Below are 576,716 nucleotides of genomic sequence, written 5' to 3'. Positions count from 1 at the left end.
TACAATCCCGAGGAACGGCGCAGTAGAGGAAGACCGCGACTCAGGTGTCGCACTCAGGTGAGTGAAGACCTCAACCAACTTGGAGTGGTAAACTGGAGATAGCTAGTTAGGGACCGAGCTGGCTGGAGACGCATGTTGCTTGAGGCCAGGTCCACCCGGACTGTAGCACCACCTTAATAAGTAAGTAACTTTGGATCCTTCAAATTTGTTGGACTTTCTTTATGGGTGTACTTTGCAACTTATATGGTTCCAACCAGTTTCTAAGAAACTGCATCGCTTCGAAATACCACAAAGTAGGTTCCACTAATCGTTTACACCTGCACCACTTTTTGCAGGATACGAAATGTTTGCTTTTTCTTTTCCATAATTCGTGCGCAAAGAATTAAATTCCTGTATTACTCGCTTTTTATCAGCTTTGAGAAGTCTTGATCTGTATTTCAAAAGTTATTTTTCATACTGCTTACTTTTTTATTTCGGTTGCTATAATCTTTGGTCTAAACATTCCACATAGCCACCAGGGTCGGATACACGTTCAATACATTCTAAAATAAATTTTCTTTCATCCTCTTTAAAATATAAACAAATGTTATGCAATTGTACCCACAGACGATACAATATTTAATATTGTGCAATAAATATCAAAACGGTCTTGATATTCTTCAATAACATTATACAACCTTGCAATATTAATATAAAAAATATAAAATATGGCGTTTAGGGACGGCTTTACTGATAGTGAAAGATAAAGTATCAAAACAATCAAAGCGGGTTAGAAAGGGAAGATATTATTAAATGTTTAATTTTCCCTTTATTAATAACAAATGTTAAGGTTGTTGTAAATAGCAAAATATTTTACAAATGTATGTTCACAATAAAAATTTGTATTTCCATTGATCCATTTTCTTAGCCGTCAATTAGTTCACAGTTGATCTTTGCAATAAGTGTTAGTGTAATGCCGTATTAACCACGTAGCAAGAGTAGCAATTGCTACGGGCCCTGCGAGAAAGGGGGCCCAGCATATTGAAACCCACTCATATCTGACTGGGCGTAATTTTTTGAGTGAAACTTATTAACATTCACAAAAAAGTGAAACGTTACAACTTTTCCTACTAAGACAATCCACGTCAGACACTCGGTACCCGACTATTTCATTGGCGTGAATTAAACACCGACTTTCATTCGATAAACGCACAAATTCTACAAAAAGCTGCTTGTATAAACATGTAGCATTCAAGTCGGCCTGATAGTCAGCTCTACAAAAAGTCTGACGTATGCAAGCACTCTTACCTTGTGTGGATGTGTAGCAGAATTGAAATGACTCGATTTAAATTGCTAAAATTATTTATTTACTCGTAAGATTAACATTCTACCTTATTTTTAGTATCTATAACTTGATAACCATATACCAAAAATCTATTTTCTAGAACGTAAGTATATTGAGTTATAGAAGTTATGAGTAAAAAAAATTTCGAAATCCTGATACGACACGATAGTCTCCCGTTTTTTTTAAACTAATGATCAAAGATTAACTAAGTAAGAAGATCGGAAACTGACTTACGTTTCACTTCCTTGATCCCATCGTTTGAGTCTTCTTACGGAAGCTCTAACTTCGAAATTTTTTTTTAAAGGTTGTCGGATACTAGGTTATCTGCCAGAGCTGATGCTACGAAGGCGCTTTTAAGTAGTTTTACCACTATCAAGCAAGTTTTGGATGTCATTTCCAATAACATAGATCAAAAGGCAGAGTGTCGTAATAAATCGTACGGACGTGTTTTAAAGATAAATAAATTAGAAACGGAAATAATAATTACATGGAATGGAATCCTAGAACGCATGCAAGCAACTAATGCGTCGCTTCAATCGTCTTAAAAAAGACCATAATACGGGATGCACCCTTTTTGAATCTTATGGATATGTCCCAACAGTGCGATCAACATTTTCAAATATTGAAGCCCAAGTCAAAGAATTGACAGGCTTTCATGAATATCAGCAACAAACTTCAAGAAGACGACGCAAGCGGAACACAAAGTACGACGATTTAAGCGGTTCTAGCACACTTGACGAATGTGTTGAGAAGTTTGAAATTGAGATGTTTATTGTCATTATTGATAACACACTATCTGCTTTGGATAAACGCATGAAAGAGTATTGAAAACTAATTAGTGTCTTTAAAATATTTCGACAGTTAAAATCAATTACAGCAGAAGAGATTTTAAAAAAATACCAATTATAGTCAGTGCTTATGAAAATGGTTTGGAAGACAGCCTAGACAACGAATTAGTGCAGTTTGCTGAGCTGCTCAAAACGGATGTGGCTGGTGCAATTGACAGAACGAAAATTTAGCTCTAAAATTCAATATTTTTAAATCCTAATAGACAATTAATTAGAATTTTATTTTTGTACTTGTCAGGGCCTAACAGCGTCTATATTCATTTCCTTCACTATTAATTAACCACAAAATTGTAACCTATAGATAGCAAATAATCGCATTGAGTATTGAATTGTTTTTTTTTAGCACTTTATACTCCCAAACCTATAGCAGATCAAGTGCTCTTTGAAAGAATTTGGTACTGGCCCCGCGCTTGATTAATCCGGCACTGAGTTAGGGTTGATGTAAGTTTGTTATTTTGTAGGGTCCAATTTCTTTATTAATTAAAAATATAGTTTTAAAAAAGTTATTTAAATTAAAATACTATTAATTTAACTTTGGTATTAATATTTCTTTTAATCATTTTTAAAATTTGTGGTTGAGAGAACACTGAATCACCAAAGAATGCCCTTGAATTGAAGTTAGCTTTTCTTCTATGCATTATGTAAAAGTTTAAATCAAAACACAAGGTGTTTACAAATCAACTTATGGAACCAAACGGTTTTGATAGTTTTCACCATCCTAACCTACCTCAAAAGTTAGTGCATTTGAAAACTATAGTATACAATAGTTCAGCTGAATTAATGCTAAGCTACACTTTTCTATCCAGCGTAGTCCAATGCAGATTGTTTAGAAAATTATACGGTATTGATGTTGCGTTAGAAACGCATTAAAATTATTAAAATTCACTTTAAAAAAAAACCTACTTTCACATTAAGTAACCAAGAATAGTTATTTCTCAAACAAATTAACACATTTAGACTTTTTTTCTTTGGGTCCATGTGAAAGATGAGGTCAATGCCAAAAGCCTAAAATCAAAATAGAAGATCAAATCGATCATGAAAACATATTCGTTTTTCTAATAAAACCTCTTATTGGTAATCCTTACATTACTCAACTCAACGTTAGAAAATCTTTGCTTAGACATATTTTGTAAATTTGTTTTCTTTTGAAAATATTAATATATAAATGATATATTTTTCGCTTTGATTCCTTTCTTTTTCTTTCGTATTGTGTTAAAAAAAGCTATAATATTCCTCTTTTTTGAAGAATAATAAATAGGAAAACAATGGGAGGCATTTTTTTATTGACTGCCAAAAATTTGCTTTCATCGAATTGGTTTTTACTTTTTTCAATTTTTGTTTTAAATCAATCTTGTTTTGATGTTTTGGTAAGTATTTTTCTATTTAAATCGGAATTAAAATAAAAACTAAAAGGAACAAAATATGTAAACATGTTTGTAAATTTAAAGACGATTAAAAATGAGTATGATGTGATGATGAAATTAATAGCTCCATTTTGATCTTTTATTGCGACTATTTTAAAAGATTGTTTGGAATATGTTTATAAAAACACGCTTTGCTTTTTTTAAAAAAATGTTGGTCACATTTTTTAATTATTGTGTTGTACATTCAAAACCTTTTTGATGCCTATCTCTAACAAAAGTCCAAAACCGAACCCTGTGTAGGTATAAAAAGAGTTCAATATATGTAAATTGTTCAATAGAGAGAAAAGAGCTGACAAGTTCTCAAATTTTTGTTTCCATTTAAATAAAATAAGATTTTTCTTTCATGTTTCTATAGACAATTTTTCCAATATTATTTTATGTTGTTTTGTTTCAAACGTTACAATGTGCAATTGAAAAAAAATATATACAATCTAGGTCAACCTTACAATAATTACTTTTCCATTTTTTTATATCTCATCTGACATTATTTAAACTTATGTTTGTTTGTTCATCTTTTTATTTTGTTCTCTGTTTGTTTTCTTTTTTGTAATTGTTATTGGAAAATACACACAAAAATGAAAGATGTGAATATTGAGATAAATGAACACGAAAGCAAATATAGAAAAATATTGAAATCAATTTAAATTTAATTAAAATATTTGTTTCTTTTTTTTTTGTTGAATATTTGTTACGAGGCGAGCATCTGAGAGAAAATTGCTATGTTTTTATTATTTAAAAATGGTTTCTAATAGAGACAATAAATATATACATGCAATACTTTTCGCCCTGATTTCAAATGTGTGGTTGTGAAAATAGTTGCATATTGCGCCTTAGACACACAAACTGTATTAAACTCAACTTTGATTTAGAAATAATCTTTTTCTTTTAAATACAAAAATAAACAAAATCTCCACAAATCCATGAATATATCGATTACTTCGATTTCACAATGTTCCTTTTTGAGGATTTTGAGAAAAAGGGAATCCAAATCCAGAAAAAAGGTTCCTCTCTTTAGGTGGCATTAAAGGACTAAGAGCCATCAAATAATTTAAAAAAATTCTAAGGCTTATCATCGGGTATCGTGGTGTAGAATAAAGACCACTAAGGCTTGACCACCCCCCCCCCTCATATAACAGTTAGAAAAATAGTGAAAATAAAAAGTGTAAAAAGATCCACCTTGTTCAAGTTATCAAACATTTCATGCTTTGCCAAAAACTCAACTTTTAGCCAAAGTCGTTTGATCATAATAAAAATATATTTTCAAAATTTATTGTTTAGGTCTGTTCAGGTGTTTTTTAATTCAAATCAGTAATACTTATGAGAGTATACCTACCTTACTAGTCTCCATTTAAGGTCACATCCGCTTAAGAACAAAATCACAAACCGACTTGATAGTCTTTTTTCTATACAGAAATTCCCGTGCCAAAAAAATAGTCAAATCTTTATTTGTTTGAATAGTGCGTTGAATATCGATAACCACTACACCTGCTGTTCATCCACTTAGAGAAGGCCTTTGAAAGCGTTAATAGGAAGCATATCTGGTTAGCTTTGCAGAGGAGAGGCATCCCAGAAAAACTAATTGCTATTAATAAAGCAACATATAATTGATCCAAGTGTCACGTTCTACACAATGGCAGGTTATCAGATGATTTTGAAATCCGAAGCGGAGTCAGACAGGGCTGTATGCTGTCGCCAATATTGTTTTTGTTGGTGATAAACGATATGCGATGGACTTTGACATCCTATATAAAGCTCTGTCATAAGATCATGAATCTCCATCATTGTGGGGCTGCAAATTAATTGCGACAACACAAAAATGATCAGCCTCGTAACCCGACCATCCTCTTAAATAAATATTTTCTCGCAAACGGTGGAAAAAGTTGAGAGGTGGAACAGAACAAGACGTCATACGCCGCATCGGCAAAGCAGAAGCGGCTCTCGGTATGCGTCAAACGTTTTGAGGATTAACTCTATTAGCTTAAGAACAAAGCTACGACCGACTGTTTCGCACAAATATCGAATCTGTGCTTCTTTATGGGTGCAGCACTTGGAAGATTACTTCAGCCATAACAAGAAAGTTGCATATATTCGTGAATCGATGTCTTCGTAACATCCTAAGGATTTTCTGCCCAAACCGCATATCAAATGAGGTCCTTTATTGGGCATACGATTCGAAAAGGTAACGACTGCATTGCAGGCCAAGCAATGCAATGGAATCCGCTCACACAAGAAGGGAGAAGAGCTGGAGGACCGAGAAGTACATGGCGCAGGACGGTCGAGGCGGAATCAGCGTCACTAGGCAAGAGTTGGAGGGAGCTGAAACACACCTCCGGAAACCGTACACGATGGCGCGTAGGCGTACTAGAAGGCTTATGCCCCTGAAGGGTTTCCAACGGACTTAACAGGTTTGAGAACCTAGTTTAACGACACGAAACGAAAAAACCTCTTATTTCCAAAATTAGTGAGTGAAAACGTCTTGAGTTCGCTAAAAAGAACGTCAACAAATCCAAAGTTTCTGGAACGATGTTTTGCTCTCGGACGAGACTAAAATTAAGTTATTTGGGTCTGACGGAAAGCAAATTAATTGGAGAAAGCCCAATACTCTGTTCAAGACAGAGAATTTGCTTGCACTGTTAAGCAACGGGTGAGGAAATGTTATTTTATGGGGATCAATGGTAGAAATGGGACTGGGAACTTTGCATTTATTGACATAATCATAGACAGTTGGAAATGTTTGGACGTTCTTAAAAGAAATATTTGACAGTCTGCAGAAAAACTGAATTTATCAGCAACCATATACTTCTAACAAGATAACCATTTAAAACACACATCGTGGCTGTATAATGCCAGAAACCAGCTCAAGACCCCACCTCAGTCACAGGACCTCAATCCCTGTCTTTTACTAAAAAATTGTTGAATGAATGCCGCGGCGACTATAAGCTGTGATTACGGCTAAAAGGGGCCCTACAAACTATTAAAATTTAAATTTGACTTCTAAATAACATTTGTGTATGCTTTGAATTCCAAGTGTACGCTTAATTTTGTCCATGCCTTTGACGATTTTTTTTAGTTTTTTTAATTTTTATTATTTTTTGTTGTTTTTCCTCTTGTTTATTTAACATAAAATATTAAATAAAAGAAAATCGAAAACAAATTCCAAAAACAAAACATTTTGATAGTATCTGTAAATATAGTATTAATGTTTCAAGGTCCAATGTCCCACTTGGGTACTTTTGAAAGATGCCTGAATACAAAAAATCCTACTTTTCAAAGTCTATAAAGTTTGATTTATTTCTGTCTGTTTTGATTGATGCTGGGTGTCCTTGCAATATAAATCAACAGTAATTACTTAAGTACATGGTATGTGCATTTTTCAAATTATCTTCTTTTTTAAAACTCACAACACTGCATTCATATTGTATCGTTCAATCTAAGTCATCCGTAGACAAAAGAGAAACAGCCCACACACAAATCCGAACGCCGCCGAATTTTGTATCTTCCAAATAAATAAATTTAAATAAATTGGACACTTAAACAGACACAAAATATGCCAAGAAATGCAGTCGACATACAAAAAGGAATTTAATTATGTCTTACCACCATCGCCACCTTCCTTCTCGCAGGCGACATACAACGGGAGGTTTTTGAACACAAAAATACTGCAAGGAACCAGCCAATACTAATTCTTATTGGAGCTCTGTTATGTATAAATAGGGTTACAATTTTTACAGGCACCCTAAATACTAGCACCACAAAATACCTAAATAAATTTAACAACTACCATGTTTAACATGACTTAAACGAGCGCATCCAATTTTATGACAATTTAATTGCTTCCTTTGAACAGGCGAAAATAAATGCCGCAGTTCTTCGGTCCGATGTTTGTTTTAAGCTCCCCAAAAATAAAAAAGAAATAAATCCAAAAAGGGGTGCTCTGGTTCATTGTTTCAAAATTAGACACTTCGTTTAAACATGTTGTTTTGTAAATTGAAAAACAAATCTACGTCACTCATATGACAAACCCGTCTCGTTCCTTGGTGGCGCATATATTGCCAAGCCAGTCAGCTTCACAGTTACAGTAGATATACCCTAAGCAGAGCAGCAAACGAAATGTCATTTGTTTTTGGTTTTGGTTCTAAAAATATATAGTGTGGAGGCTTACCTACCCAATTTTGGTGGATGGATGTCCTTTAGCGTCGGCAGCGGCTTTTGTCGGTGATTTAATAGCGCACTTTGTCTCGTCATCAATTTAAATATGTATACGTTACGTTGTTATATGAGTCGGTCTTTACCTGCTATGGTGACGTAAATCATTTAGGGTAGATCAAGAAGAAACATTTAGAGAAGAAGTCCTACAGCGACGAGACGAGACGATGACAACGAAGAGACGTGTTGGAGGAGGACAAGCAGGAGGAGGAGAAAAGAAAAACGGAAAAATAGAACTGTTAACCAACAATTTGGTTTTGAAAGAATTCCACATCCGATGCGACAAAGTCGAAAATGTGACAAAAAACGCGACGAGATAAAAAATGCTCCAATTGGCTGGGCTTTAGAACGTGGTGCAATGCATTGGGATAAAATCGCACTAATGAGCCTTTTTTCAAACTCTTAAGGGATAAGTAATTAGCTCACGGAGGTCTTCTTCGTTCATCTATTAAAACGGTTGCAATGACAGAGAAAATAAATGTGAAAATAGGGATCACATTATGTCAGGGCTGTTCAAAACAAAAACAAATTTGGGAAGGGGATAATAAAGAGAAGATTTTTGGCCTGTCTTGGCCAAGAAGAAGATTATAGGTAATAAACTTTTCAGTGATTTGACATTTATCATAAAATGATAACAATCGTTTGATCTTCCTTAATGCATCATACTAACTTTATTAAAGTGGGACTACAGTCCTCTATCAACTAAGGCATCACACAACAAATTTCTCCTTCCACGTCCTTAGCGAAATGTCTCCAGTCGCACACTACAATTTGGGTGAGGTTACTTCACTTGAGTGCGCCAGCTAATCCGCGGCCTTTATTTACAATGATGTCATGTAGGCGTTGAATCGAAGACTATCCTGGCTAAAGCTTTTGTTTCCATGCGCCCTACTTGACACAGCCATCCCTGTCGTTCGACTTTTATCTTTTTGGAGTAGTCTACGTCACTGTATAGCCTGTACAGCTCGTTGTTCCTCCTCCACTCACCTTCTGTGCATTCGGGACCATAGATTAAACTAAGATCTTTTCTCATAAAACGACCCAAGTTGCGTTCATCCGATTTCGTCATAGTCCATAGTTCTGTACCATATATCAGGACATGGATGATTATGGTCTTTTATAGCGACACTTTAATTGCTCTAGACAGTTACTACCCGATTGTTTCTTCGCCTAAAGAATAAGCAATTCTTAGCTTGATCTCAGCTACAATGATGTTGTTTTCTGAGTTAATAGCGCATCGTAGGTAGAAACTAACTCAAGGTTACATCTGTTCATGGCGCCGTCTGTATCCATAACAGCAAAAACTTTTTTGCCCAATTTAACCTTTAGACCCATTTTTTACGAAGCTGTCTCAATATTCACAAAATCTCCATCAATGTCATCAGCATTTGCAAGTAATTCGACATACTTTTGACGTTTGAGCTCTGCACTATTCTTTTAAGGACTGTAAAAGATCTCACATGATAGGACATCAGATAAGTTGTTTCCAACCCTAATGGAGCAGCGTGAATTCTCCATCGTCATCCTGGACAGACGGACGAGCTTGGCAGGGATTCCAAAACTAGTCGTGGTTCTGTACAGTTGTACGCTGTAGAAATTGTCATACGCTGCTCTGAAAGTCTATGAAAAGATGTTGGATGTCGATTTGGTGTTCTAGGGTTTTTTCCTGGATCGCCCGTTATGTTCATGTTTAATCAACTGTGAACTTTCCTGGTCTAAAACCTCACTAATAAGTGCATATCAGGTTGTTAACGATGGGTTTTTGAGGTTCACTTATTATGGGAGAGAAGATTTCCTCTATAGTTGGTGCAGCTTAGGGGGTCTCCTTTTTCAGTATCGGGCAAAAAATACCAAGGTTCCATATCTTACAAATAAGTTGGTGTATGCTCCTAACCAACATATTTCCAGCTGTTTTGTTAGACTTCAGCTTAGATATGGCAATCTTAAATTTGCCTAAGTCGGGGTGACGGGATTGTTGGGCTTCTTTGTCTATAATGAATATATCTTCCTGCCGGTGTATGAGAAATATCTTAAATTAAAGCTTATTTTTTCTGCCTTTTTGCTGACTCACTAGCTCATCGGTATAAGCTTTTTGATTATATAGCTGCTTAACCCTTGACAAATAGGTTTTATAGTGTGATTTAGTTGGATTCACGCTTCACGCTTTACGTTTTATTTTTTTTTGTATTTAAAAACTTAGTAAAACAAACCTTCCCTGCTACGTTCCTGCTTTTCGACAAAAGAAACTTTTCTGCATATTTTTTTCCATTGATCTTATTTTCTTGACATTTTTTATATAAGATGACAAATTGCTACTTTGTCGGTGTCGTTGAAAATCCTGTAGATGAAGGTATATAAAGAGATATTTGAAAAATAAAAAAAGAACATACAAAAAGTGAAATCTGGAACCACGAGTGTGCTGTCATGGCTTAACATGAATAACGAGGGGATTACAAGTGCTAATTAGGCAAGTTGTGTTAAATAGTTCACGTACAATTGAAATAGTGAAATATAAGTTGATATATTTTTAAATTTAAAGAATTTAACGGCATATCCTATTTCAGCGTGGGTGTTGTTGGTTATTTTTGGACATGTGTGTCTACTTTAAGTGTAGGTTAAATGTAAGCTATTCTCTATTTAAAGTATTATGATAATTTGATTTATCAATTCAGATTTTAGTAATTTAGTAATTTATTGGTCCTCACCCGGGCGCCAGTAAGTTATTTTCTTTAATTTTAAAGCAAGGGTTCTTAGCTATTCGGAAGATTGTAACACATAAAGGTAAATTGTAAATAAAAATTCATGTTTAAAAAAACCTGACTGGTACCGCAGAGCACATACTTGTCAAGGTTGGTTATGGCCCTGGTTCGTTTTCGGTTTCAATTTGGGTTGTAGCCTGTTGGTAGTGTGGCGACGACAACGACAACTACGACAAAATGAATATCGTAAATCTTTCTTAACTGCATTACTCTCACATGCAATGATTATTACTTTTTCTGCTGCGGCATCATGGCGACAGTACAGTAGTTGGAGTTGCAATGCGGTTGCCAACTACAACGAAAACGACAACGACGACGACGCCACCTTTGAAAAGCACTTAGCTTTATTGGCCTCATGACGTCGTTGGCTTTGTCGCCTACGTGTCGGTGGCGGCCGGTGTTTCATGTTGGCATAGTCAACCGCGGTCTCAGTTGCTACAAAGCCAACTCGCGCATTGACACTCTCGTTTCTGTTGGTGTTGTACCTTGAAGTTGGTTTATGTATGAACTTGGTGACACAAAATATTTTATGACATCTAGAAAAGGATTGGCTTTTGCGAAAAGAGCATAATTGAATTTCAAAATACTTTACTCACAGGATTCCAGAGGCGAGAGTCTGAGCAACGATATAGTCCAAGCATTTTTTCTATATGTTTCCATATACATATTTATATACTTAAACATCCGCACACAATCTCCTCCCCTCTACCTCTCTTTCTATCTCTTTGAATGACATCCTTTAGAATCCTTTTTGTGAAGTCAGTCATGCTGTGGCTGTGGTATCTCACTCACTGAGCCAAAACCAATAAAAGAGTAAGAGAGGAGGAGGGGGTGTATATATAGGTATAGACGGATTTGATGCCTCCAGTAGGTGGTATATGTAAAAGAGTTTCTCAAATTTTATAGGCTCGTCACTGGAATTGAGGTTCAATTTTCAGGATATGAATAGAATTTGCTCGTAATGTCAGTCGTTTGGTCATAAATTTGTGTTATCCAAGTGAAAGATGGAATATAGCTCATTCTACTTTACACTATATAGGCACTTGTATGTGAGAAGAGAATTTCTAGATGACTTTTTGGGGGAAAACTAATTTATTGGTTGAATGAATTTTGATTGGGACATTCACATTGGGTCGCCGGGACACGGTATGGTGTATAGACTTGCCTTAGTTTGGGCGAGTTATAATTGGAATGAAGGAGAGAGAATTTGCTTTGAAATTGGAAGGCTATATCGATTTAGATTTAGATGATATATACAAGTGGAGGTCATAAAAATAGCAGGAGTTACTTAAATTTATGACTTTATAGTGTATGGTTGGTGTGCTGCCGTTAAAGGAAAGAGCTAAACTCAAATAAAACCAGGTCATTCATTTTCTAAAGTTTGCATTCAAACAAAATGCTCTGAAATCACACCATAAAGAGGCACCCTTTTGAATAATTAAGGCTTCTGGACATTCTTTGAGCCTATTTCCAAGGAATGTTTTGGAAAGTTAAAAGATGAACTCAGAAAAATTACGTATTCTGGAGCAATCAGAGAATGGCCTTTAGAGCGATCATAACCGACACTTCTTGAAAGCAGTCTCAGCAAATTTATTTGGAACATCTTCTCGGTTGAGTTCATTTAAACTTATTTTTTGTTAAAAGAACAATCTCTTTTTATAATTTAACCGGCACATGCTTTCTGAAGACTGTACATCGACTCGGACCACTAAACCATTTTATTCAAGGAAGAACTTTGGGTAAATTTTGAGCGAAATTATAACGTCAAACGATTACAATTCCAAGAGATCACCAAATCCTTCTCAGACCGAGTTACAAGTAACCTCTTCCCAGAACCAGTGGCAACATTGCCAAGACGGAAACAGAGAAGCCGTATCGGCCGTCATTGTTTGATAAGATTGTCAGCAGACAAATGCAGCCAAACAACAGGCACAAAAAGTGACGACGGAACCACATCATCCTGACTAAGAAGAAGTAAAAAAGTCTACGGTAGCCGCTAGAGCAGATTTCTATAACAAGGAGGTTTTCAAAAAAAGGAGAACCTGTAAAATTCAGCAAATATAGAGGATATAGAAAAAAACCAAATCGACACTTAACATCCTTTCATAGATATCAAGGCAGCATATGAAGACATGGATGAACTTTATAGAGTCATGTCTAGTTTTGGTATGTAACCTGCTCTGGAATATGATTGTTTTAACATCATCTTTGAGAGAAGAGGGCAGAGCTCACACGTTAGCCTTATAGCCACTATATTTCAAACGTGTATTTAGTTACTTAAGAATGTATAGGCAAAAAATATTGGTTTAGCGTGTACAAAGAACATATGCTGTTATCAAAAAAGACGTCACCATCGACAGATGTAGTTTTGAGGTTGTTAAGAACTTTCTTGGGCTAAAAAATGTATTGGCAAAGCCTGGTCCGATAAATTATTCGAATTACCCCCACAGGGCATCGTACTAAAGTAAGGCCGCGGATCAGTTATCACCCAACTTGGAATACGCAATCGGAGACATCTAGATATTATGAACCGATCTAGATTTAGATGTTTTTTGGGGTGAGGGCCTAGTTTAAACAGGGCTGTAGTGCCACCCTCTTAGCAGGGTGCTGTTTTTTTTTTTTGCTGAGAAGCAGTTTTTGAGTAGAGGTATAAGAAAATCCTAATTTGAAAAAAATCCAAACTTCGTAGATGGATTTTAACCGACAAATTCTTTTGAAATTGAAACCTATTTCAACTTTTCCTGTTTGTGAATGTTATTACAAAAGTTTACGTTTGTAGATTTAAATCGGCCTCCTAAGTCAAAATTGAAAAAAAAAAAACTAATGTCTTAACACACTAACTCCATCGTTATCAGCCATATCAAGCGTTGTGTTTAATCTGACCAAACTGTATGCATGGAATTAGCTATTGAAGGTATTGGTTTAATTACATGCACATTATTTGGTGAGCAGTGCACTTTATACACCAAAGAGTACAAACTTGTTCTGAAATATACATCTCAAAAACATAACGAACTTGAAATTACTAAAAACTATTCAGACTGGATAAGATTGATGGCGCAATATAAATTTATTTCGGAACAATATCCTATAGCAGCATCTTAATTAAGTTAATTAAGTTTATATCTCCAAAAACGACATCAGTCACTTTGGGTATGAAATAATCAAAATGTTAATGTCTCTTTGGCTTCCGAAGCCCTATACGTTCATCATGTGTAGATATATAGTAGCTACTCAATTATTCTCTTCATGTCCAAATATGCGGATTCCATCCATCACTTCTTTTAAAATCATGTCCACCGGAAAAAGTTCATCTACCCTGGATTGACAACATGATTCATTTCACATTCTCACATATATTATTTTCAAGAGTATTTTTTTTTCTTTTTTCCACCATGACTTCCGGTGTCCCTTTTGAAATTTTTGATAAAACATGCACACATCACAATCACAATCACACACACTCGCGCCCACACACACAAACACAATAGGCTTGAATTGAATACACCCCCAACCGAATAGTGGTCGGTAAGATAGGTAGGTGGGGTGTCATCATAGTTCCGCACCCATGCTAAAAGACTATCACATTGAATATCTCTGGTCGTCAATGACAAGGGACTAAGCCTCTATGTAGCACTGCCAATTGGGGGACCGGTGATGATGATGAATCCTCTGCTGCCATCGCAACTGTCAAATCCAATGTCTCGATAAGGACTGCAATGCGGGTCGCTCCCGCTCGCTCTTTCTCTCTGTCTGATGCTGTTTCCGGAATAATAGGCTGTCCAAAGGCAAACTGCCATTGTCCTGACCGACCTATACCCAAACCGACACCAAAAAGCCCATTTTCACAGCAAAGAAAAAAGAAGAATTGTTGTTATATTCGAACCTATACCTATCGATATACCAACACTCACATATAGAATATGCAGAATCACCACGTACCTAGATATTCATCGGTGAAGGGCCATCACCACGTCAGAAAATATTTCGCGATAGCAAAATGTGGTTTTCAGTAAAAACCACCCGGCTCAACTCGTAGGTATACATACGTGTGTTTGTATGTATATACGTACTCTACGCGACGCGACGCGACGTAACGCACATAAAACCAGAGCTCAGTTACTTTCGGTTCAATTAATATTAATTTTGAAAATAGAGGTGCTTGTCATGATGGGGGTTTTAGCGAGTGAAGGTGAGAGCACTTCCGACCACAAAAGCCTATACGCGAGTTTCGCCAACCGCTTTCAGAATATATCCATCCTCTCCCAAAATACAGAATTGGTATAAACTATAATATAGCCTTATCCTATACCTAGGCCTACCTATACTATTGTATGCCTTGTGTGTCTATGCACCTACATATGCATACATATGAGGTGGTCTAGGTCCACTTGAACAAAGGATATGACTTGTGTAGACCAAAGTCACTACGAAATGGCAGATAATTTGTTTAAAAGCCGACAATTGTCGCACGTCTCATGTGTCCTTGGCAGTCTCAGCGGCTATACATGAGTAGATATACACACAAACACGTAGATACGAAAGTCTATAGGGCCAAAGGACGACTGAAGCCGTTATCATGTTTCAAAATATTCGGACCACTCACGCTCTAGCATTGTGTGCCATGTCATGATGCAGCCGTACTTGGTGTGGCATTTTTCTGATGGCCAAACTAACTGCCCGCAATTTATGTAAAACCTTAGTTTACCTGCCACACAGGGTGTGTTACTTTCATAGGAATAAATCAAACAAATTCAAAGTTAACTTTGGAGTTCCACGAGGTAGTCATTTAGGGCCTAGTCTCCTTATTTAATTTATAATCGATGTAACTGCTGTATTGAACCACTTTGACTGCATGATTTATACCAACGACGTTAAAAATTTCAAGATCATTTCAAGTACTCCTGATTGTGAAGAATTGCAATGTTATCTTAGCTCGTTTTATTATTGATGATTTCGTAATTGTAAATGTAAAATTATGAGCTCAACTGAAAAGCTGTCTGTAATTTTTTTTAATTATTTGTTTGACGTTATGGTATGTCTGGCTTTGGTTTAAGACTTGATGGCGAACTACAAATCTCAACAACGACAAAAAAAAACATAAACTTAATAACTTATAAGCTTAGTTTAATTCTTGGCCGAATTGAGAGTAGTCGAAACTACTTTCTAATCCTTTAGTTAAGACTTCTCCTTATAATATTTGTTTGAAGAATTCTCAAAAATACTTCTCAGGTTTGGATCCCAAATCATGTCTGTCATAAACTCAGATTAGAACTGGTGTAACAAAGGTTCCCTAGATTTGCGCTAAAGGGGCTAGGATGGGTTCTTTCCGACCTTTCACCTTTTCAAAACAGACTTAAACTTATTTCTTTACCAAGTTTTGAGAAAGAATTCTGTTAATGTAGTACTTAGTTGATATTAATAAATAATGAATGAAACATTTGGTGCTAAAATTTGCTTCTTTCATTAAAAGTTGAAATTAAATTTCATTAAAGTAACTTTTTCTCTGTTAATTTTAAAGAAATGAAACCTTCCTTTTTACAAAACACCCTTTAAGAAAATTTGACAAGAGCAAATGAATAAAGGTGTAGACCGCAAATTTCTCTGTCCCTTAAATTACTGAAAATTTCAGTAATAGCTGAATTAGCTTTAGGATCAGAAAACTGAATGGATCCTAGACAGGATTAGTTTCAATATTTGTTGCTTTTGTTTTTGTTGTATATAATCTAAATCTAAACCATATTTCGCGAACATACTTACGCATGTTTAGCAAGTGTATGCTATTTATATCTTTCAATGTGTGGTTAAAGCACCACCGATAGTTTGTTTGTACAACGTTGATCTACTCGAGTAGCTTGCCTTTCCTTTTTGAAGAAGGACCGTATAAAGACTGCACTGCATCACATGATATCTAACGCTAGCGATTAATTTAATGAATATCGTCCACCTTGTTCTCGTATCATGTTACACAGGACAACGTGATGAATACGAGTATAATATCCATCGTTTAGCCCCTAAAAACGATTAGATGACGTGTTGGTGGTATTATGTACGAGCAGAATTTCAAAGTCATCACATTAAAAGGATGAGTTTTGAGACTAGAAAGGATTTTCGGGTAAAGGTAAAAACAACGAGCATATCTACCTATGTACATACATATACGAACATGTCTTGTCTAAAGGTTCGTGTTGAAAGTTAACTTTTGACTGACGGAAGTGGAGGCCATCGTCATCGTAGTCGTCGGCTTTGCTTATGTTTATGTTGATCCTTCTTAATATGGGTCAGTGTCATTGAAAAGTGATATAAATTGACACAACAAAACGTGTGTTTTATAATCGACACGATTGATATCCATACATTCCTATACACATATAAAACGAAAGTTCATGTTTCGCCTTTGTTGACAAAATGAGAATTCATTTTTAGAAAACTAAATATTAAAGCGTATTTTACTCAAGCGAAGAGATTCATTACATAATGTTTCAAGTTCGTGCATAACTTGACGTACAGAATATATGTACATATCTAGGTACATAAACGTCTGCGTGTGAATGATGTGAACATTTGTGTTTACACCATATACACATAAATATATGAAGACATGCCAAAGACTTTTGGAAAGGTTTTATGGTCTTTAATTTAATATATGAATTTCTCAAAAGACTTTATTGAAAATTTATGTCATAAAAATAAGCATAAGCTTGATTTTTTATGAGTTTTTTTTGTTGATAACATTTTATTGGGCGTAGACAGTTTTTATGTCATAAAAAGTCCATTATGAATAAAGTTAAGCAGTGGCATTTAATTCGAATGACGAACATGGCACGGTACTAGGATTTTTTGAATACCTACATTAAATAATTTTCTACCCTTCCCCAAATCTGCCACTGATACAGGCTTTAAAAAACCAACTTTCATATTAAAATTCAAGATATTTAATATTAAGCTCCTGCTCCCTTTAAAGGTAGTTATAGTTTTTTTTATGAAGGTTTGAAAGTTAGTTGGTTTATTCCTGATGTTTTAAGATTCTGAACAGTAATAATCTTTATTTTCAATACAGTTTGTAAAGTATTTAAAAACAAAGTATTAAATCTCAACTTTCAACACCCCCTCTAGATTTTTTTACTTTTATACCAATGAGAGTACAACAGTTGTTATGTTTTGTAGCAATGATTCTTTTAGTTAGAACATCAGCAGGCATCTCTTTAGTTTTCAAATATTCTACTTTTAATTTATTATCTTCTATAAGATCTCGAATGAAATGGTGTCTTATATCGATGTGCTTTGAATGCGTGATAAACGTTGTTTTTAGATATGTTTGTGGCACTCCTGTTATCGCATTGCAATATAAGTTCTTGATTCCAATTAATTAGTTCTCGCAATAAAGATTGAAGACAAAGTGCTTCTTGAGATGTTGAGGCTAAGGCCATATACTCAACCTCTGTGGTGGAGAGAGCGACAGAAGGTTGTTTCTTTGCATTCCAAGAAATAGGTCCTTGTTGGTATTTAAAGCGATAACCTGTAGTTGATTTTCTGTCATCTGCATTCAGCATTCGAAAATCCTTCTAAACATTCTTCAATGTCTCGAGTGTATTCTAATTTATTGTTCCTTTTATATAACGGAAAAATCGCTTAACAGCGAGATTTTGAAGGATTATTATTAAATCTTGATAAAGCCCCCACTGCAAAAAATGCTTCCTATAGCTTCTTGATATGGAACGGTTTTTATGTAATTAGTTTCGTGTTTGCTTTTTTGATGTGTTTGTTTTATAAGCTTTTGGTTAATATCTAAGGGTGTGGAACAGTGGATACCGGATTACAATCCTCCATGTCGAATCGCTTGACAATATTCTTTAAGTATGTCCGTTGGTCTATCCATTACTTTCCCTTTTCTCGATCGCGAGTTATTTGCATACCAAGCACAAATTTAGCTTCTCCAAAATCTTTCATCTCGAGTGAATTGGCCAAATTTTCTTTGATAATTCTTTTTTCATCTTTGTTATTTGTAAAAATCTACGTAAATAACGACGAAAGTTTTATCTATGCTGTTTGTCTTGTAACAAATACACGGATCCGTTTTTGATTGTTTAAGTCCAATTTTCTTTAAAGTTTCATCCAATTTCTTATTCCAAACTCTGCTAGCTTGTTTGAGACCGTACAGTGATTTCTTGAGTGTACATACTTTATTTTGAAGATTATTAAAACCTTTAGGGAGATTCGTGTAAATGTCTTCGTTAAGCTCAATTTGCAGGAAAGCAGTCACGACATCCATTTGATCGATATCCAAATCATATCGTACAGCCGAAATTAAAAGTACCCTTATGGAAGTGTACCTTAAAAATATTTCTTGATAATCGATCCCTTGACGTTGCGAATACCCCTTTACGACCAATCTAGCTTTATGTTTTTCGACATTACCACTTGCATCTTTTTTCGTCTTAAATGTCCATTTGGAATTTATGGCTTTATTTCCTTTTGGTACAGAAACTATTTTCCAAGTGCCATTTTTCAAAGCTGTATATTCAACGTTCATTGCTTTTTTCCAATCAGACATATGTTCGCTCTTCACAGCGACTGTCTTTGGATCTTTATCATTGTTGCTGGCCACGTACGATTTTTAACCGTATCTTTCAGGTGGATTTCTTATTCTGGGAGATTGTCTTATTCCTCTCTCAGATATGATTCCTTCTGAAGATTCTTCAACAATTAAATTATCTTGGGCATCCAAAAAACTGTTTTCACTTTTGCTCATGGAAAAATGCGTCTCGACTTATTATGACTTATTTTTACTTGCGACATATAGGAACTATATGGCAAGTTTTGCATTCGTGCAAAATTTCGAACTCGAGATTTTAATCAAACATGATATTACGATGGTAAAGAAGTCGAAAAAAGTGGGTCCCGCGATTCCGTCCGGTCGGTTTTGTCTGTCTGTCCACGCTCCTACAGCCTAAACCAATGGGTTGATTGAGTTCAAACTTGGAAGTTAAGGTTTTGAGCAGATATTCTCTAAAATTTTATTTTTTAACTTGGCTTCTTTTGATAAGAAAAACAAATTTTTGTATTGCTCAGGAAAGGTACCGCTCATAGAACCGTTATTTTGTTTTTTAATTTTCTCAGCAACTTTTAGGAGCGTGTACTAAATTAAATTAAAAACGCGACTCAATGTATTAAACAATATATGTAAGTATTAAGTATTATTTATAAAGTAATCGATTTAATTAATTATTTAATTGAAACATGAACGACGTTATCTGGCTGAAGGCAAATCGACGAATGATGATGATGAAGCAAAAGTAAAAATGGGTAGATGAATTTGTAACGCACTCTTGCGGCCGATCCGAAATGCTCGATAATATTTCTTTGATATTCAAATTTGAATATTTGAAACAACGGGCGTTGGGTATATAGACTCCTACAACACTCCCCTTCCAGTGACTTTGTTACGATGGGATTGAAGTTAGTTCCTATTTATCCCAAGTCTGTCTGGAATTCGAACTGATCTACCTGATCTAGTTTTTCGGATGATGATGTCATCAGCTGTTTCTGGAGAGACGGGTAGAGATGTTGGTTTTTCTGAGCTGGGATTATGATTGTCTGAAAGTAGAAAAGCCGGTTTTAAACGATCGATCGAATCTTAACAACAAAAAATTTATTTGATCTTTTAACGACGGGGAATGGACCTTCATATGGTTGTTGTAGTCCGATTCTAACTGCATCTCTTCTGATGAAAACGTGGGATGATGTAGATAGTTCTTTGAACACAAAGATTTTTCTGGATCCGTGACGGGATGCTGAAACTGATGTTAGATGTTCAAAATGAAGTCGAAGTTGGTTGATGAAGGTTGTCGGATCACTGACGCTATCTTTTCGTGGTGACAAAAATTCACCGGGGATTCTGATGGATTCTCCATACAACATTTCGGCTACTGTAGCTTGTAAGTCTTCTTTGTATGCTGTCCTGAGCCCAAGGAGTACAACAGGAAGTTCGTCGGCCCATGCTGGGGATTCATGGCACTCAATAGTGGCTTTCAATTGGCGATGGAACCTTTCAACCATGCCATTAGCGGCAGGGTGGTAAGCAGTTGTCGTCAGATGATTGATGCCAAACAATTTTGTCAAAGCCTGAAATAGATCAGACAAAAATTGTCTGCCACGGTCAGATGTAACCTTGAGTGGTTCTCCAAAACGGGATATCCAATTAGCGAAGAGTGTTCTTGCAAGTGTCTCAGCAGTGGAATCTTCTAAAGGGTAAGCTTCAGGCCAGCGCGAGTACCTATCGACAACCGTTAGGCAAAATCTGAATCCTCGTGAATATGGCAGTGGTCCAACGAAGTCGACATGTATATGCTCAAACCTCGACGATGGTTGTTCAAAGTTTCCAACAGGGGATGACGTATGACGAGTTATCTTTGATCGATGGCACGGAATGCATGACTTTGCCCATGCTCTGCAGTCTTTTCGGATTGAAGGCCAGACGAATTTTGATGAAACCAATTTAACTGAAGCGTTTGTTCCAGGATGACTCAAGCTGTGCAGTGATTCAAATACTTGATGGCGAAAAGGTTTTGTTACAAACGGTCTAGCAACACCTTTTGACACGTCACAAAATATTTGCAATTGAGAGTTAGGAAGCGGAACTTTTACAACCTGTAATGCAGAAGCAGATTTAATAATGTTTTTAAGTTCTCTATCACCTGTTTGAGACATTGCGAGTTCTTCAAAGTTCACTGACTTGCTGATGCCTTCAACTATTGACAACGTATCTGCTACTATATTTTCCGTTCCAGCGATGTGTTGGATGTCAGTTGAAAATTGACCAATGAGATCAAGACATCTAAACTGTCGAGGTGATGCCTTTTCGGGCTTTTGCTTAAAGGCAAACACCAACGGTTTATGATCTGTGAAAATGGTAAAATTTCTAGCTTCCAACATAAACTTGAAGTACTTTACGGCTGAGTAGATAGCTAAAAGTTCCCTGTCATACGTGCTGTATTTACGTTGAGAGTTGTTGAAACTCTTTGCAAAATATGACAGTGGCTTCCAACCGATTGGGGTTTTCTGTTGTAGGACTGCACCCATGGCACAGTCTGATGCATCAGTGAAAAGTCCCCATTCGAGTGTCGGATCAGGATGTGCAAGCAAGGCAGCTTTAATAAGTCCCTCTTTACAAGCAGCAAAAGCTTGCAAAAGTGGTTTTGTCCAAGTGATGGATTTGTTGCCTTTGATGTCCGGTCCCTTTAAGCACTCGTTCAGTGGAGCTTGAAGGCTGGCTGCGTTTTTGACGAAGCGCCTATAGAAGTTGATAGAACCCAGAAATCTTCTAAGCTGCTTAACTGTCGTTGGTGGCTTACAATCAATAATTGCCTGGATTCGTTCTTCGGGCGGTCGTATGCCGTCGCTTGATATCAAATAACCTAAAAATGTTATTTTAGACTTACCAAACTCGCATTTAGCAACATTAATGACAACGCCAAATTTGTTGAGTCTTTCGAAAAGAGTTTGAAGATGGTGAAAATGTTGCTCTTCGTCAGCCGATGCCACCAAAATATCGTCCACGTATGGAAAGCAAAAGTCGAGACCATTTGTGACTTCGTCGATGAACCTCTGAAAGGTCTGGGCGGCATTTCGGAGGCCAAACGTCATGAACGCAAACTCAAACAGTCTTTCTTGATGTCTTTTGGTGCGATCGGAATCTGATTGAACGCTCTTACCAAATCAATCTTGGAAAATATTTTCTTCCCTGAGAGATTAGCTGAACAATCCTGAAGATTTCTTGGAGGATAGTTGTCTGGAATCGTGCGGTCGTTTAAAGAGCGGTAATCTCCACACGGACGCCAATCACCTGACTTTTTGGCAACGAGATGAAGTGGTGATGACCAGCAGCTTTCGGAACGGCGAGCTATTCCCATTTTCAGCATTGTCTCGAACTCACTTTTTGCAATTTTCATCTTGTCAGGTGCTAACGTCGTGATTTGCAGCTAACTGGAGGGCCTGCTTTCGTATTGATGTGATGAACGGTGGAGTGTCGGATTTCTTTGAAGCTTCCATCTGGTCGAGTCAAACTGGGATACTTTTTAAGCAGCTCGATGTACTTTGAAGTTCCGGAAACTGATTTCACATGTGATGACATCTCAAATGCGTGGCAACCCAGTGCGGAAAGTCCAGTAATTCCGTCTAGCAATCTGCTGTGTGATACGTCCACAAGAAGTTGATAGAAAGCTAGAAAGTCCGCACCGATAATAGGTTTGCTGACTTCTGCTACCACAAAACGCCATGTAAAATCTCGACGGAGGCCTAAGTTCATCTGCAAGGTGCGAAAACCGTAGGTTGGAATCGGGGTTCCGTTTGCAGCGAAAAGAGTATAGTCGGATGGTTTTGACTTTTGACGTGAACCGGTATGTGGAAACACCGAAACGTCCGAGCCCGTATCTACCAAAAATTGCAATTTTGACGTTTTGTCCGTGATGAAAAGACGGCTGGAAGTTTGGCTGTCATTCACCGTCATCAATGACATCCGTTTTCGTTTCCCGCTTGCTGGTTGAAATCACATGGTGGGCGGCAATTTCTTGCTTTAGATCCCCAGTTACGATGGAAATAGCAAAAACGAGTTTGATTATTGTTTTTCTTCTCGTTCGAAGTTGGTGTTGGATTTCTGTTTTGCCTAGCACGAGAGCGTGATCTCGATCTTGCCAGCCTGCGATTTTGGTCTCCTCGGTTCGTGTACATGGCTTCAACTTGCTTAGCCAGTTGTTCCACTTTCTCTGAGAGACTCAAAAATGAAGGATTTGGGTGGCTAGATGTGCTGGCAACTTGTTGCTGTGGAATGACGTCGTTGATTCTGTCTGCGATGAGACCAAGGTTATCAAGATTTGTTGGATTTTCAGCTGTACCAGGAGGATGTGCAGCAAGTATAGATTGTGTTTGGACAGGCAATCTATCAATCCAAATTGCCTTTAAAGCATCGTCAGTCATTGTACCGCCAGCTAAATCCTTCAATCGTCGAAGAAACTGAGACGGTTTCCTGTCACCTAGCTGTTCTCGATCTAGCATTTGCCTAATCTGTGTGTCTCTAGATGGGGCCAAACGAGAAATAAGTTCTTCTTTTAATCGAACATATGCATTACCTTGTGGTGGATTGATGATGACGTCTTGTACTTCTGAGGCTGTGGTCTGATCCAGATGAGCAATGACGAGATTAAACTTTCGGGCATCAGATCGCAAATTCACCAATGTAAACTGTGCTTCGAGTTGAGCGAACCAGAGCTTCACATTTTCTCGCCAAAAAGGTGGTGGTCGCACTTGAGCATGGCTAGATTCAACCTCCGTACCTCTTGCTGCTTCTGCTAGTGCCTGCTGGGAAAGTACTTGTTGCTGGAGATCTTGCAATTGCGCTTCCAATGCTTCCATTGAATTGTCTGTCGGAGCATCAGCTTTAGCGTTCACAGGTTGGTCGTTGGTTCCAGGCATTTTCTTTGTTCACCGTGACAAAAAAAAATTGCAACACAATATACATACGTATATATTTATTTAATTTATTAGTTGGCGTACGCGTCGGGGTCACCAATTTAGGAGCGTGTACTAAATTAAATTAAAAACGCGACTCAATGTATTAAACAATATATGTATGTATTTAAGTATTATTTATAAAGTAATCGATTTAATTAATTATTTAATTGAAACATGAACGACGTTATCTGGCTGAAGGCAAATCGACGAATGATGATGATGAAGCAAAAGTAAAAATGGGTAGATGAATTTGTAACGCACTCTTGCGGCCGATCCGAAATGCTCGATAATATTTCTTTGATATTCAAATTTGAATATTTGAAACAACGGGCGTTGGGTATATAGACTCCTACAAACTAATAAACCGATTTCAATAATTTTTTTTCTGAATACGCTCCTATATTGCTTTAACAATACTTGATTATCAAAAGTGCAATTTTTTAATGTTTGGATTTTTAAAAAAATATTGAATTTTATTTTTTCAAAATTCGATATCTCAAAAACGGGTCAACAGTTTTTTACGAAATTCAAACGTATAGCGTATATTGACCATCTCTAAACAACTGCGTACCAAAAATATTTTTAGTACAAAATTGAAAAATTTTATATATAAAAAATTAATTTAAAAAAAACCGCTCTAACGATTTTCAAAAAAAAAATTGAAAAATCAAATGTTTTTTTATTTATAAAATGGCATTTAAATTTTTGAAGACAAACTTATTTTTCGGGCGAAATTTCGAATCTTAAAATAGTTTTTTTTTTTATATTTTAACTGTGCATGAGCCAGAAAGAGCGCATTATTTTAACAAAATTGTGATTACATTCCTAGCTTTTATCTAAATTAGTGCATTTAGTACATATTTATGTATTTTTATACCTAAAATTATTGTAAATACCAACGATATGGCCGCCCATGAAGCACAATTGTATCGGATATGATATGTTTAATCAACAATCTATTTTAAAGTGTCTATCAAGAAGTAATATTTTGGTAACTTTGTATATGTGATTTTAAAATATTATTCTTTACGAATAAAGTTGTTTCACACATGATTTACCTACTTTTTTAAACAGACTCTTAGCATACAGGAGCAAGTTCGTGCGACCCAGTCGTGCATTTTATTTCTTAACTTCATAGAAGCGATATGATTTTGAGTGTATCCGATAAAAATTACTTCTTTCCCTTTGGCATCGAGTTTCGTCCGCTTTTCTTTTTAGTCCGGTCAAATTAGACCAAAAAATCAGTAAACCCACGACAAATTCAGGGGAAGCTGAAAATTCTTAAAATTGTTTAAATTATAATTATAAACATTGTCTTAAAAGTCCCAACCGATCCCATGTAAGGAAAAAATTTTAGCGGGGTAATAAGGTCCAAAAAATGAGTTTTTCGCGATTTTCTTGAAAACGGTAAGTTTTATCGCAAAATTACCCCAGACATAATTTGTAGATCAGGGAATTTCCTATAAAAAAGGTATCAATAATTTTTTCCCTAAAAGCCACCGCTTCTGAGATATAACGATGCAAAAAATTGCGAGCGTCATAATATGCCTAAGTACCTCACCCATATACTTTCTGTAGCTGTAATGTAAGTAAGAATATGTTTCTGTCGGTGATTTTAAGTTACATTTAAAATATAAAATACTCATGAGTATTATTCTGAGAATATCAGGTATAATGAAATTGTATCGATCGCTAGTGGTGTCGTTGGTGATGATAAAATCAACTGTTATAAAGCTCGTGAAGTTGGACTTGCTTCCATGGCAAAAATAATAGGACTGACATTTCATGATATTAAATTAAAACGTGCCGATAAAGTTGTTCCTCTCTTAGCTATGAGTAGCACAATTAAATTTCATGAAGAAAAAATACCTGTTGACCCTGTATTATTGTTCCAGCGCATGAGTATTACTGCAGCATTTCAGGATGAAATTGAAAAATATTTCGAATATGAATTAGCTCCGTACCCTTTATCGTTGTTTGATGATATCGGGATGCGTAAAACACAGAAGTCTGCCATTTACGGTTGTTTCGAAAAAGTAAACATTGATATTAACAACGATAATGGGACGTACATTATTGATGGTGGATATTTACTGCACCGTGTTGTTTGGGATACTGAAGAAACATTCAGTGTTATTTTTGATAAGTACGTTCAGTATGTACGTCGACATTTTGGTCCCAGAGCTACTGTCGTATTTGATGGCTATAATGATTGCACGACAAATATTAAAGCAGCAGAACAGCGTCGTCGAACTTTGGCAACATCTTCATCTTCCGACATTTTATTTGATGAATTTATGACAGTTCCTACTAGTCAACAGAAATTTTTGGCAAATACTCACAACAAGTCTCGATTTATTTCAATGTTAAAAGAAAAGTTTACTGCTGAGAATATACTGGTTAAACAAGCTCATAACGACGCCGATGTACTGATTATCGAAACAGCAATAGAACAAGTTAACATGACAAATATAACGATTGTTGTGGGTGAAGATGTAGATTTACTCGTGTTACTCACTGCTCGAAGTCCAGCTGAAAAAACTATTTTCTTCTTAAAACCAGGAAAATCTCAAAATCAATCAGAGTTTTATTCATCAAAAAGTTTGTCGACTTTTGCAAAGTGTCGAAATCACATACTATTTTTACACGCCATAACTGGCTGTGATACGACATCTGCATTTTACAGGAGGGGTAAAACAACTGTATTCAAAATGTTTGAAAAGCAAGACTTACTTGCAACTGCTGAAGTTTTTAAAAAATGTAATTCAACTCCAGAAGAAGTTATTACCAACGGATTTCACTTTCTTCTTCGTATGTACGGAGCTCCTAAAAAAACTACCTGCTTAGACAAGTTTCGATATGCATCTTTTGTCAAAAATACTCGAAATAAGAAACAAGTACAATTAGCTTGTCTTCCTCCAACCTCAGTCTCTGCTCATCAACATCTTCTTCGGGTATACTACCAAGTTCAAGTGTGGCTTGGTTATCAACTAAACCCAACAGATTGGGGTTGGAAGTTGGTCGATAATATATTAGAACCAATTCAGACTTTGCTTCAACCTGCGCCGGAAAAATTGCTCAACACTATCTTTTGTAACTGTAAAAAAGGATGCAATGCTAAATGTGGTTGCAAAAAAGTTGGGCTGGATTGTTCTCTGGCTTGTACGAATTGTCAAGGCCAGTCTTGTTCTAATGTAGAATCACCAACAACAGAGGATTCATTTAATACTGACGAAGAAACATGTGATGCTTCACTTTTAACACAATTCACCTATAGTCAGGATGAAGAAGAAGAAGAAGGAGAAGAAGAAGAAGAAGAAGAAGAGGAAGAAGAAGAAGTGATTGACGATTCCGAATCCGACGAATAAACTATTTATTTCTAAATCTAATCACAACAGACCCGTGGAATAGGCCTATAGGGGAAACCACGTTAAAAAAAACGCGCTAAGTACACTACCTCAGAGGTGGCGTGGAAACGTGTGCGTTTATGACGCTTGCAATTTTTTGCATCGTTATATCTCAGAAGCGGTGGCTTTTAGGGAAAAAATTATTGATACCTTTTTTATAGGAAATTCCCTGATCTACAAATTATGTCTGGGGTAATTTTGCGATAAAACTTACCGTTTTCAAGAAAATCGCGAAAAACTCATTTTTTGGACCTTATTACCCCGCTAAAATTTTTTCCTTACATGGGATCGGTTGGGACTTTTAAGACAATGTTTTTAATTATAATTTAAACAATTTTAAGAATTTTCAGCTTCCCCTGAATTTGTCGTGGGTCAAATGTCTAAATTGACCGGACTATTTGCAATGTGAATAACTGCTTGACAACCGAAAACTTTAAGATGCTGCAGATTCACTCTTCTTCTACTCCTTCTTCATGTGTTTTTTCTTTTGTACCTTTGCAAGGTTTTTTTTCGTTAAATAAATTGTGTATTTGCAGCTTCAGCTCAAAAACGTTTGTTGTAGACTCGAGAAGACAACGCGCTTTTTCGATTATGGTTCTATTCATTCTTTCTGCCAACCCGTTTTGTTGTAGAGAATATGGAACCGTTGTTTGATGTTAAATGCCTGCATCTGCTAGAATGTTCTGCATCTAAAAATTGCATTATTCCTTTCCATTGTCGATTGATTTTCTACAAAATTTTTGAACTCAAGGAACTTTTTCTCTACCTCTTTCTTGCTTTTAATGAAAAACGCAAAGACATCTTGAAAAATCATCAATGAATAGAAGCATGTACTCTGAACCTCCAATTGATTTTTGTTCAATCGGACCACAACGATCTGTGTGGACTAGTTCTAATATTGATTCTGCTCTAGTACCAATTGAGTTAAACGATAGGCGTGCCATTTTACCTTTGCTACACGTGATGCAATTGATTTTTGAACTATCGCAGTCAATATTTTGCACCACTTTCGGAACTATAGTTTGTGTGGTTTTAATACTTGGATGTCCAACACGCTTGTGCCAAAGTTCAAAGCGTGAAGCTTCATTTTTTGTAACATATGCACTTTGGTTGGGTGGTCTGTTGAGTCGGAACATATTGTTCACCAAGCTTGCAGTTGCAACAACATTACCCCTTTGGTCTTTCACTAAACATCCATTCTTGGAAAAAATAATTGAAAACCCTTCTGAACAATTTTCCAGTCAGATAAAAGATTAATGCATAAGTCACGAACGTGAAGGACTTCTTAAAATTCAACCTCACTTTCTTTGAATTTTCCAAAAAATACCTTCTATCGAATTGACCTATAAATAGGACTTGCATTTTTAAATTATTTGCAACAATTAGCTCAGAGTTAAGATTTTCAATCTTACTTGAAAAGCATGCACTATTTGAGCACATGTTAGCTGACGCTCCCGAGTCGAAATACCATTCTTCTTTGTCAAGAGCCGTGACGAAAAAACATCCTAACAGCGCATTCCTCTTTTCTTGATGGTTCTTATTCTTTTTTGGACATTGAGCAGCAATATGGCCAAATTCGTTGAAGTTGTAACATTTAGGGACTTAAAGTTCTTATTCCCAAAGTTTTTCTTGTTCTTTCCAACAAAAGCAGTATCTTGACTTGCATCCAAATTAACGTCTTGAAGAAGTTTGGTTTTAATACTGTCTCCTGTAGTAAGAATCCGAGAGCTTTGGATTTCCATTATCATTGGCTTGTATTCTTCGGGAAGACCAGCTAAAAACAGACCTGAGCTTGTACGATGTATTTAAAACATCGTTAACGTACGCATCTACGGTAGAAAAATCTTTCAATTTTGTAGAACAAAACTTTTGGATGATCCCAACTCTCCTCACAAGACCAGAATCTTGAAAAAATGTATGATGAGTATCCCAAATTTCCTTAGCGCTTTTGTTATATCTTATATAAGGATAAGTGGATCTTTCAACAAGCAATATAAGCTCCGATTTTGCGTTTAAGAGCTTCGTTGCATCCTTCTCCGTCATACTGCCATCAGAAACAGCCATTCAGTTGGAAATAAGCTTTAGCGGAAAATTTCCAGTCTTCGAAGTTTTTGCTTCCCCGAAGCTTTTAATACTGAATTTTGTTTCGGACATCTTTTCTCAGTACAAATTTTCTTATTATTTTGTATTTAGATCGTGATAAGGCCCATAACCTGATGTTTTAAGATTCTGAACAGTAATAATATTTATTTTCAATACATCAAACTTATAAAAATTAGTACAATTTGATAACGATAAAATAAACACTAAGTATTTAAAAACAAAGTATCAAATCTCAACTTTCAAGAATTCCTAATGCAACTGTCAAGATTGAGTTTTTTGAAAACTATTGAATTCGCTGTAAATACTCGTTCTTTGATCTTCACTGATTCTCTAGTTTTAAAATCCTGGTGACATGCTGAAGTTGGAGGCAAAAACAGAGTTTTTTTTAGTAACTTATAGTTAGTGCTGAAACACAAAAACCAATACTCACTCACTTAACGCAATTTTCATTTTATTTTTATGTTTGGTATCACAATGTCAAATGTTTATTCTTCAGCTTATTTAATGTTGAAATTAAAATATTCATGAATTTGCATGTAAAGAAGTGCGTAGATTGTCGCATTTCTGAATTCGTACGTAAAGACCTCTTGGGACTGTTGTTTGAATTGAAAAGTAACATTCAATTTGAAAATCTGATAACTGATTAAAAGTTCATGTTATAAATTATTGTTAAAAGAACAAAAAATTGTTTGGGATACTATCATTACCATTGAGTCTAATGCAGACAAAGCACAAAGTAGAATAAATAACAACCTCTAATATCGATTTGTTTTGGCACCACCTAGAGGCCTTTACTTTCCAAAACTATCTTTACTGAAATATTCTTACTGATTACTAATTTGACTTTTATGTTTTATCATTATAATTCGACAACAGTTCTTATAAATATAATACATACTTAAAATCTGAAACATAAACTAATCTATTGAAAAACATTAATGATGGTGATAAAATTTTTCCTTTTATTATTCCAATATTATTATTCCAATATTAAAAATCAATTGCAACTACTTCCTATGATATGTCAAAGAAGAAAGGTTTATGAAAGAAAGTCTTTGTGAGTAAGACGGCAATATATCAATTTCATGAAACCACGGAAGGGATCGAAGACAGAAATGAAAAAGCTTTTCTGAGTGGCTTCAAGTATTGTGACCTGTACGGCGCGTAGTAAGGTGATCAAACTGTACAGGTATATTCCATTAACGATTGGAACTTTTTTGCGTGTAAAACTCATGGTTTAGCATTTGTCAGATGTACTGGTGATTTTTTTTGAAAACTTTGACATTGATCAGGCATTATCTTTCAAATATGAGGATTTTCAGTTTATGAAATAGTCGTTAAAATTTTTGTTTAAGATAAAATGGCTTGATCAATGTATTTCTTTATTCCTAAGATATGAGTCGAAAACCATTTTTATTTTTTTGTAAAACACATTTTTTAGATTAGACCTTTTTAACCTTATTTTAAAACAATATTTCGATAGAATGAAATAATTTGGAAGTAAATATCTTCATTTACTCTTGAGGTATTCAAGTCAATTGTTAGGTTTAGGTTTTAGAGATATTTGCATTTAACTAAAATTTGTCACTTGTTTACTAACGACATGTCAAGTATTGCATTTGTAGAACATTTCGAACTCGGAGTGGTAGAAAAATCGAAAAGTGGGTCCCCCGATTTAGTCCTTCTGTTTGTCCTAGCTCCTTGTTCAAACTTGGATATTAATTTGAAGCCAAATCGCGTTATCCGGAAAATTCAAATTGTCACAAAACCGAACCAATAGATTTTTTCTTAAATTTTCCCTACATTTTTTTTCCTTGATGACTTCTAGTTGGGGACGTCTCAATTCAAGCTGAGAATGTTTTTATTTCACTTCTGCTCAAGTCAAGCTCTAACATTAGAAGATTTGTATTTTGTCTCTGTTTAGGCACGTCTGCACAATTCAAGCTCCCACATTAGAACAATAGAATGAATGAATGAATGAATAATATAAAAATACAAAGCAGGACAGAATCATAGTTGCCATATCGCACCACTTCCGGTCATCAATGTTCACTGTGGTGTATTTGTTGCTGCTACTGCAGCTGGGTCGTTGCAGTTGCCCGTTGATGCTTCTTTCCTCGCTGACGTCGTTCGCGGTCGCAAATACCGCTTATCACGACACTATAAAAAGGGTCGTGGCCTGCGCACTGGTATTTTGCTGGTAAAGTTTCCGATTCGATCGTCAATGTCGTGGATGATGAAGATAAAAATAAATAAATTGGGTGGCGCGACAGTCCGTTGAGAACCAAGGCCTAGTGACTTACAACTCTCAACCATTCGTGTGTGCGAGTAATGTTGTTAGGAATGGAGGGGACCTACAGTTTATATGCCGACTCCGAACGGCTAATTTTGAGAAAGCACTTTTTCATGACAATAGTTACTCTTGGAGAATTTGTCAATTCCTCGCAAGAGGCAGTACCCGTGAAAAGACTCTAGATGGCATAGGCAGGGATCGAACCCAAGACCTCTAGCATGACAGTCCAACGCACTAACCATCATGCCACGGGTACCACGGGATGATGAGGATGGGCAGCGTTAATGTGGCTGTTATTGTGCTCGTTCCCAAAAATCTGGCGGACGAAGAATATTTTCTTGTCGGCGCCGCGCCTTTGCTCTGCTCATGGTTATTGTGCAAGTAGAACTTGCTCTTGGTGATGGTGTTGGGCTCGGTTTACACTATACATAGTTTTGACCGTACGAAAAAAAACTGGACTGAGACATTTTGTTGGAGGCCTGAAGAAGAGCATATACGCTTTCATATTATACGGTCGCGGCAAAATGCCGGCGCCGCGTAGTTAAGCAACCGTCTATATACTGAAGAAATACGGCAGCCGGACGGCGGCGTTTATTCGTTTCTACGGCAGAGTTCGATCAGCCACTTCAAGACACGATTTCTAGTATGTTAAGCAAAGAAACCCTTTATATGTCGTGTTTTACCGTAGGGTTAAAACCATATAATGTGTAGGTAATTAGCCATTGATCCGGTTTATGCCGTCCATTTTTTTGCAGTCAAAACCGTGTAGTGTGAAACGAGCCTTTGGGTGTCAAGATGGATGTTAGGATGTGAATCTCGAACAACTTTTTAAAAAAACTTAAATTTTGTATTCCTCAGTAGAACCGTATTTTCTTCTTTAGTTTTTTCAAGAACTAATGAACCGCTTACAATTAAATCTTACAAACAAACTTTTTTAGTGTCTTAATAATACATATTGTTCAAAGATTTCATTATTTGTTTTGAATTCGATATCTCAAACCATTCTGCCAACATTTGTTTACGACATGTAAGATATAAGCACTTAGGTAATACCTAATTTCATACCAAAAATATTTGTTGGACTTAATTTTTGAAAGTTTCTTCTATTATCTGTAAACCAAATTTTTTTGAAGTCGATATTTCTACTGGTTCTTTAGATATGTTCAACTTTTCCGTATCACGGACTCTTCGTTTAGATTTTATTGACCTTGAAACCTATCGAGAAATGTCAACTTTTTCAAAAAAGGACCGATTACAATAAATAAAGTACAAACTTAATAAAAAATCGTTAAACTTCTATTGACAAGCTATGCAAGCCATTCCTTCTTACAAGGAACGAATTAATAGTTTTTATGCAACGCGTGAATCTTATTTTAAAAGCCAGGTCTATACACAATATATGCCTTTCATGTGTGACAACTTCTTTGAACAACTAGGTATTGTAAGTCATGTCATAAGTAACCTTTTCCTTTTTTAATCAAATTAAACAAATTGCAAAAGATGTGAATTCTTACCACATTCTACACTCCTTGTCATGCAAGTAAATAAATTAACTTACAACCTATATCAACCTATTATTACTGTGCCTCTATAAACCTCATTAAAATAAATCTCCTCCAATTTAATTGGAAAAATTCAAAAAATAAAATTAAAAAAAAAAAATCTAAAAGCAACATTTTTCGAGTGCATTGACTTCACTCTAGTTTTCTTCACTCAATTCAAGTGCCGCTGGTTGTTTTCTATACGAGCTATCTATAGCCTATAGCAGCAGCCCTTGAACCCGCACAGAAAGTAATCAAAATATATAGATTCACCCAGTGAAGATTCTTCTTATGTATATTATGTTGAGTAGAGGTATATCCTTTGAATATAATCTGTTTGTATACTGCAGGGTATATTGCACTCTTCATAGATTGTTCAAACTCTACGCGTATAGAGATATCGTATAGTAGCAGTAGCATAGTATCTTTCTGTATGTGAAGAAGACTTTGACTGTATTACAGCTCGATGATGACACTCTTGGCTCCCACATTTCCAAGGATCATCGATAAAATACACTTTTCCGCTATAGGGGTATGTACTGCACTGTCAATATATAAAAAAGGTTTTGTCGCTCGTTAGGATTAAGTTATCTCAATAATTTTCTTTTGTGCATACTGCATTATTACGATGGATATACAAGCTCTGATGTAGTGTAGAGCAGGTTCTTATGTGAAATAATTAAACATGAAAAAATGTGTTTTTCAAAAACAAAAATAAAAATATTCGACAATTTAATCAGAAAATATTTTTGTAAATTCATTCCACTTGTAAGGGAAGCTGTGTAGGTTGAACTTTATTGACAGAACAACCACGAAATCAGTTTTTATGAAGGAGCTTTTGTAATAAAGATGTACATTTCTTGAGATTCTCACCATTTCTACAGTAAAACGGGTACCTAATGAACAATCAAAAACGAACTTTTACAGTAACTTAGCAACAAGAAATGCAATACGAACAAGATCAAAAACTTGCAGGTCAAAAACTTGAATTGCAAACTAATCGTCATTTATATAAATTAAAATGAATTGACCGCTTAGGTTTATTGGGCTTAAAATGAAAATATTCGTTGAGAGTTTCTATTTTTAAAAGTAAGCAAATTTGCAAGATTATAAACCTGCACTTCTTTTTACTGAAACACCTTATGTTATAATATACTTACATTGTAGACATCTTAGTTTAATTTAATGTTCATTTTGCACAGGAAGACATTAACTTCCTAGAGCCTCTACAGAGCACAAGTTTGCTTCTAAAAACAACTAAAGTACTCAAGAATAAGCTACAAATGGAACAACAAACATTAGTATTGTTTTTTCCGGTAGCTGCAAACGTTCGTTAATAGATGTCATTGCAACATCTTGAATATTTTCTGGCCTAAAAGTTCTCCAATAATGAGCTTCATGCCAGAACTGGTAAGGAACACATAGAATAAAACGAAACCGGAACTCATTTACACATGAGGCCAGACAAGTGGGCCGTCCTTAAAGTCCTACAAAAACCAGAACGACTGGGGAAGAGTTGGAGAGAGTTGAAGGATATCTGCAGAAAATGTACACGATGACGCATAAAAATAATGGATAACCAAGGCATCGCAAGGAGAACCTAAGTCAGTTAAAGTTAATAAATTTTCAAGTCTTTGTTGTTGGATGATTAAATCTTTTCCAAATTGCTAATATTGATTTTGTATACAATCTTAACAATAGTCCACAAAAAGTTTTCGTAATCAGCGATTTTAATTTAACTGATGTAAATTGATTGCATTCTTTTACTGAAAATATGCTTATACCTTGTCACTTAAAAAAAGGTACTGAAATAACTTTCATTGATCATCTATTTGCCCTTAATTTATATCAAATCAATAATGTTGTTAATAATTTAAACAAAATTCTTGATCTTATATTTATTTCATATGATGATTTTAAAGCGTCAGTTAATGATATTATCATTTTTACATTGTTAAACAATTCAGTCCATTACAAAGAAATATATATTGAAGTTGAATTATATAATTATTTAAAAATTGATCAGAGATTCATAACTATTTCGAATCTTACAACTTTTTAAAAACGAATTTCGTTGAGCTCGATAACTACTTTGGAAATATTTTCGGAAAACTGAATTTTTAAATTTAAACTTGAAAGATAATGTTTAATAGTTTTTCGGGATTTTTACATAATGCTTTCAATTTATTTGTTCCAGCTAGATTGAAAAAGAATGTCCCAAAGCCTCATATAATAGAAGGCTAACTTACCCTAAAAATCTTTAAAAAAAAAAAGTTTAACAAATCCAACGATTTGAATGACAAAATTCAATTTTGTAAGCTTCGTATAGAATTCATTGTTCTCAGTAAATTCTCACAGAGAAATTGTGTCATGAACGCTGAAGTGAACTTAAAATGCGACCCAAAGCGATTCTGGTATTTTATTAATTCTAAACAGAAATCAATTGGGGTTCCCAACTCTATGAATTTTAAAGGTGAAGAATCTATTGAAGTAGGTTAGTAAGACACTTAAACTTTTTGTTCAGTATTTTGAATCCGTATACTCTTACGCTCAGGGATATACTTTCATTTCTTCTAATGATCAGCCCAAAGTGGATATTGGGTCCATACAGCTTAATTCTGCTGATGTTTTAGAAGGACTACAAAGTCTCAAAACGAACGCGAAACCTGATGTGGATGGCATTCCTGCGATTATCTTAAAACGGTGCTCTAATTCTCTTTGCCTACCTCTGCTTATTATTTTTAACCGTTTTTTGTCTTCCGGAATACTTCTGGATGAATGGAAATCATCTTTCATGATTCCAATTTTCAAATCGGGCTATAAAAACAACGTTGAAAACTATAGAGGAATTTGTAAGTTATTTGCCATTCCTAAACATTTAGAAAGTTTAATTAAAATAAAACTTGATTTTCTTGTGAAGGAACATGTTAGTAGTGGCCGACATGGATTTATTTCTGGAAGATCGACAGTTACTAATTTAGCTTGGTTTTCTTCTTTCGTGGTTGAATTTATTATGCAGACTTCAGCAAAGCTTTCGATTCTGTATGCCACAATATATTGCTTCGTAAGCTCGAAGTATTAAGCTTACACTCAAGTCCACTTCAGTGGATCGATTCATTCCTAATTAGTAGAGTGCAAGGAGTGAAAATAAAGGAATATACTTTAAAACCTATCAGATGTACTTCAGGCGTCCCTCAAGGTAGTCATCTTGGTCCTTTGCTGTTTTTAATATTTATTGGTAATATTATCAACCATATTAATTTTTGAAAGTAACATGCGACTACGACGCAATAAACTTTAAATGGATTTAGATAACTTATCCTGTTAGTGTAAGTTGAACAGCCTAATTCTTAACGTTAAAAAATTCTTTGTTATTTCTATCTCCAAGAAACATTTTATTTACGAGTTTCCTCATTCTCTAGGATCCAGCCACCTTCAAAGAACTCTTAAAGTTAAAGACCTAGGGGTTAAATTCTATCACAAATTTTCACATGTTGATGCCATCGTCGCCAAAGCTAACTCAATGTTAGGCTTTATAAAAAGAAATTCAACAGATTTGTCTTACCCCTACACTTTTGTTGCGCTCTATACTACTTTGATCTATTTTGGAATATGCTGATGTCATGTGGAACCCTCACCAACAACTATTCTCCGATAGAATTCAAAAGATCCAAAAATGTTTTACAAGGTATGTTTTTTATAAAATGCATTGGAATTTCTGTCCAAACTCCATAGCCAGGCAAATCCTTCTATGTCTGCAGATGCTCAAATCTTGAAGAACTATTCATGATATAATTTTTGTGCGTGATATTATGTGCTACTATATTAAATGCCCTACCTTACTTTCTTTAATTTTTATTTATGCTCCAATGAGACCCTTGAGGGAAAGACACCTTCTTTTTCAACCTAGACATAGAACGAACTACGGAATGAGTGAACCAATTTTAAGGTCAGTTAGGGAGTTCAATGAAATAAAAGGACATCAATAACGTCAATCCTTCACGGAAATACTTAAAGGAGCGAATCGCTTAAAGCTCAGATTCAGCCGCCATCGCCAAGATATCTGACAACACAATTTAGGAATTTAGAGTTCAAAAGATCAATTGCATCATCCTGTCTGATGCATCAGGCGTCGTTTAAATGTATGTCTTAATTACACACAAAATGGCAACTCTCTGTGGATGTATTGGCTTCTCGACAACCTTGTGAAAATCAAAATAAACTATAACTTATTTCAATATCAACCACTAGATGTCTCATTGTATTCAATGTACACGTGTTCTTGTCAATTTGCAAGCTTTAAATGTTAGTTATGATTTTTCAACATAAAACGTATCAATATCTATAGAAAATTAATGTTTTTAATAGCCTTTTCAAAAAGAGCCATCTTTTTTGTCATTGCGAAGAAAGAGGTTAAAAGGTCCAACCTTCTCTAACGCTAAACCTCTATCTTTTAAGGGTCCTAACCTCTTTTGTCCATCTTTGTTTGTTACTCTTATGTTATTTCTTTTTTATTTTTTTTTGAAAGAGAAAAGTTTTCAAAACAATATCTTCGAAACTATTCCCTTGATGAATAGTCCTTTAAGTGTAGAAAAGTCAGTTTGTGCAGAGGAATAGCTGACATGAATAAAATTCCACAGCCAGCAGAATTCCACTTTTTAGTAGTTGTCTCTGAGATATTGCTTTTTCTTTTGTTTCTGTGATAAATGTATATAACTATAAATATATACCTACTACATACATAAAGACCGTACCCGGGGAACAGGAATTTAATGAAATAAATTTCTCTATTGTTTTGCATACCTTGTGCGATATTAAGCAATGCATAAAGCCCATGTTGCATCTTGTGTTGTAGAAAAAAAGGAAAGGACACACGTCTCCTTTTGCTTGTGACATTTAAAAGAATTTATATTCCCGCCTGAATCTTGAATTACTTAAATATATTTATTTATATTTTCCTTTTTTTAAATTGTATAAAGTTGCGCAATGACTCCTGGTGAAAGTTTGTGTGCCACCAACATTGTTATCCTTGGTGGTTCTGGTTCTGGCTCTGGGCTGTTGCTGTTGCTGTTCCAACATCAATCTTGCACAAATTTCATGAAATTATTTTTACATTTCTTTTTTCAATTAGCTTAGGGCATGCCCGTTGTGTGTGAGTGTGTATTTTAAAAAGGTGAAGTGCTTTTTCCGAGATAAATCTCCCTTCATGAAAAACCAGATGCATCACATATACGCATTTATACTACCTACCATGTGGGATGAGCCATCAGCGCCATCCTTATGGGACGCCCACACATCGTGTCAACCAACTGAATAGAGTCCACCGTTCGTAAAGCCGGCAATGTGATGTTTCTGCGGGTTCCAATTTTCACCGCTAGAATTTCAATTAAAGCACCTTTACACGTCCCCGCAGGCGCTGCTGGGCATCACTCCGTTTATGGGGCCGCGTTGACAGGGACGCGTTTTCATTGCTTTGGTTCTGGTTCTGGCTCTGGCTTTGGCGTCATCCTCATCATATACCTACTCATACATAATGGGAAGGCAGAGGCAGGCGTAGAAAGACAAGAGAGGTGCGTTCGTTCGCTTTGTTAAGTGTCAGTGATTATAAACAAATTAACATGGCAATCGTGCCGCAAAGTGTACGTGCGTACCAGTCACCGCGTACATGCGTTCACTCCAAAATGACATACGAACACACACGCCGCCGCCGGCCGCCGTCTGCCACAACCACCACCGATACCGCCACTGTCATGTACTATACAGTATAGACATAGATTGTGGTGTCGGTCGTGTTGTAGATGTTGGGAGGTCGGATATTGGAATTTGTGTTTCTTTCTTTCAGGAATTTTAATAAATATTGTTGGATCTTGTAAAATGGGGACGCGGAGATAAAGTTAGGTACTCCAAGAAGAAGAGATTTATTCACAGATTTCGTGAGGTTTTGTTTTGTTTATGGGAGTAAGAAAATAATGTGGTATTTTTGAGTGTTTTTCAAATCTTTATGTTTTGTATGGGCTTTGAATAATTGAGGGGATGAAAGCAAACAGAAGATGCCCTAATGGAGAGGTTGCTTATCGAAAGTAAGTACGTACGTTTCTATATCTCAAACCCGCACTTACCATACGCACTCTGAAATTAATTGAGCACTGAACTGTTGTTAAGAAATGCGTGTGTGTTATTTGTTTGGTTCAATACATAGATAGACACATACAAGCAAGGTCAAAGACAGATTGTATTAACATTACAAGTATTTATATACACAAATTAATGTTTAGAAAGAAGAAGTTTAGGTTAATTTAATGACTTTTCATTTTAGGGTGTTTAAGAAAAAAAATCTAATTACATCAGAGATTGTGCAAGTCAATGGGTTTTTTAACCTTATACGCAAAGAGAATGGGTATAAAGTATGCTTAGAATGTTTTTAAATAATTTTAAGTGCTGTGATGTTGATTTCTCATTTTGTTTAACTTTGGAAAGGGTACATGTTTGGAAAAAGGATTTTAATCTTCTAACGGCTGCAAGAAGAAGAGACGGATCATCTAATTTTATAATAGCGTAAACAAGCACAATTTGTTTATTTTTTCGTAATTTAAAATTTGTGGTACAAATCCACCAATTTGCTTACTAGCGTCTAGAAAATCGGTTCTTCAGGTTTTGTTTGTATGATGAAAAAATTTGGAAATTAATCAACTGCAATCGGCTCAATTTGTCAAACTGAGAATTTTTGGATTTCTTCAGGTTTTTAGTTCTCTAGAAACTAAATAATTTTTGTTGGTGAGATGTTAATGTCCGTATACCTTCATATATATGTTCGGATACCTTTTTTTGTCGGCGATATTTCAAGGACTGAAAGAGATATTGACTTAAGAAACACTTCTTACTTGCGGCCTATAGAAACTTAGTATTAGACGTTTTTTTCTTTTTTCAAAGACTAAAAGTTAGATACAGTAGTCCCTAACAAATGTTGTTGGGCAAACATCGAATTTACTCAAACCGAACCGATAGTTTTTTTTATTAAATTGTATGTAAAGATTTATTGCTTAGCCTGCTTGTTTCAATAAAAAATAAAATGTTTCTATTGCTCCAGAAGAGTTCCCCCTTGTAGAACCATTATAATATTTTTAAGTTCCCTCAAGAATTAATAGTATTTTTTTTAAGTTGGATGTCTCAAAATCGGGGCAACACTTTTTAATAAATTTTCAATTTCCAACTCAATCGAAGAGACAATAAAAGAAAAACTAAAAAATTCTGCTAAAAGTTATAAAAATTGACTCAAATATCTTAGAAATAATGAAAGATATTGCCTTCAAACTAATTTATAAAATATTTATAAATATTTGATAAATCATACAGGTGCAATATTTTTAATAGTTCTCGTTTAAGTAATAAAGTCGACTCTAATTAAGGCAATAATTTATTTAAAAATTCTTGTTAAATTGTTTTTTTTTTTTTTTTTTTTTTTAATTTTAAACAATTCTTCTAACTAATGCTAGTTTTTAATGTGACCAAGTGCATTTGTATGGTATATGGTCCTCGTTTTAATTTATGTCCCTTTCAATTATTTAAAAACGATCTAGAGTGGATTTTTAATGTTTAAAAATCAGCGCTGTATTTATTAGTATTTAAAAAAATCGAATTGATTGTTTTTAAAGAATATGCCCAAAACTGGTAAAAACTGATTTCCGACTCAAATGTCTTAAGAATTTATGAAATTATTTTAAAATTGATTTCTAAACTAAACTTCTTGTAAATAATCCCTAAGAATTTACAAGAAGGTACTAAATAAATCTAAGCCATCTTCAAAGCCTCCAGGTTACGGAAAATTCTTTCAACTAATCGAGCGATGCCAAGCTGCTTGAAAAATGCAGACGGCTCCTGAACAAATTCAAGTAATGAATCACTGAACTTACTACTAGACACTCACTTCCTGGTAGTTCTCTAACCGAAACTTGCAAAAATCATTTAAGTTCAAGTTACAATACAAGATATTCACAAGGTCTGATTACAAAGGACAAAACCATTTAAACCTGCAAGACCAGATGGAATAATACCAGCCGAGTTACAAAAGACTTCTGACATAATTGCACCGACCCTTGAGGATATTTTCAGCAGCTGTCTATACCTGGTCCATATTTCGTCGGCATGGAGAGAAGTTAAAGTTGTTTTTACCAACCAGGTAAATGCTCGCAAGTCAATCTTAAAGATCTACGACCTATAAGTCTATCATCATTCCTTCTTAAGACCTTTGACAGATTAATTGATATCCATTTAAGGGCAAGTATTGATACAAGACTTCTGTATTCATCTCAACATGCCTACTGTAAAAGTAAATCGGTGGAAACAGCGTTGCTCACTTTAGTACGCACCATCGAATATTCCCTCCATCATAAAGAATTCACTATGGTTGCTTTCCTTGACATCTTAGGTGTTTTTAATAACGTTGACACATCTGCACTAACATCTCTAAACGTAGAGAGTTCGCTTGGGAAGTTAATTCATTTAATGCTGACTAGCAGATTAATTAACTCAAAACTGGGCAACTCTTCTGGCAGACGATTCGTTAGTAGAGGAACACCGCAAGGTGGTGTTCTATCCCCTCTCCTCTGAAACATATTAGTGAATGAAATTCTTACTAGTCTGGATGCGGAGGGTTTGAGGTTGATCGCCTATGTGGACGACGTTGCTATAGCAGTTTTAGGAAGGCATGTTAACACCTTAAAAGAACTCTTACAAAATGCCTAAGACATACTAATACTTTAAGCTAATCGGTGTGGACCCACATAAAACCGAATTGGTCCTTTTTTCGGACAAATACAAAATTCCATTTGTTAACCCTCCCTATGTTAAAGGAATTCAATTAAAATTCTCAGAAGAGGTTAAGTACCTGGGTCTTATTTTTGACAAAAACCAAATTGAAAACGCAGTGTACAGAAAAGAGTCAAGAAAGCTACTGTATCTCTTTTTTCTTGGAAAAAAGCTATTGGTAGTAAATGGCGCTTAGAACCCAGAATCACGCATTGACCTAAGACATCGGTAATCAGACCGATTTTAATGTACGATGTTGCAGTATGGTGGACTGCTTTAGGGTAAGGTATAAACAGGGATAAATTAAATAAAGTCCAACGTTCAGCTTTCCTATGTATAAGCGGATCGCTTCCCACGACCCCATCTGCGGAACGGAACACCTTATTCTACCTAACATCTCTTGACATATTTAGCAAACAAATAGCTGCAAGCTCTGCTTTTCGGCATAGAGCTTCGTTGCAGTGGAATAACAACAACATTAGCCACTCCGTAATTCTTAGGTATTTAGAATCAATTTCAACGCACACAGACTATACCATCCCCCAACTACAATTCGACAGACATTTCCAGATTTCTATACCTCCCACATATTTTTGGGAGAATTGGAAATTCTTGGAAGATGAGTCAATCCATTTCTATGCAGATGGGTCAAAAACATAAGAAGGGGCTGGTGGAGGTGAACGACTGAAATGAAGTCTCTCATTCAACATCTGATAGCCGTATTTTCTCAGATCATCAGGCCTCTATCAAATCTCTGGACTCTGTCTCTACAAACTCTATAAATGCCAATCATCTCTTCACCTTTGCTGGATGACGGGCCATAGAAACAATACAAGTAACTGAAAAGCAGTTGAATTCGCCAAGAACGGTACAGTAAAACCCATTCTATTAGGAAAAGCTGGCATACCAATGGCTACTTGGAAACTATTGCTAATGCAGGATGCTATGAAGAAGGCAAACACTAGATGGAACAACATCACCACGTTTCAGGTAACAAAAAGTATATGACCAACACTGGATTTAAAGCGATCAAGGTGCTTGCTATCTCTAAACAGATCGCATATAAGCTCGATAATAGGTGTTTATTTTTTAAAATTGGTTTTATTTCATGGCATCTTTTATTTCATTGATTTTCCAAAGGCGTTGGAACGGTGTTTACATTTTTAAAATATTTTTTTTAGCAAAAATTCTTTGGAATTGTCCATGATTCTCAATTATTGTTTGGTCTTTCTAAAAATGGAACCACCAAAACACATTTTCTGTAAGTGCGTCCTTTATATAATCCAACAACATAATTTTTAGGTTTTTGGGTAAATGTTGTGTCTTAAAGTAATTTTCTAAAAGTGGGATCTTTCTTTTCTATTTAAACCTCCAACTTAAACATTCCCAGAAACACTAACATTTCGCTCAACCTAAACAAAAAGTCTATGCTGTGTCTTTTCAGTTCCATCTGTTTAAGTTCAGCCTTTTTTCAAAGAATCCATATAAAAATAGCGTCTATCCAATACAAAGTTGGTAGTTTTTTGTTTAACAATGACTAACACTTAACTTAGCACTGCAATTAATTACACTAACATTTCATTTCAAGGTTTAAAATAGAGAGTTTAAAAAAAAAACTATCTAAATAAACAAAATCCATTTGCGATTACTTCAACTTCAATTCAAAAAAGCACACTTTCGTTAAATACATTTCTTTAGCAAGCTATACAACAACCACTACTGTCATTACCACGTTTCCACGCCCGCCGACGCCGCTTCCTGTGTTCCTGTTCATAATATTTTACTTAGCATTATAAAACGACGATTACGACAACGGACGCCTGATGGAAGTGTGCGGGGAGATGGTTTAAAACAAAGAGAATAATACAGGAAGCTCAAGAAAAAACATAGCACACGACACGACATACAGCAGGAAAAAATTTAAACTCAAATTTAAAACAAAAGACATTCAACTTAATCCATTTCTCTTGTAGTCTGGATTAATATATCACGCAGTTTGAAAGACGTCTCTTTTGCTTTTGCTCGTTTTCCCTTATCCTGGCCTGGGCTGGCCTGGAATCCTGGATTCACCCAAGTCCCTTTTTTTTGAAGAATAAAGACTCAGACACAATATAAAGCAAAACATTTTTGCACCAACACAAAACATAGACGTTAGACGACGTAATACAAAAGCATATCCTTTTTGCACTTATTTCCTTCCTGTCTTTTCCGATGATGATGAGCGCTATGAGCGTTGCGCTCTATTCTAAGTTCATGAATAATAAAAGCGTTCAGCGTTTAAGAAAACCAAACATTCATACCTTTTCCTTATGAATTTTATATAAATAATAACTTTTATGCACGCGTATTGTTGAATTTAAGGACATTTATAAACATTTATGGTTTGGTTTGACCTTAGATGTGGGAGGTGGTGCCTAAAACCCGTACAGATTGTACGTGTAACAAATTCACGCGTTAAAGGGTTTTTAAAAAGAATTAAAAATACCCATACATAATAGGAGTTCAATAATAATTGCTGGGTAGATATCAGCTTTTAACTTTGCTCAACCCAGAGCCAAAATATTGAGGTATGAGCAAGCATTTAATTTAGCTAGCTATAAATCGTGAACTCCGCTCCGTCGCTTTGCGTCGTCTTGTGATAACCATCATCGCACGAAAAACCTCTGCACAGAGCGAAAAAAGACCACCTAAAATTAATAAGATTGCCTTATTAAGGTGTTTTACTAAGAAATCTTATTGAAATGAGTGAATAATATGCTATTTCCATAGAGAAATCGTATTGATCTTATTAGGAATATCTTATTGATTTTTGAAGAGTTTTTCTTATACCTTTCACGTAGAATATCACATTAATCTATGTAAATAATGATTAATTCTTATTGATGGGAAGTTTCAATAAGTCAAGCATATACAATACAGTCTTATGTTCAAATTCCAAAATATGGATATCTTCTTAAATCAATAAGAATTTCTTATGAAAAATTTAATAAGAAAAACGTATTACTTTTTAGTTTAATCAGTAAATCCTCTTAAATCAATAAGTTCTCTCATCCTAACAGCTCTCTATAAGGAAATCTTCTTAAACCAATAAGATCTCCATATTGCATTGTTCCCCAAATAATATGAAAACCTTATTTATTTTCGGTGTTAAGAAGACAATCTTATTAAAAATGATTTTCTTTAAAACCTATAAGAAAATCTTATCAAAACAATAAGATCTCCCTATTATTTCCCAGAAACTATTATGTGGCTGTGAATGCTACAAATAACAGTACTTTTGGAAAATAATAAGAAAAACTTATTACTTTTCGGTTTAATAAGTAAATCTTCTTAAAACAATAAGATTTCTATAAGGAACAATAAGATCTCCACATAAAACTTCGAAGAGACGATCACGTCACTCTTGTAATAACTGTACTTTTGGCCAATAATAAGAGAAACTTATTAATTGACAGTTTTATAGGAAAAGCATTTCGTTTTATGATCTCAGCGCGTTCGGACATTCATTTTTCTTAAAGTAATAATTTATAGCCTTATGATGGATAAGGAAAGTGATTCGCGAAGTGTGACACTGAACGACATAGAAAACTTATTAAGCGAAAGAAATAACTTAAGTGAAGTGATAAGCATAAGTTTGCCTTGCATTTCGTGGAACGAAAAGGACGTTGAGGAAACCCAAAGAATCTATGAATCCTGGGGATTAAGTAGCTCCACTTTGGCTTTCCTTAAAATGTATGGATTAAATTCCATCGAAGTGTTAAGCAAAATGGAAATAGAAGATGTTGATAAATTATTCACAAATATAGATAGCTCAGGCTACTTTGGCGAGAGAATTAAATTTCAAGTTGGATTAAAAAAGTGGAGAAAAGACAAGGTAAGTGATTTTATTATAACACTTTAAGTTCATAAGTATAAGTTTTCCTACAATTTTTTACATTTGTATTGCGCATTTTGTTTGACTTCATGGACAAGTTGAGGTTACTCTAAGAAGGATTCGACTTCGAGTATACCTAGTTTGACCACCAGAGTAAAAACATATGTGGGTACATTATGTACATATGTAACAAATTTATGTCTGCGGAACCCCAAAAATGTAAAAAAAATGGACAACTCTAATGCACACACATGTCATATTTCAGAATAAACCGTTAGTTTGTGACCAAGGCACACTCTCACCACCATCGACCCGAAAGGTCCTGGAATGGCTCGAAAAAATTTCTAATGATTTGAATTCTGCCTCTTCTTCAAGAGCCTCTACAATTTCACGTGTTTCGGAGTCGAGAGAAGCAGACCTCACCAGCCTTCTGAAGACAACTATAAGAGGGCAACTTATTTTGGCTTACTATGAAAAAAATGCAAACCTAGACAGTAAGAAGCAGAAGGATCTGACTCATTGCATTGTGGAGAGGTTTGTTGGAATTGGTGCGAAAATGTCATATAGAGATATGAACCTTTGGGCGAACGCTATCGCGGAAACTTTTCCAACAGAAAATAAGGTAAGTAAAGTGCTTGCAATGCACAAAGGGCACGAACCAAATTTGTATTGTGAGAGTATAACATACGTATGAACTTTTAGTATTATTTGCTGCCGTATTTATAAAGATATTTTAAAGGATAAATAAGTTAAGACACTTTTTTAGTGACAGAAAATGGCCTTGCCAAGTTTCACTTCTAGGCTTCTTAATTAAAAAAAACCTTGTAAATGTTTTTTATGAATACGGCTGTTGGCTTTTAAATTTTCTTAAGACTACCATTTCTTTAAGTATATGTGTCGTAACTTATTAAAAGCTTGTTATATTCTTTCAGGACACTTACTTTTTGGCTCGGAAGGTAGGAAAAAAAAATCCAACTGGAAAATTGTTTTCACGTTGGTGTAATGTCGAGCGTTCTGCTGATGCCGAAAAAAAAATTGATGAATGCGAGTTAGAACAGACCCTTTGTCTGATGGTAAATATTAAGATGCGTTAACTTCTTCAGAACAAAATTCATTGAATTCTTTCTTATTTAAACATTATTTCAGAGAAATTTACGGAGAAAAAGTGCTGGCTTCAACACAATTGTTCTCCATGGGACAAAGTAACACAACTTTGGAAAGAAACTACTTTACAGAGGAATTTGCAATTCCAATCGGAAGAGGAGTTGTCACTGACAAAACTTTTGCAACATTGGCCACGTTTTAATGACGCCAATGGTTTTGAACTGGTAAATCAAATTGTATAGGATGCTTAAATTGTTTAAGTCGTAATATTTATTTAAATATGTATGTAGATTGACATAGACTTCGAAAGCCTGCATCCTGGAAAGGGGAGTCTTATGTTCACGAAATACGACAGTTTTATTTCAAAAATAGTATTATATTTTGAAAGCGAGATTAAAGACAAAGCGTCAAAAGAAATGCTGAAACTTTTGCATAAGGATGAAATTTCAAAAGGTTTGTCTTTTTTATAAAAATAAACCTCAATAATTAATAACTTTTTATTTCACCTTCTTTTCAGATTCTAGAGACTGCATCATGTCTCTCCTGTTGCACTCAGTACTTCAGCCTACTCGACTGAAGAAAGGATATAAACCGACAATAGCTGATGCGCAGTCAGATTTTGTTGTGCATGTCAGATCAACAAATGATCTTTTTCCGACGCTGGACAAAATAAAGCTGTCATTCTTGGAGAATAAAGAAAGTCTTCAACCCAGGGTCGTCGTTGTAGGTCCAGAATTGCACGACCTCAAAGACTTCTATGTCTTTTGTGACGGGATAAGGTACAAAAGCTGTTCATTTATAAAATGCCTTGATATAATTATAAAATTATGTTCTGTTTATAAAATTAAGTATTCACAAAGAAGCAAACTAGTCTGGACATTTTTAGAGCAATATTTCTTTCAAATTGAATGTGAAACATTTTCATCTGTTTCAAATTTAGTTAAGAAACTTTCTTAAGACTGACACAACAATACTTCATAAATACCTATGTACATACATTAATAAACAAAAATGACCAGACTAAATTGCTTCTTGTGTGAAAATACTTATCTAACAGTAAAAACTCTGATAGATCACCTAAAAAACCATCACGGCTTACCGTCAATTTACAGATTTAAATGTAAACAGCTTAAATGTAAACAACTATTCCACAACATTTATGCATTTAAAAAACATATGTCAAAACATGAAAATGACAACAAGCAAATAGATATTAAAAGCAAACCCTATTTGAATAATAAAAATTTGAATAATGATAATGATCCCATAGTTCTCGAAGAAATTTGTTTACCTTCTAAAACTGAAAATGATGAGCCACTAGAAAATCTGTTACATAATTTTCAAAACTTAAAACTATCTTTTCTTCTTAAATTACATTACAACACCGCATTCTCTCGTAAAAATATTTTAGAAATACATCAACTTGTAACAGAATCAATAACCGATCCGATCTCAAAGATCGTTGAGCAATTGCTTATCAAAGATCAAGATAATCTATTAACAGAACAAGTTTTACAAACTATTTCTAAGCCTTTTTCGAAAGTAAATACCGAATATAAATTTTTTAACGAATTGAAGACCGCAAATTTGTTTAAGTATCCCCAAAACTACATTTTAAGTAATGATCTTTCAGAAGTTATCATTAATGGCAATCCTACATTAGCATCAAATAGCGTCGAAATTTGTCTTTTGGACATACCATTTCAAATTAAGAAGTATTTTGAGAGCTGGGGAGTGTTACAAACAACCATAAATAATATAATTCAACTTAAAAATTCAAATTCCTATCAAAGTTTTGTCACGGGTGAATATTGGAAAAGCATCCATATAGATGAAAATAAAATTACACTTCCACTCTTTATGTACCTAGATGATTTTGAAATTAACGATCCGCTAGGCTCAAAATCTGGTCAGCAAAAAGTTTGTGGAATATATTATAGCTTTCCTGTTATTCCCAATTATCAACATGGAAAACTAGAAAATATTTTTGTTGCTGGATTTATAAAATCAAAAGACATGAACGAATATGGTATGAATACTTCTTTAAGACCTTTGGTTGAAATTTTAAAGAATTTAGAAAAGAATGGCTTGGAAGTAGAAACTGAAAATGGTGTTTATCACTTATATGTAACACTAGGTCAGATTTTGGGGGATAATTTGGGGCTAAATACAGTCTTAGGATATGTAAAATCATTTTCCGCTAATTCATTCTGTAGAATTTGTAAACGTACTAAACATCAAACTTATTTTGACTGCGTTGAAAGCACTAGCTCGATAAGAAACAAAACTAATTATCAAGAAGACCTAGAACTAAATGATGTTCAAAGTACAGGCATTAAGGAAAAGTCCATTTTAAATACATTATCTCACTACCACGTTACTAATAATTTAGCATGCGACATAATGCATGACTTATATCATGGGGTTTGTAAATACAATTTGTCAAAAATATTACACTACTTTATTTATCAAAAAGCATTTTTTTCATTAGAAGTCCTTAATTACAGAAAGCAGAGGTTTTGCTATGGTGATACAGAAATTCAAAATATTAGTCCTCCAATAGAAAAATCTCACATACTAAACAGCTCCTTCAAAATGAGTGCAAAGCAAATGAAAACTTTTATGCATTTTGTTCTTCTCATGATAGGTGACTTAATTAATTCAAATGATCCTGTTTATAAGTTTTTGAGTTCTTTTGTTAAATTGGTAGATATGTTGCTATTACCTAGTTTCAATGAACATCTTTTGAGTGATCTAAAATTAACAATAAAAAAGCATAACGAATTATACCAAAAATTGTTTAAAGAAACATTGAAACCAAAATATCACAATCTTGTGCATTATCCTAGTGTTATAAGGCAATTAGGCCCTTTGAGGTATTTATGGTGCTTTAGATATGAGTCTGCACATCACATTCATAAGCTGTATGCTCATGCCATTACATCTAGAGTTAATATTCCATTAACACTATCAATTAAAGCATCATTAAGATTTTCGTATTGTGCCCTAAGTAATAATTTCTTTCAACCTGAATTTATATATGTTTCTTTGGAAGCGGTTAATTTGGAAAAAGAGTTGTACTTTTCTTTTATAAATGCAGAAATTAATGGATTAAAAACATATAAACGAGCAGGTAGTGTTATTTTTAGGGGAATAACTTTTAAGAGGGAGCATATAGTCACAGTAACGAGAGAAAACGGTTGTGACATTTATGAAATAATTGATTTTCTCGTTAAAAATGATGATATGAAAATGATTGTTAGACGATGGGATAATTTGTCTTTCTCAGAGCATTTTCAATCATATTTGGTTGGAAATGCTAGTCCGTCATATTCATGTACCACTGTTGAATTAAGTTCTATAGATGGACCTCCAATTCACTTCTATTCATTGAACAATGGACTTAAGGTCATTCGGCAAAAAAAATATTGGAAATGAGGAATGTTGTGAATATGTACACTTATGTTATTATTACATATGTATTAATATTAATATTACGTTTTTAAATAATTATAAAATAACATTTTCTAATTATTTTCGAAAATACAATTTATAAATAGCTATATAAGAAACTGTAATCTGTAAAAAAAAATGTATTCATTACAAAAAAATAAAAGTAAAATATTAAAAAAAAAAACACATTTGGTTTTTCTTTTTCTTTTGGAGAACTAATTATGTATGTAAGTATACGAAAATCAGTTGGAAACAATAGGGAAAACTAATTAAAACCATGTGGAAATCTGCTGGAATCAATATGGAAAACTTATTGAAGGTATGAGAAAAACTCATAGAAACAATAAGGAAAACTTTTTAAAACTATGTGAAATACTTTTAAAAATAATATGGAGAACTGATTGAAAGTAGGTGGAAATCTTTTTAAAATAATATGTAAAACTTATTGAAATTCACAAAAAACAATAAGTTTTTCTTATTGTTTCAAGAAGATTTTCTTATGAAAATTATGAGATATCTTATTAAATATATATGGCCATCTTATAGAATGGGTGTCAAAATTTCAACAAGATTTTCTGTATTGTTTTAATAAGACTTTCTTCTTGGATAAAAACCATAAAGAAATCTTATTGTTTTTCTTCTATTTTATGTGGTGCTTTTCGCTCTGTGTGGAAACAAAAAAAGCAAAGAACATTATTTTACTGTTGGAGTCATGTACGGAACATCTTTTATATACACGCTTTATGCCCAGTCCCTTTACAGGATTGACTTCGTTAGATTCATGAAGGTTTTTAATCGTTACGTTGGTCGTCCGAAAATTCGATGGGGACTTTTTGTTTTTTAGAGAAAAAGTGGATGGTGTGCTGTTTTTCTCAATACGGTAGGTGGCAAAATTTAAGCTCCCTTTCGGTTTTATTTTCGCTAAAGGTAAAATATTATTCAGCTCATAGGTAGGTATAGGTACCTTTTGCACAAAAGTATAAAAGTACAATTGCAAGAGTTTGAGTCACGTAATTTTTGAAGTCACGTTTTATTTTGATGTCATGATTTCATGAGCGAGAGTAATCTGAGCTTTGGGGGCTTGGAATAGAAAACAAAATAATTTATTATTATTTCTTCTTAAGCAATTGTGCATGGTGATTTTATTTTTTGTTTCAGAGATTGGTTGATTTAATAAATGGAGACATTTGATTCGTTAAAAAACATGCATGTGCAAGTGGTTCTTAGATAGTTCTTGCTTACGTGAAATCGTCTTCTTAAGTACAAATTGACAAATTCTTTATTAATTATTGCTTTTTTCTCGCAAGGTTCGCATATTGTTATTTTTCCATAAGTCCAAATAAAAAGCTGATAAGTACTAAGCTTAGTAGGTGAAAGTTGAATTGATAGCTTTAAATATGTCACAAAAAAATGTGATAGTCAATTTCCAACAAATATGTTCTATCTGAAAAGAGCTACCAAACCATAATATAAACGACTTGAACATTTTCTCACTTACCTTTCTTTCGTAAGACAAGAACATTCTTGTGACTGATAAAGCTAACGGCATTCAAAAAACAAGAAAGATATGAATGTTATTAAGACACTGCTAATTTGATTATCATGGCAACAATAGATGTTGAAGATAAAAAGCTTGGTTGTAGTCAATTTGACTATACCAAAAGATCGATAGTCACTCATCACCTAAGCCGCCGATTCCAGTCCCAGTACCGTGCATACCGGAAATTCAAACTTTATACTCTAAAATGTTTTCAATAGTCAATGTCGTCAACAAAAACTCCAAATCCAAAGTACCCCTAAGATCACTGTTTTTAGGTCGTCTTCTCATGAACTGTGCCATTTATTCCAAATATTTTTGGATTAACCGATATAACTCTTTAATACTTCATCAATAATGTTCCAAAAATCGTATCTATTTTTGTAAATAATACCATAGACTAACTAATAATATTAGTTAGTCTATGATAATACGCATAACTTCAGTTTAGTTTCAGCACTAAGTGTTAAAATGTTATGTGAGATGTTTTTTTAACTCAAAAAATTCCAGGAAAAAAGGTAAGTGATACTGTAAAGTTTGTATCAACTAATGTTTATATTTCTTTAAAAATGTTACGTGTTTTTGTTTTGTAAAACGGCTGACAAACGAAAAATAAATTAAATTACAAAACTCCTATTTTGCGAGAATCGTAACAACAACCACTTGATTTTTAGCAAACTAATGCATCAACTTCATTAAAATATCTATCTAAATATCTTGAATTCAATATCTTTCTTTGTTCTCAAGAGCCAAAAACGAAATAATTTTGAAATCAGTGCTTTCATTCATTCTCGAGATATTCAAGTCGAAAATCGATTTCTACCAGAAGCTGATCGAAATTTGTATTTGAAAATATTCTGTATTTTGAAATAGTGTACATTTACAATACTGTATCACAAAGTTCTGTATTGTAAAAGTACTGTATTTTAAATTACTTTTTAATACTGGAAGTTTTGACAGATAAATTTGTTTTGGGCAATTATTGATTATGATCGGAACAATTCTTGCACAAATGTTAGAGAGATATAAACCAATTAAAGAGAAGAAATTTAGATGAAGCTACCATTTATTTTGCTTTACTGGCTTACTTTACTTTAGTTGGTGCTACAGCGCATTGTGTGTAATAACATTCGCCAGCTTGTTCGATCCCTAGCTTGCTGCCTCCAGTTTCGAATATGAAATAGAAGCCACTGCTTCTCATTCCTTCAGGCTTGGCCTTGAATACCTTACGGGCTGGAGCTTCGATGTTAATTCGGTCGACATGCCCTAGCTATCTTAAGCGCTGAACAGGCAGTTTTTTGACCAGTGGCAAGTCCCTGTACAGCTCGTATAACTCATGATTTTATCTCCTCCGCCGGTTGTTACTTTGCCTGTGGACACAAACCGGACCATAGATCGTACGCAGAACCTTCCTCTCAAAGATACCAAGCGATCCTTCATCCGCCTGTGAGAGGGTCCATATATTCTCCAAGGAGAATTTTAACGTCGTTTTTGGGCATCATCAAGATGCTCTGCTTTGCGTGGTCGAATGAGTGTACGCACATTCCATGTACATACACGTAAATCGTTGTCCGTTTTTCGTTTGCGGGGAGGGGGGGTTCCAACATTATCAGTCCTTTCATCCAAGGCTATTAGTTGTGTTTTTATCAAACTTTAAAATGTCCTTTCATAGCCGGTTTGTGAGGCCTGCCATAGCTGAGTTCGTTGGAGCTGGTTCTTCAGAGTGATATCTGGTCTTTTGGTCCTACTTCCTAAGAAGGTAACTCAGGTGTCACCGCTCAATCCGATGTATCCAACGTTCGTCGCAAGTTCACCTTTCGGCTTTCAAGTGGGCACCACTAGGAGGCCACGATACGATTTTGCACCACCTTTGAAACTTATTTTGCTTTAGTCTTTATTGATTCAAAGACTTATATGAATTATATAGGTACATATGTTATTATTTTTTTTGTTTTCTTTAACAAACAAAAAAAAATCTGTCGTCAAAATTCTGTGTTTCAAAATGCTGTTAATAGGCTGAAATATAAAATGTACAGCATTTTGTTATAAAATACAGAATCTTGATATACAGAATTTTGAATTATAGAATTTTGAGATCCAGTATTTTGATCATACATTACTTTGAAATACCTTTTTTAAATACAGGTTTCAAAAACTTATTTCTTTGATTTATACAATTGTTTTGCAGGTAAATATTACTGTTCATTTTTTATATTTATGAAGAAGGTTTTTGAATTTGTTGAAATTGTTCACATTTTTTTGTATAGTTAAAAAACCACTTATTCAATTTTTGTAAAGTGATTTCCGCATCTTTTGATGTTATTATCTAAAAATCTAAATTTCTACTCGTATGGCCTACGAAAACAGACAAAGAAATCATCTTAAAAACCTTTGTTTGAGATTCTGGGCGTGGAAAAATTTTAATTTTTTAAATTTTACTAATCGTTTCAATTACAATACATTTATTTCATTTTAAAATTCAGAAAATAATGAATAATGAAAGAGACAAACATTATTTTTACGTTTATACTGTGGGTTAACTTTTTTAATGTGAACTTATTTTTAATTTACACTTTTTTAACATAAAATGCCGTTATTCGGCAACTGATTCTAGATCTGTTTGAAAATTAAAAAAAAAATATGTTTAATGCTCTTACGAAACCACAACTTCTCTGCAAAAGTCTTAAACATAACCCATGTTTGTTATGGAAGAGAAGAGTTAACAATATTATGTATATATTTTAAGATTTGATATTAAAATTAAAAATGAAAATTTTATATGACGTGGCGCTTTAATTAATTGCTTTAAGGGATTTAGATTTACATACTAAAAAGTATTCTTCTTAATATACACATGTACAATTTTAAATTATCTAATAACTGCTTTTAATATTGAGATGAAGTTGCTAGTCAAAGATTCTTTACTTTTATATCTTATTTTATAGCTTTCTTTATATTTTTGAACCCTATAACTTCCTGATATATGGAAAGTAATTGAAGTTAAACTTTTACAACAAACAAAATTGCCACCTTGCTTGAATTGAATTAAGCACTAAAAGATTTAAGCATCACGCACATATATGTACATAATTAGATCGTGCTACGTGCGTTAATTCGAATTCTTGTGGTTTATGAAGACAATTCAATCTTCTTATACACATCCATATCTCATTCTAAGATTTAATGACGCATAGACGGGCGTATACGTAAGACCAACCTAGCCACCCTCTCACCCATCATAGAATAGAATTCCCAAAAATGTGGTAGTAAATAAAATCAAATGTGCTTTATTATTGTGTGCCAAAAGAAGGAATGACTTCCATTAAATCCCTAGTTTCCTCCATCTCCTCCGATTATGCCTTAGAAACTTTGTTGTTGGGCCGATATGGAGATATGCGTATATTGTATCTATATTCTAACTCACACGTCATTGTGATTGTGTTGCCATTCATTCGCACAAAAACACCCCCAAGTGAAGGAAATTAATTCACTGTGTCATCAGACTAATAAATTTGATTGTTGTAGATGAAGACCTCATTCACCAGCATCACCATCAACGCCATTATTATCTGTGCCACCTTTTGGGATTTATTGCTTCATTGTCTCTTTATCTCTCTTTCTCATTCTTTCTTTTTATCTATCTCTCTCTCTTTCTCTCTGAAGTGAATTACTATATACTTTCAATTGGAGCTTCAAAGGCAAAGCATTCAATCTCTAGCGGGTAATTAATAGAGTCTTATTTTTGTTGTTGTCGGTAAGCTTCTACCCTTCCTGGAATGAATATTGGTTTTATAGGCCTACCCATTCCATGCATATTCTTAGAATGAATGTACTATTAGTTGGTTTGTGTGGACCAACTCTCCATTATTCCTGTGGTCGTGAAATAAATTTAGACTTGCAGATCACCACCACTGGTCTGGCGTATAAACAGAGCACTCCTACTCCAATCTGTAAAACTTCATGTTTGGTGTTAAAAGCTCTGTCAAGTGTAGTGGCTTGCTTTTTGTCACATACTATGCATATAAAACTTTTTCAAGCTAAGGCTAATAGACCAAGCCAGCTCTTCTCACCGACCAGCATACATATATCTTTTTGCCTGGACTGCACATTTTATATGAAATAAATCTTTATCGAATTTCCCAAAGGTTGAATGTTTTCAACATAAACCTATTTTGGTGTTCTTTTATGCAGACCCGAAGACGGCTTAGTGCTTTGGATATGACCTATATATGATATCGATTGGATTCATTTTATATCCGCCCTTTTATTTAAACTTAAGTTTTGGTGCCCAATCTTTTATTTGATAAGAAACGCAAAACTGTAGTTGGAAAAATAAATCTTTGGATAATGTGTACAATTCTTTAAAATATCACGCATGCTATGAGTTGTTAACTTAAGTTAACTAAAAAGAGTTTAAACTAAAAACATTTTGTACGTAGGTAGATATGGCTGCCCTTGCGGCGGCGGCGTGACGTAGTTAACGCTGAAGAGCGCCGTTTAGACCTGTGGATTGAGAAAGAGTACTTTAAAGAATTTATAGAATTACATAACATCTGCGCTATAGCCATTTCGTGTCTTGGATTTTCGTTTGGTTTATCAAGAACTTTAAGGAACGCTTTTCCAAAAGTTTAGATTTTAGAACTGACCAGAACAAGACAATTACAGAGAAAGAAGATTTAGATTTTAGATTAAAATGATTTTATTTATTAACAACATAAGAATATAACAATTTACATTTACAAAATCTTTATGGCGTGGCTTTGCCGTCTGCCGATTGGTATACTGTTTATGAAATTAACAAACAATTTTTAAATTTAAATACGAAATATTTGTAAAGAAAAATAAAATGAATCACTAATTACTTGAAATATTAAAATTGAAATATATAAAGCTAATTTTCTATCTCTATAGCTTAGAGCTGTTTTACAAAAAAGTAATAGCTTTTCTGACAATTCGTTCAATATATTTCGAACTTGTTCCGTTGAAAGCGTATCTTTACCGAAGAAATGTCGCCTTGTTCTGCTGTGTTGTATATATTGCACAATATTGGAAGGTCATCTAGGTATGGCCTATAATTAAGCGGAAGAATTTCTACCCTCGCCCTTAGCATCATTGAGATTCTACGCCTAGTTTGTCTCTGAAGTAGTTTGCATGTTGAAGGTTATAGTTGAGTGTACTGTACACCGATCTGCAAAGGGATCCTTTTGCATCACTTTCATACTCATGCCTGCAGTTTATATCTGTGTGCGAAATGATCTCGTATAGTCTTTGTTTCCAGTTATTGAGAGGCTCTTGGTCTAGGCTTAGATCGAAATTACACAAACGTGCATGATCCAGCCACTCATCATACCATCCAACTTTTCTGCTCACTGTTATCATCATGATCTTCTTCGGAAGTCGAACTTCATCCATGTTTAAGACCCTCATAATGTAATCAGAGTGTAATTTTAGTGTTTTTATGAGTTGAGTTTATTGCAGTTTTTGCCTTTTGCAAGCTTATCTTTCAAGTTCTTTTCCATTTTAAATTGCAGGTAAAGATCACTCCAAGGTACTTGTATTATTTGACAACTTCAATTCTTTTGTTATTGTAGTGCCACTTCTCATTTGTTCGTAGTCTGCCTCTCCCTCTATTGAAGATCATGATCTTCGACTTTTCTTGGTTGACCACTAATTTCCATTTGGCACAGTATTCGCATAATCGGTTGATCATCAGTTGTAGCGTTTGCGGTGAATGAGCTAGAATCACTATATCATCTGCAAACAGAAGTGCTTTGGTAGTAGTACTGCTGACTTCAATTCCACCAGGCAGGATGTCCATAACATCGTCGATAAATAGCGCAAACAGCAAAGTGCTTAGAGTACAACCTTGCCTCACTCCAATTTTCGTTTCAAACTATTCTGATACTACTTCACCATCCCAGACAGTAGCCCATGTAACTTCCAGCGGAATGCAGCCTTGAAATCCACAAAGCCTTGAAATCCACATCGAAGCATATTACCTTCTCAAGAATTTCATTGCTTAAGTTTGTTACTGTTTGTATGAGCTCTACAGACCCGAACTTATAGAATTCCCCCTGAATGCGATCCAACCCTGCAGCATGCTTAGCCATTTTACAGATCTGTGATCACCGCATTCGTTTCTGTCGCATCCAGTATGTCGTCTTCAAAGCAGGTAGAAGAAAATTGAATGGAGTTTAAACAGCTTTGTGGATTTAACAGCGTTGAAATGAGAGCACAATGAAGATGCTTTTAAGTTTTTGCTTATGGTGAGTTTCGTTCCATTACAGAGAAAGAAGAATCACAGTTTTATATTTTTTTTTATATAAATCACAGTCTGTCAGAAACATTGAGAATCCTCTAAGGTGAATATTTAACTTTTCGGCAAGTGAGCTTTAAAGAGTAGATACTTGCCGTGCCAATTATAACCTCGTTCATTTCCATCTTTCGCCTCAAACCCAAATGAGAGTGACACGGAGCTTGTTATTTACGTTAGATAGTTTATTTTCTAGCCTGTATAGAGGATGAAGAAGTCGAAGTGATAGCCATAACAGCGGCCGCGGCCTGGCGTCAGTGCAGATAGCCGTGTTTCTATTCTATTCGTTTGAGTTTGATTTGAGTATTAAGCATGTTTCTCTGATTGTTCCTAATTCAGCATAAAATATACCGTCAAAATGAGGAAGCTGAAAAGAGTTAGGGACATTTAAGAATTTGAAGAAGATTCCCGATTCAACTCCAAATTTCAACCACAAAAGAAATAGTGGTATCGAAGTCATTTGTTACCAATCGTTTCTGGCAGGAAAGATGACTTTAAAATCGGTGTCTGTCGCAAAAATATCCATGGAATAATGTAATTAGTGTTGCCATGCCCATAGCGTCAGAAAAGCAACAGTTTGGTTCCTTGCTGCATGATACTAAATATTTGAGGTGTTGGCCTGCTCGCAGGACAAACAGAATAATGTATGTTGCGCTGGATTGAAGGGCCTTTGTAGTTCCGACACTTTATTTGAACCTTTCTTATCTTGTCGATGTTATCAACGTATTGTTAAATTTTTGTATTTTCTTAACACATTGTATTTTGTTTTTAACATAATTATTAAAAACAAAGAAATAGGAATAAAGTAAAGTTTTTTTATTTTCGATTTTTAGTGACAGACCCTTCCTTGAAAGAAAATGAAATGGTATCTTTTTTACAAACAAAATGTGTGTGCGAACAATAAATATTTGTTTAAATGTAATAGGTTTTATTCTTATTTAAACAAACACAAAAGCTTAGACTACATTAAAGATGTAGTTTAGGCCCATAAATCTCCTAACATTTGATATACGCATTTATAATCTTGGATATATTAACTATAAATGGGGTGTTTGTGCCCTCAAGTTAAAATTTAATATCATCTGCTTTATAATTCGAGTGCTTCTGACAATTTTCTATTTCCAACACAACGGTCCTTCAAAGCCTTTCGGCTTTATTGTGACATATAAATTAAAAAACCCACTTTGAATAACTTCCCTATAGGTACAAATACAGAACTTCTAAGTTATTCCTTTATCCTTTTGTTTAGCTCAGTTTACGGCCGAATTATCTGCAAAAGATTTTATACACAATTTCGAGGATTTGAAATCTTCTTAACAACATTGATGTTGAAGTTATAAGGATTTGGAAAATCGTTTAAAGATTTCCCCCCCACAAAGCAAATAAATTCTCAATCGAATTCAAGATCCGCGTCGAACACATAAATACAAATAAAAAAAAAAAACTTTCTTCAATTTCCGGGGGTTTCTGCGGTGTTTCTTTTTATAACTGCTGCTGCTGTTACTGTAATACCGCTACTGCTCCTGCTTGATGGTAATTGAATTTTAGTAGAATTAAGACTGGTTACATATTCTTATAAAGGAACGCTAAAGGAAATGCAAGCTTTAGAAAGACATTCAGCAGACAGACAGGCAAGAAAGAAAAGAAATAGGGAAAGCGGGGGGGCGCGATGCGAAGCTACGCGAGACAGGACCCTAACCGAACCGAACCCGATGCCAAAGAAGCTATGTTTTACGAGTTTCCTTTATATTTTGGTAATTTAATATAAGAGGACGTCGTCGTTTTCGTTCTCATCGTCGTTGGTAGTCTTTGTTGTTTTTGTTGTTGTATCATATTATTATCACTTCCTTTTATTTTGGTGGTTGCAATTTATTTTACCATTTGTGGGAAATTTCAAATTAACAACATTATTTCAATTTTGTGTTTTTGTTCCGAAATAAAAAAAACATAAAGAACGATGCTGCGTGATGGTGATTTTGCATAATTTTATAGCATACACTACCAGCTTCGTATATAAAATATGGTTATACGCAATGGAAACAAGCCCAACAACTCAGGGACTTTTCAAAACATTGGAATTCAATATATTTTTGTTTGTTTTATCAGGGAGAGTTAAAATATTTCTGATTAATTTGCTTTTACGGAAATAACATTCCTACTTTATTAACATGAAAATATTATTTGAATTTGAATACAAAATCGGGTATTCCAACTAGTCAAGTATTGTTAAATTTCTGAAGGACTCATAGTAAAGTGCCAGTCCTCAATCTATTTTACCCGAATGCGGTCAAAAAAGAACACATAGATACTAGCCAGGATGCTTAGGATGCTTCGAGAGAAAAATTTATCGGGTGATTTTTGGTCCCGTACGCATAGATGGAGAATGGAGGAGAAGTTATAACGACGAACTGTACGGGCTGTACAGCGACACTAAACTAGTTGGCAGAATTAAAGTCCAATGGCTTAGATGGCTAGGTCATGTAGAGCGGATAGACATCAACGCCCCAGCCCGGAAGGTCTTCGAATCCAATCCCGAGGGACGGCGCAGTAGAGGAAGACCGCGACTCAGGTGGCGCACGCAGGTGGGAGAGGAGTGGGAGAGGACCTCAACCAACTTGGCGTGCGAAACTGGAGACAGCTAGCTAGGGACCGAGGTGGGTGGAAAAACATGTTGGTTGAGGCCCAGGTCCGCCCGGACTGTAGCGCCACCTAAAGTAAGTAAGTAAGATACTAGCCAGATAGCAAATAATACATTATTACTAAAACGATCAGAAAATAGAAACTTTTATCTAGAGCAGTGAATGATTGGGAATATTCAACACATGCATTCAAGAGGACACAAGCGTCCACCTACCTCTGTCTATCAACTTAAGCTCTGACCTCCCCGTGGTGAACATCGGGTGCCTAGTACCTCAAATGGAGATTTAGTTGCAAACCCAGTGGAATGTTGTTGGTGGCAGCAAACGAGAGAGGAAGGGAGGTGTTGCCACTAAGGCACCTCTTCTTATCCAGATGGCAGCGGAGGAATTCCCGAGATGGAATCAACGGCGTCGTCTACAGTTCCCGTAAGGTTGAACTACTTGAACTTACTTATAGATCCATAGACGGGAATCCTGATATGCGCGCACGTCCAAACAGAAGAGAAGGATGACAATACCAAAGATATGTTCTTCCAGCTCTTACATAAAACATATGAGCAGTTTCCTAGCTAGGATATTATATTATCCTGGACGATTCTTACTAGGAAGAGAAGACATCTTTGGTGGAATAATCGGGAAAACATCCTGCACGATCCGACAACGGATTCAGGCTCATTGATTTTACTGCGGGCAAAGTGTCATGGTAGCCAGTACGCGTTTTCCACACCTTAACATCCACAAAGGAACTTGGAATTCTCCAGATCAATCTACCGTCAACAAGATTGGCCGTATTGCGATCGATGCTAAACACGCTTCCAGCATCATGGATGTCTCAACTTTCCGAGGAGCTAACATCGACTCCGACCACTATCTCGTTGTAGCCAAGGTAGCACTTAGGGTTTCCAGACCCCAAGGAGATGCTGGGAGAAGGTACAACGTCGAACGGCTACAATCGCAAGAGATCGCCAAATCCTTCTCCGACCGAGTTAGAAGTAACCTCCCTCGAAGTTCTCTGCCATCAACACAATGAATAGAAAATCTGTGGCACCATTGCCAAGATGCAATTAGAGAAGCCGTCTCTGAGATCCTGGTTTGATAAGGAATGCCAGCAGATAAATGCAGCCAAACAGCACGCACGCAAAGTCGCGCTGCATAAAAGTGCATGAGCTGCTCGTGAGCTCTATGAGCCGAAGCGGCGAGAGGAACACCGACTTTTTAGAAGACAAAAGAGAGAGCGTGAGAAGCGTGCTGTCGAAAATGTTGAGAAGTTTAAACGCAGGAATGAAGTTCGAAAGCTTTATGAACAGGTGAAACGAAATTCACAAGTACATGAACATAGAACCAGAGGCTGCAAAGACGAAAGTGGAAACATCATAGTGGAACAACAGGCAATGCTGAGGATATGCAAGGACCACTTCTGAAGACTGTATAACGGCGACAACGAACCTAATTCCGCTGTCTAGCAGGATGATCACTCAACATAGGCAACGAAAGCCAACAAAACCGTCCTCCCGATTTAGACAAATGGATGATTCATTCAACATAGGCAACGAAAGCCAACAATCCCGTCCTCCAGACTTAGACGAAGTAAAGATTGCCATATCTAAGCTGAAGTCTAACAAAACAAAGCTGGAGCGGATGACTTGAATACCGAGCGCTTTAAATCACCTGGAGATAAGTTCGTAAGGAGCATACACCAACTTATCTGTAAGATATGTTCGGAAGAAAGCATGCCCAATGAATGGAACCTCACTGTTGCTATCCCGATCCTAAAAAAAAGGAGACCTCTAAACTGCACCAATTATAGAGGAATCAGTGTACTTAATATCGCTTACAAAATCTTCCTTGTCGTAATATGTGAACGTCTAAAGCCCATCTTCAACAACCTGATAGGTCCTTATCAGTGTGGTTGTAGACCAGGAAAGTCCACAGTCGATCTAATATTCACATTACGGTAGATCCTGGATAAACCCAAGAACATCAAATTGACACCCGCATCGAATATATGCGAATATGAGTGGAGGAAAAGATGTAACGACGGCGAGGGACATTGATGTAGACTTAGTCAGAAGATTAAAAGTCCAACGACTAAGATTACTGAGTCACTTAAAGCGCATTTAAACCAATGCTCCGGCCCGGAAAGTCTGTGAATCCAAATCAGATGGTGCGTACAATTGAAAAACGACGTCACCCAACTTGGAGCCAGGGACCGAGCTAGATGGAGAAGTTTGTTGGGTGAGGCCAACACAGGATTGTAGCGCCACCTTAAGTTAGTAAGTAAAGAGAAGCATAACTTCTATGAGTTAGAATTACTCGAAGTAGTAAAAGCTCTGTAGAAATGGGGAAGCTTTCTTTTAAGTTGGACCGATTACTATCGTGACGGTTAGCAAAGCGTATAATATAACGATGAATAAAAGAGACGTCCTTTTGCGTGTTTCAATTTAGACTATCTTTCTCCTGAATTTTAATTAATAAGCTGTGCAGATATCAGGGACACAGATGAAGCACGTAGATGTCGTATTGAAATGCTTGTTTTTGATACTATAACTTTAAAAGCATTACTTTAAGTTTTGAAGTATGAATTCTTCGAAGATAATTTCCTGAAGAACAGGGTCTTCTGCATAGAGGTAAGCCAAGGAGTTGGCCGTCATACTAATCATAAAATCGCCCATAAAGAAGGCCTCTTCGCAAATAATTAAACAGCTAAATTCATTGAAAGACATACTTCAATCGATAACTATTAGCGAAGGTCGAAACGAGTGTTAGATGTTGTCTAGAGTGCATTCTGGCAGAAAGAAAAGCAGTCAAAAAAGAAGGATTTCTTTGATCATTTGGCCCAAAAGAAAATAATAATAAATAATAAATAAATAAGTAAAGGGTGTCCCAAATTTAACGCAAGATTTGAATTTGCTGCCACTTGTGCAGTGAAGTGTTGGCAACCCTAAAAAAAAGCAATTTGACAGCTAACAGTATAGGGTTATTAAAAATGGACCGTTACACGATAGAACAACGTGTCTTCATTATTAAAGAATATTTCAAAAATAGTGAAAGCTTGGCGGCTGCAGTTCGAAAATTTCATACAAAATATGGTCGGAATAGTGTTTTAACTTCGTCAACTGTGAAGAGTTTAATTGAAAAATTCATTGAGACTGAATCTGTTAGAGACGCCAAACACACAAGCCGTTCAAATGTGAATGTCGAAGCAGTGCGTGAGAGTGTTGCTGACAATCCAGGAACCTCAATTCGACGTCGTGGTCAAGAATTGCAAATTTCAAGAACCTCTCTACAGCGTATACTCACCAAAGATCTGTGTCTTCATGCTTACAAACTTCAATTAACACAACAATTGAAGCCTAATGACCATAGACAGAGACGAGAGTTCGTTGAATGGATTATTGAACATCAACAAATGGACCCTGATTTTTCGAGCAAAATCATCCTAAGCGATGAAGCACATTTTCATCTTGATGGCTTTGTCAATCGCCAAAATTGGCGCATTTGGGGTTCGGAGAACCCACATGTGAATGTCGGAAAACAAATGCATCCACAAGGCGTGACTGTATGGTGTGGATTTTGGGATGGAGGCATAATTGGGCCATATTTTTTTGATATCGATATCGCGACATGATTACACAGTTCTTTCTGCCAAAATTGGATGATATTGATGTGTCCAATATGTGGTTTCAACAAGACGGGTGCCACATGTCATACAGCCCGTGAAACAATTCAATTACTGCATGAGACATTTCCAGGTCGTTTACTCTCTCGTTTCAGTGATCAAAATTGGCCTCCTAGATCGTGTGATTTAACACCATTAGACTTCTTTTTATGGGGTTATTTGAAATCACAAGTCTATGTCAACAAGCCCACAACTACCCGTGCATTAAAGGAGGAGATTCAATGCTGCATAAACGAAATTCAGCCACATTTATGCAGAATGATCATGGAAAATTTCAACAAAAGAGAGCGCATGTGCATGCAAAGCCGTGGAGGCCATTTGTCCGATGTGTTATTCCAAACATATCCCTATCCTATTTACTTTACGAGTCAATAAAAATATAACTATCAAAAGACTAGAAACAGCGTTTTCTATTTAATTCAAATCTTGCGTTAATTTTGGGACACCCTTTATAAACACAAACTTAAAGTTGTAGATGGGTTCTCGAAATCCGTTTGGTTATACCCCACCAAGAGTATACAACTAGCGAGGAGATGGTAGAGAGACTGAAGAGTTCTATGTTTGCAAACCTAAGACGCATCAACGGATTCGAACAGTATTTTCGAGAAGAAGTTATATCTAAAATTCCAAGATGAAATGGTCGCAATTAGAAACAATAAATCGCCAACTGATTTCAATCTACCTAAAGCTAATGTTGGCTCAAACACTTTAAGAGAGTGTAACAGCTCATTAACAGTACTACATTGAAAACCACCAAGCACTCAACTTTCAAAATTTTAACCGACATTATTATTTTTCAGTAGTAAGATACAAATTGATATCATATCTCTGTGCTGTGCAATGACAAATATTGTAAACTCTGTAACTTTCTCTTTGCCAATAAATTAAGCTTTACATCTTCTTTACAATATTCCATCATGAGCTCATGGAGGATTTGGAAAAAACAAAAGTATACAAAGTTGGTAGTACCCACAGAATGATGGTTAGTGCGTTGGACTGTCATGCCAGAAGTCTTGGGTTAGATTCCCGCCTGTGCCGTGTAAAGTTTTTTTTACAGGTACTGACTCTTGCGAGGAACTAACAACTCCTCCAGGAGTTATTCTTGTCATGAAAAGTGATTTCTCAAATTAGTCGTTTAGATTAGGCTTAAAACCGTTCAATGCAGGAGGTCGCACCATCCCTAGTCGCACCATCTCAGTCCCACACACATGAACAGAAGATGCGCAATACACACAATAACAATTAACAACTAAGTGAGATAGAAATTAGTCACAGAGAATTGTTAGTAAAGTTAGTTTAGATAATTAAAATCTAAAACTATCCGGATAGCATCAAACTGTATCCTGAACTTTCCCTGAATCATGTTGGGTTTCAACTTTCTCATTCAACATCTTAGACTAACCGGGTCTCATTTGGAGTAAGTTCACAATTTCTCTTTCATTTATTTGGTTATCTGTCACTATTCAGATAGTTCGGATCTCTTTCCTAATATTTATCTAGATATCCGAATAATTTAAACACACTCAGTTCCAAATATATTCCGTTGTCAATAATGAGCTTTTTCCGCCATTCGTCTGCTAAAATATTGTAAAACTCGTATGTGTTTGTGTATGTTATTTAGCAACTTGTATTCGTTTACCTAATTTGTGATATCTTTTTGTCCGCAATTACAGAGAAAACAAAACAACAAAATAAAAATTGGATTCAATACCATATGGCAAATATAAGTCATTCCATTCTCTATATTACGTTTGTAGGTATGGCATATGGATTTTGCCATTTTCCCGAGGACTCATTTCCTTTCAAGTTTATTTATTGGCCAAGAATAAAGAAAAAACAACACGTAGTAGGAAGGTTTATTGTGGACTGAGAAGTTCTATTCATTTCACTCATTCAGCCACCCATATGGCAAATATGTTTCCCAATTTAAAAGGAGCGCAGAGTCGGATTTGCAGTCAGCTACGGCGTAGATTTTTGACAGTTTGATTAATTTTTTTTTATAATTAGAAAACACTAAAAGGGTTTGTGTACATTTTATATGCCAAAGACACAGTTTGAGCATTAGGAAAAGAGGAAAGGAATGGATAGGGAAAGATAGAGCTTGGCAAGGCATTCCACATTCGCGTAGTACGGTTAAAAAATGAATATCTGTACTTCATAGTATGTATGGAATTCCTAGAAGCGCGGGTATTACGGTTAAATTGTTTAAGGAGAGGAATGCAACTGGCCATAGTCCGATAAAATAACGATAAAAAAGCGTGAGAAAAGAAACTCTCAATCTCACTAATCAATTTAAAAGCTTTTCTTTGAATACTGTCCAGAGGTTTAAATAAGTTACTGGAGCACCAGCCCAGAGATGAAAGTTATATTCAAGTTTCGGACGTAAACAGGTTTTGTAGATAGATGTAGACAAATTTCTTGCATAAACTCGAAAAACATAGACATCTTGCCGCATTTTTGGCGGTGGTTGCTGATGCATATTGCAAATGATGTCTAGATTCTCAGTTTCGTTGATGCACTCATAGATAGTGGCAAGGGGGGTATGTCTCGTTTTAACGATACAAGACGGCATGGGCCTTTCGAAGTATTTAATTCCACACTATTTTTTATTCGCCATTGTACAAGGCTGTGTAGTTCGGAATTTAGTGAGGTGATCATATTTTGCCGTTGCAGTTCCACATCCGAATCAAAAGGTTGTGAGTCTGGAAACAAATATGAAAAGCTAAGAGTGCTATCGTCAGCGAAACAATTTATTGGATAAGCAGACAGGAGATCATTAATAAAGAATAGTGTCGAAAACAAAACGGAGCCCTGGGGCACACCATCGTTTATTTTTTTAGGTTTCAGACTTTAATACGTCCAAACAAACTTGTATTAAACGGTTCAAAAGAAAATTTATAATCCAACGAAAAAGAGAAAATGAGGAATAGGGTAGGAGACAAAACGGAGCCCTGGGGCACACCATCGTTTATTTTTTAGGTTTCAGACTTTAATCCGTCCAAAACAACTTGTATTAAACGGTTCAAAAGAAAATTTCTAATCCAACGAAGAAGAGATTCGTCAGTAGGGAAAGCACGCATTTTCGATAAAAGAGCAAGTTGCCACACTTTATCAAATGCCTTTGAAATATCAAGGGCAATAATTTTACTTTCTCCCAAACGATGTAAGTATTTGTTCCACTGTTCGATGAGATGAGCCATGAGATCACCAGTGAACCTATTGGTACGAAAGCCGTATTGCCGGTCATTAAGAAGCTTCCGTTGTTCAAGATATTTCTTAAGCTGATAGTTAATCAGCGTTTCCATGATGTTAGAAAGACGTGACGTTAGTGCTATCGGTTGATAATTTTCGGGGGAAGAAGATTCACTTTTTTTTGGATTGGCTGAACGAACGCAGCTTTCCAGTAACTCGGAACGAGCCCAGAAGAATAAGATAGATGGAAAAGCTTACGCAGTGGTTTTGCTAACGTGGAAGAAAACGTCTAAAGCATAATAGCGGGCATACCATCTGGACCAGCGGATTTATGAATGTTGAGATTTTTAAGAACTCTCGCCACAATACGAAAATAGATTAGTCCCATAGAATCATTTACGCGTTCACGAACTGTCGGAGCCATGACATACGCATGCCCTTTTTTGAGAAATACCCCATTTAGGAGCAATTGATGTGCCGGACGAAACAAAACAAAGGAAATGAACTTTAAGCTTTTTCTTTCGTCATGTCCGTCGAGATTAGTTTTGTTTTTTTAAAGTATAGCCTTCATGACAGACATTCCAGCCCGTCGATAGAATATTTGTTAGTCGAAGTATCAGCCTGCATTTAACGTTGGTAATAACCTTCCTCATAAGTAAATCAAAGTTTTAACATATTTAGAGGTTAACATAAAATACGAAAACATTTTGTGACCATGAAAACGTGATCTTGTCTTAGAACAAAATTAAGTATACGTGAGATAACGTTACGCTTCGATCATGTAACCGTCTAACAAAGTGAACCGTAGTAGCATGAGAATTTTATAATGAAAATACGACTCAGAATATTTCACTTGACGAAAGTTTTATCAGGTGAGCTTCGCTGTAAGACTGGTTTTCTTGTTACTGTTATATCATGTCACCATGTGATACAACATTTAAATCCTCAACGGACTCCACACGTTTGATTTTCGCGGTATGATGAGCATATCAGTCCAAATTTAAATTGGTCCCCATTCCGGGACTTATCCCTGAGGCCTTATGTTGTACATTTGAATTTGGTCGTAAATCCGACTCTGACCACAGCATCATTAAGAAGGGGACACGACACATGGAATACAAAAATTTATAGATACAGGAAACACCACCGCATACCAATATATTGCACATATGTATGTATACGTACAATGTACATATATGTAAGTGTATTTACAACTTCGGTGCGGTCTTAATGGTGAGTAGTCGGGGGTTTTATTTGCCATCGAATTGACTTTATCAAATTTTTCGTCTTGCTATTTTTTGATTTATAGAAAGCAGGTGGAACGATTGATGAAACTCATAAAAATTTTATATAACTTTTTGTGAAATTAAAAAGGAGCAATAGCAACACCCTACACCAAGCAGCAAAACGCAAAAGCATGCGGCAGGGACTCGGTGAACGTCGGCGACGCAAGGCGGGCGGCAGGTGGCGTTGGCGACGAAAAGTGAGAGTGAATTTGCTGTCTTTTCATCCTTTTGACGTTGTTGGTTGCGCTGTGTTGTATCGAAAGTAAAATACCCGACATGTATGTTTGTACGCTACCTACTTGTACTTGTAGATATTTATTTATCAGTGTTTCGGTTTCGTAAGAAGAACCATCATTTTTATTCATCAAATTTGATATAATAAGCTGGCAGGAAGAAGCAAGTGACAGCTGCAAGACTTCTTCTGTTGTATATACACTCATACCTATAGAAGAAGCAAATAAATACATATATTAATGAACATGGATTCGTTTTTTTTTTTTGAAAATATAGCCACACGAAAAGCGGAAAAGATTTTCGTTTAAGGAAATTGCGCCTTTGGGATGCTAACACTTAAATACGGCGCAAATAATTACGTATAGCCTTACTGGCGTCTCGGCTCTGTTCGGCGGGTGGTGTTGTAAGTTGTTTGTTTTTCTTGGTGTTTTATGTTTGTTGTTTTTTTTTCGTGCTATTCCAGCGTGCGTTTGATTATATACCCAATGACGTTTATGTCTCCTAACGTGGGAGAAAATTCTGCAGAAATACTGACAATGAATTAATTACGAATGGAATGTTGCTAGATACAGGTGTTCACCATCATGGTCTTGGTGTAGGGAATCAGAGGAGAGCAAATGAAAGTAAATTTAATCAGTAAGACAAATATTAGAAGAAATGAGTTTTTGACAGAAAACAAGCAGCTATAGGTATGTACAAACATATGTCTAGAGGCTGGAAGTACCTGGTACCTACTCAATATAAGAATACATTCTGATGGTGTAATTTAAATGTTAAAGTTCAGCGAAGTTTTTTTGTACCTAATCGAATGAAATTATTTTGAATCTCTTACGAGAAAGAACCCAAGGTATTTACGCAATTAAAGGCAGGTTTTCGAGGCATCCTTTTTTTGACAAAAGAAAATTCGTGGTTAAACTTAATATAGCAATGCTAACATCCGAAAATATATACATTAACGTCTAGCAGTTGTCTATGATGATATTATTTGACTTTTGATAGGGACAGCTTTAAAAGAGGTGTAAAAATGACGAAGGTGGAGGTGGTTATGTAAAACTCAATTTCAGACTTAATTTATTTTATTCTTTGTATATGTTTTTTTTTTGTTATTAGGGCCAGACTTGAAAATTAGTTTTAAGAATGTCATAACATAAAGAATATACTTAAGAATGTTTATATTTTTGAGATTTCTCTGAGGAATTTTTAACTTATTCCAGACAAAAAATGCTAAGAATTTACTTTTTCATTCCCAGACGAAGGTAGCTACAAGTAATAAAAGACGGTAGGTCTTAAAAGGAAAAAAAAAATATAATTAGGATATTCCATAGTTGAAAGAAAACAAAACTCCTTCTAGTAGACCCAAGAGGCTAAATGTTTTGGCCACAGTTTTAATAAGTTTCATTATTCAGTGATGCACATTTTAAGAATTTAATGGACACTTTACTGTTTAGTAATAGAATAATAGTATACCTTTTGTTTGAATTCGTTGAATCTCCTGAGACTCGAACTTTTCGGAATTTTAATTTTCAACAATGCCAATTATCATTTAAATAAACTCTTTCTTTGGTGAATCGTGAAAGTATAGATAAAGGAAGCTAATAACATTCCTTCTTCATTTCGAAGACTTTTATATTTTGTTGATAAAAAAATTACGACATTAATAATGGTTAAAAGAGTTAACCTCAATTGGTTCTTGCTACATTGTCCTTTTAATGCTTTCGGCAGCTAGCTTTTAACAATTAGTCAGTATTTTGATAGGCTTCCTTTTGTCTTGATACTTAGTCTGTCCAACATCTGTATTTTCAAAACTGCAGGTATATGCATTTTAATAACAAGTAAATGCTAATTATATCTTTATTAAGAAAACTAAATTCAACGCTACGTTAGAAAATATTGAAAAAAAAATAATACAACAAACTTCTAGTATATCTATTTCTAACTTCCCAAGGTTTTTATAATTAATCTGATTAGTCGAATTGAAAATTTTAACATTTTTCGAAGTTTCAAGGACTTTAGAATAAAAATCTATTATTTCTAACGATGTGTGGTTGAGCTTGACTTACTTTTTCCGAGCCGGAACATTGTTTTCCATATGCTCTATGTAACCCAAACATATCAAGGGCTGGACTTTTATCCTTCTGGCTACGTTGGCGTTGTTGTACAGCTCGATCAACTCGTCGTTTCATTTTTTTCTCCACTAAATTTATGCATACGGGACCGTAGTTCACGTGAAAACTTTTCTGTTACAAAGACCCAAAGAGCTTTCATAAGCTTTTTTCATAGTTCATGCTTCTCGCCGTAAAGCATACATGGGTTGGAGTGGGGTTATATAATCAATAGCTTTCATAACCCAAAGAAACAGCTGTTAACAATTGTAATTCTTTGCTTGATCTTAGGGCTAATCAATAACTATCGTAAAGTTACGTCTGTCGATGGTGACGTTTCAACCGAGACGTGCGCCAGTGTTGTAGGTTCTTTCTTGATGACAGTGTGTACATTGTTTTGGCCCCGTTTCCCATTTTTGAAAATTCACAAAAGCCCTATTGGCATCACGCTGAGTGCTTCTGATTATGTCAATGAGCATATACGAGCAAGTGAATAGAATTTTGAAAGATTTTTCTTCTAATGTTGACGCTTGAGCTTTGTACTATTCATTCAAGTACTATGTTAAAGAAATCGCTTGACAGCACCTCACCTTGTCTGAAGCTCAAATTGATCTACTAACTTGTTTCCAACCTTTATGAAGTAGCCCGAATTCTCCATGGTCATCTTGCACAAACCAACGGATTTGGCTACAATAATGCTGTGAGAAACGACCACTCTGATAGAGATCTATCAAGTTGGTTACGCTGGGGCCTTAGACTTTTACAGATTACGGCAGAGAAGATTTTCTTACGATGTTAAGGGGACTGATTCCTCTATAGTTGGTGCAGTTTAGAGATTCTCTTTTATTTCAGTATTGCGACAACAATAATTAGGTTCATAGGGCATAGCGTAGCTTTGTTAGACCTTAACTTCGATATGGCAATGCTTACTTAGCGTAAGTTGGGAAGGCGGGATTGCTGTCGACTATACTCAATAGATTAGCCTGGTTAGCAGTGAGATTTGGTTTGTCGTCGCCGTTTTACAGTATGCAGAAGTGTTCCACATCCTCAGGATTGAGTGCGGTTCTACTTTGATGTTTCCACTTTATGCAGCACCGCTTTGCGCAAATGTAATTTGACTGTATATCTTACAAAACAAATGAAAAATACTTTTCGATTGAATATCTTCGGAACAAAACTGGATATTGAGTTTAAACTTATTTCATCTTCTGCATAATGTAAATTTTTGATAAAATGACAAAAAAACCTAATTGCAAGTCTCGAGTATCTCCATAGTTTTTGATTGTGTACCTTTTGAAGTTTCCTTATTATTACTTATGGAAAGATATTAGTGTGTCATATCCCAGCCCTTTTTTATATTTAATACCTACCAACTTATATACTATCAACTTGAAAAGTCAGCCAATCTGTTCTAAAAGTTAAATCATCAATAATTTTTCTACTTCAAACCCTCATTCTTAAATAATATGAAAACCAACAAACAGACCCACAAAAAGACAAACAAAAGCTAACAGAAAATAAGCTCTTTGGATTTATAGGCGCACAGCACAGAGTGCTGCATTTATCTCATAAGCCATTTTACAAGTACTTACGACAACAAATGTATCGTATCTACTCGTAACATATACGACACATTAAAGATGTCTTTTTTTTTTACTTTTTTTTGGGCTGCGGCTAATATCTCGTTTAAGCTTTAATAAAATTTACTAGATAGTTATATTTATCCCTATACTTTAGTTGCATCACTGCTACAGAAATTCCCAGAGGAATTCCCAACAGAATAAAAATATGGTTTCTTATTTTTGTTTTGGTATTTCTTAAAATACGATAACAGGAATACCTACCATGTACAGGACATGCACAGACAGTCCCTTACCTCTCTCTTTCTCTCCACTGCGAAGTTTTATGTACTCTATATGTTATCCTTAAAATATAGGTAACCAGGGTAGCTCGGTAATCCTTTTTCGTCCGGGAAACCAAGATCCAGGAACGGGACATACCAGAAATGTTGAAAAAAACCTCAAGACTGTTTTTCCACCATCAAGTCGCAAAAAAAGACGATTTCTATGTTCCACATAACCAACGAGGAAATCTATGACAAAATCCAAGATCAATACTCTTGCACATTATACTAAGCTTAAAGGTGGAAACAGTGTAGACGACTATAGTGGGGATATAAATCGTTTATGCCCGATGGTGGTGGCCTGTTATCTTAATGCATCTCTAATGTAACTAAAGCATACGGTGCTGCTCAAACTGTGAAAGTGATTTATTTCGATAAAGGCAAAAAAAAATAAACGCAAACAGAAACAATCTCAAGAAAATCATAAAGACACTTTTGTCCTTTGGGGTAATTTCTTCAAAGAATGATTATAGACTATCTAGAGAAGGACTTTAAGGGGAACTGGTTTCTTTATTAAATTTCACTGAACCCATATAAAAATAGATAGATAAAAAGTCTTTAGCTTTAAACTTTTGTGTCCAAATCATATAGATACTTGTTTCATTTTAAATTTCAGTCTTGAACTCTATAACCTCAAAAATATTGCGAGGTTTTGTATGCCCAAAATTGATAAGTGAAATTAAATTCTTTAATATTCCAATCTTTTTGGAAGTAAGTTAGACCCTGTCGTGCTTATTCATATCAAAATCCAAGTCTTACCCTATATTGTGGCAATACCCAAATCGCAAGTAAAAAGTTATTGCAGCTATCTGTCCAAGGGTATAGTTAAGGGGTTGGTTTCATAAATTCTATCTTTTTTGTTTAAAGGGGATGTTTTTGTATTTCGTTTTGGTTTTGGTTTTTACCTCCGCATCGTATGCGGTGCGTGTTCAAATTCTTCATGCGTATGATCATGTGAAATTAAAGATAATACCATAATGTCACGGTCAATAATGTTCATGGTTCATATTATTTATGATGCACACATCACGCACAGAAGGTCTCTTAGCTTGGTACATGAATAGACTAGATTACCTATAGCCATATTTTTGTAGTGAGTGTGATTGCCAGAGTAGTATATCGTGTATCCCTCAAGGATACATTACAATATTTTGTGTATGCCCTTAAGAGATTGTACCTTTGTTGTGTGTTTCCCAAACTTAAAGATAGGATTAAGATTTAGAATAAAGATACACACACAGATACACGTAAATCTGACGAAGATATTATTTAGTTTGAGAGAATAAAGCAACATTTTTATGCATAAGATTTTTCTCAAACTGATAATAATAAACCCTCTATAAAATATTGTTATCATCGAAAAACTAAAATGAAATCTTTTGGCTTCTGGGTGAACTCTTCATGTATAGTATCTGGTTCCATACGGGAATATTTACAAACAAAAAATAAAACAAGATTAAATAAATTGTATTTTAGGCCTTTTTTATTATGTGTAAAATATCTAAATATGCGAGCCTAAAGGATTTCAATTCACTCGCAAGGGCATCATAGGTCTCTAACTAAACTTTTATTTAAGACACTTTGACTTCAGGAGTATTTTTTATCTGTTAAATAATCGTCTCTGATTTAGTGCACAAACAAAATTAATTTGAAATTTAAAAAAAGTTTTTGTTCCGGGGTCAAGAAGATCATATACAGAGTTTTAAGTTTAAAATATTGATGCTTGTATTTTAAATCCTGTTCATATTCTCATATTTACTTGATGGGTCATGTGTAAAATAGTAGCAATTTTGATTAAAAAGCCTCCAGTTGACCAACGATAATTTTGCCATAATAATCATGTCGAACTGCAAGCTTTTAAAAAATAATTTTGTCGATAAGTTCAAATTTTGACTTTATTTTCTTGCACCTTTAATATGTAATAAATAACAAAAATTAGTTGACTTATAAGCTTGAAAAGAACCAGTTCTTATATTTAGTGACTTGCAACACTTAACCATTTCTGTCGGCGATTAGTTTCAAGGTTGAAAGGATGTCTTTCCGTTAAAAATGTCTGGCTCTTCGCATACATTGCATTGTTTGATGTAACCATTTGTTCTTATATCCATTTTCTATGCTTCTATACGTGAAGGTTTCCCAACCATGAAAAGATATCGTCGCAAACAGCAGTAAGCCAAATTTGTCTCGTCTAGATTTTCTAAGAGCGGTTTGGTGAAAAAATAACAAGTCTAGATCTTGGTTTATAATATTTTACGGCGCGCATTTACAAATGATTCTAATACAAATTTGTTAATTATTTTAATTCCTATTTCTCAGCCAAAATTTATAGGTATATATATACTATAAGTTAGGTCCAAAAACCAATTTAAATTTCCCTTAAACTATTTATTAAAAAGAGGCTGGGATGCGACCCTGAAATTTTTTTTATAAAATAAATACCTCAAACTTTTGGAAAGATATTTGAATCAAAAATCAATTTTAACTAACTTTTAGTAATGCGTTTTTTAGATTTTCATTTCTTGTAAAAAAAAACTGTCCGTTCGATTTATCTCAAAATTGTATTGAATGTTGAATATAATATTTCTCATAAGATGAAATAAGTTGGAAGCCAAAATCTTAATTTTTCGAAAAGGTATTTGAGTCGAAATTCATTTTTTACCAACATTGAGTTCTGTTTTTTATTTTTTATAACAAAAAAAATGTCAATTCGATTTTTCGCAAAATTTAACCAGATGTTCAAAACGTTATTCTTCGTTGAACAAAATTGTTGTAGATATAAAATCATTTTTTATTCGTTCAATTTTCGAGGTGACAAATATTTTGTTCCAGTTTTTTTGATTCATAAAAAAACCGTTAATTGGATTTTTTTTCCAAAAATATACTTCTTTGGTATCACATTCCAATATATAATGTACAATTTAATTCAAGTCTTTAGCGTTATTGGTTCGTGAGATCTTAAGGGTTAACTAAAATGTTCACCTTTTTCTTAAACAGCTATGGTAAAAAAACACATACGCAATTTTCTTGAGAACCCTTTCTGCATCTTTCTGCACTATTATCTGTATAACAACATGTATTTGAAGTCGATATCTGTTCTGTCAAAATTTTCGATTTGACAAATCGTACCCATTGCAATAACTTTTTATATGAAGTTAATAAATTCTACGTATCACTATTTCACATTCGGCTTACATTTTAATTTTGCAGCGATAATTATCCCGAGATATTTCAACTTATCTGCAAGTAGACTTAAGTAGATTCAAATGCAGTCATGTAACTTTCCAATTAACGTCGATTTCGGTCACTGCGACTACCCTCAGCAAACTTATAACTACGATGGTGTGTTATGTTTGAGTTCTAAAGCGGGTAAGCAAAAGGTACAAAATTGGACCTAGAATACTACCTTGTGGTACCCCAGATATTATTTTTTGAAGTATCAATGCTTGGCTTCATACCTAATACAGTTTATTCTGTTTTCTAGAAATATCTTAAGAATTATACAAAATCTCTCGTTCCGTCAATACTTTGTCAAAAACTTAAACACATTTAAAAAGAACGTCTTACAAATTGATTTGTCTTGACTTTGTCATCATACCTACAACATCGTTGATTGTGTGCACTTGTTCAATTGTTGAGTGCTAATATAAAAATCAAAAACTTTACAACAAAACTTTTTTGAACGGAACTCGGTTTTGTTCATATGGCGACCGCTGACACTTTTGAACCGGTCGGATCATTGGACCCAATGTTCGGTGACTGTGATGCACATTTCGTCCGAAACAACTTCTATTCCGCGTTCATTTTTAGTTTTGAACTTAACAACAATCTCATCAAACTTAATCTTTAATAAATCGATTGTAATGTATGCTGTGTGGCTTGTGGCACCATCTTTTCGAAGCAACATGTCGTCCAAGTCTATATCATCCAATTCGGGTCCAAAATAATCGATAATCATGGTGCGATAACGCTGGTCATTCACAGTAACATGACGATCGTTATCGTCGATATATCATATTTTGCTTATTGAAAATGATTGTGCGGTGGAATTTATCATTCAGGTGCATCTTCTTTGGAACCAGCTTGATCTTATATGGAAGTTAACCAAGACTATTACGCAAAATGCGTCATATTGTCTAAGCGATGTCCAATTCTTGAGAACGCCGTTGAGTTAACTGATTAGGATCGGTTGCTACTTGATAGTAGCATTATTTTCTACACTACGATCTTTTCCTTGGCTCATGGACACTACAAAATCATACAACTCAAATGTTTGGACTAAACTTATCGTTGCGTTTCTGCTGAGGATAGAAGTTATACTGAACATTATAGTTAACGCTCTTAAAATTGACTCCGAATTTTGTTTGAACTTTTTCATAAATAGCTGACGCTTCTCGGTCGTGTCCTTCGCCATACTGAATTAATACACAATGAGACTTCGACTCCCATATGAACTTCCTGAAAATTGATAAGAATCGTATCATTTCTTAATATGTCTCATATGAAGTTCTATAGGAAAGGAACGTTCAGAGCTGTATAAATTGTATTGTCTGGTACACATGTCCCTAGTAAGCTTTAATATTTGAGGTATGACACAACAAAGTTAATTATTCGAATTCGCATATTTTATATTTCATAAATATTCAAGGTAATTAAATTATGAAATAGGTACATCAATCGAGAAATCAAATTTATAATTCATTACTTGCTTCAAACAAAAAAAAAAAAAAAAAAACAAACAAAAAACTATGACGATGTGCATATTTTTGTAACATTTTTACAGTCTTTCCAGCGAACCAATGCGCAATGATAATTCACATGCATAACACTCATTCGCTCAATTTTATAGATAGATAGAAATGTATCTATATGTTTTACCTACCTCTATACCTACAGTATAAACCTCAGTTCCCAAAACATAAATTAAAATGTATTCAAGCTCAAAATGAAATACAAATAAAATATGCATAAAATAAAAATATTTGTGTAAAACTGAAATATAAATAAATAATCCAATTTTCGGGCTCATCTCATTTAAAAATAAAATAAAAAAAAAAAACAAACAAACAAACAAAATAAAATAAATCTCTTCTACCCACCTTTTAAAAACAACAACAAAAAATGAATGAAACCAGGAGAAGTTGAAAATTCCAAAGCCTTCTATTTGCTCGCTATCAACGCCCAAAACACGTTAAAAGAGGACGGAAGAGCAGGAGCAACGAACGTATAAGCAAGACACCTACAACTAAATATATGTATTTTGTTTATCCATACGCATTTATGAAACATTAATTTTAATCTACCATGACCAAATTTAATATTCAGACAATTTGACTATTAAAATGTTCATTTTTGACGGCAAAACTATAACAAATGGTGGGATTAATTGAAAATAGACGGAATAAAAATAAAAACCACAACCATTCCATCCTAATCCCCCTTTAAAACGAGATACCATAATTAATACGATGATGCTGCACTGAAAACGTCCATCACTAACAAAAAGAAGGGTTAAAGTTATGCGGCTATACCTATGCTATGCATATCCCCCAAGAGACACGAATGCACATTCCAAAAACACAAAATATGACTAATTTATGAAATAGAAAATGTAAGTTGTTGTCATCAACCAAGAAGATGTGGATGATGACACCGCCACTGAATGTTGAAACAAATTACGAATGCTGGAATGATTATAGTTTAAGTTGCTCAGAGTCTGGGGACTTGGGAAGTAGATGAGAACATCAAACTTCAAATAAAATTCAAAACTAAAAACACACTTTTAAAAAAGAAACACAACAAGTCACAAGCAACAGCGACGGATATGCCATTTTTTCCAATGTTGATGTCTGAAACTATGAAGCATGATAGAGGGGAATCTAAAGGATTGCTCTGATATCACTTTAAAAACACTTTTACGATCGTGACAATTTGGCTTCCTGTTGTAATTAAGGATTAACGCACATCACATGTGAAAAAGCAATAGAATTCATGCTTTTTAAAACATCAACATCAACAAGAGCGGAATAAGAGGGAATGGAAATGTTTGAGTTATGGAATTTGTTTAATAGTCTGTGACAGTTGCATAAAGGTATATGTGTTTTTAGCAGTGATCGTATTTTTATTTTTTGATGGAACTGCAGCTGTTTAAAATTTTGAAAATTATTCCATTTATTTATGACAGCATACGGTAACTATTAATACGTTGTTCAGATTTGATTGTTGCACAAGATATTTATGAATTTCAATCTACTATATTCTACAGAATTCATTTACATTTAATATTTACTTACTTAATGTTGCGCTACAGTCCTGTGTGAACTAGGGCCTCACCCAACAAACTTCTCCATCCAGCTCGGTCACTAGCTAGATGTCTCCAGTTTCGCACTCCAAGTTGGGTGAGGTCACTTTCCACTTGTTCGCGCCACCTGATACGAGGCCTTCCTCTACTGCGCTGTCCTTAGGGTGTGGATCCAGCCATCTTAGTCGTTGGACTTTTACTCTTCTTGCTAAGTCTACGTCGCTGTACAGCCCGTACAGTTCGTCGTTCCATCTTCTCCTCCACTCCCCTTCGATGCATACGGGACCGTAGATCACACGAAGAACTTTTCTCTCGAAGCGACCCAAGGTGCTTTCATCCGCTTTTGTCATGGTCCATGCTTCTGCACCGTATAGCAGGACGGGGATGATAAGGGTCTTATATAGCAACACTTTGGTCCCTCGAGAGAGGACATTACCACTCAATTGCTTTCTTAGTCCAAAGAAACAGGGGTTAGCAAGAGTTATTCTGTGTTTGATCTCAGCGCTGGTGTTGTTTTCTGCGTTTACAGCGGAGCCTAGGTAGACGAAGTCCTTGACTACCTTAAAGTTACGTCTGTCGATTGTGACGTTTTGACCAAGACGTCGGAGTTGAAGGTCATTTCTTGACGACAGCATGTACTTTGTTTTGCCCTCATTAACCGTTAAACCCATTTTTGCCGCCTCTGCTTCAATACGCACAAAAGCGCCATTGACATCACGCTGAGTTCTTCCGATTATGTCATCACTCATCAGTATATGCTAGTAATTGGACAGACTTTTGAAAGATAGTGCCGCTAGTGTTGACGTGTGAGCTCTGTACTATTCTTTCAAGCACGATGTTAAGAAAATCACTTGACAGCGCATCTTCTTGTGCAAAATATTTTTTGACATCGAAAGGTTCTGTTAAGTGGATCCCAATCTTTATGGAGCAGCGTAAATTCTCCATGGTCATCCTGCACAAACGGACGAGTTTGGCAGGTATGCCAAAACTAGACATGGCTCTATACAGCTCGTCGCTATAGATGCTGTCATACGCGGCCTTGAAATCGATGAAAAGATGGTGGGTGTCGATTTGGTGTTCTTGAGTTTTTTCCAGGATCTGCTATAATGTGAATATTTGACCAATTGTGGACTTTTCTTTTCTTGTTGACGATGGGTTATAGACGTTCACATATTACGGCAGAGAAGATTTTATAGGCGATGTTAAGTAGGCTGATTCCCCTATAGTTGGTGCAGTTTAGAGGGTCACCGGATCGGGCAAACAATACTGAGGTTTCATTCATCGGGCATGCTTTCTTCACCATATCTTACAGATAAGTTGGTGCATGCTCCTAACCAACTTATCTCCAGCTGCTTTAAAGAGCTCGGCATTCAAGCTTTTTGCTGCAGCGGCTTTATTAGACTTCAGCTTAGATATGGCAATCTTTACTTCGTCTAAGTCGGGAGGACGGAATTGTTGGTTTTTGTGGTCGTCTATAGTGAATGGATCATCCTGCCTGACTGCGGAATTCAGATTGTCGTCGCCGTTATACAGTCTGCAGAAGTGGTCCTTCCATATCCTCAGCATTGACTGCGGTTCCACTATGATGTTTCCACTTTCGTCTTTGCAGCCTTCGGTTCTAGGTTTATGTACCTGTGAATTTTGTTTAACCTGTCATAAAACTTTCGAAATTCAATCCTGCTTTTAAACCTCTCAACATCTTCGACAATGCGCTCTCTTTTTCCTTCTGAAAAGTCGGTGTTCCTCTCGCCTCTTCTGCTCATAGAGCTCATGAGCAGCTCTCGTCTTTTTATGCAGCGCCTCTTTGCGTGCCTGTTTTTTGGCTCTTCTTCCCGATTATTTCATCAAAGATGTCTTCCCTTCCTAGCTTGGCACTAAAATCGCCCAGGACTATTTCAATGTCGTAGCTAGGACACTGCTCATATGTTTTGTCTAGGAGCTCGAAGAACATATTTTTGGTGTTGTCGTCTTTCTCTTCTGTGGGGGCGTGCGCGCATATCGGGCTAAAGTTGCCGAATTCAGCCTTGATGCGTATGGTCAAGAGGCGCTCATTGATGCGCCTATAGCTCAAGACTTCTTGCCTAAGTCTGGCTCGAATGACGAAGCCGCATCCAAATAAACGTTGTTGGTTTTCGTGGTAGCAGCCACCATAGTAAATATCGCAGTTTTTCTACCTCTTTTTGCCCTGCCCATCCCATCGTATTTCCTGGATGGCGGTGATGTCTGCTTTATAGCAGTCTAGGGCATCCGCTTATTCTTCGGCCGCACGTGGTCTGTTAAGGGACCACATCCGATGTTCATTGTCCTTAATTCGTTTGCGTAGGTTGTCAACAGTAGATCCGTCCGTATCCGAGGCTTGTTGGTGCTTGGCAACTATGAGGCTTTTACGTGGCCAGGAAGTCACACCGACGGCACAACTCCCAACCTGGAGGGCCAGATCCTAAGTATAACTCCAAGGATGGGGAGTCGGATAAAACCGCTCCTTATAGGCCTGGACTCCGAATACGTCGTAGAAGCCCCATAGGGTGTCCACTAAGTAAGTCAACCTTACTGGAACTGTAGACGATACCGTTGATTTCATCTCGGGAACTCCTTCGCTGCCGTCTGGATAAGGAGAGGTGCCTTATTGGAAACACTTATCCCCCCTCTCTCGTTTGCTGCCCCCAACAAATTTCCACTGGGGTTGGAACCCAATCTTCAGTTGAGGTACTAGGCCCCTGATGTTCACAACGGGCAGCGAGAGTAGAAGCTGATAGACAGAGGTGGATTTTGAGAAAATCTGTGGACGCTTGTGTCCTTCTGAATGCACAGATATGATATAGATATGAGTAATTGGCAAACACAGCACGACTTGTATATTCTGATCGATTATTTGTTTTTATTCGTTTTATATTTCGATTTAATTTGGTTTTGGATTCTTCAATCCTAAACACTTGCTATACACTTGTCTATCATTTATGACTTCTTTCGTAACAGATATATAAACGAAAATTAGTCTAGAGAAATCATGTGTGAATGTAGCAAAACATACAATTTGTCCTGAGAGATTATGTGTTTTCATAAATCCCCACACGTATCGGTGTGTATAAGTTCAAAACAGGATATTGCTGATTTCTTATGTTTCATTATCAAGTATCATACGTGTTTGTTTTCCTTCAATGCATGCGTTGAGTTCATTAATTTCTTCATGTTGCACATGTTTGAGGGTGGCTGCATTCAAATGGCTTTACTAATGTGGGGCGTTGCACCACCTAGTTTTGTTTTCAAAATTGTTTAATACCTTTAGTGCTTTCGTAGGGTAGAGCTCCTATATGACTTTTGCATCATAAACCCAGTTTCGGAATACGAGTTATCTGCTTTTTTTGTCACTTCTGTGTTAGTTGGTGGGGACTTACGTGCCTTATTCTAAAAGTTCACTCAAAGCACCCAAGTCCACATCATCGCATTTTTCTTAATCCTTGTTTTTATTTTTCGGACATTTTGTCTTGAATCGAACAGGTTTAAAAAGATATGGGAGAACACCTTCCATTATTGCCTTCAAAGTTTGATAATTTTCACCATTGAAATTGAAATATAAATGGCAAAGTATAAGTTAAATAAGAGAAGATTGCTGATAATTAATCCGAAAGTTTTAACTATTTATATAATCGGTTAAATTCCTCATGTTTCTTTTGAAAAATGAAGTATAATTGAGACAAAACGTGTCGAGACTCAAAATTTGCATTTATTAATTTTACTATTGAGACAACATATATAACATATAATGATACTACGTAAAATAAATGATTAAAAGAAATTGCAGAAAGCTCTCTCGTAAAGCTAATATTTCACATATTTTTCAAAATTAAAAAGCAGACAGGTAAAAATACTCAAAAAAAAACAGTTAATATCACAATGTAATTCATCACAATAACGACTCCTTGAATTACTGACTGTAAACCGTTTAAAAATAAAATAAAGAGAACAGGTCCTAAATGGCTACATTAAAGTATTCCAGAGTAAACTTTGAACTTTTTTGGTTAGCAACTATTGATTAGTACAATGCATTATCCATCAAATAAATAAAATTGAAGTCATTTTACGAAATCATCGCTAAAACCCAGCTTTATTAATTTAAAAAGCAAAACTTAGTATGTGAGAGTTTGTCAAACGAATCACTGAAGTCTGTTCAAATACATTGCATTTCTTTGTTTGCTTTTAAATGAGTCAATACAGTCTTCTGTGACATTCATTTAAAGAGTAGCAATATGAAAAGTCCTTTTATAGCGGTTCACAAATAATATACACAAAGATACGAGGATTTATAGATAATCTAGCCATAGCTCTGTTAACTTTGAAGTCGTTTTCAAAACTTTTCCAAATAGATGGAAACAGACAAAAATATTGGAAAATTTAAAAGAATGAACAAAATAAACCCAAATAATATATTGTGTAACCATCAGGACCTAGTGTACATTTAAGTTTTTTAGAAAACCTGAAGATAGCACAGCTCTAATCCATGGACTTGGATTGACCAATAAGGAGACCTACTAGAGTGATAAAGGATACAAATTTTTAATGATTGTAGTATTTTTGCCAGTATTTGACTATGGAGTTCCAAAGCTTTTGTATTTGACTTCTTTCTTTGATTTGATCTTTTTTACCACATTTTCTTCTTTACCAGAACAAAGTACTTTAATGCCTTGAACTCCAACAAACTCCGGTTTCTAATGAATTTCGATATTTAGTGCTTGCCTAGCTCATTTGGTATACTAACGCATTTCCATACCTGTTTTTAGTTGATAGAATAGTGCTTTGGAAATTCTTGCACTGGTCTTCAGATGTTCTAGGCCCATCAATGTACTTGATGGTCTAATTTGACAGTGTAGTTTACATTGTCACCAACCTATTATGTTTTGGAACTAAACTGCGCCTTACAAATTTTCCAGTAGAAATTTAAGTTTTTTTAATAATGTCATCTCTAAAATGTCTAAAGAGTTTATTTTTACTATTAAACAAAGGTTCTTTCTCAGGAGCCAGTTGCTTGAAAATCACTCGAGGACCATTTATAGCTATCATTGGGTTTCATCATTTTTAAATTTTTAACAGCTTATATGGTTATAGCTTTTATTGGAAATTTGTGTCATTGGATACAATATTTTTGATTAGAATCAAGCATTTAGGGTTAAGAGTTGAAAATTTTAACTTAAACTGACAACCGGAAATACAAAGAAAATTGAACGTTTTTGGTGGAACGATTTTGTTTCGAAATGTTAAATTAACAATCAGCAGTTCATTTTAAACATTTTCAACGATGACAAATTTTAAATGAACTAAGAATAAATTTCTGTGTTGAATATATTATACAAAAATCCTAACATTTATTACCTTTACTTCAATATCAACAAAAAAGTTAACTTTTTTTTTTTAAATATCGAAACAAAATTGTCAATGCTGAAAACTAATGATAGCTATAATTGGCACCATAAACTGCTGCTATGTGGCAGGTTCTCATTTAGCTTTGGTGATCTATAGGTTGTAAATAAACAAGCCTTTTATCTTGTTCAAGTAGTTTGCTAGTCGTTATTACTCGTAGTTCAGGATGTCTGACTTACACCTTCATGATCTGATTTTTTTTCTTTAGTAGTTTCCTATTTGTTATTAGTTATTGATGGGTCTTACCATCACAGTAAACATTAAGCTCTAAGTGTTTGACTTGAATTTTCATGATATGATTGCAAGTCTTCAGCTTTTAGCTCATCATGAGTACCAAGTATAGTGTACTTAATGAGTTGCAAATACAACTTCATATGATTAAAATATTTACTACTCATCTTTAAGAAAAAGTTTCATTACCATATTTTATCTTTTCGGAATCTTTTTTGTTTTTAATTGCATTCACATATTGTCAATACCTAAAATTCACAACCCTAGCTTTTGAAAAATTAATTCAAGTACATTTTTCTTTCAACTATCGTTTTTATTTGAATTTTCTAAACTTCACTCTGCATTAGCCAAATTACTCTATTGGCAAAAGCTCTTCTCATCTAGTCCTACAAAATATAATTCAGCAAGTTTAATAGGTTTTCGGACAGCCTTAAAGAGCCTGGGTGAGTTCTATAACTAACCAACATATATTTTTGTGGTTAAAAGTTTCGACAGTCGAATACGTAAAAGTCAATACAAACCTTTTTTGCAGAGTGTCGAAATAAACGTCAGTCGGTAACCTTCGCATATATGTCCAACTCTATCAGTCTTCAGTTGTTAATCCATCCCTACTCACGAGTCACGACCATTGGACACTCTATACAACACCCATCGAAAACAACGCAACGAATCAACCGCCCACCATCAGTTTAAGCTGGATTTTTAAAAAGTGAAAGATAAAAATTCCAAAGGATTGCAACAAAAACCCATAAATGACTGTGCTGTCAATTACAGACATCGCCACTTTCCAACCCAAACCAAACCGCAACTGATGTGTACTCGTATGTTGCTGCTGCTGTTGGTGGTGGTGATGGAGCTGGTGCTAGTGCTGGTGGTGATGGTGGTTCTGTGCAGTAGTCTGGAACTCTCTTGATAATGGAAAGTTATGTCGAGAGTAGTTTCAACACTTTATCCATGCGGAAGTACAAAAATCTTTTCGCTCCATTTAAAATCATTATACCTACGATAGCAACATGAACTCAACATACATACATACGTATATATTTACTGCATGTAAACACATCTACATACATCCACAACATGCCAGAGAAGAAATTCGTATAGACAAGTTGAAGTTTGAGGCAGAACAACAACAACAACAAAAAATATAATAATAATAAACTCAGGACATTTTCCTCAGCGACCAACACACATTTTCTAAGTGGGTATAAACCACTCTGCCAAGCAAACAATCATCGTCTTTGTTACGTTACACACCATATATAAAGTATATAGAAGTTCCTAAACCTACCTGCAACTATTATTGTGAGTAACGAGAAGGTGGGTGAGGTACCTACTTTCAAACACAAGCCACAGGATTCTAAAGTTTAACATGCTAAAATAAAATATAACATAATATAACAATGGATATAAACTTTAACGTTGCTTCAGATTCTATGTATTCCTTCATGAACTAAGGTTAAATTTGTCTAGCTTAAAAGGGTGTCTCGCATTAAGAATGTCTTCATGTCTAACGTCCATAAGAATATTAATGTGATTCCGCTAAGTTGGGAATTCAATTTAAAAAAAAACAGCTGCTTAGTGGTCAGCAGTTGACAGATGACTTGAAAAACGAATTTTGGAAATTCCAAACATACATGGTCTTAAAATTAAGTTTCTGTCATTATTATCACACAATTTTGAAGCTAAGTCTACACGATTGGTAGATCTGAAATCTGAAGTGAGAACCATCAGTTTAAACAATAATAACAAATAAACCGTCATAATGCTTATCTGATCATTGGCTGACAGTTAACTTTTAGGATACTATCTGACAGACCTGCTAAATTTAAGTCATTAAAACAGCACAATCGGGTTTCCAAATTTTAATGTTGCAGAAATTCAGTTTCAGCTTTTTGACGTTTTGGGGTAAGGGCTCGAGAAACCAATCTGAAATTTTACGAACTAATTGGCACTATAAAAGTACAAATTTCACCCATTATCAGTTTCTTAAGGCTTTGTTGGGTTTAAAAAGTCTTCAAAAATTTAAACTTTTCAACTTAATTTTGAGGTCTTAGAAGTCAACCTTTAATTAGTCATCGTTATTTTTTTAAGATTTTGAACCTTAAGATGTAGTTTTCCCAGCTTGACGACCATCAACAGCTTTTTGAACTATGTAGGGAATAGCACAAAAATAGCCTTTATGTCAGATGAACCTGTTTAACATTCTTTCAAGTTTTTATATTTGCGAAGACACATTGTGAACATTAGGAAAGACAGAGGATTTCAAAGGACGTTCCTTGCAAATTCATTTTAAATTTCTGAATATTGCTCTGACTAGAAAATGCAGAGTGTGACAAAGCCTTTAACATTCGCGTAGTACGGTTAATGAACGAATCTCTGAACTTGATAGTATAGGATCGAAGTTGCGCTCGAAGGTAGCAATAGATTATCTGCCAACCGATTATTATGTTACGTGCTTACACGGTTAATATGAAAATTCATCACTGTTTAAGATTTATTGATAGGTATTCAGCTAGGTAGCTGACAAAAATGGTTGTGATAACTTCTGATAATTCATTGTTAGAGATTACTAGATTTTCTAACAAACTTACATAGCAATTAATTTGTCGGTTTGAAAACCGATGCACCTATCGTTTGCACTTTAATTGTGAGATTTTCAAGTGCAAGAACTGAAAATAGCCTGAATATAGTTTTAGACTTTGCTGACGATTGCGAAATGTCAACAAAGCGTCATGTTAGTCGAAATGTTTAAAGTCAGAGTATTAAAAGCTAAGGATTTGTGCGGCCAACTTTTATCAATGGTAGTAACTCAAATATGAATGGAAAGGAGCTATAAGATCACCAAAAATTGTCACGACTTTTGCTGATCACGTTTCTTTTAAACTGCACAAACCTTATTTAGCATTATTTAGACCTAGTTAACAGAATTAAAATCCAACGGCTTAGATGGCAAGGTCATGTAGAGGGAATTGTTCATCAACGCTCCAGCCCGGAAGGTCTTCGAATCCTATCCCGAGGGATGGCGCAGTAGAGGAAGACCGCGACTCAAGTGGCGCACTTGGCTTGCAAAACTGGAGACAGCTAGCTAGGGACCGAGCTGGCTGGGGACGCATGTTGGTTGAGTCAGGTCCGCCCCGAACCGTAGCGCCACCTTAAGTAAGTAAGTAAGTTATATACCATCAGATGCAAAGGCCTTACAAAAACTTTACCACAAAGTGCCAACATAAGTAATAAATTTTACAATTCAGCTATAAATTAGGCCTATGAAGAAAAGTTGCAACAGAACAGGGATAAATATTCGTGCGTGCACCATTCTAAGATGAGCTTTAATAGAATAGAAATGAACGCTCATATGCAAATGTGGTATTGGTACAAACAAATCAACAATTGCTTCGTCGTTTAAGTTTTCACAATCTAAGAATCCCTGATACCTACCGAACCATACTCATTATTTTAGAAGTACACCATTGAACCCTTTTAATTATGTTTAAAGCGAGAGAACCCATCTTTATTAACCCATCCTAACAGCATCCCTGAAGCAATTGTACTTTGCTTACAAGTTAAGAAAAGCTACAGTTCTTCCGAAATTAAGTTCAAAAACTTGTAGTTCTTTTCTCGTTATCTTCTAGCTATCTGAATTTGGAACACCTTATTGTGGAATAGTTAGTTACCTGCATTTGGGAAAAGGGAAAATACAGTGCGACACCCCAGACCAAACCACCCTTTTTGTCTATAATACTACAAAACACACACAATATTACTAACTCCAGATATGCCCTAAACGCAACGCACACGAGTTTAAGAGCTTTGAACGTTTTTACCTTATCCACCCCTCTCGCCCGCACCGTCCGTCCCGCCCTTAGGCTTAGCTAAAAGGTTCATAACACACAAAAATAACGGTATTCGTAATCCTTGTTTATTGTCATTCTTGTCACGCACCAGGGGTGGGCTAATCTACATATGTATACTCGTACATACCTTACTTTCGAACCTTGGGTGGCTGGTTGCAGGATGGCTGATGGGTAGCTTTAGCTTGGGTTTAGATTCTTTTCTGTTACCAATAGCTTTTGAAATATTTGGATTCCTCATTTTTGTTTTGTATTGTGAGCTGAAGAGCCATGGGCTGCTCTGCTGCTCTTCTGCTTTAGAAGAAAAAGTAAAAGGGAACTACTTGTGTCAGTCGAGATGTCACTTGATGCCTCTAACAAACAAAAATGTAAAAGAACCCAGCAAGGGAAGAAGTACTAATTTTTCATTCCACTATCACTATATTATTATTATTGCAATGGGTGGGTGTATCGTGTGACATGTATGTATGTGTTTTTTCTTTCTGTTCACTTGTTTTCGTAAGGTTGTTGTCTTTTGTTATTATTTTACTTTATTCCGGTCGTCTGGTTTGGTTACGTTCAATTGCTTTTGTGTGAAATTCTCAAGACCCTATATGCTGGAACATAACTAAGCCCACTTGTTTAATGTTAATTTCCATATGCGTAATCAAACATGTATAAGTGTATGTAATCTTGGGACCCTTGAAGTCATTTTATTTAAACAACAAAATCTATCTATATATCTGAAGGCTGTACCTATACCATAAGTACTCGTATTTTATTTCACCCTCTGACGAAACGATGTGTGGGGTGTCCTGTCGTTTTCGTTTTAAAGGTAATTGCAAATAAAGTTGGCAGTTGTCACGGAACAGGCATGAAATTGCAAATTATAAATATTTGACACCTTTAGGAGTTATGTGTGAGTAAGTTAAAAACGTCGTTGTTTTTTGATGGAAGGTTGAGGGTGTGCGGATGTTAAAAAAAAAAAAAATAATAATAAATGGTGAAGGTTAAAGTTACAAAATAAAATTCCACTGTGAAGGTTATTTTTTGTTCTTCAAATAAAAGTTGGTAATTCTAAGGGACAGTCAGTGCGTAGTATAAGCCCACAGTACACAGACAGAGACACTGGTTGATTGACAAGCAAGAAAATTTCATTTAGCATTATAGGTATAAGGGTTTGTTTATTTCATATGTGAGCTGAAGAGACTTTAAGGTATTTGAAGTTTTTTTTTTACGTAAGCACACATAATTGTCCTTAATGTCTGCCTTCTATCGTCGCTATATACCTACATATCTGATGTTCGTTCACGTTTGACACAGGTCTTTTGACGGTTTTGTGTAGGTGGTAAAAGTGCTTAGCAGATTTTATATAAATACATTTTTCTACCAACGCACGCCACTTAGCTTTTCAAATACCGTCTCATATAGCAACGAAGTTAGAAATATAGAAAAAAAAACACATTTTCAAAATTTAAAATATTCGATTTCTTTCAAAAGAAAAACATGAACATATAATTTTGAGATTTGGATTTAGAGTTAAGCTCGATTTTTTTTTAAACAAGGCTGTGTCCTTAGTCTTACTTATTTTGACTCTATTTTTGGATGGCCTCAGTGTACACCTACCATGAGATATGTATGTTTATCTTACTCCGAAACTAGTCTGACAGCAGCTGATTTCCAACAAAGTTCCAACAAAGGTAAGTAACCAGATAAAATATTATATTAAAGACAAGCAATTATTGAATGCTTTGCAATCTGGATTTCGGTCTGGACATTGTTGTGTTTTAGCTTTACTCAACGTATCTAATAACATAAGACATGCTTTAGACAATAAATTTAAAACTGTAGTGACCTTACTTGACTTTTCAAAGGAATTTGACTGTGTTAACTATTATCTTCTCTGTGATAAATTGACGATCCTAAACGGTGATTTTTTAAGAGCTTGAGAACTTTTTTTAAAAAACGCATAAAATTTGCAAAATCTCATCGATTCTTTATTTGAAACGTTAGATTGGTTCATGACATTTACTTTTTGAAGATAATTTCATTTAAATGTTGACCGCGGCTGCGTCTTAGGTGGTCCATTCGGAAAGTCCAATTTTGGGTAACTTTTTCGAGCATTTCGGCCGGAATAGCCCGAATTTCTTCGGAAATGTTGTCTTCCAAAGCTGGAATAGTTGCTGCTTATTTGGTGGCCAACTTACCGGTCCATTCCTTGAGATGAATTGTTCTCCGAAGTTTTCCCTCAAAATGGCCATAGAATCGCGAGCTGTGTGGCATGTAGCGCCATCTTGTTGAAACCACATGTCAACCAAGTTCAGTTCTTCCATTTTTGGCAACAAAAAGTTTGTTAGCATTGAACGATAGCGATCGCCATTCACCGTAACGTTGCGTCCAACAGCATCTTTGAAAAAAATACGGTCCAATGATTCCACCAGCGTACAAACCACACCAAACAGTGCATTTTTCGGGATGCATGGGCAGTTCTTGAACGGCTTCTGGTTGCTCTTCACTCCAAATGCGGCAATTTTGCTTATTTACGTAGCCATTCAACCAGAAATGAGCCTCATCGCTGAACAAAATTTGTCGATGAAAAAGCGGATTTTCGTTAGTAAGTCTATTCATGATGAAATGTCAAAGCATACTGAGCATCTTTCTCTTTGACACCATGTCTGAAATCCCGCGTGATCTGTCAAATACTAATGCATGAAAATCCTAACCTCAAAAAAATCACCCTTTATTTAGTTCCTGTGACATAAGTACAAAACTTATTTACTCATATTTGACCAATCGCATGCAGGCCGTTTCCAGTAATGGTAGAATGTCCTCGTTTGTCCCTGTTAATAATGGTGTTCCTCAAGGATCAATGCTTGGACCTTCACTGTTTTCATTGTTCACTAATCATCTGTCCTCTGTTTTGTCTTATTATCAGTTTCATATCTATGCAGATGATGTCCAATTAGGTAGGGATTAGTTTTCTTATATGATGATGCTTAGGGATGCAATATCTTAAATGAACAATAATTTACAGGCTATATATGATTGGTCGACGCAGAACGCACTTAAACTCAATCCTGAAAAAACAAAAGTCCTCTCAATTTCAATAAACAAACCAAACCCATCTAATTTCTTTCCAGTTATGTTGAATAATTGTATTATTGAATATGTTGCTCAAGTAAGAAATTTAGGTTTGGTCTTTAACAACAGGTTAACTTGGAATAACCATGTCGATACAGTTACTGTTACTAAATCCGTACTACCTTCCCATATTAAAATAAAGCTGGTGAAAGCACTTGTCCTAACTATAGTTACATACGGGTGTGAGCTGTTTGCTGATCTTGATTCTCAATCAGCTCAAGAACTAAAAGTGGCATTCAATGCAATAGCTCGGTTTGTTTTTAACCTACGTAGGTTAGATCAAGTATCTTTTCAAGCTCATCAGCTTTTCAGTTGCAATCTGGTAGCTTTCTTTAAATATTGTTGTTGTATTTTACTCTTCAAATTGATTGTTAAAAAGACTCCAAGTTATCTATGCAACAGACTAAATTTTTTTGTTTCTAGCCGTTCCATTTTATTGCGCTCGTTTGATATCGCGCAGGCAATTTTCGTTCATGCTGTGGTATAACAGAATCGAAAACAGAAAGTTTCAAGCAATTTTGTTTGAATATTTCTCGAACTTGAATTGAACATACTTTTAAATTTTCATTTCATTTTTATTTTCCTTCCGTCTTGATTTAGATAACTCTTAATCAACATGTCTTTGTATTTATTTTTGTTGTATTCTGAAATTTTGAATTCTTAATAATTTTAGTCCATTTTAATGTATAATTAATTTGAACTATTTATTTGTAAATTTTGTTCTCACACGTTTGTAAATATATCTTTTGTTAATTGTATCTTAAATCAAAGTTTAACTTGATGTACAGCTGACATTCATATAAACAAATGCATGCTAATACTATAAATGTGAAAGTAACTCTGTCTGCCTGTTACTCAATTAAAACTTAACTACTGAACAACGAATTTCTAACCCTTATGAAATAAGATATCGAACATGTTAAACTTATCATACACGCGAATTAAAGCGGGCTTTGCGCACCACGAGCCTCAAGCCCTCAACGTTAAACGCAAAATTTGGCTCCCACGAAGTTCCATAAATAATAATTTTTAACCTAAACTTTGCTGTGCTCAACTTATCATCACCAAACCATGAAGGTACTACAAATAATTCCCTGGGTCTATCTGCTACTTCTGATAATTCTGTTTCGGCTGAGGCGCGGGGCGAGTGCGTGGGCCGGAGTCACACTCGGTGGAAAACCCTATAGATTTTCTTAATTCTTTGAAATTTTTAGTGGCGCCTTCTCATAAGTTGACCTTAACTAACCTATAACAATCACATTTAGTATGACCTCATCCCATCTCGGCCTAATTGAAACATACATACGTACAAAAAAGTACAGCTAAGATTTTTTTATACTACTAAACAAAAAAACTATGGAATGCTGACGAAGTCGCTGGTATCAAATACAAATCAAAGTCGGAAACATGTTGCGACTTATGGAACTTAAAGCTAAACACAAACAAATTAAAAATCTTGGTTTTGCGAAATGGAAAAGGCCCTCCTCTCCCTCAAACTATCGTCCAATTGCACTTACGTCCCTTCATTTTAAGGTCATGCAAACGCTGATTAATTTTCAGCTTACGAAATATTTCTAAGAACGGAAGCTTCTTAATGACCGACAGTATGGCTTTCGTACCAATAGGTAAACTAGTGATCTCATTTTTCATCTCACCGAACAGTGGAACAAATCTTAACATGGTTTTGGAGAAAGAAAGATTATTGCACTTGATATTTCAAACGCATTTGATAGGGTTTGGCACCAAGCTCTCTTATCGAAAATGCGTGCTTTTGGTATTGATGAATCTCTTCTTCGTTGGATTAGAAATTACCTTTCTAACCGTTCAATACAAGTTTTATTGGATGGTTTCAAGTCTGAAATTCATAAAATAATTGCTGGTGTCCCCCAGGGCTCCGTTTTGTCTCCGACACTCTTTCTTATATTCATAAACGATCTTATGTATGTCACTTCTAGTCCATTAAACTGTTTCGCCGACGAAAGTTTCCTCAGCTTTTCATATTCGTTTCTAGATTCACATCCTTGTCCTTCGGATGTAAAATTTCAACGGCAGCATATGATAAACTCATTAAATTCTGAAATTGACAGCATTGTCCAGGGAATCAAAAACAGTGTAGAATTTAATGCTTCGAAAACTTAATGCTGTCTCCTGTCGTTAAAGCGTAACACACCCCCGATGCCACTATCTATGAGTGGCACTTGCATCCAAGAAACTAATATATAATAGTACTTGGTATGTGTATCACAGATCACCTTTTATGGAACGATCATATTATTTGATATTGCCAAAAATGCTGCCAGGTGCTTAGGATTTCTCCGACGGTGCAAGAAATTTTTCACCCCTTCTGATCTGGCTGTAATCTACAAAGCTTTTATCCGTCCAAAGCTTGAATATAATTCGCATATCTGGGCAGTTAGTAGTACCCGTGGCATGATGGTTAGTGCCTGTGCCTCCTTTATTTAAAAAAAAAAAAAATTAATTTTCGCGGGTACTTCCTCTTGCGAGGAATTGACAAATCCTTCAAGAGTAATTCTTGTCATGAAAAAGTGCTTCCTCAAACTAGCCGTTCGGATTAGGGCTTAAATTGTAGGTCCCTTCCATTCCCGACAACAGTACTGGCACACAGGACTGGTTGAGAGTTGTAAGTCACTAGGCCCTAGTTCACATCGGACTGTTGCGGCACCCCATTTGATTTGATTTGATCTGGGCAGTTGCCCCCAAAACAAGTTTAAGTCTCTTGGATAGTATTTAAAAAAGGGCTTTTAAAATGATGACAGAACTATAATCGAAACATTTACATCGCTAGAACACCGTCGCAATGTTTCATGCCTTTCGTTGTTTTATAGATATTTTTACAATGTTGTGTCGAATTACCCAGTTGCACTCCACCCCTTAAACAATTCAGCCGTAATACTCCCACTTCTAGGAATGCTCAGCAGTTTACTCTTGAGCTCAATTTCGGGCGCACTGTCAAGTATAGAGATTCTTTTTTAAATCGCACTTCGAGAATGTGGAATGCTTTTTCCAACTCTGTTTTTCCCTCCCATTTTGATGTTCAGAACGCTAAGACCAATGTGCAAGGGTATCTCCTTTTAAATCCTTCCCTATTTTCCTAACGCTCGCACTGTGTTTAAATATAAACATATAAAGGGTACTAATAAATAACCCCTTGAGTGCTTGGGAATTTAAGTGTGCATGCAGCGCATGCATTGTAAACCTAGTAATTTTAAGAAGTCGAAAAACTCCAAAAATACTTTATCAAAACAATTTCCATATAAAACGCTGATTTATGTTCCATACACGGTGATCGGATTACCAACATTGTTCACATAAAGATTAATTTTAACTACATACAAATTGTTTCGCATCTAAAGAAAGGTGCAACAAGCATAGCTTGAACGAAGGGTCTAGGCTCTGTCTAACTAATTGACCGGGGCCAACAAACATAAATCGACAAACTTGCAGGCTTCCAAAATCAAATCGAAGATATCCAAATGAAATTGACGTATACGAGCATCTAAACCATGGCCTGAACCCGAAAACTACTTCCATGAAGTGAAGATATGATTTGTCAATCTGTAAGACCACATATGAACTTTTCACTTCAAACTATAAACCATACAAAACATACTCGGAAGCACAATGCACCCTATGCAACCTCAGGCACGCTACATCGCAATATGCTCAGTGTTATAAGAACACATGTCTGGAGAAAATCTATATACTACAAGCGGACAAACTTATCTAAATACTAAACGTAGAAATCTGGACCCTTCTCTATACAATTATCAAAAATGCAATCAAATCTACAGATAGCAAAGTTAAACTAAGACTCTTATCACCAAGCTTTCTTAGAAGTTACGTTATCATATTAAAAATAAAAAAACTCCCTTTTTTCCGCTGAAAGCAAAGAGCTAAAGGCACCTTTATGAAAGCTATACATATTAACATTATAAAGTTGAATAATTGTGAGAAGTGGAATAAGAGAAGTGTAAGGAATGTTGAATAATGGGTTTTTTCCCATTTGAAGAGCTTCTACTGCGTGCATTGTGAGCATGGTTAAAGTGTTGTTCCCCTTTAAAAGATAAAAAAAGTGCGTATCTGTATATATATATCCTTTAAAGTTAACTCACTATAAGCTTTACTGTACTAACCAAATTTGTTTCAAAATAAAATAAGCGAGTAACGCGGTTCGCTGCCTTTTATTTGTTCTACTTTTATGGTAAAAAACTAATCTTCTTTTAAATTGCTGTATATTGCAATTAACCAAATGCTATTATTTATAGCTTTATACGGATCTAGACAGCTATGTACATTCTTTTTAATAAAGCCTTAAACTATACGAGTAAGTATACGAACATGCACTCATAACATCTCCTGCAGGGCTATAGCCTATAGTGTTGCCTAGAAAATAAATATTTTTAACAATTTACGAATCACGCTGCCAAAAGTTTGATTTTTTTTATCGGAAGATATAGAGACATTTATTTTTGTTGAATTAAAATAGTTTGATTTTTGTTTTCCCTTTTATATTTATAAAATATACTATGTAGACGACGCCTACGAATTAAAAACAAAAGTAAAGAAAAAAAATATTCAATTCAAAAATGCAAATCAAGAGAAATCAATGCTTGACACCGGAAGTGTGCCATTTGGTTGACCACCTTTTTGTGTTTGCTTACCCCTATTTCCGTAAACTGGGCCTTTTTATGGTACAATCATATGTGCATTTATATAGGTGCGTACATACATATATATACAATGGCGCAATGTCACACTTCAGTGGTTACGTATTTTTCAATCAATCAAAAGCGACAAAACTCACAGCACCATCTGCTGCGAACCAATCGTAACCAACATACATCCATACATGCATAGATACATCATTCGTACCTATTTTGAGCTAACAAAAGAACTCTTGGAATCGTGTCAATAAATTCCACCCTGATGTTGTCTGACTTGTTCTGGCTTAGCTATAGATAGATATAACAAGCCACAAAGTTTTTGGGGTTCAGTTTGTGGAACATACCAACCTACATATATATGGATAAAAAGATATAGAAAAAGTGATTTGGTGATTTCTGGTCGGCTTTCTTGGGCAGAAACCACCTCATAGCTGATGGTGGGTGTTGCAAGTGACAGTTCCAATTTGGCGATGGCACTCTATTGCACAATGGATATTTTTTGTTCGAAAAAGTTTAGCCGCCAGGGGTGAATTCAACGATGCACCAGCTGTAGGCAATATCCGGAGAAGCCTTGACTTCTCGTTAAAGCTGAACCCAATATAGACAAAGTTCGGCAATACAAATGAACACTAAATAGTGAATTAATCTGTAGCAAAGGAACTGAATTCATAGGGGTGAGATATTGATCAAATATGGGGAGCTTATTACCATCAAATAAATGGTTAATGCTTCTGGAGCCAAACATTTTGTTTGGTATTATAACGGTTTATCTATTTTGGTGTTAATGGAAACAAACAAAGTTGTTTTTTTGTGTCAGTTGACAAAACATTTAAAAAAAACGGATTGCACAACGCAGACAAATTGTTAAAACCTACTACAATAATGTATGATTCTGCCACTGCCACATACCGTGCTTTAAAGAGAGATTATGGTTTACATAATCTGTAATTGGTAAAATTGTAAAGAAACTTGAAGGGACTGGATTGGTTACCGATATTGTAAGGCATGTGCATCATCGTTTCGCTCGTACCGCTGAAAACATAGCTGCTGTAAGTGAAAGTGTTTTCCAAGACCGGAGTGTTTCGATTCCTCGTTGATCTCAGAAATTAGGACTGTTTTACGGGCCTTTACCGTCAGCCAGATTGACCATATTGCGATCGACACTAGACACGCTTCCAGTATCATGAATGTATGAACTTTCCGAGGAGCTAACATCGACTCGGACCACTACCTCGTTGTAGCCAAGGTAGCACTTCGGATTTCCAGATCCAAGGAAAAACAGGGAGGTGCTGGGAGATGGTACAACGTCGAACGGCTACAATCGCAAGTCCCTTTCCGACCCAATTACAAGTAACCTCTCTCGAAGTTCTCTGCCGCCAACATAATGTATCGAAAACCAGTGGCAATATTGTCAAGATGCAATCAGAGAAGCGGCCTCTGATGTGCTGGGTTTTGAACAGACACCAACAAGGAACCCCTGGTTTGATGAGTAATGTCGGCAAGCAAATGCAGCCAAACAACAATCACGCTAAGCGGCGCTGCATAAAACGACGAGAGCTGCTCATGAGCTCTATGAGCAGAAGAAGCGAGAGAAACACCCACTTCTCAGAAGGGAAAAGGGAGCGCATTAGAATCGTGCGGGCGAAGATAATGAGAGGTTTAAAAGCAGGAATGAAGTTCGAAATTTTTATGAACAGGTGAACCAAAATTCGCAGGTACATAAACCTAGAACCGAAGGCTGCAAAGACGAAAGTGGAAACATCATAATGGCACCGCAGTCAATGCTTAGGATATGGGAGGACCACTTCTGCAGACTGTATAACGGCGACGACGAACTGAAGTCCGCTGTCAGGCAGGATGATCCATTCAACATAGACGACGGAAGCCAGCAATCCCGTCCTCCCGACTTAGACGAAGTAAAGATTGCCATATCTAAGCTGAAGTCTAATAAAGCCGCTGGAGCGGATGGCTTGAATGCCGAGCATTTTAAAGCAGCTGGAGATAAGTTGGTTAGGAGCATGCACCAACTTATCTGTAAGATATGGTCGGAAGAAAGCATGCCCGATGAATGGAACCTCAGTATTGTTTGCCCGATCCTGAAAAAAGGATTTAAGGCCGCATATGACAGCATTAACAGCAACGAGCTGTATAAAGCCATGTCTAGTTTTGGCATGCCAAACTCGTCCGTTTGTGCAGGATGATCGTGGAGAATTCACACTGCTCCCTAAAGGTTGGAAACAACTTAACAGAACCTTTCGATGTCAAAAAAGGTTTTAGACAAAGTGATGCGCTGTCATGTGATTTCAGTATGTATTGAATATGTAGGTGTTGAGTTATCCAGTTTAAAGATGCGCTTGAAAAATAAGAGTTGCATTACTTCAAACTCTTCTAAGTTTTGAGAGCCAAACACTTGATTGGCATAGCACAGACATGTTTTAATGGTTGCATCAAACACTTTAAATTTAGCAGTTGCATCCACATACTTGTTGCAGAAGAAATTATTCCGCATAAGATTTATTGCCGTTTTGGCTGCAGTGCATTTTTCTTTTACATGTGTTCGAAAAGCGTGGTTACGAGTTATCAAGAAACCTAAGTATTTGAATTGATTTACTATTTCTTCTATTGGTTCACGTTCCAAAAACTATTTCTCTTGGATAGTTGTTCTTCGATGAGTATTTTCAAAAACCATGATTTTCGACTTTGCAACATTTATACTTAAACCCCATAAATGTCAAAAACGCTTGAGCTTGTTTATTTGAAACTGCAAAGCTTTGGGATTAACAGCCAATAATACAATGTCATCCTAAAACCTAAATATCACAATGGAAATCTTTGGATACGTCTTCAATATATAGGGTAAACATTAATGGACTTAATCCACAACCTTGTGGAACACCAGCACTTGTATTGAAGAAGTTAGACATTCTACTTCCATGCCATACAGCAGCAAAGGTATCGATTTTAAGAAGCTTTTATAAATTGAAAAATTTTATAAGTTAAACGTAAAGTTTTTTTATTCTCTAAAAACATCTTGAATATAGTAGTGAGTGCAAATATAATATGGTCAACTGGCCCGATGGAAAACCGGCTTGGAAAATACTAAGTAGTTGATTCTCTTTAAGCTATTTCGACAACCTATGGTATAAAAGATGGGTGAATATTTTCCGAAGGCACGGTAAAATCGATTTGCCCCAGTAGTTGTCTGGGCGCTGGGCTTACCTTTTTTAAATATTGCACAAATCCATGCTCTTAAAAAAGATTTCGGAATAGAGTCTTCCTTATGAAGCCTGTTAACGAATAGACTAATATGAACCAAACAATTTTCTGATGCGTTTTTGTAAAATTCAACGGGAATACCGTCGATTCCGGCAGACTTATTATCATTTTTCATTGATTTCAAAGTATCTCGCAACTCTTTCATTGAAATTGGTCCATAAAGCTCGACTATAGTTAAATGTCGTTGAACTTTTTATTACCTGTACACTGACCTAAGTTTTTCTGACAAAATTACGTCGTTATGAAATCTCTTATTAGCTCTCTACATAGTGGTAGAGTAGGGATTTTAAAATGTTGATATTTCACTTTCAAGAAGTCCCAAACTTTTAATAAGCCTACACTTAAAAACTAAAATAAAACTGAAGACTAGCTTCACAGAATCGCAATTGGTGTAAAAAAGTTTTTTTGAATGCAACTAAATGTCTAGTAAAACAAATCAAGAAAAGTTACTTAATTTTAGGATTTTTTTAGTGTCTTTAAACAAACTTGTGCTTCAAATCATAAAACATCTATTATACATCAATTCAGTGATCTAATAGCATGTCTAAATGTTTTTTCTTTATTATATGGCTATAACACAAATTTAGTAGTTCTTCACTCTTCTACTAACGAATCTATGAATAAAGTCAGTGTCGCAAAATAGTAAAATTTTAAAGCCCTTTTTAGCAATTTACGATTATATATTGTATCAAGAATGGTTTCTTTAACTTTAAAAATTCAGTAGTTAAAATTTTACTCAATTGTTTAAAAAAACTAAACTATATTGACTTAACGACTCCACACCCCCTCCCTCCCTTAGATCTGTGTCAAAGGGATTGGCATCAAAACAAATGAAGACATTCTAAATTCATAATTAATATCCTTTAAACATCGAAATAATTATTTGTCTAATAACAATTTTACTTTGTTTACAGATGTAATATTGGTGAATATATTTTATTTGAAAATAATTGTTCTACACAATTGGAACATATCTGCCTACCTCAAGTGCCTAGCATCAAAGTGTAAGTATAGGTATACCTAGGATATAATTAATTCTAACTTGATTATAATCTCGTAACCTTTATTGGGTCTTCTTATCTTTATTGGTTATAATGAACTAATTACTTTACTAAAACAAATCTCAAATAAAAATGAACAAACAGAAAGACAAAAATAAACATGAAATCAACATTCAAACCAGGAACACAACCCAATTGTCTCGTCCTTTAACAAAACAACAAAAACAGGAAAAAGTGAAAAATAAAACGCACATCATACCCCACCTTTCCTCAAAACAGAAAAAGGTCATCCTCATTGTTTCCATTAAAACCTTAATTTGTACAGACTTGTATATTCTTAAAGGGTCCACTATATAGATGCCACCCTAATAGCAACATTACCATCATTGAACCGACATTGAACCAACCAAACCAACCATCAATGCCCAATTTCTTCCGCATTCCATTTGCTCTCATTAAGTAAATAATTCTATTCGTTCTTTTGATCTGTCATCCATTGCATGCCATTTCAAGGCGTTCGTAACAAAATAAAAAAGATACAAAACGAAAATAAAATAAAACAAACAAAAAAACACCCACGACACTCGTATAGCAGTCGTCCACACAAACTCCCACAAAATACTCTCTAACGTCTTTAATTGACTTCAGTGCTAATTATCCTTCAGCAACGTTTCTATATATAATTCGTATATAGTAGGTATGTATCTTTCTATCTGACATTATGCATCTAAATGACAATGCCACTGAACCGAAGAAGCCTGATCCTGAGCCTGAACAACCTCGTCCTGTACCTATATAAAGTCCTTGTCCATGTCCATGCACACTACATACTACACTATACACATCTCTCACAGTTAACCATTTTTAGAGAAACACAATCAAGCACAAGGGTATGTTTCATGATGGTAGCGGTAAAGGAACATGAATGTTCAAATGTTCATTTACTCGTATGTATAGAGGGTTTGGTAGTGTGATGCTTTCTCCCTCACTAAATGCATTAGCATAATTAATGCAGCGAAACAGAATCCTGTTCAGCATACGTAATTTAATCCTTCGGCTGGGAGATAAAAATGAAACTGTGAAAAGGATTAACACACAGGAAGAACCAGGCCAAATAGAAACAACAAAGAAACACAAAAAATAATATAAAAAAGAAAACGGATAAAACTAAAAGGAGTTGAAACCGGGCTGAAAAACAAATATTCCATTGGATGAAAGTAGAAAGGTAGATGGGTTAGTGTTGGGTCTTGGGTATGTCTATGGACTATGTCAGCAATACAGAAAGCATTGCCATATCGTCTTCATCATTCATTAAAAAGAAAAACTTACATAAGTCGTAGAAGGGCTCACATTTAAGAATTTGAATACACAAATTGTATCTTGATTGATGCTTTTAATCAAAATGATGTCCTGAATGGTTGGCGGATTTAAAACTTTCGACTCCTTCCTCTTTCAATTTTTTGGATTTGTTTGAAAGTTTGATATCCATTTTAAGTATTAAAATATGTATGGATAAGATAGGTCTTTGGTTGATTGTAATAGAGGCAAAAGATGTAAAATATGTATTATGCGGGGTAAGACATATAAAATATCAGACTTCTGCTGGTTCAAATGACTAATCTTGAACTTTTTGTCTAAAATCTTATTTTACTCGTTTGGGCATTTTCCTTCAACACAGCGAGGCAAAAAATAAGAAATAATTAACTAAATTTTACTTCTTCGTATGCGATTGCAAGCGGGCTGTAGTCATGAGCCTCACCATAGCACCACAACAAATAGTTAAGAGGTGATAGATCGTATGACATCTAGGTGCCCAATTTACTCCTTAATTGGGTTAATAAACGCTGAAGAAAGAAATATTTCGAAGAACGAAAGCTTTTTTAATGACCGGCAGTATGGCTTTCATATCAATGGGTGATTTTACAGTTTATTTAACAGAAAAGTGTAACTAATCTTTACATTGTTTTTATTATTATTTGATAGAGTTTGGCATCAAGCTCTCTTATCGAAAATGGGTGCTTTTGGTACTGATGAATCTTTTCTTCGTTGGATTAGAAATTACCTTTCTAACCGTTGAATACGAGTTGTATTGGATGGCTTTAAGTGTAAAATTCATAAAATAAATGGTGTTCCGCAGGGCTTCGTTTTGTCTCCGGTTCTTTTTTAATTATCTTCATCCATTAAACTGTTTCGCCAACATCAGTGCTTTCAGCTTTTCATATTCATTTTAAGATTCTCATCTTTGTCCTTCGGATGTTGAACTTTAACAACAGCCTGTGTTAAGCTCATTAAATTTCGATCTCGACATCATTGTCCAATGGGAAATTATTAACCGTGTAGAATTTAATCGTTAAAGAGTAACCCACCCCGATGCCACTATTCAGGAGTGGCACTTGCCTCTAGGAAACTATTCAACTTTCATTTTCGCAGAAACGCTTATCAGTTTAACCTAGGGTTCAATTTCGGCCGAACTTTCAATTATATAGATTCTTTTGCAGTAAATCAAATCTTGTGCTGTTAAGCACATCAAGAATGGAGAATGCTTTAACCAACTCTTATCATTTTGATATTCAAAACTTTAAGATCACCGGTACCTCCTCTTTAATGCTCTACTATTTTCGTGAAGCTCGCACTGTTTTTAAACTTCAAACATGTTTTGAACACCTTGAGTGCCCCAACAAATTAAATGTAGTGGAATTCCAGAAACATACGACCAATTTCTACAAACGGCCTTGAATCGATAACTCATGATCATTACTAGCAATGTCCCATACAGCTGTGATTATTTCCTCAGTTCGCACTCTACGTAAGGATTTTAGTGGTGTAATGTCCAAAAATATAAGTTTGGTGTCAAATTAAGACACATTAGCCCTAATATCCACCTTTTCTAACACTAGTTTACACTTGAGATCCTTTTTTCTGTCGCACATCAAGAATTTGGAATGGGTATTGAAAGCTTTAAGACAAATTCTCAAGAAAGTGTTTACAAATTCTCAGATCTCCCTCTCAAAGTTTTAAAGAAAATTGATTGCTCCTAGTAGTTTGTAACCTTCTGAACTTTAGAATTCTTTAGAAAAAAACGAAACAAGCTGTACTTTTATCAAGCTATCTGGCATTGCTGCAACATAAGTCCTAACACAATTCTTGTATTTATAATTTTCATTCTATTCGACACGAGATTGAATAAGTTGCTATTGGAATTAACATCCGTAATCCGTATACCTATGTACTTCAGAAGGGTTTTGTAATCCTAAGAAAGCATCAACAGGACAACAACAGGAAGATTCAAACAAAACGCATGGCCATCAATGGAACACAACACAATACACACAAAAAAAAAAACAAAAGGACACTCTAAATATTAGAAGTAAAATGAAAATATTAGCTGTGTTTTCCTAGAAGGCCAGAACCATCGCCATCGCAATCGCAGTGCTCCAGACGACCTACGCTGATAACATCCATCCATCCATCGCCATCGTCATCGCCATCGTCATCCTCATCACCATTCACCATTCCGTGATGAAGTTGACAACGAATTTCATGACGATGATGCCCGTGTTTTTGTTTTAGATGAGCCATTGTTCTAGGTTTCTTCTTTTTTAATTCTTCTTTATCATCAGCATCATCATCATCATTGTTGTCAAAGTCTTCTACTCTTCTATGGCAGCATTGAGCTAGAGCACCCTTTAGCAAGAGCAATTCCCTCGAATTCTATTAGGACAGTTTAATCCTTCCAGGGAAGCTTTAGTTTTAGTTCTCGTTTTATTTGTTTGTGCTTTACATAGTTTTCTTTATACTCGGTGGCTTTTTCATAAAATAATCCGATGTTGCTTAGTGGAATTTGTTCTCCTGTTTTGCTTTTTCAGTGTTGTTTTAACAAGTAATCTTTTAAGGATTCTTAAATCTGAATGCATCCGTTTTTTCAAGTCGAAGGTTTATTTTTTTCTTCCAATGAGTAGAACCTAAGCCATCATTTGTATTATCTTTTTATGAGGTCCAAATTCAAAATGTCCTCACTTATGGATATTAAACTTCCAGCCCTCATTTTCTTCCGAGTTATACATCCTTTAAGCTGCCTAGTTTTCTTAACCGATTCAGCGACTGTGGTAATGTGTATTGAGCTTTATTCTTGCTTGATTTACTTGTAATAAGCAGAGAAACTAAAGTCTAGCGCCAAAAGCAGATATTTCGATGGAATTTTGCCTCCACATTGTCATCATGAAGTCAATAGGGACATTATTTGACGTCCTACTGTCACCAGCGATAAACCATACGATAAAAAGTAAACCTTGCTATAACAGCGAAAGTTTCGTTGTCTTGCTAAATTGTTTACTTTTCCTTCATTTTCAAAAGCCTTTGTAACAAAATTTAAGGGTTTGACATCAACCGTTATCCACACTATACTTTAAAATCGAAGGTGTTCTTCTCCAGCATATGACAATCGTTTTTAAAGGATACGTCGTCGTTGTCGTCGTCGTCGTCGTCGTCGTTTTTGTCAAGATTGTTGCTACACGTCACCCTTTGTCGTGCTTAATCACATCAATCTGAAAATGAAGAGAAAAATTACATTGCGGTATTGGTAAGGTCCTTGTTGAATATTATGGCCTTGTTTTGAAATTTGTTTAGTTTTTTTTTCAACTCAATTGTTTCTGTCTGTGAATCTACGTACCTACTTGAAGATATTTTCTGCCAGGATTCGATAAGAAATTCTTTTTAAATCTGTCTTAGTAAACAGTTTTTGTGTGCATTTTCAATGCAAGATACAAGATACAAGTACCTTTACACATTTCAAATGACGATATAATATAAAGAGAAGAAGAAGAAAACATTCATTAGATCGTTGCTATGAGCTGATTAAGATTAAAGTACCTTAAAAACATAAATAAGAAAGTATGAAGTCAATGCCTTAAAATTTTAAACGATTTTGTAAAATGTTAAAGCCATTCTTAGCAATTTACTAAGCTAATCAGGTAATTTAGCTCAAGGTTTAAAATTTTGAAGTCGCTAGTAAAGTGCACTGGTCGACAAGTTTAAGTCCTACAAATAAAATAAATACAATAAGATAATTGTATAATGTAATGACTTTCCAAAATACAAAATTTTCTCTTCTAGATTCAATTTAAATCATTTTAGTATCTTGCTTAATTCATGGAAATTTTAATTCTTCTTTGATTCTATATGAAGTTTTGATAAAACATTGAAATTGATGCTTTCATAGGTTTGAAAAATACGTTTTACACTTAAATTTAAGCGCTTTTGATAAGAGATTTCGAATCTGTTTTTAACCTTATATTTATATTTTTAATATATTTCAAAAACTTGATATAAAAGAATTTTTTAGCCAATAGATTCGGCACAGAAACAAAACTTACTTTCAAAGCAGTTTGTCTTTTTCTGTTGAAATTCGTTTAAGCTTAAATGGCTTAACGTTTCTTTTGGATAAGACAGGTACAATTCAACAACTTATGAAGATGTTTTTAATATTTTTGGAAATAATATCAATCTCTCACCCGACGAATTGGATTAAAGTTTTAAACAACCACCACAGATTAAATCCGAAAAAAGCTACTTTATAAATTTAGATAACCTCAAAAAGCTTTATGTACGCGTTTTTTCGAATTTTAAAAAGTAATATATCAAAAACCTGACTTGAAGTCGGAATTGCATTAAGGGCATGAAAACCCATTTGAAAAGTGCAATTTTAATGACAAAAAAAACCTTGTCGACCAGTGATTTTAAATATTGTTGCTAGATAAAATTTTAAGCTCTTAACTAAAGATTGTTAAAATTTGTTTTGGTGCATAATTGTTTGTAAATTCACGTAGAAATGTTTGCGTATTCATATTTATTTTGCACATTAAAATGTCAAATTAACTTCCTTTACCTTATGCTTTTAATAATTACTTAAGCTTTAAGCTAATTTTGTAGTCCAAAATCAATTTTTATACCAATTTTTAGGAATTGTTTAAGATTTTTAATTTTGTTAAAAAAAAAGCTGTCACTTTGCTTTTTATAAACACTATACTAAGTTTCAATAACGCTATGTCTTCGATGCTTTGTTTATTAGTTTTTGTAACAGTGATCTTTAACATACAAAATGCCCAAAAATAGTAAATTGGCAAAAAAGGTTTTAGACAATTTGATGCTCTGTCATGCGATTTTTTTGACACAGTACTTGAAGGAATAGTGCAGAGGCATTATCTGTCTAAAATCTGTCCAATTACTAGCATATGCTGATGACATTGACATAATCGGAAGAACTCAGCTTGATGTCAATGGGGCGACTTAGCCAGAAGGGTAAAAGTCCAAAAACTAAGATGGCTGGGTCACGTATACTTACTTACTTGCTCACAATCCATGAAGGGTCTCAGCCTGAGATACTGCAGTCTTCCATCGTGAACGATCCCTCGCATGCATTCTCCAGTCACCGAGACCAAACGCTCTGGCATCCGCAGTACTTATTCCTTGTACCGTAGGTCCGGTCTTCCTTGTCGTCTTGAACCTGGGGGCTGGGCTGAGAAGACTTTCTTGGCTGTAACGTTGTCGTCCATTCGCTCGATGTGGCCGAGCCAATGTAGTCGTCTTTTCTTGGTCTTCTGGACTACATCCACATCTTGGTACAACTCATACAGTTCTCGGTTGTATCTACTTCTCCATTCGCCATCGTCGCATACGGGACCAAAATCCGTCGAAGAATTTTTGTTTCGAAAGTGCCCAGTATCAATTCCCCTTTTTTACTTATCATAGTACAGCACTCGGTGCCGTAGAGTAGGACTGGTAAAATAAAAGTTTTGTATAGCAGACACTTTGTCTTTCGAGTGAGGAGTTTTGAACCCAGTTGTTTGACCAAAGCGAAGCAGCAGCGGTTCGCTAGGGTAATTCTTCTTCGGATCTCCACTAAGGTGTCATTCGTGGGATTGATGTTTGTTCCAAGGTAGACGAACTCCTTAACTACCTCGAAATTGTTGCTACCAACAGTGACGTTTTGTCCTAGGCGGTGGACAGATGTTGCTTTCTTTGTTGATAACATGTACTTTGTTTTGTCCTCATTCACTTCAAGAATAACTAGTTTCGCCTGTTCTTCAATCGCTGTGAAGGCCTCAAGCACAGCTCTCTTGGATCGACCGAATATGTCAATGTCGTCCGCATAGCCTAGGAGCTGGGTGGATTTGTTAAAGATAGTGCCCTCCGTGCTCACACCTGCCTTACACACTATCTGCTCCAGGACTATGTTGAAGAAGTCACATGACAACGCATCTCCTTGTCTAAACCCTGCGCAAGTTTGGAATAACTCGGATAAGCTGGTACCCATGTGCACACTCCACTGCGTATTGCTTAGCGTCATGTTGCACAGCTGGATGAGTTTTTTCGGGATCCCGAATTCAGGCATCGCCATCATAAGCTCCTGGCGGTGGATGCTATCATAAGAAGCTTTAAAGTCGATGCAAAGATAGTGAGTTTTGACTTGAAATTCGTTGGTCTTTGGTCTATCGTTGTTCTGCCTGGCCTAAAGCTACACTGATACGTGCCGATATTTGGGTTGCAGAAAGGTTTAAGACGCTCACTTAGTACGTTGAATAGGATTTTGTATGCAAAATTAAGCAGGGATATGCCACGGTAGTTTTTGCATAACATCGGGTAGCCTTTTTTGTAGATAGGGCATATGGAGCTTATCGACCAGTCAGTGGGAATGCTTTCTTCCTCCCACACTTTGGTGATGACCTGTTACATGCGGTTTATCAAAACACTTCTTCCATGTTTAAAGAGTTCCGCGGGTATGCCATCCGACCCGGCGGACTTATTATTTTTTAGCTTTTGGATGGCTCTTTTACCTCTTCTCTGCTGGGGGCTGGGACTGGGTCTTCATTGACTTGTCTTGCTTCTCTTTCGTCATTATCTTGATCGACATTTTGCGCATTCAGCAGCTGTTAGAAGTGCTGCTTGAAAACATCTACAATTCCCTGTGCTTCGGTGACTAGGTTTCCTTAACTGTTTCGAAGAGCTTGTGTCCCGGTTCTGAAACCAGAAGCTAATTGCTTTGACCTTTTAAAGAAACGTCGGGTGTTGTTCTTGGCCCGCGACTCCTAGATCTTTCTTCCTTCGCAGGGTCTTTTTCTCATTTCTCCTTTTCGTGCAGTACTCTTCACTTGCTGCTCTTGTTTTCCGTTGCAGCATCTGCACACGTGTATTTTCCGTCTATCTTTTCAATATTACGTACTCATCATAATACCACGGGTTCTTTTTCGGGGGAAGCTGGTAACCTATGGTGGCCTTGGCTACATTTTTTATTATTTCAAGATATTGGTTCCACAATGTGTTGACGCCTGTAGTATTTGGGAGGATGGCGTGCGTCGGCTAGTCGCTCGCTCAAGCGCTCACTGTAGTCTCTGGCATTCTCCAATGTGCTAATTCAACCGATGTTGAACTTCTTACTTGCTACTTATCACCGTATTACGAGCTGCAGCAAAGTCGATTAGTCGGAAGCCGTTATCTGTAGCTTCTTGGTGTAGGCTGTGCCTTCCAACTAATCTGCCAAAGATGTCTTCTTTCCCGAGCATCATCGGTAGCAGCGTGTGCACATATAATACTGATGTTCTGCAATCCGGCCTTGATGCGGATCACAGCCAGACAACCACTTATTGGTTTGAAATCCATGACTTTCGATCTAAGCCGATTTACCACGACGCATCCGCATCCAAATATATGCAATCTTTGATGACAGCTATAATAAATGTCGCATTTCTTTCTCTTAATTGTCCCTGATCCTATCCATTGTATTTCCTGGATCGCAGTAATATCTGCCTTATACTGCGATATGACAGATTCAAGTTTCTGAGTTGCGCCTAGAGTGTAGAGGGTTCTTACATTCCAGGTACAAACTCTCAATGCGTAGTCCATTGTCGTTCCGGGTCTGATTACCATAAGAGGGGGTTCATTATCCGAGGCTGGTATCTCTCTCATAACTTCCAAGTTTTTTACTGTGTAGGGGTTGTAAGCCCCTTGCCCTAACCTCCAAATTTGTTGGGCCCTTCATAAGGTGTTTTTTTTCCCGATATTGCACCCGCGCTTACAAGTTTCGCAAGTTATATCTAAAGATATAACCAGTATCCGGTGGCTACCACGAGGAGGTAAAGTAAACACTTGGTGTGTAGGAAAAGTTGCAGCATAAGCCCCCAGATAATACTGGGTCACGTATAGCGCATGGAAACCAATGCTCTGGCCCGGAAAGTCTTCGAATCCACAGCCACATGACAGTGCAGTAGAGGAAGAACGCGAATCAGGTGGCACAAGTGGAAAGCGATCTCCTCCACCAACTTGGAGTGTGAAACTGGAGACATCTAGTTAGGGACCGAGCTAGATGGAGAAGTTTGCTGGTAGAGGTCCTAGTTCACACAGAACTGTAGCGCCACCTTAAGTAAGTAAGATTGGAATAGGACTGGATTTCCGATTCCTGGTCCAGTCCTCAGTTAGTAGTATTAGCAGCAAAGTTTAAAGCCATATCTAATAACGAAATACGATTGCAAGGGAAAATTAAAACAAAATAATCTCTCAGGGGGGATCATGACCAGGCCCTCTTGGATCCGCCATAGTATTCAGTTTAATTTATAAATAGTGAATTAAAAAAATTACAATTATTTGTTTGAAATGTTATTTCAAGTATTTATGAAAGAAGAATGATTTTTTTAAAAAGTCTACAAAATGTATTTGAAGTTCATATCACTATTTCGGTTCTTCAGATACTGGCATTGAAAAAATGCATCCCAAACGTAAGCACGTACACACACGCACATCTCTTTAAGAACCTTTGGTTAAGATTCTAGGGACGTTGAAATGTCGAGATTTCAATTCCACAATAAGACAGAAAATTATTTCTTTCTTTGGAAATTTAAAAGCAATTTTTGTTTTCAAACAAATTTGCCTGCATCCAAAAAATAATGGAATAATTCCAAAAACTCCAAATAAAACCAAAATCCTGTTCATACTTTAAATTTTAATTTATTTTGTCATTTTTGATTTGTCTGTCCAATTTCTACAACACTTGGGATCTTCACCGTTGAGTAACATGTTTTTTAAAATAATTATAATTTCTTAATTAATTCCGACAAATTATTTCCCTTGTTTCATTTTTAGTCCGTAAAACATCTAATATATCATGTATTTTTCCATTTACATTTATGTATATCTAAAGATGGATTTATTATAATTTTATGGACAGGTTGGTGTTTACCTATGTTTTTTTTTGTTTTGTGTGCGGTAGGATTTTGGCGAAATCAAAACACGAATTCTGAATACATTACAATTTAATTGAATTAGGTTTGGATTAAAAATACGATACAAATTCCAGATTATTTTCTCTTGCTGATGAATAAAATTTCCCAAAAAAATGAATTCTATTGTAAATATGACCTAATGAGAAAAACTTTTGATACTTAATTAAAATTCCAGATATTTATTTATATTTTTAGATTTTTTAAAAATAGATTTGGGGATTCCATTAAATTATTTCATTACTGTACATATTTTATTTTCAAGTAAAACCAACTAATTTCGTGGGGTTTTCTCTCTTAAATTTTATAAGCCAGAAAATTCTTTAAAATGATGATGATATAGAAATTAACTTATTGTGCATGTTGAGTGGACCAAAATAAGTAGCAGAATGTTTCCGGAATATTCACTTTCTAATACAATGTATGTACATAAATATATATAGGAAATGTATCTTCACCAGATGGTCATTCATCATATTATTAGTTCCCTGATGAGCACGATGATGATGCATTCCGTTTGGAGTTGGAGTATCTCTTACCCTTTTTTCTTTTTCTGTACAAAACATACAAAAATATGAAATTTAATCGTTAATGAGCCCGAGAGACGTTCTGAAACACTCCACATAATTTCTTGATTTATATTTTCCAGCTGTGAATGGAATTGTAATGAAATGAGTATCTGGAACAGTTTTGATATTTTAGTAATTTCAAAAGAAAGAAAAACATCAGCGGGTGGATGTTGTGTGTTGGTTGGTTTAGTTGATTGGAAATTCTATACCACTGAGAAACGGAAAAAGGGTAATTTAAATGGGGTAATTAAATGCATTTCTGGTAATTGAACCATTTTTGGGTCGTCTGTCGTCCCTTAATTTTGTATGCAGTTTGTTTTTATTAGTTAACTTGGAATAATACTGCATTTAGGAGAGTGAGGGTGGATTTATGTTTTGTTTGTTTTTATGGCGTTCAAATATTGAAAATGTGCAATTGGAGACCATATAAATAATAATAAAGTCATTCATGCAGCAGTTATTTTATTTGAGCTTGGTAGGGGGCTTAACCCACAAATATCTATTTGAAATAAATACTTCTTATATAAGCAATATTGCGTTTAATGAAAGTTCGATAATTTAAGAGACTTTTTATGAAGCGAATCATAAGTAAGATTACAAAGAAGTATAGGAACCGATATCCTAAAACAGAAAGATCAATATACCCTCCAAGTTATAGAGAAATAAGCAGACATTTTTGACAAAAAAAAGCAGATATCACATAAAAAAGACTATTGAAAGCAAGATAGTAGTGCATTAACCACCTAAGATTCAATTTAAAAAAAACCAACTTGAAAATATTAAGAAGACCCACTAGAATTTAAGTTTAAAACATTTGCTTTTCTAAAAAATTGTAGGGTTCATATTTGAAATTGGAGAAAATAGCCAAAATCGATGTTTACTTGGACGAAGGATTAATTTTTTATAGCTCTAAAAATTGGTTCGCAGAATTGCACCAAATTCACCAACATCAGTAGCTTTGATTAGAGAGAAGGCAATAGGCAAGTTAACAATTTGCTGTTGTTTTTGTGTATTGTGACGGCTGATAAGTTTTGTGTCGAAAATAGTAATATTCGGCGGCTATATGGTATGTTCAAACTGTTGGAAATAGACTAGCAGTTGTGGCACTAAGTGAAACCCAAGTTGGTGAAATGACCGTCATATAGGATATAGCTAATTGAAATTATTCCTCCATGATTACAAGCTGCTACAGGACGATCTTAACCATGTCTCCGAATGGTGTAAATTAAATTGTTTAAAATTAAATATAAAAAAATGCAATGCTATCTCCTTCTATAAGTCCTATATCCACATTAGCTTTGATTACACGATCGATTCCAATGTATTATCTTGTGTAGAAAACATAAAAGATTTAGGTGTTATATTGGACAAAAATTATTCCTTTAAAAGTCACATGGATTATGTAATTGGAAAAGCTAATTCAACTGTAGGATTTATAAAACGTAATTGTGTTGATTTCAGTGATCCTTACGCATTAATATGCTTATATATATCTCTTTTGAGATCTTTATTGGAATATGCAGATGTCATTTGGAATCCGGGTTTTAAGACCTGCTCTGATCGTTTAGAAAAGGTTCAGAGGCGGTTTCCTAGATTCATATTTTATAAGATGAAGTGGACTTCTATCCCAGATTATAAAGCAAGATCCCTTTTTCTAGGTATCAAGTCTCTTGAATTAAGAAGAAAAATTCATGGTATAATGCTTGTGAGGGATATTTTATGTTATCACGTACGTTGCCCATCTTTGCTTTTAATTGTACCAATTTATGTTCCGTCAAGAGCTTTGCGTGGTATAAAATTTCTGTTTGAATCTTTTCCCAGAACAAGCTACGGTATTAATGAGCCGATTTATAGATCGGTAAGGCAATTCAATGAAGTTTGTCAATTTATTGAATTAAGTAATTCTAGGGATTTGTTTAAGGCCAATTTACTTTTATTGTTTACTTTTTAAAATAATTTTGTAATATTTTATTTTTAAGATCAAATCTGTTAGCTTTAAACTTGTAGATACATAAATAAATAAATATTCTTTCCTGTCCATGATATAGCTGTTTAAGTACGGTATAATATTTAAGATGTAGTCAAAGACGCATGCTTCATTCCACACGTATTTAATTTAAAGCAGCCCAAGATAATATAATTCGACTTCGAACTATTTCGATGCGCTGTCCAACTCTATTCAAAGAATTTGTTGCGGAAATTTTACTTCCAATACAAAAACACACCTTCCTAGAATTTTAAAGAAGTTGTCACTTTACTGCGTGAGAGCGGGACGACCGTGGTTTACCGTACGGTGGCGAAAACCATATTTTTTTTGACAGTAACATTCAGTGTTGCCAAGTCGAAATTCTAGATAAAGTCAATTCTGACTTTATTTGTCTCTTTCAAATCAAGTAAAAAAGTCAAATATTTGAAAATTTGGTTTCTAGTCAAAAAAAAGTCAAATATCAAATCACCAAATATTAATGATAACAAAAATACATTTTATTAATTATAAACAAAACAAAAAATAAAAAAAGTATTTCAACCTCAATTCAACGAGTTAATTTAAACAAATAATATTTCATAAATTATTATTATATAAAAATAGGAACATAGGTACTTAAGTTAAGGTACATAAAGTTAAAGATCTTCAAAATCTGAGCTATCACATTCAATTTCATTGGTTATATCTATATTATTGTATATAGCATAAGTTCCAACTTTTTTTTTTACCTCTGCAGGAATTGCAAAGTTGTTGCAACAGTTTTTTTTGTGCAAATGATTTCTTATCGTCAAAAGAGAATTAGTTAACAACAGCTGAATTCTGTTTCTTTGTTTCGTTTTAATCAAATTCAATTGACAAAAAATTCTTTCTACTTCTGCATTCAAAGTTGGTAAAACCAATATTGATAAAGAAAACTTTGCCAACTCCTTAAATGGATTTTCTCCACTGGCATCCTTATGCGAATAAATTTCGCACCAGAAAGCCACCGTCTCTTTTATGTTTTTCCATTTTATGAAACAAAGGTTGCTTCATTGGCTTGAAATTTTTTCTTTTGAATCAGGGTCAACCTTCATCTCTTCCAGAACTGAAAGGAGCTTTTATTTTGGGAAAGGCATGTTTCGACAGAAAGCATGCTGATCTGTTTGAGAATTTTTAAATTTTTTGGCACTCTATGCTGTAATTCTTGTATAAGCTTGATAATAAAACTTTTGTAATTTTTTCTAAAAATATGAATGTCTTCGTCGGTTACTTCCGAATTGATCTTTAATTCTTTAAGTTTTTCCTCGCACTCGGATCCTAGATAAGGTAGTTTGTAACTCTAAGTCTTTCAAATTCGAATCAGCATCAAAATCAAGTCAAAACACTTTTTACAAGATCTGTATTTCATTTCATGTCAACAGCGATGATATCTTGTCAAATTTGGCATGAAACTGGTCAACTTGGCAACACTGGTAATATTGGTTGATGAGATGGTTTCCTTGGAAGTGAAACCAAACCAGTTGGACGGTATGGTCTCTGGTGATAAATGTGTGCGGAAAAGTTGCATGATGGCGAGAAGTCACTCCAGTTGGAGAATGGCCTAAGGCCCAACCTAAAACCTTTAATTAATATTAAAGCTAATAATTTAAATTATATTTTTTGTTTAAGTTTTGTTTAAATAATTAAATTGTAATTAAATCCTATCTAACGTATGTAACTTAAACTATGTTTATGGACGTATGGACTTTTAAGTTTCGAACAACTTAGTTCAAGACGAGTAATATTTCCAGTTTACTTACAGATCCGGAACTTATAATCATTTTTCCTTATTTTTATTGGGTTGATAGTAAAGTTTTGCGAAGAAGTACGTTTTCCGCGATTTTTATGTTTCTCGATTGTAAGTATTAAGGTAAAAAATCGGGGTGGCGGAATGAAGTTTCTGGAATCGTTGTGACCTGGAAGTGAATCCAGCGGGCGGCATCTTCCAGAATGACTTGCAATTAACTGTGAGAAAAGAGTGAGTATGCGGGATCACGAGAATTTCATAACAAGTTATTTAATAATTAATAAATAAAAAAATTGTATCATAGCCAGTCCCACTGTAGAAACCCGGAATAAGTTAAAACAAGCTTAAAAGACTTGTAACGAACCAAGCTTTTACATAATTTTACATAAAATAAAGGAAAACATTGTCCTTTAAAGGTAGAACATCTTGTAATTCGTGGAATACGTATTTATTCGGTTCGGTTCCAACACCCGTTTGCGATCACTTCATGTGTATGCTCGATAAATGAAGCCAATTTGCTTGTGGTACATTTTTATGTTAATTTGACGCTGCCAGAAATTACCATGACTTCTTCTGTACTAAACAGCTTAAACAATTTTATGGGAAAAATCTTCCTTCGCTTCTTAATATTCATTCAGCTTGACTCGCTCAGGAAGGAATGCAGGAAACTTTTTAACCGAGCCAAAGCTGCAAGACTAGCCTCTCATTGGGACTCCTACAAAGAATCCCTAAGAATCTACAAGAAGGCACTAAGGAAATCCAAGCGATCTTCTTGGCGATCCTTCTGTGGCATGACAGAAGAAACTTCTGAAGCCTCTAGGTTACGGAAAATTCTTTCAACTAATCCAGCTATGCCAAGCTGCTTGAAAAATACAGACGGCTCCTGGACAAATTCAAGTAATGAATCGCTGTACTTACTATTGGACACTCACTTTCCTGGTAGTTCTCTTACCGAAACTTGCAACAGTTTTATACATTCAAGTTCAAATTCAACATATCCACAAGGTCTGATCACAAAGGATAAGCTACAATGGGCTCTCCAACAGCTTCGAACCATTTAAAGCTGCAGGACCAGATGGTCGAATTACAAAAGGCTTCTGATATAATTGCACCAATCCTTGAGGCAATTTTTACCAGCTGTCTTTACCTGGTCCATGTTCATAAGCAGATCGCTTCGCACGACCCCGTCTGCAGCACTGGACACCTTGCTCTACCTTACACCTCTTGACATATTTAGTATACAAATAACTGCAAGCTCTGCTATTCGCCTCAATGCTTCGTCGTAGTGGACTAACAACAACATAGGCCACTCCGTAATTCTAAGGTACTTAGAATCAATTCCAAAGCACACAAACTACACCATCCCCCAACTACAATTCGACAGGAATTTCCAGATTTCTATACCTACCAGATCTTTTTGGGAGGATAGGACATTCTTAGAGGATGAGTCAAGCCACTTTTACACAGATGGCTCAAAAACCAAAGAAGGGGTTGGTGGTGGTGTGTACTCTGAACGACTGAAATTAAGTCTCTCATTCCGCCTTCCCAATCATTGTAGCGTGTTCCAGGCGGAAATTTTGGCGATTAAGGAATTCTTGTCTTGGCTCAAAGAAAACGTGATATCAACATCTGATATCCGTATTTTCACCGACAACCAGGCCGCTATCAAATCTCTGGACTCTGTCTCTACAAACTCTATAACAGTCCATAACTGTCGATCATCTCTAATGGAGATGGCGCAACAGTTTAATATTCACCTTTGCTGGGTGCCGGGCCATAGAGACATTCCAGATAACTGTAAGGCAGATGAACTAGCCAGGAACGGTACTGTACAGCCCATCCTACCACGCTTGGCAAGTACTGGCATACCAATCGCTACTTGTAAACTGCTACTAATGCAAGATGCTTTGAGGAGGGCAGGCACCAGGTGGACCAACATCACCACGTGTCAAGCCACAAAAAACATCTGGCCAACACTGGATTTAAAACGTTTAAGGTGCTTGCTCTCTCTAAGCAGATCGCATATAAGCTCGATAATAGGTGTCATAACCGGACACTGTCTAATAGGAAAGCACGCCACGAGACTAGGCGTATTCTCAAATGACTTTTGCAGAAGCTGTATGGACGAGGAAGAGGAAGAAACGGTTCTTCATCTTCTCTGCACATGCCCTGCTCTAGCTCGAAAACGCAAGAATTACCTAGGAGAATTCTTCTTTAACGATCTAAACGATCTAAATCATATCAGTATAATCAGCCTCTCACGTTTCGTAAGGGACTCTAACTGGTTCCATTCCAAGGTTCATGTGGTATCACAATGGGCCATTAAACTGGCCTAAATGTGTCCGTTTCCATCTTGGACAGCCACTATAACATAACCTAACCTAACTTCTTAATATTCATAAATCTGCTGGCCAGCGTAGTATCCCTCCAATCATATTGAGGACCATGAGATGTTTTTCAATGCCTGCAAAATCATTGCAAAAGCAAAACCCTAAAAATGGCAAATCATCTTCACCCTTTAACTATCGTCCAATTGCACTTTAGTGCCTTCTTTCCAATGTTATGGACATGCTGAACAAATTGCAGCACAAGAAAAAATTGAAAAACGAAAGCTTCCTAATGACCGACAGAATGGCTTTGTTGCAATAGGTCTACTTCTGATCTCTTATGGTAAATCTCACCGAACAAATCTTTACATGGTTTTGGAGAAAGAAGAAATATTGCCCTTTATATTTCAAAGGCATTTGGTATTAATAAATCTCTTCTTGATTGGGTCAAAAATTACCTATCGGACCTTTTAATTTAAGTAGTTTGGTCCGGTTCAAATCTTATATCTACTAAATAAACGCTGGTTGTCTCCGACACTCTTTCTTATTTTTATAAACCCACTTAATTTTTACATAGTCTCAGTTTTAAGATGTTTGTCCTTGAGATATGGACTACGATTAGTTCATTTAATTTCGATCTTGACAGTATTGTCCAAAGGGGAATTAAAAACCTTGAAGATTGAAATGCTTCATTAAACTCAATGATGTCTCAAAAGCGTAACCCACCCACAATACCACTATCAATGGGTGATACCCGGAACGAGGAGACTGAACAGAAATTGTTAAGCTCCAGAAGTGTTATGTAAAAAGGATTGATAGAAAGTAATTTCTTCTAACAAAAATGCACATATATTGGTCCTTAACAGAAGTCCCCTGTTTCTAGTGAAACGACTCGTCTATAGTTCATTATTTGTCTCCTTAAAATATTTGCTAAAATCTGTTAGAAAATTTCCTGGTTTCCAATATTTTAATTCTCAACGAAACCATCTTTCAAAAACTTTTCAGTAAACGACTTTCCATTGTTTTTAAGATAAAACTTACTGAACATCAATTTTGTTTAGAGATATGCAACAAAAACTTAAACTTTTACCATATCAACCACTTCCGTTGAAACTAAGTTATCTTCAGCAGACCACCCACCTAAGTGAGCCATCAACAAACACGCACTAAAAATACAACAACCGTCACAACGTACAACTTCCTGTTTCTATATTATCATTCTAATAAATTCAAAACAAACGTCCTTTTTGAATAAAATAATAAAAACAAAGATATAAAAAAACAAAACTTTATTTTTATGATAAAGATCCTCTCATTTATTTAGGTAGGTGCTATATACTACGAGTATATACAACTCAAATATTGTATAGGTAAGGTATCTGACCTTAGCCGCCATAACACTTTTTATTGCCACAATGAATTTAAATGATGGCGAAACCACTTTTATTTAAGTGTGGGATATAAAATTAACTAATTCTGTCTTTTTTAACCTAAAAGAAAACACGCTACCAAGGATATAAATTTAATCCAGTTGAGTATTAAATATTTTTCTCGGTGAACGTTTTTTTAATTTTTTTTATTTGATTTAATTTGTTTGGCATCTCAGCAAAATAAAAAGGAAAAAAGATAAATTGGAAATAAGTCAAAACATTTTGTTTTAGGTTATCGCACATCCCGATGACTAAGCATTAAGCTTTTGATTAATGTACGAATTCAGAGACATCCTCTTTTTTTGTGTTGTTTTAAAAACGAATCAGAGCTGTTTTTCTGGTGTAGAACAGATAAAGTCCAAAAACTTCTGACCAAACAAAATTCAAGGTGTTTTAGATCTCAGTGAAGTGAGTCAATTAATTGAGAAACTTTACTAATTAAAGATTTTCACGAAAACAAGAATTTATAAAGCGTCCATAAATCCAGTACCTAGTAAAATCCGAAATATTCTGACAAAGTTTTCTATAATGCCAAAATGTATTTTAGAATAATCATTGACACCCTAAATGCAAATTATTCCTATTGAATAACACTTTTTCTCTCTAATACTTTATTGGCGGCACTGGTTCTCACGAAAATTACCACGGAAAGAATAATATTGACTTCTTTCATTAATTCATTTGAAAAATGGCTTAAAGTACATAAAAACTATCTTGTACCTACATTTCAAAATCCTTCGAAATAATTTAAGCAGTTTTCTAAAAATTTTCAAAAACACACAGCGCTGTCGCCTATAGTTACTTTATGAGCATTTATATTTCTGAGTGATTTATTCATGCAATGCTGAAATATTATGCTGCCATAGTGAAATACGAAACAACAGACATTTTATTTATTGTGACACCATAAAAGGCACACAAATAAGAGTTTTAACGCTTCTCCATATAGATACTCTTTTAGCGTTGACAGCTTTAATTCCGCATAATATCCTCGCATCAAGTCCTTAAGTTCAGTCACTTTCTGCTATTTTTCTTTCTCCAATTCCAATGCTTACGCAGAAACAGTATAATATTCTTGACGACTTTCTCGAATCTATTTTAATAAAATTTTCTTCAGACTTATGTTGGTTGGTGTATCTATATATGTACCTATATAGTGGGTAAGTTATATAGAGCTTATAACCACTTAACTATCCTGAATATGAAATTAACTGCATTAAGACAGGCGAAAATGTCATAAATTTGAATAAATTAATCCTATGCCGAAAAATCTACAAAACAAAAATTGTGCATATTTTCCTCGATTCTTGTTTATTGTTTTTGTATGTTTGTTCTCTCATCGGCCGTTGGTGGCGCTACTAATTGGTATTTTCTTTATACCAAAAAATATTTATGAGGTTTTTTGTGTAGTATTTAAAACCATTTTCAACAAAAAGAAAACAGAAAGAGCACAAAAAGATTCTCGATAGTTAGTTGAATAGAAGATGGCGGTGGGTACCGGCACCGGTACCTAAAACAAAAACAAGTCCTTCAGAATTTCATAATTTATTCTGGAGAGCATCCAAGTTCCAAGGTTTCTCTCTTTCTCACTCATTTTCTCTCTGATGTCGCTTTTTCAAAAATACACCTTTAAAGATTGGTGTGAGGAACAAGAAGTCAAAAAGGCAAAACTCATTCCCACCTTTCAAGGACTGGTAGGTAGGTCTTCAAAAAAAAAAAATGAACAATCAAGGGTTCCCATCACCTAACCTAACAGTGGTGTGGAACAAAAGTCATTGCCGAGTGAAGTGAAGAAGACCTCCTTTTCCTTTCATTCTTTTTCGAGAAGAGAAAAGATCCTTTAAAATGCTAATTATAAAGTTAAATCCTGCAACAACAGCATTTTTTTCGTTTTACTAAAAAAATAGAGAGGAAACGGAAATGGTGATAAAAAAAAATTATAACAAACTTTCCATACTACGACGAGTTCTTCTATGTCTAAACTGTTAACTCTATGCGGGACGGTAGAGATTGTTCAGGACGACGGTGAAATGGAACGAACGACCAATGACGATGATGGTTAGGATGATGATGGTTAGGATCATGATGATGACGATGCCGACGACGACGACGAGTACGACGACGACTAGAAACTACGACGAAGAAGATGACGATGGAGAAACGTTCAACGAGCAAGTTGTATCATCTTCAGTTCTTAAATAATTCTATAATTAAGGATTCCTGCCTGGTTGCCTTTTGAATTTAATATTCAGGATAATTAACACGAAGGTTGAACACTGAGTTTTTCTTGTAGCCTTCCGTAATTCTTTTTTCTCGTGTTTTTTTTTTATTATTATTATTTTTCCGAAGGGAAGTATTTTTCACCATAATCCCTTATCATTTCTATCATTTGGTGTTTCAAAGACCAAAACTCTGTGTAGAGCAAATTGGGAAGAAGAAAATGAAAAATTAAAAAATAAAAAAATATTCATCCATGAAACTGTAATGAGTATGATTTTCTTTTGCTTATATAAGAAATTTAGTCTTTGGCATCGCATCATCATCATCATCATCAGAACCTTTTGATGGTGAAGACATCTTTTATAAAAGTTAAAAAGATGCTTGATTTTGTTGTTGGTGCATTTATATCAAAAGGCAAGTTTCACTCAAGATTTGTATAGCTTTTAAAAGAGCTATTTAGAGTTGCAACAAAAACAAGCACACTTTACAAAAATTCATCGAGAAGGGTAATTTCAAGAAGACTATATTCGATTAACTGTTGGAGCAAAAACAGCAACACAAAATACGAGAAGCTTTTGTGTGTGTATACCGTTGGACAGGGTGCAAATGCTTAGAAAGTGCGATATACTTGAAGATAATTAAAAGAAGTTAATGGAAGAACACTACCATTTTGGAACAGTTATTACTTTGTTCTCTCTTAATGCTCTATTTTGATTAAGAGTTTCCCCGCACTATATATATTTATTTATTTATTTCGAGCAACCTTTAGATATAATGTATTCTCCATGAAATCTAGAGCCAAGCTTTAAAAAATTACCATAAGATCATTTATTTAGAACAATTTGCGTATAGTTTTAAGATACTATACTCAAATTGTTCTGCCACCCTTTAAATTGCGTGTCTTAGATCAAACTATAGCCCTCTAGCCCCTATGATGAATGATTGAAATTGATAATTGTGTTAAAAGCGTTATTCTCAAACGTTTATGTTGCCATATACGGCTTGGCGCGAGACGAAAAAAAAATCGAGGAGAGGCCAACACGAGACTGTATATTTAGGAACGAAATTTTCTAAAACTCTCGCCGGTTTTATTCTTTTCGGATTTTATATTTTCAATACACATTATTTTAGATTTATTGTTCAGTTCTTCGTTTATTTTTAAGTAGGTATTAACATGGCCTTTTTATGCCAAAAGACGATTCCAAAGACTCAAAATTCAAGAACTGAAATTTATCTCGAAGCTGGTATTGTAAATAAAAGTAAGCGCGATGTATTTAAATACATTTTGGCAGCTCTCTTTATACTAAAGTAATATTTTTTTAACCTAGACATTATTCCCGAAACAGACGAGACTAAGTTATATACGAGATACGAGCCCATTTTCACGGGACCGATATGTCGCAAGCAAAAGTCTCATCTATAACTACTTATGTGGCCTTGAACCTCTAACATTCGAGAAAAAAGTAAATTATTAACTTCCTATAGGAAGATATTGTAATTTTTACGATTTGGAGAATTGAAAATGTTGACATTTCTCAACGTTTCAAGGTACACAGAACCTAAATAACAGATTCTTAGAGAGATTATTGTGCGTGCGTGCGTGTGTATGTTCGTTCGTACGTCAGTACATGCGTCCGTCCGATCCGTACATTCGGGAAGCTATTTTCGTAGTCCATATCTCAAGAATCAGTAGAATTAAATAGATAAATTAAATTAGGTGGCGCAACAGTCCGTTGAGAACTAGAGTCTAGTGACTTACAACTCTCAACAACGGGCACTACAAAATACCAGTAAAATTATCGACTTCAAATAAATGTTGTTATACAAATAATGATGCAGACAAAAATTAACCCAAAATATCTCTTGAACCTATAACGCTTGCGTGTTTTTAGTAATTTGTTTTTTATTAACCTGAAGAATAACGTTCTTGACATCTGGTAAAATTTTGAGAAAATCGAATTGATATTTTTTTTCGAAAAATTAAAACATTGGTAAAAGTTTATAAAGATTGATTTTCGATTCAAAAATCTTTTACAAATTTCTTCAAACTAATTTAATTCTATAGAAAATATTGCGTCCGACTTTTACTAACATTTTTCATTCAACAGTCAGTTTTTTTAAAATTGAAATCTGTAAAAAATAATACGCACAAGTGGTAATAAACTATAGTCGATTCTTCAAAAAGATATTTTTCCAAGAAAAATCGAATCTGTATCTGTTTATATAAGAAATACAAAATTGGTTTTGGAGTAAGGATCTCGTTAGCATAAATATAAGTGAGTGAGTGACAAGAAAAGTGGCGCACTTTTAAATTTTGCAAGATTTCGAAGTAACTTAAACAAACGTACGTTTTTCTGGTAAAATTCTGTTTATTAGCATAAAAGTAAGTCATTCATGTAAAAAAACGAAAAAACTTAAAGAACTTAGAAATAAACCATAAATTAAGGAAAATAGGCAAAAGCTTCATAGCTTGACATTTTGCATTTTTTTTGTTTTGTTTTGACCTAGTCCTTGTTTTTTCAATAGTGGATATTGCCTCCACGAACATATAATAAAGCTTTAATGGAAATACCTTGGATTTGTTACGATGGTATTGTCAAAATTTTCCCATTCCTCAATTAAGGCAGATTAAAGCCCATTGAGTGTTTCTGGAAGGGCGGGTCCACTCCTAATCATTTTCCCAGTAGATCCCAAACTTGTTCGATCGGATTCATATCAGGGCGCATCGCAGGCCAAGCCATTACATCGATATCCACTTCTTGTAAGTTGTCAGTAACGCACCTAGCAACGTGTGGTCTAGTATTGTCCTGCATTAGAAAGAAATTGTGCGAATGGAACCACATATTCCTCCAGAATGTTGTTGATGTAGTAACTTGAGTTTACCGATCTTTCCCCGATGCACTCACAATTACGGAACCTCCCCAGAAATTTTAGCGCTGGGCAACCTTTTCCGAAGAGTATCTTTGACCTGATAGTCTCCACGTGCATCTAGTGAGCACAGACAAAACCTGGACTCATCAATGAAAAAGTCTTTACCCCAGTTGGCCAATCTCACCACTTATCGGCTCCTCACCGTTTTAATTCACAGCTCTCCCCCTAACGGATCGAAGTCTGTGAGACAGCTGAACCTCTGTTTGGTGACGATCTCGAAGGCTTTGAAGCACCAAATATCGACTGCAGATTTTCCTCTGAGCCTTTCCGCCGGTTGCAGGAGTTGATTTCCCTGTACCTTTGAATGGCTTTTCTTACCGTCATCTTCGGTTTTCCGATCAAAAAACGGGATACCGCGCACTTTATCCATCCTCAACTAAAGCCAGTGCCCTGGCGACTTCTTCTGCCATTATTTGCATTTTTTCACAAAAATCATTAAAAACGGTATCAAGGAAGCCAAAATTTGTATAGCTCGCATCCACTATAAAAAATGAAAAAGTTGCGGCCCTCTTCAGTATAATGCACTTCAGGCACTAATGTATTTAGGAAAATCAAAAAAGAATATGCAAACGTACACAAAAATATAGAGTTAAACGAAAAAAAAAAAAATAATCTCTGCAAAAACAAAGCGTTAAGATTTTAAAATCAAACTATTTAAATGATAAGTTTTTGAAAATTTGTAGTTAATCTTTTAGAAAAAATCAACTGTCAACTTAAAAAAATAAACACTTTAAAACAAAAATCTGAAATGAAATGGTTTTCGACTCAAGTATTGGGAGAACAAAGGAACTTATTGACTTCAAATAATTTATCTTTAACAAAATATTGTTATGAATATTTGAAGAATTAGACATCTACAGACGATATGGAAAGTTATCAGTGTGGGTCGCAACCCAGCATCTTTTTGAATATCTTCATTTGGTATACAATTTGGAAAATTGCTGAAAGAATTTGTTTGTTTCTTATGTATTTAATTCTTTCAAATGTAATATTTTGCATCATCAAGGCTAATTATAATTATTTGTGATTTCGCAAGTTTCCGGAAATGAATAAACAAGTCCGTTTTGCGTTATCTATTTATTGAAAGCAAACAATACTTAATTCTACATACCTACTTAATCGAAAACTTCAAATTATGTGAATGAAAAAATCTTCTTTTAAATTTGTACCACTTCTAATACTATACTAATAACACAAGAACTTTCCTATTACAATCGACAGCCCATACCTAATCGTCAAAAACCCCATTACTATTCCAATACTAGCAAATATCTCAATTCGCCGTGTCATTGTTGTACGTGTGCTGCACATCTCTCATGTACATATTTGTTTACTCCCCATATCAATACATTGATATTTTTGTTTTGAAATTTTATTTCCCCAGTCATGAGCAAAGAGTTAAATTAGTGAACTTCTTGATTGAATTGCTCCGCGATCGTCTTTTAAGAAAATCTGCATTTTTTCTATAAAATTGTAATATTCGGACATAAAATTAATGAATAGTTATTTTAAGTATTGTGATAATCATTTTCCGTGAAATATTTATAAGTTTTCGTAATTTAAATGTGAATTATTTTGTAAAAAAAAGTTTGACTTGTGTTTCATTCTCAATGATATCAGTGGCCTGCGCCGCCGCCGCCGGAGTGTCGTTCGTCATCGTCGATTTTCGTTGGTAGTCATTTTGTTTTGGTTTGGCCCGTTAACAGTGTTTATGGTAGTGATATTTTGTTTGTAGATTAAAAGAAATGGTTTAATTAAAATTTAAAATCGAAGTTTAAAATGTTGTTCAGTTTGAAAAGTGTTAATTGTTTAGTTATTATTTACAGTGATAAAAAATTAAGTGAATTAAGTAAAAACAGAAAAATGAAGGAATATTAGTGAAAAGAAACTAAGTTGGTGAGTAATTTGTCCACAATTATTTACATGTGTTTATCAAATTAATTTGTTGTGATCCTATTTTGGTATATCGCTCGCATGCGTAGGTATAGGTTGGGTTAGGTTAAAGGGACTAAAAAATAGTTTTCTAAATATACCAAATTTAACAGCTTAAACAGAATATGTAGTTCAAAGGGTTTCTGTTGCTTTCATATAAGAAATTGTTTTGAAACGGAACCTATTTTCAAAAATTAATTATATCTTTTTTTTGTTGCCATTTCTATCAATGCGAAAGACGCTGCAAAAATCCAAAAACCCAGAAAATGGATAAGAATCTGATATTAAGAAATTTCTAGCTTTTTTGACGTAGATTTTTTCAACTTAACTTGCGGGTGTCAATTATTACTATCGTTATTAGTCTGTTTACTCGTTGATACCAGAAACTTTTTTGATCTTCAAGGAGTCAATAAAACTTAAAAATTGTAGGAAGAAAAATGTTTGGTTCTTGAATTTTAGGAAATAGGTGCATATAAGTAAATATTTTCTCTAAAAATTAAATAAAAACAAATTAAGGAAAACATATAAGGTAGGATGAAATTTTTGTGTGACACTCACAAATTACATATTTCGGTTTCTGAATCTCTTTTCAGTTCAGTTCTCAAGAGATTCAAAGATGTTATATTAATAGAGATGAAATGTTCATTTTTTTTTTAATAGCCATTAGTTTAACAAAAGTGTTACTTTTGCTGTTTTGGGTAAATTTTTTACACTTGAGGTACGTGCTTAAGACTTAGTTCTAGAGCATCTAAAGTAAATTCACTTCAACAAGTAGATTTCTTTTACTTTTTAGGATCAAAAAGTTTTTGTATTTTACATTTAAATTTCTTAAATAAAAGTTCACCCTGAGATACCAATTTTTTAAAAAAAAAGTATATTTTTTTAAAAATCAAAACAAGTAATGACTTTTTTGATCATCAAAAATTCTTCATCTTCATCATCAATTTGATCATTTGATCATCGACAAAAGTTTGCCCAGAAGGAGAAGATTATTGAAATCGATTCATTAGTTCTTGAGAAAACTAAAAAACAGTTTTATGAAGGGTACCCTTCTGGACAATACCAAAATATGTTTTTCTTGTAAAAAGAAGCCAAATTATGAACAAAAACTAAAGTGAAAGTTTTTAAAAAAACCCTTATTTCTTTTTTGAAAAAAAAAACGTAAGCACTGCCTTACCCTAATCGGCTTAAAACCTTAATTTCAATTGACAAAAAGGTTTGGGCTGTAGAGGTCAGGGCAGACTGACGGAATGGGGCTACATTTTTTGTTCGACTTTTCTACCATCGTAATGTTTGATCAAAAGCTTGAGTTCGAAATTGTTTTAGAATGCCATATAGTTTCTATAGATCCCAAGTAAAAATCACTTCAATATTCATTATTTATGTGCGTCAAAAAACAAGATGGAATTCAAGGCTTAAGTTTTTTCCAATTCTAAATTGCGTAAAAACAAAAATTTTAGTTGTTTTTGACCACTTTTTGGTTAAAGTCAAATGCTTATTTTAATCGATATTACGGTCCATATAATTTAATGTTCGAAGATTATTTCATGCAAATGTTGATCTTTCTTGACTGCGCCCCAAATGTTCCATCCGCTTAGTCCAATTTTTGGCATACTCTTTCCAACACTTCGGCCGGTATCTCACGAATAAATTCTGCAATGTTGTTTTCAAATGCCTCAATTGAAGCGGGCTGGTCTGTATAGACATGAGCTTTAACATAGCCACACAAAAATTAATCTTAAAGCGTTAAATCGCACGATCAAGGCAGCGAATTGACCGGTTCTAAACGTGTAATAAAATGTTCACCGAACGCGACACACCGTCTTGTGGAAACCAAATGTCATGCAAGTCATGCTCTAGCTCCCTATTCAGAGTTCCGTTATGATTCAAATCATCTTTGAAGAAGTACGGTCCAATGATGCCACCTGCCCATAAACCGCATCAAACTTTGACGTTTTCTGAATGCATTGGTGGCTCTTGCAATGCTTCTATCTGATATTCGCTCCGACAGTCGATTATTCTACGTATTTACATACAATTGAGCTATTGTAGTACCCGTGGCATGTTGGTTAGTGCTTTTGTTTGTTTTCAAAAGTGGATCAGTACAGTTATGTACTGATCGAAAGGTTGAGGTTATTAGAATTCTCTTGCAGTGTGATTTCGACAAGATTCAGCGATATTGCGACGACTGGAAACTAAACGAAAATTTCCAGAAGTCTGAGGCAAATCTGTTTCGTACTTGGTTGGCTAGGGCCAAGAGGGATACGTGCAAGAATTGGAGCAAGATGGTCATCGTTGATCTTCACGAGCAGCCAGTAGCGAAAAAAAGTGTAGTGAAGTACCTCGGTTTCTGGTTAGATCAGTATTTATATTTCGACAGACATACTCGTATAAATGCTGCTCTGACCAGGGCCAGAGGAGCCTTGGCTCTAACGAAACGGCTGTTTAACAGCATTCCCAGAGTGAAAGTAATTTGCTACATAGCCCTCATAAGGCCGATAATCGTTTATGATTGTCCTGCCTGATTCAACGTTGTCCCTTCCCAGGTGGAGAAGTTTCGGGAGTTTGAGCGGCAGTGTTTACTACGCCGTACAGGCTTATATCGAACAGGCGAATCTTCTTACGCGCATTACTATTCCAACGAGGTCCTATACAACGAGGCTGGAATCAACAGAATAGACAATGTCGTGATAAAACATAGTTCGATGTTACATTGCAAGAGCTATGTCTTCGACCAACAATTCGTTTTATCCGAACGACGAATATTTTGAGAGTGCACGCTTGAGCGGCTTCATTCCACCAGAGGCATTCATCTTTTTAGATAGATGCGGTCTGATGAGCCCAACCATTACATTGGGCGAAACGCATATATGAACACTTTTATGCTGGTTTATATTTATTTTCATTTTCATGATTTTAAATCATATTTATTAAAATGATACAGGATAGATTGGCAGTTCCGCTAATTTACCACGTCCGACAACGAACCGTGGATAGGCGACTCCTATACAATCGGGACGTCATGGCGCAAGGCGGAGCAGAGCTCCTTCGGTTCAATACGACTGCGTCCGAACGGGACCGAACTGATAGGGTGAAGCAGAAGAACCAGTTTTGGAGGCTTCAATCGGCACTTGATAGTGGGTAGTCGGAATGGGGTTTTAAGACTTGGTCTCGGGTTCAATCCCTGCCTGTGACACCTAAAGTTTTTTCACTGGTACTGCCTCTTGCGAGGAATTGACAAATTCTCCTTGTCATTAAAAAGTGCTTTCTCAAATTAGCCGTTCGAATTCGGCATATAAACTGTAGATCCCCTCCATCCCTGCTATTACTCGCACACAGGAATGGTTGAGAGTTGTAAGTCACTAGGCCCTGGTTCTCTGCGGACTGTTGCGCCACCTAATTTATTTTATTTTTTATTGAGCCAAAAATGAGCTTCGTCGCTGAACACAATTTTGTTGGTAAAAAAGTGGATTCTGAACTCTTTTAACAGAGCACGTATTTTGATAATAAAATTCATTAGTTTGGAAGCGTTGTTCGTTTGTAAGACGATTCATGGTTAAATTTTGGATCAAACTGAAGATCTTTGACAGCAAAACAAAACACAAAACGTGCGTCAGCTGTTTAAACCAGTGTTGCCAAAAAGATAATAGCTCCAAAATCACCCTTTATATGTGCTCCTTTTGTTTTCCTGTCTACCAAAACAAAGTTCTTGTGATAAACTCTTGTTTCTTAGATCTGACTTTCCAGAAATTCACTAAACTTTCAACCATTTTCCATCTGCCAAGCCATAATATTAAAACTTATTTTTCAACTTATCAATGTTTCCATATTTTAATCCATCAAATACAAATTTCCACTTAATACACACGTCACATTGAATCAATCCCAAATTCTATTCTCCACAATCCACAAAACAGCCTATATATAAGTTTGCATGTCAGTAATTTTGGGCTATAAATTATTTATTTTAAGCTAAAAATGAATGTTACCACAATCTACAACGTTCTCATCATCGTCATTATTGTCATTTACATAGTCTCGTATCTATATAAGAAATCAGGACATAAGTCACGAACCTTTATATATCCAATCCAGTCCCTAATTTAGGCTTCAACATCAACATACTTCCACATACATGTGTACGTCTTACATATAATAAAAACCAAAATAATTTCCACTTTTTGAGACAATTAGAGAGGCAGTCTGCCGAACGAAAACGAACCAAACCGCCAGCCATCGCCACGCCATCCATTCCTTGATACATCCGCATTGATTCATAAGAAAATTCCATTTAATTAAGTTCTATCATGTCGCTCCAAATATCTATCTACTCGTATCCATCTGTCTTCAAATTCGAAATAACATGTGTCATGAATTTCTTTTGTTTTCCATCATAAGACGAATTTGATTTCGGTATCCAAAATCCAAAATCACTTTAACTCTGACCTCATTTGCAATGTGATGGTTGTCGGTTGTACCTTTAGCTATATTAATATAGGTGCAGGTATAGATGGGGTAATTAATTCTTAATCGAGGGCAAGTGGATGAACAACACTCATATTTTATTTTTGGTCCTTTTGTTTCCTTTATAGTTTACGGCTACGGATATAGTTCACAAATTTATCTTTTATATCTGGGATTAAATGGTTATTGGGTCAGACATTCAATGATGGAAGATAATACCTTGAAAGGATGGATACTGGTTAAAGAGTGGCAGAGGGGGAAGCAAGGGAGTGATAGTAGGTATTAAGATTATTTGATTTCGATTTCATGATGAATTTCATTTTCATTCAAGGATAGAAGTAGGTAGTAGAATGAAAAACCCAAAAACCTTTCAACTTTTTGCAGGTACATTGGTTACCATACATTAAGTACATCTATATATAGGCACATATAAATAGGCTCACAAGGTCGGCTTTCAAAAGGAGAATTCATGTCAATGAACATTCTTCATTTTCATAATCATTCGAAAAGTGAAATGTTGCGAGAAAATTGAAATGGTTTATTTTTGTGGCTTATCAGATAAGAGGAAAGTTTTGAATTATTAAAACTAAAGATTAAGTAGATGGTACTTAAGAAAGATTGATGTTTTAAGTTAACCTTTTAAAACTTTGGATCTTCTATATAAAGTTTTTAATCAACCTACAAATATTTTCCTATATCAATTTTTAATGGAAGTTTTAAATAAGATAAATAAATAATATTGTTGTTTAGAGTTGAAAACTTTTTTCAATCTGGCAATACTTTTTTCGGATTTGATCTTATTGACAGCTGTCACTTCCTTTATGCTGTATGTTTAGTTTGGTTTGTCATTTCGTGCTAAATACACTTTATCCTGAACAACGCTTTAAAAATACTTAAAATTATTACCAAACTAAAGGTACGGTTTTCAGGACGCATCAAAACTCGTGCGTGGGGTTTTGGCGTGGCTTCCAAGATCATGCAATTAACGCAATAACTGCGAAAAGGGACCCTTAATAATTTTTTAAAAATGAGACAAATTCTTAACTTTATGAGAAAGAAAGAAAATTCCATTCCATAACATTAAATTATATGCGTTTTATTTCATCTTTAAAATCACAAATCCAAAAAAAACACCCTTTTATATAGGATTGGCAACCAAGAGGTTTCATTTTGATATTAAAATCACATAGTTATTTAACTGTAGTACCCTTTAGAGCATAGGACTGTCATGCCAGAGCTCTTGGGTTTAACCCCTGCCTGTGCCATCTAAAGTTTTTTTTTTACGGATACTACATCTTGCTCTTAATTGCTAAATTGTCCAATAGTAATTCTTGTCTTGAAAAGTGCTTTCTCAAATTTTCCATTCAGATTCGGCTTAAAACCGTAGGTCCCCTCCATTCCTGGCAACATTACTCGCACACAGAAATAGTTTAGAGTCGTAGTTTATTAGGCCCTAGTTCTCAACAAACTGTTGCTACACCTAATTAATCAAGTTGTTTAACTGCAAAGAAAAAGGTAATCCACGGCTACTGTTGCAGTTTCCAGTCTTTTTCACGAAATTGTCCTTATTCATCAATTCGAACATTTGCGGTCTCGATAACGCCTTGAATAAAATTTGAATTTCACGTGGCATATGATTTAATATAACAACATGTTGTTGGCTATGTTAACTGCTTCCAGAAAAATCACGTTCAATGAAGTTTTCTTGTAAAATTGCGATTGTTTCGTCGCTCCTAGAAAACAAACTTCTTGTACAATAATATCTTCTAATTCAAATCTTAGCTTGGTAGAGAAATCCATTTACGGTAACCTTATGTCCAAAAAAAGTAAGTTCAAATCAAACCACCATCCCTTCAGTTCAAAATCCCGCCCAAACAGTGACACGACGTTGATTTATAGATTTAGAGGCTTTTTAACATAAATAATTTGATCTTCCGAGCGACATTCCTGCTGTTCTTCCAGGTTACTAATGGCCCTCACCACTGAAAATCATTTTTCTATGAATCTGGATCAACTAATGCCATTAATTATTCGCTTGAACAAGTGCAACCTTATGATTTGACCATCGTTCATGGCGACTTTAATCTTCCCGATCACAATTGGTCCACCTCAGATGATCAGATATCCTTCTTTCCAACTAACACATCCTCTGAATCTGAATCGCTTTCCATTGATCGTCTGTCTGACTGTGGTCTTTTTCAACTAAATGGAGTAGCAAAATTTCTGAGGAGCCTCCTTGATTCTCATCTTCTCATCTGATTGTTATAACTATGTTGGCTCCGCGATCCCTCACCTTCTCTCTACCTTGGATCGCTATCATCCTCTCCTTAATCTCTCCTTTACCATAGCCGACTTTGAATTAAGTTCCCTTTACTCAACAGTAGAGTCCTTTACAAATTGGCTTTATTTGATTCTCTGATACTGTATTGAGGAATCAGGACCATTCTCTCGCAAAAAAATTTCACCTCTTCTCCCCCGTGGTAAAACAGAGAGCTCCGTAGCCTAAGAAATACCCGTAACAAGCTTTGGAAGATCTTTTTACAGTCCAAATGAGATACCGACCACAACAACTATCTTCTCGCCAATAATTCTTTCTCTGAATTAAGGGAATCCCTTTATAACTAATACCTTAACCAAATATTAAATAACCTTCTTTCTGATGCAAGGGCATTTTTCAAGTTTATAAATGTCAAACAAAAATCTGATGGGTTTCCACCTTTAATGAGTTTCTCCAACATAATCTCCTCAGATCCAACAACTATAACAATTCTATTTGCTAAATACTTTAGCAAATCGTGTACTGAACATCTCCATGATCCTGATCCTCACTAGTTTAGTAACTTAGATGGCTGCGCTCAAACCTCTGTTTCATCTTTCGCAATAACTGAAGAAATGGCACTTGCCAAAATCATTAGGCTCAAACAAAACTTTAGTCCTGCTCCTGATGGCGCCCCATCAGTTGTTCTTAAAAACTGTTTGCATTCTCTGTCAAAGCCTCTAACTGCACTCTTTGAACTATCTCTTTCCCAAGGTGTGTTTTCTCATATTATATGGTAAGATTCTTTTATATTTCCCATTCATAAACAAGGCTGATTGAGAATTCGAAAGATTTGATTAAATCGTTATAAAGTTTAAGTTTATTGTTATATATAAAAATTGTTGTATAATGTTTAAGTTTTAATTATAAAATGAAACAGTGTTATAAGATTTATGTTTTAAATTATAATGAAAAAATGTTACCAATTAGGGCTTGCTTGGAAGATGTGTTCACGGCGATGGTCAAACAAAAAAGGAAAGTTTAAAATTGTCTTACATCGAATGATACCTACATAGTGGTTTTTTTCTATACCAAATCATCTAAATACAATGCATTACAATATGCAAATTATTGGCCTTGGATGAGGATTAAGCGGATTATAAGTTGTTTGTTTTTAAGTAAGTACAGTGAGTCGCGCGAATAATCTTCCAAACAGGGTTTTCTTACAATCAAATATATTACAAAACTAGAAATGAAATTAATTAATGATTTGAGTTTAAATGTAGTTTGATTAATCCTGAACATTCCGGCCCCCCTGGAACGAGTTTCAGGACATGGGTACTCGTGCCAGTTTGGTGATTGGACGGATAAATGTTCCGCCAGCGGTCTTTACAGTAGCAACTCGTGCTCGACCATCAGACCCTTGAGTTGTTGCTTCGATCTTGCCAAGAAGCCATTTTGTTGGTGGAAGATTTGGCTCCTTTATAATAACCAGGTCTCCTGGATTAAGGTTTGGGGTGGATCGTTTCCACTTTGGACGTTCTTGAAGGGTGGTGATGTATTCCATATGCCAACGTTTCCAAAACCCTTGGACCATATTTTGGAGGTGATTCCAATGAGAGAGTCGGTTGACTGGTGTTTCCAAAGTAGTTGGCTCTGGGATTGCAGTAAATGGTTCACCTATAATGAAATGTGCTGGGGTTAGTGGGTTCAAATCATTATCTGAAATAACACATAGAGGACGAGAATTTAGAACAGCTTCGATTTGAGTAAGAACGGTGTATAGTTCTTCGAAAGTAAGTATGGTTGATCCAATTACACGTCGTATGTGAAACTTGACGGACTTGACACCAGCCTCCCACAAACCACCAAAATGGGGTGCCGATGGGGGGATAAAGTGCCATTCCACACTGTCCTTTGCAAGTGCCGTAGCAACGGCTTCATTGTATGCTTCTGACAGAACCAACTTGTGCATCTCGTTGAGACATCGACACGCACCTTGGAAGTTGGTTCCATTGTCCGAATAGACATTCGAACAGAGTCCACGTCTCGAAACAAATCGACGAAAAGCGGCGAGAAAGGCTTCAGAAGTGAGATCACTCACTAGCTCGAGGTGAATAGCTTTGGTGGCCATACATACAAATAAACAAATGTAGGCCTTTGATGTTTTTGGATTACGATTTCTAGAAAACTTGATGTTAAAAGGCCCAGCATAATCACAACCTGTATGTGAAAACGGACGGCTTTGTGATATCCTTTGCGATGGTAAGTCACCCATTAGTTGCGTAGTGGTATCTTTTCGCAGTTTGTAACATCTATTGCAGCCAAAAACAATCTTACGGATAATGTTACGAGAGCCCAAGATCCAAAACTGTTGTTTTACAATGGCGAAGGTTGCGGAAACTCCTGGGTGAAGGTTACCTTTGTGGATATCTTCTATAAGAAGAGCAGAAAAATTGTTATTAGGTAGAATATAAGGATGTTTTATGTTATAAGATATGTTAGCATTTTTTATCCTGCCTCCTACTCTAAGAAGACCTTTGTTATCTAAAAAGGGAGAGTATTTTAGAAGTTTTGATTTTTGGGGTAGATGTTTTTTGGTTATTAGGGCACGAATATCTTCACTGAATGAATTTTGTTGGATGGATTTAATTATAGTTGTTTTCGCGACGATGATTTCCTTTAGGGTTAAGTATGAGGTTCGACGATTAGGTTTATTAGATTTTTCAGATAGGTAGTTATAGATGAAACGTATGACGTAAGCGAGTATCCTTTGCATACGAAACCACGATGATGTTTTATTGATAATATGATCAATGACATCAAACTTGTTGGATGACGTTAGAAGAACTTGAGGTGGAGACAATCTTTTTTCGAGTAAGAGTCCGTTCTCTTCCGGGTTAAAGTTCACGAGTTTTGGTTTTGGCCATTCATTTTCCTCAAGGGATAACCATGGTGGACCAGTCCACCAAAGGTGATGATTTCGAAGATTTGACGGAAGAATACCGCGCGATGCGCAATCAGCTGGATTTGACTCGGATCGAATATGGTTCCAGCAACTCCTTGGAGCAGTTTCCAATATAGCAGAGGTTCTGTTGGCAACGAACGTAGTCCAGCGACGAGGAGGTGAAGAGAGCCAATGCAAAACAATTTCAGAATCACACCAAGCTACAGTTCTGGAAAATTTAAACGAAAATGATGATTTTATGAGATTGAACAAACGAGTTAGCAGCAAAGCCCCACAAAGCTCCAAGCGAGGAATCGAAATCGGTTTTAACGGAGCAACCTTTGTCTTTGCTGCAATAATGTTGACTTTGTATCCTTCTGTGGTCTTACAACGAGTGTATAAAACAGCACCGTAAGCGAGTGAGGATGCATCGCAGAATCCATGAAGCTCAACGTCATCGAATGAAGATGCAAACAAGTTTCTGGGGATACGAACCTGCTCAAAATCCGAAATCTCTTGTCTATACTTTGCCCATCGTTCCGCTAATTCTGAAGGCAACGGGTCGTCCCATCCAAGATTTAAGTTCGATGACCAGAGTTCCTGAAATAGTATTTTGAAGAGAACGACGGATGGTGCCAGTAGTCCTAATGGGTCGAATATTCGCGACATTTCTGACAGTAACGAGCGCCTAGTCAACAAGATGGTTGGAAGATTTTTTGACATGCGGAATGAATATTCGTCATATAAAGGGTTCCAATGCATGCCGAGTACTTTAACAAATGACTTTGAGCGTTCCGTATCGAAAATAGAGTATTCACATTCTTCCTTTGGGAGCGAAGCTAGAAGAGTAGAACAATTAGAACTCCATTTTCGCAGCTGAAGTTTGGCCAAGGAAAGAAGAGCTACTAATTTAGATTGTAGTTCCATAAGTTCCTTCTTTGATTTAGCTCCTGTCATGACATCATCGACGTAGACATCTTCTAGGAGAACTCGGGCTGCGTTTGGGTAGTCTGATTTATAATCTTCAGCAAGTTGTTTCAGAATACGAACAGACAAAAATGGAGCGGATGCAGTACCGTACGTCACAGTACGTAAACGATAATGCTCGATTTCTTTCGAAGGAGATTCACGCCAAACAATACGCTGATAGTCAGCATGTGAATCATCAACCCAAATTTATCGAAACATCTTAACAACGTCTGCAGTAAACACGAACGGATGTTGACGGAAACGTAAGCACACACCTATTAAATTGCGTTGAATAGGAGGGCCTATCAATAGAGTACTGTTTAAAGACTTTCCCGTTGAGTCCTTAGCTGAACCATCAAACACGACACGTAATTTTGTGGACGAGCTGTCCGGCTTCAACACTGCGTGATGAGGAAGATAAAAACATCTGCCATTAGGAATAGCGATTTCTTCACGAGGAATCTGAGTCATATGGCCTAAATCAATATATTCTCGCATGAACTTAGAATATAATTCTCGCAAACTGGAATTTTGATTGAAACGACGTTCCATTGCATAGAGACGCGAAACAGCAAAAGGTAGAGTTTTTTCGAACGATGGATTTTGTGTTTTGAATGGAAGTTGAACGACATACTTCCCGTCAGGAGACCGAGAAAATGTTTGGCGAAAATGTTCTTCCGCCTGGTCGACCACAGCTGTATTATTTGCTGGAGGAACTTCTTCGAGTTCCCAGAATCGGTGTAATAACGAATCAATATCGACTAACGAATGAAAAGACGTGAAATAATTCGATTCTTCTGGTTCAAAGAACTGTCCCGTTATGATCCAACCGAACGAAGTACTTTGAGCGATTGGGCACCCATCAGGACCACGAATTTGTCCATTCCTTAGAATGCTCCAAAGCTTATCAGCTCCAAGAAGAACATCAATGGGAGCAGCGCAATTGAAATTTGGATCAGCAAGTTCGAGATTTTCAATATATGACCAAGAAGACACGTCTATCGACTTAGATGGTAAATTCGAAGATAATTTATCCATTATAAATGCATCAACGAATAATTGAGATGTGTTGAAACGAGAATGGAGGTTTAATGATATACTCCCTTTTGTATATCCTATTTCCGTAGCCGATAAACCGAGAATAGGGATTCTTGAATGAGTTCTATGAAACCCGAGTCTTTGAGCGAAAGATTCAACAACGAAAGTAGATTGTGACCCGGAATCTAGTAGCACACGACAGTTTAGAAGATTTCCCTGAATATCTTGAATTTTAGCCAACAGCGTTGGTAATAGTGTTTTTTTTTTACAGGTAAATTCAAGCGAATGGTTACTACCCGACAACGAAACGAGGAACGGCATTTAAGCGACGAATGGCCAGCACGAAGGCAATTAAAACAAAGTAAATTTGTTTTTACAAAACTTCGACGAGAGTCAATGTCTAGCGCGACGAATTTGGCACACTGCGGAAGGATATGATCCTCTTTACACATTGCACATTTTGATGACGTAGCTGAATCTGAGAGCCCAGCTAAATGAGCCCGAATGCTAGTTGGTTGCTTTGTACGCGTTGTGACCGAACGACCATTAAGAGATTGGCATGCCTCAAGAGCATCGCACCGCTCTTCTAAAAATTCTAAAAATTCTGCTATGGTGCAGTCTTCACGAGAACCGATGTGTTCTGCCCAAGCTTGTTTTGAATCGGGATCCAGTTTGTTCAATAACAAATAAATGAGCCATGGGTCGCGACTCGATTTACCCAACGCACTAAGCCCACGCACAACTTCATCGGCACCATCAGAAATTTTTCTTAAAGTTTGAACATTGCAAACATTTGTAGTAGGAAGCGACAAAAAAGTTTCAATAAACGATTGAGCGATTAATTGTCTACGATCATAACGCTTTTCTAAACGATCCCATGCTTCAGCATAATTAACATCGGATATGCTAATGTGCTTTATGAGATTAGCGGCATCATCACGTAGATACGATTTCAAATAGTGGAACTTATGAGTTGGACTAAGATTCGTCTTAGTGTCAACTGATCCGAGAAACAAATCTCGAAAGGATGGCCAATCCTTATAGCTTCCGCTAAACGGTGGCACAACGATATTTGGAAGTTTGGTTGTATTTGAATTATTCGGCGACAACGAAGACGAATTATTTAATTTTTCCAAAAAAACCGATTGCTGGTCAACTAACCGATCTATAGCTGACTTATTTAACGAAAGTTCATTGGAATTTACCCTTTCGCGAATTGCTTTAATTATTTGAGCATTGGTAACAAAATATTTTGTTTCATATGTCGAAAACTCATTTTCAATTTCACCGACTTGACTTTCTTGAGATTGTTCGAGAATCTCGTTATGAAGCGAAGAAAATTCTGACCACGCGGTCTCAAGTTTATTCAAACGTATCTCAAGCATTTCTAGAGTTGTGGATTCATCTATTGTTTCCACAAATGCTGCTGCCCGCGTTAAGCGCCCTTTTGCGTTACCACATTTGATTTTTAATGCATTCGCCATGTCGAAAAGCACAATTAGTTTTTAATTAACGAAACGATAAAACGATGCGAGATCAATCAAAAAAAATTCGTATGAATACACTGTATCACATATGCGGTGCATGAATAGCTTCGAAGGACATATATATATAGATATCATACAATCAATATATTATATATGCAATTCGATGTCTTTACAAAAACACTTTTAGAAAAATTCTTTAAATTCGGCTTAGAAGGACCACTTTTATGATTGAGAATTCGAAAGATTTGATTAAATCGTTATAAAGTTTAAGTTTATTGTTATATATAAAAATTGTTGTATAATGTTTAAGTTTTAATTATAAAATGAAACAGTGTTATAAGATTTATGTTTTAAATTATAATGAAAAAATGTTACCAATTAGGGCTTGCTTGGAAGATGTGTTCACGGCGATGGTCAAACAAAAAAGGAAAGTTTAAAATTGTCTTACATCGAATGATACCTACATAGTGGTTTTTTTCTATACCAAATCATCTAAATACAATGCATTACAATATGCAAATTATTGGCCTTGGATGAGGATTAAGCGGATTATAAGTTGTTTGTTTTTAAGTAAGTACAGTGAGTCGCGCGAATAATCTTCCAAACAGGGTTTTCTTACAATCAAATATATTACAAAACTAGAAATGAAATTAATTAATGATTTGAGTTTAAATGTAGTTTGATTAATCCTGAACAAAGGCAATACAACTTAAATAAACAAAACTTTTTGAAAGCCTAGTTTATGATTCCGTTTATTTCCATTGCAAGTCCTTATTCTTCCCCGCTCGAAATGGTTTTCTTAAAGGTAGATCCACTACGACTAACTCAATTAATAAGTTGATGTTGTATACACTGATTAATTCATATTAAACTTAAAGCCCTAGGCATTCCAACTATATTTATAAACTGGATAGGCTCTTACCTTGCGAATAGAACTTCCGTCGTTTTCCATAACTCAGTCTCCAATCACATACATGCAACTTTTGGAGTCCCACAAGGTAGTCACCTTGCCCCCCATCTCTTCGTCTTATCTGTTAATGATGTCTGCCTTAAATTGAAAAACTTAGATATCCTAGATATTCAAGCCCTATGTTACTAACGTGCTTTACATATCAGTAGTCCGCCCTCATCTTGAATATGCATGCCAAGTATGGTCTACCTTCCTTCCCCGGGATGATACAACCAACTTTCCTCCTTATGCCGATCGATTAAAACTGATAGCTTTGCGACCCTTATAGATTAGACGCAAAAACGCTGACATATTATTTGCTCACCATTTGTTAATGGGCAATATTGATTCCCCGGCACTTCTGAATGATATTCATCTTAACACCAACCCTCAAAATCTGTGATCTGTCTCCCTTTTCTATATCCATTATCACCGCACTAATTACGGTCACTTTGAACCAATATCCAGAAGTCTTCGTCACTGTGACGCTGATATGCTAGTCTTCAACTTCAACATTTACAAATCCCATCTGAAAGGTTCCCTTTACTTTTTCTCTTTTTGAGTCTGCATTCCTCAACTCCCCCCCTTTAGATTTCGAGTCTAATAAAATTAAAATTGTTATTTCTTGTATATTAAAGAGCTAACATGAATTGATGTTGAAAACTGATAACAATAACTAAAAAAAAAAAAAGTTCAGTTAAGTTATGTTAAGTTAAGTTAAGTTAAGTTGTAGCTCGTATATTAAGCTGAATAAATAAACTTATTTTGACATTAAAAATATATTTCATGGACTCAATCAGCAAAGCACGTTGATGATGATCGACCTTCTTGTTGTGATAACTGAGTTAAGTTAATTTAAAGAGGAATGGACAAAGGTGGGGTTTCGTCTGGACTACAGCACCAATATTTTGAGCTGTTCTTGATTCAGTTCTAGTTTTTATTTTTTACATCAATACATTTTCCGTATCACACCTGCTTAAATGTGTCCACCTGTGTCATTATTTCCATACAGGCATGTGTTTCACGACATTTAAAAAATATTTTAGTTTTGCAAACTGTGACTTCAAATGTTCACAATTTTAGTTTTGAGTGTCCACTATTTCCATGCTTTGTTGAAGCTTGTATGGTTCCTTATTTAGTAGTGGAGTAGTTTTTACTATCAAACGTCAAAAGTTCAGACACTTCAGAAACAAAACACACGAACAAATTTGTGTCTAAAAACAAATTGATAAAAAATCACAAATTTCTCTTAAAAATAACACAACACCATTTTTTTAAAAATGAAAAGCGTACCCTTTAATATTTATTATAGTTATTATAAAACAACTGATCAAAATATGCTTTCCCCCTTTATCTTCCCCTCACCGAAAAATATACATAATTTAATAAGTACACTCCAACGCGTTGCCATCTTTCTTTTGCAACTTTTTATTTTGTATTTTGTTTAATAAAACTTCACAACCGAACCATCATCTATCTTGGCTGCAATTTCGACGATTTGCAAACTTTCATCTTGATAGTAAAGTCCTTAGCATGTTTGTTTATCCATCCAGCTTGATGGATTACCAAACTTATTTACATCACATCTTGCTATCCATCGTATACCTACCCGCTTCTGCTGCCGATACTTTTGCAAGCTCCACAGCTTCTTCTGACGCTCCTGCTACTGCCACCACATCACTGCTGCTACATTTTTCTCTTGGTGCATTGAAAGAACTTGCCAGCCATAATGCATTCTCTATGCACTTAGAGAATAATTTTTCATCCGTCTTATATAGATAGATCAAGCGATTTAATTTTTTTATTGTGTTTGTCTATCTCTTTCTTTCTTTACTATCCAAATAGTGCTATACAGTTGAGAAGGAAAGGAACAACAACACAAATTCAACAACAATTACAACAAACGAGTATCTATCATATATAATGTATCTTTTCACTCAATCTGTACGTTCTATAACTCCCACTTGACGAATTACAATAATTTATCAGACATTTTGTGTTTGAATAAGAACGGAAAAAAACAACAACACAAACAGGACCTTTCTGCTACATTTTATGTGTGTAATAACGGTGGCCATATTTTTGAATATGTAGAAGGTCAAATCCTTGAGAACTTTTTAAAAGGAAACTGTTCATCTGGAATTCTAAACATTTTCTTTTTTGCAAATAAAAAATGCTATAATTTTACTCAAAGAAGAATAATTCCAACGTTGCTTTTTATTTGAAAAACCGAGAAATTCTATCGAAAGAAAAGCATTTCATTGTTACTCCTTTGAAGATAATATTTTTGTTCCTCAACACAGCTTCGAAGTTCAAACACATTTTAACAAAGGTCAAGTTGTTCTCGCCGGGTTAAAAGGAACAATAAAGCATTCATTGTCTGAGAATGCAGGAGGAACTGCTACTCGTAGAATAGAGTCTCAAAGTAGTTAGTACAAAATCTACTAAGCTGGTCACCATATCGTGACTATATTATGCCAACTACAAGGTTTAGGTTTATCTTTTCGCAAGTGCAGTTCTTAGAATCCTTCAAGTTTTGTGTGTTGTAAGTATCTGAATCTGATCAGATCATCCTCTTGCAGAAATTTTACTTGTACAAAAATTTCATCGACAAAAAAAACCAAGACAAATCTATAGAAATTCTTTTGGGAAAAATCAAAAAATGCACAGATATACAAGTAGCTAGATGAGTTGCTTTAACTACTGCACTGATGCACTGCACTCTACTGGAACAACTCTTCATGTTGATATTATATCCTCAATCCTGCTCCTTGCATTTCTACAAGATGTACACATACTCGTAGATTTCATCCTTCGCATCAGCTTATAGGAAGAAAGAAAAGGACTCATCTGCTGCAATGTGAATCTTTTAAGTCGCCACTTTTAATGAGGATATGAGGAATGAGATGATAACGCTTGCTTTCTGTGTTGCTCTTGATGATGGTGGTACTACCAACAGCTACATTAAACCTTACATACATTACAAACTGATCCTAATTTTAAGAAATATGCATGCGTGTTTGTTATAGAAAAGCTTTTAAAAGCATTTAGCATTCCGGGATTATATTCATCTACGAACTGAACTGATGGTAATAGAAAATCTTGCATTATGTTTGTGTGCATAAAACTTGCTCCTTATCTCTTACTCCTGGTTAAAATTTCGTAAAAGAAAAAGTTAAAATGTGAAACACAACAACAACAAAAAATCTGTAAATTGTTAAATTGTTGAAGAATAAATAAGGAAGGTACCTACTTTACGCTATTAAATATTTATAGAATCGCTAGACTGTAATAAGTTATCTTCTTGCGGCTATAACACCATATCACTTCTTGTGATAGAAGAGTGTGTATGATGGGACGTGTAGACGTATAACGTGACAAATTCGTCTGGTTCATGAATAATTAGGCGTGATGAATTCATAAATATAAATTTATTGTTTTGTATGTTTGTTCTCAGCTAGGCTTATAGACTTTTCATCAGTTGTTAGAAATTTCTTGAATTAGTATGTGATTTGAAATCAAGGAAACAAAAATTATTGTTAATTTGCATACTTTAGAATTACTTTACTGCGATACAAATATCGTCATTACGTCATTGGAATGTAAGTAAAGATGTGTTTAAAAAATAGAACAAAGCTTAAAATGGCTCATGGATTGAAGGTTTGATCTCTTTTCACACTCTTGTTGACCTATTTATTAAAGACAAGTCCTCAAAAAAGGTGTCTCATAATAATGCAATATTATTACAAAATATACAAATTTTGAATCAGAGAGATTACATATGCTATGGATTCAAAAAGTTTACAGATTGGAGTTATAAACGGAATATTTGCTGTTACCGTTTCACATAAATGTGTAAACTTTTCTTTCTCTCAAACCAACCTCAAAGAACACTAATCCAACAGGCTTAAATGCATCTGAATGACCAATTCTCATCTTCAAAACAGACGATTACATGATAACTTATGAAGTAATTAAATTGTATCTCTGGTTGAGCACCCTCTTGTTCGGAACACATTTTGGTCACATCAATATCTTGTAATTTATTTTGGAATTAAAAAATGGGCAATTATATCACGAGAATCACAGGAAAACCTCAAATCCTTCTTAGCATACAAGTCTCTAGGGCAAGATGGAAAAATCTCAATGATGCTCCAATGATCTAAGGATACAGTTGTTAATATTCCAACAGTATATTCAGGGCAACATGACTTATATTCTTAATAGATGGAGATATTCATTCTAAAAGATGCTCCTCAACAGACCCAATACGTGAAAAGCACCAAACTGACAGTAAGTTAAAAGATAGAACATGTAGATTATAGAAATGTTAAACGACGGCATTCTAACAATGATTTTAAAGGAAGTCTGTATCTACACTTTGCGAACTTTTGCCAATATTTCTTAATAAGTCCAGTAATTCATCCAGTAACTGTAACTGCAGACTCAATGTCAATCCGTTTAAAACAAAACTGGTTTCATTCTTTCCTGCTTTCAATAGTGTTCAATTGGCATGGCACTTGATCACTAATTAAACTGGAAAGAAAACATCAACGAAAGAAAGGCTGGCATAGAAACATAAAGGACACTTACTTACTTACTTACTTAAGGTGGCGCTAAAGTTCTGTGTGAAGTAGGGCCTCACCCAACAAACTTCTCCATCTAGCTCGGTTCCTAGCTAGATGTCTCCAGTTTCGCGCTCCAAGTTGAGTGAGGTCACCTTCCACTTGTGCGCGCCACCTGAGCCGCGGTTTCCTCTACTGCGATGTCCTGTGGGCCTGGATTCGAAGACTTTCCGGGCCGGAGCATTGGTTTCCATGCGCTCTACGTGACCCAGCCATCTTAGTCGGTGGACTATTACCCTTCTGGCTAAGTCTACATCGCTGTACTGCCCATACAGCTCTTCGTTCCATCTTCTTCTCAACTCCTTTTCGATGCATACGGGACCGTAGATCACACAAAGAACTTTTCTCTCAACCCGACCCAAGGTGGTTTCATCCACTTTTGTCATAGTCCATGCTTCTGCAGCGTTTAGCAGGGCGGGTTGATAAGGGTCTTATATAGCGACACTTTGGTCCTTCGTGAGAGGACTTTGCCACTCAATTGCTTTCTAAGACAAGAGAAACAGCGGTTAGCAAGTGTTATTCTGCGTTTGATTTCAGCCCTGGTGTTGTTTTCTGCGTTTACAGCGGAACTTAAGTAGAAAAAGTCCTTCACTACCTCAAAGTTACGTCTGTCGATGGTGACGTTTTGATCAAGACGTCGGCGTTGTATGTCCTTTCTTGACGACAGCATGTACTTTGTTTTACCCTCCCATTTTTGCCACCTCTGCCTCAATACTCACAAAAGCCCCATTGACATCACGCTGAGTTCTTGCGATTATGTCAATGTCATCAGCATATGCTAGTAATTAGACAGACTTTTGAAAGAAAGTGCCTCTAGTGTTGACGTCTCAGCTTTGCACTATTATTTGGTGGTGTGTATCGATTTGATGTTCTTGGTTTTTTTCCAGGATCTGCCGTAATGTGAATATTTGATCGACTGTGGGCTTTCCTGGTCTTAAACCACACTGATAAGGACCTATTAGGTTGTTGACGATGGGCTTTAGACGTTCACATATTACGGCAGAGAAGATTTTATAGGCGATGTTAAGTAGACTAATTCTTCTATAGTTGGTGCAGTTTAGAGGGTCTCCTTTTTTCAGGATCGGGCAAACAATACTGAGGTTCCATTCATCGGGCATGCTTTCTTCCGACCATATCTTACAGATAAGTTGGTGCATGCTCCTAACCAACTTATCCCCAGCTGATTTAAAAAGCTCGGCATTCTAGCCATCCGCTCGAGCGGATTTATTAGACTTCAGCTTAGATGTAGCATCTTTACTTCGTCTAAGTCGGGAGGACGGGATTGTTGGCTTTCGTTGAATAGATCAACCTGCCTGACAGCGGATTTCAGTTCGTCCTCGCCGTTATACAGTCTCCAGAAGTGGTCCTTCCATATCTTCAGCATTGACTGCGGTTCCACTATGATGTTTCGTCTGTGCAGCCTTGGGTTCTAGGTTTATTAGCTTGTGAATTCCGTTTCGCTGCTCACAAAACTTTCGAACTACATTCCTTCTTTTGAACTTCTCAACATCTTCTACCGCACGAGAAGTCGGTGTTCCTCTCGCCTTTTCTGCTCATAGAGCTTTTATGCAGCGCCACTTTGCGTGCATGTTGTTTGGTTGCATTTACCTGCCACTCTTTCTACCATGACGTTTCGCCCCCAAAGCAAAATCTATGAGCCTGAATCCTTTGTCGGAAGTGTTGTCGTGCAGTCTGTTTTTTTTTTCAATTATTCCTTCAAAGATGTATTCCCTTCCTACAAAATCAAATGGGGTGGCGCAACAGTCCGTTGTGAACCAGGGCCTAGTGACTTACAACTCTCAACCATTCCTGTGTGCGAGTACTGTTGTCAGGAATTCCCTTCCTAGCTTGGCATTAAAATCGCACAGGACAATTTTAATATCGTAGCTAGGACACTGCTCATATGTTTTGTCTAAGAGCTTGAAGAACATATCTTTGGTGTTGCTAATGCTATCCTGCCCTTATGTGGGGGAGTGCAGGCATGTTGCCGATTTTAGCTTTGATGGGGATGGTCATGAGGCGCTCATTCATGCGCCTATAGCTCAATACTTCGTTTTCAAATAAGCACTGTTGGTTTTCTCGGTAGCAGTCACCATAGTAAATGTCTCAGTTTTTCACCTTCTTTTTGCCCAGCTCATCCCATCGTATTTTCTGGATGGCGGTGATGTCTATAGCAGTCTAGGGCCTCCGCTAATTCTTCGGCCACACGTGGTCTGTTAAGGGACCACGTTGTCCTTAATTCGTTTGTGTAGGTTGCCAACGTAATCCGTCCGCATCCGAGGCTTGTTAATGATGTTTTCACGTGGCCAGGAAGTCACCCGACGGCACAACCCCCAACCGTCGAGGGAGGGCCAGATTCATAGTATAACTCCAAGGACGGGGAGCTGGATAAACCGCTCCTTATCTTGGGCTCCGAATAAGTCGTAGAAGCCCTATAAGGTGTTCACTAAGTTGTTCAACCTTACTGGCCTGAAATTGATCTTAAAATTAAAAAGCAGACAAATTGTTCAAAAACGGATCAATGCTTTATCCTAGCTATTTTGTATCAATTATTTACATGCCACTATATGAAGTAAATGAGGGTATCCACCAAAGTTTCATAGAAAGTGCAAACAAGCGATGGTTGGCTCTTAAAACTTATAAGATTGTGATCATTCGATATTCACACTTAAAGAATGTGAAAACAAAGAATGACAATACTAGAAAATACTTTTTCGAAGACATTTGTGGCATCCTTCCCAACTAAGAACATTCTTAAATTTTCTCAAAATGTATGATGGTTTTTGTTCTCCTTTTCTACCGCAGTACATCCACAGAGATCTGAGTGAGATGTTTTTTGGCATTTTCTGAAACATTACCCCGTAAAAGCTAACCTGACATATGTTACGATAACGAAAACTTATGATTGATATTTCCTAACCAGACGCATTTTCAATAAAGAATGATGCGATAATATGGCTCCAGCGAAAAATATGCATCCTTTTTAAAAGTTTGCTCAACATTGAAAATGCGTTGTTCTTCTTATTGTTGTAAATGTTGACCTTCACTGCTCCTTAGATGGTACATCCTCTTAGTCCAATTTGGCATACTCTTTTTCAATTTTTGGGCCGGTACCACGAGTAAATGATTCAATGTTGTCTTGCAATGCGTAGTCTGTATAGACAAGAGCTTTAACATAGCGCTGCAAAAAATAGTCTAAAGGAATTGACCGGACCCGAACGTGAAATAAAATTTTCACTGAACTCGTCTCTCAATAAGTCCATTGTCGCGTGCTGTGAGGTTGAAAACACATGTCATGCAAGTCAAGGTTGTGCATCTTGGGCAAAAAAAAAGTTGGATATCATCTCACGGTAGCGGTCATGGTTTATTGTGCGACCTGCTGTCAGCTTTTTTATGGAGTACGGAACGTTTTTCCGCAAGTCACAAAGAATTTGTTGACATTTTTCGATACTGCCCCGCTGAGGTCTTTCTTTTTGCAGAGTTCTCCTGAGGTTTTTTGCTTGAAAGACATCGTTTGTTATTTTCGGTGTAGTGCACGGATATATAAATAAGCCCAATGTTCAAGGTCACTCGAAAGTCACTGGGAAATCAAACCTCTCTATTAATTTACATAATTCACCCGTTCTACAACTGAAATCCTTATTTTAATCTCACTTTCAAAAACAATTCTGTGGTTTATTTTTGAAGATAAAAAGTATGTACATTTCTGTCATCCTTACCCCCCTAACAAATTTGAACATTTGATACTATTTTATTTTTAGAAAATTATAAGTTAAGTAGTATTTGAGTAAACGGATGTGTTTCTGAGTGATGGAGATAAGGATAATAATTATGAACAATTTCCTTAAATCACTCGACTTAAGTTATGTCACGTTCCTAATTCTACGTTTCTCTTCTGTGAACACTTCGTTGTTCTCTCCATCCAGATTCATCCAGAGTTTTTCTGTTCTTCCTCTAGGTACATGAAGTATAACATACCACTCACAACACAACGCTCATACTTTCTGATGCTACTTGACACTAAATTATCATAAAATATCTAATTTTAAATTTGTCCCCTAAAACCCGGACAAGTAGGTACACAGCGAGTATCAGAAAAACTGGAGTATTAATGAGGGAGAGGAAAATGACATTTTTCTTTTTCTCTACTCTACATAATATATAGCTCATAATACACTACAGAGACTTTTGGTTCTTGATGGTTGGTTGCTTTGCTGATGCCCAATTTCCATTACTTGCAAGCCTAACAGCCTTACGACAAGCGATGACAGGCCAATCTGTTCAGGCAACTTTCTTTTTTTTTTTGCAAGGCAAGGCAGAAAAATTAACAATGAACAGAACATTTTCTTGTCATGACACTTTGTGCGGGGTGTAACGTGTACCTTGGGTGCGAGAAACACGAGACGTGATAAGGAGACCGGAAGCTATGAGCTGAGGCTGAGCATAGTTAATAACCATGTGACGGAAAACAACATTTTTTCATTTCATTTTTGTTTGGCATTCAAGCATCAAATGAGAAAAGATATTCCATCAAGAGAGATATATGAAAAAGAAAGAAAGAGAGAAAGAAATTTTGTACCGAATATATTCTATTCTTCGATGACTTCTGATTAAAACACAAAGTTTCTTTTCCTGTGAATATATTTCCGCAAAGAAAAGTTTTCCTCTGAACAATTTCCGGTATTAGTTGATAGCAACAATAAATTGATGTTTGTTTATATGCATGCAGCACGTGTGTGCTTGTGTTACAATGAGAAATGTTTCAACATGTTTCATTTGTTGTTTCCTAAGGTATATTTCACAAGCCAGCTTGAATGTCTTTACCAGGAAAATATGGCATTCCTGGAAGACGATTCAATCCACTTTTATAGAGATGAATCAAAAATTACTCAAGGAGTTTGTAGGAGGTAATCAGAAAGTCTGAACTGCTAAAACTAGGTATCTCATTCCGCTTTTCTAATCATTGTAGCGTGTTTCAGGTTAAACTTTTGGCGATAAAGGAAGTCTTGTCCATTTGGCCTGCCTTAAATTTAAAGAACTCTAATAAAATATTATATTGAAACATTGGATATGACCTCGTGCATTGGTATAATAATCAGAAATTGTCTAATAGAAAGCAAGCTATGCGTCTTGGCGTATTTCCAAATGATTAATTAAGAAACTGTCTGAGGAGGAAGATATTTTTCATCTCCCCAGTAACTGCTTCAAAAAAAGTGTAGTACAACATACCTCAAGATAAATAACAATCAAGACTTCATTGCAGTCAAAGTGAACAATGGTTCCATTGAGTTTGGAAAGCGCCGGCGTACAACTAACTACGACTATAGAAACATGGAAAATTGAGAATAATTTTTTGGCAATTATCAGTGAAAATGCTTCAAATGTGATTTCGGCAGTTCTCGTAGTGGATTTAAATGCATTGACGGTCCATGAAGGCATGTTCAAAAAGTAAAAAGCATAGTTATCTTCCTTAAAATAAGCAACTATGGATTGTATACGTTGCAGGAAATAAAAGAGCAGATGGTTTTATCAGTTCTTAAACGTGCCGACCAGGTATAACTCAACCTTCGACATGTTGGATTGCTTTTTAAAAGTAAAAACAATGGTGTCATTGCAATTTTAAACCCCTTCGAGATGGGCACCGATAACAAAGTTGCATTTGACCTCAAAAAAACCTCAGGCATAAAGTTGCGTCTCTGGCTCAGACAACACAGTTAACTTAAACTGCCTCTTCTTCTGTTGTGGATAAAATACTCCCATCAACTTCCTCAAGAGAAAAGAAGATGTTTTTGGTATGTTTTTCATTCTAAGATGGAAAACCTTATTCCTCAGAGAACAACAGCTTCTGGCATCGTAGAGCTCAATCAATTTTTTTGTCGAAAGTCAGGCTGATTCAAACAGACAGACACATCGATTTGTCTGCGAAAAAAGTTTTTCAAATACTTTCGTATTCAAGAGAAACCATTCTGTCATATATTATTTTAGCAAAAAAGGCTCTCAAAATGGAAAAAATCCCCGATTTCGAAACATTCTTAATTGGAACTCTGCATGTATTAGTCTAAGCGTTATTTTTTTAAGTAGTGCAAAGCCTTCCTCAATAAATGGGCTATCTCATGCAGAAAGGACTTTTTAATTCTGACCACAGGTCCTAAGACTTTACCTTTCAAATAAACAAACAAACTCTTCAGCTTTATAATATTTGTAGAGATAAACTAGAATTTTCCACAAATTACCCAGCCTCAACTAAATTCCTTTCAATACAGTTGCGTCTGCCTCTTGAGGGGCATGTGTATTGTGTATGCCGTGTTAACAAACACTCGTAAACCATAAAACAAACTCGAATTATTCATTTCATATACCCTTCAGCTCGTCATAAAGATGTTACAATACTTTTTAAAGACCCATCCACTCCATTTGCAGCGAAGGTAGCTAAGCTACTAAAAGTAAATGTATACCTAACTTTTGGTGAAATTTATTTTCCTCTAAAGAATCAACTTTAGGAAGGATGTTTGTCCGCATAGGTGATTGGTAGCGGTGGTTCGTCCTTCGTTGTTATTTTTATTATTTTTTTCTTTATTCACAAAAAAGATTGAAGCCGGAATTATGAGTTGTGGTCAGCGAAAGCAGTAAGCATCACAACTTAATTATTTATTTCTCATATTTTACTGTTTCGCTGTTATTTTACTGGATTGGAATTGCTCCATCAGTGATGGCGGGAAGAAGCCATTGAATTGTTTGGGTTTTTCCTTCCTGATCCGGAGCATGATACAGAAGATCCACCTCATAACGTAGGCAGGCATTTTATGTTAAATGAAAAATGTGTACGAACTTCGAAATTAAGACGAATATTTTCCCTATACCAAATAAAAGCAACCGTAATAGGTTGATATATCAGGTAAGTTGCTGACGGGGCGCACGGTATTTTATTAATTGAAGCTTTAATGAAGGTATAGAATAGGTGCCTATATGAAGTTTGTACATATGTGAAGTTATTGTGATAATTTCTTGTCAAATTGTTCAAGGTTTTTGTATTTTACGGAACGTTAACAACACCTTCTTCTATATATACATATGTGCTTTTGCTGAGTATGTATAGTTGCCTCCATGTAACAATATGCGGGAAATTTGATTATAACGATAACGATGATGAAATAGAGTGATGGTGGATTCCGTTTTCATGAATCATGATTAGGTGTAACATATTTCTAAGGAATTTCGGTTAGGTATACCTATACGTTAGTATACGAATCACAGCAACACTGTTTGTCGTAGTCGTTGGCGTTCGTTGGTGGGAAAATTAGTTTTAATTGAGGTTATGCCAAAATTATGAGGGTATTTTGATAAGCGGTTGTTTATACATAACTTATGAATTTTATGTGTACAGTGCAAATGTATGTAAATACATATAATACTGTATAGTGTATATATACTCACACATTCACAAATTTGGTGTGTTAAGAAATCGAAGCAAAGTTGAGGTTTTGATTTGGAATGAGAAGAAATATTAGAATTCATTTAAACTCGTTATCATTCTTGGTCATTAGGTTAAAATGTGTTGGAAATGGATTCAAGATTAGATAATTAAAATAGAATTCTGTTGAACATTGAAATTCTGAAATCTTTTTGATTTTGTGATACGAAGTTAAATTCAAGAAGAAATGAATGGGAAAAGTAAACTATTGATTGAGAAAAATATATTTAAAATTACATATGTTAGTGACGTACCATAAAAAGTATCGAACGTTTCTAAAAACCAACTGATGGCTAACTAGATAAATGATGGATAAATCAGAACATTTGACCAGTGTAACAGGACGACTATATTAAGTCTAAAGAAAAAGAAGAATATATTAAGCCTGATTAAGACAAATTCACTAGCAAACAAAGAATCAGGAAAATCAGAGCAAAACCTAGAAACTTTTTAACCCATGTTAAAAACGCAACGGATTATACGGAGCCTTTATACTCACAGCTTCTTGTAATGCTTTTTAAAAAGTTAAAAGAAAATGATGTGTTGGAGAATAAATACGAAACGATCCTTTGGGGACGCAATTAATTATAGACTAATTTCCTTTCTTAAAGAAACAAACTATGCGTAAGATAATCACGAAAATGTAACCTAAACGACTCATATCGTGGGTTGTAACATAAGACGTTTTGAGAATATCAGTATCGTTTTTGATCAAGGAATACTCCATAACAAATAAAATTTTAGCAAACGGATATTTCGGTGTGGTTCAAATACACGTAGGGAGTGAGGCATAATTTTCGCTTTTCATAGATGATCTCATCGATTACCTTTCTTGTGCTTTTTGCAGATAGCAAAACACCGTCTTACGTGAACACCGGCTAACGTGAATACTTTTTTTACATTGACTACTCTGTAGCGTGAACAGTGTGTAAAAACCCTATAACGTGAAAAACTTTTAAATGCGTTTGACATAAAAAAACATAGCTTCCTTTTATCGTTTTTCGGTTAACTAAATGTGGAATCCCGTTAAGGATTTTCCAAGCATTATTTACTTTAGTTTGGCATTTGTCTTAGTGCGCGGTGTTGGTTTAGCATATTCAAAAAGAAGATTTTCTTGAAAAATGCCGCAAAAAGTACCAACATTCTTGTCTTTGAAGGACAAAGTAAGTATTTTAGAAAAATTAAAAGGAGGATCAAGTGTAACCAGTTTAGCAAAGCAATTCAATGTTGCAATATCAAGAATTTGCGCTATCAACAAAAAATCGGACAACACTTTAAAATGTGTTTTAACAATACATTTTCTGTACCTAGAATGCGGAAGACCTTGAAGCGTTCTGAACTTCCTAAAATGGAAAAAGCTCTTTACCTTTGTTCCATCAAACAGCGAGAAAAAAACGACCAGGTCAATGGATTGATGGCTAAGGAAAAAGCAAAATTTGTCCATTCGAAAAAAAAATAAAATTCATGGCGATTTTAAAGCGAGTGACGGATGGTTGCAAAGATTTTATGTTGTGCGTTTTAGCAACATAAGCGGTGAAAAGTTATCTTCTAGACCTGACCTTGTGGATCCTTTCAAAAACAAGCTGCAAGCCAAAATAAAAGAAATAGGTCTATCTTATAATCAAATATACAATGGGGATTTTGGAAGCAGCTTCCTGAAGAAACATATGTACGTATCATCTCAAGATTCTGCTCCTGGCAGAAAAACGGAAAAATAGCGGGTCACTTTTCATGGTTGTACAAACGCAACAGGAGAACATAAAGTTAAGCTTTTAGTGATTTTAAAGGAAAAAAAATCCTCGCTCTTTTAGAAATGTTAAATCTCCTGTTGATTACAGTTGATCCAAATTGTCATGGATGACAGCTGCTATTTTTAAAAATTGGTTTCATCATTCTTTCGTACCACAAGTAGGAAACAGATAGCAATTTTGCATTGATTTCAAATGTTTCCATGTGTAGGGCAGAACATTTTTAAAATACTAAGGGTTGCCCACCAAAGCTCTTCTTTTAATTGATAACGCTCCATCTTATCCACCCGAAAACGAGTTTACATCTAAGGACGGGTTAATAACTGTGATGTTTATGCCGCCAAATGTCAAGCCGCTCATACAGCTGATGTACCAAAATGCTATAAGACTAACGACATTTTTTTACAGAAATAGTCTTCTGGCATCAATTGTGACCGACAAATATTATTGAAGCATTGAACAAATTGACGTTAAGAAAAGCTATTTGCTATTTAAATTCGGGTTGGCAACGTCTTGAAAAAGAAACAATAGCAAATGATGGACGAATATTTTTAGCTGAATAATAAATGAAAAAGACTCTGAAGAGGATTTTCCACTAGCTGTTTTGAGAGAAAGAACTTCTTTACCAATCAACTCTCAAAAGGAACGTAGACTAGAACCTTTTCACGCAATTAAACCAGAGGTTTGAACATTTTCTCTTGTATACAGAAAAACATTTGATTCGATTTGTGCCTTCTATGTAGATCATTTTGTCGGTTGCTGATGGCCATGAATGGAATGAAGAAAGCGAGGACAGTATTCTGGAAATAGCACATACCAGAATAGAGCCTAGGAAAGCAATCAACAATTTCAATAAGGCTTTGAAAATGGGTGAATATGAAAACGTTAATACAACAGATATCAGGGAACTTAAACTACTTTGCGAAAAGGCAGTTTCAGCCAAATAGAAAAAAATAAAATTCAGAAAAGAATTAGGATTACGCAACACCATTACATTTTGATGTAAAAAAAACATATGAATTTTAGTTGAAACAAAGGTCTAACTTATTTTAAACATTTTAAGAACCACACCTTTCAACATGAACAAGTTCGATAAAGTGAACACGCTCGGTTTTTAATAGTTCACGTTACCGCGTCTACTTTATTGTCTTGTTTGCTTATTCTCCGAAAACATTAAAACTCACGATAAAGAGATTGTTGTCGTCTGTGGAACTTAATAGTCAAAAACCCAAACTCAAAATCAATGATTCTCAAAAAAGAGGGGGCGGAATGCTTCAAAGAATGTACAAAGTGTGTCCTTGAACTTAAGTACCTTGGTGAATGTTTTTGGAAACCTGAGTATGGAGATACATTTTCAAGAAAATCGACAAAAAAGGAAACACTGCTATTAAATATTTCCTGGAATAGATGCTTTATGAACGTAAATAAATAAGTTTTTTGAGGATGTTTCAAAGTATTATTTTGTATGGCTCCCAATTATGGAGCTGCAAAAAATCTCACACGGTCGAGAAATTGTTAACACCGTATGTGAAAGGACGCCAAACAACGTTGACATGCGAGAAACAGGATTGTTACCTCTATCCGTAAAAAACCGAATATCTATTGAACGTTTTCAAGATTCATGGATACTGACTGGTCTAAAAAATAGTGCTGAAGGCAACACAAGCCGAAAATAAGTTTTGCAGTGAATGTTCGATGGACATGTCTTGCAGAGGGATGAAATATACATTTTATTTAACACTTTGGAAGAAAAGTCAAATCAAAATGTAGAGCAGAATATTCAGCTGAAGCTTCCGGTTCCTTATTAAGGACAAAAAACTACTTCTGCGACTCGAGTAAGATAAATATGATTTTTTCAATGGTCAAGCTTAATGAGTAAACCTGAATCTTATACCATACAGACCCGGTTTACCGCTAAAGTGTAGTATTTTGCGACTTAGCTGAAAAAGAAGAAGTAATCTATTTCTTCGAAAAGCTCAGAGGGACAAGTTCTTAATTGAAAATATAGGGCAAGAATAATGAATTAAGACTTTTAATTTTCAAACAGTAACTTATTTACATTATTAAGTTGCATTGAAAATATTCTATTACGATAGTTGAATTTATTGTAATTGTCAATCGGAGCCGATTTTTCCAAAATAGGTCTTATAAAAGTCGAAAGATATTTTAAAAACCTGCTATTCATGTAACCCAGCCTAAAAAACAATTGTTAAATGAAACCAAGAAATCTACATAACCATCAAAACTGGCTTGTGTACAGTTCTCAAAAATTGTAGATAAATTGAAATTTGACATCTTCTCTTTCCTACAAAGTCTTCATAGTTTCAGAAATACTCTTCATCCATTGCTATTCAAAACGAGAAGGCGTGTATTTCGAATCATATTAATGATCTTCACACTTTTTGTTGTAAAGTGTTAAGTTAAATACCACCATTTTTAGTTTTTTATTTTACCACTCCTTCCTCATGTCAAAAAAGATGGACTGGTCAAACAGGTTAAACCTATCACCGAGTAAGAGTATTCTTTCCTTCTTTTCTTCCAAAGGTTACCTGCAACGCACATATCGCTGCTCATTTTTGGTAAACCTACATTGGTTTACTCTACCTTCACGCATACAATTTCTCAAAATTCTCCTCGTGTTTTCTTTGCTTTTTTTTAATGCTCCTACACATTTTTCTGGTCACCTGGTGCATTTCATAATTTGTTTAATTCAACTGGAGCATAACGAAGCCCTAAACCCCTACACTCTCACTTTCATAATTTTTGACGAGCGATCGTTAAAATATTCTTTTTGCATTAATCGTTTAGGTGGGTAATTAGAATTTGCATATTGAATTTTCTTAAAAATTAATCATATCGTTTTGTGGGTAATGTTCGAAAACCGAGTTAATTATTCGAGTAAAACTACCAGGCGAGCATAATTTTTAAAAAGGTTGTCTTATTTTAATTTTCTTTTTAAGAAAAAAGACACGCACACATATTTTCTACATTTTCTATTTCTTCTATCACTTTCTGACTTAAGACTAATTGTTTTCTAGCCGATAAAGGGCACCAGTGAATAGAAACGTACAAACTACTTTTCGAGTGAGTAAGCATTAGAAAACTACCTACACCAACAATATTGAATTTCGTTTCGAAAAAAAGGGCGGAGAAAAACATCAAAAATACACAAAAAGAAAACTTCATTTTTATCGATCAAAAGGGCGGAGAAAGCAATGTGCGTAGCGTATTAAAAAGAAGAAGGGAAATCTTTCCAAAAATTTACTCTTTTCATTTATTTTTGTTTTGTATGTTAGTGTTTCGTTCTGAGCGCCTGGTGTTAAAATGGTCTAATCGATCGATTTTTGATAGATCGTGTTTTTTAGGGTTCGTGATCGTGACAGTTTTTTTTACATAGACACTTTACGTGTAAAGTCACATTTATTTCGTTGATGTGTAGATTGTAATTTTTAATTTACAATTCATCACGCTTAAGTGTTAGAATTATTTCCAATGTATCGTTCAGCTGGGTTACAATTTAAAAAAAAAGAGAGAGAAAAATTTAGTCACGGTGGATAAATATCTCCTGTCTATTGGTTTATTTCGTTGATCACTTTCGCGGTTGCTTATGTGCACGATGTTTGGGCAACTAACAATCGAAATATTTGGTTTCGAAAAAGTTACAAGTGCGCGCCTAGCCTTCAGAATACTGGAAGCCCAAGGGGTTTAAATTATATTCGAAGAGCAATCAAGATTATGAAATAACATAGTTAATGGCCAATAAAACTTATTGTTCATACATAGCCGTTATGTTTACTTTTTTAATATTTTTAAAATTATTTTACTTAATAATTTAAGTCCGCAGAAAAAAATCGTTGTGACGTACAATGGTCGGTAAAACTAATTTGACAAACAAAATATCGTACATTTTTATTCAAATATTTTATTTGAGCAGTTGAAAAAATATAAAAAAGATGCATAATAATGTTTTAATAATAATTAAATTTAATGTTATAGTTCTTCAACTGAAAATTATTTTTCAGAAATATGTGGTGGAAAAAGTATTTTGAGTAAAATGAGTTTGAAAATAAAATAAAAAAGTACAACATAATTTAATGGAAAATGAAAATTTCGTTGCTATTAATGACTTTCTACAATCGGTCTGATATAGACTACTAAATTTTTAAGAGTTTGCGGAGAAATTTCCTTTTAAAGGCTTTCGACCTCAGCGATTGTCTGTTCTAGGCCCACACATTTTCTATTAAAAAATTAGTTATCATCTTGGCCTTGTGAAAAGGTGCGTTGTCTTGCTAAGAAGAACTCTCAGAGAATTAGTCAATTCCTCGTAAGAGACAGTGCCAGGGATTAATATTATCACGCCACGGGTAGTTAGTGTATTATATGTATAAAATCCCTTTGGATTTGTCAGTCTTTCTAAGAACACGGCCGTTTCCTAGAAATGGGTCCAAATAATTCCTAGTTATCAAATCAGTGTTTTTGATTTTACTTTTACATGGTTCATTATTCGTATAGCCGGAGTCTGTTGTAGGCTTTATTAAACAAAATCCCATTTCTTTAAAAATGGAAATGAATAGAACTTTACAACTTAATCTTTACTATATTTTAAATTATAGACTTCTAAAAACTTCACTACATAAACTTTTCGCAGCTCGCCTTATCTTACAGATTTAATATACTAAGTTAATTTAGGCTGAAGGAATCAAACAGCTGGCTGTCAAAACCTTATGGTCACAGCAACACAACGAAACTGATTCCCTCAGATATTATCTCGGTAGACACTGACTACTGCACTCCTACTTTGAGCCTTAGTAAGGGTTTTAGGGTTATTTTCCCATCCAGAGAAGATTAGGAGAATGACATCGTGTCGATAGGTCTCGACGCAACCATCTTTACTGACGGCTTAAAGATGGAGTGCGGTGTTGGTTCTGGGGTCTTTTCTGAGTCCCTAAATGTAGCCAAATCCTTTAGGCTTCCTGACTTTGCTGGCGTTTTTCAGGCTGAACTGCTGGCAATAAGGGAGGCATGTAAGATACTTAAACAAAACCTAAACCAAAACCGAAATGCGGCTATCTTTACAGACAGTCAGGCAGCTGTCAAAGCAATAAAATCGGCCATATTATCCTCATCTAATTGGTCCAGCAATGTCGCGATGAGCTTGCGAGCCTGAATATTAACCTCGTTGTCACTCTGATCTGGCTTCCAGGTCATAGTGGTATCGTGGGAAATGAACGGGCTGACGAGCTAGCCAGGCAAGGATCGGCCCTTCATAGCTCACTTGCGGAAATGGTTAACATTCCTCTTGGTACTATGAAGGGTAAAATCTTTTTTATCTACCAAACTGAAGCAAACCGAAGGTGGAGCAATTTACCCAACTGCATTATATCTAGGAAGATATGGCCCACCTATAATAAAACCCGTACAAACGATCTTCTATGCAGGCCAAGGCAAGACATAGCCAGGATTGTTGCGGTTTGTACCGGACATTGGCCTATAGGAGTTCATGCAGAGAAGTTGGGTATCTCTTACAACACCTTTTCCGTAGCTGTAGTGAAACCATAATCCATTTCCTCTGAAAATGTCCTGCTTTAGCAAACAGCAGAATAAAATGCTTTGGAAAAGCATTCTTTAAAGAACTTGATGAGCTATCTGATACAAAGATTAGAGACCTAATCTTTTTTCTCAATGCGACAAAATGGCTCTAACATAATCGCTATGAAGTTCTCTATCAATCTATCCCTTTCAATCAAAGGTCAAACGAGTTTTTGGTATCAAAACGTCGCACTACAGCGCTAATTGGATCTCAGGCTAGGTTGCCTTGAGATCGCCATTTCTACCTACCTACCTACTTACAACTCTGAACCATTCCTTTGTGCGAGTAATGTGGCCTGGAATGGATTAGATCTACAGTCTTAACCCGAATCCGAACCGCTTATTTGAGAAAGCACTTTTCATGACAAGAATTATTCTTGGAGAATTAACTAGTCAATTTCTCGCAAGAGGCAGCAGCCGTGAAAAATCTTTAGATGACGCAGACAGGATTGAACCCATGATCGATCTTGCCTTTATGAAATCGACTTGGAGACAAAATATTTTTTGGATTTATTTCCACCAATAAAAACATTGTGTTAAAGCCGTAAAGGTTTTCCAAATTTTCAGCCTACATTAACCCAAAAATAAAATAAATGTATTCTTTCATTGGCGTTATGGACTTTGCATTAAATTCATAGGAAATATTTTTCTCTTCTTTTCGAAAGGGGTACTTTTTAAACTGTAGAATTTCGAATAAAAATAAAACAAAGATGATTTTCTACATGAATATAACTTTGTTTGAAAGATTATCTTCTGGCAAATATGATTTCTTGATTATTACTAATAACGAATCTGGTCTAATTCTCGATTACTTTTTCTTATCTTTGTGGTCGGATTTCGTCAAAAACTTGGCGAATATTGTTCTTTAAGAAGTCAATTCTTTCGATTTAATCGGCGTAAATTAGTAAATTCAAATATTTTCACACAATCGGAGTTCAATCGCACGATCTTCGAAGCTAATTCACCGGACCGTATCTTGCTTAGGTTGTCAAACGTTTTCTTCAAATAATCAATTGATTAACGAAATCGTCAGTAATTATGACTCAATTGATTTCTCTGGCCAGCACAATTTTTTCAAGAAGTACAGATCAATTACTAAAGAACGCCGAACTGTCGATTTTCTAAATAACATGTTGTCGCAATATATAGTTGAGGATTAACATAACTCCAAATACGGCAGTTTTGAAATATTCATTGAACTTAAAGTGAGCTTCATCGCCATGATTTTCAAAATAAATTGTACATTTGAAAGCGTTGTTCAGGCGTCAGTCTATTTATGTTAAAATCTTAAACCAAATCACTTGACACTTAGTAAAATGGCCGCTTGTGAAAATAGTGTTGCAAACTTAAAGTTATATTCCTATAAAAAAAAACATCCGTTAAATATATTTCGGTGACTAACGACTCCGCTCTAGAAAGCTATTGCAACTTTTAATAAGGTCCAATACTCTAATGCTCCATACCTAAGCCTCACGCATTGGACTGAAAATCAGAATTATACTGCTTATTTATATGTTGTTTGTTTTTTTTTTTCAATAAAATTATATTTTTAACTAACGAACAAAACAAATCCTAAATTCCTAAAAACTTAACTTTTACATCAAGAACGTGCGGCCCTAAGGGCAGCATATTTTATATTTTCCATCCATCAGCCTGTTGAAAAATTGAAGGGTCTGCTAAAAGTGATGTGGTTCATTAAATCAATTTAACTTGACACTCTTGTAGTGTGCTGTGTTAAGTGAATTTAAAAAGAAAACATGAGAAGCATGATTGGTTTTTGTACGAATTTTCTTCTTGCCCTTCTCCCATTTACCAATTCTATAATAATGAACGAAAAGAACATCAATTCGGGTCAATTATGTGAGGTACATAAAAATATATATATTTTTCTCTCATCACTTTACAAGAAAAATATATACAACAACAATAAATCTGTAATCATAGATAGCAGAGTATTTTTATTATTGTTCCAATTACTTTCCTTAAGGGAAATAATTTGGTCGAAATATTGGATTTGTGTTGTTGGAATTAGAAGTACAGATGTGCAATATTTGAGCTACCTATAACTGAAGGCACCGATAACTCAAGCCAAACGAAATGTTGTTATTAATTTTCCTTAATTAAATGTTCAATGTTATTTTCCATTTCGGGGCGAAACTGAGAATCTTTTAATTTCAAGTTTCTGGAATAGCTCAGTTGGCAAATCAATTTTTTACCGCGAGAATTAAACTATTCAGCAAACCCAAAAGTGTTGTAACAGCCAACATAAGTCGATTTATGTTGTTATTAATTGTGGTAACAGATATGTAAATTTTGAATTTTCGATCTTTTTGCGTGTTTATGTTTTCAGGATCCCGACTTTCAACAATCCGATTTTCGTGACAGTTTTTACGGAAGTGTTCTTTGAATAGGACAAAGGCATATATTATGTAAAAGCGTTTTGCGCCGCCTGTGGTGTTATTTTTTTAAGTAGGCTTCTCCGAAGAATATTGTTACCCAAGCGTTTCATGAATTATTTTAGATTATATACAAGAAATGAAAACAACACAACACAAATGTCTTAATGATTCTAAGTATTCTCTGGGCATTTGAATAAATAGGCTTTTTTACGTAAGGTACATTGATCGATATTTTTGTTATATCGACCGACAGCTGCTTATTCTTTGACGCACCTAAGCTATAATTAAGTAATTACCATGGCCCAAAACAGTTTAAGACAATTGCTTTCAAATTAAATTGATTGCCCCTTTAACTCCGTCTACCAATTAACCCAAACTCTATTATACTTCCATAAGCCAAGAAAAAATATGTTTCGAGTTGAGTTGTTTTTTGTTGTTTTTTTGTTTTTGTTCATTTAAGGACCCTCTTCAAAACATTAAAGGTTTTATTGTTGTCCTTGATTGTATAACTTTTGATACGTATATTCTACGAACAATTATTATAACAAAAGAACTCTCTCAAAAACATTAAAAGTTCTTCTTGTTTGTTGGATTTTTGAAGGTTTTATCTATGTCTACATTAGCATTTTAAGAATATGGTAGCGGTAGGTCTTTTCAAAATATTACCTATATATTGTGTTAGACTTCTTGTCATGTTTAATTGTAAATTATTGTTATTTTTTTCGTATAGCCGTCGTCGTCGTCGCCGTTGCCATAATGTATTTTACATAGCGTGACTCACGATAAACCATTCTTATATAAAGCCAAATTGTCAACCTTTAAGTTATTCGAATTTAATTCGAAGTGACAAATTTGTATGACTCCGAAAAATGGCTCTCATGGTTTCTTGTCACCACAATAACAAAGTTTTTATTTCTTTCTGAGGCTATTAATTAATTTTCCTTCTTTAATTAAAGTTAATCCTATTGATCTTTTCATAAACTTGAACATTAAAATCAATACAAACAAACCTTGAATGAAACTTAATTCATAACATTTAGAACTTTTAAATTGTTCTATAGAAAACTTCTTTGAATTTTCGTTTTTTTAATTCAATTAAAATATGGTGGTTAGATTTTTAAAATAAAAAATCAAAATCAAATGGGGTGGCGCAACAGTCCGTTGTGAACCAGGGCCTAGTGACTTACAACTCTCAACCATTCCTGTGTGCGAGTACTGTTGTCAGGAATGGAAGGGACCTACAATTTAAGGCCGAATCCGAACGGCTAGTTTGAGAAAGCACTTTTTCATGACAATAATTACTCTTGAAGGATTTGTCAATTCCTCGCAAGAGGCAGTACCCGTGAAAATTATTATTTTTTTTTTTTTTTTTAATTAAGGTGGCACAGGCAGGGATTGAACCCAAGACCTCTTGCATGACAGTCCAACGCACTAACCATCATGCTACGGGTACTTACAGATTTTTAAAATAAGCTACGAAGAAAACCATATTTGCGACTTGGTTGCTTAACACTCCTCGTATTAGTTATAGTTAGTTAAAATTTTTGAATATGAATTTATTGTTTCCTTAACTTGTCCAAATTAATTTAAAGAAGTAAATCTTAAAACATCATAAATATTGCTCTAAGAAAATGAAACATTGCTCCAAAAATCTCTTCGCCATCAAACTTGTGTTGATCCCAACCTGACGGCAAGCTGGAAACACCACACCTAAAGGTTCAAAATTAAAAAAAAAGAGTGATGAGAATATTTAGTGCTCTTTTTGGGCTCCTAATTACAAGACACTCCGGATTGGTTTTACAAGACCTTACCCCTTAAATTAAGTCGCAAAGCTGAAATGTTTGAAGACATGCTATTTAGGGCTATTTTTGAGCTAAGTATGTGGAAAACCAGATTAATATCCCAAGTTCTCAGACGCAAACTTAAGTTGTAAAGCTGTAACATTTGGAGACTTTCTAAACTAAACAAAATTTAAAATATCAATGATGCTGCTATACAAAAATTATACATATGATTGCGATCGGAAATTTCGCAATCAATTTGCTGTCCCTCAAAAGCAAATTTGTAGCACAATCGATGCTTTATGGAGATCAGAGTTACAAGCACTTCCGAATAGGCGGAAGGACAAACTGAATTGAGTATTAAAAATATTCCTATAAAAAGGCTCGCTGACAACAAATTCGCCATATCACTTCACAGGTGAAGGACAGAACTGAAAAACGAAGGAACTACTTTGAAGCACCATCGACTAACCCCTCCATCATAAAGAGCTCACTTAGGTTGCTGTCCTTGACATCGAAGGTGCTTTCAACAACGTGAACACATCTGCAATCACATCAGCACTAACTTCTCTAAGCTTAGAGAATTCGCTTGGAGAGTTAGACTAGCGGAATAATTAATTCAAAACTGGGCAACTCTTCTGCCAAAAGATTCATTAGTAGAGGGACACCGCAAGGTGGTGTTCTATCCCCTCTCCTCTTGAACCTAGTGGTGAATAAAATCCTGAATGCGGAGGGTTTCAGAGTGATTGACTATGCGGATGACGTTGCTAGCGGTTTCAAGAAAGTATCTTAACACTTAAAAGAACTCTTACAAAATGCCTTAGACTAAACAATTCTTTGGGCTGATCGATTTAGACTGGATGTTAACCCTCACAAAATAAATAAAGTCAAACGTTCAGCTTGTCTGTGTATAAGTGGATCGCTTCGCACGACCCCGCACTGTACGCCCTACTGTACCCAAAAGCTCTTGATATATTTAGCAAGCTCTGCTATTAGCCTCAAATCTTCGTCGCAGTGGATTAACAACAGCATAGTCCACTTTGTAATTCTTAATTATTTAATATCAATTCCAAAGCACACAGATTACACCATCCTCCATCTGCAATTCGACAGAAACTTCCAGATTTGTATACCTTCCAGATCTTTCTAGGAGGATAGGGCATTCCTGAAAGACGAGTCAATCCATTTTTATACAGATGGTTCAAAAACAAAAGAAGGGGTTGGTTGAGGTGTGTACTCTTAATGACTGAAATTAAGTCTCTCATTCCGCCTTCCCAATCATTGTCGCGTGTTCCCAGCGGAACTTTTGGCGATAAGAGAAATCATGTCCTGGCTTAAAGAAAACGTGATATCAACATCTGCTATCTGTATTTTCTCAGATAGTCAGGCCGCTATCAAATCTCTGGACTCTGTCTGTACAAACTCTACAATAGTCCATAACTGTCGATCATCTCTAATGGAGATGGCACAAAAGTTTAATATTCACCTTTGCTGGGTGCCGGGCCAGGAACTGTACAGTACAACCCATTCTACCACGTTTGTCAAATTCTAGCGTACCAATGGCTACTTGTTAACTATTGTTAATGCCAGGTGGAACAGCATCACCACGTTTCTGTACACAAACAAAATATGGCTAACGCCAGATTTAAAGCGAATTAAATGGTTTCATCGACCTAAGAAGAAAATCTCAAGGTCCATGTGGTATTACAATGGACCATTAAACTGCCCTAAGTATGTCCTATTCCATCACGGACAGCCACTTTACCGAAACCTTTGAGGTATAGGTATAGATAGTCACTCAACTTTACTCTAAATTGTTAGTTAAGTATTTCGAAATAATATGTCATGTTACTTACTTTAATCTTTTATAAGTTGCAAGAATGGTATAAGTATAATTTATGCTAACGTTCACAAATTTTGTGATTGTAACGAATTCTTCCACTCAAATTAAAAAAAAGTTTTCGTTTAATACTCTTATACCAAAAAATCGGAAATAAAAGGTAATAGAGAAATTTTGTTAAGACAAAAAATAAGTTGGCTAATATTTGTTGCAAAAAAAAAACGAAAAAATCCGAAAATATCACTTCAACTCTCTTTCTTCTCAACGCTTCAATGGTTTCTTGAAAATCAACTACAAAAAAAAATATCGTGCTAAATATTCATTGTGCAAAAATCAAAATCCGTTGAAAATGAAAAACGTAATTATTATAATTATGTGCACAATATTACAGCCGATATACAACCAGAAGGTCCAAATAATTATTGCATGTTTTTTTATGATTCAGATCGACGCAGTTTCAATCGAAACCACAACGGCGACCTATGTATATGTCTGTGAGATCAGGTTTCTTTAAAAAATCGAATATCCTTTTCCTCCACTTTTGATTGAAATTTTGAGCAGCTGTCGCATTTTAAATCCCCTTTCAAAATTTCATAGCTTATACTTGCTTGAAAACAAATTTCAAATTTTTGGTACAAACTTGGGTTGTAAGCCAAGCAGTCAAATTTACATTTTGTACTAGAAAATTTGTTGTTTTAAACCTTGAATTTTTTTACTTTCAAGAGACTAACAGAAATTATTTAATTCTATAATTTTTTTGAATTGTTTTCAATTTATAATTTAATTGGAAAACTAAATTATTAAGAGTGACATAAAGGGACTTAAGTTGATAAAATATCTTTTGTTCAAGACCATTTATTGAAAAAGCAAAAATTATCTCTTAATAAATAGTTAGAAAAATATTCTGCTGAGAAGCATGGTCTGTTAGACCGACGTTACGTAAAATTGACGTCACCGTTGGGGGTTAAAGAGGTCGTGAGTCATAACAATCCGGCTTTCGAAAGAAAAATAGCTGCTTGACTGCCTTGTTAAGTGTTTCTGAGGATATGAGAAAAGCAGTTGATATGGACAACGTTACTTTTCAAATTCTTCTCGATTTCTCTAAGGCCTTCGATATGGTAAATCACAACATTCTTTGCCTTAAGCTCTCAAATTATTTCAATTTATCCTCCTCTGCAGTCGATCTATTGTTTTGTTATTTAACAGAACGTGAACAGACGGTTGAACATAATCAACAAAAATCGATCTTCCTACCTGTAACGAATGGTGTTCCACAAGGGTCAATACTAGGCCCCTTGTTCTTTTCAATGTATGTGCACGAGTTGCCTAGTATTGTAAAAAATTGTTCCATTCGCATGTATGCCGACGACACTCAGTTGTACCTAAGTTGTCCCTTACGGATGATTGAACACTACGTTGCATGTATTAATGAACATTTAAAAAGAATCGATCAATGGTCAATAGAAAATTGCTTGCTACTTAACCCGATAAAATCGAAATGCATCGTCATCTCTAGGAATAAGATGGATGCGTCATGTTTTCCTCAAGTTGCTCTCAAAGAAAATGCCATCATGTATGTCGACAAAGCTGTAAACCTCGGTGTTTTGTTCAATATGACCCTGACTTGGGAGGACAATAGAACTGTGGGTAAGTGTTATAGTGTCCTTCGTATGCTTTGGCCATCTCAATATTTAATTCCAATAAAAATCAGAGTTCTTTGAATAAAAACGTTGTTTCTGCCTTTAATCACTTACGGTTGCGAAATTTTCTCCAAACTTGACTTCGAAAGCAAAAGAAAACTTAGTGTCGTCTTCAACTATGCTGTTCGTTATGTTTATGGACTTAGACGTTTTGATCGAATATCTAATTACGTGATTCAATTTCTCGGAATGACATTTACAAATTATCTCAAATATCGAACTTTATAATGAGATAAGATTCCTGAGAGAAATGAGATAAGATTCCTAAACTCAAATCGTTCCGCTCAAGTTTTGGTCCCTCGTTTTTGTTGTGCGACATCTGAACGCCAGTTTTTTGTAAACTCCTCACGATTCTGGAATTCGTTACCATGTGAAATAAGAAGTTTAAATTGCGCAAGGAAATTAAAAACTGAATTAAAACTTTACCTTAGCAATTAATTACAATTAAAACAATTAGTAATACATTTTTTAAATTCATCTTTTTATAAAATTGTATAAGTACCTATTCTTATTAATATTTTTGTTATTATTATTCTCTTCCTTTCTTTTTGTAATTTGATGTTTTAACATTTTAACTTATATTTATTGTAATACAAAATGCCGTAGCTGCTGTACACTTTAAAGCTATATTATAAATAAGAATTTATGTTCCTACAATATTAGCTAATCATGATTAATAAAATACTAAATACTAGATGGTTCACAAATTAGTTACCTTATATGCGCTCCAACTTATTTAATAAAAATCATTCAAATTATCTTGTTTAAAAGATGTTTTTGTGTTTATGTAAATAAAAGCCCGTCATTTTATTACCAAGTCGGTCACAAGGATCTGTATTAGGTCCATTTCTTTATAATATCCTTGAGTTCGATTTCCCAAAGCTTCCAACTATTTAACCAACAACCAATCGGAATAATAACTCAGTATTATTATTTCGATTGGTTGTTGTATAATGGAGATTAAAACTGATAAAAAACAGTTTATAAATGAGTAGAAAAAGCCTAGTCTTGTTTTATTCCAAGCAATCACATACATAACTGTTAATGGTGTGAACTGTGAATATTAATTTTAAAATAAAATTATCAGTACATAGCCAAAACTTTAAAGAAAGTCGGTATTGCGATAAAACTACTCTTTGCAGCGGTAGGAAAATTATGATTTGAAAATTGCTTTTTACGCAATTCTTTTGCATGCAGTTTGACAAATGTGAGAAAAATATGTAAAATTTCATATCGAAAAATTTAAAATATTAAAAAAAAAAGCTTAAATGGATGCTTAATCTTTCTTGTTATTATTGTATTAAAAACTTCAATGGAAAAGTGAATGTTGAAAAAATGATAGATCAAAAAACTAAATAATTTATTTTCATTAGAATGTGAGTGTTTTAGTTAATCCATTGAAATGATTTCAAAACGAAAAATACATCCCTTGATTTGTCTTCAAAATAAATGAACATTTTCAACAGTATTTGCAAAATACGTAAATTTCGGCAAAGAAATCTGAATCGTGTTAGTCTTCGCTTAGAATCATGAGAAGTCGCCTTGAAAGCGAGATCTGTTATTCTTGGTTATCAAAGCTACATCTGATTCAGTTTTCCATCATCCCTGAAAACTTATAGGTAGTATATTATTCTTTTACATATATCAACTTTAGTTTTGATGAAGTGTAAATGATTTTAGTGAAAGAAATCTTTTAAATTGAAGTTTACTCATATTTTGTACATCCGAAGCATGTTAAGTCTTACCATAATTTTTGAAATATAAAAAAATTAATTCAAAACTTTATCAAATTTCCTTCACCAACAACTTGCTTTATCCATCATTCAAGTCCCGATGACGACTAAAAAAAAGAACACACACAATTTTCCTCGATTCATTTCCAAATTATTGAAATATCTCTCACCAACAAAAATTCACCAACTAAAATTTTTAAAGTCAAATACGCATACTCACCTCATCTAATTCAGAGCTGAAATGAAAACCAGAATGCAGAATGAACCTCAATAAAAAGGTCCATCGAAAAGAACCACCCTACGAAGGAAGAGTGTATATTTCTCTTTTATTCAAAAAATATTCCATTAGCATGTTGGAAAGTTGAAATAAAAAGAGAGTATTTATGTATTTCCACTGGATGTTGGAATTAAGGCTTCCTTCAAAAGATGTACTCTTCCTCTCTCAAAAATGCAGCAAAATTACATTTCCCTGCGACAGCATTTTTAATGTAAACGTAAATGCCTGGGAGTATCTTGTATCTTGTATCGCATGTGAAATGTGAGCTGAGAGCTGAGCATTGACAATGTGCCTAACCTGAAATACACTATGATTCGTAGTAAAGCATGATCTAAGAGAGCCTGTAGCTGAAACTAATGGGAACAAATAATGGAAACTCACGCAATTACGTTACGTTGTATCGTGCTCGTGATTCTCTCTTTTTGTTCTCTTTAGTCCTTGTACCCACCCCGAATTTTACACCCACTACACCACTGTATACTTTACGGCAGCCGAGATACTCCAGTGCCATGCCAGTCTATAGATACCCTCTGCCATAAAGAAGATACACAACGTTAAGGCGGCACTATAGGGCAAACCATTTATGTTTACCACACTTTAGTTGATGGAAAATGTTTAGTCTCCCGGAGACGTCCTGTACGAAAAGACGTTAGTATTGTAATTCTGTGTTTTATTTTGACTTTTGTGGTGGCCTACAAATGAAAATATATCGTCGCGAGGTTGGTTCATCCTTTTGCTTCTGGTTTTTACGAAATTCGATCGTATAGAGCGTAGAGCCTTCTAAACACACACTTCCATGAATATTAATTAAATAAGAAAGTTGCCTTTTGTGGGGCTTTTTGGTGAAAAAAAAATATTTTCAAATAAAATTTGAATGTCATTCAAGGGATACTCACGGTGGTGTAAAAAAAAATAAGTATAAAAAAAGGATAATATCCAAGGATTGGGTTCTTTAATTTATTTGTTCAACAAAGTGATGACAAGTGAAAGGCACTTTCATATTATTATGATGAATAACGCTCGTCCCCGCGTCACCGTCGCATGATGTCGGTATAAAACATAAAGTGCAGGAAAGAATATTCCTTATTCCATTCTTTCTTACATAACGTTACGTCCTGATTGTTGTTAGTATATCCCTGCCGTGCTGTGTATTTTCTTACCACCACATCATATCGTCTTATAACCACATACAGCACACACATTCTTATTCAACATCAAGGAAGGAAAATAAAGTGCACACAAATCCTTATTTCTGTTAATATACATACGTACATAGAAAAGAGATAGGAAGGATACCCCTTTTAGTTTTTTGGGGCGGATGACAATCATATAATTTTCTTATCCTTCTTGATGGGCTCAAGGAAAAATATGATGTGACTCCCATTCCCATCACATTCCCATCAGTTGTTGTATTGTTCTGCCTATGTTTTCCTTGAAAGGATATTAATTGCCTTAATTAAGTGAAACAAAAAAAGGAAGAAAAATGAAAAACCTTGTGCGTGAGATAATTTTTTAATTGTGCTATAAAGTTACACCGACGCAAATAATGCAAATAAAAGAGAAAGGAATGTATAATAAAAAATTATAATGACCAGTGAAAAATTGTAGGATATTTGAGTGCAGATGAAGTAATAAGGGAGAGTTATTATCCTGCCCCAAATTAATATATCCTGTAAAGAAAAAAAAAATAATTAATAAACAAGAGGAGTATTTTCTTTTGTTTTCCTTTGTGATGTTGTGCTCCTTCATAACGGGTGTCAAGTGCAAAAGTGAAGTAGGTAATTAGATACCAATTTGAATTGTTGGTTTTTGTGAAATATTTATTTATATTTTTTTCTGTTTGTAACTAAAATATATATGTATGGATTATTATAAAAAAAAAAACAAAAATCTTCTCAAAAAGCGTTCATATTAAAGCTGAGAGCAGAACGAGGATTACTTTATTCGAGAAGGAGAGAAGGGTTCGTAAATAATAAATAAAAATATGTAAATGTTGATGTAAATATTTTTTACCTTGAAAAATTCTGTCATTCATCTAATTGGTCTTTTTTTTGAATTATTCGTCAAAAATGTTAAGCAAAAAAAAACCAACGAACCATATACCGTGTACCTTAGCATTGGCTTACAGTTTATGAGTATGGTCAGGACATAAAGAGAAAGGGGGTGCCGCGGCGGCGGGTGGTGTGACTGTGACAGAGTCCAAATAATGTAAAGAAAAGGTATTTTTGCGGCAAGCTTGCTAACCCTTTTTTATGAGGGGTAAAAGTGTTGTAACATTTTGTGACCCTTGATATCATTAATAGCACCTGAGTACAAAATTGTTGTTTTTTTTTTCTGTTTTGCGTTTTGATTTTGTTTTTGCGTTTTTGGTCTTCTGGTTTGTGCGGACACAACTTTACCTACCAAGCCTACCTACATACATATATGGAATGACAGATTGTGATGGTTAACCGAAAGGGTAAATTGAAATGTTTTGGGTATAGGTTGAGAAGATATATAGAGCTTTTGTTTTGTTTTTTGTTTTATTTATTTTATCTTTTGTTGAGGAAAATTTAGGATTTATAGGCTCTTAGAATGGGTTCAAAAGCTTAATGGATTTGCAAAAGTAGGCAGACACCTTTATCTTATCTAACTCAAACCTAGGTAGGTTTCTTCAAATATTTTGATTTATTATTTGAACTGCTTTTTTTACTTTTCGTTTTGAGTAATTAGGATTGGATTATTAAGGTTGCTAATAGAGTTGGTGGTTAGGTAGTTCGAAAATTTACTTAAAGACATTAATCTCAAGGCTAAAAGGTGTCTTCAACGTCATTGCTTGTTATGGTTATGTTACAAATTCGAATTGAAATTGTTCGCAACTTGCGATAATCTGTCGGTTTGTTTGTTTTCGATGAAATTTAAAGACAAAAAAGCAGGAACGAAATTTATTGAAAAAACTTAATACCTGAGTTGAGCGGACCTGTCTCAGCAAACTCCGATGCGTAGTACATCGGCTCCATAACCGAACTAGCCAAGGTTCGATCCGCATTGACGGTAAAAAAAAGTGTTTTCAATTATCATGAAAAAGCAAAGACTTTGGGAAGTGAATATTTTAAAAATTTAAATAACTTATACAACGCAAAAAGTAGATAGAAGGGGCCAACCTATATTTACTTAAATTGTGAACTGATTTATTTTATTAATTTTTTAATTCTTTCTGTTTCAATTTTTTACCAGGAAAATAGGTCCAGTAGTTAAAAAAGAGCCGATTACTCAAACAAATTTCAATTGAAACAAACCAAAAAAAATATATTTATATTTTTATAAAAAAATGGCTGAATTGCATCTGCATTAAATGAAATCTGCGATGCGAAACAATACAGTTTTTTTTTTTATGATTTTGTATAAGAATGCTTCCAAAAAATAATTTTTTTTTCATGGTAGAAGCGCTTTTGAATGTAAGGAGAATACACATTCTGAGCCACACCATCGTATCTCATTTTGCGTAAGTCAGGAGTAGGAAGAGGGAATAATAGATTTTTTTCTGCGAAAAATGCAAAAAACTATCGAAACATTTTTTGTTCAATAGTTTTGTTTATTTATTTTCAGAATTTGTCTATTATTACATTTTTATTTTACACATTTATGTAAAATAAAAATGTTATAATAGACATTTCTAACTAAGAGCTACTCGTACAACGCTACCATAGGGATTTCTGCTGCGTGAAATATACATTATGTAATCAATACCATATTGTGAAATATCACAATTCTGTGGTAGCAAGTAACAACTCTTAATTTCAGAACACCCCTGAAGGAATAGAATAATGTAATATATAATATTTGATACAATTTATAAACACAGTTCAAAAGGAACTACAAAATTTTCAATTTTCAAAAATATTTGGTAGTTAGTGACAAAGTGAAACAAGGTTACTTATTTTGGGAAATAAGACCAACTTATCATTGTTGAAATATAGATACAATTAATTTGGTTTTATTTCATTGTTTTTAGTGTAATAAGATCAACTGTTGGGAATTGGCTTTAGTATATTTTAAAGAGAAGTGAAATAGAGGCAAATCTTGAAATGTGGCCTTATTTCTCTTGGCTTTATTTCACGGCATTAATTTACGAAATACGTCTTTATTGACTAAGAAGGTGGTCATTATTAATCTTCTTTACAACCATACAAAATATTGTATACAAGTTTTGAAAATTTTTTATGAACGACCTCATAGCAAGAATAGATTTGCCGATTTTGTATCAAGTCAGACATTTTAGAAACTTGTACTTAGTATGCAGCCATCTTTGGCCTGTTCCCCATTCCTCATTGTGATTTTCACCAAAAGGATATTCTGGTTTTGAAATATACAGTGAAGGAAAAAATAATAGAAACAAGCTTCATGTTCATTCTTTTTTAACACATAAAAAGGTATTTGTGACGATTATTAAAATAAAAACTATACACAGACGTACTTTTTACAATTTATTGCTTAATTGCAATAATTTAGTTTTAAATATAATATTGGGAAATAATGATAAAAAATAGACTTGTGATTATTGTGTTTCTTCATCCTGGAAAAAATTAGAATGGTACTCTTTTTGTAGCGAGAAAATAACTCAACTATAGTGGCACTCTTATTATTAATAACTGCCTCCACTGTTCGCCCCATCGAATTCACCAATTTGGATCACGTCTCTACATTATGGAGTACCATTGCCTTTGAATTTTCGACCACAACTCGTATATATTTTTGGTTTTACAACCTCCGATCCTTCGCTTTAGGATGCCCAATAAGTGTTCAATTGGGTTTACGCCGGGAGATTGTGTTGGCCATTCCATAACATTGTTTATGTTTTCTGTAAGTATTTCTTAGCTAACTTTTAAGAGTTCTTCGGGTCATTATCTTGCATTAACTCTCATTCTATTGGCACCTCCCCTTCAGTTAATTTTAGCATAACTGAATTTAATATGTGGACATAATCCACATAAATATCCAAAATATTGGATCTACACTAGATGCTGAAAAGTACCATCAAATCATTATATTCCCACCACTGTGCTTCACTGTCTTTCTTTGTGTATTTTGAGTTAAACTTCTAGCCTTCTCACATTTAATTTTCAATCGGAGGAAAACAAATTGATCTTCTTTTCATCGGACCTTACAACGTCATTCCAATAAGAACTGTGTAAGAGTTTTGTTTGCAAAGGGGATAATGGTTTTCTTGGTTAAAAAATGGCACTCTTCGTGAACTTCTACCAGGAAGACTTGCTTCTATAAGTTGGTTTCTTATTGTTCTAGGAATCACTTTTCCATTTTTGAGTTGTCTTAAAGAAAGAAATGGTTTCTTATTGTTATATTCTTACCAATAGTGTATCAAAACGCGAAGATACTCTTGTTCTTTCCTTAGGCCTGGATGTAAAGTTTCAAATTCTTTTTTCTTCGAATTGTTCAAGGTTTTTGAATCTTCATCCATCACTTTTCCAGCTTGTCCTAGTTTTTTTTTCATCACTTTGCATTCAAAATGAATACAATGTTATTCACGACCCAGACTTATTGATATTATAGACATTTAAAAAATTAAGTTAAAATCGAAAATAAAATATCTGACAAACTAATAAAAAAAACTCAGAAACCCTCTTAGGTACAGCTTAAATCATTTAAGTATCCTTAGTTTCTGGAAATTCTTTTAAAGTTATGAGTCTTCATTTGACTATATATGAAGTGTTGGGAACGCTGATGTAGTTTTGAAAAACAGCCAGCTGCATTTTTTCCCTCTAAATAGTTTAACCATAGTACTCGTGCTTCTAGAAATGCTTATCAGTGTAGACTAGAGCTTAACTTCGGTCGTACTGTCAAATACAGAGATTCGTTCTTTACCCGTACTACGCGAATGTGGAATGCTTTACCACACATTGTCTTTCCCAGTAATTGAAATATGTATGTTGGAATTTAAAAATAATGTGCAACGATATCTTAATTCAAACCCTCTTTCTCTTCCCAAATACTGACAATGTGTCTCTGCCTCATAGTAATATCCTCTTAATTCTGCGCTTATTATAAAAAAAAGTTTCAAAGTTTCGAATCCGAACTTCGATTTTAACTATCTGCCCAAAATTTTAAAAATCCACGTTTTAAACACTTATTTTTATATTTTTCAAAAACTATATGTTGTAGATTTGTTTAGAAGACAAATTCGTTACAAAAACAAAAATTTATTTCATACCGTTTTGCCTTTTATTGTTAAAAACTTTTTTAGCATTAAAAGTTCAGGGTTTTTTTAAGATTTATTTGAAACAGGTGAAATTTAACAACTAAATATTATTGATTTGCAAAACCATCACGAATTTTATTTAAAAAAAATGTTTTATGCATTTAGATAGTCTCAAAAAGTGTAAGGTATATACACTTAGTCCAAAAAGTCTCCATACAACAGCCTATTTTAGTATTTTTTGGAAAAAAAGTTCTAAGAATAAATCTAAACACCAAAGGGGTAATATTGAACAAAAGTTTGTTTCCACCTTTAACTTTTTACCATATATAAAAAAATTGTGATTTTCAAAAACCCGTTTTTAATATATTGTTATAGTAAATATTTTATCTCGAATCAACAAAAAGGAAGCTGCTATACGTAGACTTTTCGGACTATGTGTAATTATACTAAATGTGTTTTTTTGAGTTTGAAAAAGTAATATCTCAAGGTATCTCATTTGAATTAAAGCCATCAGGACCCAGTAAAAGAGTGCAATTTCATTGCTAGGAAAACAAAACCTTGTCAACTAGTATGTATCGCAAAAGGGAATACGTGTTTTGATTAAAACCGTGTACAAACCGCATAACACAATATAGAACTTAAAATAGTTCTCAAAATAATAGTCTTTAATTTAAAATTGTGCGAAAATAATCTTATCCAATTATGAAGTTCCAAAAATCCAAATTCTCATCTACCTTCTACAATACACGAGAAAAAAAGATGTATTCATATAACTCTTTAATAGATTTATACACTAACTTCGTTAGAATGTACCTTCCTACCTTCAATAGAATGGAAATAAATCTTACTTCCCCAAATCTATCTGCTCCAAATCCGTTTTTGAGGCCAAAAAGAGCTCTAATCCTCTTTGACCGTAAACATTGACCTTTGTTAAGCTAAATCAATGTTAGTTAACCAAACCAAAGAATGAAATGCGAAATAAAAGAAAGAAAAAAAAACAAAGCAAATAATTCCTCCCCATTGCATAACTTCTACTAATTCCCAATTTCGCAAGAATTTTCACCATACAAAAACCTCTGTCAACACCGTCACTCCAATCCTTATGCCAAAGGCACAAAAAACGGTAAACACAACAAGGACACAAAAAAAAGAGTATAGACCACTGAGACCATAGCTAAACATATATACATACGACACACATCCACCTACACGTCTTCATGTGCACGTTTACGGAGGTATGTATTTCAAATTGGAAAAATGAAAACAAAGCCTTTTCCTTTATTTCACGTTTCATCAACCACCCTTGCGTCCATCTTAGCCCAATATCATTGATAATTTCTTTTATGGGAGCAAATGGCAATTGCGGGCTATATGAGGGGGAATAGTGATGGTGAGCGATAGCCGATAGCAAATGGCGAAAACACAATCGCGTCACACACTACACACTATACACAGGATGTGTGCAAACATACATGAAAACAAATCGCCTTGTCGTAGGTTATTAGGATCGTAAAACCAGGCCGAGCCCATCATCATCATCAAGAAGGCAATCGACATACTTCAATGAGCTTTCGGTTCAGGCCGGCCGTAGCCGTACTACGAATATTATTATTGGAAGAGTTCAGTCTCTATAGTTTGCCAAACTAGTAATAATGTTTACGAAGACATACCTAGTATTAGTATAGGATATCGAGCGAGATCCACACACCACACACAACATACTATACAGGACATACTCGACTCTTACCAACCGACCAACCAACCAACATGAACATAGAAACGGAGAGGTTGATATTATGGATTAGATTTCGGGCGGGATTAGGGGTGGACTGGTTTGGTAATTCCAAAGGCTATGAATGCAAATAGGTTTTGTCGAATAGTCGATAGGCCAAAAAGGGAGGAATATTAAAGTGTATATAAGTTTGTATACCTAAATCAAGGTAACATTATAGTTAGGCATAACATTAAAGACCTTTGGAAAAATTTAATACGACATTTAAGTCTCGCATGTGTAACTGGAGCGAAAAGAAAAACTTTGAAAATGATATTCATTTATATCCTTTAAGAAAAAATAACAACAGCAGCGGGTGTGTTTTGTTTATAACTCAAGACCCGACACTATCTGCAATTAGACATTGTTGACGTATAGGGATGGGGACGGTAATGAAAAAAGATTTGACTTTGTTTAATGGTATAAAAAGCAGAGTAGTTCAATAAAAATATAGAATTCAAAAATAAAAATTAAACTTCGTAATGAAAGGATGACAAATTTGGATAAATCACGAACATATGAACGATTTTATTCTTAACACGTAGAAGTTAGCTTTTTTAATCATGTTTTGGCAGATTTTCTTTTCCCTTAACAAGGATTATGTAGATTTGAAATTGAATGGAAATTTGTTTGTTCTTCTTTTTTACTGTGAGATAGTTTGGTTACAATGGCTACAAAAGAAAACCGGGAAAGACTTGAATATCTCTATACTCGACTGAATGTCGGACCTTTGGCTAAGGATCAACTGAAAGACTATAGGCAAACGGTGCGAAATTGATTTTTACATTTTTATGGTGCTATAACTTTTGTTTGGTGACAACATTTCTTGAACATTACGCATATGAAATTGACATAGAATTGACAGGGAAATTCGAAAACTGTATTTAAAAAAAAAATTGTTTTCTAAAACTGATTTTTTTTAATAAAACTTTACGGAAATGAAAATTATGGAAACATGAAAGTAAATACTTGTATTAAAACAAACAAAATTCTTTATTTAATTAATTACAGTTAGGTATTTTTAATCCCTGCTTGAAAGAATGAAGCTTTAAAAATGATTTTTTTTTTAACTTTTGCAACTGTGTGAATATTTGTTCATCTTCTATGTGTTGGAAGAGTTTCTTAGTGAGTCCGTTAATATTGCCACAAAAATAATTGTATGAATCAAATAATAATTTTTAAGACGTTTATTACAATTTGTTTACTATTCTAACAAAAAATATAAATCTGGAAAAATCGACCTAAAGTTAATAAAAATTGATAAAGTTTGAATTTGGTATATGTAAGGTCAAATATATAGCTAAAAAGCTGTCTCATCAAAAACTCGATAGTTATTTTCCAACAAATATTTAGTTTCCGATACCAGACGCTTACACAAACGAATGTAAAAGTTTCATTGTTACCTTTTTTCTTTAAAAATAAACATTATTGTGACAGACAAATCTTAGGACACTCAAAAAAGTAAGAACAGTCAATTTCATAAGACTTTTTATAGCAATAATTTTAAAATTTTTACCTGACCAAAAGTTACGGCAAAAAATACTGCAATGTTCCAAAGTCAGTAAAAATTTTTGGTCATTTGTAAAAAACATGAAGAATTCTTCCTCTTCTTCGGTTCCTATGCTCGTTGTCAATGACACTCCTTTTGTTTGTTCTTTAGAGAAAGCTAATCTCTTTGCTAGGCAGTTTGCCGCCAATTCTACGCTGCCAGTGAGTGTCATGACTCCACCTGTACTTGAGCGAGTAATTGATTCTATGGGACCAATCTTTTTTCGCACTCATACTGTGGCAAGAGTCCTAAGAGATCTAAACACACATAAATCCGCTGGTCCCGATGGTATCTCCGCTGTTGTTCTGAAGAGGTGTTCTTCAACGCTGGCAAAACCACTGCGTAAGCTTTTCCATCTGTCCTACTCCTCAGGTCTCGTTCCGAGCGGATGGAAAACGGCATTTGACCAGCCTATTCCCAAAAAAGGCGAATCTTCCTCACCTTCTTACTACCGACCAATTGCACTTACGTCCCTTCTTTCCAAGTTCATGGAAACGCTGATTAATTATCAGCTTAAGAAATATCTTGAAGATCGAAAGCTTCTTAGCAATAGGTCCACTGGTGATCACATGGTTCATCTCACCGAACAGTGGAGCAAATCTTTACATCGTTTTGGAGAAAGTAAGATTATTGCACTTGATTTGCATGAATCCCTCCTTCATTGGATTAGTAATTACCTTTCGAATCGTCCAATACAAGTTGTATTGGATGGATTCAAGTCTGAAAACCACAAAATAAATGCTGGTGTGCCCCAGGGCTCTGTTCTATCTCCAACACTCTTTCTCATTTTTACTAATGATCTCCTATCTGCAACATCTAATCCAATACATTGTTTCGCTGCCGATAGTACTCTTATCTTTTCATATTCGTTTTCAGATTCACATCCCTCATCTTCGGGTGTGGAACTGCAACGACAAAATATGATAAGCTAATTAAATTCCGACCTAAACAGCATTGTTCAATAGGGATTAAAAAACCGCGTGGAATTTAATGCTTGGAAAACCCAATGCTGTCTTGTATCGTTAAAGCGAGATATACCCCCTTTGCCATTATTTATGGATGGCACTTGCATCAATGAGACTGAACACCTTGATATTCTCGGTATGTGTGTCACCAACTACCTCTTGTGGAATGATCACATACGAGGATGTCGCCAAAAATGCCGCAAGGTGTTTGGGTTTCCTTAGGCGATGGAAGAAATATTTCACCCCTTCTGATCTGGCTATTATCTACAAGACTTATATACGTCCAAAGCTTGAGTATAACTCAAATTTCTGGGCTGGTGCTCCTACAACTTACTTAAGCCTCTTGGATAGTATTGCACGTAGAGCATTTAAATTGATAGATGATAATATCATCATAAGTTTATTTACTTCGCTTGAACATCGCCGTAAGGTCTATTGTCTGACCTTTTTTTACCATTATTTTAACGGCTTATTCTCTAGTGAAATAGCCAGTTGCATTCCACCCCTTAAACAGTTCAACCGTAATACTCGCGCTTCTAGGAATGCTCAACAGTATACCCTTCGGCCGTTCTGTCAAATACAGAGATTCGTTCTTTAGCCGTACTACGCGAATGTGGAATGCCTTACCACACTCTGTCTTTCCTAGTCATTGCAATATTCAGGAATTCAAAACCAATGTGCACCGACATCTCCTTTCAAACCCTCTCTGCTCTTCCTAGTGCTCACATTATGCCTCTGCATAATTAGGGTAGTAATATCCCCTTGAGTGTGTGTTTATTATAAAAAAAAAGTGAATTGTGACAATTCTAATCTGAAACTGTTCAATCGAATTGAGTTGAATCATCTTACACAGATGGAAATCTGGTTGATAGTCAATTTGAGTTTCAAAAATGGTGCCGAATTTACCCTATTTCTTAAAATAAAATTTAGGTTTTCATATAAAAATATTGTTTTTAAGTTGTAGTCAATTTAAAAAAAAAACCTAGACACCTTTTTTTTCTACAAAAGTCGAAAACCTAAATGTAATGTTCGACTAAAATATTATGATCTTAAACTAAAGATATTGGGGTATATTCAAAGTCATATTCTAACACCGAGTCTATTTAAACTGGAGTCTAAATTTAACCTCTAGGTTAGACACAGCTGCAATGCATAAAGAATTTGGAAGCTCTGTTTAGTTAGAAACATGTTTAAGGTATATTCAACTATAATTCTAGTACAATTCACTTAAAACTTTATAAAATGACCTCAAGAAAGGAACAAACAAAATTGCGTTAGCTGGAGAGACAAAATCTTTGAAATCCTTTAAATTGTTCTTTTTGGTGTTAGTTGAGAAATTGTATGTAAGTCCCGCTGATAGTGCTATTAGGATTTGGAAGCACACAGATATTGGCAAACCTTTCATTAAATTTTGGTCTTCAATATTTAGAAGGTGCGTCATAAACTTGACAGTTTTGTTTTCTCGCATTGATCCCTTTATAGTACTCGTAGCGTGATGGTTAGTGCGTTGGACTGTCATGCAAGGGGTATTGGGTTCAATCCCTGCCTGTGCCACCTAACTTTTTTCACGGGTACTGCCTCTTTCGAGGAATTGACAAAATTCTCCAAGAGTAATTCTTGTCATGAAAAGTTTATTTTCAAATTAGCCGTTCAGATTCAGCATATAAACTGTAGATCGCTTCCATTTCTGACAACATTACTAGCACACAGGAATGGTTGAGAGTTGTAAGTCACTAGGCCTTAGCTCTTCTTGGACTGTTGCCCCACCTTATTTATTTATTTTGATACCTTTCATACAAATTGTTTTCATCTATTTCAAAGGGGTCTATTCGGACTAAGTAGAGCTTTCATTTTCTGATGGTTGGTAGCATTCCAACATCTAGCAATAATCAAAATATTGGTACACATTTGTTTAAGTCTTTTGACGTTTTAATCTTTGTTTTTCGATTTTCAAATGAAATGTCTCAACGAAATTTTGACAATCAGTTTATTTATTGTTGACGTTTTATAGATTTAAAACCATCTCCATAATAGGTTCCGTCGTGTTTATTTTAGACTCCATGCTATTGTTTTAAAATGGGTTTTAATTATCTATAAATAACATAAACTGAAGTTTTGTTTAGCAAAGACAAAATGAGAACGTGTCAAAGAACGATGAATATGGCTCATTGAGTTCAAACTTTTTTAGCATTAACACAACATGTTGTTATTAGTATTTTGTAAATTTTTTAGAAATATCGGCATATGGGCACCAATAGGGAGTTACTATTGTGTTATTTATTTTTCTACGATTTACGTTAACAGAAATTTATCTAGTATCCGTGCCGTCATGAGTAAATCGGAAAATGCTTAAGGATTGGTGCATCTGTCTTTGCCACTCTTTGGGGATCAATGCACAAATAATCCGGGAGTAATTCTTGTCTAAAAAAAGTCCAGCATCGCCCTTAAAAAGCGCATTTAGGATTAAAGCTGATAATTGTAAGTCACCAATACATGGTAACTTTCCTGTTGCAGAACGAACTGTATGCGTTCAATTTTATTCAAACATTAAAAATTTTATTTCAAAATCCTAAAGGCAGTTTCATTTTTAAGTAAACTAAGTCCATGTAAATCTTGAGTTTTTAACTAATTAGAACTTTATGAAAACCTTCGGTATCTATTTTTAAGAGATTTAAATTTTGTCTGAGTTTTAATTATGTAAAACATTTTAAAATCCTTTTAAGCATTTAATTTTTTCGTAAACAAGTAAGAAAGGTTCAATTAAAAATCCATTGTTAATTAAGTAATCATAATCACCTCAGCACTCAGCAAAAAGGGTTAAGTTTTACAACTTTTCCAAAACTCTCCGACAACGATGGCGGCAGTGCGCCGAAACCCGTATAACCTTAAAGTTCGATTAACTGTTATTGACCTACCTTTACCCAACTTATCTCCCTCTTTACTCATACCAATTTGTGAAATCATAAAAATGTTTTTTCAACGCAATCTTCTACATATAACTATAATATGAAAGCCATCAGAACTCTCTTAACTTGCAATTGCCATAATTGTTAATGAGCCATCATAAAAACAAACTATACAATAAAATATTTTGAAACAAAACAACAACAAAAAAGCAATCCCACCCACAAAACATTAAACTTGCATTAACCAATGCCTCATTATCGTTAATCATGTACCTAACACCAAACGCTTTTAGCTCCATACTTTCATTTTATTTTTCAAACGCATACAACCAAAGCTAAATAGCTGGTCGCTTGTACTTATATTTACCGCTATACCGCAGGATATTTTATACCACAAAGATAGAGTGCTAAAACCAAACAAACCTGCAAACATCCAAAGGAATGTAGATAGTACAAGAGTTCGGCCTCTATATTTGCTTGTAATAATAATAATTTAGGTTGCAATAAGTACTCCTTCCGTTTCGTCTTTATTTATAATAGTTAGGTGTATATTGGTGTGTGGGTTAGGAACTGACACATAAAATATATAGAAATAAAAAGGAAGAAGGTCCCATAATTGCTAGGTCAGTTTTATGTTACAAATAGGTACTTATCTTAAGCTTGATTTATGTTGTGTTTTTTTTTTTTTGGAGGCGTGCGTCGGCGTTTTTGTTCTTATACTTGCGACGCTCGTCGCGGTCTATGAAATTATTTCTATTAATATACCCAAAGTGCTTTTGAGGAGGTATGTAATATCTAGTGATATACAAGAGTATAAATTAGTCCTAAGTAAAATAGGATTTCGTTGTATCTTTTATTTATCTAAATTATTATTAATACACCTACACTCTCTTGTTTTTGGAGAAAAGCGTTTTTTTGCGTCGTAAAACGTTTCATCTCTTATTAACGACATTTTACTCTGATTGCTTCTGACATCTAAGTAGGTTTTATTTCAAACTCTACATGCCTTACCACTTCTCTTGTAACGCTTTAGACAGATACCCACAAGATATAAAAATAGATAACTTTATACTCTCGTCTCAAATGATTAGAATTCTGTGAAAAAGAAAATGTCTTAAAATAATTGATAAAACGACACTGGGTGTCATAAGATTGAACTTTTTTTAATCTTCTTACAGTTGTTTGGGAGATGAACTAAACTCAGTTAAACTTTTCCTTAGCAATTTTAGAAAAAGTATCGAATTTAATAAAAAATATCACTTTTCTCGCTTTAAACATTAAGAGTTGGCATTCAGTTAACGACCGTGAAAAGAGGTGTTTTTGTGATATTTTTTTCTAAATGGTTGAAGGTTTTTTTTTTAATAATAAAGTTTATATTTTTGGTAGTGTTTCATATTTTTTGTTTTTCTTAAAATTTCAAAAAACATTAGAGTTATAATAATGCTTTTTCGTTAGCAAAAAAGAGTTAGGTCACAAAATGATCTATGAACTTAAGCCGTTGTAAATTTGTGGTCTTACTGTCTAAAAACAAACCTAATCCGATATTTAACAGTGGATCTAGACTCAAGTTCCTTAAACGAAAGACAGAAAAGAGAGCCATCTCCAACACATCAAATCAAAAACCAAAATGAGGTTGTGATGCGACCCACACTTATAACTTTCCATCCCGTCTGTCGATTTGTCTTGCTTAAAAGTTTGTTGGTTTTCGTGTTTTGCTAAAAACGTTATGAGTTAAATTATTCTCAAAATTTAAAAATAAACAATATTTTAAATATGATGAAATAGTTTGGTTTCAAAATCTGTTTTTGTTACCGAGATTTTTAGTCGTATACCGATTTTTAACAATTTTAATTTTTTTTTTTTTGAAGTCAATGGTTTCTATTATTTACGAGATATCGAGAACCGAACATCAATTTTTACCAATTTTTCGTACTATTTTTTTTAGATTTTAATTTTGTATGAAAAAACTGACTATAAGATTTTTATAAAAAAAACATTTAGTATGTTGAAAACATTATTTTTTATAAAATAAAATTACTTTGAAGCCCATATCTAAAATTTTTGAAAAGATATTTGAATCGAAAATCAGTTTTTACGAACTTTTTGTAATGCTTTCTTTAGGTATTTATTTTTTGTTTATAAACCTATCAATTCTATTTTCTCAAAATCTTATCAAGTACTGAAAACTAAATTTCTTATAATATAAAATAAGATGAAAGCCATAATCTCAAATTTTTGAAAAGATATTTAAAATAATTGAAATTCAATTTTTACCAACTTTGAGCAATTTTTTGTTTAGGTCTTTATTTTTTATAAAAAAAATTGTCAGTTCGATTTTTTTCAAAATTTTACCAGATCTTAAAAACGTTATTCTTCGTTGCAAAAAAATTTTTGGTGATAAACTCATTTGTTATTCGTTAAATTTTGAGGTGTCAAATATTTTCTTTTTCAGTTTTTTGATTTATAAAAAAATCCTTTTATTGTTTTTTTTACAAAAATATATTTGTTTGTTATCAGGTTATAACACATAATATAAAATTTAATTCAAGTCTCCAGCGTTATTGAGTCGTGAGATATTTAGTGTTAAACAAAATGTTTACCTTTGTTTTTAAACCGATATACTAAAAAAAACACCCACCCTTGAGAAACCTTTCTGCATCTTTTTGCACTATTATCTGTATAACATTTTTTATTTTATCACTTCTGGTTCTTGAGCTATGGACGACGAACATAACGTCGCAAACGTACGAACGTACGTTCACACGCACGCACAGACATCTTTACAAAAATCCTCTATTTCGAATCTAGGGGCCTAGAAACGTCGAGAAATGTCAAAATTTTCAATTCGACAGATCGGAATTTTTAAGGCAAGTTAAAAATGCAAATTTGTGACTTAAGACCTTTTTATCTGAACCCTAACAATTGTATATCCCGATTCTCAAACCGCTTTTAAAAAAAATGTTCTTGGTGACCACTGAAATGCAAGCCTTGAATTGTAATCAATAGAGTCTTTAGAAGGATGAAAAAAATTATCAATTTTTTAAAAATGTAAAGTATTCAAAGAAAAACAAAACCTTTCCATCAAATTTCATAAAAACCGATTCGCTCGATATTGTGGTTATTGATTTTGAAAATCTATTTGAAAAAGCAAAGATTTAGGTTTTAAGTTTGGTCGTGCACCCACTTAATTTAAAATGCAAAGGTATAAAATTTTCATAATTTTTTTTTTAATTTTATACTTTTAGAATCTGTCGAAAATGAAAAATCGACTGTTTCGAAACTTCTAAAGAAATGTAACCGCTTTAATTGTCATAAGTTTTTATTCACCTTATTCTAATTTAAATGTCAAACATAAAGGTTTTTCACAAATGTTAGAGAAATGTTTATGAAAGTAATTCTAGCCATGAAAATTGCTCCTTAAATTATCCATTCAGATTTGGCATACAAATTGTAGGATTGGTTTTATCCCTGAAATTACGTATTGAAGTTGCAAGTCACTTGCACCTGGTTCTATACGAGGTGTAACGCCATTAATTGTAATATTGTATTAAAAAATTTGTACCTGGGTTGGAATCCGCTAAGGTGGTAAGTCAAAATCACATTTTAGACAGAGATTGACAACTGTGAAAATTTATTAAATCACAAGATGTTTGTCTTTTAACGAAAAAGCTTAACTTAGAAAATGTTGCATACGTTTGTGTAAACGCCTGGTAGTTTTATTCAGAGACGACATATTTGTTGCAAAATGACGATGACATTTTTGTTGCGACAGCTTTTTAGTTAACAATTTGAATATCACCTTGCATAAATCAAATTCATTCATTTTGATTGTCATTTATCGAAACTGAATATGTTTTCAGCAAATGTTTATTTTTTGACATTTTAAGAATGAGTAAAATCTTTCTAAAAACCAGGGGCTAAGGTGATAATTGACAATCATATTTTTGGTAGCCAAATTGACCATCATTTTCATTCCGTTTGTGAAAGATGATTCAACTCAATTTAATTCAATTGAACAATTTCAGATTCAAATTCTCATAATTCATTGTTGCCATGGTGAAATTTTAAATTTATTCCTATAAAATATCTAGATAAAAGTAATAAACTTGCTGTTTTTGAATAACATTCTTACTTTCCTTTCTTGTCGGTCACAAGAATGTGATTTTTGAACGAAAAGTATCTAACGAAGCAAATGTTCCAGTCGTTTCTGTAAGCGTCTGGTAGATCTATTCGGAATAAAAATATTTGTTTGAAAATGGCTATCACATTTTTGTGTGACAGCTTCTTAGGTATCAATTGACTATCACCTCACATAGATCAAATTAGGCTATTTTGATTGTCACTTATCAAAAATCACCTTAGTCGATTCCACCCTAGTCGCAAATTTAGTGTCAATATTATACTTTTAACTAAAGCTGTTATAGTTTATTAACTATTCGTAGTTCGAATAATCAAGCCTTTCAGATGCCTTTCCGGTCTGAGTTTTATATTTGATTGACCAACGTAAAAGGAATGACCAAACGTCCAAAAGATGAGATAAATTACGGAAATGGCATTTCTAAATGCTTATTTTGTTTAAATCGAAAAATCTTCTTCTTAAAGCTGCCAAAGTCATATTCTTAACCCATTCTTTAAACCCTTTTGAAATAAAGCAACTCCGGCTATTTTCAACTTAACACCACAATATAATCAGGAATTTCATATTCCTAGGAAAATTTTGTCGGTTTTGCGAATTATTCACCCACAGATCGTTAGTGATAATAGGTATACCTATTTTGCAAACCTCCTTTATGTAGTAAATAATGTGCCTGATGGTCATGGTCACATTTATCAAAAGATATTAAAGTTATTCTCATTTTATTGTATAAACTTCATTTTCTCATAAATATTTCTCAAATAATCCCTCTCATTAATCCTATAGATAGCTTCTTCAAATTCAAATAAATTATTAAAATTTTTCCAAACCCACAATTTAAGATAATAAATTAAACCAACAACGGCCGAAAGTAATAAAATTAAGTAACTGATCCAAGATGATATTAATACCATCTATAAAACAATGACTAATTATAATTAGTATATAGAAACCTTGTGGCAATTCTCAAAAGGTATCGAGTATACCTACAGAACTAAAAACTCTAGCCAGAACCAGAACTACCTATTTTACATAAATTGAACATATTTCATCTGTAAAAGGCAATTTGTTGTGATAAAATATTTCTTTTGTCTAAAATACAATCAGGTTCTTAAATTAATTCAATTTGCTTTAAGTCTTTATCATTATTAGAAAATAATGATATTTTATAATGATGTAAAATGAAAAATTAAGAAAAAAAAATTCGTTGATGTTGAATTTATTGTCAAAATGTAATTAACATAAATCTCTTAAGGTAATTTTTCGCAAGAATTCACCGAAAACAATTCCATTTTTGCATTTGCAGTGAAAATGCCAAAGGTGTCATCAATTCAACGAACCATAACGTGAATTGAATATTAAATATTTCTTCAGGTTTTAATTTCTGCCAACAACAGAGTTTGGGGTAAGGACACGGGTGATGGACATGGACAAGTACTATCGTGGTTAAAGGGTTGAATTCCTTACTGACTGACTTAAGGTTTACCTATCAAGTAGGGAAAAGCCTGTGGATTTTGTTAAACCAATATTAAAATCTTGGAAATAAACAACATTGATACTAACTTAGTTGATTGATAGTGAGTACAATTTGTAGAAAATTGATAATGTCGAAAGTTTCCCTTAAGTCTTGAATAAACCAAGAGTAACGTACAGCAGAAGGTAATTTGTATTGTTGCTGCATGACCGAACAGCCACATTGTCGAAGAAGAATGGTCTGATAATGCTTCTATCCCAAAATTCGCTTTAGGCACGCTTTGTGGATGGATGAAGTTTATTTCTCAAGATTAACTTCTGGGTTGATGGTTAGTGCGTTGGACTGTCATGCCAACTAAAGTCTTTTCACTGGTAATGCCTCTTGCGAGGAATTGACAAATGCTCCAAGAGTAACTCTTGTCATGAAAAGGTGCTTTCTCAAATTAGCCGTTCGGATTCGGCATATTAACTGTAGGTCCCCTCCATTCCTGACAACGTACTCCCACACAGGAATGGTTGAGAGTTGTAAGACACTAGGCCCTAGTTCTCAAACGGACTGTTGCGCCACCCAATTTTTTTTTTAACTTCTGGGTTTTCTGACCCCAAAATGCGAATCAAATTGAAAATCTACTTTATCACTATAAAAATGATTTTGTTCAAAAAATCCGCGTCCATCTTAACAAATTTTACATAAAGATTCTATGATGCCAGTAACACTAATAACTTTCCATTACTGTATGGTAAAAATCATGCAGTGGTATTTTTTCTAAGAAGTCAATATTTTGTATTAAAACAAAATAAAAGAGCAATCAATCAAAAATTTAAGTCGTATCCGTTTTCTGTCGATGTATATTCGAAAATTTAAATCACTTCAGTAGAATGTTTTTGTCTTTAAATTTTACAAAACATTAACTACAGATTTTTATATAATAAAACAATTTTGAAGTGATTCTTTGTTCTCAAGACATTTAAGTAAAAATTAAACTTTTAAAACTTATCCGTTTTATATTTCTAATTTTACTGTCAACACAAAAAACGATGCTTCTAAAAAAATTCAATTTTAAAAGCTTTTTCTATAAGGCGGAAAAATGTTAACTAACTTGATTTATTTTCGAGATATTCGAGCCAATAGTCAATTTTTGTAAGAAAAATTACCAATTCTATTTTCATAAAAATCTACCAACGTTATTTTTTGATGCATACAATTATTTTGGAGGTAATATTTAACTAATAAAAAGCCACACAGCGGATTTAGTTAAGAGTCTTTTTATCGCTTTTCATGTTGTTACCTGGAAAATTAAATTTATTTGAATTCGATATGTTTGCTAGTTCTAAAGGAAAATTGTATTTCAAACGTATGAACGTTCACGCAAACATCTATCTAATAACATTTTATGTAGAAAGATCTTGAAACTTCAGAAACTATACAATTTTCAAATTGACTAATCAGACCGTTTGCAATAACTTACAATAGGAATTTAACGATGAAAGTAAAGAATTTTGAACCTTTGTGTCCTATTCCTATAAGAATACAGTAAATGTAAGTTTCTCGAACACTACATCGTCATTTTATTTCTTTATCCCTTAGGTAGTAATTTTTGTTAACTGCAGTAATGTGGTTTGCCCTACTCTCACTTGAGATTTTTTGAGATTTTCATTCGTCGAAAACTTGAATATAACTCGCATATTTAGGCAGGTGCCCCTAAAACAAGTTTAAGTATTTTGGACAGGATCCAAAAAAGAGCGTTGAAAATGATAGGCGATGGAACTATAACCGAAACCATTACGTCACTTGTACACCGCCGCAATGTTTCATGCCTTTCGTTGTTCTAACGATATTTTTATAAACAGTGTTTTGTCGAATCAGCCAGTTGCATTCCCCCCTCAAATAAATCAGCCGTAATACTCGTACTTCTAGGAATGCACATCAGTTTAACCTTGAGCTCAATTCCGGACGATTATAAAGATTTTATTTTCAACCGCACATCGAGAATGTGAAATGCTTTACCCAGCTCTGCTTTTGCCTATCATTTTGATATTCAAAACCTTAAGACCAATGTGCATCGTTCTCTTCTCTTTAATCCATCCCTTTTTTCCTAAAGCTCGCACTTTGTTAAAACTTTTAACATTTAAGGGTATTATTAAACCCCTTTGAGTGCCCGTTTATTAAAAAAAAACTAAGTATAGATTCTGCATTTTTAAACATTTTAAAAGTCATTAGGTAGAAAATTAACTTTGGCCGAGACATGTTAGACAAATTAATGGACGTGTTTGTAATCAAAAAGTAAAACCCTTAAACCATTAAAACCCGAAACAAAACTGCAAAACTGAAAATATTCTTTGATTACAAATTATAAAGGTTGTAGCGTTCAATACCCATATGCACTGACTAAAAAGTAATTTATCAAAACCGAATACCAGTTGTTGTCCATTCCCAGAATTTTTATTTAACGTCTAATAAACAGACCCTTGAAAAGATTAATACTTCAATACATCTTAACTTCACGATAACCATCTTTTTTCTCAATAACCATTGAAGCATCAGATAGTAAAAGTAGTGCTATATGCTCGTAACCATCATTTTCGCATTTTGAAAAAGTTATTTCCGTTTGTTGATATGTAAACATTTTAAATTTTAGAAAAAAGAAAAATGTTTTTGAAATACAGAAGGAAACATGAGAAAATCGTAGGGAACAGTGAAACAATATTATACTGTTACAGTATCGTACATACTTCAGTAAATATTAATAGAATTTCATTAAATTTTTTAAAATTCGTCATAGGTTGTTTTCACCTGTCACACATTAATCTTAAAAAAAGAGGCTGGGATGCGACCCATACTGATAACTTCCCATCCCGTCTGTCGATGTGTCTTGCTTAAAAGGTTTGTACGTTTTCGTGTTTTGCTTAAAAAGTTATCAGTTCCATTATTCTAAAAAAAATAAAAATTAGCAACAATATTTTGCATATGATAAAAGAGTTTAATTCTAAAAAAAATTAAAAATTACCAACAATGTTTTGCATATGATAAAAGAGTTTGATTTCAAAATCTATTTTGGTTAATGAGATTTTTATTCAAAAACCAATTTTTGTCAATTAGCATTTCTTAAAAGTTTTTATTTCTAATATTAAAAAATAAAAATTGGATGAATGAAATTAATTGGAAGCCAATGTTTTCTATTATTCACGAGATATCGAGAACCGAACATCTTTTTTTACCTTTTTTATATTTTTTTTATATTATCGTTTGGTATCACGTTATGATATATTATATAAAAATTAATTCAAGTCTCTAGCGTTATTGGTTCGTGAGATATTTTGAGTTAACCAACATGTTCACCTTTTTTTTAAACTGCTATGGTAAAAAAACCACCCACGCAATTTTATTTAGAGCCCTTTCTGCATTAATTTTTTTTTAAATAAAAAGAATAAAAACTCAAAGTAATTATTCTATTTTATCCGAATCTGTACGAATATTTCAGTGCCTAAATATGTCTCATTGTCTGTCATTCTAGAGGAGGAACTTATCCACCCCCTCATGAACCGCAACCCTGACTCGTAAATGCTTACAGGGGCCGCCTGTCTCTGCCCAGCATTAGTCTGTTGTCTGCCCCCAACATGGGAAATCTGCAAATCCGGCTCGAAGGACCAAATGTTATGTCGAAGTTTTTTTGTTATAAAAAAATTAGTAAAAAAAAAGAACAAAGAAATAAAACATCAACCACTTTGTAGAAATCAATTTTGAATTATATTTTTAGTCATAAGACTATGTATATTCGATTATACAACAATTCCATTAATTATTTGACATGTAGCTAATTTGTGGACTGTATTTGATATTTTTTAGAAGGTTTGTTTCCTTCAAATGTTGAACTGTTTTTATTCTCATTTGTAATTGTACTTTCATACAGAATCTGTTATTAAATCAAGGCTACAGCATCAAGTTTTTGAAAAAAAAACTTAACTACTAAAAAAGTAATAAAAATAATATTGAGCAGATATTTATAATTATATTTAAAATAATTTAAGATTTTCCAAACTTCATGAAGCATCCAATAAAATCTATTTATAATTTCTAGAAGCTGAGGAAAATACTGAAATGATTTAAAATGTGGAAGAGACAAATTTGTATTGTGTAAAATATATTGTTAAAGGGTGTGTTGTGTCTTGCCATAGCCTTAAAAACCTTGTTGTTTGTTTTCTATGGCACAAGTAAAAGGGCATATTTTAAAAACCTGATGTGATTAGAAAATTACAAGGCGAAATTCTAATTGAGGTATTTGTGTATGTGACAGAAAAAAAGTAGTTTTGTGAACTTACTTACTTACTTACTTAAGGTGGCGCTACAGTCCGGGCGGACCGGGGCCTCAACCAACAAGTGTCTCCAGCCAGCTCGGTCCTTAGCTAGCTGTCTCCAGTTTCGCACGCCAAGTTGGTTGAGGTTTTCTCCCACCTGCATGCGCCACCTGAGTCGCGGTCTTCCTCTACTGCGCCGCCGTCCCTCGGGATTGGATTCGAAGACCTTCCGGGCTGGAGCGTTGATGTCCATCCGCTGTACATGACCTAGCCATCTAAGCCGTTGGACTTCAATTCTGCTAACTAGGTCAATGTCGCTGTACAGCCTGTACAGTTAGTCGTTATATCTTCTCCTCCATTCTCCATCTATGCGTACGGGACCAAAAATCACCCATAGAATTTTTCTCTCGAAGCATCCTAAGACGCTCTCATCTTTCTTTGTTTTGTGTTTTGTGAACAAGTGTTATTATTTATCACTTCATTAAAAACAATTGCAGTAATTTTATTAATTTATAGTACAGATATATTACCGAAAATTTGTATTTGCAATCCTTATTTTTGTAGACTTAATCATTTTTATTGATTATTATATTATCATTTTCCGTTAATTAGTCATGACAACACGAATCCAATAGGTGCCACTGAGTTAAAATTACCCACTTTAAACTGATCTATTGTAGTACCCGTGGCGTGAAGGTTAGTGCGTTAAACTGTCATGCCACATGTCTTGGGTTCGATCGCTTCATATGCCATATACAGTTTTTTTCACGGGTACTGCCTCTTACACGGAATTGACAAATTCTCCTAAAATAATTTTTGTCAGGAAAAGTTTTTCAAATTAGCTATTCTAGTTCTGAACGGACTGTTGCGTCACCTAGCTTAATAATTTATTTAAACTGTTCTACTGAGAATATTGTTGTTTGAGTTTCAACATGCGGTCATACCTTAAACGAAAAATATTTGTTAAGAACAAGGTTTATAACATGTTAAGAGTAATACAATTTATTTAAAAAATTGGTTCTTTCATCTAATGTTTTTTGTTTACACTTTGGAAATAGTAAAAAATTTAGTAATTAATCTTTTTCGCACTAAAATTTTATTCTGTGAAAATTCCTTCTCCTTGACAAAACATCTCCTTGACAAAACATTCCTTGAAACTTACAAAAAACAAGCAAACAATAAATTGTCAGCACTTTTATCTTTTATAAGAAAATAAACCCACTCAAAGGTGGCAACACTCCTTCTTAAAGAATGCCTGCCTAGATTTGTTCCCTCCACATCCACATTCTGCATCGTTATCCCTTATCCCAGCTCCTTTGTAGCTCTTAGGTTAACAGTATTTATATACTTTAACAAATTCTGGAATGAGCTTCATTTTCAACCTGACTCTATTCTCAAGGACAATTTTTTCTTTCGTTTTTTTTCTCCTTTTTGTCGTTGTTTTGTTTGCTCTTTTGTTTTATTTGTTAAGTTTGATGTTGTTATGAGTACCACGAGGCTACCTATGATGCTTTATAAGGTATACCTATGCATAATAGATAAGAGAAGGGGAGAATTTATGAAAAATTTATGCGTAGAGATGAAAATGGATGACTGTTAGATTGTCTTTATGGTAGATTTACTTGGTTTCTTTTATCATTTTATTTTTATTGTATCAACACATCACCCAGATAGGAGGCATAACTTAGGAGCAATGTTGGTTGACATAATGTATAGGTATCTATAAAGGTGCAAAGGCGAATAAAGATGTTTACCTAAATGAAATGAAAGCCAGAAGGTTCCTCCGAGGTACAAATTGAGTGGTTAGAGAGAGGTATTTGTTTTCATCAAGCTTTGCGCGGGGCTTGACAGATAAAAAATAATAAAAAACACAAATTTTTGTGAAAGTCCTTTTAATGAAAATGTAAACAAAATGTTGCTTTTTTTTTTTTTTGGAAATTTGTGTCCGGCATTTTTGCTCGGTATTGACTTTTGGAGATCCTTTGTCGACCTTTGGTGGTGTATCATTTATTTAAGGCTTGATGGTTTATGACTGATTTTCAATAGGCACCGAGTCGCGTTATCAAAGTTACGGCTCTTTCAGGCTACGTTTGGAATTTATATATATTTACGTAGGTAGGTAGGTACGTCTTGAAACAATCCATGTTCGTAAGTATGAGTTTTTATCTCTGGAAGCTTATATGACAGGTCGTAAAATGACGAGATTGACATAAATATATAACGAGTGTGTAGGTCGGTATGTAGTATATACTGTACATATCGCATGTGCGTTGAAGGAAAGTTAAGTGCAAGGCAAACCGCATAAAAAAAATTACTTTTTATTCACCCCGATAAAATGTGTACTAAAAAAAGACGAAATTTTCTCTGTGTATTGGGGGTAGGACATATCACCATCATCAACAGCCGCATAACATACATTTGGTTATCTTTTGAGGGTATGATGGTATATGGCATCCATCCTTATGGGGTTTTTATGAGTAATGTAATAAAAAAAAGGGGGGTGTGTTGACTTTGGTAACGTATGTAGGTACCTACCTATAAAGATGTATATGATGCTGAGTTCAGTAGGTATAGTTGCGAGACAGAAAATTGCTCGTGGCTTCTGTTTGAGGGCCAATATAATACAACAGAGCTAACGTATACGAGGCGATATGAGGTGCTTTGAGTTGAAAGTAAAATTTTCAATTTCCATTCTCATATGGCAAGTCTACCTACCAAGTACTCAAGAAAATATACCCATCTTTAGGTTTTTTTTTTATTGCGTCTGTAAGAATTATTTTACAAGCTAATAAAATTTAAAGCGTACAGGTAGATAAAGGTATGATTTAAGAATGAATGACGCTGTATAGATGATACCTTAGACAAAGGTTTTTAGATTACTAAACCCATTGGAATTAAAAGTAAATTTAGCAATATAAAAACCATTTCCTGAGCAAATCGATATCTCTCCTGCATTAAGTACCTACTACAAAAATTGATTAATAGCAAGGTTCAATAAAAGCCTTAATTTACTCATAAAATGTTTTTTCTTTCCTTTCTTTAAGCGGAAAGAAGCTTTTCACTTCGATAAAGGAGCTAAATGATGTACACAAGGTACGAGAAAGCTATTTGCCTGGTTGGTTTGAACTCCCTTATGTGCAATTCAAAGTGGCTTTCACTCCGAAAAAAATCTAGGAAAGTGAATTTTGTTTCATAAACATTATTTATTCGTCACTAGGTTTTTTCAAAAACTTCCTTTAAAAAAATTAAAAGTATTGTAATGCTTATTTTGAAGAAATATGTCTATGAAAATTGTAAAAAAAAGTGTAATTTTCTTAAAAAATGGAAGATGCTTCGTTTAAAAACAGTGCACATACACCCTAGAAAACCATTTTTATTCACTTTTAAGAGGAACATTTTCTAATAACTTCGAGATCTTTTGCATTTATTTCCCAGAATAATGCTAAGTTTGTAGTTGCGAAAAGTATTATGATTTTAATTAAAAAAAAAAATGTATATCAAGACGACGCGCGCCGCCGCTGCTGCATATCAAGATCATGAAAGGTACTTAAAATTGGTATTAAACGCTTTTCTTGTTAATTAGTTGTCAGTTGTGATCTTTGTTTGCCTTATTCGATAGTTTTTTTTTTTCAAAAGTGTCCTGTGAAAGCGGAAAGGTTCATATCGTAAATAGTTTTTTAATGGCGGCGTGCTAAAGCAATAAAGGGTTGCTATGGCTTTTTATTTCAAGCCACCTTCAAAGGGGGATGAAAACGGGAAACGATGTTCGTTAATTTCCAATCAGTTTCTATATTAAATAATGGTTTGTACAGTATTTTAAAGATTTAGAAGTAATTGCCGTAGTTTTCGGCCCTGTTGCGGAAGCTCCTCACTTGCACACTCTAACTCCACTCTACCTAAATCCAATCGCTTTGGAAATGTTCATGGTTGATGAGGCTTGTAAGATTAGGCAGTATATCGTTAAACACGCTACATTTTTTCAGAATTAAAATGCTCTAAATTTGAATCGTACCTTAAAATTTTTCTATCACACAAGGTCTTTAAATTAATCCCCTTAAAAAATTTTAAAGATGTCGAGTTTTTTAGTCTAAGTTTTAACTCAACATATCCTTTGAAAATGAATTGTATGATGATTTACTTTACAAAATCGATTTGCAAAATGGAACATTTTTAAAATAAATATTTCAAATGATTATCAAAGCAAGGACTATAGTATTGGAAAAACCATCACGACTCCAATCGAAAAATAGCTCCTTCATGAATTAAGATAGGCTCAAAAAGCTTTGTATATCAGTTTTTGTTTTTAATATCAAAAAGTAATATTAAAGTTTTTATTAATTTATAACCTTTTTTATAAATTTCGTTCTTTAAAGATAAAATTTGTTTTATTTGATTTGAGTTTACGAACAAAAATAAATATATAAATGAAAATCCTATACCTACCCACTCACCCACTTTTAGTAAAAATTTAGAAATTTTAATTTTTGATTCATTACACTTTTAACCCGAAAAGAGCATTAAACTTACGCAAATATTAAGTGTGCAATAAATTGAAAACTATAAGTCAATTGATTTCCAAAAAAATCAGTTCTTATCTGTTTTTTGAGTCATAACAAACTTAAAAAAAAAGACAAAAAAGTTTAACCAGACAACAATCTAAGCTCTTTAAAATTGTTTGCATTTATTTTAAATACACAAATCAGTCTAAATCTCTTTCTCTTTTGTTAGAAGGTTTTATTTTTCTTCAAAGTAGTTTGCTTTATTTCTACAATAAAAGCCACCTTGTATTAAGTGCTCAACCTAGAAAATTTATATAAGAAACTTTTGAGAAAAGGGTCATGAAAAGGACACCTTCAACTTAATCTGATAACCATAAATTTTGTGTTTTCTCAAAAATACGTCTAAACCAAATAAAAAGAAGTGTAAGACACATCTTCCATTTCCTTATCTTTGACATATTGAATTGCTTATAAACCCATTGTGGACTCTCTGATATGTAAATCTATTTTAAGTTAACTCATTCTATTTACTTTTTCTTGCACTCTTCTTAAGGATCTTCTTATTTTCCTAAAAATAGAGACAAAAAGAAACACAAATAAAGAAAAGTCATCGCCTAACATAATCATTTACATACTTAATTCCTATATCTTTGTGGGATTCGAAGTTTGGAATTAAAGCCCTTATCTTCTATAAAGAGTGTGTGTGTAGTGAAAAAAAAAAACTTTTGTTTACAAAAAACCAAAAGGATACTCAATTCGAGGAAAAAGAAAGACCAAACACAAAACTGGAACAAAGATAACAAAAAACTCGACAAAAAAAAGCGGAAATTTCCAGAAAAACAAGTCCGAAAAAAACCAACAGCAACAAAAATAGACAAAAAATCAACAACAAAAAGTCCAAAAACAGAAAAACAAAATAACAAGGGAGCAACTTCAGCTAGGTGAAGACAAACAACAACAGAAATTCTTGAACACAATATCCTTGAGGGCTGTATACTCGACTCCGTATACCAGGACCCTTCCTCCCTTTCGACATACTCCAGAGATACACCTGCGGGGCTAAAGGTAAAAGGAGAAAAAAAAAATTACGAACCTTTACGAAATACTAGGTACCTGGTCCGATATCGATCGACAATAAGAGGACGAAAAGGTGGGAGTGACACCGATTAAAGAAGCAGAGGGGGCTTGAAGAAGTTTTTCGTTTTCGTTGTTGTTTTGTTAGTAAATTTCCATGCGCTTTTGTGTGTTTGTTTTGTTGCTGTTTGATATCATTTTGATAGACCGACAATGCATAGAATTAAATCGTCTTCCTTTCCCTCTATAGAGCTTCGCTTTCAGTTTTGTTTTTCTTACTTTCCTTCACGTTTTCCTGAAAGCTTCCTTCGGGTTTAGTTTATTTTTGTTTTGCTGTATTTTTTCTTTTCTATGAATAATGTATTAATAGGATTTGAATTCACTCTTCTCTTGTTCTATTGAGTATTCAGTCTCTAGACTCTAGAGTAGGAAATAGATATAAAAAAAGAATGGGAATGGAATGGAAATGGTGGATGTATTGAGCCATAACGGTAGAGACATATTGGTGACATGTCTCCAACATAAATGCGGATATGTCAGTTCAGTAATAAAATTAATTTACATCTTAGATTTTGTGGAGGAGATAGGAGTATAGGTATCTTGTTTTGGTGTAACCAACTTGGCGTCTTTGGTATATGCTTGAACTTACCTATCTAAGTTTGAAAGGTACGATTTATACCTATAGTTTTCTATACATGCACGTATTATACGACATACTTATCTACTTTATATAGACAAAATAAAACGAAGGGAGGGTTTTTGTTTTGATATTCCATTATTGCTTTTCGTCATGTTGCTTTTCATGCCTTTGAGTTATTTTTACTAAAGAGTGTTTTTTTTCTCTATTTTGTATAACTTTTTGATAAACAACTTTTGAAAGGAGGAAGAAAACAATAAATTCATATATTTTTAATAAGACGCCAGCATTAATTATATAGAGCTTGGTTTTTACATATAAATATATAAACTTTTCTATTCAATACTGTGACTGAAATCGTAAAGTTAGGGAGTTACTTTACCCTTAGATTTAAGAAAAACGTTTATTTAATACAAAAATATGATGTTTAGCCTAAAGCTACAGCAACAAGGAATTTCAAAGAATCTTGTTTAAAAGAATTCAAATAATTCTTTCTTTAGTTTTTAGATTACCTGGAGCAGTTCTCCTGGGTTAATTCTAGAACTTATTTGTTTTGCATTCTGTTTTTTTTTGGTTTTTAATTTTTGATCTCGATTCAGGAGTTTAAGTGTAGTGTTGGCCACATTTTGTTTGAAGTCACCTTTGACATATCCGTTTTTAGGTTCTTTTGAATTTGACTGCATTTATGGATGAACTGGATTTTCCTTGCTCAAACATGAAAGCAGAAGGGAGGACGATTCACGAAGACTGTAGTTAGTAATTTTGTGTTGAAAGTGGCATAAAGAGTCTTCATGAACTAATGATTTTAAGAATATTTTCTTGGCCCTCTAATATATGAGATCAATTACTTTAATTCCAAAAGAAACAAGATGGTTCAAGCATAAGTTTGAAACTAGTTGGCAGGTTTTAGATTTAAACTACATACTATACTAAATAACAAATATGACATGCATATTTTCTTACTAATTTGCTTTCTTAATTAGTTTCATAGATCTAGTCAGAAGGAGTTTGACTTACAATTTATAAACCCTTTAACATCTCCAAGGTATCTTAAAGTGATGTGTACAGCTTTGACTGTCGTATTTCATTTACTTCTCGATCTCTTGACTCTTCTGATAAATTGAGTGAGTGGATTTTACTGCATTGAATGTCCTATCTGTCCAATCCACTGCCACTTGCACCTTCGTTTAATAGTGGTAATGTATTCCGGACTAGTTGAAAACACGATTTGGCGAAAAAACACTTACAGCTTTGAAATTCCCCAATGATATTTGATGTTGTGGAGTTTGAAAATAAGTGTTTATTAAGTTTATTTTTTAAGAAAGCTAACAGTTCATCTAAGAAATCGAATCAAATTTTATTTTTGTAAAAGCAGGGACAAGCCATAAACGGTCCTGTTGGTGTTTGTTACTTAAGAGTTCCTCCCGACGGCATAATCCTTTACTACTTTATCTCGTCTTTTTCTCATATCGTTAACTTTCCAGTTGTGCTACATTCGTTTAACAGCACTGAATCGACATTTCAGCGGAACAGTAGCAGCTTTGTGTTTAAGCTCAGGGAGTTTTTCTTCAAAGCATTGGAACACAGCCTTTGCTTTTCCGATACGTTTAGTGTTTTATTGTTTGGTCTCGCCTTTGGTAGAGACAATATTTCTAGGATAGTAAAACTTTTTGATTACCTACCTTGTTCTCTTATGATGTAGATCCGTGGCCCTATTAAAAACCAACACTCATTGCTATATGCCCCTATCATTGAAAATCTGTTGGCAGAACAGTCTAATCACCCTCAATAAAAACTGAATAAACAACACAATGACCTCAATAGAATTTCAGCTCAAAGGCTAAATTTTTAGCCAAGCAGCAATTGGAGCCGTATGTCAGTGATAACGCCCTGAATATTGTTTTCAAAGTTATTATTCGTCTCAGAATTATCTGTGTAGACAAGCGAACCCCAATAAAAATAGCACCGCAGTGTTAAAACCCAAGATCTTGGAAACCACAAGAAAATGCGCTCACCAAAAGTTTCCTTCAACAAGTTGATTGTTCGATTTTTAACAAGAGCCTAAAGTGTCGGTGACAGTTATGGTAAACATGCTGCAAATCGTTAAAAAGAACAATTTCAAAAATTGGTTTCAAAACTATGACTTAAGTTGTAATTTTTAATTATTCCGTACCAAACACTGAAATATTGTTTTTTTCTCGTCAACCTTTTAGTCGCTCTGTTTGCAAAAGAAATTAATTATGTGTATATATGTATAGTACTGGTTTTTATTTTTAAATAGGGTCTGCACATATTTAATGTAGCATTAAAATATTAAAAGGAAACTTTGAAATTGTGTAATGAATACAATTCATGAACTGAAGGTATAATGTCTTTGTAGGACCAAAAATAAGACCTAGAATAGCATCTTTTTTTATTCATTTATTATATACCCTTCATTAATTTGTTATTTTAAATGTCCTTGACCTAGTTTTAAGGATAAGACAAAATCAATACACTCTGAAAATTCTCGAATCTGTTGAATTTCTTCTATCTATTCAAAGTTGACTTTTTTTTGTTATACATTTTTCTCACTGCCTCTCTTTTATCCTTTTAATTAATTAATGAATTTTTCCTTTCTTTTCAGGTAACATCTGGCCAGATGGTTTTCCATTGATATGAATATAACGAGTAAGTTTTTTTTCTTTTTAATCAAAATATTAGCTTTTTATGTTACAAAATGGTTTTATAATAATGATGAAATATCGATGAATTCACGAGATTGTTAGCCTTGATGGCAGAGTATGATAAAGTTTAACCATTAAGTTTTAATATAACAAAAAGTTAATCATGTACTGGAAGTTGCGTGTAAGTTTGATAGAACATGTGAAGCGCTTGACCTTAAGCAGTGAGTCTGGTTAACTAAGTGTTTAGCTTTAGATTACCATAAATATCGGTTGAAAAATTTAAACACATTTTTTTTTTATTTTCAATTTAGAAAATATTGCGCAAATTACGAACTGCGTGAGAGGTATATTCATAATATAGAAATAATTCCTACAAATTTACATCATATCCATATCAAAAGGTTTATATTTTTATTCATGTTGAAAACGGATATGTTTTCTGAATAGAAAAAAAGAATTTTCCTTTTTGTTGTTCATAGAAAACACCAACGGAAAATTTAATATTTTTTTGTTTGATCATAAAGTATTATGTTTCATCATTTCAAAAATAAACAGATAAAAAAGAAATACACACTTAATATATTTGTTTTGATATCCTTCTTCACACAACGATATGCACGCATAGATAAACAGTTTTTTGCATGGGAAAATATTTGAACAAAAAAAAGGTATCAATAGATAAATAACGGAAATTTAAATTCAATATTATGTTCATGAATTGATGATGTATATTGATAATGTACAAAAAAGTATATTTATTGTATGAAATTTCCTTTTATCGAACACTCAAAAATGAAATTCTATTCAACCCACAACAAATGTTTCAATGAACTTTATGTTATTGTGTTCTCAAACAATATTTGTATCAATTAGTTTCTTTTTTGTATTGAATGAAAAACAGCATAACATAAGTAGAAATTTAATACACTCACCGTCAAAAGCTTAGTGCCAAAATAAAATAAAAAACTATACCGCTTTTATTTAAACCTTTTAAGTGAAATATGACAGCTGGAAACTAAATTTCCAAATTGAAACAAAATTCAACACTTTTTATAAATAATCTAAGTTAGACGCATACATTTTTTTCTTCACATTTTTCCGTAAAAAATATACGAACAATTACTACATGACATAGAAATGGAAGTTTTCAAAAGATATAAGCTTTTACGATTCCTTTTAATTAAAAAGTTCAAATAGTTTTTAAAATACATTTTGAATTAAATTGATTTGGTGGCACTATGCGTAGATAAACTTTTGAAAAACAGTTTTGTTAAACAATAAAATACATAATACTTCTTTCTACTAACTACGTTTTTTTTGTGTTGCAGAATAAATTGATAAATTAAAATTTTAACATAATATGAAATCATAGTCAGAAATTAGACAATATTAATTAAAAAAGTATAACCAACAGATTTCTGTTAAGTATAAACTCTGATGGATGATAATCGTGAGCAATAATTTGAAACAAATTACTTGCTTACACTAGTACCTACATTGTTCTGATTAGAATGACACCTACAATTTGTACCCATTTAAACAATAAAATTAGCAGTACAACTTACAATTAAATAAATAAATGCAAACAACTTGGATTAAACCATTGTTTTTACTTTCGATATGCTATACGAGTTTTATTTTTGATCATATGATTTTTGTCTATATAAAATAACTTTTAAAACAATATAAAGGAATTTTTCAACAATGGGTTCGTTACAAAACACCACATTACATAATCCCGAATCATAAAATCCTGACTCACAGAATCCCGAAGCACAAAATCCCGCAGTTTCAGTTTTAACAGCACTGTATAGATTTTATTTTCCATAGTAACAAAATGACACCAACTAATGAGAATCAACAAGAACGAAGTTTTCTACTATGCTACTTTAATATTCAATACGATTGATTTCTTATATTTTTAACGAGCTGTGATTGAATAAATTCTGGGTTTAAATTGGACGTTTATAAAAAATATAAAAGAAATGTTTATTTCGAAAATGTTTTAGTAAAAGTGTTGTGGGTTTGCCCACTCGGTTCGTCGCAAATCTCTAAACCCTAAGAGTGTAATCGCCAGGTAGCCACCAATGTAAACAGTTTTTTTTTGTTTAATAAAAACAAATTAGAACTATATTACCGAGTTCCAAAATATGTTAAAGTTCTTAAAAGAAAATTTTAAAATAAAACAAACAGAATGGAAAACAGAAGAAAATGTAAACAAATCAAATATCTCGGATAGGAAATTATACATATGTATTATAAAAAAAGGACTTTTGAATTCCTGGATTTTTACTATTTTATTTTTACCTAGATTATGTGTAGTTGGCTCCCATTTTACAATTTTTCAACTTATGAACAGAAATTTGTAGAAAAAAATATGAGGATTCGCAAAAAATAGGATTCTCAATTGAAAATCAAAAAGATCATTTTAGTACAATAAATACATACAAATTGAGTTATTAATCACATAAAAATCAAATACGCTAATAGCCAAATTTTGATATGTATTTAACAGCTAGCTGCTTTTGCAAATGTTTTTCTTTCCGAGAATTTGTATATAAACCAAAAAATTTAATTTATTCTTTTAAACTAATTGTATACCCTTAAAAGAAGCATCTTTCGTCATAAACTTGTGGCAACGTATTTGCAAACATGTTTCAAAGTATCTGGTACTCCTTTAAATCTTTTGTTGATTAGGTTTTTATTATAAACAAATTAAGTGGCGCAACAATCCGGTGGGAACAAGGGACCTAGTGACTTACAGCTCTCTACCGATTAATGTTGCCTGGGATGGAAGGGACCTACAGTTTAAAGCCGAATCCTAACGGCTAATTTGAAAAAGCAGTTTTCATGACAAGAATTACTATTGTCGAATTTGTCAATTCCACACATGAGGCAGTAACCCAAAAGCTATGGCATATCAGTCCTACGCACTATATATTTTATCGATCCAAAAAAGTGTCAACTTAGCGTTGTCTTAAGTTAAGCTTATAGTGGCCTGCTGATATGCCAGTGAAATATTGTTCGAGAAACGAAATGGTTACAAATGGTGAACAAATAAAGCATTATTGGCAACAAGCGAGATTTAACTTTTCTGGTTCCAAATGGTAGTTATGTATGGTTTACACGGAACCTTCCTTGTTCAATCGACGGTTTTGTATTCTATTGGTTAACATGTAGCCCACTGATTACTGCAGTTGATGTTTCATGGTTGTCATGACCGTGCTTAGTCGTGTATGCTTTTTCGACCCAAATTAAACAATTTATTGCACTCATAAGCTCTTGATTTCAATAATTAACATGTTAACAATGAATAACATGTCCAACGTTTCGGACATTTCAACCTGCACACAAAATTTAACAGAATTGTGTTGTTAAATAGTTTGAATATTCATTTCAAGCTGTTTTAAAAAAGCACCGTATCCCATTAATCAATATTTTTACGAGTAACTTTTCACAAATGTATAAGTAAAAAGAGTGTCAACTTCAAAATAAAAACATTTATAGCAATTTGTGTCCCGAAAAAAATCAAATTAAAATTCCCTGGTACGGTTTTAAGTGGCTCGTCGTCTATTTAAAGTAATCAAACCAAGAAATGCGATTTGTATACCAATTTTGAGTATTTTAATTTATTTTTATGGGTTATCCTTTATAAAGAATTTCTTTCAAACCAACCAAGTACTCTAGAGATCCAAACTAAATAAAATATTCAAATTGGTTGAACCGCTTTATGAGTTTTGACGAGACTAACGAACAGCAATTGACTTTTATATACGTAATAAAGATTTTACAATGTTTGGGTGGGGTAATGTTTCGTTAACATTTCGATTTTCTTGAATACAACCCACGACCTTTTTTGTTTGGCATTGGCAAAGCTCTTGACTAACGAGATGATTCAAAACTACAAAATATATAACCTTAACAAAAAATCATATGAAATGATTTCTAATAAATCATTCAATTTTGGTTCTGTATAGATCGTATAACGTTTGCCATAAAAAGTATTCTTGAATTAAGCTCTGTTTGCACATTCATTTCAAACACCGCCGCTGCCGTCACCGCTCAGGATGTACTTAACATACCTGCATAATAATACCTAAGTACCTAACTACAACTTGTCAACCTTTATCTGAATTGAAAGTCATTCATTCAAATTCATCTTCATCTTCAAATCTCGCTTGACAGATTTCACATTCCTTTATATCCTCTTTTTTTTAGTTCAAAATCCATTTACTCCAATAACAGCACCCACCTTCAGCTACCTAGAAGTTGCTATATACCTTTCTGCAACATTTTCAGTTAAAGAACTCAAATACCAAAAGAATTACATCTCTAAGGTAATTGCTTTCGCTTTTTCAATTATATTTTCTGCAGCAGTTGTTACTCTTTAGTTCAGAGTTTTTCTTTTTCTTTTTCTATTCTTTTTTCCTTTTTGTTATTTTTCTTTCTTTCGGAACAATTCCGAGTCCTGATTGTGATGAACGACTGCATATAGAAGTTTTAAGATAGATGCAACTCGCTATATTCTATGTACTATCTGATGCTATGCTTTTAGCAATTTCACAATGAGAAAGACAGTTGAATGCAAACTTAAATGGATGGTTCCTCAGTCTCATTTCATTTATTTTTCCATCCTTAAATAAAAAGGACGAAAAGCAAAAAAAGTTTATGAAATACGTTTCTTTTTTATTTGCGAACTCATACGTGGGTTTGAGAAGGTAAGTATAGATACAATCCTTCACGTGGTATATTTTTGCTGAAATTACAACTCCTGCTGCTGCTTGCTGCATGGTGCTTGGAACAAAATATTCTTCTGCGTGATGCATGTAGCTGCAACCTTACCTGATTATGTGGGTTGGTTAAACATGGGCTCTGAGGCGATAGTGGTAATGGTAGAGGTGGCAAGGAAAAATCCTTACACGAGAGAGACAGTAGATGTTGAAACTTTTCCAAATGTTCACCTTGGTTGGAAATGAAAGAAAAAAGAATCAACTTTTTAATTTTCACATTTTTCATTAAAGTTTTTCACTCACTGAAATGTAAGTGTGTAACTACAACGATGACGACGACGACGAAGTAGACGTCGTTGACGGAGAGATGGTAGGGTTTAAGCATTGAGCATAGGTACGTAACATATCTGGGCGGTTCGTTTCATACTGAAAATAAAAAGTGCCAAGCATGTAGCTCTTTGATGATTTCAAGTGATTTCAATTAAGTTAAGGGGCACAAGGGCGTTGATTAAATGTAATTTTTACCACTCAGCATCACAAGAGTGGGATATAGTTTTGGCAGCAAAGAAGTTTATACACCTCTACCTCTATCATGATGGATTCGTAAAAAAAGAGTTCTTCTGCAATCGAGTTAACTCGGAAGGTAGTTCATGAGGAAATTAATATATATGTATGTTTTTTTTATATACATATTTATATATTAAGAAAAAATTGTTTGTGCTATTAAACTTTTTCGAGAGGTGTATACGAGAATTTTGTAAAATAAAAATAAATGAATTTGACGTCGCAAGCAGACTGAAAGGAATTTATTTTTTTGTCAATACACTTTAAGACAATTAAATGAGAAAAATTCATGAGGACTTACGTACACCTCTCATGGAAAAATAAATGCAAAAGCGCATTCGCTTAAACTCGATACCAAGCATATTTTCATTTTAATACGTATCTATAAAAAAGAAATAAATCATTAATGAAGGCTTGAACGCGTAAAGGAATTTTAAAATAATTTGTTCCTTATTGTAAAATTGTATTACAATCTATACGTGCAAGTGAAACATCTTAAAAACAGCGAAAAAAAAAGGGTTGATTAATTGATACTTGATTTTTAAGCAAAAAGGATATTTCTTGTAAGTGACTGATCGAAAATATTAAATGGAAAATTCAGTAAACACTTATGAATTCAGAATGAATGTATACATCCAGCAACAAAAAATAGATGTACTGAGTACAACCTTGGCTTTATTCAGAATTCTTGAGAAGAATTTATGTTTTTTTAATTTTAATTTCCTTTATTTTGATTTAAAAAAAAAACAGCTTTTACTAATTATTTCTTCAATATCATAATACCTAATTCAAAAAGTGGTCAGATCTTACAAATTGGAAAGAAAATTATTTTTAAATTTTAACATCAAGAAAATCACATGTAGTCGAAAAATATGTAAATAGATTATTGTAACTGATATTTACTAAACCATAAAGTTAAAAATAAATAGTGTTCGTTATGCCAATTTCTTATGACCTAACGAATGTGGTTTGGCATGGTATTGAACAACTTTTAAAAAAATAATTTTCATCTAGTTCGCTGTACAAAACTATTTCTACAAAACAGAATCCCTTTGGATTATTCATTTAGACATCAAATCCTTACGGCTGCTTGTAAGTTTGACAACAGGTCACAACCTTCTAGAGGCTTACTACCGATGATATGTGCATGTGCAAAGGATGCTGTAATGAGGAAGAACAAGAAGACAAATCCTTCGACAGACATTTCTTTAAGAATTTCGAAGAACTTAAAGATATTCAAGGAAGCTGTCTGTTAGGCATCACAAAAGCCTTTAAATGGCTAGAATAAGGCTATCCATAGGTTTAACAACTCTTTTAGGAATTTAATTCCGCAGGGTATCACAATAGGTCTACATTAATCTGAGTGCAGCGATAACGCCATCAATTGCCTGCCCATCAACATAACCTAACCAAGCTTCTTCTATCACCTAATTCATCTCACTGATTGGTTTTTGAAGTTATTCTCTTATTTTGACCCATTCGCTCCTAACACTTCTTAATCCAATTGTGGTAAACAATGTTTCCTGACCATTAAAGCAACGAAATCTCAATAAAATCTTTATGATTGTTTAAATGAATATAAAGACTTCGTCAATGTTTGTGAATTTTTCTAAAAAAAATGCATTGGAAGTTTAAAAGTAACGTTTCGGCTAGGTGGCATGGAGCTCAGTCATTTTGGGAAATACCATTTCCGGAATTCTCAGAGTACCTTTTGTTCCAATGGTTGCATAACACGTTTATTTATAATTTGAATGTATTTTTCAACATTGACAATACCTTCCAATATAATAATATCATCATTATACTGCCGCATTTGCGGCAGACTGCGGTATTGCCACCAAACTTGGGTTGATCTAAAAAAATAACTTTTCACCATTAATTTTCAGTTAAGTTTTTTTAAGGCTTAGTCTATTACTAGAGGGGTTTTTTTGTCGGATGTATAGTTCTGAATTTAATTGTTATATTGGGTTTTAAATTGGGCCGGGTAGATTTTGGCGCCACGTTGCGGCCATTTTTTTTGGTGACATCTGTCAAATCTTTTGTTTATTATTCAGTTGTTATGCCAAATCATCATGGCCAATAGTACGTTCAAATGATAAAACTTTATTATCAAAATGAGTGTTCGTTAACGCAAACATTCCGCGCATTGCTATACCACCACGGCTCTTCCCAGTCACAGTTTTCAACGTTTGGTAGCCAAATTTAAAACGATCGGTTCAGTAAACAATCAGCCAACACTCGTACGTTCAAGGGACACAAGATCAGCCGAGAAAATCGCAGCAGTCCGTGAAAGTGTACAGTAGGACCAGAGTTAGTCTATTCCTCACGGCCGTCCACAAAAACTCGGCTTTTTGCAGACTTCAACTTGACGAATTTTGAGTACCGATTTGGGCTTATGCAACTGACCCAGGAGCTTAAAGCTCATGACCAAAGACAACGCCGTTTGTTCGCTGACTGGGCTTCGAATCGTTTGGAAGAGGACAACAATTTGGACCGCAAAATCATCTTTAGTGACGAGACGCATTTTTTGGTGGAACGGGTGTGTAAACAAGAAAAATTGCTATATATGGGACGACACCTACCGACGCAAGGTTCACCAGGTGATAATGCATCCTCAAAAAGTTACCGTTTGGTGTGGATTGGTCAGTCCTTTTTTGACAACGAAGTTAGTGAGTGAAACTACAAAACGATGATAACTAATTTCTTATGGCCCAAATTGACTCTAGACGACATGTGGTTCAGGCAAGACGGAGGCGGCGGAGGAGCTACGTGACACATAGCAAATGCCACCACATCTACCCGCCCTTATTGAAAATCCCTATATAACACAATATTTAAAACTTGCGATTTTAAGAAACCGAATTTCGTTACTCACAAAATATTATTCCAACTTATTTGTAAGTTAGTACTTATGACTCAGCTTTTTAGTGATTTTCTCACCAACAATAACCTTTTTTTTGTTCGTAATCCCTAAAAGACAAACAAAGACTAAAAAAATTATATACCTAGCTACTTTTTTTCAAGTTTCTAAGCTTGTATTGCAAACCCAGTTTTAAAGGGGCTTTTTTATCTTGATGTCATTAAAATCGTGATTCTATTTGATTGATTTTGAAAAAAACTAGCTTTAAGGAAGTTCAATAATAAAGCTGTTAAGGTTTTTGTTATGAGAGTCTTAAGACTTCAAATATAATGTAGTTTTTAATTTAATTTGATAAACGATTCTGAAAAACTTGACTACATTCTTTTGAGCAATTCAAATACAAAATTTGAACTCAAAATTGATTCTTCAGCAAGAATTGCCACTCTCCCCGATTCAATTATCAACTGATGAAAGCCTCTATTCGTCTTACTTGAATAATTTGGGAAGGTTTTAAAATCAATCGAAATGTGAAAAATTTAAAACAAATTCACTGCTTTTTCAAATTTGATTTTCTCGATCTCTAGAATCTAACCGAAATTTTAAAAGAAGAATCACAAGAATTCGATTTCATTTAAATTCTACAAAAATTTCAACTTTCAGCATTCGTATATTTGAACAACTAAATCTATTGAATTCTTCACTTACATTAATTAACTTTTGATTGTTTCATTTTCAAATAGTTACATTCCTTACGAAAGTAACGACAATGATACTTATAAAGTTCCATTAAACAATCGCCAAATCCAATAAAATTTCCAAAGGTCAGTTAAAAATACAAACAAGAAAATAAAACTCTCAAAACAAACCCTCATCACTCAGTTGAAGCATTTATTTTCATGGTTTATTTATTCTTCCTTTTTTCTAATAAAATTCCTGGAGAATGATTAGCAATAATTATTATTCTCTTAGACCCTCCAAAATGCGAATTCTTCCTAAAAACATGCCTCCATACCCCCTTTTAATAATATCTTAGCATAAAACACATACATAAATTTGTAGATACCTAACCTACCCTCGTTGAAGAAAGAAGCTTTAAACAAGTCCTTAGTCCTTTTAAAGCTGTAATTCTTATGAACCATTCCAACGTTCAGCCAAATCTTCCATCGATTTTTGTTAATATATTTTTATTAAAAAGGAAAAAAAATCCGTACAAAATGCGGACGGATAGCCATTGATTTTTAATTAATATTAACCAAATTCATGGTGCGTTGTCATGAACACCATAACTTGGCCTTTATGATAAACCGCATTATAAGTCTGTTTTCTGTTTTTCCCTCATAAATTTGAATTTTGATGGAAATTCGATTGATTTGTGTTTATTTATATTTTTATAATTAGATTTATACAATCGAGGAGCATTTTAAGTGTGGAAAAGTTCCAATCGGTTTTGAATGTTTGGTTATTAATTTTTGTAATTTCTTTCTAACCACAAAGGACATTTTATTCAATAATGAAAATTTTCCTTTTAGGTACTCAAATTTTCGGCGAATTTTCAGAAGATTTATTGCAAAGTCACTTCGAATGAAATAAATAGCTTCCCACGTATTGATTGGTTGGTTACATTACATTTGAACAGAGTTATAATAATTCTTGTGTTTTATTTATTCTTCGGTTTTGTTGATCTTTTAATGTCCTTGAGATTCAGTCAATGGTTATAGGTAAGTGTTTTTTCGACAATTTATTTTTTTGTTGTTTGTATTTTTATTTTGAGCGTAAATTGATTCTAGGCATGAAAAGAAAAACAAAATTCTTACAAAATTATTTCGAATGGAACAATATTTTGTCGAAAAGCTGGTAATTTATTGCTTTTTTCTAGATACGGTAGTGGTGGTGGTTTTTATATTCATATCAAAACATTAGCGTGTGTTAAAATTGTTCTCGATGTAAAAAATAAAACAATTTAGGCAAAAATAAAAAGCTTGAGTAGATGAATTATTTTGTGTTTGTAGAGGTTATGTAAAATACGTAGGTATTGTTCTCTTTTTGCTGTCTCAGCTTCTAATTCGGTCACAACGATTAAATGTGTATATATATTAAAAATTTAGCTTAAACGATTTGTGAAATTATAAGCCGTATAATAAAAGTCACGCAACAATTCTTGACGATAATCATTCACTTATTCGACTTTTTTCAAGTGTATTGTAACACTTTTGACAACAATTTTTGCCTACACGCTCGTAACACATTAAATTTCAAAATGTTGACCTTCATGTCAATAAAATCAAGCCAGAGAATGTCTTGCTAATTATTTTCTTTTTCCGTATTCCGTATTATAAAAACAAACAAAGTCCTCAAAAGATATATACACAAAATCAAATTTTGTTATTCAAAGAACTTCACTCAAGAAGTTCTGTCGAGACATTTAGGACGTTGAACAAATGTATGTATTAATGGCAATATTTTAATTGATAAAACAAAACTGTCGATTCAATTATTCAAAAACATAATAAGAAGAAAAAGATGAAAGAAATGTGGAGTAATTATCTTTCTTTGTTAAAAAAGAATTGAGTAAAAAAATTGAATTTAAAGAAATTACTTTTGTTTCTAAGTCATTCTTTGTATCTGTGAAACAAAACTTTTTCAAATTCAGTATTATATCCTCAACTATATGGCCGAAGTCGTAAAAAGGGTTGTCAAAAAAACGTACACCGTGTACGATTTTAGCTCTCTCCAACTCTTTCTCAGTCGAAGTGATTTTTGTTCAACCGTTCTTCACCAAATACTACTAGGCTGATCCATTTGCCTGCCTTCCTGTGTGAGTGGGTTCTATTGGCCCGCAATGCATCCATTGTCTTTTCGAAGCATATGGCCAATTCAATTTTAATATCCATAAACACGGAGGTTATGGGTCCCTGACTAGTTCTTGCTTGAAGATCAACATTATAGATACGGTTGGTATAGAAAATCCTCAAGATTTTGACAGTGCTCTGCATCTATACAACAACACGTATTCAACATTGAAGGAGAAAAGACATAGCTTGGTCTTTAAGCTTAAAGAGATATTTCTCCATATATTTGACAGCAATCCGAACCCGGCCTTTGCTTTTCTGATATGGCTGTCAACGTCTATCTCAGTTTACCACCCGTAGAGACAAACCTTGCAGTATTGGAAGTGTTCAAAAATATATAAGGAAGTTTTAAGGCTCATCCTCTTAGTTTTTCTTAGTTGATCCATATCCCCGCGATTGTTGCTTCTCTCTCCTACCTTGTTGTCATTTGATAGAGATCCATTATCCAGTCTTCCAAATATTCGAAGCATGATTGTCAGACACCCTATTGAATTTTCCTATATCAATTTGACAAAGTTGTTACAAAATGATGACATCTCCGTTTTTTTTACAGTTCACGGCCGAACTAACAGCTCATGTACTTTTTTTAATAATAACAAACAGCTTATTTCCCATTTAATGATTGCTCTAAAACTGGGTCTACCTCAATTTTGTTTGTTAAACAATAATAACATAATTATGTATGTTTTTATTTCCAAAAATTAAAAAAAAGTAACCTTTAAAGTACGTATTGAGTAAAAAGTCAAAAATCTCAGATAACTTTTAATAACAAGTGAACTATACATTACCAAAAAAAGTACATACTTTAAAAAATATTTATTTTCTAAGATATATTCAAATTTTAAAGTCAATCGGTTGACCATTTTCTGACAACTAAAAAAAAATGCAGAATTCTGAGAGGCGATTGAAGTTTTGAGTAGTAAAGAAAAACAGGAGCATTGTTGCCATAGTTTTAATACTTTAAATTAAGAACCAAGTACTTAAAGTTTGTTGCCGGTCTTAACACAAAATTTTTGGTACACATAGGTTTCCTTATCCGACTATTCCTCTCGTTAATCATATCTTCCCATTATGGAGCCATCATACAAAATAGATTAACGCCCCCAAACTTAATGTATAGTTCTAAAAAAAAGAGCAATTTCATGATGGCACTTTGTTTTTTCAAATTGAATAAATTGAAATAGAAAAGTTTTTGAATTGTCTTCCCCATAAATAATGCTTTTGAAATTTTACGCCCAAACAATGCAAACTAAATTTGAATATCAACTTAAATCTCTTTGAAAGTTATAAATTTTCTTGGTCCCAACAATTTTTTGAAAGAAACCACAAAAATAAAAGCTAAGCAAATTTTGTTTTGTATTCTTTTATTTCAATCCAATTTGATCACTCTATATATGTATATGTAGATACCTATACTACCCAAAGACATTAGAATTAGAATTTTTCAAAAACACGTGCTATAATTCAATTCAATTCATTACCTATATTTCTTTCGCCATTTTCTGAACAAAATACAAATTTTAAATAAAATCCTTCTCATCAGTATTCTCTCAAAATAAAAGAAACAAAATGTAAAATAAAAGATAAGTTCAAACCCTCTTAACAGAGTAAATATAACCAGTGAGATAGAAATGGTTTTGTTGTTGTATTGTTTGAAAAAAAACATAATACAGCAAAAAAAAAGAAAACAGGATATCCTTCAACTTCTTTTCCAATCAAATTCAAATTGATTATAAAGTCCACCATCGCATCGCCAGTACCCGCAAAATATAACGGATAACTCAATTTGTAGTATGCTGGAATCCATTCCGTCCTGTTTCCGGTGCAGCTAAGCGAATAGAGATAATAGCAAAACAAAACAATACTTTTTTTCCATTTTACTTGAACAATAATAAATTCAATGAATCAATGAATATTGTTAATTTACACTGCACATCAATTCAATAGAGACATTATTTAAAAGTACAACAAATCAGTAGAGTGGTTATAATACTACCCCCAAGTGCCTTAAGCATCATGCCAAACATCAATGGGGTTTAAAATATTTGATCGAAAAGGCCCTCATAGTCATCGTGCACATCGTCATTTAGTCGGAAATTGAATAAACATTTAAAAGACATTTTATGTCGATCCACAGTGTATCCTTCTCCCTATCGCTATCCATGTTAATCAACCCTTAAGTCCCTATAACAGTAATGTATTGCAACCCACAACATAATTCAAACCTACACGTTAGCTGATGGTATAGGTTACGTAGGTAACCCAAATGAATTGAAAATCCGCAGACAAAGCTCTCATTCGTGTCAAAGGATTAATTGTCAACTACTGTCACAAATAATTAGTGTCGACTTTATGCTAGGTTTCTATCTATGGTATACCCGCATTTATACGGTTAAGGTTTCACAGAAAAATGTGTAAAGTGGCAAATAATGGATATCGTATCTATACACATACATATACGATAAAATGAAAGTGCAAAAAAAGGAAACAATAAATAGAAGAAAATAAAATAGAAAACACGTCGTCCTCGTCATAGAGGTGTATCTGTATAATTGTGGGGTTGAATTAGGGGTGGAGTGTTGGGGTTTTTATTTTATTTTATTTTTTGTGTACTAAACCAAACCCACTTTGTATCAACAAGATTAATGAGTATGTGATGGGAAAGAAGACAAAATAAATGGCTTATCTTTTCTCGCATAGTAATGGATGATGTGGAACTATAGCAAGAACGTATAGGTTTAGGTGGATTGAGGATAAATGAAATTTGTCGTGGCGATGGTGATGGCGATGGCGTTCCTCCGTGTATAATGTACATATATCTTGAACTCTGAATCTGTCTATGTCAAGAGCGAAAAAAAAATCAATAATTTTAGCTTTTAACTTGGCTTGCTTTGAAAGTCATCATTTCTAAATTTTTGCACAGGCCATTTCCGCGTGTATAACAAGCACTTTAGGATTCAAGCCATCTATTAGCCAAAAAGCCAAAAGCAGAACACTGAACATTTTTTTCTAAGCTCAATTCAGGCTACATAAATGTATGTCCATATATACTTTAAAACTTTCAGAGACTCGAGATCATATAAGTTATTCTCTTTATTTTTCAAAGATTTGTAATTTTGATATATTATCCTTAAAATACCTTACAGCTTTAAAAATGAAAATTTTTCTATCAAAAATATAAATATATAAAGAATATAATATATTTTGAATGCAATATAAATATTTTACATTCAAAAAGTATTCTATATTTCGTTTTTGTGCTTAGTGTTGAATAATCCATCCCACGACCGATATTGAAAAGGCCATCAGATTAGCTGGAAAAGTATAAAACATGTCATAAACCCCCTCCCCCTAGGCCATATAGTTCAAAGAGTATAAACAATGACTTTATTCATATGTTTTCTGAAAAACAACAAAAAATTGTGTAATGAAAAAAGTTAAATTGATAAATAAATAATCCCTTTTCAATTATTTTAACAGAACTTTATTTAAATTTCCAGTGTGAATTAAAGTTTGGGGCTTTTTGAAAATGTGTTATTTTTTAAAATTGATTAAATATCGATTTTTTAAGATAATAAAAGAAGCAAAAGAGCTCCATTCCATTGTTGATTCCATTCAATGTCGTAAATTTGAACAATTCACTCACTAAGTTTAAAATTTCATATTATTTAGAACACTCCACACAAATATGGTAAAAAACTGTTTATTTAAAAAAGAAATAGAATGTCTATTATTTCGTATATTGATTTTCTGATGTCACTATTATTTTGCACAGCTGTGTATATTGAATACAGATCTTTGAAAGACTAAATTCTAAGCAAACAACTCGCTTAAAATAAATAAAATGAACAAAATACAAATATTTATTTATTACCTAACATCACCCGAACTACTATGTCCTTAGGCAGCCATTTAATCATGGTTGAAACTTATTTTAAGCATGTTTAGACTTAAAATAATAGATATTAAATTTAAATTTGCCGAAAATATAGGCAACAAAAAAAATATTGACCTTTAAAATAAAAGCATGTGAATCGCGTTTTACTTTATTTTTTTGTTTTCAACAAAAAGAAGGGTCTGAGAAATAATTACGATACTCAGGAATTTATTTTTTACTCTAAGCTACAAGATAGTCAAGTTTTTGTCAATGAAATAGTGAAAATCCGAATCAAAATTAGACACACAAAATCTTTAATGTCATAAACTACACTGGCACTTGGTTATAATAATAAAACATCAGAGCTTGTAATTTTCTTTTTAAAAAACAGAAATTGCAGTTATTTTGCATATGTCTTAACTTTTTTTAGCCCAAGTTAAAAAAAAGTATAATTTTATGTTGAAACACGATAGGTCTTGGAAAACAAAAAACACGTATTTCCGAATTTAAAAAGAAATAATGTTATTAATATTTTATGTAATATTTAACGGTTGGTTAAATTACTGTAACATTGAAGTCAAAGTTAAAACAATAATTATGTTGTGAAGAAATATCTGAACCAGTTATTTTTTTTTATTATAGCATAATGCTCCGGTCCTTCCATACTGTCAAAGAAGGAACAGGCCGGGGCCCTTATGTTTTTGGCTTAAATATGATTTTCAATTGATCTTCGATTCATTATATTTGGCTTTAGACTCAGCTTGCATAAAGGTTTGCCTACCAATGCCACAATGCTTCGCATCATTATTGTTGGCTCCGCATAATGCGAAAGGTCTGCCAATGTTGCTGTAACTCTTGTTAGCCTTATAGTAACGCCTGACCTCGGATTTGGGCAAATCAGGTTTAAATGTATAAGCAAATCCTGAAACTCCACTTTAAACAAATATCTTATAGTTCTATTTGTGAGGTTCCTTTAGATAATACCTCTTTAAATTGCTTTTAGCTTAAGTTGAAGAAATTTGTTCCTCAATATAGAGATATTGCGCAATGGGACCTCCACTAAAGGTTTCTTTTGATTTGTCTACAATAAGTCTAATTTTGAAGAGCCTGTCATCATTAACAGCATTACGATTTGGTCAATTAGAATAGGCATTAAAATGACTTAGCAATGAATGCTTTCCAATTACTGGTTACCCTCGTTAAATGTATCAATGACATCATGAAACTTGCTCCAATAAACTCCTAGTCCACTTGAAAAGATTGATGAAGATTCTTTTGAATTATTCAAAAAATAGTTAGCTCAGAAATAAAACGTGTTATTTCTTTGGTGAGTGGTACTCTTGGCGTGATGGTTATTGAAGAGGACTTTCATGCTAGAGGTCTTGGGTTCAATCCCTGTTTTTTTCACGGGTACTCCTTTTGCGAGGAATTGACAGATCCTCCAAGAGTAATTCTTGTCATGAAAAGTGCTTTCTCAAATTAGTCGTTTGAATAGGGCTTAAAACTGTAGGTCCCTTCCATCCTTGGCAACATTACTCGCTCACAGGAATGGTAGAGAGCAGTAAGTCACTAGGCCATAGTTCTCAACGGACTTAATAAACTGGGTGGGAAATCATAGTTCCCTGTAAAATAAATTTGTTGGTTGTTAAGACTAAACTTCTTTTTGTTCCATTTCAATGCTGGTTTTTGTTTTCATTTCCGATTCACCAAAACTGATTTGCTTAATGAAGGGCCATCAATAGAGTCAATGAGTTCAACATTTTCATTTCCATTATTTTCTTCTGAATCTGGAAAAGGTTCAATATCCTCTGAATGTGATTGATAATAGGGTACAACCATGCTATCATCATCGAAATCAAAATCATCTTCACTATTAAATTGGTAATTTATGCCACATCCTCCATCTTCTCACATTGATCTCGAAGTGATTCTGAACCTTTACAAACACAAAAATTACTCTTTTCAAACAGAAAGGTAAGAATATTTATTTGATTAGAGAAAATGAAGACATTCATTCACTTACCTTCAATTTTTCAGCAAAATACCTCAAATTTGCAAAATCTTTGTTTTCATTATTAATTTATAAAATTGCACTTCTTTAAAACGAACAATTTAGACTATCAAAAGTCAAACTATCAAAAGCTGTACAACAGGATATTATACTAATGTTTTAATGATTTCGATAAACTAAAAACATTCAGTAATTTTAAAAGAACTTATTCGGTTTGTTACAGAACTGTCACATGCGGGTATAAAGGCTATAAATAATAAGCCATGAAATTAGCTTAGCTCTACGATTTCTTTGTTTTTCGTATGGGGTGACAATTTTAAAAAAAGAAAAGTTTTCCCCTGCATAAATAGCCCTTAACATATTTGAAAAAAAAATCGCATTATTTATTAACAATAAACCCGTATAAGTATTCCGCCTAAACTGCATAGCTACTATCAATTCCGTGTCAAAATTTCAAACTTATTTTCTCAAAACCTAATTCAAATCTACGGGACTGATAACTAAAAAAAGCTCTTAACCGATTTGTTTGAAACTTGGAACACGTCTTCTATAGAATGAGTCCTAAGAACCATCTAAAAAATAGGTTTACTATTTTGTTTTATTCCACAAGCTTAATCAAATGATTGATTTAATTTTAACACGCTTAAAGTAAAATTTTCGATTTTAGATCGCTTTAGGAAAAACTTAAAATCCAGCCGATCGATGGCTCTCACCTCGAGGTTTGAAAGTATTATCTAATATTGTCTCTTTGTTGAAACCACATGAATGTTTATTGGCTGCTCTATTTTGATTATATATTAATTTCCATAATATCTAAAATGTTCTATCCTAAAACTAAATCTCCTGAGGCCTTTTTCCTCTACAATAAAATGTCAATGCAATTTATTTTTAAGTTAAATGAGAAAATATGCAAATTTATCCATTTTTATCAGGATATTTAATTTTGCACACCACCACAAAAACGCGACATCGAAAAGAAAAAATTATGCTTTCTTTCTAATATAGATATATATTTGAATTGAATATTTGCCATGAATAAGATTTAAAGGATTTCGCACTGTATAACTTGGAGAATACGGAATTGTTTATTACCCAACAAAACTATACCAGCATAAATCTGGTTTTCCAATAAGAGCGCTAAAAAAATTTTATTTGTTACGTAAAACAAAAACGGTTTTAGATATCAATGAAGTTCTTTATTCCTGTAAATGAACGTTCGATGCCATTATGTATGGAACTTAATTTCTTTTGCATAGCCCCCACGGGCACGCTTGAAGAAGTCCAGATGCTGAACTCAATTTTTGACTGTTTTCAAGCATAAATCGGCCGATACTGCTGCAATTTCACGTTCGATGTTCATACGAAGTTCATAAATCGTTGCTGGCTTATTGGCATAGGCCATAGACTTGACATATCCTCACCGAGACGGCCAAGGGACTAGACCATTTTGTGAGATAGCACGTTCTCCAAACTCGGTTTTCAATAAATTGATTGTGACACTCGCTGTGTGGCTTGTGCCGATCTCCTCTTGGAACCACATTTCTTCAAAGCATATATCATCCAATTGGGGCAAAAAATATTCGGTTATTATTGAACGGCAGCGAGATGTCCAACTCTTGAGAGACACATTTGAACTTTCCGCAACTGAAGCCTCAGTGGCAGCAATATTCTCGACACTACGGGCACTTCTTTGTTTCACTGGCACGGTAACATTTTGTACTGTGGATTCAAGTTTTTCCATTAGACCCCCAATTGGTGCTCTGCTATTACGATTATGACGATCATATTTTGGACGTAGCGCTATTAACGTTGAGGCCAGTGACTCTGAATTTTGGTAGTTTTTCATCATGAACCTTACTGCATATTTGTTTACATTATCATGGTCTTAAAAATACGGATCACCGAAATGTATGTAAATTCCTGTTAAGAATTGAGCTGGTTTCCAAGTAAAAGTACTATTTGCAACTGAATGCTAAATGTTCAACTTCTATTTTTCTTTTTTAAGTTCTTACCAACAAACTAATTTATTCTTTTCTTCATTTAAGTTTTCAAAGGAAAAATCAAACTTTATCGTTTTTCCTCTACCCCTTTAATAACAAAAAAAAGAAGTAAAAGTTTGTCTACAAATTATCCAGTCGCAATATATTTTTCTTTTATTTCTGCAGCTTCCAAATGTCCTTGAAGCAGAACTTTTTTGCATATACAATCTCTACAATCATACATATATCGTTTGTTGAATTATTAAACGATATTCACTTTTCATTGTTAAATTTCCTGCTATACCTACATATACATACGAATATAAGGAACAAAAATCAAATATAAAAACGGAACTCAAACGTGGTTGCTATATCCATAGGTTAGTATAGGTTAGGGACGTTCCGTACCCGCCATCTATTATAAAACAATAAAATAGCTAAACCCCATCAGAACGGAAAACCATAAAGAAAAAAATCTTTCAATCTACTAATGAACCGTGTATAGTTAAGTCTTGCTTTGTGTGTTGTTTATTATTTAACCTTTTGTTTCAAAAGAATATTCCCCCTCTTATTCTCTCCCTTCTTCCCCATCACCAATTTCATATCCATCTGTGTTCATGTACAAATCCGTGCTCACAGTCATCCTTTCGAGCAATTTAAAACAAACAACGAGGCCTAGTTTTTCTAGGTCATGTGAAGGCATAAGCTTCACACCACAATAGAATCCTTTTTTCGTTTGCACCTACATATATGTATATATCCTTATGTTCATATGGTGGGCATCACTGTGAAGAGTTAAGCACTATATATTGTTGGATTTTTCTACGTTCATCTAGGTATATTTAGAAATGAAACGGGGGAAAGGTCGAAAATGTTTAAGAATTCACCTCTCTGAAGAGCAAAAACAGGGACGGATTCGTACATGATCCATGTTAGCTTAACTCCTGTATTTGTTAGACTTCCATCTAAAAACTTCCATATCATAATGTTCGTATTTGACATTTAGAGACACATTTATTCACAATCTTTCTTGATGACCTGACGCATAGAAATTTGATCAAAATAGTAGTAGTAGTTTTTGAAAACAAAAGAATATTGATGTGATAAAAAAAAGTAAAAAGGAGCTACCAAATTTTAACATTTCAAAATATCTGTTTATGTAGTCCTCGAATTACAATATTCCGAATCCAGCTTTTTGAGAATTTTCTTAGCTTTAATTTTGGTTAAATTTCCAAATTTCCTCTTTAAGAAGACAGCAACATCTATTTTTAGACCACGTAAAAGTTAGGCGAAATTGTTGGCCCCTTTTGAAAGTGATTTCTTCGAAGTGCCTAGGGTTTTGTGTTTCCCCAATGTAAAGCAATTCGTTTACAATGTCAAGGAAATAAGTCCAGAGAACAACAATGAAAAATAAACTTCCATTGAATATTTGAAAAATTCCGATTTAATTGAATTTTTGATAAAAGAGGCTTTTTTTATAGAACAATAAAAAGCTTTAGGCACCAAAATGACCTTGACCCGGCACTGAATACATACATACATACATATATGTATAAAGAAAAAGGAACCTAATATGAGCACAAAAATCATAAAAAAAGAAAACAAACATTCAATGGCTTAGCGTCTCCCTATAGACATACTGTTGTTTTGTTCTTTTTTGAAAGTGAAATGTGTTTGAGGAAAATATTCGGTTTAAATGCCAATATAGAATCAGATGTATTCAAGCCCCTTTCCCAACCTTCCAGTTAGCCTAAAAGTGAGCTAAGAAGAATGTTTTGTATCTTTTCTTCTCTTGTGTCTTGGTTTTTTTTTGGTATTATTTATTTTTATCTTCCTACTTTTTTTTAAGTTTGAATTTGAACCATAAATGGTGCGAGAAGCCACTTTGTTTCCACACGTGCCTTTTATTTGGAATCGATTATTTAAGAAAATTGCTTGCCATTATTTTTTGTGTTGTCCTTAAATTTAACACGTTTTGTACATTTCAGTTACCTGCATACATATAAACATAGATATTTTGTTGTATTTTTTAAAATAAGATACAAAAACGGTTCTCCTTAAATTCTATCTTTTTTCTTTTACCTCATCTATAATTAATATCCAACTCGATTCATACATTTAGACTGTGAAGGTAAGAAAAAATGTAAAGTAAAAAGTTTCAAAAGGACTATATGAAAGGATGAGAACGTTTTATGGGAGATTAAATAGAATAAAGTTAATATTTTTATATATGCTAAAGCAATATAATATTGCCCTCAAGGAAGGACCAAGAAATAAGAAAAAAAGAAAGCCTTCAAGTAATAGTGAGAGGGAAAAAGTTGTAACATTATAATAACTTAAAATTTTTGGACTCAAGTTTTTAATTTTATACCTGGGCTGATAATATCGTCAATAATTTATTTTGTTACAAGGGAGTGCTTAAGAGGAAACAATAGTTTAACTCTTGAACTTGAGAAAATTTATCAAAGAACTTAAAAATGCTACATTTAGTAAAACAAAAAAGTTCATTATAAGCTTTTCCAAAAAGGCTCCATTTTGAATAGTGCGCTAAAAAGTTTTTAAAAAATAACTAGTATAAACTAAGCAGTTACAGAAAATGAAAAATGGAAGCATAGAAATAGTAAAAATGTACTACAAAAATGGTGAAAATTATTTGTTACCATAATCTTCTGATTTTAAACTCTTACACTTTTTACATCGGTTGAAGTTCTAATATCAAAGAAAAACTTCTTATTAGAAAATATTTTATTTGTTTGCTTTTAGTCTATCACAGTTAAAAGTCATAAATAAAAATGGCATTCATTCGATTCTATTACAAGTAATTAATAGTAAAAATGACTTGTGTTTCGAATTTTATAGTTCAAGATAAGAAACTGGCATACTGAAATCTTCACATCCCATCTATTGATTTTTTTAAAAGCTTGACACCATTTTCAAAACAGCGTTTTGTGTGAGATAAACAAGTTTAAAAGTCAAAATCTTTTTTTGTTTTCATTATCGCAGTTGAGTCGAAAACTGTTTCTTATGTGTTTTTGTTGTTTTTGTTAGGTCACGTGTTTTGAAAAAAAAAGTTTTCGATTGAATGTTTCCTAAAAGTCAAATATAAAAGTCAGCAAAAACATTTTTCATTATGATAAAATAAGTTTAATATCTGTTTTTGTTCCCGAGATTCTTAGGCGGATTTTAATATTTACCAATTTTAGTGCCACTTTTTGAAAGTTATGAATTATTCTAGGAACATATTCTTACTTTAACAACATAATTTTGCGTAAAATAATGCCTTCATCTATTCTCAAAAAAAACGAGTTGAACATCAGTTTTGACTAATTTTGCGGAGTATTTTTTTTTTTTGCAAAAATCGTAGAATAGTTTTTTCTTTAAATTTTACGAAATGTTAACATTTTCTAAAATATAAAATTAGTTTTTAGACAATATCTTAAATTGCTACCAAGTTATTCGGGTCGAAAGTTAATTTTTTCCAACGTTAAGAAGTGCTTTTTTAACTTCGTCGAAATAAAAGATTTTTATTGCAAACAATGTAACTTTTTCTTTGCCAATAAAATATGTATCTATCTTTCTTTTAGAAAGATGTCTGTGCGTCCGTGGGTACGTATGTTCGTACATTCGTACGTTCGCACTTTTTTTCGTTGTCCATAGCTCAAGAACCAGAAGAGATATCGACTTCAAATAAATTTTGTTGTATAGATAATAAGGCAGAAAGGGTTCTCACGAAAATTTAAAAAAAAGGTGAAACATTTAGTTAACCCTTGATATCTTACGAACCAAAAACGCTAGACACTTGAAATAAATTGTATATACTATATTGTAACGTGATACCTAACAAATATATGTTTTGAAAAAAAAATCCGATTAATGGTTTTTTTTATAAATCAAAAAAAACTGACAAAAAAAAACGAAAATTTTAATAATAAACATAATTTTATCTCCAAAACAGTTTTGTGCAACGAAAAATAAAGTTTTTAACATCTGGTAAAATTTTGAGAAAATCGAATCCACAGTTTTTTTTATAAAATATAAAAATTAAAAAAAAAAAACATCACTCAAAGTTGGTAAAAATTGATTTTCGACTCAAATATCTTTTAAAATATTTTTAATTATGGCTTCCAACTTATTTTTACTTATAAGAGATATTGTTTTCGAAAAAATTTGAGAAAAATCGAATCGACAGTTTCTTGACACCTAAACGAGCAAATTAATAAAAGTTGGTGAAAATTTACTTGCGGCTCAAATATCTTTTCAAAACGTTCAGATATTGGCTTTAAACTACTTTAATCGTTAAAAAAAATATTGTTTTCAACATTCAGTAAAATTTTGAGGAAAATGTAATTAACAGTTTTTTTTAGAAAAAATAAAAACCTTACAATAAAAACCAATACTAAATCTTGGTAAAAATATACTTTCGACTTAAATAGCTTTACAAAAATTCAAAATATTGTCTTCAAACTCTTCTTTTTTCACATAAAATATTGTTTTCGATATTTAGTAATTTTTTTTTTATTAAAATCCAACAGTCTTTTTTTTCATAAAAAAATAAAAGCTACAAAATATAGAACGCATATTTGGTAAAAATTGGTGTTCGGTTCTTCATATCTTTTAAGTTAATTCCATTCATCCAATTTTCAAAAAATTTAAGAAACATAAAACATTTTTTTTGGACTAAAAATCTATTTAACAAAACTGGATTTTCAAAATGAACTATTTCTATATATGAAAAATATTGTTGGTTCAACTAACAACTAACAACTTTTTTAACCCAACACGAAAACCTACAAACTTTTAAGCATAACAAATAGACAGACGCGATGGGAAGTTATCTGTGTGGGTCGCATCCCAGCCTCTTTTTTAGGTTTATATTTTTCTCTTTAAGTAACTTGTTTATAATTTCTAGGGAACCGAAATGTCTAGGGTCGAAATTTGTAATTCGACAAATCGGACCGATTACAATAACTTTCTTTTTGAGATTAATACCTCCATACATTTTTGAGAAACATTTTATGTAATGAAGAAAAAGAATGCGATTCTTTTGAGGTAATTTTGTACGCCTTTTTTCCAAATTTGTGGCCAATATCTTGTTCATATAATGTTCAATTGCTTCGAATGTCGGTTCCATTTCCACTCTGTTTTCTTCGATTTGTAGAGATTTTTTGGAAAGGAGATTCTATAATTCGCAAAAAGTGCGTACGTTTGAATCGCCATTTTTGTAAAGTAATTTTCGATAGTTTTAAAACTAAACTATTCGACTGTTTATCTATCCATTATCAAATTAATTAATATTATAAAAGATACTTCAATTGAACGAACCTTATATAAACATGTTTTTTCAAAATCTAAACTCTTTCGAAACGAGTTGATCATGTCTAAGTCAGTTTGAAGAGTGAAATATTCTAAGAATCATAGCTATGGATAAAATATTCTACGAACACTGCAAGACCAATCCAATTCAATGCAAAACAGCACGAACTAAAGTAAATATCTGTACTCGATTTCATTTAATAGTTTGACTTATTTTCCAGAAGTGGCAGTGTTCTGTGCAATTCTTTGGAAATCCAAATAACAAAATTTTGTTTAAAATTCAATAAAAAAAATACTCATGTATTTTGTATTTATAAGCTGTCCGTTAGTGTGGTGAGCGAAGCGCAGATTTCCTAGAAAATTAAATTTTACCCAACAATTAAGCTTAGTCTGATTCTGCTGACGCGCGCTAATGCGCTTCTGACAAACGCCTGCACTATACAATCAGTTTCGTTCGAATTTAAAAAACTTTGCACGGTGTTATAAATTCTAATGTGTAAGCATGATTTCAAAAATATTGCGATTAATCAAAAATTCAATATTCAAGTTGAGATTTAAAACTTTTTAAGTTAGATATGTACCAAACCGAACTTTCGTGTTAAGCTTATCGACTGATGTCACATATTCCTTAGAAAAACATATATTTGCACTTGTCCAGGCCAAGAATCGGATTCTACAACTCCATGACAGATGGTGGAAAATTCCGAAGAAGTGAATTTCGTCATATATTTTTCATGGATTTTAACGTCAACAATAATTATTCCGGTTAAAGCCTACAGCAAATTGGTCAAGCAATTCGCTTGAAATTCAGGACAGAGCGTAATTCTAAGGGATTTTCTAGAAGTAAAATTTATTATTACATAATTTTTTCTTTGTTCAAAAACTTTACCCTGCATTTTATTTACTTCTCTTGTAAAGTTTTTGTATTCGGTTTAATTTTCTGCATTTGTTTATTTGAGTTTAAGTTTTGATATTTTTCGTTTTAGGGTAAAAAAATGTAAGATTATTTAAGATTGCACTTGTGTACGTACTTTCTGTATACCTTCGTCCTCCATATCTCATGAACTACCTATATTGATATATATTGTTAGAACGTTGGACTGTAATGCAAGGAGTCTTGGGTTCAATTCCTGCCTGTGCCACCTTACTTTTTGCATGGGTACTGCCTCTTGCGAGGAATTGACAAATTCTCCAAGAGTAATTCTTGTCATGAAAAAGTGCTTTCTAAAATTAGACATTTGGATATTCTTCACATAAACTGTAGTTCCCTTCCATCCCTGACAACATTACTCGCACACAGGAATGGTTGAGAGTTGTAAGTCACTAGGCCCTGGTTCTTCATGGACTCCCTAATTTATTTAAATGACAGCTATGTAATTGAAGTATACATCTCAATTTATGATCGCAATATAATTGTATTGCAAATTATTTGTCTATTATTAACAGTCAATTCTACAGATGGCAACATCTGTTGATTTGATTGAGTTAGTATTCTATAGATGGCGCTATGTCAAACTTTCAAATGTTTCATATAAGCTACAATTTAATAGCATAATCACCACATGTTGCTGAGGCTAAAGTATAATGTTAAATTTATTTTGAAGTAAACGAAATAAAGTGAATTTTACTTTTTCAATGTTTGGTGTGAACAATACGAGCCCCCAAATTCAACATCGCCAGACTAAAGGATCCCACGACCCGTCAACAATTTAGGGACCACATGTCACACGAAATGAGAACAATCAGCTGCGCAGTATATGACGCTATCGAACACCTGTGAAAAATGTTTTTATTTCAGGTGCTGAAAGAATAGTAGGTCGGAAAAAAGGAAGCAACAAAACTTGGTTTCAGAAGCATCGTGGTCAAGGATCCAAACAGTTAAAGGCTCGAATAGCTGCTGAACAAGATGAAGAAAGAAACAAGCTGGAGTCCTCGTATGCATGAAAAAGAGAGAGGTTCACAGTAGTGTGCGCGGCCGTGACAAGCGTAACTTCATCAACACATTGGTGCAAGAAGCATAACAGGTGCGACAGCAAGACCGTTTACAGAATAACCAAAGAGCTGACTGTTACACACAGCTCAAAGCAACACCTGGTAAAAGAAGTAGACGGTACTGTGATAAGTTTGGTGGATGAGCAAGTCAGAAGGTGGAAAGAACTACTTTCTTCGGTTTTTAACCAAGTGTTTGCAAACAACGTGAGCCGATCCCTTCTGAAGCGCCTGAAGAAACAAATCCCCGAAGCCGCCCCACACCTTCCAGTAAAGATAAGATCGTTGCCGCAATTAAAGCACTTAAGAACAACAAAGCTGTAGGACTTGATTGAATTCTCGCAGTGCTTTTACATGCCTCATCCACTCATAAAAGAACCCTGCACAACCGAAAGCTTCCCCCATGAGTGGAAGAAGGGAATTATAGCCAAGCTCCCAAAAAAAGGAGATCTTACAAAGTGCGAAATTCCGAGCTATATCTTCCTGTATTGATCATATAAACACCCTGCGGATCATTATTGAACAGTGCGTTGAATATCAATCACCACTACACCTGCTGTTCATCGACTTCGAGAAGGCCTTTGATAGCGTTAACAGGGAGTATATCTGGTTAGCTTTACGGAGGAGAGGCATCCCAGAAAAACTAATGGCTATTATTAATGTAGCATCTAATGGATCCAAGTGTCACGTTTTGCACGATGGTAGATTGTCAGATGATTTTGAAATCCGTAGCGGAGTCAGACAGTGCCGTATTTTGACGCCAATATTGTTTTTGTTGATGATTAACGATATACTGCGCTCAGCTCTGTCAGGTAGCGGAGGTATCCAATGGACTTTAACATCCTATTTAAAGCACTTGGATTACGGAGACGATGTTTGCTTACTCTCTCATAGGATCATGGATCTCCATCAAATGACAACAAGCGTGGAGAGAGAAGCAGAAGTAGTGGGGCTGAAAATTTATTCCGGCAAAACAAAAATGATCAGTCTGGGAACCCGAACAAATAAATATTTTCTGGCAACCAGTGGAAAAAGTGGAGAGCTTTCAATACCTTGGAAGTATCGTTTCCATCGAAAGCGGAACCGAGCGAGACGTCATCTCCCGCATCGGCAAAGCAAAGGCGGCGTTCGGTATGCTGTCAAAAATTTTGGAGGTATAACACTATTAGCTTAAGAACGAAGCGGAGCGATGATGATGATGACCCTTAAGGGGCTCCCAACGAACTTAAAAACTCTGAGGACCTAATTAACGAGTAAGTAATGTTTGATGTTAGCAATTTTCGAACAATTACTACATATTGGGAACCGTAAAATAGAACTGCAAACAAATAAGCAATGCATTAAACTGCGAGACAATTTCTGCACTGTTTTTCAGGAAAAAATTGATTCAATGTATATTTCCGGGTGTACATATTAATTACTTGAATCATCACAGGCTTAGTCATCGGCTTTTTTTGTAGAAAAAAATGACGAAATTAACTTCCACGTTCAAGAGTTGTTACCAGATGTCTTTTAAATCCATGTTAATAGATATACAGAGTTGACATACCTGGAATGTCACCACATAATCTTCGATTAAAGATTGGTTCAACTATTATTCTCCTCCGTGATTTGAATCCACCTTTACTATGCAACGATACACGGTAAGTCATCAAAAAGATCACTGGAAATATTCTTGAACCAACCATTTGAACTGGAAAGTTTAAAGGAAAAGTGGTCATGTTGCCAAGAAGTTCAATGATACAGTCATATTCTTCCATATCTTCTAAAGGTTATAGTTTCAATTTCGTTTAGATTTTGGCATATCTATAAATAAGTCTCAACAATATCCATTTGTGTGGAGGAAAACCGTCGAAACTATTTGTGTTACCAAAAGATAGGTTAACCAAAAATACTGTGCAGCAATTAGTGCTACATTAAATTGAAAGTAAAGATATTTATTATTCAAAGTAATAAATATTGTTGGAAGATCTTAAACTATCCGCCCTACCTACCAAATTTGTAAGTTTAACTGTCACATTAACTAAAAACTTTGTAATGTACTCATTTGTTACAAACTTGAATACCAATTATAATCTACAATTCTTTTATTTTGATTTTCGCTTTACATTGACTGTACGAAAATTTTGATCAATTGTGTTGAAAGTCTTTCCATTTCAAATCCCAAACCAGTACATTTTTATACCAGCTTTAAAGTTTTCATCTTTGTTTGTAAATAATAATTTTATTGTAAAAAGGGGTTTGAAAATCAGCCATGTTTTTTTCTGTCCATGTCTGATTTTCTTCTATCGTTCTCCTTTAATAATTTACAACAATATAACAAAAAAACCTTCCACAGCAATGCGTGGCTGAGTTAACTAGTTGTATTTAAATTCTTGAAGACAAACTTATTTTTTAGGTTTGTTTCAAACTGTAGAAACTGTTTTTAAACAGACTCATTGGATACAAAAGCAAGTGCAGCCCATTCAAACATTTTATTTCTTATTGAAACCTTGAAAAGAGACGATCAGTGTCTTTGATGACACTTGTAATTTATTTTCACATTTTACTGGTGATAAAATTCAATTGGTAAAACCCCAATTACGTGACTTGAAAATATGAAGTGAATGAATTAATAACGAACCAACAAGATATCCACATGAATTTCGCAAAAAGTTGTAGATATTTTTATTTTTATATACAATCCATTACATTACACGCCCCCATTTTGAAGAACAGCCCTGCATCAAGTATCCAATTAAATTGGAATTAAGTTGAAATGAAATACACATTCTTATCAAAAATTAATTTAAAAACAAAAATTCGAAAATGTCCATGATGATGATGATGATGTCCGCCATGTCTATTTTTAACAACAACAACAACAAACGCGAAAAATGTGTTCATCTCGTTGGTAATTTGAGAAACTCAACGAAGCAAAATATATCCAGATGTTGCTTCATTCATACTTCACAACATCACAACACACCAGAGACATGGACTCAGACTGTAAAGTGTATTTCTTTGATAATCTTCTTCTTATTTGTTGTCATCAGAAACACGAGTCTCCTATGTAAAAAGAAAACTGGCTCATCTTCTTACGCTTGGGGTATTTTACGTTTTTTCTTAAGGATTTTCGCTCAAGATAAATGTCACAAAAAATTACATGAGCCCCAATGCCTGCTGTCACAATTGATTGATTTGCAAGTCATGCGTTTTTAGCATTGTATAAACGCTGGTACACCTTCTCTTCACTTATCACAACATCAGCTGGTTCTTGGTGTATGCAGGGATAAAAAAGATGACAAGATGTATTTCTCAGAAAATTATAAAAATTAAAGGAAGTGTGGCACTAAGAGTTGATATTCAGAAGTCAAAGACGATATGTCGTTGGTTTTTAGTGGAACACTTTTATCTAGCACTTTAATTTTTTCTTCAATATAAATGAGTTCACAAGTAAGCTTAAAATTCATCAAACTTACCTTTCTTTTTCTGTTTAATGGGTTTTTAAGCTTATTAGGCATTAAAATATTTCATACACTTAAGTTTTTGAGTTTTTGCAATTTGCACGTACAGAGTACAGACTCAGTTTGAACGAAGATCACATAAAGAAATTATCTAAAATCTTGCAAAAATCTTTTATCCTTAAACTATTCAAGTTTCTTGCGATTGAGGAATTTTTTAATGGAACAATAAGGGCCAGTTATAGCTATCAATGGTTTTCATCATTGAAACCGGTAATTGGAATTTTTTTTGACAGGTTTGTTATAATGATAATTAAAAATGTCTGTAATTTCCGACCACTTTCTGACACATATTGGATTTCTCAGCCATAACATGACGAATGTTAAGTTAAAGTTTTATCTTTATAAATATGGTCTTTCGTGCAGCCCCACAAGGACAAAGTCCAGCAGTGTCAAATCGCATGATCTTAGTGGCCAGCTGATATCGCCACGACGAGAAATTCTTGTTCGAAAACCCTATTGTAAAGCTGTATGTTTGTTTAAATGTCCTTATCTCAGAAACCGCTGCGCTGATCTGCTTTGAAAAATTGTAGTAGTATTTCTTACTGATTCGGTTTTCAAAAAATATAACGTAAATCTTATCTAGAGTCTTAAGTAAAAATTTTAGGCTAATATTATGGACATTCATTTCAAAAATTTACCCTTTTATTTTTATTTTATAAAGTTTGAAACTTAAATGAAAAAAATGGACAGGAACATTGAAAACGAAGAGTTCATAGCATAGAGAGGAGTGCTTGAGGAGCTTTTAGGAATAGAATTGAAACTTGAATTGAATTGAAACTTTGAATATTTGAATAAAATAAAAATTGAAGTGAGCTCATAGAAATTAACACTCCTAGATTAATTAACCTTAATGATGGCCACTCTACTCTGCCAGGAATATCCAACAACATTATTTGCTATAGAACAAACGAAAAACGGGTAAGAGAGTCTTAGGGTTAGAAAATGAAATAAGCATAAACATAGATAAACCTATAGCAGTGATTTGTAATGGATGACATTTTTGATAAAATGAAAGTTAATAAGTTTAGCTTTAAGAAGCACAAAATCGAAATTAGGGATCTCTTCAACACAGAGTATTTAAGTGCATCAATTTAAATAGCTTTTGCCCACCTACACTTACAAAAAAAGGTGAAACACAAACAAAAACAATAAGGAACTCATTTACCATTTTGTAATGTTTTCTACTTTGCTTAAATTCCTTTAACTAAAAAATAAACTTAAGTCTGATTTAGTTTTTCCTTGAAACAGGTTAGTTTTCCCAACAAAAATACAAAAAATAAAAGAACACTCAACTATCCTTCCATCCGCTTGAATCTCTTTTAAATCCATGTCCTTGATTTGGAATATTAAATCTGCTGGAAGGAATCCAACAAAATGACCATTTTCATGGTTGATGGTTTGCTGTGGTAAAAGGAGCATAGTGATAAAGTTGTTTTTTTTTTTTGTATATATATAAAAGTGTAAGAATTTTTATTTTTAAAGGATTACCATGTTGGAAAAAATTGTTTTTTAAAAAATATTTTGTCGTTGTTGTTGCTGTTGATAGAAGAGAGATATACTTGTTTTAATTTTCTGACAACTTGAAAGCAAATCTGTGTCAGTCTGTGGAAATTAAATATTTAGGTATAAATATATGTATAAACAATTAGTCTCCTTGGACTGAGTTTTCTGTATATATTTTCTTGTATATTCAATGACCATGACCAATTTTAAAATTAAACAAAATATCAGGGATTTATCTTAGGAAAAGTCTGTTGATTGAAGAATTTAAATTAAAGATGCAGTTGAATTTGTGAAAATAAGAAATCAATGTACTGTGGGAATAAATTGCATGAAAAAGAAGAAAAGGATTCAATAAGGATTCAATATTTTAAGTATCTAAAACATGAACGTTCATAATCACCACCGTCCGATCTTACCGTGCTTCCAATTAACTTGTACATTTTTGATTCCAAAACAATATATAAAACGAAATATCGACATTCTGTTAAACGGTCATATCAAAATCGGTATTGTGATGTTCGCTTAATTGCTCGAAGTGTTTAAAAACGTATGTATTATTATATTTTATATTTATTTTAAACGTTAATAATTGGAAATGTTAAGATTACAATATTGACTTAAATCAAAACCCAAAACAAAAACAATTAAAACTAAAAAAAAAATAGAAACCTTGCCAATTTGAGATTGTCATTTGTGTGTAGAGAATTTGTAGAATGATTTGGAGGACTTTTAGCGCCATAATCTCATCTGCTAAAACATATTCTAAGGGTTAAATTTCTTCTTAAGCTAGTCTGAAATTGAATCGACAAGAAATAGTTGATCATGAAATCTTTGCATTCATTGAAATAGCTTTAAAGCAGAACTGCAAACACTTTCCGTAAACAGAAACATTTTTCAAGTTATTGATTGTTTGAAGTCAAGTCTGTCATGCCAGGGTATAAAACGAAGACAAATTCTCAAAAATGGACTAACTTTTTTTTCCATCAATATCAACGGAATAGTTTGCGCCGATACAAAAGCAAGCGTGTGAAAGAATTACCCGGACAAAAAAAACATACAGCATTTAAATAATATAAGAATTACGAAACTCTCGGGAAAATCTTTTGACGAAGCCAAGGGGTTTGTTAGCTTTTAACTTAACATACAAATTAATTATAGTGATCAATGATCGTTCATTTGATGCTAATTCTAGAAAAACTGGATTCTCTATTCAATTCAAAATATCATCATTACTTATTATAAAGTTTGCGTGTAAGACACATTGTCTTTTCAATATTTTAAACTAAACGATTTTTATTGCATCATTTCCAAAAATTGATTCAGATGTTCTGGTAGCTCTGAACAATTTTGGATGGAGTTTTAAGTTGGAATATTTTAACACCATCTGCAAAGATTAGCGATATCGAACTATTAAAAAAAAAAAACATTTCATTAATAAATAAAATAAATAGAAACGGACCAAGGTGACTCCCTTGAGGTACACCAGAATTGACTTAAACATCTATCTTTAAGATGTGACGAAATCCACATAACTAAACCGTTGTAAAGTTCAGTATTACATAATTTATTAAGAAGAATCTTAATTTGTCCAATAGACTCGAGAGTATTATTTGAATGAATCCGAGCAAAACGTAGAGAATTGTAATACATTTGTAATTACAGGGTTTTTTCACAAACCATTGTTGAATTTCACATATAATATAAGGGGTTCGACAAAGTTAGGATTTTGCAGACAATTTTGCTTTATTTTGCTGTAATTTTTAGAACCTTTTTTTGTTTTACTTGCGTTAAGAATAAATATATTCTGGGATCTGGGACCTTAGAACACTTCAAATGCTAGTTCTAAAAAATATTAGTGGATGAGAAACAAAAAGCTCAAATTTTTTCAAAAATAAATTATGGTATTTTATCAAGACCAGTACTAAAAAATTCATTAAGTCATAATTAAAAAGTTGATTGATGTAAGATAGTACCCGTGGCATGATGGTTAGTGCGTTGGACTGTCATGCAAGGGGTCTAGGGTTCAATCCCTGCCTGTGCCACCTTAATTTAAAAAGAAAAAAAAAAATAATTTTCGAGGATATCCTCAAGAGTAATTCTTGTCATGAAAAAGTGCTTTCTCAAATTAGCCGTTCGGATTCGGCCCAAAATTGTAGGTCCCTTCCATTTCTGACAACAGTATTCGCATACAGGAATGGTTGAGAGTTGTAAGTCACTAGGCCCTGGTTCACAACGGACTGTTGCGCCGCCCAATTTAATTTAATGTAAGATAACTGTATCCTAATGGGTTAGAATTAGAGATGGCAGAGTAGATTACGTCAGGTAATCTATTCGGTAAACTACGTGTAGTTAATTGGATAAACTACACGTTTGATTTGTTTCATTTCCTACCCTAAATTTGTTACGTGTGCTACCTTCACAAAAAACATTAAATTTCAAAAAGAATTTTTAAAAAACGATTGAATAAGTAACGACTAACGATTGAAAAACACTGAACTACACATAAGAACCAAATATGTTGCGTAAATGAACTAAATCAAGGAATTCGAAGTTTTATGAAAGAAAATTGCAAATTTAATAATCATCTGTTTTATTTTTGTCGTTCATTTTAAGAGTATAGTGTATATGATATCTATCAATTTTTTGTAGTGTTCTTGGTTAAGCCTGTTCCGAATTTTCGAGATTTAGTTTTTCACACTTTCACAGTTATCTTTTCGGTGCGATTTGTCAATTTGGTGGTTGAATGGACATTTCAAACTACGTTTTGACGTCTAACGCTACGTCTGCTACATTTGATTACGTTAACTACATTAACTACCTCATTTATGTAGTAGACGTAACAAATGTAGTAAATCATGAAAAATCGCATTTCTGCCATCTCTGGTTAGAATAAATAAGAGAAGTAAAATCTTCAAAAGCAGCCTTAAACTAATCTGCAATCATGTTCGAAATTGACTCTCGGAGGTGGCTTGAAAAATGTTTAAAGGTCATAACAGCTGGATATCTGCCAAATTTACGCTAACTACAAACGTATCTCGAAAAAATGATATTTAAATTTTTCGACTACGTAACAAAGTCCTTTTGTAGTTCCTGGTAAACTTTAAGCGTCTCAAAAGTCTTCGATAGAATAAACTTCAACCAGACCTTATTTCTTTTATTTTATAAAGTTTTCAAATTGCAGTCAAACCATGGAAGATTATGATTTAAATTTTCATAAGTAAACTAACTTTTGTGTTTGTATATAATTCTACCTTAAAATGACCTCCTACTTTCTAATATCCCTACACATACACAAAGTCCATTGGTTTGTGAGTTGAGACTAAGTGCTCTACAAAAATTAATTCTGAACTTTTGAGTCCTGTGTGTTTCTCAAAATTATGAGAATCCAATTGATGCTGAAGGCAATCACCTATCTAGAACATGTGAACTCTTTTGTGCTTCTCCAAAAAATGTTGACTAAGCCAGTCTAAGCAATTCCAAGAAGATTTCATAATCTCTCACACATGTCGTATACGTACTTTCCAGCAAAGATGAAAGAATTTCATATGAACGTACCACGAACATTTTGATGATGCACATGTGGATATAGGTACAATTTACATATGCCTCTTCTCTACCTATATTCCTTTAGCCTACTTAAAAAGTTTAATAAATTGTGTCTGATAAAGGAACAATGCGCCGATCACTCCTCGCCAAAGTTCAAAATTTGTAGGCATTTATCATTCCACATGCTCTTCTAATCAGATTATTTATTCTATCTGGGCATATCAATTTCTGTGTGGAGCTCAAACAATCATCAACATCTATCATTTCAATCCCAACGACAAATCAAAAACCATTTATCTTTCCGAATTTTCGTCGTCGTTGTCGACGTCGTCGGTAACGTTGTCACACAGAACACACAAACAAACAAACACACACACGCACACATAAATATTCTTCAATCAAAATATTAAAAGAAAAATAAGGAGATAGGGATCCTCCACACACAGCACAGGAATGGAAATTCGTTTCCAAAACTTCTCATTTCATTCGAAAAAGAAAAAAAAAGAAAGCCCGCGCTTTCCTGATACAATCCCACAATTTGTATATATGTTGTGATGTATCCTGGTTTTATATCCCATCCCTGTGTACACAGAACCAGAAGCAGATTGTGGAGGAGCCTGCAGTCGTCAATCAAATTTCTGATATTCCAGAGAGAAAAGAGGTAGAAGAAGCTAGTGTGCTTCCTGTTCACAGAATAATGATCGTAAATAAAAAGAAAAAATCTGTGTATATATCCATCTACCTACCAACAAACTAAACCAAGTCCCGCATTCGCAGTTCCAGTTATTCCCCATCAAGTTGTAGGAAATCACAATCACCAAGGGGAATAGAAAACAATTTTCATTTCCCATGAATTGAGCTTTATAGTCTAATTTCCTCTTACTCTACCCATCTGTCTCGCTTAGTCCTGGTGATGGTGCAAAAATTCTAGGAAGGACCCTGAACCGACGAAGTACAGAAAAAAAATGAACAATCAAAACCATTATGGGACTTGGCATAGCTTTGATGGCTCACATAAAACTAGAACACGCTTGGATCTATAGAAGGATGAATCGCACAACAACAACAACTACCAACTTGTATCTGTATATTCAAAAAAAAAAAAAAAAAATAGAAAGGATTAAACTTTAACGCCAAATGGCCAGAGTTATCCTGATGGGCAAGCAGAAGAATGGGAGATATTTATGTACATACATTTTGGTTATAGGTAGAGAAGGACTGAGAAAAATAAAAATGAGGGCACACGCTGGATAGCGCAGTCACAACCAGCACCAGCAAACCCAGCACCGATTGTGGAACTGAGTGCAATTATTCTGTTCATAACTATCTACATGTTTCACAATTGTGCACTTCAAAGCGTTCGTTTTTTTTTTTTTTTTTTTTGAAATAAAAAAAAAAAGGAAAAACAACTGAAGACCAACTGACTGGGTTGCACGTAGTTGCTCTTTTGGATGAACATCTATCTAGAATTACAATACTCTAAGTCAAAACCCAAGATCCAAAAAATCTACTTTTACACTATCGGGTTTGTAAAAGAATGAAATCTTTTTGGAATGCAACCTTTTTAAATCAGTTTTTGAACTCAACTTAAAAATTTGCATAAATTGACTTCTACTCCAAATTTAGAAATCATTATTCATTTGAACTTAAAAAGACTGCAATTATTTGAGACATGCATTTTTTTATTCTTTTGCTTTATATGCATTATTTTGAAGCCTTTTCATTCACTTAAAGTCCTTTGATTTACTTGAAGTCTTTGAAATATTAGGAGAAATTTCAATACACGGAAAATTCAATGAATGCAATTATTGAATTCTTAAAAAATGTGATTTCCAAAAGATTGCATTCTATTTCAACCGTGGATAATTCTTAAGAAAAGTTAATAACGAAGTTTACTTCTACGTTTGGAATTGTGAAAGTTCTTTTATCGTTTTAGGTTCTTAGAATTTGGGTTGTATCATTACCATACCCTAAGTTAAAAACCTTTAAGAATGCAGGTGATAGGAGGTATAGTTGTGTCCAATTGACAAACATCAGGAAGATCACACTTACACGACATGCGAAGATTGCAAGTCCTTTTGCATCAGAATTTGTATATATTTTTGTTTTGCTTTTGTTCTAGTACATTTTTAACTGAAGATAGAGATATACACGTTGCATTTGTTGGTATAAGGATTGCATATACAAATACTAAAACCATGGCCTAGTCATCGTGCTCGTCGTCATCACGGTTAGATGATGATAGTGATGGTGGTGGTGATGACGTTTTGTGTTTAATAACTCTCGTTATCCACTCTACAAATACAAACAACCTTCATAGGTTTATCTTCCCATCTGCATGTAACGCTCCTACACTAACAAAATGGAACTTTAAAATAAAGCAAAGCAACTCGTTTTTAAGCACGCGAGAAATGTGAACAAGGACACATACCTAAATAGTATACAGGGTGTCCCGTGAAGTATGACCCAAAGTATATATAAGAATAATTTATTTCATAACCTTTCAGAATTTGGCAGCTTGTTTATCTTGAATCATCGCGGTTTTTCGAGTAACAACTGCTTTAATGAAATTTAAAAAAATGCTTTTTTTGGTTAATCTTTTTAAAACCACAATGCACTTTAAATGCAAATATTTAATGTACGTTTTTATTTCTTTCTAGATACGCATCAAAAACTGGTAAGTCATTTCATATTTCACAACTTAGCTCAAATAGATATAAAATAATGTTCCTACTCAAAACATGAGCTCATTATGTCCAAATATTTTAAGTTTCGCTTTTATTTTTTACTTCATTTAAAAAACTCAGTAAGTGTGGCCACACAAACCAAATTACACTTTCAAAGGAATTTATTGTATTGAATTGGAATTTAAGTTCTCTATTCGTTGACATTTTTCAAACATACCTTTCTGAAAATAGAAACAACCATAATATTTTTAAGACAGTTCAAATCATTTAAAGTTTTTGTAAATTCTCATTAATTATGAGATGAAAAATCTATTTTCAATATTATATATTTTTTAATATACATACTTTAAAAACTTAATGTTCTTATAACCTAATGACTTTGTAATAATAACACAAATTGCTTTTATACTGTTTTGCTTACAACGAATGTGAATTTTTGTATTAATGAAAAACTTAAAATATGTATGCAGAATATTGAAGTTAAAGATTGTAGATTTAGAGAATTACTTACTTACTTAAGGTGGCGCTACAGTCCGGGGCGGACCTGGGCCTCCAGCCAGCTGGGTGCGCCACCTTAGACGCGGTCTTCATCTACTGGGCCGTCCCTCGGGATTGGATTCGAAGACCTTCCGGGCTGGAGCATTGATGTCCATCCGCTCTACATGACCTAGCCATCTAAGCCGTTGGACTTTAATTCTGCTAACTAGGTCAGTGTCGCTGTACAGCCCGTACAGTTCGTCGTTATATCTTCTCCTGCATTCTCCATCTATGCGTACGGGACCAAAAATCACCCGAAGAATTTTTCTCTCGAAGCATCCTAAGACGCTCTCATCTTTCTTTGACAGGGTCCAGGCCTCAGCGCCATAAATGAGAACCGGGATGATGAGTGTCTTATAGATGGTGATTTTACATGCTCGAGAGAGGACTTTACTTCTTAATTGCCTTCTAAGTCCAAAGAAGCAGCGATTTGCAAGAGTTATTCTTCGTTTGATTTCAGCACTGGTGTAGTTGTCTGCATTAATAGCGGTGCCTAGGTGGACAAAGTCCTTAACTACCTCAAAGTTATAGCTGTCTATGGTGACGTTTTGTCCAAGACGTCGTCGTTCAGTGTCCTTTTTTGATGACAGCATATACTTGGTCTTGCCCTCATTGACCACTAAAGCCATCTTCTTCGCTTCCGTCGCAATGCTCAAAAACGCTCCACTGACATCACGCTTTGATCTTCCAATTATGTCAATATCATCTGCGTATCCGAGTAATTGGATGGATTTTTGGAAGATTGTGCCTCTAGTGTTGACGGTTGAGTTTTGCACAATTCTTTCCAGAACGATGTTGAAGAAGTCGCATGACAGTGCATCGCCTTGTCTAAAACCTTTTTTGACATCAAATACATCGGTAAGATTTTTTCCGACCTTGATAGAGCAGCGTGCATTCTCCATCGTCATTCTGCACAAACGGATAAGTTTGACAGGGATTCCAAAACTAGACATTGCTTGGTAGAGCTCTTCCCTATAGATGCTGTCATACGCGGCTTTAAAATCGATAAAGAGATGGTGGGTATCGATTTGAAGCTCCTGGGTTTTTTCCAAGATCTGCCGTAGTGTGAATATTTGGTCGATAGTGGACTTTCCTGGTCTGAAGCCACACTGATAAGGACCAATCAGGTTGTTGACGAATGGCTTCAGACGTTCACATAATACGGCAGAGAGGTTCTTATACGCAATGTTAAGGAGACTGATGCCTCTGTAGTTGGCGCAGTTTAGAGGGTCTCCTTTCTTATGTATCGGGCACACTATGCTGAGATTCCACTCATCGGGCATGCTTTCTTCCGACCAAATTTTGCGGATGAGTTGGTGCATGCTCCCTACCAAGTCATCGCCTGCTGCTTTGAATAGTTCGGCGGTGATGCCATCAGCTCCAGCAGCTTTGTTTGACTTAAGTTAAGATATAGCTATCTTCACTTCGTCAAGGTCGGGTAGGCGGAATTGTTGATCTGCGTCGCCGAGGTTGAGGGGTTCTATCTCCCTTACAGCGGAATTCGGTTCGTCATCGCCGTTATATAATTTGAAGAAGTGATCTTTCCATATTCTCAGCATCGACTGCGGTTCTACTACGATGTTCCCCTGATCGTCTTTACAGGCTTCGGTTCGTGGCTGATACCCTTGGGAGGTTTTTTTTACCTTTTGGTAAAATTCACGAACCTCATTCCTGTTGTGACATCCCTCTATCTCCTCGATCGCGCACTTCTCATGCTCTCTTTTTTTCCATCTAAGAAGCCGGTGTTCCTCTCTCCTCTTCTGCTCGTAGAGCTCGCGAGCAGCTCTAGTCCTTTTGTGCAGCGCCGTTTTGTATGCCTCTTGTTTCGCTTCGTGAGCTTGCCGGCATTCGTCGTCAAACCAGGGGTTTCGCTGTGGTGGCCGTGTGAAACCTAGCACTTCAGAGGCGGCATCTCTGATGGCTGCAAGGCAATGTTGCCACTGGTTTTCAATGCTTAATGCGGGAAGCATAGAACTCCTTAGGAGGTTATTAGAGACTCGATCGAAAAAGGACATGGCAGTCTCTTGCGATTGTAGCCGTCTAACGTAGAATCTTCTCACAGTACTTCCTTGTTTTGGCTTGGATCGGGATATCCGTAGCCGTACCTTGGCTACAACGAGGTAGTGGTCCGAGTCAATGTTGGCCTCTCGGAATGTTCGGATATCCTAGATACTGGAGAAGTGTCGTGCGTCGATCGGAATGTGTGTTTAATGTCATAGCCAGCGCACTGCTCATATGTCTTGTCCAAGTGCTCGAAGAATATTTCTTTGGTGTCTTCATCTTTCTCCTCTGATGGGGTATGCGCGCATATTAGGCTTATGTTGATGAATTTAGCCTTGATGCGGATTGTCGTGATGCGCTCGCTCACACTGTTGAAACTCAAGACTTTTTGCCTGAGCCTAGCTCCAACAACAAATCCACACCCAAATAGACGCCTTCTTTGTTCTCGGTAGCAGTCGCCGTAGTAGATATCGCAGTCTTTTAGTTTGCGTTTGCCCAGTCCATCCCATCGCACTTCTTGGATGGCTGTAATATCTGGCTTGCAGCAGTTTAGGGCTTCCGCTAATTGTTCGGCTGCACGTGGTCTGTTAAGGGACCTAACATTCCACGTACATATCCGAAGTTCGTTGTCCTTATTTCGTTTGCGTGGGTTGTCAACAGTGAATCCGTCCGTATCCGAGGCTTGTTGTTGCTTCGAAACTATGATGTTTTTACGTGGCCAGGAAGTCACCCCGACGGCACAACCCCCAACCTGGAGGGCCAGATCCTTAGTATAACTCCAAGGAAGGGGAGCCGGATGAACCGCTCCTTATAGGCCTGTGCTCCGAATATGTCGAAGAAGCCCTATAAGGTGTTCACTAAGTAGTTCGACCTTACTGGAACTATAGACGCCACCGTTGATTCTATCTCGAGAATTCGTCCGCTGCCGCCTGGATAAGGAGAGGTGCCTTAGTGGAAACACCTCTCCCCCCCTCTCTCGTTTGCCCCCAACAACTTTCCACTCTGGTTGGAACCCAATCTCCAATTGCGGTACTAGGCACCCGATGTTCACCGCGGGGAGGTGAGAGTAGGAGTTGAAAGACAGAGGTGGGTTTTGAGAAAAACCTGTGGACGCTTGTGTCCTCTTGAATGCACATGTCTACCATTTGAACATCCAATAACTTCCTATGGGAAGTTAAAAATACTTAATGAATTTACATAACTTTAAAGGACCTAACATACGTTTTTTGGAATTATTATAGGTTTATTTCAAAAACCTGACGTAATTTTACGCAGTCGGATTTCATTTCACGCCATCAAAAACTTTAAAAAAAAGTACAAATTGATTGACAGGTATAACCTTGTTGACCAATGTAATTTAATAAATCAATAAATTATATCAATGGCTTCCCTAAAAAATCTTGTTCTGCCTTTGTTATGTTGGTACTCGTAGATGCAACACAAAAACAACTAAATTGAACATTAACAAAAATATCAATGAAATGTTAAAAGTGCGTAAACAACGTCATAGTGAGCCATTGTTATTTCAAAAGCTTTTCGTGCAAGTTTAAGAAATTAAGTGCAAGTTTTCAAGCCCTTTATTCTAAAAAAATACCTTTACTCTTCTAAATACCAAGAAAATTCAATACTGATCGGGTGTTTTTCAAATATATAAATTATTGAAATGAGATTCGATTCCTTTAAAAAAAAATTATCTTTATTTATTATTTATTATTTAGAACAAATTCACACGATATTTGACTTAAGACTAACTCTGAACAAAATGTTTTGAAATGAGGTAAGCTATCTGAAAGCTGCCAAAAGTGCAAGATTGTATTTCCAAGCCCATTTCCCACAGTTTTGCTGTTGTTAACTTATATTCCTTAAATGAAGTTAGGCTAAAATTTAAATGGATCTTCATTTATTCTTCTATAGTTTTTTATTTTCCATGAGATTGTAATAATAAATTGTATAGAATAACATCCGGTTTTTCTTTATAGAACCTCATTTTACCATAAAAAAAACACCTTTTTTTAAGAATATTTACCTTTAGAGTGACTTTTCTTTTACATAACAACTTTTGAAATGCACGAAACGCCCATTTATCGATGGCTGTGACTTTCGCTGTTCGCTTAGCAAAGGTAACAACACGTTTTGAAAAATATCCGCAGGAGTTTTAAAAGTTGCAACTTTATATAGCAGGAATTCTGATAGTATATGTAATACCTTGTACAAAGAGAAACAGCCCCAAGTAACTAACCTGAGGGACTCCTTATTTTGTTCTCAAACATGCCACAGTTTAACGAAAAGTTTATTTTTTCTTAACATAAGGATCAAAATCAAGATAATTACTTATACAAATATTCATGCTAGTAATGTACACAACAATAAACAAGCCAGTATAGTATACATTTTTCGTCTTTGTTTTTATATGAATGGATTAGTTAATATAATTTTCCCCTATCCTTAATTGAAAGCTATCCTCACATACTTCATTTTCACTATTTGAGCTTTAAATTCTCAGTTTTTTTTATTTCTATTTGCATAAATTACATATCCAGTGATACTAGTGTCAGTTTTAAAAATAAAGGATATAAATTGTGGAAAAGGATTCACTGATGTTCTGATATGTACAGCTCTATTTTTTTGTATATGTACTTTTTATATGAGTGTAACGTACATACATAATGAGTACTGCAATTATGCGGCCCACATTATTTAAATGAGAACAAGTGCAAAGCAGAAAATCCCTTGTACAAATAATACAAATTTTAAGTGAATAATCACACGCAGATGGAAGACAAAATGTAAAAGCAAAAAGCAAAAACCCAAACTAAAAAAAAAGAACTAGAAGAGCTTAAAGAATTTCAAAACTCATACAAATTGCATCAATGCAAAAACTACAACTGTTTACGATTGTAGGAATATCCTTGTAAAAATAAAAAAGCGAAAAATAATACGGGACGAGAATAATTTGAAAGTAAAGCACAAACTGTATGAAGTATTGATTTAGTCCTTCTCCAAGGATAAAGTTTATAAACACCGCCGCTAGGGTGTTGCAGTGTGTGTGTGTGTTTTTTTGTGTTTCTCCAACAGAAACTGTAGGTGCTCGTACGTACATTTGTAAACTACTGACATTCACATCATTATATGACGGCTAAGGTCATGAGAAATTTTAAAGGGGTATACATCATACATGTATGATGAATAATTGAGGGGGCTTAGTGGAAATACACCTCTACACATTTTTGAGTATAATTTTTGTATTATTAATAACTAGGTGTTAGAAAAAAAACAGTAAAGATGTTTTTAAGTGTAACATACAGTGCTGGCCAAAACATTAGCAACTAAAGCTACGTCACTCTTTATGTAATTCAAAAATTAATAACTTAAACAAATTATGTTAATTTTTTTTCAAAATATAATACATTATGTACATACATACTTCTTCATAGACCACAAGAGACATCTCAAAACGATTCATTAAATATGACATAATTAGGACAGTTAACCCAATTTTTTGTTGTTATTTGTTGCTTTCTCAAATTATCCGTTTGGATTTGGCTTAAAACTGTAGGTCCCTTCCATCCCTAACAGTTATAGTACTCGCACACAGGAATGGTTGAGACTTGTCAGTCACTAGGCCCTAGTTCTCAAAGGACTGCTGCACCACCTAATTTATTTAAGTCCTTTAACTACAAAATCCATTGCTCAAAAAAATAATAATGAGGGAATTTATGGCTCAAATTACGAATTTTAAGGTTTGAGGAGGAAGGGATTTTTGAACCAACTCAGGATGAGATCACTTAATTAGCACAAAAAAGCCATAAATCATCCCATCATTAGAATTTTGAAATTCGATTGTGGTACTTCCAGCTTTACGGAGCTGAATAAAAGAAAATATTTATAAAGTAATATAAAAATGAAATGAGTCAAATTAAAACATTTGCAAAATATCATGGAATGAAATACACAGCCAACTCGGCCTGAACGTAAGACCGAGAAGAATTCGGGACGAGCTGTTAATAGACTAAATTCTTTCAAAGCCGTATACAACTGTATAAAAAGCCTTTTTTTTTAACCAAAAAACAAGCTGGTGAGATGAATCTTTGGTCATGACCACATTAACATTACCGTTAGAAAATGGAGGAACGTATTCTTTTCAGACAAGTCCAAATTCATTTTTAAGGGTTCCGATGATTTCGTCGTGTTCGCAGAACAGCCAAAGAAGCACGTTACACCAAAGCTACTGTGAAACACGGAAGAGGGAACGTAATGGTGTGGCGATGTTTGTCAGGGCATGTACTGCTACATTAGCAAAATGTAATGCTGCCACACGCTGAGGATCAGTTGCCTCTGAAATTGATATTTCAGCAGGACAACAAACCAAAGCACACGTCCAATACGGTAAAGACGTGGTTTCAAGAAATCCGTATTGACGTGTTACAGAATAAACGTATAAAATAAACGTATTTTTTAAAGTTGCTTTTGTTTTTACCGGTCCAATAATGAACTAATTGTATAGGGTCCGCCATCTAAATTTTTTTTTTCTAAACTAGTGGTGGTTACACTTAGCTCATGTCTGACTTGACAGATATTTAGTTTTATCCTTTCGCTGAACGAATATGGTTGTATATACGCTTGAAAAACGTTTGGAAATATTGCTTGCGAACGACTTAAGCATCTTGCACATGAGTTAAGAACTCCGAACTGTAGATGTTCCCATATACTGACTTTTCTTTCACATAAGCTTCATTTCTATTCGCCGACAGCGACGAATTGTCAATTTATAATTACCGTTTTCAACAAATATGGTTTCGACAGACGTGTAGATGACCTGCAGAGGTTTCTGAAAACGCGTTTTTAGACTTTTTGAAAACTTCTAGATATTGGTCTCATCCAGAAGCTCTCGACGACCTGATTAATATGTATACATGACAGACGTCTACAAGACCGCGTTTTGCCGGCATGCGTCTCGAAAATGGGCTTATTTTGGCTTTTTGGAATTTTGTGAAATTGAGATTGGTCGCGCTCGAAAATGTTTGTCTTCCTGAATTCTAATATGACAGACGTATAGGCGAATGCATTCTGCCGACAAATTTAATTAAAATCACGGTTTAAGTAAGCAAATCTTTGGTTAACAGGCGTATCCCGATACAAATATGTCGCAATCGAAAGCTCTCCGATATCAGAGTATTCAACAGCTGTGGGAGCGATAAAAATCGCCAATTTCTTCAATTTAGTTTTTAGTGATAGGATATTAAGGGAAACCACTTCAGTTGTATGTTAACAGAAAGATATTTACTCCAATAACCACCAGAAGTTAAGGTGGTTCTAAACTCTTGACAACCGCGATTAAACTAACGAATGTTGTTGGTGTTTTTTGAAATTGTTTTTGATGACAACCTATTGTAATTTACATTCATTTGAAGATTTTTAGTCCCTACAAATTAAAGCCATAGTAGCAGAAGCTCTAACTAACCAAACCTTAGAATATTGCGATAAAAGTCACGAATGCCTTATAGTATTTTGTAAATGGTACTGTTCATGTAATTCCTTGAAATTAATATAAGTTAATAAGGGTTTCACAATTAAATATGAAATTGCAACTGCTCACTATAGAATGTATGTAAGTCCCTAATGTATGTTATCAATTAATATGTATTGATAATTTCTTGAAATCTATGTCAATACAAAAAATTTGGCATTCTAAATTTCAGAAGTCGAAGCTAAGTCTACAAAGACTACCAACAACTTTAATATTAACTGGTTTCCTTTCACGCCACAAATTATTCCCTGTTCTTAAATTATATTAAAGCTTATTGAAAGTAAAGTTTTTTTGTTATTTTAAAATGAGGAATGCAAAACTTATTTTAAATTTCTGAAATTAAATAATTTCTGCTAAAATCTATTCTATGTCTAAAATACGCCTTAGTATATTATACTTCCTTTTCCTTTGGATGACGTGATCTTGATTACCATCAGAAGTTTAAATAAATTCATACCAAATTATGTGCATAATTCGCATACAATTGTTAAATTAAAGAAATATAAAAGAATATTTCATCAACTCATTGGGTACACCAACTTTTGTTGTCTTTCTCATCTTTTCTAAATAGGAACCTTTAAAAACATTGCTGATTTTTAGAGGTGTACTAACAAAAAAAAAACACATTAAATCTAAAAGTCCATAAATCCTCTTTTTTGAAGACTTCAATTTAAAGTTTTTAGTTATTCACTTTTACACTTTTAACATTCTCTTTTAAGTATTTTCCTCTACAAAGTTGATTTTTTAATTTCATGTCTTTCTGCATATGAAAAAAAAAGTATAAATTGCTCGTACATGAGTGTGTTTGGCGAAAATCTATTTAGAAGAACTCTCAGTTCTCCACAAAAAGCTCTATCAGCTACTTTTGTGGTTACTTGCTTGTAACCCATATATATTATCTGTGTAAGCTCAGGAGTGGATTTACAATGCCGAATCATTTTTCTTTGAAGAATATAAACTTCAGAAATATTATAAGCATATGAGTATATTATTTTATGGACTTTCAAAAGATTTGAACCAGAAGTTATTAATAGTCTTAAAAATATGCAATATCAATTTAGAAAAAGACGTTTTAAAATTAGATTTTTTAACTTCCCATAGGAAGTTATTGTAATCGATTTCATTTGTCGAATTGACAATTTTGACTTTTCTCGACTTTTCAAGTTCCTAAGATTCTAAATATAAGATTTCACCGTTCGTGCGTGTGTACGTACGTCCGTACGTTGGGGAAATTTTTTTAGTCGTCCATAGCTCAAGACGCAGTAGAGATATGGACTTCAAATAAAAAAAGATAATAATGCATGAGAGCAATTAAAAAAAAAAACAATCACTTTTTTGGTTAACTCAAAATATCTCACGAACCTTTAACGCTATCGACTTGAATTAAATATTGTGAATTGTGATGTGATACCAAACATATTAATTTTTGGAAAAAATCAATTACCTTTTTTATAGAACTCAAAAAAACTGAAAAAAAATAATAATCAACGCTGGTGTTTTACGAACCGATAATTATTTTATCTCAAAAACAATTTTATGCAATGAAGAATAACGCTTTTGACATCTGGTAAAATTTAAAGAAAAATCGAACTGACAGTTTTTTTTTATAAAAAATACAAACCTAAAAAACATTACTAAAAGTTGGTAAATATTGATTTTCGATTCAAATATCTTTTGTAAAATTTAAGATATTGGCTTTAAACTAATTTCACCTTATAGAAAATCTTGGTTTTCGACATTTAGTGAAATTTTTATAAGAATGCAACATTTAAATTTTTACGCAAATTTTGTAAAAATTGATATTTGAATTTCGATGTCTCGAAAATGATTTAATTCTGCGCTAATTTTTTTTGTTAACGTAAGATATTGTTCTTGAAAACAATCTTTTGTGTATGTGTTCATAAAAAAAATGAAAACTTTCATTAAATGCTCCTAAAATTGTTTTTCAACTAAAGATCTCGTTACTAAAAATTAAATTTAGAAGTCAAACTATTTTATCATTTTAATTTTAACATTCTTTAGAAGAATTAATCTGACACCGTTTTTAATAAAACATGGAACACTATAAACCTTGTAGGCAAGACAAATCGAAAGACGGGTTGGGAAGTTATCAGTGTGGGTCGCATCTCAACCTCTTTTTGTTCAAAGTATTTGACTTTAGTTAATGTTGGACTTTTTTCTGGCTTAAAATATGGACAGTAACAAAAATATATACGAAATTTTGGTTCTCCAATATTTTCATAAAAAGTAAAACTAGTCAATGTTATGTGGGGAGAAGCAGTCACTCAAGCTTGAAAATTCCCTAGAGTATTGAAACTGTGTATGTACATATTTTATGTGTTGATAATGCAAAAATTGTGTTTTTATCGGTCTTATAAGTTGGTCGTCTTTTTTCAGTTTTTAAAGTCGATACGCAATACTTGTAAGTAATTAATTTTTCTTACACTCTTACACCAAATTAACAAAGAGTCCGTCTTAAAATGAATTGGTTTCCAAACTTATTTTTATTACACTAAGTTATAGATTCTTTTTCATTTAAAATTGAATTTTTGGCGCTTGTGGGGTTTTCAAAATTTAAATGTCAGTTGTGCAAAAGCTCCCTTGCATTTCATTTTGGTTTCGAAAAACCATAGGTGTTTTATTTCAGCAATTTACTTTTGTCTTTAATTCATAATAAAGTTAAATGTTAATGGCGGTCTAATTGATTATCCTTGCCTTAAATCATTGGGGTAAATTTATATAAATTCGCTCATGATGCACCTGACGTTGCATTATTCGTTCTGTTGACAGGTACATAAAGCAGGCAAAAAAAAAAACAAAAGCAAAATACAGATAAAAACCAACTTAAAAAACACCTTTGGTATTAATGTCGTGTAAAAAAAGACAAAAAAAAAAAAACATCTAATACAATACAAGCTGAAAAAAATAGATCCATGTCAAAGAGGTGGGTGGAAAGGTTGTTTTTTAAATTCCTTTTGTCCCTACTTCTATCCTTGCAACCAAAAGCAAAGACAAAAGGATGTTTTTTTGGAAGGTATCTGTGCCATGCCAGTACCTTCCCATAATGACGATGACGACATGCAGGTGAATAGCATGTCGAGTATATTTTAGAAGCTCTAGCTATCTTCTAACAGCAAAAGGGTACTTTTCTTGAACGTGTCTTATGTAGGTATTTATATGCATCCCTATACCCTATAACTAACATATTTGAACCAAGAGGATATAGAATCTAGCTAAAGGACAAATGCACATGTTTTTGAAAATTTTTGGCCGATTTAAACTGAAGAAAAAAAAATGAATCTCGGAAAAATGTATAAGGAACATAGAAGGACATGTTTAAAGGGACTATATAGTGAAATGTACATACATATATACTTTTATAGAATACGTGTGGGGGCTTTAATCTGTAGATGTATTTCACATCAGTTTACCTGGTCCTTATGGTTAAGTTAGGGAGATATAATTGGTATAAAAGGCTGTTTCTATTTAAGTGTTTTTAACCTCGTTCGTACGAGCAGTGTAAAGGTTTCCCACTCCTATACTCGTGGGAAAGGATGTTTAAGTGAAATAGGGCTGTCACGTCGAGATTCATGGAGTAAACTTGTCACTTAAACACATAGAACTTCAAACTTATTACCACAAATTATAAAAAAAATATCTATACATATGTGTGTAAGTATGTGCATAAATATCCTTTTCATTTTCATAAAAAAAAAGTTTGCCTGATGAAAGGACAAACTTTCACAAAAATGTCTCTTAACTCTGTTGGATTTTTACTTTTTAAAACAGTAGGGGCTCAAATAAAATGTGCTGGAAAAAAAAAACAAAAGTTTTCCAATTATTTTTATTATTTTCAACACACAGCTCCCTTAAAATAGAGTCATCATGAAAACGTGTTTGCCATATCATATACCGATTTGGAGGAATAAAATATTTAATTTGTATATTACACACAATGTAGGGTAGGCATAGGTATAACACACCTCACCCCACCCCACATGCTCTGCAGGTGCCAGTTTAAATATGCAAAGTGTAATAACGTGCTGGATGCTGTTTTGTTTTTTTCTTTGTTTTATTTATTAAGGCACGGTACACATCACAGACCTATGTTTTGCGTATTATGCAGATGTTGTGAATATTTCGGTCGGGAATTTAAAATGATGGGTAAAAAGGTAAGGACTCCCGGGCCAGCCCGCCACATTACATGACGTCGGGTATAATGTGAAAGCGTTGGGGTACCTGTTCCGGGAAACAATAAAGTATAAAAATTTCCATCATCAGGAATATTAAATCGTGTAGCTACTCTTTTGTATAGGTTTTAATTTATTTTTAACTGACATTTTTAGTAGGAGTTGCTTTAAGTCGGACATATTTTCAAAATATTTTCGTTCAAAATTTATCAAATTTTTCATTTATTAACACACATTATAAAAATTATTGATTGATTCATTCTGGGATGTTTAGCGAAATAATTTTTAATTCTTATCTAAAATATTACAGATGTTACATTATGTATGTAAATATGGAAATGAAATGTAATCTATACCTGAAATAAAATAAAAGACTTAGTTCCACGAATTTATTGTATAGTAGTTGAAATTGGTTGAAATGTTTCTTCTCAATAGGGGATGGTCCAACCATAACGCACGATGTTACTTGTAAATGAAACAATCAGTTTTTAGAGAATTATCTTCAATTCCTTAATTTTATCACAGTTATACTTACATGCATTTTTAAACCAAATATCGTCTAAATGCTCGCCACTACTTTAATAGCATAATTCAATGCAATAATCCATATAATAAAGATTCAAAAGAGGTTTATTTTTTCAATAATGTTTTTATTACGAGATCATGATACAATCTGACGGTATAATGGATTTGTCAAGGGTTTAAACAGTGTTCCTGCAGCTTGCAGGTGCACATCTAGATAGAGAATTGGCTTAGACAATTCTCTAGAACGAAATGTAATAGTTTTGTTTGTTGAAGAATTGTATCAGACAATTCTTCGAAAATTAAAGTTAATATTGTTTCTTTATTTAAGTCAAATGTGATTCTTTAGAATTGGAGATGATTGTTTAGAAATTATAATTGAATGTTTGTTTTGAAAGAATTGTTGATGACAATTCTTTGGAAGAAAAATTAATAGTGTGGGAAACTGTGGCGTATTATAATTGTGTGTGAATATATACTTTCAGTGGCGCTGAGATATAATTAAAATTCAATGTCGATAATGTGCAAAATAATCTCACCCTTGACGTCTTTAATTGTTCTTAGTTAATTGATGTGCACGTTGTCTTTTCAAATCAAATGGGGTGGCGCAACAGTCCGTTGTGAACCAGGGCCTAGTGACTTACAACTCTCAACCATTCCTGTGTGCGAGTACGTTGTCTTTTACTTATCCAAAAATAGATGTCCATACGGTGTCAATTCTTATAATCGTTACATTAGGTAACCCGACCATTAAATTTTTCGCGCAAAAGTGCCATTTGATGTGATATAGTTCTTTGTAGGAAATAAATATCGTCCAGCCATATGTCTTCAACTTTTGGCCACAAAAAGTCACTTAATTTTTGGGCATAGCTTTATTTAGCGATAGGTATATTTAGCAAAAGCTATATTTAGCATAGCTAACACGATATACAGATACTACTTTACCGACCTTATTTTCAAAGGAGTATGGCACAGTGGCAGTGGTTGTGAATGGAGTGGGGTTGGCGTAGTGAGAGGTCTAGTTTATATAGAGAAGCAGTAATAAATCTTTAAAATCATAACCAGTCAAATTTTCAAACCTACTTAGGGATATAGCATAAAGTATCAAGGATAACATATCCGCCTACTGACACGTCCACCCAAAAAAGTGTGTTCTAACTGTCGTAGCTGCGTTGTTCTTTAAAAAGGTTGTAGATAATGTAATTCCAGTACACACTTTTGACAGACTCACTTTTTAAATTGTTTTTATAAGAAAATTGATTTTTAGACCAAATTCTTAAGAAATAGTTACAACAAGTTACAAAATAAACAAAATATTTATTTAACTTATTTCAAAAAGAGTTTTTGATAAAAATCTTACAACAACAGAATGTATTGAAAATTCTTCTTTTTCATAACACCTTTTTTTTGGGGCGAATAGGGAAATATTCATTCTTATTTTGAGATCCGAACGAAAACCTAATTCGATAAAATGAAGGTATTCATTTCACGAAACTTTGTATATTTTAATTTTCTAAAAAAGTAATTAATTTTCAAATGATTGACAATAATGAACTTTGCAAAATATTCATTGTGGTAGTCAGCTTCTCGAAATTTACTGATGTCTCTGTTTGATTTAGTGTGAACGTGTTCTTTAAATTATTTTGAAACATTTTTGGCAGTTCGAGATGTGTTAAAGAAATGCATTAAACACTAACTTTTTTATACTAAAATAAAGTTTTTTTTTAAAAAGCTTGAGATTTTTATTTAAACTTTTTTGTTATATTCAACAAAATCAGATTTTTACGAGTCTGACCCTCAGTCTTTACTCACTTCACATACACTTGGTCACATTTTTAAATTGTCAAATTCTAAAATCTTTCGCTGGTATCATCTTTATAATTGTTTCAAAGTAATATTTAAAAACCGTTAAAGGATAACAAAGATAGCCATTGTTTTATTTATGAGTGAAGATTGCGTAGAGGAACCGATATATAAGATAGGAGAAGGATAATGGATGCATCAAACCGTAGCTGTTCATCTTCTTCACCGCATCTCTCCAAAATCAATCTATGTCAATCCGATTGGTTAAACCCCCTTGAGTCTAGCAATGCAATTTTATCGATTTTGACTAACTTTCTATCGATAGTGAATCTCAAAATAGGCCCGATTGTTGAAGTATTAATAGTTGTCTGCCCTTTAACCTCACCAAATTGTAACTTTTTGTATCGGCATTCAACAATCATTTGTACTATCTCAAGATACTCAAGTAAGAAATAAATTGTATCTATATTTAGAAGTTTATTTTTGTAGGATTTAATGTTTTGTAACTGCTAATTTAGTTTTTATAAAACTATTATTAGATTTCGAACCGGGACCTGATGGCATTCCACCACTTATATTGAAAAACTGTGCTGTTGCTCTTTCAGGGTCATTGACTCTACTACTGTTCAATATTTCTCTCGAAAAGGGCCCTTTTCTTAACGGTTGAAAAATTTCCTATATTATTCCTACCCATAAATCTGGCTCTAAACAGGATGATTCAAATTACCAAAAATGGGTTTCAAACTGATGTATTCTTTACGGACTTTTTGAAGGCTTTCGATAGGACCAACCATTTGATATTATTAAAAAAGATAGTATCTATTGAATTCCATTCAAATAGTTTAAAATGGTTTGCATCCCATCTAATAGGTAGAACACAGTTTGTCCGCGTTAATGATTTGTTTTCTGAAGTAATCCATGTAACCTCTGGTGTTCCTCAAGGAAGTCTTTTGGGACCCCTTCTCTTCCTGATATAGCTTTTTTTAAATGTTTCCAAATGCCAAAATGTAACTTTCTCTCGTAGTCTTAGTCGAATTTGTTTTGAATACGAAATAAATAAAACACAACTTAGAAAGCTTAGAGAAAAGAATCACCTACAAAGGTGTAATATTTGATTACAAACTGAACTTCAACTCCTACATTGATTTTGTGTTTGCTAAAGCAAATTCTATGCTAAGGTTTGTGGTTCGCAACTCAAAAGAGTTTAAAGATCCATTTACTCTTCGGTCATTATTTTATGCTTATGTGAGATGTTCCTATAATACTGCTCAGTAATTTGGAATCCTTTTTATAAAACTCACTATTAAAGGATTAAAAGGATTCAGAAAAAATGTTCGCGGATTGTAGTTCACCGGTCAAGCATTTCAATCCATATTTTAAGATTGAATTATAGTTTTCTAAATAGAGACAGAGCTAAAACGGGCCCCGCAAAATCAATGTTTGAAAACTAGAAAAATTAGAATTCTTTCACTTTTTGCACCATTTTTGACACTTGAGTGTATTTCACATAATTCTTATTTCAGTACATACGAATACCAATTTATTGTCAGTTCAAATTTGTAATAGGTTTGAAAACTTTAGGCTTTACAATACCAAATTATTGAGTTCTTCCTCTTTATCCAATAAATCCTCAAACCCAAAATATATGTATTCTTGTGACATCATATAAAACCTCAACCGTACTTGGTGTCTTAAGCGACTTAATTTGGTTTTCTTAAATTTAATTTGAATACAAACCAACATATGATGTGCCTTGAAATCCACTTTCCGAAGACCTCATTTAAATCCAAGAGATTATGATATTCCTTATTAAATACTTAAACGCATGCCTTCGGATAATTTTGATCGATAATGTAAATAAATTTGTCTTGTTAAGACAACAAGCTTATGTCGTACACAAATATGTGATATATGTGTTTTATGCATAATATGTGTATTAAGCCAAAAATAATGAGTATCTTTATCTTAAAGAATCATAAAACACCTAAATAATATTTAGATTTTTCAAGAATTTTACCTATCACTGCATTTTTAAGAATAAATATCTCTTAAAATTATGCTAAATATGTCTCAAAATAAAAACCTTCCCGCATTGTTTGTTTCTTTATTATAATCGAATTCTTATTTATTTTTGTATTTGTTATTATTTAGTCAGTGTGGGTGCGGCGAAGAAGGATTTGAGATGAGAGAATTACGAAACATCAGCATTTTCAATACTTACATATAATGGAAAAAAGAAAAGAATTTTGCCAACCATGGAGATATTTTTATGTATTTACATTTTAACCAAAAAAGAAAAATTGCCGCATGTAAATTTAAACAAACACAAACATTCCAAAGAACCTTAAAGACGAAAAAAGGTATAGGTACCTATGTCTGGTATAATCCTAAGGAATTTCAATAGGTTCACTTTTTGGAAGAGAAAAGAAAAAACAATCTTTATTGAGCCTTGCTTCTTAAAACCTTCTATATTTTGTTGTTGTTCTTGTTGTTGAATTTTTACTAAAGGTACCTATAAAATATGACAAAGCTGATGTTAAATTCAGCGATAAGCTTTTGCTTTAACCTTTTTCAGATCCAGAGGACCTCATTTCTTTCCCGATCGATACCGGTCCAATTACCATTTTCTGTCATCAAAATAGGATAAAATATAAAATTCATAGCACATAATCCATCTTTCAGTATGAAAATGAAAATGATATTCTATCCTGTGTCCTGGTGTCGCGCATGGACACTCATACACTCACATTCACACATACACATCGAACATAAAACAAAATAGAAAAATAAAACACATAGAGACGAAGGATGAATGACAAGGAAGAATGATAAGAAGATAAGAGACAATTTTGACCTATAACCTACACTAGTTGTATACCTAGCTATACCTGTTTTCTGTCACATTGACAAAAGTACACCTCAGGGTTCATCATCCCAGAAATGATGGGAATGGCGGTAGAGATGGGGAATTCTCCTACGACCGACGTATAATAATAACGAAAACGATAAACAACATCACGTTGCACGAAGATAGAAGAATAAATGAAATTGAGTTATCCACTTTGCTGATGTTCTTGTCCCCTCCGTTCTCCATACTTAATCCAAGATCTAAGGCTCTTCAACAAGCCAGGAATATGAAGCTTTTAATTCATTGGTCAGTGATGCTGCTTCTGTTTTATAAGAAGCTTTGAAAATAAAATTACCATAATTAGGAGGGATTTTTTTGAGGAAATTAGATTATGTGAACTTCCTTTAAAAATAAAAATACTGGAAGATACAAAAAAAAACCTTCTAATTTGTTGTTTAACTTGAGTATATAGTAAGGCCTATCTGATACAATTTGCTTAAGAAGGCGTTACTTTAATTCAATTAGCAGTCGTGATGAAAATGCTGATGGCAGCGGCAATGAACTTGAAGTTATTGGGTGCAGATACCATCATCGGAGATACCCTTGGTAGTGGCTTGGTTAGCTCTAAGGTTTATGACCCACTGATGAGAACATTGTTTTGGTCCTTTGCAATTACATGCAAAATTAGAAAATTTCTTCTCCAAACGGAAGTTGTAACTTTTCCATTGTCTGTGTAGCAAAGGATAAGGTGCCCCAAACCCAACACAATTTGACATAACCCTTTTTTTATTTCACATTGGTTTCGTTTCACCCTTTAAATTTGAAACTGGTCGATAAAAATTTTCCCAATTATGTATTTTAAATCTTTCTGCACTTAAGGGTAGTTGATTTGATAAAGCCTGCGTCATGGCAGATCAGGTCCTTGGTGATTGCCTAAATCTTAGTTTAGGTCAGCAATGCAACTTTCTTGCCATGTTGAAGTTCTTGCTTTACCTCATCGTGGTGGCCCCCGACAATGATTTGTGCATCCCTATATACATATGTTAGCTTAAATTGCAAGGGCGTAGTTTCCTCACTCTTTAGGATAGGTAATACGGAGATTAGCACTCCTCGTAACTGAACTCCATCCCGCTATGGAAACCGGAATTACACCCCGGATGATAAATGATAACTCTTTGACGACTTTTGGCTATTGTACCCGGACAAAGATTGGTTCCTAGAATGTGAGGACGCTTTTGGACGCAGGAAGTGAAGGTCCGCACAATGCCACATTCCTCCAATTAGAGAGAGAATTCATGCGGTGCAGGATAGATATCTTAGGGTTAAGTGAAGTGCGATGGTTAGGATCTTGAAAATACAAGTCACCGTCAAGTAACGTTGTACTGCTTTACTTATTTCGTGGGAGCCCCTTGGGGAAAGGCTTATCAAAGCTAGGTTTCAGAGTAGAGTACGAAACGACACCATTGTACAGTGTTACGCCCCAACGGAGCTCGCATCTGATGAAGAGAAAGAATGCTTTTACAGTCGGCCTACAACAACACGCCCCGCAGAGATATTATTTTGGTTATGGGCAGTGTTGATGGGTGTTCACGGTTTCGGCAATTGCAATGATAATGGTGAGAAGTTCATTGACTTCTGCAGCGCCAATGGCCTTGTGATTGGTGGCACTATGTTTGAACACAAACTGTGTCATAAAATAAGCTGGGTGTCGACGGACAGGCAAGCGTCTTCCAACTAGATTGACCACTTCGCGGTTAGTAGACTCTTTAGAAGCAGTCTCTTGGATCTCCGAAATAGAAGAGGCTTCGACATGGGCCTTACCCGTGAACACCACTAAATGATAGCTACCTTAAGATTGCTTACAGCTGCAGTTCGAAGATCCAACGAATAACACGAGCCCCCAAATTCAACATCGCTAGACTAAAGGATCCCACGACCCGTCAACAATTTAGGAACCATCTGTCTGGAACAATCAGCAGCACAGTACATGACGGCATCGAACACCATTGGAATGCTGTGTTTTCATTTCAGGTGCTGACAGAAAAGTCAGTCGGAAAAAAGGAAACAACAACACATTGCTTCCAGAAGAATCTTGGGCTAGGATCAACGAACGAAAATTGTTAAGGGCTCGAATAACTGCTGCACAAGTTGAAGAAAGAAATGAGCTGGAATCCTCGTACCACATAAAAAAGAGAGATGTTCACCACAGTGTGCGCTATGACAAGAGTAACTACATCAACGTATTGGTGCAAGAAACAGAAGCTGCTGCAAACAGGTGCGACAGCAGGTCCGTTTACAGAATAACCAAAGAGCTGACCGGTGCACACAAAGCAACACCTGGTGAAAGAAGTAGACGGTACAGGATTCCGCGCTGGATCCTCCTGTATTCATCAAAAAAACTATTAAATAATCTATCGCCTTATCAAAATATCTGATCAAATAAGCCCTTACACAAAGATTTTTAAATTCAAATAAGTCTGATTGAACACAAGCTTTTAAGACGCAAAACCCAACGAACCAAATATGTGTTTGTTACTAATTTTGTCAGCATTTTTTCTTAGTATGAAATACTAAACTCACTTAATTTTCTGAGGCTTAAAAACTGGGACACGATTTTAAAGTACAAATAGGTGGTGTGTGGTATGGTTAAAGAATTTTAAGGTTCCAGCTATTTCAAAGAATATAAATACTTGTTAGTGTCTTAAAATATTTTGCAAGGTAGAGTTTTTTAAAAAATTGGTAGGTTATCTCAATCTGAAAAATATTATGTTTTACAATCCTGTGCTTAAAAATACTGTTAATGGGCTTAAAAGATAAATCTTTTTTGATAATTTCCAAAACTGCGCACTGTTTAACATTATCAAAACGATTTATGTTCTTTGAAAGTATTTGCAGCATTTTAAAATACAGAATTTTTAACAAGCAGAATTTTGAACAACCAACATTTTTTTCTTCAGATTCTTACCACATAGAATTTTAAAACACAGTATTTTTAATACAGTCTTATGACCCATGCAGTATTTAGACCCCATCTTTATTTAAATACATTTACGCAAGGAGGTTCAAATTCGAGGGTTTTCAAAATACATTTAATATGACAGAGACACAGTGTGAGCATAAGGATAAAAGGTAGGAGTTAGAAAGTAGTGCATTGGTTTTGAACCTTTGAACATTGCAATGACAGAGAAAGATACAGCTTGGTTAATCATTTTACATTTGCGTAGTACGGCTAAATAGCATTATCTGGACTTCACAGTATGACCGAAGTTAGACTCAAGTGTAAACTGATGGCGCTTTTATAGAAGCGCGTATATTAAGGTTAAACTGGCTATTGCACTAGATCTTAGGCCCTATAAAAACGTCAAAAAGGGCAACGCTGATGTCCCCGTTAAGTAATTAAGTAAATGATGTTATTATCAGCAATCATTTCAAAAGCTATTTGATTAATATGCTCCAAGAGGCTTGAGAAAATTACTGGAGAAATACCCCAGGGATGTGAGTTATGCTCAAACCTTAGACACACATACATATATGTTTTAAAAATTGTACTTAGATCAAAGAGAAAATCCAAACATCTTGCGTCGTCGGTGTTCAAGAGTAGAAAATATCACAGTAAGAGAAAGATCGCATATCATTTTTAGAGCACTCTTTTTCAATTCTGTCCAAAAGACTGAAGTACGTTATTGGGAAACCAGCCCAATTATGATAATAATACTCTAGATTTAGACGATTAAAAGATTTGTTAATTAAAGCCGAATCAAAATGGGTAAATTCTTCCTGAATCGTCATCGAAGACCTTAACATTTAGCAGCGTCTTTGTGCGATGTCGAATATGTAATCATTCCACAACAAGTAGTTTGTGATGCACATACCTAGAACTGAAAGCTGTTCAGTGTCCTCAATGATACAAGCACCATTGGACAATGGCATTGAGAGAGGATTACGCTTTTGAGACAGTAGACAGCATTGGGCTTTCGAAGCGTTAAATTCCACTCGGTTTCTTATTACCCAATGTGCAATGCCGTGCGGGTGGGAATTATATGAGCATACCATATTTAATCGTTGCAGTTCAACATCCAAAGGACAGAATTTTAAAAGCTAAGACCACTACTTAGGAATATTAAAAAGTAAGCTTACTAGGTCAGCGAAACAATTAAATGGATTAGAAATTTCAGCTTGGAGATCTACGAGTCTAATCCTATTAGAATTGAACTTTCCAAAAAATAAATTATAACAAAACAAAGCAAAGATCAATACCAATTGCAAGCATTTTTGATAAGATGTCCTGCTGCTGAACCTTAACCCTAGAACAACGTGTCGAAGGTATTAATCATTCAAATATCTGAGGTAAACTTCGACATCGACCTTCAGAAAGTGTAGACTGCCAAAAACTTGAAAACCGAGATAGCTAAATTACTCCAAAAAGGTTACAAAAAATGACCTTATTTCTTCTATCCGTAGATATTTCGTTCATTACTATAATTTTCTCTTTTTATTCTGGACCAATTCACAAACCATTGATATATCCAACCGCAAATTTAAAACCGGAAAAAAAAACACTTAGGGCTCATTTACCATAATGGCTCTTGACTTCAAACATTCTTCTTATATCCTCTTAAAAAAAATCTCATTCATCCGAAACCGCATCAAACGTATTTACAAATACAAAAAGAAAACATTTAAAAAAATGATAAGGGAAAATGATACATTACATAACCACCTGCTCTAATAAATCACAAAATAAATTCATTGCAATTCACTATGGTTTCCTTCCTCTTACAACCTCATCCCCATAATTTTTGTGTCTTACGAATTGAGTTGGCTTGACTTGATTTGGCTATAAGCGGAACCGTAACCAAAAATACTTGCGAGTTCCGTATAATATCGAAAAATAAACGGAAGCCTCCACTCAAACTGTTCCTCCCCCAATTCCTCCTCTCGTCCCCCCTTTTCTCACATGGAACCAGAAAACGTGTTAAGCTAGATGCCATAGCATCCATCTAAAGAACAAATCGTGCAATGAATTTATAAAACAAAAATACTCATATAAGATGAATAAAAAAAAAGAAAGAAAAAGCATCAAGTGATTAATAAAAATCGGTTGCCATATAAATATTCACTTGCTCTAACGCGCCGCGTGCACACTCAAATTTCAAAGAAGAGCAAAACCCATCGCCGTGTCGTTGCTCGCCGTCATGTGTGCGTCAGAGTAAGTGAATTTTTCTGAAGCTGAAGCTGTACGAGGACGAGAACGAGGAGCGAGAAGGTTTATCCTCAATCCCCAGAAATGAATGTGTACATTCTGATTCTGTGTGAAAACCGAAGCAAATGGAAAAGAGCATATTTTGATGAAAATCCCAGCCAAAGTTAATATTCATAGCTCCCTGGCCCCTGGTTTAGTTTTCTTTTTACGAAACAAAAAAGATAGAGGGAGCACCATTCACCATGATCCAGCATCATCAGCGGAAGCAAACATCATGTATGAAACATTAATTTTGATACGTTCGCTTAGTTTGTATATCTTGATTCGGATGAACGCATGTGTCTGCTATAATACCGCATATCATGCCCCATGCCCATATCCACATCCAAACCAAATCCATATCCACATCCATATCGCCCTCTGGGGCATTTTGGAGAGAAATACTCGTACACTTCACAGCTCCAATTCCAACTCCAACTTCGACAGTCATTTCTGCCATTTGATATTTATATGATGATGATGAGACTGGGAATGGGAATGGGAATGCCAGCCAGCGAACGAATGCGTGGCGATACTAGTCGTATCCGTATGTGATAGCGATGGTGATGGAATGGCAAGACGGGCGTGGGGATTTAGTCATAGTCAGTGTATCTGAAATTGAAATAATCTGCTGCTTGTTGATCTCTTTTTGGAATAATTATCTAAAGTGAATGAGTTTAGAGTGCGCTGGATGACTAGCTGATGCTTTTGTTGCTGCTACTAACTCACTAGGAGTACTGGGAGCTGGGACTGGGACTTGAAAGCTATATCTTGAAAATAGATTTAAAGGATGTTTTTTTTTTGTTGTTGTAAAAAATTCAGAAGCTGCTTATAACTACTCGTATGTTGCTAAGCTTCAATTGAAATGGGGAATTGTGCTTGGATGGTTTTTTTTGTTAATGCCAACAGCATGGCGGTGGGCGCAACGCAGATTATATGAAAAATACATCCTCTAGAGATTTTAAGGTTTTATCTGAAAACTGGTTAAGCTGGTGTAATTTTATCTCATGTAAAATTAAATTTCTTGGGAACTGAACTGAATAATCGTGCTTATTGAATGGTTTTCAAATGAAAACACTACTTTATAGATCATGACTACTTATGTAGAGATGGTGTTTTTTCATGCGAACTTATTTCATATTGACTAAATATAAATAGCAGGCTTTGTTATTTTTCTGAACGATTTTGGAATTTTTTTCGCTAGAGGAGCAAAAGGAAAGCATGTTGGACAGTGTGTATTGCCAGAGGCTTTCCCGAGTATATTAGCTGGAGCAGATGTTGAATCGCTTTTAAGTTATACGAGTAACTATGTAAACGGATCGTATTATGAAAATTTGGTTAAAACATGAAAGGTTTATAGGCCTCTTACTTTTGATAGCTTAGTTTTCCTATTTAATCACACAAAACCAGAGATGATGACATCTTTACATAAAATTAGGTCTTTCTTTGAAAAAATTCAGTTATCTTATGATTAAAACGTTCTGAATTAACGTTGACAGTCGCTCCAACGTCGTTTTCGAAGAAGTAAGATCTAATCACACCTCCGGACCAAAGAGATCACCAAACTCAAACAGTGACTTTTTATGGATAGAATTTCCTCTAGTGGATGGTATGGCCTTTATTTGAGTATTTTATTAACATACCCACCTAGTCGAAAATGCAGTACCAGATTTTAAAGATGTATGTGCGTTGTGCGAGAGTTAAGCAATCCATTTTCGTAAATTTCAATGTTTGACAGATGTCGAATTCGGCCTTTTTTTATAATTAGCGAACACTAAAAGGGTTTTTGTATACCTTTAATATGCCAAAGGCAAAGTGTGAGCATAAGGAAAAGAGGGAAGGGTTGGATAAGAGGTGTTGGTGTACATTGATTTTGAATTCCTGAACATTGCAATGACAGGGAAAGATAGAGCGTGTCAAGGCACTCTACATTCGCGTAATAGGGCTAAAAAATGAATCTCTGTACTTCATAGTACGACCGTTGTTGGGATCTAGGGTGTACTGATGAGCATTCCTAGAAGCGTGGGTATTACGGTTAAATTGTTGGAGGGGAAGAATGCAACTGGCCATTATGATAACGTTAAAAAAGGATGGAACAAGAAACTTTTCGTCGATGTTCAATTGACGTAAACGAGTTGATGATGTTAATTTCACCAATCATTTTAAAATCTCTTCTTTGAATACTGCCCAGAAGGCTTAAATAAGTTACTGGAGCACCAACCCAGAAATGAGAGTTATATTCAAGTTTCGGACGCATATAGTTTTTGTAGAACGTAGCCAGATCATGGGGGGAAAAAAATGTCTGGCATCTTCTCAGAAAAGCTAGATATCTTGCGGCATTTTTGGCGACATCGCGTATGTGATCGCTCCACAAAAGGTGGATGCACATTCCGATTATGTCGAGTTTTTCAGTTTCGTTGATGCAAGTTCCACTCATGGATAGTGGCAAAGAAGGTATATCTCGCTTTAACGATACAAGACAGCATTGGGTTTTGGAAGCATTAAATTCCACACGGTTTTTTATTCCCCATTGTACAATGCTGTTAAGGTCGGAATTTAATGAGCTTATAATATTTTCCCATTGCAAATTCACATCCGAAGAGGTGGGTTGTGAGTCTGGCAACGAAGATGAAAAGCTGAGAGTGCTATCGTCAGCGAAACAATGTATTGGATTAGAAGTAGAGGGCAGGAGATCATTTATAAAAATGAGGAAGAGAGTCGGAGACAAAACGTAGCCCTGGGGCACACCACCATTTATATTTCAGACTTGAAACAGTCCAAAACAACTTGGGATGAACAGTTCGAAGGAAACTTTCTAATCCAACGAAGATGAAATTCGTCAAAACCAAAAGCACACACAGACTTTATCAAAAGCCTTTGAAATAACTTAACTCTGAAACCACTAAATGAATAACCAGTTCATATTTCGATATTAATCTAAAATTTAGCTTTCTCCTAAGGACACCAACTAAAGAGTTTTTTTTTGAGAGGGTTATGCCAGAGCGGAAATGATTTTAAGGGATTAATCTTCTTTAGCTCACATACAGTAGCCAGAGTCCTAAAAGATCTTGATGCACACAGTTCCAATGACCCCGATGGCATCAACGCTATTGTTCTGAAGAGGTGCTCATCAATTCTGGCAAAGCCACTGCTTAAATAGTGGTCTCGTTTCGGATAGAAAACGGTATCTGTCCAGCCTATAGCCAAAAAAGAAGAATTCTACTTCCGAAAGCATTTGATAGAGTTTGGCATCAGGCGTGACTTTGATGTAACTGAATCCTTATTTATTTCATCAGTATGAAATTTCAAGTAAAAAAATAAAAAAAATTATGTTTTTGTACCCCAGTTTTCTGTTTTCACTCCGATATTCTTTTTAGTTTACATTAATGATCCCCTACTGCAACTTTTAATCCATCACTTCTTCAATGACGATATTACCTACCGTCAACTTTTATATATTTGTTTTTAGGTTCACAACCCTGCTCTTCGGATGTAGAAATTGAAAGGCAATAATTGGTAAGCTCATTAAGTTTAGACCTAACCACCTTTGACACTATCCATTAATGACAGATGCATTAAGGAGATTGAAAACTTTGAACTTCTTGGTATTGTATCTGTTATCACGTCGACAAAATTGCCAATTATATTACTTTGGTCGTACTGTCAAGTAAATATATTCGTTCTTTAACCGTACTACGTGAATGTGGAATGCTACTCTGTCTTTTCCAATCATTTCGACATTCAGGAATTCAAAAACAACGGTCACTACCACCTCCTTTAAAACCTTTTCTCCCTTTCATAACGCTCAAGTGTGTCTCAGCATAATAAGTGTATCGAAAATCGCCTTGAGTGTGGACTTATTATACAAAAAATACTTACTTTTCCCATCGACTGATACTTTGTCATTAAAGTAACCCTTTACCTCAAATTGACATTTTATTTTAATTTCACATGATTTTTTATATAAAAATGTATTCACAAATACCTACCATGATTTATTTTCAATTTTATTAAATAAATAAAACAAAATAAACCTCTCCCAACATTGACATCAGTGAAGATCTTTTAATCCCGGATTTAAAATTTCCGTATAACAGCAATATAATCCATCAATTTATGATTCTTGGTTATTTTTATAAATATATAAACCTTCATTTTGTTTTTCCATGAATTCAACCTAGTTATCTCTTTAACAATAAAAAAAGCCGCGTGAAAGTATAACAAATTACAGTGAAATCCCTCTAAATCTCTCTCTAGCGGATAGTTTCCGTTTGTTATTCTGATTATTGTTGTTAATAATTTCAAATTCTCCCAATAATTAAATAGATATGTGACTATTCAACACATTTAAACTCGATTGTTAGTGTGGGATTTATGTATGTGAATGAGCTAACTCCGATTCACCTATAATCCCAAACTCAAACATTGTTAAATAAAAATGTATCAGTGCAAAAAAGAACTTCATACTATTATACAAAGTTCTGTGAAAACACTTGAAAGGTCAAACTTAAAATAGTTGACAAGCTTTTATTTTTGTTATAAAATATGGAATTCTCTTTCTGTTTGATAAAAAGTGACAAACTGAAATTTTCAATATTTCAACAAAAGCCTAAAATATTGTTTATTCCTTTTGGCGTGATTTTTAAACTCACCAAAGAAGGTAATAAACAAAAGCCTGTTGACGTCAAACATTTTTAATTTATAGTTAATTTTCGTGTTAAGAATAATTTGGCCCCAACTAAACTTTTTTAATAAACAAAAGGTCTGAAGTTTCTGACTCTGAACCATTCTCTTTATCTGATGGTGGTTTGAGTGTTCTTATCCCTTGTATGAGAGATTCCACTATTAATCGCCAGTTCAATTAGTGTATAAGTTTGGTACCTTGCACATTAAAACTTGGTTAATGCTTAAAATATGTCATTAAAATACAAACCTACATAAAAATTAACATTTTCGTCATATCGAATCGATTCAGGATATTGAAAGACGACAGACGACGAAGGCGAAAACCAAAACCAAAAAATAAATACAAAAAACACAAAAATCTACTTATTATTTTTCTGCTCGTTAGACCATACAAAAATTATGGGTGTATGTATAATTTTATACATTAAAGGTAATTTATTTTACCATTTTCTACCTCAAAGTCAATAATATTAATGATTTTTATACCTACCTACACAACACACAGAGGCATACCTTTCCAAAATACATGCTCATATATCCAAACAAATAATCATAATGATTGGTCGTATGGGCAAAAATGGGCTTTTTGCAAAATGTATATTCAGAAATGATTAAGCTTTATAGTGGTCGAACCGCACCTTTCATTTAAATGAAGTGGAAAATTACATTTTGATTTGGTCAATCCCAGTTTTTACCTTCATCTACCTATAGATATAGCACAGGTTAAGTATATGTATGTTTTTGAGTTTATTATGAAACAATGAAACTGTATATAAGCTTAGTCCAGGAGCAGCAGCGCGACATGAAGCAACCGTATAAATGTTGAGTGGCATTGAAATGAGGTTATGGGGTTTCTGGCATTTAGCCCATCATTTCTCAAACTAAAACTCTGTACTCTGTATCCCTATGTTATCCACCATCTACATATATTTTGAAAACGACAGGTTTTGGTTTATGTTTTTTCTTCCTTTTTTGTGTTTGTCTTTAACGCGCATAGCACAGGGGGTAAAAGAATTCGAAAGCCAACAAAGAGTGTACAATATGTAGGTTTATTTAGCAGGAAAACCAAACCACTTTAAAGCTGATGAGGAAAAGGACCGAACTATAACGACAACTATACAATGAAGAACGCGAGGGTCTAGCTGGTATTGCTGGTGGGTTTGAGAAGAATGTGCAAATAAAATTAGGAAAGGGCAACCAAACAGTTTGACTAATAAGTTAAGTTGATATAGAGTTTAGTTAAGGGTAGTTTAAATATAGTTTAGCACCTTTGTTTTTGCCTCAGACCGTTTTATAACTAGTTAGCTAGGTACCTTTGGGAAATCAAGTCATGGCCTCGTTTTATGTTTAACCCAATAGTGTTATGGGAAAATTAGTTTATTTTTGTATTTTATGAAGGGTTCACAGATGTTGGATAAGGTAATCTAATTATCAGCTTTGGGTGTACAGAGTACACCAACATCGTTAAAAACCATGTAACCTACTTGTGTGTACAAATTGGGACAACTTGGGACAACTTGAGTAATATACATATATATACCTTGTGGAAAAAAAAAGTAGAAAGCGAAGTCATTGTTTTGATTTGTGATGACAGCCCTTATATTCACTTGACCTCAAAACAAGTGGGACGAACAAAATTTTGACAATCTTTATCAATTCTCTAGTCATAATTGTATTTATCTTGCAAGGGAAAAAAAGCTCTACAGTTTTGTGTAAAATAGGCCTCAACCACCAAACTTGTTCATCTAGCAAGGTCCCTAGCTAGATGTCTTTAGTTGAGCTCTCCAAGTTGGTTGAGGTAACTTTCCACTTTTAGGAGCCTTTGGCGGCCTTCCTCTACTGCGCTGTTGTTATGGGTGTAAAGCCTGAACAGCTTATCGCTTCATCTTCTCCTGCACTCGTGTTCTATGCATACGGGACCTTCATACACTTTTTTCTCGAAACAGCCTGCTTTCATCCGCTTTTGTCATAGTTCATGCTACAGAACGGGGATAATGTAGGTCTTTACTACTTCTTAACTACCTCAAAGTTACATCTGTCGATAGTGATATTTTGACCAAAGCGTCATGAAGGTGTTGCACGTCCTTTGTTGAAGACAGTGTATGTGCTTCGTCCTACCCTCATTAGGAGCTCTGTTTCAGCGCTCACAAAAGATATCCCGCTGAATCCTTAAAATTATGTCCATATTGTCAGCACTTACAAGTTATTAGACAGACTTTTTTAAAGACATTACCTATGGTGTTGACGTTGAAGCTCTATTCTTTCAAGGGCGTTATTACATGACCTATTTTGAAATCAAAAGGCTTGGTAAAGTTGTTTCCAACCTTAACAAAGCAGCGTAAAATCTCCAAAGACATCCTGCACAAACAGAAGAGTTTGGTATGGATGCCAAAACTAGACACGGCTTTATACTGTTCGTTCCTGTAGCTGCTATGATGTGCGGACTTAAAATCGATGAAAAGGTAGTGTGTGTCAGTTTGATGTTTTAAGGTTTTTTTTAGGTTCTACCGTAATATAAAATTCCTGGTTGAAAGCCGCGCTGATTAAAACATTATCAGGGATGTGACGAAAAGCTTTAGACATTCACACATTACGGAGAGAAGATTTTGTATGCGATATTGCGAAGTTGGTGAAATTTAGAAGTTCTCCTTTTCTTCAGTAAATAATACAGTGGTTTCATTCATCTGACATGCTTTCTTCCCACCACATTTTACAATTAACCAAATCATCTCCCGCTGCTTTGAAAAGCTCGGTTTTTAAGCCATCTGTTCTAGCGGCTTCTGTAGACTTCAGATTAGATATGTTAATCTTTACTTCGTCTAATTCAGGAAGGCGAGATTGTTGGCTTTCGTCATCTACATTGAAAAGAACTTTGGTTCGTCTTCGGTGTTATACAGTCTGCAAAAGTGGTCCTTCCATATTATCAGCATTGACTGTGCTTCCATCACTTTCCTTTCGTTCTGGCAGCCTTTGGTTCAATGTGTCAGTGGATCTCACTTCTCCTAACTCATTTCTGCTTCTGAACCTCTCAACATCCTCACCCAGACGCTTTACATGCTCTGTCTTTTTCTTTTTGAGAAGCCTATGTATCTCTAACTAAGTATTTTTTTGTTAGTAACTATTTGAAACCCAGTACGTTTAGCGGCTTTTCTAATGGCATCTTGGCAATGGTACAACTGGTTTTCAATACTTTGTGTTGGCATCATATAATGTCTTAGCTTAAGGAATAACATCAACCATGACTGATAACTTTGATTGCCAATTATTTGTCTTTGTTAGTGGGTATAATAATGCACATAGTTATAAGGAAATTAATCACTGAATAATATCTGAAATGCTTCGTGTGCACACGCCCTTAGGTATATAAACTGTCAGCACACAATGACGTTGACGTGGTTTCAATTCCTCTGTCAAATACATCTCATGGCTGTCCAGCGCACTATTTTCTTTACTCTTTTCATATCTTAAAATTAAATCTATTTTTATGTCTATCTTTCTATCTCATGCCTCACTGACCTTGAGCGGAAGTGCATCCTGACTTCGGGTAGTCCCATCACTGTCAGTGTTAATTTTTGTCCTTTTTTTAGATTTTAATACATATTTCTTCTACATCGTGTCATCATTTTCACTGACATTTAAGATTGACAGTTCAAGAAAAATCCTCCCGTCCATGGTTGGATAAGAAATTCAATAGAAGATGTTCCAAGTTGAAAGGAAAATGCACACAAGAAAACTTAAATGTGTATCTATGAAATTGAATCACTGTTTTTATTTGCTAAAAAAATACTTTAATATGTCAAAATTTTCTGAGAATCAGGAATTTCAAAGTCATTTTCTATTTTTTTCAAAACAAAAAAAAACATTTTTCTAGGTAATTCAGAGCAATTCCTTGAAAATAACTTAACCATCTTAATTGACATAAATTCAACTCAATTCGAAAACTTACCACCATAAATAAACCACTTATAACCAACACTCAAACTGAAATATACCACACACATAGTCTTATACCTGCCATCATGATATCCTTCAACATACAAACATCCAAACATAACAAAACAAAAAATAAAGAAGAGACGGAACAAAAAGTTTTTATGTCTTTCATATTTTCATATATAGAAGGTTTGTTTTTTTTTATTGCTAACACATTTTTTGATTATATTGCAAAAGCCATTATCCCTTATGAATGTGCTTTTGACAACACTCTTTATGACTTTTTGAACACTATATTTAGGATATTGTGTTTTGAACAAGTTACTCAACGAATAAATATAGAGTCCTATAGTCTAACCTAACCTAACCTTACAACAAACATAACTTTCCATCACATTTTGGAGCTTGTTTTTTTTATTTTTGTTGAAATGGGTTTTTGGTTTCATAGACAGGAGCAAATTGAGCTAGGATAAGGCCCAGGGGCAAAACTTGTGTTTTTGAGTGATGTGTTTTTGTATGACTTGAAGCAGTTTGCATCAATTAATGATTAAATAAATTAAAATGTATTACAAAATAGAAGCCCGTATTAAATGAAAGCATCAGATATTTCGGAGAAGGATTGTATTTCTAACAGTCAAACACTTTCTGACTGTATGGACAGGACTGTCAGAAAACACAAGTTGAATTAATTGCTTACCACTTAAAGGCAACCAAAATATAGTAAGCTTTTTGACTTTTTTAAGAGTTGGAAGTCTGGAAAAAAAAACTTGGAACTCTGAGGCAGAAATATTATTTTTTCTTCAAAAAAAAGTCTCAAGATTATACGAATAAACAGCATCGAATAAAATTTTGAATTTTATTCTTCATTTTATTTATTATATGAAAAAAACCAGATAATTTAGACTTTTTTTTCCATATTTCATATTTATTAACTCTTAATTCACATTTTGATTACAACCTTATTATTTGTGAAGGCTTTTGTAAAATATGTTGGAGCGTTCGGGAATTTAAAATTTAAAAGATACTAAAAATACAATTTTAAAACTATAGTTTACAATATTTGTTTGCTGTTGTTTTTTTAACTTCCCATAGGAAGTTATTGTAATGGGTCCGATTTGTCAAATTGAAAATTTTGACATTTCTCGACGTTTCAAGGTCCCTAGAGTCGAAATAAAAGATTTTTAGAAAGATGTCTGTGCGTGCGTGTGTACGTACGTTCGTACGTCCGTACGTCCGTACGTCCGTACGTCTGTACGTCCGTACGTCCGTACGTTCGCGACGTTTTTTTCGTCGTCCATAGCTCAACAACCAGAAGAGATATCGACTTCAAATAAATTTTGTTATACAGATAATAAGGCAGAAAGATGCAGAAAGGGCTCTCAAGAAAATTGCGTGGGTGGTTTTTTTACCATAGCAGTTTAAAAAAAAGCTGAAAATTTTGGTTAACCCCAAATATCTTACGAACCAAAAACGCTAGAGACTTGAATTTAATTTTATGTAATATATTGTAACGTGATACCAAACAGGTATATTTTTTGAAAAAAATCAATATAACGGTTTTTTTTTTAAATCAAAAAAACTGAAAAAAAAAATTTGTCACCTCCAAAATTTAACGACTAACATATGATTTCATCCCCAAAAGAATTTTGTGCAACGTAGAATAATGTTTTTGAAATCTGATAAAATTTTGAGAAAAATCGAATTGACAGTTTTTTTTATAAAAAATAAAAATCTAAAAAAAACATTACTCAAAGTTCGTAAAAATTAAACATCGATTCAAATATCTATTCAAAAACTTAAAATTTAGGCTTCAAACTTATTTTATCTTATAAAAAACATTGTTTTCAACATTCAGTCAAATTTTAAGAAAAATAGAATTGACAGTTTTTTTACAAAAAATAAAAACCTAAAAAAAAAATAATAAAAGTTGGTAAAAATTGATTTTCGACTCAAATATCTTTTCAAAACTTTGAGATATTGGCTTTAATTTACTTTTATCTTTCAAAAAATATTGTTGTCAACATTCAGTAAAATTTTGAACAAAATCGAATTGACAATTTTTTTATAAAAAAATTAAAAACCGAACAAAAATTTACAAAAGTTGGTAAAAATTGAATATGGATTCAAATATCTTTTCAAAAACTTGAAAGTTAGACTTCAAACTTATTTTATCTTATAAGAAATATTGTTTTAAGCATTCTGAAAGATGTTTAGAAAAATCGAATTGATAGTTTTTTTTTACAAAAAATTAAATACCTAAAAAAAATTTAACAAAAGTTGGTAATAATTGATTTTCGACTCAAATATCTTTTCAAAACTATAAAATATTGGCTTCAAACTAATTTTATTGTATAGAAAATATTGTTTTCAATATTCGATAGAATTTTGAAGAAAATCGAATTGACGGTGTTTTTACAAAAACTAAAACTCTAAAAAAAAACAATACTAAAACTTGGTAAAAATTGATTTTCGACTCAAATACCTTTTCAAAACTATAAAATATTGGCTTCAAACTAATTTTATTTTACAGAAAATATTGTTTTCGATATTCAGTAATTTTTATATAAAAATCCAACAGCCCGTTTTTCATAAAAAATAAAATCTATAAAAAATAGTACGCAAATTTGGTAAAATTGATACTAGTACATATAGACAAACTTTTAAGCAAGACAAATCGACAGACGGGATGGGAAGTTATCAGTGTGGGTCGCATCCCAGCCTCTTTTTTTAAATTCTTTTCTTATCTATAACTCCAAGCATCTGGTAAGATGCATTAAAAGACGATATTTGAATGCTTTTGTGTTAATTATTCTTCTAATTGTAATAGGTAGTGAGTTCCTGGATTGAGGTTATGCTTGGGAGTGAGGTTATGCTTGGGAGCTAACCGTTGCAACGCGTTGTATAACTACTAGATCCTCATTAACATAGCTAATAGCATTTCTTATGCTATCTAAAGGAGTGTCCAAGTATAATAGGACGTTATCAGAAAACATATGAACTTTACTGGATTTAACCAGTCGAGGAAGCTCATTAACGTAAAGTGAAAATATTAGAGGTCCAAGAATAGAACCCTGAGGGACCCCTGTAGGGACTGTCAGAAATGAAGATGTCTGCTTTCCTACAGCAACGCATTGTTGTCGATTAGATAGTATGAGTGCAGAAGTTTCACAGTAAAGCAAGAGAATTTAAAATCATACTTAAGTGATCGAATGTGTCGAACGCTTTTGAAAAATCTTGCAAAGTCAAGAATGTAGCACGACTCATGTCCATCGCTCTGCGTATATCATTGATTTCTTAGTTAAAGGTGTTAAAAGAAATCATATAAGTGTCGATGCTTATTAAAATTTTTCGCCAGATTGAACAAATAAATAATGAGCAGCTTAAAGCTGCAAAAGAAATTGTTTTGAAATCGAGAGAAAACAAAATAAAATATCCTGTCAAAATAAAAGAGTTGATTTTGGCAAAAAGAAGAGAATTGGCAAGATTCGAAATTTCCAGATGATAACAGAATTTTTAACCATCTAGTCAACGACTAAAAAAAGAATCGATGATTCATTAAGGAGATTTCTGAAAAGTCTGATGACAGATGCCTCGAATCTTATCACTGGTTAAGTTTTGAAAGAAACTGCCTCGATAGTCTTTAAAAAACTACAATTTAAAAAAAACTGTTGCCCTAAATTTGGGAAGTCATTGTTATATCTAAATATGGTAAGCAACCAACAGATGAAACATCTTAAAGACCAATATCACTTATAACAATCATGACAAAAGATTTCGAACAACTGATCGTGAAAAAGAATAATAGATGAAAGAAGACTAATTCTAAACCATCAGTTCGGATTTAAAAATAAACATTTCATAGTCATTCAGGTAGTAGTTAGAAATGCTGAGATCTTATTTTACTAACCAACTCTTTACAGTATACAATTAAACCAACTTTACATGGAATTAAAGCAAAACTCAAGCTGGTGTACCACAAGGAAGTTTCTTAGGACCATTCTTATAACCTTGATATACAAAGGATATGCCAGTCTACATGAGCGCTATCATCGTCATCTTTGCTTTTGATAATGCAATAGTGGTGCCACACAAATCTGTCTCGGTGGATACTCAAATATTGCAAAATACATTGGACAAAAATTGGCGTAAAAACAAAAACATAAACAATTTTCAATTTCGCCATTATTTAGGCCTCTGTAACATCAATACGTGGAAAATTTTGGTTAAGATGTAAAGCCTTTTAAAATATACCCTGTAAAAAAGACCAAAACCCTTCATGCCGAATTTTTGTTGAATCTGCTCTTGAAATGTTTGCCAAAAATTCCCCTTTTTATCGAAAAATTGTGTTGAACGACGAAGCTTATATCTGGTGGGATGCGTTATCAAGCAAAACTGCAGTATTTAAAGTATGAGTCCGAAGCGTTGCAGTCACAGTTTGGTGCGAATTATGTGCTGGCGGAATCATTTGGCCATATTTGTTTAATGAGACTGCGAATCGCAACGTTTCTATAAATAATGAGTGCTTTAACGTGCGATGATAGCTAACTTTTGTTTAAGCAAAATGTAAAAGCAAGACTTGTATGACAAGACAGTTTATTTCATATTTATAGCAGGTGAATTGGTGAAAATAGATCGTGCGATTTAACGCCTCTAGACCTTTTGTTTATGGGGCTTATGTCTAAGTAACAAGCCCTCTTTGATTCGCCTATGAGAAGCCAACATTGAAGCATTGATTCATAAGATAATACAAGGCTGTAATGTTAGAAAGAATATATTTCAAAATTTGACCTAGCTGACAGAACATTTGAGCCCCTTGCGAGAAGTTGGCAAATCTTGTCATGAGAAATGATTTCTCAAACAATCGTTCGGATTGGATTTAAAACTGTAGGTCCCCTCCATTCCTGACAACATAAGTCGCACACAGGAATGGTTGAGAGTTGTAAGTCACTAGTCCCCAGTTATCTACGAAATGTTGAGCGACCCAGTTTATTTATTTACGAGTATTTTATTTAATATTCAAACATTGACCAGCCACATACAGGAACTTGACTACGTTATTCGATTAAATTGATATTGTTCTATTGTTGAGGGAGAGAGTTTGGTTTTCGATCAGAAAGCTTAATGAAAAAAAAAAGTAAATAGGGTAAAGAAATTAATTTATTTTCCACCTTTTATCCATTTCTATCAGTTTCTCACTTATACTAGTCATGGATATGTAATTTTTAAGAGAAAAGTTGTACTTACTTTTTGAATTCGAATTTCCAGGTAATATGTAAAAAATATGTCCTTGTTTATAGCACAAGACAACTTCAATTATTCGTGTTTGCGTTTATACCAATCACAATTTATCCAATACAAAATCGTCTCACCCTGCTCTCTCATCCCGAAAACTGAGTTTATATATAAATCAGCAATGACCCTGCCTTTTAGAAATCCCAAAGATCTAGAGATTCCCAAGATTGTTGCTTATAATCCAGGACTGTTCAGAGGTATTTGTATTTCGTAACTCGTAATTTCTCAATTTTTTGTTTTTATTTTATTTTATGAGTTTTTCAAAAGAAAGTCAGTAATGGTGGTTTGGTCTTAAACAAAAACACAAAACAAAATATAATATAAAAGCGATTTAAGAAGAACAAACCAAACACCCAAAACCGTGAATAATTCCAATTTTAGGGACCTTTATATACATTGGGCAACTTGCTATAGATGTATATGTAGGTATAGGTATATAGAATTTATCTTACGACAGTGAGGTCTGATTGTATAGAAGCCCTCATTTTGCGGGTAAACCGCACTAAATCAAGGGATGGTGCATAAATTTTAACTTTTTCCCATGTAGCTGGGTGAAAAATGTTGTTGTGTTAACTGAGAGGTATAGGCAAGAAGATTTGGAACTTTCATTTTAAGTATAAAAGTGGTTTGAGCTATGTTTCAGAAGAGGTTGTGGAGAGAGAGGCCAGAGGTAAATTTATGTAAAGTACGTTTTTTTATTTTAATGGGTTCCTAAGCATTTTATTATATAGCCCCAGCTTAGATTTTGTTATCTTAGATATTTGAAAGGCTTCGTTTTTTTCTTTTTTTTAACTTAAAGCCTCCTTCCACATTCACATCATGCAGCTCCTTATTTTATCCTTTGGATATACAAATAAATACCCACTTATTCTTTTAAGAGATTCAACGATTTTTGATGGCACAGCGTACCTAGGGGAACTTTGAAACGGCATTGTATAATCTGTGAAAACCCTTTTAAAGGGTCGAATCTGATGTTTATGCCCAAAAGAAAATTATCTTTTTATATTGATTGTTGTTTTTTTGTCCTTCAACACATTTGCTGTCACATAAACTCATTTAAGTTGCATTCAAAGAGTTTGTTAAAACATAAAACTATAGAGTTACATAACTACCAAAAACCATAACCTAGAGCTACAAGATGCCTGCATAAATTGTTAAACCACCTACACGCCTTAGACAACATGTTACTCTCTATACCAAAACGCCCTGTCTCCATAGGAATGTGCGGTCGTTGGGCCTTAGATTAGATACATCTTGACAAGGATCTTCTTAAACTCAACGAAGAAAAGAGTTGACACGGGTTTAACTTACGACCATATGCCTGCAAGCCTTCTTCCTTCTGATATTTCCCATTTGAGTTGGCTTGGGTTGGGAACCGAAAATCCCAAGACAATAAGACATCGCATAGATAATAAATTAACTACGAAACGTGGTCCTTTGTTCTTGTAAATTTGTAAACAAAGGATGACTGATGATGGTTTATATAGAAGTTCATGATGAAGAATCAACAAGCTAAATTAATTAAACTCTTAAAAAATAAAACTTATTTTACTTATTTGCCTGCCTCTATGCAAAATGTGATGACCCAGATTAAAATTAAATAAAACTTTCGGATATCCGTGTCCCTATTGCGAATTCACATAGCCATATCCTCATCCTGAATCGTGAGCTACGTATAGTCGACCATCATCATTATTTATGAATAATACTTCACGTTCCCCAACCTAAGAGCCTAATTATTGTTAATTCCGAAATTGATTAATCACATTCTTCCGTGAAAATGTTTTCCAACTTCTAAAATCAACCCCATTATATTATCCAAGGACGAACAAACCATATACGTATACCATAGAGCAGAGGCACACATCATCAGCATACAACCTCAACCTAAAAAAAAAATTTGAAATACTTCAACGGCCCATGAATTTAACCCCAATTCAAATAAACTCAAAAATTTCGCTTTTCCTAGTTTTTGTTTTTTAGTTTTGGTTTATTTCGCGAGCGAAAAATAGTTGATCAGATGATGGTGGTGTAGAGCAGAGGTATATGTGGTTATGATGATGCGCGATATGGCAATGGGCTGGCTCCAAATGGCGACGACGGGGACGACGCGACGTCAGGGTTTTGCACAGGGGGGGGGGGTGAATAGTTGAGTGTCATTGAAATGGGGTTTTGAGGTTTTGGTATTTTATATTTATCGAAAACTAGGTGGGTTCGTATACTAAACTTTTTGGCTTTTTATATCAAACCAAATCCTCGCGCTGCGCTGGGCTGCCGCTGCCACTGCCTCTGGCTGGCTGGTGTGTCATTATGGATTTATTCACAAAGTATGCAATTTGTTGATAGAGGTTTGGTTGTTGTGGATTTTTTCTTTTGTTGTGTTTTGTTTGAATTAGAGCATAAATATGCAGTGAAGTTCCAGTGAAAAAAAATAATAAATAAAAGAATTCAAAAGCGTTGCATAAAATTAATTGATTAAATTATGAATTGATTGGGTTTTTTTGCATATTTGTATTTTTATTTACAGTAATCTTCTTTTTATTTATGATAATTGGATTATATTTATTAGAACTTAATTTATGAAAAAATGAAAAATTGTAATAAAGCTGGATTTTATGGAGAATTTTATTTTCTGAATTAATTTAATATTTTAACAAAATATAATGTAATTTAGGGCTTATGTTTGGTATCGTTTCTTTTGGCATTTTATTCAATAGTTGTGAACAAAAAAATTACAACCTATTTAAAGTATTCAATAAAAGTTTCGTAATGCAGTTAGAAAAGTGTTTGAAGTTGATATGAAATTATTAAAGGCTTATTTCACAAAGGACTCTTAAGCAAAGAGAAATATTTGTGGCATTACGAAGCTTGTATGAGTCGAATACAACTGATCACTGAAGATGGCAATACCATACAATTATTTTGTAGAATAAGTCTTAAGTCCTTTTTTGTTTGTTTTAGAAGGTTTTCCAACAAGCACGGGTATATTTTGATAGCTCGTAGTGGCCAAATGATATTGTGTCCTTTACTTTCTGTCAAATTATCTCACTAAAGACAAGTCATCATGACAATGCTAAAATAGAGGGTTATTCATTTTAAAAGTAAAGTTAATTAAACACATCTACACTTCTACAATAATATTTTAAAGAGGAAAGATTTGTATTTTTGTATGTAACGAATAAACTCAAAAAGTACTAGACCAATATTAATTATTCTTTTTTCATTAAAAAACTACATTATCACTGATTAACATACGCTATATTTTGTACTAGATTACTACCAAAATCTTTAAAAATTCCAATTAAAACCAACCGAAGGTGATTTAGCCATATTCGCCCATATCTTTTCAAAGATTACAGTTCCCTTTAAAAATATTCTTTGCCCTACCAATAAATACATCCCAGGGACAAACATTTTCCACAGTTGGTATCGACTTAAGGGAAGAGTGCATTTTCCACGGGCAATTTTATGTGGCACTTTCTCGAGTAGGATCTCCAGAAAATCAATACGTTTTGTTGCCACCTTCAAATACCACAGCCAACGTAGTGTGAAGGTGAAGGGAGGCTTTAAAGCATAACATTTTTTTTCAATTTAGTGATTCATGGTCGTTTTAATTAGCGTGCTTATAACTTAAATATCTGTACCTATTTATGTCTACCCGTGCGAAGCCGGGACGGGCCGCTAGTATAACATATTTTTATTCATGATATTTCGTTTTTATTATAAAGTTTGAAAGTTGAAATTATAGGTGAAATACTACATCATTTCAATGACCGTGAAATCTTGGAAGCTCGATTCTTTTAAGGTAATTTTGGACCACTTTTTGAAACATATTGGGCGGTATGTCAGCCATAACTTGTCGAATGTTGTCTTTTGAATGTTCTAGAGTTAAAGCTTTATCTGTATTAAACCACCCACAAAAACAAGTCCAACAGTGTCAAATCGCATGCTCTTGGTGGTCAGTAGCTATCGCCACAACTAGAAACTACGCGGCTAGGAAATGTCTCTTGCAATATAGCCATATTCGCTCGAGTTGTATGGCATGCGGTACCGTCTTATTAAAATCACATACTCCCCAAGTCGTATTCTTCATTAGCGGGCAAAAAAAATCGGTTATCATATGACCAAAACGCCCCGAATTGACGGTGACAGTCGTTTCATCGTCGTTTTCGAAGAAGAAGGGTCCAAACACACCTCCGGACCAATTAGTGACTTTTTAACTCTCTTAATTAGTTGAGGATTCTCAAATTTCCAAATGCGATAATTTTGTTTATGAATATACCCCCCCTCGAGTCAGAAGTGTGCTTCGCCTCTGAAGAAAATTTTTTTCGAAAAATTGCCGCCAATAGCCTTTTTTTCAAGCACCCATTCGACGTTTCTCGACGTTGTGAATGTTCAGCTGGCTTTAGTTTATAAGTGAGCTGGACTTTATATGAATTTAGGTGTATATTCAAATGCAAAATACGCCTTAATGTGCCGTAAGGCAGTCCTAATTCCTGAGAGCGACGAAGAATAGACACACTTCCACTTACAGCTGCTATTTTTTCAGTGGTACGAGCGGAACGATGATGCACAAGCCTAACAATATCTGTAACCAATCCAGTATCTTCAAATTTCTTCACAATTTTGCCAATTGCTTGCGGTGATGATCATGTAAACCACAATCTCCTCTTAAAGCAGGATATGTGGCTGTGGCAGAATCACCATTTCTGCAGTAGGTTTTAACAATAGTTTAGCGATCCATTTTTTTAAATGTCAGACTTTCAACTAAAACAAAATTTGGTTTAACAACTTAGTTTGACAAATGTTGAATTTCAGCCCTGCAACTGCAAAATTTCGAATTTGTTACAACGATGCGCGTATTTCAACTATTCAAAGTTTGTGACCAAATTCACCGGCTCAGTGAAGAATCAACTCTGCCAAAATTATCACCGCTATTCGTTAAAGTGTGCAGAAGAATCCATGAAGTCAATTCCGTGTCACTCACAAGAACTTTTGGTATATCAGAACATAACATGGCGGGTTTTGCGTACTGATTTGGTCCTATACCCATACAAAATCCAACTGCCCCAGATGTATCATCATGTTTTCGTCAACTGGATTTCGGAGCAGTTGGAAGTTGATCCCAATTTTTGTCGAGAAATCGTTTTTAGCGATGAGGCTCATATTTGGATGAATAGGTACGCGAATAAGCAAAATTTCCTGATTTGCACATTCTCTTATTTCAAAGTGTTTGAAGTTGATATGAAATTATTAAAGGCTTATTTCACAAAGGACTCTTAAGCAAAGAGAAATATTTGTGGCATTACGAAGCTTGTATGAGTCGAATACAACTGATCACTGAAGATGGCAATACCATACAATTATTTTGTAGAATAAGTCTTAAGTCCTTTTTTGTTTGTTTTAGAAGGTTTTCCAACAAGCACGGGTATATTTTGATAGCTCGTAGTGGCCAAATGATATTGTGTCCTTTACTTTCTGTCAAATTATCTCACTAAAGACAAGTCATCATGACAATGCTAAAATAGAGGGTTATTCATTTTAAAAGTAAAGTTAATTAAACACATCTACACTTCTACAATAATATTTTAAAGAGGAAAGATTTGTATTTTTGTATGTAACGAATAAACTCAAAAAGTACTAGACCAATATTAATTATTCTTTTTTCATTAAAAAACTACATTATCACTGATTAACATACGCTATATTTTGTACTAGATTACTACCAAAATCTTTAAAAATTCCAATTAAAACCAACCGAAGGTGATTTAGCCATATTCGCCCATATCTTTTCAAAGATTACAGTTCCCTTTAAAAATATTCTTTGCCCTACCAATAAATACATCCCAGGGACAAACATTTTCCACAGTTGGTATCGACTTAAGGGAAGAGTGCATTTTCCACGGGCAATTTTATGTGGCACTTTCTCGAGTAGGATCTCCAGAAAATCAATACGTTTTGTTGCCACCTTCAAATACCACAGCCAACGTAGTGTGAAGGTGAAGGGAGGCTTTAAAGCATAACATTTTTTTTCAATTTAGTGATTCATGGTCGTTTTAATTAGCGTGCTTATAACTTAAATATCTGTACCTATTTATGTCTACCCGTGCGAAGCCGGGACGGGCCGCTAGTATAACATATTTTTATTCATGATATTTCGTTTTTATTATAAAGTTTGAAAGTTGAAATTATAGGTGAAATACTACATCATTTCAATGACCGTGAAATCTTGGAAGCTCGATTCTTTTAAGGTAATTTTGGACCACTTTTTGAAACATATTGGGCGGTATGTCAGCCATAACTTGTCGAATGTTGTCTTTTGAATGTTCTAGAGTTAAAGCTTTATCTGTATTAAACCACCCACAAAAACAAGTCCAACAGTGTCAAATCGCATGCTCTTGGTGGTCAGTAGCTATCGCCACAACTAGAAACTACGCGGCTAGGAAATGTCTCTTGCAATATAGCCATATTCGCTCGAGTTGTATGGCATGCGGTACCGTCTTATTAAAATCACATACTCCCCAAGTCGTATTCTTCATTAGCGGGCAAAAAAAATCGGTTATCATATGACCAAAACGCCCCGAATTGACGGTGACAGTCGTTTCATCGTCGTTTTCGAAGAAGAAGGGTCCAAACACACCTCCGGACCAATTAGTGACTTTTTAACTCTCTTAATTAGTTGAGGATTCTCAAATTTCCAAATGCGATAATTTTGTTTATGAATATACCCCCCCTCGAGTCAGAAGTGTGCTTCGCCTCTGAAGAAAATTTTTTTCGAAAAATTGCCGCCAATAGCCTTTTTTTCAAGCACCCATTCGACGTTTCTCGACGTTGTGAATGTTCAGCTGGCTTTAGTTTATAAGTGAGCTGGACTTTATATGAATTTAGGTGTATATTCAAATGCAAAATACGCCTTAATGTGCCGTAAGGCAGTCCTAATTCCTGAGAGCGACGAAGAATAGACACACTTCCACTTACAGCTGCTATTTTTTCAGTGGTACGAGCGGAACGATGATGCACAAGCCTAACAATATCTGTAACCAATCCAGTATCTTCAAATTTCTTCACAATTTTGCCAATTGCTTGCGGTGATGATCATGTAAACCACAATCTCCTCTTAAAGCAGGATATGTGGCTGTGGCAGAATCACCATTTCTGCAGTAGGTTTTAACAATAGTTTAGCGATCCATTTTTTTAAATGTCAGACTTTCAACTAAAACAAAATTTGGTTTAACAACTTAGTTTGACAAATGTTGAATTTCAGCCCTGCAACTGCAAAATTTCGAATTTGTTACAACGATGCGCGTATTTCAACTATTCAAAGTTTGTGACCAAATTCACCGGCTCAGTGAAGAATCAACTCTGCCAAAATTATCACCGCTATTCGTTAAAGTGTGCAGAAGAATCCATGAAGTCAATTCCGTGTCACTCACAAGAACTTTTGGTATATCAGAACATAACATGGCGGGTTTTGCGTACTGATTTGGTCCTATACCCATACAAAATCCAACTGCCCCAGATGTATCATCATGTTTTCGTCAACTGGATTTCGGAGCAGTTGGAAGTTGATCCCAATTTTTGTCGAGAAATCGTTTTTAGCGATGAGGCTCATATTTGGATGAATAGGTACGCGAATAAGCAAAATTTCCTGATTTGGAAAGGCACCAATCAAAGGCAACATAATCGATGCCATCAGTCGAATTAAGCTTGGTCTATGCGCCAAAGTCACCCAAAAATTGATCTTTGAGTGTGTTCTGCTGCACCCATTTATGTTATGTTTCACATTGAAATTGATCTTAAATAAAGATAAAACTTTATTGATATTACATATTCAACTTGTTATATTAAATTTAAAAGCCCACCCACCTTTCATGTGGCAAACTTTTTATTTCAATTTATATTTCTACGTCTTTAAAAAAAAACTCATTTATGACGAATTTATTTTTTTCACGTTTCCAAGGAATAACAAAACCTCTTGTCTGTAACAATCTTCGAAGCAACCTTTGTAACAGGTAAACTGATATAACTTTCCTATGTCGAAGAGCTTGATGCTTTCAGCTTAATATTCTTCAAAACGATAATATTCATATTCATATCTCTTCGCGCATCTAGAGGAGACATTTAGAAATGAGAATAAAATATTAATCCCCCCTCATCATCAAAGGTATAATCATTTATGATGTGTCTGCCATCATACATGTCAAATCAAAGACCCAAAATCTTTTGTTTGTATCCACTCTTTTGATTATAATTCATATTCCATCCTCCCCTCCCTCCTTCTTAAGGGAGGAAGCAATGTTTGTATTCCCCGTAAAACCTAACCGAACATCATTCTATATATTATCACAAAAAGAAAATTGAAATATTTATGACTAAATTGCACATTCTCTTATTTCATTTCCAGGCAGCCGTCATCACACAAAGCAAAGAAAAACCTTGTACCGAACAGAAATAAAGCAAAATAATCATTCAACCATAAAAAAAGTGTGTTGAGATCCCCAAACGAAGCCAAAGTGAATAATCACAGCAAAGATTCGACTACAAACAGGAGTCAAATTTAATTTCATCCGCATTGCGACATCACACACATGCTCGTGCATTCATACCGAACTCATACTCTTTCATATACAACAAAACCATACCAAGAAGGATTTCCACAATAAATAGATAGATATAGATACAGATACAGATACAGATACACCTACCGATTGTTCCTATGGGCCAAATAACTCATATTAACTGGCTTAATTCGTCTGCACTTGAAAAGGAGGAGGCTTTTTCAATGTAAATAGAAAAAAAAAGAAAAACGGAAAGCGGAAAACCCGAAGAAGCAGAAAATCATGTACTTCTATGATTTCCCAGTGCACAGCATCTTTTTCCTTTGCAACGCAACGAACAAACGAACGAGCGATTAAATTTATCACAATAAGCAGGCTTTTAGGAGAAAAAATATGATACTCAAGTGTAAACATGGCATAAGACTCGAAAGACCAAGGATAAGGGAAATTGCTATGCAAAAGTTGACAAAGAAAATCAAGGAGGAGTTCTTGCTCTAGAAACGAAACAAAAATAAAAAATACAAAACAAAAAATAGAAAACAGAAAACTGAAGAAAAAAACATAAAAGAACAAAAGATTCTAAAGAACTTTTAAGTCACAAGAGACGACACCACCACAGACTATATGCATAAGGATTCAATGAAAACGGAATGGTTCATTAAATGCTTTTTCCACGACTAAGTTTGCATTTAATTCCCATCAGCCATCATCACAATCAGCCATCAAACTCCTTCTGTTTCGTTTAATTGTTTATTTCATTGCGCTTTTTTGATTCACTATTGTTGATCTTTGATTTTCTACTTCCGCCAACGCTAACGCCGCCGCAGCATTAAAAGAACATTGCAAGCAATTGACGCACAGTTGATGCTCTTGCACTGCTTCAACCCTAATATTGGTGAATTCTTTGAGCTGCTTTACCACTTACCGTAAAAAGCTTCGAACAATAAAGAAATTAAATACAAGAACAAAATAAAGAGAAAACAACCAACACAACCAAAGTGTGAATAAGATAGTGAGTGGTTTGTTCCTTGCATTTCCTCCTTCGTCTTCGTTTTTGTCATATTGAAAAATCCATTGACTCAACGAAGAGCCAAAAGTCAACACCATCGATGTTCAATTCAATAGTTGATAGAAATAGAAGAAGACATCATCATCACCGATACAATTCAATACGAATACGATTACCAAGACCTAGACCAATAGCGATACCGATTCCGATAACGATACCAATACCACTCTACAGCAAGAGGAGGAGAATAAGGATCAATATAATGGACTCAGTTGTGATGCAATCGAAATGTTTATGGAGCTTTCTACTGATTATTTCTTTTATGTGCAATGGGACATTTTCAGGTGAGTTTTGTATTTCTCTTATATCTACCTTAGTTCCACCTACAATCTACATTCAATAAATTTTAAGCTAAAAGTATTAAGAAGATTGCTTATTTATAAGGACGGGTTTAATAAGGTTTATATGAGTAGAGTACGACCGAAACTATTGATAGTTGAATTTTAAATCATGATGACAAAATATTAAAGAATTGATGCGTCTGCCTTAAAACTTTTTTATCAGCTTAATTAATTTTTATCATTTGGTTTTTTCTTTTTAATATTTTGGCTATTTACTCCTCGTCAACTGAATACACGCACAAATTTTCAAAAATACTTTTTTGATCTTTTTCTAATATTGATGTTTATTGTGCCATCTATTGATGTTAACAACAGAGTTTTTTTCTCCCAAAGTCCTTAGTGTTTAGAAACCTAAAATCGATTTGTTTAGAGACCAAGGTATTACCAGACGTACATATAATAGCTTACTGAAATTTCAATGTGTCTTTTATTCTTACTTAAAAAGGATCGTACAGAAAAAGCATAAAGGGAGGACATACAAACGGCATCAATAGCAGCTTGCAGACGAGAAATTTTAAGTTGCTCCAACTCTTTTGATGTTGTGGCGAAAATAAAACAAAAATTCAATTAACATTTTTTAACAGCTATCTTAAAGGAATGAAACTTAATAAAAACCATCAATTGATGACCAACAGAAAGTTATGTCATTGGAATTTTTCAAAACTCCAATGAGTTTTTTTTTCAGACACAAAACTGTTAAGTTTCGATGACCCTCATGGGTCAAACTTTTATTTTCACGATTTGAGGAAATACATAGTTTCTTAAAGTGATATGTAGAGCAATAAGTTATTATGGAACATTTGAACTTGTGGTTCTTGCATCAAAAATGACTGCGCCTTAAATTTGTTGACCCATGAACTTGATCTACCATGATAACTCGCTTATTGAAAAATAAAAACTTGGATAGATTAGCAAAATGTGCACTTCCTTCGAAAGTTGCATTTCTTAGGTGATCTAAAATTCAGCTGAATCAAACAATTTTTATTTTCTGCAAATAAGCTGGCATCGATCAAAACTTCGTTGAACTAATTAAATGGATATTGTTCTAGTAATGTATTCTTCAGCGCTGGGGAATACTCTGCGTGGGCTTTTCATCTGTCCTACAGGTCTATTTCCGAGTGGATAAAAAACAGCATTAATCCAATCGGTCTCTGAAAAAGGCGAATCTTCATCCTCCTTTAAATATCGTCTTATTCCATTTACGTCCCTTTTTTCAAGGTCATGGCATCGCTGATTAGTTTTCAGCTGAGAAATATCTGGGATAACGAAAGCTTCTTAATGACTGACAGTATGGCTTTTATCTCGCCTAACAGTTGGAAACAATCTCTACATCGTTTTGAAGAAAGATAAAATTATTGTACTTGATATTTCAAAGGTGTTTGGTAGAGTTCAGCATCAAGCTCTTCTATCGAAAAAGATATTGATTAATCTCTTCATTGTAGGGTTAGAAACTACCTTTCGGTCCTATTAATTCCAGTACTATTCGATGGGTTCGGTAGTACCCATGGCATGATGGTTAGTGCATTGTACTGTCATGCCAGAGGTCTTGGGTTCGATCCCTGCCTATTCCATCTAAGTCCTTTTACGGGTACTGTCTCTTGCGAGGAATTGACAAATTCTCCAAGACTAAATCTTGTCATGAAAAAGTGCTTTCTAAAAATTAGCTGGTCGGATTCGGCATATAAACTGTAGGTCCCCTCCATTCTTGACAACATTACTCGCACACACTAATGGTTGAGAGTTGTAAGTCACTAGGCCCTAGTTCTCAACGGACTGTTGCGCCACCCAATTTATTTATTTATTTTTTTATTCGATGGGTTCAGATCTAATTTGCACCAAGAAAACCGTTGGTGTGCCCCAGGGCTCCGTTTTATCTCCGACACCCTTCCAAAATTTTATGAATGATGTTTTGTCTTAAACTTCTAACCCATTTAATTGTTTCGTTGATGACATTATTCTCAGCTTTTCATATTCGATTTTAAAGTATCATCCTTTCCTTGGAAGTGGACTTTCTACAGCTCTCAATGCTAGGTATTTGGACTCAAATCATCTCCTATGGAGTAAGCACATATTAAAAATCGCCAAAAATGCTGATTAGTGTTAAAGTTTTTTCAGATAATACAAAAGGCTTTTTATCTTTTTTATCTCTTCTGATCTGGCTTTAGTTTACAAAGCTTTTACTCGTCCAAAACTCGAGTTTAATTCTCATATTTGGGCTGGTGCCCCAATAAAGTTGCCGATTATCTGGGATAGAATTAAAAAGAAAGCTCTAAAAAGTTGTGTTACTTTACTCAAACAATTCAATTGTAATACCCGTACTTCTATAAATGCGCACCAGTTTACCTTCAGCCTTGTATTTTTTGTAACCATCCCACAAAGCGAAAGGCGACTAGTACGGAGCTTAGATCCGATATTTTGCTTTTCGATATCAAAGGTAACCATTAATTTTTAATATATTTTTTGTATTATTTATTTTTTCCATATAATATATTTAACAGAATTACTGTTAAAGATTAACATGCATGGCTTATAAGCCGTCTGACGGAAATATGAATTAAATAAATACGTTTAGAGAGAGTTGAGTTTATAAATTTCATTAAACAAGTAAAATATAAACCTAATATAAAAAAAAAAAACAGTCGAAAACAAACATTATAATATATAATATTAATGACATAAATAATTATTACAATAATACTAAATAATAATAATAAAATAATAAATTAGAACAAAGGTATATATAAAATATAAGTTAAAGTATTTCAATACACAAATTGGGCCTTAAGTTAATTAAAACAAAGTTTATTATTGGACCGCATGTATTAAAAGTTAATATAAATATTTCTTCTTTATGCTAGAGCCTCTGAAACAAATCGAATGAGAGTTTTCCATCCAATTTCTCCATTTAAAATTGCAAAACATTCTTCAGTTGTAAAAAAAAACTTGTATTAAATAATAATCCTCGGATTTCCTGTATTATTGGACAAAAAGCTTAAAAATGAGAAATATTTGTATCCTCATTAAGGTTACATAGTGGGCAATTCGGATTCAAATAATTTTTGTGAGGTCCATATTTGAGCTCAAGCATTTCAACGCGAATTTTAAAGATAAGACTTATCTCATTGGCAGTAAACTAGTTTCGAAAATAGTTGTCATACCCGAGACATAAGTTAAGTTTAGAGTAAGCTGTTCTTGGAACAGATTATCTTGCCTTGGTGGCAAGGGATAGTTATATTCTGATTCCAAATCAAACCAGTCTTTAAAAGAAGAGTACCGACCTCGTAGAGCTATCAAAATAATCTTTTTCTGAATATTATCATTAGGTCTACTAATGAATTTAACAATATAGTCTGCATTAGCTTTGAGGTTTTTTAAGTAAACTGGAGGCAGGCCAGAATCAATGTAAATAGCGTAGTTTGGTGTATTAGAAGGGAGTCTAAAAATACGTTTGAAAAAGTATTCAATTACTTCTAATTCCTTGTATCCATAAACTTCATTAGCATATAAAAGAGAACTTTTGATAGTTGTCACAAATACTTTAAATTTAGTAGATGAATCTAAAGAGTTACTTTTGAAGAAGTTAGACCACATACAATTGATAGCTGCTTTTGCTACCCTCACTTTGTCTTTAAAATGAGCTTCAAAATTTAAGTTATATATTATAGTAAATCCTTGGTATTTGTATCCAGTCACTACTTCTATGTTTGATCCGTCAAGGTGCCAGTTGCGATTATTTGAGATCTGAAAACCATTATCTTTGACGTATTTTTTTAAGGTCCCAAGTATCGGAATATTGTTTAATTTGTTAATCTGGAGCTGCAAAGTCTCTGGATTATCGGTTAGAATGACAATGTCATCTGCGTATAAAAGCACCTTGATAAATACATCTCCAAAAATAACACCACCTGGAATTAGATCTTCAATGTCATTGATGAAGAAAAAAAATAAAGGGACTCAAAATGCAACCCTGTCGAACTCCCGTTTCAGATTTAAATTGATTTGAAAATCTCATGGCAATTTTCACTACTAGATTTGTATTTGATATAAGTTGGTCATAAATTCTTATAAACTTTGTAGACAAACCTATCTGTGAGTTTGAAAAGTAGTAACCTTCTGTTTATAGTGTCAAAGTTGGCTTTGAAATCTACAGAAAATGTATAAAGATTCTTTTTTTTATCAATAAAACGTCTAGCAAAACTTGTTGAAAAAAAATTTGGTCTACTGTAGAGAGAATTGCTCGGAACCCAGCCTGGAAACAACTTATTTTATTATTCCTTTAAACCCAGAAAATAAGCCGAAGGTACAGTAATTGATTGAAAATTTTCCGCAGAGAGCTGAGAACAGAGATTTCCCTGTAGTTTTCCGGTAGTTTAGGATCTCCCTTTTTAAAGATCACAGAAATTTATGAAGATCGGAAGCTATTTGGAATTGTCTCATCTATAAACATCTTGTTTATTAAAAGTAAAATTTGTTCTAGAAATTCTGAGCTGGCATTTTTGTAGAGCTCGACCGGTATGCCATCTAAACCCATAGCCTAATTATCCTTCATTTTTTCAAAGCCACTATTAGCTCTAGCATTGAAAATCGGGAATCTAACTCCTCAATATAAGTGAATGGTAGTGCAAAACGTATGTTCATTTGACAAGGGTCTGCTGTGAAAAGTTTTTTGAAGTAAGTAGTCACTGTATGCACATCAATAGCAGAGACCATTGACTTAATATTTCGACCAGCTCGAATGCGTACACTTGACTAAAATTATGTAGACTCATTAAAATGTATGAGATTCAACGCCATATTTTTTTTAATATTTTTGTTTTTTGAGGCTACATAATCTTCTGTACGAATTATTTGCTTGAAAATATAGGGACTTGGAAGCCGAATTATTGTTTTTTTTTAAAGATTTTAAGTAAAGCGAAAGATTTTTTTCTACTTTTCCTAAATTCTTCGTCATACCAACAAGATTTATAGTTATTTGCCGTATTGTGAGAACTCCTGACAGCTGATATTATGATGGTGTGAAAAATAAAATCCGTTGACACATCCACTGTGTTTGAAACCAGACTTGAAGGATTAATTAGGTGTTGAAGTAGATTTCTTCTGCAGATATCGGATTTTGTATCAATCCAAAAAAGCTTTTGCATCCAATTCCATTCGCTGTTTTTATTAGCTTGGTTCACCAGCAAATTTTGCAAAGTATTAAATTCAACTTTCCAATTACTAAAATTAAGGTAAATTGGTATTATGAAATAATGTTTTCCGTTGAAGACACAGTCAATGAATATTATGTTTTCACTATTTTTTTATTTTATGTATTTGTTAACAATGGGAAATTTATATTATATTTTCTTCTAGTTGGATTCAGTCTTCTTTATTTTGAGAGTTTTCAAAATATTCACAACTAACATCAATAGTTGTTAAAAAGAAACCTGAATATTGATTATTATATTGGGAACATCAATATATATATGAAAATGGTCAGCAACCATACTTGTTTTGAAGTTATGTAGATACATTTTATAATATCATTGCCACTTTAAGTCATCAAGAAACTATATAGATACAACCTTTTCCAACTTAAGAACGAAATTATTCGAAATGTACTGGAGCTGGAGAATTCTGTGGCAACGATGACCTCTTGATGTCAGGGCCATTTTCAAAAGTCACTATTGTTATTCTCAATTGTTTGTAATTTATTAGGAGGGTTGTGCGAGTAAATTGCACACAGTTATGGGAGTTTAATAGTTTTTCCTTTTTGTTAGTTTTCCCTAATTTGTTTCGTCTAATATGAAGTTTATTGACATAGGAAGGGTAACATGAGATATATTGACACATAAACTTAGGTATTTTCTTCTATTCTCAAAAGTGATAGTATAATTTCGGAAAGGAAATGTGCTCTTGTATATGAAATAAAGTTTGATGAGGTGACAAATTTTAAGGGTTGACAATTTTTACGACACTGTTAAAAATCTTTTTTATGTCACTACACACACATATTCGAAAGTTAAGTTTAATTAATTTTCATGGAGTCATGCTATAAAAAGTTTCAAGGGAACATTTTTATTTCCACTCCAGAAAATGAAACTTTAAAAAATAGTCAAGAATAAAATGTTGTCCTCAAAATTCGTTGTAATCAATCTATATTTTATTTGAAAATTACATTCACAGTGTACACCTACTTTGGTTTGTTAAATGATTTTTTCCTGTAATTTGTTTTATTTATTTTAAAAAAAAGTCACAGATCAAGGAAGATTAATTTCAAGAATGCTTGAACTACAATAATTATATAAATAATAGCTGTTGTTAGAAAAAATTCACTAACGTCTCTCAATATCATAAATCCGCTCCTGGTATTTTCTCCAATTAAACCAACCAATGTGTGTTGTCGAAAAGAACAATTTTAACATGTTTAGGAGGGGTGGTTGACTTTTATTTTCATTTTACGAGTTGAAAATAGTTCAAACATTAATTCTAGTATACGACACGACTATGTTATCCTTTATCGATATATTCAATACGATTTTAACATGAGGGAGAAAAGATTTTTCTTGTTAAAATGACACTCGAAAGTTTAATTAAAAAAAAAGCAAAGTTACGAACCACAACATTGATTCAAGTTTTTCTATAGACTATAGAAGAGTGTATATAGTCACACAAGTCACAACACATATCATCTGAGGAATTTGTGATTACAGTGGTTGTTGAAGAATGGTGGTGGTGGTGGTTGTTGTTTTTTATTTTGTTTATTTATTTTGTTACTAAAGAAGGGAAAAAGTGGTTGGTTTGATGGCAAGAACAACATAAAAGTTAAGGATGTGTTGTGTGTACAGAAATTTTGGTTTTTGGCTTTGAAACTTTTAAATGATGATTTTGTGTTGTGGGGATTCTTTTAAACTCGTTTGTCCAATCAAGCAGCAAGCAGCGCAAAAGTTGATCCATATTTTTTCTCATTTTTATTATTATTAAATTTTATCCTTCATATGGCGATGAATGTGAAATTAATACAAAGAATTTGAAAATGAATTTCGAAAGAATTTTGTTTGTTAGACGTTAAGCAAGTTATGTGTTAACAGAAGATTGACATAATTTTTATATTGAATTTACTCGTATACATATCAACGCTTTGGTGGGAGTAGAGTAATACAAAATTTCACATGCAGAGTAGGTACATATACCGTAGTCCCAAGTGAATTCTCAATTTCTGTTAAAAGAAATTCTCTGAAGTTACTATAGAAATGATATTGGCAAAGGGCGGAGAGTATCTATGTAAAGCGTAAAGTTCCAAAGAATTGACGGGTTTTGACTTTAAACATTTTATTCAAATCATTGTATGTGTGTTTGTATATACGCTGGTATCTATTTTATTTAAAATATGATACCTTGAATTTGATAGCCGTTTGTTTCTTTATTTATAAAATGTATTTCGAAAGATATTGGTATCGCAAATATAGATGGGAATCAAATAGATGACACTAAAACTGTCTGCCTGCTTGAAATGTCAAAAAATTCTACATTTAGTAATGTTTACACAATGTGATGCTAAACTAAGAATTATGACGGTGAGAAACTCACAAATTAAACATGGATACTGTGGCGAATACTTACTTTTTTGAAATGGGTGTTTTATGTTTTTGTTTAATGCATGACTATGGACTTATTGAAGACAAAACAAATTTAATATATAAAAAGAAGAATAACATTAAATGTTTCTATTTTCAGATATGGGTAAAATCTCATCAGCGAGCATACAAAATCACTTCAGCACCTCGACACAATCACATTTCTCAACAAAAAATAATACCCGGGTCATAGCACAAAAAGGTGGCCTGGCAATTTTACCATGTGTGGTTAAATTAAATTCACCAGCGACTGTAAGTACATATTTATTTTTTATAACTTTTTTTTAAAATTCATTTGAGTATATTTTTCATTTGAAGTTATTTTTATTCAACATATTTAAATTGCAAATTATTTGTGTGGAAGTTTGGAACTTGTTTCGTTTGATACAAGGAAATAAAAATGAGTTAAACAACTTAATGGAATGTAATTTGGATGTTCTTTGTTCAGTTTGATGTTAAGGCCCTCAAGATATTCTGAAATATTTATATATTTAAAATTGCAAAAACACAAAGCATGGACATCAAAAATACTCAAGCTAATGAATTCAATATTATTTTTTTGATAAATTCTTTCAAAAATATAAAATTAACAAAAAAAAACGTTTTCGCCTTCGGGTTATGAATATCATTTCAAAAAAATGAAGCAACACTTCGTACAGTTTTCATCGAACATATAAAAATATTAATTTTTCCAATTGAAAATATATCCACCATCATTCGAATGGTTTTTTATCTGAAACAAATTATGGTGTGCCTCAGGACTCCGCTTTGATCTCTTTTCTTTTTATTTATCAAGAACCTAATAAATCATTCAAAGGTTTGCTAATTGTAAGTACTGTGTTAATTATTTTTAATGCTTTCAAAGTCCTATAATGGTGTACAGGGTGTCTTCTAATGAATGCTCCAAATTGATAATGGTAAAAAGTCAGATCATGCACCAACAGAATTTGGAATTTGCACCGCATCTTACTGTCTTTCCGTAACATATTGCTCTTAGCAATAATAAATACATTAAGATTTGAGGTTATAACGTGACATTTTACAATATATTTAGTTTGGACCATTGACGCCCTGTGTAAAGTATAAACCAATGTCTGCATGTCGGTTTTTATTGATTTAAAGGAAACCGAATATTTAGCAGAGTGCTGCGAGGTATAAATTGTGGAATGGATTAAGATCTTTTGACAATCTGTAGAATTTTGTTGTCCCAGAATTTATCCCATATGTGTATTTGAAGAACAGTGGGGTACTGACTTTTGTTTTTGTTAAAATTGAATATATTTTCTTGGGTCAAACAACTTAAAGGCGTAATATTGAAAAATCAGTTCAATATCGTAAAATCTCGATGTCCTTGAAGGCACACCGTAAAAGGTAATCAATTTGTCTTCTTTCTCTTTTGCTATCGGGGATGAAAAAAAAACAGATCAAATTAAACAATTTCAACAAGCTCCTTCCACACACACATATCAACTCGTATATGTCTATATAAACACCGACACTTTTATTACGATCCTTCCGTCTGTGTTTTAAATCAATTCTAGCTTTAGGTACAGTTTATTCGATACAATCCTTCCTTACCGTAGAAATCTTTGACCTATAAAATAAGGAAAAACCTTTACCAATATACCTTTTTGTTATCCTTGATGTATATCAAATATAGCTTGGTATATTTTTAAACTATACTCTATACCTATTCACATTTTTTTTTTATTTGTATCAAGGTATCCTGGATACGACGAAAAGATTTTCAATTGCTCACAGTTGGCCTGTCAACCCATAGCAGTGATAAACGTTTTTTAGTTGAACACACCCGCCATATGGGTCACTGGTCGTTACGCATCAAATCGGTCCGTGAGGACGACCGAGGATTCTACGAGTGCCAATTATCTATTTATCCAACACAATCGATATTCATCGAGCTGAAAGTAGTGGGTAAGTTTTGAGTTTTTGAATTGTACCTATATCCGTTTGCTATACCTACCTATTCCTATAAACTCCTCCTAGTATCCTACCAACCAATCAACTATAAATGTAGGTATGTTGGTGTGTATACTTTATACTGTAAACGTATCGGTGACAATTGGATTGTGCCTTTTCTATCGAATATAGCATCAGGACCCCCCTACCTATCCAACAAAAATAGACGGTCTGTTGCTCACAATTCCATTCGAATTCAGTCTGATGTGCTGAGGAGTGGGATGAGTGGTCCGATGGTGGGTCATTTAAAGTAATGGATGTCGTGCTGTATGCAAATTTCTAGTTGATGACAACTTGATTTCTATTTTTTACTTTTGCTTGCTGGAATGGTTTTATTGAGAGTAGTTAATGGTAGAAGGAGAATTCGAAAGTGATATGGGTCCTCGTTCGTCGATGGTTCGATGGTTGTTGGTCGTTGATCGTTGGTCGTGGGTCCCTGGGTGTTAATAACTGATATGGATATGGGCAATAACCGATACTAAAATTAGATTGGATATGTGGGGGAGTGGCAGTTAAATTCGCATTTGCTCAATTATTTCTATCACATGATGTATGCAGATTGGTAAAACGGAGCAAGGATTTTTTTTTTTTTTTCTAAAGTCAAAAGTGGATTGTATTTAAATTACCATGACCGATGTAAACGAGGGGACACCTATACCAAACATTCTATGGTATAACGACAATGATTGAGCAATAAAAAATGGAACAGCGAATGGCTAGAAATGGTTCTTGTTTGTTGTCCTTTACGAGTAAGTAGGGTTAATGTTAAGATTTCAAATGGGAATGTCAATATATGTTTTGGAAATGTCATGAATATAGGATTTAATATTAAAAAAATCGTTTAAATGAAACGAAAGGATCTAAAGCCTTTTTAAATGGTGCACTTGCGATATTATTATATCTGAAATTACTTATTCCCTCGTTTTTACGCGGGACATACTTCGGAAAAAAATATTGGTAGTAATTTGTAAAATAAAGCCTTAACAACTCTAATATTGTGCCTTGAATTTTGCCGCCAAATCGTGTATTATTACTGATAAATTCTTCGGCAATAAACCACGTTGTTCTAGTCTTTTTAAGGGAGTTTGCGATACTTTACTATGAGTGTATAAATTGCTGAAAATTCCAATCCTTCATTTTTGTTGTTTTTTTGAGTAGTTAATTTAGAGGTAAAGAAATTGTACGTGATTTCGATAAAAAAAAAAGGAGCTTATATATTAAATAAATCTATAGGCTACTGCTCAAGTAACTCAATAATTCACTTTATCCCCATTGATTACATTTTTGCCCAAATTATAAAATAATACAAAATTACACGATTAGTTCCATTATTAAATTATGTTTGTGTACATTCGCTCTTCAGCACTAAGTGCCAAGCCCTCAAGCCACCACATCACTTGTTTCTTAATAACATTGCAAAATTTAAACCGTTTCAAGTTTTTATTGCAAATCTTTCTTTTCCCCTAGATAGCATATTTTTCAAAAATTTAAGTCTACAACTATCAACCTTGTGTCTTTGCTCTCTGTGCTTGAAAAAGGAAAGTAAGTGGACGTTATGTCTCCTGGCTTAAGGCTTTAGCTTTCTACTCTTGGTTTTGAAGCGATATTTTTGCAATGAATTTCTTCTCACTTAGAACACTTGTATTTAATGATTGCTTCAGATAGGCTCTCTCCTACCTATCCTTTTCTTGCTACCTCTGGTGTACCACAATGTAGGCACTTCGGTCCGCTCCTTTTTCTCCTCACCATAATTGATATTTAGTTAATTTCTGAATATACCCTTTTCTCACTTTACGCTGATGACCCAACATTTGATAAGTCCATTAAAAAAAATGTAATTAATTGGGTGGTGCAACAATCAGTTGAGAACTAGGGCCTGTTGTCAGAGATGGAGGGGACCTACAGTTTTAACTCGAATCCAACCTGCTAATTTGAAAAAGCACTTTTCATGACAAGAATTACTTTTGGAGAGTTTGTCAAATCCAATCCATTCCAACACACTAATCATCATGGTTAAGTCCATTAAGTCTCAATAATTTCTAAGTCTGGTTAGAACTGCTTAGATCTAGATATGAACAAATATAAATCAAGTTCTTTTTCAGGAGAGTAAGTGAAAACTTCATCTCTCCAATACTTTTTTACATAACCAACTCATTCCCTCTGTTGAAGTAATTGGCGACCGAGGGATAAATGTTCGTGCTCAAATAAATGATATAATAATCAAAGCCAAATATGCACTACGCTTTGTAAAACATTAGCCGATTCTTCTACGTCACCTTTATGGTCCCCTTACCAAAGCGTACATATTTCAAGAATTAAAAGATTTCAAAGACATTCCCTTCGATTTAGTCTTTGATTCATACCTCTTTTATCCACCGTCTGCTTTGTGGCTATATTATTTTTCCTAATTTTTATAACTCCATCTTCCTTAAAACTAATTTTCGTACTCAACTCTTTTGTCTTTAAACTAACAGCACCTCTCATGACTTAATTGAAACCATTACTCGCATCCTACGGAATGCACAATTCAAATATAAACTTTTTGGACATCAATGTAAGCACTTCCTGCTTAAGACATCGTGTCCAAAACTGTCCCTGTTACCAGTCTTAAGTTAATTTAAAGTTGAAGATAGTTTAAAGCTTGAGTAAAGCGGAATAAATTTGGGTTTTGCCTCCAACAATATTAAAGTCTCGTGGATAGATAGAATAGTGTTCAAATAAAATTGTGATAAATTTACGTCACTTAAACAAAATCATAATGTTCCTACGTATTTTATATTTATATTGACGGATTATTCTCCAGTAAAATTTTGCATTCCTCTCCATTAACAATTCACTAGTGATACACTACCGCCAAAAATGTTCGTCAATATACCCTGTAAGCATAGTGTCAAGAACAAAGATTAGTTCTCTAACCTTACAACATGAATGTGGTATAAACTATGTCTTTTTCAGTCGTTAGAATATTCCAGAATTCAAAACCATAGTGCACTGACACCTCCTTTCAACCCACTTTTCCTAATTTGTAATTGGTTTGACACCTTAATTGAACTATGTATGTCTGCACATGTTTTACGGTTATCAGATTATTCCTAAATCAAACAAGAATATACCTAATTAAAGATTGGTGTACCACATGGAAGTCATTGAAGTCCGATTCATTTTCGTATTGCAAGCTTCTTAAACAAAGCATAATCTTGAAAAACAATTTCCTTAGTAAAATGTAATTTCAAACCCAAATTGGTCATAACACTTTTATAAGACAATAATTATAACAATTAACAAATATAATTCAACATCCGATTTAAAATCAAAAACAATTTGCTTTGATGTGATGTGATGGCATGAAATTGCTTTTTCATTCTTATTGTTTTTCCTTACTCCTTATAGACAACATGAATAAATTAATAATATAAAATTGATTTTATTAAAATATAAATTGGCTTGAATTCTCAGATCAATTTACGTTTTCCTTTTTCTACCTTTTAACCAAAATACATATAAAATAGAGAAATGTTTGCAAAATCAAATTTCACTCATGGTCGAATAATTTTATAATTAAATATTTCCCTATATAAGCCCAAAATTGCTTTGGGGCGGCTGAAAAACCAAAATTTATAGCTATGTAGGCACTGCACATTGTACATCACATACTTCAAAATTGCATTGTATACAAAAGCTAAAGCCACATTGAGATGCCGATGCCGATGTTGATGCCATTGCCTACGGACAACATAAAAGTTGATAAAATTTTATATTAAAACTACTTTATTTTATTTCTTGTGTATCCTGTGTTGTTCTGATGGTGATGGCTCTTCTGTTCTTGTTTGTAATGAAGAAGAATTTTGTCTTTATATATCCTTTCTGTCTATATGATGTATTTTCGAGTTTACATAAATAAATGCATCCCTGATGGTGATGCAAAGCCTTATCGTAGTGTTTATAGTGACTATACCTACCTAGAGTCTATCTTTATGATAGAAGAGGAAAAGACATTATTTACCTTGGAGGCAAGTTGGAAAATGTTCATAAATTGCATTTAAATTTTTACATAAACTACCTTTAAGCTTTTAAAGAAAATTAAGGATCTTAATTTTTTGTTTTTTGTTTTTGGTAAAATCCATGTAAATGTAAAGCTCTAAGGCATAAATGTCATTCAAAACCTTTCTGTGTCGTTGTCCCACATATTTCATTTACCTATCTACCTTTCCAAAAAAAAGCACAGAAAGCCATCTTCTATCTTTCTTTCTCTCCCTCTAGTTCAGAAAAACTTTATCCATTTATTTCATAGATACGTATATATTTTAAGGACAAAATTTTGTCGTAATCTGTCTATATTCGTACAACTGGAAGGTACCTACTATTATTACTTGAAATTTAAATTGCTTTATGCCTACTAAGCCAGCAAGAGATTACCTACAATGCATGTCACTTGATTAGGGTCATTAATTTGTTTTAGAAATGACATTCGTAAAGCAGGGGGTTTCTACTGGATGTTAAAATTGAATAATATAACTTGAGTGCTAATTTTGTTTAACAAAGAAGAAATGTATAATCTTTTCATTGTTCACCACAGCACTTTGAGGAAAAATAAATTTAAATTTCGTTTTTAATTTGGGCGATGACACATTGAATTTTTAGGTTGTAGGAATATCGTCTTACCGACTTATTATACAATAGACCCGCGATTCAAGTTAGAGTCAAATCACGTCAGTTGTTGTCGCCTTTGTGTGAGGTAACCACGATCTCAAGTCTCTTGATCATTGTGGATTGGCATGTACATATGTCGAACTTACCACCGTCCCACATTGCCCTTAGAAATTAATACAAAATTTCGGCGGCTCTAACCCTGCTAATGGTAATAACGCCGTGTGTTAAGTAAGAAATCTTCATAATTCGGTCCAAATGTATGCACAATGTCTTGAATCAGTAACCATTAAAAAAAGATTAATTTGTTTAAATTAATTTAACAGCTAGTTTCCCAAAATCAAATGAAACGAAATCGAAATCCAATTGAATATCGTTTAAAATTGTTATCAAGATTCTATGTGTGGTCCGATTTCATAAACTCGAATACTTTTCAAAATTAATTCAAATGAAAACAGATCTCATGTTTATTTGTTCTATGCTTTATACCAAAGCAGGTAAATGCTCGCAAGTCAATCCTAAAGATCTACGACCTATAGTCTATCATCATTTTTTCTTAAGACCTTGGAAAGATTGATTGATATCCATTTAAGGGTTAGTATCAATACAAGACTTCTGTCTTCGTCTCAACATGCCTACTGTAAAGGTTAATCGGTGGAAACAGCGTTACACACTTTAGTACGCACCGTCGAATATTCCCTCCATCATAAGGAGCTCACTATGGTTGCTTTCCTTGACATCGAAGGTGCCTTTAACAACGTGGACACATCTGCAATCACATCTGCACTAACATCTCTAAACGTAGAGAATTCGCTTGAGGAGTTAATTAATTAAATGCTGACTAGCAGAATAATTAACTCAAAACTGGGCAACTCTTCTGCCAAAAGATTCATTAGAAGAAGGAAACCGCAAGGTGGTGTTCTATCTTCTCTCCTCTGGAACCTAGTGGTGAATGAAATCCTAAGTAGGATGTGGAGGCTTTCAGAGTGACAGTCTATGCAGACAATGTTGCTATAGCAGTTTCAGGAAATCATCTTAACATCCTAAGAAAATTCTTACAAAATGCCTTGGATAGACTAACACTTTGGGTTGATCGGTGTGGACTGGGTGCTAACCCACACAAAACCAATCTGGTCGTATTTTCGAGGAGATACAAAATTCCATTTGTCTACCCTCCCTATATTAAAGGAATCCAATTAAATTTCTCAGACGAGATACCTGGATCTCGTGTGTGTTAAAACTAAATTGGAAACGCAACGTACAGGAAAGAGTCAAAAAAGCTACTGGTGATAAAAGGGGCTTACAACCCAGAATCACGCATTGGCTATACACATCGGTTATCAGACCGATTTTTACGGTGTGACAGTATGGTGGACTGCTTTAGAGAAAGGTATAAACAGAGATAAGCTAAATAAAGTCCAACGTTCAGCTTGCCTATGTATAAGTGAATCGCTCCGCACGACCCCGTCTGCGGTACTGGACACCTTGCTCTACCTAATACCTCTGTACATATTTAGCTCTTCTATTCGTCTCAAAGCTTCTTCGCAGTGGACTAACAACAACATTGGCCAATCCGTAATTCTAAAATCCCCAATTCGACAAAAACTTCCAGATTTCTTTACCTCCCAGATCTTTTTGGGAGGATAGGACATTCTTGGAGGATGAGTCAATTCATTTTTACACAGATGGGTAAATGGGATGGGGTCTCAAATGACTTTTGCAGAACCTTCTTCTTTAACGATCTAAACGATCTAAATCATATCGGTATAATCAGCCTCTCACGTTTCGTAAGAGACTCAAGCTAGTTTCATTGAGCTTAGGAGGAAGCCTCAAGATTCATGTGGTATCACAATGGGGCCAATAAACTGGCCTGAGTGTGTCCGTTTCCATCTTTGACAGACACTATAACCTTAATGCACATGATTTCCGGTTCCTTGCGATAAGCAATTATCAAAAATTGGTTTGTTCGACACTCTATTTATTTTTAATGTGTCTTGAAAGTTTCGAAAGAACATTGTTATACTCGAAATATTGCGCAAAAAAAATGTATCATGCTTTTTCCATTCCCATGAATAGAAAGTAAAAGCTACAAAAAGTTCATTACATAAACAAGTTAAGGTTTATTTCTTTTCAATGAAACTACTACTATTTTTAAATTATTTACTATTGAATTCAAATCACTTAAAATCCCAAGCATCGAAATGTAGAATATGGTAGTTCACTTTATTTTAATTTAGACAAAAATGGAATCAAATTCGAAGAGAATCGAAAGTGAATTTCAGAGCTCTGAATTTATTTTATATCGATTTTGATTAAACTTCCAGTGAAATTGGAATGTAAAACCTTATGTCATTTATTTAACTGTATTACTAATAATTTAAATAGTTTAACTTTTAGTTTTAAGATTTTTAAGAATTTCATACATTTCGTTTTAAAATTTTGTATAATACTATAAGACATGCCATCGGTAGTTATGACAAGAAATTAGTTGTATCAGTTCTTCTTGATTAATTATTACTCATAAGGTTATCCTAAAATTATTGCAAGTTCTGAATTTGCTGTTGTTTACCTAGGTATGAATTTGAAAAAAATCCAAAAAAAACTAACTTGACAGTAATTACAAGAGATTACAATAGGTTTTCATTATTCCAAAATATTTCAAAAACAATTATTTTTGGAGTGATGCTAGTTGTGTTTCTCTAACACTCCATTATACTCACGATTAATTATGTTCAATCATATTTTGATCATGTTTTGAATTTCAAAGAAGTAAACCTAAAGCTTTCCATATTTCTAACGTAATGTTTAACAATAAAAAACGTCGTGCACCAATTTTAATGACCTAAAAAACCTCAGTTCTCAGGAGGTGTTAAATTTAAAGAATCGTTAATATTTAATTTTTGGCTTTTCTGAGAAACCACAAGGAAGGGAAGGGTAAATGGCTTTGAATGGAAATAACTTATTTTAAATTTCGATATTGTTTAAATTTAAGAATTTCAGGATATCAGATTGTAAACACCGCTACTTTTTCCATTAAAATAATTTTGGCACTATTCAAGTGACATTGAATGTATACAGTAATAAATCCCTTTGTTAGTCCTTGCAAATAAAACAAAATTTAACAAAAATCACATTTCTCACTTTAACCTTTGTCTTAACGGGACATTTCTTCATTTCATTTTTTTCTTTTCTTTTTTGTCATTTTTCACAAAAACGAAAAATAACAGAAGCCGTTGCTGAAATCACTGGAGCACCTGATTTACACATAGACGAGGGTTCAGCACTACGTTTGGAATGCAAATTAAAACGTGCCACAGAAAACCCATCGTTTGTTTTTTGGTAAGAAATTAGAATATATTATGTGTCTTGTGTCAGTGCTTATTCCTTCCAAGAAAAAAGTGTGTGTGTGTATGTGTGATGATACCTTTTTACGATTCCCACATCCGGTTTAATATACGAGTGGAGATATTTTTTATAATTTTATTTCCTCTTTTTATTTTCACAGGTACCATGACAATAAAATGGTGAACTATGATTCACAAGATGGTTTTTCAGTGACATCAACAACCGTTAATATGCCAGCTTCAGAAGGTGGTAATAGCAACCACAGAGATCGTAGCCATACAAGTACTAGTAGCAGTAGCAGTAGCAGTACGAGTAGCAGCGGCAGTGGCAGCAGCAGTAGTAGTAACAGTTTAAGCAGTAATAGCAGCCATGGTCATGGGAATAGTGGGCATATGTCTTCGTTAGCTTCACAACATCAATCGTCTTATTTACAAGCGCCTTCGACAAGTGTGCTAACAATACAGGAAGTGCATTTCCATCATGCGGGCAATTATACGTGTGCACCGTCAAATGCGAGGCCAGCCAGTATAACTGTTCATGTCCTTAGAGGTAAGTGAATATTTTTATTTTATTATAATAATACTATAGGTCCTTAAATACTTAGCCCAATTTAAAATCTTTCTGATAGAAATATTTAGGAAAAATATCAACATTTGATTGGCAATTTCGTAATTTACAGTTTCAAAAATTGTATTTGTAAAAACTTTTCACAAAATGTACTGTCTTATATTAATGTTGAAACCTTTGCTAACCTAAAAGACTTTCTATCTTTTTCAACGTTACCAGTGTCAATGCGTAAAATGGTGCTCATCACACAAATGGCACTTTTCGGTCAATAATTTCAAAATGCATTGAAACGTATGTGAGTCCAGGCGCTTTTTAGCTATCGATGTCAACTAATTATTACAAATAAAAGGTTGACATCTTTTTTTCACTGTGTATTAATTGTCTCCAATTTTATTTTATTGAGTCAAGCGTTAAAGCATACACTGCCTTTAATTTAAATTCGAATTGAATGATCAACCAATTTACTTAGACTCTTCGGTTGTATTCCTGAATCATAAAATACAATCATAATTCATTTTATTAATTTTGTAAGTATATCTTGTATTGAGAATAAAAGTAGAAATATGAAATACTGGAATAAAACATTTCAAAATATATGGTGTGTGTATTGGAACGAACTAATCCAATGCACAAACCATTTCTTTCGATAAGTTAGTTTCCCGGTATTTTTATATAATTTGGAATGAGTTCTTTTTTCTGTTATGATTGGTCTAAGGATAAGCTAATTTCCAGGAAGGTGAAATTGGATAAATAAGGTGTTATTAAGTTCAAGTTGGGAAAATTGATTTGTAACAAAACCACTAGAGTGACAATTTTTTGGTTGTCACAGCCTGAAAATGGTTAAACTAGAAAGTGTTTGCATACTTTTCAAACACATTTTTTATGACTGTCAAACATACTCGTAGATGTGATTGGTTTTTTTTTTTGATGTAACGGTAAATCTCCTCCGCGTATTTGCGGGCTTGTCGATATAGACCTGTGATTTTAAATAACCTCATAAAAAAGAAATCTAATGGTGTTTAATCACACAATACAGGAGACCAATTAATTATCAAAACGAGGGAGAGAGAGAGATGACCTGAGAATATCCCATGCAGTAGTTGAAGTATTTTACAGACCTTATATCACGTGCCACCATATATTCATGTTGCAATATTGATCACCAGAACATTAACTGCTTGGAAAGCTCCAATTTCGAAAAAGTATATTTCAACTATGCCTCCATAATTTACACAGATGAGTGACACGTTGCAAGTGCGTTTCTTTTCGACAATCACATATAGCTTCTCAGAATCCCAAAAGCGGCAATTTTGGAACAAACCCACCAAAGTGGAAATTGGCTTTGATTCGTGACCATATTGTGTATTCATTAGTTTGGAAATATTGTTCAATAATAAAGACACTCTGTTCTATCATGTAAAGCGATGTGTTTTTATTTTTGTTGTAAACAATTACTTAAATAAATCGCGACAAATTTAATTCTTCCATTAATTTTGGGACACCCTTTTAAAGGCAAAATGAACTGAGAATAACTACTCAAACACTGGAAACAAAATTTGGTTTCCGCAGTTCAAGCTTAATTTAAATATTCAATAACACGGTATTGAATTCTGTCCTGTCAGTGATGACCGACAAATTCAAAAATGTTTGTCAACGTGAGCCGTCAACGAGCTCACTGAATTTTTCGTTGAGGATTACGGAACGTTACATCCTTAAAACATGTTAAGACATAATTTTTAAGTGAACTTACAAAAATATTTTAAAGTAATGAACGAGAACTCAATAAATTTTTCGACTTATCATTATAGTAGAAGTCATAATTCCAAAGTTAACTTTTAACAAGTTCTCAACAACATCATCGGGTTCATTACAGAGATTTATTTCATTCGTGTTTTTACATAGTTTCGATTAATTGAAATCAACTTTGTTATTGTGTAATTAAAACAATTACATATGTGAATAGTACAATTTCTAAGTACATTGTACAAAATAACTTACACCATGTATCTAGAAAAATGTCTTATCTGCTCAATTTCAATTTAAATTTGCCATTGGCACTATCACATGCAGCAATTTAGTGAATCATTTCCACGAATCCAAAACCTAAATGAACAAGAATAGTAAGAGAAAAGAGATTTAATACATATTCCGTATAAATTCCAAATTGTTTTTCTTGCAATTCTTATTTCACAATTATCAGTTTAAAATTAAAACTCTTTATTGTATTGCTTACAAAAAATCTTTTCATTGCAGATGCATTTTCACAAAATTGTTGCTTTCGACATTGGAGTCACTTCGATGATAATACATCTTCAATTTTACGAAAATAACAAACACCTGTCTCTGGAAATCTATTACCAATTCTTTTTTAATTTCATTGGAAACCATGGGGAAATGAAATCCCTTGAAATTCTACGTTTTTAGAAAGATTATTAATTTTGTTTTATACTCATTTCTCCTCTGCCTTAAACAAATGATTTTGTCTCCTGACACACACTACGAAAGAAGTTGCTAGAGCTTATGCTGTACGAAAAACATATATGTACTTAGTAAGAACTATTTGCAATTTCCTTTTAAAGTCTATTGATGTAAGAGGAAGAGTAAAACAATAATATCTTTCAATCTCTGCAAGTGGTAATTGCTTTCATTTATTTAACTTCGTGACTTTCATGTCAACAATTTAATAGATTTTCTTAGTGCTTAATTTTATCCTTTGAAAAGCAAAAAGTTAAAGTAGAAATTAAAAACATAATTTTTAATGAAAAAAGGACTTTTAAAATGGGCTCATTTATATTAATTTTAAATAAGTAATAATGAAAAACGTGTTTCCATGTTTGAATATCATATTTCGAGAAAATACTAATTTTGTCTGTATACTGATAACAATATTGTGTACAATTTGAATAAATGTAAAAAAAATAATTTCTAGCTTTTGCTTAAACGATAAATAAGTGACTTAGGAGCCAAAAAAAAAGTTGTATACTGCTGCCATTATTGGCACTAGGGTACCTGAAACTGAACACAAAAATGGAACTTCGTTAACTTCGAAAAGCATTGGCTGCAAATTGTTGAAATTTATCAATATCTTACAAAATATCGTCATTTAAAAAAAATATTTCCTATAAATGGTCCTATCTAAAAAAACATCCTACTTCATCGAAAAGTAAAGGTATTTAAGAGAACTTTCTTGAGTTACAATTTCAGCAAAATTGAAAAGTCTTGTTTTGAGAAAAACACTTTTAAATATTCCATTCAGTCAGATTGAACGAGTATTGGAAAAACAGCCCTCTAATTTATAATTTTTTTCATTCTCATGCTGGTATTGTTCTTTACACTTTTCCTTACACTTTTCTCAGTATTATTCAAACATTTTTAAAGTAAAAATGTACAAAATTCTTTTTAAAGTATCAACACTTTTAAGAATAAGTCTACACCTTTTTCCATGGCCATTTTCTATATTTAATATAAAAGCCTCCAAAAGTAATTCTTGTCATGAAAAGTACTTTCTCAAATTATCCGTTCGGAATCGGCTTGAAACTGGAGGTTTTTTCTATTCCTGACAACATTTATCGCACACAGAAATTGTTGAAAGTCATAAGTCGCAAGGTCGTAGTTCTCAACGGACTGTTGCACCACCTAATTTATTTTATTTATGATCCATTAAAACAGATCACTTAAGGTCTTGTTTTGACTGCCTTAGGATAAAGATTAAGAAATGTAATAGTATGTAATTTTTTTAATTTTTAATCCTTTTAGTGAATACCAATGAGACTGTTGGAAATCTTTAATTTCAATAATGAAACTAGATGACGAGATTAGTTGTTTTTAAGAATGAAAAAATACCGGTATTAAAAGGCAGTGAAGTGTTTCAAATTTTATCTTTCTCAATAAAATATAAAAAAAATATTACCATAGTGAATTAATGTTACAGATATTCTTTTGGAAAATTCAAATAAAAGCCAGCACATGAGGTAGGTGTTTCCAAACCTATGTATTTTGTTTTCAATTAAATAAATCGTATTACGATGAACCAATTTGGGATTTAAAATGATCCCGATCATCCTTTATCGGAGCAAAGAAAAATAGAGAACAATTTATCAGAAATTTAACTCAAGAACTCTCAAGTTCTGTTTATGTCAACATCAACTGTCAAAACTTTGTCTTACTTTTTTTCTTTCCTTTCGAAAACCATCTGCATTCTGTTTGATTTTTATTTTTCCAAATGAACAACTTCAACTTAAATGTATGGGATATCGAAAAAAAATCATTTTTTTCACCCTCATATTCTTATATGAAGCTTTACCCTTATCAATATTTAACAGAAAACAAAAAAGGTCACAACAAAAGGCGTAAATTTTGTAACTTAAGTTTGAGTTCGTTTATCGACGTATACATATGTGTATATGAAAGTACATTTATCCTTGAAAAAAAAACTTTATTCACGCAATTTTCTTTATCAAAATTTAATCACTTTACTTAAGTTTATGAATCTAAGTTGGTTATGAAGGTATTGTACTCGTATGTGTTTGTGTCCCATTGAACTAAAAAGAAAGGGTAATAAAATGTTTCACATTGCTCGTATAAAAAGGACCATGTGCATATCTCAGCTAAAGAAGTTTACTTTAACACAAAAATAAGAACTTTCTTCTTAAATGAAGATGTCGCAAAAGTGTTCTGCTCCTTAAATAGATGAAGCCATTACCTATAAAAAAGACCCCTTTTTGCCTTGTTGAGAATTATTATTATTAGACTATCTGTTACCCGCTGCTTTTCCCGCGTGGTAAAAGAGAATAGAAATATCACGTAGAAACATTTTAGGGTCATGAGTTAGTAAGCTTTCCACTATCAAAAGAAACAAAGAGAAACCAGAAGTAAAGGCTGTCTAGTGTATTTTATCAGTGCTAAATAGTTTTCATTAAATTAAATATTTATTATGGTTCAAAAACAAAAGAAGGGGTTGGTGGGTATGTACTCTTGACGACTGTAATTAAGTTTCTCATATCTCATTCCGCCTTTAAAATCATTGTAGCGTGTTCCAGGCGGTACTTTTGGCGATAAAAGAAATCTTGTCCTGGCTTAAAGAAAACGTGATATCAACATCTGATATCCGTATTTTCTCTGACAGCCAGGCCGCTATCAAATCTCTGGACTCTGTCTCTACAAACTATATAACAGTCCTTAACTATCGATCGTCTCTAATGGAGATGGCACAACAGTTTAATATTCACCTTTGCTGGGGGAGCCAAAGAGACATTCCAGGTAACTGTTAGGCAGATGAACTCGCCAGGAACGGTACAGTGAAGCCCATCCTACGACATTTGACTCATATTGGCATACCAATCGCTACTTGTAAACTGTTGCTAATGCAAGACGCTATGAAGATGGCAAACACCAGGTGGAAAAACATCACCACGTGTCAGGTCACAAAAAACATCTGGCCAACACTGGATTTAAAGCGTTCAAGGTGCTTGCTATCTTTAAGCAGATCACATATAAGTTCGATAATAGGTGTCATAACCGGACACTGTCTAATAGGAAAGCACGCCACGCGGCGTGGGGTATTCTAAAATGACTTTTGCAGAAGCTGTATGGAGGAGGAAGAGGAGAAAACGATTCTTCATCTTTTCTGTACAAGCCCTGCTCTGGCTCAAAAACGCAAGAATTAGCTAGGATAATTCTTCTTTAATGATTTAAACGATCTTAATCATATCAGCATAATCAGGCTCTCACGATTCGTAAGGGGCTCAAACTGGTTCCATTGAGCTTAGGAGGAAGCCTTTCTCTGAAGCATCCAGGCTGAGCAAAATCCTCTCCAAAAATTTAATAATGCCAAGCTGCTTGAAAAACGCCCCGGCTTCTGGACCATTTCAAGCAAAGAATCGCTCAAGTTGCTACTAGACGTTCACTTTCCTGGTAAATCTAATATTATTAATAACATTGTACCAAATTTAATTGGGTGGCGCAGCAGTCCGTTGTGAACCAGGGCCTAGTGACTTACAACTTTCAACCATTCCTGTGTGCGAGTACTGTTGTCAGGAATTTAAGGGACCTACAATTTTAGGCCGAATCCGAAAGGCTATTTTGAAAAAGCACTCTTTCATGACAAGAATTACTTTTGAAAGATTTGTCAATTCCTCGCAAGAGGCAGTACCCGCCAAAAATTTATGTTTTAATTAAGGGGGCACAGGCAGGCACGGGTACTACCATTGTACCAAATAGTTGTGACAATACATTATATCCCCCGCAAGGTCTAGTCATTAGGGAAAAACTTAAATGGGCTATTAACATGTTTAAGCCATATTAATCTGCAGGTACGCTTGGTATAATTCCAGCTGAACTGCAAGAACATCTTTAAGGGATGCCTTAAATTTGCATACATCCCGATGTCTTGGAGACAAGTTAAAGTCGTTTTTATTCCAAAAGCTGGAAAATCCAGGCACGTTAACCCTAAAGACCTATCAGCTTATCATCATTCCTTCTCAAAACTTTTGAACGTTTGATCTATATCCACTTAAGGGCAAGTATTGATAAGTATCTCCTTTCAAAGGCTCAACACGCCTACAACAAAGGGAAATCAGTGGACATTGACATCTCTGAAGGTAGATAACTCGATCAGCGAATTGATTAATCAGATGCTGATAAGCAGGATTATCAATTCAAAACTGGACAATTTTACTGCACAAAGGAGTGTCAGCAGAGGTACGCCACAAGGTGGTGTCCTATCCCCTCTCCTTTGGAAATTAGTAATAAATGAATAACTAATTAATTTAGAAAGTGAGGGATACAGAGTGTTTGCTTATGCGAACGATGTTGCTATTGCAGTAACGGGTAAACATCCCAATATACTAAAAGAACTCTTACAAAACGCTTTAAATAAGCTCATCAGATGGGCAAATCGGTGTGGACTAGGCGTTAACCCACAAAAAACCGACCTTGTCCTCTTCATAAGTAAAAATAAAGTCCCACTCATTGACCCTCCCCTCATAAACGGGGTACCACTTAAATTCTCCGAACAAGCAAAATACTTGGGTCTCATTTTGGATAAGAAATTAAGTTGAAAACCTAATATTTAAGAGAGAAAAAGGCCATTGGTAATAAGTGGGGCCTACAGCCCCGCATTACACACTGGCTATATATCTCGGTCATAAGGCCGATCCTTACTTATGGGGTAATGGTAGACTGCGCTAAATATAGCGACAAATCGCGATAAACTCAGCAAAGTCCAACGAACAGCCCACCAGTGTATGGGAGGAGCACTTCGCTCTACCCCCTCCGCCTCACTTGATGTTCTATTCCATCTAATACCGCTGGACATTTTCAGCAAGCAAACGGCTGCTAATACAGCCATACGGCTTCGAGTCTCCTCTCTGTGGATCAATGCTGGAATTGGCCACACCACTATTTTGAACTCGTTTAGAATTATAAACAGTAATATTGACAACAACATACCCCATCCTCAGTTTAATAACTATAGCTTCAAATTGACTTTACCTCCCAGGTCTTCTTGGAAGAATACATCATTTTTGAACGATGATCCTATATATTTATACAGACGGATCAAAAACAGAGGATGAGATTGTATACTGAGATAGACTAAACTTTTGTCTACCCGATCATTGTAGCGTGTTCCAAGCTGAAATCCTGGCTATAAAAGAAGTCCTAACATGGCTTAGAGAAAACGCTAATGATATACGTATCTTCTGCTGCGTTAAAGTGCCTAGACTCTGTCTCCACTAACTCACTAACAGCCCTAAATTGTCGATCATCTCTTAAGGATATGGCTACACAGTTCAACATTCACCTTTTCTGGGTGCCGGGTCATAGAGACATTCCAGGAAATTGCAGAGCTGACGAACTTGCAAAAAGCGGAACAACTTTACCTCTGCTGGCTCACAATGCTAGCATAGGTATCCCCTTAACTACATGTAAACTCATGATAAATCAAGATACCATAGAGAAAACAAACTTCAAGTGGAATAACACCACCACCATCTTAGCGCTAGGCGCTCAAAACAATTAATCTCTCTGAGTAGATTGCACATTAGCTACGTTATTGGTGTCCTGACTGGGCACTGCTTGATAGAAAAGCATGCTATTGGACTTGGAGCCCCTGCAAATGATTTTTGTAGGAGTTGCATGGATGAAGAGGAGGAGGAGACAATCTCTCATCTTCTGTGTACATGTCCTGCCTTATCACAAAGACGTAGAATCAACCTTGGAGACTACTACTTCAACGATACCAGCGATCTAAAAAATGCTGACGTTATTTGTCTCCTACGCTTCATTCAGAGCTCCAATTGGTTCGAGGAGTTAAGCTGATCAACTGATCCATATGGTATCACAAGGGACCATACTTTGGTCTAAGTGTGTTGGACTTCCCAACCAACAGCCACTTTAACCTAACCTAACCTAGAAGGAAGCCTCAAGATTCATGTGGTATCAAAATGGGCCATTAAACTGGCCTAAGTGTGTCCGTTTCCATTTATTAAAATTAACTTATTGTTTTAACATTATTATGTACACTATATTTTAAGTTTTTGTATTCAGTCCAAAGAAAAGATTTTGTGATATTGAAAAATCTCCAAAATGTAACTTATAGATGTCCATGAAAGAATTTATTTAACCATTTACTAAATTACAAAAATCTTTTATATGTATCACCATAGCCCTCGGAAATAATTTTTAACGCCCATCTCCTATTTAGTGTCTCAGCTTAGTTTCATGCTTTAATGTCGGTATTAGAGACTCCATATGATAAACAATGATAATAGGACTAAAAGAAGGAAGCACCTAATGATATGCTCCTAATTTTCAAATATCTCATTACAAGTGTTACTGGATCTCCTCGAATGAGTTAGGATTGAAATGTTTTCAAGCTGTAAAAAGTAGCTTAAAACACTCTCCAGTCTCTAAAATACCTCCACCCGAAAAATCATGTAACAATAATGCTCCTTTGCGACGTGAACAACCTACAAACAAGCAAACAAACAAACAAATTGACAGTCCCATATATAATATTAGCAAGTGCAAAAATTTTATTTGATCAAGAATTAGAACTTAATTTAAAATTACTAATATCATCTTTTTGAATAAAGGAATCTTGTACGATTAATCCAAACTTTAAACAACTAAAGGAGTCTTTGTTTGTCCAATTTTGTTAAAACTTATATACATTATATCTTTCATTTGGAATCCAATGCCCAATTGATTGTTGCATTCCTTATATCTTACAATGCATTTATTTTAACTCCAAACTGAAATCTCATAATATTTGTTTTGTTCGAAAAATGTAATTTTAGATTTTGCAAGTTCATCAATAGAATTCCTAGAAAAGTCACTCTACCTGTAAAAATTGCCATTTTTTTTATATCAATGTACAAATATACTTTGAAAAATGCATAACAATAAACAAAACAAATGTATGATTGAAATGTATTCCAAATGTACCCAATCCCCAACAAAAATATGAAATTCCAATTCCAAGATATTTTAAACAATATGTTTTCGTTATAAAAACAAAATTACTTTTGTAATTGTCCAAATGTTATTGTTCAAAACATAATGATATATAATTTAGATTATGTTTGACAAGTGTAATGACAGACAACGGTTTGTAGAAAAACTTGTAATATTATTAATCGGATTGCAAAATGAATGTAAAAGTAATTATTTGTTCGTTATAATAAATTTGATTATACTTCTGCGTAACGTATACAAGCATATATAATTGCAAATTAACCCACTTGGCCGTAATTTGGTTTTTGACCTATATATAGTGCATACATGCCTTCAGATTCCCCGTTTTATTTATTGGGAATGAATGAAGTAAGGTATTGGTAAATTCGTTTAACTTGAGCACTTGTGAGGTTTTTTTAGATCTACAAATATGTATGGGTATTTACTAAAAACTAAATTTCAAATTAAAAGTTAAATACCCTACCCACACATAAATAAACATTAAATTTCAAACCTTTTCACACACAAAAATAATATTATTTCTAGTCGTGTTGGTGGGTTTTTTGCGCCCGCCTCTTCTACAACAATAAATACAGATTTTCCATTAAACTAGATGGTAACAGCTCTTTAATTTACTGCAAACAATTGAACCACAATAACTGCGGTTGTTATCCGGAAGAAGTGTTCACTTAACAGAGTATATTCATATTCATATACATCTAGAGTATACAGTATACACATTACCCTTTGACCCTTCTTGAGCCATCCAGGATCTAGCCAACATTCTGCACCACAACTTGAACTAAGTTATATTCTATTGTTCTATAATGCATACTTGACTCGTATATATGTATTTTTAAAAGAGAGCGAGCTCCCTAAACAACATTCTTTCCTCATTTTCCTCAGCTGCAGCTCTAGCCCTCTATAGTTCCATTTCCAGCCAAGCTCTGTTAGATTATTTGTTTTTAACAGGGTAATTTATGTTTTCTCTAATTTAGCTTTTTTTCATTGCTTATTTGTGTTGTTGTTTGTATATTTCCAGGAGAAAAACCCGCTGCAATGCAACATGCCAACCGAAGTATGGCGGAAGGAGAAGGTGGCATCAATAGCAGTGGCGTGAGTAGCAGCAGTAGCAGCATAAGCGTTTCTGCCGGAGCAAGCACCAGCAAAGCCAATAGTCATCCTATGCTCAATCGCATTTTCCGTTTGAGTGCAATGGTCGAGTTCTTATGCCATCGGAAAGGATCATTGGCGTGGCTTCTAACGACAATGTTTAACTTAATGGGTAGCCTGCATCGAATCGATAGATGAAATTTCTCCAATAATGCCCATCACAGACTGTTACGTATATAAAATAATAATATGGACTAAAGAGTAAGGATTTGAGCAAAAGAATACACACACAAAAAAAAAGCAACCAGCAAGAAATTTATATAAAACAAAAATAGAAAAAGGAAAAGGAAAAACAAACAAAAACGGAAACGGAAACGGAAAACAAATAATAAAAATATAAGGTAAGAAAGGATAACAATAAGTCTATAGTTTGTTTAGTTTTTAGTTTTTAGTTTATTTTTTATTATTTTAATTCAATTTATTTTGTTTTTATTTTTATTTTTCTTAACACAACCAATTCACACTTAAGACTTGAAAACAAATTATATAGCATTTAAGGCAATTGGGAATTAGGGTAGAGAAATATAAATTAAAATGTTTTTCTTATTTTTAGCAGTTTTGTAGACTACCTACCTTCCGAGACCTTAGTAACTTCCGTTTTGGTCTGAAGTCCTACTTTTTGTTAGGGAAAATTAATACCAAGACTTGGCTTGAATTTAGTTGTATTTTGTCCAGTTTCTTCAAAAATTTCTGGAATTAATTTAAAACTCAATTTAATAACTTGTGGTTCATCTTTGAAACATGGTTTTAATAATATTGAGAACTCGATAATTTATTGACTTTAAATCAACTGATTACAATTTATTTATGAGGTTTTAAGGACTTTAGATTTCGGTTTAATGAAACAAAATTCTTATGAATAACCTACACGTTTAAGAGTAAGAGGTTTAATGTTTCGACATTGATTTCTTTAATTTATTAAATGAAGTTTTCAATTTTAATCAATGTTCTTAAATCTGTTGCACCAATGCACAGTATGAACGTTTTATTTCCAATATGATCTTGGTTGCTTTTTTTTCATTTGGTTTTCATATATTTTCAATAGACTGCTCGGCTCAATGTGACTAAACTTGTGGCCAATGGCGTATCGAGGTCTTTGGGGTCATGCCCAATGGAAGATTATTTTTTTAATTTTTGTAGGAATTCCCTTTCATTCAAAACTTATCTTGTTGCTATAATTGACATCACCCCCCTGGTATTCTTGATAATTTTTTTTTTGTATTTGTTGCTAAAACTTTTAACTGAGGACTTGGCCAAGAAAATAATATAAATTGGAAATCTAGCCCTATTCCAATAGCACAAATTCATCAACTTTTCACTAAGGGACGATCCAGGGGGGGTCATGTTTTATATAGTTAAGTTTTATTCATAAAGATTTAATTTAAACCTTTGTTATTAATTTAACGATATTCACCAAAACTTCTTTAAGGTGTTGGTGGTTTTTATTTTCAAAATTGATTTATTCTATTGAATAAAAGAACTTTTAAGATCTTCAAAAAATCTACTTTTTACAGTGAATTTGCTTTTGGATGCTCTAAAAGTCAGATTGAAACATGAATTTCAAAAATATCAATGTCCCAAAAGCACCAAAAGTCACACATAATGAACTTTTCATATCTAAATGTAAAAGCTTTGAATCTCTCAAGAACTGAAGTGAAAAGAGATTCTGCAACGTTGAATTTGTGAATGACATACTAAAGTTTCTTCTCAACTTATTTGTTTATCTTAATTTGTTTTTATTTAATTTTAAGAAGATTTATGTACTTAAATTTACCTATTAACTTAAATTCAACAACCCCACATTTTTCTCTCTATACGATTTGTATGTTTCTTAAAAATGGAAGTATTTTCAAAAGCTTCACGCAAAACAGCAATTTTTAAGAATGTGTCCTTTAGCAATAACTCGAATAAACGAGTAAACAGATTCATGACGATAGTAATAATAGACTCCCGAAAATTGACTCCAAATACAATACATTCTTTTTATTTTCCAACGAAAAAGATAACATATTTCTGGAAAACTTTCTTATTTTCTTTGTTTTTGCAACTATATTTTTGTAGCGTTTTCACATTTATAGAAATGTCAACAAGGACAGAATAAGTTATTTTTTGGAGAAAGCTACGTTTTAACATAATTTCTCCAAGAAATGCACTAAAAAACCAGCTCTACACTATTGTAATTTCGCTCTTAAATATGGCATATATAGAAAACTTTTGAAATCTTGGAATGTTTTCATATGAAGAAAGTAGTCTAAAATAATATAAATAAAGTTATCACTTTAGTCCTTGAAATATGGAAGTGTATTGGTTAAGATACACCTTACTCCTTAAGAGAACATTAAAGAACATTTTTAAGTGGTGCCCAAAAACTCATCTTTATGATAAGTTTCTGACCCCCCTGATCTCATTCCGCCCTTGCCTGCGATGTGTATTTCAGGGACCTTAAAGCTGCCCAAAAACTTAATGTTTTCGTCGTGTCGTTCCACAATTTAAGTTAACGGGTGAGAGAATTTTAGTCTTGGCTACTGTTAGGTTTCGAGTGAGTTACCCTATTCATACTCGGCGACATAATGTCACTTAGGCCTCGGTTAGTTTTAAAACAAAAAAAATATATCTAAAGGAGCAAATGTTTTTTTGAAATCACAAATATCTAAACGTCCAGTTTGTCAAAAATAAAGAAATCTGATGATCGGTTGGCACCCGTATTATGTAAATCCTTCGCTGTGGAAGAACAATCAAGTTGTTGTTGTAGTATTCAAAACCTACTAAAAAATTGTCACATTCAAAATTCTTCTAGTACCAAATTTATTCCAAGATTTCATTTCAGCCAACTTAAGGGTCTAATAATACCTAAGTTCAAACTCAAACTGAGATCTAACTACTAGTTCTAACGGTTTAAAATTTGATGAAGAAAAAAGGTAGAACTTTATGGGCTTCTAATTTGTCCATAAAAAAAGATGCAGGGGTTAGAACTTTGTCAAAAATTGGCCATGAGTGTCTTGATTTATTATTACTTCAAGTATCAGTCAAATATATTTTTTTAAACTTGTCAAACCATTCCAAACCCATTTTGTTTTATAGTGGTCGCCTTTGTTTCTTACAACTGAATATACCATCCAATTTTGATTAGAATACATTTTACCGCCTTGAAATCTACAACAATATTCATGGACCTCTTTTTTTCTTTCCAATTTAATTCAAGAATTAATGTATTGAAATTTTTTTATAAGGGAATAGTTATAACTGTCAGTAGTTTTCGTCATTTAAAATTTTGTTTTGGGATTTAAAAGCTATTAAGAGATTCCAATTTTTAATGTTAACTATTAATGATGAAGGTTAAAAGATGTAGATTTTTTTTTCTGAAAAGAATACTTTATTTAACCCAGAACTTTTCATTTAGTTGATTTTAAAATGCTTAATGGTATCATCTTCTCCAACGAGCAGCTTTTGTGTTGCCACGTATCAGTTTTCCTTTCAATGAACAACTTTAACCTCACATTTTTTATTTAAATCAGAAAATGATAGAATTCAATCAGGAAATTTGTGTCCAATGACAGAAATTCTTAAATAAAATGAAATAACCATCATGTCAAACAAAAACTCTAAGGATTGGTTTCAATTATGAAAACCAATAAAAGCTGTAACTGGTCATTAACTCAGCAATTGCGATGACTCTTTGAATGCCCAATGTTTCTTGTTTAGGCTTTCGGGATCTAATGGACGATAGAAATCTACATTTAATAGTTTTTGATATATTTTAACTTGTTGATTCGACTTAACTTGACAACTTTGGTAGCAGAATTCAAGAATGATTTAATAATGGCAACTCTGTAACTCTTTTGTATTATTGATTTCTATTCTTCTACAGTCGCCTGGTTATGGTTTCTTTTTGTCTGTCTTCTTTTTACTAGTCCAAAAATACTTAGAACAGCTGAAGAATTTGGCTTTAATTTTTTTTTAAATAGAGAATTGACAGCATCATGTGTTAGTCAAAGACACTTTTTCTGCCTGTATAAGGCTGTCATCAACCCTCTCTCCCCATAAATAGCCACGCAAGCCAAATCAACCATGCCAAGACAAGCAGCATTCATTTAAACCTTGAAAGACAATCTTTGTATTGATTCAAGCAAACTTACCCAGCCCAGGTGTAAATTGAGCTAGAGCCTGAGCGATTAAAAAACTGATTTGCTATACGTTCTACAGAAAAACATCCAATTAGTTTAACCATTAGAAACCGTTGTGTTTGCAACGTGAAACGAATAAATAGCATTTAAACAACAATAGTGACAAATTAACGGTGTTAATTCTTTTCAATTTTTGTTAATAGAACCATTAAACCCCTGCCAAACTCTTTCAATACCATCTCACGTTAAATCTATCAAGTCTTGCATTTCACTTTTTTTAATTTTAATTATTATTTTCTTTTAAGTATTTTTTTTTTTTTGAATCTTAAGTTTGATACAAAAACTTTTTTTTCTATCTACTCATTTTATTTTTAAATTTGTATTTATCATTTGTTTTGCTTGATTTTGTTTTCTCTACAAATTTCTTACCAATATGTAAATGTATACTAACAAAAATAAAGCTTGTAATTAAAAATTTAAAAAAAAATAAAATTAGAACTTAAAAAAAATGTATTGAAAGTTATTTAACCTATAATTAAACAATAAATAATGTAAACTAAAAGATAATATTTATTTTTATATCGACTTTTGTTACTATAAAAAAAATAATAATGTATTTAACTCCTGTTTTTCTATTAAATCTCAAGCATTGAATATACATAAAAAATTACTTTCATAAATTTCCAATGAAGAAAAAAGAAAAGAAAAATAGAAAATCAAGGTAAAACTGTATAAAGTAGTTTAAAAAAATATTTATTTTGTAAAAAGGAAAACTATTTCAGAATCAATGACAAAATTTATTTGAATTTTGATTTTATTCAAAAGTTGGAAGTGACTAACATTGAGAGTGATGATAAGTTAGTAAAAACAAAAAATAATAATACAATTAAATATGTCTATTAAATCTCAATTCAATTATGTATAGATGTCTTGTGCTTATCTTTTTAAAATTAACCATACAAATTAAAGAACACAAATTCCTTTTAACAGAACTTTTATGTTTTGTTAAAATCAAAACAAAATCTCCTAACTCAATGTTTGTTACTTCCATAATTTTTGTATTGTTATAAATTTACACTTTAAGTACCTATAAATAAATAAAAGTAAATTTTGACATACAAATTATAACAATACCTGCAGAGTTCATTATAAAATAATTAAAAAAGATTTTAAACAAAATACCAATTCGTTAACGTTATCCTAGAAAAAATATTTCCTTTATTTTCAAAAAGTAAAAACTAATTAAATCCATCAAAAAAAAATACAAAACAGGTCAAGTTAATGTAGATCTAGAAAATAATTAAATTAAATGTAGGTATATGTTATTCCGTAATTATACCTATATTTAACTTGTATAAAATTATTATATTGAAAATGAATTTAATTAAAATTAAATAAATATAGATATATATATGTATACATTTTAAATTTATATATAAAATGAGTAGACTCTTTTTCTATTTTACCCCTTAAGAATAAGAATTTACAAAAATAAGATTATACAAAGAAAAAATAATTAATTAATAAAATATAGTTCAATTAAAATGAAAAAAAAAAACTGAAAAAAATATAATATTTACCAGAATAATGATTCAAAATAAAAGGTGTAAATTGAAATTTAAACTTGAGATTAAAGAGAAAATAATAATAACAATAGTTTAAGAAGCCCAAAAACAGATAGAAATAAATTGATTGTATGAATGCGCTGAGAACTGGATTTTAATGCGCTAAGAAAAGTAAAAAATAGAAGAAAAAAATAAACAAATGGTAAGAAAACCAGAAAAAAGTTTGAAAATAAATGTAAATATTTTATTTAATAAAATTGAAATTGTTTTTAATTCTTCGTGAAGTTCTTTAAAGTCGTTGTCATAATTTAAAATGTATGGATTTGATTTAGCTTTCGCTCGATGTACATTAAAGGGCATAGAGCATATTTACATTTTTAACTGGTATCGGTTCCTACGCTCGTTGTCAAAGACTCTCCTTTTGTTAGTTCTTTAGAGAAAGCGAATCTCTTTGCCAGGCAGTTCACCGCCAATTCTACACTGCCAGTGAGTGTTATGACTCCGCCTGTACTTAAACGAATTAGTGATTCTATGGGACCAATCTTTTTCGCATTCTTACTGTGGCAAGAGTCCTCAAAGATCTAAACATACAACAATCCACTGGTCCGAATGGTATCAAAGCTATTATTCTGAAGAGATGTTCTTCAATGATGGTAAAACCACTGCGTAAGCTTTTTCAGCTGTCCCACTCCTCAGGTCTCATTCCGAGAGAATGTAAAAATGCATTATCAGCTCAATAAATATCTTAAAGATCGAAAGCTCTTAATGACCGTCAGTACGGCTTTCTCAATTGAAATTGGGTGCTTTCGGTTTCAGTTTTCATAAATCCCTGCTTCATTGGATTAGTAATTACCTTTCGGATCGTTCAATACTTGTAGTATTAGAAGGATACAAGTTTGAAAACCATAAAATAAATACTGGTTTGCCCCAGGGCTCTGTTCTATCTCCAACACTCTTTCTCATTTTTATTAATTATCTCCTGTCGGCAAACATCTAATCCAATACATTGTTCCGCTGACGATAGTGCTATTAGCTTTTCATATTCGTTTTCAGATTCACATCCCTCTTCTTCGGATGTGGAACTGCAACTACAAAATATGATAAGTTCATTAAATTTCGACCTAAACAGCATTGTTCAATGGAGATTAAAAAAAAACAATAGAATTTTATACTTCGAATACACCATGCTGTCTTGTATTGCCATTATCCATGGATGGCACTTGCATCGAGGAGACTGAACACCTCGATATTCTTGGTTTGTGTGTCACCAACCACCTCTTGTGATACGATCAAATACGTCGTCAAAAATGCCGCAAGGTGTTTGGGTTTCCGTAGGCGATGCAAGAAATATTTCACCTCTTCTGATCTGGCTGTTATTTACAAGACTTTTATACGTAAAAGGTTGAGTATAACTCCCATTTCTGGGCTGGTGCTCCTGCAACTTACTTACGCCTGGATAATATTAATCTAGAGCATTTAAATTGATAGATGATAATATCATAAGTTCATTTACTTCGCTTGAACATCGTCGTAAAGTTTCTGTCTGACCCATTTTTAGCGTTATTTTAACGGTTTATGCTGTAGTGAAATAGCCAACTGCATTCCTTCCCTTAAAGAGATCAACCGTAATACTCGCGATTCTAGGAAAGCTTATCAGTATACCCTCGAGTCCAACTACGGTCGTACTGATAAATATAGAGAGTCGTTCTTTAGCCGTACTACGCGAATGTGGAATGCCTTACCACACTCTGTCTTTCCCAGCTATTGCAATATTCAGGAATTCAAAACCAATGTGCACCGACATCTCCTTTCAACCCTTCTCTCCTTTTCCTAGTGCTCACATTGTGTCTTCATTATAAAAGTAGTAATATCCTATCTTGAGTGTGTGCTTATTGTAAAAACAAAAAAACTCGCATACATCTACAAAGATCAAAAACTCCCATCTCTTCGAAAAAGCTACCAAAAAGAGAATTTAAAGCGTATCGTCAATAATTTATTGCACAATGGAGAACAATATGTTACGAACATTTTGAAAAGTTCTTTACCAGGAACTCATTAATCTTAGGTACATTTGGGAAATATTTTTTTGCATAATTTTTTAAACACAAATGTAATTTGTTTGTATTTTTATTTTTCAAATTGAATTGAAGGATGATCTTTGTCTAGGTTAAGTAACGTTAGGTTGAGATGGCCGCTGTCCGGTAGACCAGTAGTTGCCCCTTTTTGATACCACATGGATCTAAGCCCCAGTGCACACTTGCGTAATTTTAATAATGTGATGACGCAGTAGTGGCGCAATGGTCTTTGCACTTCTATACTTCTCGTTTTGCTTGCAACAATTAAAGTTTATAAAAATAAACAAGAAACTCTAACAAATAATGTACTGAAAGACGGAAGTGCATGTGTTCTGGCGTTGTGATCTCGAAGAAACCTGCAAGTTTTTGTCCTCCTAGAATGATGCACTAGCGTGTATCAATTGATTCGTGAATACTGTAAGATTCAATTGCATCACCACAAGTTTAAATGAAGTTAGTGTGCACCGAAACTAAGAGTCTTCCCTATCGTTGATCTATTTTGAACCAATTTGGAACAATTAATGAAAGAATTTATCAGATCAATGGAAAGTATTGAAAGCCGATAGGGCATGAACAAAACTGGAGAAAAACAGACTAATCCTTGTTTTCATCGATGCAGCTTCTACAGAAATCATTTGCAGGAGTTCCAAGATGGACAGTATGCCTACCTTTTAAGCAGTGTGCAGTTAGAATACCCATAACAGAGCTATTAGTTATACTTTGAGCGTTTAGCCAAATCAGTTTTGTAACAGGCAAAGGGTAGAGTTTGCCTTTCTGTGGTTTGCTTTCTCTATGGTTTTATGCTTTAGCTTAAGTTTACATATAGCTAAGGATGAACCGATATTGGATTTGTAACGTAACAAGAACAGTTTTGTTCCATTACTTGCAATTTAATCTGCTCCTTTAAAATCTCTATGATCCGGTACCTAACAGAGATGAATATTGTACTATTTTGCCATCTAACCAAGAGATGATCGACATTTACAGAACGTTTTCAATTAGGCAAGAGAGGACTTGTTTAATGGCCAAAAGTTTTTTCTAAAACTCACTAAGGGGCCAGTTATACTATCATTGAAATCGATCCGGAAAAGTTTTTGAATCGAAATTTTACTATTCCCTAAGATTAGAAATACAAATTATATACCGATCGATCGGAAATCACACAAAGATTTTTTTTTCAAAAAGTTTAGTTGCACATTTATTTTTCTCTAAAAATGTATGTGTTTTGGCTTAAGTGGACTGTATTTTGTGTTGAAATAGATACTGTGTTTAGTGTTTGCAAAAAAAAATGTGATGTCCAAAATATGTATAATGAATGTATATTATAAATTCTCTTTTTACCGTCGTCTGCTGCTACGTCTTGTCTCTTCAAAGGTTATTTTTCGAAAGAACTATTTCAGCAATATTAGCGTAAAAAATGACATATCGACAATTATTGAATCGGTTAAAATAAAAGAGAGAACGAGACAAAATAGTGTAACTTAACAATAGTTTGGTAAGGTATACTAAAACAATATTGTTATACAATTCAATTCAATAATAAAAATAAAAAATTTCATTTAAGTTAATTTTAATTCAGAACATTCTGCCCCCCCCTGGAAGACTCTGGTCTTTCAGTAAGCGGTAAGGGAGCAAGTTTCACCACTGGTCGAACATAGCTGCCATTAATTGTCTTGACGGTTGCAACTCGACATTTGTTGTCTTGTCCAAGATGAATTTCGGTCACTCGTCCAAGAATCCATTTAGATGGAGGGAGATTGTCTTCCTTTAATAAAACCACATCATTCACTTCAAGATTTCTTTGCGCCTTTTGCCATTTTGGCCGACTTTGTAGAGATGTTAGGTACTCTTGGTGCCAGCGCTTCCAAAACCCTTGCATAAGTGCCTGTAAAAGAGACCAGTTATTTCTAATCGAGACATCATTTTGGGAAATATCAGGTGTAGGGACTGAAGAATAAGATTCTCCAATCATAAAATGCGACGGAGTTAAAGCAGCGGGTTCGAAGTCCGATGTCTGCCACATTGGGCGGGAATTAAGTAAGCTTTCAATTTTTGTTAAAAGAGTGTACATCTCTTCGAACGTAAGCCTGTGTTCACCGATAACGCGTTTGAGGTGAACTTTTAGTGACTTTATTCCAGCCTCCCACAATCCACCAAAGTGTGGTGCAGAGGGTGGAATGAATTTCCAAGCAATTTGGTCCTTTGATAAATAATCCACGATGATATTGTTGCGTTGTTGATTTAGAAGCAGTTCGTACAATTCGCCAAGTTTTCTTTTTGCTCCGTGAAAATTAGTTGCGTTATCGCTCCATATTTCTGATGGCCTTCCGCGACGAGCCACGAACCGATCAAGGGCTAGTAAAAATGCGTCTGTCGATAAATCATTGACCAGTTCAATATGAACACCTTTAGTAACGAAACACACAAACAATGCGATATAGGCCTTGACAAATTTGGGATTTCGTCCACGATTGAGACGGAGGGTAATAGGACCTGCGTAATCGCATCCAACCTTGCTAAATGGACGCGAAAAACGAACACGTTCTACTGGCAAATCGCCCATTAGCTGATGCGATGAGGTTTGACGTTGTCGAAAGCAAGTAATACATTTAAAAACTATTTTGCGTAGCAAATTTCTGCAGCCAAGAACATAATAGTTTTGCTTTAAAAGGGCAATCATAAGTGTTACACCGGCGTGTAGATACTGTTCGTGAATAGAAAGTGCTAAGAGCCTAGATATAGGATGCGATTTACACAAAATTATGGGGTGCTTTTCCTTATATTTTAAAACCGAGTTCGTTATACGTCCACCGACACGAAGAACATTTGATTTATCGAGAAACGGATTTAGTGTTAATAATTTGTTCTTACTAGGCAATTCTTTTCCCTTGTTTAAAAGGCTTATTTCCGAACCGAAAAGCGAAAGCTGGGCACATTTTATAATCACAGTCTTAGCGTCATTAATCTCTTGAGCACATAAGTAAGGGAAAGAAATTCGATTTGTTTTAAAACGAAAGTTTCTATAGAATCGAAAAATATATGCCACTACTCGAATAAGTTTAAACCAGTTTGAACATTTAGAAATTAAATAATCAAGAACGTTATTATTATAAGGTTTTAAATTTGAAGCGAATACCTGAACCTTTGTACTTTTTCTTTGTTCCAAAATGTCGCAAGGAATATCGTTTACATTATAATGCGAGACTGGCCATTCAGTGGGTTGCTTTTTTAACCAGCATGGTCCTTGCCACCAAATATCTGTTGATGATAAAAGCGATGGTGGAATACCTCTTGAAGCGACATCAGCTGGATTGTGCACCGAACGTACGTGGTTCCAAGACTTGAATGGTATTGATGATTGAATTTCAGACGTCCTATTAGCAACAAAGACAGACCATTTCTTAGGAGCAGTAGATAGCCAGTGAAGCACTATTGATGAATCAGTCCATGCAAAAACTCGAATGTTTGCTTCCTGTAAAGAAGTCTTTATTTTATCAACAAGTTTAGTTAGTAAAAGAGCACCACAAAGTTCTAATTTAGGCAAAGATAAAACTTTAATAGGAGCAACCCTACTTTTAGCTGCTACAATAGAAACGGTTACGTTCCCATTTGTGTCTACACTGCGGCAGTAAACAACAGCGGCATAAGCGTCCAATGATGCATCGCAAAATGCATGCAGCTCCTTGTTGGTCCTATTTGACCACATAACTCTTGGAATTAAAATCGATTCCACCAAATGGAGTTCATCACGGATAGTAGTCCATCGTTTCTCAAGTTCCTGTGGAACATCGTCGTCCCAGCCTACTTTTTCTCGCCAAAGATCCTGGAAGAATATTTTGATTGCGACTACAACTGGAGCCAGGAACCCTAACGGATCAAATACTCGTGACGCGTCGGAGAGTATACGCCGTTTAGTACAGGAAGTCGGTTGAGAAAGAGATACTTTATAAGAAAAGCAATCCTTGGAAGGGCACCAACGAAGACCAAGCACTTTGATTACGCTAGATTCTTCAAACTCCACTGGAGACATCTCACGTTGATCCTGTGGTAAAGAGAGTAAAAGAGGCCAGCAATTTGTAGTCCATTTCCGCAAGTTGAATCCGCCAAGCTTCAGAATCTCCACAAGCTCTTTTTGAAGATAAATAATGTCATCTATAGAATCCGCTCCCGTAAAAACGTCATCGACGTAAAAATCGTTAAGGATAACGTTGGATGCTCTAGGATAGGTTTTTTCATAATCCAGTGCAAGTTGTTTCAGGGTGCGCACTGATAAGAAAGGAGCCGCTGAAGTTCCGTAGGTCACGGTTAATAACTTAAAATGTTTTAATGGTTCCTCTGCAGAAGAACGCCAAATAATTCGCTGATAGTTTGCATCTTTTGGTGAAACCAATATTTGACGAAACATTTTCTCTATATCCCCTGATATAACAAAAACATGACGACGACTACGAAGACAAATAGTGAAAATGTCGTGCTGAATAGTGGGGCCAACAAGAAGAAGCTCGTTGAGAGAAGATTTATCTGTCTGATGAGGTTTCGCCGAACCGTCGAAAACTACCCTTAACTTGGTGGTTGAACTATTATTTTTTAAAACCGCATGGTGAGGAAAATAATAACAGTCGGATGATTGCTGCTCAATTTCATTCTGTGGAATTTCCTCCATATGGCCTAGTTCGCGATATTCATTAAGAAAACGTAAATATTGGGTTTTTAAATCAGGATTGGCTATGAATCTGCGTTCCATAGAGCGTAACCGGTTTAAAGCTATGCCAAACGAGTTGCATAATTTTGAATTAAAATTTGGTTTAAATGGCAAATGAACTATGTACCGTCCGTCATCTGTTCGCTCGTGGGTTGCAACAAAATGCTCTTCAGCCTGTTGTTCTTCAAGTGATAGACTCGATTGAGAATGAACTTCTTCCAATCGCCAAAATCGTTCCAAATCAAATTCCTGTGAAAAATCAATCTGCGTACAAAATGTCCTAAATTCCTGGGTTAAGAATGAACGCTGCTGCTCAATGTTACCAGCTATAACCAACCCAAACATTGTAGGAATACAATTAGGAACATCTATGTTTTCTGAAGTAAAAGGAAATTTGATGACGTCGAACACCCTGTCTGCCCCTATCAAAATATCAATATGACCTGGCTTATTGAAACTAGGATCAGCTAATTCAAGCGACATATAAGGTTTAGTTATTGAATGAGGGACGAAGGCTGGCGGGAGAAGCGAAGTTAACTTAGAGATAACATAGCAATCAACTTCAATATTGTTATTATCAAAGCGCGAAAATAAATTTAGAGTTACCATACCATTGGTAACACCAGCAGAAGTGGACGCAACACCCATTATAGGAATTCGCGACGGGGTACGAAGTAATCCCAAACATTGAACGACCTGCTCTGTTACAAAAGAGACTTGCGATCCAGTATCCAACAATACGCGAATTTTATGGTGAGCTCCATGTTTATCTTGAACCATGACGACAGCAGTAGGAAGCAGAGTAGACAAATGATGAGATGATTCCAACGAATGACAGTTTAAGTTTGTGGGCACAGAAGAGTTGACTGACGAAGAAATACCAGCTGAAGTTGTTGAAGCTAAGTTTTCAGTAGGATGAACCAACGTATTATGGCGCTTGTTGCACAATTTGCATCGTAAATTAAAACGACATCTATTTGAGGAATGCCCAGAGCGGAAACAGTTAAAACATAGGTTATTCTCCTTGACGAATTCACGACGAGCTTCCAAACTAAGCGAACAGAAAGATTTGCAAGCAGAAAGAAAGTGATCTTCCTTGCAGTTTGGGCACCCTGTCGAAGTCTCAACCATATGAGAACGAACACCTTTTTGATCACTGATTGTTTGCTTGGAAGAAGATGACTCAAGAGGACCGCAGGCTTCGAGACAACTACACCTCGTTTGTAAAAAATCAAGAAACTCTTGAATGGTGCAGTCAGTTCGAGACCCTACCACTTGAGCCCACTCTTGTTTTGTTTCATAATCGAGTTTTTGAAGCAAAATATAAATTATCCATGGATCCCTCGTAGTAGCCTCTAACGAATTAAGACCCCGTATCACTTCATCGGCTTGATCAAAAACTGTACGAAGCAACGTGGCATTTTTACCTTTAAGTGAAGGCATCGACAAGAAAGTTTGAATAAAAGATTGTATTATTAGATTAGTTTTGTCATAACGCTCCTCTAATTTATCCCAAGCTTCTAAGTAGTTTTTTTCTGTACATGGAGTATTTTTAAACAATTCGGCAGGTTTTTTGCCAAGAAACGATTTTAAATACTGGAACTTTTGAGTTCCATTGAGTGTTGGGTTTGAATCGATCGTTCCCATGAAGATATCTTTAAAACCCGGCCAATCCTTGTAATCGCCATTAAATGTAGGAACAACAAGTTTTGGTAACTGTACAGATTTCGAAGCCTTTGTAGTTTCAATATCTTTCAAAAATTTAATTTGTTGTGCTGAAAGAGATTCAGTTATAGACGCTACGTTGAGTGCCGGAGCAGGCTCAGATAATGGAGTCTTATCACGAATAGAAGTGGTTAATATCGCATGAGTTTTTAAATATTTAGATTCGTATTCCTCAAATTCCGGTTCGGGATCTACGTAACCTGGATCATCGACGAATTGGTACATTTGGTCAGAAAGTGCATTAAAATCAGACCAAGCTTCATTAAGCCGTGATAAATGAATTTCTAAAGCCGCAAGAGTGGTGGAATCATTGATATTTTCCGCGAAAACGGATTGCAGAGATAGAGAAGCCTTTGCGCGACCACGCTTTCCTTTCACACGTTGGATAGTCATATTTCAAGAAATTTTAAAATTGAATAAACTATCAAAAAAAAATGTTTTTACTGTTCAAAACGGTATAATTTCAATCAATTTAACTGCTTGATCACAAGGCTCGAAAGAGATCAAAAGTTCTTTATGACGTGTTAAGTAACTGTACAACTGTAACTGTACATACATATATGTATATCTATACACATGCAAGATTATATAAATGTCGAATGTCTTTATAGAAAACACTTTTTAATTGCTTCAAGTCACACAAAAAAAAATCATCCTATCATCCTATCATTCTATCATCCTATCATCCTATTGGAGGCAAATTGATTGAAACTGTCTGAACGATTTTATAAAAGTCACTAATTAAACGCGCACTGCACAATTTTACATATAACCTGCATTCGGGCTCCGATGGACCATGTTTTGGCTTAAGTGGACTGTATTTTGTGTTGAAATAGATACTGTGTTTAGTGTTTGCAAAAAAAAAAATGTGATGTCCAAAATATGTATAATGAATGTATATTATAAATTCTCTTTTTACCGTCGTCTGCTGCTACGTCTTGTCTCTTCAAAGGTTATTTTTCGAAAGAACTATTTCAGCAATATTAGCGTAAAAAATGACATATCGACAATTATTGAATCGGTTAAAATAAAAGAGAGAACGAGACAAAATAGTGTAACTTAACAATAGTTTGGTAAGGTATACTAAAACAATATTGTTATACAATTCAATTCAATAATAAAAATAAAAAATTTCATTTAAGTTAATTTTAATTCAGAACAGTATGTTTCTATTTTCCGGACGGAAATTCATTTTTCTGCACTGCTGATACTTTTATGTTCAAAATTTGTGGTCCAATTTCACACAATTCCAATGAAAGATTTCTGTCAGTAAAAATTTGTCGGTAGCTTTCAATCAGAACACATTTTTCAATGACAGAAATGTTTAAAAATAGCTAAAAACGACATGTTCCAATGTTTATTTTCAATGATGAAAACAAATGATAGCTATAACTGGTGAAATGTCATTATTGATCCACTGTGAGGGGGCCTTAAGCCCAAGCTTTCATTAAGTTTATCACATAATCGTCTCTATTTAATTTATATTATGTGTTCTAATAAACTATGCTGTTTTTTTTGTAGTTTCATTGATTTTTAAACTCTACATACATTTTCTTTCTTTTGATCTTGGACTTTATAAAAGAGCATATTAATGTTTGAAGATCAAAACTTATGCTTCAAAATTCTATGTTAAAATTGCGCTTTTTCTTAACCTTAAAAGGATGTTATCATGATAAAAATGCCCTTATTTTGAATAAAAGTTGAACATAAGTTAATCCCGAAAAATGCCTCCCTAATAGACGAAGTTAGTAAGGTCATCACAATTTGAAGTCTTCGCATTAAGATGTTTACTTCGGAATATTTTTCTAAAAAAAAAGAAAGTGAATTAATTTATATCAGAAATGTATTTCCGATTACTCAATTTAAAAATGAAATTCATTAATAATGGAAATACTTAGATTTCCAAGGAAAATTCCACTGGCAATAACCTTCATTTGTTCAGCTCTTATATTCCAAAAGGTTCAGGTACTTACTTCCATTGGATAAGCACAAATAAAATCTTACGAAGTTTGTCTATGCAATTAATATTGCATTTTTATGATGTATTTGTTTTGTATATGTTCTCAATATGTAAATCATCTAACATAGAGGTAAATTTATATTTTTTAACAGCAGTAGATAGGTCATTTTGCTCTTCAATCCACAAATAAATCTTAAATTTCTGAAGAAGCTTGATTCCGGCAATATGGCAATTTCGAAAAAAGTATAAATCATACTCCACAGGGTGCCATAGATTTAAGTTTTGGATTATTTTGTTTGGAAGAATACCTACACATACATAAAAATGTTAGAAGTAGAGAGACTACATTTTTATCATTATACATTATTTAGACAGTTTAAGAGCTAGTTGATGAGAAAATTTTGGAACAAAATAACGTTTCTATGGTAAGCATACTTCTGAAACAATTCAAAAATATGTTTTTTATAAAACAAGAAGCCAAGTTGAGAAAAAAATTTAAGGGAAAATTTAATATAATTCTATCGGGTATTTTACAATATTTTAGCAACAAATGTGTATAGGGACTGCCGACTTCCTCTTAATGTGAAACTGCCTAAAGCCAAGTTTGAACTCAATCGACCCAATGGTTGTAGGCTGAAGGGCCGGTGACAGACATTGTAGTGTCATGTTAAATTGAAATCTCATGTTCGAACTTCATTACAAATGCAATACTTACCATTTAATTCCTTTATATTGCAAGCATGAGTTTTAATTCCCATCTTAATGGTAAGATGTTCAAGGCAAACAAAATTACAATCGATAATTTGATTTATAAATTATATACAAATAATTGTTGCGAAATATCAATTGAAAATTCAAAAATGGATGAAAAATCTTAATATTTCCAAAATCTATTGAATCAGATAACTAAGGACAGAATCTATTCGAAGTCTATTTCTTAGGTTTGTAGGAATATGACAATTTTTTTGAAATCCATGACAAGCTTGCCAAATTTCGTACTAATTCTTACAAGTCACAGAATAAAATCAGCTTTATTTTGACATATACCGTGCTTTTAAAATTAAGCTCCCGTTGTTTTAAAATAACTCAAATATTAATTTTATAAAGTGAAATTTGTTTTTGTAAGGCGTTCACATAAGGTTATTAAAACTCAACTACCAATTTTCTTTTATAAAGATTTCGAAAAGGGAAATATTACAAGGACTTTTGAAACATCGAGCCTTCAAAAACTGAAATTAGAGCTTGTTTGTTAAATTTTTTTTATTTAATCAAATAATTTAAAAATAATTCTTTAATAAGGCATCAGGGCAACAAGACCATAAGTGATGCCGTGTTTTAGAACACTTAATTTAATTACAGAGAAACTTTAACACAGTGATTGTTGAAAGTAATGACTTTTAAGTTAACATTTATATATCATTAAATTTATAAACATGTAAAGCAGTTTTAATTCTTTGTATTGTATTATGATCGGCTGGTCAAAGGATGGTAGATAATTTTTTGAATATGAACGTACTTCCAAGTGAAGGATCGATCTGCCGTGATAAAGGACATTCGACATTCTAATGAATTGATAGAACTTCATGACAGGCTTCACACAATTCTGTTAGTTTATTATTGTTTAGGTGTTTAGTGGTAAAAATAGTCTTTCCAACTCTGATTCGGAGTATCCTTATTCCTTGATAGTTGGAATTTATTTTTTTTAATTTATTTTCATTAATTCAATCTTAAACCTATCTTTTCATAAAACAAGCCTAAATAACCATAACTTACAACTAGCTTAATAGTCCCATACGGACACTCTAAGTTAAACTATAGCACTTAATACTAATGCCTTTCGGCCCTAAGATCTATTTTACTTCAGTTAAATTTTATTTATTTTTGTATTTATTAGAAAATTTGAAAAGACCTATTATATGGAATGCGATGGTGATGTGGATTATGTGTACGAAGAAAAGTATTGCAGTTATTTCAATTAACTTCAAGCCCCATCTTTAGCTCCTGGAAATAGATTTGGCAATTCAATTGATAGAAATTTGGCAAATCAATAACAAGTTGAAATTTAGTAGCATCAGTAGCTATATTCTCCGCCATTTCATTGCCTTTGGTACCAGAATGCCCTGGTACCCATGCTAGTACTATGTCATTGAGGAGCTTAATTGTTCCAGAGTAGTGCATCGGTTTGCCTCATTGTGTAGGCTTTTTAATATCCCAAGGTTATCTGCTAGGATTATACTTCTTCCCAAATAAGTTTTCGCAATTGGAATAGCTCTTTGAATTGGTTTGAGAATGCTGTTCCCACTTGACTATGGCAAATGATGAGTTATCATCTTTGTGTAAACCATCTGTATAGAAGATGTGATCAGGGTTGACCATTTCGAACATCTCTTGGTGTACAGTTGGAACATATCATCCGTCGTATTTTTCTTTTTAAATGCTGCTAATTTTGTATCTCTGGAGTACCCCTGGCATGATGGTTAGTGCGATGGACTGTCATGCGAGAGGTCTTGGGTTCGATCCCTGCGTGTGCCACCTTAATTTAAAAAAAATAATTTGCATAGGTGTTGTAACTTGCTACCGAGAAAGAAGATCCTTGTGGAGTCCCATTTTCCAGGTTAATGAGTGTGGATCTATAACTATCAACATTAACTCGGAAGGTTCTTAAATTCATAAAGGACGCGATATGTTTGACTATCCGAAGAGGGACTCCCCATTGTCAAATTTGTGTAAGGACGGGAATCATGGTGACGCGTTCAAAAGCTTTTTGTAGGGCCGATCACATAACTAGACTATGTTTGGTTTTAGAAAGATTTTTTGCGAGTTTATGCCCGAGCAAGTGAAGTGTATGAACCTACTCCTTCCTCTGCTCTGTCTAAAAGCGTGGTGTCCTGAATCTGGCTTTTTTCTATTGTTAATCAAATTGTCTGTCCCATGAAAAATTATCTTTTGAAAGAACGGTTCGTTCATCTTTCTCCCTGAAATCATTTTATGCCTCTTGAGCCTTAAATAAAAAAAAACGACAGTTCAAAGCAACCCTTAAATGATCTTTTTAAGCTTCTAACCTTTATTCTTTTAGTTATAATCCGTTGACGGTAAAGTTAATACCATTTACGATTTGTTTACTTTTAAGTGCAAACTTTTATTAACAATTTTATATAATAAACTTGTGATTTTCTATAAATATTTTCTAATTTGCTAAACCTGGTCAATTTATTTATTTTGATTAATCTGTCACAGACTGTCAAAATATAGCTTTCATATTTATACAATCGCATCCGTCATGTTAAGCTTGTTGACTTATAATTTAAACTTTTAATATAACTTCTTTGTTTTTAATAAAAGTTCATGCAAAAATTTGAAATATTTAACACTTTTAATTTATTTTTTGAAAAACACCCTTTATAAAAAAAAATGTAACCCATACAAAAGTTAGCTTCATTTAGTCTAGAGTACAAGTAGCTCCTGATGCTTTTGTTCTGTTTTTATTTTATTTTAGAAACAGAGAACTAAAAACCCCAACTTCATGGTGGTCGGTATGGTGTTTTGTGTTGATTTGTAAATTTGTATTTAAATTGGTGAAACTTCAGAAATAACGATTTGTATATATAGCAACAAAAAACCCTAACTAGCAACTATAGAGGTACTGTAGAATTTATTCAGCTTGGCTTTTGCAATGCTGCAGATAGAAAATAAGTTTTTGGGTGGTAATTTGTAAACCTATTTTATATACAAATTACAAAATACGTATATATTATATTCACACATTTATAATAGTTAGATGGGTGTGTTTCTTCTCTAAAATGTGGGTTTGTAGTCTAAATTATATAAAGAACTGATGTGGTTTGTTGTGTTTTTAAGAGGGATTGAGGATAACTGGCATATATATAAAATGTTTGTACCTAATAACAGAACTAAAATAAAATAAATGTAGCTTTAAGTTTCTTTAGATTGTTTGTTGCAAGTTAAAATATCGTCCTGCTCTATTAAAATTTCTAAATGTACGTTGAGTATAAACCACAAATTTGTTACTAATTGATAAATTAATTAAGTTATTTACTCGTGTGTAGTGATGGGTAAAACTGAATACGGTCTATAAGTTCACAATCCTTTTCATTTATTTTATGACATAAAATTCTGTAATAGTGCGGCAAAAAGTTTTAAATTTGTTTATTAGTTACTGAATCTAGCTTTTTTGTAACGCTAACCCTATGTTTATGTAGTTGGATTTTTAAGATTTTGAAAGTTTCGGCTCACATTTTCATAGATAACTATGAATAAGACTTATTAAAACGCAACTCATTGCTATTAATCAAGAAATAGAACTTGTATTGTTAGGGTGGCTATCTCGGCATCAAGCTGTCACTGTCCGTAGATGCATTGTAAAAATAAAATAAATAAGGTGGCGCAACAATCCGTAGAGACTTTTGACTTACAAGTCTCAACCATTCTTGACACCATTCCTGACAAGTATTCAATTCCTTGCAAGAATCGGTGCCCGTGAACATTTTTATTTTAGGTGGCACAGGCCGGGTTTGAACCCAAGACTTCTGGCACAACAGTTTAAGGCACTAACCATCATGCCAACGGTACTTTGTGGATGCATTGGCTGCTGAAAAGAGCCAATTCTGTTTGTTAACGTAGCTCATATACTTACTTGGGTCCTCAGATAAATAAAGTCCGTGGGTGATCGCTAATGTACCGTGCGATAATTTATGGCGTGATAATCGATACCCTTATTGGATTGCTGCCAATGGTGTAAGTATAAGGTATATAACAATAATGTATAGACTTTTCTGCTAGGAGCATTGTACATGGTGGCAGCCAGTATGGGCCTGACTCCCATACTGGTATTATCGTATCGGCTATAACTATTGTCGACGTTACTATTCTCAGTATGGCGAAATTAACTATACTTACAACTATTTATCCAATGAAAATCTTCTAAGCCATACAGTATTGCGTCCACACCCACACTGACATTGTAATATTCGCGATGTATTTCTTTCCGTGTACTTCTACGAACAATCGTGTGTGGTTTTCGGTGATATGTGCGAGCGACTTCCAGCCGTTCGCCAATCTCGACAATTTCTCCTCGAATGGTCTTCTCCGCGTGTTTCTTGGTTTTATAAATGTTCTGCCTCTTTGAGTAATTGGTTTCCACTGTAACTTTTTAAAATGTATGTCCGATTGGTTAGAAAACCCATAAGATATTTTCTTAGACACCTATAGCATTGAAGGTCTGCAGTACCCTTCTGATCGTTCCTGTTATTTTTCAGGTGCTGCAAATGTATTAAAATACTGGTTCTACGTTTTACCAGAACAGTCGTAGCTTTGCCTTCAAGTTGAGAGACTATTTCCTACAAATATTGTACAACAACCAAACGCAGCCTTATAATTAGCAATTCGGCTCGTGATGTCTTGTTTGGTTCGGGTTTTAGTAGAGACCATACATTTAAGATACTAAAAACATTCTAATTTTTGTTTATCAGAGGGGATAAGTGTCAGTGTCAATATAAGGTTTCCAATGTGAACATCTTATTTTTTCCCGTGTTGATTTTCAGCCCCACAATTTCTGCTTCTCTTTCCACCCTTGTTGCCATTTAATGGAGATCTATTATCAATTTATCATTTATGAGATGAAAAAACTTTATTGTCTGCACAGTCTGGATATTTCAGGAATGTTTGTCAGAGTCCATCTTTTTCTTCAGTTTCCTGCAGCACATCACTGATCACCAGAAAAACAAAAATTGGTTATAATATGCAACCCTGTCTCTCTCTACTTTGGACTTCAAACTCCTCTGACAACCTACCTCCGGGCAAGGCTTAACATTTAGGCCCTTCAGAAGTCACCTTGATCATATCCGATATACTCTTCATCCCCAAAGCTAGCCAGATAATCCATTAACATAAGGTGAAGTAAGAAATCTCACAGCTGTCAGGAAGTAAGAAATCTTAGAGCTGTCAGTGTCAAAATAAGTTATGTTAAAAAGAAACCTCATAACGATTCAGTCATTCGTTAAACACGTCATGTGAATTCAATCATTTAAGACTCCTTTTGAAAATTAAAGCAATTTGAAACAGCTTTAAAATTCTGCCTATCAAAATACAGCAAGTACCAAATTTTGAGAATAAGAGTTGAAATAAAAACAAATAAAAAAGGCGAAGTGGGCACGAATTTAACATATAGAAAGATAGTCGAAAGCAATTATAGGGGAGCACACAGCATAACCGTTTTACATCGAACATTTTCAACATCATCTTTTTCACTGTAAATGTTCCTTGAGTTCAAATAAAAACATACCTTTTATGTGAGTGAAATGTCATTCTCATTACTTACTTTTAGCTTGTCTATTGTCTATTCCATTCCACCTTTGCTATCTGATAGCCTTTAAAATATATTATATCCGCGTCTATAGGAACTAGAAACAAAGCACTCTGCCATTTCTTCTTCTTGCTTCAAAATGTAAATATTCCTCAACTTTTGGCTTTACTCAGTAATTTACATTTAATCCCCTGGATAGCTGCTGTCAAAAAGCTCATCACCACCCCTTATTCTATGTGCCGCACATCAAGTACATTTTTTTTGTAATATTTACCACAAAGATATTGGAAAAATCTGTCAGATTTTATAAATATATACCTTGACACTTTTAAACAGCCCCCCTGGGACAAACAACTCCATTAATACCCAAACTCACGATTTCGATTACTTTTGGTGCTGGTTTTGGTTTTGGTGCTGGTGTTAAAAAAGGAAAAATTAAATTGGTGTTTTTACGCTTGTGGCATGTTGTAGCACCTAAAGTACAATCAAACAAACATGACTGCTGACGGACGCATTCTAGCACGAGTACTTTTACTTCGTTTGTTGTATCGTAGTCGTAGCTTCTAGGTATGACAGTTTACTGTACTGTACTGTTTATTGTGTAATGTGTAATGCCCTGGCTGCCAAATCCAAACCCCTATTTATGTATAACAAAGTGCCCTCTACGATGAAAACGTATATAATATTTACTCGTACTTCGACTCATACAAAGCTGGATATTGGGTTGTTTATTACGTCAACCTAAACCCAAACCCATTCCATTCCAACCCCTGTTAAAAAATAATGCAAAAAGCTGTATAGGAGGCACTTTCTTTTTGTGTTTACCCCCTGACACAAAAAGATGACACGTTGCCAAAACGACAGCCCTTGTAATTGTGTATTTCATAATTTTTGAACACAGCGCATAGACTTTTCAACTGAGTGCGGTTAATCCGCTCTGCTTTATGGAAGAACGTATTTCGTTATGGAAGAACGTATTTGATTTTCTGTTGTTTTTCTTTTGTTTGCTTTTTTGTTGAATTTTCATTTCTTAATGGATTACGCACTGATTTACAAGTGTAAACAAGAGTTGCCAATTAAGACTTGGAAGGTATAGATAGATAAGGGTGGTTTTTGTGGTGCCACAGCATACGGTCGAGCCGCAGCAGCCCGACTCGATGCAACACCCCATTTGTCTTTGATTTAAGTTAAGTAAAATGACAATCATCAAGAGATTGAGAAAAAGTGAAGTGAAATGTGACAGCTGGTTTTATTGTTTCACGAAAATGTAAAACACAATTTATTTATTTTTTCTTGTTCCTCGAATAAAGGGTGTGAAAGTTTATAATTGTAATTTTAGTGCCACATGCAAAACAACCCTCCTTTGCACTTAGCGTAAAGTCACAACCAACGCAGCGCAGCGGTCAATTAGAAAAACATGTTATTCATTTATTATTTATACTCGAGAATATCATTTGTTCTTTTTAAAGAAATATTCTTTAAATTTTTTTATTTTTTGTTTGCATTAATTTTGTCCCTTCCTCAAACAAAACTGATGGTGGCCTCTGTTGATTAAATTTGATTCTGATGAAAACACGGTCACCCCATTTTCATATTTTTCCTTTTATGTTTTGATTTTTTATTGTTGTTATCCTGTGGGTGACTAAATACCGATATCAATAAATTCCCCTTTTTAAAAAGAGGAAGATTTAATTGGCAGGACAATTTTCTAAATTGCTAGGAATACAAAAAAAGTCCTTGCATCCAATCGAATCGAATCATCAGGCGAATACCAAATGCCGGATACCGCACATGGCATATTTCGGGCTTAATAAGAATATTATGTTTGTAGGGTGAAATATTGGTGAAAAAGAATATTTGTGGTTAGGTCCAATTAATTAAATTGGAAAACTAGGTTGGTCCTTTTTGAATGTTTTTTAAATTTTATTTGGCTTTCTTTTTTAGGAATTCAGTTATTTTATATTATTTTTTTATCTTCCAATTTATTCTCCACTTATTTGCCTTTTGAAATTAAGGTCGATTGGAATTTTTCAGATTTTATTTTTCTATACACAAACATATGTACTTATATACACACATGCAACCTCATCTGAATACGTACTTACTTATAACGTTCTTAATAAAGGGAACCAATTTCTAGGCGTTGAAATTAATGGAGATTGCATATTTTATTAGTAAAAAAATATATGAAAAAAGAGTCTGGGAGGCGAAACACACTGATAACTTCCAATCCCGTCTGTCTATTTGTCTTGCTTAAAAGTTTGTTGGTTTTCGTGTTGAGTTAAAAAAGTTGTTAGTTGAATTATTCTAACAAATTTTAAAATAACCTGACTATAAAATCTTAAATATTGTTCATATAAAGAAATAGTTTAGTTTGAAAATCTAGTTTTGTTAAATAGATTTTTAGTCGAAAACAGATATTTACCAATTTTAGTAGCATTTCTTATATTTTAACAAATTGGATGAATGTAAATAATTTGAGAGATATCAAGAACCGAATATCAAATTTTACCAAATTTGCGTACGTACTATTTTCGGAGGATTTTAGTTTTTTATTTTTATTTTGGATTTTTTTAGAAATAAACTACTAAATGTCGAAAACAATATTTTCTGTGAAATAAAAAAGTTTGAAGACAATATTTTATATTTTCAAAAACCTATTTGAGTCGAAAGTAAATTTTTACCAAGTTTTTTATTGTTTTTTTTTTTGTAAGGTTTTAATTTTTCGTAAAAAAATTGATATTCGTCAAAATTTTACTGAGTGTTCGCAACAATATTTCTTAAAAGATAAAAGTAGTTTAAAGCCAATATATCAAAGTTTTGAAAACATATTTGAGTCGAAAATCAATTTTTATCAACATTTATTAATTTTTTTGTTTAGGCTTATATTTTTGTCAATTAGATTTTTCTAAAAATGTTTGCGAATGTTGAAAACAATATTTCTTATAAAAAAAATTAGTTGGAAGCCATAATCTTAAATTTTTGAAAAGATATTTGAGTCGAAATTCAGTTTTTACCAATTTTGAGTCAAGTTTTTTTTGGGTATTTTATTTTTTATAAAAAAAATGTCAATTCGAGTTTTCTCAAAATTTTCCCAGATGTTAAAAACTTTATTTTTCGTTGCCCAAAATTGTTTTGGAGATAAAATCATTTTTTATTTGTAAAATTTTCTAGGTTACAAATGTTATTTTGTTCAGGTTTTTTTTCAAAAAAAATATACTTGTTAAGTATCACGTTACAAAATATTATATAAAATTAATTCAAGTCTCTAGCGTTATTGATTCGTAAGTTATTCAGGATTAACCAAAGTTTTTATCTTTTATTTAAACTGCTATGCTAAAAAAGCCGCCAACTCTATTTTCCTTAAAGCCCTTTCTGTATTTGAATGTATTTTTTATCTGTATAACAAAATTTATTTGAAGTCGATATCTCTTCTGGTTCTTGAGCTTTAGACAACGAAAAAAACGTCACGAACGTACGGACGTACGAAAGTATGTACACACGCATGCATGCCCAGACATCTTTCTAAAAATATTTTATTTCAACTCTAGGGACCTTGAAACGTCAAGTAAAATCAAAATTTTCAATTTGACAAATCGGACCTTACAATAACTTCCTATGGGAAGTTAAACGGCACCTACAAATGTTTGAATAATATTGACCAATAAACACATGGCTTTCAATAAAAGGTTTTATTTTGAATTAAAAAAAAAACTGTTTCTTGAGGGAATCGTTTTGGCAAAAATATGAAGTATGAACTTACACTCAATTACGGCAGATACAATTTTGTTTGTCAGTTGAAAGTCTGTCACTTATTATTGTGTTTTATGAACTTTCTAAATTCGGTGTAATTCTGTAAAGTCGTTTGTATATACTGAATAATTCCAAGGATCGACGAAGAATCGACAAACATGCTTTTAAGTCAACGCTCAGATCTCCGGTCAACCTTTTTTAGCATCCAATGCGCATTCATAATGTGTTAAGTATTTATTATCATTACGTCCCTATAGTACTTCATAAGGTTTAAACTTAATTTTTAAATTGTTTTTATTTCGAAACTTGACAATAATTTTATTTTGGTCAATCTCCATACAAAACTGAAAAATATTCATAAACGTATGTCGGCAGTGTTCTAGCACTTACTGTTGTTGTTGCGTCATCTACTTGATTATTTGGTGAAGACTTTGGAGCTGAATCATCATCCTCTCCTGGCTAAATCTGTGTTTTTGTTGCATCAAGCAAAGCATTTATAATTAATTTCGAAATACTTATCTGTGCTAAATCTAACTTCCAAAGTTTTTGAGTGGCTTAGCTGGAATTCTTTGCATAGAATTTAGTCTATTCCTTAGTTCTAACTCAGATTTTCGATTTTTGAGCTTGTTCTGAAGAAGCACAACTTCATTCCCTGTTTTTTTTGGGATTTGTTCAGTTTATCTTTCTTTGCGTTTTAGCAATTGAGAAAATTTTACCAATCAAAATGTATTATAACTTCTTATTTAAATTTCCGTCGCCTCAATGACGATTGAGAAAATAAAATATAGATCCGGCTCGAAGGACCAAAGGACGGTTATGCTGTTTATTCGAACTGACTATAAAATCTTAACCTACGCTTATATATACTATTTTGTTCGTGATATCGATAAGTGTTAACAGAAACACACACACAAATTCTGACCCAAGCACAAGCAATCAATTGTTTTTTATCTCAATTTGTATGTGTGCTCCTGTTTGCTGCATAAGATATCCTAAGCAAACATAATGCTTATCACTTATCTTATCACTTCTTATTATCTTAGTGTTCAATGTTTGAAAAACGTAACTTTAAGATACAACCCGTTTTACTCTCATTAAAATTTTCAACTATTTGATACATCGAACCGATTAAAATTACTGCTAATATAAAATTAACAACCCTCCGCCTCCGGACGCCTTTATGTTGAAAGTTTTAAGCTTTCAACCTTTCTAAGAATTGCATTGTGCCTCTTGAATTAATAAGCTATTATGTTTTAAGGAATTCCAACGAAATTTATAATTAGTGATTCCCATTAAGATTGCTTCAAAGATTTTGTTTTTTAATTTCAATACACGAAACTTCTCAATTAAACTTGAAAAGTATATATAAAAGCAATTTTGATTTCTTTAAAGACATCATTTTCAAGAATATCCATAAAACCATATTAATATTCATTCAATTTGTTTATTTCTTAAAAAAGGAGCAGAAATTCTCCAATACTTGGGCAAGATCTCCAAATATCCAAAATGAATTTTATACGAAAACCATTTTCATTTTCATAGCAATAAATACGTATGTATATATAAATGTTTATGTATATGTGCACCTCATACTAGTACGTTGTATAATTTTCTACGAAATATAATTCAATTTCAAATGTATTAAGTCTCGGACTTTGATTTAATTTCAGTAATGGATGTGTACACAATGCTACTCTGCTCCTACTCCTATATACACGCTCCTTGAAAATGAAACTTTTTACGACCTTATACCGCTAACTGTAGGTTGTGAGGATGTCGATGTGTATCATGCATTTCAAGTTAGAATGCTACGTACATATTTAACAGGAAAATACTTTTATATATTCAGAATATTTAATATCATTAATGGTTTAGTTTGGCTTGGCATAGCCATTTTATTTTTATAGAATGTTTAATGATATATGAACAATTCAAATGGTTTTAAAAGGCATATAAATATAAAATATAATCCGAGACGAATGTCTAGTCTAGTCACTGTGTGTCTAGACACTGTGATTAAATTAATTATGATTATTATTATTTTGTGGGGGGATGATGAAGGAATAAGAAATTGCAATTATGTATGAATCTTTGTTTTTTGGGGGGTTGGTAGGTAACCTCCATAAGACTTTGAATCTTTTGTTTTTTTTCCTTTGCATTTCATAAATAATTAAAAATAATAAATGCTTGGCCTAGTTTAGGAAATTATAGTCAATGTAATTTTTTTTGTAAATTTTTCATATAAAATGCAAATCATAAATAATTATTCAATTATTTCTGAGTAGGTAATTATTTATGAAGGCAGGTACTTGCTTAAATTTGATTTGCTGATTTGATTTTAATGTTAATGTTATTGTTTTTTTATTTGGTTTGTTTTGTTTTAAATTAAAAATGAGTTTCTGCTGAGTCAGAGTTAGAATTGCAAATACCCTCCCATAATTTGGTAGCAATTAACAAATTAAATTTTCGTTAAATTTGAGTTCTCTTAATACAGGGTGTCCATAACAATGAATTTCTTTCATAATGTTTTCAAATGCATCTTTATACTTCTAACCACATTTTTCTCTGTACTTCACCCAAAATTAATGTTACTTTTTTTCTACCTGTGTATTGAAAACTCTTTCAAAATTGTAACATCCTTCCTACATACACATTCTTCTCTGATCCAATTTTGAGATGTTTTTTGGGATGCCAGTTAATCACCTCTCCGTGTTTCTAAGAAAACAAAAACAAAAGAAAGACAAACTTAATATCTAAATAAACAAAACAAAAGTAAAACTCGAACTATGTACACGTTCATACGTTATACATAGTAAATAGTGTCTCCAAAAGTTAGAGGTAAAAGTTTTGTAGGTAATGCTTATTGCCGACCAATTAAGATAATTGCTTTTATTTATTTGTTACCTAGTTTAGATTTTCGAATATAAAGGATCCTCCAATTAAAGATTTCAATTTGAATGCTGCGCTATTTGGGCAGCTGTCACTTTTGAATATGTCTTTTTTTGACATTTGCCCAGACGACATAAGGTATAGAATGTAAGGCAAGTTTATAAAATCTGATTGCCAAAAATTGTATTCCAATTAAGTTGCTAAATAAATTTACTGGGAAGAAAGTCAAGAAAAATCTCCTTAAATATCAAGTCAAGTCTAGTTCTGTCAAAATGCCAGCTGATCATGTTTTTTTTTTCATTCAACTGACAGCTGGACTTTATTACTATGTGATTTATTTACTTACTGCACAATTTGTCTTAAAACTTAGCGGAAAAGAGTGTCTTGTCATATTTTAAAAGGAATAAGGTCTTTTTCGGTACAAGACAACTTATTACGGACTTTTATATTGTATAAAAAGTTTTGCTGTTTATATTAATGTTGTTGGTATTATCTTTTACTTGCTATCTCAAAAATTAACTATCTGACTTAGGCTTATTTAGTGTTCAAATAATGTAGTTGATTGCAAACGAAGTTCCTTGAACATGCTTTATTATATAAAAAAGAAACATTGAGGTTTCAACATCGCATTGAAATTTTAAAAATTCACTACGAAAGAGTTAAAAAACTACCGCTTAAGAGCCATTGAAGCAGGCCGGAAATAGTGATAGTGAAAGTTTAATCTGCTAGAAGTGACGTTAAGAATTAAAACCGTGTGCGGGAATATGACAGCTGTATCCCGTAGTTGTGACGAAGTGCCAAGAATTTGGATTACTAGCCCATCTTTCAAATAAAGCATTCCACAACCGAAATTACACCATATTTTCCATAAGGACAAACAAATTTTAAGGCTTTTAAAGTCCAGTTAATACAAGAACTCAAGTCCTGCGACAATCACCCGTAACGTTATATTTTCGGTGATTGGTTCCTTGAAATACATTAAAATTATCCAGATTTAAAGAGTTAAAAAACTACCGCTTAAGAGCCATTGAAGCAGGCCGGAAATAGTGATAGTGAAATAGTGATAGTGAAAGTTTAATCTGCTAGAAGTGACGTTAAGAATTAAAACCGTGTGCGGGAATATGACAGCTGTATCCCGTAGTTGTGACGAAGTCCCAAGAATTTGGATTACTAGCTCATCTTTCAAATAAAGCATTCCACAACCGAAATTACACCATATTTTCCATAAGGACATACAAATTTTAAGGCTTTTAAAGTCCAGTTAATACAAGAACTCAAGTCCTGCGACAATCACCCGTAACGTTATACCTTCGGTGATTGGTTCCTTGAAATACATTAAAATTATCCAGATTTACATCAAAAACTCATAGTGAAGGCCTGGATTCTAAGTACAACGCATTTAGGGCATAGAATCCTAAAAAGCATCTTTATTCTCAACGTGTTGCTGTTAAAAAGTTTCTTGATATTGATCAAATTTGTTCAAACAGATTTTCCGAAATAACATTTTTAGACTTTTTTCTTAATACAACACGAAAATAAAGTCGTTTAGCTGATATAATTTTTCATTGTAAATGGAAAACTTTCATCTCGGTTCCGTAAAATAAAGCCAAGTAAAATAAGGCCTACTTTTGAAAATTGGTTTTATTTCAATTTTTTAGAGTGCTGCAGGGCCAATTATTCAAATTTAGTCTTATTTCACTTAACTTAATTTTACGGCACCCTCGTCTCTACAATTAAAGACACATCCCTTAATTACTATTTAAAATACTCGTCTTTTTTAAATACTAAAATGAAAGCTCGTATTAGAAAACAATGTAATACGAATGGAATTTTGTGAATTAAATATATATTCCAAATTATATTATTAATCCAGTCTCCCTAAATATTTCAATTAAACACCCTTCAGAAATGAATAAAAATTGAAGCAATACTCTTACTTCAAGTTTTCCGCCTGAAAATATGTATTTTTCTCATATGTTGCTTTCTTTGAAGTTTACCAAAAACACTAAACAAATGGCAGGTAATAGAACTTTCGAGTTAGTTTTGAGACATCCTCCAAAGCAGCTATCACCGAAATAAATTATTCCAAAAATCTTATTCAAGAAAATCTTTCTTTTGGGTGGAATTTTCATTTATCAAAAAGTATGAGGTTGGTAATAAAACACCAGCTTATTCAATTTCAAAGGAAACTTTTTTACCTACTTTATTGCTTTACTCTGAAGTTAATGACCTTAACTTTGATAAATGGAATAATGACTCTTGAAGTAAAAGTTGTTATCTCAAAAAACACACACTCCGATTAGAGTTTAGACACAATAATTCAAAAAAAAAAGTAATAAAATCAGCCTGTTTATAGTGAAAAATTAAAAGTACCATCCATTAATCTATACCTAATGTTTAAGGAGCAAGGACCTTGTTGAGGAACAAAAATTCGTTTTGGTCTTCAATCACACCCACACACACGCAAGCTTGTCATCCTGTACTAGCCATAATAAGTCCTTTGCTCGAATTTTTCAAACTTTCGTTTTTTCTCTCACTTTCGCTCTCTCTCTATCTCTGTCAAAGAATGTCAATCATAAGAGAGACAAATCTTTACATCCTTCGCCATTGAAGATACAACAAGAACATGAAATTATGATCAATGGCAAACATTTGTTTGTATCATTTGTCTAACAAATTGATATAATATTTTTTTTCGCTCTTTCTTCTTTTTCTTGTCTTTGTTATGAAAATAAACAAACACACACAAAATAAGACAGATCCTGGGTAATCCTGTGGGATGATGAGAAACGTTTTCGCGTTAAGTAGGTTGATTAAACTTCATGATGATGGAACGCATTATATTACTCATATTTTTTAGTTAGGAATTTTCTATAAATGAAATCATGTATAGAAGAAACTTAACACTTGAACTTCAAAGGTGGAAGGAGTGAGGAAAAATTGAAATACCTACAGGATGCCAAATGTTGCAACTTAAAAAAATCAGCAGGAGGTGCTACATCAAGAGAACAGATTGAAAATAAATCACATTGTTAGTGGCACATGATATTTATAAAAAGAAAAACTCAAACTTATCTTCTCTGAAAAGAGGGTTCTAGCCAAAGTGTGAATTATTGTTAAAAGGTACGTGGATCGAAAATCACCAAAAACAAAAACGTGTTCAGATTCAGGAATTTAATAACCATCAAGGCATAAAATTATTCGAATTTCAACAAAAAATAATTAAAATAGAAATAGAAACAGAAATTAAATATTCCTTCAACTTCATTAAATACATTATTTCGCTTCCGCTTGATGATATTTCAAATTTCAGCGCCACAATTTTCCAAGTGATTGCTTTATGCAGAGCTGTGTAGAGCTATGATACAGAAAGGTTAGGTAAGGTATACTGTACTTGTACCTACAATCTACATATATAAAATTTCTATATTGAGGTATAATTGTATTGTCCTATCGATAGTATATTTTCTATTCCATTGATGTTTGATTTAAATCGATGTTGATGTCAGGAATATTAAGTAGTTTCATTGAAAATTTCAAGCTCAAATTCAAAAATAGAGTAAACAACTCGACGCTTTCAGAAAACCCAAAGGTGTGCTGATTGTATTCGAAAAACAAACATATTAATGTTTATGTAGGTAGGTATACGGTCGTATGCCTTGTCTATTACCAACCTAGGGATGAGCATATTCTATTCGTATTCGTAGAAAAAGGATAAAATCATTGTTTTCGTAGCTTGTAGATATAACAAAGTTTTGAAAACAGGTGCTAATGATGCGAAGGTGAATGATGTTTGAAGAGGATGTTGTTTTGGGAAAACATTTACACGTTGTTTAAATTTGTATACTTTGCTTTCCCTGATATTTGATGATTGTTATGCGAAATGAATTTCGATTGACAAAAGTGTGTCAAGGTTGTTTTATTTATAGAAAAGGTATATTAAAATCATTTTCCTTTTCATCTCGAGTTTAACTTGAACTTTTGAAGCTTTGTCCTTCATTTTTCATCTATAAATCAAATTCCGTCGAAATCTCAGACTGCAATTTGAGTTTATACATTTATAGTTAAATGTCATAAGTTCTGTTTACACTTAATATTCTTCGTATAGGATTTCCAACTTTCCTTTATAAATAATTTGCAATCATAATGAAATGAGAGAGAAATGGTGCTTAATTGAAAATCAGTTACTGGAAACCTACTAAAACTTCACCAAGTCATTGACCTCATCCAAGAAACTTTTGCATCTTTCCTTTATTATTGATTCTACTTGCCAAGTATTATTGTTAAAAGTCTAAACTTGACTTCTACTTTATGTCGAGGTGTAGAAATTATTAGAAATTGTCACCCAATTTTATAATGAATAAAAGAAGCGATGCGACCCACATTGATAACTGATGTTTTAAGATTCTGAACAGTAATAATATTTATTTTCAATACATCAAACATATAAAAATTAGTACAATTTTATAACGATAAAATAAACTAAGTATTTAAAACGATCTTCATGCAATCAGTTTCGTGTTTGCTTTGTTGATGTGTTTCTTTTATAAGCTTTTGGTTAATATTATAAGGGTGTGGATACCGGATTACAATCCTCCATGTTGAATCGCTTGAGAATATTCTTTAGGTATGCCCGTTGGTCTATCCATTGCTTTCCCTTTTCTCGATCGCGAGTTATTTGCATACCAAGCACAAATTTAGCTTCTCCAAAATCTTTCATCTAGAATGACTTAGCCAACTTTTCTTTGATAATTTTGTTTCATCTTTGTTATTTTTAAAAATCAGTATGTCGTCTACGTAAATTGGACTAAAGTTTTATCTGTGCTGTTTGTCTTGTAATAAATACACGGATCGGTTTTTGATTGTTTAAGTCCAATTTTCTTTAAAGTTTCATCCAATTTCTTTTTCCAAACTCTGCTAGCCTGTTTGAGACCGTTCAGTGATATCTTGAGTTTATATACTTTATTTTGAACATTTGACGCTTTTTCCAATCAGACATATGTTCGCTCTTCATTGCCTCAGCGACTGTCTTTGAATCTTTATCATTGTTGCTGGCCACGTACGATAGATAACCGTATCTTTCAGGTGGATTTCTTATTCTGGTAGATTGTCTTATTCCTCTCTCAGATATGATTCCTTCTGAAGATTCTTAAACAATGAAATCATCTTGGGCATCCAAAAAACTGTTTTCACTTGCCGTTTCGTCATTTATTTCGATAGGTATTTCATTGCTTGAATTCACTGGTGGAATTTCGCCTCCATTCCCCGCTCATATCCTGTAAGGATATCACAATAAGATGTATCGTTTGGCTCACTATCTTTTCGAAAAAATTGCTCATGGAAAACTGCGTCTCTACTTAGTATGACTTCTTTTTTCTTAACGTCATAAAAGCGATATGATTTTGAGTGTGTGCAGTATTTTTGAACTCAAGGAACTTTTTCTCTACCTCATTCTTGCTTTTAGTGAAAAACGCAAAGACTTTTCTTGAACAATCATCAATGAATAGAAGCATGTACTCTAAACCTCCAATTAATATTTGTTCATTCGGACCAAAACGATCTGTGTGTACTAAATCTAATATTGATTCTGCTCTAGTACAAATTGAGTTAAACGGCAAACATGTGATGAAATTGATTTTCGAACTATCGCAATCAATATTCTGTACCACTTTCGGAATCATAGCTTGTGTGGTTTCATTACTTGGATGTCCAACACGCTTTGTGCCAAAGTTCAAAGTGTGAAGCTACATTTTTTGTAACATATGCACTTTGGTTGGGTGGTCTGTTGAGTCAGAACATATTGTTCACCAAGCTTGCAGTTGCAACAACCCTTTGGTCCGTGACTAAACATCTATTCTTGGAAAAAATGATTGAAAAACCCTTTTGAGCAATATTCGAGACAGATAAAAGATTAATGCATAAGTCAGGAACGTGAAGGACTTCTAAAAATTCAAACTCACTTTCTTTGAATTTTACAATAGATACCTTCATTTTGACTTTACCAATACCTTGGACTTGCATTTTTGAATTATTTGCAATAATTACCTCAGAGTTAAGATTTTCCATCTTACTTGAAAAGCATGCACTATTTGATCACATGTGAGCTGACGCTCCCGAGTCGAAATACCATTCTTCTCTGTCAAGAGTCGTGACGGAAAAACATCTTAACATCGCATTCTTCTTTTCTTGATGGTTCTTATTCTTTGTTGGACATTTAGCAGCAATATGGCCAGAATCGTTGAAGTTGTAACATTTAGGACCTTTAAAGTTCTTATTCCCAAAGTTTGCCTTGTTCTTGCCAACAAAAGCAGTATCTTGACTTGCATCCAAATTAACGTATTGAAGTTTGGTTTTAATACTGTCTCCTGTAATAAGAATCCCAGAGCTTTGGATTCACATTACCATTGGCTTGTATTCTTTGGGAAGACTCCCCTCACAAGACCAGAATCTTGGAAAATTTTCTGAAGAGAATCCCAAATCTCCTTAGCGCTTTTGCAATGTCTTATATAAGGATAAATGGATCCTTAAACAAGCAATATAAGCTCCGATTTTGCGTTTAAGAGCTTCGTTGCATCCTTCTCTGTTTCACTACCATCAGAAACAGCCTTCCAAAGTCCGCTCAGTTGGAAATAAGCTTCAACGGAAAATTTCCAGTCTTCGAAGTTTTCGCTTCCCCGAAGCTTTTCGATACTGAATTTCATTTCAGACATCTTTTCTAAATACAAATTTCCTTATTATATTGTATTTAGATCGTGATAAGGCCCATAACTTGATGTTTTAAGATTCTGAACAGTAAGAGTAATAATATTTATTTTCAATACATCAAACATATACAAATTAGTACAATTTGATAACGATAAAATAAACTAAGTATTTAAAATAAAAAGTATCAAATCTCAACTTTCAACAATAACTTCCCATGCCGTCTGTCAATTTGTCTTGCTTAAGACATTAACAAAATATTTATAACAAGATTTTGTGTGAGATAAATAATCTGAAGTCAAAATCTTTCTGTTTCTATTTTTCCGAATGCTTGAGTCGAAAACCATTTCTTATTAGTTTTTTGTTGCTTTTGTATGTTTGTTTTCGTGTTTTGTTAAAAAGTTGTCAGTTAAATTTTTTTTAAACTACCAAAAATATTTTGCATGTGATTAATAGTTTGATTTCAAAATCTATTTTTATCAACGAGATTTTTAGTTGAAAACCAATTTTAGTATCATTTTATTGAAATAGTTATTTCTTACATTTATAAAAAAAACTACAGATTGGATTTTTCTAAGAATCTTATTATAATAAAAATAAGCACAGAATAAAATCATTTTAAAGTCAATATCTTCATTTATTTAAGTGATTTCGAGAATCGAAAATTAATTTTTAATAATTTTGCTACAAATAGTATTTTTGTAGATTTAATTTCTTACGAAAAGACTGACTATTGGATTTTTATAAAAGTTGTACGGAATCCAGAAAACAATATTTTCTGTTAGATGAAATTAATTTAAAGCCATTACTCTAATTTTTGGACAGATGTATGAGTCGAAAATCAATAATTGCCAAGTTCTAGTGATGTTTCTAAGAAGTTTTCATTTTTTATAAAAAAAAATTATGAATTTGTTCTTCTAAAAATTTTACTGAATGTTGAAAGCTATATGCTTTATAAGAAGAAGTGTCTAAAACGTTATTTTTCGTTGCATACAATTATTTTGGATATAAAATCATTTTTCGTTCGTAAAATGTGTCAATTATTTGTTTGAATTTTGTTGATTTATAAAAAAGCTTCTTTGGTAAAATGCAAAATTATATAATACAAAATTTACGAGTAGTTCGTGAGATATTTTGGGTTATTTTTTATTACTGTGGTAAAAAAAAAAACACCCACTCAATTTTTTTGGAAGTCCTTTCTGCATCTTTCTGTGTTATTATATATACTGGTTCTTGATATATGGACGATTTTTTTTCAGTTGTTAAACAGCTAGGTCATGATGAAAAATTAAAAAATAGTTCTACGCTGGATTTATGATTTAAAAATCAGTACACAAGTTTGATTGAATCCATAATTATTGTATTTAACCCACACCTGGGTGCATCACTTGAAAAGAATATTAATAGGTTTAAACACGAACAGAACTAAAACAAAAAACCTTCCGTATTGTCTGAAATAAGTTGAACAAGGTTCATGTTTTATACAAAAAGGGTGTTAAAAAAAAGTTAAAAATAAAAAAACGTCAGGTATATTCATGCCATCTTGTAGTTTATATAAAAATAGCTTAAGTTAGTTAGGTTATTAAAAACATGTTCACAAGAATAACAACTATATGTATAGTATTCTATAAGCTTAACTGCAAAATAACATGAATAAAATATGGCTTTTCTATAATGTTATTGTTGAATTAAAATTTTATGGTTTTTTTAACATTTAGATTTGGTTTTTTTATTCGAAGACAGTGGATGTAGAATAGGATGTTGCTATTAATTAGCCCTCGGTAATAGACTGGTCTTTCGAAGGTATTTTAAGATGGACGATGGCGTTTTAAATTCCAGTTAGGCCAATCTAATTATAGGGAACACCTTTTATATGAACAACAATGATTGGTTAGGATTTAAAGCTTATAAAAAATTGTCTAATGTGGGAGCTATTTTTAGGACTTCGTGCGTTGTCGGTTAACCATATTCCGTCATGATTTACCATTCCTTAAAAATAGTTCGTGAAACAAGCAAACACGAACACCAAAAGGCTTTTTTCAAGCAAAAGGAGTTCTTCAACTCTTTTCACATTCTTTAAAAAAACTCATTAAGTTATAAGAGTATATAAATTGGCTTAAGGAATTATTTCCATGGAACTTAAGTTGTGTTCAACTTCAAAGCCTTAAAATTGTTTTGAATTTTCAATTCTTAGGTTTTGTAGTCTAGATTAGAATTTGATGTCAGAAGTTTTCGAAGTACATATTTGTAAATGATAGAAAAAGTAAAATTTGTATGTTTTATTTTAATGTCTCCGTCTTCTTTTAAATCAACTTTTTTTATTTTTGCCTGAAATACAAATCCATTTCTGAGTTATGTTTAGAATTCAAGAAACTGTTTTCTACAGTTTGAAAAAAATAAGAAAGACCAAAATTTTGTAGTTTGAAGTACTGGTACATTTCGGACATCAGAATCTGTTCGTTACTGGACTTCTTATACAAACCACAAAGTTTCACAGATTAAAACTCGTCTCCTTCAACGGCAATAGGAGCAGAAACATTACGTATAGCGGCTGCAGAATCATTCTGCAGTGCTCTGTAGTATATTTTGAAATAAATAACCATGTTTACTACTACTTATTCAAATGATTTTCCAATGAAAAAATATTATTTGCTTATTGCTAGCAAGCGTCCCACTCCTTTTACCAAGAAATATACTGCATTCTCGAAAATGTCCTTCGTAGAATATTTTCCTGTTGTGGATCTGACGCAATATCTGAAAGACTTCATCATCATCTGTTTCTGTATATATTTGAGACTCCCATGCATAGATTTTGTTTTTCAACAAATTCTTACAAAAATTCATCTCCTTTTAGCTCGATTTCAGTTTCACTGATTGTTTCCCCAATTAAATTGGATTTTGCGTAACATTGTTGTCATAAAACAAAATTAACCAAGAAAATATGTCACAAGCAAATTGTGTTGACGTTATGAGAACTCACAATAAGTTACATATTTTCACGACAAAACTTCAATCACACATTCACCAACCCCCGCTGCCGCCGCCAGCCGCCAGCAGCCAGCCATCCGCCCTCTTGAATAGACATCCTTTGATAATAATATAACAGAACCACACACAATTGACAAATACATAGTTAGTTATCTCATCAATTCGATTTCGATCTATCTATAAACAAAAAGAAAATTGTGATGGAGAGAAATAATATTGCTGATATTGATGTTTTGCACAATATAAAGCCAGCAGGGGTGATGTGATGACAATTTTTATGTGTGTTTAGCTGAGACAAATATAACCAAGGATTTAACCAAAGGATAATCGGCTGGAAGTTATGAGCTTAGCTGGGGAATCAACATTATAATGCCTGGACTGTTTTATTCTTATTTTATTTTCTGTATTCAGTTCGGTTGTACAAAATGAAAGAAGAAAAATAAAATGGATTTGGGTATTTGTGTTTTCATTGTCAATAATTGGATGAGCAATTGTTATGAAAAGCAAAAATTAACAATTTTAGGCAAATGGATGTAATTCATTCGTAATTTAACTTAAATAAGTAAAAATATTTACTCATATCAGAAAATACTTTTACTCGAACAGCGGTACATAGCTTACTTGGTGCAGATATACTGATTTCAAGTTTTAACTGCAATTATTTCGTTAAGGTGTATTACATAAAAACATACTTTTAAAAAAAGGAGACAAGTTATTCAGTATAAAAAGAACGTGAGTCGGTAGCGAAATCTAAGGTGATCTAAAAATAGGCCAAATTATTTTATATTTAAGAAGATTTAACATGCATTTATTTTTCAAACGGTTGCTATATCAAAGCAACTTTTTAATAGTGACAGAAAATCGCTATTAAATGATAACAAGTTATTAGTTTAAACTGTATGAGTTTACTTACTTAAATGTTGAAAATAATAAAATTGACTATTTGTCATGTAAATCCATACAAATTGAGCCAGTATGTATCCTATAAATTGTATTATACTATGTACATATGTTCAAACGTAGGCACAAGTTTTGTCTCATTCAATACAAATTATTACAAAAATTGAACTTAGAATCAAACCCCACCGTTCAACCGAATTCAATAATATGCTATGCGTTTTACTTGCACGTCCCATAAGTTTATAAGCTTCAATTATAAAGTTTCTTCTTTAAATATATTTCGAACTCTTCCACTGTGCTAAATTTCATTATTGCACAAAAACCAGAAGTGTATCTTGTAAATATTAACAAATGCATATAAAGTAGGCTGATACCACACCTCCTTATCATCACATCACAGCATCGCAAGTCCAATTTTTGTATTTGTACACAAATCGATCTCTTTACTTTACTAAATTTCACAATTACCAAGAATATGAAGTGTTTCTTGTAAATAACAATAATTACTTGAAAACTTTATAGATACTACGTTTATTATTATTATTTTGCTCAGATTTGTGTTTGTCTACAACACTTAGAAGGTTTAAATCAAACATACATCCAAATCTTTCCATTTTTTTTTCGAAATTTCAAGATTCTACCATGATCAATCTGTTAAGGTTTTTCGAATTGCATTATCTCGAAAACTCTTTTAGCTAATGAGGTTCCGTAAAGTTAATGTGCCGTGTTGTACGGTGAACGTTGGTTCGACCGAATACATTTGTATGTTTTGTATGATTTTCAACATTGTAGTCACAGGCATATCAGAAGAGGCCTTTAGCGTAAGTAGGCTTAAAGCCTTCCAAAACTATGAATCAATGACAATGATTTCAATATCTTGTTAAATATTGTATTTTGAATAGGTTTCAGATACATTATTGAAAGAGTTTGAAATCTTAATTAAGATAGCTGGCGAAAAATAAAAACAGCTTTCAGCTGTTCACAAAAAGCAGACAAACTTTTTTTATCCACTACAAACGTAAACATTTTAAAAACTATTTTCAGCCTCCTTCAAATTCAATTACATGTTAAATCAGCTATTCTGTCAGATACCCACATACCCTAGAAATGTTTGGATAGCTTAGGATAGTCGTAATGTTTTGGACCAGCTGTTCTTTTACATGTAAAACATTGATAAAAAGTAAACCGGATACTCTATCTGTCTGAGATTGGAAGCAGCCAATAGCATTTTTTTCTGTTTTTCTCGTTTATTAGCTTTACGTAATACTTGAGGTACCCAATATATTCATGTCCATTTTCTTAGCTTCTTTAGCAAATTCAACTAATGGAACCAGATTAGTATCCTATTTTTTTCATACTATTGATTGACAGTAGGATAAGTTAAACTTGCAATACCTATAGAATGCTTATATCACTTCGTTTTTTTTCCATTACTTGTCAAAATCTGTTTTCTAGAAAAGAATAAACAAAGGAACATACAATTTAAATAGCACATTTAGGGTTTTGAGAACCCTTGCTAGATTTAAGGAGAAATTGCTCATTGGTTATATCGAAGTACGTGCTTATTTATTACAGTATTATGTGTCTACAACTTATGAAATTATCATTTATCCTTAGGAATGTCCGTTTAAATGTTTAGTTAAGTTCTCAAGGAAAAAACAGACCAACGTCGTATTTAAAACAGACTTAGGAGTTCTCCGAATTACTGGATGAAGTGTGTTGATCCAACAAAAATTAGTAGAAGAAATTATAATGATATCTCTTCAGCTAAGGAAAATTTTCGCATTTTTTTTCCGTACTGAACGAAATGATACTATTTTCAATTGAGAATTGATTGGCCTGCGTTTAAATATTTGTAGAGTAAAAATATGCACTCTTATTCTGATTTGTTTATTCATTTGAAATTGAAAACATCCGCTTTTGCTTTTAATTGTTTTTTTCGTTGGTATGTGTATATTTTTAAAACACTAGAACATAGGAACAACACATGTTTCAATAACAATTATCCTATAGTCGTGTTATACTCGTACAGTGTACAATATCAATCATAAACCAACAAGCGTGCTAGTCACGAAATAAAATTTTGTTTTGTTGTCCTCGAAATGGCTAAATCCTTCGATCATGCAAGATATGCAGGTACGATAACGATAACGATAACTATATAACTCTAGCGTCTATGCCATCACCTATCTCTGACACATTTAAATGCAATTCCGCATAGGCGTTTCCCCATAAATCGCTGAACCTGCTAATAACATTGTTCAGTTACTTTGCATGATGCCCCGTCCATCCATCCAGCCATTTAGCCATCCATCCATCAGTATTATAGTTGGTGTACCTGTTTATACATATAGATTGTAGTTTGATATCGATGGAACTAGTTTGATAAGCGTGTACAAATTGTGTATTGTGTTTGCAGCTGTATGTTGGTTTTACTTTTGTGACCCCAATTACTTTATATGATGGCAAAAAGGATGATATTTATATTGGTGCAAAATACACCTCCATTATAAAGTTCTTATTTATAACTGATGTTGATTATCGATATATAGTTTTATATGGATGTTTTATGGTGAAGGTTAGTTATTTAATTATATGGTAGATGGCGTTCTGTATGTGGAGTTAAATGCTTTCGTTTAAGTCGTATTTCTATGTCAAAATTCAAGTATTTTATTGGTAGTATAAATAAAATTGTGCGTGCCCAAGCTTACTTAGACTTTTTGTTACTATAAATAAAAATTAGTAATTTTGTTAAATAATTTTAACAGTGTTCACTTAACGACGAACAATAATTTTAAGAATGTTGTTTAAAAGTTATATCTGTCTATAAGTTATGAAATAATCTTTAGAATGTGGTAACTTACTGCTTTTCCCACTTTCTGAAAATAAATTTCCCCATGTTGAGCTGCTTGATAGGGCCTTCAAATTTTCCTAAATCATTAAATGAAGTTGATACCTCTTTACCTATATAGGTGTAAGAGATGGAAAAGGGAGACTTAACTAAAGAAATAAAGGGTGATTTTTTAAAAGCTATAGGAAAGTTTTTCAAAAAAAACTCATACAATTCAGAAAAATGCATGAAATCTTTATTTGAATGGATAATACGAGTACGTTCCATATAATTCAATGTTTGGAGATTATTTTATGCAAATGTTGACCTTGACTGCGCCTCATATGGTCCATCCGCTTAGTCTAATTTGGTATACTCTTTCCAACATTTCGGCCGGTATCTCACGAATAAATGCTTCAATTTTGTCTTCCAATGCATCAATTAAAGCGGGCTTGTCTGTATAAACATGAGCTTTAACATAGCCCCACAAAAAATTGTCAAAAGGCCAATTGACCGATCCCTCACGTGAAATAAAATGTTCACCGAACTCGCCTCTCAATAAGTCCATTGTTGCGAGTGCTGTGTGGCATCTGGCACCGTCTTGTTGAAACCACATGTCGTGCAAGTCGAGCTCTTGCGTTTTGGGCAAACTAAAGTTGGATATCATCTGACGGTAGCGCTCACCATTACGTTAAGATTCGCATCATGTTTGAAGAAATACGGTCCAATGATGCCACCAGCCCATAAACCACACCAAACTGTGACTTTTTCTGGATGCACTGGTAGCTCTTGCAATGCTTCTGGCTGATATTCACTTGAAAATCGACAATTCTGCTTATTTACGTACCCATTCAGCAAAAATGAGCTTCGTCGCTGAACACAATTAAATGGAAGAAGCGCGCGATGAACTTTCTTAACAGAGCACGCATTTAGATAATAAAACTAATAATTTGCAAGCGTTGTTCTTTATATAGATTATAGACCAAACTGAAGATTTTTGACAATGAAAAAAAAACACGAAACGTGCGTCAGCTGTTTAAACCAGTGCAGTGTTGCCAAAGAATAACCCTTTTTTAACTTTATCTATGTGCAGTAATTTCAAAATTTTAGTCTACATTAAATGGTAGTCCCGTTTTATAGCGCAATTCCAATTATGAGTTACCTGTGGCGTTATACAGTCTACATAAGTGGCGCTTCCATATCCTCAGAATTGACTAAGGTTCTACTATTGTATTTAATCATCAACTGGATCTGAATCATTGAGCCAATGGCTATCACATCAAAAAACTTGATAGGTATTGTCAAATAACTTATCATTAGAGAAAAGTTCAATCATATATCAGTTAGTACCAAGACATTGATTGAATTTATATTTGTATAAACCTTGCTGAGTTTTGTCCTTTGACATTTTGTTCATAAACTAATACCATTTGTACCTGCTTTAATGAGTATTTTGCATGTCAGTAGTTGTGGAAAATGTTTACGCTGTAACTTTACGGATCTGTTTTCAAACTCTTTCACTTGGCCAAAACGAAGAATGATCCTACATTCACCCCGTAATTTTCTAATTTTTCTTTTGTCTACATACTCGAAGTGCTACAACGAGGAAGTGGTCCAAGTAAGTGTTATCTCCTAGTAAAGTTCGGATAATGGAAGCGTGTCTTGAATCAATTGCAATATGTTCTGCCAGGTGGTCAATTGATCTGGAGAACTTTAAAAGTTCCAAGCTTAATGACATGTGAGAAAATGTACTATATTCCAATCCAGTCTCTTTCAAAGAATTAAAGGTCTAATGATTCATTTACTAGAAAGAATAAAAAGATATCACTTAATAGACTAGACTGAAATGTTTTTTTTTTGGAAATTAAATTTTCGTTTTTCATTTTCCGTATATTATTAATTTCTCTGTTTTTTTTTTAAATAACTTTTAAAAAAAATCCTTGAACTTTTATTCACTGCCAGAATTTTATACGAATTCATAAACAAAAAATCCATATACAGCACTTCATTTGCCGGAGGCTCATTGAATTATAAATTTAGAGAGCCTTTTAAACATTTTTCAAAAAATTCATACTCACATCATATAATGTAAAATAATATGTTTTGTACAATGTACATAGACAGGTATCGGTAGGTTCTGTGGTACATGTTTTTGCAGACTAAAATCGCCACAGTACTTTTAAGCTTTTTCATCACCACTGCTAAAATGAAGACGAGTGCCAGAAGTGCTTGAGGGGCACTTTTGAGTGCAAACATAAAACAAAAACGCTCTGGAAGTGTCCTTTTGTATACTGGATGTTCGTTCTGTATGGCCAGAATACTGTTTGTTGTTGGTCAAAGTGAAATAACCTCCGTCGGTTTTTTTTTGCCGCTTTCCTTCATAAGTTGGGTGTGATATATTTTTTCCACACCCAGAATAAGAGTTTTGTTTCGAATAAAACAAAAATCTGCAGATGTAGGTACCTTATCTACTGAACTGACATTCTGTTGTTTGTGTTGTTCTTGAATTGTTTTTATTTTGGAATTTTGATAGAAGTACTCGTAATCTTAAACACAAAACCAACAAAACAACACCATGCCCAAGCTCAAGCCCAAGCCCGTATAGCTAAAGGCCTACATGTTGGCTAGAAAATCTAGATCAAGAACATTTGGGCTGTGGTGTATTATACAACTTTTTGCATGGCCTATTCTATAACGTGTGACTTTGAAAATAAAATGAAAATTATACACATTTTCCAACAAAATGTTTCATACCCCTCCTTATTTTTGTGTGTAATTTCTACTCTAATTATAGCTTTGACTACACATGCAGAAGGATAAAATCCGAACTTTTAACTTTAATTTAAGAGCGGGTTTGATGATGTTTCGTGCAGAAAAGTACAAATTTGTATTTATATTTTGTATTTTCTGTTTTTTTTTTTTTAATTTTTATTCTGAAGACAAACTTGGATGACGAAACATACCTACTCGTGTCAAATTATACTTTCTGTTGCTTGATTTTTTGTTTGTAGAAGCTTCGTTTTGTTCTTTCGTTGTTGTATATTTATTATTTGTTAGGAAGAAGGTTACTATTACGCTTGAGTACTAATTTAATTTTGTGACGGCAATTAGTTTCGATTAGCGTTTTATTGTCCTTGAATGTGGAATTGTTGGTTTTTGTTTCTGTAACGAACTTGTGTGTGCTTTGTCGAATGTTCTAACCGCTTAAGGAGAGTCATTCATAATTTAAGGTAAATATTTGTTAACATATCAACATCATTAAAACAGAAAAAATATATTGAATTGGCTTTTCAGTCTCTCTTAAGCTTTTTTTTAAAAGCAAATAACCCAAGTTCGTTATTATTTTGTTATTATACTTGGTTTGAATGGTTATGTTTATGTGGTGGAAAACAAAGCATTACTAAAAACTAATGAGATTTATCTTTGAAAAAATACTGTTTTTACAATCAAACACCGTTATTGTTGTAATTGAATACGGAAAGTTAAAAATTACCTTCAAGTTATGAAAAAAGCAATTCAAATAAGAAGAGCAACTGATTTGATCTATGAAATGAAAAAAGCCTTAATTTGTCTGAGGTATACAAAATGGGCAAGTTATGTATCCAATGAAGAACTAGATAGGAAAACAGGTCAGGAATACATTGACATCATTATACGAAGGCGCAAGTGGCAGTGGATTGGACACACGCTTCGAAGAGGTAATGACTGCATTGAAGGACAGGCAATACAGTGTAAGACCGAGAAGCCATTGGAGAAGAACAGAGCTGGGGTAAACTTAAATACATCGCCTGAAACCGCACACTATGGAGCGTAGGAGTACTGTAGGACCTGTGACCCTCTAGGTATTACCCATCAGCTTAATAGGTCTGATGACCTTCTCTGCAGAGAAGAAAAAGCAATTCATCCGAAAAATAATTGTTGTCTACGTATTAATCTATAAGAGGCGATTACGTAGCTGTCAAATGCTGATGGAATTTTAACTTAAAGAGACATTTGAACTTTGAGCTATTGAGATCGGTGGCGAGTTGATGTTCCTGATTTCAGTCTCACACAACACCACAACGGGGAACACTACTGTTGTCCACTAGCATACCAAGTTTCAGAAACTTTTTGCACAAACTTGCAAACAGAAGGCGCTTCCCTAAATACACTTGCTATAGCTATACAGAACAAGGCTCACCATAGTCAGAAGGCTTAGCTGCGTTAATCCAAGAATTTTAGAATAAATCTCATTTTGTATTATAAATATTATTTTGTACTTGAATTACTTACCAACTCAACAGTCGACCATTATTGTAGTTACAATTCGGTTGTAGTTACTTAACTTGCAATCAAAGTGACTTTTCTTCAAATAATTTTCATATCATGCAATATCTGATCTATCTTGAAACATTGGGCTTGGGCATCGCAAAAGTTTGCGCTATCAAATTTCATACATTCTACACAAACAGATAAATACATACATTGAAATAAAAGCCTGTACAAATAAGTAGAATTGTAAGCTCAAAAAAACGATAAAAAGGCGAAGTATCCAGGTACACATTAAAAACACAACAGAGAGAAAGACCTGGAGCGACCAAGAATTTGATGTCTTCTCTCTTTATACTTTGTATGGACTTTGTAAGAAAGAACAACACTGTTGAAACGAACATGATCCTTGAACACGGCAACTAGTTATACATCATACCATATTCATTTTTAAAAGCAGAAAATTGTGCGAGGTTAATTATTTATGTAAAAATGGGGTTTGCTTGACCCTGCACCTGCTCTAGAAGAACATAGTGAGCAATGCATGTTCGTGGGTTATCGCGGCTTTTAGCTATTATACTGATTTTATTTTTGACGCCGCCGATGTGTGAGGAAAAGAAAATGGCAAAGGCGTTGGAGTTTAGGCGGATTATTGAAATGTTTAAATGGAAGTAGTTTTTGTTTGGAACAGCTTAAATTAAAACAAGCGTTTCTTTTAATGGAAAAGATATTTTCTAAAAATAAAAATTAAAAAAAAAATTTAAAAAAAAAAAAATCAGTTAGAAGTGTGATTTTTCAAAATTTGTATAAAGTCCATAACTCCATATATACCATTCAGAACTCTTTATTATTAATTCAAAAAAATTTAAAACTATAAGACTTTAAATTGAAAACTACCAGAGCGAAACAAAACTAAATAAGAGCACGACTTATTCAGCTGCATTGGATCAATTTCAATTCTTTTGCAATTAAAAAAAATAAGAAAAATTGTATGAAGTTTAATTTTCAAATTTGCTTTTTCCGGTATTTTTTTCGCTTTGAGTTCCTTGGATGTGGACAGTATGAACACTCTAATTACACTTCAGAGAAAATTCAAGCTATGTGCGTCCCATTTGTAAAATGTCATTAAATTAGCTACTTTTGGTCGAACTAGGAAAGACGAAGCTTAAAGTGTCCAACATTCAAAAATATCGTGCGGTGCTATCATCATCAACAGTTTTTAAAGTTTTTCAATGGCTATCAAAAATGATTTAATCAAAACTGTTGCTGACGTTTTAGACTATCACATTTCTGATAGAATCCAACCGCCAGAGTTTATAGTTTTACTTGACATTCATATTGAGTCCCAATTATTTATTGTTATTATTTTAATAAAAAAATCATGAAATATTTGCTGCATTTATGGATGTAAGCTCAGGGCGGACTGCAGGAAATTTGAATAAAATTAATAATTATTCTTGAAAACTTATCTTCAACTTCAAGAAGAAAGCTAGCTAACACTGAGATCATGAGCAGGAAACGCCACTGATATCAAATAAAGAACTATGCATATAGGAAAACTGGTTAGGAATACATTGACACCATTTTACGAAGGCACAAGAAGTAATGATTGCTTTGCAGAACAGGCAATACAGTGGAAGACCGACAAGCCATTGGTGAATAGCATTCGAAGAGGAAACGCCGAGATTATAGGAAAGAGCTAAGGTCAACTCAAATACATCGCCTGAGAGGAGGGTAGGAGTACTTAAGGCCCTCTAGGTATCACCTTCTCTGGAGAGAAGAAAAGCAACTCATCTGAAAAAATATTTGGTCTCCAAAAATTGTTGTGCAATGCCAACTGCTCTACAAACTAATCTATAAGAAGCGATTACGTACCTGTCAATTGCTGATATAATTTGAACTTGAAGCGTATTTTTATTTCAGTCAACCACACCACACCACAACGGGGAACACTAGTTTTATCTACTAGCATACCAAGTTTTAGCAACTTTTTGCCCAAATTTGCAAACAGAAGCCGCAATGGTCGCTTCACTAAATACACTTTTATAGTTGGACAGCACCAATTTTATAAAAATGTTTTAAATATTTCTCAAAGTAGTTCAAGCGTGATACAATTCATTTTATTTCCTGAAGTTATGATACTAACTTTCCGTCAAGATTTGCGAGTATAGAGCGGAAAAGAGCTGTCAGTGAGAAAACAACTTCTGATTTAAAAATAAACCAATAGATGGCTCTATACAAAATAGAACTTAAAAACAAAATTTGACGAACAGGCTGGCCTCCACACGTATAAAACTCAATTAAGATAGACAAAACAATAACCTACATGATCTATATGTATATATACATATATAAACCAAGCCCCAGTCCAATAAAGATGTATGTATCCTGTTCTCATCCATTTGTCTTCTTCTCACAATATCTCAAATGACAGCACCACTTGTATAAAATAGATACATTTTAGATACAAAAGAAAAAAGTTGACGAAAGAAAACAAAAACTATCCTTTGCCTTTGTTATTTTCCACAATTTCACCAAATAACTTTTCTTTTTAGCTGAAAATGAAAAATATTTTGAAAATGATACACACACAACACACTTTAATTTTACGCAAATATGCACATAAATTAAAATAAAATGATGAAAATTCCAATATTTTGGGCTTTTCTATTTCTATATAGGTATTTACACTCATTCATATGTGTGTATTTAAATGGTCTTATGGACAGGACATGGACTAGAGGGACACACTACCACACCACCAACTCAATTTTTGCTAAACATTTAGTTTTGAGAAGGGAAGAATAATATTCTGACATAATATCAAGAACAACACTTTTGCTTGCTTGATGTCCTTTTGCCTGCTTTTTTCTGATTTTCCCAGGCCAAATGAGCTCAAACTTGAACCCATATCATCATCGAATATATGTATGTAGGTATGTATGTAGATTTTAGATGGAAGTTTGTATAGAGGTTTCTCCATATCCTCGTTTATGTTGCGTACATCAATCTCTAGTGGTCTCTTAAGCTATTTAAGAATTCCATTATTTTTGTACCTAATATTCAGAAAATTGCTATTTCAGTGAGTTACGCATAGGACCTATCTATTGGGGGTATTGTATGTTTGTGTGTGTCCCTGTCTATATTTTCATCTTTTATGTTTTGAATTTTCCAAAAATTGACCTATTTTATACAGAGAAACATGCGGGTTTATAAAAAGAATGAAGCATGGAAATTTGAAATGTATTTTTGTTGAAGAGATCTTGATAGACTGAACGATTGTGGACTTTTCTAAGAAGCGCATGTTTCTGTCTGCCTGTAAAAATATTCAAAATTGAAAATACAGATCCAAGTCTTAGACTATAAAACTATCCACTATAGCATTTCATCCTGAAAAGCTCGATGGGTTCTTTAATGGAAATATGTATATCTTCTTGTTACATAAATTATACTTATCAATTAAGCATTTTGTGGGGATGTGGATAGTGTTTCCGTTTATTCTAACTAATGGACGTGCTTTTAGGATGTTCAAGCCATCTCCTACACTAAATCAAATTATTTGCTGTCGTTTCATTATATGTTTATATAGTTCCTAGCCTGAAAGATAAATTATCCATCGGAAACCGACTAGCGAGCCTCTAAATTGGTTTGAACAAGTTCGAACACCGTGTACTTAAAATTTGAATATTCATATGGTTTCTTGCATATAGCTGCTTCATATGATACAAGTTCACAATAAGCCAACATTACCAAACCAGAACCATTTAGGAAACCTCTTTTTGTTTATAAAGTACACATCTCTCTACTTCTCTGCATCTATGTACTTGTCGCCGTTAATTTCTTTTCCTTATTTAGGAGGACCTCAGCGTAAGCATCAGCATCATAATGCATTCATTTGTACATTAAATGCAAAAGCTCTGTCTCCATGTTGTTATTCATGTTCAGGGGAGGTAGACTCATCCACACACCAGTTTTGTGCTCTTGTGCATTTTGCAATATATGTGGATACATTACGAAAGAATTTTCTGTATTAGTAGACGACAGTCAACGTTTTGTCCCGCTTTTTGGTTAAAATAATCCCAGTTCCGGTTGCAGCGCCTCCAGCAACCATCAGCCACAAGCTGGAGCTACACCACACCAAACCACAGTATAGAAACACCAGAATGGGTAATACATTTGGACTTAGGTTTGTGTCCTTTGAAATTGGAAAACACATTAGTTACACGCAAGCTCGGCTCTGACGTACCGTAAAATTATGTCTTTCCTGTGTGTAACGCGCAAAGACTTTGTTTTAAATTTATTACACCCGGGGAGATGGTCGGGTGTGGGTTGGGACGGGTCGTGTAATGTTGTTAGTTGTGTCTATGATGGGTTTGGTTTCGGATTGTTCAGATTACCTAAACTTTCAAAACATCACAAAGAAATAAATGTTAACAATATCAAAAAAAATGAGAAAAACTAAAGTGCATCTGCACACACACGCATTCACACGTTTGTCAAATTGCATTATAGTCTAGTCTTTTGTGGTCAAAGCCTTTCTAGAGTCGAGGTCTTTTTATTTGCTTGGCCTTTATTCTTTTAATTCTCTCATTTAAAATATCCCGGTTTTTGGCAGCAGTCACTTTTGAAGCTGTCATTTTTTGATGTTTGACAAGTATAAATGGAGAGGTTGAATATCATCTTGGATAAGGTATCCTGGACAGGAAGATGTTTAGATATGTATTTATACCTTATTGCATAAGTCGGATACCTAAACCTACCTACCAGGCAAAAAATAAGAAAACAACTTTAGGCTGTTCAAAAAAAGCAGACAAACATTTAGATTTCGGGGTCCAAAATTATTGTATTTTATAATATTTTTGTTTCAATAATTCACTGAATTTTTACCCAAAAAAACATACAAATTTGAAATCATTTTCAGGCTCTTTTAAATTCAGCCACATGTACCTGAAGTTCTTGAATAAATTCCTTCTATAATATCTCAGGTATCCGGATAACCTATCTGTCTGCAATTGAACGCAGCCATTAATTACGGTTGCCAGCTTGAAAAAAAAAATGTGTCTCTAAATTTGAAAAAAAAATGACCACTCCAGACACTAAGACTATTTTGTTATTTTAAAACTCTTTGCCCAGCACGTTATTATTATTAAGAATATTTCTTTATTTTTTTAATCAAACGTAATTCCAAAAAAAAAATTACTTCTCCCCAAAATTCGCATAATGTCAATTTTATCGTTGATTGTGTTTTTTTTTTAATCAAGGCATCGTCCACTCTATTACTTCATCTGGGATCACCACCAAGTTAGAAAAAAAATCAATTAAAGAAATCTCAAAATCCGACAAGGGGAACTTTTTGGAGTTATTTTGGTTACATTTCTTAAATCATTATTACTAGGCCAAATTTAAATATCTAGTAGCAGTCGTTTTGAAAATTCTAAATATAAATGTAAAGCGTTTGTTTTTACAATTTTTTATTAAAAGTAGTAAGGTTCGATTTTAAATAATTTTACGGCTTGTGTAATGCGTAAATAATTCTCTCTGTTTCCTTAGTCCAATTCAGATCAAGAGTTTATATTTTGAATTAAGTTATTATCTACACAAAGTTGCTTAAATGAGTTTAACCGTTGTTTCGGTTTAAAGAACGTTTTGGTTACTTAAATTGCCGAACATCATTTTTCGTTTCCGAAAAATATGACCAAATGGAATGAAAAATGACCATTTGACCAAGTGAAAAAATAATGACCAAATCTGGTCACAGATGGCCAATGTGGCAACCATGCCGATGATGCCACCAACCAATAAACTTCATTTAATTGTCATTCCTTGTGTTTCACATCTCCTATAGACCCGCTTTGCTGCAATTTGAGCACAATTCTGCCTAAGGTAGACACTTTTGGTTGATTACTCACGACCTGCATTTTGATTTGAACGATAATTTAAATTTCATTCATAGCTTTATCAATCTTAACGCGCTGTTCAGCGTTATACTTTTCCATGGTTGAATTGTCAAAACTGAAAATAACACATTTCAAATAAAGTTGGCATAAAGCTGTTCGTTAAGATTTTACTCACAATTATATCATATCACCAGTGTTTTAATATCCTCAAAGATCCATTTAGGTTATACGTTACGTAATACAACAACAATTTATAATGCTAGTTCCATTTGAGTCAACTTCAGAAACCCCAAAAACAGTTTTTATTATAACCGGTAGATGGCTATTTTGAGTTTTAAATAGTAAGGTAGTGTGAACTGTAGTTAAAATAAAAGGGAGATAACATTTTTGCAAAGTAGATAAACATAAGAAAAAAAAGAGACAGCTGTATAAAAATTAGATGTATTGGATCTAAATCGTTTTATTTTCGCAGGATAGGCTAATTGGCTTTAAGAAAACTCAGCTAACTTTATAGTTGACCCAAGCTTTATTTGATAATGACAGTGCATACACAGTATGCATGCAACTATGCCTTTTACCTCCTCATAAAATACATTGCATTTCTTTCTTGTCATATCCTTCTGATGAAGAATAACTTTCCAGTTATATTTTTTTTTTATATTTTACGCGCACTAAAGGGGATATGAATACCCTTATAATGATTATACACAGTGCGAGCAATTAGGAAGGGAGGATAGGATTTGAAAGGAGATACCGATGCACATTGGTTTTGAATGCCTGCACATTGTAATGATTGGGGAATATTGAGTGTGGTAAAGCACTGCACATTCGTGTAGTGCGATTAAAAAAAGAATCTCTGAACTTTACAGCACGACCGAAATTGGGCTCAAGGGTAAACTGATGGGCATTCCTAAAAGAACGAGTATTACGGTTGAATTGTTTGAGGGGAGGAATACAAATGGCTATTTCATTAGAGCATTGCTTATGGAAGTAGCGATAAAATAATGAGAGACATGAAACCTTACGACGATGCTCGTTTCAGTTAGACGATGGTCACGTATCATTTTTAGAGCTCTCTTTTGAATTCTGTCCAAGAGACTCAAGTGGGTTATAGGAGCACCTGCCCAAATATGGGAATTGTACTCAAGTTTTGGACGAATATAGGCTTTATAAATTATAGCCAGATCAGAAGGGGTAAAAAAGTTCTTGCATCGTCGGAGAAAACCTAAACACTTAGCAGCATTTTTGGCGATGTCAAATATGTGATCACTCCACAACAAGTGGTTTGTAATGCACATACCTAGGACTAGGACTGATAGCTGTTCAGTCTCCACAAGTACCACTCATGGATAGTGGCATTGGCGAGGGTTACGCTTTTGCGACAGTAGACAGCATTGAGTTTTCGAAGCATTAAATTCTACACGGTTTTTGATTCCCCATTGAACAATGCTGTCAAGATCTTAATTTAATGAACTTATCATACGCTGCCGTTGGTAGTACACATCCAAAGAACAAGGATGAGAATCTAAAAACGAATATGAAAAGCTGAGGGTACTGTCATCCGCGAAACAATTTAGTGGGTTAGAAGTTTCAGAAAAAAGATCATTTATAAAAATTAGGAAGAGCGTCGGAGACAAAACTGAGCCCTGGGGCACACCAGCGTTTATTTAATGAATATCAGATTTGAACCCGTCCAATATTACTTGGATTAAACGGTCCGAAAGGTAATTTCTAACCCAACGAAGAAGGGATTCATCAATACCAAATGCACGCATTTTCGATAAGAGAGCTTGATGCCAAACTCTATCAAATGCTTTTGAAATATCAAGTGCAATAATCTTACTTTCTCCAAAACGATGTAAAGATTTGTTCCACTGTTCCATGAGATCACCAGTGGACCTATTGCAACGAAAGCCATATTGCCGGTCATTAAGAAGCTTTCGTTCTTCAAGATATTTCTTAAGCTGAAAATTGATCAGCGTTTCCATGACCTTGGAAAGAAGGGATGTAAGTGCAATTGGACGATAGTTGGATGGTGAGGAGGATTCGCCTTTTTTAGGGACAGGCTGGAAAAATGCAGTTTTCTATCCACTCGGAAAGAGACCTGTAGAATAGGACAGATGGAAAAGCTTACGCAGTGGTTTTGCCAGCGTTGAAGAACACCTCTTCAGAACAATTGCGGGGATACTATCCGGGCCAGCGAATTTGTGAATGTCAAGATTTTTAAGTACTCTAGTAACTGAACGAGTGCGAAAGAAGATTCGTCCCATAGAATCGTTAACGCTTTGAAGTACAGGCGGAGTCATGTCACTCACTGGCAGCAAATTGGCTTTATCAATCGAGCTTACATAGGGAGTGTCATTGGAAGCAAGCGTCGGAACCGACGAAGACGTAGTGTTACGCACATTTTTTACGAATGACCGGACATTTTTACTACCATTGGGACATTGTAGTATTTTTGGCCGTAATTTCTGGTCATGCAAAAATTTAATGCGTCGTATATGTCCGTTACAGGTCTTTCTGGCTTGTTTGAACTTATTCCGGTTTTCCTTAGTTGGGTTGGCTTGTAATTCCGGAAACTTACATTTTTGGTCCTAATAACCTCTTTACAGCTCGAATCAAACCATGAGTTTTCTTTGGGTTTGATAGATTTTTCCCTATTCGGGATAAAATTTCTCATTCCGCAAAGAATTAATCAGTAATCATATCTGCACTGGGATCCACGTCACTATCGATGAAGCATAGTGACCAGTTAAAGTTCCTAAAGAAGTCATTGAGACCGTCCCAGTTGGCTTTCTCATATTGCCAAACGGTTCTAGTAGGAGTTTTAACTTTAACTGGAGTTTTTTGGTATGAGAAATTTGCAGATATGACACAATGGTCTGATGTGCCTAGAGGTGATAATACACTGACAATACATTTATTAGGATCAGAAGTAATAACCAAGTCTAGAGTGTTGGCGGATTGACCTGCAACGTCAGGAATCCGAGTTGGCTCGTCAACTAACGGAGTCAGGTGGTTTAACTCAGCAAAAATCTCGACATACCTTCCTTCGGATGTTGTCTGACCCGAATAACGCAGCCACGAAGAATTGTGTACATTGAAATCGCCCGTAACAACGATCTCACTGCGCGAAAAATGGGATACAATTCTCTGGATAGAGTCAGACAGCGCATCGAATTCGTTTGAAGTCGAACTGCTATCCAAACTTGGGCTGCGATAAATAAAACAAGTATGAATGATGCGCCTTTGAACAGTAAATTTGAACCATATATAATTAAAATTTGTATTAATACATTGGCCATACCGTGGTAGAAGCTGGTAGGCAACATCATTACGGACGTAAACGGCTAGACCATGGTGAGAAAACAATAATGGCACTAAGCTATAACCATGAAGGTTAAACTCCGTATGATCGGTATTTTCGCCAGCCTGGGTTTCACTTAGTGCCAGAACAGCTGGCCTGTTTAAAACAGTATGGACGTATACAGAACACAAATTTTTTGTAGCCCCCAAATGTTGCTATATTCGACACAAAACTTACCAGCCATCACAATACACAAAAACACAAAAAAAAAACCAAAGCAAGACAGTTATCTATGCAGAAAAATTTATATTATATTATTAAAATGTTTCATTATTTGCTTACCTTTTTTCAGGCACACCAAAAGACCAACAGAACCAGCTTAAATAATAATTATATTCTTTTAACATTGCTTCCATTTTCAAGTAATTTATCTTCGGGTGCCTATATATATCAAGGGCGATGCTTTCATTCGAGATCCAACTTCTATGATCAATTTCAAAAATCATAACTGCGAGTATTTTACCTTGGTACTGTTTCCACCAAATTAAGTCTTACAATCATATGGTATCAATTAAAAACTGCAATTTAAATGGAACGATATAAATATATAATTTCAGCTTTCTGCAACTCGAAGAGGCAAGTCTTTCAAAAACTCAATTTGGCACAAAAATAACCAACACTTTTTCTAACAGCACTCTGGCCCTGGCAAAAACAATTGTTCATTCCCTTTTTTACCATCGAATTTACACGGAATTAGAATTTGATCTCCTGCTTGGACACATGCGACTGCAGCAATATGAACATGAATATGCAGCCGTGAAAATGCATCACAGATAAAAGTAATTGTTACTTTCTACATGTCCTTACTCCCACAAACCATCAGAGTTCCATTATTAAAAATGACATATTCTTTGACATTCGGTTCGAATGTAAACAAGAATCGATTTGGAATATCACTTAATTTGGCATCATTCGACTCTAACAAGTTTGCAACTTTGAACAATTACCACCTTTCGCAACAACACAAACCTATTCGGATAGCTTTGAATTGATCACCGAACGCGACCGTCGTGACTGCCTGGAGCTGTAGCTCAGTGTTCATTGTGTTGAGCCATTTATCTGTCATTTGATATCAGACTGAGCGAAAATCTGTCATTTGTTCAGTTGATTGAATTTAAAGCAACATTGTACTTATCAAATTTAGATTCCAGACTAATCCAACAGAAGGCCGAGCTCAGAGGGTGTGTATTAAAAAAAAAGGAAACATTTAAGACGATTCTTGTTCTATGTTTGTATCTAAAAGGAGCCAAAGATCATTGCAAATAATCACAAATAACGAAAGCTATGTTTCTGTACAACGAATGGCAGGAATTCATCGCACGCATAAAAACCTGGAACTAGCTAAGAAACTGGTGACTATAATGGAACTTTCCTCAGGTGAAAACTCAAAATCTTGGACTTCTTTTACAATGACTAAGTTAAATATTTCTGCGGTTCCGAACAAGACTTTTAAAATGAGCCAAATATCAATTATTAAACAAAATAGTAAGTAATGTAAGTTTGATTGTATTAATTTTATCAGATTAAGGGAATTTGAAAATTAAAAATCAGTTTTTAAAAATATGTTATTTCTTTAAAATATCTCTTTTATTTCTGCTGCTACAAAGTCTCATTACAATTGAACTACATAATAATTATCTTTAATTTATATATGTACGTACGTATAATATAAGTTATCTTTTTTTAATAAGTAGATTTGGTAATGTGTAGATATATTTATTATTTGTATGAATATACATGTGAAATTGTATTAATTTTTAAATAAATTTATTTATAAGAAATAAATGTGTTAAATAGAAAAGAATATAAAAATCACCATTTTTGATTATTTATATAATGTATAAAAAGTAAAAAATAAATAATATTAGTTCTCTTCGTCCTGAGAATAAAAAGTAAAGAAATTTGCTGCTTGATGCATAGAATCATTTTGTTATATTTATATTTTATTTAATCTTCTCAGTCAGATTCTCATGAATTTTTCTTTAACTATTTTTAAAAATGCACAATGAGTAATTTGTAACTATATTTGGAAAAGTTTTCTTCTCTCTTATTTTTTCTTAATTTTCTGTAAAAGTTAAATAGTTTTTAAAATCATCATAATCGACAACTATTGGTTCTGGCTTCATTTAACAAGTATATCTCCGATCGTAAGCCGACGGACAGTATTCAGTTGCCATACATATCATACGAATCGGAAAACAAAAGTATATTTTCCATAGTTAACGAACAAAATTGTTTTATGCAACAAAATATTCATTGATTGGTGAGAAATATTATATGTATACATAATATTATATGATTGAAATGTTGAAGAATGTTTGGAAATTCGGGTTTTTCAAAAAAAAGTAAATCTTTCTTCAGCCGCTAAAATTACGTGGCCTTTTGTAATTATGATTTTAAAATAGTCTGCATCAATTTGTTTTCTATAGACACATCAATTTTGAAAATGATGAGGTAAACATTTTGGAAATCGTTTAGGAAGCTGTTTGCAAAATCGCCATTTTCTAAAAAAGACTGACTTTTTTCTTTACATAACCCGTTAACCAATAAAATTATATGACTACCTACAAATTTGATGCGTTCAAAAAATTCTTCATGAATTTTTCTTCCCATAGATACATCAATTTTGAAAATCAACCCAGTAGTTTCTGAATTATAACGACTTTTCTACAGATGGAAATATTTAGATTCAATTTTGTACTCCTGACAATGGTTTGTATCTTTGCTAGATATTTGCATAACATAGCGCCATCTAGTAGGTAATAGTCAAACTAACAATCTGGGTTAATTTTAAAGCGATGGTGGCGCCATCTGTTAGGGACTAGCGACAATAATGCACCCAAAGAATCGAAAATAATAGTTGCTAGCTTCCAATAGGTGGCGCTCCTTCGAATTTGAATGCCGCTAGATGTTGCATATATTGTCTGACAGGTGGCGCTAGTGGATGCAAATATTACTTAGCAAAGGTTCAAACCATCAGATACTTCAATTCATTTTGCAAATGAATTGAAAATTTCTCGTTTCATCTCCCGAAAAATCGTTATAACTCAAAAACTACTGGGTTGATTTTAAAAATTGATGTGTCTATAGAAAGAAAAATTCATAAAGATATTTTTGAACGCATACGATTTGTAGGTGATCATATAATTGTAGCGGTAAACAGACTGAAGAAAGAAAAAAATATATTTCTTTAGAAAACACCAATTTTCAAAACAGTTTTCCAACCGATTTTCAAAATATATACCTCATCTTATGCGCGACCATTAAACGGTCATTTTGGTGTACAAAATATTTGTATACGGCAACCCTAAGCTTTTTTAAAGAGTTTTAAAAATTTTTGAAATAAAATTCTAACGAGTTTCCAGCCATTTAGTCGTTGAAATTTTTGTTTGCAGTTTGACTTTAAAAACTTGTTTTTTTTTTTAGGTGAAGACTTTAATTTTAATATTACTTCGAATAAATAACCTTCTTTATGATCATGGCCAAAATTTCATTACGATTAAAATAATTATGTATGTATTAGTTAAGTGTTTAAATTCAAAAATGTTTAAAACGTTTTTTTGTAGCCTGTAAATGACTTATACAACTGTTTTGTAAACCAAAATGACCATAATTTGATCACAAATACGATGAGTTATACATTCTGAAAATTGGTTTAGAAAACGGTTTTGAAAATCTTCAAAACTTGTTTTTTTTCTTTCTTAAGCCTGTAAACTTTTAAATTTATATAAACGCTAATAAACCATATGCATTCAAATAACTAGTCATCAATTTGCCTTTCAATTTACATATCAATTTTAAAAAATTAGTCCAGTATTTTACAAGTTAGAATGTCTTTAATGTAGATAAAACTAAAATTTTCGTTACCAAAATGATCGTTTTCGGAAAACTAAAAATGAATATGTAAAAATAAAACAATTTTTAATAAAAGTTTATTGTTCTCATCGTGTTTTTATTTTATTATTTACTGCTACAATTTTAGTTTTTATTACAATTTCTACACAACAGCAACTTCAACAAGGAAAAAATTAAATAAAGTGTTATTTAAATGAAGAGTTCGTTTATCTTTACCAACGGTATCAGAAAATAAAATTATTTAATTTTTATTTTTTATCTAAATCAAATTACATGAAAGAGAAAAATGTGTTTAAAACAAGTGTGTGAATATTGTTGTTGTGCTTCAAATGTTTTTATGGTTAGTATACATATGTACTTTTACCTGAATCAAGATAAAATAAATAATTGTTGAATTTTGAAACTAGAATTAAAATGAGGTTTTGTGAAGTTAAGCGTCCGGTCGCACATATTTTTAGGTGTGTCAATGGGTACGTAAAAGGTGCATCAAGACTAAAAAAGGGTCTTAAGCTTATTAAAGATGTATACTTACTAGTAATTCAGAAACTTGGCTTATGTGAGCATATTCTAAAATAACCTAAATATACTATAATAAAGTGAACAACTTTTTGGATTGTATACTGTCGGAAGTTGCTCCGTTTATGCTTGGAAGATTTGCGTTGTTTTGTGCGTAGATTAGTAGATACCAGCCTTTATGTCTATGGGTGGATGTATGCGTCCTCAAGTGACAATTGCTAGTGTTCTAGAAATATAGGAGAAAGAAAAATATGTTAGTAGAAAAATATGTAACAGCACCCGACCAGTCACCGGCCGTTTGCGCATTATTCTAAATAACATCAATTCCAAACACTGTGTCCATGCCAAAATAAAATATTAAATTTATTTGAGGTCCATTTTGTCAATTCAGATCTTGCCACATTCAAGAGGAGAAAAACTGGCACTGGAATGTGAACAAAATCGACGAAATATAAAAAATCGGTTTTGATTCTTTCCCTGTGAATGAAAAGAGAAAATTAAAACTTTAATTTAATTGTTAATGATGATTTTTAAGTTTGTATAATTAAGAAACAAATATAAATAATACAGGGTGCCTCACAGTCACCAACGAAGAAAAATGCTCGTACTGAGAGTTCTTGAGTTCACCGACGATTTATGAGATCATTTTCAGGTTTTCAGCAAAGTAACAGCTAGTTGAGGAAATAATACTAAATCAAGGAAGCAAACAAAGGTAAGTAAGGTCATACGATTTTCAACTACAATAAGGTCCACGCCATTGATTGATTTGCAAGTCATTTTTCGTTTAACTTAAAAAACAACAGCTCATGTGATCATGTGAAGAAAATACAGTGGTGGACACAAATTCAGCTCACTTGAAGAAGATAAGAAATATCGTTATTTTACTTGTATACGTTTTGTTCTAAGCAACTTTTAATTTCATTTAGTTATTGACAACCATGTTAAAAACTAAAAACTGTTGCTCTAAATAAATACAGTTGTTTGCGTTTTGAGAAAACTGCATAAGTTTGTAATTTAGACTATTTTTAGCTCTTTTTTTATAAAGTACAGGCACTCAAGCGGATATTAATACCCTGGACATAAATTTACCAAATTTTAGTCCTAGTACATTTTTAATCCGTTAAGTTTAACAAAAGTGTATTCTTCGGAATTTGTTAATATCAAATTATTAAATAAATCAAAATGCACTTAAATAGTCTTGGCAAAAGGACTATGGTGGTCAGAAGATAAACGAACAATAATTTTGCAGAGGAAAGACAACGGAAGGACGGTTTCTGACATATCGAAGCTGTTGGAATGCTCCAGAAAAATGGTTTACAACGCGCTTCGCTATTTTGAAGAATTTGGAACCTTTCGAAACATCGAGCAATGTCCTCGTAAAAGGAAGAGCACACCAAAAGAAGACAAAGTAATTTTATGTCAGCCATGGATCCGTTTCAAAGCTCTAGTGTCATCTGCGACGGACTGAAAGAAAGTTATGATGACAACATATTGTAATATTCGGCTTGGCCATATAATTAAAACTTATTCACACTTGTAAATAAAACACAAATTTATTTTTATTTAAATCGCTCCAAACTTATTTATTGAATATCAATATCAGCGCCTATTTATGTACTTCAAATCGGTTCGAGAAACTACTAGGTTGTTCTCGATACTTAACGAAGCTAGTTCTCCTCTTATTCACCAGATGTTGGCCCTTCGAGGTTCTTGTATGCGCTGAATGTTCTCGAAGTTAGTTCTCCTATTAATCACTAGATGTTTCAAGATCCTTAACGAAGCGAGTTCTCCTCTTAATCACTAGATGCTTAACGAAGCGAGTTCCCCTATTAATCACTAGATGTTGCCCCTCATTCTACTATAACACGATATTAAACTCTGTTGTTATCGCTCGTATATTGTAGCGTGTCTTCATTCGATCACTTAACATCATTATTTTTAACCTGGTATTTTGGATCTGAAGGGGTCTTTCTCTGAGGTAATCAATGTAGTCATCCTCGGCTGCTCCGACGTGGGACATCCAAATTTTATTTCGTCGGCAGTCTGATGTTCCTTCCTATCAAAATGGCCAGTTGAGCTATGTCTTGCACTTCGATACGACATCAAAAACAGTGGAATGTTTCGATCCCAATCTCGCTGGTTGTCGTCCACAACTTTGCAAAGATGTTCCTTCAGGGTTTGGTTGAATCGTTCGACCATGCCATCAGATTGTGGGTGAAGTGGTTTTTTTTGTTTTCTTAATGTCAAGAAACCCACAAAATTCCTGAAATATGCACAGGTATCCCATTTTCGGCACCACTTCTCTACTCTTCCCTTGCATGTAGCCAGTAAAATCGTTGTCGAACCTTTTCTAGCGTCTTGTTCAATCCTAGATGGCCTCCCAAAACTCCACCATGCATCTCTCCCAGAACTTCTATAACCTCCGATCTCGGTAAAACTAGCTGCATTACATAAGACTTTCCATCTGCTGATTCCCATTTCCGTCGAAGGACACCCTCTTGGACATGAAACGAGTTTCACTGTGCCCAATAGGCCTTCAGAGTCGGACTTCTATCGGAGATATCAGTCCATTCTGATTTTTCTTGGTGTTCCTTCCATGCGAGGATGGGTTCGATATCTGAGTCTTCTTGTTGAGAATTCCTCAACTCGTCGTTGATCCAGCCATAAATGGGATCGGCTCAGGTTCATTGGACAGTAACCACTTCTTTTCCTTCTTTTCGTCTGCAATGCTTACAATCTTGCCTATACGGTCTGCTCTTGTTGTCACGTTTCGTTTGGTAAACCTGGATGTCGTTCCTAGGGCCATCGGTACCAGAAACTAGCTTTTGACCCTTAAAGTTGGTTCTTATTCCTTCTACCGGGTGGGAAACAACTTCGGAAGTAACGTTGTTGGTGTTACTTTGACCAGTTAAATACTTCTATTAAGTGTTGCCATGCGGTTCCTCTTCGCGGTAATCTGCATTGTCGCTGTAGATGCCCAGTCTTATTGCAGTTCCAGCATCGGTCGAAAAAAACGAGATCGTGGCCAGTGTTGCAAGAATGGTTTGCAGGTCCAAAGAGCAATCTAAACAATGGGTTACTTTACAGACTTGGACAAATCCTATTATTCGGAAGGGATGGACAAACTAGAGCAGCGTTAGACGAAGTGTATAAGCTTGAAAGGAGACTACGTTGAAAAAAAGGTTTATCCAAAAAAATTAAGCAGTTTTTATTTTCGCACGGACTTTTAAAACGATCCTCGTAGGTAAATACAAAAAAAAAAAATAATTTACAATTCATGATTAATTTCTTAAAAATAGATAATACAAATCCATTTTGAATTTGTTTCTAGGCCATGCTATGTCAATATGACTAATTACTTGTGGTTTATTCACTTCAAAATGTGTCCTATGCTTAGGTTGAAAAAGAAGATCCTTTCGCTCAATGGTCTGATCGGGGCATAAATACAAATTAACCATAGAAGGTCAGGACACTTTATATGGTAACATAAAATATCTTGCACAAATATTATATCGCGATTAGCGATTTGAGAGATTTCAGACCCAGAAGATGACGTCGAGCTTGAGATTCTGGACAAAAACTCTAGTGCATTTTACAAAACACATATTTTGTAAAACGATTCTGAACTTTCTCAATTCTATCCGAAAATATTTGTTGGAAAGGATTCCATATGACATCAGCATATTCAAGTAATGATCTAACTAATGAGTTATATAGATATGTAAGCGTATAGGGATCCGAAAAATCAGTTGAGTTTAATTGGAAACAAAGGAGACACCCAAATCCTTTAGTGTAGCAGTTCTCTAAAGAGGGATACAATAAAGAGAATACGCAAACTCATAAGTTGAAAGTTTCCTAGAGACAGAGATAGCGAAGCATTTCTTAACCCAACTCCAGTTAAATAAATGATCAAAGTCTATTTTGAGATTAAAGCAATCATAAATGGAATATACTTTTAAAAATAATTTAAGATCTTCAGCATAAATGAGACATTGGCTGAATTTTATGTTTTTGCAAATATTATCGATAAAGATTATAAATAAAAGTGGGCCAAGATGACTGCCCTGGGGAATTCCTCAGGTACATTTAATAGATCTCGAGGTTTCGTTGTCAAGTTTTAATTTTTGTACCCTATCAGTTAAAAAAGATGATCCACTGAAGGAGATTAGAATGAATCCCAAAGCTATGAAGCTTACGAAGCAGTATGTTCTGGCATACAGAATCAAATGCCTTACTAAAATCCGTGTAGATAGCATCTACTTGACTTTGACTTTCTATACAATTAATAACGAAAGAGGAAAAACATGCGAGATTAGTGACAGTTGATCTACCCGATGCTGGACATTAATTACATGTTCTTTTACGAAAAAATCCAGTTTGGTCTTAACTAAAGTTCCGAGCAATTTAGGAATTGTGGACAGCTTGCAAATGCCTCTGTTATTTTCAACATTATTTTTCGAACCAGACTTATAAATTTCGATCAGAAAAGAAGATTTCTATTCGTCCAAAAATATTCCGGACGATAAAGATAAGTTGAATATAATTTGCAATGGAAAGCATACAGAACTAGAGCATTTTTTTAAGACAAGAGCAGGAATGCCATCGACGCCAGGAATGTGATTGGATTTGAGATTCTGAAGACTTTATATAATTAGAAAATCCAAGTTTCCTTGTTAAGTTGAGTAAACTGATTCACAAAAAGATCAAGAGTTTTATTAATGTCAGTAGAATTATCCCCTCTAAAATTCATCGTAGTTGGAATGCCAATTGATATCCTTTTAGAATTAATAATATTCCAGAATCGATTCGGACACAGTTTTCAAATTAAGTTGCATATTCGAAATATAATTTCTATGCAAGAATTTGCTGACAACCATGAAGTCTTTAAGAAGTTTACAAAATGAATGTTTGTCATAGAAATCGTTTGACATCCGATCTAAACCCCATTGAAAATTTGTGGAATGATGTGGAACATCAAGTTGAAAAAAGAAAGCTGACAAATTTGCAAGAATTATGGCACTTCATTCAAGATACATGGTATGACATTCCACGACAACGATGTGTGGCTTTGGTTGAAAGTTTGCTTCGAAGAATCGTCATAACAAATACTAAATCCTACAACGGTAAGTTGAATACAATAAAAGTTATCTATCTAAAACTTGAAGTGTCCTAAACAAACGTACCTGGCAGTTTGTTTAGGACAAGAGAAGTTGTTTTTAGAAATGTTGCTATTCCATTTTTACAGGTATAACTGGTACAATGTTCCTTTGGTAAAAACATATATCCCACCATATTGCATATAAATAAAATAAACTTGCAGCTTTTAGTGCAACTAAAAACTACAAGATTTTCCATTTCATCAAATAAGTGTGCTAAATTCTTGTCCATCACTGTAGATAATTGCATAAATTTACTATACTCCGGTGGAAAATAGTTGCAAAAACTTTTGACTATAAGCTGTCAACAAAACTTGAAGTAAACCTTCCTTCTGTTGCTTTTTTCATTTATTCAATAAAGTGTTTGTTACGTTTTTGTTTTGTTTTTCAGTTCTTATTAAAAAAAAAAATGAAAGGTCAACAAAATTTATTGTAATCGTAAGTTACCTTCCAAATGGCGTTCACTTTTCAACAATTAAAGAACAATCTCAAAAAGTTAGTATTCCCTTCGCCCCGGAAATAAGTTTAACCTACGATCTAATCAATCATGCATCAGTTTCTAAACATCTTCCTCGTATTCACAGCCTCCTTTTGTTTTTATATACATAAAATATATTTTTTAAAGATTCATCAAACGAAAGCATAAATCTAAAACTTCGTAAGAGAAAAAACGTCAAAATGACAACGACTTTTCCGTTTTGCTTTTCAATGGATAAGGAAATACACACACAACTTTATACCCATACAATACACATGCAAACACATAAATACATTCCCAAGACGAAGTTTTAAGGCTGAAGACAAAGACAAAGATAAAATAAATGAAGGACATCGCATCCTTGGAGCGACAGCAGCACCAGCAACGGTTAAATGGTGGCAAATCAAAAACTTTCAAAAACTTTATTTTAATTTTTCATAAATAATTCATGAAGATCATTTCTTCTATCTATATTCGTATAACCTAAAATATCTCTATAGGTTTAGAAACAAGCTTCCTCTATCCGCTTCCTCTAACCCCAAGGTACGTAGGTAGGAAGGTATGGTAGGAAATTGTCTCCATTCTCAAGACTAAGAATATTAAATTAAAAGATGAGATATATGGCAGAGAAGATATGAAGATGTTAATAGATAGGCACTATACGTCTGAGAAAAACTTTTATAAACACAGGGTCACATACGTTTATAGGCTTACGAATGTGGAAATTTGAACTCACTGTTATGGACTCACCATAAGTAGATAAATTCTCAAGTTAAAGTTTACCAAGGAAGGTTTAAAAAGTTTTTCTGTGTACTTAAAAGTTAGGTATGGTTTGTATTTTGTTTAAAAGGTCATATAAGTAGTAATTTCAAAGTGGATTTGTTGACCTCTTTATATACATTTTAAGCAGAAGATTATAAAGATCACATAATGCAACATATTTGGAGGTTGTTCTAAAGTATTTCAATACCTATTTGACTGCTTGTTGCTCTTCTTTTTGTATGAAAATGATTTTTTTTAAATTTTATAGAAGAGAAAATAAAAATTACTATTCAGCGCCATTTTGTTCTTAACCATCAGAGGATGTGATGTGATCCTTTTAATGATTTGCAATTTAAGCAGCTTATTTAGTATCCCAGTCATGCTCTCTGTGTCTTCACTTAATTCCATCACGTGAACCCATAAGAAAACACCTCTTTTTAGAAACAGAATACAGACACAGAAGAAACACCTATCTATAGATAGATTTTTATTATTATAAATTCACTAGGCCATATCTAACGTCGTTGTGCCCTTGAGTTTGCTTGCCACAAGGTTTGCATTTTAAGGTTCCTACGACTACGACTACGATTACTACTATAGAGGGCATTAAAAAAGAGGACATGTTCAACAAAAAAAGGTCGGAAATTGCCTATTTATAATATTTAACTCCCCGAAACGGTGTGCAGTGGGCAGAAACTTGATTGAACCAAGTCCTAGGCCGAAAAATATTTTCTTGATTTTCTGTTTTGTTGTTATTTTTTTTATTTTTCATTTCACATTTTAACTCAAACTCATCGCACAACTATTAATAAGGATTTCCCAAAAGCTTTTCTTTTTGTACATTCCAAAATGTTGTTGGTTTTTATTTTTTTATCATTTGCATATTTTTGTCGTGATATCCACTTGGAATTTATTCTTCTCTTCAACCTTTTTAAATGGTAACGAATCCAAACATTTTCCTGCCTGTACCAACCTACTATAGTTTGTAGTAAGGTAAGAAAGGTAAAGTCCCATTCTATACGGATGGACTACGGAAGTGGCAGTGGATGTTTTTATGGCCCGACGAATGTAATAAAGAATTACAATGATATATAATTTACTGGTATGCGCACCCATTTGTGTGGAAATAATATTTCCGAAGGCAATTTTCCCAAAGAATCATTTCTCTGTGTGTTAAATGTATAAATTGTGTGAGTTTTCTTTTTTCTTTGTGTCTCTTAAGGGCTAGGTTCCGATAGATATGTTGCTTTATATACCTACTTTTTTAAAGGTTATGGCTTTTAGTTTTTATACACATAGGTAGATATTATAGCTACTATTTTGAATGGGTAGGTGTAAAGTTAGGTTGCATTGTGGGAATTGTGATTAGTGCCAGAAAAAATATACACTCAATTATTTTAAGTGTTTAGGTTTCAAAGTGAGTTTTACAACACGTTTTAAGCAAACAAATCAACTTTGAAGGGTGAAATCAAAATGAAAAAATTCTTAAATTTTTTGAACAGAAGGGTTTAAATTTTTGTTTCTTGTCTTGTATGTATGTAATGTTAGAAATTAATACAAATTAAAATCTTACCTTTTGATTATTGTACTGTTGTTGAAACCTTTCGTCTGTTTTATGGACTCAAACAATTGCAGAATATAGGAAGATGACATCAGACAATGACGAACCTTTATTGATTCATAACTGGGAAACTGCAGTCTGTGTAATGGTATCAATTGTGATCAAGTTTGAAACGAATTTTTACGATGCAGCCTTGGCAAACTAAAAATTTAATTTCTCAAAACTTGTGTGGTGATTCCATATAAGATGTATAAACCAGACGTAAAGCAGCAAAGTGATTCTAGATAACATCTTATGGCTTATCGGCATTACACAACAGCTATATCACAAAGCCTGAACAAACAATATTCCATGTATTAATTATATTATACAAAAATATCAGAAAAACTTACAAAAGCAACAGGACAAATTTACCATCTCCTTGAATTTCCTTTGATCTTGATAATTTATTTTCTCTCTATGTTTCGTAACTATAAACAACAGCAAATTAGTTATTTGTTAACCAATTGTATGTACAATGTTCACCTGATTAAATTTTACGCTGCAATACACACAACAATGACAGGTGGAATGAAGGCAATTTCCATGAGTGCAACATTTAGCTTTCTAACTAAATTATATTCAATGCTGAAAAGAGAAAAGTCAAAAAGTTAATGTTTAAATGATAATTATAAATATATTAAAACGATATTAGCAAACAAGTATAATATAATACAATGATTATAATGCAACATTTGAGGAAAACTTAATTTAATAATTAGAATCCCACACGTGCCCTGTTCCTGTCGTGTCGTGTTCAGTGCTTGTGGCTTGTGCTAGCCATTAGCCGAGAAAGAGAATGAATTCAGGATAACGCAGTGTAGTGTAGTTTACAAGAAATTGGTTTGATCTGCAATTGATTGGAGGGTAGGGTAGTGTCGCCGATAAAGTGGTGTTATTTTCTTCTCAATGTTCGCGTTCGACGATCAATCCAAAGTTATTCGGATAGGTTTGTGCTGTTAAAATTGCATATAAAAAGAAACAAACGACCTGTTGTCAAAAACAAATCAAGTTAAAACCAATTTGAGAAATAGCTGAAAGCTAGCTTTTGTGTTTTTTTTTGATGGCATGTGTTTATTGATTGTTGGAACTCTCTTTTTGTATCACACAATTTGGAAACAAAACTAAAAATTCATATTGGTATTATTTAAACTTTACTTTTTCTCTTGTTTGAATAATGAGTTTAACTAAAGATAATGATAAATATGGTAGTACCCGTGGCATGATGGTTAGTGCTTTGAACTAAAAGATAATGAAATTATTTTTTTTAATTTTCTAATAAATACAAAGTAAATATTAGGCCCGAAAAGCATTCAAATTAAGTAGATATTATTGTTTAACTTAGAGTGACCAGTAAGTTGGTTATTTAGGCTAGTTTTATGTATGTTTGTCTAGCATTAAGATAGTTTTAAGAATTAATAAATAAAAATCAATTTAAAAAAAAGGTGCGTTGGACTTGAGTTAATTATTGTCATGAAAAAGTGCTTTCTCAAATTAGCCGTTCGGATTCGGCATATAAACTGAAGGTCCCCTCCATCCCTGCAATTACTCGCCCACAGGAATGGTTGAGAGTTGTAAGTCATTAGGCCCTGGTTCTCTACGGACAGTTGCGCAACCTAATTTATTTATTTATTCAATGATGCATATGGATATGGGTGATCTTTTAACAAGTAAAATCCCAACTATAATAGGCATAACCTAGCATATGAGCGCATAAGTAAACGTGCGAATACAAAGAATCTCAATACGAGTGAAAATAATGGAGTCTAGCTCCGTTTCGTTCAATTTGTCTCAGTTTCGTTAAGTTAAGAAAACTTAAGCAAGATCGATCCCAGTCGCTCGCCGCATAAGTAAGATCTGACATGTAGATACGTGAGCAAAATTTCATTATGGCTATCCGCGTAATTTTACAAACTTAAGTGAATTTTCGTTGGGTTTTTGACATAAGCTTATGTTTGCTTATGCCTATTATAGTTGGGCCTTAATACAATAACAATTTGGGAAAATAGTTATTATTTATAAGGATTAAGTTTAGAACTCTAGAAAAATTTTCATTTTCGCTATGGTTATTTTGTGTTGTAAATTTTAAGGCAGAGCGAACTGTAGTAGTTTAAGAAATAAACAACCTAAAGATAAAAAGAGATAACTGTATGAAAGTATTTTGTCTTGGATCTACATCGCTTTTTTCGTAGGATAACCTATGTGTATGGTTAATAATTAGTGTAACTAAGAACTTTTTAGTTGTAGAATATTTTTCGATTTGACGTTTAATGTATTTCAGATAAGGGCAAAATACAAAGTATCTCATAAGACATTAATTTACCAATTAATTTTAAATCAATAGGTATTATTAATGTTATGATTATAACAATAATTACAATATGTTTTTTTTTTTTCAAATCGGGTTATCATAAAACATAACTCAACCTTTGTAATTTGTTTTCAAAAATGTTAGCACATCGCTAGTAAACAATAGCAAATACCTAAAAAAAGAGAGATAGTTTTTTTTAATTAAATTTATATAAAAGAATAGATATATTTAAAACTATTCCCAAAATTTAAAGCGAGATTGCAAAATGTATATTAGTTTAACCATCCACGACAAAATAAAACTATCTTTTAAGATACAAGTACTGTATAACAGCAATGAAGTGGTAAGAATCTTCATATTTACTTCTGTTGCATAAATCAGAAGTCCAAATGACTATTACTACCCTTGCTCTAAAAATTGTACTTTTAGGCTCAGATGAGTTGCTTACTTTGAAATAACTGTCTTTAGTTAGAATATGATGGTTAAGATTCCCATGAATTAAGCTGGAGTTTTGATTAAGTGCTGATTATTATGCATCCTTTCCTCGGTCTTTGTAATAATTTTTGCGAATATATTTTGCCATTTGGAAACGTTTGCCTATGTTAAAGACAGAGAAAGGTCGTAAAATAAATTCAAATGGATTTATTGGTGATAAGTCTGATTCTACGCCACCTGTATGGTATTTGGAACCAGTAGCTGACGATAAGACATTTGTGTATAGATGTTTAATAAAACAATCTAGGCCTGCAGAGGCCAAAATTGCAAGCACATATGCTTGAATAATTAATAACTAAGTTATGCAAGCGAAAAGGTAAGATAGTGCTTAAATTCACAATAAGGACGTGTCACGAATAATTTAGTTTGAAAATTTGACATGCAATGTGGACAACAAACCGTACATATTTTGCGATTTGTATCATCTTTTGTTTTGAATCTCATGCTTTTCTGGAGTAAAAAAAATACAATACAATTTTAACAATAAATATATGTATATATACAAAAAAAAAAACAAAACTGATGAGATTGGCGAGTCTTGGCAAATTTAGTTCCAGAATATACAACCTGGTATCGGCCTTGCCTCAAATGCCGTTTACCATCCGTCTCTGCTTTGGAACTTTTCTAGTCTCGTGGCAGCTCTAATCTTCATACTAAATTTCTAATCTTAAATTTCCAAAAATTACTCTGAGTCAGCTAACTCTACCCAATTTAGACGAAACCAAATATAGGTATGCAATATTTAAGCAAAAATCAATCCCTTTTTTCACACACACGTAACTTGAGTCCGTCGCATAAAAGCTGTCAATGTGAATTTAAAGAGACATCTTATTTATGAAGTTTTCCATGTAAAAAAATCAAATTGTACTTGATCCAGATCTGTCAAAAAACAAAATTCCCCTATTTTTGCATTCCATTGGGTCAGATTTACCCTTCAATACTATGACAATTTTTAAAAAAGGTTTGAAGCTGGGAATTTGATAGCTCTATCTCATTACACGAAGTTACACTAATGACAAAAAAAAATATCGAATCGTGTTCCATGCGCCACAAACATTTGTTGAAGGAAATCTGAATTTGCTCATGTAAATTAAATTATCGGTTATAGTTTTAATTTTATTTTCCCACTTTCCGTCATACATACCTTTGTTCTGACAGCTTGTACAATCGTTAATTTTTAAATTAAAGCTTTCCATAAGATCGCATTACTTTAAATTTTTAAAACAAACTGGTTTCTTCATGTAGGAAGATTCTTAAGTTTTTTACCCTCCATTTCATGAATATCTGGAGAAATTAATGGTCTTCATATTATTTTCTTTTTCCAGTTGAGAAATGTTCAGCCTACAAAACAAAATAAAAACACTGTTCCTACGTATGAAGCTCAAGACCATTTTTTTCTGCACGTTTCTCTAAAGAATAATGTTAAAAAATACATCGTTAACGCTTATTACCCAATAATTCCAATTTAAGTATCTCGGTTATATCTTCTGGTTTCATTAAATTCCACTTTGTGCTCGAAATTCAATGGTCATCAATCAAAAACCCTCTGCAATAAAGCTGAAATATTAATATCTTCTCAAGTTCGCACAATTGATTGCGAATTAAACAAAATAAAAGGAGAGAAAGGAAAAAATTCTTCTACAAGCGCACGTTGGATAATTAAATTTCCTTGTAAATTTGAATTAATTCTTCTTGGGTAAAAAGAGGAGGACTATATCTTTACCATCATCACTGACTTGACTAGTGACTATGGGTTAAGATGGGTATAGAGAGGTATACCCTGGAATACCTAGCTCTTTCCTGGGTCTTTGGATTGACCTTAGTCTTGGCTCTTGCGTGTTTAATGAACAGCTGGTTTCATTAAAGCTGTCTGTTTTAAGTGAGCATTAGTGTTTCATTTTCTTTTCGATTTTTTTTTTTGTCTGCCCATAAGTTCTTTTGTACTACATAATATCTACAGAATGCTGGCTAAAACTATCCATCCAACAGATTGTCTATATTTCAGGAAAAGATTTATGCAAACGAAGGAGGAACAATTAAGAGATACTACAATTTCAAAGATATAAATGAAAAAGACAGAGGAAATGAGAATTTAATTGAATTCAGTTGCCATTTCCGTTTTATTTTTATTTTTTTTTCTTAGAATTGTTGTTGTGCAAGTACAAGTACTATTATTGATGTAGACTAAAGAAGCATTAAAAGATGTGATGGATTATTATGAGCTCACTTCGTTAACTTCTTTGGAAACAATTTTCTCGGCTAGATAATATTTATTAGAGATTTCGAAGAAAGCAAAAGCTTTAAAAACCTGTAAGGAAATGATATCAATCAGCACCAGTGGACAGTGGGTACTTTCAAACAAGTTGTTAGTTTGAAATTTGTTTGAGGCAGCTTCTTTGATGCTTTGAAATTGAGTGAGGATGAATTTTAGCGAAATTCTTTTTCCAGGAATGGTATTTTGCTTTAAAGATGATAATTCGAAAATTTGTTAGTGATTTATTACATGAAAATTCTTAGGTGAAATTTGAGGTAAGTATATTGTGTTATTGTTTTAAGTTTTACAGAAAATTTGAAGCGGTCTTTATAATACTAATAACAAAGTCCACAGTTATCTTTGATGATTCGATAAGCTCTTCCAATCCTATACAAACATTTCTAAGGAATTTAGAACCATTGATATACTAGATATGAACTGCTAAGAGCTATTTTTACGCTGCACTGCTAAATGAAAGGTTTTAGCTACGAGTGTAATCATCATCAAGAGGAGGAACCAACTGTTATCAACAGCTCTCTAATTTTTATAAGAATACAAGAAGAAGACATTGTAGAGGCAATAATATCGATTAAATCTAATGCTACTGACCTTGCTGAAATGGACAATAAGTTCGTGAGACTTCTGCTTTCATATATACTGCGCTATATAACCTACATATGTAACAGCATATTGACTACTTCTGCGTTTCCTTTAGAATGGAAAAAGGATAAGATTATTCCCATACCCAAAAAGCAAACAGATACTGCTACATAATTTCGGCCGATTGTCATTCTTCCGTTTCCTTCGAAGGCATTTGAAAAAACTATTCTGGGCAGATCCAAAAATATTTTACAATCAACAACCTGTTAAGTACCTGTCAGTCTGGTTTTCGACCTAAGCGCAGCTGCGAATCCGCCTTACATTTTGTCACTGATGAAATAAGAATGGCGTTGGACAGTGGACATGTTACATTCCTTGCAATGTAAGATTACTCAAAGGCTTTTTCTCAGCGGAAAGCAACAATGCGTGGTGGCCAATGGATACTCGTCCACATTTCTCAATGTTTTGAGTGGAGTGCCACAGGGATCTATTTTTGGACCAATTCTCTTCTCACTTTACATAAATGAGTTACCGCAAGTTGCTAAACATTGTTTAATTCATCTTTATGCTGATTATGTGCAGCTCCTGATAAGTCGACCTTTTGAGTCAAAAAAGACTGTGTGACTAGCTTCAAATTGAATGTTGTTTTTAACAATATTGTCCGCTATATTTATAATCTAGGTCGGTATGATCACAAATCTATTTTTTGCGGTACGGATTTCTGGTTATAGCCTAGACAGCTTAATAAACTTTCGCTCGCTAAGTTACCTGCATGAAATCATCCAGCTAAATTTCCTTCAATCGCAGTGAAATGAAACAAGAAAGATTATATCAGGCTCTGACATTATGATGCGGTAGAGAAACTTGACGTTTCTGATCATTTTGTGGAAATACTATAATCTTTAAGGATGATACCGACCAACTAGCAGACTCGGCCAATACATTAAGACAATACTGACATTTTTCGAATAAAAAAAGGGGAGAGACGATAAGAGGTAATATAAATAAAATAAATAAATTAGGTGGAGCAACAATTCACAGAGAACCAGGGTCTTGTTACTATCAACTCTCAGCCATTCCTGTGTGCGAGTGATGCTAGGGATGGAAGGCCCTACAGTTTTTACACCGAATCCGAAACAAGGGTCTTATTTGAGAAAGCACTCTTCATAAAAAGAATTTCTCTTGGTGAATTGGTCAATGAACAAAGCTGTCACAGGCATGGATTGGATTCAAGGTCTCTGACATGACAGAGTTTAACGCACTAGCCATTACTCCACGTGTACTTCTCGATACGTTATAAAGATCACAATAAATACGGGATTCATTTTACATAAGATCTCACAATAGAACAAAACATTTGGGTTGTCGGGAACCCAATAATAGTTGACCAAAAAAAATTGTCTCTGTTCTTGATACCTAAACAAAACATATTACAAAGACAAAACCACTTTACGTTTCTACTCTTTTACTGACTAGTCAGAATAAATACATTTGAATTAAAATTCCTGGCTTTCCCATAAAGCATATTATTCGTATCAAAAATATTATTTGCTATTTTTTAATTTTTCTAAAAATGAGTCTTAAAATTGCCCTCTCAATAAAATCCCGATTTTTGTATTGTTTACAATTTTCATGGCCAAAAGCCCTTTTCCAAAAAAAAGAACCACATAATTTGCAAGTCAATGGAGAGTTACCAAGTCCCAAACCCCTTCAAGAAAAAAGAAAATATTCAAAAAAGGACAAATTGGTTGAAGTTATGTTTATGTATACAAAAAGACCCGTATTGTAAGGATACTGTATTCAAAAGTACACAGCTATACCCAAAATGGTATAAGATATGCAAAACCTTCTATTCTTTTCATTCAAGTTCCTAGAAAGGTACATGATATATATGTAGGTATAGTTTCTGCTGTTGTTGCCTTTGTGATGTGCTCTGCCTTTTATGTCGAAAAAGTACTAACCACTTAACAAAAAACTAACAACAAGAAACGATATAAAGTAACCTATATGTACTAAGACTTGGTGTAGTTTGTTTTCTAATAACAACAACGACTTTGTTTTCAAGGAAAACTATCTTTATTATGAAGTCAAAATTACTTTCAAGGATTCTCTATCATCACTTAAATTTTCAAGTTTTTTATACTCCTACTATCAGCCTTACCTACGTACTTTGATTCTCACATATCCATCCATATATGCAAGACAAATTCGTCCTTCCTTTCCCTTATACTGGCGGAGGAGGTATTAATAATATTTTAACCGACATTGGCAAGAGGAACATAGGCATACATAGTTACACCTATGTACACACAAGTACATATAACAGAAGAAAATGAAAATTCTTTTAAAGTTTTTCTTTTTCTTTAACAAACAGGAAGAACCAAAGAAATTTGTTTTTGGATTTTTTTCCTGTGGGTTTGGTTCAAAGTTGAGTTTCATGTGGCTTTCTATAAATTCACTCAGATGAAAATTATACCTATGTCGTATACCCTTCGTTTGTGGGGAGGTAATTGTTGTTTTTGTGGTGAAAATTGGGTTAAGGCTCTGAATTACTTCTTACATTGTTGACTCTTGGTTAAGATTTTGTCAAAATAGGCAAATTGAAAGCTTCATTAATTTTAAAGTTTTTCTTAGGTCTTTTATTGAAATGAATATAGCTTCCGTTGATTACGGTGCTGGTCGGTAAGGTTTTTTTCTTTGGGTAATCAAATTACACTTACATATCTTACTTTATCGTACCTCAAAGTAGCTGCATCGCATCAGGTAGATAGATAGTTTCTTTATTTTAAGATGTTTTTCTTTACGAATATGGACTTGGCGATTCTGCCGGCGCCTAATCGACATTTAATAACAAAAACACAATTTAAATGCAAATACGTTAAAATTCAATTAATAAACATGAGTTCAACAAATCATATAAAAAAAGAAATAATAGTTTGTTAAAGCATCAAGTGCAAATACAACAATTTTGAGATGATTTTGAAATAAAAAAAATATATCAATTTTTACATGATTTGAAACACAAAATAGCAGTTAGGAAACTTTGTTTCAACCTTCAATCGCAAAAACTGGTAGTAGAGTTATGAAAACTATTCTGGTAGTTTAGAGCATGTTTGCAGTATCTATAGAAAGTTGACCATCCAAAGTCTCCATTAAGGATTTTATAGAGCCGAGTTGGGGGAAGAGAACGCATTTTGAAATACAGCCGTCGAATCTCTTTGAGTAGAGGACACGATGCAAACAAGTGTGTGATGTCTTCTGGTTCTCTGGTGTTACAAAGGCTACAGATCTGTGGACGGTCAGTTCGATGCGGTATAGAGTTAAGATTCAGTACTTCGACTCGGGCTCTAAATATGTAACTAATAGCCTCAGAAGAAGACTAGCTACTGAAATAATTAGCCTGTGTTGTTATTTGGTGGTTGAGGTTTCTATACACATTTTTTGATAATGTTGTTGAGGCTCTTGAAAGATGTTCACTGCAGATAGTTCATCAGTTCTGGCGGTTAGATCATTGAACATGGTGCGCCATTGATTAAAATTGGACTCCAACAAGAATAGATTACTGCCATTTGAAGATGCTATCTGATTCCCTTCCTTAAACGGGGAGGAATTTGTTTGCATAAGCCTTGTCATAATGGATTTGTGAAGGCTTCTTTCATCCCTCCTCATAACTTTCAATATGTAGTCTGAGTTGGTTTTAAGGTTTGTAATGTAAATAGGTGTTATGCCAGACTTTACATATATAGCATAATTGGACGTTGAAGAAGGCAATCTGAACAAGCGTTCGAAAAAATATCTTTGCACGGCTTCTAGCTTCTTCAGTTGTAAATGAAAAAACACGATATTTGGATTTAAGATCGATATTTTGGTTAGAGTAAAACTAAGGCCACATCAAGTTAGAGCTACTTTGGCTTCCTTGCTGTTTTCTTTCACGTGTTTCGAAACATTAAGATTGTAAGAGAGCAAAACTCCAAGATATTTGAAATAATGAACGCCCCAATAGGCGCATTGTTTAGGGACCAGTTTTCTTCTGCGAGTCTTCTTCTCTGACGTGGTTCAAAAATCGTTATTTTTGTCTTGTTAGTATTGATGTAGAGACTCCAGGATTCACAAAATATATTAAGTTTGTTGATTTGCAGCAGAAGGGTCAGTCAGTAGAAATAAATCGTAGGCGTTGAGCATAACTTGAATTGTATAGCGGCAAAGAGTATTCCACCCAGAAGTACATCACAAACGTCATCAATAAACAAGGCGATTAATATCGGGCTTAATATACACCCTTTGGGGACACCTGATGTTTTTTCAAACCATTCAGAGAATTTAGTTCCGTCCTACACTGATGCAGTAGATAAGGTAAGAAAGTTGAAATAAAACATTAAGAATATACGTGAAATTCCTAAGGGTGTCAATTTGTACATCAAGGCGTTTCTATTTACCTTGTCAAAGGCTGCTTTAAAATCCACAACACAGGCTCATAAGTTCTTTTTCTGCTCAATCAATCTCCTGGCAATACTCGGCAGAGCGAATATATAGTCTTGCGTTGTGAAACCTGACTGAAATCCTCCCTGGAACATGGTGAGTTGGTTGTTGTTCTCTATCCATTCCGTTCATAAAGAATGTAGTAAGAATCTTTCTTAACGTCAGGTATTTGAGATACTATTTTTTAAAATTTGGCAAAACTCATGTATAAGATATTTTTAGACTATATAATTTCATGCAGAAGTTCTTTTCGTGATTTGAGCTACCAAGAGGTTATCAAGGAGAAAGAGGTGAGCTTTCGGTGTTTTAGAGCCAACTCAACTGAGGAAACCGGAAGTAATTTAATGTAAGCCAGGAAGTTGGAAAACTCTATTTGTTCAATCAATCCCAAAAAAGTCGAATCTTCTCCTTCAAATTATCGACCAATTATAGCACTTACATCTTTTCTGATTTATTAAGCTTTGTAATGACTTGCAGTATGGTTTTCGGCGAATCTTTTTTTCTTTGGATTAACAATTTTCGTTCGAACCGTTTAATACAAGTTGTTTATATTTTCGAAAAATTTTTATAAGTTGTGAGATTTACTTGTCATAAAGAAACGATTAACTTTTTATGCTAAAACAGTTTGAAAGTAATTTTTGTGTTTGTAACGAAATCGTCGGTCGTCAAAACAATGTCTTTGAACCATCAGTTATTTTTAAAATTTGATCACAAAGGTAAAGTAGGTGTTCGGATTGGAAATCACTAAAACTAAACTCCGAAACGTATTTTTCAAAACCATGAAAGCATTAAATTTTAAACAAGCTATTAAAATAATTTAAATTTTTACTAGAACTTTGCAAAATCATCATACAATCTATCTTTAAAAACTATGTTGTGTTTTTATTTATTTTAACAATTTCTGTTTTATTGCTGTCTCATATCTTTAATATTTTTAAAAAGCCAAATTTTGAAAACCTGACGTGATAAAAAAATATATAAGGTGAGATTCGAATTCAGAACAACTTACTTTCCTAAATATATGAATATTCTTTTGTTTGTGGGACAGATAATTTTTGTCGACCAGTTGTATTTCAGAATTTTAAATATTGAAATTTTGACGATATAACATTTTCAATATTTTACTACTAACTTACTTCATATATCTTATCTTACCAATTCAATTATTCGGTCATAACTGAGCGACTTCTCACTCTCTAAATATGTAATAATTGGTTCTGAATTTGTATATCGTATTTAGCATTATTTTTGTATTTGTATTGTATTTTCGGCATTAGGTTGGCTTAAAGGGAAGTTACAACAAAAACGATTTTTCTAGTTACGTCTTTAAAGAGAGCAAGCCTTAAGCAAAATAAAAATGTCGTACAGCGAAAAGTTACTGTCAAGTTTTAAAAGAAAGAATCAAAAAAATACTGTTGCTGATGAAACGGTGATGTGTCGTTTGGGAAGAAAGGATAATATGACTTTATTTTCATTAAACGTTCAAACATACCTCTTTCTTAAAAAAAAAATAAGAATATAATATATGTACTTTTAACTTGAAGAAGTAAAGCCTCAACAGGTGTTTCCCTGTACTCTTTATTATATTCAAATTCTAGAGACTTCTATACCAACACGTGTTTTTTGAAAATATATTATTATCGTGGTTGTATACTGCAACGTTTACAGCAAAAACAAAATAACACACAAATATATTATTTGACAAGGCCGTCACAGAAGAGGTTTCTTAAGGTAAGATTTTTGGTAAGATTTTCCTTTTATGGAACGAATTAATGGGAAAATTTTGCTCTTCATTTTTTTTTCTTTTTTTACTTTAGGAGGGCCTGTTTTTTTCATCCATACTCCTAAGCCTTTCACACTAAAGCTTCCTAATCCAATCAGTGATCCTGTTTTTTTTTTCATTAAACAAAGTTTTAAGCTTTTTATTATCGGTGGTTTTCAAAACTTCTGCAGTTATTACAAATATTAGGATACAGTTTTTTTAATTTATAATAACTTCCCTCCCCTTCATATTAATTTCACACGGCTTTGTTTTTCAAATTGTTTTCCTGAAGATGGGGTTACATTGTGTGGGCAGAGAGGGCATACTGAAAAAGAACATTTATAGAAAAACAGAGTCCTCGCTGCGTGTTCATGATTCGCACATCGCACCACACTGACATGATGGTGTTTCCATAGAATTAAATGAGAAAAAAAAATCAGGATGTGTTCCTTTTGATCTAGTTGTTGCTATGTTGCTGTAGACACACCACTGTCTACCAGGTATGTATAGTATTTGTAGGATGAACAATTATTCTGTTGCTCCCCCATTTTTACCGCAAATTAAATGAGTTGGGTAATTTTAAATGTGCGTAGAACGCAACCTAATCAACAAAACACCACAAAGCAACACATGCAGCAGTACGGTATAGTAGCAGTACAAGAACAAGTATCAGTAGAAGTAGCAATAGCATTATCAGAGAAGAACATTTTTCCAAAGAAGACCTTGATTTAATTTTGTATACTTATTTCCTCACACCCTTGTTAATTGGCTTTCATTGTGTTATGATTGTATGATGAATAAATAGCAGCAGGGTGTGACATAAATTGTGTAGGCTTTAAATACAAAAAGCACCCCCAGGGGAGGGGGTGGTTGGGAGGTGTGGTTTAACCTTTAAATTTGATAATAATATGGAATGATATTTTAAGAAATCATGTAGAAGAAAATAACATTCGGCTTTTGAGATAACATATGCTGAAAAAATAAAATAAATTAGGTGGCGCAACAGTCCGTTGAGAACTAAGGCCTAGTGACTTACAAACTCTCACACATTCCTGTGTGCTGGTAATGTTGTCAGGGATGGGGGGACCTACGATTTAAAGCCGAATCTGAACGGCTAATTCGAGAAAGCACTTTTCATGACAAGAATTACTCTTGGAGAATTTGTCGATTCCTCACAAGAGGCAGTGACCGTAAAACTTTTAGATGACACAGGCAGGCATCGAAACATATGCTAAGTATTTTTATTTTGATGTTATCGGAAATTGTAACTAATTACGAAATTTGTGTATTAAAACAATTTTTTGTTTTTTTTTTTGTTTTAATATCTTTGAGAGAGGTAGGTGCTGTGAAATATAGCAAAGGTGAATAAGGTCATCTTTCAAGGATTGGCCTAGTTTTACTTTTTTTTAAAGTAGAATAAAACCAATTTTTAATATTTTCAATACACCCGAACTAGATGAAATAAAGCCTAATTGATTTAATTTTTACAGTATAGTTTCGATAAATGCTTTCCATACACTCAACTTCGAACCTACATGGGGTTGCATACCTCACTGCTTTAACTCACCGTACAAATAAGTTGGTATACTTCGCAAATTTATTTGGTTTTATTTCACTATGTCTGAGTACAATATAAACAATTTCTGATAATTGGTCTTATTTCATCATTGTAAAGGGCAGTAAGGCCTTATTTCAAAGCACCGAATAGATATCGTGTTTTCCAATAAGAGATTGACGACCCATACCTTTTGAGATATTTCAATAACTTTTCAATCGGCTTGCAATGCAAACAAATTAAAATTACCAAGCGTTTGTGTCCTAAAATGATTGCACTCAAAAAGGAATGCTCCTATCAACGTATATAACAATTCTCGGTAGACTAGAAAGAGAAGGTTTGTCTAAATGTATGTGTGTTTTATTTTAGAAATGTTTGTTTAAACGTTAGACCTGTCAGCATCTGAAGACAAAAAGTGGTTTAAAACACACTCCACGCAATGTGCCACCTTGAAAAACAAGTGGAAGATCACACAAAAGGAACATGCTAAAGAAATAGCCTTAAAACCAAAGAACCTTTCAGGTTTAATTCAAGAATGGCCAGCTTATAAAATCTGAGAAGGACTACGATTGGTAATACCTACTAAAAATTAATAAAACTAGTACCTATAATATATTTTGATTTTAAGTATCTAAATTTGTATTTCTAGAAATAAGTTAAAAACATTAAAAAAAAATAGAAATCTTTCAAATGTGTCTTTCCTTTATAAATTATTATTATCTAGAATATATTCATTGCAATCTGCATACAAAAACTTGTAATTCGGCACACCATCAACTAAAAAAATATCCCTGACAAGAATACGAAAACCAATTGGCTTATGTTGTAAATTACCAATTAAGATTGTTCTTCAATCTCTCCATGATTGCTTGAAAATGGAAAGTAAATTAATCTTAAAAAAGCTACAAACTCCCGTAAAAACTGTTTGGAATTACGACTCAGAAGTTGCAATTTAAAGATAACTAAGTATCAAAGCTGTGACTGTCATTTGCAAACTGCAGAATAAGCTGTTTGAAATTATAACTCAAAAGTAGCAATTTAAAAAAAATAAGTATCATATTTTTACTTGTCATTTCTAAGAAAACAAGGGTTGAAATTTACCACTTGTGTTTGAAGATTTAAAAAAAAGATTCATAATCTACAAGAAAACAATTTCAATCTACAAACTCCTGCTGAATTTTACGATATAAATATCAAATATGTATCAAATTGCAATTCGCTATTTGCAACGTTTGTTTTTCTCGATCGAATTATTGCTACTCAAATGTAGTGAAATATGATTTTTGGGTGTGAATATCTTCATTCTGCTCGTTTCATGAAATTGCAAACAAAAATTCGCAATTTATGTATTTCGAAGCAAAGGTACATATCTGGATTCATTTTTCCTGATTTGTAGGTTATTTTTCTTGGTTTGATCTAAGAACTCTTTCCTCTTTCCGTGAGGCATTAAGTCCCACTAACGAAGTGGCCAATGGCCCATTTTTTGAGATAACACGCTTATTAAACTTAATTTTCCATAAATCGATTTTTACTTGTGCTTTGAAGGTTGTATGAAAATTAGACATATTTTTCTTTTTGGCGAACCCTCTGAGTCATTGAAATAGGGCGAAAGTTACAACCGAATTGGAATTTACGCTGTAAAAGTTTCGGTCACTGACTCAAAATGATGTTAGAAGTTTGTATATAATTTGCAGACGTTGGTCATATACTTTGATAAAATCGTTGAGTTTATTGAATAAATAGACGATGACCGTGCATTGACAAATTCAATTCAAAGTTGTCAAGTGCCTAATGGAAAACCCATTGCCTAAAGTTTCGCAGAAACCTTCTTTAAAAACAATTTCTGGGTAGGACTCATTCGATATTCAGTCAAAACTTAAAAAACTTTGTTGCAATGAATAATTGAATAGATACAGATATAGAATTGTATAGCATAGCTACCCTATTATAAAAGTCTGTATTAGCAAAAATAAACTCACAACTGAAATTAGGAAGAATTTAATTTAAAAATACATACTTTCAACTTCCAGTTAAATACTTGATTAAAAAGTTTGAGTTTATAGAATACATATTTCAAGTTAAAAAATAAGATGCAATATCCCTTATTACTTTTATTAAAAAAGAAAATACCGTATAGAGGTCTTTAGTTGAAAAGGCTTTTCTTTTATGAAGCAGAATATTTTTGTAATTACATTTGATATGTTTTTAGTTAAGCAATTTATAATCACTTTTTTTTAAAAAGGCGAGTGTCACTTACACTGGTAACTTTAGGTTTTGTTCTCTAAAAAAACTGTAACATTAAAGGCAGGAAAAATAACAATTTTTATTTAAAAAATTCTATTTATTTCAAATATAAATTCATTCAAGAAGTTCCCTCGACTGCCTTAGCAGTAGCACAATCTTTCACTTCAATTAAAAAAAAAGGATAACAAAAAGAACGGCCAAAGGGGTCATTTCCAAGATGACTTGAGTTGGATTGTTAGATGGGCAGTGTGACATATAGCTTACCCACCGAAATGAACCAGAGCCCACCCAAATTTAATATCAATAAGAAAAAAAAGCCGGTGTGATGTAATCATTAACCAAAACGTTGGTCCACACTGTAAAGTCAATCTAAATCAAACTATCAAGGATACATTTGTTTCTCGTGTAACTGTAAACTAAACTAGCCTGAGATCCAATTAGCGCTGTAGTGCGCCGTTTTGATACCAAAAACTCGTTTGACCTGTGATTGAATGGGACAGATTTATAGAGAATCTTTGTCTCAGGTAGCTCATCAAGTGTCGTGAAAGAATGCTTTTCAAAAGTATTTCATTCTAGTGTTTGCCAGAACAGGACATTTGTAGATTATCGTTGCACTTTCTCCTCGGTCACTACAACTACGGCAAAAGGTGTTGCATGATCTCCTATAGGCCAATGTCCGGTACAAACCGCAACAATCCTGGCTATGTCTTGCCTTGGCCTGCATAGAAGATCGTTTGTACGGGTTTTATTATAGGTGGGCCATATCTTCCTAGATATAATGCAGTTGGGTAAATTGCTCCACTTTCGATTTTACCCTTCATAGCATCAAGAGGAATGTTAACCATTTCCGCAAGTGACCTATGAAGGGCCGATCCTTGCCTGGCTAGCTCGTCAGCCCGTTCATTTCCCACTTTACCACTATGGCCCTAAACTCAGATCAGGGTGACACCGAGGTTAATATTCAGGCTCGCAAGCTCATCGCGACATTGCTGGACCAATTTAGATGAGGATATGACCGAGTTAATGGCTTTGACAGCTGCCTGACTGTCTGTAAAGATAGCCGCATTTCGGTTTTGGTTTGGGTTTTGTTTAAGTATCTTACATGCCTCCCTTATTGCCAGCAGTTCAGCCTGAAAAACACTAGCAAAGTCAGGAAGCCTAAAGGATTTGGGAACATTTAGGGACTCAGAAGAGATCCCAGAACCAACTCCGCACTCCATCTTTGAGCCGTGAGTAAAGATGGTTGTGTCGAAACCTATCGACACGATGTCATTCCCCCAATCTTCCCTGGATGGGAAAATAACCTTAAAACCCTTACTTAGGCTCAAAGTAGGAGTGCAGTAGTCAGTGTCTACCGAGATAATATCTGAGGGAATCAATTTCGTTGCGTTGCTGTGACCATAAGGTTTCGACAACCAGCTGTTTTATTCTTTCAGCCTAATATCGTTGCTGGAAACTATGTATTTAATAAAAAAAAGTCGATTTTTAGAAGATCCAAAATAAAGTTTAATGCATCCGTTGGGCAAGTACGCATGGCCCCTGTGGTGCCCCAAGCTCTTCTCTGAACCTTAGCTTGTCAATATTATAGGCAGTGTTGCCATAATCTCAAATTTCATAATGCTAGATTTCAAATTTTATAATGCTAGATCGTATGGGAGCTCAAAAAACAAAATGCTAGATTTTAAAATCCATATAAAACGTCTATATCGATGATTAAAAAACAAACATCTTAAAAAATGCGAAGAAATATTTATTTTTACATATAAATACCTAAGAAACATAGGTATATAACAAAAAAAAATAATTCAAAAACAACAAAACTTAAAGCTTTTTATGTTAATAGGTATTTACAGCACAATGTTTTTAAGTATAGGAACATTTTATAGTTAATTATTTAATTTAAAAACATTCTTATTTATAGTTTTTAAAAATAAATTTCTTATCTATCTTATAATTTTAGATAAATAACGAGTTATCCCAAAGTTCTTCATATTAATACTGTTCTTCACCCTTAGGTTTTTCGCGCTTTGCTGAGACTCCAACTTATACTTTAAAAAATTCATGAGTTTTTTTAAGCGTATGTGTGAATCTTCGTGATTTCGCGTTATTATGGTTAAATCAGAACGGTTTGTAATTTCAAAAAAAAGAAGATTTTTTCAAACAATATGATATAATCAAACCAATCTTTTGAAATCAATTTTGGCATTCAAGAATGCAAAACTCAAAAACAATAATGCCAGAAAAGCATTTAGCATTATTTTAAAATTTCATAATGCTTTTCTCTTCTCTATAATGCTAGATCTAGCATTAATAATGCCGTTATGGGAACACTGATTATAGGCTTTGCTAAGAGCAGGCCACCACACAATCGAACTATATGTTTAGATTGGACGTACTACGGCTGTGTACGTCCATAAAATAATCTTCGACTGAAGTCCCCACTTTTTGCCGAAAGTTTTGCTGCAGGCGTAGAAGGCTACACCGTACTTCAATATTTAGTTTCCAGTTTAGTTTAGGGTCGAGTATAACTCCCAAATATTTTGCACTGGGAGACAATGATAGGATTTGACCGTTGAGTCGAGGTAGCGTGAAGGGCGGTACTTTAGTTTTGGTGGTAAAGAGCAACAGTTCAGTGGTTAACTCCTAGTCCACAACTCGTGGCCCAGCTGCTAACTTTCTACTTACCCCTACTCACGTGTTTTGTTGCGATTGAATTGCCTAGAGTGGTTCGAATCTTCCTACCACTGAGCATGGAAATAGTCCATTCTAAAATGAAGTCTTCTACACCGAACTTAACGAGCGATTCTTCTATGGATTCGGTAAGGACGTTGTTAAAAACACCTTCTATGTCTAGGAAGGTGGCAAGAGTAAATTCTTTATAATGGATTGTTTGTTCTACAGTACGCACTAACTCATGGAGGGCACTCTCCGTAGATAAGCATGCTGAGAGATTTCGAGAGGTCGTCCAACTAGGATTTCTCTAATATGGTAATCAAGAATGCGCTCCAAGGTTTTAAGCACAAAAGATGTTAAGCGTATTGGTCTGAAATCCTTGGATGGAATGGACTTTTAGTTAAGTTAAAACAGAAAAAGGAGAACTCTAAGAGGTTTAACTTATAGAATATTGGGGCTTTCTTGTATTTAAGTAGATACTTTAAAACCGACTAAAATACGAATTTCTGTAATTATTTGCATGGAGACATAGCGTCCCAGCAATTTCAAGCATACTTCGCGTTAAAAACAAGTTAACATTCTTCCGACGAAAAGAAATTTTTATCAAAATGAAGTCTACGGTTTTCATGTAAAATAGGACAAGTTGGTAAAAAATGGTAAACATCTTCGTTTTGGCTTGAGCTTAGAAGCAGGAAGGTCCTCACAGATATAATTATAATCACCCAAAGTTAAATTAAGACGGCTATAGGTTAGTCTAGCAAGTGATTCCCTAGCCCTTTCGAGATTACTTTTGTACATTTCCTCATCAACCATCGAAATGCAGTTGTAAAAAGTATTTCTCCATTTTTCTTTGTTGTTTGCATTTATATTCATTGCTAAATTATGTGCTGTGGCAAGAGCATGCCAATTTCTAAAAGGCGAATATCCACAATGGAGTGATATAAGCAGGAATTGCTTGTGCAGATTACTATCAGGACTATGCATAACTTTAATAATATAGCCTTTAAATTTCTAACATATATTTGTGGAAGCCCGGACTCAACATATAAGGTGTAATTTGGCGTGCTACGCCGCAGCCGGAAGATTCTTTTGGAAAAGTATCTTTGAATAACTTCCATATCCTCTAGATATTGGTAACCATACACTTGATTTCCATAACAAAAGCAACTGTTAACGGTAGCCTCAAAAACCTTAGACGTAGGGTCCACGAAGCTTCTTGAAAAAAATGTGACCATATCGAGTTTATAGCTGATTTGGCTGGTACCAGTTTCTCTTTAACATGGTTTTTGATGTTCAAATTATGAGTGATAGTAAAACCAAGATATTTATACTCGCTAACAACTTCAATGTGGTATCATCTAATGTCCAATTTCGTACATTATTATCTGAACGGTTCTGGGGTTTAAAAATCATAATTTTAGATTTAGAAATGTTGATTTTGGAATCCCACGAATGGCAATATTGTTAAAGTTTATTTATCTGAAGCTGCAATATCACTAGGTTATCAGAGAACACCACCAGGTCATCAGCATAGAGCAAAATTTTCTAAGGTAAATCGCCATAGTTGAGGCCTCCTGGTAATTTATTTTCAATATCATTGATAAAAAGAGCGAACATCACGGACTCAATATACAGACTTGTGGAACACCTGTTTCGGTTTTTAAGGATTTTTACATAGATATACTATTACAAACCATTGCAGACGTGTTTAATAAAAGTTGTTAATAAACAAGAATAAATTTGGTTGAAAGACCTATAACTTCTAGCTTATATAGAAGTTATCTTCTGTTCATGGCATTAAAAGCAGCTTTAAGTCCGATGAAAAAAGTGTATAGGGACTTCTTTTTGTCGATATACTGCCGGCTAACGCTTGGATAACAATTAACCTAGATGCAGTAATTTTGTTTGTTAAAGTAGCAGCCGATGTTAAAGTGCACATAGCCATAAAAGCACTTTAGCCCGAAATCGTTGCCTTATTCAGGCTTTTCCGAATCCTATTTACTATGTACGAAGAAAGGGATAGTCGTGCGCCTTCGCAATAAAATATTTAATTTTATAAAAATCGATTTCATCAAACTTATTAAAGTTAGTATTCATTAATTTAAACATCAATTTTGAGTGACAGCATATGACTTAATCTAGGTCAAATTGAACTTAAAAAGTAAAGGCTTTGCACCAATCACGTTAAAACAGGAGCAGACAAATGTTCGTAAATATTGTTTTAAATGTAAATTTTTGAATATAATGATGTTTGAAAAGTTATTGAAGGACCCACATTATCACCTTTTTGGTATAAGATTTTGTTGAAATTACATAATGCAAAAACTATAGATATTAAAAATTTGTTGAGGTTCTCACTTTCATTTCTTCTAAGATAAATAAATAAAAATTATTATCAAAAATCAAAAACTACCCCAAAAAAGACACAATGATAAAGTTGAAAAACCCGAAATTGAATCGAATTAATACCACCAGCTTTCCATAAAGCGCAAGTTACACTGATGGTAATAAAAATAAACATAAATCAACTTTCAGTGTTTTCTATACAACAGCATCCCCTACAAACGACCTAAATTTCATAAGCCTACCTGCCCTCCAACCTATACTATACATCAAGTTGGAAAGCATTTTATAATTAGAAGAAAATAAGATGAAGGCAATTATTGATCCTACTAGCCACATTATCGTTTATTTCAATTATGTATATCGTGAAAAATAATTCCGAGTTTTACGTTATCCCCATAACTGTGCCGTTAAAACGTTTACATGCAAATTTTTCGTATTCGTTTAAACGCGCGTCGTCGTCGTCGCTCTTCGTCCGTTGTGTCGCTCGAAGCAACGACAACGGACGAAGAGCCACGACAAGTGACGGTCGTCCTTCGAAAGGATCTGAGATTTTCAGATTTATTTCTGTTTGCTGAAGGTATTCCATGGAAAATACCTACAATTTCTTTTCATACCCAATTCCCGATGACTCAGAGCCAGGGATAGGGACAGGGAGGACAAACAAAATCTCTGCACCTATATGTATGAAGGGTAGGTGGGCAAGGTATACGACTCTGCCAACGACATCTTAACTTTTACACGCGAGGCCCCTGCATTATAGATGAAAACGAAACATTTTCTTCTTGATGTTTTCTTTTGTTTGAGTTTATTTTTTGTGCAGAAAAAAAAAACACATTTTTATGGGAGGAAAAATATAAATTCTTTGCCTTCTGTCTGAACTCGTTACAGTTATACACGTATAAGCTATGATTATGTGTGCTCCAGCTCCAGTTCCAGTTCCAGCTCTCTAGACCTTCCGCATCCGATCGATGTGGTGGGTTGGAATTAAAGTGATATCCTTGCATAATAGGCATACCTTACTCTTATACAACTTCACCTACCTACCCCGTCACCTTCACCCAATGGAATATATTGTTCTGTCCTGAATTCTGACTCTCGGCTCGGCTCGACTCGACTCAGCTTGGCATCAGGATATGACTTCTCTCGAAAATGGGCCAGGGACGTGGATTTTAATTTAATAAAATTTAATGGTAGGTAAATACCCGCATATTTTCATTGTGATGTTGCTTAACGAAATTATCTCAAATTATTCTGCATAATTCCTTTGCTACTCTGCTCCTGATGCTTTTCATTGTTTACAGTATAAGGTATGTACACACACCTATACCTATATGTATGTAGAGGTATATCTCTATGTACTTTGGGAAGGGAAGTTTGCTTATCGTTGAGTGGATGATAATATATGCAATAATATAAGCTAAGGATAGTTTTGAGCACATGCTCCATCATTATCGCATATGATGCTTTAAGGTTGAAAATATAGGTATAAGTATGTATGAATGTGAGTTGAAAAAAGAAACTGAAAAACTACGGTGATTTGATATGATTTTATGAATAAATTTTATCCGTGAAGATTTATAAAGTTTTTATAAGGGTTTGATTGTGGTGTTGATAGGTCTATGCGATATTGTGTCTTAAATATAGTTGGATTATAATTATTGAACATTTAATTTAAATTTGTTGATTCTGTTTATAGGTACGGAGTTGATGGGGATAATCTATAAATTTTGTTTAAAGTTTCATAAAGTTTGTTAATTAATAACGACTTTTATTTGTATTCAAATTTTATTCAAACGTGGGTTTAAAATTTTAACAAATGTAAAAACAACTTCTTCATTTAGTAAAAGTCTGTTTTAAATTAGGAAATAAACTTGAAAAAACTTTTATTTCGAAACGAACATAGGTGCATCCATTTCCAGTGAAAGTAATTTTTTCGAAAGAAAAGCTTCAATAAAATAATTATTAAACATTTCCACTTCGACAAAAATGATTTCTAAAGGAATGGTGCTCATAATTATTGATTTTTTTTAAAAAAAAAAAGGTGATTCATCATTAGGTTGACTGACAAGGCACGTACAAAATTAACAAAGTAATATAAAATTTACTAACTTGCAAGTGTTTTTTGTTTTAAACAATGGGAGTAGGACTAACAAAAAGAAAAATATCTACTTTTTTATAATAAGCGGACACTCAAGGGGATATTACTACTTTTATTATGCGGAGATACAGTGTGAGCACTAGGAAGAGGAGAGGAAGTTTGAATTCCTGAATATTGAAATTACTAGGAAAGACAGAGTGTGGTTAGGCATTCACATTCGCGTAGTACGGCTAAATAACGAATCTCTGTATTTGACGAAATTGGTCTCGAGGGTATACTGATGAGAATTCCTAGAATCGCGAGTATTACGGTTGAACTGTTTAAGGGGAGAAATGCAGTTGGCTATTTCGCTAGAGCATAAACCGTTAAAATAAGTTGCAGAGTACCGGCCCAGAGATGGGAGTTATACTCAAGCTTTGGACGAATATAAGTCTTGTCGATAACAGCCAGATCAGAAGGAGTAAAACAATTCTTACACCGCCTAAGGAATTCCAAACACCTTGCGGCGTTTTCGGCTACGTCGAACCAACCACAAGAGGTGGTTGGCGACACACATAAAGCGAATATCGGGATGTTCAGTCTCATTGATGCAAGTGTCATCCATGGATAATGGCAAGAGGGGCTTATCTCGATTTAACGATACAAGATAGCATTGGGTTTTCGAAGCATTAAATTTTACGCGACTTTTTAATCCCCATTGTACAATGCTGTTTAGGTCGGAATTTAATGAGCTTATCATATTTTCTTGTTGCAGTTCTACATCTGAAGAAGAATGATGTGAGTCTAAAAACGAATATGAAAAGCTAAGAGTACTATCGTCAACGGAACAATGTATTAGATTAGAAGTTGCAGGCGGGGGACCATTAATAAAAATAAGAGTGTTGGAGATAAAACAGAGCCCTGGGGCAAACCAGCATTTATTTTATGGTTTCCAGACTTGAATCCATCCAATACTACTTGTATTGAACGATCCAAAAGGTAATCACTAATCCAATGAAGCAGGGATTTATGAAAACCGAAAACACGCATTTCGATTAGAGAGTCTGACGCAAAACTCAATCGAATGCGTTTGAAATATCAAATGCAATATTCTTACTTTCTCCAAAGCGATGTAAAGATTTGCTCTATTATTCGGTGAGATAAACCATGAGATCACCAGTGGACATATTGCTTCGAAAGCCGTACTGACGGTCATTAAGAAGCTTTCGATCATTAAGATATTTTTTTAGCTGAAAATTAATCAGCGTTTACATGACCTTGGAAAGAAGGGATATAAGTGCAATCGGTCGGCAATTAGATGGTGAGGAAGATTCACCTTTTTTGGGGATGGGCAGGTCAAATGCAGTTTTCCAACAAAGCTCTTCAAAAAAGTATAGCGGGGATACCATCCGGACCAGCGGATTTATGTGTGTTTAGATCTCTAAGGACTCTTGCCACATTACGAGTGAAACAAATATCGGTCCCATAGAATCACTAACTCGGTAAAGTACAGGCGGAGTCATAACACTCACTGGCAACGGCGAATTGCCTAGTAAAGAGATTAGCTTTCTCTAAAGAGCTAACAAAAGGAGTGTCATTGACAACGAGCATAGGAACTTTAAAGAGGAAGAATTCTTCATGCTTTTTTGAAAAGAGTTTGAGACATTGTAGTATTTTTTGCCGTAATTTTTGGTCATGTATAAATTTGGTCCGTCGAATATGGGCGTTTCAGGCCTTCCGGGTTTGTTTGAACTTTTTACGGCTTTTTTTTAGGAGGGTTGGCTTTACAGCTCGCATCAAACCACGTGTTTTCTTTAGGTCTGATGCTCTTAACCCTGTTCGGGATGAAAGTTCTCATTCCCAGGAGAATTAAACTTGTGATCTTATCATTGCTTGCGTCAACGTCGCTATCGAGGAAGCACAGTGGCCACTTAAAGATCCTGAAGCCAAATGGTTCTTCTAGAAGCTCTTTCTTTAACTGGACAGTTTTGACGAAAAATTTGCAGATATAGCACAATGGTCAGATGTGCCTAGCGTTGGTAGAACACTAACAGTTCAGTGTTAGAGGGAGGGAAAAAACAAGTCAAGCGTGTTTTTTGTTCGACCTTCCACGTCCGATATTCGGGTGGGCTCGTTGACCAGCTGAATTAGGTGGTTAAACTCAGCAAAGATCTCAGCACTTGTCCACGAACAACGATTTCAGTGCGAGGATATGATGAAACAATTCTTTGGATGGGCTTCGAATTTCGATAAACAAAACAATAGTGAATGATTTGTTTATTTATCCCTACTTTATTTATTTCATATTGTTAAGTAAATTATTTGTCAACTATGATTGTTAGGTATTATTGGCTTTTGTTAAAAAAAAGTTATTTATTTTTGGACCTTTTCTTCTCATTAAATATGAAAAATACTATCAATTTAGTGAAATAACAATTGCCACATCATGCATGCCAAAACTCCATGGTTTACAGCTTTATGCCAATGCATAAAAATGGGTTACATACTAGGCCTAAGCTTTCTAACAATTTCCCATTCTCCTGTAAAAATGAACTTAACCACCGCACTAACGAATACTTCCTCTATTATAGAGAGTTCACTATGGTTGCTTTCCTTGACATCGTCCTTTCAACAACGTGGACACATCTGCAAGTGTTCACTTGGTGAGTTCATTCATTTAATGCTGACTAGCAGAATAATTAACTCAAAACTAGTCAACTCTTGAGCTGGGAGATTCGTTAGTAGAGGGAAAACGCAAGGTTGTGTTCTATCCTCTCTCCTCTTGAACATGGTGGTAAATGAAATCCTAACTGGAATTTATGCGTATGGTTTCAGAGTGATTGCGGATGACGTTGCTATAGTGGTTTCAGAAAAGCATCCTAACACCCTCCAAAAACTAAAAAAAAATGAATTAGACAAACTAATACTATGGGCTGATCGGTTTAGACTAAATGTCAACCCACTTAAAACCGATTTAGTCCTATTTTCCAGGAAATGCAAAATAAAATATGTTAACTTGCATATAATAAAGGTATTCAATTAAAGTTCGCAAAGGAGGCTAAGTATATGGGTCTTATTTTAGTCAAAAAAAACTTAATTCGAAACCTAATTTATATACGTGAAAGAGCCAAAAATGCTACTATAACTCTCTTTTCTTTCAAAAAACTATTAGTAATAAATGGAGCTTATACAACACCGAATTATGCACTTCAGTAATCAGACCGATTTTAATTTATGGTGTTGCAGTATAGTAGATTGTTTTAGAAAAACCTATAGACCGCGACACATTAAATAATTTCCAACGGTAATGTAAAAGCGGAACGCTTACCGCTTGCATACCCTACTCTACCTAACACCTCTTGATATACTTAGCAAACAAATAGGTGCAAGCTCTGCTATTCGCCTCAAAGCTTATTCGCAGTGGGTAAACAATAACTTTGGCCACTCAATAATTCTTAAGCATTTATAATCAATTCCAAAGCACACAATTCGACAGAAACTTCCAGATTTCTATGCCTTTCAGATCTTTCTGTGAGGAGACGGCATTCTTATTAGACGAGTCAGTCCACTTTAACATAGATGGTAAAAACAAATAAAGGGGTTGGTGGAAGGGTGTATTCTGAACGACTCTGAAATTTTGTCCTCGCTTAAAGAAAGCGTGATGTTAACATCTGATATCGTTTTTTTTTCTCATATAGTCAAGCCTTTATTAAATCTCTGGGCTCTGTCTTTATAAACTCTTTAACAGCCCATAACTGTCGATAATCTCTAATAAAGATAGCACAACAGTTTAACATTAACCTTTACTGGGTGCAGGGCCATAGCGACATTCCAGAAAATTGTAAGGCAGATGGCACAGTACAAGTCATTCTACCACGTTTGGCTAATGCTAGCATAATAAACGCTGCATCTCAATAATATGAACATAATTCACGTTCGGTAAGGGATTTAAACTGCGTTCATAAAGAAGAAAGCCTCAAGATTTATGTGGTATCACAATCGCCCATTAAACTAGTTAAAGTGTGTCATCACTGACGTCCACTTTAACATAGGTGAAATAAGTTAGTCTTATTCCTCAAATATTTTGGACTTTTTTCACTTTGTTTAACTGCAATATGAGCATCTTTTGAAAATTGGTTTTTTTCACTTTTGCAAATTACAATATAGCCAATTTTGGAAAGTTTCGCCACGCTGTATCTATTTCATAGAATATAAATTCTGTGCCCAGGGTGGAAAATGTGTCACTTTCTTTTAAAAGTAAAAATTACATTTTTTAAAACAATAAATGGCACTTATGGACGTTTTAAGTAAACTAATTGGAAAATCAAGACAAATAAAAATAATCTAGAATTTAATTCAACGATGCTTAAGTCGAAAAGATTGCTGGCAAAACCTGTTTTACCCTTTATAATACTCAAATCAAAGAATTTAAGTGTTTTCAAATTTACTACGATTACAAACTTTTCAAAAAACTGAAGCCTAGTTGCGTTGAAACAACCTTGAAGGACTTGGAGCAACGTACTTTTGAATGTTAGATTTAATTAACTGTGTTTTAATAAAATCAACATTTTTTCAAAATTAAAAAAACAGAACACGTAGTAAATGTCAAAGGACACCCTATTCGAATAAACTTAAATTTGTATAAGGCCTGTTTAACATCTCAATTGCATCAACTTTCCAAAAATAACCAATAATCTATATACACAGAAACATGTATACATAAAAGTCTTTAAGTACAATAACATGATTGTACTTTTTTCACATCATCAAAGTGAAGCCCATTTCCAGAAATCTGTCTGTACATAATTTCCTTTTCATCTCAATATCTGTAAATACATTTTTTAACATGCACTTATGTACATACTTACAACCTCATTTTGTTGGTCTGTTATAATTTAACTCATTTTGAAGTTTTCTTTTTATTCTACAGAAAAATTGAATAAATGTCCTTGCTTGAGTATTTTCATTTAGCCCAACGAATTTACTCGCGCATAAAGCACAGTAAAGTAAAGTTAAGTAAAAAGTAAAAAAAAGGACACTCGTGTAGAAAGAAGAGTTCTTGGAGTGTGAAAAATTGAATTTTCTGCTGACAACGCCAAAATCTGTAAAAAGAGGAATTTTTTTAAATATTTTTTTTTGTTCGGTTCCTTTCTGTCATTCAGCGACAAGAAAAAGAACTTTTCCATTATGAATGTTTCTCAAGGTGACATGAATGTTAAAATGTATAAGAATGTGTGTTTGTCCCCTTGCCCCCCTCCCTCAAGCAATCTAATAGAAAGAAAAAATTAACTTTAGTGGTGGAATGGTTTATAATTGAATTGAATAAGAAGTTTTGGTTTATGTAAATTCAAAAAGCAAGCTATTCATCGTTGATGGTCGATTTTGAGAAAATAATCACTTCAAAACGGACACAAACCCTTAAAAATAAACTTTTGATTGACTGAACTTTCCATAAGAATCAAATGAAACGAAAAATAATAATTTATTGAAGAAACAAAGTTGCAAGGTTTTTTTTTATAAATGCAAGAAAGAACTTTGGAAAGATGGGAATATTAAAAAAAAGTATCTAATTCTGGACAAGAAAAGCTAACTGCAGCCAAAAGAGCAAGGACAAACAAGGCTTTTATCTGACTAAGTTAATGTTGACAAGATTGTAAAGACAGATTTTTTCGCCATTCTGATGGAATAAGAAAGATGAAACATCGTCTGGGAACTTGTTAGATGCCGATTTTCTTACAGAAACGTACATATATTATAACCAACATCGCCCGACTACTACCGAATACAAGAAACTTTTATGACAAAACGTTAGACTAATCTTTTAGAGACAGAGTTAAATGGATGGATGATTAACTAAGGAACAAATCAAAGAGTGCAGAGACTTGCTTGATGACTTATAAATTAGGTGGCGCAACAACTCGTTGAGAATTAGGGCCTAATAACTTACAACATTCAACAATTCCTGTGTGCGAGTAATGTTATCAGGGATGAAAAGGAACTAAAATTTTAAGCCAAATCCAAAATGCTTATTTGAGAAAGCAGTTTTTTGAAGATAAGAATTACTCTTGGAGGATTTATCAATCAACATATGAAGAGGTAGTACCCGTGAAAAAAGTCTAGATGGCACAGGCATGGTTTGAATTCAAGATTTATTGCATGACAGTCCAACGCACTAAGCAACACGTCACGGTTAGCATGCTAATACAAACTAACAAGTGCATTTATACAGGATTAGATAAGAAGAAAACAAAAAAGCGAGTGAATTTAATACTAACCCACATTGAACAGGCAGCCAACTTCCGTCAGACTTCATATTTGCAGGAACAATCTCAGCCGATTTTTGACCCCCTCTAACTAATGAACCAATCAAGCCAGGAACTACACTATCTTTGATTACATGCTTCCTATAACATTTCAGTTTCATAGCCAAGAGAGTTTTTGAGTTGCAGAATTTTAAAATTCTCAAATAACCGTAACTCACTGACTGACCGATCATCAAAATTATAAATTACTTCTGGAAATCGCAGAATTTAAAATTTAACACAAAGGCAGGTCTTGTAAAAAGTTGTTATTGAGGATGCAGGGGCGTTATATGCACCCACACAAATATTCAAGGTATCATTAAAAACTACCATGTAGAATAGATATTCCGCATTGTATACATTTACACAAATCCAAACATCAAATGGTCTATTCGCTTAGTCCTACACTTCGGCCGGTATCTCACGAATAAATGCTTCAATGTTGTCTTCCAATACTTCAATTGAAGCGGGCTGGTCTTTACAGGCGTTAAATCGCATGATCTAGGAGGCCAATTGACCGGTCCCGAACGTGAAACAAAATGTTCACCGAAATCGCCTCTGAAGAAGTCCATTGTTGCGAGTGCTGTGTGGCATCTGGCACCGTCTTGTTGAAACCACATGTCATACAAGTCAAGCTATTGTATTTTGGGCAAACAAAATTCAATTATTCATATTCAATACACAGTTACAATTCGCATCATTTTTGAAGAAGTACGGTCCAATGATGTCACCAGTCCATAAACCAAACTAAACAGCGACTTTTTCTGGATGAATTGGTAGCTCTTGCAACGCTGCTGGCTGATATTCACTCCAAAATCGACAATTTTGCTTACCCATTGAGCCAAAAATTAGCTTCGTCGCTGAACACAATTTTTCGGAAGAAGCGCGCGATGAACTTTCTTAACAGACGACGCATTTAATAATACAATTCAATAATTTGCAAGCGTTGTTCGTTTGTAAGACAATTCATGGTTAAATTATAGACCAAACTGAAAATGTTTGACAGTAAAACAAAACACAAAACGTGCGTCAGCTGTTTAAACCAGTATTTAAAGATAATAACAAAAAAATCACCCTTTATTTAATGCTTTTGGTTCTTAAAAAATGATGAAATTTACCAGAGTGTAAATGATTGGTGTGTTTTACCCTCAAGAGGCGTGGTATTTACCCACTTTACATGTGTTACATACTCACCCTGTAATCGTTGAGTAACATTGCTACCAACAATCACAACAGAAATGACGGGGGATTTTCATCTGTCATTTAGATACACGAGGTGTGCACGTTTTGGCATTCATTCGCGCTTAACCTTTCTTACAACTAACTACTACTTAACCTGAATTGAATTAATTGTAATTTAAAACCTAAATATATATGTGAACTAAATTATATTGTATAAACTACCTAATTTGTTTAATTAAATACAAGTACACAATAGTGGCGACGAGGATGGGATCGCTGGGAATTTTGTAAAAATCGCAAATGGCCGATTCCTCCGCAGACGAAGAAATTGAAACGAGCGATCTCGATAAAAAACTTCCCGCGATAAAGACAGAAGATTCTACCTCTACGAACAATTTTACTACAAATACAATGCCTACGGAAAAAACTTCAATTTCGATCGGACACATTGAAGCGTTCGATATATCCAAACAAGCTACTTGGGGGTCTTACAAAAGACGATTTGATATCTTTTTAGAGGCCAATGGAGTCACAGCAGCAGGTCTTAAACGAGCAACATTTCTCACTGTTTGTGGAGCACCTTTATTTGATCTATTGGAATCCCTAATTTCTCCGAGAAAGGTAACCGAACTTGATTATGATACAATTTGTAAGACTCTTTCTGATCATTTCTCTCCACCCCCTTCTGAGATTGCATCATTCTACAATTTCTTTAAGCGCGACCAACTTCCCGACGAAAAAATTACAGACTATGTTGCAGAGCTTCGAAAAGTTGCAAGCCAGTGCAATTTAGGCAGTTCGCTGGATCGCATGTTAAGAGACCGATTTGTGTGCGGACTTCGTGATACCTGTTTACAACAGGAGCTCATATCAACACCAGCACTTACATTTCAAGCCGCTCAAGAGAAAGCAGATGCAGCAGAAGCAGCAATCCGTAGTTTACAAATGATCAAAGCAAATGTACCTACATCAAGCAGCACACTCAGAGAAAAAAATAGTTATGCCAAAAGTTTTATACTTTGTCTCAAGAAAATATGTAGGTTAAATTCTGCCCAACAACTTTTTATTTTAACTTAAGAGAGTAAAGTGTTATTTAAGTTTTGAAAACTTTTATTTTAAAACCAAAAATAAAGTTCTCAAAATTTAATAACTTTTATATTTAAAACAAGAACATTATTTTCAATACACGAAGAATAAACATTGTTGTGCCAAAAATTAATGTTATCGGTATCGTTACGTTTAAAAACGTATACGTTGTTGTCGTAAGAACCATTTCTTTCAGAATAGTCAAGAACTTCAATTCTTGTCCCAAGCACCTATAAAATTTTCTCAAAACCTCAAAATATTAAATACTCACCTAAAACCAAAATCATTCAGTCTAAAAACAAGCCCATAAATAAAAAGAAATAATATCCTTAAGCAGTTGCTGCAATTGGTCTTGGAGGAATAATGTTAACCACAAATTTACGGTTAATGTAAAAGGTATATTATTTATTGTCAATATTGTTTTTTTTTTATAAAAATGTTATTTACGTATTAAAGGTTTATGATACATGGTATTAAAAAAATTTAATTAAATTAATAGATAACCAAAAGTTTGGTCACTACTAGATAATTGCCTTTCTCCAACAATTCTTCTCCGGAGACTGTGTCTTTGAAGATAGTTTCTAAGTCAAACTCTGAACTTGAAATGGCGATGATGCTATCTGGTTTAGAAAGGCTCGACACTAGAGTTCCAGATGAAATCCAACTCAAAACCATGGACAAAGTACAGTCGTTTGCACAACATGCCACTAATTCACACTAAAATGACAATTTTGTATACAAAATAATTTGCTTAAAATGCTTCTTAGGCGAGAAATTTTCCAAAATATGGATTCTTTTTTTTTTTTTTCTACAATTTTTTGCAATAGTCACTTGATTTGGTATACTCACATCGTTTTGTTCTCGCCATTTATTAAGATTATACCTAAATTTTATTTTCTCCGATAATAATTCCCTTTTGTTTAAAATTTCGTCGATTTCATGAGAATTCAACATTTTCAACAAATTCTCTGTAGAAATTCGACATTCGGCTAAAGCGTTTATTCCCTCCGGGGACATATTCCACTCTTGAAACAACTCATACACTATAGTGTCCAAATTTATAAATTCAACTTCTTCACTTATATTGTCTATTATTTTAATAATAAGTTATTTTAAAATCACAACTAACTCACGAGTCACACACTTTATAAAAATCACCTAGAAATAAAGTGGCGACCAGAATAGAATAACAGTTAGCTTTTGCAATTCTTAGGATATCAAGAACTAAATTGTTATTGCGAAACAAAACTCATTTGATTTAAAAACTTCGTTCTTAGCCTGGCGATGGTTTTGGGTTGTGTGTGTGGTATTTGCTTTTACACAAATAAAATTAACAGTTAGATTTTGCAGTTCAAGAATTACGTTTTTGTTGAGAAACACAAAACATTTGAATCAAAAATTTCGTTCTTAATGGGATGGTATAGTTTTTTTCGTGTGTGTGTAAGTAAAGTTACACATGCAACTTAATATTTGTTTTGGAAATCTAAATGAGGTTCAATATAAGAAAGAAAATATTGTGTGTTAGTGCACGACACACTAAAACTATGTAGGTATAGTAAAAAGCATTAAACACCTTAAAAGATTGTGTTGTTATTTTAAGTATTAAATATTTGCTTCCAATTTCCATCCCCGAAAATAAATATTTTATTTTTATTCCAAAAAAGATTTTCTGTTGACGAATGTTAAATGTTATAATTTGTTTTAATTTAACTACTAAATTTTTGAAAAAGTTCTTGTTTTAAGAAAACTTTCTTCAGTTAAAAATTAAAATGTTAAAATTTTTCAAATGCGAGTTGTTAAGTTGCCAACAATGTTTTTTTCTCTGAGTGCAGTGATGACCAAGTTAACGCTGTTCAGAAAGTTCTCACAAAGGAAAAGCATAAAAAGCCAAAATACACTAAAAACAATTCAGTTGTCTCTCAGTCAGGTGCATGTTATAGCTGTGGAGGTTCGCACTTACGTTCTGCCTGCAAGTTTCGCACAGCTGTCTGCAACACATGTGGCAAAACTGGACACATAAGTAAGGTATGTAGGGGTGGGAAGAGAGATGGTCAGGGTCATAGAAGTAACAAGTCAGCGGCAAATTCTATCGTCAATCAGATTTCATGCTTTCCAAATTTAAAACAACAAACAAATATAATTTTAAATGGACGTAAATGCGAGTTCGAAGTGGACTCCGGTTCCAACTTCACAATCATTTCTGATTCTAGCTTTGATAGGTTGTGGCCACAATTTAAACCAAAACTGTCGAACGTATCATTAAAAATTATGGACTTTCAAGGAAATGCGATAACATTTAAAGGCGAGTGTCCAGTTAATGTCTGGTACAAGGGCCGAGAAATTCGAAATTTATCACTTCTCATTGCTGCTGGTACGCGCACGAACATTTTTGGTTGCAATTGGTTTGCGGCTTTAGGAATATCCATTCAAGGAGTTCATTCCCTTCAATCATCTTCAATTGTTCATGAAGTGGTAAATGATTACCGTGATTTGTTTTCTAATGAATTGGGGGTTTATTCAGGACCAGCCATATCTCTTGCGGTGAACCCAGAAGTTGCACCAATTCATTTACCGGCTAGAAGAATACCTTTTGCGATTCGAGCAAAGGTAGAAGCGGAGTTAGACCGCATGGTGTCACAGGGTATTTTTGAACCTGTGGACTATTCAAGGTGGGCGACACCAATTGTTTCCGTTTCAAAACCAAATGGTTCCATACGCATTTGTGGCGACTACAAGGCAACCTTGAACAAGGCGTTACAACCACATTGCTATCCAATTCCTTCAATGCACGAGCTTATTGCAAATCTACCACAGGGGGCCGTTTTTACAAAGTTGGATCTGGCCCAGGCATATCAGCAACTTACTGTCGATGACGAAACTGCTCAAGCTCAAACTATAATTACGCATAAAGGTGCATTTAAGGTAAAAAGACTGCAATTTGGAATTTCTTCCGCTCCAGGCGAATTTCAAAAATGCATGTCAGGTTTGTTGCGTGGCATTGATGGTGTGGTGTGCTACTTGGATGATGTTGTAGTTGTTGGTGAAAACTCTGAAGGTTTAGCTCGACAACTTCGAACTGTTTTTGATAAAATACGTACAGCTGGTCTTAAATTGCGGAAAGAAAAATGCATGTTCGACGTGCCGTCCATTAATTTCTTGGGTTTTCGAATAGATGCCAGCGGAATACATCCCTTGCAAGAAAAAATACTTTCGATACAGAATACGCCCCCACCTAAAAACAAAAGCGAGCTCCAAGCGTTTTTAGGACTCTTAAATTTCTACCATTCTTTTCTTCGTTCAAAGGCTACGTTGGCGGAGCCTCTTCATAGACTTCTAGATAAGGATTCACCATGGAAGTGGACAAAGATTCACCAAACTTCTTTCGTGAACCTTAAGAATCTTTTATCGTCTGATAGTGTGCTATTGCCGTTCAATGAGAAATTACCGGTCATACTTACGTGTGACGCTTCACCTTACGGAGTGGGTTCCGTTCTAGCACATTTATTGCCAGATGGGTCAGAGCGTCCGATTTCATATTATTCAAAAACTCTAAAAAAATCGAAACGCAACTATGCACAAATAGATAAGGAAGCGCTAGCGATTATCACAAGTATTAAAAAGTTTCACGAATATTTGTACGGCAGAACATTCTTGATATATACGGACCACAAACCGTTGTTGGGTTTGTTTTCACCCTGCAAACCCACTCCAAATACCATTTCAGAGAGGATGCTTCGCAACATTATTTTCTTAAGCGCCTACAATTACAATCTGCAGCACAAACCAGGAAAGGAAATCGCTTATGCCGATGCGTTAAGTCGTTTACCAGATGACAAATCGATTGATTCTGAACAAGACGAAGAAGAAGAAGTAGTCTTGATGATCGAACTACTAGATTCGCCACTGCTACAGGCGAACGACATTGCAAAAGAGACCAAAAAAGACAAGATATTGTCACGTGTCTTACACTGGACTTTAAGAGGTTGGCCAACTACAACTGAACCAGACTATAAGGTGTTTTGTGATCGAAGGAACGAGATTTCATCTATTAGAGGCTGTTTAGTATGGGGTCAGAGAGTGATAGTCCCTGAAATTCATCGTTCAAAGCTTCTAACCGCACTTCACGCAAACCATCCTGGGATAGTTCGTATGAAGGCTTTGGCAAGGAGTTATGTTTGGTGGCCGAAAATGGATTATGACATCGAACAGACAGTAAAGCGGTGCAATATCTGCCAGCAAACGCGTTCTGACATATCTCCTATCAAAGGAGATACTTGGGAGGAAGAAAAAAATCCTTGGTGCAGGATTCACATAGACTTCGCGGGTCCATTCAAGGGAAATCTTTTCTTTCTAGTTGTAGACTCACACTCCAAGTGGTTGGAGGTACATCCTGTTGCTTCTACATCGTCCGTATGTGCCATGACAGTTTTAAGGCAGCTGTTTGCTACCCATGGCATACCCGATGTCATTGTTTCGGACAATGTAACACGTAACACCACATTCTTCTACTGGGCGGTCACCTGCAGAGTTGCTTTTTAATCGGCGACCTAGCACATATTTCGACAAACTGCATCCTGAATCGATACCAATTCAAGTAAGAGGTTCACAGCAACAAGATGTCTCGAAGCAAAACAATTACGATAGTGGTGAACCAGTTTGGTATCGGAATTATGCACAAGGACCAAGATGGGAACCAGGTCGAATATCAGAAGTTAAGGGTCCTGTTTCTGTAGTCATCGAATCCAAAGGTGGGAAGGAAATTCATCGTCATGCAGACCAGATCCGTCGTAGGTCTGTAGACCAGAGATCTGATAATCCTACAGAAGAGATGCCACCACCACCAGTTACTACGTCATCAGCAATTCGACCAGAACCTCGCCGATCAGATAGGCTTCGCAAAAATACTCAGCCTATTGTGGTACCCATACAACCTGAAGTTCGTCGATCGGATAGACTTCGCAAAAAGACTCAGACTTCGGAAGTAGTTTCATCTTTGGGCGAAGGAGTGTTACATTCACCCTGTAATCGTTGAGTAACATTGCTACCAACAATCACAACAGAAATGACGGGGGATTTTCATCTGTCATTTAGATACACGAGGTGTGCACGTTTTGGCATTCATTCGCGCTTAACCTTTCTTACAACTAACTACTACTTAACCTGAATTGAATTAATTGTAATTTAAAACCTAAATATATATGTGAACTAAATTATATTGTATAAACTACCTAATTTGTTTAATTAAATACAAGTACACAATAACATGTGTATCCATTTCAGCAAGTAATCATTCAACAACAAAAAATTCAACAATTATTACAAAGTTGATACTTAAATTGATATTAAACCTTCGTAAATTTAGAACTTAGACATTATAACTTTTCGATGAAGATTTATTACTCAGCATTTTTTTGTATTCACAGACCTTGGCTCTTTTTTTAACATTTATGTTTTTGGTGTGTTATTGTATTTATGAGTAGAGTCATATTTGTAGTAACATATCTGTCCAAGTTAAATATCAATCCATAAATTAGGCAAAACTGTACATTTTTTGTTTGTATAAATCTTAATACCTTTAACTTGGTTAGAATATTTTAAAAATATTTATCTTGATTCTATTTCGCGGTTAAGCAGCTTTTATAACATCGCATTCGTTACGCATTTTAAGGACTCGCAAAGGATGAAATAGCCCCAGTAAATATCAGAACCCAAACCTATACACTAAAGATACAAAGTTCCCTACCTTTCTTCTTTCCTATGTAGATAAGTGTAAAATACATAATTTATTGCATATATATTCGAAATACTTTTTAGAGAAACTCAAGCCAAGTTAAATATCATTGGCGGCACAAAGGTACCCACGAGAATCTGGCTCACAGTAAATACAATAAAAAAGTCAGGGCTTAAAAATGCCGCTTTTATATTATATAAACTCCATGGCTCATTGACTCCTACACCACATAAACTGACTTTGCTTTGCTTAACACTCTTCCCAACTCCCTCCCTCTCTCCAAACAATGGTGGTGGATATATCCACCTAAGTTTATTGAAGCGTGAACAAAATCCTAAAGAAATCGAATAAAAAAAGGACAAAACAAAAATGTACAAAAAATACAAAAAATTGTCAACTTAAGATGCTTTTAGTTTCATCTACGATATAAGGTAGGAAGGTAGGTAAGGTTATATCCTCTTCCTCAGCCTAACACATGTGCTGTATCCTGCTGCTGATGCTTTCCACACTAAAGTCTATACACAGCCAGCTCATGGAACAATTTATTTAACCTGCAAAAGCATCCTTTCCTTTTTTATTGGAGTCGATGTTACCTCCTTCCGACTGACTATACTTTGTATTTTATTATGATATAGTGGAACGGAACGAATTAAGGTTGGAAAAATCTAAATATACAGAGAGAAAGGTTAAAGGAACTAAAAATATATACACAACATAAAATTACGTCTGTGAATTCTGTATATAGCATAACCTACAACCTATACCTTACACTCCTACATATTGGGTTCGAATCGAACCTTCCGGGCTGTCGTTATCGTTCAGTGACTCACCTTTTGTCGTTTTCATCGTCATCGTCATCCATCGTCGTCGTTCCGTATGTTGTGTCTTGTTCGAAAATTTTCCACTTGTACGATTTCGTCAAAGCCAATCCACTTGGAATAAATGGAAAATGTCACTACCTTTTCCAGACCCCTGTTTTACCTATACCACACACTCACTCTTATTCTGTGCATGTGCGATAATAAGAATATCCTGAAGCCTTATTCTTCCCAATCCTATAGCCATCTTAAAAATAAGTTCACGTAGAAAATAGAAATAAGAAGGACAAAAACTAAAAAGTTTTCGATAGTTATGCTTGAAGTAAGAATCAAATGAAGTTAAAAAAAAGTCCAAGAGAATTAGTACAGTAATTAACAGGAATCTCAAAAACCTATGTCGAACGAACTTGCTGAGCATACTGACTTTTCCGATCTTTTAATTAACTGTAGAAACCTCCTATTGTATTTTTTTTGCAATCTTATAGGTCACATTTACAACGTCCCTTAAAGACAAAAGAAATCCGAGCACTAACGCTCAAAGCTAGTAGAGTACATAGACATCTTCTGTTGCGTTTTCTCTTCTAAACTGAAACTTTAAGGACATTGAATTTATACTGTGAATACATCCTCATCGTCATATGTCAAAACTTTCAGTAGAACATTTTCTCATCTCTTAGAACTCTTAAATACTTGAAATTGTTAGTCAAACTTAAGCCGTTCACTTCATTATTGGTCGTTGTTGTAAAATGCCTTTGTTCAAAACCAGAATATGTCATTTGTACTTCAAAATATTCAGCTTAAGTAACTGAATGGTATTCTGACGTGTTTTAATGCGTTTGTTTAAAGTTACTGTCTACTTAATTTACAGTCACTTGAGTATAGAGATCAACTGGATGGAGAAGATTCTACAAGTAAAACAGAGGGTATAACATCCACTTATTGAAACTTCAGTGTGACGAATGTGCCCTGTATCGAGAGAAAGTCCTGTCAATGTGTCACCAAAAGTCGTATGGTTCAAAAACGCTTTAAAGACCCCCGAGCTAGGAAAGTTAGGGTTTAAAATAAATATAATACTACACATCCCATTCAGGCGCTATTCGTTTTTTTGTTTGGTTTTTAGAATCAAAGCACTTTTGAAAAGATTCTCTCAACCTACCATTGAAATACCGAAAAGTCTTATAGCCTTACTTCAGGCTTTACATTTGGCGTGTATAACATGCCCAACAAAAATATTTTGATGCATTCTTCAAAATTCGCTGTCAACAGAATGCGGATTACAGTGAGTGGTGTTAAAATTCCTTTAAACTTTACTTCAAAAAAAAAACAACAATCAATTTAATTTCTTCCTCCAACATTACTGTCCATCAGGGCGATTGTGACGAACTTTTGAAGAAAATTCCTTTCACAAGAAAGATGGATCTGTTCTGATGAATTCGTAATGGCTTTTGGCAAAATGTTGACAATGCCGTCGCATTCGTGAGAATTCGGTGTATATTGATTCTGAATTTCAAAAGACTCATTCATCAGAATATGCATTTACTGCAAACGTAGGACTTTATTTACGACTTTATATCAGTACACTGTGTTCGTCTCCAACGTATTTAATGAAAATTTCAGTAAAGTGAAGGACAAAGGCCGTAATCCGTAATATAAATATCGAAGGGCAATTGACAACTTTTACGTGCCGACACTCGAACTGGAACAATTAAAACAAAAATCAATGAACTTCTCAAAAGACACACAATCCAAAAATAAGACCAACATTTTTGTGTATAATTTTTATTTAATTTTCCATCATAATTATCATTAGCTCATTTTATGGCATTTAGTGGACTTGTCAGGATATCATTTTCAATTAGTTGTTGTTGGGGGGCTTTCATTCTTCTCCATCTAAATCAACAACAACAACTTATAATATCGAGGATATTTTAGCTATCCTGATGGTTAAATGCCAATTTTATGACACCAATAAATGTCTAGTCAGTGTGTAGTACCCAGCTCAATGACCTATTACCGTCAATTTATAGCTTTGCCTTGTTTATAAGGACGACATCGACAGGGAGAGAAAATTCGTGTTTTTTTCTTTTGGTTTGTTTTGTTTTTATTTTATGCTGTTATATCGACCGACAGCCATTACCTGTCGAATGAATATTGGGAGAGGCAAAGGAGGTAAGGGTAGAAAAAAATGCCTATACATAGGTTGGCGAAGCCTTATACTAGGTAGACTTTGAAAAGGGTATATTTTTGTATGGAGCATGATGCAGTGATGAAAAGGGATATAAGGATGAATTAGGGAAAAGGGTTTGAATTGATTAAAGATGAGGTTGAGTATTTTTGACTAAAAATGTTATGATCGTTGAATGTCACTCGAATCAAATTGTTCCAAAGATGGAAATGCTTAACGCCAATCTTTCATCTCTTTAAAGGTTAACCTTAAGTAATTTACATTTGTCTTGTAGCAGCACAATAGCTTTTAATCATAAAATTAAGTCTTTTGGAAATACAAATGCCTAGTAGCTGTTTAGTTACGGTTAGGAAAAGGCATAATTTTAATTAAAAAGTTTAAGTAGATACACGTTTTGTGTTGCAAGGAAACCGGATATTGAAGCAATGAGTACTTTATACGGCCTTCAAGGTACAATTTGGTGATTTATTAGAGCAAATTCAAGAATGAAAATGTAAAAATAAGACAGATTTCATTATTGATTTTTGAAAATCTTAATTTAAAACCGGACATATTGAAACAAATTTCGTTTGGCATCTTTCTTTTATATGGGTCGTTTTGCAAATTTCATAGAATTATATTATTTCGATCAGACTTAAGTTTCTTATAATTTGTAAGAAGTACACTTCATTACCTTCAAATTGAATTTGACTCATAGCTTTGTGAATATATAATCGAACATTTGATTTTTCTAAGCGGTAAAATTAATTTTAGTACTTACCATAACATGGGCTCTAATGTTAATTCATGACGTTTAAATATTTCATTCAGCTTAATCCTGAAACAAAAAAGGAAAAAAACTAACGTTAAACTACTATTCCCTCTTAGTATAGGATTGTTTGTTTTATTTAGTACTAGCTGGTTACCCAGGGCTTTGCCCTCGTAGTAAAAGAAAATCAAACTATAACATAGGGACATTCCAGGACCAAGAATACATTAGTAAGTTGGTGAGCTTTCTTCAATCAAAAGAAACAAAGAGGGACCAAAATTAAGCCTGTCTTTTGTTAAAGCGAAAAATGTAAAATACGTATCAAACATAATTTTTCATAAGTTAAATATTAATAAAAGTGAACTTATTGTTTTAATACGGTTTTGTACACTTTTGAAACGTGTTTTTATAAGGTAAAAGAATAAATAGATTCTGGGCATTAGCACCCTTAACATATAGCTGTTGAAGAAAGAAGCATAGCATTACTAGGTTAACCCCAGCTACTTTTAGTGTTTGCCCTTGCGTCTTATTAATTGGCATAACGAAACTCATTTAAAATACATGAAAGCCTTTTGAATTTCAATAAGCAATCGAAAAATAATTCAATTTACATCCTTTCCAACACAGCGGTGCACCGTTTAAGATATTTGCCGCCCATTTTCCTATTTTAATAATGTTTCAGCATAGTTTCGTGCGTTAATGTCATTATACGAAACGTCGAATGACATTCTACGTATTGAATTTGTAATTGTAACTTTTACTGCCGGACCTGCAGGAATGAGTTGTAAATGAGATATTTGAACGCTGTAAAATGTAGACTAAAACAATCTCCAATCTCGTAACTACGTTCGCACACAAAATCATGCCATAATATTGCTCCGTTGCTATGTAAAGGACCTGCAAACAAGCAAACAAACAAACTGACTTTTCCATTATAATAAAATAATAGTATGAATTAAAAGATCTAGTTCTTGATAACGTAGAACTTGCTGAAACAAATTTGTGACTATTTTAAAGTTTTGAAACTGATTATCAATTTTTTAACTCACCCTTCGTATTTTAAGAATAAATTTAAGTTCAAGCTACTTATTTACTTACGAGGCACTCATATGGAAACTGAAAAACGTTTATTTTGTTTTTCTTTTTTTTATAAGACTTTACATGGTCATCACATTATAAGAACAAAAAAATACCCTTGTATGTTGTTAGCTAATTCAATAACCCATTTAGAGCACTTCAATATAAAATATTAATACGCGAAAAAGTCATTCGGGGGATTCATAAAAAGTAAATGATATTACACCACGTACTTTTTTCTCATTCATGTCTGATGTGCATAAAACACACAAACGAATAAAAATAATTTCTGAGCTACATTTGTGCTGAAAAAAAATCAAACAAACAAATAAAAATAAATGAAAGAGGAAATCATGGGTTTGATTCTGGAAGACATTCCTTTAGTTTCCCGACGTGACATTTGTTCAATCAATAAAAAACATAAATATACAGATTGATTTAAAACTAGGGCAACATAGTTCTTAAATTGATGTTTTAACCTAGTTCGTGCTATTAAGTTGATTTCAGTTTAAAAAAATAGAGAAAACGACAATACCGACCAACAAATGTCATATTTTTTGTTTCCAGGTGTTAAGTTGTAAAATTATTTTGTGACATGACTAATGATACAGCACGAGTGAATGGAATATGCTCGCCTTCACCAACAATGAACCAAGGCCGACTAGGGTATAGTTCTCTTCACTGATAAGTCCAGGTTTTGTCTACGCTCACCAGACGGGCGTAATAGAGTGTGGAGAAGATCAGTTGGAAAATAAAATTCGACAACAGTTGGCCAGCGGGAAAATTTCTGGGGAGGTTACGTCATAGTGTGGGCAGGAATTTCCGTGCACGAAATAACTAGCCTGTGCATAGTGGAATGATCATTGAACTCCAATTATTGCATTACCAACATTTTCGAAGAATATGTGGTTCTTTTCGCACCACTTATTGTTACAAATTTCTTGCTGATTCAAGACAATGCGAGACCTCACGTTCCCAAGTGCATTACGGACTACTTGTAAAAAATAGAAATCTTGGGCCTTGGGCTGCCATTATCCTGGACATGAATCCCATTAAACACATCCCGAGACACTAAGTGGGCTGAGATCTGGTAAGATTGATGGGTGTGATCATTTGGACGATCGTAAAAAACCTTCTTCAAGGTATGCCGCATTAAAGCTATGAAAGATGTTAGGGGGAAGGATACTTATTTATTTTATGTTTTATTTAAAAGTGTCTCTCATTTGTTTGTTTTGTACATAAATTAGTAATAATATATGTTAATAAACAACACCGAATTAAAAAAGTATTTTTTACATATTTGAAATTATTGCATATTTTTATTGTGCACCACTTTTTTTTATAACTCAGTGCATAATCAAAAGAAAATACAAATTGAACAAGCCTAAATTTGAACATAGTTATTTTAAAAATATCAGGGGCTCTTATGCAATAAATTGGGAAAAAATTAGGTCAGAAAAGGGTAATTTTTAATTTTATAATAACTTTTAATGGATTAAATGTAAAAAAATGCTAAGATGTTTGGAGTTCTTTTTTTAAAGCACTGAATTTACTTTAAACTATTATATTTAACGTTAGGTTAGGTTAGGTTAGAGTGGCTGTCTAGATATCATTGACACACGTAGACCTCAAGGGTCCATTGTGATACCACTAATGAGGTTACTCATGGGAGTAATGAATTTAAACAAACCATTTTGTGCTTTTAATAAAGTTAGAGAGACGTTTTGTGTCAATATTTGCCAGTTCACTGGTATTATCGAAGAAGGGATTACCGAGAAAGTAATTCCTTCTAATGGAGAGTGCTGGACATGTACATAGAAGGTGTTGGACTGTTTCCTCTTCCTCCTCGTCCATGCAGCTTCTACAGAAGTCATTTGTGTAGACCCCTAGCCTCAGAGCATGTCTACCTATGAGGCAGTGTCCCGTTATTACTCCAATTGTAGAGCTTATACTTTGTCTGCTTAGTGATATCAAGCCTTTTGACCGTTTTAAGTCAATACTTGGCCATATTTGCTTAGTTGCCAGGCAGGTGGTACTTTGTGACCATCTAGTATTTGTTGTTTTTAAAGCATATTGCTTGAGAAGATATTTGCATGTAGCAAGTGGTGTTCCTATGTTATGTTTTTGTCTAACATAAGGCAGAAGTGTTCCGTTTTTGGCGAGCTCATCGGCTTTGCAATTTCCCGGAATGTCTCTGTGGCCCGGCACCCAAATGAGGTGAATGTTAAACTGTTCCGTCATCTCCTTCAGAGATGATTGACAATCGTGGACTGTTCGAGAGTTTGTGGAGACAGACGCGAGAGATTTAAGAGCGGCTTGGCTGTCCGAGAAGATTCGTATATCCTTACAAGATATAACGTTTTCTTTGAGCCAGGATAGTGCTTCTTTTATCGCCATTACTTCTGCCTGGAATACACTACATTGATTGGGAAGTCTATAGGATAGACTGAGATTCAGTTGTTCTGAAAAGATACCACTTCCAACTCCGTGATCGGTCTTTGAACCGTCAGTGTAGAAGTGTACCGCATCGTCTTCCAGGGGTCCCTCTTCTTCCCAGGAGGATCTTGAAGGGATGGACACATGGAATCTTTTACCAAATACCATTTTTGGGGTGGTATAGTCTAAGCGATCTGGGATAGATCTGAAATTATCTAGAATGGTTGTATGTCCAGTATTGTTACTGGTCCATTGAGAGGTGGCTCTAAGCCTTACACATGAGTTGGCAGCCACCTTTTTAGAGAAGATGTCAAGTGGTGTTAGGTTTAAAAGCACTTCCAGTGCTGCGGTTGGTGTTGTGCGAAGTGCTCCTGTGATGCACATACCTGCTGACCGCTGGACTTTAATGAGTTTATTTAGATTTACCATCTTATCCAGTGCGGTCCACCATACGACGGCTCCATAAATGAGTATCGGCCTGATTACCGAAGTGTATAGCCAGTGGGTTATTTTTGGGGAGAAGCCCCATTTTGATCCTATGGCCTTTTTAAAAGTAAAAAGCGCTACAGTAGCCTTTTTGACTCTTTCATCAATATTTGCCTTCCAATTTAGTTTTTTGTCTAAAATGAGGCCCAAATATTTAGCTTGGTCGGAAAAGCTTAATGGTATTCCTTTAATCTTTGGTGGGCTAATCTGAGGAATTTTATATCTTCTCGAGAAGAGTATTAATTCTGTTTTGTGTGGGTTGACGTCCAATCCACATTGATTAGCCCATTTAGTTAGCCTGTTTAGGGCATTTTGTAGGAGTTCCGAGAGAACTTGGGGGTGCTTCCCAGATACGGATATCGCAACGTCATCAGCGTAGGCAATCACCTTGAAACCTTCTGTTTCCAATGTTGTAAGTAAGTCGTTTACTACCATGTTCCATAAAAGAGGCGAAAGGACTCCACCTTGGGGAGTGCCTCGATTCACCGATCTGGTGGTAGTAAAACTTCTCATGTTAGAAATTATTGTCCTGCTTTTGAGCATGAGACTTATAAGATCTATGAGTGACTTCTCTAATTTCAGCTTATCCATTGCTGTTGTGATCGCCTGGTAACTGACGTTGTTGAAAGCTCCTTCAATATCTAGGAACGCTACCAGGTTATATTCTTTGTATTCGAGGGAATGTTCAATAGTACGTACCAGTGAGTGAAGTGCTGATTCTACTGATTTTCCCTTAGAGTAAGCATGTTGAGCTGTGGAAATGAGACATGGTTTTAAATTATGTCTGATATAAATTTCAATCAATCTTTCCAAGGTTTTAAGAAGGAAGGATGATAGGCTGATTGGTCGTAGATCTTTAGGGTTAACGTGTGAGGGTTTCCCTGCTTTGGGAATGAAGACTACTTTTGCCATTCTCCAGGCTTTGGGAATATATCTCAACCTTACACAGCTTGTCAGAATGATTTCCAATGGTGGAATAATCATGTCTGAGCATTTTTGTAGTTCGGCCGGAATGATTCCATCTGGTCCTGGAGATTTATATGGATCAAAGCTGTCTATGGCCCATTGCAGTTTTTCCCGCGTTATTAGATCAGCTAAATCGCTTGTAGAAGCTTGAGACTCTGATGTTAAGTCGTTGAGTATGTTAGAACTACCTGGAAAGTGGGTGTCTAATAACAGGTTAAGAGATTCTTCATCTGTGATAGTCCATGTGCCTGTTTCTGTCTTTAAAGCACTAGGTATTGTTGGACTTTTTGAGAGAATTTTCCTGAGTCTTGAGGCTTCTGAAGTATTTTCTATTTTACCACAAAAATTTCTCCAAGAAGACCTCTTACTCTTTCTTAATTCTTTTTTATATTGCTTTAGAGCTTGTTTGTATAAGTCCCAGTCAGAAGGAGATCTAGTGTACTTAGATCTATTGAAGAGTTTACGACAGCTCTTTCTGAATGGTTCTAATTCTTTATGCCACCAATGAGGTTTCTTTTTACCCTTTAAAATGGTTACAGGGCATGAAAATCTCATTGATTCATTTAAGGCTTCGGTGAGATGATTTACAGAAAGGTCTAGTTCATCTTTACTGGAGGAGCTTTTAAGAAGGTTATGATTAAGCAGTTGTGCTAGTATCTCCCTATAACGCTCCCAGTTGGTATTCCGGTGATTTCGAAATCCCGTAGATGTATTTGCTACATCTTTGAGCTCAAACTGAATGTATTTGTGGTCAGAGAAGGAATTCTCTTTTGAGACATGCCAGTTTGAAATCATATTGTGGATCGAGTCAGAGGTAAGTGTAATATCAAGTACCTCTTTCCTATTCTTGGTTACAAATGTGGGTTCATTACCAATATTACTTATGAGTAGGTTAGTACTTAGTAAATAATCAAATAAGTACTCACCTCTCTCATTTATATCAGAGCTACCCCATACCGTGTGATGGGCGTTAGCGTCTGAACCAATTAGGAGACCAACTTTTTTCCGTATTGCCTTCCTCAAGGTGTTTCCTGGAATTGGGCTGTCGTGGCCAAGGTAGGAGGATATGAGCCAGTAGGTGGCTTTATCTGTTGTTAGGACAGCGGTGGTGGTGTCCTTGTCGCTGTAATTGGGGAGTAAAAATATGTTTAAGTCATTTTTTACTAACATGCATGACCTTGGTTCACCTTTCTCCGATGCATATAATATTTTATAGCCAGGAGTCCTGAGACCTCTGATGATGGAGTTTGAGACCCACGGCTCCTGTATTAAGACGATGTCTTCCTTGTTCTTATGCAGTCGGAGTATCAGGTTGTTTGTGGCCATGATGGCGTGATGGAGATTAATCTGTACTAATCGCAGAATTGCTACTATTAGTCAGATCAACCTCCACCACTGTTTTGTCGGCGTTTTCCTCGTCTGAGGAGGACCTAAGCAGGTTTTCCTCACTCTGGGTGATGCCTAAGGTGGCGTCTTCAGTCTCCATGTCGGAGTTACTGTCGACTTTAGTTTTAGCCTCCACGTCGGATGGCTTATTTGGGGCAGTGGATGTCGATGGTTCCACTTTTGGTGTTGCATCGACCTCCATTTTCGTTGCCAATGAATCGCTTCCCTCCGCTGAAGAGGCTTCTGTGGGGGGCGTGTTTAGCGTATCTTCATCTTTTTTATAAATACGCATCATGATTTCATCGAAACCATACCTAATCACACCTTTGGTCGCGGCCAGTGGAGCCAGTGATTCCCTATTGATCAGCACGAGAGCCGATCTATAGTGACCCACTGTCTCCTTCTCAACCTTTGGTACTTTCCAGTCGTGAGTAGGCAGGTCCGGATTACTTGTTTTGATCAGTTTCATGATCATGTCTGGACAGTTGTGAAGAGCCGGGACCATTATACGTGCTCTTGGCCGGCAAGGAATATTCTCCCTTGCAACAACCTCGAGCTTGGCACCCGGCCAGACTTCTGGCAAGCCATTGACAGCAGCCCTGTATAGATCGAAAGATCTCTGATCACCACAGGCGATGAGTTTGATGCGATTTTGGTACCATCCTGCATCGGCTGTGTCTGGGAGAGGCCCCGGATTTTCCTCGATAACAGATAAAAATCTGAAACCGAGGTGAGCCTTGACCTCTGCCCAATGATCATGAGAGATGTTACCATCCACATGACTCCTGTCAATGACCGCGGCAATGATCTTACCTTTGAGCGCGTCGCTGAAGGAGAGATCTTTGTTGACGGCTGATGTGCTGTTGGAAAGCACCTTCTGCCTTTTTGGTTCGGGCTTGTCACCCTCGAAAGACCTATCTCGCTTTGACGTTGAGTCGCCGCAGGTCGGTTTAGCTTTTTTGCTAAGAAAGCCACTAGCCCACTCGAGTTTACGCGTTTGCTCTGGGGTTCTTTCCGCCGCCGGTATGACACCGACTGCGGCTAGAATCCTTTCGGCGTTGCGTTGGTCTCGATTGGCCTGTGACTTCTTGGACTTCTTTTTGGCCGGCCCAGAACTATGTCCGTGTATCACAGATGTGGGTCCACCTCCAGATTTAATCGCTACCGATGCCAATCCGGGTGTGCCCTCACCCTTTGAGTCAATTCCACATGTCGCAGATTTTGTCTCTCCGGATGGGGTGTCCCTTTTTGGGGTCGCTTGCGACGTCCTAGCAGGAGCGGGGAAGAGGTGGGGTGTGGAATTTCCGCCATTGGGACTGCCGAGCGTCACAGCTGTTCCACTGACGGGTAATTCCTTTAAGTATATGTTGCGGCTAGTAGAGGGAGAAGGACTCTCGCCACTAGTTGCAACCACAGGGTTGACAACACGTTCACACACCTGATTTGGCTCGACAGCCTTTTCAGGTGATGTGACCGCATTGGCAGCCTTGGTGCGATTTTTTTGTTTAATAATTGTTTTGTTTGTTTGTTTATTTTTAAATTTTTTCATTGTATTCCCACGAGTAAAGCGGAAAGACGGTCAGCCCCGGCAGAGCCGCTTGCCGGGGTAAGGCAGAAATATGACGGACCTTGCCACAGCATCCGAAAGAGCTCGTTAACGGCTGGTTTATCCCCCAGCCTTTCATTCTTCGGCACGGTTTTCGTACTAGTACGCTCTCACCACCACTGAAATTAGGAACCTCTAAACTATGATTAAATTGGGTTTCCGAACGTTGCACTATTGAGGAGTTACAACAATTCAGCGATCCAACTCAACCTTAGCTAATCACCATCCTGCCAAAAACGCACAAGACTACTGTGGTGATCATTGCCCGCCTGGCACCCACTTGGAGGGTTTGAATGAGGATTTTGCCGGGCATATTTAACGTTAGTCAACAAAGATAGTTTTTTAGAAAATTGAAAAACTAAGCAAAATTAAATTACTACACGAAACAAATTCTTAACCTCAATGATTTCGAACTTAAAAATGTTAATAGGGAATGTAAAATACGAAATACCGATAAAACCTTCTTAATTACTAAAATATTTATCAGATTAAGCTCACTATTCTGAATGTTAGTTTGAGAACGAACGTTCGTTTGTCCTTACTTTCGTAATTTTATATTTTCGGAAAGCATTACTTTGTCCTTGAATCTTAAAAGATTGAACTATCTGAAAACAATTCTTCTAAAAATTCGTAAGATCTGATTAGAATATTTCGGTAACAGTAATAAAGATAGGCATCAGAGTAGTTTTAACAAGGATTAGTTTTTAACATTTAGTAATTTATTTGATGAAAAATCCAAGTGATAGTTTTTCAAAGAATTAAAACCTTCAAAATGTAAAATATTTTTGATTTGAGTATTTTGAAAGTAAATAAATACTGCAGCATTTATTGATTTATCTTTTCAAATATATCTCGATAGAAAATAGTCCAATACCTTTGTCATTTGAATAGAAGAAGACCTTGCGTTAAATCTGGTATTTTTAATGTTGTAGTTACTTGTTTATAACATTGGCCAAATATTTAGTCGTAGTTTCCAACCTAGAGTTCCGAACGCAGGATATCCAAAATTCAGAAAAACCGCGAAAGGAGAATTGTATTTGGTATAATCATCTTTTACGAATTTAAGGCTAATACATTTAACACAATTTGAGTCTTGAAAAAATTAATTAGAAAACGTTTTGTTTTACAAATAATTAATACAGAAATAACAAAAATAGACAGTTTATAATAGAAACGCATAGTCCAAAAAGGACTAGAAATAAATTTAAACACCAAAGTGGTTATATTGAAAAAAAAGTTAGTTTCCACCTACTTTTACTTTTTTACTAAATTTAAAAAAATGTGATTCTGATTTTCAAAACCTGTTTTTAATATATTGATATAGTAAATATTTTATCTCAGAATCTATTGTGCCAAAAAAAGAAAACGAAATTCAAAAAATTTCAAAAATGTGAGTTGACATACAAAATAAAATATTAGAAATCAACGGCAAGATCTTTTGTCCATAGTATCTCATAAAAATATTTTAAATATATGTTTAAAACGAAAAACTTATTTAATTTATTATTTAACAACTAATTTGTCAAAAATTAATTTTATGTTATTGTGCACAATTTGTTCAGTAAATATTTCCTTGTCAGTTACTATTGGAAACAATTACATTTACTATGTTAGTTTTAAGTCAAATTTTGTTTTCTTCTCTGGACAGAAAGACTCGAAAGAGCTTCAGGTATTTAGATGTTTAGAACGACATTAAAATGTATAGAGATTTTTTTTTATTAATTTTGTATTTTAATTTTACTAAGCACTTTGATCATGAAATATTATTAAGACAGTAAGTTTAGACGGTTCATTAGTTTTTGAGAAAATTTAAAAAGAAAATGACGGTTTTATGGGGGAGATACAAAAATATATTCTTCATATTGAAAGAAGACGAACTATGGAAATAAATTTGACTAAAATTTACCAACACATTTTTTAAGAACAAATGTTGTTTTTATAGCACCCGTGACATAGACTGTCATGCCAGAGGTCTTGGATTAAATCCCTGCCTGAGCCATCTAAAGTTTTTTTTTTTTCACGGGTATTGCCTTTTGCGAGGAATTGACAAATTCTGCAAGATTAATTCTTGTCACGAAAAGTGCTTTCTTAAATTAACCATTCGGATTCGGCTTTAAACTGTAGGTCCTTTCCATCCCTGATAACATTACTGGCACACAGGAATGGTTGAGAACTGTAAGTCACTAGGTCCTTGTTCTCCACGGATTGTTGCGCCACCTAATTTATTTTTTGTAGCATACACTTTCCTAGACCCTACATCCAGATGGACGAGCTTGAGGAACCTTTTTTGTCCTAAATGCAATTTGATGATGTGTGATGCACTCCTAAGACGTTGACAACAATGCCAAATATCGCATTTTTAAAGCAATAAACTGATCATGTGTGTTAGCCGTCTCAAATTTGGGACACAATCAGTTTGAAGAAAGAGAGAAGCTTTTGAGACACTTGATAAAGCGAACATTAAGGTTACCATTTACCATGTCTATGAACAATCAGATTTTACTTCACCTTAGCTGCTTTGGCGTTTAGAAGCAAAAGAAACTTGCAAGCTATATAATCTACAAGTGAAGGATTACATGTATTTCACTTTCTCTGGAGATGGCCGATTATTGCCGAAACTATGAGTAGTACTATTGAAAAGGTTAATATTCTTAATGGAGAGACTATTTGGGTTATTTGCCAATTGTTAGACGGCGCGGCGGGCGTATGTTCCGACTCATGATTTTACATTTCAAAGCTTTTGAAAATCAAGTTTCTTCAACATAACCTTTGCACAACCTTATTCACAATACGAACATTTCAGACTCTCAGGTGGACTACAACGTCACGAAGTATTAAGGGTTTGAAAAGTTGGAAGTTGAAAATTTTCAATAATTCAACTTTCCGATTTTAAAATATTCTATCAAACTTTACACTATTCAACTTGTCAAACATTCAACCAAACTTATGAAATTGAATAGTTTAAAGTTTGAAAAGTCAATTATTAGAAATATTGAAAAGTTCAAAACTTTGATTGAATTTTTAAGTCGCTTTTAGCTTTTGATCAAGAATGATCTCATAAAACTCTTTTTTTGATACTCTATTTTGAATACTTTTATTTATTTGTTATTTTAATTTTGAATACTTTTTCTTTGTAGAGCTTTAAAAAAAACATTAAAAATTAATTTTTCTCAATAGAATCGGCAATATTACTGGCACACAGGAGAGAGAGCTGTAAGTCACTAGGCCTTAGTTATTTATTTATTTTTTAATGTTATTTTTGATCTTTAAAAAAACTAAAGAACCTAAACGTGAATTTTCTTAAAACCTTAGTTTAGGCTGTTGGGGCTAGGACAGGCAGACGGACGGAATCGATTTCTCTACTATCTTAATATCATGTTTGCTTAAAATCTCGAGTTAGAAATTTGTTATACGAATGCAAAAGTTGACTTATACATAGTTCCTATAGGTAGCAATTAACATTTTTAGTAATTTTTTAAAATGCTTTATATCAGTCAAAAATGGTCTTTTCGATAACTAAAAAAAATGCTTATTGAAGTTGAATAAAAAAACTACCTATATGGTCCACATCATGGCTTCGTTGGCATAATTTTTCTTTTGATGCTACTCCATGAAGTTAGGTAGAAATTACCGCTTAAGGTCACAAAACTAGAAAAATTAGGGCTTCAAAATTATATTAGTTCACTAATATAAATCATTTCGGAAAACCACTAAATATTAAGGAAATTGTGTTGATTCTTTAATATTTTCCACTCTTGTTGGTTTTGTTCTTTTGTTTTTTGAAACATATGTATGTAGGTATTTGCAACATTTACCTAATTTTTTTTTTTAAGCACCACTTAGTGATAATTTAACTAAAAATGTCTACTTTGAACAAAAAACCAAAGAACACACAATTTCCCATGTCTTATTATATAATTGAAATCAATTTCACTCAAATAAAGGGGTAATATTTTGCACTGCTAATTTAGTAACATATCAAAAGCTCAGACAGACTTATTATTTAAGTAGATAGAACTTTGCATATCTAGATTCCATAAAAACCCCAACTTCACCTTCAGTGTCTGGTTACCATGATGCTTGAGCATCATTAAGACCAAATGCGAATGTAATCGTTCTTGTACAAATATATTAAAATATTATACAAATGACAAACGACAAAGTTATAATAAAATGTACTCGAAACTACTTTCATTAAAACAAATTTAAAACCCCCAAACCTAATGTAGAATTGTCCAGTGTTATACGTACACCTAAACGTATACGTAATTCATTTTAATTTTGAAAGTGTTCTCCTTTTTTAATGAGTTGGTGAAATGGTTTTAGATATATCACCATAATTGAAACACCATCAAAAGGTGTAAGTTAGTACTTGGTACCTGCTTTTTTCAAAATGATAAAACTTTTTTGCCTATAGAGGGTTTATAGAGAACGGTAGTTGCGGTGGTATATTTTGTACCCATTTATTTGAACTATTTCAATACTTTTCCAAGTTTTGTTTGACCAATTTTAAAATATTTGAACTTTGGATTCCTAGAAAAACGTGACGGTGGATGAAAATGTGTGATGTATTATTTCATCCAAAACTTTTCTGTGAAGAAAGATTTCACTGTATTGATTTTGTACTCATTCGACATTAGAAAAAAGAAATCTGACCCTTTCGTTACTTGAGTGGCACAAACCAAAGAATATTTATACTTTAACGTTCCAAAAGATAAAAAAATTAAGTTAGGATTTAAGTTGATAGAATAAATCTGTTTTCAATTTAACATTTTTAATCTGTTTGCATTGAGAAAAAGAATTTAAAAAATAGAACTCAAAACCGCCGAAAATTAAACTTAAAAAAAAATCCAATTAGTTTTCTGTTGAAGAAATAGCATAATAGTAGTCTCTGGTCTAAAGCCTCGGCTTTTCTTATTCAATACTGTTTTCTTGTCGAACTTATATTCAATCGAACGACAACCTGAAAAGAATATAAAAAAAATAAAGATTGACTCCATGTTAAATCCTTGAGGGAGGTTTTTCCTATGTCTACTTTCGTACTTCCTCTATACCTATTTATATAGGACTCTCTTTCGTAAACTCGTACCCTACACACATCTCGAATGCAATCCAGATTGCTATGTAATTCGGCTCTCAAGAGCATTCGGGAATTGAAGAAAAAGATTGAATCTATGGATTAGTGGGAAAGTATGGGCGCGAAGCAGACGACGACGGGAAGAAAGCAAGAATCATCATCTCATTCCACATCCTGTAACAGTTTAGTTACAGGAGGGGAAGCGGGGGCTGGGGCAAGGGATGAATGTAATTGAAATTAAAGATGTACGAGTTGCGATGTCGGCCAAGTGAGGTACCTACTCCTGCACCTACAAAGCTATACTTGTACCTATATTTATAAGATACTGTGGGTGATTCGAAAGCTTTTGACAGATTAATGGTGAACACGAATATAAAGATTTGAAAGGTGAATGACTTTGTCAGTTATTTTTAGGTTGTGAATTATTGAAGCCAATTGCTGAATAGAAAATGTAGATCCAATTTTGTTCTGTTATGTTCTTTTTCTTTTTTGGTTGAGAAAATTGGATTAGTTAAAGCTAGCTATTCATAGATGATGCTGAACAATATGTCCATTGGAAAATGTGCTTTTGTGGAGGCTAAGGTCTCGTAGGAGCTTGAGGATGCGGTTTTGCGGTCTTATAGAAAACGAAGAAACCACAAAATCCGCAAAATTCAATAGAGACCTATAGAAATTATTACACAGTAATATATTTGAATATCAAGGAGAAAAATAAGGAGTTGCGATATAGAAGTATGCATTTGAAATGAAATATTTCCAAGAAAATTAAATATTTCTTCAATAACCTATTTATCCAGAAAGAAAGACCATGAGTCAATATACAAATGTATATAGATTTGAAATATTAACATTCCGGGTATTTTGAATGGAATTGAAGAAGTAGAAACGGATTTTCCTCAAGATTTATAACAATTTTATATTTCAGGGAATTAATACGAACTGATGACGATTCGGTTGAGAAAGAATAATTTTGAATGTCTTTTTTAAAGCTCTACGAAGAAAAAGTATTCAAAATATACATAAATAAAAATGTCGTTGCTAAAACAATAAAATAATAAAAAGAGGTTTAATGAAAATCACTCTTGATCAAAAGCTAAAATAGACTGATATTGGTAAGAAATGGTGAAAAAAAGGTGAGTACCTATATATATTTGGTGGTATATTAAACAGTGCTCTCAAAATTTTAAGTGCATTGGACTTTCATGCCAGAGGTCTTAAGTTCAATCGCTGCCTGTGCTATAAAAAGTTTTTTTACGGGTACTGTCACTTGCTAGGAATAAGGAAATCTTCCAAGAGTAATTCTTGTCATGAAAAAAGCTTTCTCAAAGTAGCTGTTCGGATTTGACTTAAAACTGTAGGTCCTCTCCATCTCTGACAACATTACACTTTCAACAATTCAAATTTTCGTCTTTTTAAACAAACTTTCCGATTTAAAAATTTAATCAAACTATTCAACTTTTCAATTGAATATTTAGAATGAAACAACAACATCTTTTCAATATTTCAAATAATTGACTTTTCAAACTTTAAACTATTCAATTTTAAAAGTTTTGTTGAATGTTTGACAAGTTGAATAGTGTAAAGTTTGATAGAATAGTTGAAAGTCGGAAAGTTGAATTTTCAACTTCCAACATTTTAAACTCTTAATATTTCGTGACGTTGTAGACCACCTGAGAGGCTAAAATGTTCGTATTGTGAAAAAGGTGGTATTGTCAAAAGCTTTGAGGTGTAAAATCTTGAGTAGGAACAAGGACATGCACCGTTTTTTTTTTTAATTATTTTATTGCATAGTTTGCTTTACATTCAATATCTACGCCGCGGTCTGACAATTGGCAAATACCCCAAACAGTCTCTTCGTTAAGAATATAAACCTTTTCAATAGTACTTTCAATAGAATCGGCCATCTCCAGGAAAAGTGAAATACATCTTCATCCACTTGTAGATTACACAGCTCATCAGTTTTTTGTACATCGCTTCTAAACTACAAAGCAGCTCAGGGAAGCACAATGTGCTCGTGCTTTTAAAATGAGTGCCACGAGGTCAAAGTTATGAAGTTACGCATTCTGGCTTTCCCCACGTAATCTTCTCGATTTTTTCGTCCACCAAAGTATAGTGTCCTATAATCCGAATTGAAAGTCCACAGTATTCGGCAAAATTTTATATATGATTCAAACCATGGTGTGTTGATGTTTTTCCTTCGTATTATTAATATTGTTATTATTTTTGATAAACGACTGCCCTTAATTTCTTAAGTATTTATAAAAAAAAAAGATGAAAGACCCGTCTCCACCATAAGAAAATGGTAACCACAACGTTAACTTTATGAAGTGTCCGCAATTTCCATCGGAATCAGGAACTCTGAAACATTTGACACCAGTCATACCAGCTAGAACCAAGGCCACAGAGTCAAAATTTATCTATTGAGAATGAACTAGTTCTAGATACACAACATCGAAGTCTCAATTCAGAACAGAAATAAGGTCGTTCAGCAGAACAGAGGATTAGTGAAACGAGAGAATGGAATAAAAACATTCTTTCAATTGACTGCAATGGGAATAACAAAGGAACCTTACAAAAGAACGGACTCAATGCCAAGAGACAAGCAGTGGACCATTGGCGCCAAGCATTGAAGTGAAGAATTCCCATACCACCATTGAAAATATTTCAACTCTTAACCAACCAGAACCACCTCCACGACGAAAAATCCAGAAAAATCCGAAAAAAAAGTTCCAGTGGCTCCACCTGTAGGTCGACTAAATCTCCAACCGAAAAGATCAATGACACACACTTTGAAGAAAATGTGTCTAATGGTTTGTCCACATTAAAAGTTCGACCTATTGCTCTGCCAAGGTCAATATCTTCAAGTAGTCTTATTTCTGAACCCGGAGAACAGAACGGTGTAAATTCGAAAAATAAATCCGAAATTGTTGGAAGTCTGAGTACGACTCCAGAACCGAATTTATTTTTACAACCTCCGGATGGTAGATCTACTCCTGCCGAAAGCATCAATTCACCGTCAAAAGGGTCTATTCTAGATGACGGAGAGGAAATCATTGATCGATCATGGAACTCTTCATCTACACAAAGTTTAGAAAGAAAAGACAAGTTGTTTGTTGAATCAAGCTCTGAAGATGATGAAGTGGTCAAGGTTTATGAACTGAAGCTTGGAAAGACTATTGTGGAAAGTTTGTCTAATTATAAAACATCTGAAATATCCGATACGTTTTTGCCAAATAATAACTTCGAACAAAAGGTTCAACCAAGTTCATCTCCCTCCTCACAAGAGATTGTTAATTCATCAAAAATTGTTGATGTTGATGAAAAACAGGTGGTAGCTAATGTAAATAAGCCCAACTCCGCAGAACTCAATTCTTCGTCGTCATTGGAACACAACCAGGTTGTTAGTCTAGTTGAGAGTCCAGAGTTTTCGTTTGTATCAAGCAGTAAAATGGAGAACCAAGACAATTTTATGGTCGAAGATAAGCTCAGCAAACAAACTGAGGAACAACAAAAGGTTGAGGATGTAAATATCAAATATGAAAATCCTCCACATCAGTCTGTAGTTGAAAAGCCAGAAACAGAGAAAGTTAGAAAAGTTACGGTCAACTCTGAAGACCTCACGCAAAAAAACCTGTTGAGACAGCTCGTCGATATGGATGTATGGTCAAGCAATTTGTAAGCAATAGTTTTTTAAATTGTTCTACTGTTACATAAAATTGAAGTTATCCAGCAGCTTGTTTATCCGGTTAGTTGTTGATTACCCGAACAATCTTCCAAAATTCCCAAGTATTTTTACAGATTGCAAGACCTCAAGGAGCTGTATTTGAGTATATATGCCTTCTACTTCTTACTTGTTTGTAATTTTAGTTCAAATTTAAGTATTGAATTGTAAAGTAAGTATTATTTGGATATCTTCTAAATAATCTACACCAAGGGAATGATTTAGGACATCCCTATACAATCTTTATGAAACCATATTTTTTGATATTTGTATCGAAGTATCGAACTCTTGAAAATTTCATTCATTTCATGTAACTTGTGGACTTGTAGATTTCAAAAGATTTTCTTTCATTTGCTTGTGGAAATTAACGGCTTGTGGGTAGAACTAACTGGAAGGTCTTATTCTTTATTTTGAGTATTCTTCGAGCTTCTTATACTAACTGCTAAATAATGATTTCTAAGCCTGTTTTACAGCTCTCTCCCAACGTTCACAAAATATTGTTATTAAAAGAAACGATATGTTTGGTTTATTTAGAAGATCTTTCTTTGATTGGATCTGTATCTATGCTGAGCTCAGTCTTTAAACCAAAGATTTCTTGCCTTATGTCTTAAATCTGCAAACAATAACTCGTTAAAAGGATATTTCATCTTAAACCGACAGCGATTTCAGTTTATTTCACTTACCGGGAAACACAGAAAAACTGCTATTACCAAGTTATACAGATTGTAGCATTTTTGTGTATGTTATTAATTCCCTTTGAAATGCCGAATACCCAAAGACTGCTTAAAACTATTTTAATTAGAAAATGATTTAATCATTTATATTATTATGGTTTCAAAAGTTCTTCTTTTTGAAAATGTTTCGAATGCAAACCAAAAAAAAACGCAGATTTCCGGATTTCGTTTGGTATTAAACCATAAAAGCACGTCTCGAAAAGTCGTCGCATGACGCCGCAACGGTGCGGTGGCGGCTGTGGTGGTGGCCGTTGGTGTATATCTTATACAAAAAAGAAGGCACAGTTTTACATCTTTTGCTTCATGTTGCAATAACAATTCAAATTTTATATCATTTTTAATTGAAAGCGAGAAATAACAACGACAGACATCGCTAATGGGTAAATCCTTACAAAATTTGCCAAACAATTTTGAACATCTTCCAAAGTTTTTGGTTCCTCTTATAGGTATACATATACATATCTGTTCGGGTACATAAAATACATAGATAATGCGATATACATAGATGCATTGCAAGCAAGTAGACAAGGATGCTTTTCTTCCTCATTCTTTTACAACATCATCATTATCATCGTCTTATCGTCCTTGGAATAGTCATTTGCTTTACAAGTAGTGCTCCTTGTAATGTCTTTCTTTTACGACGTCGTCGGTCTTATAAAATATTAAAATGCAAATAGTTCGAGCGGAAAAGATGATGATGATGGGCTGGGCTGGGCTGGTGTTGGGCTGACGGTGGGCAGGCACTGGGCGCGCTTTGCTCCTTCAAAAAACTATAGTATAATCATTATACTGTGCTGGGCGGGTTTGCCTTTTTATATAAATACGATTCGAGTATATTTGGAGGAAAGAATCTTTTGGTGTTGTAATTTCGTACAAATTGCAGAATAATGTGCTTCGGTTTTGATGAATTTTCTATGCATTGTTATTGTAAATTCTGTAATACTGTATATTCACAGACATTATGCATTGAAGTAACAATTTCTTTATTATTTCAATATTTTGGGTATAAAGTTTGTAAGTTCGAAAATACTTGAAATGAAAGGTAATTTTAATTGGATATACGGGCTCTAACCGTCAAATCAATATATGTATATAATAATAAAAGAAAACTTCCAAATCACCAAAACCCTGCAAGATTTATTTTGTATAGTTAGATATAAGTAAATAGTTAGTAAAGAATTATTTTCAATAATAATTGCCTACAAAAACAGCTTACCGTATAAAACTCAGAAATGTATGACAATAAGAATCTGTCACAATAGACATGAGGTATAAATAAACAAACTTCCAATTTGGACAATAATAACAATTGTGTCTTGTGAAGGAAGGAAAAAAATAACATCCCTACAGTACTTTAGGGATATACGAAACACTCGTATAGGAAAAACCCGCTTATACGAAATCAATCAAAAACAACTTATAACATCTTTATGTTCCCAAAGTTCCTACATTTCGCAGACTTTCTTATATCCTTATTGAACTGTATTTTGTACTTGCCTTTAAGGCATAGTCATCCCGATACAAAAAATGTAAATCAAATATGTCTTGCAACACTCTCTTACACCCACGCTGCGCGCCATACCACGCTACTGGTCGTTCGGAGAGGACGACCGACGACGCACGGCGGCGGTGGAGACGAACATGAACAGCGACGCACGTCATCTCGTCGAATAATATGAAGAAGGTTACTTTCAAATACAGATTTGTGTCCTTTATTATACCAATATGAATCTGACATTTCCTTATGACCTTAACATGACAGCAAATGTGTTTTATACACATACATCTGTAGCCAAGGGAACAGGTAGGTTTGTATATGTGATCAAGTGTATATGCATGCAGGTCTGTTAGGGTGGTTTTAGTTTTGTAAAACTTATCAAATTGTGTTTAATTCAAAAGGTCCCTAGAATCTAAAGCAATTATTGACTTTTTGAGGCTTGTTTTTGCTTCTGTAAAACTAGGAGAAATATTGACTTGACATAAAAATTGTTTTAAAGATAATAACTTAAAAAAATGCAGAAAGGACTTTCAAACAATCGGGTTGCTGTTTTTTTATGAAAAAATTCCAAAAAAACATTCTGGAATGAGACATACACTTATAACTTTTAATCCGTTCCCGTCTGTCGATTTTTATGGGTGACAAACGAAATTTAAAGTCATTTTACCAATATTTTACCAACGTTGTAAATACCTAATTTTATCTGTCAAATGTGACAAAAAAAGTGGCCCACTTCTTTTAATCGTTTAAACTATTCTAAACGGAAAGAGAATTTAGAAACTACGAAAATGGAAAGAAATCACAGTCTGGCAAAATAACGAAAAAAAGTCAACGTTTCTCTGTGGCAACTCAAATTTCCTCTTCACTGGTCTCCAAGAAATATCCTGTCAAGGTACTCGTTTTTGACATTATTGTTTCACTTTTTTAATTTAAATTTTTTTAAAAATGACCAGTTTTTTCCACTTCTAAAATAAATTATCATATCATGTCAATGAGTCTACCAATTCTTTGTTTTCCATACTCCTTAAACCTTGTAAACAGACAATTTTTAATTGGAACACACAAAATCGAGGGCAATTGACAGTCGGTTTTCTATAACGAAAAATCTACCAACAGTATAAATGGACAGTTTTCAACCGACAGAAAATTGGCAATTGGTGACTACTTGAATTCTATTTCAAGACTTTTGACAGTTTTTAAAAGATTTTCAATACTTAGCTTTAGGCTCCAGGAAAGATCTCTTATTTCTATAAATGTAAAAAGAATGCGTTATTGTCTTTTAAGCCTAAAAATTGAAGTTTTTGGTTGAGAAGAATCATTATTTTTATTAATACATAAACTAATGAATAAATGCACCACCCTAATATTTCGGCGTCTATATTAATTTCTGTACATTGTTACAAAGGAATTGAAGATAGAGTGGGTGAAAAGGAAGCGATTTAAAAAGTTTTACCACGTCTCTTATGTTATTTCATGGGCAAAAGGACACGTATATGCTACACATACATACACATGACTCAATGTTATACATGATAACACGGTTATATCACCTATACCTACACCTAACAGAAGAAACAGTTTGGTAGCTATAGCGGTAAAGGTATTATAGCAGATATGAACTTGACATTCGAATATAAAACTTAAAATAATGTTGGTAAACAATTCAAAACAAAAGGTTGTATTCTGGTATAACCTGCATAGGTATGTGATGCTGATGCTGGTTCTTATAACATCCCTAATCGTAAATGTCGAAGAACGTTACCTACATAAATATTAGACATCATACACATATTTATATCAACGATGCTAAAAGGCACGTAACCAACGAACATATCACATTCTTCTGTATAAACTTTCTTTTGAAAGAAAACGAAGAACAAAAATAAACTCAGTTGTCAAGAGTGTCTTTGAATGAAGTAAAATGTGTGAAGGTTTGTAAATATTTAATGTTTTTTTTTTAACCTGTAAACGATATGTAAATATGAATATAAATTTTATATTTAATTTCATTTTTATAGCAAATGAAATTTGAAGTTTAAGTCCTGGATGATGGTTACATAAAAAATGGAAAAACTATACTGAAGGAACAAGTTTATTCAAAATTTCTTATTCAAAAATCTATTGTAAGAATCTTAAATAAGGATAGTTCAAGAAATAGAAAGGAAGGTGCAGAAGAAATAGACAATAGTGTGTTAGTGTTATAATAGGTAGAAGAATTCAATTGAGTAGTCAATAATGTGCCAAAAATAAAACCCCCAAGGGAGTTAAAGTGGGTTTAAAAAATACATAACATGCATAATTTAAGTATAAGACCACCAACAAAAACCACTGACTCATAGTAACAAGAGCAAAATTAAGAAGATCACAAGATCTTTTGTGAGAAAATGTGTTGTTCCCCTTAACTTTTAGCATATTTGAAAATTTGAAATAATGCGAAATTTATGATGGACTTGCACTCACTCCGGTAAGATTTAGTTTTTACCTTCAAAAAGTTTCTCCTAAGGTTTTAAGCAATTTTTTCAAATAAGAGCTTCACATTTGTGGGTTATTTTTTGGAAGGAAAATTCTTTCTTGAGACACAACATATTATAAAAAAAATGTAAGCTTTCTCGAAAACGACTTTTATAATTTGTATACAAAAAATTAAGACCAAAGCGAATGACGTAATGCCCAAATAAATTTTAAATAAGAGAACACCCAACAAACTTCTTCACCTAGCTCGGTCTCTAACCAGATGTCTCCAGTTTCGCGCTCCAAGTTGGAAAAGGTCACTTTCCACTTGTGCGCGCCACCTTATCTGCGGTCTTCCTCTACTGCGCTGTCCCGTGGGTGTGAATTCGAAGGCTTTCCGGGCCGGAGCATTGGCTTCCATTCGCTCTACGTGATCCAGCCATCTTAGTCGTTGGACTTTTACCCTTCTAGCTAAGTCTACGTCGCTGTACAGCCCGTACAGCTCGTCGTTCCATCTTCTCCTCCATTCCCCTTTGATGCATACGGGACCGTTGATCACGCGAAGAACTTTTGTCTCGAACCGACCCAAGGTGCTTTCATCCGCTTTTGTCATAGTCCATGCTTGCACCGTATAGCAGGACAGGGATGATGAGGGTCTTATATAGCCACACTTAGGTCCTTCGAGAGAGGGCTTTGCAACTTAATTGCTTTTTTAGCCTAAAGAAACAGCGGTTAGCACGAGTTACAGGCCTATTCTGCTATTCATCGGGGGGAATTTTACTTGAATTTTCACTGATCATTATTCTGCTATTCATTCGAAGTGAATCTATGTATGTAGGTTACGTCGGTAATACTGCGCGGTATTCTTTTATTCACTTGAAAGCATTCTTTCTATACAATTCAGATTCTTATATAAAAGGCAGCGGATTGTTCATTTGATGTCTGGTTTGTTAATTTCTGTAAGTGCAAACAAATTTATCACTAAATTTAGAATATTTGTTTTATAAATAGAAGAATATTAACATTTTTAGGGGCAGGAAGACACTTTTTAACACTTTAAAGCGCTCTGTTTGAGGATTCTCTTATTCCTCTGCTTGAAAATTGGAATAAAAAGTCAAATACTGCCCATTTCCAAGAACAGCTGTTTATTTTAATGTCAAATTGGTTTGGGATAATGTAGTTCAGCCGTTGGATAACAGAATGCAAAGGCAGTGTGAAAATGAATCGAATGGGTGAATCGAATATAAGATCCAAGTGAATATCAGAATAGGGCTATTATTCTTCGTTTGATCTCAGGGCTAGTGTTGTTTTCTGCGTTTATAGCTGTACCTAGGTAGACGAAGTACTTGACTACCTCAATGTTATGTCTGTCGATGGTGACGTTTTAACCAAGACGTCGGTGATTTAGGTCCTTTCTTGACGACAGCATGTACTTTGTTTTGCCCTCATTAAACGTTAAACCCATTTTTGCCGCCTGTGCCTCAATACTCACAAACGGCCCATTGACATTAAGCTGAGTCCTTCCGATTATGTCACTGTCATCACCATATGCTAGTAATTGGACAGACTTGAAAGAAACCAACTTATCACCAGCTGCTTTAAAGAGCTCGGCATTCAAGCCATCCGCTCCCGCAGTGGCTTTGTTAGACTTCAGCTTAGATATGGCAATCTATACTTCATCTAAGTCAGGAGGACAGGTTTTCGTCGACTATGTTGAATGAATCATGCTGCCTGACAGCGGTATTCGGTTCGTCTTCGCCGTTATACAGTCTTCAGAACTGGTCCTTCCATATCATCATCATTGACTGCGGTTCCACCTGTTCATATAACTTTCGAACTTCATTCCTGCTTTTAAACCCCCCAACATCTTCGACCGCGGGCTTGTTATGCTCTCCCTTTTCGATACATTGTATTGGCGGCAGAGAACTTCTAGAGATGTTACTTGTAACTCGGTCGTAGAAGGCTTTGGCGAACTTTTGCACTTGTAGCCGTTTGACGGGGTACCTTCTTCCAGCATCTCCCTGTTTTTCCTTGGGTCTGGGAACCCAAAGTGCTACCTTAGCTACAACAAGGTAATGGTCCAAATTGATGTTAGCTCTTCGGAAAGTTCGAACATCCATGATGCTGGAAGCGTGTCTGGCGTCGATCGCAATATGGTCAATCTGGTTGACGGTAGATTGATCTGAAGAACTCCAAGTTCCTTTGTGGATGTTAAGGTGTGGAAAACGCGTACTGGTTTCCATGACGTTTCGCCCCCAAAGCAAAATCTATGAGCCTGAATCTGTGGTCGGAAAAGTTGTCGTGCAGGCTGTTTTTACCGATTATTCCACCAAATATGTCTTCCCTTCCTAGGTTGGCATTAAAATCACCCAGGACAATTTTAATATCGTCGCTAGGACACTGCTCATATGTTTTGTCTAAGAGCTCGAAGAACATATCTTTGGAGGTGTCATCCTTCTCTTCTGTAGGGGCGTGCGCGCATATCAGGCTAATGTTGACGAATTTAGCCTTGATGCGTATGGTCATAAGGTGATCGTTGATGCACTAATAGCCCAAGACTTTTTGCTTAAGTCTGGCTTCAATGACCAACCCGCATCCATATACGCGCTATTGGTAGCAGTCACCATAGTAAATATCGCAGTTTTTTTTAGATGGTGGTGATGTCTGCTTTATAGCAGTCTAGGGCCTCCACTAATTCGTCGGCTGCTAGTGGTCTGTTAAGGTACCTAACATTCCACGTGCATATTCGAAGTCCGTTGCCCTTAATTCGTTTGCGTAGGTTGTCAACAGTAAATCCGTCCGTATCCGAGGCTTGTGACGCTTCGCAACTAGGAGATTTTTAAGTGTTCAAGAAGTCACCCCGACAGCACAACCCCTAACCTGGATTGCCAGATCCTTAGTATAACTCCAAGGACGGGGATTCGGAAAAACCGCTCCTTACAGGCCTGGGCTCCGAATAACGGCAGGTGAGAGTAGGAGTTGATAGACAGAAGTGGGTTTAGAGAAAAAAACCTGTAGACGCTTGTGTTGTCTTGAATGCACATGTCTACCATTTTTTTTTTCAAAGTCCTAAACTAAATTAGTTAATGATAACTCAGGTGTGGAAAAACAACCAACTAATAAATCACTTGGTTTATCAATCAACTATGTGACTCAAAGTCTTATAAATCCAAATCAAAACCCAAAGCCTGTTTGAAATGAAAACACACTCCCACTATATTTAAGTATACCTACATACTCGTATATATGTATAATTGTATAACCTTCGTCACTAATGTACATCACAATAACAAAAATAAACATTTAATTTCAAACAATAATAAATCTAAAAACTATATTATGAAAACCCCATCTGACAAAATACACTTAATCTAATGCAACCACTTGTTTAATGGGCGTTTTCTTCATCTTTCTATCACAAAACAGAGCTTGGGATTTGGGGAGATCCACATCATACCCCTTTCAAATAAAAATACAGAAAAAAGAACACTTCCCAAAAACTTTATTTCAATTATTCATAAATAATTCATGAGATCATTTCTATCTTCATTTTCAGAGTGGTCTACTTTCGACTAAATAAAATATTTGTCTACTTTTGGAGCCATGCGCATGGAATATATAACGATAGGAAGAAGAAGAAGAGATAAACTGCATCAGAAGCATCACAAGAAGGAGGAGGATTGCATTTCCAAGTTGCGAAGCTACCACACACTAGGACTAGGTTAGGTATATCGAGCTCGAGTCAGCAAAATAGACAACGATAATAATTGAGTTTTTGATACGGGTCTTGAGCATATACTCGTAGTTTACGAGTAGATATTCATATATATTTCCTTACCTAATGTTTTGGGACTCTATACTCGTATGTATAGTTTGGATGACGATGACGATGACAACACACAAAAAATAAAGCTATGTAACATAAATCAGCTGTTTTGACTTTGAACCGACCATAAAGTTGATAAATATAAGGGTTTGCGGCTATCATATATACATAATGCACGGATGTATGTGTTTGGGTAGATTTTAGGCTTCATTGGTGTGTGAACTTTCTTTTATGTCAAGGCTAAGACTCTTCCTACATAACTTTTCCTCTTCTCGTATATAGGATACATGAATAAGAGCTAGGGTAAGGGTTAATGTTTTGGGGTTTTGAGAAAAGGATATTTTTTTAGAAGCTACCAAAAAATATAAAAATTGAGATGAGGTTGCTATTTTAGGTTGTAAAAAACAAAAACAAAAACCAAAACCAAAAGACCAAGACCAAGACCAAGAAAAAAAAATATACAAAAATAGTTGATGCATAAAATCTAGGGTAATTTGGTCTAGAGTCAAAGTAGTTCAATTTAGTATACCTACCTACGAATATTTTAAGTTCTAAAGGGGACTGATGTGGAGACACTTTTCTGTCCTTTTGCATAAACTGTTATATATTGGGTTTATAGGCATCCAGAGTTGTGAAATACCCATCGTTTACAGGAATTTATATTAACTTGCATATGGGTTGGGGCATGAATTTTTATTGGGAGTTATTGTTCTATGCGGATATGTCAAAAACATTGGTATTGAAAATTCTATCGAACCGAATTTATTATTTTTTTTTTTTTTAACTTTTAATGAGTTATCTTTATTTTTATTTTTCAGAACTCAGGTTTTTGTATAAAACGGATATCGGTTCACTGATACTTTTGCATATTTATAATACATGTAAAAATATGTTGTTAATATTTTAACTTCACAATCTCAAGGATATTGTTTTCTGGTTGGGTGTTTTTTGCGTGAATATCATTTTATTTTATAATAGAAAAGTATATAAATGGAATAAAATAAATTGTGTGGTATTGCATTTTATCAAAAATTATTCAACCGATATCAATAAATTTTATACTTTAAGAAAACCATAGTTTTGTTAATATGCAGATTTAACTTTGGCGTTCACTCACACAACGAGACGGTAGGTTTTATTTGTTTTTGCTATGCAGATCAAAAATTCTAACAAAATATTAAAAAATAATTGATTGAGAGCTTTATTGAAGTTGATTTAACAAAGGGTGTAAAAGAAGAAGAACAACTTCTAAATCTTACAAGGACTTTGTTCTCAAATAGAGTCCTTCTCGTAATTGGTGGTCCGATTATATAGCATTACGAAATTGATGGTGAGCCACATCTTAACGTCAAGTTTGTTGACAAAACTTTATGTGACATTTTTTTTTTCAGCTTTAAAACGAAGTGCGTTAAGATTGTTAAAGTGTTCACAAAATATACCTAAGTGAATTCGTTTAAATTAAATAAATTAGATGGCGCAACATTCCGTTGAGTCTAGTGACTTACAACGTTCAACCATTCCTGTATGCAAGTCATTTCAAGGATTAGTTGAAACTGAGATATCAACCAAGTTGCTACCGAACTAGAGGGTATTGAAACAAAAATTAGGTAGCTTTACAATCGGTGGAGAACTAGGGCCGAGTGACTTACAACTCTCAACCATTCCTGCGTGCGATTAAAGATATCAGGGATAGAGGGGTCCTGCTGTTTAAAGACGAATCCGAACGACTTTTCTGAGAAAGCACTTATCTTGACAAGAATAACTCTTGAAAGATTTGTCAATTCCTCGCAAGAGACAAAACCCGTGCAAAAAAAGCTTTAGATGGCACGTTAGACCTTTCGCATGACAGTCCTACGCACTAACCATCGTCTTTTTTTGGGGCTATTTAAAAATTTACCGTATAATACTTCAAGTGCTTAAAGATAAGATGATTCGGCACTGAATCTCAATTATGCGTCATAGTCTTTATTTTTGGTATGAAGAAAGCGATTGTCTTTGTCACAAAAAGAAGTCAACTTTTGATCTGTGGTTGTAGTGACTTCAAAATTTGGTTTGATTTGTTCAGCCGGATATCATTTTAAAAGATTGATATCATTGCCAGTGATATTCATATTGAGTGATTTTTTTTATGGGATCCTTTAAACCACGGCGACAGAATACATATGTAAGGGCATAGCAGTAGCCTGGGCCTATTTCCAGTTTTTAACCCACACTGATAAGTTCCCATCCAGTCTGACAGTTTGTCTTGCTTAAAAGGTTTGATTTAATTATTCTAAAAAATAACTAACAATCACCAACAATATTTTGCATAATGATGAAAAACTTATTTCAAAACCATTTTTTTCCATTTTAAGGAGCATTTGCGTACTATTTTTTGTAGGTTTCGATTTTTTTTATAAAAATCTAACTGTTGGATTTTTATAAAAAAAATCACTGAATGTTGAAAACATTATATTTTAAGTGAGATACAATTAGTTTGAAGCCAATATTTTTAATTTTTAAAAAAGATGTTCGAGCCGAAAAGTCATACAGTAGAGTAAGTGCGGCAAATGTGGCCTACATGGTTAATATGGCCTATAAGGGTATTTCTCAAACCGGAAGCCAGAACGAAAAAAAATGTTGCATTACGAACACGTTCAAACCGGTTTAGCCTTAGTCTTTCGTGCTTAATGTGGTAAGTTTTCTTAAGTGTTTTAGCAATAAATTTTGAGTTAAATTGGTAACTTTTTTTTAAAAATAAATCGTATTTTATATTTTCTTAACATGTGTGATATCATGATTTAAAAAAAAAGTGTCTGTGACCATCTATCATTTGTTGATTCTAGAGCATATATTGTTTGAGGAGATATTTGCATGTAGCAAGTGGTGTTCTTATGCTTGTTTGTTTTTGTCAAACATTAGGCAGAAGTGTTCCGTTTTTGGCGAGAGAACATTAAACTGTTCCGTCATCTCATTTAGAAATGATCGGCAATCGTGGACTTTTTGAGAGTTTGTGGAGACAGACGCGAGAGATTTAAGAGCGGCTTCGCTGTCCGAAAAGATTCGTATATCCTTGCAAGATATAACGTTTTCTTTGAGCCAGGATAGTGCCTCTTTAATCGTCATTACTTCTGCCTGCAACACAATACATTGATAGACTGAGATTCAGTTGTTCCGAATAGATACCAATTCCAACTCCATGATCGGTCTTTGAACCGTCTCTATGGAAGTGTACCGCATCGTCTTCCAGGGGTCTCTTCTTCCCAGGAGGATCTTGAAGGGATGGACACTTGGAAGCTTTTACCGAATACCATTTTTGGGGTGGTATATTCTATGCGATCTGGGATAGATCTAAAATTGTCTAGAATAGTAGTATTTCCAGTATTGTTACTGTTCTATTGAGAGGCTCTAAGCCTCACACATGAGTTGGCTGCCACCATTTTTGAGACGACGTCAAGAGGTGTTAGGTTTAAAAGCACTTCAAGTGGTTGGTGTTGAACGAAGTGCTCCTGTGATGCACATACCTGCTGACCGCTGGACTTTGATTTTTTTTTTTTTTTATAATAAACACACACTCAAGGGGGTATTACTACCCTTATTATGCAGATGCACAGTGTGAGCACTAGGAAGAGGAGAGAGGGTTTAAAAGGAGATGTCGGTGCACATTGGTTTTGAATTCCTGAATATTGCAATGACTAGGAAAGACAGAGTGTGATAAGGCATTCCACATTCGCGTAGTACGGCTAAAGAACGAATCTCTGTATTTGACAGTACGACCGAAGTTGGGCTCGAGGGTATACTGATGAGCATTCCTAGAAGCGCGAGTATTACGGTTGAACTGTTTAAGGGGAGGAATGCAACTGGCTATTTCACTAGAGCATAAGCCGTTAAAATAACGGTAAAAAAAGGTCAGACAAGAGACCTTACGACGATGTTCAAGCGAAGTAAATGAACTTATGATGATATTATCACCTATCAATTTAAATGCTCTACGTTCAATACTATCCAAGAGGCTTAAGTAAGTTGCAGGAGCACCAGCCCAGAGATGGGAGTTATACTCAAGCTTTGGACGTATGTAAGTCTTGTAGATAACAGCCAGATCAGAAGGGGTAAAATATTTCTTGCATCGCCTAAGAAAACCCAAACACCTTGCGGCATTTTTGGCGACATCGCGTATGTGATCATTCCATAAGAGGTGGTTGGTGACACACATACCGAGAATATCAAGGTGTTCAGTCTCATTGATGCAAGTGCCATCCATGGATAATGGCAATGGGGGTATATCTCGCTTTAACGATACAAGACAGCATTGGGTTTTCGAAGCATTAAATTCCACGCGGTTTTTTAATCCCCATTGAACAATGCTGTTTAGATCGGAATTTAATGAGCTTATCATATTTTGTCGTTGCAGTTCAACATCCGAAGAAGAGGGATGTGAGTCTGAAAACGAATATGAAAAGCTAAGAGTACTATCGTCAGCGAAACAATGTATTGGATTAGATGTTACAGACAGAAGATCATGATGAGCTTATTTAGATTTACCATCTTATCCAGTGAGTAGTACCCGTGGCATGATGGTTAGTGCGTTGGACTGTCATGCCAGAGGTCTTGGGTTCGATCCCTGCCTATGCCATCTAAAGTTTTTTCACGGGTACTGCCTCTTGCGAGGAATTGACAAATTCTCCAAGAGTAACTCTTGTCATGAAAAAGTGCTTTCTCAAATTAGCCGTTCGGATTCGGCATATAAACTGTAGGTCCCCTCCATTCCTGACAACATTACTCGCACACAGGAATGGTTGAGAGTTGTAAGTCACTAGGCCCTGGTTCTCAAAGGACTGTTGCGCCACCCAATTTATTTATTTATTTATCTTATCCAGTGCGGTCCACCATACGACAACTCCATAAATGAGTATCGGTCTGATTAACGAAGTGTATAGCCAGTGGGTTATTTTTGGGGAGAAGCCCCATTTTGATCCTATGGCCTTTTAACAAGTAAAAAGTGCTCCATAGCGCCTAGTAGAGAACCTATGTTAAAAGTTATAAGTTTAATAATTTGAAGCAGACATCTTGAAAATCGTTAATAATAAAAGTGAGTATATTAAATTTACTTACACATTGGTTTAAAAACAATTGTAGCGAGCATGCTTTCATTCATTGGGTGGGGTACACAAGTGGAAAGTTACCTCACCCAGCTTGAAATGTGCAATTATAGACATCTAGCTAGGGCCGATGGTCAGATGGTTGACATGTGTATTCAAGGGGACACAAGCGTTTTTCTCAAAGCCCACCTTCATCTATCATTTCCTACTCTCACCTTCCCGCGGTGAACACTGGGTGTCTAGTATCTCAACTGGAGATTGGGTTTAACCCCAGTGGAAAGTTGTTGGGGGTAGCATACGAGAGAGGTGGAGAGGTGTTTCTACTAAGGCACCTCTACTTTCATCCAGACGGCAGCGGAGGAATTCTCAAGATGGAATCAACGGTGGCGTCTACAGTTCCAGTTAGGTCGAAGGACTGTAAGAAGCGGTTATGCCGGGTCTTGCCCTTGGAGTTAAATCGAGAACCTGGCCTTCAGGTTGAATGTCAGCCATCGGGGTGACTCTACCGCTAACAGAATGAAAACCAGTGGCAATATTGCCAAGGCGGGCGGCGTTTCAAGCGCCACCAACAAGAAACCCCAGGCTTGATGAGAAATTTTAAAAAGTTGGAGAAATATATATATTTAGATTTTCAGGAAAACAGTTATCTAAGAAAAAACAAACAAAAACTGCCACTAGTAATAATTGTAATATGTATGTATAAGGTTAAGATTGATTCGCATTATTTAATTCAAATGAAATTCAAATTTTCTTCTGCACAGCATTTAATAAAATGTTTTGGTGCTTACAAAAATTCGATTTTATGTTATGTGTGTGACTTAAAGTCTGGAGCTACCCTTGCTTATAGTGAGTTCAAGGACCCAAGTTCCTTTCCAAATTGTATGACCAATATGTACACATGAATATATTCTCCATTTAGAACAAAAAAGTTTTGTTAAGTTCTTGTTTCCAATAATTCATGAATAAAAAGTTTTCGTCTGCCTTAGACCAACTTTTTTCCTAGACTGCGAACGGTTTGCTGTCTGAAAACTTTAATCCAATTCATTTAATTTCTTTTCAGTTCAGGCACCCAGGTGCATTTAATATAATTAGTTTCTTGATTTGACCAAATGTCCGTTTCAATCCATCCTTAACAACAACAAAACATATAAATTATTATTTGACAGTGCGTGATGTGATGACTGATGAATAAGGTCTGCCCTTAAAGTTTTGTCTCTGCTTTCATTCTCATTAGTGAGTTTATACTTAATTTGTAACTATAATTAAATGAAGAACAAAAACAACAAATATTAAACAAAAAGCGAAAACAAAAACTAGAAAAATAGACAACTTAATGCTAACGTCACGAAAAAACTATTATACTCTCTATTCCGCCATTGAATTCGAAAAATAATGTTAGCTTTTGTATACTTAGTGTGTTTCAGTGTTCAGTGTTCGGCTTTCAATGCTCACTCCTAATGATGATGACGTCCTCTGCTCTTTACGTTAATATCCTTTATAGTCAAGCTTCTAGCGTTATATAGATGTCGAACGCAAGGCAAACATAGACAGCGCACAAAACAAAAGAGAGACGGAGACAAAGAGAGACGGAGTGAGTGAGTGGGAAAGAGAAAAAAGAAAAAGCGCGTTCATAGAATTTTAATGTACCTTACCTACCGCTGCCGCATTAAACCATTGCTGCCATCGTTTTTGGTAGATATAGGTTATTTGTGGTATACTTAAAGGGGCAAAATAACAGTAAAATGCTTCCTTAAATTAATACTCGTAGTTGAAGAAGTTCATTAAGGCGGCTATACTTAGACTATACACATACCTAGCTAATGGTAATTAGGTGAGCTATTTATACATTTTATTATAATACGCGAGCACATCACACAATCAATTGATTTAATTATAACTTTATGATTGAATTTGACTAGACTTTGTGAATTGACACACATCATGTTGTTTGTCAATCACTGTCGTGTCACGTCATTAAATGAAAGATTGGAAGAGAGTGGGAAGCCCGAGGCATAATTAGGTATGTAATGACGCATTGCATCGCACAGAGACTTTAGGATAAGAAAACCAATACCACAAGAAGTCTTGAAACATAATCTTGTATAGTCGAATTTATTATGAGTGCTTTTTAATCGATGTTTTCATAGTTGTTTGAACTTTTAAGGGCAGAGATCTCAGTTATTTAACCACAAGCGTATTTTGAATAATTCTAAAAAGTGTTTCGTATAAAGGTATAGAGCTTTAAAATTGAATAAAACAAAGATTTAATTTTTAGTTGATAAATAGTCAAGCGGCTTTAAATAACTTGGAGGCCAACTCAATGGTCCGTAACGTGAAACTATGCATTTATTAAACGTTTCCTTCAATAAATCAAATGTGGCAAAAGCTGTGTGGCATGTTGCGCTGTCTTGTTGGAACTGCAGCTTCTGCACATTGTGGTTGTTTAATTAATAAACTCTTGACTCACTGTTGACTGTTGCGTTCTGAAAACGCAATGTACAGGAAAGAGAGAAAAAAGCTGATGTAGCTCTCTTTTCTTGCAATAAATCTATTGGAAATAAATGGGACTTACAACACCCAGAATCACGCATTGGCTATACACATCGGTTATCAGACCGTTTTAATGTACGGTGCGGCAGTATGGTGGACTGCTTTAGAAAAAATTAAAAAAAAGTCCAACGTGTGCCTATAAGCGGATCGCTTCGCATGACCCCATCTGCTGCACTGGACACCTTACTCTACCTAACACCTCTTAATATATTTAGCAAACAAAGAGCTGCAAGCTCAGCTATTCGCCTTAAAGCCTCGTCGTCGCAGTGGACTAACAATAACATTGGCCACTCCGTAATTCTAAGGTGTTTAGAATCAATTCCAAAGCACACAGACTACAGCATCCCCCAACTGCAATTCGACAGATTTCTATACCTCCCAGATCTTTCTGGGAGGATAGGACATTCCTGGAAGATGGGTAGATCCATTTTTATACAGATGGTTCAAAAACAAATGAAGGGGTTGGTGGAGGTGTGTACTCTGATATTCCCAATCATTGTAGCGTGTTCCAGGCGTAACTTTTGGCGATAAAAGAAGTCTAGTCTTGGCTTAAAGAAAATATGACATAAACTTCTGATTTCCGTATTTTCTCAGATAATCAAGCTGCTATTGAATCTCTGGACTCTCTCTCTACAAACTCTATAACAGTCCATAACTGTCGATCATCTTTAATGGAGATGGCACAACAGTTTACTATTCACCTTTTATGGGTGCCGGTCATAGAGACATTCCAGGTAACTGCAAGGCAGATAAACTCACTAAAAACGGTGCAGTGCAGCCCATCTTACCACTTTTGGCACATACTGGCATACTAATCGCTACTTGGACACTGTTGCTAATGCAAGACGCTATGAAGAAGACAAACACCAAATGGAACAACATCACCACGTTTAAGGTCACAACAAACAACTGGCCAACACTAGATTTAAAGCGTTCAAAGTGCTTGTTATCTCTAAGCAGATTGCACATAAGCTCGATAATAGGTAGCATAACCGGACACTGTCTAATAGGAAAGCACGCCACGCGGCTAGGCGTATTCTCAAATGACTTTTACAGAAGCTGTATGGACAAGGAAAAGTTCTACAGCTTCTCTGTACATGCCCTACTCTACCTCAAAAACGCAAGAATTACATAATAAGAATTCTTCTTTAACGATCTAAACGATCTTAATTTTATCAGCATAATAAGCCTCTCACGTTTCGTAAATGACTTCAACTGGTTTTATTGAGCTTAGGAGAAGCCTCAAGACGTCCGTATGTCCGTTTCCATCAAGGACAGCATCGTTTTCAAAGAAAAAGGGACCAACTATTCTACCAAAGGCAACGGCCTAGTCACTGATAAAGCTTCGGTTCCCATCAATCACCGAAATCAAGCATCAGTTATCGTGGTTAGTAGAAAGATGGGGGACCATCTCGAAACCTACCGCGTACTGTTGTCATGTGATTCTTTCTTTCTGTTGTTCTTTCTCTTCTGTCCTTCTGTCTTGTATTAGGTAATGTCTTGTGTTGTTATCTCCTTACATAGCCTAGTTGCTCAAGGTGCTGTGTTCTCCACTCTGCACATAAATGTGTGTGAAATGTAATGTAATGTATTCTACCAAAACCAACCAATAAGCTTTTGTGAGTGTAAGGGTATCTTAACAAACACTTGAGGAATATCATCACTACAAATACGTCAGTTTTGTTTAACAAAAAGTGAGCTTTATCGATAAAAGAAATTCATGTGCTGCGTATTTCGATCGTTGGTCTGGTATCAGTCTATTCATGAAATGCCAAACTAAACAAAAAAAATCAACTCAAAGGTGACAAAACCGCTGCTAGTGTTCCATACCCTTTTTGAGAACACCTGTTAGTTCACAATTAGGAAGTTGTGAGTAATAAAAACAAATTTTAAGAAATTAAAAAAGATTTTTTGGAACTTAATGTGAAGGTGTTGCAGTTTTTCAGTGTTTCTGAAAAATTGGTAACTGGTATCATTTTGTTTTAATTATAGTGTGATGTTAGAAAAATGTTCTTAAATTCTCTTTTCTTTAGAAAAAGAAATTCAAAGAAGTAAATGAAAGAATATTTTCATCCATTCCTAATTCCATTACCCGGTTTTTAATTTTACTTAAATCCCTCTGATGTGAACCAAGCCCTAGATCATAATTACGCAATGTAAGCACAGTCCCTTTGATGACCGGTGGTAACATATATTTCCAGTAATTAGAAAATCTATCAAAATTTGTTCCAATTCAACAAAATCTTTGAGGAAGGAACCATCCCAAACGATTTTCCAAATCCATAAGAAGGAAACTACAAGAGGAATATCTTGAACTTGCCATATACATTCCAAGCTAGCTTCAGACAGGGATACTCTAACGTCGCGTCGATTACATTTTTGTGCTTCGCTCGATTACTGACTAGTTTCTATGAAGAAATTTGAAACTATATGCATTTTGACACCGTGGATCGCAATGTCCTATTTTAAAAGCTTTTTCAGATAAGAATGTCGCTTTCGGTGAAGTATTGCAAAATGTATAAAAGACTACCAAAGCATCAGTGTGGAATAGCCATTGTTTATCAGAGTTGCTCAAAACGAAATCAGGAGTAAGACAGGGCTGCGCACTCAGTCCAAGCTTGTTGGTACTCTTCATTGAAGACATATTCCAAGCATTACCACTACGAGTACGCAGGCGTTAACATTAAAGCTTGCTGGATATTGTAAAAGGTGGAAACTAGTGGTAAATTTAGATAAATCTAAAGTTATGGTTTTTAAGAATGGCGGAGGAAAATCGGGTGCAAGTGAGCAATGACACTATAATGGGAAAGAGTGGAATTGGTAAAATAATACAAATAAAACTTGTTAGGTCCAAAACAGCGTTAAACGTAGCATGAAAGCAATGCTTTAATATTAAGGAAATTATGCATACCAGGGTCTTCGAAGCTGTTTTGTAATCAGTTTTGTATTGTATGGCGCTAGCTTGAGAAGGTCAGAAATATCAACAAGTGGTAAAACTGCTTAGATTTTACATAAAACGGTTCTTCCACCTTCTTCCGAGTACGCCAAATTACATGATCATTTTTGAAACGGTTATAACTTTTTTCATAAAAACACTCAAGCTACAGGTCGATTACATCCTAAAATCTCTCGATATGCCAAGTTATCGTCTTCCAAAGAAACTAGTTCTTCAAACAAATCAATCCCGAAGTGGATGGTTAAAAGACTGGATAGAACTAGCCGAGCAGGTGAATGATGACCTGAAATATAGTAACTTTTCCTCATGGAAACTAACTTTATATCGCTTAATATCTCATAGAAGCCTCAAAAAAACCATACACGGAACAAGTCAAAAGTTCACAGCACCGCATGATTTACAGTAGACTAGACTACGATCTCCACGAAAGAAACTTCTTCCACAACAAATATACCATCGAACGCATATGCATTTTCCCGCTAAGAGAAAAGCTCCTTAATCTGAACTACATTTCTCAAAGCGAGGATATGGATTTTATGCAACCTGTGCAACTTGAAAGAGCGCGAGGAAGTTTTTCATTTTGTTGGACGATGTGCGATATTTAGAGAAATAAGAAGACTTATCCTATGTAGTGGCTTTCTTTCAAATACTGAAATCATAAGTCTTTTACAGGAATTGATGTCACAAAGTTATATGCATATTGCAAAACAAAAGAAATCAAATTTTACATGAAGCGTTTTAATCTTAAACTGCACTTTCATTTTTTAATGTACTTAGTTGTCAATCAGGTAGACGGAAATGCCATGCATCATATTGATTGTTTTAACAAATTATTAATAAAACCCAATCTAATCTAATCTATTCAGAAAATCGTAAATACATCGTTAAACAGCTGTTCAGTAAATTAAGACATTAAGACGTTGACTTAGGTGCCAGACAAAATAAGAAAAAGTCTAACATAAACTTTGAATAGGAATAAGGTTGATAGGGATTAAGATCGCTTCAAGAGACTTGAAAGATTTTAAGAACGCTTTGTTCGTGAAACTAAGTTTAATTTTAATTAAGTTTTGTTTGAGAATTAATTCAGTTATTTAACGTTTCTGAAAATTTCGTCTCAACTGAAGTCAATTCCAAGACTTCGCAATAGAAATCTTTCAAATAAAATTTTAAACTACATACAAGTAGACTTCTCGCTTAACTTAAACAAATTTACTAAATAACAAAAAGGTTTTCCAATTAAATGATTCATTTTGAATAGCAAGCTATATGGGCAGCTGTTACTTTTTTAAGATCTCATTGTTGACATTTGACAAGTAAAGGGTGATTTTTTTGAGGTTAGGATTTTCATGCATTAGTATTTGACAGATCACGCGGGATTTCAGACATGGTGTCAAAGAGAAAGATGCTCAGTATGCTTTGACATTTCATCATGAATAGACTTACTAACGAGCAACGCTTGCAAATCATTGAATTTTATTACCAAAATCAGTGTTCGGTTCGAAATGTGTTTCGCGCTTTACGTCCGATTTATGGTCTACATAATCGACCAAGTGAGCAAACAATTAATGCGATTGTGACCAAGTTTCGCACTCAGTTTACTTTATTGGACATTAAACCAACCACACGAATGCGTACAGTGCGTACAGAAGAGAATATTGCGTCTGTTTCTGAGAGTGTTGCTGAAGACCGTGAAATGTCGATTCGTCGCCGTTCGCGCAGCAATTGGGTTTGTGTTATTCGACCACATGGAAGATTTTACGCAAAGATCTTGGTGTAAAACCGTATAAAATACAGCTCGTGCAAGAATTGAAGCCGAACGATCTGCCACAACGTCGAATTTTCAGTGAATGGGCCCTAGAAAAGTTGGCAGAAAATCCGCTTTTTTATCGACAAATTTTGTTCAGCGATGAGGCTCATTTCTGGTTGTATGGCTACGTATAAATAAGCAAAATTGCCGCATTTGGAGTAAAGAGCAACCAGAAGCCGTTCAAGAACTGCCCATGCATCCCGAATAATGCACTGTTTGGTGTGGTTTGTACGCTGGTGGAATCATTGGACCGTATTTTTTCAAAGATGCTGTTGGACGCAACGTTACGGTGAATGGCGATCGCTATCGTTTTTTTTTGCCAAAAATGGAAGAACTAAACTTGGTTGACATGTGGTTTCAACAAGATGGCGCTACATGCCACACAGCTCGCGATTCTATGGCCATTTTGAGGGAAAACTTCGGAGAACAATTCATCTCAAGGAATGGACCGGTAAGTTGGCCACCAAGATCATGCGATTTGACGCCTTTAGACTATTTTTTGTGGGGCTACGTCAAGTCTAAAGTCTACACAAATAAGCCAGCAACTATTCCAGCTTTGGAAGACAACATTTTCAAAGAAATTCGGGCTATTCCGGCCGAAATGCTCGAAAAAGTTACCCAAAATTGGACTTTCCGAATGGACCACCTAAGACGCAGCCGCGGTCAACATTTAAATGAAATTATCTTCAAAAAGTAAATGTCATGGACCAATCTAACGTTTCAAATAAAGAATCGATGAGATTTTGCAAATTTTATGCGTTTTTTTTTTTTTTAAAGTTCTCAAGCTCTTAAAAAATCACCGTTTATAAACTATTCCTTTACTAAAAAATAAAACGATACATTGAAGTCAATAAAATTCAATATGAAAATGATAAAAATAAAAAAAAATACAGTTCGCAGTTTGCTGTTTTCTAACAACATATTCCTGACCGTTTTATTTTGCGAAGAAGTAAATGTAACCTCTTATGGGAAAACCCTACATACGTATATTAACAGTACATTACAAACTTGGATGAAGAAAGAATTATAAGTCCTTGAATATGACCAGAACAATATTAGCAAGAGAAATTAGTTAAACCACACTTCTTTTCAATCAATCTGATGTTAACTTAAATGTTAACAGGAATGTGATTCAAGTGAGCAAACCCTTGAGAATTTTGTAAGTTCTTCTCAGAAATAATTTGATCATAATTTTATTCAATTTGCACTAATCCATTTAATGATACTTTAGAGGTCAAGTGCCTTTTTACGCTTAAAAACACTGATATTAAAAAGGAATGTTTTGCTTCGGAATTGTCCTTGGGGCTTATTTCTTTACTCCATTAAGTAAACCATCATTCGCCAAGTTGTAATGTTGCCACTTGAACTACTTACAAAACCTAGCAGAAATTACCTTTTTCCTAAATTGATTGAAGAGCATTTCGCATCCAAAGATATGAATACAAAAACATTGACTTTTTCAGTTCAAAATAAGAAAATATTTACATCTTTTGAAATTTAACTGCTTTTCTATCTCCAGTGTGTTAAAGAGGTACACTGCACATCACTGTTTGTTATCCCAGGAGCTGAAAAGTAGGAACAACAAATGACAGACGTAGAGGTAGAGGCAGATCCGAGGCAGAACGTTAAGCAGAGATTAATAAATGAGGGAAAATTTATCCAACAACTTATTTCGCATGCATGTAGCTTTAGCTTTAGCTACAAAACCTATCTTCTAACCAACAAAGCACTCTGATGGGAATATATTCAATTTATAGTGTGGTGTGGTTGTTAGCTAGATGTTGGAATTTTCATCTGCATGCAGTGAATTCCCATATGTTCTTGGATGCGGCGGCTTCAGTGCTCATGCACACGTTCCGATGCTTTTTTCGCAAGAGCAAAAAAAAGATACTCTAACTAGGTTCAAGAAGACAAAAAACAAATATACTTTATTATCGAGTGAGTTAATTGCATTACCTACTTTTGGGTATAGACACAGTCGCAGACACAGACACAGTACATGAAAATATGTAAGTTTTGCATCATGTTCTGTTCGGAAAATGTGCATCCTAAAACGTATAAGTAGGTTATGTATGTGCAGTAAGAGAGACCACTTCTCATGATTAAAATAATTAGAGAAGAGCTTATGCCTCGAGGGTGCTTTATAATAACTGTTAACTGACTTAGATCATTCGCTAGTGTTTATCTTTTGTAGAATTACATTTGAGTGAAAAGCACTTAGGGCTCTTTTTTATCTTTGATATATATGGACATATTTATTATGAAAAGAGGAGATTATGTAGCTATGCAAATATGCCTCTGCTTGTGATGTTTATGATGTTCAGAGCCTTAGAGCGTTATCTAAGTTTTAGATAACTGATTAGTATAATAGAGGAGACTGATTGATGGACAAAGTGTGTATGTATATGTATGGAGGGTGTTTTTTTTCTCGAGGTATAAAGCTTTACTTTATTTGAAAAATGATCATCTGTCATTTTTAATTTAAATAAAAGTCAAGTGTTAAATCCCACGACCTTTAAAGACAGCCCCCGGCTCAGTAAAGTGAAACTATTGATGTATAATGTACCATCTCTAAGCATACTTGTCTAAACAACAATTATCTCAAAATGCACATTTCCATTCAATAATATAGCATGGCGCAGCCGTTTTGAAGAACTTAAAAAAAAAAAAAAACTAGGAAAAAGGATATAAAAGTTACTACAAATACCTAATAAATATTAATTTAAAATACAATGGCAAATTGTGACAAAAACGAACACAGAAAGTAAGGCTATCCAGAAAACTAGATTTGTATCATGTACCGGAGAAAATGCCATTGAAACATTTCAAACACTTCCTTTAGCTGAATCTAATAAACCTAAAACTAATGAAATAATAAAGCGTTTAAAGCGTATGGTCTACGAGTGACATATATTTTTCTCACGAAAATAAAAAGATGGAGAGAAATTTGAACAGTTTTTATCTAATATTATTAAATTGGTAGATAGCTGTGATTTTGATTGCCAAAAGGAGGAGGTAATTAGAGATCTAATCGTCATGGTAGTAGGCAAAACATTCGATTGCAGTTTTTGAAGACAGACAACCTGGACCTGACTAAAGCCGAGCGGGAGCAAACAAGTATGCAAGCTCAACAATTGTAGGGAGAACCAGGATCAATTGCAGTAAGAGGAAATGAAAGTCGTCAACAAAAAAAACAATAATACTTCTAATCTTAAGTAAGTATCACATGGAAATAACAAAGACATTGCGTAAAGCTATGAACACTCTTTTTTGGCGTTACATGAATAGAGACATTGAACATGATTTTCAAGTGTAAAAAATGCGAACAATTTAAATCCGAAAACAAGAAGCATTCGTTAATTCCCCACCCTATTCCGAAAAGGCCTTTTCAAAAACTTGGGATGGACTGTCTCGATTACGGGGGAAGATCGTATTTGGTCGGAATGGATTACTATTCCAAGTGGATTGAAGTTCACGAAATCGCAGACAAAACTACATCAAGCATAATTAAAGTTTTGAAACAAATTTGTTCGATTCATGGTATCCCGCAGAACATTGTCTCCAAAAATCAACCCTTCAATTCATATGAACTCCGAAATTTTGCAAACATCTCAAATTTTGATTTTGCTCGTATATACAGTAGTCCGAGATATCTTTCTCGGAAAGCAGTCCATGTCGCATAATCAATACTTTAAAAAAATCAGCCAATCCGAAAGTAGTTAAGAAGAAGCTCGTTTAGTGTATAGGAGCACGCCAATTCCAAAAAATATGAATTCACCAGCAGTAATGCTTATGAATCGTAAATTAAGAAATTGTGTACCAATAAAAGATGAAGAAAATTCTAAACAACTTGCAGGTGGTATTTTGAAGACGTCAAGAAAGAATTTTAAAACATAATAATTTAGTTAAACCGCGTCGTGAAACGTGCTTTGAGAAAGGAGAAACCGTAGTGCATATATAGAAATAATGGAAAGTGGAAACCAGGTAGAATAGTATCCAAACATGATAGTCCGAGGTCATACTTATTCGAAAATGAAAATAATAGAGTCCTTCGTAAAAACACATTACACTACAGGTCAATGCATTCTCCACAAATAAGACTATCCTAGACGGAAGAGAGAACACCTGTTGTCTCTGGAAATAATGATAACCCTTCTCTTGAATTGTCAGACACTTATCACACTAACCTTAGAGCAACAAAGTCGAACAAGATTTCGAGTCAGTGCAGCAACCGGACCGAGAGTATAACACAAGATCTGGTAGAATAAGTCGGAAAACAAACTTTTATACATCTCAGTAAAATTGGATTCTAATACATGAAATTTTGAATTGTTCTATAATACATCAAAAATTATACTACTTGTCTAAATTACAAGTATCTCAAAATGAAATGAATCATAACATAATCGACTAGAATGTTGGTCTCGCTCTTTGATAGTTTTTCTTAGTTTTTCAGTTCACTTTGTAGGCTCAAATAAAAAACAATGAATTATTAATAAAGGTCTTTCAAAAATATAGCAACTATATCTTCCGAATACGGTTTAAATTATTTTAGTATTTTACATAGTTTTTGTAAATTCTTATTAGTATTGAGTCTTTTTTGACGTTTAGTCTTATTTCGAAATCCAAATTTTAACTTTAAATATTTACTCAACTTTTAAAAATGCCCGTTTTCAACATTAACTACACAACTTTGCCTTTTTAGAAGTTAATAGTTTCTTTCAGATTTCTGTAAGATAGGTGAAATCTTACACCTTATGAAGATTTTTTGAATATCATTTAAAACATTTTACGGATTTTATCTAAGAAAGGCTAGATAGCCTCAAAAAGCCATATATACACATACGTGTGTTTTTGGAATTAAAAAAACTAATATCTCAAAAACCTGACGTAAAACATTAATTTTGAAGTCGAATTTGAATTAAGATCATCAAACTCATCGGAAAAGTGCAATTTTACTGCCGGGAAGGAATTTTTATCGAAAAAAACAAACCCCGATTTTCAAAATAAATGCACACAATATGGACAGAGCTGATAAAATGGTTGCCAGTTAAGTTACCAACATAAAGTTCTATACCCCTAAAAAAACCCCAGGTAATTACCTTACCTATTCATTAAGGAATTTGAATGGTTTTGAAATTAATGCAGTTTTTGAAATAGAAAAGGATCGCTTGAAGGAATTTGCTTGTACAAGATAAGATTCAAATATATTACAATAGTAAAATGTATGTTAAAGTGACTGAAGTATAGTAATACCATTTTTGAAGGATAAAATACCCGTGTTTTGTTTGAAAATCTATCAATAGTATAGAAGGATTTTACACGAATAACAAAAGCAATATCCGCAGTATGAATACAACCGATAAAAGATAAAGTAGAATCTAACTACGGATGGGTTTTTTGACATTTATACGAGTCTCAAATGGATCTTATGTGATTTCGTTTTCAAATGTTGGTACGATTGATATTGCATTTGTATCTAGATGGCTGTGTTTGTTAAGTAGTTGTGCATTTGGAATCATGTGTTTTTCATTTGGAAAATCAATCTGTTACTGTTGATATAATTTAGTTTTTCTAATGAAAATGGACTTACTGGGCTTATTTCGCAAGAGAAAATAATAGAAAAGATAATTAAGTTTTGCTATGTTTCCATCAAGGGTTTATCTTAGTTTAGATTAAATAAATCTTTTTGGTGTGTCCAGCACGATTAATATTGCATTCGTATCTCGATGACTGTGTTCGTTGAGTAGTTGTGCATTTGGAATCATGTGTTTTCCATTTTCCATTGGCGAAAAAAAATCAATCTGTTACTGTTGATATTATTTAATTTTGCTAATGAAAAAGGACTAACTGGGCTTATTTTGGAAGAATAGAAAAAATAATTAAGTTTTGCTATGTTTCCACCAAAGGTTTATCTCAGTTTAGGTTAAATAAATCTTTTTGGTGTTTCCACCGCACAAGATTTAAAAATGATTAAGTTTGATAGCACTTCCAAAAATGGAAATGGTGTTTTGATGTTTCTTATGAAGTGCAAGTCAGATAGTTTCATTCTTGTTTAACAATGAAGAACTTAACAGTCCAGCAACATATAAGAATACGCTACCTACTCCATGTGCAATTTTTGGTATTTATTTGATTAAAACAAAACTATATTTTTTGTACACAAACATGGAAATAAACAGACCATAATACATTATCTGTAAAACAAACTCCTCCACACAAGTTTTTCTTCACAAATTTTGAATCGACTACTGTCCCAGACCAGAATCAGAATCAGAATCAAATCAAGCTCATTTCAACTCGATTCATTTATATAAAGAATTGAGACGAGCTTCAAGCTCGCTTCAATACCACATGTCAATGTAGTAGTCTACGAACAAACCCCCTTCTTGAAGTTTTTATTTCATGGCAAAGCTGCAATTGTTAAGGAAATTTATAGAATCTCAATTTCTAGATGTTTTCTTATTTTATTAGTTTTTTTCTGAAGTTAATTTTAACTTTTGATTTTCACAAAACTATCTTCTGTTTGTGTGTTTTTTTTTTTTAATTTTTATTCTGACAGATCTTCTTTCAGTTGTACCAAATTTTAAATACAAAAATCTGGCGCATACCAATGAGTTTTCTTTGGAATTTTCTACTATACTATTATTAGAATGCCAAAAAACACGGGTATTATAGAAAAAGAATTCTATGCGGAACATGAATAGAGCAACTAGCTGCTTACAAAAAATACTGCAATATTTTTTCGGTTGTTTTTTTAGAAAACATTCTTGAGACCGTCAAAATAAAGTTTCGAAAAAAAATAGAAATTTTATCTTTTTGATCCTTCGATTTCGACATTTTAATTTACATTCTTTTGAGAACTCTTATTGAAGTTGTTCAATAGAACTTAATAACCTTAAACGGAAAGATTGACGATGATCACAATGTGACGGTTGTTTCTAGTTAATTAAAGTTTACAAAAACTTAAAGTATCAGCGTTAGATAGGATACTTCCATTTCTATTTCTAGCTGTTGCAATATCTCGCCTTACAGTCTATTTGGGCAACGTAAACCTTTACTAAGATAAAAATGTGGTGGATTTTCATTTGATTTTGGACTTATGTGCTTATATTAAAATCGAAAATGTTTGCTTAGTATACGACAAGTAATGAATTCGAAAGGTGACTTAGTAGGCGATGGATAAAGAAGATGTCAGACATCTGTCAAGCGTGCCTCCAAAGTTACTTATTTCAAGGCGATCTTGAAATGGATGTAGAATTAGCGGGAATGCCTAGAAAGAATACTCGAAAGAAAGGTCTAAGAACCCTTCCGATTCTTGGAATATGTGTGCACACATATAATAAGGCGACCATACTTGAGAGGCGTATTCAGTTAGCTAACAGATAAAGGTGATGCAGGGAGATTTGGTAAAGTAAGGATTTGAAAATTAATTTTACTAACGTTTTATGAAGCCATTGCTGCATTTGCTCTAAGTAATTTATTGTCTTTATGGGCTAGAAAATTGGGTCTCAGTCACATAAGAGTCCAAGGTTGCGGAAAACCTCGGTAGAAGGAATGGTTTAAATATAAAGAGAGTATTGACGGGGTAAAGTATTTACATGCATTCGTCAAGGAGTAATTAACTGATATCTGTTTTTATTACACCAAATGTTGAAACTATAGAGTTCTAGTTGAAATTAAGCTTTTTAAAAACTTGGTGTTGTCAGCGTAAAGTGAAATACTGGAATGGTTACTTGTCAACTCCATATGGTGAGTATAAAAAGGAGGGGACCTTTGGGTACACCAGAGGTAGCAAGAAAAGGATAGGAGAGAATGTTGTGCTTGCGGTTTACTTAATAAGAAGAAATGAGTTTTCATTTACTTCAAAGACGAGAATAGAAATTTAAAAAAATACGAATGAATGGAATAAGAATGTCCCAGAAAGACAATTACACTTTGAAAACGACCATTCTTAACTGCAAGAACAATCAGCACAGACACAATTTGAATTGCTTATATATATTATATCTAAGTATAGTTGACACTTTAGCTAAAGGATAGCTTTTGTGTTATTTTTTGTGTAATAGTGAGTATTTCCAAATCATTTAAATCTTTTAATAGTTTCGTCTGGGTCAAAACCTAATTTCACTTAACTCGTCATCAAAAGGCGTCAAATCAAAATCAAAATAACAAAGAAGCGTTTCATTTTAAACAACACAACAACAAAATCTAGACACAATAGATAAGAAATAAACTTTTTCCATTGTCTCCTCTTCCAGTCAAAATAAAAACCCATTCTTCAATGTCTTCTTGGGAAAGTATATAATATTGTATTGTTGCCCATCATACAAAATCTCTTACTTCTTCTAAGCCTTGAAATATTTCTAAGCAATAAATTTTGAATTTTATGAATGCACTACCTACCATCAGTTTGGACTTTTTTTTTAAGCAGCAAAAATAAAATTAAATAGAACAACTTGCTTCTCTGCATTGCTGTCCTGTGCTGTCACCAGAACTTATTTCTTTTTGTATAGCCAGTGTTCTATCCTCTCCTCTTCAACAACTCCCTGCATCACATAAAGGAGTTGCAAGGAAAAAATACCATTAGAGTATTGCGACTAACTTTCAAAGAAAGAAAGCATTGGACTTTCAACGATCATGGTGAATCCTCCAGTCCACATAGAAATCCTTTCCCTCTGAGCTTAATTTAGACAACTTTTTTTTATATTTTTCGTTACAGCAGTATCTATGGAAAATATCTATACGAAAAGGTAAGGAAGAATGTCTTCGTGTTGTTCGGTGTACGTTTCCTGTAGGTATCTAACATCAGCGGGAAGGGTCATGCCAATGAATTTTTCTTTCTTGAAAATGTATAAAAAGAAAAAATTAAACAACAAACTTCACCACGATGAAGACGAATTGTGTATATTCGCTTTTTTTGGGTCGTAGAAGGCTGACTGCATAAATGTGGAACCTTAGGGATTCATAAAATATCCTTTCTGAAGAACTTGAACCAAAAAAAATATACCGGAGAAAAAAGTAAGAAAACTATACACGGTGGCGGTAGTAGACAGTAGAATTCGAGTCAAGTCGTCGACACGAACTGAACATTTATTTCTTCTTTTTTTTTGGAAAATGAAAAATTGTTTTTTCGAAGATTTTCTATTTTAAACAAACTGAGTGGGTGTTGCACAACAGAGACGATAAATTGATAAAATATTTTATGAAGACTCAACAAAATTGAATCTAAGAAACATGAACATTAGAAGAATGAGAGTGCATTGAACAAGGTGGCACATGACAAACGGGTGAAATTTGAATCGGTCGTTGCATCCTTTCAAAAGGTTGTTGATTGTTAAATATTTATTTGAAAAAAGCGGAACAGGAAATTTTCAGTTTCAATCGCCAAAATAGACTATTCAACAGTGTGTTTTTGTGGAAGCCTATTTTGCAACTGCTGTCGAATATATTTAACCCTATTACAGAATTCGACGAATGAGTCTTAGTGACAGTTTTAATTACTTTTTAAATTTTTCTATTACAAAATCTGACAAGAGAAAGTAAAACGAATATTGTTAACATACCATGCACCAGTGATATATTTTTATTCTTAGTTAGATACAAGTTTATCATAATGCATTAAACATTCATTTTTAACCATAAAGTGTTTATTGTCAATGGTTAGTCGTAAAGAAATAAATTATAATTAGGAAGAATCAGCATTGAGTTTCTTTAAGTTTAGCCTTAAAGTCTTTTACCCAAACGTAGAAGGGGAAAAAATCACTTTTAAAATATAGATACAGATTTCATATGCCAACTCTAAAAGTAAATTTTTTTTGTGAGTGATACAAGTGTTGATACTAGTTCTTAAGGCAACACTGACTGATTTTTAAAAGGTATAAAATATTTTAAAACTTTTTATCATTGACACTTCTTCATGAACTGATGAGAACTCAAAAAGCTCATTATTTTTTAACGTACAAAGTGAAAGTTAGAATATATTTTTGCTATATCCATCGAATAGTATATACATTTTATAAGGATTCTTTGCTTTCGATTCCTTGAAATTTATATTAATGACCTTAATAGAGGCAAATTTATAGTCCCTAAAAAACAACAGAATTAAGAAACATGTACTTACAGAGCACTTGGGATGACGTACATGCTTCTTTCCATATCACATAGCTCCAATGTAATCCTCTTAGCAGTTTGATCTCTGAAATTAAAAAATGAATGCAATAGAATCCATGTTTTGTTTATTTTTAAAATAATAAAATAAGTAAATGAAAATATTTTACTTTATCACTTTGCTTTTCTTTTTATTTGTTTATTAATTTATAATAAGTTTAGATGTCAGAAACTGTCAGCATGTGTCAATGAGCAAATTTAAAAATGAAAAGGTAGTTTTAGGAATGGGCAATGTAGTTTATCCGGCGAATTTTACAATTAAGTTTTGCAACGAATTTGAAAGGTCAGTGGATCGAGTTGACTCACGGAGAGTAAAATTCTAAAAATTCTGTAATTAATATAATTTATTATTTAGGGAAAAATTCTCATTGAAAATGTTACTTTTACGTAAACTTTAACCTTGAAAGTAAGCACTATAGCCACAGATATGAATCTATTTCAGCAAACAATTAAAAGCAGCTTTAGTCCATAAATTGGGTTGAAACCTCCTAATCTACTTTTATTATACTCACATCTACATAAATCTGATCATAGATATAATTTTTTTTATCTTCACAAGCCTTCTTTTTCAACATGGTTTTTCTAACTTTAAACATATCCATATTGAAATTCTTAGACAAATTTCAAAATTATATCTGCTAAACCTTTATACAAGTTGACGAAACATTTAATTGAATTAACTGTAAGCCCGAACAGGACTAGGAAAAAATTCAAACCAATATTCTTCGATTATCAGTGTTAAATATTTGTTGGTGTAAGTTAATGATATAAGTTGAGGATCTTTGTAAATAAAAGCATATACAAAGCTGAGATGAACTGGGTTCACACCGACTGCATCCTAGCTTAGCTCATCCTAAGACCGTAACGTAATGTACCAAAAAAAATTTTAAATACTGGGAAACTAAATTGTCGAAATCAATGGTTTGTGCATTCGATTAGTTATACGAGTAAATGATCATTGTTCTTTAAAAAGTTTTCAATTTTACATACTTCAAAACGGTGGAATTTCCTAGCGTAAACATTGGACAATTTTTTCTTGGAAAATTATGTTGATGGGAACAACGTTTTTTTAAAGTTATGGTGGGCGTTACAGAGCCATGTTAACTGATTTTTACAAACTAAAACTGAAGACATGAATTTGATCAAACTCTGCCTCAAGAAGTATGATGCTCTATCTTTTGCACATCAAGTCCCAGGATCGTATCATAAGTCGTCAAGGCATCCAATTTAACAACTTCGAACTGAGGAGAACCGCGAAGGGCAGAGGTCATGTAAACAAAGCAGGAAAAATGTAAGCGTTTAATGACGATATCATCCAAGCAATAAGTGAATGTGCTATAATATTTACAATTACAGTTCAATGATTAGTGTAAGAGTGAGTTCAAAAATAAAATTAAAAGTTATCAAGTCTCTATTAGAAACCCCGATACTAAACAATAACTCTAAAAATGCTATATTATTTCAATAAAAAATATCGAAATCAGCTTGAGATAGATACATTTGATCAAAACTGGTTCAAAGATATTAGAGAGTTCCAAATACTACAAACGTTGAATCCGGAAGTAAGAGTATGGAAATTGGATAAAATGATAAATCTAGCTTTCAATATTAGTATTGTCAATTAATAAACAAAGTTGGAACTCCAGTCAGTTATGATTTACACTTCAGAATTTTCAGAAAGTAGTAAGCTTATAGCAAGCTTCAAATTGTGCAAAAAAAGAGTAACATAGGGATCATTGAGCTCCTTTGGCTAGCGTTTTATAAAACCAAGCATAGAACTTCCTTTATTAGCAATAAAATTAATGTGATGTGTAAATTCTAAGTTGGAACAGAAATGAACACCTCAACCTTTAAATGTGGAGCAAGAGTTTTTGGTGTGATATACAATAATCAAATACACTAACGATTCGTTTTTTAGTAAAAGTTATCGTCTGGCAGTTTAAAGTGTTGAGGCTTTTTTTTAACACACCAAAATGTGAAACTATCAATGTCGGCTTGTAACAGATCATGGGTGGACTTTATTATTTTAAAAATCTTCATGCCGTCAGCAAAATTGAGAAATTCACTTAACTTAAGCGTAGACATGATGGTACATCATTAACAGGATGAACAGAAAAGGGCAAAGATGGCTTCCCTGGGGAACACCAGATTGAGCAACAAAATTTTTAGAATGCCAATTATAAATTTTACCTTATAGGATCTGTTGTCAAGGTATAATTTGATCCAAGCTAAGAAAAATGGTTCCGTGGCTAAGCTGGTAAAAAGCTTTAGAAAAGTCACAGTCAACTTCATAACCTTGTTCTAAAGCGTTTGAACATGTTTGAGAATGTGGGGAGATTTGTAACGGTTGATCTTTTTTTCACAAAACCATATGTTGCTGTTCGCAAATGAGATTCTTACTAAAAAATGCTACACTTTCACAAACAACTTGTTCAAACACTTTAGGAATGCAAGAAAGCTTTGCAATGAGCCTGTAGTTGCTTATATCCGACTTGTTACCTTTCTTGAAAATTGGTGTTAGAAATGACTTGTTACATATACTTTGAAATTTGCCAGTTTTTAGAAAAAGTTTGAATAAGAACGTAAAAGATTAAGGACCGTACTCTGTAGAACAGGTATGTGACTACAGCTAGTGAAAATGAAAATATACTTCATCAACTTCTTCAGGTCTATTAACACATGACTCACGGAAATTTGTTGCGAAAGCGTTACAGATATCAACAGATTTATCTAATGAAAGCTTCTTGTAAGTGAAGTTAACTGGAAAGCCATCTGATTTTTTCTTTAAGCTTACAAGTTTCTAAAATTCTTTAGGATTCTTTTTCAAAGGGGTGCTCATATCAGTAACATAGCTAGCATATAAACAATTAGAAAGAGAGATTAGTTAAAGAAGTTAAACATAAAATGAGAAGTTGGTTGGAGACAGAGTTTTAAGATAAATTGTCCATGCCTTAATTCTTTTTTTACGCAGTAAACGCAATTCTTTCGTGTACCAAGGGTGGCTTAAGTTTGTACCTATTTCTTGATCTAATAAAAGGTAAATTTTTTTCAAACAATAATTAAGGATCTAATAAAAAGAAAACTGCTTCGTCAATGTTAAAAAATGCGAATGTATCAGTAATTCCAAAAATGGTTAAATCTTTAGACGACAGCTGGAAATTAGCTGTTTTGAAATCAAAATTATACAAGCAATCGAAGGAATTACTGTGTTCAATAAGGTTATTATTTAAGTTAAAAAAAATGTTCAAAGAGGGGTGATATTTATCAATATAAGTAATTCCTGATCTAGATTCTAGAACAAGAGTACTAATAGCGTCAGAAGAAAAGACTAAATCGGGAATTCGATTTTTTGAGTATTTAATACAGCTTGTTTGCTGTAAGTCAGTAAGAAGGACTTTATCGAGAAGAGATAGTTCCATTTGTGAAGAAGAAAGAGAGACTTCAAGGCAGGATTCGTCCTCGGATAGAATTTAGTCAATGTGTGGTGAATTAAAATCACCTAAAAGTAAAATATTGGTGCCAAAACTGGACAAATTTATAAGAAAACCTAATGCCAAGAAGAGATCGTTATAAAGAGACTCCAAACTTTTTGGAGGGAAATGTAGACGTTTAAAATGAAAATAGTCTTGGTCTGTACTTAAATGAAAAAGAAAAAGAGAAATATGTATTTTTCACCGCTATGAGGACACCTCCACCTAAATCCTTTGCATTACCAACATGACGATCATTTCTGAAAACTTCGAACTCTTTGCTGAAAAGTTCTATGTCGGAAAAGCTTGAATTAAGCAAAGTTTCCGTCAAAACGAATACGTCATGTGGAAATGATTGGGAGTATAGAAAAATGTCGGCAGTCTTGCTACAAAGTCCAATTATAATAACTTCATGTCAATAAAAATATGTTTTAGTAAATATTCCGTAGTTGTATTGTTATTCTAAACACAGACGATGATACAATACTCAAGACGTACACTCACTTTTTTAATAATTAACTATAAGTCAAATTGAATATAATATATAACGGTCTCAAAAATATTTAAATTAAATAAAAACTATCGCCTTTTTGTTTTTAGAAGTTCGAAGCTCAAATTTAAACTTTATCTTGAAACATAGTATTAAAATGTTATTATGGCTTAGCATTACAATGTTATTATATTATTTATACAATACTCAAAATCTGTTCAAGACAAAATAATTGTACTTTTTTATAATTATAATTATTATTATTATTTCCGGGCAATAGGTGTACAGAATAATGTATTTTTTAGGCAATATTATAGAAATACAGGGTTTTCAACAGGGAGGCTACAAAAGTAGAGCGCCAGAGACAGCAAACGACACTCTATTTCTTGCCGCTCTTTTGACATTTCTCTTCATTTAGATGTGCCATTTCATGATGGAAAGATATGCGAGCCAACAACAAGTCAAAATTATTTAAATTTACTACCAAAATTTTGAGTCAGTGGCCTCAACGTTACGTCCAATTTATGGTCGTCAAAATCGTCTTAGCAGATCAACAATTAAGCGTCTACTGGACAACTTTGAATCCACAGGCAACACAAACAAAATATTGCTGACGCTGAGGCTTCAGTTACAGAAAGCCCAAATGTGTCTATCACATGTCGTTCTCAAGCGTCATGGGCATCTTTGTGACATCGTCATTGTGGCTAATTTCGCAAAAAGATCTTGGTCTACATACTTACAAGATGACGCAAGAACTGAATCCGCTTGACTACCACAGCGTCGTATGCTCGTGAATTGGGCTGAGCAACAACTTTAAAATTATTCGGATTTTTATCGAATAATCATCTTCAGCGAAGATGCTCATTTCTGGCTAAATATATGCGGTATTGGTCAGGCAGCAATCCGCAGTTACTCCATGAGACATCATTGCATCGCGAAAAAATACGGTTTGGTGTGATTTATGGGCCGGTAGCGGGCGGCGGAGTCATTGGTCTTTACTTCTTCCGTGATGATCATAGACCGGCACGTTATCGTGAATGGGGATCGCCAATGCTCAGTGACAACCGTATATTTTTTAACCCAATTGGTTGATATGGACTTGGAGGACATGTGATTTCAACAAAACGGTGCTTGGCCGCTTCGGTCGTGCGCTTTGACGCCGTTAAACTATTTACTGTGGGGTTACGTCAAGTCTATGCCAACAAGCAAGTGACGATTGATGAACTTCGTGCGAATATCGTCAAAAATTGGGTTAAATGTCTGGACTTCTGCAAGCGTGCCAGTGGTGGCCATGCAAAAGAAATCCAGTTCCATACATAATGGTATCGAAGGTACTTTCATAGGAATAAACAATTTCTTTGATATCCAAAACCGTTTTTGTTTCATTTAAAATAACTTTTTTAGGCCCTGTTTCACCAAACTCTTTTCACTTAGAAACTTTACACTTTTACTTTGCAAATAACCTTTCACCAAAATTTAATTTGCAAAGTGCTAAGTCACTTCTGATAAGTGAAAAGATTTTCTAAGTATTTGTTTTTTGTTTTACCAAACAATAAACTTTGCAAATAATATTTAAAATTTTGAAAAGCTTTTCAGTAATATGCAAAGACAAATTTGAATTTGAAAAAGATGAAATAATTAATACCTAGCTAACAAGACAATGGACGTTAGTCTATTATTTTTTTTTTTATTTTGACAAATTTACCAAAACGCATGAATTTGAGTTTTAGGGTTAGGTTAGTTTAGCGTTTGTTCATCTCAATTTATTTTATAGAGTTTTTCAATCAATCGACATCGTAGCTATGGTTCAATCAAAATTTGACAGCTTAGAGCAAAAAAAAAAGTTTCTTTTGAAAACCTGGAAAATTGGGACCAAAGAGTACTTCGATATCGGAAATGAATTTTCGACAAAAGAGATTTTTCGATCAATGAAAAGTAAACTACAATTCAAAAGCCAAAGGGATATGTGTTTAAGTGCCTTGCAACAACTTGTATGTACTCTGCATTGGGCTGGGAATGGAGACTAATGTCACGGAATAAGCAAAGACACCGAATGTCAAATATTATCATTGATGAATTTCTCTCTACACCTTTTTGCTGGAAACAAAATTCTTCAAACATAGATTTGCAAGTTTTTATTCTTAAGGTAAATTTCTTTTGAAAATTTTGTGAAACAATTTGCACTTTACATTCCAGGATAATATTTTTCTTTCAAAATTTGCAAAGTGAATAGTGAAGTGTTTGGTCAAAATAGGCCCCAGCTTAAGAAATGTTGTCGGTATAAAACTATCCACAGTTTGATCTTGGGTTGCAAATTCGCATCTTGGTTTGTTTTGGGACACCCTTTATTAAATATTCAAACAAAAAATTAAATACAAACAAAAATCATATTTATACAAAACTTTTTTTATATTGTACATAATATTCTTTCATAAAAGACATAAAAGAGGTATAAATATGCTTACTCATAAAAAAGGATACCATATAATATATTACAATATATTACAAGAGTTGGGTTACCCTTACCTTCCATAAATATGTTTTCAAATTTTTAAACCCTTCCCCCCCCTCATGGTCAAACTAAAATATCCTGTATTTCAACATTTAGAATGTTAAAATCAAAAAAGGATATGTAATGTACACACTTATAGAAGGATGTTGTAATGCTACAACCTCCAGGAATGGGCTCGTACTCATCATTTGTCGTCGTCGTAATATGGAAAAAATATTTCCTAGAATCAGGTTCCTGTCTAAAAGGTAGAAATATGTATGAATATGAAACAAGCAGAAACACACATAATATTTTAAAAATTGCGTGCTGGAATTTTGTTGCTTTTCAGAAAAATTCAAATACATATCCCTTATCCATTCGGCTATTTGTGTATGCAGAGCTATTTTGTAATCTAATTTGTGTATTCTAGGAAGAAAACTTTGAGGTTTTACCAAAAAAAGAATTACAAATCTAAAAAGGACTATTTTTTGTTGCTTTTTTTTAAGTACATTTTTGTGTGACGTACTTTTTGAATTAAAACTTAATTGAAATATTTTTCGTTTTCTTATTTTCTACATTAAAGGATGATTACAGTAATTGTTATAAATAGATTCAAAGTCCCAAGTAAAAATGCCTTTTAAATATCAACCCACTTAAACATGTAAGGGTAGAATATTGAAAAGGTTAGAATTCATGATGAAGATATTTTTGTAATATCAAGGTTAAGTGATTTTCAAAGACAGAGACCACGAGGGTATGATTCTTAAATATTTAAAAAATTCAATAACAATAACGTTACATTTATATTAAATTTATAAATTTATTCTTATTAAGTCGGACTACTGCCTGAGTGAAGAAGTCAGTGCGGTGCGGTGGCAGCCTGGAACTAATTTTGTTTTATTATCAATAAACTTTAAAGTATAGGTTGCTTTCTAAATGTCTCTAGTTTGAAACTGAAATTCAGCGTTCATCGAACAGCTACTCGAGTCTTAATTTTCCGAAAAACAATAATTAGTGACTAAGGAAACAAAGATACTTCTTAATCATTTGGTCAATCAAGAGTGTGACATGTTTGCAACATTTCAGCGCCGTATCTACTACAACTTTTTTATTTTACATACTTAGTACACTTTTTATATCCGTTGCGACCTTTTAACATTAATGCGAAACAGTCGTTTGTAGCTTTGTTCTCAAATTTTCGACAACATACTAAACGCCCGCCGCCACTTTTGCTTTGCCGATGTGGCAGATGACGTTTTGCTAAGTTCCGACCTCGATGAAGACGATACTTCGAAGGTATTGAAAGTTCTCCACTTTCTCCACCGGTTGAGAGGAAATATTTATTTGAGAGGATTGTCGGGTTCCAAGGCTGATCATTTTTGTTTTTCCGGAATCAATTTTCAGCCCACGATTTCTGTTTCTCTCTCCACACTTGTTGTCATTTTATGGAAATCCATGATCTTATAAGAGAGTAAGCGAACATGGTCCGCGTAATCAAAGTGCTTTAAATAGGTTGTCAAAGACCATTGGATCCTTGCTCTAAGTGACAAAACTGAGCGCATTATCATATGTTGCTTTAATAATAGCAATTCGTTTTTCTGGGTTGCCTCTCCTCCGCAAAGTTAACCAGATGTAGGAGTACTTCCTGGTGATCAAAGGTCTTTTCGAAATCGATAAACATCAGGTGTAGTGGTGCTCCATATTCAACGCACTGCTGAATTATGATCTGCAGGGTGTTGATGTGATCAATACAGTAGGATCAAGCGCGAAATACTGCTTGCTCGGCATCTAGTGTGGCCGCAAGGACTTCTCTGATGTTCCAGTATGATTTTTGCTACTGGCAACGGCAAGTAGAACGCAAATCTCTCTCGAGTTTTCGCTCTCTGTAAGATATCCTTTTTCTGAGAGATTGACGATCATTCCCTTCTTCCACTCATCGGGGAGGCTTTCGGTGGTGCAGGGTTCGTTATGAGCGGATGAAGTAGTTAGCATGATGACGTTGGAAGCTCTTCGGGAATTCCATCGAGTCTTAATAACCCTTTACACAAAAGTTTCTAGTTTGGTTTTGAAATCCCGAATATCGTAATGACAGGGAAATACAAAGAGTATTTTAGCAATCCACATTCGCGTAGTACGGTTAAAGAAAAAATCTTTGTACTTGACAGATCGAATTATGATGGGTGAGTTGTTAAGCATTTTTGGAGGTTTGGGTATAACATCTCCATTGTTTAAAAGGAGGAATGGAACATTATATTTCATTATTCGATATTTCATTTAAATAAAGTTAAGACTATATTCACTATTTACTTTTGTCTGTGATAGTTGCTAAGGTTTAACGTGTTTTTATGAGCTCTGCGATTTTTGCAGAATTTGGACAAAAAAAAACAATCGCATGAACATCGCTCAGGAGCTATTAAATGAAGTCAATGACGATCCAAGTTTGCTTGAAAGGGTCATAATTGGTGATGCACTGTTATGTCGAAACCAAAGCATAATCGTCCACCTGGAAGCATCCAAAGTCACCAAGAGAGAAAAAAGCACGTCAAGTTCGATCAAATGTGAAGGTTTTGCATACTGTGTTCTTCGATTATAATGGCATAGTGCATCAAGAGTTCTTACCACAAGCTCGAACGGTTAATAAGGAGTATATCCTTGAAGTTATTTGACATTTGCGTGCAGCAATCCGAAAATAACGCTTAGATTTATGAAAAACACTTCATGGCTTTTGCACCACTATAACGCACCTGTTCGCTCGTCGTTGCTTGTTCGTAATCGTTTGGCCACAAACAATACCGAAGTCATGCCCCAACCTCCATAATCACCAGATATGGCTCCGTGTGACTTTTTCCTGTTTCCAGACTTTAAAAGAACCAAGAAAGGAAGGTGGTTTTCTTCGATTGAAGAAATAAAGGCCAAATCGCTGAGAATGCTCAAGGACATATCAAAAAATGAATATCGAGAGTGCTTCGAAGATTAGAAAAAACGTTGGCACAAGTGTTTTATATCTCGGGGGACTACTTTGAAGGGGTCCACATTGATGTTAACGAATAATTTAATATTTTTTGAAAAAACGAAAATTCCGGGAACTTTTTGAACACACCTCGTATAGCAGCCAAATCTGAGAGGGAAATATGTCTTGGACCGCTTCAGAAAAGAAACATTTTCCATAATAAGGTGTTGGTAATAGACACACTGAGATACTTATGTTCCTTAATGCTAGTGCCACTCATGAATAGAAGCAAAGAGTTTTAAATTACAACAGTATTAAATATTGAGTTTTAGACTTAAAAAAGATATTTGAAGTACTAAATTTTATGTCAAAACTGTTTTATTTAACCCTAGAAAGATAACCTACATTGAACTGACGTATAAATTATGTGTATCACTTATGGTCTATTAAATATGGTTATCTTTCTAGGGTTAATATCTTAAACCTGTTGCAAAAGACAAAACAATTCATGTGTCCATATTAATGCTTTGAAATAACTTTTAATAGGCAAATCATGGAAAAAGGGTTCACTATACAAGACTAAAGCCTTGTAAAATCCTTTAAAATGGTTAAGTCAATAATTGCTCTTTTAATTTATTTTTGTTGAAAAGTATTGTGACCTTATAACCAACTTGTTAACTATTTAATATACAAATCTGATCTTTTATTCCATGTATGATGCCAAACTACCATTTAATTCTTAAAACATACACAATTCAAAAATGATATTTCTAAAGTTTAAACATTGATTTTCTTATAACATCAATTTCTTCTGTAAACAGTCTAATCCGCGTTTAATACTTTTTAAATACTTAAGAAGGTATTTAACCGTATAACCGATTTAAAATCTAAAAGTCAATTTTTATCGTTTTCAATCACTGACTTCAAAATAAAATTAAAATAGAATAAAAACAAAAGCACAACAAAAATAAACATAAAGTTTGTAACGCGGCGAGCTTGGCATGGCATGGATGATGATGGGGCCCGCCATCGCCGCCGCCAGTTGGGTGTCCATTGTGCTTAAGTTAGATATTAGCATGCATTAAAAATGTAAAACCATCACTTACAGCAAAGCAGAGCAAAGCGAGTGTGTATGGCGAGCTAGCGAGCGTGGTAGAGTATATGGCGCAAGTGATTATCTTACGCTATTACACCCTTTTCAAATTGCCGATGCAAGGTATACCTACTCTGCTACTTGTTCTATACGAAAGGATGACGATGCATGTAAGCTCCAGCTGAGTTGATGCAATTCCTTTGCACTCATACATACATATATGTAGGTAGGTATGCGATAAACCTCCAGGTATGCGATGGATAATCATTCGTAATATGCCATGGGCATGCACAAAAAGGAGCATAAGCTTGGCTATTTCCGTATATTATGTATAGGGTATGCACAAACAAACTTTTAGAGGATATACTTTGTATAGATATGGGATACCAAATCGTGCTGGATATTTTGTCTGTGCATGCATTTCGTATAAAACGGGTGTTTTTTTTTTGTAGAAGTATAAAACTTTAAGTTGGTAACACTATTTTAACTGGCGGCCATTTTTTCATTAACTGTCAAGTGATTAAATTTTAGTCTGGTTTAGGCTTTTTTCAAACTACACGGTTTTGACCGTACGGCAAAAAACCGGACGGCATAAACCGGACCAATAGTTAATTACAATTTTAACCGTTTGGTAAAACACGATATATGCAGGGTTCCTGTGCTTATTATACACATGTAATCGTGTCTTGAAGTGGCTGATCGAACTCTACCGCGCGAATAAAACATGCATTTCGTCACGTTCAACACTAAGCTTCTCGCTCCGTTCAACTGCCGTATACTGTAGTGGCAGTAGACAGTTGCTTCACGGCGTGGGGCCGGTATTTTGCCGCGACCGTATAATATGAAAGCGTATAATATGCTCTTTTTCGAGCCTTTAACAAAATGTCACCATCTGTTTTTTTGCGGTACGGTCAAAACCGTGTAGTTTGAAAGGAGCCATAACATTTCAACTTAAATAACCCGACTCTTAAACAACTTGAAAATTATGTTTTTAATAACAATTTTTATGTTGAGTCACAATTACATGTACAAAAACTGAATAGTTGGTGTTTTCATGGAATGGTCCGTAATTTGTTTCAGTCAGTAGTGACCGCTATAGACATATATACTGACAGGGCTGTGAAGAGCTGTTGTTCCAACAAGACATGTAAAACCGGTTGTGCCACAACTGATTTCAAATCAAATGGGGTGGCGCAACAGTCCGTTGTGAACCAGGGCCTAGTGACTTACAACTCGAAACCATTCCTGTGTGCGAGTACTGTTGTCAGGAATGGAAGGGACCTACAATTTTAGGCCGAATCCGAACGGCTAATTTAAGAAAGCACTTTTTCATGACAAGATTTACTCTTGAAGGATTTGTCAATTCCTCGCAAGAGGCAGTACCCGCGAAAATTATTATTTTTTTTTTTAATTAAGGTGGCACAGGCAGGGATTGACATTTATGCATGACAGTCCAACGCACTAACCATCATGCCACGGCCACAACTGATTTATTGAAAAAAAAAGTTTGATAACCGCATAGTTTCACGTTGCGGACCCTTGAATTGGTCTCTAATATCGTGCGATTATACCCCGCTTAACTTTTTTTCTGAGAGGATATTTAAAGTCGTAAGTCTACGATAAGATATGTAAAGTCGTAAGTCCATAAGCCCGATACGACCACATGGATATCAACATTCGTCACGTTGTTACCGAATGCCTCAAAAAATGTTAGAAAAAGTCATCAAAACTTAGGACTCTCTAGATAAGACTACGTCCGAGCCAGCGGGGGCCTAAGTCATATTTAAATTATAGTGGCAGGAGATTATATTTCGAATGAAATAAATTGTATGTCAATTAAAAAAAAAAATCTTTGTTTAATTCCATTTCAAAGTTCTATACCTCTCTAAAAAACACCTTTTACAAACTCCTACGATGGCCTGGCCAGAAATTTAAGACACAAAAAGTTATACATATTTATGTAGAAACGCGTAAGGATTGACTGACCGCACATACCTACTTACATTTTCACCTTTAAACATGTTTATGTGACTTGACCGGATATATAGGTGTAGCTTTACATTTAGGTAGTTTTAAAAATGTCTTCAATACCTTAGTTACGAGTACAGTATAAGTACGTATTCAAAAGAAGAAATTCATTCATGCCATTTCAGGAAAACCATATGAATAATGCAATGCATTCGAAATTTGGATTTTCTGAGGAAGCAAGCATACAATTCTACCTATACCGTAATAGGTACCTATACTGTACTTTAGGTAGGATGGAAGGAAGTTTGCATGCAACAGAGAGCTTATTTAGCAAATTGATCGATTACTGCAAATTGAAGACAATTTTTTTCCATCTTGTTTTTTTTTAGTGTTTTATTTTTGTTGTTTATGAATTATTCAAAAGTTCTAATTTGCTTTAGGAGAATAGAGTAGAAGATACATGTTTTTGATAACTAGGAACTGTTGATGCAAACAATTTCAACGAAATCCTTGAGTAATTCAATAGATATGGGTACTTAGACTCTATTGCAAAATTTGCTTCCAAATTCGTTATAACTCGGGCTAGAAATTAGATGAAAATTCATCTAATCGATGAAATGACACATAATGTTTTACAGTATAATTCACGTAGAAGTAAATTGTGTTGAGAAGCACTCAGACAACAGCCGGGCAGGTATTCTATGGCTAAGACGACACGAGACATGAAAAAAATATATTTCCATCTGTTATCCCTGTAAAATGACAAAAAGTTTACAGTAACAAAAATAGAACAGTGAGACATGACAAAGTCATAAAATGAGTTGATTTTACACAAAAAGCTGCTGAATAACGTGAGTGATTGAGTGTCACAATCAAAGTTTTATATAAGTTTAATATAAAGTGTCTAACTATTCACAGTCTTTTTTAACAGATTCGACATTTACGTATATTCATTTTGGAAGTAACATTAGCTATCAGTTGTAGCTAACATCAATTACCAAGGTAAAAGTCATTTACCTCAAGATTTGGTAAAATTGAATATTTTGTATTCATGATGATTTTACTTGAGTTTTTACAGGCTTATTCATTTTTCGGTTGCAAAAGTTAAAGTACATAAAACACATACAAAATATTTTTGTTCACTATATTTCTTTTTAATTTGAAAGTTTGAACGTTGACAAACGTTAACGGGTGAAACAGTACATCATTTAAATGACCATTTCGTAAACTGTTACAAGCATCGATTTGTTTGCGGTAATTTTCCACGACTTTTTGATGCATATTGAGCGGTATCTGAGCGATTACTTGACGATTGTTAGTTTTTGAGTGCTCAACAGTTAAAAGTTTATCTGCATAAACACGGTCTTTTGGGTAGCCCTACGAAAAAAAATCCAGCGGTGTCAAATCGCATGATTTTGGTGGGCAATTTATATTGGCACGAAGAGATATTACAAGTCCAGGAAATGTTTCTTGCAACCGCACCGTCTTGTTGAAACCAAATATTCTCCAAGTTGTATTCTTCAATAGCAGGCACAAAAAAGTTGGTTATCATATGACAATAGCGCTCTGAATTGAACGTGATATTGTTTTAGAAGAAGTAAGGTCCAAACACCTCTCACCAAGCAGTGACTTTTTGTGGATGTAATGCCTTCTCTTCTATGATTTGAAGATTCTCAAAACATAAAATACGACAGTTTATTACCATACCCACCGATTTAGAAATATGCTAAGACGTTGTGAATGGTCATCTAGCTTCAGTTGTTGTGCGAGCTGGACTTCATATGGATGAAGGTGTAGGTACAAATGCAAAATACGCCATAATGTGCCGTAAGATAGTCTTAATTCCTGAAAACGAACAGGTTTCGACACATTCGGCAAAACTTTCACTTTCAGAAGCCATATTTTCAGTGGTAGGAGCGAAACGATGATGTGCAAAGGCTTTAAAATGTATGTAATTTAATCTCTTCACAATTTTGACAGTTGCTTATATATCTGGCCGATTATGTTAACCATAATCCCCTCATAAAGCACGATATGTGGCTGTGGCAGAATCACCATTTTTGTAGTAGGTTTTAACAATTTTAATTGTGCGATAGTTAAGCGATCCTCAAAAATGTCGCACTATCAACTGACATTGGTTTAAGAACTTAGTTTGACAGATGTCGAATTCTGGCTCTTTACTTTTGAAACCGCGAAATGGATAAGCCGTTTCTTTCATTTCAAAAACATAGTGTCCTAAAAATAAATGATAAAAGGCCTTTAACTTTAGATTTTGATGAACCGATTTTATCAATATTCCGTTCACATTATAAAAATAAACAAAGAATTACTACAGAAAGTTTAAGACATACAATTAATTGAATTAAAATTTGGCTGCGAGAGTCAACGCTATTATTTTCAGAGGGAGGTTGTATTCTTTTGCTATGTTCTCAAAATCCACATAATTAAATAACAAAGTTAAAAGAAAGCGTAATTGAAAAATATGCCTAAATAGCTTTGTTACTGTAACTAAATACAAATTACAAAAATTAAAGGTTCACACTGTTAAATGTACTTGAAGTAGTGATTCCCTTTCCATTTATATAATCATCTTTAAAAAACTCTATTTTACAAAAAGTTGTGAACAAAATCTATGTTCATTCTTTTTGCACCAAAAGGACCTCGTTGAAAAAAAGAACAACATTCTTTCTTGTCCTTTGAACTATAAAGAAAAGAACAAATTTTCTTTCTCTATGCATCACCATCACCACCGATGTAATCATTTTAATAGTGTAAAGCAATAAATTTCATTTTCAATTTTATTCTCTCAACTTGACCGCACATTCGTTGAAGAAATAAAAAAGGAAATATTTCTTTTCTTTCAGTTTCTATAAAATATAAAGAGAATTTCTACTGCATTATTTTTGTTGTTGTCACCATTTTGCATTTGCATATAAAAAGCGAGTTTATAATATTTCTGTGCAAAACTACTCAAAGTTAATTTGAACTTTTTAATCAGATTTATATTTTATTTCCTCCACTCGATATTTTCTCAATCTCAGTTCTCAAGTGATATTTCTGAAGTAATGCAATATTTAGTAATAAAAAAGTTCTAGAGATATCAAAAAAGGGTTTGAATGAAGACGTAGATTATCTAGTAATTTATAGATATTGCATTTTTATTTAGTTTTGTTTAATTTGTATTCTTATATTTGTTTTTGTGATAATTTTTATTGGAATTCGGTCTTTACGGTTATGAAAATTATATGTTATATGTTATACCGAACAGTAAAGGATTTTGAAAGTCCTTTAAAAGGAAATTCAAATTTAACAATGATTTTTCATTTGATTTTCAGTAATGTATTCTATCGACAAAAGTAGAGGTCTGAAAGTCAATTTATTGAAAGTAATATTTATTATTAATTCAATTAATAATATTTAAGGATTGTATTGACAATTATTACATTTTTTTGGAACTCACTACTATTAAATTCTTCTAGAATTTCCTGCATGGCATTTCAAATAACAAGTTCGGAAGTGTTATCACTTGTTTCATTGTTCATGAACTATTCAATGTTGTGATGAATTAACAAAAGCAAAAAATTTGTAGTAAAAAGAAGTACCCGTGACATGATAATAAGTGCATTGGGTTGTAGTATGTTCCCTAAAATCAACAAGATATTCAGAAAAAAGAACGATAATGACCTTCCGTGTCTTAAACTTCAAAGAACTGAAGAGAACAGGGCGTACTCAGGACAGCGTAAATAGATCCAGAAGAAGCCATCTTTGACGATTACTTTTATATAATTGAAGATCCGAAGGAAAAAGTGGAGGCGGTGGGAGCTGCTTTCCAGCAAGTGTACAGGGTGAATGTTAGCATTCGCCCCAACCACGACCTGGAAAACAGAGCCCTACTAAATCACTTTTACCTTCGAAATGATATGACACAATGGCGATATGAGAACCGCGGTTTCATGCGGTTCAATGACGATTCCTTGGCAAATGCCATAATCGCCGAGCAAACGGGACCTTGTTAGTAACGAAGGTTGAGCTTCAGCTCATCTTTAATTTAATAAAATCAAAAAGTCAGTAAGTGTCGATAGGATATCCAACGTTGTACTAAGACATTTACCGATGGAGGCAATTGACATTTACACCACACTCTTCAATAATGCACTGAATAATGAATATTATCCAGTGCATTGAAAGACCGCTGTGGTTCATCCTCTCCCGACAAAGGAAAAGGACAACTCCAACCCGTCAAATCTTTGGTCGATAAGTCTTCTTCCGAGCATCAGCAACGTTTTCGAAAAATTCATCAATTCCGGATAAACAGTTTGGTTTCAAGGAGGGTCATGACACAATTCATGCTGCGTCTAAACTCGTTTCTGATATCTAATGGAATAAATCAAAACAACTATGCACAGGTGCTGTTCGTGTTAATTTGAAAAAAGTCTTTGACACCGTAAGGTTAGAGGGTCTTTACCCAAAACTGAGCAGGCTTGGCATAAACAAGCCATTTTTGTATATACTTTATGATATGCTTAACGGTAGAAAGCTCTGACCAGGGCCAGAGAAGCCTTCGCACTGACGAAACTGCTGTTTTATAGTAGTCGGCTTGACCAGAGAGTGAGGGTACTTTGCTACATGGCCCTCATACGGCCGATGATCCTTTATGGGTGTCCTGTGTGGTTCAACCCTGCCTTTTCCCAGATTTTCGGGTGTTTGAGCGGCGCTGAACCTGCTTATATCGAACAGCCGAATCTTCTTACGTGCATTACTATTCCAACGAGGTCCTATACAACAGGGCTCGAATCAACAGAATTGACAATTTCGTGATAAAACTCGTTCGAGGTCACATTGAAAGAGCTATGTCTTTGGCCAACAATTTAATTTTCGGGGCGTTCTATCCGAACGACGAGTATTTTGAAAGTGCACGCTTGAGCGGCTTCATTCCAACAGAAGCATTCCTCTTTTTAGACAAATCCGGTCTGATACAGGATAGATTGGCAGTTCCGTTAATCTACCACGTTAGACGAAGAACCGTGGATAGGCGACTCCTGCACAATCGGGACGTCATGGCACAAGGCGGAGCAGAGCTCCTTCGGTTCAGTAGAGCTGTGTCCGAATGGGACCGAACTGATAGGGTGAAGCAGGAGAACCAGTTTTGGTGGCTTCAATCGGAATGATAGTGGGTAGTCGGGATGGGGTTTTAAGCCTTGACCGGCTTACATACTTGTTTTATAGTTTTAGGGCTTAGTTTAAAGTAGAAAAGGCATGATGGCACAAAAAAATAATAACAAAAAAAAAATATAACCAAAAAAAATAAAAAAAAACAAAAACTAAAAGACAACAAAAAACGAAAAACAAAAAATGTTAGATAGTTAGATATGCTGCTGTGGTTGTTCTAGTTTTAAGAAGTTAATAGGTAGAATAGGTAGTTTAAGTTTAATTTTAAGGACCTTATTTTAAAAAGTTTTTATGTAAAAATGAAAAAAGATATTGAAATTAGTTTTTTTTATTATATAATAAACAAAAATAAATAAAATGAATTGCAGTAAAATAGATATTAGGGCCGAAAGGCATTAGAATTAAGTAATATTGTTTAACTTAGATTGTCCGTATGGGACCAGTAAGTTATTTGTAAGCTATGGTTAATTAGACTAGTTTTATGAATTTCTGTCTAGCTTTAAGATAGTTTTAACAATTAATGAATACAAAAAGAATTAAAAAAAAGTGTGTTGGGCTGACTTGGCGACTTCTACCGACACTTTAATCGTCTTCGTTATATCAATCATGGTTTGTCATAGATTTTAAGTTTCTAAGTTGGTTTAAATTTTCAGAATTTAGCTTCCTCACAAGGTTACACAGTGAAGAGGAACGGGAGCATACACATTTTTTCCTTATGTATGTCAATATGGGTAACGTTTTCATAAGCAGCTAGATAGTAATTCAGTTTTTATAAACAAGAAGTTTAAAAAATATAGCATCACGGTATTTACCAATCCCATTGCAAGTCAAGCAACAAACATCACGTACTCAAGGTTTATGTCTTTCAAAAACCACAGTTGAATTCAAAAGTTATTCATATGTATCATCAAACTTGTGCTGAAAAGTATCAAGTGAAATACGCGTGACTAGTCTATGTCTATGTGTGTTGATATCTATCTACCACACTACCGAGTAAGAAAAGTTTTTAGAACTTTATATTAACTATCAACTTTTTAAGTGTCTTCCTTATTAACCATTTTTTAATTATAAGACTACATTCTCTTTAAGCTGTTTTTGGTATTTATGATTTGTTCATATAGTATATGTAACATATAATTGTATCGTAGATACAAATATCAGCCAACGAATGATGTACCTATATCAAACCACACACAAAATTTACAGTTTGCTTACGTGTCCGTGTCCCTGATAACAATTGCGGTAATAACCCACAAATCTAATTTGTATCCAATGTCATCAGTCATCCACATGACCATTGACATAACCGCTGTCTCATTACTCAACACCTGAATCTATCCTACATCAAGACCCTTGCCCTCCTTCATAAGACCCAAGCTAAAAATTATTTACGAGTTGAAATTCAATGATGACACTCTCAAGTTAGAGTGTGTGGACGAGGGCTACAAACCCAACCAACAACCCAACCAACCAAACGAAGGTAAACCATACAACACACCATCAGAGCAAGTGTCACATCAACCAGAACTATAATAACTCATCTATCACGTAGATACTTCTCTTATATACAAGTACAATATACGAATATACAAAGACCAACCAAACACAAATACCTACTATCAACTCCCTCAAGACTCTGAATCAAATTCTCTGTCTTAAGATAGTACATTTGTTTTGGCCAACTTAGGCTTCCTTAGTTAAGATAAAATGCAAATTGAATGCAAATGCCAAGAATATCTTGGCAAAATCAACTCAATAAATTAGTCTGAGTCTTATTTGAAGTGTGAACTCAAACTCTTACTCTTCCTCTTATAATCCTGAATATTTTTGTTTAAATACAAATCTTACCTACATCAATTTTTCAACAGTGATTCAGCTTAAAAACTTACTGTGGCATGTAGAACTTACCATCATTAAGAAATAATGTTTATCAGAAGGGTGATGAACTCAACATCCCCCATAAGTTAATTAAGGGGGAAAGTATCTACATATATACATCACTGGAGTAAGAATGCCCATAAATCTTTCTATCGGAAGCAAATGCTGTTACCGTTTCCTGTCTTCCTTATCTAGCGCACATTTCATGGAGCTTCCTTCCTTCAAATGAAGCCTTTTTTTGTTTTTTGTTTTTATAATGATAAATTAGGAAAGTATTTTTTTATACCTATTATAGCTTGCCACCGCCAATCGCACCATGATGCTAATAGGTCTTTGAAAAATGCTTTCTTCATTTTCATCAAGCTGCTCATCGCAAATTCTATAAACATTATGGACATACACTCTAGGTTGTTTGATTGGATAAGAGAAATGAAATATAAACAATTTAAAAATTAGGGGTCACTTAAAGATATCATTGGCTTTCATGCATAAAACCAATCATTGGAATTTAGTTGACCGATCATTGAAAACAAATTTCTTGATTGAAATCCACCGGAACAATTTTTATGGTAGAAATCTGTTATTGGAATTGCGTGCAATTAAACACAGATTGTTTCACTTTTAGACATTAACAAATCTGCTGTTTGGAAAAAGGAATTTCTATCCGGAAAATAGAAAAATACATTTTTGGCAAACAAATTACTTTTACTTCTCCAAAAAAGTTTTTTAACTGATTTTCTATCCATCAGTACATAAATCGCATTTTTTATGAAAACGAACAAAGGATTGATTTCGATGAAAGCTAAAACTGGTCCTTAGCTGAAGTTTGTTTCATGCCTGAAAGTTATTGTCAGTAGCGTTTCAGCGAAAAAATAGCTACCTTTGGTTTTCATTATGTTCTTTAGAGATTTAAAAGCTATTCGAAGCCTCAAATTGTTGTAGAAAATTAAGCTTATTAAAGAATTTTTTGTTTTGTTTATTATGAAATTGCTCCGTTTTCTTTGTATTCCAATCTGTCAGTTTTACTCTATATGATCTGCCTTAACCTCCAATGCTGTCAGAAATGGAGCGGACCTAGAGTTTTAAGCCGAATGCAAACGGTTAATTTAAGAAAGCACTTTTCATGACAAGAATTACTCTTGGAGAATTTCTCCATTCCTCGCATGAGGCAGTACCCGTGAAAAAAAAAGTTTAGATGGCACTTACCATTATCCTACGGGCATACATTATTATTACACAATTTTAAAACGCCGTATCTTCTTCCTCATCAATCATTTTTTTCAATGAAATTAAGGACATCTGTTATTATAAACAAAATGCAAAAATCAAGTTGAATAGTTTCTCCATACTTCCATTGAACCTGCAAAAGTGCTAATAGCGTTAGGGAATTGATGACACCAACTGGCTACCAGCAGTCCAAGTCTAGTTGGTTTTTTTTCAATGATAGAAATTTTCAATGATACCTATCATCAACCAGTTAAAACAATTCCAATGATTGGTTTTAATGATGAAAACCATTGAAAGCTATAATTGGTCCCTGCAGCTTTGGTTTATAAAAAGAAATTAAAGACTTGTTTCAAGTGAAATGGGGTGTAACCTTGCACACACACACACACACATTTAATAAAATTAGCCCCATGGGAAATATTTCATTAGGAAATTTATATCCTATCCTCTCTTTGGTCAGCCAGGATGTTACAAAGCGAAAAAAAAGAGTAATGCATTCTTTTTCTTTTGTGAATTTAAGAGATGATTGATGTAGGAAACATACACATTATTTATATTATAATTTACAGTATTAGTACAGCTAATATACTTATACTTATTTAAGTTCTTTACCAAACACCTTCTAAGCTCTTAAATGATATATGGCTTAGAGTGCTAAGTGAACCAACTTAAATTGACAAATTTGAATCAGAGTGTGTGTCATAATTTTTGTTGTCACTTGTGTTGATGGGATCTAATGTCGTATCCAAGCATCATCAGAAAAATCACGTAAATACGTACGAGTAACCAAACAAATTCAGGTGTCAATTCATGTGTTGAATTCAAGATTATAGATAAACTTCGGTAGTTTGGATAGAAGATGTAAATCAGTAACAGAATTTTTATTTTTTATATACCTTTAACTAAATTGAAACTTATGAGTTCCGCTAAATGATTCAAATATCTCAAAAAGGGGCTGGGATGCAACCCACACTGCTAACTTTCACTTCGTACCCGCTAAATATGTTCTTATGATATTTTTCTTAAAAAAGTCAATTCTTTTATTTGAATAAACCAAAAGAGCATGGAATCAAAAATTTAAGTTAAGTTTTCCTTTTTTTTATAATTTATACATTCTTTCAAGGGGTTATGAAGTACCCTTTATATGTTTATGTTTAAACACAGTGCGATCGTTAGGAAAATAGGGAAGCATTTAATAAAAACCGGTGCGCATTGGTCTTAGAATTCTGAACATCAAAACGGGAGGGAAAAACAGAGTTGGCCAAAGCAGTCCACATTCACGCTATGCGATTTAAGAAAGAATCTATATACTTGACAGTACGCCAGAAATTGAGCTCAAGGGTAAACTGATGAAGTGATGAGCATTCCTAGAGATTTGAGTATTACGACTAAATCTTTTAAGGGCAGGAATGCAAAAAAAACTAAGTAAATGTTGCGATTATAGTTCTATCGCCTATCACTTTTAAAGCCCTTTTCTGAATTTTATTCCAGAGATTTAAACTTGTTTAGGAGCACCTAAGCACCTTCAAGTGTATTTGGTGGTATCGAATATGTGAACAATTCATTAAAGGTGATCTGTGATACACTTACCTAGTACTGAAAGTTGATTAGTTTCAAATAACGCTCATGAGGAATATGAGGAAGAGAGTCAGAGACAAAACGGAGTCCTAGAGCATACCAGCATTTATTTTATAAGTTTCAGATTTGAAACCATCCAATTCAGCTTTTTCGAAAGGTAGTTTGTAATCCAAAAAAGGAGAGTTTCCTCAATACCAAAAGCACGTATTTTCGATATTAGAGCTTAGTGCCAAACTCTATCAAATGCCTTTGAAATATTAAGTGCAATAATCTTACTTTCTCCAAAACAATATAAAGATTTGTTCGTTGAGATAAACCCTTGAGATTACCAGTGGACCCATTGCTACGAAAGCCATATTGTTTGTCATTAAGAAACTTCTGTTCTTCAGGTATTTCTTAAGCTGATAATTAATCAGCGTTTCCATGACCTTGGAGAGAAGAGACTTGAGTGCTATTGGACGATAGTTGGATTCGCCTTTTTTAGGGACAAGGTGGACAAATGATATTTTCCATTCGTTTGGAAAGAAACCTGTAGAGTAGAAAAGATGGTTAGATATACGCAGTGAAGCCAGCGTTGAAGAACACCTCTTCAAAACAATATGGGGATACTATCCGGGGACATGCCACTGCATGAGTGCGAAAGAAGATTTGTCCCATAGAATTGCTTACGCTCTCAAGAACAGGCGAACACATGACACTATCCGGTAGCGTCGAACTAACAGAAAACTTTTTTTACAATTGACTAGAAATTTGTGCTACCTTTGGGACATTGAAGTATTAAAATGGGTTGGGAAGTAGTCATTTTACCACCACAAGGCCCATTGAAAGTTAGCCCGCCTTGCAGTTTTACATATGCCACGTCATGCGGGATTTGAAAAGACGGGATCAAAAAAATAGGTATTTTTAAACTTTTTTTTCGGGATTTTTTAAAAATGGAATTCCGATACGCTCCCTTTAGACAATGGAACATATGCATAAACGATAGTAAATGCTTCTACTGTTTAATTTGCATAGTACTTACTAGTTGTCATATGCATTAAAACAAAGTACAAGTAAATAACAGAATTTAAGTATTTATAGTATTTCGTAGCGTCGGATTCATTTTTGTCAGTAAATACTTTACTTTCTTTTTTAGTATTTACTGCAAATTTTCATGCTTTATAGTAAATACTTTTTGTGTTGAAAAGCAACATATTCGCACTCGTCAATCTAAATTAAAAGCAATTGGTTCATTTTATTTAATTTTAACCGTTTTGAAAAAGAAAACGTTGAGTGGTTAAGCAAGTATTTAAAGAAATTTAATTTAAAAATTATTACCAGACAATATTTAACAGTGCTTAAATAGAAAAAAAGAGGAGGAGCAACTTCCCTGAAGTTTTTAATATATATTGAAGATACAGGATTTCAATTTGGAGTTCGCATTGGAAAGACACAGGATTTCATTAGAATACTGTGTGTAGAACTTTGCACTACATAATAAAGCTCATAGTATAAAAATCTTCCCTTTAAATAAAGTTTTCTTCGAATTATGAAGAACTTTTCAAAGCATGATTCGCATTTAATATACGATTTTACATTCTGCTTAGGAGCCCTCGATTGCACTCATGTAGTTATAAGGAAACCCTCAAATTCTAACGCACAATTCCAATGCTGCTTCCATGAATCCAGTATTTGCTATTAGTATAAAGTTACAGCATACTAAATAAAGTTAATACTGTAAATCCAGTACCAATATTTACTTATACTTTCAACGTGTAGTAAGTACTTTAGTTTTTTTGGTAAATTGGATTCTCTTACCAATGTTGTTTTTTCTGGTCTTAGCACCTGCGATGAGAAATTTGTACTTTTTTACGTTATCTAAATTTTAATTGTAATTGCAATTTTCCCATACTTATAAAGAATAAAAATGGTGTTGAAAAACCAGTGCTTAGTGAATTACAAGTTGCAACTCTCTACTTTTTCTGCATGCGAGTAATGTGTGTAGAACGGACTTACAATTTCTATGCCATATAACGGCTAATACTTCCAAAAAGAAAGCATTTTCCAAGACCTTTTAAAACTCTACTTCAATCGTTTTAAAATTATATGAGTTATAAGTCTAAAAAAATTCATTTTTCACACAAATATTGAAAGGAAACAAGAACTGTCAAACAACAAAAATTTGAACTTGAGAAAACTTAACAACATTACAGGAAAAAATTATATTGGGATTCAGTTGACCTTTTATCACCAAAAACTTAAAGTGATTAAATTGTTAGGGCGATGTTGATTTTCAACAAAGTACAAATTATTTAGAAAATTACTGTAATTTCTTTTTATTATGATAATATTCAATTTAGTTATGTATAGAACAAAATATCTGCCAAATTGAAGCAGCGGGCACACCTCCATCCGATGGTTCAAATGTTCGATAACAATGAGGTGCAATGGAGGTTCTAGGTCTTGAATAGTTGCTAGCTTATCTACGTACATCCTTTCTTTCAAATAACCCCACATTGCAAATTCCACAATCCTATTAGAACCATATATCTTCCACATCCACATCTTCGAATTAGGGTCATAAGAAGTTCGTTACCACCTCAACATAGGGAAAACCATTCACAGTAACTGCCTAACCGGACTCATTTTGTCAAAAACGTACGGTCCGAAGATGCCACCAGTACAGAAACCGCGCTGAACAATCACTCTTTGTAGGTGCATAGTTTTGGGCAGGCACTCTTGGATTTTCATTCGTCCAAATGCGGCAATTCTGCTTACTGGCTCATCACTAAAGAATCTATAATATATAGAATATATGTATATATATAGACTTTAATACGAAAACGTAAGTGACAAAGAATTGGACATACGCTTAGAAAAGGTAACGACAGCATTGCAAGCGGAATCAGTGTCACTAGGAAAGAGTTGGAGGGAGCTGAAACACATCTCCGGAAACCGTACACGATGGCGCTTAGGCGTAGAAGAGACCCTATACCCCTTAAGAGGTTCCCAACGGACTAACAGGTCGGAGAAGCTAAGTAAGTAAGTATCACTGGAGAAGATTTTCTTCATAAATTGATCATCCAATTTTCCCATTTCTTGCCACCATTCTGATCATTGATGACGCTTGAAATGGTCAAGAGACTTTAGTTCTTCAGCCATTGTAAGTTCGCAAATGTAATTCTATAAGCATAATATTCATTAACGACGAGCTTGAGAGGTGCAATTGTTGGGTACGACCGCGACGACGAGTTGACGTTGAGGGCCCTTAAAATTTAACCACCCTTTATTTAGAGATCTCAGAATCCTTTCGGAGCTTTTATATTACGGGGAAAATTTAATATTCCATTTTAAATAAGCAAGGGATATTCTTTAATTTTCAAGATACAGCAAAGGTTTCTACAATGGGTATCATACATTTCTATTTTATGAGAATAACTTTTGAAAACTAACGAAAAACGCTTTCTTTTATTAAAAATAGAACTAATAAAAATCCATTTTCTATTCTTTTTTTTTTTAAACTTTTAATAACACTGCAATCAATAGTTATAACATTCATTTCTCCTAACACCATATATCCATGCAAAGGATATTAAATTTTGCTTTTCTTCACTTCACACATACGAGCGAGTCAGCCAAGTAAAAGCTTAGCGGAGGAAAAAATCGATTACCCAAATTAAAAAGTAAGAAAATAAAAAAGAACTATGTTCAAAAAATGGGGTGAGCATTGAGCAAGTAAGCAATGCTATCAAATAATTTAATAAACGAATACCATATCAAGACCCGAGGAATGAAAAATGAAAGGATACAAAAACTAGATGTACGATGGCGATGGAGTGAAAACAAGACCTAGGGGGGTGGCAGCTTGGTGATAGTGTTTAGGTTGAGAAAAAAGTAAACGGGAACAAGTAGTGTGCAAGGAATGAGATTGATGTTTGCACGTTTTTCTATTACAGCTTCAGTTCCTCTTAGCTTCTAGCCACCTGCTCAGCTCATCGTAGCGCCTGGCTCCTACCACCGCGCGCCGTGCCGCCGCCGCTGCGACCAACAGCCATGCTTATGAGGGAGATGAGCTTGAACAGATGATGTATGAAGCACGTACATTTTATATGTCTGTATTTGGATGCATGCATAGTGTACACATTGCAAACACCATTTTTGTTTGTATTTTTCTTGCAATGATAGCATTTTTGAGATTTGTTCTCGTGATGCCTTAAATCACAGGAGAGAGTAGAAAAAACTACGTGGTATATGTAAGTACCTATAACCAACTGCGTTATGCAATGTGATGTTTCCAAAAACTTGCAATCTTCCCGAACCGTGTAGATAACAAATTCTGATGATGTTAATATTGATCTCTGGGGATTTGGAAAGAATGAAAAAACCACATCAAACGTCACTCCAACTTTGTGTGCATTTTTCTATGTCGGTACATGATGCAGTCTGACAGGTACGCTGGGGTTCAGTACTTGATTGGGGACAAGAATACCACACTCAGGCGTAACCTAGGAAAAAGAACGACTTCGAAAATAATGAAGTAGGTATAAGTTCGCAGATTACAATTTTGGTGGATTAAGCTCAGAGTAAGTAGTAGTAAAAAAAATGTAAGCTATGCTTAAAAAATAAATACTCGTTCTTAAAAACATGTATCGAAAATGTATCGGTCTCTCCAGCATTCCCTTAAAGTGTGGGTATTGGTTAAATGCGTGTCAATTCCATGACCACTACCATATACAGCTGTGTGTCTTCGATAGCTTCTCGAATTCCATATGAAATTATAATTGTAATGAGCAGGAAATATTGAGTGCGGCTAAAGAAAGAATCGCTGTACTTACAATTACGTCCAAAATTGGGCTCAATGGTGAATGGGGCATTCCTAAAAGTTCGGGTATTACGGTTAAATTGTTTGAGGAAAGAAATGCAATTAGCTAGAAAAGTAGATATGTCTCAATAAATGAACGACTGCATCATTTTATGAGCTCTCCTTTCTATTCTGGCGTTGAGGGACGCTATTGGAAGTTGCCAGCATTGAGTTTGAAAGCATTAAATTCCACGCGTTTTTTGATTTCGCATTGATGCTGTGAGGATTAGAATTAAATAAAGCTGTTGGAAGTCTCCCCGTCAGAAGAACAAGGATGATAACCTAATAACAAATATGAAAAGCTTAAGGGTACTCTAATCAGCGAAAGAATTTGGTAGATTAGAAGTTTAAGACAAAGAATCATTTATAAAAATAAGGAAGAGTTTCGGAGATAAAACGGAGCCCTGAGGCACGCCAGGGTTTTTTATGAACTTCAGACTTATACTCGTCCAATACTACTTAAGTTGAACGATCCTAATTTTAATTTCTTAAACAAAAAATAAAAAAAATTCATCAATACTAATTAGCGGATTTTTAATGAGAATACTTGATGCCAAACTCTATTGATCTTACTTTCTCCAAAACGATTTATAGAGTTGTTTTACTGTTTGATGATTTGAACCATGAAAACACCAGTGGACCCATTGTTGCGAAAGCCGCATTGCCGCTCATTAACATGATTTCGGTCTTCTAGATATTTCGTTAGATGATAATTAACCAGCGTTTTTAAGACCTTGGAAGGAATAGAAGTTTGAGAAATTGGTTCATCGGGTGATTTTTTTGGACAAGCTGTGAATTGTGAATCTTTGTAGTTAACTGGGATCACCGCTTTAAGAAAAAAACATGGTTAAGAAAGTTTGCTTTGTTAATTATCAAATGTCAAAAGATGAAATTTTCAAAAACCGATTGAACCCAGGTTGCCAGAAACATTAAAAATTGACTTGTTTGGCCATTCTATGATGAACTTTATCAACATTTTAGATTCTTAAAATACTCAAAATATGTTAATAATAAATACTTAACATCATGTTTAAATGGGAACATTCATCTGAAATTGTGTATTTATTATACAAAGATATTAATTACAAAATTGAGGTAGGTACAACATCTTTTTAATCCTTGTGAATTAAGTATCTAATTTTAACATTAAATCTAATTGCAATTGTTGTAAATAACCAAATTAACCAATTTCAACCATGAATTTATGGGTTAATTTAACATTAAATTACAAATAAATCACTGATGGAAAACAAGAAAATTACCTGCAGTTAAGTTAACTTTGAATAGATTCTATGTTTCAATTCAGATAGATATTATACGAGCTAGGAAAGTAGGATATAGTAATTGTTGCTTTCCTTTTTCAACAACATAATTGTTGCATGAAGCTATTTTGCTCCTTAGCCTACCTCTAGATATGCATAAAAGACTCTATTTCATTGACCTTTTTCTATTAATCAGAATTAATTTATCTAGGCACGCAATAAATCGTGAAAGTGGAAAGAAAAATGTAGGATAGGTATACTCTAATATGTTGATTTTTCTGATTTAAATTTATATGCAATGCATGTTCTGCATGTTCTGTATTTTTGTTTTTATTTCTTTACTTTTAAATTGATTGTGTTGTTGTTGATGATGTTATTGTTATCAATGCACACGCAAGTTGTTGCATATTCTGTAGATATTCGTGATAGCATGACATGGCAAAGTACTTAGACTGTAATACATATGAGTATTACTCTATTAATATAGCTGTAGTTGGTAGGTTCAAAGCTTATGATTACTCTAGAATTAAATTTAATCAAATAAAAACAAACATAAAAAACACAGTTTATTAGTTAAATTAACAAGTCTTCAGGTTTTGCAAGAAATGCTTTCAATATATCATTAAAAAACTCTTATTTGTTATAAACGCAGGACTTAAATTAAAATATGTATAAAAAAGTTTTTTGAAAAACTTCTACTGATATGGTTCAGCTAAATAGTAAGAAAAAAGACGGATACCGAAACCATCAATTTGTAATTACGGATATTTTTGAAAAGGCAAAGAAACGATATTTTCAGATGTTGCTTAAGCTTTTGATAAGGTTTGGAACTCCAGTTCAAAACACATAATGAGTTTCCAAGGCAATAATACAAAATACTGACAGTTTAGAGTATGGTAAGATATTAAGTAACATTGAAACCAGTCTACCACAAGGACCAACTTTAAACCTTTGATATACAAAAAATATTCCAGTAGACATAAGCACTATCATGGCCACTTTTGCTGATGATAATGTAACTTTTGGTGCCAGACAAATCCGTCACGAAGGCTATACAAAAATGGAAAAATGCATTCGATAAAGTTAGCGATCGGACGCAAAAATGGCGTATCAACTAAAAGCAACAAAATCGAGTCAAATAAACTTTACAAACAAAAACATAAAGCAGAAGTAATCTACTTCAATACTACCAAATACTTTGGAATGACTTCGAATACAAAGCTTAAACAGAAAGGGCATCAGCAATAAAAAGAACAGCTACACTTTAGGCACAGAAAAATATACTAGAATAATTTACTGGAAAGGACTCTTATCTTTTTATTAAGAGCAAATTAATGTATTTTAAGGCAATATAAAAGACATTCAGCACCCAACTATAAGGATGTAAAGTATGATTTTTTAAAAGCTATAGGTAAATTTTTCAAAAAAAAAACATACAATTCATGAAATCTTTGTTTGAATCGATAGAACGGTGCACATAATTTAATGTTTGAAGATTATTTCATGCAAATGTTGACCTTGACTGGTCCATCCGCTTAATCCAATTTTGGAATACTCTTTTCCAACATTTCGGCCGGTATCTCACGAATAAATGCTTCAGTGTTGTCTTCTAATGCGTCAATTGAAGCGGACTTGTCTGTATAGACATAGCCCCACAAAAATAGTCTAAAGGCGTTAAATCGCACTCGCCTCTCAATAAGTCCATTGTTAAGAGTGCTGTGTGGCATGTGAAGTACGGTCCAATGATGCCCCCAGCCCATAAACCAAACTGTGACTTTTTTTGGACGCATTGGTATCTCTTGCAATGACAATCGACAATTCTGCTTATTTAAGTATCCATTGAGCAAAAAAATGAGCTTCGTCGCTGAACACAATTTTTCAGAAGAAGCGCGCGATGAACTTCCTTAACAGAGCACTCATTTTGATGATAAAATTCAATAATTTACAAGCGTTGTTCGTTTGTAAGACGATTTATGGTTAAATTATAGACTAAGCTGAAGATGTTTGGTGAAAAAAAACACGAAACGTGCGTTTAAACCATTGCTGCCAAAAAGATAATATTTAAAAAATCACCCTTTACAAAGAAAACAAACTCCAAAACAGAGTCCTTCGTGGAATAATAAATACCCCCTCCTTGATATTATTATAATACGGATCTACATCGGGACCTTTAAGTTAAAATAGTTAACAAAAATGTTGTGCAACAAAATAAGAACTACAAATTCGTACAAACAGCGAAATAAGAATCATTTTAAATATAAGAGATCAATAAACGGACTTAAAAGAGTTTTGTTTTAAATTCACTACATCTTCTAAGGAATTTTAATTGTGCTACCAAATGTCAGGTATTGGTTTTTATATATTTAATTTATATATTATTCATTAATCTTTTATTGATATCAATTTATTTTAACTTTTTTGTAATATCTTACATTTTGTGGATATATGCATACGACAATACATAGGTTTTATTTTGAATAGCACTGAGTAGCTGTCACTTTTGAAGCTGTCGTTTTTTCTCCTTTGACAACAAAAATTCACGGCACTACTAAAAATTAAATGTTGCACGCTTTAATATCGCATTGAAGCGCTAGAAACAATCCAAATTTTGTGAGAAATTTTTATTGATCGTGTTATATCACAATTTGACACCAAGAAGATCTCTTAAAACATTTTGCCTTTTTAGTTTGGGGTCTTGTACAAAATAAAGTGGTTGCCACCGGTATGGAAGTTTCCCAGTATTTCACATTTTTTACGTTATGAGCGTTCTTATGATGAGCTAAGCCAGGGGTGGCTCGTCTCAGCCCATATCACAGGAACAACTCATGCTGGAAACGTAATACTGGTAATGGAAGAGTAATGGTTTACATCTTTCGTATTCTTGTTTGGTTTAAGGTTGATTGAAATTATTTTAAAATGTTTCGTTAATGTGAAACTAAAGCTGATTTTTATTTTTGATAAGAACAAATTATGGGTATAAAAGTAAATTAAGTGACGCAACAGTCCATGAAGAACCAGGGCCTAGTGACTTACAACTCTCAACCATTCCTGTGTGCGAGTAATGTTGTCTGAGATGGAAAGGACCTGCAGCTTATATAACGAATCCGAACGGCTAATTTAAAAAAGCACTTTTCATGACAAGACTAAAGGCCCAACTATAATAGGCATAAGCTAGTATATGCGCGCATAAGTAAACGTGCGAATACAAAGAATCTCAATACGAATGAACATAAGTCATGTATTTCACGGCGCGTGAGTTTAACGCCCAACTCTTAGTTATTTTCTATTGAACATTCATTCCGTGACGCGAGTTTTATTACACAAAGCCTTTTTTCCATTTCAATACTGCGCGTTTATTTGACAGTTGTTTTCATTTTATTTTCTTCGCTCATTGTTAGATTACATAAACTTAATTCTAATAGCAAAAATGGAAGCCGAAGATCTAACAAATTTACTACTAGACACGACGGTAACCATTGTTAATTGTATGGATACCGTTAGCAGTTCCGACAAAGAAATAATGTTGGGGATTGAAGATATTTGTGAAGATGTTTTGGATATATTAAACAAAAAGAAAAAAATAAATTGGATTAAACAATGGAGGAAACAAAGACCTGTCCAGGGATCATTCAGTTTTTTAACATCTGAACTTAAAGTAAATGACAGCGAATCCTTTTTTAATTATCTCTGGATGAACGAAAAAACATTTGACCTGCTTTTATCACTAATTGAAAATGACATCAAAAAAGAAAATACAATGATGAGAGACGCTATCTCACCGCCTGAAAAATTGGCAGCTACTTTGAGATTCCTAGCTACAGGTGAATCTTTCAAGAGCATAGATTATCAAAACAGACTGTCGCAACCCTTTCTTTCCAAATCCATCCCAGAAGTTTGCGCAGCGATTTGGAAAAACTTAAAAAGGTCATATTTAAAGGTAAGTTATTTTTATTACTCTAAAAGTCTAGATAACTTAGTAGGTACATAGTTTTAAAAAAATTGCAAATTAATTAAATAAAATCTTCATCCTCGAATATCCCTGCCATTGACTGCTCAAGTAAGTCTGGATCTGGAGTGAAACAACTCTTAGCCGTATTTGAATTTGAAGATGGAGGTCTTATTTGTTCCACACTTAAAATGTTAACCCTCGAACTGTTTGATGTGGAGGGAAATGATTCCAAATATCGATCTGGTGTCAAAAAAGTTTCAGATGGGGGACCTGCGTTATCTCTAAGGGATAAATCGTCCTCGACGCATTCGCGGAGAATTTTTTGTATGGCCCAACTTGCCTTCCTCTTAACTGCTTCATTTTGGATATTTTCCATTTCGAAAGTAACTTGTTTCCCCAGCCAAGAATACGACGATTTATTTGCATTTTTTTTTTTGAAGAAGCTCGGCCACAATGTTTATTTTTTTTGCCAATATTTGGTGTATTTAATCTTCTCTGAATCGAAAAAAAAAGTTTTATTATAAATATTACTATTATTGTTGTTGTTAAAAATGATGAATTTTTTAGTTTCCAGAATCGAAATCGGAATGGGAACAAATCGCTGAAGACTTTGCGATAAGTTGGCAATTTCCAAATTGCCTTGGTGCTCTCGACGGCAAACATGCAAACAAGCTTAAGTTTGCGAAATTACTGCATAGCCATAATGCAATTTTGCTCACTTATCTAAATGTCAGATTTTACTTATGCGGCGAGCGACTGGGATCGCTCTTGCTTAAGTGTGCTTAAGTTAACGAAACTGAGAAAAATTAAACGAAACGGAGCTAGACTCCATTATGTTCACTCGTATTGAGATTCTTTGTATTCGCACGTTTCTTATGCGCGCATATGCGATCTACGTTGGATGCCATCGAAAATTCATGGGTGTTTTATTAAACTTTTTAAAGGAGTTTCCTTCAATTGGGTATGGTGTAGAAAATAGCGCGCCACTGATTTTTAAAAAGCTCTCCCATAAGGCCTGTACTGCCAATTTTTATCGGACAGATTATAGCTTATGCCTATTATAGTTGGGTCTTTAACTCTTAAGGATTTGTCATTTCCTCGCAAGAGGCGAATTTTTTTTTAATTAAGGTGAAACAGACAGGGGTTGAACGAAAGACTCCTTGTATGACAGTCCAACGCACTAACCATCACTACTACAGGTATGCTCAGATTCAAATTTAAGGTTTTTTTGTGACACCCTTAAAATATAAAAACAAAATTACTTTCTTTATACATTTTGTAATTGTCGATTTGAAATTGTTTTCTATTTATTGATGAAAAAACTTCGATACACAAAAATACACTCAATCCCATTTTTTGTTTTTTGATCGATTTCTTTTCATACAAATTGAAACGAACAAGCTAGTACACCTGACATCAATCTATCAATACAAAATGAAAACAGAATCTAACAACACTTCAGGTTGTTTTTATTTGTCTTTATTGTGTAGAGAGAAAATTATTCATAACATAGATAACTTTGGAAATATGACATCCATCAAAAAATGCCTTCGGTGATATTTTAGGAACACAAACAAGAAAAAAACAAGAGAAGAATTGATTTTATGTCGCATTGCCCTTGACTGAAGCCTAATTTCCTTTTTCTGGTTGTCCTTAAACTCTTGAGTGAATTCATAGATATGAATGATATACATATACATATGTACATACCTACACACATCACATAAATTCTGATAATGTATGTATACATACAATTATTAAGAAAGGTAAATTCTTGGTTAATTTTTTTTTAGTCCTTAAGGAAATAAATTATTATTTTCCTTATCAAATTTAAAAACAATTAGTTTAAAATAGATTAGTAGTTGAGATTTCATAACTGTTGAAATAAGTTTTAGGTAGCTCCGTTAAAAATGCTTGATTCAAAAATAATAGGGTTTTTAAGGCTTAAATAAAACACAACATACACTTTAAAAATAAATTTATTGTTGATTTTTCAAGGTACAAATGTTTATCCTTAGATGGAGTTTCAATAATTTTGGTTTTTTATTTAGCTTCTGGAAATTCTTGTTGGTTATGAGTTATGACTTATGAGTCTTCATGTGACTCTTTAAAACGTTTTGAAAAAAATCTTGAATTCAATGCTTTCGTTTATACTCAAATTTTAAAAACTTAAGCGCTTCAAAGCCTTTTTTTGTTAAAAACCGTTTAAGCATTAATAGTTGAACGTTTCATTAAGATTAAGATTGTTCGAAATTTCAATTGTTAGGGATTACAGATTTAAAAAACCATCACTAATTTTATTTAAAAATAAACAGCAAGAAGTTCAGGACCCAGAGAGCTATAGAAAAAACTACAAAGAAAGTGTCAAGAAAGCCACAGCATTTCAGGAAAGGCCTACATAGATAGTGTCAAAACTTGTTGACCAGTGTTACTTTCCATTTTTGTCCTTAAAAATATTGAAATTAAATTTTCTTTAAAAAGCTTAAGTTGAAAGGAGCAAAGGTTGTACCCGTGGTGTGATGGTAAGTTCGTTGCTTGTGCTATTTAAAGTTTTTCATGGGTACTGCCACTTTGCGAGAAATTGACAAATTCGAGAAGAGTAATTCTAGTAATGAAAATGCTTTCTCAATTAAGTAGTTCGGATTCGGCATTTAACTGTAGGGCTCCTTCATCCCTGACAACAGTACTCGCAGAAACCATTCGTTGGGAGTTGTAAGTCACTAGGCCCTAGTTTTCAACGGGCTGTTGCTTTACCTAATTTATTTATTCAATTTCCCCATATTATGGAGATATTCGAGACATTTAATTTACATTTGTCAGTTGATTTTTCGGTAAGAATTGATACGAAACCAACAAGTTCAGTTTAAAAAATTATTCTTTGGTTAAAGTAAAATGGACGAAATGGGAAAAACGTTGTACTTCTCTTTCAAAAGCTTTTTTCGTAAATCATGAGTTAGAGAAACAGGCTGAATAAATAATTTCCTATTTGAAAAATGAACCTTTAAATATATAACCGCTATCAAAAGTTCAGAAGCTGCGGTGTGCTATATTCCACATAAGTTTTAAAGCATCAAATTTTAAATGTAGGTATTTAGAACTAGACAAATAGCGACAATTGGTCCATAAATACATCAAATTCTTGAGAAAAAAAAATAAAAACTAAGAAAAAGTTTCTGATTTCCTTTTCTACTTTACAGTAAAGTTCACCGTTAAAATTAAACTTCGCTACTAGCGCCATCCTTCACAATCGACAGAAAATGTACACATTTAATAGGAGAAGGAGGAGACGTTATGGAAACATCCAACTTTGCAACAGGTCTATATTAATAGTTTCTAGGTAGGTATACGAGGCTACCTTATACCTTATTACTCTATACACGACATTGCAAATGAACTTAACTGAACTCTCGTAAATAACCCAACACTCAACACGATGAAGTTTCAACTTGGTTTTCTTTTAGTTCTCGAAATAAGTTTTATTATTTTTTCCTGTCCTGCAACATAAAGAAATAAAAGGAAATGAAAAATGCACACAGAAAGAGAGAAAAACTATCGATAAAAAACTTTTACTTTGAAAGACCAAAAATCTATATGTACCTAAGTTTTTTACTACTACTACTTTTTTACGAAGAATTTGTAACAGTGCACAAAAATAAAAAATACAAAAACTTTCTTCACTTTATTTTGTGTTGAACCAAATTTTCGTTCTAACATATTTTTTACTTTTATTTTTAAAAGTTTAATGCATAAAATAGGACAATAATTATTATTATTTTTATTTCTCATTACTTCTTCTCTCTTCCTCTTAGTTTCAGTTTTTGTTATATAAAGAAACTTTAAAATAATTTCCAATTCAGAAACTTACTTTTATACTTGAAAAGAAGTCTTTGCTCCGACTTTAGAAAAAATTATTATAATTTGTTTAACCTTCTTCTTGACAATGAGCTTTATTGAGATCCTTTGAAAGAAGTCCAAGTTTTCTTATTTTTGTGTTGGTTGAACTTCATCGAATCGTAATCACAATAATCAACGTTGATCAAAGTCAAAGCCATCAAAAAGCCCTGGTTTTAGCTAATCAAAGGTACCTATACAAAATAGTATATCTCGGATCTTTGAATAAATTGATGAAATATGCACCTTTAAAATGTGCATTCGGAAGGCATAAGCTGGCTTAGACTTTGGATGATGCACTCGACTTGTCTCTTTCTCTCTCTTTGTATATTGTTGCGGGTTTAAATTAGTTTGCTTCAGTTTTGCCGTCAAACCAACCATCACCGATATTTTCAAATCCACGTCCTTGTTCGAAAAATGGTCCAAGGATGCACAACACACGAGTTCGCAATACGTATACGGTATGGATATAACATGGAGGTAGAAGAATCAATAGAGCTGCGTATCCTGTATAACGTAGGTAAGCAAACACAAAGGCGTCCTTTTAAACCCGCAGTATTGCAAATGTAGAAACAAAATGTTGCAGAAGGGATTGTTCTGATTGAATGCACTGTGTATTGGCGTAGAAAAAAAAGCCCAGAGATTCTATCCACATACACAGCACACTGGAAAAGCAAAACACACACACAAGAAAGAAAAAACAAGGATGAGATAGGTTCAGAGGGAGAGATATCTTCCTTTCGCATCCATGACTTGACTAATTGATGAGATCATTGTGGGTATTTGGTGTTGAGGAAGTGTTTTTTATAGGATGTGTATCCAAAAATAAAAAAAAAGTCAATAGATATTGAATGCGTTTCCACGCGTCAGTCGGTGAAAGATTAACAAGTGATGATAATTATTTTGGATTGAAAAAAAGAGCATAGATACATAACATTGATTGCAATCTATAAATCAAGAGTTCGGTGGTTAAAGATACAAAATAAAAATTATCGAGATTGTAAAAAATCAAGGTCAATGGTGCTTTGAATAACATTTTTGCAACTTACATATATAGTCTGTTTTTCCCAAGTATACGGCCTTCGCAAAACATTCTGATGCAATGCCTAGCTGGATTTTGGAAGGAATGTCACTTTAAAATGAAACAAAACAACGTTGATATGCGGTTACCAAACGTTTTCTTCAATAAATCAGTATGTGACATGCCACATTGTTGGACGAAAAATTCAGTAACCAGGGATCTATATCGGCCACTATTGACAGTAACGATCTGGTAATCATCGTTTTCAAAGAATTACGGAATATTTACTCCACCTACTCATGAGGCAGACTGAGCAAGTCAGAAGGTGGAAAGAACACGAGCCGAGTGTTTTCAAACAACGTGCAGCCGATAACTTCTGAAGCGCCTAAAGAAACTAATACTCGAATCCGCACCGCACCTCCCAGTAAAGATGAGATCTTTGCCGAAATGAAAGCAGTTAAGAACAACAAAGCGGTATGACTTGATAGAATTCCCGCAGAGCTTTTACAAGCAGCACTAACGTCATCAAGCTCATAAAAGAAGCCTGCAACACCGAAATCTTCCTCCATAAGTGGAAGAAGGGAATTATTGTCAAGCTCCCAAAAAATGGAGATCTTACAAATTGAGAAAACTGAAGAGGAATATGCGTTCTACCTGCCGTTGCCAAAATAGTAGAAAAAGTCATACTGGAACGCATCACAAAACACTGAGGCCACACTCAATGCCGAACAAGCACGTTTCCGCGCAGGATCCTCCTATATTGTTCATATCAACACCCTGCGGATTATTATTGGGCAGTGCGTTGAATATCGAGCACCACTACACCGCTGTTTATCGACTTCGAGAAGGCCTTTGATAGCGTTAACAGGGGGAGAGTCATCCCAGATAAACTAATTGCTATTATTAAAGCAACATATGATGGATCCCAGTGTCACGTTCTACACGATGGTAGGTTGTGGAACCCCACTATCGTCTCAAAAAAATATTTTCTTGCAACCGGTGGAAAAAGTTTCCATCGAAGGTGGGACCGAACAAGACTTCATCTGTCACATCGGCAAAGCAAAAGCGGCGCTCGGTATGCTGTCAAAAATTTAGAGGAATAACTCTATCAGCTTAACAACAAAGCTACGACTGTTTCGCACAAATGTGTGCTTCTTTATGGGTGTAGCATTTGGAAGGTTACTTCAGCCATAACAAGAAAGCTGCAAACCTTCGTGAATAGATATCTTCGTAAAATCATAAGGATTTTCTGGCCAAACCGTATATCAAATGATTTTACAGAAAGACAGGTCAGGAACCTATAGAATCTATAACACGAAGACGTAAGTGGCAATGGATTGGACATAACGACTGCATTGCAAGCCAAACAATGCAGTGGAATCCGCTCACACAAGAAGAAAGAAGAGCTGGGCGACCCAGAAGCACTTGGCGCAGGATAGTCGAGGCGGAATCAGCGTCACTAGGCAAGAGTTGGAGGGAGCTGAAACACATCTCTGGAAACCGTACACGATGGCGCTTAGGATTCGTAGAGGCCCTATGCCCCTTAAGAGGTGCCCAACGGACTTATTGTTCAGGATTCAGCTTATTCATGTTGAAATGTTAAACAAGACTAAAATTAAATCACTTGACAGTTGACAAAATGGCCGCATTAAAAAAGTGTTTCAACATTAAAGTTATATACCTTAAAAAAGGCTTCAGTTACAGAGTCAGCTTTTAATTATTGTATTCTTTTTTTAATGCAAAGTTTAAGGTTTGAAGATGCAAGTAAAACATTTTAAATAATTTTTAAACCGGTTTTCAAAAAAGTAAGTGTAGTATTATCTTGGCATTGGAGCCATGGGTATTTCCCGCTCGAAATCTTGAGAGAAAATAAGTATTTTGATATACGAAACTTTTTTGATGTAGATATTGCAATCTTATTTATACGTTCGTTGAAAATAAGATTAAGAGAAATTGAAGCCTGCTGCTTCTGTGCGAGAAGACAAATTTCATGCTTGGTGTCTATGTAACATGTGCTCAGAAAAGCAACTGAGATTGTGAAGGACGGATGTTATGCTAACAATCCGAAAATGTTTTAAGCCTTTACACGTAATCCGCTTAACTAAAATTGGAATGTGCTACTGCGAAGACGGCTACTTGAATGTCTTTGAGTTCCGTAATAAAAAGGAATGTTTGTTCTACTAATTACGCCATTATATCAGAACTTGGAATTTAATTTAACGCACCCTTTCACTGATAATCGAACTGTTATTCTAAATTTGTTTACTAAAATCAATAATTACATCATGGCAAAGTACACGGACGAGCAATGTCTACGCGTATTCGAAGTTGGTGGCCGCAATGTAAAAAGCGGAAACTACAATTTTCTTTCTTAATTCTAGCTTAAAGGCAAGTTAAAACTTTGGATTTTTCTTGGATCTTAGTATATGGGTAAAACAAGAACATAATTTCCTAGGAATTGAAGCCGATGGACCATTTGAATCGCCGTTTGCTTTCTCCGATCGAGCCAGTTGTCAAGTACTTCCTGGAAAACCCTTTTTAAAGAAGAAATTTAATTTCGTTCATTGTATAGCACTCTTTCTAACTAAGAACTAAGAATTTTTCTATCTAGAGTAATTGGTCACATAAAAAACTTTATACAGAACAAGAGCAACAATTTTCCTAGAGGTTTTTAAGTTCTTCTATCGAAAAAAAGATTTTGACTCAGTACACAAATATTGAGATCTGCTAAAATTGTGTTATTAATGTAGTCTTATTTTGTGTGGTCCACTCAAATAGAAGGCTTTTTATAAAGCTTTTCACTTAACACCTGAGTGTATGGTTTCCCACATTTGATATAGCATAAAAATGTGTTGCAAATTACTGTTCCCTTAAATTGTTGCAAATTTTATTTAAAGTATGACAAGGAAGCACCTGAACAGTTCAGCTGCTTTTATTTTATAAGTTAAAAAAAAAAAAATAAATTGGGTGGCGCGACAGTCCGTTGAGAACCAAGGCCTAGTGACTTACAACTCTCAACCATTCCTGTGTGCGAGTAATGTTGTCAGGAATGGAGGGGACCTACAGTTTATATGCCGACTCCGAACGGCTAATTTTGAGAAAGCACTTTTTCTTGACAATAGTTACTCTTGGAGAATTTGTCAATTCCTCGCAAGAGGCAGTACCCGTGAAAAGACTTTAGATGGCATAGGCAGGGATCGAACCCAAGACCTCTAGCATGACAGTCCAACGCACTAACCATCATGCCACGGGTACCACCACATTTTATAAGTTAAGAACTTTAATACCTAAATTTTACACACCATATATGACGCGAAGGATGCTTAAATGATCCTGCATATACAAAATCTTAATAAAAAGAGAAGGATGTTATAAAAGTTAAACAAGGATGCTTCAAAAAATAAAAGTAGAAGACAATTTAAGTGCATATCCTATCCACATATACAAAGTGTCATTACATTGAGAATATTGCGCTAAAATTGTTGCTTTCCACTCGTATAACATAATTTTCAATTAATGTTTCAACACGTATTGCAGTTTATAAGGGATAACTTTATTCTACTATGCGCATAGTTGGAGGGGCGAAACGACGTTGCGATACGACGGAATCTATATGATGCGAGGGTGAACCGTGAATGAAGCTTTTCTCATAAGAATGTTGATTTGGTTATAAGTTTAAAAATAAAAACTAAGGGAATGTAAATTCGATAGGAAAATTACTCGAACCCTTTCTGAATTTCCATCAGCGATGATGGTTACAGTGAATTTTATTTCAATATCTTTTTTATGAAAATATATTAATAACAGAGCTCACTTTAATCACAGATTTTGGAGCAAACAAAAACAATCTTTTCATTACCGATTTAAATATTTCATCTTATTTCTTCCTTTCGTATACATTGAATGGTAATTTGTTTTCCATTACCATCATCATCATCATATAATCATTTCTGTTTTGTTCGCCAACAACAGAGATATTATTCGATGTAACATTGTAACAGTGCCTCCCAGCAAGCCAGCCAGCCAGCCAGCCAGCCAGTCAGTCAGTCAGCGAAGCAGCCAACCTGCCAGCATATCTTTTCAGTTTAAATAAGTGAAATCATAATAATTTACGCACCGTGAATCCAGATGAATCTTTTTAATTACTCATTGTTCCCAAGGATTAACAACATGAAACAAGACAATAACTGCATGTGAGTGCACACCCTTTCAGGCTTGAGTGAGTGACACTCAGTGATGTTGTTGAACAATAATCCTTGACGATGTCAACAACATAAATTATTCATTTTTGGAAATGCACTTGGCAGAGATATGCACATACATACCATACATGCAGCGCTCAGATACTACTTTATCCAAAACATACAGCTGCGGTCGAAAATAGCACCGCAGAACATCATCAAGTTTATGGAGTAAAGGAAGTGATTTGGTCTTGTTAAGTTAAAAGATTCCAAATTCAAATCGATTTCTTAAGAAGTTTTGATTGTCAAAATGTTGTATATAGTTAAAAAAAAAAAAAAACGAACTGTATCCAAATCAACCACATTGCAAAATTTTATTTTTGAAATATTTGCTTGCTCAGGTTATTTGCGACATACATTTATGTATGTACAAACGGTTTTAAAAACAAATTCAAATAAGAAGCTAGCTTCTAATCTGGTTCTTGTATGTTTGGAAAGCAAGCTTCATAATAACAGCAGGAGGTTGAGTTAGTTGGCTTTCTGAAGTCTGCTGCTATCAAAGGTCTTTTTTTTTCCTCTAGAATTCTTGCATAAGATCTTCGTATGACTGCTATGTTAAGCTGTCCCCAAATAAAATTGTTATATAATAAAGTCTTTAAACTGTGTTGCTCATTTTGGACATTGGGTGGAAAAGTTTGTTTGTATAGTTTTATCAATTGGTTTTTATCAAGCGGTCATCTGAGCAAAAGCATTATTTCGATGCTTTAAATCGAATAATTAAAGTCTTCAAACTATTTTGTTTTAAGCGTTGTTGGCTTGTCGAAGAAGTTTCTTTAAAACTTTTGTTTGTATTACTTCAATTTTATCGCCGACTGTCATGCCTTATATTTCAACACAGTGTTGTGCAGATGTTTCAATAGTTGATTCAAAATTATCCAACTAACTTTAATGCGATCTTCTTTGCATAGAGTTACTTCCGCGCAAAAATACAATTTGACGCAAAATATTTATACAGAGCTTGAAATGACTGTTTTTAGCTCTAGTTCAGATATTTCAAATACAACAACATCATTCACATAAGTTTTCAGAATAACGTTTGTAACCTATATATTTCTGTGAGACCATTTGTATACAGATTAAATATTGCACTTGGTTGATCGACCTGTATTACATCTTTTGACATTTCAGTTAGTCTATTAGTTGTTAATAGCAATCCTGCTTGGTTCTTGAGTAAACGTTTTGTCTCCTAATTCCTATAAATCCTAAATACATCCAAAATTATTAATGATTGATACTGTAAATTGCTCTTTTACGAGTAGCATAGATATTTTAATTCGTTTTTGAAAGAGTAATATTGATAATTTTAAGTATTATAAATAAAATATCAATACATTCCATCCTTTATTCAAACCTTTTTGAAAATCAGGAATTAGTTAATCTGTAAACTGAGTAAGGATCCTAATAACATTTACATTCAACGACAATACAAATATCTTAGAAATCAAGTAACAACTCAGAAACGAAAAATTAAAGCAGATCATTACCGGAAACTTTTTGAAAGAAGTCTAAATGACATTAGGAAAACATGGGAGAATATCAACAGACTGTTGTACAATAAATCGAAAAAAGAATATAGATTGTCCATTGCTCAAAACCAAAACCTGCTCGCGAAATGAAAAATTAAAAAAAATGATCTTAATGAATATCTCGCTACGGTTGGCAACAAAATAACATCTAAATTTCCAAATCAAAACATCGTCAACCAGAACAAACTTCAATTGAACATTTTATAATAGAAAAAACTACATCAGAACTTCTACAAAATATGCTTGGACTTAAAACATCAAAAGCTAAGGATGTAGACAAATTTTTTGCAGTACTAAAGCAATGCAGTCCAGAGCATTGTAAATCAATCTCCATACTAATCAATAAATTGTTAAGGGAGGGATATGTTTCAAAAATAATGAAAGTAGCCCTATTTCAATTTTTACTTGTAATATCGAAAATGAGGCAAAAAGTTGTGAACCAGCAATAAGTGAAGTGAATCTAGCGTATTAATCTCACAATCTTTAAACAATATGGCTTCCGGTAAAAGTCAGGCACGAGTGCAGCGCTAATAGATATGGTATCCTACCTTCGAAAAAGTAAGGACAACCACAGTAATGTTAGTGCACTTTTCAAAAACCTGTCGAAAGCTTTCGACACAGTCGACCATACAATTTTGTTGAGAAAGATTTTTGTGCTAGGAGTAAGAGGTTCCTCTTTCAATTGGTTTAAATCCTATTTCTTGGAGCGTTGTCAGTACATTAAAATAGATGATTGCCCAAGTGAAAGGCAATTGGTTACAATGGGAGTACCACAGGGAAGTGTTCTTGGAGCAACCATGTTTTGCGCGTACGTACATGACTTCGCATACCGCCCACTAAATAGATATCAAGTTCTATTTGCAGATGACATAAGCTTGTTGTATTCCACAAACTCATCTACAGAGTGATCGAGCCGCAAATTAATACTGAACTTAAAAAGATTGAGACTCAAATGATGATTGAGACCTCAAAACGAAGTATATCACACGCACGATGTGTACCTAGAAGATGTACTAGTTGAACGCATCAGTGCTTTCAATTATCATAGTTTGATTGGAACTTTCACATTTCGAAACTATCAAAAAAAACAGCCTTCGCTTGCAAGAGTTTTTGGTCGAATAGAAACAGCATTCCTGAAAACCTAAAACAAACAATGCACTTTGCTCTTTTTCATAGCCATTTGACGAATGGAATCAACATTTGGGGTACAGAAGTTTATAGCTTTCTACAAACCTTGAAAGTATTGCAGAATAAGGCATTAAAAAACTTGTTCGGATTTGATTGGCTTACAAACACCCAATGGATTTATAAACAGCTGCAGATTTTAATGGTCAAAGATGAAATCGAAATAAATATAGTGACTCACATTCACAAGATACGAGTAGTGCTTACAGAGGTACACCCAAACACCCAGTTGACTATGAGAAGTAACTTCCATCAATACATCCAGCGTAAGAAGTCGAAATAGACAGAATATACTTGAAATATAGGGAAGCAGTTCAATTTTATACAAACCTATTCAGTATTACAATAATAACAAACTTATTGATGAACGCAAGAATTGATATATTTTAAAATTTAAACTTCACGTTCAAGCCATGCTACTGTCTGAATACAATTTTTCAAAGATCAATGTAAATTGTCCTTTTCTATTGTTTGTTGGTAAAATTTGTTTGTAAACTTACATAAGGACACTCTTAATAACAATATGATAGTAGTTGGCTGGACAATGCGTTTCCCCTTTTTTAATTGTATTTTTTGTTTTGCATTATATTTATTAATTCATTTTGGTAGGTTTACAATGCTTACAATCATAATTTTATAAGAAGACGTTAAAAATAAACATATCATTTATCTCAATTAATTAATAGGCACCTACTAAGGCAAAATATAATAATCAGCTGAATATATTATGTACAAAAAATTTAGAATAATTTAAAACTTAAACTTAAAAATTTAGTAGGTACCTACCTCAAAAATAACAACAAAAAATATATAATAAAGAATAAAAACATTGTGATCTTCCGAATAACCATAGTTTTCTATGTAACCCTAACAAAACAAATTATGAGACACTCTTAAGCTTAGCTTACAGCTAGAGCTAGTGGCAAATGCTCATCTTGACAAAATTATCGACATAGTTGTGTGCAAGGTGATAAAAAGAAATGAGTTTTTTTTTAAATTAATTTACTATAAATAATAAGGTTTCAATTTGTACGTGATCGTAACTAAACAGCTATGACCTTACACTCTGTAGGAAAATGGACAATACTCTAAGACTTCTTATTGAGAAATGCAATTTATTAAAAACTGAAGATGCTTCTATTGTGAAGAATCTGAGAAAGTGAATTTTATTATAAGAGGGAAAAGATACTAAATTCATAGAATTCACTCTAAAATTGCATCGAGGATTATTTCTTATTAATAGATATCCACTTCTAATAAACAACACCCTCAATACTTTGAAATAGTATAGATGTCTTAAATGAAGAACTTTTAACTCCTAAAATAAATTTAAACTATTATGAAAGCGATTTTTTTAAAAAATAATTCTTACTACATGTTTTTGAAGAACAAGAAGCGGATTGATTTTATTTTTATAAGAGCCTTCCAACAGGTTATTTCATACTGAATGAGTTGAACGCAATGAGTTCAACAGGGCTCACTAGAGACAAAACTATTAGATTGATTTACACAGAATTTAAATTTTCGGCAATCTGCTTAATACCATTTTATTAACTGCAAACCAGAGTCTTAAGATATCCAAGTCTGAGTTAATGTCAGAAATTAAATTAACCAGTGAACTGCAACCATATGAAAAGGCCTTATAATCTCCAAATGCTGTAATTTTGCCTTTAAAATTCTGATTGAAAAAAGAATTAATAAAGATCAGAAAAAGCAAGGGACCCAAAACCGAACCTTGGGGAACAGCAATACTAATTTCACACAAACTATTTAAATCCACGCATTCCTGCATTTTTTAATTTTCTCAAGAGAATATTATGATCAACTAAAACAAAAGCTTTAGTTAAATCAATGAAGAGCCCAGCTTTAAACAAATTCTTGTTTATATTTTCGTACATTTCACTGCAAAATTTTAATAACGTATCTTCAGTTGATTAACGGGCTCTAAATCCAAATTGAGATTTACTAAACAAATTATTTTTATCAAGAAACTTCAAAATTCTTTTCTTGATTGCTTTTTCAAAAAATTTAAACAGCTAACAGTGAAATAGGCCTTTAATTAACATCATTACATTAGCTTCAAACAGTTCTGACGTATTTTTTCCCTCGTTATCGAATATACTTTGAAAAAGAAGACAGTATGTGTTCAAGCACTAAATTTGGAAGATACGTATAATACTTTTAAAAATAGATCACAGTTCCTTATCGTTATTTGGCTGGCACCAAGACACTTCCACCTTTACGTCCACTTAAAGACTTCAATCTTATCAAAGCCTTAGCCGATCAATTACTTTTGTTTTGATACCAAGATATCAACAGCATCTTCTAAAGATGTTTCCACACAACATGTTGGAAAAATTTCAGAAATAATCTAGAAATATGCAGAAATTATGAAATGTTTCTCTATTTCACAGTTTGCATATAATTTTTTTTTGTACAAGCATTCACAAAAAGCGTTAGTGGTTTTTGAAATATATTTACACAAGCAATAAATAAATGTCGCGATAAGTATGGAGCATCAAGGATATTATCAATCAAACAACGTTTTTAAAACGAAAAAGTTTTGTTACATTTAAGACATTTATCAAATGTTCCTTAAAAGTGAAACATTTTGGAAACATTCTTTTTTGAAATGCGTATTTACAACAGAATACGTGCTCACAAAACATTGTTATCGTTTGAAAATATTTCGAGTTAAACTTCAGCCCTATTATTTTGACTGTAACTGTATGTCAGTGTACAGTATGTGTGTGTGAATAAAAGACCCATTGAACATTTTATCTCCTCTCTATATCTCTCCACGAAAGGAAAATAATAAAAAAAAAAAACAAGATACAAATTAAAGACGGGCGGAGAAGCAGAAGATGCACTTATGGAAAACAATAGGCTTACAAATTTGCATTGCTTTTTGATGCTTTTTATCATGCATTATAATCATCATCATCACGTCGCTCGTCATGAACATATATTTCGGTACGTTCTCGAGTTAAAAACATTTTGGTGGTGAACCCTTACTAAAAACAAAATAAAAATCATATAGACGGTTTTTCAAGTGTCAGCCTATAAGTGAAAAAAGTAGATGATTCTGATTCAAACGTACATACGTATATCAGAATTTAAAAACACTCAAATTGAAAGCTCCTTAACGAAAACGTACTGATAAAGTGAGAGACCTCAGGTTTGTTCCTTAGAATTATGAATCGACTTTGCTGCAGGCGAACACATTCTAACAGGGAACTAATTTCACAAGAAACCCTAGCCATCATATCAAAGGTTCTCAAAATGATAAAAGACGAAATTCAACGTTCCATAACAATAGTATTGGCAGTTTCTATTTGTATTCCATTTCTTTAGAAGTTATGTGTCCCCAGAAGCACTATATATAGAGTATTGAAATTATACACATGGCTTTCCAAAAAGAGAGTTAATTTTGGTATAAAAGAAATCAAGTATTTTCTAAGATAAATCAATGGATGTTCAATTCATTCTGCGAAGGAATGCCATAAACAATGAAAAATAATATCAGGGAAATTTCATACGACTTTCCCACCTTTTGCGACTGTTATCCACGTCGACATCATACGAATTCCATTTTTGAGATCTTGAATCGATTGTGAAGTCTTGGCACTGACCTCACATTTCATGTGGATACAAAGAAAAGATGCTTAAGGTATTAAATTACATGCTCTTGGTGACCAATTCTCATCACCTTTTTGTTAAATAACACGGTCTGGAAATAGCGATTGATAGCTTCCTACTAAGTTATCACAACATTCACAACAACTTACATTTTGACAATAGGTCTTACTATTGCGGGCCTTGACGAATATTAATGACGACATTTTAAAGTTATTCGTATATTTTTAAGTACCATGTTACATGAGTGATATAAGTGACTGTTGTCAAAATACCGGACAAATTAAACCTCTTATTGGAAAACTCTTTAGTACTGATATTTCACACATTTAAGTTGCTTCCAAATTGAAATAGTTCGATCTGAAGCTAATAACAAACAAGCTTATTTTTAAAAGAATGTATCATCAATATTTTGTGCAAAAGGATCAATACCTAAGCGCAAGAACAATTGGAATTTTGATTGCTTCAGACTATAAAACTTAGGCCGGTTTTGTTTAGCCAAAGTCAAAGATCAATGTTTGGTTTTGACATAGAAATATTAAATTCTTTTCCTTTATTTTGATATAGATATGCCAAGCATTTTTTTAAAGTAGTCTCGAAGATATTATGATAAAATTCCAACTAATGAGATGGCTGGATCGCATGGAAACCAATGCCCCGGCCCGAAAAGTCCTCGAATCCTCACCCGCAGGACACCGCACAGTAAAGAAAGACTGCGGATCAAGTGTTGCGTAAAAGTGAAAAGTGATCTTACCCAACTTGAGTGCGCAACTGGAGACAGGAGATTGCCAAGGACCGAGCTATATAGAAGAGAAGTTTGTGGCGTGAGGTAGTTCACACAGGACAGTAGTGTCACCTTAAGTAAGTGAGTAAGTAAGTAAGTCTCGAAGTAAAGTTATAATGTTGCTATTTTAATTCATCCGACGTGGAAATAAAACAATATGTAATGAAACCGAATACAGCTCGAGGCTCTCATTATAAATACCAAATCAAAAATTCAAAGCCAAAGAAAATACTGACAATGGTGATGATAACGATACAATGACTTATACTATATGCATATGTGTTCTTTGCATCTCATTCTAATCTTTTTAATCTTCAACTACTCTGTCTTGGGAGAAGGTTGACCCGAATATTGCCTATAATTATGTCTTAATCGAAAAAATGTTACCCTGTGGGTTTTTGGACACTATATTTTTGCTTGATAAATACTTAATCTATTAATACAAATTTTATTTATTTTCAAAAACATTCCAGCAATTTTTTTGAATTCTCAAGTAGGCCAACATTAAAATAGGGTGTTAAAATACAAATTATTAAACACTAAGAAGATTTTAGTTACTTTTTAGCACCAGAGTTGTAATCAAGATGATCAACTTGAAATTTTACCGCAAGTTAAACAATAGTGAAAGAAATCACCCTTAGTTTATTGAAGAACATGATTACTTAAACATTTTCCACAACTTAATTTATTCAAATCTCTCCATTATTTTTTTCTCTTTAAGTATTATTGGAGTGTCTTATTATTTACTTTAAAATTTTACAACATTAACTACATTTATGTACTTTCGTACAGTGCTTCGATATTATCTAACTAAACAACCCTCACGCAACTTATAACGGGTTATCCATTTTGAAGTTTTAAAAGTATAGTCCTGGAATTCGACATCTATGAAACATAGTTGTTAAACCAATTTTATTTCAGCTGAAATTCTGATTTTTAGGAAATTGTATGACTCTAATATCGCACAACTCATACAAATTGTTAAAACCTGCTACAAAAATGGTGATTCTGTCATATCGTGCTTTAAGTGGATATAACGGATTACAAACTGGTCAGACTACGCAAGCAATTTGCTGAATTGTGAAGAAATTTAAAGAGACTGGATTGCTTAGTTAAGTCACAGATCAGTCTGAATAATCAAAAACGCCATAATCGATGCCAGCGGTAATAGTCAGCCTGATTTATACACCAAAGACATCGAAAACTAAACCTCCACTCTATGCATACGGGATCATAGATCACGCGAAGACCTTTTTCTCAAAACGACCCAAGGTGCTTTCATCAGCTTTTGTCATAGTCCGTGCTTCTGCACAGAATGGTATCTCATAGTAAGTTGTTTTAATTGTACAACCGACCCGCCTTTAAAGGAAAACCCTATGCCTACATAAACTTTAAAACGCATAATTAATTTTGAACTTTGAAACAAAATCTGGTTTCGAGAGCTCCCTCACGGGATATAGAGTTTAGCTGGATTGGATCATAAAACCAAATTGAAAGAGTGAATCATTTTAAACAAAAATTGTACTTTATACAACAAGAATAACCACACAATCTGGGCACACTAAAATTTATAAAACATACCGTGAACAATGCTCTCAGGTGTTCACTGTTGTTAGTCAATTTTTGCCCGGATGCCACAATGTTTGCAAAATTCCCTCTTGGGAGTTGCAGAAGAAGAATAGCAGCGCAGCAGTGGTAGCGAAGCGGCATTGGCAGCATACAGCAACAGAACCTTTCTATAGATGGCCCATCAGAAGTATGTATGCATGCATAGGTTTAGAAGCAAGAAGCACGAAAAGAAGAAGAAGACGAAGAACCGGGAGAAGTTGATGTTCTACAAAAAGCAATTTTATTCCTTATCACTGCTTATTGTTTTCCAATCAGGACTGCATGCATAAGTTATTTTCCATTTGGTTTACTTGCTAGGACTATCTATATACTTTTATGTTGGGTAGGAAGAGGTACAACGAACAACGAACAAACGGTAACGATAGGAACTCGGGACTGCAAAGAACAAGACAAGGAACGTTTGTTTATGGACTTATCAGCAAGCACACAACAAATTATGTAGGTTTGTACGAAGTGGAGTCAGCTTCAGCGTCAGCGTCATAGAACATCCCCATGGAATTTCGAGGGTAGGTGGGTCTGTAACGTACCGTACCGTACCGTTTGTATAGAATATACTAACTACCATGAGTAGTAGCCGCCGGCCGCAAGGCACCATGCTATGGCCAATTGAATGAGTTAACATGTTTTTGCTTCGCTAAGGCGTTGAAGTGCGTTCCTGATATCCTGGACTTTGGTGTTTTGGTATCAGCTTCAGCACCATGCAATCATTTGATGTGTGTGTGGGGTATTTGTTTGAATTCTCAAGTAGGCCAACATTAAAATAGGGTGTTAAAATACAAATTATTAAACACTAAGAAGATTTTAGTTACTTTTTAGCACCAGAGTTGTAATCAAGATGATCAACTTGAAATTTTACCGCAAGTTAAACAATAGTGAAAGAAATCACCCTTAGTTTATTGAAGAACATGATTACTTAAACATTTTCCACAACTTAATTTATTCAAATCTCTCCATTATTTTTTTCTCTTTAAGTATTATTGGAGTGTCTTATTATTTACTTTAAAATTTTACAACATTAACTACATTTATGTACTTTCGTACAGTGCTTCGATATTATCTAACTAAACAACCCTCACGCAACTTATAACGGGTTATCCATTTTGAAGTTTTAAAAGTATAGTCCTGGAATTCGACATCTATGAAACATAGTTGTTAAACCAATTTTATTTCAGCTGAAATTCTGATTTTTAGGAAATTGTATGACTCTAATATCGCACAACTCATACAAATTGTTAAAACCTGCTACAAAAATGGTGATTCTGTCATATCGTGCTTTAAGTGGATATAACGGATTACAAACTGGTCAGACTACGCAAGCAATTTGCTGAATTGTGAAGAAATTTAAAGAGACTGGATTGCTTACAGATTTTGTAAGGCCTGTGCATTATCGTTTCGCTCGTACCACTGAAAATATTGTTCTCAAGAATTAGGACTGTCTTACGGCAAATAATTTCGTATTTCACATTTGGATCTACACATTCAATATAAAGTCCAGCTCACAGCACACCTGAAACCAGCTTACCATTGACAACCTCGTACATACGTCGAATGGGTGCTTGAACAACAGGCGGTTGACGGCGATTTTAGAACAGAATTTTCGTCAGCTACGAAGCACATTTCTCACTCGGTGAGTAGTGATAATGATAACCGACTTTGTTATACCTGCTATTGAAAAATAGGACTTGAAAAATATGTGGTTTCAACAAGACATTTAACTCTTAAACACTTAAAAAGAAACATTTAAGTTACGAGTATATCTGAGATACCGCAAATATTTTATTTGTGTTTTATTTACGTTAACTTTTGAAACCGCAAATTGGTAACCGTGTATAATGTAATAATTGAACTGCTGTTTGATCAAGTCCCTATTAAAAAAACCAGATACTTGTTAAGCTTCAAATGTCTTATATTGTGAATTGTAACTGTGAAGTGTCGTTTATTTCTCTTATTCAATCAAAGATACAGTATTATTGAACGTTGGATAACCCGACGAAATTCTTGATATAAATTTACTAAGCACCGAATTGAATAACATTTTACCTACGATCTTACAAATTACGACTGAGGTATCGAAAACAGTAATAATTACTTGATTGAAATTTGTCCACAAAACTAGGTATATCGGTTGTCATAGATGTGAAGGAGATTTCAGTAAACCGATTAAATCTCCGCAACAAATGGAAGATCAATTTCAATCCTCCTTACAAAATAATCAAATTTTATTCAAAACACAACAAAACACCATAAATATAGATACCAATATCCATGTCATAAATATAATATTGCATAAATGTATTTCAAAGTCAAAACTCATCATATTCCAACAATACCCCACAGTATATTATACGTCTTGTCATTTCGTTAAGGTATATGTACTGTGCATAACATATCTTCTCTTTTATTTCAAGTATACTCGTAAGGTCCTATTACAAGTGAAGGAACTTTCAGTTTTGCATATCACACACAGGGGACTCTATACTACAATAAAGGTACAAACAACAACAGCAACAACAACAACAACAAAAAACAGAAAGAAGAAATCTAAAATCTACTTTCGCATCCGCTTGCATTTCACATTTCTGTAGTACGAGTATCTCTCCTCCTAAAAGATGTAAATGTTCATCGAACAAATAAACACACAATGCACTGCACACAGGAAAGCGTTTCCTTTTTACAGCTTATATAGTAAAAGAATCGTAAAGCGCTTAATAAATAGTATGACCAGAGTAAATTTAATTTTGATTTTTTTTAATTTTAGACCAAAAGGGGAAATTCCTAAATTGCGATAAAATTTTGTACACAAATTGTATCGTTAGGACTAAAAAGTTCTAATAGGACACCATCTGATTTTCGGTATGATCCGAACTAAACTGCGTTGTAAATCCAAATTGTACAAATGTTGATAGATGTAATAAAAAGGGGAGCTTACAAAACATAAATACACAAACATTGCTCTATTTAATAAAACAATAGAAATCATTATTTTTAAATAGCTACTCTTAATCCATATTCAAAATAAGCTGTTGAAGGAATATAAATACAAAACCAGGTCAAACTTCTTAATTTTAGTCAGTCACTAAAAACAGACCATCATGGTAAATCACGTCGTCGAATAATACATGACAGTAATACAGTTTTACTGTTGAAATAGGTGTTCTCTGGTAGCAACGATGTCCGCGTTTTGCTTTTTTAAGGAATACATAGTCGTCCTTCTGAGTCAATGTTTTATGTCCAAATTTGAGTCCAAAGACTCAATGCACAATCAGCCAAGAACCGTACTCGAACAAAACGCAAGATTTGTCGAAAATATCACCGATATTCATAAAGCGGAATCTGGGCCTGCCCTTAGACGAAATGCAGCTGACCCAGGATCTGAAACCAAACGAACAGAATCGCAGAATCGTGTGTTTGCTGATTGGATTTAGGAGCAATTCCCATTTGGAATTTTATCCACGAGGTATTCACGTGGTATTCGGTGTGAATTTAGGGCTCGACGCTCAATCGGTTCGTACTTCGGAAATAATGCCAGCCGGGCCATCATCGTCAACGGCGATAGCTAAAGGTCGATGATCCCAAACTTCTTGTAAACTTGTTTCAATAAGATGGCGAAGGTGTTCAATCGATATTTTGCGAAATTGTTTTCATGGCATAGTTATCCCGCTACTAAGCGATGTAAATTAGCCATGGATGTCGTGTGCTTTGATTCTTTTAGACCTTTTTTAGAGCTTAGTTAAGTCACAGATCAGTCTGAATAATCAAAAACGCCATAATCGATGCCAGCGGTAATAGTCAGCCTGATTTATACACCAAAGACATCGAAAACTAAACCTCCACTCTATGCATACGGGATCATAGATCACGCGAAGACCTTTTTCTCAAAACGACCCAAGGTGCTTTCATCAGCTTTTGTCATAGTCCGTGCTTCTGCACAGAATGGTATCTCATAGTAAGTTGTTTTAATTGTACAACCGACCCGCCTTTAAAGGAAAACCCTATGCCTACATAAACTTTAAAACGCATAATTAATTTTGAACTTTGAAACAAAATCTGGTTTCGAGAGCTCCCTCACGGGATATAGAGTTTAGCTGGATTGGATCATAAAACCAAATTGAAAGAGTGAATCATTTTAAACAAAAATTGTACTTTATACAACAAGAATAACCACACAATCTGGGCACACTAAAATTTATAAAACATACCGTGAACAATGCTCTCAGGTGTTCACTGTTGTTAGTCAATTTTTGCCCGGATGCCACAATGTTTGCAAAATTCCCTCTTGGGAGTTGCAGAAGAAGAATAGCAGCGCAGCAGTGGTAGCGAAGCGGCATTGGCAGCATACAGCAACAGAACCTTTCTATAGATGGCCCATCAGAAGTATGTATGCATGCATAGGTTTAGAAGCAAGAAGCACGAAAAGAAGAAGAAGACGAAGAACCGGGAGAAGTTGATGTTCTACAAAAAGCAATTTTATTCCTTATCACTGCTTATTGTTTTCCAATCAGGACTGCATGCATAAGTTATTTTCCATTTGGTTTACTTGCTAGGACTATCTATATACTTTTATGTTGGGTAGGAAGAGGTACAACGAACAACGAACAAACGGTAACGATAGGAACTCGGGACTGCAAAGAACAAGACAAGGAACGTTTGTTTATGGACTTATCAGCAAGCACACAACAAATTATGTAGGTTTGTACGAAGTGGAGTCAGCTTCAGCGTCAGCGTCATAGAACATCCCCATGGAATTTCGAGGGTAGGTGGGTCTGTAACGTACCGTACCGTACCGTTTGTATAGAATATACTAACTACCATGAGTAGTAGCCGCCGGCCGCAAGGCACCATGCTATGGCCAATTGAATGAGTTAACATGTTTTTGCTTCGCTAAGGCGTTGAAGTGCGTTCCTGATATCCTGGACTTTGGTGTTTTGGTATCAGCTTCAGCACCATGCAATCATTTGATGTGTGTGTGGGGTATTTGTTTGGGTTGGTCTTCGTGGTTGCAAGTTGTCAGGTTAGCAGTCGTTGTTGGTGCCATGAGGTTGCTGGTGTTAGGGGAGGAAGTTCAGAATTGCCAATCGTATATCGTCAATGAAATGCGTATAACACCGATAAGAATCTTGTGTGATTAGATGTTGTGTTGCGACAACTTGATTTACCTTATATAGCCTACGTTACGTTCATATACATACGTATCTATTTATCTATACATTACCTAGATACAAAGTTGTTTCCTTCATGAAGACACATCGGACAAAGAAGATTCAACGTGTTGATTAATTAGAATTGATGTTGTCATCTTGATGTATCACTTCGACTGTAGAGCTTGTAGGTAGGTTTAATGGGAACATATAGAAATCAGGTAGATGTTGCACTTGTACGTATTGAATAAATTATTACTTATAGGCATGCACCATGTTCAAATATCAAAAGAGGAGGGTGGACTGCAAATGACCTAGTTTAAATTCTGTAGGGGCTATTGGTAAGTAAGGAATAGTGTATAGTTAAAAGATATACCTATTTTATTGGTCTTTTGAGTAGGTTAAGAAAAGAAAACGATAGGGAAAATATCCATTATTCAGGAAAGTAATGATATGAGTTTGAAGTTTCCTGATAACAACTTGATGATAAGGAAATACTCAGCTCATTGAAAAGTTTTCAATTGAAAACGTTTTGAAATTCAGGTAAATGTTTGCATCTAACCCTTTTTAAAATAACGTTAGAAATAGGTTATATTTCTCAAAGATGTTAACAAGTGTGAAAAAAAGGAAAGGCACTTTCTTTAGAAAATTCTATAAATTTTACGGAAAGAGCTACTTTTTTAGTAAAATTGATTTACAAGCAATATTATATTAATACTAAAATTAAATAAATTAGGTGGCCCAACAGTCCGTTGGGAACTAGGGCCTATAGTGACTTCAACTCTGAAGTGTTCCTGTGTGCGAGTAATGTTGTCAGGAATGGAGGAGACCTACAGTTTCAAGCTCAATCCGAACGGCTTATTTGAAATACTCTTCGAATTTTTGTCAATTTCTTGCAAGAGGCAGTGCCGGTGAAAGGAATCTTAAGGTGGCACAGGCAGAGATTGAACCCAAAACCTCTAGGATAATAGTCTAACGCACTAACCATCTACAATATTGTATTTTCTTAAGCGATGAGGGACACACCTCATGCGTGGGATATTTACAAACAAAGTTGCCTTGAATGGGCTTAAAAATCCCACAAGTGATCGAAGAATTATGGTTGCATCTGGGCTGCGTCGCTATATGGTAATTCTTGTCCGAGAAGTTTCAAAGATGCGAAAAAGCGTAATATCTAATCTTCCGGAGGTGGTTTTTTAAGCGGCATTGTTTTATTTGTGTTCCAATTAGTTCTCAGACTACCATATAAAGTTAAGATTAAAAAGATATTACAACGATGATGAGCCCATTACTTTCCATAAGTCCGATAGGCTACTTATAAGAAAATACAGTTCATTGTTGATGTTTTAAGATTCTGAACAGTAATAATATTTATTTTAGTAATATTTATATTATATAACATTTTTATACTTTTATAACAATGAGAGTACAACAGTTGTTATGTTTTGTAGCGGTAGTCCTTTGTTTAGAACATCAGCAGGCATCTCTTCAGTTTTCAAATATTCTACTTTTAATTTATTATCTTCTATTAGATCTCGAAAGAAATGATGCGTTATATCGATGTGCTTTGAACGTGCGTGATAAACGTTGTTTTAAGGCTATGGCCATATACTCAGCCTTTGTGGTTGGGAGAACGACAGTAGGTTGTTTCTTTGCATTCCACGAAATAGGTCCTCGTTGGTATTTAAAGAGATAACCTGTAGTTGATTTTCTGTAATCTGAGTCACTAGCCCAGTCAGAATCCGAAAATCCTTCTAAAAATCCTTCAATATGTCTCGAGTGTATTCTAGCTTGTAATTTATTGTTCCTTTTATATATCGGAAAAGTTGTTTAACCGCTATCCAATGAGATTTTGAAGGATTATTATTAAATCTTGATAAAACCTCCACTGCAAAGGATAAATCTGGACTTACTTGTGCTGCATATAAAATGCTTCCAATAGCTTCTCGATATTTACCGGTTTTCATGTAATCAGTGTCGTGTTTGCTTTGTTGATGTGTTTCTTTTATAAGTTTTTGGTTAATATCTAAGAGTGTGGATACCGAATTACAATCCTCCATGTTGAATCGCTTGAGAATATTTTTTGAGAATGTCCGTTGGTCTATCCATAACTTTCACTTTTCTCGATCGCGAGTTATTTGCATACCAAGCACAAAATAAGCTTTTTCAAAATCGTTCATCTCGAATGACTTAGCCAAATTTTCTTTGATAATTCTTTTTTCATCTTTGTTATTTGTAAAAATCATTATGTCGTATAAATAAATAGCGACGTCTTGTAATAAATACACGAATCGGTTTAAGTCCAATTTTCTTTAAAGTTTCATCAAATTTCTTATTCCAAATTCTGCTAGCTTCTTAGAGAGCATACAGTGATTTCTTGAGTTTACATACTTTATTTTGAACATTATCAAAAGCTTCAAGGAGATTCATGTAAATTTCTTCGTTAAGTTCACTTTGCAGGAAAGCAGTCACAACATCCATTTGATCGATATCCAAATCATATCGTACAGCCAAAATTAAAAGTACCCTTATGGACGTGTACCTTATGACGGGAAAAAATATTTCTTGATAATCGATCCCTTGACGTTGTGAATACCTCTTTACGACCAATCTAGCTTTATATTTTTCGACATTATCACTTGCATCTTTTTTCGTCTTAAATGTCCATTTGGAATTTATGGCTTTATTTCATTTTCGTGAAGAAACTATTTCCTAAGAGCTATTTTTCAAAAGAGCTGTATATTCATCGTTCATTGCTTTTTTCCAATCAGACATATGTTCATTGCCTCAGCGACTGTCTTTGGATCTTTATCATTGTTGCTGGCCACGTACGATAGATAACCGTATCTTTCAGGTGGATTTCTTATTCTGATAGATTGTCTTATTTCTCTCTCAGATATGATTCCTTCTGAAGATTCTTCAACAATGAAATCAATGGGCATCCAAAAACCTGTTTTCACTTGCCGTTTCGTCACTTATTTTGATTGGTATTTCATTGCTTCAATTCACTGATGGAATTTCGTCTTCATTCCTCACTGAATCCTATCCTGTAAATATATCACAATAAGATGTATCGTTTGTCGCACCATCTTTTGGAAACATTTGCTCATGGAAAACTGCGTCTCGACTTATTATGACTTCTTTTTTCTTAACGTCATAGAAACGATATGATTTTGAGTGTGTGCAGTATCCGATCAAAATTGCTTCTTTTCCTTTGGCATCGAGTTTCTTCCGCTTTTCTTTTGGAATGTGAATAAGTGCTAAGCAACCGAAAACTTTAAAATGCTGCAGATTCACTCTTCTTCCACTCCAGATTTCTTCAGGTGTTTTTTCTTTTGTACCTTAGGAAGATGTTCTGTTCGTTAAAAAAAAACTGCCGTATTTGCAGCTTCAGCCCAAAAACGTTTGTGTAAACCAGACTCGATGACAAGACAACTCGCTTTTTCGATTATAGTTCTATTCATTCTTTCTGCCAACCCATTTTGTTGTGGAGAATATGGAACCGTTGTTTGACGTTGAATGCCTGCATCTTCTAGAATCTTCTTCATCTTAATATGGCCTTTATTTTGTTACCAGTCTGATTTTCACAAAATTTTTGAACTTAAGGAACTTTTCCTCTACCTCATTCTTGCTTTTTAAAGGAAAAACGCAAAGACTTTTCTTTAAAAGTCATTAATGAATAGAAGCATGTACTCTGAACCTCCAATCGATTTTTGTTCAATCGCAACACAAAGATATGTATGTACATAGGTACTAGTTCTAATATTGATTCTGCTCTACTACCAAATGAGATAAACGGCCTTTGATACATGTGATACAATTGATTTTTGAACTATCGCAATCAATATTCTGCTCCACTTTCAGAATCATAGCTTGTGTGGTTTCAATACTTGGATGTCCAACACGCTTGTGCCAAAGTTCAAAGTGTGAAGCTACATTTGTTTGTAACATATGCACTTTGGTTGGGTGGTCTGTTGAGTCGGAACATATTGTTCACCAAAATTGAGTTGCAACAACATTACCTCTTTTGTTTTTCACTAAACATCCATTCTTGGAAAAAATCATTGAAAAACCCTTCTGAACAATTTTCGAGACAGATACAAAATTAATGCATAAGTCAGAACGTGAAGGACTTCTTTGAATTTTCAATTGATACCTTCATATCGACTTTACCTATACCTTGGACTTGCATTTTTGAGTTATTTGCAACAATTACCTCAGAGTTAAGATTTTCCATCTTACTTGAAAAGCATGCACTATTTGAACATATGTGAGCTGACGCTCCCGAGTCGAATTACCATTCTTCTTTGTCAGGAGCCGTGACGGAAAAAACATCCTAACATCGCATTCTTCTTTTCTTAATGGTTCTTATTCTTTTTTGGACATTTATGGCCAAAGTCGTTGCATCTTGACTTGACCAAATGAACGTCTTGAAGAAGTTTGGTTTTAATACTGTCTCCTGTAATAAGAATCCCAAAGCTTTGGATTCCCATTATCTTTGGCTTGTATTCTTCGGGAAGACCAGCTAAAAGCATTGACCCTATCCATTCTTCATCTAGGTTAAGACCAACAGACCTGAGGTTGTACGATGTATTTAAAACATCGTTAACGTACGCATCTACGGTAGAGAAATCTTTCAATTTTGTAGAACAAAACTTTTGGATGAGCCCTAACTCAAATCAAATCAAATCTCAACTTTCAACAATTTTCAATGACGTCTTTAATAGCATTCATTTTAATGATTGCATTCGATTTTATCAATCACCAATCATTTGACATTTTTTCTCTAATCATTTGGGACAATCTTTAAACATTCGTTAGAAGTTTTTGCATTCATTTGAAGGTCTTTCAATAACTTGCAGTATACTTATTGAATTTTTAACTTTGAATCAATGCAAAAAACACAAAGGCTATAAAACAATATAAAAACTTTTATGATTTTATTCTATTGAGTGCGGACGGATTGGAGCTTAAAATGATAGCAATCTTTTTGACGTTAAATAATTTCTAATAATAGATTTTGAAATCCCTGTCTCAAAGCTAAGACACTGAATGCAGTCTTTGAATTTGAATATTAGACCTAAAAACAAAAACACCAAGGCCAACGTCCAACTTTAAGGACTATTTATTCTGCTTGTGCTATCATTTACAAAACTCAAATTTGGTAAGACGTGGGCTCTTTGTGTAAATATTTTGCTATTCAACGATTTACCTAAATAAACATTCCCTAAACAACCATTTATGAATACGAAGTTTCGTTTTACAGTTAATACAACTTCTAAACGGCCTTCTTCTTTTTTAAACCCAAATCATCTTTAACATACATTCTATATATGTTTTCATTTGAAGTTTGTTACTTTGCATTATCCGAGTTCACTCTTAAATAAATACTTATTAAGTTTGATTAAGTTACTCGGGTCGTTGTTTAAATATACAAAAATGTAAAGTCTTCAACTTACGAGTTCATAACAAACTTTAAGTAAATTAAAGTTAAACAAAAGAAGACAAAATGATGTAAAAATCGTACCTAATTTTAATACCTTTGCAAACACAAAAATTCATAAAACTCATATACCTATTCTCTTTGAAAAAAGAAACTAGGTAAACTACCTAAGTCTTGGTATAAATCCTTTTTTTTAAAGTTTACCTACGCACATTGTGTAAAGTATGCTTAAGCATTCGTTTACAGCTCTTGTCTTATATTTTTTGTATTTAAGGAACATTTTCAAAGCAAAGATTAAAGCGTAAACACTTTATTCGTAACGCATACATAAGACAAATAGAAACTATAGAGTATATAATGACTTTCTTCTCCATGGATGTAATAAAACATACGTACAGTGGTGGTTACACAATAAGGCCACAAAGCGAACAAGAACATATTTTCACAATATTGTCCTTTTATTTTCGTAGGAGATTATTTTGTTTTCGAAGGAATTCCCTTGCAATCGTATTGTGTTAATGGATATGACTCTAAACTTTGTTGTTAAAAATACTACTTTTAACTGAGGACTGGGCCAATAATCCGAAATCCAGCTCATTCTAATCGGCCATTAACGATTAACGGGGGGGGCTCAAATGAGCCATAAAGCTTATACCGTTTAGTTGTATAAGCAAAGATTTCATCTTAAGATTTGTTAGTAATTTAAAAATAACTAGAGTCTTTGTTTTCACCCCATTTCGAACAGTCTTTAGTAATGCTTTAAATTATTTTCATAAGATCTTTACTGAGAGAAAGAGCAAACAATCAAGTTCTTAAACAATAACCTTGGGTTTTAAATTCCTGAAACTCGTCTTCAATTCCTTCTTACCTTATTTTGACACAAATAAATAATGTAAGGCTTTCTTTAACGTATAGTTTGTGAACAGCACTTTAAAGCTTCTTCCCAACTTATTTGTTTGCCTTAATTTGTGTTTAAACAATTTTTAGAGAAACTATGTACTTTAGAGAAACTATATACTTTATTTCCTTAAATTGAAGAACCAAATATTTTTCTCCTTTAAGACCAAAATATTTTCAAAAGATTCACACAAAACAGTAATGTGTTAAGAATTTGTCTTCGAGCTTCAGCTCCAATTGTTCGATATGTCAAAAAAAGCCAGAAATTTATTCATAACAGGTCCTGTTTTATTTTCCTACGAAAAAAATCAAACTTTCTCATTGTCTGGGTCTCTGCATTTTTATTTTGTTAGCGTTCTTCGCATTTATAGAAATACTGACAAGAACATAAAATATAATTTTTGAGAACAACTACGTTTCAATACAATTTATAACATTATTGCGTGAAATGCACCTAAACCCTTTAAGCGATTGTAATTAAGCGTTTAAGTATGGCATATTTAGAGTCTAAATTAAATACTTAGACAATAGCTTGCTGGACAACAGTGTTTTAAAATAATCTAGTAACTAAAGTTGTTAACGTTAATGTAAGGTTAAGATACACTTTATGTTATTGAGAGAAATTAAAGAATTTTTGTAAGCAATGTTCAAGAACTCATCTTTATGTTGAGTGTATGAGGTGTGACCCCTTCCCCCCTGATTGAAAGCCTGTATCCGCCCTTGCAGCGTCTGGCTCGGACGTAATCTAATCTGGTGGAGCATGTCCTTTCCCTTTGTGAGCTGTGTTACAAGTTGCGCCACCACTAATCTTGGGGCATTAGCGATTAACATTGATTGAAAAATTTTGATAAGTATAGTTCTTTAAAAAGTATTACTACCCCAATTCATCAAGCACACCAAACAGTCAGTTTTTAAGAGCTTCACTGTTAAACAAAATTCGTTTATGAAGTTGGCAAGATTGATGAACGACAATCTTGTTAAAAATAAATTTGGACAATTTGCATGCGTTTTTCCGGGTTAAGTGTATTTGTGTTGAAACGAGAAACTCAAATGAAAATAAACAACTTGATAGTTCGAACAAAATGAAACCAAGTTTAAATTTTAAGTTTGTTAGAAAAACACCTGTTAGTTATTTTGTCATTGGGTAGTAATGTGAGTGGAATAATATTTAAAACATTTGATTGATTTCACATCATTTGTTTATTTTCTGATCATCTAGTAATGCTATAAAAACAGGAAGACTTTGTGAACGTAGCCCTAATATTTCATTTTTTTTCTCAATGTTATGTTAAATTGTCAAATGAATAAAGATGGAACATTTTACAAAACCCAAAAACTGTGGTTCAAGAATAAGAACTTAATTAGAAGCTTTGCTAGACGTACATTAAAAACGTCGATAAAAAATATTAATTGAAGATATTAAATTTTACTCGAAGACATCTTCACAAAAGACCGTGTTTTTGGAATTTGATCGTTCGGAGTGACATATTGACAAACTTTTTTAATGGAAACAGTTTTACTTTAAATACACAACACTGTCGCTTCGGGTCACCAATGCACATTTTGAAATGTTTAAAGTCATACAGAGTTGGTAATATTATAGGTAAATACATATCAAAACAAAATTGAGTGTTGCAATCTTCATATCAACAATCTGTCAGTTATTTGAACATAATCGATCACTTACCACTTGCTTTGATATTTTATTAATTAAGACCCGAAACAGTGTTCACGGGTTCAGTGTTTGAATATAGTTCCAATCCAGTTTCACAATCTTCCAAAGGTGTTTGAGAGTTACAACGGAAGCGAAAATAATGGTTTTAGTGGTCAATGAGGGCAAGACCAAGTATATGCTGTCATCAAAAAAAGAATGTTGAAAGACGAAGGCTTTTACAAAACGTGACGTGCAAAGCTATAACTTTGAAGTAGTTGAGGACTTCGTCTACCTAGGCACCGCTTTAAAGTCAAACAACGACACACTAGCACTGAAATCAATCGGAAAATAACTCTTGCAAATCGCTGCTTCTTTGGAATTAGAAGGCTCTATCAAGCATCGAAAATCACCATCTATAAGACACTCATCATCCCGGTCCTCATTTATGGCGCTGAGGTCTGGACCCTGTCAAAGAAAGATGAGAGCGCCTTACTGATTTTTGGTCCCGTCTGCACAGATGGAGAACGACTAACAGTACGGGCTGTACAACGACACTGACCTAGTTAACAGAATTAAAGTCCAACGACTTAGACGGCTGGGTCATGTAGAGCGAAAGGACATCAACGCTCCAGCCCAGAGGGCCTTTGAATCCAATCCCGAGGGACGCAACGAAGTAGAGGAAGACCGCGACTCAGGTGGAGCACACAGGTGGGTGAAGACCTCAACCAACTTGGCATGCAAAACTGGAGACAGCTGGCTAGGGACCGAGCTGGCTGGAGACTCATGGTGGTTAATGCAAAGGTCCGCCCCGGACTGTAGCGCCACCTTAAGTAAATAAGTAAGTATTTAAATTCTAGAGTGGCCTCCGAATAACCATTATTTCAAACCCATAGATAATTCACAGGGTACTTAAAAAGGGTTGCGCAATCAATAGATTAATAAGGTCTCACTCTAGTTAATAATATAACCGGAGAATATTAAAATTACCTCCTCTCATGATTCAAAGCTTATAGTAAAGTGTAAAAGTATTGTAGATGGCTAAGTTATGTTTTTTTTTACGTAAGTTTATGAAATCTGAAAAAATTTCTGTACAAACTCATTTTTAATGTTAAATTTCATGAATTAATAACTTGCACATTGTATTTATGAAATATTAATATTGCATTTTTAAATTTTAATTTAGTGGTTCAATTATAAAACCACAACTGTACATATGTTCTTTGCGTACATTGTAACTTCATTTACTTTTTTCTCGGAAATTCTCTTCAACTTGAAAGTTTGCCTCATAAAAATGTCATAACATCACCTAAAGCATCAGCATCATAGAACACTCTTCCACTTTACACAAGTTAAACTGGTATCAAACTTGAAACATTTTATGAACATAAAATATATATGTTTCAGTATCTGTGTACCTCTATATTCTACATAACTATCTAACGCATACCAACACCAGTGCTGGATTAAGACTTTCGGAGGCCGTTAACATACAAGTCACATCGGTCCCTCGAGGGCTATTTTAAAAAATCAGGCAACAAACAATAGTATAGAAGCCAAATTCTTGTTGTAATTAAAGTCTTTCATGAATCAAAAACGAGACCCTAGAGGGTCTATATGGGCCCCAAAAACGGACTCAAATGAGCTTATTTGTTAATCCAGTTGTGATGACAGCTATATATTAGAATTTTGAAGCATTCCCTTACCTCGCCCACCAAAAAGTCTATGGCATAGACAACTTTAAGAAAAACTTCTCCTTTTTCGTTAAGGTTTCCAGGAAACACATTTGATGGTATATAGACAGTGCGGAACCCAAATTGAAAACAACAACAAAAAGGTAAAGTCTTTTCAAATTATATACATACTAGGTTATGGTACGTTACTGAAGCTTGGTAACAAGATCTGCATTTTGTGCATTGACACAAACAGAAAACTTTTATTTTTCAATTCGTTTTCTTTCTTTTGTTTATTTTTTGACATAATAGTTTCCATGTAAGTATCTGCCAATTTAACACGATGATAAAGTTATCCATAGAGTGGCAACTTTATTAATTACCCCTAAGAGAAGAAGACACGAATAACTGAACAATATGCATATAGCACTGACTGGCTGTGTATAGGTTATATAGTTATAGATACTTTTGTATGAAAATCCTCATCAATGAAATGAAAGACTGTGTTAAGGAAAGTTTATGGTTTCTTTATTATCATCGCTTTTATGTACGACGAAGTTTTGTAAAGCTTTTGGTTTGCTATCCAACGTATGAAGGTTTTAGTTTTTTACATCCTGATTTTCGCTTTTCTTTAGAAATTGGTAGATGTGTATATGTAAATTTACACCTTTGATAGATATTGTACTCTTGGTAATTATCACTCAAACAAGCAAGCGGATGTTAGAGGATATTACACTTTAATTGCTTGTCAATTTAAAATGAACACAATATTTTCCTAGATGGAGAAACTGATTAGAATTTGATGACGGGGACAAAATCGAAAACATAATAAATTTAAGCGATCTGAGTAATATCGATACATTTTTTATATAGAGATAGACTTATAGAATTACCTTTGTAGTCAAATGAAATACCGTGGCAAACGTGGCTTGATGGTAATTGCGTGGGACTGTCATGCATGAGGTCTTGGGTTCTGCCTCTTGCGAGGAAATGACGAATCCTTCAAGAGTAATTCTTGTCATGAAGAGTGCTGTCACAAAAGAGCCGTTCGGATTCGGCATAAAAAGCAGAACACTGATTAGGAAAAATTAAGCTTCAAAGTCAGTTGTTGTCAACAGGTGCATTCACATAAAGAAAAGTGTTTTTTTTTATATAACTTTGGTTAACGATTAAAATGGCTACAGTAATTTTATTGTTATAATTTTTTTTGTTATTATTAAACTATATTTCAAGGTAAAAAATAATAATTTTTATTTAATTATTTCCATTGGAAATATTTAAAAAAAAAAATATTTTGGTGAGAGGGTGAGAAAGGGGACAAAATAAAATATTTTCTTTTTTTGAGTGAAGTTAAAGTTAATTATTCCGCATAATTCCGCTGCAAGACTATACTCAAAATTAACTGTTAAGTGTTCATTTTAACTTAAATACAAAATATCCTGCGCGTTTTTGCGATTTCCATACAATTTTTTTTTCACTTTTCCAGTATGGCCTCCACTCTATAGCGCAAGAACATTTTTGAAGAATGGGAAAAAACTCCCAAAATACATCGAATAGACGTCGTATTATTATTAATAATGGAAAGATATGGTTTTCAAGATATATCAGAAAAAGTTAAAATAAATCTCAAGGCAAATATTAATATTGTTTGCTTTAAGCTAAGTGAAAAATGGGAAAAAATTTGAAGGCATCGTAACCGTTTTTTGACATCAAATGCAGTTTGGTTTGATGGACCTTATGATTTACCTGACTGTATTTGCGAAATCCAGCTCCTACATCTACAAGATATTGCCGTAAAATGAAATTTGTTTTTACCAAAGAGTCAACTGAATTAATTTCTCAAGAAGTTAATTCAATCTAGCAAGAAATAAGAGATTTGTCTCCAATTCTTATCCGAAATGGCGAACTCTACGTTAATGCTTACAATGATAAACGGTAAAATATGTACTGCACTTCCATTTGTGACTTCGTCTTCTCAAATGTGGAGCGAAACCAATTGAGTTAAATAAACCTCCCGTGATATTAAATAAAACTGTCGTCGATCAAAGATCTCTGAAATTTGGAATGTCTCCGATACATTCATGGATTCGTTTTATGGAGTGCTTATTACATTCGAGGACCGAATAATAAAACTAAAGTGGCTGAAGTAAAAAAAAAAGGATTCAAAAGAGGTTTAGAAGTGAGATGGGGTTGCTTGTAGACATGCCAACGCAACAAGCAGGTAATACGAATGATGGTAATAGCGCTAGACGGTTCTTTCGAGCAGCTGAAAATAGTTCTGAAATTACAAAACAAAGATTCTTTTGAAGGTTTTATTATTTCAACAAGAACCTTATATTTAAATGAATACCCTTTGTATATAATGCCATTTAGCGTCCACAAAATTCTTTTTCATGGAAAAGATACAGATAAAGAAGGCTTAACGTGGACGCCTGCCTGTTATGGCTTAATTCCACGGTGGGCCTACCCACTCTGACGGAGTCGAAGGAAAGCGTCGACCAGCGCCCCAGGAGAGCTTGCGCCCCCCCAGTACAATTCTGTGAACATGTTAAGGCATGTTCACACCCCTTGCTGAGGAGCGAGACCTATCTAACGCCTCTTGTACCCAGGATTCCTAGATGTTGGCAGGAACCCTGGATACCATTCGTTCCCGCGATTTTGGGTAACCACAGCCACCACGATACTCCCACAAGGGGGCCTACCTCTAAGACAGGCTGGACATGGCCGACCAGTGACAATGAGACACCAGAAACAGCCAGGTCCAGGGGCTCCTGTCTCCCGTGGTACCAGAATATAGCTTCCGGTGGAGCTTTCGCAACCGTTAAGGTCACTTCTAGATGAGTCCCTTAAGACTCGAGGCCTAGCAGCCTCAGGCATGCACACTCTGTTTTGAGGCCGAGGAGAAAACCACAACCAAGTGTGCACACCTCCCCCAATTTGACCACCCTTTTTACCCAGACTCTCAACGGATGGGCTCGAAGCAAGCACGAGCCAAGCCGTTCAAACCAGCAACAGAAACTCCCTGTTGGGGAGTGCGAACAAACATCGCATGCACTCATCCATGCTGCGAGCTCCCAAAAAACGACGATTCGCAGCCAACACTACAACAAAACACAACACAAAAACAAATACTACCGGTTACAACTGGATAGTTCACGCACAGTCGCAATCACTATGCACCCCCAGGTAATCCAAGCACACATGTCAGGCACTCCCTCCATTGCTTGTCCTTGTTCTATGGATCCTGCCCTAATTGTCCAGATTCCCACCTGGAGCAAAAGGCGCATTCACCATAGCAAGGTACATGGAAAAGATACAGTAAGATCTTGCATTTTTTCTATAGGACAGCTGTCAGAAGAGGCTCAAGAAGTAAGAAATAAGGACACGAGGAGATTTAGAGAGCTATTTACTAGAAAAAAGTCGAGAGTAGATACAAATACAGATCTTTTCAATCGTCTTTTAATGTCATCTGATCAATTTATTGCAAGCTTACGTTACAATCCTATTCGAGTTCGAGGTATAATAACAAAAGAAGTTCTTTCACTATTAACTGTTGATGCTCTTTAGGAGAAAGATTCTTTTTACGACGGATATGAAAGTGAATGACAAAGTCTATCAGTGTATTTATGTATTATTATATGTGCTATTAATGTAATATAGTAAAAACAAGTAAACAAAAACAATAATTATAAAAATTTTAATGGAGGGTCTACTTTAATAATAACAACGATGAACTCAGACTTTTTTCGTTACAATTCACTTAATAATTGTATTTATCATGATTCTTCGTAATATTTATCCTTAACACAAGAATTTAAAGTTACAAATAATCTCAGAATGATGAATTTAAGAAACCAAATTTTTGTCTTAAAAATTTCTGTTTTCCTGCCAGTGAAACTTTTAAGTTTTGGTGTGTTTTTATTTAAAAAAAAAGTAGTAAACAAAAAATACTGGTTGTTTAGAATCATGAATATAATTGAAATCATTTTGTTTAAAAAAAATTAGCAGAAAGTTTAACCAACAAAAAGAAGATGTGAACATATTTCTAGCTTCCTTTTTCTCATTCCGAAGTTAACCCTTATTTCACTGAACTATGAAGTAATTCTTTAGCACTTCAAACTTCTGTGAGATTAATTTTATTAAAAGCTGAACAATCAAATACAAATGTGTGTAAAAGTTAAATAATTTATTGACATCTATATTAAGTTCCGAAGCTCTGGTTTTGTCATACAACTATAATTTGGTGAAGTGAAATAATTATTTATTTAATACACTGATCATGTTTTATGGGTCAATAAATCTTAATCCAAATTAATTGACATTTAAAAAAATCTTTAGAAATATGTGCTGAAAACTTTGAGTTTCCTTTACACTAACTAATAAGTTGAGGTTTTGACTTTTTTTTTAAATGTTGTTAGCAAATTGAAGTTACTGATTTTTTTCAATATATTCAACATACAAATATAGAAATATGTTTGAAAGGTTGAATAGAAAAACATTGACTTACCAGATTAAACTTAATTCAATTCAAATATTTGAAATAATTTTGAGAACAAATCCATTAAGATACTGTTTTGCCAACTTAAGCAGCAATTATGCGCCATATTCGAAAAAGTTCTGGAAAAAAAGAAGAAAAAGTATTAAATAAGCTATCGATTAAAAACAATTACAGTTTTAATGAAAAATTGAATAGAATTGAAAAGACTTTGAGAATAGTTAGGCCTAGCTTTTGCGGATATTTTTTGCCTTTGAAAAGATTTGATTGTGTGAAAGTTTAATCGATTGTTTCTAAAACGTTAGTCTTGCGAAATAGTTAAGCTTTTTATGTGCACTTAAATTCTATTGAAGTAGATCTTAGTTTTGATATTATTTTCTTTTCATTCAGTATTCTTCATTCTTGGACAGAATTCAATAGAGAGGCCTTAATCTGATAGTTGACCGTTGCCTTACTAAAACTTTTGTATCTCTCGAGCACTTTCATAAACAATGCTCTAATAAAACAGATAGTTGCATTCCTTCCCTCAAACAATTCAACCACAATACCCGTTCTTCTAGGAATGCTCATCAGTTTGCCCTTGAGCCTAATTTCGGACGTAGATACTGTAAAGTAAAGATTCTTGCTTTAGTCGAACTACACGAATGTGGAATGCTTTACCAGGCTCAATATTTCATACTCATGGCAATGTGCAGACATTCAAAACCAATGTGCATCGGTTTCTCCTTTTTAATCCAATCCTCCCTTCCAAATTGCTCGCAATGTGTTTAATCACTATTGGGGTATTCATATAAAAAAAAAAACATTTTTGCATTTTTAAGCAGCAGAATGATTATAATATGTTTTATATCAATACAATCATAACATATAAACTGCTATGCCTTATTTTGCAATTTTAGTTTTGCGAAACACAAGTCAGTTGTGATGATTTATGAATTGTAAGTTAACAGTATGGATCAAGGAGTTTCAAAGTAGCGTAAGACGTGATAAGCGCAATTAAATCATCGCTTTGGCTCAAAAAGCAGAAGACATCAAAATTAGGTACGACAGTAGAACTCTCTATAGGATAACCAAAGAACTTTGCTGATTTTCAGAGCTCGAAACAACATCCGGTGAGAGATGTATGTAGATGGTTCCCTGCTGATCTCGGAGGAGGAATCAGTTAAGAAGGTGAAAGGAACATTTACCTTTTATTTAAAACCGATGCAACAAATTCCAAAAGAGTTGAAATAGGGATTGATTGTCAAGCTCCAAAAGAATGGAGACGTGATGAAGTGCAAAAATTGAAGAAGCATCTGCGTTTTGGCTGTAGTCGCCAAAATAGAGAACATCTCGAAGTTTAATTTGAATTTATCACATCGCTACATTGCAAATCGTCATCGATCAGGGAATATCGATCACAACTTCACCTGCTGTTCATAATTTTGGCAAAGGCTTTCTACAACGTAAACGACTTTTAATGGGTCCAAATCTTACTTTGTACACTTGTATGTTGTCAGAAAAGTTTGAAGTCTAAAGTGGAGTCAGACAGATCTGCATAATTCACCAATTTTGTTCTTATTGGTAATCAGTAATGTGTTGGGGGCAGCCTTGATAGGAAACCGAGGGATTAGATGGATTCTGTCAACATACCTGAAACATTCTGACGGCGGTGACAAAGAATGCTTTGTATCTTATAGGATAATGTATTTCTTTGAAATAACAACTAAGTGAGATAGAAAAGTAGAAATCGTAAGTTTAAAAATAAACAAGTTGAAAACTAAGGTGTTCAGTAGAAAAAGTAGAGTTTACAATATCTTGGAATTATTTTGTATACTAGAGGAACAGACAAACGTGTTGCTAGCAGTATCGTGAAATCTCAGGCTGAGCTCGAGGTGTTGTCAATTTTCACAGCTTGAAGAAAATGCTACGATTAATCCGCTTCATAGGCAGCACCTGGAAAATAACAGCAACAATAACCAGGAAACTGTCTCCGAAACATCTTACAGGTTTTCTGGCCCAATCGTGAATCTAATCAATGAGAAGAAGGCAGAAGACGGAAGAGTCAAAAGACCGAGAAGAATAGTTGAGGGCTAATCGATGAAATTAATGATGAGCTGGAGGGAGCTCAAAGACATCGTTCGTCGAAAACCGCAAACAATGGCGCGTAGGAGTAGTTAAAGCTTTATGTATCGCTAGCGATTGCCCACGGACTTTATAGGTTTGAGGACCTTTATAAGTAAAAGTAAATATATATAGTTTTTTTTTAATAAAAAAAAACCACACACAAGGCTTTAAACATTTCCTTAAAATTTACTTAAGGATATGCCATGTTTTGAAAAGAAACAGACATTAAGTGAAAAATCAATATATGTACCTATCTAATTCACTTCACATCTGAATAGAATTCAATAATTTTAAAATTACATTCTATTTCTAACTCACTCTTATGTCCACAAGTGTAGAGACAAAGGTAAGATATAAGTGAAGGTAGTCGGTATACATAGTATACAAACCACTTTAAGAAGTTTATACACAATTTGTTCAATAACTCCAACCAACAAAATCTCGAATTCAGACTAACAAAACCTACATATGTATACAATAAATCTAGATACATATGTAAGACAAGGGGTGTACTTCAATTTAATATACATATATAATATATAAACTCTCAAATAATAATAATTATTTCAATCATAATATTATAGTTTTACCAAATTGAAAAAGGTTCTTAGCATAGATACTTTTATGATCCAAAATGTATTTCGAAGATAGTTTGAGAGAGAGAGCGTTTGTTGTTGAAGCACCTGTTAATATTTTACAACCATCAGAAGAGTTTTCGGTCCGAGTTCCGTATGTCGATGGATATTTCTTAGGCATCTTTGCATTCCATTTCTAGTTAAAGTAAATAATTTATAAAGTATCTTTCATCTTAAACAACAAATAGGTATGTAGTGTATAGGTATTTAGCCATTATGTTAGATGGTAGAAGGTAGAGCCACAGCTGATCAACTGTTAACTAATGGAGAACTGAACATAACCTCAATTTCTAAAAGTTATTCAAACAGTTAGAATTTGCTATCATCAGGTTCAATTTTACCACAATATTTTAATGAATGCATCATGCCACACACACATAACAAAACACATTCATGCACACACATACATAAATGCACAACTGGTGCATGCTTCCAAATACTGATGCTACAAGATACTCTTGAATATTTGCCTTAATTTCGGCTTCTTGTTATGTTTTTGCATGGTAAAAATAGATGGATGGGTAAGGTACTCAAAAACATATCTGACGAAGGTTCCTTTTGGCTTTCACGTATAAAGGTTACCCAAACAATTCGTGTAACAACAATACCAACTATACTGTAGGTAAGGTATCCACATCATCATACCTTGGCCTATTTTTTGTGAGGCTTGTTTGGATTATATGTATTGGGTTCTGGTTATGGGGTGTTTATAGTACTACCTGAACCTTAACATGCTTTTGCAAATCGATATTTAATAGATTCGACAAAATCCTATACCTATACGAATCTCTGTTCCTATCTAACGCTATCCTTTTGTCTTTCTGTTGCCAGATTATTTGAGGGTTCTTCGCATGGGTTATTTTTCATATTTCTGTTCGGTTTTCAATTTTTTGTTTTCGAAAATATTGTATGATTCTTATGCCCAGTATTTAGTTTTTTGATATCGATTTTGCTAAACCTTCCATGACAGGTTGAAACCTTTGTATTTATGTATACTTCTTGTGACACATAGAGATTCCTTACGAAAATGCTTCTATAGAAAATCGAATTTCATCATAGACTTTTGCAGAGATGTCCTGTAGAGTTTTTTTGGTAGAAAATTCCTCACTGTGAACCTAGTAATTGTTTGTTTTTGAATACAAACTCTTCCAAAAATAAAGTCATTAAAAACCTTCCAACAGTTTTTCATTTTAGTACGATAAATTCACATTGACAGAATTGAATTTCCAAACGTTGGGTGGAGTCTTGCGACACGTGATTTTGTATATAGGAATTTTCAGAAAGTTGTATACATGTTTATTTATTTAAAAATCGTCAGCAAGCTCCACAAAGATATTTGGAACACTGGCGACGTGGCATCAAAAAAATATTCCGCGAAGTAAGGAAGACATACTTAAGGATAGGACCATATTTGAGCTGGTTCGCTCCTTATCTAACCACCTTCAATTTCACACATCAGGCTGGTCGTTTTTCTGTCTTCAGTTATTCATGTCAAACCGTATAAGTAGTTGCTTCTAATTAAGTACGTCAATGGATTAAATAATAACTTCTGTTAATATTCTATCGTGCTGAGAAGATTCCGAGTTATAGCAGGAAAAGAACGTAAAGCAATATAGTTTGACATAGGAACTGGTTTGAAAAATTAGTTCCATGAGATTTTCAAGAAATAAATGTGGGAGCAGGAAAAAGGAGATTCAACGATAAATTGTGGGTGTCAAATATTAACGTAAATTAAGTATTAACGTAATACAGTACTGTTGTTGCTATTGATGTAGCCATAACGTGTTTTCTTAAGAACAAACCTTTTATGTGCAAGTCCTTGAAAATTACTAGTCCTCTCAGGGTGTCTGGCGGCAGATTTATATTTTCCAAATTCAATTAAGAGAAATCAATTAACTTCCCATAGGAAGTAATTGTAATGGGTCCGAACTGTCAAATTGAAAATTTTGACATTTCTCGACGTTTCAAGGTCCCTAGAGCCGAAATAAAAGATTTTTAGAAAGATGTCTGTGTGTGCGTGTGTACGTTCATTCGCACGTCCGTACGAAGGTGCGTCCGTACGCCCGTACGTTCGCGTCGTTTTTTTCGTCGTCCATAGCTTAAGAACCAGAAGAGATATTGACATCAAATAAATTTCGTTATACAGATAATAATGCAGAAAGATACAGAAAGGGCTTTCAAGAAAATTGCGTGGGTGGTTTTTACCATAGCAGTTTGAAAAAACTCTCATGAACCAAAAACGCTAGAGACTTGAAAATCCAACTATAGGTTTTTTATAAATCAAAACAACTGAACCAAAAAAATTGTCACCTCGAAAATTTTACGAACACCAAATGATTTTATCGCCAACACAATTTTGTGCAACAAAAAATATCGTTTTTAACACCTGGTAAGATTTTAAGAAAAATCGAATTGACAGTTTTTTTTATAAAAAAATAAAAACCTAAAAAAACATTACTCATAGTTGCTAAAAATTGATTTTCGACTCAAATATCTTTTCAAAACCTTGAGATATTGGCTTTAAACTTCTTTTATATTTTTAAAAATATTGTTGTCAAAATTCAGTTAAATTTTAAGAAAAATCGCATTGACAGTTTTTTGACAAAAAATAAAAACTTAAAAATAAATTTAACAAAAATTGTAAAAATTGTTTTTCGACTTTCTTATCAAAACTTTGAGATTATGACTTCCAGCTAATTTAAACTTACAATTAATATTGTTTTCAACATTCAGGAAAATTTTGAGAAAAATCGAATTGACATTTTTTTACAAAAAATAAAAACCCAAACAAAAAAATTAATAAAAGTAATTAAAAATTGATTTCCGACTCAAATATCTTTTCAACACTTTTAGATATTGGGTTTCAACTACTAATAACTTTTAAAAAATATTGTTGTCAACACTCAGTAAAATTTTGAGGAAAATCTAATACAGTTATTTTTACAAAAAATAAAAACCTGACAAAAAAACAATAATAAAACTTGGTAAAAATTTACATTCGACTTAAATAGCTTTTCAAAAATTAAAAATATTGGCTTCAAACTTTTTATTTCACAGAAAATATTATTTTTGATAGTAGTTTTTTATTTAATTAAAATCCAACAGTCCGGTTTTTCATAAAAAAATAAAATCTATAAGAAATAGTACGCAAATTTGATAAAAATTGATGTTCGGTTCTTGATATCTCTTAAATTAATTTAATTTATGTAATTTGTAAAAATTTAAGGAATGCTACTTCAATTTGTAAAACTTTGTTTTCGACTAAAAATCTATTTAACAAAACTAGATTTTCAAACTAAACTATTTCTTTATATGAAAAATATTGTTGGTTTATAATTTGTAAGAAAAATTCAACAAACAACTTTTTAAACTCAACACGAAAAACTACAAACTTTTAAGCAAGACAAATAGACAGACGGGATGGGAAGTTATCAGTGTGGGTGGCATCCCAGCCTCTTTTTTAATATATTTTTGTATTTGAAAAATTAAACGGCAGACTAATAATGCGGATTTCAATGTTTGAACATAGTGGCATCCAAATGTTTTCAGTAGAGATGAACGGACTGTTCGAAGTGAAGCATCGTGTCATTTCTTTATACAAAAAATTCATTGGGATTAAGTCGTACCTTGGTGGCTACGAGATGTCCCCAAAGCGACTGATAAGATTTTGAGGGAAAGTACGGTACCATCCTGTTCGAACCACGTGTGCGATTAAAACGATGGATGATCTTGCAGGTTAGGCAGAAAGAAATCCGTTGTCATGCGTCAGTAACTGTCACTATTGACATTTGTCGCTTGGCCGTGAGCATTCTCAAAGAAAAAGTGATACAAATATCATCATGTGTGGATTATGGGTTCTGGGAGCCCATGAGCCTTATTGCTCAAAAAATAATTGGAATTCACAGCACGAAAAAGCTACAATATCGTCGCTCAAACATTTTTAAAAAACACAAAATCATTTTCTTTGAGTTCTTGAATAATCGTTCTCATAAGTCTCAGACAGGCTGCCTTTTTGCGTATCGATAGTTGTGGATATTCACGGAAACTGTTCACGATGCTCACTTCACCAGTACTATATCGTGGCTGAGAAAGCCGCACGATCACTGATTCCAATGACACCGTTTATTAGTTTTTAAAATAATCGTATTTAAAAACATAAATCTGCCACCAGGTACCCTGTATTTATAAACCTCCTCCAATAGTACAGGCAAATGTGAACGGCAGATTGATTTGTGCGAAAAAAACCTGTATGTGTGCATTGAACACCGCAGCGTCAATCTTGATTCACAGCGCTTTAAGATGGAGCGAGTGTGCACAAATCGACTTAAACTAAATACAAATTTTTTTTTAAATTCAAACAAATCCAAAATTTAGTTTCATTTCAGAATTATTAGCTTACTTTTATTCCATTTAACGAACCGTTGTCAAAATTGCAGGAGTTGCCTTAGTGAAGCACCGAATTGATTTCTCAAGAACTTTCTTTAGGTGTCTTGTTCCAAGAAAAAACGTATGCAACATACAAAATTCTAAGATATTTTCCTTAACCTTATAGTGGTCACCATCAGCGTACATATAATTGAGACTAGAAAAAGAAACCATCACTATGTGGCAAAAAGTAAGCTAAATTAAAAGTTGGTATTTTTATTTCAAAGACATTTTTAAACATACACTTGTAGATATTTGAGGACAAAGGTACATAAGCCAATCAAACCAAAACCATATTAAATGGAAACGTCCAAAAATAAACACGGAATGAAAGAAAGAGGAATCAAAGAAAAAAAATCTTTTAAACCGTTTAAAGCTTTTACAATTTCAAACTTTTTCTTTTTGTGACAAGGCGACCAAAGACGTAGGGGGAAAAAACTACGTCGACTACGAGACGGGACATCGCACGAGAATGCAATTTAAAACCATATCCTTGTTAAAAAACAAAAAAAAAACATACCACACACCGTTGTTGTCGTACCGTCTCGTCTTCGTCGTAATCATCATCATCACCATCCTCATCGTCATTGTAAACATCAATTGCTTACTCTAGAAAACCTCTTTTCTACATAGTTCAAAGTTCATATAAAATATTTCCACACATCACACTGCGGCAAGACCTATAGATGATATGATGCTGGGTTTTGCAAGTTTCCCTAACTACTCGTGCTATCGTTACCTTAGGGACCTCATATGCTACAAGTTCCCATCTGGAAGAAGTTTTGTTACACTGTGCACTAGAACTGTGATGGGAGGTGGGTTAAGGTGAAAGGCATATGTATGATCCTTATACAACTTCCTATTGGGGTTGGGTTTGAAAATTGCATTTAGATTGTAAGAAATTTAATTCCATTTGATCTCTTTGAGTAATTTCATTTTGTCGTTTAAACAGCAATAAATTTGTACAGGAAAACTTACTGTTATAGGTAATGTTGTTAGACATTTAAGTGATTAGATGTGTCAGCCTCAGCGTGTGTGCGTCAGCGTCTCTCGTTGTCTTCGTCATCTTCGTCGTCTTTGTAGTATTACGTTAAGAACTTATCATACTGGCAGACTTTTTTCGAGGTACAAAGAAGGTAACGTCAAATTTATGTTAACTAAGATATATGGCAGTTTAATTCGACAAAAGTTTTAATTACTGTTATGTTCAATATGCAACACACGAAGCATAGTGCAAAGATATTAAGTTTTGGAAAATAGTTCGCAGGCAATTTTGTAGCATAAATTTGGCAGAATCACTCCGCGTCGTAATCTTAAAAAAATATGAAGAATGGGAAGCATTGTGAGCCTTTTATCAACATTCTAGCCCTTAAAAGAATGATGTAGTTAAAGACCAGGCTTCACTGTAATAACATACAGTTGTGTTCGTAAAAATAACAGTTCTGGTAATATTTATTAGATTGTCAATTATTTAAAGAACGAACATTTAAAAAAAAAAATAACATGTTACTTGCATCTAACAGTCTTTCGTTTTCATATTAGAGGTTTTAAGCTTGATGTTACTCTACTTTTCCCGGTGAACACCCATTATTTCAAACTCTCTGGATATACAGTGTTCATTGAAATAGCAGTGGTTTTAATTTTATAATTAAAGTGTTAAAAATTCATTTTTTTAATATTTCGGTAAATAAATATTTTACTATATAAAGTTTTCAGTATTTGTAACATAATAGCTTATAAAAAATTAATAAATATTAGCTCAAAAATAAACAATCAGACGGTCAAGACACTGCACCGAAGAAATTCGAAAAAAAAATGGTAAAAACCTACCAAAATATTCAAGACATCCTAGGCTGCTCAACAAATATGGTCAGTAACCCCTTAAAATGGCAAAATAAACCGAAAACGCGAGGCCCAAAAAGGGTGACTACTGAAAGAACTGACAGAAAAATTGTTCAGTCAGCAAAAGAGAGCCCTTCAATAGGCTCTAGGAAAAAAAGAGATGGGCTTCAACTGTCTGTTAGCGTTGTCACAATACGAAGACGTCTTTTATAAGCGAAGTTACCAGCCCGAAGTCCACGCAAGGTACCATTCTTGACGAAAAGGCATGTGGCAAGGAGAATGCAGTTTGCTAAAGCGCATGGAGATTGGGCAAAAGAGAAAAGGAGTAATGTTTTGTAAAGCGATGAAAGCAAAGTCGTCCTTTTTGGGTTCAAGGGTCGTCGAGAATATGTGAGAAGACCCTTAAATGCAGCATACTATCCACGGTACAGTATAAAAACAGTGAAGCATTTTGGAGAAAAAATTATGGTATGGGCTTGCTTTTCATATTACGGGGTCGGGCCTATTTATACCATGGGGGATATAAGGGATGCAACCGAGTATGTGAAAATTCTCGAGGAGGTTAAGTTACCCTGTGCTGAAGAGGAAACGTCTTTGGTTTAGGTATACCAACAAGACTCTGACCCAAAGCATGCGTCAAAAAAGGCAAAACCATGGTTTACGCAGAAGAAGTTAACTGTTATGGAGTGGCCCGCTGATTCCCCCGACCTTAACCTCATCGCAAATTTATGGGGGGATGTTAAGAACGCAGTTCATGAAGCAAAACCTTAGAATTCGAAAGAATTGTGGGAAGCAGTGCGTGATTGGTGGAATGCAATACCAGTCGAAAGGTGTCAGGTTTTAGTGGACTTTGTGCCACGTAGATGCGAAGCATCATAAAAAACAATGGTTATGCAACAAAGAACTAATTGTAAGCTATCATTATTTGTACACTTTCATATAACTTATTACATTTTTTCTTACTTCTTACGTAATTGATCTAGTTCTTTGTCATGCACTGCTATTTTTATGAACAGCCATATATTTAAAAAAATGGTTTTTGGTGTGACAAAGCTAATGGTAAAAAATCGATAGTACTTACTTTCTGTTTTTATGAATAAAATATTTTACTTTTTTATTAGAAATTTAATGAAATATATTGTAACGTTGATATTGAATGCCTTTTTGTTTTATTCAGAAAGCACTGCTATTTTCATATGAACACAACGGTATATTACTTAAATATGGTACCTAATTGAATTAATTAAACGTTCAAATTACCTAGACAAATAATAACTTAATATACTTTCTTTTCGAAGATTTCTAAATGACAATTTGGAGTATAACAAAAATTCATTATGCAAATGACCAAAGAGAAGTTTTTTTTAAAGAAATTATAAAAATTTTATATTTTTGTGAAATCAAACTTTACGTCTTTGTTCATAGGTTTACCTTAATTTTTACGAAAATAAACAAAACAAGATGTTTGTATAATTTATTCACAAATCACTTATATCAGCAAACACTGAAATAAAAATAAAAAAAATAATTAGAAAATTGTGGAAAAAAATTAAATGAAAAAAAAAAAACAGATAGTCATACAATTTTAAATTACATGCCGACTTAATTTATAATGCTATTTGTTGCTATTCTAAATTGATTGTATCAAAGAAAATCCATAATTGCGTTGGTCACTCTCTATAGAGTACTTAGAATGCATTATTAATTAACCAATTTTATAGAAACGAGCCTCAAAATAATTGAAATACAAATTTTTCCAATCGATATTTTGCATTTTTACCATAAACTTCTCCAGACGTTTCTCAGAAAGTATGTATATATATTTAATAACTTGTCATAGGAAGTTATTTTAGAGGATCGGTCCAATGTGTGGAATTAAAAATTTTGACATTTGTCTACGTTTCAAGGTAGCTGTGCGTGTGTAGGTCCGTACGTTCGGGATACTAGTATAGATATCGACTTCAAATAAATTTTGTTTTACAGATAATTTCATCTAAAGATGCAGTAAGGACTTGTCGAAAAATTTTGGTTGGCCCAAAATATCTTACGAACCAATAATTCTAGCGACTTTTATTTTAATCTTTTATCATACATCATAACGTGATATCAAAATGACATTTGGTAAAACTTCGAAAAAATCAAAGTACTATTTTCAATAAAGCCCCAAAAAAATATTTTAAGAACAAAAAATTACATTATTTGGTAAAACTTCGAAAAAATCAAAGTATACCTACCGTTTTTTAAAATAAAACCCCAAAAACCATTTTAACCAAAAGTTGGTAAAAATTATTTTCAGACTCGAATATTTTTGAAAAAACTTGTTTAACCTTTAAACTAATTTTATCTTACAACAAATATTATTGTTAGTATTTATTAAACCACTTGTATTAGTAAAGATTTCATCTAAGGATTTCATTTTGCTATAAAAAACAATTAAAATATTTGTTTCCACTCAATTTAGAATTTGAAAAAACTTTATTCATGCTTTGAATTATTTTCATAAAGTTTGTTTCTTAGAAAAAGAGCACATATTCAGGTTCTTTAAAAGAAACCTTGAAAAGAGATCGTCAATTTTATATTAAGTTGCCTTTAAATTTCTAAAACTAGCTTTGAATGTTAGTATTACATTTTTTTGACACACTTAAATAGTAATCATACAAATTTCGAACTAGACTAGAATAAAACATGACAACTGTCTGTCTGTCCTGATGGCCCCTACAGTACAAACACTGCTATTTTTCTGAACACAACTGTACATATGTAGCTTAAACTCTAGTTCGGACAACTCAGATTTTAGGATGTTGTTATTTTCAATAGTGTAAGCCTAAAATACAACGGTGCTAAATTTGTGTCAGAATCCTAATTTTTAGCCATTATTAGACTTTTTGTTTAAGACTTTTAATTTTTTCTTCACTGTCATTAACAGGGTTTTCAGATAAGAGGTTTTAATGCGATATTAAAAAAAAACTCGTCTTTTCTTAAGAGAAATCAATTGATATGTATTTAATTAACATTAACAATGTTCAAGAAATAGCACTGTCTAGAAACTTTCCTTTCAAAATTTATATCGTTTTGCTAAATGAACAGTTCTTCAATGTTGAACAATTTATTTCATTTACAACAATTCCACACAAATTTGTTGAATATGACTAACCCAAGATTTTGATGATTATTCATCATAGAAACAATGATCTGCTGAGAAGACGTGGTTTGTTTCTGGTGCCATTGTTTCTAACTATATGTGATCTAAACTTGCTGTCAACCATTGTAAAATTATCGGGCGGAAAGTTTGATTACATACTAATAATAGCCGTGGAATTTCGTTATTCGGAAAAGTGTAAAATAATTGTGTATTTTTGTTTTCAAATCAATACAAATTGATAACATTCCATAAATTGTTTTTTATTTAAACAAATAAAAAGTTTCCTCTCAATGACTTTCCAATCGTGACTCTCTCCACCAACACAACTTAATTAACACAACTCAAATAACCCACTCACAATCACAACTATACAAATCGCTAATACCTAAATACACCTAACAATGTCAACAAAAACACGCTCTTCTCCCCGCAGCCAAAACTCTACCTTGATAGACTCACCCGCTAACAAATCATCTTCATCGAGATTACCCTTAGCTAAAACCGGGAAGCTTGATGATCACTCCTGGATGGACAATAAACTACGTCAACATAGTGATTTTATTTTTAAATTACTGTCACAAAAACTTGAAGAGACTGGAAAAAGAATAACAGAGGAGCTAGGTCGCGAAATTAAAGACATTAAAAACAGTTTAAATGATATTAACAACCGTGTCGAACAATTGGAAGCTTTCAATGTTGTGTTGATATACAAAAGAATATGAACTCACTTAATAATGAACTTAATAATTTCAAAACGTCACTTGCTAATGTCACCGCTGAATGTAAAAACACTTTTTTGTCAAATGAAAATCTTAAATCCGTTTTTAATTTAATTTGCGATACTATTAATATTAAACCTTCAACTTTAATTAATTTTTACCGCTCATGCCCGAAGAAAAACAACTTAAACTCTGCGGTCAACATAAAATTTAATTCACCGTTCGATAAAAACTATGTTTTAACCTCTATTGCTAAACGTCGAAGAGTAAACCACAAACAGCTGTGTCTTGCTGATGTTCACTTCACCACCGCGTCATCTTCTTCCATCTATATACGCGAGAGTTAACACGACGGAATAGAGCGATAATGAAACGTGCAATTGAATTAAGAAGATGTAAACAACTATCATCTGTTTTTTCTGCACGGGGAGTTGTTTATTGGCGTCTTTCTTTTTTAGTTCAGAGCAGAGCTCGAACTGTCAAAAAAATAATTGTGTTTCTTTTTGGATCGTTCAGAGCTTCAAATTTGTTTTTCTTTTTTAGTTCTGAACATGTTCAGGGCGCGCTCTGTGAGCTCAGAACAAAATAACAGAGAAAACGGAGCAAAATGCTGAACACAAACAATTCGATGTTTGAAAGCCGTCAAAACAAAAAGAAAGGGCGGAAGAGGCTGGTCGCTCTGGTGCAGAAGGAAAGATAATCTAAAAAAAACTAATTGCATATAGCATTTTTATGAATAAAACTTATTTCAGGCGTCAACGTTATGATTGTTTTTTTTTTAATTAATTTGATTAAAGAAAATTTTGAACGCCTTCAAACAGACGACATTTCAAATCATGACAGTTTAGTGCTCAAGTTGTTTCATAATTAAATCCGAGAGCTCTGATCATATTCTGCCCTGAACTCTATTCTAGTCTACTCTGTTCGCTCAGACTCTGCTCAGTGATCAGCTCTGAACTTAAAAAGAAAAACGCCATATGTAAAACATGGGGCAAATGACACCGCTGGGACTTGTAGACGTTACCAATGGCGGATCCAGAGGGCGGTCGTAGGGGCCATGACCCCCCTGGGAGATAATTTGTTTGTATTTTTGTAGGAATTTCCTTCAATTCAAAACTAATCGTATCGAGCCAATGGATATGACCCTTTTTATATTTTTATTTTTTGTTGTGAAAACAAAATTTGTATTTTACTTTCTAAACTTTGTTGCAAAAAGTACCACTGAGGGCTGGACCAAGAACATAGTATGAATCTGACATTCAGCCCTATTCCAAAAACTTAGCACAAATTCATCAAATTTTTACCAATGGACGATCCAGGGAGGGTCATATGAGCCAAAAAGCTTATGCAGTTAAGTTGTGTAAGTAAAGATTTGTTAGTAATTTAACGACATTTACATGTATTATCATACATTTTTTTTCCAAGAAAAAGAGCAAGGATTCAGGTTTGTAAGAAGAAACCTTAAATAAGACATCTTCAATTTCAATTCCATCTTATTTTTGTATGCACATAAATAGTGAACATTGAGTGATTTTTACTTGCGACACATAGAAACTATGTATACGATGTTAGAAAAGTTAAAAAAAAGTGGGTCCCCGATTCCATCCGTGTGTCTGTCTGTCCTGGCCCCTTAAGCATAAGCCACTGCGCCGATTGAAACTAAGCCGAAAAGCTTAAGGCGTTTTTTTGTTCATTTTTTAATACAAAAAATAACAGTCCCCATACAAATTTTTTGGTGAAAATTCGAAAATTCGAATTTTTTTCAGAAATGAACCGATAGATTTTTTTGGAACTTTCTTTATTTTTTTCTCAATTCGGCTTCTTTTTACAAGAAAAACATATTTTGGTATTGTTCCAGAAGTGTACCCCTGATAAAGCAGTTATTTTGTTTTCAAATTTTCTCCAAAAACTTTATCATATTTCAATAATCGTGTCTTTCTTTGTCGATATTCAAATTTTCAAACTGATGATGATTTTTGATGATCGAAAATTTCTGGATTGCAGCCGGGCAATAAATTACTTTCTAAATTGATTTTCTGTTAAATAAAACTTTTAAGGTCGTACCAAATTAAAGAAATCTATATTTTAAAGGGAATTCGGCTTAGATGTTCTAGAACTGAGATTTATCTTTAAGCTTTGAATCTCTTGAGAACTGAAGTGAAAAGAGATTCCGAAACGTGTAATTTGTGACTGCCACACAAAAGATTCTTCACAGCTTATTTGTTTATTTTAGTTTGTTTTTATTTTATATTCAGAGGGAATATGTACTTAAATGCACTTATTTCCATAAATTCAAGAACCAAACATTTTTCTCTCCATAGTTTTAAAGTTTTGTTGACTCCTTTAAGATGAAGCATCAGCTCCAATCCAAACACTAGTAGCGATAGCAATAATAGACTCCCGAAAATTGTGTCCGAAAAAACTGTGTAAAAAAAACCTGAAAATTCTTGATATCAGATTCTTTTTCATTTTCTGGGTTTCTTGAATTTTTGTTGAGTTTTTCGCATTAATATAAATGGCAACAAAAAATAATATATTTTTTTTTGGAAGAATGCAAAGTTAAAAAAAAAATCGTACATTTCTCCATGAAAGCAATAAAAACCCTCTAACCTATTGTGTGTTGCTCTTAAATATGGCATATTTAGAAAATTGGTAGAATCTTGGTATGCCTTTATATAAAGAAAGTCTGCTAAATTAAATAGTTAGACTATAACTAGACTATTAGACAATAGCGTTCTTAAATAATTTAATAACTAAAGTTGTCACTTAAGCCCTTCAAATGTGTAAATGTAAGGTTAAGATGCGCATTATGCTATTTAAATTTTGTTATAAGCCTTCTTTAAAGAACATTTTTAAGCGGTAAGTAAAAACTCGTCCATATGTTAAGTGCGTGACCCCCCCCTGATTAAAAATCTGAATCAGCCCTTGGACGTTACCAGATCAACATAAAACGAATTATTATTATTATTTCTATCATATTTATAAATGTTTCTCACTTCAACAAATTTACTTCTATTATTATTTTCTCTCTTAAATATTTGTTTTCTTTTTAATTTTTGCTTTTTATTAACTGTTTACTTACTTACTTGTTTTCTTTTTAATTTTTGCTTTTTATTAACTGTTTACTTATGCATATAATTTTCTTTATATCTTGCTATAATTTTTCTTGGTTAAGGGATGAGCTTAGTGATGAGATCTGTTACATAGCGGGTTATCGTGTTTTTCGATTTAACCTATTGAGAGTGGTGTTGCGATTTATGTTAGGAACAAAATTAGATGCAAACTTAAACTTTCAGCTAATTAGGAAAGTGTTTTAGAATTGTTATTCGTTGAAATCGTAGATAGGCCAAATAGATATATTGATTTCTAACCGCTGTGTGTGGTATTGGAAGAAATTTCTTTGAGCTCTCCCAATATTGTGCTCTGTGGTGATTTCAACTGCGATATCTTGCATCCTAACGTTTTCACAAATTACATGTTATCTTTTAATTTAGTACCAGTTAACACCAGCTCCCAAGAATAATGTTGCAATAACTTTCGGCTCCTGTTTTTTCTATGCATGATTTGATTTTTCGAATACCTAACATTGGCCTTAATTATTCAGATGAAAAAAATACTTATCGTGATTTCTATAATATAAATGTGCAAGAACTTGAAACTCAAACTCGAGAAACAAATTGGGATTCTATATATTATATGCCTTTCTCAAATAATCAAATGGAATTCTAAACACATAATATCTCTGAACTGTATACCTACCATGCCCCTTTAAAAACAAAAACTGTTAAACAAAACCTTGATGCAACAGCGAGATGACACCTAAACGAATTGGAAAAGATATAGACTAACTGAGCTGCGTCGTATGTTTTGCTCACTCCGTAATAGAGTAGTAGCTATGATACGATAGGTTAAATACCAACATTTTTCTCAACAGCTTAGCAAAAGTTCAAATGGTCGCCAGCTCTGGAAAAATCTGCGCATAATCGGAATCGGAAAGACAAAATTCGGTGCTGTTGAGGAGATTGATGGCAATAAACTTAATGAAAAATCGTCTTTTGACTTGAGATGATCATATAAATGGACTCGTTGGTAAGGTTTATGGAGTACTTCGTACGTTAAAAACGCGTTTGCTTCTCGATATCGCACACTAACCAAAATATTGTTTTAACAGAGTAAGAAGGGCGACCTCAACAGATCTCATCAGCTTATTATCCCTCCTTACTCATATTTAACGTCGGAGCGTCAATTTTTTGTAAATTCGGTTAAGCTTTGGAACACTTTACCTCGTCGTATAAAACAAAATCTGAACGTAACAAGCATAAAAAGAGTGCTTAGATCTCACTTTTTATTATAAACATTTGTAATAATCATTGAATTTTTGTAACTTATGATAGTTTTAATAATCAGCCTTTTTGTAAAATAAGCTTACAGATACTTTATAAGATTTTAGATCTTAGATACTGTTTCTAAGCAATTGCGATATAAATAATTAAAAACAAATTTGTTATTTGAATTTATTTGAATTTTATTCTCAAATCATCTAATTTATGTTATAATTCGTATTACGTTTTTAATGAAATATTAACATTTTAAATATAACAAACAAGGTTCGTTAACTATCCTAGTGTCTCTCAGTTATCGTTGGTTTAAAATATGACATGTCCTTCACCTAGACTAGACGTCTTATAACAATCCCACCACAGACTAATCTCAGAGGAAAATAGGATGCAAAAATCTTGTCTAGTCAAAATCGCTATCACTGTTGAATGCCTAAGATCAGACTTTTAAAACTTTTAAAATAAAAAATAAAATTTAAAACTGATTCCATCAAAACTGTCTGCTTCTGATAAAATTATAAGCTCTCTCAGACTCACAAAGCAATCCTTCTCTTTTATATTTCGAATTCAAATTCCTTCCATTTATTTCATTGTTCATCAACGCCTCACACTTAAAGCAGCCTAATTTAAAAGAAGGTACATATATGTACCTAAACCTTAAGTTTATAAAACCGGAAGGCAATTTATATAAAATTATATAAATTGTACCATCCTTAAAAATGAATTTTTGGTTGTAAACCATATGATGCCAATCAATCTCAACATATCAAAAGAAAGATTGTTCTTTTTTTCTTATTTTAAAAGGCTTAATCCCTTCAAACAACATCAAGAACGCTCAGGTTTTTTAGTCGTTATCTTTTAGTTTCGTGTAGAGATATATGTTTTTATACAACATGTATGTAGTATATTTCAACCAAACCTTTATTTTTGTGATTTGTTTTTTTTTTTTGTGGGGAGGGGGCGGCGTAAAAGATATATAGAAACAACAACAAATTGATTGATGACAGTTTTTGAATTGCAAACTTTTTGTGGGATTTTATTTTTTCGTTTTCTTCTTCTTTTTCTGTATTGTCTTTCTTTTACTGTATTTCTATATCACAGCTCAACAACGAAGAAAAGAAGGACAAAAAGATATAGATATAAGGCACACAGATGCCAAAGAAAAGGACATTAATGCGACACATGGTGTCGACATTCTTTGAACAAAGTAGCAAAACAATTCTATTTAATAATGTTTTTGTGCATTCGTGGATAAAACAAAAATAAAAATCACAAAAGAGAAAGAACGTTTTTGGGCAAATTTGTCAGGATTTAAGATTTTTTATCTGCAAACTTAACTTTTGATAGAAGGTATAGTATGTAGGTAAGTTGGATTGCGAGGAGTTAAAAAGTAAGTTTTGTGTATGTCTTTTCAATTTATATGAGAATTATAAAGTATTTTCGAAAAAATTTAGCATACAGAAATGGAATTATAAGATCTTTAAAACAAGTTTTACAGCAGTAAAGTTAACGTTGAACATTGATTGTTAAGAGTGTACATATTAAAAAAAAGATTTGTGCAGAAATAATTTGTAATTATGGGAGAGCTGCCGCGGGAACGAAAATTTTAGGGCACCAATTCATTGAAATCAGAGTCAACCAGCTAAGTGAATAATCACGTTCGTCAAAGAAACGCAAAAACTTCTCCGCTATTTTCACTTCGCTCAATAGAACTTGGAATATCACAAACCACAACAAAGGAAATTTTGGGTCTGTGTCAAGTAATTAGATTTTGGAGCAGATGAAAATTGATCTAAATTTTGGTCGAAAATCATTTTTTGAGATGTCGTCATTTTTGGATGGATGGGTACGTGAATAAGCAAAATTTCCAGATTTGAAATGACACCAATACAACTGATATTCACGAAGTACCAAGAGATCCACTATTTTGTGTTGATTTCGGACTTGAGGCTTCATCGGTCCGTATAAATAAATAAAATGCACGACTGGGTCGCACGAACTTGCTCCTGTATGCAAAGAGTCTGTTTAAAAAAGTACTTATATGAGATTTAAAAATACGCTCTGAGTTACCTATGCCGCCGCGCCGCCGCGGTTTTTAGTTGATTGCTTGGTTTTTGTTTTGTTTTTTATTTGATTTTGTTTTTATGTTTTTGATTATGGATTTTGTTTAACTCATCGCTTTGGTAAAAGTTATTAAAAATTAATTAACACTGAAAGTTTATATGAATTTGTGGTAAGAGTTGAAGTTTTTGGAAATAATTAATGTTTGTTTTTCAGATGATAAGGTAAAGTTATAGGATAGCGGAACGGAAGAATGTTGTTGGATACCTGTAAAATAAGTTTGGATTCAAAGATATAAATGCCATTTGAATTGTCAAAAAAACGCACGATCTTTGTATATGAAAACCATAGTACTCTCATGAGCAGAAACTTTTAGGGGGACCAGATGCCGAGTCGTTAGTATCGAAAGTGGAGAAATTCAGCGGGAGCGAGAAAAAACTATTATTCCCATTCCCATAAGAAGCCAGCAGAATAAGGGAGATAATTAATTTTCGATCCAAAACGTCAACACAATTTCCTTCATTTTATTTGAGTCTATCCTCGTATATGTTTTCACATAAAGAGCTTCCATATGAAGGTTAGTGAATTTGTTTATGTTTTATTTATATCAATGCACTTTATATAACAAACAAAATGGCTTAATATTGTATATAATAAGGGGATGAAACAAACTTTTGCATGCTTAAGTCAGCTGTTTAGGATCTTATACCGATATTTGTTTTTATTTACATTCATAAGTCTGCTTTTACTTGGGTACGATCTTTGTATCTGAAAAATGGTTTCTATTATGTATAAAGCTACGATGCGTTCCATGTAGATTCAACTTGTTCCTTAAAAGCTTTTTTCCTTTAGATAGCTTTATTGTAATTTCATATTAGAAGAACCAGGATGGAAAATAATAAGATAAGAAAGAGGCATGACCATGAATGTTTAAATTGTAAAGCGATCGCCTATTGGTAGCAGGTAGATGTCTAATACGAATTAGGAGTAGTTCATTGGCGAGCTTAGCTTTAGGCAGATAGATAGATAAGGACATGTTTATGATGATAATGAAGGAATGTTATTGGTAGCTAAAAGGTACATACATTCCTTCTTTACTATAAGTTTTCAGCGCTAACATAAAGTTTTTACGTTCAGTTTATTTATTTTGTTAAACTTTAAAAAAATAACAAGCATACGGACAGGTACAAGAAATTGCTATTGATGTTTTGTTTACAGTCAGGCTTTTGTGCGTTTGGGATTTTAGTTATGAAGTGACACGTAAGCTGTAGTTGTAGAAGTCGTGCGTAATACCTTTAAAAATAGGTATAATGTGTATACGTTGAAAAAGTGATTCTAATAGTAAATACATATACTCTTTCTGGCCCGTTTCTTTAACTTGTACTAAGTATTTATTCTTTTATATAGACTAAGGCAAGTTAAATATGTGTGAAAGAACCTTATTCGTAAAGAATAATATTTTAAAATCACATATACAAAGTGACCAAGATATTACTTCTTGATAGACACTTTAAAATAGATTGTTGATTAAATATATCATATAAATGTGTACCAAATGCATTAATTTGGATGAAAGATAGGAATGTATTTACAATTTGGCAAAATAATGCGCTCTTTCAGGCTCATGCACAGTTAATACTTTAAAAAAAAAATATTTTAAGATTTAAAATTTTACCTGAAAAATAAGTTTGTCTTCAACAATTTAAATGCCATTTTATTAATCAAAAAACAGTTGATTTTTTAAATTTTTATTTTGAAAATCGTTAGAGCGGTTTTTTTTTTAAATTAAATTTTTATATATAAAATTTTCCAATTTTGTTCTAAAAATATTTTTGGAATGCAGTTGTTTAGTGATTGTAAATATACGTCTTATATTTGAATTTTGTAAAAAATTGTTGACCCGTTTTTGAGATATAGAATTTTGAAAAATAAAAATTCAATATTTTTTTAAAAATCCAAACAATTAAAAATTACATTTTTGTTAATCAAATATTGTTAAAGCTATACAGGAGCTTATTCAGAAAAAAAATTGTTAAAATAAGTTCATAAGTTTCTGAGAAAATTAAAAAACAAAATAACGGTTCTATGAGCGGTACCTTTCCTGAGCAATACAAAAATATGATTTTCTTATAGAAAGAAGCCAAGTTAAAAAATAAAATTTTAGAGAAAATTAAAAAAAAATCTATCGGTTTGTTTTTGAGAAAATTCGAATTTTCGTTTTTTGACCAAAAAAATTGTATGGGTGCCACTGTTAGGTTTGATCTTAAAAAAAAAATGAAAAAAACGCCTAACGCGAATCTGCTCAAAACCTTAACTTCCAAGTTTGAACTCAATCGACCCAATGGTTTAGGCTGTAGGAGCGTGGACAGACAGACAAAACCGACCGGACGGAATCGCGGGACCCACTTTTTTCGACTTCTCTAACATCGTAATATCATGTTTGATTAAAATCTCGAGTTCGAAATTTTGCACGAATGCAAAACTTGCCATATAGTTCCTATATGTCGCAAGTAAAATAAAATGCACGACTGGGTCGCACGAACTTGCTACTGTATGCAAAAAGTCTGTTTAAAAAAGTACTTATATAAGATTTTATCTGTAAAATAAGTTTGTCTTCAAAGATATAAATGCCATTTGATTAGTAAAAAAACCAGCAATTCATCCACACAACTCATCCTAGGACATTTCATCCCGCAAATGAAATATACTTGTAACCGTACTTAACGAAAACAATTGTCTATATATTCAACTATTTCGTTCAATTGGATAGCCTTATTTTAATTTCATGTTAAGAGAACCAGGATGGAAAGTAAATTACCTGAAGATAAGAAAGAGGAAGAATATGTATGTTTAAATTGTAAAGCGATCACCTATTGATTGTGTAGTTAGGTAGGTGTCTAAAACGAATATAGAATAGTTCACTTCGCCTGCACAGCTTTATGCAGATAGATAGATAAAGACATGTTTATGATGATAGTGAGTGAATGTCATTGGTAGGTATCCTACTTTCCTACAAGTTTTCAGCGCAAACATGGAGTTATTCCGTTCAGTTTATTTTTTCGTTAAAGTTCAAGAAATTGCTATTCATGTGTTGGTTACAGCCAGGCTCTTGTGCGTTTTGGATTTTAGTTATGAAGTGACACGTAAGCAGTAGTTGTAGAGGTTGTACGTTTCTTTAACTAGTACTAAGTATTTATTTTTTTATATAATCGAAAGCAAGTAAAATATGTGTTAAACAACCTTATTCTTAAAGAACTATATTTTAAAATCTAATATACAAAAGTACCAAGATAATACTTCTTGATAGACACTTTAAAATAGATTGTTGATTAAACATATCATAATCGTTTCACGGCCATAGTTGGTATATTTAATAGTTATAGTTATAAAAATACATAAATTGTACCAAATGAATTAATTTAGATAAAAGATAGGATTGTAATTAAAATTTTGTCAAAATAATTTACTAAAAATATAAATAATTAAATTAAAATAATTAAAAAAAATATTTTAAGATTCAAAATTTTACCTGAAAAATAAGTTTGTCTTCAAAAATTTAAATGCTATTTTATAAATCAAAAAACCGTTGATTTTTCAATTTTTTTTTTTGAAAATCGTTAGAGCGGTTTTTTTTTAAATTAATTTTTTATATATAAAATTTTTCCATTTTTTTCTAAAAATATTTTTGGTATGCAGTTGCATAGACATTAAAAATATACGCTATGCATTCGAATTTTGTAAAAAATTTTTTTGAGATATAGAATTTTGAAAAAAAAAATTTCAATATTTTTTTAAAAATCCAAACAATAAAAAATGCACTTTTGATAATGAAATATTGTTAAGGCAATATAAGAGCTTATTCAGACAAAAAATTATTGAAATCGGTTGATAAGTTGCTGAGATAATTAAAAAACAAAATAACGGTTCTATGGGCGGTACCATTCCTGAGCAATACAAAAATATGTTTTTCTTATTAAAAGAAGCAAAGTTAAAAAATAAAATTTTGGAGAAAATTAAAAAAAAATCTATCGGTTTGTTTTTGAGAAAATTCAAATTTTCGTTTTTTGACCAAAAAAATTGTATGGGAGCCACTGTTAGTTTTGATCTTAAAAAAAATGAAAAAAACGCCTAACGCGAATCTGCTCAAAACCCTAACTTCCAAGTTTGACCTCAATCGGTCCAATAGTTTAGGCTCTAGGAGCGTGGACAGACAGACAAAACCGACCGGACGGAATCGCGGGACCCACTTTTTTCGACTTCTCTACCATCGTAATATCATGTTTGATTAAAATCTCGAGTTCGAAATTTTGCACGAATGCAAAACTTGCAATATAGTTCCTATATGTAGCAAGTAAAAATTAGGTGGGGCAACAGTCCGTTGAGATTTTGAGTACAGTGTCAGGAATAAAAGGAACCTAAAGTTTCAAGCAGAATTCGAACGGTTAAGGGAACTTTTCATTACAAGAATTTAAGGGATTTCTCATTCACGGGTAGTACCCGTGGAAAAAACAGTATAGATGGCATGAGCAGGGTTTGCACCCATGACCTCTGGCATGACAGTCCAACATACTAAACACCATGTCACTGGTCTGTTATTCTTCGAAAATGATGCTGGCCAGGCCATCAGAGTCAACCGCGATCGCTTTAGTTCAACGATCACAAACTTCTTTTGGCCTGAATTGTATGAAAGGGACACCGAAGACATAATTCGACAGAATAGTTCTACGTGCCACACAGCTCAAGATAAATGGGACGTGAATCAGTTACCAAGATCGTCGGATTTAACCTCTTTAAACTTTTTTCTCGCGGCATTCAAAAACAACCTTATCGATGCCATCTGTCCAATTCAGTCTGATTTACGTGTCAAAGTTCGTGAAGAACACGGACATCTGTTCTTATAAAATAAAATAGTTAAAGTAATTAAATTTTTATGTTTTTTAACGTCTTAAAATGACATGTTCCCATACAATTTGTTTTTGGTCAAAAAATGGGAAATTTAAAATTTTCTCAAAAACAAAACCATAGATTTTTTGTTAATTAAAATTCTGTTTCCTCAATCAGTTAAATTTGTTAAATAAAAAAACATATTTTTGTATTGTTCTAGAAGGGTACCGGCCATATAACCGTTATTTTGTTCCTAAGTTCTTTTAAGAACTTATCAACGAATTGCAACAATTTTTTTTTTCACTATACTGTCTCAATAAAATTTAATAAATAAAAAAGTCATTGTTTTTACTTTTGATTTAATAAAAAAATAAATATTAAATTTTTCTTCGAAATTCGATATGTTGCAAATGGGTCATCATTTTCTTACGAAATTGAAACGTGAAACGCATATTAAAAAACTCTAAATAATTGCATACGAAAATATTTTTATAAATACAGGAAATATTTATAACTAATACATGAGCATTTTATTTTGTATTGAAAGAAATCTATCTGTTTCCTAAATTTGAATTTCGATCAAAAAATTTGTATGATTACTACTGTTATTTTGTTTTCATTATATAGGCAGGCAGATAGATGCAATATGGACAAAACGTTCCAAGACGTGGAAAGCATATAGTTGGCTCATCAACTTTCGAGTTGGGCAAATTTCTTGGTTTATACAACTAGTAGTAGTACCTACCCGTGGCATGATGGGTAGTGCGTTGGACTGTCATGCTTAAGGTCTTGGGTTCAATCCTTGATTGTGAAATTAGTGTATCTAAATCTTCATCCCCTATTGTCTTTGAATATAAATTCTATGCTGTTAGTCTTCTTCTGACTTTAGATCTCATGTTGATTACATTGGATCTAGAGGTAATTCACTTTTAAGTTTCTTGAAGAGGAACTACAAAGATTTTAAGGATGCCTATACTTTCAAGACCTTATTCATGTCTAAAGTTCTACCTGTTTTAGAATATTGTTGTAACGTCTGGTCTCCTTTTAATGGAAATAATATTTTGAGAATCGCAAGAGTTCAGAAAGATTCACTCTATATGCACTTCAAAAACTTAACTGTTCGCGCTCTTATTGCCTTAAAAACGCTTAAATTTCGGAGACAAGTTCAAAGTGTTTTGTTCATTAAAGATATAAATGATAACAGAATAACATCTTTTGATTCGCTTTCATTAATTCCATTTCATGTTCCATCACGAGTTTTTCGCAACATAAATTAATTATTTTATTTTGTAGTAATTTTGTAATCAGCAGATATTCGAACAATTGATAAAATAAATAAAAAATCTTAAGTTTTTTCACGGGTACTGTCTCTTTCGAGGAATTGACAAATTCTCCAAAAGTAATCCTTGTCACGAAGAGTCCTTTGTCAAGTCAGCCATTCGGATTACGCTTAAACTGTAGGTTCCCTCCATTCCTGACAACAATACTCAAACACAGGAATTGTTGGGAGTCGTCATTAAGCCCTAGTTCCCAAATGACTATTGCGCCAATTAATTTATTTATTTTTAATACGACTACTACAGTCGTTTTCTTTATACATCATTTGGTTTTTAAAACGTAAAATCTCTTGGTAAAACAATGTTTTATCCAAATAATTTGATTTGAAGAATATAATCTCACTTATATTTTTAATAATTTGTTTTTCGATTTTCGAAAAAAATTAAATTGATTTTTACTGATTTTTTTTTCAAGAGACAATTTCATAAGAAACTATTTATTAGTTTTTGTATAAATTCAAATTGTACATTTTTAGATGTCATATGAAGACTAAACAAATTAAATAAAAACCCTACGCGACTCTGCTTAAAACCTTTACTTTCAAGTTTGTATGAAACGATCCAATGGTTTATTTATTTATTTACATAATTAAGAGATTTTAAATCTACAGTTAGACTACCGAATTCGAATGCATATTGCATACAACAAAATATTTTTCATAAAATAAAAATAAGCATTAACAATTTTACAACAATAAAAATATATTATAAAATTAAAAATCAATTAAAATGAAAATGAAAATACAATAACAATCTAATTTTTAAAGAAGATTTATTTAGATGAAAGTCAAATTCAATATGAGACGCAATAACATTAGTTTCACTGATAGCGGGTTATAGGTTAATTTTTTGCATAGTTAACTCTTTATGATCATCTTCACGGAATTAAGAACATACCTTAGTTGTCGCGATTGAGCCTATAAATTAATTAAGGATAAAAGAAATGGGCACTTAATATGGTACGATAAAATATAACTTATAAACATAACTGAATACATTTTTCGTCTATTTACAAGTGATTGCATACCTAAAAGTTGACATCTGGTAGTAGGTATATGACGGAGGGTCGATATTAAAATTTTTTTTGAATCATTTCAATTCTGATTGGATGAATGTTATAGAATGGATTCCAAATAACACAGCAGTATTGTAGATCTGACAAAAGATGACTAGAGCGATTTAAGAGCAAAAGGGTCTTTGAAATCTTTACTATTGCATTTAATAAATATATGCTTGACAAAGTTTAATTTAGAGTACAAAATTACGCCCAGATCTTTCTTTTCACAAGCTCTATCAAGAAAATGGCTATAAATCTTATATTCGAAGATAATTTGGGAAAAGTTACGACAAAAATAAAAACATTCGCACTTAGAAGCATTTAAATATAATTGGTTAACAAAGCACCATTCAGATAATTTACGAAGATCATTTTGCAACAGATGACAATCCGTAATGAACTTTATACATCTAAAAAACTTTAAGTCATCAGCAAATAAAAGTTGAACAGAATTTTCGAAAATATCAGGTAAGTCATTGATTCAAATTAGGAAAAGAAGTGGCCCAAGATGGCTACCTTGGGGAATACCTGAGGTTACCAAAACGGTACTTGAAACCATATTTTCAATTCAAACAAATTGAATACGATTCTTAAGGTAAGAGTCCAACCATTTCAAAAGATTTGAATGAAAACCGAAAGAAATTAATTTTCACAACAAGTAGTCTATCAAAATCTGTGTAAATAACATCAATGTGGTGACTTTTTTCGAGTTTATTTAAAATAAAATTGGAGAAAATGGACAAATTGGCAGTTGGTGATCTTCCTTCTACGAAACTGTGTTGAAATGGTGAAATCTGTTCTTTCACGAGGAAAGCTAACATATTGTGTATCAATTTTTCGAACAGTTTTGGTATACATGATAATTTACAAATCGTACGATAATTGTTTATTTGATGCCTTGATCCAGAGTTATGAATTGAAGTTAAAAATAATTTTGTCCACACTGATAGGAACTCACCACTAGATAGAGGGCTCTTGAAAATAAGAAAAAGAGGTCCTATAATTGCTAATGTACATTTTTAAAGAATAATCGGTGGTATTTCATCCGGACCTGGATTTATGTATTCATTCAAACTCAAAAGGCCACTTTCTATTTCAGACATATTTAGCTCTATTTGGCCAATATTCACCTTACAATCTTGAAATAAAAATTCCCTTTTATTTTGTTTTTCATATAAGATCAACAAATTTACTGTTTTTTTTTAAGGTTTGATTCAAATGTTCAATGATAAGATTTAAACAGAATTTTTTTAAGAATATCGAATTCCGTTGTAATCGTATATAAATACCTTTTAAATCATTATTATTTCCCGATGCACGAGCTCGTTTATAGGCCTTCTTTTTTTTATTACATAAATTACAAAAGCCTTATATTAAACCAAGGAGGCTTCGAGTTATTTTTTACTTGAACTTTTGGTACATACATATCAATTGCCAATTTCATATTATCAATAAAATAATCATAGAATTGCTATACATTGAGAGAATTAAAATTTTCATGCCACGGAATATCGGACATATAACTCGCTATGCCTTCGAAATTTCATAATGGATCGAGGTAGACAAAAATTGGATTTAATGATTTGTCTACATTAATAAGTTAATCTTTATCTACAAAAATAAAATCTAAAGTACGGTTTAAATCATTTTTGCAACAATTAATTTGAAGTAAGTCATAACGTGTAAAAGAATCAATTTCATCAATTCGCTTTCAAAATCAAACTTTACATTAAAAGGTAATAGATGAAGCTCTTCGGGATCAAAAACCCATTCTAAGTTAGATAGATTAAAATCACCTAGAATTATAATATATTCATTGTTTTTGAGATTTGAAAGAATATATTCACAATTTTGTACATGTAGTTTATAGAGATCGAGTGAGTTGTTGTTGAAAATTTCTGCATTGTGATGATTTTTTGCTAGCCAAGTTTCTGTGAGAAGAAGAAAATGTTTTGTAATTTTGTGCGTGGTTTTGGAGACGCCAAACACACTGGTCGTCCAAAAACAAGCCGTTCAAATGTGAATGTCGATGCAGTGCGTGAGAGTGTTGCTGACAATCCAGGAACCATAATTGGGCCATATTTTTTTGATAATGATGCTGGTTAAGCAGTGACTGTTACTGGTGCTCGATATCGCGACATTATTACACAGTTCTTTCTGCCAAAATTAGATGATATTGATGTGTCCAATATGTGGTTTCAACGAGACTACATGTCGTACAGCCTGTGAAACAATTCAATTACTGCATGAGACATTTCCAGGTCGTGTGCTCTCTCGTTTCGGTGATTAAAATTGGCCTCAAAGATCGTGTGATTCAACACCATTAGACTTCTTTTTATGGGGTTATTTGAAATCACAAGTCTATGTCAACAAGCCCACAACCACCCTTGCATTAAAGGAGGAGATTCAACGCTGCATCAACGAAATTCAGCCACATTTATGCAGAATGGTCATGGAAAATTTCAACAAAAGAGTGCGCATGTGCATGCAAAGCCGTGGAGGCCATTTGTCCGATGTGTTATTCCATACATAACCCTATCCTATGTACTTTACGAGTCAATAAAAATATAACTATCAAAAGACTAAAAACTGCGTTTTCTGTTTAATTCAAATCTTGCGTTAATTTTAGGACACCCTTTATATTAATTTGAATAGTAAATATTTTTCTAAGAAAATGAAATCGTTTAGACATCTCTTTAAATCATTTTTCATCCAAATAGTATGAACAAAATAATCATCCTACTATTTTTATTAATTTTGTTTTGATTTAAGAAAAAAATAAGAACTAGTCATTGATTTTACCCACGAAAATTCGGGAAATGTAGTTCGACAAATAATTCTTTTTATGAGGTTGTACATTTTTCGGAGAATTTTGTACACTCATATTTTCTTATTTTTAGCAATTTAAAAAAATGTAAAGTAGTTGGCTCAAAAATATGTGGGACCAAATTCCAAAAATACAATTCGTCTAAATAAAAATATAAAACATGCCCGACAAAAATTTTACAAACAAATTTTCTTTAAAAGTGTTTGCACATTTACATTAAAAAAAATCACTTTTTATGGCGGTAGTTTATACAAAAATGTGTTCCTTGTATTATATAGTTTTTATTCATAAAAATTTCTGCATTTAAATCGTTCTTTTAAATTCAAAAAACTTTTTTGATATATATGCATGTATAATACGTAACATTTTCCTAGAATTTAAAATTTTAAAGTTTTCAACAAATTTATATTCAAAAGAAACTCAATAAACAAAGTCTGCTTCTTTTGACATCTTATTTGTTAAAATTCGTTCAGTGAGAGCTCCAGAAAAGCGAGGATTACTAACAAAATAGTATATAATGATTTTTATTAGTTATTATTTAAAGTTATAAGTCCCTAATCTGTTACTTAGAAGCCTAGGTGTTTATATTGTATATTAAATCTTAAGATTATCAAAATCATTGTTTTTTTAATGTTACTTGTGTGTCACATAAAGTGTTAAACTTTATTTGACAGCTACAATTCATCTTATCTAAACTTTATTTATATAACAAACATCAATTGTTTTAAAGCAAAACAAAACCCAAAGTCAATATTAACTTTTATAAAATTTTACGTCGTTCTTATAAAACTATCGACACATGGAATTTAACAATAGAACTTAAGTTTATAAACCAAATACTTCACGAATCAATTCAAACTTTTTTAATCTAATTATATTTCTTGAATGTCTAGTATTTAAGTTAAATCTTGCATTCAACTTACGAGAAGTAGTTTAAAAGGTATACGGGACGAGGGAGGTACGGATGAAGTCAATTCCCCTAAACTAACCCAATCTCCCTGCTGTATTATAAACCCACTTGAGATTTTCAAATCATCTATATCTAAACTATGTTAAATTAACTATAGGGGTTATATAGTATATAATTCCTCCATTCATATACAATTCAAAGGAGTCACTCGTCAACGTTGCTCTACTTATAATTCTAATTTAATCTAAAGCTGGTACTTAATCTTGTTTTAAAAACATTTATCCTCTTATCCCCGAGTAACCTCATTGCGAATGTGCTTTTCCATTTTCCACACAACTACATATACATATAGAAAATGATCCACACATACACATATATTCGGTACAATATTAAGTTGTGTACGTTCAAGTTCATATTGCCAAAAGCTCCTCGTTTTGAATTATTATCTCATGAATATAAATAGAGATGCACAAAGAATGAAAGAAAGAGAGAGAAAGTCCCCAAAAGTTGCACATAACTCTAGACTGCATTGTTAGCAATTAATATTGGATTTTGGATTTTTTGAAAAAATAAAAACAACTTCTTTTCCTTTTTTAATATTATAACATGTATGATATCAGGATACAAAATTATGGAAAATACAAAGGATTCCTCTATACATGCAGTATACTGTACGAATAACAGTACAGGACTCGGCAAGTGTAAAAACAAGGGGAAGTCAAAGTTGTGCATTCTTAAATCCCCTGTTGTATTTTATAAATCGTATTTTTGCATAAATCCCATATCGCATGTGTGGAATGGAATTATGAAATTATTGTGTTTTGTATGTGGAAAAAGTTTTAAATTTGTCTGAGCTCAGAATCGGCAAGGAAAGTTAATTTTTCAACTTGAAATATGGATTAACATATTATTTATTTCCATCCACATTACGGTGTTAAAATTTGCAATTAATTTTGTATTTTCATATTTATGAAAAACACGAAAAGTATAGAACCTTTCTCAGAAAAAAATAGGGGTGAATTTTAAGCTTTAAATTTATTGTGTTGGGTTTAGTGACTTAAGATTACATTCAAAACATATGATTGGATAATTTAGAACATAGTACGAGTATATCAAGTTGAGATTTTTCAAAAACTTAGTTTAGTCAATTTTTGGACATCTCTGCCATTGTTTAAGTTTTGACATACGAGTAGTATTGATCACTTTGTGCGTTTGTGAGTTAAAATAATTCATGCTTATGTGATCTAAATATAATGTATTTAAATATATGTATATACAACAAATTCTGAGAAATCCTATTTTTGTTAATATCCGATATGCAAGAAATTCCATTGGAATAACTCAAATACAAACAATAAAATTTGTATTGAAAAGGTTTTTAAATCACTATCATAATATTAACAAAATGTAACTTGAATCTACATAATCTGTTATAAGCTAATTGAATATGACTATTTTAACAACGCTTCATCACTTTTTCAACAAAATGACACTATTGCACATTTGGAATGAAGCTTGAAGATGACACTGATAAATCGTCTGCTTGAAGGTAAAAGTCACTAAGTGCAATTTTTCCAAATTCGAGAAAAAGTTATTTTGTGTTGATGTAATCATTTCCCATAAGTATGAAAAGTCACTAAGTGATATAACTGCTATAAATGCAAATCAGAGAATGGAAAAATTCACTATTTAACTATTAACATAGTTTTTCCTGTTTTTTGCTCTCCTGAAAAATTTTGATTTTGTTACTTAATGACTTTTACCTCCAAACAGACGAAATATTTATTTTAGTGAAAAGTCAAAAAGAAGTTTGAATGCAGATTTGAATGAGTTTTTTATGAGTTTAATTAAAAATCTTTTTAGGGCGATTTCTTTCACTATTGCTTAACTAAAGGCAAACTATCAAGTTGATCAACTTTTAAATTAATTACAACTCTAGAGCTAGAACTCAAGTTGAAATTTCTTTTCCTTCACTAATTTTTTTTTCAAGTCCCTAGTTTTAAGTTAAAAATATGGCCTACTTTAGAATTTTTGGAAACAGAAATCGACAGTTTCATAAATAAATTTCTGTAAATATAAAGTGTTTTTATTTAGATTAAATATTTATTAAGCGAAAATATTATACTTATTAAAAACTGAAGTGATTAGAGTGATTTAAAAAGAATCGTATCGTTACTGTCACTATTATCAGTATTTTGGCAGTCAATGACCAAAAAGTTGATGCACAGTGTACAACAATTTGTTGAAAACACACACTTCATATTAAATCACTAAAACTTATTTGTTTCAACAGTTATGCAGCAAAGTGAACATTTTGGGAAGCACTCATTTTCCGACTTTTATAATTCAGATCAGATTCAATATTGATAATGAATGTCACAAACTGCATTTGTTTTAAAAAAGTAAGTGTATTCGATTCGTTTCTCGCTTTCAACCATTCTATATTAGAAATTAAGAAGCGATTGGTTCTACTTTCTTCAACCGATTAAAATAAGAAAATTCCAATTTCATTTCAGGTAGTTTAAACAAAAATTCTATACTTATTTACATACATAAAAAAAAACAAAAAAAAATCAATATTTCTATGTTTTTTTTTGGGAGTTATGAAAATCTAAGTTTGACTAACTCTAAAGTTAGAAATTGACAGTTGAAAACGTCAACTTTGAGTGAATAAAATCAAAATCACGAATTGATGATACAAATTCTCAAGTTATGTTCAACTTTGGCTGAACAGAATCGGCCTTAAAGTTCCACATATCTTTTTTATTTATTTGAGATATTGGTCAGCCAAACCGTAAAGTTTTTATTAAGTCAACTGAAATGAAATTAGTTCTCATTGGACTCTTCGCTACAGAATTTACGATGTTATCAATCATGTCAAACAAAGGTGGAGACTTGTTGTCTTAATGTCTTAAAAATGTCTCTTAAATGTTCCAAAAAAATAAAAGTTAAGATAGAAAAATTTTAAACGAATAGGATCTTCTTAAACATAATTTTAACAAACACAATTTTTTGCTGTCAAAGTTATTATGAGATGGAAAGGCAAGGATTACATTTGTCATTTTGCTAATACGAAAGTTGTAATTTAAATTATTTGATTATGAACGTGTATTTCTTACAAAACAAAAAACTACAATTGGCTGCCACTTTTGTAATTTTACAATTTCAATTGCAAATAAAGGCAGAAGTCACATTGAAGGCCGAAATACGAAAAACATTCAAAAATGTAAGAGCGTCAACATCATCAGCAGTGTTTGATCATTTTTTGTAAGGCTACTGTCAGCTGACCCAAAACATTTAAGGAAGTAGGGACAACATTTTCTCGCCGCACTGTTTTTCAGTACTAATCGTTTAATTTTCTCAATTGCACTATTAAATTAGATATACTTCAAATCAAACATTTGAAAGCCACTATCTAGTGTACCTGTGCATAAAGTAAGTCTACAGTGATAAATCACCAAAGGTAATGCTCCCTTTTCCTACTTATGTAGTTTCATCATAAATTGTCTGGTAACCCTAATTTGGAAAGTGTTTATGTTTATGGAAATTCAATTAATTTAAACCAAATAATAAAAAAATAAATAACAAACAATAAATTAATTTTGTTATTATTAAAATTTTGATTTAGTAAACTTTTTTTTTATCATTATTGACGAATCTCGAAATCCTGCTATTCATTTAAAAAAGAATAATATGTAAGAAATACAGTTTTTAAGATCAACTGTAAACGAAAATGTATCAGTTAAATTCATTATTAATTAAAGAAAAGCTTATTTTACAAAATTTTAACAACCTTGCAGTCTTAAAAATAAGAAGTGAACCTTTCCGTTTGTGGAATATCTATTAACACTTTCTTCATACATTCATTCATTACGAAGCGTATTTGGAGAAATGCAGGGTCAGTCACGTTTCACAGCACTAAATTACGGGGATGATTTTTCTCTCTGGTGAAATTCATTTAAAATCACTTCTGAATGAAAAATTTAAAAAAAATAAAGATACCTACACAAATATGCACATATTTCATTTCATTTTAAATGTTAAAATTATTTATGTATTTATTTTCAACAAGTTGTCTTGGAAAAATAATGAACCGTTTTAATGGTTTCAAAAATTAAATTATAAAATGAATATAATTAATACACAATCGCATATTATTTATGTTGAGTGATTTTAAAAAAAAAATTAAAGAAAAATCAACAAATATAATTTTTTGTTGCCGATAAATAAAAAATGCAATTAACTTAATAATAAAAGAAAATTATTGTTATTATGACCGTGAATTAAATTTAAGTTAGTACGTTTGGTTGATTGGTTTTGAGAAGGTATATTATATATCAGAACTTCGAATGCTTTAATGACAATTAAGAAAATAATCATGGCCCACATTAATTATATTGATGGTGTCACAGAAATTAAACCAAGATATAAATGTTCGACAAATTAGTAAAATTTGTAAAATATTGTTAAAAGAGAGATGTTCACTCATAAAATCTGCGGAAGGTTGAAAGGGAATAACTTACAAAACATTTTTTTTATGAAGATTCAAGATATTCAACTCAACTGCTTAAGATGTTTTGAGAACGTGGGTTCATGTCCTAAAACGGTACCATTTTTAGTTTAACCAAAGTGGTTATAGAAAGATAGATAGATAATTTCTTTATTCTTATTTATGAATTCATATATTACATTGCGCTCGAATACATAGTTAACAATAACATTGTATAATAAGAATAGTTAGTGACA

At 33.9% G+C, this 576,716-nt stretch overlaps 8 protein-coding genes across 18 annotated transcripts; 2 read left to right on the top strand and 6 right to left on the bottom strand.

Moving 5' to 3' along the window:
• Window positions 1-22,523: 22,523 nt before the first annotated feature.
• On the bottom strand, window positions 22,524-23,069 carry LOC129948551 (uncharacterized). Its single transcript, XM_056059617.1, has one exon. The coding sequence runs from the start codon at window positions 23,067-23,069 to the stop codon at window positions 22,524-22,526; it is 546 nt and encodes a 181-aa protein (XP_055915592.1).
• Window positions 23,069-24,031, bottom strand: LOC129948549 (uncharacterized). The gene has a single exon (XM_056059601.1). It carries the CDS (start codon window positions 24,029-24,031, stop codon window positions 23,069-23,071), a length of 963 nt encoding a protein of 320 aa, XP_055915576.1.
• A 21,240-nt stretch (window positions 24,032-45,271) lies between these two features.
• On the top strand, window positions 45,272-48,154 carry LOC129948541 (uncharacterized). The gene is made up of 5 exons (XM_056059588.1): window positions 45,272-46,715; window positions 47,026-47,182; window positions 47,240-47,421; window positions 47,488-47,650; window positions 47,715-48,154. Exons 1-5 carry the CDS (start codon window positions 46,335-46,337, stop codon window positions 48,152-48,154), a joined length of 1,323 nt encoding a protein of 440 aa, XP_055915563.1. The 5' UTR covers window positions 45,272-46,334.
• A 53,199-nt stretch (window positions 48,155-101,353) lies between these two features.
• LOC129952446 (uncharacterized) lies at window positions 101,354-372,642 on the top strand. Of its 11 annotated transcripts, none has more exons than XR_008782313.1 (11): window positions 101,354-101,415; window positions 202,243-202,286; window positions 239,670-239,686; window positions 284,682-286,188; window positions 293,962-294,113; window positions 295,583-295,793; window positions 303,713-303,824; window positions 303,991-304,379; window positions 314,896-315,367; window positions 371,366-371,577; window positions 371,631-372,642. XR_008782313.1 is itself a non-coding variant. In XM_056065037.1 (9 exons), exons 4-9 carry the CDS (start codon window positions 285,945-285,947, stop codon window positions 315,162-315,164), a joined length of 1,377 nt encoding a protein of 458 aa, XP_055921012.1. In that variant the 5' UTR covers window positions 170,665-172,076; window positions 202,243-202,286; window positions 239,670-239,686; window positions 284,682-285,944; the 3' UTR covers window positions 315,165-320,401. The 11 variants fall into 11 exon arrangements, 1 of the variants encoding a protein (XP_055921012.1); XR_008782314.1 differs by lacking the exon at window positions 101,354-101,415 and adding an exon at window positions 126,785-126,805; XR_008782312.1 differs by lacking the exon at window positions 101,354-101,415 and adding an exon at window positions 170,665-171,889.
• LOC129948534 (uncharacterized) lies at window positions 134,441-138,516 on the bottom strand. Its single transcript, XM_056059576.1, has 3 exons — window positions 137,707-138,516; window positions 135,561-137,652; window positions 134,441-135,242 (listed from the first exon to the last, which is right to left on the bottom strand). Exons 1-3 carry the CDS (start codon window positions 138,514-138,516, stop codon window positions 134,890-134,892), a joined length of 3,255 nt encoding a protein of 1,084 aa, XP_055915551.1. The 3' UTR covers window positions 134,441-134,889.
• On the bottom strand, window positions 138,594-140,000 carry LOC129948526 (uncharacterized). Its single transcript, XM_056059567.1, has 3 exons — window positions 139,805-140,000; window positions 138,786-139,735; window positions 138,594-138,701 (listed from the first exon to the last, which is right to left on the bottom strand). The coding sequence occupies exons 1-3, from the start codon at window positions 139,998-140,000 to the stop codon at window positions 138,594-138,596; spliced, it is 1,254 nt and encodes a 417-aa protein (XP_055915542.1).
• Window positions 324,271-326,942, bottom strand: LOC129952483 (uncharacterized). Its single transcript, XM_056065077.1, has 2 exons — window positions 325,927-326,942; window positions 324,271-324,675 (listed from the first exon to the last, which is right to left on the bottom strand). The coding sequence occupies exons 1-2, from the start codon at window positions 326,818-326,820 to the stop codon at window positions 324,361-324,363; spliced, it is 1,209 nt and encodes a 402-aa protein (XP_055921052.1). The 5' UTR covers window positions 326,821-326,942; the 3' UTR covers window positions 324,271-324,360.
• A 42,641-nt stretch (window positions 372,643-415,283) lies between the features above and the next one.
• LOC129941547 (uncharacterized) lies at window positions 415,284-415,991 on the bottom strand. Its single transcript, XM_056050220.1, has 2 exons — window positions 415,656-415,991; window positions 415,284-415,523 (listed from the first exon to the last, which is right to left on the bottom strand). Exons 1-2 carry the CDS (start codon window positions 415,821-415,823, stop codon window positions 415,299-415,301), a joined length of 393 nt encoding a protein of 130 aa, XP_055906195.1. The 5' UTR covers window positions 415,824-415,991; the 3' UTR covers window positions 415,284-415,298.
• Window positions 415,992-576,716: the final 160,725 nt, after the last annotated feature.

Source organism: Eupeodes corollae, chromosome 1 (assembly GCF_945859685.1).
Source record: "Eupeodes corollae chromosome 1, idEupCoro1.1, whole genome shotgun sequence".
Taxonomy (NCBI): Eukaryota; Metazoa; Arthropoda; class Insecta; order Diptera; family Syrphidae; genus Eupeodes; species Eupeodes corollae.
Note: the sequence above shows the minus strand (reverse complement) of the source record. Positions and strands in the feature narration are given on the sequence as shown.

Excerpts from the sequence above, each read along its gene's own strand:
- LOC129948551 (XM_056059617.1), bottom strand. The coding sequence starts at position 23,069 with ATGACGGTGAATGACAGCCAAACTTCCAGCCGTCTTTTCATCACGGAC.
- LOC129948549 (XM_056059601.1), bottom strand. The coding sequence starts at position 24,031 with ATGCCTGGAACCAACGACCAACCTGTGAACGCTAAAGCTGATGCTCCG.
- LOC129948541 (XM_056059588.1), top strand. The coding sequence starts at position 46,335 with ATGCACACACATGTCATATTTCAGAATAAACCGTTAGTTTGTGACCAA. Across the intron at positions 46,716-47,025 it reads CTTTTCCAACAGAAAATAAG|GACACTTACTTTTTGGCTCG; the intron begins GTAAGTAAAGTG and ends ATATTCTTTCAG. Across the intron at positions 47,422-47,487 it reads ACGCCAATGGTTTTGAACTG|ATTGACATAGACTTCGAAAG; the intron begins GTAAATCAAATT and ends ATATGTATGTAG.
- LOC129948534 (XM_056059576.1), bottom strand. The coding sequence starts at position 138,516 with ATGGATAAATTATCTTCGAATTTACCATCTAAGTCGATAGACGTGTCT. Across the intron at positions 137,653-137,706 it reads CGTTCGTGTTTACTGCAGAC|CGTATTGTTTGGCGTGAATC; the intron begins GTTGTTAAGATG and ends GCTGACTATCAG. Across the intron at positions 135,243-135,560 it reads CAATGGAACCAACTTCCAAG|GTGAACCATTTACTGCAATC; the intron begins GTGCGTGTCGAT and ends ATTTCATTATAG.
- LOC129948526 (XM_056059567.1), bottom strand. The coding sequence starts at position 140,000 with ATGGCGAATGCATTAAAAATCAAATGTGGTAACGCAAAAGGGCGCTTA. Across the intron at positions 139,736-139,804 it reads ATCTCAAGAAAGTCAAGTCG|CAATTCGCGAAAGGGTAAAT; the intron begins GTGAAATTGAAA and ends AAATAATTAAAG. Across the intron at positions 138,702-138,785 it reads CCATTCGCTTGAATTTACCT|ATTCCGGGTCACAATCTACT; the intron begins GTAAAAAAAAAA and ends GTGTGCTACTAG.
- LOC129952446 (XM_056065037.1), top strand. The coding sequence starts at position 285,945 with ATGTTCAATTCAATAGTTGATAGAAATAGAAGAAGACATCATCATCAC. Across the intron at positions 286,189-293,961 it reads GTGCAATGGGACATTTTCAG|ATATGGGTAAAATCTCATCA; the intron begins GTGAGTTTTGTA and ends TTCTATTTTCAG. Across the intron at positions 294,114-295,582 it reads AATTAAATTCACCAGCGACT|GTATCCTGGATACGACGAAA; the intron begins GTAAGTACATAT and ends ATTTGTATCAAG.
- LOC129952483 (XM_056065077.1), bottom strand. The coding sequence starts at position 326,820 with ATGTCTCCAGTGGAGTTTGAAGAATCTAGCGTAATCAAAGTGCTTGGT. Across the intron at positions 324,676-325,926 it reads GAAAAAGTACAAAGGTTCAG|GCACTTATGCAAGGGTTTTG; the intron begins GTATTCGCTTCA and ends TCTCTTTTACAG.
- LOC129941547 (XM_056050220.1), bottom strand. The coding sequence starts at position 415,823 with ATGTCCCCGGAGGGAATAAACGCTTTAGCCGAATGTCGAATTTCTACA. Across the intron at positions 415,524-415,655 it reads AATGGCGAGAACAAAACGAT|TGTGAATTAGTGGCATGTTG; the intron begins GTGAGTATACCA and ends TTGTCATTTTAG.